Source organism: Triturus cristatus, chromosome 7, assembly GCF_964204655.1.
Source record: "Triturus cristatus chromosome 7, aTriCri1.1, whole genome shotgun sequence".
Lineage (NCBI taxonomy): Eukaryota > Metazoa > Chordata > Amphibia > Caudata > Salamandridae > Triturus > Triturus cristatus.
In genome coordinates, this window is record NC_140590.1 from 316,253,484 (window position 1) to 316,830,199 (window position 576,716).

General features: G+C 46.3%; 2 protein-coding genes across 9 annotated transcripts in view; both read left to right on the plus strand.

The window, feature by feature from the left end:
* The first annotated feature begins 3,025 nt into the window (after positions 1–3,025).
* Positions 3,026–285,319, plus strand: HSPBP1 (HSPA (Hsp70) binding protein 1). 2 transcript variants are annotated; one of them, XM_085616380.1, is made up of 9 exons: positions 60,659–60,760; positions 60,872–60,958; positions 61,646–61,803; positions 62,312–62,519; positions 91,924–92,148; positions 148,134–148,289; positions 157,945–158,041; positions 207,960–208,071; positions 284,156–285,319. In XM_085616380.1, exons 3-9 carry the CDS (start codon positions 61,678–61,680, stop codon positions 284,231–284,233), a joined length of 1,002 nt encoding a protein of 333 aa, XP_085472506.1. In that variant the 5' UTR covers positions 60,659–60,760; positions 60,872–60,958; positions 61,646–61,677; the 3' UTR covers positions 284,234–285,319. The 2 variants fall into 2 exon arrangements, with proteins under 2 accessions (XP_085472507.1, XP_085472506.1); XM_085616381.1 differs by lacking the exons at positions 60,659–60,760; positions 60,872–60,958 and adding an exon at positions 3,026–3,184.
* Positions 285,320–573,038: 287,719 nt separating this feature from the next.
* PPP6R1 (protein phosphatase 6 regulatory subunit 1) overlaps positions 573,039–576,716 on the plus strand; it is a 1,096,922-nt gene continuing 1,093,244 nt past the window's right edge. For 3 of the 7 annotated variants that reach the window (XM_085616382.1, XM_085616385.1, XM_085616384.1), the window contains exon 1: positions 573,093–573,242. The gene's annotated coding sequence lies outside the window, so the exon portion shown is untranslated. Of the gene's footprint in view, positions 573,243–576,716 lie in introns of all 7 variants that reach the window. The other 4 variants (XM_085616387.1, XM_085616388.1, XM_085616386.1 and 1 more) reach the window with 3 other exon arrangements.

Here is a 576,716-nt window from a genome sequence, read left to right on the forward strand (position 1 = left end):
CGGCTTGGCTCTTGCGGTTGCTCCCGATCACCTTTTCTACGAGTGGACTTAGACATTTTTCTGGAGCTTTTTCTCGCGGGGTCTCTCGATGCTTCTCATGTAGCCGGAGCCGGTGAGGGTTCGCCAGCTTCAGATTTTCTCTAGTCCCGGTCAATCTCTGGAAGTTGAAGCGATGGAGCTTTTAGCAGGATGAACCTGGATGGTTTGGCTGGCTCGCGGTTGAAGACAGGCGGCCTGGCTGGCCAGGTTGAGTCGGACCCTCTATGGAGCTTTTTTTCAAAGTTGCTCCAAAGTTCTCCAAACTTCTTGAACTTCTTCCTGAAGTTCCTCAAGGGGTCCCAAAATGTCTCAAACTTACTCCAAGGGACTGGAAGCTCCAAGATGGTCTTTGAAAGTTGAGGACGACAGCTCCCACAATCCACTGGTACAAAACCCTTACAAATCCACTGATGGTTCTCCAAGGTGTAGATTTAGTTGGTGATGTTCCAGTTGAGCTCTTTTAACCTGTAGCTTTCAGGGAGTCCACTCTTTAGTTCTTTTTTAGCAAAATAATCCACAGGGCTGTAGTTTCAGACGGTGCAGTTTTCAGAGGTCAGGCCTTAGAAATCTTTGCACAGCAAAACTTCTCAGCAGGGCACTTCTTGCTTCAGTAAGTTTCAAGCAGCAGCTCTGGAGGGCTCTGCCCCTCTCAGATACTTATTCCAAGTTCTCTGGGCCATGCAGGAGGTCACTTCTGACCAATGGGAGCAGGGTCACTCCTCAAATTTTTGACCACATTCTGTAGAGTGTGGCATTATTTTGTCCCAGAGTGCATCAAATCTTCCAAATCCATAATGGCTGATTTTCCAGCAAGGAGGTGAGAGCTGGCTAAACACACCTCCTAGGATGGCTTATTTCCATAGACTCTCCCCCTACCATCTGCACATACCTTCCCTAATCCTGGGTCTGGTGGGGGTCAAAAGTGGAAACTGACACTGTGGCCATCCCTCTGCCTTTGAAGACCATGGTTTACGACTCCTCCCCCTGGCCTGGCATTCCTATGGAACAACACTTCCCTCCCAGCAGAGCTGGTTAAACCTAGGGGCTCTTTATCACCTCTTCAAGGCAGCCTGGCTAATCCACTTAACTCTGACCAATCAGGGCAGACAACTGGAAGGCTGAATTTGGACTTACAAACAAGAAAGTCTTATAACTCCTTGTATGTACACTTTAGGAGAAATTCAACAATATGATATCGTTGGATTTATTAATATCATTCTGGGAAGTCTTTGAATGGCATTTCTATCCCTCTCCTATCCATCGTTATTAATCAATAACTTCCTACCATGTTAACCTATGTAACTGGGGATTTGCAATGGGAAAAATTACTTGGGCATTTTTCCAGCACCAGGACTTACACAAACATATTTTATAAGTACTTGCCTTATATCTACAGGAACCCCAACCCATGTGCAACTAGGGGAGACTTTAGGGGTTCTGAATGTCTAGAAATATTGCAGATTCTCCCTCTACAGTGCTTCTAGCATCAAAGTCGAATTTGAGCAGCACTTTACCACAATGTGGGGAGTGAAATGTGAACTTTCACTACCCAGGCATATAAAAACTCATTTTATAAGGGTATACCTAATAAATATCTGACCCCCACCCCTGGGATACCTAGGGGAGATCATGTGGGTCCCTAATATGCCACAACATTGTAGGTTATCCATTTTTAAGTGCCCCAAACACCAATTTACTTTTTAAAAGCAGTCCTGGCACCCAGTGCTGCTTTTAAACTGACCTCAGGCTTCAGCATTGCACAAATGCAAGCGCAACAAGCATTGGCATAGCCAATAGGTCTCGCTTTTGGGACCTTATAAGTGTTTAGCCATGCAACACTTGATGTTGTTTAATCAAGGATATTGTGCTGGTTAACTAAACACTTATAATGTCCTAAAGGCGAGACCTATCGGCTATGCATTGGGGGGGCCTTATAAGTGTTTAAGTAGAGCTATTGACTTTGCCAATGTTTCTAAGCTGTGCAGTAAAGAAGTGTGGCTGCTGTGCAGCATGCTGAGAAGTTGTAATTAAAAAGTGTAAGAAGCACTCAGTGATGCTGTGGTGTCGTTGAGTGATGCTGTGCTGGCCCTGAGTTATGCTGTGGTGGGGGTGAGTGATGCTGTGCTGGCCTTGAGTGATGATGTGGTGGTCCTGTGTGATGCTGTGGCGGTGCTGACTGATGCTGTGCTGTTCTGTCTCTGGTTGCTTCGTTTTACAAAAGGCATTGATTTATAATATATTAACACACAGATGAGCAAACTGAAAACATGGCCACTATGACATTTAGACCTCACAAAACCGTTCACTTTGTTGGTTCGGTTCGTCTTTAGAGCCTTCCATGTCCTTGGTTGGACTCTTCCAATTAATTCTCTGGATGGTATTCTTCACACAGACAGTAACGTGCATACTTACCTCTAAAATCATCACTCGCCAGACACAGTAACAGCTAATTGCGCGCTCTAGTTGTTAAGTTGATGTATCTTCAGCAGTGGGCGGGCGGAGGACAGTGGGCGGGCGGAGGAGGAGGAAGGCTTTCGCAGAAGGTGAAAAATATGCTTGACCTACATCCTGCAGTCTTTCCTTTCATGTGGTTTGTCCTCCAGGAAGATTGTCACTTGGTTCACATTATAAAAGTCCCCCATTTGCAACCATGGAAAGGAAGAGTACACTAATTTTGATCTCTGCAAGTGAACTCAAAGGAGATACAACACAATTAAACTAACCTTAAAGCCCTCGTTTTGTCATTCTCCTTTTGAACTTCTGCAGGGTTATTGGGGGTGCGGCAGGGGGGGGGGGTTGCTGCATTCCCGGAACCCCACTTTTAGTGCCTCTGAATTTAACCCAGTACTTTATTGACAAGGTTCCCTCTGCCTGCGAGGCTGCTCATATTCCACTCGCCCCTCCCTTCCCCTAAACACGAGGAGGTTGCGCCTAAACCCACGTGGTAAGTGAGAACTGCAAAAGAAGAGCTGGGCCCGGAGCTCACGTAGAGCTGCGTAATTGTGGCACGAGTCGCAGCTGCTAAAACGTCTTCCACGTTCCAAGCTCCCTGAAACCCAGTTAGCGGCAATGCAGCATGAAGCTCGGCTGCACTAACACGACACGCATGTGGAACTAATGGTTTCTTTCAGCATCTGCGGTTAAGGTAAAAAGTGTGCATTTTGTTTTTCTTTTACAGACGCATTCAGGCCTTCGGAAGTGAAAGCGTATCTCAGACTCTTCCACGCTTATGCGTGCTTTCTGGCCTGTGTGGAACTGCTCCCACTCTGGATTCGTGGATTTGTAATCAGAAAGTGTTTGGTTTCAGAAAGTAAGTTTGAGTATGGCAGAAACCCCGGGATGGCAGAAGTACAAGCTTCATTCGCACAAGCTGAAGTACAGGGCAGGCAGCACTATCGCTACCGTCACACATGCAGAACGTGGGGGAACACAGGCAGGGCTTTGAGTAGACCGTGGACTCAGTGGCATAAAGCACATTTTATGGAGGAGCTGGTTGGGGAGTGAGAGGGGCAACAAAGACGCTTGAGGATTTTTTTTTAAAGCTGCACTGTGATGGAACACTCTCCCACTTAAACAGCAAGGCTACACATTGTTTTTATGAACAGACTTTAATTTGCTTCCTTGTGGCCTGTCAGAAGCACGATTAATGAGTCTACACCCAGACAAGAATAAAAAACTACGAAACATAGGGAAACAAAACGCGTGCATTACTTAGCTGGTTAGATATCTCGGGGGGTTTTGCGCCTGTTGCAGTGATCTAGTTGCAACCGAGAGAGTTGAATACCGTGAAGGCCAACTCAGTCTTTTATCCTTCATGGGTCGATAAAATTAATGCTTATAATTGAAATGTGTTACTAATAGCTGCGTAGAAGTGGAAAGACACCCATTCAGTCTGGTGTAAATGGTCACTGATTTTATTATCCAATGTATATGAGAAGAGTTGACCACATCAAGAGGCCTCAAGTGCAGTGGACGTTGAGATGTTCGTAGCAGCTGTTTGCGGAGTCATCACACAAGCAAGGGGGGTCTCTCAGATCCCGCCGGCCCCTTTCTCCGGGTTCATCATGCCTTGACATGCCGACGACGTGCGAGTTTACTCGGTGGATGTGATTTCACTTTCGATGCAGAAGTCAAAGGAGGGGGGGTTGTTGCAGTGGGGAGCTGTGTGGGCCAGCCGACTCTGTAATGTACTCGAGGATAGATTAATGAACGCGCACATAAATACAGGCTGACCGGGCTTGAAAGAGGGGACGCGGCGCAGAGGTTGGACACGTGGCGTGGAGGGGCAGTCTGTGCCTTCGGATGGTCTCTGGGAGGAGATCTCGGAGGACCTGTGCACTCACCGCACACTGCAGCCACCGCTTGCCCTCACTGTTCACTATTAGGGCACAAAGCTGAACATCATCACGACGACCAAAATGAGCTGTGGCTACTAGCGCCGCGAGACGCACGTGCATTTCTTTGCGTTATGTAGTAGCAAAGGCCGTGCTCTGTGGTGGGGGAGGAAGAGGAGCGAGACGCGCGCTTGTGCTGTAATGCATTAAGAAACATCGGAGGCACAAATTTAGCCGGGTGACTAACAAGGAGGGAGGGGGAGAAGGGAGGGGCTAGTGAGAGGGAGGGAGGGGGGAGAATGGAGGGGGTAGTGAGAGCAGAGAGCAAGGGGTGGAGGAGCATTAAAACGAAATTGATTCGCGCGCTGTAAGGCTTAATGAGCCAGGACAAAAATCCAGATGGCGGTTGCGCGTGTAACCGCAAGCTTGAGGCCAGCAAAAGCGTGTGATAGCACTTTGAAAACCCACTTACTAAATGTCTGGCAGAGCAGCGCATGCGCTGGCTCAGGTGAGACCTAAAAAGAGCTGTTGGCCTTCAAACTGCCGCGCCCCAGAGTACTAGGGACTTCTAGGCAGTTTCAATCCCCTGCCCTATTATATACTAGGGGCTTATAGGGTAAGTCATGCCAATCACAGGGGTACCCCACCATACTATTGTGTACCCTAGTGTATGTAGGTGTTTTAACTGTATTCTAATGTGTTTCTTTTCAGCATAGCACTGGCCCTGGGTCTGGTTAGGCAGAGCCCAGAGTCAGTCAGAGTCAGTTACCACCAGCATCAGTCAGCAAAAAGTTGGGGGATGCCCAGGGCACAGGATGACTTTGCAACATTTAACTTTATTTGCATAGTCTCTTCCAGTCTTTAGAATCACAATGTTCAGTTTATTATTTTCCTAGCAGACAGCCCTTTCTCTGTTACAGTATTGTATGGCAATTTCAGTCCTACTATTGTATGTTTAGAAATTATATTAATTATTATTTTGTTGAGAGTTGTTTTTAATAATCCTTCTTGTAAATAGCTATTAATGTCCTTAAGAATTATTTCCAGGAATGTTAGGGGGCTAGGTTTCCCTATTAAAAGACCTAGGATTTTACCACATTTAGCTAAGTTAAATACAGATGTGGCCTTATTACAAGAAATTCACTTAATACAATCTGAAGTGTGCATACAAGTGTCAAATGTATTCCCTATGGACTGCTGGGGTAGTACTGTGCCCTTCAGAAGAGTGCCATAGCAGGCGCAGGTGAAAGGCTATATTGAAAGAAGGCTGGGCAAAAAAATGTGTATTAAGGACCTGCGTTGGTAAAACAAACTGTCGGTGATCTGCTCCCGCCCCCAACAAAGTCCTCATCACACACTATATGTGCCATGCTTGCATCTCGTTGCCTCTCAGACCCCCAGCCTCAGCACATCGTACAGTCAAAGAACCCCGTTAGGTGCTGCTCAGCTACGGCTGGTCTGCACGCACGTGAACAACAGAATGCACCCCACTTCCGTTGCACGATTCTAAGGGTGGCAAGATATGGTACAAGGTACAAGGGACGATTTTCGTCAGAAAGGGGAAGGCTTGCATCACCCCTCGCCCCCATCCTCCCCCCCACCCCACTCACATGGAGTGTGAACAGTTCCCCCCTGTATGTCACAAAGCTCCTCCTGCGAGTATTCTTGCTTCTGTGTACTTCTTGACTCCTGCGATGGATATCGGGTGGCTTGTGTGTGTGTATTAGCGCGAGTGCACACCGACTTTGGCCCAGAAGCAATAATAACTCACTTCAGTTGCAGGATATTTCACAGCAGGGGGCGGGGGGGTAGGGGGGGTCAGTGCTCAATAATTAATCTGTAAAACAGACTATTGCTGCGAACTGACCCGGGAGGGCATCCCGTGGCCATGCTGAACGGAACGGCCTGAGCTGTAACAGACCCAAAGATCGCCTTTTCTCGTTGTGGCCTTAGAATCAAGGATTTATGCGAACTGAATTAATACTCGGCAGGATAACAAAACGGAGTAGGACTTCTGCGCGCGCCTGTTTGTGTAAGAGAAAGAGAATTAATAGAACCAGGAGGACATGGAGAAGAGGGGGAGAGAGATCTGGAGAATGAAAGAAATGAAGGGGGAGAGGAAAGAGGTTGAGAAGGGAGACAGAGAAGGGAGAGAGACAACAATGAGACAGAAAGGAGACGCTAGAAACTAGAAAGAAAACAAGAAGAGAAAGGGGGATATTAAGACGATGATGACAGAAAAGAGGAAAAAAATAGGAGGCAGAGAGCGAGAAAAACGAGAGAGACAAAGAGAGCGAAAGGGAGAAAGAACGCGAGCCAGTAAGACAAACTGGGAGAGTGAAACATGGGGGCAAAAGAGAACAGAGAAGACAGAGACAAAGAGGAAAAAGAAAGGGAGGCAGGAATACAGGGAAAGAAAGTGAACCTCGATTCTTATCATATTTAGCACTGGGCTCAACAAACTTTCATCTATTGAACGTGATGGAAGCTTGAATCGGTCTATACGCTATACAGTTGTATTTCTAATAATAGAAAACGTTGAAATACATCGAGGTGCGCACACGGCATTTGTGCTGGCTTCTGTTTCCTTTCGGCTTAAGGGAATAAATGCTTAAATTGAGCAAAAAGAGGGTGCTCACGTCTGCAGAGATCATACAAGCAGGAAGGGGGTGGCAAATGGTGTGCACTTTCACGGCCGCTTTGATGTCCTCAGTGGCCGCGCGGCTCACTGAGGACATCAAAGCGACCGTGAAAGTGATCAGGCAGTGCTTTTCAGGCTGCCAAATGGTGCGCGCGCCCGGCGCACATGCACTGTATTTGGAGGCCTGAAAAGCACTCGTTTGCACTTCCAGATCCCCCTTTAACAAAAGCTCTCGCGAGAGCAGCGCTAAAGCGCTGTCTCAGGCGAGACCTAAAAAGCACTTTTTACCGCCTGCAGGTTGCTGTACAGAAGGGATTGCAGACAACATGCAGGAGCTGCTGAATGTGTCCGGCAAAGTAAACTGGGACAAATTCAGCATGCTATACTGGAGCCAGCCTGTATCTGGCTCAATAATAGTTGCCGGATCTGGCATCCAGTTGGTTCCCCCTCCTCTCCTGCACTGGTGATCAGAGATGTTTTAAGACATGGGCAAAGTGGGCAATTGCCCAGGGCCCCCATTTCTTTCAAGGCTCTCTCGGTAAAGTAAATGAGAAGGTCGAAATTCCTGCCATAATAATGTTACTCATAAAAAACTGCTTATTTCTCTCATTTTACAGCCGAGCATGCTAAACAGAAACGCAGGGAAAAATTTAGTAAAGTTTAGACCTGGGCATAGTCACTCCAAGTGACGCAAAGCAGCATAAACTCTTGCAAGGGTATTTATTTTCCAGCGCTAAACGTATTTTGCACTGGAAAGGTGTCCCTTTCTCAGTTCAAATAGCTGTATTTGGGGGCATTACTTGGGTGTAATTTCGGCAGATTAGGGCAAACGGCAATACTTTTTTTACTCCAAGCCTAGTGTACTAAAATATACAGGCTGGGTTTTTCGTTAAAAAAATAACACCTTCTTAAAGCAGGTGCTACCATGAAGAAATGTTTTGTTTTGTCCAAATGGCATGCACATTGCATGTGTGCTGTATTGTCCAGCATGCATGCAATGTGTGGAATGTTTCAGAATACTCTAGGCATACATTTTTGTACAGGAAGACCATGCTTCCAATAAGAATCCTATGCTACACAGCATCGTAGTGCTAAGGTGGTGCACGGAGTTAGGCAGCCTACTTGTGCACCAGTGCAGGGGTAGGGAGCTGCAGCAGAGCATTTTAAATGCATAGGGCTCTGTGATGTTTTCTCCCCCTTGTGCAGTCACAGCACAGTAATTTTCGTTGCTGCATTAAAAACATAATACATCTGCCATTAGTGTGCATGCCTAGCCTGCCCATTCGTAACCCTCACAGTTTGACGCATTGGTGGCAATTAAATTGAAAAATGACATATGTGTCATTTCTCTTCACTTACTTCACCTCACCTCTTCTTTCCTAATCCTCTCTCCTAACCCCTCTCTCTACCCTTCTCTATGTACCTTCATTATCTCTATCTCACCATACTCAATACAACTCACTTGACTTCATCTCCCTCTATCTCTCTCTCATGACCTTGCCCCTCTATATATCACTCCCATACATCTATATCTGACTCTCTCACATTTCTGTCCCTCATCCCTCTCTCTGTACCTCACAACTATGTTTCCATTTGACCTCCTTATAACTCTCCTCCATCTGTTTACCTTCTCACACAACTTAATCTTTATCTTTACATCACTGATTTATCTCTCTCCAATTCTTAGCCACCATGCACCTCTGTCATCCCTTTCTCTACATCACCACTCCTCCTCACCTATCTCATTTCTCTCTCTATCTCATATCTCCCTCACTACCCTTTTCTCCCTCGCTACCCTTTTCTACCTCACCACTCTATTTCTCACTATCTAACTTCCCAATTTACCTCACCATTAGTTCAATACCTCACCTACTGACCTCCCCTTTTTATTGTTCTACTTCCGTTTCCTTTTCTTCACCTTTCTTAATATGTTACTCCTTTTTAGCTACCTCTATTTCTCTACTTCAACCCCTATTTCTTTAACTCTCTCACCCATTCTCTCTTACACAAATGCATATCTCTTTATGGACCTCCTTCCCATTTCAAATCACCCCTCCACCTCAACTATTCATTTCAAGCTCCTTCTTTATAGATCTCTTTACTTCACCATCTCTTTGTCTCACAACTCTTTACCTCTGCATGAATTTCATCTCTCTTTCTGTATTTCACATATGCCACACAACTTCCTCCTTTTGCTCTGTACCACATTTCTATTCCAACTCTTCACCCCTCTCTGTGCCTTTCTCTGTTTCTGCTGCTCTCTTTGCCGACCAGCGTATATCTACCTGTTCTAATGTTTCACTCTCTCTACCGTGTACTTCTGTGTTTTTTTCTCAGGTCTAGCTAACTACCTCTTGCTCCATTTATCTCGAACTCACCTCTTTTTCTTTCTCTTCTCTCTTTTTTCCTCCTCCCTTGGATTGCTCTACTTCTCTGCCTCTCTCTTCATTTCTTTCTCATTATCTCTATTTTTCTCTACATCTCTACCACACTCAAAAACATATCTACTTCTATAATTTTCTTTTTCTACTTACATCTTCCTTTTTCTCCTTCTCTTTATCTTTCTGTCTGGTTCTCTATTTACTTTATCTCCCTAACTCACTTATCTTTCTACATCATCGCTACCTCTAAACTCTTACTCCTCTACTTGATGTCGCTCACTATCCTGTTCTCTTTATGCCTCTCTCTTTCTCTCGTATCCTGTCTCTTAGTCATCAGGGTCACAGCTAACTGTTTAACCAAAGAAGTGTATATATATAAAGAGGAAAAGAAGGACATAGAGGGGAAGAGAAATTAGGAGAAATGTATTACATTTTTATCAATCGAATGGTTACAATCCTCAGAGCACTGCTTAAATTTTCACTGTTGCAAGAACACCAGTAGTAAAGGGAGTTATATTTGTGATTACAAGTATTTGGCAACTAGGGCTACAATTTCAAGAGCTATGTGCATACGTCTTATTTTAATATTATGCACGAGTCCACTGAACATCTAACAATACACAATTAGCATGTTCTCCTACAATGGGAGTATCAAGCTGGCAAGACACTGAAATCCACGTAAAATGTTTTTGTTGGATGTAAACAAATGTCTAGATCCAAACTCAAATGGATCAGGCATATTGAGTTTTGGCAGTTTTTGCTTATACTAATTTCTGAAAGTTTAACAAATACTTCAATAATGGGGGAGTGGCTAGAAGCCAGGCAAAATGCCTGCAACCTAGTGGAGCTCCGTGACCGGGAGAACCCTCCACATTAATCCGATCATTTACCCGCGGCTAAAGAGCAACATCGGCGTGACCGGAACGTCTGGGCATTTGATTGTGCCTATTGGGAACCACGTGGAGGCAGCGACAGCCGAACACCAGGTGGGGACAGATTGCGGCCTGCCTGCAGTTTTGAAGCCGGGACCTCGCGTGGGCTCTCCACCTGCGGCCGCGCCGGGACCAGAGCCATCGGGGACAGCGGGGCTTGCGACACGAGAGGACTGAAAGCGGCCGCCCGGGACATCTTGAAGGGCGGTCGCGGACTCCACATATTCCACATCTGGAACCCCATCGAGTCAGGCGGGGAGCGGACTTTGTTTAATTGAATGCCCCGGCGGCGCTCATGGCGGACCTCCTGATGACGCGCTCAACACCGGCGCGCAGAAGACCGGCTGCACCGGACCCCGCGGGGGAGCCAACACTCCTGGTCGGCCACGGGGCTGTGCGCCCTGAAGGGCTGGGGCCCATTCCTCCGAGGGTACCGAGGCCTCGCCCGGAACTGCGGCCTCGGCCGGCATTAAGGCGACAGGAGCGGGGACACGCATGGCAACAACAGTGACGGCCATCTCCACCCACTGGCAAATTGGACAAATTTGCATACACCAAAGACCCACCAGACAAACCACAGACGAGTCTGGCGCAATCTGAAGTTCCTGCACCAAAAGGGCCTGACACAATCACGCTGGTGGACGTAATGAGCGTCCTCCAACAACTGCAGTTCACTATTGGCACGATTTCTATGGCCCTTTCCCTGATTTCTCCAAGTTATCGCAGAGACTAACAGAGGTGGAATCTACAACAGAGACACTATCCACAGACACAGCCACGCTGCAACGACAGGTGGCCAGCCTGGAAGAAGACAACAAATTTATCCTCGCCAAACTTGACGATCAGGAAGGGCGCTCACGCTGTAACAACGAGCAAATTATCGGTGTTCCGGAGAAGATGGGCGGGCCGGCTCTGGACCTCTTTGTGGAAGACCTCCTGAAAAAACAGCTGCAACCAAGGGGACGTTCCAGCTTCTTCTCCGCCGAAAGGGCTCACCGAGTGCCGGGTGGGAGACCTCGCCCTGGTGCCCCCCCCCCCAGGCCAATTCTGGCCCGCCTTTTCAATTTCCGAGATCGAGACGTCATTCTGTAGGCAGCCAGGACAGCCCCGCCGATCCGCATCGAGAACTCCACGGTCACGCTCTACCCAGATTATACAGCGGCAGTCACTAAACAACCTCGGAGTTTTCTGGACGTCAAGAAGGAACTGAGGGCCAGAGAACTTACGTAGTCCATGCTCTTCCTAGCGAAACTCAGGATAGGAGCAGAAGGAAAAACCTGGTTCTTTGTCACGCCTGCGGAGGCCATAGACTGGTTGGAGGAATGGCGTCCAGCAGCAAGATCCCGCAAACCAAGTACCCAGCAGCACCACCGACTCGGCGAGTCGCAAAGATCGAAATCACCGGAATCCAGCGACAAAGGGGACTAGGGGCACGCGACCCGGAGGGCAAGAATAATAAACACTGGACTAGCCCAAAGACATATTCCTCTCTTGGCGCGCACTGTCCCACAACACGTTTGCTTCACTTAATGACCCGGACACCGGGCGCACCACACACGCAGTGGCGGCTGTTCCGCCTCTATGAGGACTGCTAGCCGTTGATGGTGACGCCGGCAGGGAGGACTTCCATGGACACGGACACTCACTTACCCCCACGCAAGTACCAGTTCTGGGGCAAAAGCACTCTGCTCAGTTGGGGAGGCGGGTAGTTTGGGGACCGCCGGGCAGGGAGGGGGGAGGAAAATATGGGACAGTTATTGGTGTTATGTCTCGTTTGTTTCAGATTCATGGTCGGAAGACAGAGACTGAAGTTTATGTTCACGTTTGAAATTTTTAGTTTGTTGATGTTTTGCTGCCCATTGCTTATGCTGTACAATCTCAGGTTTGCACACGCGTGACCCAACGACCACCACACATTCATCCAATGCCTACCAATCACACAACTGCCCCGAGGGAGGTAATTCCTGAACTCGCACAGCCACCGTCAAGAGACACCCATAAACCTAGTCCACCTCTTACTATGATCTCCTGGAATGTCAACGGTCTAGGCGACAAAATAAAGAGAGGGTTAATACTACAATATCTCAAGAGGCATGCGCCCTCTGTGATCCTTTTACAAGAAACTTACTTAGTGGGAACTGCTACCAAGGCACTCGATAGGCGGGGTTTCACACTCAGCATTCACCTCTGGTTCCAGAGGGGTAGGTATACTTGTCCGAAGGGGCTGCCCACTAGTAATCCAGAGCACCAAAACAGATGACCAGGGCCGCTTCGCAGCGCTTTCCTGTCAGTGGGAGGGGCGGGCCTACAATTTTGTCTCCATCTATGCACCCCCTGCACTTCAGTCTTACCCTCCCTGCATTAGGGTAATTCCTGCTCACGCTGCCCATTGGAGAACTAATTGTAGGAGGCGACTTTAACGCCATACTCGATTCTGCCCTAGATAGACTTCCTCGGCGCAGTCAAGGGATCACCCCCACGCCCCTTCGAGAGTTCACGGAAGCACTTGGCCTGGTAGATATCTTGTGCGCGCACCACCCCACGGAGCTTCAATACACGCACCACTCAGGGGCTCATCACAGTTTGTCCAGAATTGACTATATCCTCTCGTCTCCGTCGAGTCTTGACCGTATTCTAGACGCTAAGCACCTCCCCAGAGGGATATCCGACCATTCATCGATTTTACTCATATACACCTTACAACGTACTGGGAGACAGCGCATATACCCCATATACCCGGGATATGTGAAAGACACGACCATAGGTAAACAACTACACAAGACCACGAAACACTATTTCCAAGACAACATGTGCTCAGTATCCTCTCCCACCATTCTCTGGGAGGCATACAAGACAGTCATACGCGGACAGGCCATTTCCCTGATCACTACACACAAGCGAAACAAAGCCCAGCACGTACAGGAGCTAGAGAGGGCGGTTAGCCTTGCGGAAGCTGATCGCACAAGAGATCCGACCGAAGAGACGACCCACAAACTAGCCCTCGCCACATAGGCCCTCAGTGACCACAAGTGGGAGGAAGCCAAGGCCAGAGTACGACAAACGCAACACACAATTTACAAAGTAGGGGACAAAGCAGGCAAACTCCTTGCCTGGCTGGACAAAAAGGAATTGGCAGATCGCTGGGTGGCCCGGATACGCACACTATCTGGGGAGGAAGTCACGGACCCACAGGACATAGTCACAGCTTTCGCACGTCACTACCAGACAGTTTACACGCCAGCCTCACACACCACCGTGCAAGAAGGCATGGCCTTCCTGAAAGATATACGCTTGCCAAAGTTGACCACCCTCGAGACACAAACACTAGAAGCACCCCTCACGGCTGATCATATTACAGCAGCTATCAGAGGACTCCAACCGGGTAAGGCACTAGGTCCGAATGGCATTCCCGTGGAGCTCTATAAGAAAGAAGCAGACATACCAGGGCCCCATTTGCTACAGATGTACGTAGACAGCCTTGAAGCGGGACTATTGCCAAAGGACCAAAGAGTGGCCACTCTGGTGGCGATTCCAAAGCCAGGTAAAACCCCTGAAGAATGCACCTCCTACCGTCCTATTTCACTTCTCAAAGTGGAGGTCAAAATATTGGTGAAGGCACTGGCGACTCGGCTCCAACCCCACCTTGCGTCCCTTGTCCACCCCGACCAATCGGGCTTCATGCCCGGTCGAAACACAGCAATGAATCTGAGGCGACTACATGGAGTATTGGTCCGCATGCCAACGATACATGAAGAGGCGGTTATACTATCCTTAGACGCCAGCAGGGTGGAATGGCCCTTCCTTTTTGCGGTGCTGCAGAACTTTGGTTTCAGGCCTCAATTTCTGCCCTGGGTCCGGCTTCTATACACGCAACCACTAGCACACGTGGTGATTAATAGGAGGGTCTCTGAGGACTTCCCCCTGGGATGAGGGACCAGACAGGGCTGCCCCCTATCCCCGTTATTGTTTGCTCTTGTGCTTGAACCCCTCGCGGCCTGAATTAGAGAAGACCCAGTGATAACGGGACTGCGTTGGTCTGAGGGATGGGAAGACCGTATTTCCCTCTACGTAGATGATATACTGTTATACATGGCCTCCCCCAGCCACTCAATTAATTGCCTCTTAGATATATGTGCATCCTATGGCTGATTCTCGGGTTACACGATAAATTGGACAAAATCGGTCATATACATTCTCCACGGTCCCCCACCGCGGCTGCCCAGGGGCCTGACAATACAAAATGATGACGGAGGGTTTAAATATCTAGGCATTAACATTACCTTAGACAGTGCTCAGTTCTATAAACGCAACCTTGCACCCCCGCTTAAGAGACTTAAAAGCGATGTGAAACATTAGCACTCCATTCCTCTGACCGTGCTGGGCCGTGCGGCCCTTTTCAAAATTATGGCCCTCCCCAGGTTTTTGTACGTCCTCCAAAACACACCAACCCCAGTCCCTTTTTCCTACTTTAAAGCCATCGAGGCAGCAGTAAGCGACCTCCTATGGGTCGGGAAACCCCCCGCATTGCAATGAACAAACTAACCAGGAGCTGGTACGACGGTGGGATCGCTCTGCCCAATGTGCGGCTGTACTACTGGGCCTCCCAACTTATAATAGTGAACCAGTGGCTCCACGCCCCACACGAGGAACCAGCACTGTGTATGGACAGACACGCCCTAGGCACTGATAGACTCCCTAACTACTTGTTTTTCCTCTAATTAACCTAATCTTTTCTCCCTTAATTGTGCTTTTCTCCACTGCATCTACTGTACTTGACATTTTGCCTCCTCCCTAACTACTAGTTTTTCCTCCGATTAATCTCATCTTTTATCCTTTAACTGCCCTTTTCTCCACTGCATCCACTGTACTTTATGTATTGCCTTCTCTCTAACTACTTGTTTTTTTTCAGATTAAACACTTTTTTCCTTCTATTAACTGCTCTCTCGTCCATCATTATCTCATTTTTTACTCCCACCTAACGCTCGCTTGCCAACCCACTTATCGTTAGTTTTCGGCATTCTCTATACTGCTTGTTTTTCCTGCCCTCAGGGCCGCTCTCCCTCCCACTTCCCACCTCCTGCTGATGCCACCCAGTGTCCCTTCCAGGAGCCTACTTAATGGAGGCCGCAGCACTATCCGATTGAGCAGGTCTCTGGGTCAGCTCCCCACTGCTGCTGCCAATTAGAGCAGTCCTCTCGAGTACCTTTGCCTGAACCTCCTGTACGGATGATCCACTGCATCAACTGTGTTTTACGTTTTCCCTCCTCCCTTACTACTCATTGTTCCTCCAATTAAACTTGTTTTCCCCGTATTAACTGTGCTTTCTTCCATCATTTGTCTTATTTTCCCTCCCACCTAACGCTCGCTTGCCCCCACATATTGTTAGTTTTCAGCGTTCTCTCTGACGCTCGTTTTTCCCGTCCTCAACGCCTCTCTCCCTCCCACTTCCCGCCTCTCGCTGACCCCGCCCAGCACCCCTTCCTCCCACGAGCCTACTTAATGGAGGCAACAGCGGGCCATGCCACTGGTGTGCCAAAGGAAAGCCCGTCTGCGCCCGGCCGCTCCTGGACTGCACCCAGCACCAGGAACCCTGGATCTTCAACCACCCACAGTCCACAAGCACACAACAGAGATCTGGGGCACCATCACCTCCCTCACCTCCCTCACCTCTGAAGTTGTCTTCCTTATCAAGACTTGCCTTAAACCGACATCCGAACCCGATATCGCCACTGCCACATCCAACGGCTACAAGATAGTACACTGCGACCACTTCAATAAACACAGAGGTGGAATAAGTATCGTCCACTAAGAATCCCTCCACTGCACAGCCGCCGCAGACAACCCCACCCCTGTCATGGAACACCTCAACTTCCAAATCAACAAAGACGGCAAGACTACCATCGGGTGCACCCTTGCCTACAGACTGCCAGGCCCACGTCCCACCTTCTGCGAGGCCATACCCAACTTCAACACCCCACTAGCCATCAACTCCAAGAAATTTATTATTCTCGGAGACCTAAAGTTTCACCTCAACAGCCCCATTAATGCCAACCTCGAGAGCATGAGCAACCTCGGCCTCTCCCAACTAGTCACCGAACCCACACACATCGCCGAGCACACGCTCAACCCAATCTTTACAGCCAGCAATAGAGTCCGGTACAGCCATGTCACCGAATATACCTGGTTGGACCACTCAATCATCCACTAACCATCACAGCAGCCCCCACCGCCTCCACAAAACCACGCAGCACCACCTACATGAGCTGGAGCAAGGTACCCGAGAACCAATGGACCAACACCCTCAGCTCCTCCCATTCCGGACACCATTTGGAAGGACAGTATATCCACCACATTATGTTGGGCCAACAGTTATCACTATGCATAATAAACTCGTTTTCACTTTATGACTGGGAGAGGCTGAGAGCCTGACCTCCTCTGGATTGCTGAGTACTGTTACTGGTCTTGCGATTCATTGAGATACTGGTGACTGCGGCAGTGTTTACACCTAGTTTTATAGTACTACATAGTTATGGGAGGGAGAGTAGGCAGGGGAGAGTGATTGGGACGGGGTTCAGTGCTCATTTGGTCACAAATTGAGTCGTAGGGGTTCCTGTATATTCTGCATGTGAGAGGGATTAGAAGAGGCACTCTGCGGGAAATATTGCAATTTGTTATTTTGCTCTTTTGGGTTACTTCTACCACCTACTGGCGAAGTAGAGTAGTGAGCTGGCTAGCAGCACCCAGTAGATGGGCATGGCTACCTTTACGAGACCCCTATGGCAAACACAGAGCCTATAAACAAACTCCTAACCTCGAATGTACGAGGCCTGAATAGATCTGAGAAAAGAAGTAGGGTGCATGCGTACTTGGAGAGATATGAGGTGGCTATAGCCTTTCTCCAGGAAACCCACCAGTGGGGGGACTGCATTAAATACCTGAGGAAACAATGGAGGGGCCAGTTATATGCCACATCCTAATATAGGTATGCATGGCAGGTCTTGATATGGGTTGCCCCAGGGGTTCTCTTCAAGATGACATATGTCCATGTAGATCCTGTCTGGAGATAAGTCATCTTAGTTGGCACACTTGATGCACACGAGCTATGCATTTTATTTATTTATTTATGTATTATTAATGTTTATGCACTATATGTTGATGATGGTGCTTACTTTGGCACGGTGCTAACAGCAGCTCCGAGTTACTTGGTAGCGGCGGTCTTAATGGTGAGCAACTTTAACTGTGTATTGGATGGTGCACTAGATAGGTTCCTGTCTATGCAGGGCACTAAACTCAGCACGACAACAGCACTTACACAGGCAAAGACGAGTATGGGGTTGGTTGGTTGATATATGGCAAGTGCATTATCCGCAGACACTAACATACGCAAGTTATTCCCCAGCGGCTAGCGCGCACAGCAGACTAGACTACTTTTTCACACAGTCGGACTCAACACCGCAAGTGGTTGACTTGACCAATTTGGCTTGGTATCTATCAGACCAGTTGCCCATATTGATCACCTACTCCCTGATTAAGCTGAAGACTATTGTAGGAAAGTAGGATCTATTTCTATGGTTACCCCCACTTTTTGCTTGGTGCTAAGCTGTTTTTGACTGGTCTGACTGAAAGCCTGCTAATCAGTACCCCAGTCTATCTGCTTTCTCCCTAAATTGTTGTGTTAAGTACTTAGATACACTCCAGATTGGATACTGGGGTACCCTTATCAGTCCCTAGTATATGGTACTAAGGTACCCAGGGCATGGGTACCCAAGAGGTCTTCCATGGGCTGAAGCATGCATTATGCCACCCATGGGAGACCATGCAAAATGGAACTACAGGCCTGCCATTGCAGCCTGTATAGGTTGGTGCATGCACCACTTACTAAAGATATAGGTTTACTAGATCTAAGGGTCACTGCACTTAAAACCTTTAAGTCACCCCTATAGCAGGCCTTTGCAATCCTAAAGCCAGAGTGTGTGGTTCTAAGTGAGAGGGTGGCCCTGCATGAGCAGGACAACCTTGCAGCCTACGGAGTCCATTCTCCCGGGTTGTCAGTGAAGCAGCCATATACTATATAGAGGTGCACCACGTAATTACGCAATGACCATCTCAAAAACGGCTGCAATTAATCCTATCATGTTGGAATCATACCCCCAACACCATAAAAGGTGTGGGAGGTATGATTCCAAGCACTGGAAGAGCCCTCCGTTTGGCTCTCAGTGTTCCCGGTACGAGTCTTCCAGACCCGGACAGCACAAAATGGTTGCTGCCAACCAGAGACACATTTCTGCCCTCCTACTGCTGAGCCAAGCTTGAGCAGAGGAAGGTAGAACAATAGGCATCCTGTCACAGGGAGGTGTGACCACCTTCTAGACAGGATTTAGTGTATTGGGACCAGGTGGGTGTGCTTGCCAGCGCCAGAAAGTCTGCATAAGGCGCACACTTGGTGTCCCCATGCATAGTTCAGTTCAAACCAGTTCTGGGAGCCGTTGGCTTTCGCTCTGGCACGAAACTAGACAAAGGACATGAGAGTAACCTACCCCCTGTCCAGGCCCTCCCATGGGAGGATCCCCAAAATCTTCCCAACTCTTTCCCTTTGGTACTTAAGGGCTTACCTGGGTGTAAGTCCCTAGATTCGCCATGGGATAACATTCAGATCAGACCCACTGCACTTCTACCGTCTGGGCACTCTGGACTTCGCTGGACTTCGGTTGGGCCTGACTTCGTCTCCCTTCCAGTCTGCTACATTGTCTTTGCCTGTGCATCATACAGGAACCACTCAAGGCCTGTGAAGCATCAAAGACAACCAAAGTAATCTCCATTGGAGTGAAGGAGTCACACCCCTGCATTTGCAACTAAGTCGACTGGACTGCAGGTCCTGAGCTCCTCCGGACTCCGTGGGCTCTGCAACACAGGTGGTGGTTTTCCACAGCTCCTGAGGCGTACTCTACCCTCTCACCAAGTTTGAGGCCAGTATCCCTCGAGGGAAATGCAATAATCGAACCCCGGTGCACCGTGTCCAACTTGCAGTTGCAAAGGCTTGATGGCTTCTTTACAAGAATATCTTTGGGCTCCAAGTAGCCCCAACCTCGAGCACCTCCAGTGACCAGAATCTTCAGCCACACCGCATCGTGTGCATCGTGGCCTGTATCTTTTGGTGAGCTGCTTGAGGTCCTCTTGTGACTCCAGTGCCTCCGGCCTGTGGGTCCACTTGAGGGTCACACTTGTTACTTTTGGGCTCCCGATTGCTCGGGCCTGCCCTGACTCCTCTGCCTTTGGGGAGTCTCCTGGACCTTGCTAGTCCCAACGTTGCTCCTTCTTTGATTCCTGCGTGGCTTGCCTTTGCCAAAGCTTGTTGGTGCTCCCGCCGGACACCGACCCCTAAGCACTCGACATCCTTCATGGGACAGCGCGAAACCGGGTCTTGGTCTTCCTCAGAGTCGCCTGGTCCTCACAGCTGCAGAGTCAAGGTCATCGTCATCTCCCCCTGAAGTACCGACATCTGAGGGCATTCGTCTTCCAAGTCTCCTGGTCACTCCTGAGTGGCATAGACTCTGTCCCCTTTGCTTTCAGGTACTCTCTTCAGGAATCCATGTTCGAATTCCCATGGACACTTTCTCCTCTTCCCGCAGCGGCACTTTCCTGAATTCCTCAATTGGGTTTGACAGCAGTTTCCGACACCACTTCACACGTCTGCACCCGGCTTCCCTGGTGTAGGTAACGTGGGTACTAGAGTATCCACGGGTGGAGTGGCTCTCCAACATTCTGTCTTCCAAGGGGTTTCTTCAGGGACCACTGGGAAGGGTCCTTAGTCTTTAAAAATCCAACCACGACATGCACATAGAGTTGTTCGGAGCACTGGGTCGTGTTCCCACACTACAAACACTCTCCATGGGGTCCCTATCTACTCACCTTGGGTGTTTCCTTGGAGTCCCAGCACTTCTACGTTCTCTCAACACTGTCTTGACACAAGTCGTTTTTCTAATACCACTTTCTTAGTATATGGTTTGCCCCCCCCCCCCCCCCCCCAGGGCCCCTTTGTATTTCGTGCTATTTAATGTGTTTGTTTGCTAAAGTAATAGGAAATTAAATTGAACACAACTGGGGCAGTGCGGGGAGCAGGGCAGAAGAGCGGGACGCAATGAAAGTGGTCAGAAGAGCAGTCTGTATGGCAACATATATGGGAATACGGCAGATGTTGGAAAGAGAATTCACAGAAAAAGAAACTGACTTAGTGGCCCTAGGTAGAGCAATACCCACCAATCTCGAGGCAATGTGGGGCGGGACAGAGCACAACACCAGGTATGCACACTATGGGACTAACTAGAGAAGCATATGAAGCTCTCGAGTCAGAGGCGACTGTACCTAGAGGAAGACACGGCAGGGCAACTACTGGTAAAACTGAGACCTGTCCGAATCCTATACTGGCTGCGAAGGACCAGTTGGGATATGTGGTTTATACCCACAAGGTCACCGAATATCTACGGAGAGTGTACACTACACCCAGACGGCTCGCCACACATTTACTTCCTGAATACCTAGCAGAAATACCACTGCCTTGGATCTCTGTGGAGAAACACAAGGAATTTGGAACCAAACAGGAACTTCTAAGGGTGGTGGATTCATTGAAGACTGCCAAGACACCTGGAGGAGATGGCCTCTCAGCTGAATCCAACAAAGCTTTCTCTAGGACCCTGCTGGACAAATTGCTATCAATTTATTCCAAATATCTAGACAAAGGGGAACTCCCAGATTCCATGAGGGAGGCCCTTATTGTACTGATCCTATCGCCCACTATCCATGCTGAATGTAGATCAGAATATTCCCAGCTATGACCTGGTGGCGCGGCTGCTGCCCCATCACTCACGACTAGTACACGTGGACCAGTTGGAATTTATCCCACGTCGAAATACATTGCGTAATTTACGCTGTTTGATGCATGTCCTGCACACCCCTAAGTTAGAACATAACCAATATGCACTGGCCTTCCTAATAATAGACAGGACTTTGACTCAGTCTCCTGGGAATATGTCTGGAACGTATTGGACACAGTAGGGTTAGGTCATAAATACTTACATAGGGTGAAATTACTATACGAGCAGCCATTGGCGCGAGTGTGGCCTGGGAGCTACGTCTCAACTGAGATATTACTGTTAAGGAGCATGCGACAGGCATGCCCACTGTCCGCTATACTATACCGGTGGGTTGCACGGTGCATGTCGTTTCGCTTTACGCCGATGACTCTTTGATATATCTGCGTCAACCTGTCTTGTCTGTCTCGATCCTACTGAATGTCATGAGGGAATTTGGGAACCTATCTGACTCCATGTTAATCATGCCAAATCGGCCTTGTTCCCACAGGGGCAGCTGCAAGGAATGCCATTTGCCCTATTGCTGGAGTCGGAGTTATATTGGAAGGTGGATAGTGTCAAATACCTAGGGATGCATATGGCGCATGACTTATGACCTAAATATGGGAAGGGTGCTCCGTAAACCACACCCCTCAGTCCTCTTCTGAAACACTTTGAAGTTGTTCCTGATGGGTGAAATAGCACTTATCAAAATGGTAGTGTGCCCAGATGTCTCTACATCCTTCATGGGGCCATGTACGTAATCCCCTGATGGGTGCTTCGGTAATTAGATCAGATACTGGTTTAGCTCCTGTTGGCTGGAAAACGATGTCGGATAGGAGTAGTCAATCGTAACACAGAATGGGAGAAGAGCGGGAAGGAGGTGCCGGAGCTCACTATCTGGCTGCGCACCTACAGACTGCGATACATTGGTTGGACAAGGAAAGAAACTGGAAAAGACACTCCTCAAAGGCACATATGGCGACAACCACCTTGGGGCCTTTCTGATGAGGAGGAGGAGAGTCGCGGACTCACTGCCTCACGTGATGCGCCTGATATGCCAGCTCTGGGAAAGAGCAGTCCAACGGGTGATATGCGCCAGAGTTGGACTTGTGGTTAGTACGACCCTTTGCACAGATAGCCCAGGCTATGGTGGTCGGCCAAGGGTCGGGCTCGGGAGTGCACCATGTTGTCGGATTTTTATCCGGTAGGCTGCTTTATAACCATGTAGGATGCATTTGAGACATGTGGCCAGGGCCCGGGGTAGTTTCTCTAGCATGCACAAATAGCGACCATGGCATGAGAGGTGTGTCGGTCATTTCCAAAGGCCCCGAGCCCACACAGATGTTGGTTGCCATGCTCTCACTAGCGAGCCATAAATTGATTAAACACTTATACCAAGCTTTACGTGCAGATAAACGAGTGGCACCACTGCAGGTTGAGAAGGCCTGGCAGCGCGTTAGTGATGACCCAATAAGCCCCAAAGACTGGCTCAAAATACACTACGGTGTCCTCAGGGTGTCAATAAATGCAAGCTTTAAACTGGTGCAATACAATTTTGTTCACTTAGCCTCCCCCGCCGATAAGAGACTGAACACTACTCAACAGGGATCAGAGCTGAGTGGATTGTAGATGTGTAGAGGCCGATTTCTTCCATGCAGTGTGGAATTGTCCAGTTATTATGACCTACTTGGTGGAGGCAATGGCCCAAAAAATAGAGAATAATGGGGTTGGATGTCCCACATACAGTGAAGCAATGTCTCTTGGGTCTGCTCCCTGATGGAGCTAAGAAGAAAACGAGTAGGATATTTACGATGCTGGGTCCAAAAGAAGTGTTGCGATTAGCTGGCTGAGCCCATGCCCCCCCCCCCTTGCAGCGGGACTGGAGGAGACATCTATTGGAGTGGGCGGGCGGAAGAAGCACACTAAGAAGGACACATACAGATGAAAGGCAGGTGGATGATATGCAAGGCCCCAAAAGGTGACCAACAGAGGTTAGGGCGATGAAAAGTCTATGGGAGGAGAGGCCCGAGTGCCCAGGTGAGATAGAAGACACCCTAAGTATGTCTGACCACAAATGACCTGCGGGTGAACACAGGCATTATTCTAAATGCACTCACATAGTTACTAGTTTCTGCAATGGTTTATGAATTCAACACTGGTATGTGGTGCACGCTCCTGCATCATGTTATTTGGTATGTTATAAAGTACTGCAGCTGGTATGGTTGGGGCAGACACCCGACGCAAATGTAACCGTAATACTGTACATGCTATTGTTTTTAAAGAAATACCAATACAATATACAAAAAAATGTCGTTTTTCTGCTACGCTTTCAGGGAGCCGCTGAAAACACAGCGTTCTGTCTCTACTGTCTTAATGTGTCGCTCAAGAGCCTGTTCTAACTTCCTCTGTCCAATTGTTGGAAGATATTCTCCATATTTTATCAGATGTTATCAGATGTTATTCATCCCACTTCTAACACCACGTATCGCCTGAGTTATTTGAGTAACAAGCGATGACCCAGTACTGTGTATCCAAGCTTAGTTGGTTATTTATTTAATAATCGAAACACTTGACTTAGGGGCAGATGTAGCAAGCATTTTTGAGTTCCAAAGGGTCAGATTCACAGAATCGGCCCGTTTGCGAACGCAAACATTCCTTTTCCGATGCAGCAAACCCAATTTTGCGATTCGTTAACCTGTTACCGAATCGCAAAATGGGTTTGCAATTCGGTATTAGGAAGGGGCATGTTTAGGGTGTCCCTTCCTAATACCGCATCGGTATGTAAGAATGTTTTGTGACCGCAATTGCGGTCGCAAAACATTCGCTTTTCACCACCTACTTCAAGTACGTGGTAACCCATTCGCAAATGGGAAGGGGTCCTCAAGGGACCCCTTACCCTTTGTGAATGTTTGTAAAACTATTTTTAAGAGCAGGCAGTGGTCCCACTTTTCATTTTTCATTTTGTTAAGCATCTTGTTTTCCTTTAAGGAAAACGGGCTGCTTTACAAACAAAAAAAGATTGCTTTATTGAAAAGCAATCACGGACATGGTGGTCTGCTGATCTCAGCAGGCCACAATCCCCGTGATTTTTGCAATTCCTAGGGGGTCGCAAATTGCGGCCTACCTCATTAATATTCATGAGGTAGGTAATTTGCGACCCCTTAGGAATCGCAAAAGGTGTACTATACACCTTCATACATTGCATTCTGCTATTTCTTTTTTTTTTTTTTTTTTTTTTTGTGAAACCGTTTATTGCAATCTCAAGAATATACAAGTATGGGCCTACAACCTTCTGGCCGGCCGCTAGAATGACAGGAGCATATTACATACGTACAAAAACACTTGGCGTTGCAGAGAAGCAAAATCAGGAGGTATCAGCGTCGTGGGCCACATCACTCTGACCCCACAATACGGTTTCATTTTATACAAACAACACAAAAACCACACCGCAAGGCAACCCGCAATCGAAAGTAACAGCACGTGCTCCCCGAATGGGGGACCCCAGCCATCCACAGGAGTCTAAAGAGGGGAAGGGGAACAGATCGAGGACTGGGGGAACTCCGTGCTCGGGGCTAGGGAAAGGAGTCAACTAAGGGGACGGGGCTGGTGAGGCCGCAGGCAGCAGTGGTGGCACGCAGATACCCCCGCGGTAGGCGTTCCAGGGGCCCCATACTTTCACCCATGCCCCAGGCTTACCCCTCGCCACATACACCACCTTTTCTCGGAACATGCACCAATCCATGTGTTCTTTCCAGGCCGACACCGCCGGGGGCCTCTGGGATCCCCACAGTTGAGCAATGTCACGCTTAGCTATCATATATCCCAGAGTCACCCATCGCGTCTGCGGAACCGAGTAGTCAGTTGGTTCCCACACATTCAGCAGGCATCTCCTCGCTTCAGGCAGCAGCGCGACATGCGTAACCACTCGCAGGACCTCATGCACACCACGCCAGAATCGCTCCACCTTCGGGCATTCCCACAAAATATGCAAAAAAGTCGCCAAAGCACCACACCCACGCTTACACAACCCATCCTCAGCATAGCCCATACGCAGAAGCCTTGGCCCCGTCATGTAAACCCGATGGAGTATCTTAAGCTGGACGAAGCGAAGGCAAGCCGGTATGGCCACCTCCTTCGGAGAGGCCACCGCGGAAATCCAGTCCTCGTCGTCCAACTCCAGCCCGTCGGCAACCCAAGCCTCGCGGAGGCCAGTCAGCAAGCCCGAGCGGTCATTAATCAATTTTTTGTAAATAAGGGAGATCGTGCTGTCCGGAACGTGGCCATCCAGCACTCTATCCTCCAGGGGGGAAGACTCCGGGATGGAGGCGACGTCTGGGAAGACTGAGCCCAGCGCGTGACGGACCTGCAAGTACCGAAAGTATTCACTGCCCTGCAGCTGAAACTCCGTCTGCAGCGTCTCGAATGTTTTAAATCCCCCCCTCGTCCAGAGGTCCCCCACTTTACTGATGCCGATCATGTCCCACTTCGAGGTCCACAGGGAGCCCAATCTCTCAGACGCGTACAACGGTGATGCCCGGGTCAAACGGTCCTTCCACCCCATAGCTGCGTTAGCCGCGTGCCATACTCGTACCATGACACGCGTAGGTCCCGTCAGGCGGGGGCCGGGCGCGCCAGAGTAGAGCGCTCGATTATAGTCGCCACCAGGCAGGAGCATCTTGTCCATTTCAAATGCCGGGTTTAAGGCGGGCCCGTAAAGGCCATGATTAATTGCAGCTAGCTGGGAGGCCCAGTAATACCGTTTAATATCCGGGAGGGCAATCCCCCCGTCGTACCATGGGAGCGTCAACTTCGCCAGGGCAATACGCGGCCTCCCGTCCCAGAACAGGCGGCGCTGTAGACTCTCCACCTCACGGAAGTAGCGCGCCGGGACTAAATCCATAGTATTCTGGAGAGCGTACAGGAAGCGTGGCAACGACATCATCTTAAACAATGCCGCCCGGCCGAGCGGCGAAAGCGGCAGGCGCCGCCAGCGCGCGACGTCCTCCTTCAAGCGCTGGAGGGGGGGAAGCAAATTCCGCTCGTAGCGGGCCTCCGAGTCCAGAGTAATGTAAACCCCCAGGTACCGAAACCCCTGTGAGGCAATCTGGATCGGACTGCCCCGCGGGAGGACGGGAGCCTCCCCGGAAAGCACATACACACATGATTTAGCCCAGTTGATGACAAGGCCTGAGTTGCGGCCGAATGAGCGCAAAACATCAACCAGGACAATCAGTGATTTACGCGGGGAGGCTAGGTACAAAAGGATATCGTCAGCGTATAGGGACACGCGGTCCTCATACTCGGGGGTCCAACGGAGACCACGGATGGAAGGGTGCCACCGCAGCCACTCCGCCAGGGGTTCCAAGGCCAGCGCGAACAGGAGCGGCGACAAGGGACAGCCCTGTCGCGTGCCCCGTCCCAGCTCGAATGGGACCGATACTCTTCCATTCACCACCACCTGCGCCAATGGGCCCGAATACAACAATTTGACCCAGCTGATGAACCCCGGGCCAAATCCAAACTTCGCCAGCATAGCCCAGATGTATGGCCACTCGAGCGTGTCAAACGCCATGGTGGCGTCTAAGGACGCCAATATGGCCGGCTCCCGCACAAACGGGACACGCGCGAGCACCCCGTGCAAGCGCCGCAGATTAAGGGCCGTGTTGCGATGGGGAATAAAGCCGGACTGGTCTTGGTGGACCAGATCGCCCACCACGCCGACCAGCCGGTTGGCTAGCACCTTGGCGAGGATTTTGGGCTCCGCATTCAAGAGCGAGATAGGCCGGTAGGATGTAACCCGGTCTCGAGGTCTCCCTTCCTTGTGGATCACCACGATTGTAGCCAGACATTGGTCCGGCGGGAGGGAGCCCAGCGAGTGGGCCGCCAGGAACATCGCACGGAGGTGGGGTGCCAGTACATCCGGTCGCAGCTTATACAACTCGATAGGGATGCCGTTCGGGCCCATGGCCTTGCCGGATGCGACCGAGCGTATGGCGAGGGCAATTTCGTCGGAGGTAGGAGCGGCATCTAACGACACCCTGTCCTCCACCGAAAGGGAAGGCAGCGCGATATCCCTAAGCAGGGCATGGGAATCCTCCTCCGAGCAGGGAGAAACCGGGGAATACACCTCGCGGAAATAATCCGCGAAACAAGAGACAATGTCTTCTGGCTCGGTGACACGCACACCATCCATCCTCTCAATCAGCGGGACCACACGACTCGCTCTCTCCTTTTTATCCAACCATGCAAGCAGTTTACCAGCCTTATCACCCACATCATACAGTCGCCCCTGTTGCTCTCTATAGAGGCCCCTGGCCGCCTCCGTGACGATGGCCCTGTAGGCCGCCTGCTTAAGTTGTAGGACATGTAGTGCAGCATCCGTCACCCCACCCTCTAGATCACCCTCCAATTCAGCGATTTCGGCCTCCACCCGGGTCACCTCCTCCTGCTCGCGCCTCCGGGCATGGGAAATAAAGGAGAGGGCCTCCCCTCTAAGAACTGTTTTGAAGGCTTCCCACAGGGAGATAGCCGAAGGGACGGACCCCACATTCTCATCGAAATACCGCTGCAAGGATTTAATCAAATCAGCGCGAATGGTGGGGTCGCGCAGGTACCAGGCATTGATTGGAGCTACCCTGCCCTCCCCCCTCGGGAAGACATCAACGTGCAACAGGAGCGGGGAGTGATCTGAAATACCCCGCGCCAAATGGCGCACCTCTCCTACCCTCCCAACATAGGCCGCAGGGACAAGGACATAATCAAGCCGTGAGAGGCTACCATGGGCACCCGAGTGGAAAGTGTACTGCAGCTGCGTGGGATGTTTTAAGCGCCAGCAGTCCACCAATCCCAGTGTATCTAAGAAGCCGGACAGCCACGCCTGCGCCCGGGGGAGGTCCCTAGGGGGGTGACGATCCACAGTCCCAGAAACCACCGCATTGAAGTCCCCCCCAACCACCAGAAGCCCCCCCGGAAGGTCAAGGAGGAGGCGCCCTAGGTCTGCAAAAGTCGTAGACTGTAACCCCGGTGGGACGTACACTGATACAAAGACAACTACTTTACCCTCCATTCTCCCCACTAAGACAGTGTAGCGTCCCCTCTCATCATGGCGCACCACGTCTATTTCCAACGGGAGCGAGTTCTTCACCATGATGCCCACCCCCCGTGAGCCCGACGTGAAGCCCGAGTGGGCCACCAAGCGATAGCCACGCCGATTCATGGCACAAAAGGAATTACCAATAAGGTGTGTCTCCTGCAGAAAGACCACATCTGGCGAAAGTCGTTTCAAATACTGCAGGACCACACCTCGCTTAATCCTATCCCCCAGTCCGTTAACGTTCCAGGACAATAAAGTCAGGTCCCTACCCCCCATCACATACAGAAGCCATCATTCGTCCCCCCGAGAGCACCTTAAAAACACCAATACAATAAAGGGTTTGCCTTGCGGTAATAACGAACAACACCCCACCCCAACCCACCCGTCCCAACAGAACTCCCCCCTCCCTGCACCCCTGCATGAGCCCAAACAGCCCCCCCAAAGTGCAGTGTGCCTGTCGCCCCATGAATGATTAAACTAACTAGTCCCCCAGAGGAGGAGGGAGAGCCCCCAAGAGACCCCGTACCACCTCCACAGGAGGGAGACTTAACGAACAGTCAAAAATGACGACAATGTTGTCCAGAGCGAGGCCTACTATTAGTCCCTCAGTCCTGATCCGGCGAGCCCTCCCCTCCAACCGCGCCCCCCCCCACCCCCCCGGCCCCGATCCCCGGGCAAGGAGTCCAACCAGTCCCCGGCCTCCTCGGGACGATCAAAAAAGTGCGTGCGGCCATCCACCTCCACCCGCAACTTAGCTGGAAAAAGCATCGCATACTTGAGGTTCAGGTCCCGTAGACGACGTTTGACTCCGAGAAAGCTCAGTCTCTGCTTCTGGACCGCTGGGGTGAAATCAGGATAGAAGTTTACGTCCATATTGTCAAGTCTGACCGGTCCTTGTTGCCTAGAAGTCTGAAGGATAGCGTCTCTGTCCCGAAAGTTGAAAATCCGGGCAATGAGAGGCCTCGGAGGGGCTCCGGCCTTAGGTCTTCCTCCGGGAACCCTGTGGGCACGTTCCACCGCAAAGAATTTACTCAGCCCCCGGGGCTGGAGATGGGTGAGAATCAGGTCCTCCACAAACAGGTCCGCCGCCGCCTCCTCACGTCCCTCCGGCACCCCGACAATGTGGACATTGTTCCTCCGGGCCCGACCCTCGGTATCCTCCAGTCGACGATCCATCAGGGCGCTCGCCTGGCCAAGCCGGCGCACCTCCTTTTGGAGGGCCGTCACGTCCGCTGTAAGGCCCGAGGTGGTGTGGGCCAAAGAATCGGCCCGGTCATTGGTCTTGGATAAATCGGCCCTCACCAGGCCAACATCCACGTGGACCGAGTCAATCTTTTGCGCCAGTGTGTCAAAGCGCTGGTCCACCGAGGCCTTCATCTCGGCGATAGCGCCCATGACATCTCGCAGGGTCAGATCCGCGGGCAGCGCAGGAGCATCAGTCGGGCCCTCAGGGGAGCTATGCGGCACCTCGGGAGATCCCTTCTGGAGGGTGTAGCGGTCCATGCTGTTGGACTGATGGGCTGCGCCACGGCGGGTCGATTTCACCTTTGCCCGGTCGCCATCTTGCTTTGTGGACATGGTTTCAGTCCCCAAATCGTGCCAATCACCTCGGAAAAGGCCGACAAACCAGTTCACGGGCTCCGGGGGGGGGCAACCACAGGTCCGCAGGACGGATCACAGCCGGCGGGCCAGCAGGGCACCCCAACGAGGCCACACCACCGCACACCACCCCGCAACCCAACCTCGCCTACGCAGCAAGGAGGGTGCAAAAGCGAAAGTGAAAGTGCGGGGTACGCGAGTCGCCCAGCCCTGCCCGCCGCTGTTGATCACTTTGTCTCCGGATCGCCCCGCAACTCCAATCCGGGGGGCCGGCGTGGAGAAGGCCGCAAACCTCAATCGGTGCTCCCGCCGGTGTCCGAGGTCCAATTTGGAAGCGGAAAACGGGTGACACCTCAGCTCGGGCTCACCAACACAGTCCCCTCATCTAGGACAGGATATTTTCAGGATTTATGTAGGAGGTCACGGAGGTCCTCAGGAGCCTCGCACCTACGCGGCCATCTTGGTTGCGCGCTAGGCTCCTCCTCCCCATTCTGCTATTTCTTAATTGCGAATCCTTGTGATTTGCAATTAGGGAATAGCAAAATGCGAGCTACATACATCTGGCCCTTTTATCTGTATATGCCCGTTATTTTTTCCCCAACGTTTTATTTAGAGTTGGCAGCCCTGATAGTCCAATGAGGTGGTAATGGTTTCTTCCTTTCGTCTTCTTTTTTCTAAGAAATCTTCCCGCCCAGAGCCCTTGGAAAGAATAAAAGCACATTCTTAGGGGCATACACTTATTTTTTTCCTTTCTTATCTACTGTTTCAATTATCACTTCTTCTTTCTATTTATATCATTTCCTCTTTTTCTTCTATGAGATTTTAGCTAGATTCTATCTCCTTATTGCTTCCCAGTATACATAATTTTCCTCAGCTTTTCTATATCTCAGGGGAGAAGGCGGTCCTCCTCCAACTGCCTAGCTGCTAGTGGTTCAAACCCAGAAACGTCTACCAAACACAAAGGCAAACAAGCATTGGCATAGCCAATAGGTCTCGCCTTTGGGACCTTATAAGTGTTTAGCCATGCAGCAGTTGCATAACTAAATACTTATAAGGTCCCAAAAGCGAGACCTATTGGCTATGCAAAGCGGCTGAGTGAAAGTGAAAGTGATCACGATCAAACATCAAAGCGGCCGTGCGGCCGCGAAACCGAAAGTAATGGCGGTAAAGCGCGGCGCGCGCGCCCGCGCACATGCACTGTGGTTCTAGGCTGGCCTGGTAGCACTTTTTGGAGCCCTCTCAATAAGTCTCGCCAGACCAGCGCATGCGCTGGGTCTGGCGAGACCTAAAAAAAGGTCTAATATTGTAAGCAGGCGCAACACTGCCTCCGCGGGGCTTCGTAAGTACATGAGCAGATCATCTGCCTAGAGGGACCAAAGGTGCTTCACTACTCCTACCTCGATGGCCCAATCTGACAGAGAGTGTCTTTGAGACGACAGGCCAACGGTTTGCCTGCCAGGACAGAAAGAAAAGGGGACTGTGGGCAACCCTGTCACGTTCCAACTCTCATTCTGCTGATACGTACCCATTAATTTTCACCCAGGCGACACTGGTTAGTGTATAGTAATTTGGCCATTGCTGTAAAAGACAGACCAAAGTTCATGGTCAGCAGGACTTAAACATGTAGGTACCAAGATAGTGCGTTGAAGGCCTTCTCTGTGTCTAAAGACACGAGGGCCATGGGTTTGGGATGTTGTTGTGTTTCCGCAAGTACATGCCACGATCGCATATGGTTGAGTGCTGTCTTCCTGCCAGATATAAATCCTCATTGATCCGCATCAATCTGGCAAGAACTTTACCCAGTATTTTATTGTCAGTATTCAGTAATATAAGCGGACAATATACTCTACAGTCTAGGGGAACCTTTCCTGGCTTTGAGATGACCACTATCACAGCTCTCTAACCGACCGTGGAAGACAGCCCCTGTCCAAGGCCTCCTAATACACCCACAGTAATTTCTCAGTTAAAATGTCACTGTATGCACAGCACCATTCCACCGGTAGTTCATCTGGACCCAGTGTTTTATTGGAATTCAAGTCCCTCATGGCCTCTCTAAGTTCATCAGCAGTGAGCGGCTTCTCCAATTGTGCTCTCTGGGCATGCAACAATTTACGTAGGCCTGGCACCTCTAGTATAGGGTATGTAATGTCCACAGTAGCTGTGCATGGGTTTCTGTACAGCTGCTAATAATATGCCTGAAAAATGCCATATATCCCCTCCTGGTGGCTACAATCGAGTGACTTACATCGATGATGGCTGTTATACATATTGATGTCTGCTCCCTTTTTCAGGAGACAGGACAATAGTCTGCCCACCATATCTCCCTTCCTGTGTAGTACCTAGCGAAATGTGATTTTATAGCAGTTCTTATTCCAAGGTTTTATGTGTGATTACTGTATGTGTAGTGTCTAGCTAGCCTCAGGCTGAGGATTTTTCCCTGGCAGTGCTCTGGTGGCACGTCCACTACCCTTCCATGCCATGAAATTCCCTATCTAGAGCTCTAATTATTGATGGCACCCAGGAACCAGCGAACCTGTAAACCACCACCATAAGGACTTCTCACTCCTTTGCTTGTGTACTTGCCGTATTATAATTAAAGTCAAAATGCTCCAAGGTCATCTCTTGCATGGACTTTCCTAAGTCTGCATCATGTTGAGCTGACTCCGGTAGCCGTCAATTGGGTATGCGTGTTCTGTTAGCTGCAACAGAGTAGGACGCATTCACCAAGGAGTGGTCAGAGACCGTCCTTCCCATACGTGTCACCCGTGTTGTATACCTCACCTGGCTTCTGTCCACCAATATGTAGTCCAATCTAGAGTAAGCTTGGCTGGGGGCGCATAGTGCATGTCCTCTTGTTTGTGTGGATTACACTGCCTCCAAATATCCACCAAGTCCAGATCTACCATCACCTGGCGAAGCGAGGCAGACTTCTTTTTTTATGTAGGGTTAGGAGGGGTGCGGTCTATGTCACCATGTATAGTGCAGTTAAGGTAGCCAAGCCAGATCAGCTGTACGCCAATATATGGAGTGGACGTCTTCATTGTTCAGGCATAGATACCCGCCAGTACCAAATCCCATCCATTCAGCCTGCCGTGCAATATAACATACCGGCCTTCGCCATCAGAGAGCACCTTGGTGACAGTCAATGGTAGAGTACAGGACAGCCATATGCCCCCTCCTCACATGTGTACTGTAGCTAGCATGGTAGAGACTCCCTTTCTACTCATGAGTAGCTTTGTGTGCCTCAGACGGCAGCAAGTGTGTCTCTTGCAGGCAGGCCACTTTGATATCCTGTCTATGTAAATTTGCCCCCACCCTCAGTCTCTTACAGTAGTGGTTAAGGCCCTTGACATTACAAATTAGTAATGCAATTTTGTTGATGGACTATGAACCTGTGTGTGTCTGTGTAACGCAACCAGCTGTCATAAATGTGACCGCCCCCATGTACTGTGCCGTCCACGCGTGTACCCACACCCAACAGAGTATAACTTAGAACAATGCCACACCCAGGTGTCCCTAGGGGCATCCATGCTTCTACCTTCCAGGCAGTTAAAATATCGCTGTCTGTGATTTGTAGATATATATGCACCTACTCCTCTGGCAGGGCTGCTCAAGTCCTGCACCGCGGGCCAGGTGTTCTTCACGGCCGCTGATTGCAGCTCATATGTAATTCCAATGGCCCTGTCAATAGCTCACTTTCTGGTGCTTGGCAGGCACATTCAGTTACACTGAGCGCATTCAAGGAAAGGAAAGGCTGGGAGTGGTCATGAAATGTTAGCACCAATTAGCAAAAGGTTTTGCACCTCTGTAAGATATGCTACTCAGTGGCGTTTGAATGCAAACTAAATATCTCATGATTTTATTGAAGCCTCAAGTTGTTTGAAATGGTGGCAGCTATTTTGAAGCTATTGGTTAGATGATTCCTCGTGGTTTACAGAGTGCTTTTTAAGCAATCAAGATACTTTGTTGCTGTTAACAGGATCTGATCTTCATATCGTGCAGATACTTTAGAGAGTATTTACTTTCCTGAATATTTTATTTGACAAGTGCTTGACCACAGAGAAGAATTCTAAGGAAACTAACCAACTGGAGATAATGCATCCAGAAAGATGGTCAGAAGCGGTTAACCCCCTACACGGGGTATACGAATCCTTGCCAACTGCTCCTACTAGAAGCCTAGAGAGAGAAGCTTCAGAAGATGTTGTAAAAGAAATAATACAATTGAAACAACTTTTAAAGAAGGCCTTAAAAGTCAGGAGTCAAAACTGTTTTGAATGTTTCTCCAAAAAGGAATCTATTAAATATCTAAGAACTAAGTATACGAAAAAACGGTGGGAAAAGAAGAGATACGATGATGGGGAAAACCAGTGGAAGATCCAAGTGACCATTAAATCAAAGGAGTCAGCCAGGTTTTGATGCATAATCAATGCAGTGGCGTAATAAAACTTGAGTGGGCCCCCCTGCAAGTACATGGAGGGGCCCCCCTTCCTCACTCAGTCAAGAGCTCTGAGGCAGGGTACTGTGCTGAAGGGGCCACCAGGAGATGAAGGGACCGATGTTATGCCACTGAATTAACAAATCCTTAACAAGGAGGGCAAGCCATACCCTAAGTAATATTTCAGCGTCAGAATGGGTGAAGCACATGGAGTGCCTCTACAGGGATGAGGTCTCAAGCAATGTTCGGGACCCACTTATTGAGGAGAATCCTTACCGAGAGTCCTCAAATTTTTTACTTCGCTGAGCATTGAAGCAGTGAAAAAAGGAGATTATTTGAATAAAAAGGTCCAGTCCCCCTGGCCCTAATTGCCTGCCGGCAGCAATTTCTAGGTTACACCCCACCAAATGAGCAGTCATTTTAACTCCCTTATTCAATCGATACCTCTCCAGCAACATTATCTCAGATAGCTGGAGAGGGTCCTTGTTGGTGCCCGTCCATAATAAAAAGGGGCACCACAATCTCCCAACAAATTTTAGGTTTATTGCACTTTTGGACACAGATGGAAAATGTTTTGCTAAAATTCTCAATGAAGAGCTGAAAAGGTGTGCCCGGGACAAGTAACTAATTTCATTTTTCCAGGCAGGGTTTCAAAAAAGTTGCAGCATTGAGGGTATTCTATCTTGTCTCACCACGCTAATTGAAGATTCAATGGGAAAAAAAGGTGAAATAACTGTATGCAGCATTCATTGACTTTGCCTCTGCATTCGACAGTGTGACGAGAAACATCCTATGGAAGAAATTACAGAAATGGGGAATCCACCAGACCTCTTAAGGGCGGTAACTGCTGTTTACACTGACACATGAGTGAAGGTTAGAGTTTCTCCAACATGGGCAATCTAAAAAAAAAATTGCCACCAACAGAGACTTGTACAAGGCTGTGTCCGCGCGCCATTATTGTTCAATCTTTACTTAGCAGGCCTGCCCGCCGTCCTGGCTTCAGACTCAGCTTTTTCACCTAAATTCGCAGGTCAAGACAGTCAGGCGCTGCAACACACGGATGACACAGTACTTTGGGACCAAACGTAAGTGGGGCTGCAAACATCATTGTATGAACTTGGGTAGTTTTGCCATGGAAATAGAATTGAAATAAGCATTGCTAAAACCAAGTTAGTAATCTTTGGTCAAAGCAGATTAGAAAGAGTTCCGTAGGCTTGAACATTGTGAGGGTTGAGAGATCACTAGTATACAAGTAGCTGGGGATATGGGTGGATAAACGAGAGTGCAAACTCATCCACCTGAATGCCCTGAAAACATCTCGTTCACTAAATGGAGTTCGCCAAAAACTATTTAAGAATTGGACCTGCCCAGATATAAGTACAGTAAAGAGAATGATCATCAGCAAACTAACGTCCATATTATCATTTGGCACCATTGCACTGCTAAACAGACTTGCTACTTGGCTGGAAAGGGAACAATGCATCTGCTACTGACAAATTTTTCATCTGCCGTCATGCACTGGATTAGCTTAAATTCGACTAGAATGTAATCTCCTGAGACAAATTCTTGTGCTTATGGCTAGATTTCTATCTTACTGCAGCAAAGCGAATGTAGCGAAGGATGGATCCCTCAAGAGCCTCATAAGGTGAGAAATAACAAGTGAATGTCCAGCTTGCAGCATTTCCCTCAAGCAGGCATTATGCAATCTGGATTTCAAAGCATCTGTGGTATGCCTCTCTTACCCTGAAATTACTTGCGAAAGCACTCACCAAGCAGGCAAAAATCTTTTTTTCGAGGGCTGATTTAGCTGAACTGGCAAAATGCTCATATGGTAATTGGGCACGCAGACTTTATGACTTGTTGTGACTGCCTACATCCTTCACTTCCCCTCTGTCGAAGCTCCAGAAATAGCAGCTGATGCGACTACAATTTGGCATGGTTCCATTAAAAGGCTATAGATATGGTAGACTGAAGGGTCTTAAGGACTATGCTTGTCGCTTATGTAATTATCCTACAGAATCACCAATCCACATTGTGTGTATCTGTGGAAACCTTTCTCCGCACAGAAAAGTGTGTTTAAGTCTGATGTTCAGAATCCTCAACATCCGTTCTTGTATCAAGGCGTTGGAAACCTGTCTAAAGGAAGAACCATGCAACTAACGTCAAAATTCTTGAAACTTCCGATTACTGTAACAGGTATCTTGTGGATAATAATGAAAAATTTCCTAGCTAACGTAACGGAAAGTTTCAATTCTATTAAGAACTCGGAGGCGAGGATTATGCCTTCTTTCTTCACTTTAATCAATAGCAGCAAATATATAACAGAAAACTACATTTCCCATGAACCAAATGGACAAGGTAGTCAAAAACAAACACATGGTAACAACCAATCATCATACGAGAACAGTGTCCAATCAGGGGCCAGCCAGCCCAACATAGTCCATCAACAGTGTCCTCTCTTCCACTTTCTGAGCGCGTAGCCAGCAACCTTCGGCCCTTCAGGAATCCTGTTTGTGTGCATCCAAGCCTGAGGACAAGAAGAATATATTACCGCAGGAAGAAATTTCAAATTGCCAATTGCAAAGAAAAACTGCAAACAACATACATTGCAGGCTACCTTGACTTGACATGTCTAATAAATGTCCAAACCAATTATTTACAGCAGTGACTTATCGTATCATGAAATGCCCAAAACTAATTACTTACAGTAGTACGGGGAGGGGTCTCCTCCAGGAGGCAAGGGCGGGATAATCCTCGCCTCCGAGTCCTTAATAGAATTGAAACTTTCCGTTACGTTAGCTAGGAAATGTTTCATTCTATGTCAGGACTGGAGGCGAGGATTATGCTTGTTTAAAGCTTGCCCACAACCAAATGAGCCATATTCAGAACCGGTTTGAAGTAAAACCGTTTGAAAGTAGAGTCTGATGACCAATCCACTGTGTTGAGGATATCCTCCAAACACGCCCCTAAACTAAATGACAAGAGAACAGCAGGGTGTGAGAGTCGCGTAAGGGGACAGAGGGTGACAGAGGGCAGTAGGGAGAGACAGAAACAGACAGACAGATAGAGATAGAGACTAACAGAGACAGGGACAGACAGAGACAGATAGGCAGGGACAGACAGATAGAGGCAGAGACAGACAGAGAGGCAAAGAGACAGACGGAGAGGGAGGGCGACAGAGAGAGAGGGAGACGGAGAGAGAGAGGGAGACAGGGAGAGGGAGAGAGACAGAGAGTGAGAGGGAGACGGGGAGAGAGAGGGAGACGGGGAGAGGGAGCGAGACGGGGAGGGAGGGAGCCGGGAGAGGGAGGGAGCCGGAGAGGGAGGGAGACGGGGAGAGGGAGGGAGACGGAGAGGGAGGGAGACTGAGAGGGAGGGAGACTGAGAGGGAGGGAGACTGAGAGGGAGGGAGACAGGGAGGGAGACTGAGAGGGAGGGAGACGGGGAGAGGGAGGGAAATGGAGAGGGAGGGAGAGAGGGGAAGAGGGGGAGGGAGGGAGACGGAGAGAGAGAGAGGGGGAGAGAGGGAGAGAGAGAGGGAGGGAGAGAGAGAGGGAGGGAGACAGGGAGGGAGACAGGGAGGGAGGGAGACAGAGGGGGGAGAGAGAGAGGGGGAGACAGAGAGGGGGAGACAGAGGGAGACGGAGAGGGAGAGGGGGAGAGAGAGAGGGAGGGAGACAGGGAGGGAGGGAGACAGAGGGGGGAGGGAGACAGAGGGGGGAGGGAGACAGAGGGAGGAGGGAGACAGAGGGGGAGGGAGGCAGAGGGGGGAGACAGGGGGAGACAGAGGGAGACGGAGAGGGAGGGAAACGGAGAGGGAGGGAGACAGAGAGGGAGGGAGACAGAGAGGGAGGGAGAGAGACAAAGAGGGGGAGGGAGGGAGACGGAGGAGGGAGGGAGACAGAGGAGGGAGGGAGACGGAGGAGGGAGGGAGAGGGAGGGAGACGGAGGACGGAGGGAGACGGAGGATGGAGGGAGACGGAGAGGGAAGGAGAGGGAGAGAGGGAGGGAAATGGAGAGGGTGGGGAAGAGGGGGAGGGAGACGGAGAGAGAGAGAGGGAGAGAGAGAGGGAGAGAGAGAGAGAGGGAGAGAGAGAGGGAGGGAGACAGGGAGGGAGACAGGGAGGGAGGGAGGCAGAGGGGGGAGACAGAGAGGGGGAGACAGAGAGGGGGGAGACAGAGGGAGACGGAGAGGGAGAGAGAGAGGGAGGGAGACAGGGAGGGAGGGAGACAGAGGGGTGAGACAGGGGGAGACAGAGGGAGAGGGAGGGAGACGGAGAGGGAGGGAGAGAGACAGAGAGGGAGGGAGAGAGACAGAGAGGGAGGGAGAGAGACAGAGAGGGAGGGAGAGAGACAGAGAGGGAGAGGACACAGAGAGGGAGAGGAGACAGAGAGGGGGAGGGAAGGAGACGGAGGAGAGAGGGAGACGGAGGAGGGAGGGAGACGGAGGACAGAGGGAGGGGGAGGGAGACGGAGGACGGAGAGAGACGGAGAGGGAAGGAGAGGGAGAGAGGGAGGGAGAGGGAGACAGGGAGGGAGGGAGACAGAGAGAGAGGGAGACAGAGAGGGGGAGACGGAGAGAGACGGAGAGGGAGAGAGACGGATAGAAGGAGAGAGGGAGGGAGACGGAGGAGGGAGGGAGATGTAGGAGGGAGGGAGATGGAGGAGGGAGGGAGACGGAGGGAGAGGGAGGGAGACAGAGGAGGGAGGGAGACAGAGGAGGGAGGGAGACGGAGGAGGGAGGGAGGGAGGGAGATAGAGAGAGGGAGAGAGAGAGAGATATGTGTATGCCGGGTCCAGTGGCTTAGTGGACGAAGGCGTCCTCTGCAGGGACCTGTGTTCCACTTCATGGTCACAGTTTTTTTTTGTTGCTCTAGCCCCGCCCCCTCCCCCAATTACCCCACCCCCAAGGTGCGGCCCTCGGCCACAAACCACACTGTAAATTTGGCCCCCAAGAGAAAGTTTGTGAGTACCCCTGGTCTAGGCAATACTGTCAGAAACTCGCCGCCAGATCCGAGAGAGCTTTCGATCTGGTGCCCCCCAGATGATTCACATAACGGACGCCGACACATTGTCCATTTTCAGGAGCACACAAGACTGCACTGTATCCTTCGTCCAGCAACGTACTGCGAAGGATCTCGCCAGAAGTTCCAAGCAATTGATGTGTAACTTCTGTTCTTCGGGTGACCACAACCCTCCTGTAGAGAGGTCCCCGCACCTTGCACCCCAACCGAACCTGCTGGCGTCCGATTCTATAACCAAGTCTGGGGTGGAACCGAAAATTGCTCTCCCGTTCCACGCCTCCATATGGTCCAACCACCATTGAATCTCGGCTCTTGCCTTGATGGACAGCGCAACCTTGTGAGAATATGGATACCCTTTGCTTAGGAAGAATCCCTTGAGACGCTGAAGCACCCTGTAATGGAGAGTGCCCGGAAAGATGGCCTGGATCGACGCCGACAGAAGACCCACCACCCGAGCCAACTGGCGGAGGGAAATCCGTTGTTTGGTTAGCACGCGGCGTAGCTCGTGACGGATCTTGGAGACCTTCCTGTTCGGAAGACTGAGAGTGGATGACGTGGAGTCTATGACGAACCCCAAGAATGTAAGGCTCTGTGTAGGGTGAAGAAGCGACTTCTTCTCGTTTATGACAAACACGAGCTCTTGAAGAAGCGACACCGCCATCTGAAGCTGTTGTGTCAGGCGATGGGGACAGGATGCCATCAACAGCAGATCGTCGAGGTAAACGATCATTCTGACCCCCTGGACCAAAGGTATTTCACCAACGGTCTGAGGACCTTGGTGAAACACCAAGAAGCTGACAAAACGCCGAAAGGGAGAGATGTGAACTTGTACGTGCGATGACCCCAGAAAAATTGGAGGGACCGTCGGTGGGGTCGGAATATCAGGACTACCAGATAGGCGTCCTTGAGGTCCAAACGGACCATCCAGTCGAGGGGCCGCAGAACATCCCGAAGAAGATGGATTCCCTCCATCTTGAAATGTCGGTAAACCAACCATTGATTGAACTCGCTCAAGTTTATCATGGGTCTCTTGCCACCATCGGTCCTGTCGACCAGAAAAATGTTGCTCAAAAACCCTTGAGGATGAGTAGAAAGAGTGATAGCGCCTTTCGCAAAGAGACCTCTGCGTCTACCAGAAGCGCGTCCTGTGCAGAAACCTGAATTGGACGGGGAGGGGCTGTCTGCACTGGGGTCCCTTGGGGAAACCCCTCACAGTCTGCAGTACCCAGGCATCGTGTGTGATGGTCAACCAAATGTGGAAGCACCCTGCCAACCGCCCCCCTATGCCTTTTGGGGAAGAAGGGAGAACTCTCACATGGGCTAGAGGCTGCTGCTCCTCCCCGGAATCCTTTCCCCTTACCCCGCCGTCCACGTGTGGGGTAAAGATTTCCAAACCGGGATTGGTCCTGGTACTGTCTCTTTGCCTCTTTGAGCTGTTTGGCGTTGCTGACGACCGGCCGAGCGGCCCCTGCATCGGCCGGCCCGGCGAAAAAAACAGGGAAAAACCTTCTTGAATGGTGGACTGGGCTCGATCCAAAGATGTGAAGGTATTCACGAATTTACAGAGCTTTTGACGAAGGGCTTGCCAAATAAGCCACCCTGGGCAATAGCGCCCGCCTCAGTGTCCGCCAGGTCCCCTAGCTTCGGGTCAATCTTTATAAGGAGGGACCGGCGGTACCCGGTGGAAAGGGCACAGTTAGCGTTGCCCATGAAGATCACCACTTGCTGTGCCCATCCGGATAAAGTCTCGGGAGAAATTATGGAGCACGATTCCTTTGCTTCGTCCTCCATATCTAGAATTTTTGTGATGGGATCAAGAGCGTCCAGGAGTTTATCTTGGCTGGCCCTCCAGGACCTGTCAATCCCCTTTTTGTGATCTCTAATGAACTTTTGGAGAAAGGTACCCATCCGAGGGTCAATTTCAGGCGTAAGGGACACCTTACCCTCCAGAGTGGGGTGAGGACACTCCGCCCAAAGGCAGTTGCGTGCCTCCTTTTCAAGGGGACCCCTGATGTGGGCGGCCACGTATGCCGCTACCTTGTCCGCTGGCGCCCAGTCCGAGGACCGTGGGTGGATTATATCGTTAGGGTCCAGCATATCCGAGGTACTCAGAGGGTTTTGAGAGGTGCTGGGGAGAGATGGAGGGACTGGGTCAGTAGGAGGCAGCACAGGGGCTGCAGGAAGGGGAGCGCCGGCAGGAACTGACTGGTGGCTATCAAGGAAAGCCTGTCTAAGGCGATCAAAAGCAACCCCGTCCACACCTGCGTCGCGGGAGCGATTATGCGGTGTGGACCCAAGGGGATCAAGAGGATTGGTTGGGGCTGGGGGGTGGGGTGCAATCTGCTGGGAAAGCTGGGCAAAAGCTTGCTGAATTTGATGGGAAAGCCTGGTCTCTAAAGGAGACATGGCCTGGTCTACTGCCCGATAAATTGAAGTGTCCATCGCCTCATAAAAGGCGTCCCCCCAGGGCATGTCAGCGAGGGGATCCTCCTCCGGAAAACCATCATAATACTCCATGGGGGCAAAACAATACTCACGTGAAGTGAGACAAGTGGTAACCTGGCCTGGAAGGGAAGGCTTTATCAGGGCTGGGTGTCAGCCTGCAGTTTGTTTTTACGTGGAAAAACCACACAATGAACCGGGTTCTAGCCGAGGGACTGACTGCTGGCTAGGAAATTTTTTAAAACAACACACCCGGTAACCAGGTGAAACTGATCTGGGCAAAGTCCCTCGAAAACAATGTGCCACAAAAATACAAGACCTCCCAAGAGGCATTCTCCAGGAAACTGGGAAAAATACAGACTCTGCCCTCAAGAACTGGGCCTGGGCACAAAGCGTTTTGCAATTTGGGGGCAGCGTGACGTTCTAAGCAGTCACCGCCGCCTACAACAGTTCACCGGCGTTCTCCTCAGATCAGAGGCTCCCGTACACCGTGCGCGCGACGTTTGAAACTCTATGAAGAGAGCTCAAACGACGTGGTCACACAGCCTCCCGCACCCTCTGGCGGCGGCAGGACCCAGGAGCGCAGCCAGCCTCTAAGCTGCAAAGGGACAGCACATTTTATGCCTATTTTATGAGGCCTTGAACTGTTCTCTGAGATTTCTTATGGTTGCACACCGATAGTGTTAAACTTTTATATGTTATAATTTAGACACATGTATATGCATGATAAACTTTTTTATCGATTATGGAAATGATGTGTATTAATTATGCCAAATTAAATTGAAGTTTGATAACTCAAGTACTGACACTGCACTACTTTCAAAGATTATACAACTATATTATGTTGTATTACAGTTTACAGTTTATTGAATCATATTTACAAGAAGCAACAAAATTGATTCTCTTTTGAAAGGTTTAAAATCTGAAAAATGCACATAATGTATATGTGGTGATGTTAGGAGAAGAATCTAATTGGGATTATGATGGCAGCTATATCATTCTGATCAGTGCTTTAAATGGGTCGGTACTGTCCGGTTCAGCGTACCGGCACTTTTTTATTTTGGGAAGGAGAGTACCGGCACTTCTCAAGAGAAATGCTATACTTTTAATTTGAGAGTACCGGCACTTCTCAAGAGAAATGCTATACTTTTAATTTGAGAGTACTGGCCCTTCTCAGAAACAAGCAGGTACTCTGCTACAGAGTACCAACACTTCTATTTTTCCATTTCAAGCACTGATTCTGATGATTGTTATATTGAAGCTTGCTGAAAGGTTTATCTTGAATGTATCTCAGCACCAGAGAAGGCATGCTTACAAGTTAGATGGTAGTTGCCTCATGACAGACAGGCTGAGATTAGGCCAAACGTGGAAGAACAGCGTTCTACTCCAACACAGAGAGTCTAAAATAGAGACACTCAGAAGGTACATCCGATCCATATAAAGTGAAACACATGATGAACTATTGTAATCAGATACTACATTATTAGCCATATTTTTTAGATATCTTCTGCTACCCTTAGAAGTCAAGGCTCTAAAGAAACACAGGTCGAAGCAATGATATCCAGTGTCTCCGTTTTCTCTCTTATGCCATTCTCCTTTGCCTGGTCTACGAATAAGACATTTTGCTTCTGTGGGTGGTTGGCTGTTGATACAGAGAAGTGTAGAAACATACACTGCTCCCATTGGGATCAGTACCATAAAGTGCTTTCTTACATTCAAGAGAGGGGCCGGGGATATATCTTGTGAACATATTATTTAAAGAAATGAGGGCCTATGGAGTACAAAATACAGTACATAATACATGGAAGATTAAAACTGATCTGTCTGTAGACTAGCAGTCAATCCAGCTGTTTCAAGTAGGGCAAGGCATGATTATATTCTTACAGTGTTCCGACAGTTGCACGTTTTACTTTTGGGAATGCAAGGTATGTGGAATTCCCAAATTTAATACAGGATTGGATAGAATCACTGATCACATTACCCTACGGGGAATAGAGAGAACGGGGAAAACTCTTCATTGTGCTCCATTATGGAAAATACAGGATTTCAGAGCAGGTGCAATTCTGGCAATACTTATCCTGCTAAGCATCTATCAAAACACTTATTTTCTAACAGCCTGAATTGGCTGTGGACAAAGGCCAAGACAGCCTAACCCCAAACTACCCTCCCCCACATAAGTGAGTAGTGTTTTGGAACCATGATCTCTGTCTTTAATCAATTAAGCTTTAAACAATTCAGTGTCCTCCATTGAGGCAACACCTCCACCACAGAGCAAATCATTCAGCCTCATCCAGATCCTTTCCTTTTACATCCAGGAGGAACCGGGTAGGGTATGTATATATAACATGTCCTTTTAAGTTGAACATCAGCTAATGGACACATGTAAAAAGTAGGATATATTAGGAGCCATTACCGGAGCAGGAGAAACTGTGAACAGCTGAAAAATACCCCAGCTGACTCGTTGAGTACAAACCCTTAAAAAATTACATAAACCAATTCAAAAAAACATCCCCTATGGCCAAGTTATGTGATGCATGATCACGGGCCAGGGGGCAGCGACTCAATCAACGGCTTCGCCGAGGAGCAGATACACTTCTAGCCGTCACTTCCTGTTACCAAGGGAAGGATGGGGAGAGCGAGAGCACGGCCCGAGGTCTGTCTTCAACGAGGGTCACGCCACCGGGAGGTGATCCCAGAAGGAGCCCGGCGCGCTTAGTATAGTTCCAGACGCCCGACGCCGATGACCAGGAGGAAAGAAGGGAGCCGGACATTATCCGGCACCACCTGCAAGCCGGCCATGTCCCTGGAGGGGCGTGGCTGACCAAGGTACGAGGGAGACTGGGGGCCATTTGGGCGAACGCTACCCGGGACGACTCTGAAGCACGGGGTGGGGGTACCTAGCATCTGAACCCTCCCGTGTCTCCTCTCCCTTTGCCACTGATTCATCTAGTGTTTGTCCCTCACTAAACCACGGTCCTCTGACATACCTGGATTATTCACGGTGTTGGATGATTTGATGTCGGTGTTCCTCCACTCCCTTCCCTCAATTACGTGCTTCGTATATGTGAAAACGGTACTTCACATGGTTCTTGTTTTGTTTTTTTTCCTTCTGCCGACCCCACGTGACCACCGCTGCCTTTCACCATCTCCCCTATCCTCCTGGAGTATGACCAAGTGATCTTTCCCCACAAGCACGAAGTGGAAACGTCGACTTACCAACCCGAAAGGAAGAGACTTTAAGTTACTCTTTATTTGGTTCCCTTCCACTCAATCTATTTAGGTTGGACAGTCCCCTGCCTTGTTCAAACAAAGTGACGCTTCGTCCAGGAAACTTTGCAGGGGGCATTTGTTGGCGTCAGAGGACTACAGGTCCCAGGATCTCAAGGGGCCTCGCCAGCTGCATTCTATCGGCCCCTCCCACTACCGGCAAGATACTCGACCCCCGCAGACAGGTGGTCGCCGGGCCAAGCCCGGGTAAAGGGCGGGCTGTTTGTGGCCGTTAGGGGCCGGGCAGGGCAACCTCCTGTGGCTGGCCTGATACAGGGTTGGTCTGCCTTGTCCTAGTTATTACGTATCATTTAGCCTAATTTTTGTTGTTATGTGTTATTAATATTTTATCTTTTGGTCCAATTTATGGGGGGTTTTACTATTTTTGAGTGTCTTCTCTCACTGTTTTACCATGAACTGTGATTTGTGAACTTCACATTGAAGTATCATGGGCAAAAACATTTTCCCTAATTCTCACCCGTGCACAAGACAAATAACAGCCTCAACCACCCCAGTGCCGACTTTAACTGCTATAGACAAAATGTTACAAAAAACCATAGGGGTGGTTGCGTCGGCTATAGAGAATACCGAAAGACGTCTCTCTCTCACACCTGGTATATTACCCCCCTCGCTAATTGGGAACATAAGTGTATCCACTGTTAATTCTCCGGATTCTTATGTTGAGCTTCCAAGTGCGCAGATTGATCCGGTTGTTACCCCTCCTACCAATTCTGCAGTCCCTTCAGTCCCGCAGGGAGCTAGAAAGACACTAAAGCCTTGCTCCAGAACTAAAAAGTCGAAACCTACTAATAGGTTAGCTAAGAGTAATATACCTATTATAGATTACCTAGAGGCAGACTCTGCTCCACCTTTTTCAACTTTATCTCCACCGGTATGGGCTACTCATTTACTAATTGATTTTCAAGCCCAACTGGAACAACTCATCAATTCCCATTTAAAAATTTTGATGAGTAGAATTGATAAAGTAGTTTTATTGATAAACATTAAAAATGGAGGACGAGATCTGCCTCCTATTTCAACTGGGAATACTATCGTGAAAGTAGCTCCAGGTAACACCAAGCAGGCCTCACAAGGCCATAGCTCAAAGGGAGGTTCTTGTTTAGAAAATCTGGTTCAGGGATCGGTCTCAATTAATACGAGCAAACGAACCCCAGATACTAATGTCTCTGGCTCTGTTATTCCACCTAGGGTGCCTCCAGTTAGGTAGCCCGATTCCCCGTAATCCATCTCCCACCCTTAAAGACACTAGTAAGCAGCGGGCGGGTCGGGGTTCGGCGCTCCAAGGCTCTGCTTCGAAAAATGGTAATGTATCCCAACAACTCCCACTTTGTCCCCAGTTACCACCTGAGGCTTCTCCGTACGTGGTGGTTTTATCAGGGGTTCCTTCGTTGTCAGGTGAGCGTGGAGAAACTTTCCCCGAGTTGAAGAACAAAGTTATCTTTTGGTTGAATAGACACAGACCATTGTTGAGTTCGGGCCAGGGGGAAATTCTATTTGCTAGAAGAGTTAGCTGGTTGGGGAACAAACCCAAGGATATCGGTGGGGATTGTGAGATTGTTAATTTTAGGGATCCCAGAGTGGTCAACCACATCCTTGAGTGGGGAGGCCCGTGTAATCTGGGTTCAATCAATCCTCTCCCCTTGGGGTATTTCTATTCACGGGTTTTACTACCGGGTGGGCCCGTATCAACTTATTTCTATCACGGCCACAGGTAGTGGAATATAATGTACCCGTAGATAACACTTTTAGTGTCTTGAATAGTGTGGACTGACTATGTCATCGATCGTGGCCTACCGTAATGTCCCCCAATGTGGCGGATTGTCGTGTGGTGGAGGGTGGGAGTGTTAAGGAGAGTTCTCCCCAGCGGGTTTTAGGGGAGAAGCAAGCCGGAACAACAACGTCCACACACAGCCCATGTCTTAATAGTAGCCATTTGGGAGATGGTCTGGTTCTGGAGACCTCTCTAGGATCACCCCCTTTTAATGTGCTAGAGTCTACCATATCTAGTCCCGTAAGGGCAGATTCCCGTAGATCTTTAATTAGGCCCTGGAACGTAGCAGGGCTTGGGTCTAAGTTATCCAATCCAGAGTGGGGTGAGTTGCTGGACAAATATGACTTGTGTTTGTTCCAAGACACTTGATTGTTGACTCCCCCGATAAGGGTAGGCTTTGCAACATATGATATCCCGGCTGTGCAGGGACCCAGGGGACGTCCTTCGGGGGGATTATGTATTTGGGTAGCCACACATTTGGGGTGTTCAGTTAAAGTAATAGATTCTCAATCCCAGGACATCCTCTGTATTATACTTAAAAACTTGGATGGTTCGTCGGTGGCGGTCATTAATGTTTACTTGCGCCCTATTCCCATCCGGTTGGGGTTATCTACCCTAGAGACTCTTGATGAACTTCTTTCTATCTTTCCTTCACCGTCACATAGTTATCGAGGGTGATTTTAACTGTCATTTCGAACCTTTGGCAGGGATCCCCTCTGTAACCTTAGATGAGGATTCTATTTGGCACATCCAGGAGTGCTCTATGTATTCGGTAAAGCGTCTAACACCGTTGGCCCTACAGATTAATAAGCTCCTAATAACACAGTCTCTCAGAGCTTGTAATGGGAGACTCCCTCCCGATGCCCCTGGGAAGTGTACATATAACAGAGTGGGATAAAGTACAACCATTGACTATATTATGGTCAATGTGGAATTCTGGCCCCAACTGAGGGCTTTTACTGTAATTAATAGGGTAGACAGTGATCATAATCTCTTATCACTTGAACTAACACATACATTGGGACATCAATACGAACTGGGGGAATTGGAGATATTCCCTGACTCGAACTTAACCCTAGTGGCGGGGGGTAGGCGCATCAGGTGGGCTAAGTTTGTGTTAGCTCCTGATAAAATAGCTCATCTATATCAACATGTGGCCACCTCTCTAGCAGAGGCTTTTGAACTCCCGGTTGATAAATACGATCTCACCTATTTCCAGGAGCTGGAGAATATTCACTCTAAGCTTCTTTCTACTTTGCCCGATTATTTTTACACTTCAGTAAACACTAAGCTACGGGATAAAAATCAGGCCCACTGGTTTACCAATAACTGTAGGGCGGCCAAACGGGCTCTTGTGAGGGAGGTTAAAACTGGTTCCCTGTTGAGTATTAGGGAGGTTAGACACACTTATAAACGTATTACTATGGAGTCCAAGTCTGAATGGGAGGCCTCGAGATGGGCTAGTATCAAAGATGCCCTGGAAGGTCGCGATTACAGGGCCTTCTGGAACCTAGTAAGATCAGGCATGCTAGAGGGGCCCCCGCTGTAATACCTAACTTGAGTGAAGAGGTTTGGATAGCCCATTTCAAGCCTCTATTCACCCATTTGGATTCTGTATCTCCAGCAGACCTGGCCTCCCCATTGAAGGGTATATCTGCTTCAGCGCCACTAGTTGTAAGGGTCTCTGATTATCAACTTTGTACTATCCCTGAAATCCAGGCGGCTCTGGACAGGATCACAGGCGATCTATTCATGAGTGAACAGAAGGTTTGGGCTCCCTATATTTTGCTATACTTTAATGCTATTTTTCATGGCATGGAGATCCCCCTAACCTGGCGGGGTGCCGAGATTATTCCCATTCATAACAAGTCTTCCCCACTCGATCCGGCCAATTACCGCCCCATTAGCCTCATTGATGTCCTGCAGAAATTGTTTGCTCGCCTTCTTTTAACTAGGTTGCAGAGTTGGATGGACGAACACCACATCCTAACTCCCCTCCAAGCGGGCTTTCGTGCCAAGGTTTCTACAACTGACCAACTGTTTAGACTTCAGTTGGTTTACTGGAAAACAGTGACCATGGGGGCTGGTAGCCTATACCTGATATTTGTGGATCTCCGATCCGCGTTTGACCTGGTTCAGAGGGACAAGCTTTGGGCAATACTGCTAGAGATGGGTGTTCCGACATACCTCTGCCACTTATTCGAACGTTTGCATCAAGGCACTTTTGCAAGGGTGAGGTATGGGAGGAACGGAGAGCTTTCCGCTCCCTTTGCAGTGGAAAGGGGTGTTTGGCAGGGGTGTGTTTTGGCCCCATACTCTATTTTCCTTGTTCATCAATGGTTTGATTGAACACTTAATGGGAGTGAGGGATTTAGATTCTCCTAGTCTAGCAGCCCGTAAGATACCAGCCCTGATGTTCGCTGATGACACCCTTTTGTTATCAAAATCTCCTATGGGTATCCAGTGAACATTAGAGGCGTTTTGTTCTTTCTGTAAATCTAGAAATCTGGAGATTAATATTTCTAAAACCAAATATATGGTTTTTAATGCAAGACCATCAAATTATCCCCACCCTCATTTGGAGGGCTCTGTGTTGGAAAGAGTCTCCACTTTCGACTATCTAGGGATAACACTAAATTATAGGATGGGTTGGGGGTCCCATATAGCTAGGGCTAACATGAAGTTGGCCCAATCCTCTGGCGGTATACTAAAGGTTTTTAATGAGTGTGCATCTAAATCTCTGGGCCCGCCAGTGGAAATCTACAAGGCCCAGGCTAGAAGTGGGGCGCTTTACGGAGTAGAGTTATGGGGTCATGCTAATGCAACCTCTTTGTCTACTACCGAGAAAAGTTTTATTAGACGCTTATTGAGACTTCCCCAGAGTACACCCCTGATCCCTTTACGATTAGATATTGGTCTGGCCCCGATACAGGAGGTTATCCTTAATTGTCCATTGTTATACTGGAGGAGACTCTGGTCTACTCCAGAGCTATAGTGAGGACTTGAGGGACTTTCTGACTACAAGGGGCTCGGGTAAAATACCCTGGTTAAAACATGTCAAACAGCTTTGCTATGCACTGGGTAGGGGAGATATGTGGCTATTCCCTGAGGAAACTTGTCCCCTGATTACTAAAAGGGCGTTGGTCGTCGTACTCAAGCAATATCGGTGAGATCTTACTATATCAAATCTATCATTGGGTAGGTTGACCAATTGATTTTTGGAGGCCAAGGATAATTATTATTTTGAGAAATTCTTGGACGATATCCAGCCCTCACTGGCAAAGAAGTTATATGTCCAATTTAGACATGGAACTCTTCCAGTGCGGGCTGTGACAAACAAGTGGTCTAATGTTCCCAATGTTTCAAGCTTATGTTCTGGTTGTGAAAGCGTTGAAGAGACGGACCAGCACGTTTTGTTCTTTTGCCCGTTCTACTCTAGGGCTAGAGCTAAATGGATCGTCCCACTATGCAAATCCAGGGGTCTAAGGGATTATAGGGAGGTATTTAGAATATTAAAATATGATACCAGCTTTTTGATTGTGTTTGTTACCTTCAGATATCTTTTTTCTCTGTGGTGCGCAAGAGGCGCTAAAATCAAAAATAATAATAACATTTCCTAAAATTGTGCTATCTTAATCATTTAATTTTAGAAGGCACCCCCACTAGTATACAGCCTAGGGATTGATCCAGAATTAAAAGGTATTTTTTTTTCTTCTCTTTTTTTATAGGATTTTTACTGCTTTTAATATTGTATTTTAAATCTACTTGAGGAATATTATTTGTATCCGGAGTCCCCAGAAGTGGAACTTTCTTGTATATTGTCATGTCCATATTTTAGTTGTATATATATATATATATATATATATATATATGTGCTTTTATGGTTTTTAACCGATAATAAAGCTTTTCTGACTGACTGATTAAGAAACTGGTGGTCGACCGTGTTGGAACATGGCCATCAATTCTACCCAAAATTGTATTTCAACACCATAGCCATAAACAACCACTCTAAGATCATCCTATACAGAAGTTACCTAAACCTGGCCTTAAACTCATCTAACAGGCCAACTTACTCTACAAAGCTATGCAACTGGGCGGTAACGACTTTCTCCAATTGTTTTCCTGGCTAAGGCAGTAATTCGATTGTTAGGAGCCTTGCCATTTGATGATAGTAGATTTGTTTAAGTTGGTGAATAATCACTTATTATTTAAACCCAGTGGAACACAACCGGACTCCATTGAGTGTTCATTGAAGTTAGAAGAATGGCTGGAGGATGCCCTAGAAATTCGAAAGGTGCAAACCATCATATTGACCATGCATTGCCACCTGAGACAGATAGATTTGGTCCCTTTGACCACTACCTTATTCAACATTTCGACTTTGCAACCAAAGAGGGCGTGTTCACCAGTGTATGAGAGAATACAGAAGAGCCGGGAGTACAGCTACCATTGAGTCGCAATTCTCACTCCAGACTGTTTCCAAGTAGCCTTCAGAATCGTATTGCAGCATTACCTTGGAGAGATGTAAGGGGAAGCCTACCTGCAAACGCAGTCTGAACATGCCTGCCAACAGGACGTCACCTGGTTCACCGACAGCGAAGAATAAAAAATTAGCTAGCATTCGCGCCAAGAATTTTCAATTCTATTAAGGACACGGAGGCGAGGATTGTGCTTCTCTTTCTTATATTTGCTACTCACAGCAGCCAATGAACAACGTTTTGTATGCAAATAAAAACGACATTTCCCATGATGCTTGTCCATACATCACATCCTGTATAGCCCCATAAGAGCCACAGTGTCCTGTTTCTCCTCCTCTTTCTTTGCTCGAACCTTAATAATCAATAACATTAATACTTTAGTCCAAAATAAGGAATATGAGTCCAATAATCATCCTCCAACGTGGCAGAACCATATCCAAACTGGAATTTCACGTCTTCTAAACCAGAAGAACACCTGCTCCGTCTTCTTTTCCCAGAACCTGAAAGGAATGAGACAGGGAAAACCAGTAACTTCTGCTTACACAGAATATCAAGTACATGCGGGTGGGTAATTATTACCAATATTGTAATAAACCGGGTGGGATGATCCTCGCCTCAGTGTCCTTAATAGAATTGAAAATTCTTGGCGCGAATGCTAGCTAATTTTTTATTCTATTACAGGACCAGAGGCTTCGGATTATGCTAGTTTAACGCTTATCCAACTCAACTACAGTCATATCACCCACCGGTTGAATAATAAACTGTTTAAATATAGAGTGAGAAATCAGTCAGTATATCTTGAAACATCCTGTACTATAGGAATCAGCAAAACACTATTGAGAGATATGGTCCAACAAACAAACTGTCTCAAACATTTGGTTATGGATATCGCATCCTGGCATAACTGCCATCCACCACTGGCTATAATAGCCGTAGACATATGTAAAGGTTCTATAATGTAATCCACAGTTATAGCACACCAATTATATCACAACCTCAGGAGTAACACCAAGTAAACTCCCTTGTAAACTTTGAGGCATGGAAAACACACGTAATTTGCATCATTTGAAACATAATGTGAACAGGCCTTGACCAGATGTAATTCTGACATTAAGTATAATGAAACTTCCTGGAGTAGATACCGTACCTGTAACACCGTGGGCCTGTCTCGTCGTTGGAACACCGAAAGGTAGAAGGTCTCGTAACACAGCCTGACGATAGGCTATTCCTTGCCGACATATTTTGTTAGCCACTGTTTCAAAGAAGAAAATCGAGAGAACCTCCCACAGAGGATTATTCTGATCTGGGTTTTTATGCCACTCATTGCCTTTAACTTTGCCTGTATCTAAAATGACCTGCATAAATGGCCAAATGGCCGCTGCGAAGCGAACGTCGCGCAAAACCGAATTACAGTACCTGCTGAAATATACACAAAGTAGGAAACTCAGCCCTCACGGAGATAACACGACGGGTACATACCAACAACGCGATCTTCCGACGCCTAAAAAATTTTGTGGTTGCGCGGAAGGGCTCAGGGATGCTAAATGAACACCGACAGCGGGTCCGAAAAGTGTAGATCGTACCAAAAAACAATGTTTTTAAAATATATATATATATACCACCTAGGGAAACTGAATGTACAGGCCTGACATGTTCCGAACCCTGACTCTGTGCCACCAAAAGGCGCCTGACTAACTTTTGAGCTAGTTCCTTGGTATATCATAAAGGACCACTGCCCCCAATTCACCATGCGCACCTCTGCATGAAATGGAATGTTGTAAGGGGTCACGGAGAACTCAAGAGTCGGACGCCGCCGACTCGAGGAGTACTGAAAAAACAAAATGGAGACTCCCCTACAAGAGTTGTTAAGATCGCTTCCGCTAAGCCATGCAATTTTGCGTCACATTCCCCGAAATGTGGATGGAATGGAGGAAAAAACATAGTTCAGTCCCACCGACAGCCGTGAGACAAGGCATACAGCCTTTACCCCCTGGATTTTATCTCCAGCCGAACGTCTGCGATGAATCCTTCCTGCCACTAAAGGTCTGCGGAGCAAGAACCCAGAAAAAAGGCTACAACCAGTGAATATCCTTCGGGTGAAGCTGCCACCTACCGCCATCTGGAGATACCAGAATTACCAGTCCGCCACTGCGCGCTGTTGCTACGGATTCTATTCCGTAATGACTTAAATCTGATACTTCCGGCAGAACGCCAAAAGTCCGTGACCAAATCCGCTAGGAACATGACCTCGTACCCTTTGTCTTGCCGATGGCTCTCACAACCGAGATATTACATGATGTGAGAAGTACGTGTCAAAAGACCTATGTGGAAAAAAAGGACTGGAAAACACTGGAGGACAGGAAAAACAGTTTGACAGACTATGCTAAACGCCTTACTACTTCGGCAACTGCCCGAAATGAAACCCTCTGCACGGGTAACGTCAGGATGGGCTCCATTGAAGCTCCCACGTAGGAGCTTGTAAAACAAAATCTAAGCCAAGCGCCACAAGTGTATCGAAGAGAATGGCCGAAAAAGCCATCACAAATCGTAACCCCGAGGGCAAATTGGAAACCGACGAGGAAACTGACCTCGGGAAAGATGAGAGGCTGAAGTCTATGTCTGTGCTAGGATAAACCCACATATATATATATATACACATTACACCTATACACACATATACATATACATACACACCTACATATACATCCCGTTAAACCTGAATGGGAAGACGCCCTATTCCCGTGAGGGAGCAATCACCTAAATAGAAAGCTTGGGGGATTATACAATTCCTCCTCAAGTTCGTCATTGGAGCAGCCGCCAAGGACGGGAAGGAAAAATTGGCGACCACGAGATGCTCTCCCGAAAGCCATATAGTAGAAAAGTGTGTGGAACATGGTGGGAAAGCAATTGCTAAAACAGAGTCCCTAAACGGTTCACAAGGACCAGCCCCGCAAAGGACCCACCGAAGTTCAGAGCGTGTGACCAAAGGTCAACTATGTCTACATATCATAGACGTGCCCCGTAACAAAACTGTCCCAGATGGGTTCTGTCGCCAAGGCTCAGCGCAGTCAGGACATCAAGTTGTCCATCGCTGCTTGCGTCCGGCCCTGACCCGGAGGTTGTCCTGGCAACCTGGCAGCTCCGGGAAACCCTTTCTGAGATTTCTTGTACAACTAGCAAGTAAAGAAGGAATCTTCCACTGTAACCAATGTATCCGGCCGCAGTTCTCGAGCTATAACTATTGCGCCCCTGATCTAAGTCCCGTCGAGCGCGCGCGGATGCCCTAATATTTGTCATGTCGAATGATATAGAAAAGAAACATGCCCAAGGAAAAGTGACTCAAAAATGATGGGCGTCAATCAAGCTTTGCGTCCCTGAGCTAGGGCTGGTACATCTGGGGCCCGGTTGACCTACTCAAGGGCGTGTAGAACCTGAGCGTCAACATGATTATTTCGGGAGCCTTGTGCGCTCCGCTCGACTAGATCCCATCCTCATTATATATCTCACCCATGCAGTGTCATGAGGTGTCCGTATTCAATATAGTAGTGCCAAGCACAGCGTAACGGAGGAGTAGAGGGGGAGCCTACCCTGTGCACACGAAGTGAAGATAATAATGTATCGGCTCCTCAGCAAAGCTGTAGTCAAATTATTCCAGCCCCATGGGCGTCCGAGTCATAGTGAATTATCAGGAGCGTGTGCGCACTCCAAGGGCCAGCCGATTGTTACAGCCTGGAAGGCGTACACAGAAGTCTGCTCATGTAAGGCACGAGGCTCTGTGAACCTGTGAAGCAAAACAGGGACGCGTGCGACGCGCGTAAACCAAATTGCCCAAATGTAGCCCAATTGGGTTACGCACACCGGAGTGTTATGACTCCATAACCGCACTCGGCGACTAGGGAAAACCTTTGGCGGAGAAAGCGCGAAATCGCGCAACGATCATAGAGCAACCCTATGGAAATGACAGGAGTAATGTTGAATCAGAAAACCATAATCATTGAAACCTAACCTGAGTAATAATCTAGACCCAAGCACTGTCCCACAGTGACTCATTTTGAATGCTGCAACAACAGCGCCGTATCTCAGCTCTTGAGGGAGCGTTATAATTCTGTGTTCAGCAGTACCAAGTCCTTCCCATGAGGATCAACAGAGGCCCAATCAGTTAAGTCGCAGGCATCATCAGTGCGCCATCTCCACTCCAGCGGGAGCGACCTTGATCTGAACCCCGACGGGCAGTACAGTATTAACTACGCCTAAATTGTAATAAGAGTTCCAATTGTAATATAAAATAAATCTAGTCCTGCGAAAAAACACAACCCAGAAACCCTGGGTGCGAACCGCGAACCTCTGGGGTTGGAGGCAAGAGCCTTGCCCCTAGGCCACATAGACTTGCTGCAAGCCTTAAGCGCGAGGGGAACCTGAATGGAAGCCGCCAAGAGCAGCGCGGCACTTACAGGTCAGCGGGAGCACCATTAAGCCCGATCAGGCCGCCCACATTAAAATACTCCCCGCTCCTGGCGGGGAACGCGTAACACTCGCTTTTAAATAGGAAACGGCGGCGCGAAATGAACAGAATAAACGGGAATTGAACCCGTAACCGTGAGAGTACTAGTCTCAAACCTTAATCATTAGGCCACAGCGACTCCGCCATGCGCGTGAAACAGCGCGGTACTCAGCGGCCAGCAGGGAGTGAATCGAAGGCCGTACAGGCCGTCAGTGTAACTATTCAAGCTCTGCTCCAAGCGGGAGCGCATTACCCCAATCGGGAAACTCTAAAGGGGCCTGCAAGCCATCGGGGGTCAGTAAGCTGATGACAATCGCGCCCGCGAGCGCTGAATCGAGCAATACATGGCACTGTGAAACAGAAGACAAATTGCCCCCAGCACAAAAACACAGACGTTTAAACACAATTATTCCATCTAGCGCGATATAAGCGCAAACATAACTGCAACATCAAAGATAATTCAACAGTCAAATAAGACATGATGCACAACATAACGTTCTGAGCACTTAACTGTCTGCGTGAGCAGCAAAGAAAGAGGAGGAGAAACAGGACACTGTGGCTCTTATGGGGCTATACAGGATGTGATGTATGGACAAGCATCATGGGAAATGTAGTTTTTATTTGCATACAAAACGTTGTTCATTGGCTGCTGTGAGTAGCAAATATAAGAAAGAGAAGCATAATCCGAAGCCTCCGGTCCTGTAATAGATTCTGCTGACTGCAAGGATCTTCATCGAGGAAATCTTAACGGATCGAGAAGGCCCAGGAGCCGTGAGGTCATGCCAGGCAGTAGCTAAAAACAATAGCAAAAACATCTGCGTTGAAGAGGTGTTTACCACCCTCAGGTATCGAGAAAGCCAAGCATTCCAAGCCCCTTTAATAACCTGTGCCGGTAGTGATCTCTTCAGTAATCCCATGGGTGTCTCAAGCAAGTCTGACTTACACACCAGATGTGGTGCCAGGAGTCCTAAACTGGATCTGCTAATCCTTATTCTGAAACTGCTGCAATTATCATTTTAGCTAAAGTAGTTCGGGAGATCATGCGACGTTACTCGACTTACCTCTGCGCCTCAGAGCCCACAGTTGTGGGTTCTGAGATACAGGCCCTCTACTTTCATTGGTCATCTGTCAAACTAGTTTTTCACATATAGAGAGTGAGAGAATAAACAACGTAGTTGCGTTCTCCCAAATAAACTTTTTTACACAATACTAAAAATTGACATCAAGTAGGCTCGAAACATGCCATTCTTATAGAAGTTGTTCACACCTAAAGGGAAAGGAAAGTGTGTCAGCTTGGAACAGTATGACCAAATAAGGAGGCATACATACTAGGAGTATTTGTACGAATACAGCCCCTATATATAAAAAAAGAACCCTTGAACTACATGAATACGTGGTATTATACTCGTATATAGAAGTCCTGAATACACGCGAAATGATTCTAAGGGGTGGGGAAATAGACGACCAACTTGGATAGTCGGTTAAAACAGTAAACAAAGATACAAACAAGACGATTTAAAAAATTTACCATGGTGTTGCATATTGTTATTGAACTAATAGGACTCCATGCAAATGACTCTAGCGCGGGTCAACAGCATGTATAGTAAGCGACTTTATCACTGTCCTTCCTAACTGCAGCATTATCAGCAGAAGTATTGTCTCGTACCCACAGAAATAATCCTCGAAGTTGGACACAACCGATAAATAAAAATTAAAAATAAATAAAAAAAGTAAATAAACACGAGGGGATTAGAACACCGACAACACGATCGTATCGAACTACACTACCCAGAAATCCTGTAGTTCAACGTTACATACGTCAGCAAATAACTCAACATTTCGTATTTTAACCATAGAGAAAATACGTAACGGGAAAGAACAAAAAACCAATGAAAATGAAAAGCCCTACTTAAGAGACACGGCAGCCGCGTACACATCTCCGACGGCAGACGATGTGTTTGACAAGGTGTAACGGCGGTGCGGTGTCCTTGACGAAGTAAGTTGGATGGGGGCTGCGTATACCAGGGATGTCGAAGTATAACGTTTTAAGACACGCATCATGCAGCGTAGACATAGAGACAAATCCACAAATGCGGGAGACCATTTATTGTTCTACCTTTGCCATAGAATGGAGTTATAAGCTGGAGGGGTACTTAAGTAAACCGTGCAGAGGGAGCTGGTTCCTTAACAAATAGCGCACCAACGAGGGACGTAATATTGAGTATGAAGGGATATTAGAAGGGTGGAATTTCTAAAGCAGACTAACACACAGGTTAAACATTACGAAACCACTGTCGGGGGTGAAGTGCTAACGGAATTAAGATGGAGCACTAGTACATAATTACCGTGGAAGTAGGATTACAAGATGTTATGCTTACATATAACCATGGCGACAAGAGCTCCCTGCGACAGGGGGTGTAGTTTGATGAACATCCAAGAAATGTTTTTATATCGATATATATCTTTTATTCAGTGTTTGACTACAGGACAGCACCTGAACACATGAGAGCTGCATGATGCTAGTAGGCATCAAACAGTAGGTGAGCGTCATCATGATTCAATAGACTGAGTAAAATTTATGTCTCATCAAAACACCCGCTCCCATTATTTAATCTAAAAACAACACGCTAAAGAAAGGTTTTGTAGAATATAGATTATTAGGATTGGTGGCTAACACAACTGTAGAGTCACGGTCTTCCCACTTATAGACAACACCCTCTTGATGGTGATCACGTAGTGTGGTGAATATATTTTTTAGTGTTGTGGCAATTGTTTTTGTTAAAATGGATTGAATAGTGAAATCCACTAAGCCCTAATTAGTGAGCACATAGACAGGTGGTACACCAACACTCCAACTGTAATTCAGCGAATATGAGCACTAGATGGGCTGTAGACAGGATTATTTCATGTCCTTTAAGGAAATATATGATATTGTCTTTTCCATGTCCCATAGAAAATCTACTGAAGTTGGAGTTAACACACGGACAGGTGAGTGCATTAGGCCTCACGTTTTGATGGGTTGCATGTAACACATGCACGGCTACACGGCAGGGACCTTAAAGAATAAGGCACAGAGACATAACGCCCTGACGAAGGCCCTCAGACCCGACTGGGCTACCCATATGGGCCGAAACATGTTGGCACACAGTTGAGGGTATATTTGAACAGAATTAAGTTCAAAATAACCCCAAGAAAAAGTTTTTAGTGATACCATGAGTGCCCGTGAATAAAGGACTCAGAAAAGGGTACACTCATAGGTATTTTTAAATCTGATCTGGTTCCCTGCTTAACCAGTTATTCATTTATCTAAGCACTCCCATTACATCTTTGGTTGAGTCCGCCCAGAGAGTACCATCTTCTCTGGGTGTGGAGTATTTGCCTATGATGAAGCATGTCACTATTATGTGAGTGAGGCTTTTACTTCAATATCTTTGATATTCCACCTGAGAAGTAGGTAGTTGAATAACATTCTAACACATCCTTAGATCGGGTTATTCTGCCAGTTTAACAGTAGTTGCTGATTGTGTAAAAAAAACATCTGTCAAACTACTCAGGAACAGGCCTGAGTAGCCTGGTAGCCATTAGACTTTGGACTCCAGTGACATTCGTCTCAACACCAGGCATGATTCACAACATTTCCCACCCCAGAACACCAGGAAGATTGCAAATAAAGCATTTGAATTATTGAAAGAGAAGGCACCTACTTTCTTAAGGTGGGGGGAGTATTTGTACATCACCAGTCAGAATTGTAACAGGCGTAGGGGGTGCATAACATAAAAAGAAAATCACTGCATTCCGAAACCAACAGGAGAATTAGTTTTGTCTTTGCTCTAATGCAGACCCCAAACGTTTCCAAATAGCTACGAAAACAGCAGAAGAGTCCCCCGCCGGATAACCTAGGCAATGGGGCTTAATGCCAAAATAAAGCATTGAGTCGAAGCTCCATACACGTTCGCGGTCAGTTCTCTGGCCCAGGGGCATTTGGCACGTCTGGGTTTCACCATTTAAATAGGTTTAATTCCTAAAATATTTATCTACCGGTTAATTAAGTCCTTTTGATTTAGAAAGTTAAGATCTGCTTTGATACGGAGATGTTTTCAGGTTATTTGTTGATTACACTGTTTCAGCGTTTTTAACACTACACCTCATCCTGGAGTACGCTTGGACAGCTTGTCTCCACAACACTTAAAGTCAGGAGTTGTTTTTTTGCATATTTATATAGCGCGAACTCGACCCGAAGGTATTGGAGAGCTTTACATAGCACCGTATTTACATTACACATTCAGGCACGGGGAGATTAAGTGATTTGCCCAGAATCACAGGATGTGGACGCGACCTCGAGGCTCGAACCCTGGTTTCCTGCACCAGAGGCGGCAGCGCAACGTTATTGCGGCCCCAAAACACCAATTTAAATGACAGTAACTATCACAGTTATTGCCCTGTAACATCCGACTGCCCTGGGAGCCCAAGAAAAGGCCTCACTCTGGCACTGCTGGATGTGGGAGCAGAGTCTTGGACGTTGCTGTCCGCACTGTGCACAGCAAACTACTCTTAAAGCGCTGCTTGAATCGATCGCCGCTTGTATTCGCTTATTCCCCTTCCCACACCCCGCGGCCCTGAGCAAAAGCAGAGTATTAAGGAGCGACCGTAAGCACAGACTTCTTCAAAATAAATGATGGTCACGAAATACCCGCCACCGCCCCGTCATATTAATGGAGTTGCCCTAAGATGAGTTGCTTGGCTTAAAGCAATCAGAACTTCAGAATTCTGTTTGTTGTGCTAGGATTGGCTGCCGTGCCCTCGATGCTCCAATCCTAGATCGGTTTAAACATGTGCGATACCACCCACTTCTAGACGACTCTGGAATATGTTTTAGCCTTGGGATTGGTTGCTGTGCTACCCGGAAGTGCTGAAGTTACGGACAAAATTACATCCGTTAAAAGATCAGCAAGGTGCGACAGATATTAGGTTGCTTTCACGACCGATCCTTGCAAGTAGCGGACGTGTGGACACCTTTTATGCGTAGCATTTATGTTGTAGCTTTTCTTACTTTTGTATTTTAGCGTCCTGAGTTTCCATTTTGGCTTCCAGACTGACTGAACACTCCAAACGGGCATTGGTTTTTCAGCACAAAAGCTAAAAATTATAAGGTGAAATTGATATTGATCGCTATTTAGACTATCTGATCTTCTATGATTAAGATGTTTCCTTTATAATATTGTCATATATTAAAAGCACAAACATGTTGGAGTTTATGTCCATGTTTACAATATGTTTGCGTGTGTTTATATAATACACACATTCATATATGTTTGAGCTTATGTCCATGTTTACAATATGTATGCGTGTGTTTATATAATACACACATTCATATATGTTTATGCAGAAAAATATCACGTTATAGTTACGAGCCTGTTATCTCCTTAAGTCTGTGACATTTGAGTATCCGTTACTTCCAGCAACTAACCTACACTTAGAAAGTTTGAGGTGTCCTCCTTAGAGTCTTATTCATATCCAATACAGGCAGAGAGAGTTGCACGATAAAGGTGTGTATAAATTACACCCTACCTGACAAACCTCCTGACGACCACACCGGTTCAACTTTTCTATTTAAACAAAGAAGAACATAAACACAGAAATCGAATGAATTCACGAATGACTAGCAGAGGAAACGTATGAAATATTTTCATACTGTGCACGTACACTGAGAAACATGTAATCGGTCTCGAGCATTGGGCTCTTTCACAAATTAGAAATGTAGCCAAATATCAATACTTTAGATACAGCAGGGATGCTCATGTGGACATTAGATGTACTGTGTTTTATTTCACTTGCAGATTCCACAGTCCTTGGGCCCATTTTGTTCAATATGGCTGAAAGCGGTTCGGGGGGAAACAGGAGGCACCCTCAGAACATGCAAGGCCTCCTTCACATGGCCATTGAAACTGGAGCAGGAGAACAAGATGCTGCCGTGACCAATGAGATGTCCGAAGAGGTATAGTGAGCATGTAGTTTGTATGAAGGGCTGTTTCTAAAAATTGGACCCCATGCATGCTTTATGAGTGATTTCACGTAAACTGCTTTTTTAGGGCTTTAGGGAACAGATACCTTGTTGGAAGTGTTAGGGACTCCTCTCGGTAAATCAAATGTAGTGGCACGCCGCTTAACCAAATCTGTGTCTATGAAGGCACACCAAACCCATCGGTGAGAGGGTAGATGTGTTCTACTGTAGACATTGAAGGCCTAATGGTTTTAGCTGGTATTCCGCATATTGTGGCAATAACAAACCCTTTTAATAAATGGTATTGAGGTGCCGCGATCAGTAGCAGGTGTTTTCTGATGTGACCGTGCCTGTAGCTCACAGTCAGTTTCTCAGATGCTACTATTTCTGATGTTTTTGGCTTGGAGCTTTGTGACCTCAAGATGGTCAATAAAAGGCAAATCGACTTATTGCCAACCTGACAAAGGTGCTTTTCTTTTATTCTATTAACTGCACATCTCAGAGGAGGAAGTGGCTCCAGGAAGCGATGAGCAGTGCCTTCCAGGGGCAGGTGGATGAGGTTCAACAGATGAAGGATTGCCTTGCAGATCTAAAGCGAGGGGCTGACGGAGGAAACGAGGAGGCTGAAGATCGGCAGGAAGAAGAGGAGAGAAAGGAGCGAGCCCTGGAGATGCTGGCAGACTTGTGTGAGAATATGGACAATGCTGCAGGTAGGTGGATAAATGTTCACTGGACAAGGATTTCCAACTACACTTAGGTGATAGCGAACCAATTATGTTACAATTAATTTTGACCTAACATATAGGCTATATGATTCATGCTGAACTCATCTAGGTGAGAACTTTTAGTGCTAAACCAGACCTTGAAAACCTGCAATCTTCAGTCATGGAAGCATTATATTAAAATGTAATATTCAGGCTTTTCTTTTGGATTGGCTCCCCCAGTTAGCCGTATTCGTGATGGCTGCTTCAGCCTCTATTTCCTATTTTGTAAGTGTTGTGGTTTCCATTCACCACTATGGTGTTGAGGCACAAATGATATTTATGAAAAATCACTTCTCTCAACTAGAAATGCATTATGTAGTAAATGGCGATACCAGATGATATGAGCTGCGATATGGGTGCATTGAGAGGTGGTGGAGATAACTGGAGAGTAGTGATACAAGGACAGCAACATTACACTATGTGCAGGTTTGCAAGTCGTAAAATTATATTGATACAGAAAGACATGCAGGTGCGGGCTGGCAAGCTGTGCCAATGGAATTTCATCATGATGGGGTGATGTGATCATATTGATTCAGGCCCTGCATGAGACGTGGTGTGGTGTGTAGGATTTCCGTAATGCTGCCAGTGAGGAGTCTGGGAGGTTATGGAGTAGCGCATACCCACCAATCAGATGCAAGAGTACAAAGGCTTGCACAGAATTTTTGGAAGAAACAGTATGGCTTCCTTTTGAAGAGAGAACTGGTACCTGAGAGAGGGGTGATACCAGGCCCTCTTAGGTTTTTTGGCAATGTATTTCTTGAGGCAAAGGTTGGTGTTCAGAGTGAATCCGAGTGATATGGCATTCATTGAGATTAAGGGTCGGAACCGGCAAGGTTTGTGTCATTTAGCCAGGTTCTTGTCAAATAATACGAATTATGTCTTGATTGAGCTTTAGGTAGGCACTGGGTATCCAGGTCTAGATGATGTGCAAGCAGTGTTTTAGGCATTGGATGTCTGAAGCAGAGGAGACTTTCAAGTAGAGTTGTGTATCATCACCATATTGGTGAATCTTGATGCTGTTATCGGTCAGTAGAGCACCAAGAGGCTTCATGTAAAAGTTGAATATGACAGGGAACAATATGAAATCCTGGGGAACGCCACATGTGAGATGGATCTTTTGTGATCTGACGGTGTACATGTGAACAAACTGGTCTCAGTTGGAAAGGTAGGAGGAAAACCAGTGAAGGACATTGCCAGTGAATCCCATTCCTTACAACAAACAAATGATAGACGGAATGCTGACAATGCATACATTCTCCCCCAGTCAAGAGATCTGGGTTAAATCCATCGTTCTTTTGCCCACTACACCACCCCAGTTTAGACATGGCCATATGCAAATCAGTCTTGACCCTGTGCCTCATGGGAACAGTCCAGCCCGAACTGCCAAGCCATGTCTTCCCTGGACCGGAATCAAGCATCCTAGGACCGGTTTCTGGCTATCAGCCGTCATCAGCCAGGATAGCTTGACTCCAGTGGCGTAGTGAGCATTCATGTCTCAAGGGTGCATATGAGGGTGGGATGGTACACTGTTTCAAAGGCAGATGAGAGATACAGCAATATCAGGAGGCATGGTTCATCTTCATCTGTGGTCAAAAGGGCATCGTCTACAATGTGTAAGGTGGCGTTCTCTGTGCTGCAACGTAATCTGAAACCAGACAGGTATATGTGCAGGAGATGGTTATCATTGATGTGATCTTGGAGTTGAACATAGACTGTTTTTTTAAGTGATCTTACCAATGAATGGTAAATGATTTATGGGCTGGTAGTTGGAGAGGTCATTGGGGTCTAATGTAGGTTTCTTTAGGAGTGGGAGGTTCTGGCCAGTCTTGAGAGCTTCTGGGAAGATGCCTCGAGGGAGGGAGGCGTTGACAATGGAAAGTAGTGCTAAAACAGCATCTCTCAAGAGAGCTTTGATGAGGGACGATGATAGGACATTATCATCTTAAGAAGTGGCCTTTAGGTAGTTGAATATGTCGGCCAGATCTGGGGATATAGAGCTTTGAAGGCTGCCCTTGCGGGATCCTACGGGAGAGGTTGGGTGTGAGAGATGAAGCAGGTTTGGTTTCGTCAATTTGCTGTTGGATCTTCTCTATTTTTTAAATGAGAAGAGGTTGATGGCATTGCACTTTTCTGTGGAGTGAGGAATAAGTGGGCCCATCAGTGGGCTGATGTAATGGTTGACCGTCTTGAACAGTGTTCTCCTTCTGTTTGCGGCTTCATTAGGTGGCTACATTGACTGTGATGGTATTGTACTTTTTTTGTGGTATTGTTTGTTGCTTTGGTTGATGTGATAAGCTGTCTGCGCAGTTGTGCGCAAGGCCTTCAGTATCAAGAGATCCTCAGGGGTTCTTATTTTCTTCCATTTTCTTTCCTGCCTGGAGATGGATTGTTTATTGTCAGCAGGGTCTTTATAATACCTTTCGCTTGCACTTGCATGTTGTAAATCGAGCGCAGATGTTCACATAGCTTTCCAAAAAACTGTTCAACTTGTTTAGAAGAGTGTTGGCGTCAGACGTGAAGTTGATACTTAAATAGATGAGGTAAGCATTAAGTTATTTATGGAGAATTCTTTAAAGAATCTGAAGGTTTTGTCTTCTCTTATGTGCTGACCTTGGTTTGTTGGTAGTACACTGAGCTGGAAGATAGGGATGGCAAAGTGTTCAGTCCAGTACAAGGGTATTGTACGTTTTCATTGATTTTTGATGAATTTGAGAACACAAGATCGATGATGTGGTCTTCGGAGTGTGTTGGTTGTGTGGCATGCTGTACCACGTTGAGTGTATCAAGGAGGTTGAAGACGGTGCCTCTTGTTTTATTTAGCATGTTTTTTTGTCTTGGAGGTTGAAAACACTCGAGGTTAGTGTGGGCATGTGGGGTGAACTAGGTGGTAAGGAGATCTGAGAAGCCGTTGTTCTGGCTGGGAGGCGTGTAGATGAGATGGAAGGTAGTGGTCTGTGTTGCAGAGAGAGGAAACGGCATGTCAGCAGCTCCATGGAGTTGATTATTACATGCTTGCCTAGTGTGCAGGACCAGGAGGACTTTTTATGTGCACGGTCCAAACGATGGATGCTGTAGCCTGTGAAAAGAAGGATGTCTAGGATGTGAAAGTTCTGTATAGAAGAGGGCGTCAAGTTTGTGATAGGTGATGTTTGGTGCGTGGAGTACCGCAGAGTGCGCATTAATGAGCATGAGCTGGAATGTGTGTTTTGTAGTTTGAGGATGTGCAGTTGTATGAGGTTGGGTCTATGTGTTGTGCGAATTCTATGTGAGTGCCTGGGTTGGCATGCAACTGTGGTGTTGGCAGTATGGTGATACTGGGTCAGGCACATGATTATATCTTACCATATAAGTTTCAGGGAAGCAGGTGTTCTGGCGTTAACAGGCTCAAACAGGCAACACCCTTGTATGTGTCCACCCTGCAAAGTAGATTGGAGTAGGGAGAAGGCAGGAGTGATATCACTTCCTGTGCTGATGGATGAAGGGAAATACCATTATGTAGCTTCCTTTGCAGATTGATGATGGGAAATCCAATTATGTCACTTCCCGTGCAAATGAATGATGGAAAATAATGCAGTGATATCATGATGGGGCATGGTATTAAATCTTGTGTTAAGTGCAGCCTAAGCAGTTTTTTTTACCCTGTACAGAAATGTTCTGCTACTTTCTTGAATGAACTTTACATTTAGACTGCATTAAATTGTGTTAAAAATGTACATACGAGACAATTTCCTGTTTAATAGAATATGCACACATGGGTGTTTGTTACCCAGTACATATGTTTGGAACAATAGTGTTTATTAAGACCTGGCATAAGGATACTGAATAATGATTTGGTGAGAGCAGGGCGAATATTAACTGTATTGTTAGGCAATACACGGGAAGTGTGCACAGCTTCATGAGCTTTGCAGTCCTCATCTCTGATTTATGATGCTGTTTCAATAGGGTTCAAATCATTGAAAGTGTAATCTCTTTAAATTCCCTTTGCTTCTCACTGACTGCACACATTGTATGTTTTTTTTTATTGTCATTTGAACCCACAGATAACTGTATTGCTACTTGGCCAAGTCTGAGTGCTTCTGCCTTCCTGTGATATTTGTGATGTCACTGTGTGTCATATTCCTTTGGACTTCGGGTATGGAGGATCCATAGCATTTTAAGTAGTTACAGCCATGCATCACGCAAAAAGAATACGTAGGACCTGTAAAAAAAGCACATATCTTCCTGTTCTCTCTGTTCATTCACATTGCTTCAAAGTCTACTCTTCTCCTGCACATCACTTTCCTCTTTTTCAGTCTTCATTACATGCTTTGAATGTTTCCCATCATCTGACAAAGAACCCCCAGTGTTTTATTAACATAGCACTATTAAACAGGAGCTAATACAGTGGCACGCCAACCTCATTTGGTCCTTTTTAATTCCGGCTTGAGAAGCCAAGTTAAATTCTTTCCCTACAAATGTAGTGAATGTATACCCATTTCAAGTACAAGGTATAGCAATGTTTATTACAGTAAAAAATGACATTTGAATACTGAAGTTTCCTAGGTGATCTTTACCTTTTGAGGCCATTAAACCTAGAAATATGCATAGTAAAGTAATGGGATTTTGAATAGCCCACCAGTGTGCAAGACTATTTAATCTTTACAAATCACCTTTCTCACAGCATATTGTGGTTGAAGTGCCGGGTCTTCCTATAACAGTCTGGACCCATTCAAGTTGGAATTAAGTTCTTTATATCATGTAAGGCCCTTAGGTTACAAGGACAGCAGGTAGGTCCTGTGAAAGCGTCATCTTTCTTCCAACTGTCTCTATCTTCTTACACTCCATGCCACAAATCAACATTATATTATATCATTCATTCGCAGCATTCCAGGCACCAGCTCAGACTTGCAGGACATGGGGACACACAGGATGCTATACGCCTCCCCAAGTTATGGGGGCAGTTCTCCGCTCCGCAGTTCAGGAGGATCTTACTCAAGCTGTTACAAACTCTTTGTCCTCATCCTTGCTGACCGCGCCACCGCAAACAGCAGCAGCAATGAATGCCTGCCCTGTACATCCTGAAGGGGAGGGGGAGAGTAATCTCGGAGTTCTTGTATCTGAAGGAAAACTAGAGAATCAACCACCTATGCCTCAAGCTGTTACTTTGAATGACAGGTTAGGTGGGGATCCCTCACCGTTATCCATTGATCTTGAACTTTGCGGCCGCTATGTAAATACAGCTAATTTGGAGACTCTGGATCCTATTAAGCCTTTTGGGGGTGCTACTCCCTCTGGGCTAATGTTATATAGTAGTACCCCTTCGTTAAACGGACAGGACATGTCTGATCTGTTAAATGTTTCCAGGAGCTCGGGTCTCAATTTTTCTGGTATTTGTCGTCCAGCTGAAGCTAGTGATAAACCGATATCAGAATCCATGATTGCTTTGGAACAATTATTAGCCTCCATTCTATTTCTCCTGGGGAAATTTGTAGGCAGCTCGGATTGTATCCTGGATTCAGTTACCCAAATACTGAAGACATTGTTACAAAAATCACCAGATACGAGGAGTGTTTCCCCCTCCAAGGCTGAACCCAGTTCTCCAAAGGGGAAAATAAATGCGCCCATAGTGGATACTGGCATAAAGGCTGCAGCAATAGTTCATGAAATTCATACTACAGTTCAGCCTTTAACCGCAGTGCCCAATTGTGTTAAGAACTCTGTTCTAGAGATTGAGGAAGAAAACAAATTTATTTCCGGTTCTAAAGTGGTTCAAGATTTATTCCCAATCTTCATGTCTGAAAATAAAAAAGAACTTTCTGAAGATAAACAAGAGGTAAAGGTAAAAAACGGTAAACATAGAAATAATAAAGGGAATAAAAGGAAACCAATCCGAAAATACAGGAAGAAAAGACAACGACGGATAATCTTCCAAAACTCTCTAGTTGCATCGGAGAACGAAGAAATAGACTTGGATCCAACTTCTACGTCTTTAAAGGTGGAAAGTGAATTTTGCCCACCAATGTCTTTGGAAGTTTTGCCGCAAATGGAGGGCCCTCTTCCGAGTTCCTCTCCATCGACTGCGATAAGAGCCCCAATCCTATATCAACTTGGGCCCCTTAACCCTTTGGCCTCTTCTTTCTCTCCTGCCCCAGAGATTGGAGACCGCTCTCTTCCTGCGCGCCATCCAAAAAACTCAAAGGCTCATGTGGACACTCTCGTGTTAGACTTTTTACCTTTATTCGATGCAGATATACCCCTAAACAGAGCATGGCTACTTAAGCGTTTTAGCCAGATTGAAAGTCTTCACCCTATTCAATCTAGGGACATTGAGCTAGTCTCTTTGTCTGGTGGAGACAGGGTTTTGAGTATAAGGGTTAAATTTTATTCACCTATCATTGTAAATTTGATATTACAGCAAGCTGAGAATTTTCAACGCACAGGTATTGATGTTCTCCCTATTTTTAACCTTGGTAATACCAACCCTTCCCTTGGGATGGCACTAAAGGGCGATAAACAAAATGGGGTAGCCTCCCCTCTTAGAGACCTGAAGATTTGGGTCTCTAAGGGGAAACGTTCGGTCTCTCAGGTAAAGCCACTCCCTCTGCCTCAGAATTCCTCCTTCATAGAGGATAATAATCGGTGGAATTGGCTGCACAGTGCCTTATCTACTAAGACCACAGATAACCCCAAATTGTTTCACCATCTTTAACACCCCATTGAAAATTATTTCTTGGAATGCGGCAGGGATTCATAGTAGTCCAGAGAAATTTGACCTTTTATTCTCTTTAGGAGCAAATGTGATTTGTATACAGGAAACCTGGTGTATTAATATGCTGGACGTTTCGAAGGATTTCTATGTTTTGGAAGTGCCAGCTGCCCCTTCCAAGAAAGGTCACGCTAGGGGGGGAATCGCTTGTCTATTATCAAATAAATTGCAGTGGAGATTTTCCCATTACACCGACCCAAGTAAATTTTTTCACGCTATAACAATAGCAAATCTGTTTAGTAATTTTAAAAAGTCACCTATTGTTATTCTTAATGTGTATATTCCTCCAGAAGAGCGTTTTAATCTCATATTGAAGCAGGTATTTCGATATATTGATCAAATTAAAAATGTTCCATCCCCTCCGGATATCATTCTCGTTGGAGATCTGAACTGCAAAATTTCCAATGCTAGTCTGAAACTTTTTAGAAATAAATCTAAAGAAGAGGCGCATTTTGTTCCCCTACCCCTCTTCCCAGATAAGTTAGTGACTAACAAAAGAGGGAAGATTCTGCTAAAAGAACTAGCGGCCGTTGAGGGACTTATATTAAATGGGAGATTCCCGTCCGATGTGCCTGCCAAATTTACACATAAGTCTCCTTTTGGGTCTTCTATCTTGGATTATGCAATCTCGGATTATGGCTTGTTTCCGTGTATTCAGGATTTTAAGATTATTCCTACATCTCTGAGCGACCATAGTGTAATGCTCATAACTATTTCTTTAAATTCCATGCCCACTGCGCCATGGTCCCTTAACGGCAGTGACGCTGCTTTCCACGCTTCCACGGGAAGGTGTTTTTGGAATCCTTCTGCCATTAATGGGGTCCAGGATATATTATGTGAAACTTTAATAGAATTAAATGAGTGGCGTGGTCTAGAAATAGTTAATTTTGAAAAACTCATGCGAAACATTATTTTACATGTAAAAAAGACTTCCCGCCCTAGAAAAGGGGTAGTGGTGCCTAGTATACTACGCATCCTGAACAAGGAAATAAATAAACTAGTCCGTGAGCAATATCTAGATAGAGTTATGGAACGAGAAAAAGAAATTTCTAGACTAAAAAGAAAGAGATGCAGACTAAAGGCGAAAATAAAAAAGGAGAAGGAAGATACAGTTTGGATCAACTTGAGGGAATCAGTTGTTCATGGTAGGATTAGAGAATTTTGGGCAATAATTGGGAAGGGATGTGGTACTAGAATAAGCCCTTGCCCCATCCCCATAGCTGAAGAGGTATGGATCACTTATATTCGGGACCTCTATGCAGGGAATGGTATTACAGGTGAAGATATTGTCCTAGATGCAACGCCCGAAGGACTCATTAATTATCCCACAGAGGAAGCAATTGAGATGGCTATAAAAAATATGCGTGCCTCTGGGGCAATGGGTCCTGACGAACTCCCTATGACACTCCTGAAGCAGGATCCTTTAAGGTGGAGTAAAATCCTGTATCCATTGTTTAAAGCCTGTTTCTTGTCTAAAACGGTACCTGCCTCCTGGAGGGGAAGTATCTTGGTCCCTATTTTTAAGAAGGGAACCAGGGATAGCCCCAGCAATTATCGTTTGATAGCCCTCCTCGACTCTATCGGAAAGGTCTTTGCGAAATGTCTTTTAAATTTCCTCTCCGACTGGGTCGAGGAGAATAATATCTTGCCTCTTGAACAAACTGGCTTCCGTAGGGGGCATGGTACTTTAGATAACCTCACCGCTCTCCATGTGGTTACTGATAAATACGTGCAGGTGAGAGGGGGGGTGGTGTATACGGCTTTTATTGATTTCTCCACAGCGTTCGATAAAGTAGATCGTAGAACGCTGTGGAGAAAATTGGCAGCTCTTGGTGTTCCAGCTTATCTATTGGAGCTTGTTCGGACTCTCCATACAGAGACTTGGTGTAGTGTCTTGCAAGGGGGCGAAAGGGGGCTCTCCCATCAAATTTCGTCCTTGAATGGCCTTAAACAAGGCTGTTTATTGGCTCCCCTTTTGTTCTCCTTATATACTGTAGACCTACCCGCCGCCTTGTCTGCCAGTGAGGGTATTGCTCCGGTGATGGGGGGGACCCCAATATCCTGCTTGATGTATGCCGATGACGTCCTTATTCTAGACTTGACTCCTAAAGGACTTACAAATCGGCTACATGCCCTTCATGTTTTTGCTGCTGCCCATTGCATGAAGATTAATATATCTAAAAGTAAAGTTATGTGCATAGCCGGTAAGAAGAAGTGCCGATCTGTAAATTTTGGATGGTATATCGGCGGCCAAAAACTGGAGGTTGTTAACTCCTATACCTTCCTGGGGAAAATTATCACGGCTAACTTGAGTGAGAGGCCCCATATTGAGCATAGTTCACGCAAAGCCCTCGCCCATGGCAAAGGTTTAAACTCCCTCTATCAGGCTACGGGGAAAAGGCACTTTTCGTGTTTACTGGAGGTGTACAGGTCTAAAATCCCCGCAACGATACTGTATGGTATAGAACTTATAGAGGTGAAATATTGGGACTTTTGCCATAAGATTGAGGGGAAACTCTTAAGATCCCTATCTTCTCTGAATACTGCGTGCTCTTTGGCCGTTTGTAGGCTCGATTTCGGTCTCAGGAGCAGTTGGGTACAGGGACTATGTGCCCTAGTAAAATGGGTGGCCTGCCTGGCTAGAGCTGAACTAGGGACGATGAGAGCTCTCCTCAGAAGTGAATTACTGGGTAATTTCAAAGAGTTTTCACAACTTGTAAGGAATTTTAGAAAAGCCGTAACCCTTCTAAAATTAGATGAAAACACCTTGTTTTTGTATTCTCCCTTACAGTTAAAACTCGTATTAAAACAGGCCTCGTGGGAACTATGTTTTCAGTCTGATAAGAAGTTAATCTGTGAAAAAAGGGATGTAGACCTTCTCCTTAATTCTTATGTGATGAAGTTGGCCCAACCCTATGTCACATGGAACTTGCCGCATGGTATTCGTAGATTCTGGTTTCTTTTACGTTACGACCTAGTACCTTTAAATCTACTTTTATCCAAATGGTACGGTTCTTCTCCTATGTGCAATTTATGTAAACTGAGTACCCAGGATTGTATGCATGTTTTATTGACCTGCCCTGCGCTCCGTATATTGCGTCTCAGATGGTTAAAACCTATTTGTATCCGTCTGGGCATTTCCACTTTGAACGGCTTTCTCCAAGCACTTTATTGGCCTCCTAATGAAATGTTCTGTTTCTATATTTTTAACTTTTTTAAAGGTTTTTTAGCTATTTATTAACATGCCTCTGGAGATGTTTGACATTGCTTCCTGCTGTAGATCTGTCATTGTATGTTATTTTTGTACTTAAATATGTTTCTCAAATGTCATAATCTTGATATGTACTTGTCTTCTGCTTTTATCATTGTAAACTTCTATGTGGCCCTCTTTTGAGAGCCAAAACATAATAAATAAATTGATTGATTATGGGGGCAGTTATTCCCCATGCATTCAGCACAGGAACCATCATTCATAATTACTCTGAGTAAATGGGGTGCATTATATGGTGTGGTTGTGCAGTCTCACCATGTAATACACTTACCAACTTCTTTATGTCCAGTATGTTTCGTCTTTAAAACCCTCAGATCAACCTTGGGTAGCTGTGGCACTGAGCAGAAGGGCTTGCACACAGGAACACGTGTTAAGTATTTAAACAGCACTAAAACAAAGAAATGGACACGACACTCAAGAAATCATACATTCATTTATAAAAATAGACTGTATATTTATAAGAATTTGGACATTAGAATGAAAGAGGTCCACTGGAAGTTTCCTGAAATAGTTTTTACAAGCAATAAATCAAAACAAATTCACTCAAATGTGAAAAATGCTTGGCAAAATCAACTAATTGGACAATTAGAAAGATCTTCAAGGCAAACGTTTGTTAGTGTCAATGCGTTTGGTTAGAAGTACTTGAGACTCCCACTACAGCAGGTAGCTAGTCAGGGGGACCAGCAAGCTCCTCAAGAACAGTTACCTTTATAGAAAAAGCAGTCCATCAGTAGTTCCAGGTACGTATTGCAATGGATTCCTATGGAGTGGTCCTGATCCAAGGGATGAAGGATGTTGAAGATGCTCTAATGATGCTTTGGATGAGGCACGGTCGATAAGAATCTTCCTGCAGGGAGTCCTCGGTCCATAAAGATAGAGAAGGGTTCCTGGTTGCAGTGTCGATGTCCCAAAAAGTCCTTTCCAGTCTGGCCAAAATCCAGTTGCCACTAAACTACCATCCGCCCTTTGCCACAGTCACAGGCCAATCCTTCCTGGGTCAATACCTCGCCGTCTGACGGTCCCAGCAACTCTCCAACAGCGCTCCCGGGCTCCACAAACTTAGGTGAATTAGGTCTTTGTCCTCTGTGCTGCACGGCGGCGGTGGTAATGGTTTGAAGAGTTTGTGTTACCAACTTGCCCCAGCAGGCTTTTTGAGCTGTTGTGTCCCTGTGTTTCGAACAGGAGGCCAGTCAGCTGGCCCTTGGAGTTCTCTTGGCTCTTACCGGGCTCTGAAGACAGCTTCTCTTCGAGCAGGAAACAGCAGACACTGTCCCTCTCTTCACTGGCCAGCAGGTGCTGCCGTCTTTGGTGTAGCAGGGCAGTTCTTCTTCAGTCCTTCTTCAAAGTCGGTCGAGGTCTAAGTTCTGGGTGTCTGGGTTCCCCCTTTATGCTCAGAAAGCGCCCTCAGGGCAGGATGTGGTTGGCAGCCAGTGGGTTACCAGGTTCCCTCCCATCTGGTGACCACTTCCTGTGGAGTGTGGCATCTGGCAATCCAGGATGCACCATTCTGCTACTCCCAAGATGGAGAGACCTCTTTCTCGTTGTTCATTTGCCCCTAGCCCACCCCCCTCCCCTCCCCATGGTGTGGCTACCTCAGGGCTGCACAACCCTGGGAAACTGGTTTGGCAACTTATTTACACTCTCTGCTTCCCATGCCAGCCTGTCCACATCAAAAATGGAGCAGCTCTCCTCCCTGGTGATACACATCTGTTCTTCAAAGGCAGCTTCACCTTTGAAGCCTGTCTTTTGGGGCTAACACCCAAGTGGCTTCCCGCAGGAGGGAGGGGTCACCTCCTTAACCTGTAATCCCTCATTGTCCTCCTTCCTGAGAGTCGTTGGCATGTCTCTACAAGAGGGCAGAAAGCTGTCTTGTGTAGCAGGCTCCATGTGTGCCCGGTAAGGCACAGGAGTTTTAAAGGCAACAAAGTGGCAGCTTTGCTAAAGTTGCTTACTGCAACAAGTTACATTAATTTCTATTTGAGATGCAAGTCAGGCTTAATTTAAAAAGTTGTTTGATACCTTAGAGTGCCTACTTTGTTAGCATAGCTAAGTAGTCAGTTGGGCGACCAAGTCAATCGGTTGACCAAGTTTTTCCACAGTAAAACAGCAGTTCAGTTTTGTATATTTTACTGTCAGGACTTGCAAAGTACATGTCCTGCCTATGTTGCACCCTGCCTTTAGTGCCCAGGAGGCATGCCAGAGAGCTTACATATATGTACAGGGAAAGTGGTGGCTTTGCCATTGCTTTCAATTGCACAGTCGATCTAGTAGTGCACGACTGCTCTACCAGTCTCCAGGGCGGACTTTGGGACTTGTTTTACTTGGGGGATCTCTAGGGGGACACAATCAGTGCTGCAAGCCCTAGTGTACCCCTCTAAAGTAGTGCCCTGGGTACCAGGGTACCACTAATAGCAACACACTGGTAAGTTAGCCATTTAAAATTGGGTACAGCCAATTTACCATACGCTTTAGGGTCAGGGCACTGGCCGTGAGGTCTGGTTAGCAAGCCTCAATACACTGAGTCGAAAAACCAGCAGCATCAGTCAAAAAACTAGGGGGCGACCATACAAAAAAGAGGCATTTCCTTACAATTACTAAATCTCTACATGCCTAGCTTACATATTCTCCCAACAACAACCTGTTAAATTCCCCATACTCTCGTAGACTCAAAAGAAAACACATAACAGTCACAGAAACTCTGCGACAGGTCAAGACATTATGCTCTCAACACATCATGCCAAACAAAGAAATCAGACAATTAGGTTGTTACTACCATTTATCAATCAATCAAAAATTCTTTATTTCGGCCAATTTGGCCATAAAAGAGTACAAAGTAAAAGGGAAGAAGGGGGAAGGGAAGGCAAATGACATTTAAAATTCATTTATATACAAATGGCAATATTTTCATACAGGCTAAAATACCCTCTCATCTGTAAAATATTTATATTTAAAAATGCATCAGATTCCAAACACTCATTTCTAAAACATTTGGGCTAGCAGTCAATATCGATTAATTTACGCCTCTTGCACCACATAGGTAGCAAAAATTTAGAAAGTGCAAAAACAATAGGGCTCGATGTACTGGCTTTAAAAATTCTAAAAGCATTCAAGCAATGTTTAAAACCCAAATTTCTGCACAGTGGCAACAACCAATATTTTCTTGGTTTGGTATATGCTGGGCAAAAGAAGAGAACATGAAGCTCATCTTCTAAGTCGCCGCTGCAGCCCGGGCAGGACTTATTAGAGGAGACCGTCCACTTGCTTATGACGGCCTTGAGGGGTAAAGTGCCATGTCGCCATTGGATAAAAAGTTTACGCTCTAAAATCGGGAAGACAACCTCCATGAAGTCCTCAAAATAATAAGAATTTTTGAATTCTAAAAAAGAGTTAGTGAGGGAACCTACATTAGGGGCCGTAATTAGAAGTTCCAGCTTTTGCCCTTTGTAGGTTTTAGTAAACCTCTTTCGTGATATCTGGCCACATGCCCTATCTGGATCTTCCCACATAGACTGTAGTCCTAGACTTAGAAGTTCACGCTTAATGAACGCAAGCCAGGGGATTTTGCTTACACAATTAAAACCAAGGATCTGTTTAAGTTCGTCCCTATAGTTTGAAAGATCTGGAGTGGTCCATAGTCTATGCCAGAACCTTAGGGGTTTTACTGCTAGCTCATTTGCAATAGGCGTCAGTCCCAGATCTAACCTCAGTGATGTTAATGGAGTACCCTGAGGAAGCGATAGTAATCGCCTTACAAATTTAGACTCAACTTTGGTGATTTCAGGGGCAGCACAGTGACCCCAAAGCTCACCCCCATAGAGAGCAGCTGCCCTTGCTTGCGTCTTATAGACCTCCAGGGCAGGACTCACTGGTCTAAAGCTTGATGAGTTAGAAACCCTTAAGATAGCACCCGACAGCTGTGAAAGTCTCATGTGGGATTTGGCTTTTTGCAGACCCCATGACAAATTTTCATGAACTGTAACACCCAGGTACTGGAAGGTCGTAACCCTTTCCAGACATACGTCGCCCAGTGATGGATTTGCGCGAGTATACACTGGCGGGTTAAAGATCATGAATTTTGTCTTGTCACCGTTGATCTCAAGGCCTCTGCTCCGACAGAAGTCCCCAAAGCTGTTCAATATCCTCTGAATCCCCATGGGAGATTTGGAGAGTAGGAGGGTGTCGTCCGCAAACATGATCGCCGGCACCCTCCTACCAGCCAGTCTTGGTGCGTCATTATCAGGGACACTGTCCAGATGAGAGATTACCCCGTTGACATAAAGGCAGAACAGGGTCGGTGCTAAGACACAACCCTGTCTCACCCCCCTGCCAACGGGGAACCATGGTGACAGCGTCCCGTTCTTGCCACAGCGAACCTGGGCAAAGTTCCCCTCATGCAATCTTATAAGTAGGACCAAAATCTGGTGCGGGAGACCCAGATCCTGAAGGATAGCCCACAGATTACCCCTAGGAACTAGGTCAAACGCGGACCGGAGGTCGACGAAGACCATATAGAGGCTTCCGCCCTCTACCTTTACCGTCTTCCAATACAAAAGGGTCAGTCGGAAGATTTGGTCCATAGTGGACGTATTCCTTCTGAATCCTGCCTGGAAGGGGCTCAGTACGTCGTGATCCTCCATCCACGTCAACAAATGGTCCAGGACCAATCTTGCAAATATTTTTTGTTGAACATCAATTAAGCTGATTGGCCTGTAGTTGACTGGGAGCAGAGGTGACCCCTTTTTATATATCGGAACTATCTCTGCCCCCAGCCAAGTACTGGGAATTTCCATGCCCCTCGAGATAGCGTTGAATAGGAGAAAGGGGCCCCAGATCTCAGGTTGATGTCTAAAAAGATCCCCCGGTAATTTATCCAGTCCCACTGGAAGTCTGCCTATTACACTTATTACCTCCCCCAAGGTAAACTCCAGGGGCTCCTGCTTATCTACTGGGACTTGTGAGTCGAGCAAACTACACAATGCGGCTTCCCCCCCATATAAACCTTTAAAATGGGCCTCCCATGCTGATGCCGCAATATTCGGTTCTATGGCAGACTTTAGGTCACCCGAGCCATGGTTAACAAGTGACCAAAATCTACGCACATCTTTTGTGTCCAGGGCTAGCTTTAGGTTCATCCACCTTTCCATGTCCCATTCTTTTCTTGCATGCCCCGTGACCTCCTTATACTGCAATCTGCAATCTCGAATCGCCATTTTGCTATTCCCTGCCTTAATTGCTATAAGAAGATTGCTTTTTGCTTTCCTACATGCTGAATTATACCAGGAAGAGACAGGTTGTCTGGGCCTTCTCGTGGGTACCTGGGGGTAGAAGACTTCAGCCAGGCTATTGGCCAAGTCTGAATGGATTACGCTAAGTTCTCCATTGAAGTAACTAGGAACATCTTGGGAGCTTAGAGTTTCGACCTCCAGGAGTCTTAATAAAACTATGTTGTAGACTTTGGCTAAGTTCTCTTCCGAACCTATTATTCTCCCCCACTTTACCCTCCTCCTGTTGCTTGATAAGATCAGACCCAAACCCTCATCGTCCCCTCCTACATTAAGTGAGTCTATTTCTTGTTGCCCTGGATTCACCAACTTCAGGCGTAACGCGTTATGGTCACTATCGGTCCTCTCAACTACCCTAAAATCAATGAGCATCAACCACATCCGGGTTTCCACCATGATGTAATCGATTCGAGACTCTTGCCCCTTCTTGTTGTAAGTGCATACTGACGGGCTATCGGACGCTGAACGGCCGTTACAAGCCGTTACAAGCCCTAAGGGAATTATTTAATACAAGGGCTGTGATCTGAGTAGCCAATGGGGACCACACCTTAGGGCGTGGGGACTGACATTGGGGGATCGCCCAGTAGTCATCCTCTCCCATAAGCGCGCCTTCGCTACTTCCAAAAAAAGGTTCATATTGGCAATTCACATCCCCTGCCACCAAAAGCCTAGAATCCCCTGGCAATAGACTCAAGAATTGGGATAGATCATTGATTGTGGGTGACTCAAGCCCTATCCGAACTGGCTGCGAATAAATATTCACAACCGCCAGTCCATACCCATTAGGCCATTTTAATACTAAACACTGCACATCCTCTGAATGAGTAGGCATATTTTCCACCACACAACCCAAATGAAGAGCAACCCATATAGCCAATCCCCCAGAAGGTCTTCCTTTCCCTCCCCACCTTGCGGGTACATGATAAGTGGCAAATCCCACTCTTGAGTGTTCTCCCTGGCCCAAGTCTCCTGGAACAAACATAGATCCATCTGGTCTACCAGGGCACCCCACTCTGGGCAATGTAGCTTGTTTGTTATACCCGCCACGTTCCAAGACAGTATTTTAATTGAGGTCTGTGCCGTGGCTGCTTTAATAACTGCAGCACTTCCTAGAGTCTCACCTACACTCTGTACCCCACAATCAGGTTGAGCTTGGTGCTGTAGTACCACACTTTCTTGAGTCAGAAGGCCCTCTACCGTTTTAGGAACCCAGGTCTGGATGATTGGAAACGCACCTTCTGAACCACCCTCAAATTCCTCTGTACTTTCAGTAATCTTTTTAGGGACCATGGACTGGGAATTACCCACCCTCCGCTCCCTATCCACATGAAGTCAGTCCACCATTTCAAGGGAACTAAACCTATTATGGGTCACAGGGTCGTTTTCGGTGATTAGGTCTCTGTGATCGCCCCTGATTACCCCTAGACCCCGCTTTTGCATCGCCGGTGACCAATCCAATGCGCAACCTGCCGTTGCAGGTCGAGGGTAAAAAAAGGACAAGAGATAGGGTTTGATCCTTGAGCCTACACTATCGTGAGTCCAATTGCAAATATGCTCTACTGTGTGTGGGTCCCTAAAATTAACCAGAACACAATCACCTGGTATGGTTTTTCTACTACGTCCCAACCAAGCTATCCTGCCTACCATCAGTACTTCACTTTTTAACATTATGCGGTAGGGGCCGATTGTGATTGAGCCACTGGGTCACTTTATTTTTTAAGGACATTAATGATTCCTGGCCTGGGTTGCTATTTTCAGGGGTGCCTGTCAAAACCACCACATACGGACTGGTTTCAGGCGGTAAATCAATTCTTGTCACAACCTGAGGTGTAAAATTAGGTAGAGACTCTCCCTCCTCTGGTGCTATCGCTATCGCGTCTGAAGTGTGCGTGCTCGGATTGGCTGCCAATACCGCCCCTGCACCAGCTCCTGCGGCCGCAGCTGACTTATTTGCAGTTGTGATAGAAGGCGCAGCAGTGGGAGAATAAGCAAGACTCGCAACCCCAGTAGGCACAGGACTGTTTTGGGCTGAATCCGCCATCTGCATTTTTTCCTTTCTTTTTACCCCATTCCCGGCCATAATCTGTTGTAACTGGGAGAGCTGGGTTTCCATGTGAGCTAATCTCTTATCTAACGGATCAAGCGCTATCCTTAATAAGGACCCCAGACTCTCTGAGGATATCGTACTCGCCCTTGGCCCCACCCATGCACTGAACCTCCGGGGTCATGGGTCCTTTTGCAGCTGGAGGCGACAGGGATAAGTCAGTATCCGCGCCAATCAAATTATTCAGGGTAGGACCTCCCTTATGTTTTAAGGATGTAACACTACTAGTCCGACCCTTCGCTGTCCTGGTCTTCCTGTGACAGTCCACTTTAGTGACAGCCCGCTTCCTTTTGCATTTTGCCGCTCCTTGATTCCCCCTCGATGAATTTACTGATGATCTCATGGGCGAGGTAAGGAAGGATGAAACCTCTGGTACCATAGTTGTCACAGTTGCCTCTGGATTTGGGGGACCTATAGCTGTAGAGATGTGACCATCGTCTTGGAGAGCATGTACCAGGTTTGGGACGCAGGTAATATTAATAAGATTGTCATGCACAGGTGTCCGAGCATTGGCAAGGTGGCCCAAGGAAGATCGTTTAGCCATTGCAAGGTCCTGAGACACTCTGCGCTCCATAAGGATAATACCCTGGTCAATCACTGAGTTTACTCTAACAATAAAATTGTCTAGAGTACCAGTAACCAACCCTCTGCTGGCCATTGTATTGCTCCTTGTCCCTCGGGCAGTCATATTAATGATATCCCCAGCAGTACTTACTGTTACAATCCAAGGGCCACAGGCAAAAGAGGCAAGAGAGGCAAAAGAGGAATGGCCCAGCCCTGCCACAGACGGACCCCACCCTAGCCCCGGGCGTGCCTCCTTGTCAGTGCACTTCTGTGTCCTTGTCAGAGCAGAGCTTCCTTTCACGCCCCTTAGACCCACCAAGGGCACACACTCACTGAGTCCGCCAGCTAATGGTGGTCGTACTTGCTGGCTTGCGTGGTTGCTGGTTACCGCAATGCTGTACTGCGGTAGTGCCTTTTCTGCGAGGCTCACCTGTTCACGATGTCCGCAATTCACCACACAATGTGCCACGCTTCTCCCTGGCAGTCGGGGTTGGGGCGGCAGAAAGCGTACTCTGGCTAGCACTTGGCGCCCTGGAGACCTGCAGACCCGGGGCGTGATGGGCTGCCGCGGCTCGGTTTTTAGCCAAATTTCAGCTTGTTTTCGGCCGTTTTTGGCTTATACTCAAATTCTCCGCGTCTCCTGTAGCTCCCGCAGCCCCTCCTCCTTGCTTCCTCCTTGCGTCAGTGCAAGTTCCTTCCTCTTTGTGTAAATATATGATTTCTTCTGTCTCATCTAACAGAAACCATGCATTTTTTTTTAAATTGAAACCCATCGAACCATATAGACAAATCGCATTCTCCTTTGCTCCTTCAGAATGTGGTAGTCAGCTCGAGGGCGTCAGGTAGAATGACCACAGGTCCCACAATGCATTGCTCTGTAAAATCAGGCGTTGCAACTGAGCAGGTGAAGTGAGTGCAGAGAAGCGTTGGGACAGTCCTTTGGAAATCCGGGACAGCCAATCCCCTCAGCTTTGCTTTCGACTCCAACCGACCGCTAAATATGCTGGCAGCGTGATGGCTTGTGAAGAAAACCCGGGGATGTTATAAGCCGCCCGCTCTTCCTCTTAAGGGCACTGTGAAGGCTCACAGCGCGACAACAATGGCAGCGATCCGACCGGGGCGCTCCCCTCGTGCCCAGCACTGCTCACGCGCCTCCCCACAGCCCGGCAACACTGAGTACAAAGGGCAGATGGGCGAGTGAACGTCCGATGGCGGAGAGAGTTCACACAAGCACCCGCAGCTCCTGGTCCAGGATATGCAATACCTTAGACATTAGGATTTACCACTACTTGCCTGCATACTCACAGTTGCACCATACAACATTTATGCACGAAAGGCAGGTATTCACGGACGCTCAGTCATACATCCCCAAGTCTACGCATTCAAGACACAATAAAAAAAACAGAAAGTTTAACACTGTCACCTTTGCTAAAAACTACTTTGACCAGACTCCAATACAAAACCTGTACTCACAACAACTCATAGGCAAAGTCCATTGGCTTTCACATCACACAACTAAAATACGCAGGTTACACAGACACAACAAACTCTCACACTTTCTCCTTCTTCCACAAGCAACCTTCATAATCCCAGAAGGGCATCACGCTCCACTATGCACTTGCACACAAAAATGCAGCTCAGTACTCTTAAAATGCCGAAGAACTGGTCATACAAGCTGGCCAGACCAATGTGACCTAGAGCCAGACCAAAGAAAGCAACTAATTTACACCCAGTACCACACCCTCTAGAAATTTCACTAGAAAACAATGATGACAGTCTCCAGTAAAGGCATACTGAAAAGGTATTGACACAACTCAACAATGAATCACTAGAGTAGTTGAGCAATACAGCCATTGACTCGAGAAGTCAGGTCAACTTTGTAACACAATGATGACATCCTTAAGGAGTCTCATACTGAAAAGCCTTTGACACAACAATCAAACAATAGAGCAGTCCAGAAATACAGCTACCGACTCCAGACCATGTCACCAGGTACAGAAGTACTCACCTACTACACACTAGAACTACATGAAACACTACCTCTTGCGACTTAGTCCTTCTTCTTTTGCAGCCATGGGCTACTAACCTCACGAACGGGCACCGCTCTTACCCACTTAGCACCCTATAGGGTACTCCCGGCATACAATCTCTAGCCTCTAGCCACAGGGTACTACTCTTCCCCAACTTCGCATACCATAGATTATGCTCTGTATAACCTGTAGCAATGGGGTACTTCTCTTTCCCCAGTTCGTATCAGTACACTCTCATGTGTACTTTGCTCTTATCTCTTGTGAGGGGTTCCTACTCTTCCACACATCTGCAAATCGGAGACACGTACAACAGCATGAATCTCAACAACAACACTCAGAAGGATACTAGTCTCTTGCTCAAACTGCTAACTAGACTCCATACTAGACCACTTTAGTTACTGTCTCCGAAGAGATCAGAGATATTAAAGACAGTGGTGGGAGAGCAGCTGTGGTCCTTCTGGATCTTTCAGTGGCTTTCGATACAGGGTGTCGTACTGTTCTTCTGGAACATTTGACTGAAATTGGGATTGGTGGATCAGCACATGTTGTTATCACTTCTTTTCTAAACGATAGAGAGCAAACGGTGGCCCGTGGGGATTTTCATTCGAAAGCTTTTTATCTCCTTTATGGAGTTCCCCAGGGGTCATCGTTCAGTCCACGCTCTTTAACATTTACGTAGTGCCACTGGCTAATTTGATCCACTCCTATAGTTTTGCGACAGTAGCTTATGCCGACAAAACCCAGATTATGGTATCGGTCCCCGGCAATGCATAGGAGGTGGCAGACAGATTTAATAAGTGCATGAATGCTATTGTCAATTGGATGACCACCAACTGAAATTAAACTCCGATAAAATGAAGGTTCTCATTTTTGGAAAAGAGTCAATTTTTTAAGGTTATTCATGTTGGTCTCAAAGATTAGATTCTATTCCGGAGCCTGTGACCAAAGGGAGAAACTTTGGTGTAATTTTCTGATCTCTCCTTTTAGGGAGCATATAAACAAAGTGGTGACCTTTTTCTAATTAGTTCTCTGAGGAAGGTGCTGCCCTTTGTTCCTTTCATGCTCAAAAACACTGTAGTTGTCACCCTTGTACTTTTCCAGGATTGATTATTGCAATACTCTGTATATAGGCATGCAACAATTGCAGAATGCAGCTGCTCATGTCTAAATGAAGCTTCTCAAATACATTTCATTGTCAAGTACCCGTAAAGGAGCTTCACTGGCTCCCTGTGAAGAGAAGAATGGCTTTTAAAGCACTCTGTCTAGCTCATAAACCACCGTATGGCACCAGACCTAATGGTCTCACAAGAAAAACTAGGTGGTACCGACCATCTATAAATCTTAGATCTGCTGCATCATACCCGGTTCTGGTCCCTAGGATATACAAAGCCTCTTGGGGAGGCCGCAGCTTTGTGTATTCCACCTGTCAGTTGTGAAACAAAATGCCACTGCACCTAAAAAAACTAAAACGAATCTGCTTATCTTTCGTTAACAGCTGAAATCTTGGTTGTTTCCTCTGTCTCTCTCGTTTAATGGGTCGTGCTCCGGGCCGTTTATCTCAGTTGATGTTTCTGATTCTTAGCGCCAAGACGCCCACGGGTAATCACACGTGTTTAGAAATTAAATTTACATTACATATAGAGTCAATAGTAATTGCTCACACAGTACTTCCAAAACAACCTACAGGTGACTAATGTAAGGTTCCCAACCTGTCTCTTGCAGTCCTAACCATTCAGCTCGCAACAACCATTAGCATAAACTGCAATTCTCAGCCAACAGAATTCAACGGACACAGAAACATACTTGCGTGACACATACATTACCGGTAAGATCTATATGGGTCATGTTGATATGCAAAAAAACACAACCAAACTGCTACCTAACCTAATAGACCTCACTGCTGGTAGGAAACATTTCAGTTTCTTTTTTTTTTTTTTTTTTTTTTAAACCTTTATTACAAATTTCAAAGATATACAGACACGGGCCTACAACCTCCAGGCCGGCCGCCAACAAACAACATAATCATAGCCACACAAATACAGGCAAAAAGCTGCCGACAATAAATGATCAGGTTTCAGAGTAGTGTCGCTGGCGGCTTTGAGAGGTCGCGACATCACAGATAGCGGTTTCATTTTAAGATGATAAAGAAAACCAATCAACAAACAAACCCACAAGGCAGCGAAAATCTAAGTAGCAAAATGTGCTCCCCACAGCAGGGAGGGACCCATAGGAGTACAGTAAAAGAAGGGGGGGAGGAGGGCAGGTGGTAGAGACAAGGTTATCACAGTAGAACAGGATCACAGGAATGCGCAGACTAAGGAGACAAGGCCTCATCCAAATCCCGCACGAGGGGCGGGGTGCAAATTCCTCCGCGATAGGCGTTCCAGGGACCCCACACCTTTTCCCATTTCCCAGGCTTGCCTCTCGCCACGTACACCGTCTTCTCTCGAAACATGCACCAGTCCATATTTTCCTTCCAGGCCGAAACCGTGGGCGGCCTCTGGGAGCCCCACAAACGTGCAATGTCATGCTTGGCCACCATATATCCCAATGTCACCCACCACATTTGCGCCACCGTGTAATCAGTCGGCTCCCATACATTCAACAGACACCTCCTCGCCTCTGGGAACAACGCAACATGCGTGACTGCTTGCAATACAGCTTGCACACAACGCCAGAACCGAGTCACCTCCGGACATTCCCACAGAACATGGAGGAAAGTCCCTGTCATACCACACCCACGCTTACACATCCCATCCACCGCATAACCCATACGCAGCAGGCCAGGTCCCGTGACGTACACTCTATGAAGTATCTTAAGCTTGACGAAACGAAGGCGGGCCGGTATGGCCACCTCTTTCGGGGAGGCCACCGCCGACACCCAATCCTCGTCATCCAGCTCCAGTCCATCAGCAACCCATGCATCACGAAGGGCGGTTAACAACCCCGATCGATCGTTAATTAGCTTCTTGTAGATCAGTGAGATAGTGCTATCCGGCACGTACCCGTCTAGCACTCGATCTTCCAATGGGGAACACACCGGGATAGACGCGACCTCCGGGAATACAGAACGTAACGCGTGCCGAACCTGTACATATCGGAAGTACTCCCTATCGTGTAACTGGTATTCAGCTTTCAGCACATCAAACGTTTTAAATCCCTCTTTCGTCCAGAGATCACCTACTCTGCTGATGCCAATCATGTCCCACTTCTCAAAGCCCTTCGTCGACCACAAACAACCCAACCGCTCGGAGGCATATAATGGCGTCGCCCGGGTCAATCGATCCCTCCATCCCATCGCCGCGCTTGCCGCATGCCACACCCGTATCGCAACCCGTGTCGGGCCTGTCAAGCGCGCGTCAATCGACCTGGAATAGAGCGCACGATTGTAGTCGCCGCCCGGCAATAACAGTTTGTCCATCTCAAAGGCCGGGTTAAGGGCCGGCCCATAGAGCCCGTGGTTTATCGCCGCCAGCTGGGAGGCCCAATAATAACGTTTGATGTCAGGGAGAGCGACCCCCCCGTCATACCACGGGAGCGTTAGCTTGGCGAGAGCAATCCGCGGCCTCCCATCCCAAAACAATCGGCGCTGGAGACCCTCAACCTCCCGAAAAAAACTAGCAGGCACGACATCCATCGTGTTTTGCAAGGCATATAAAAACCGCGGTAACGACATCATTTTAAACAGCGCCGCCCGGCCAAGCGGCAACAGCCGCCAACGCGTCACATCCGCCTTCAAACGCTGGAGAGGGGGGAGTAGATTCTGCGTATACCGGGCCACTGGATCCAGAGTGACAAAAATACCCAAATACTTAAAGCCCTGCTGGGCAACCTGAATAGGGCAACCCCGCGGAAGGATGGGGGCCTCCCCAGAGAGGACATATACGCAGGACTTAGCCCAGCTGATGACCAAACCAGAGTTGCAGCCGAAGGAGCGTAGTACATCCACCAACACAATCAGCGATTCACGGGGGGAGGCAAGGTACAAAAGAATATCGTCCGCATAGAGAGAAACACGATCCTCATATTCCGGAGTCCATCGGAGTCCACGAATCGAAGGGTGCCATCGCAACCATTCCGCCAGGGGCTCTAAGGAGAGTGCAAAGAGGAGAGGGGATAGCGGACAACCCTGACGCGTGCCCCTGCCCAATTCAAAGGGAGCCGACACTCTACCGTTTACCACTACCTGAGCCAACGGTCTACAATACAGCAATTTCACCCAGCCAATGAATCCCGGGCCAAACCCAAACTTTTCCAGCGCTGCCCAAATATACGGCCACTCCAGTGTATCAAAAGCCATAGTTGCTTCCAAGGACGCCAAAATGGCCGGCTCACGTATAAAGGGAACCCTCGCGAGCACCCCATGCAAACGCCGCAGATTAAGTGCAGTATTACGATGGGGGATGAAGCCGGACTGATCCTGATGTATCAGATCACAGACCACACTAGCCAATCGAGTAGCCAACACCTTGGCGAGGATTTTGGGTTCCACATTCAGAAGCGATATGGGCCTGTAGGACGTGACCTGATCCCGCGGCTTCCCCTCTTTATGAATAACCACGATGGTGGCAAGACGTTGGTCCAGCGGGAGGGAACCCGCTGCACGGGCCGCGATAAACATGTCGCGAAGGTGAGGCGCTAACGTGTCCGGACGCAGCTTATACAATTCGATGGGGAGGCCATTAGGACCCATGGCCTTGCCGGAAGCAACTGAACGTATGGCTAGGGCGATCTCCTCAGACGTCGGGGGCGCATCCATCAACAATTTATCATCGTCCGAAAGGGACGGCAACACAATGTCTCTGAGCATGACGCGGGAATCCTCCTCCGAGCGATCGGAGACCGGAGAGTACACCCCGCGGAAATGCTCCGCGAAGCAGTCAACAATTTCTACCGGATCAGTAACACACACACCATCCACTCTCTGAACCTGCGGCACCACACGACTCGCTCTCTCCTTTTTGTCCAGCCACGCGATTAGCTTCCCAGCCTTGTCCCCCATATCATACAGACGCCCCTGTTGCTCCCTACTCATACTCTTGGCAGCTTCAGTGACCAGAGCCTTGTAATCCGCTTGTTTGAGGCCAAGAACATGCAATTTGTCTTCCGTAACACCCCCATCCAATTCACCCTCCAGCTCAGAGATCTCAGACTCAATACGAACCACCTCCTCCCGCTCGCTCCTCTTGGAGTTAGAGATGAGGGATAGGGCCTCTCCCCGGAGTACCGTTTTGAAAGCCTCCCACAGGGCAACAGCAGATGACACCGAGCCCACATTGTCTTTAAAGTAATGCTCAAGAGATTTAATCAGACCTGCACGAATAGTGGGATTACGCAGGTACCAGGAGTTGATCGGGGCCACCCTCCCCTCCGCACCCAGGACAATATCAAAGTGTAACAAAAGGGGGGAGTGATCCGAAATTCCCCGGGCAAGATGTCGCACCTCCCCGATCCTCCCCGCCTGGGCCGATGGCATTAGAACATAATCAAGTCTCGAGAGGCTACCATGGGCCCCGGAGTGAAAAGTGTACTGTGTCTGTGCAGGATGTTTTAGCCGCCAACAATCCACTAAACCCAGGGTGTCCAAGAGGCCAGCTAACCAGGTTTGGGCCCGGGGGAGGTCCCGCGGAGGGTAACGATCCTCGGCTCCGGAAACCACTGCATTAAAATCCCCTCCCACCACTAGTACCCCCTCCGGCAGCCCAAGGAGAAGGCGCCCCAGGTCTGCAAAAGTAGTCGTCTGCAAACCCGGCGGGACATATACAGATACCAACACAATCACTTTGCCCTCCCATCTGCCCACCAGAGCCGTGTATCGCCCCCTGTCATCATGGAGCACCTCATCAACCTCCAATGGAAGAGAGGTTCTAACCAGTATGCCTACACCCCTTGAGCCAGAAGTGAAGCCCGAGTGAGCCAAGAGGCGAAAGCCCCGCCTATTCATGGCACGGAAGGAATTACCAATGAGGTGTGTTTCCTGCAAGAACACAATGTCGGGAGAGATCCGTTTTAAGAGCTGCAGGACCACCCCACGCTTTATCCTGTCCCCCAGTCCGTTGACATTCCAAGAAAGAAGTCTCAGTCCCCTACCCCCCATCACAGCCAGCACCAATCAGCCCCCTCCCGGAGGGCACATGGATCATAGGGCGACAATACTCCTGCCTTGTGGTACAAACAAACAAAACCCAACCCCAACCCAACATACAAAGAAAAACTCCCCCCTCCCTGCACCCCTGCGTGAGCCCAGACAGCCCCCCCAACTTGCAGTGTGCCTGTCGCCCTTGCATAAGCTAAACTACAAAAAAGGACCCCCTGGAGGAGGAAAGAGAACCCCCTTTAGACTCACCACTACCTCCAAGCAGGGGGAAAAAAAGGAACATAGTCAAGTAAACCCTGAGCCCAATAAAAAGTTGGCACCCTCAAAGGTAGTGCCAATGTCAACACACTAGGCCCGGTCCAGTGGGCACTCGCCACTCGCGGCCCTTGTCCCCTCTCGATCATATGTCCTCGGCAAAGTGTCCAGCCAGTCCCCCACCGTCTCCGGACGGTCAAAGAAATGAGAGCGGCCCTCGAACTCCACCCGCAGCTTGGCCGGGAAAAGCATGGCGTACTTTATGTTCATCTGTCGTAGCCGCTGTTTGACGCCCATGAATCCCAGTCTCTGCTTCTGGACCGCCTGTGTAAAATCAGGATAGAAATTCACCTCGGCATTCTCTAGCTTAAGCGGCCCTTGCACTCTAGAAGCCTGCAGGATCGCATCTCTGTCTCGAAAGTTAAAGATACGTGCAATGAGAGGCCGCGGGGGAGCTCCGACCTTCGGCCTGCCACCAGGAACCCTGTGGGCCCTCTCCACCGCGAAGAAGTTGCTCAGTCCCCTAGGCTTCAGTCGGTTGGAGATCAGATCCTCCACATAAAGATCCGCAGCCGAATCTTCCAACCCCTCAGGCACTCCGATAATGCGAACATTATTCCTCCGGGCCCTACTCTCGGAGTCCTCCAGTCGCCTATCAGTGAGAGTACTGGCCTGCTGGAGCCGGCGCATCTCCGCTTGGAGAGCAGCCACATCAGTCGTCAGGCTCGACGCTGTAAGGGCCAAAGAGTCAACCCTCTCATTTGTTTTCGAGAGATCGGCCCTGACGAGGTTGACATCAAGCAGGACCGCGTCGAGTTTTTGCGACAAGGTGTCGAGTTGTTGGCCCACCGTGGCCTTCACCTCCGCTATGGCGCCCATGACATCCTGCAGGGTCAGGTCCAATGGCAAATCCGGGGCATCCGCGAGCCGCTCCGGAGACTTATGCGACCCGCCAGGAGACCCCCTCGGCAAGGTGTAGCGGTCCATGACGTTAGCCTGGGTAGAGGCCCCGCGTCGGGTCGACTTGGCCTTCAGCCTATCTCCATCTTGCTTCGTCGCCATCCCACTGCAGTTTGTGTCCCACGAGTCCAGAAGCGGCAGGCGAACAGTTAATACCGAAGACCCCAGCGGTCGCCCCAGAAAGATAGACCGGGTCCCGGCAAAATAGGCAGTGTCCCCAGCAGGCCAACCACCACACCTCGCGGAAGCGCCGAGACCTCGCAAACGATGATGGCGAGTTGGCTCAAAAGCGAAAGTGAAAGTGTGGGGTGCGCGCCCCTCCAGGTCCGTCGTGCCGTTGTTGTTCACTTTGCCACTGGATCGCCCCTCAACTCGAGTCCGGGGTCAGAAGTGAAATCGGGCCGCAAACTTCAAGCGATGCCCATCACGGTTCCCAGGGTCTAATTCCAAAACGGAAAACTGGCGCCACCTCAGCTCAGTGTCACCGATAAAGTCCCCTCAACCAAATCAGGAGAAAGACAGGATAGATGTAGGAGGTCGCGGAGGTCCTCGGGAGCCTCGCACCTACGCGGCCATCTTGGTTGCGCGCTAGGCTCCTCCTCATTTCAGTTTCTTAACTGACGCACCTATAGTAACTCAAAATTCCATGAATGCTAAATAACCCTACCAATATTTTAACTGACTATCCTAGTTACGCTTTGCAACTGGACAAATGCCAGGCATGCAACGTTTCAACTTCCCACGACTTCAGGACACAGTATACCCTCAAACAACACAGTCTCATTTCTATCTCCAGTGCCCTTGGAGATAGTCCTATCTCTTTCTAAAGTAACTAGGATGCATAGGATCATTTATTTTTTCTCCGTGTCCAGACTTGTCCCAATCAAACATTCGCTTACCACTGTGCTTCATGTGTCTGCATAGTCATCGCCTCTACTCGGACGTCCAGATCTGAATTCCAAGGCATTGGTGAAGGTCTCTGAAAAGTAAGTCCCCAACTTGTTGCTGCGCAGTCATAATACCTCTGCCTATCGCCTTGACCACAGCGCTAGCAAGAGCCGAATAGACACACAAGACGCTATACAACCCTTTGCTTTTAATAGAAATTTAGGACTTTTTCACCCTCCTTCCCTGGCATAAGGAAATAAGAAAACTTAGTACCCTCTTCTCAGAAATTGCAAAGGAATGTTCTTTTGAAATACCCGCATAACTGATTTTCTCCTGACCATGCATTTGATGAATGGCAAATGAGGATGTTTTTCAACACCATAAACAAGGACAAGAAGATGGTTATTTATAATGCTGGACGATTATAATTACTTGTAGGGCAGGCTTTTTCACCGCCATCCGTACACTTCACCTCTGTCACGTTCCCCTCGATTCTTATAATTCCTTACTCTCTCTCTCTCTCCCTCCATCCATGTGCATCTCTGCTCCTCTCAGTGCACAGCATTTCTCATTGCATTCTACTGCATCTGCAGGACTTCACGTATCTCTCTTATTTATGCCCATCACTTTCTGCTTGTCTTACTCCACCCTCAAGATAACACCTGTCTGAAACATCTGTTTGCACATCACTTTCCGTTTCTTTAATTTGTATGTAATAAACATCTTGTCTCGTTCCCATGCATGCAAATCAATCTTTTCTTTGAACTATTGTTCAGATCTCAGAGTGTGCACATATCCTCTCTTTTATGCTCATCACTTTCTATCTCAGTTCCCTGTCAGCACATTATCTGTTTTCAGATTCAGCTATGTGTGATTTGTTCGTTTCAGGTGCACTGTTTTTCATGTTGTTAGATTTTTGTTACAGGTTATTGGTTGTAATTACATTTGAAACTAGAGCCAAGTGAAACTAAAAGTGTGCAGCAGAAATTTGGGTGATTACTAATTTTGTTGAAACCATGAACTGTTATTCTGTATGTCTGTTTTAGAAAGTACTCACTGGCAAAAATAACTGAAGTGATTAATGTAATATCCCCTACAAGATAATTTGGACAATTAATTTTGTGGTAAGAGAAGATGTTATTGCTCATTGACAGATTTCTGTAAGCTGGATGGAATGCGTTTCTTGGTGACACACTATCTGGATCGTCCGGAGGCCGTTTTGCGTAGTGAGACAGCCCACCTTATCGGGACCTGTAGCCAGAATGTCCCATTTGTTCAAGAGCACGTTCTCTCCCTGGGAGCCATGGGGAAGCTCCTGCGTCTGCTGGATTTGGATTGCAATGAGACGGTTCGGATAAAAGCTCTATTTGCCATTTCATGTGAGTATTGCTCCTTTTAAGATTGCCCTGCATGTCACATCGTGAGATGTCCCACAACCATTGTATTTTTCTTTCATACGTGTGCTTCAGCCTGTAAGTCAATTTAAATGAACAATGGCAATCAGTAGTATGTGGGAACTTTTCAGCAACACCTCTGTGCGTCGATAAGTGGTTCCACACTAAAGGAAATGATGATTAGGAACTATATAGGCATCTCACCTGCGCACTGACGTTAGTTCCTTTCTTTCCTCGCTACCAGACACGGACCCAGAGCTCCCTTTTGTTTCTCAGAGGCATTTATTTCATATTTTATGTGAAAAATATAGTGTGCAAGGGAATATCACCCCAAAAATGAAACTTTTTAAGCCCTCAATGTACTGGCTCAGACAACTGTCTGCGACATATCCCTGTCAGGTGTGCCAGTGGTGCCTGGGGTCGAGATATGACTTTAAGGCCTGCAGTGACTGCACATCTATGAATCTAAAGGCCATCCGAGATCGTGAAGCTCTACATCACCAAGCTTAAGAAATCAGCAAAATCCTGACGGAGATCCTCAACACGTTCATCACTAGAGCCACCATCCCGCCACATGAAAGTATACGGAGGTAAAGCCTCTTCTGAACAAAACCCTCTGCCCACCCCAGCAAACACAAGAATTACCGACCCATCCCACTACTCCCCTTCTCAGCCAAGGTCTTGGAGAAAGCCATCAGCCTCCAGCTCACTGAATACCTAGAACGGAACAACTTTCATGACGTGTCCCATTCGGGCTTCCGTGCTAACCACAGCATCGAGATCGCTGCTACAGACAACATCATACTCCTCCTCGACCAGGGGGAAAGAGCAACCCTCATCCTCATGCCTAAAATTGAATTTAATTGCCCATTCTTAAAGATAGTTTTTAAGTGATTGTATACTTGTAATTTTATTTTTTACCTGTACTACTCACTGGTCTCTGCTCCCCCGGTACGCCATGGCAATTCTTGCCGATTGTGTGGAGTGAAGCAGCACAACTTCCGATTAGGGGTCATAGGTCTGTGCTTTATGCTCTGCCAGACGCCAGCTATAAAATAGAATGCTGGGTCCAATGTGCAGCGGACGTGCGCAGCAGGCGCGCCAAAGGCAAGCCCGTTCGCGCCCCGATCGCTCCGAGGGCTGGAGATGCACTGCCTTTTTAACCCAGGCAAGGAGTCCAGGATTACTTGGTCAGGTAAAGACCTCCACTCCCTTAACAAACCCGATCACTGCTGCTTACGAATTGATTCTAGTCCGGATCTTTTAAAACTTATGTGTAACAACTGTAGCTATCATATCTCCTGCCAGAATACACTGCTTATTGCTAATTCCTCTCCTCTCAAAAATCTCCAATTAATTCGGTCTCGCTCTTATTAACACACTGTCATTGGTAAAACATGCCCACAAATTTGCTTAATTCATTGAAAGTCATCAGCTGGATGTCATATTGATTACAGAAACTTGGGCAAAGAATCACTCCAGTCCTGATCTCCTAGCTGCAACTCCTGTAGGATATTCTATGACCAGAGTAGACAGATTGAACAAAAAAGGAGGAGGTTTAGGGATAATCTACAAAAGTAACTTCAAGAGTAAAACTGACTCCGCACCCAATCCAGAATGTGAGACTCTTTCCTTTTGCTTGGAGTTAACCAATAACTAATCATTCAGAGGCCTGCTTACTTATCGCCCCGCTGGTCCAAGACGTGACTTTCTACAATCCATCTATACTCTGGTCGAGGGGGGGATGATGGCGGCAACAACGATTTTACAGTATTTGTAGACTTCAACTTTCATCTGGATTGTGCAAAAGATAAAGATACAGAAGCTATCTTAGATATTATGAATGCGTTCAATATCCCCCAATTAATACATCAGCCCACTCACGTTGCTGGTCATATATTAGATGCTATTTTTTCCAATAACCACTTTATTTCTGGCAAGGAGCTTCTCCCGCTTACATGGTCTGACCATCAAGCTATTGTTTTCGAATTAACTGTTTCCTCCTCTACTCAAATCAGAAAAGTAGACCCCAACCCTACTTCGTATGATATCACAATCTGCACCTTGGTTTACAGAAACACTTGCCCTTGAAAACAAAAATGTAGAATGTTTGAAAGGAAATGGAGATCCAACTACAACTCCTCTGACAAAGAAATATATAAACTCTCCCTTGTTAAGTATAAGGCAGTTATTACTAATGAAAAATCTATCTTTTTTTACGCAGCAAATTGAAGTCTCCAAAAATTCTACTAGAGAACTCTTCCAGGTTATAAATAAACTTACTAAAGCCCAGAGACTTAACGGATTCAACAATAATCAATCTTTCTGAGAAAAAATAGCCTCTTATTTTCATGACAAAGTTGAACAAATCTACAATCAAGTCACTTCTTTTAGAATGGTTGATTCTAGTGTCAGTCCTCCCATAGCTCAATTCTCTACTAATGATTCCAACTTCCAGTTAGTAGCTCCCTATCTATACTCAGTCAATTCTCGTTTACCACAGTATCAGAAGTCCTCAACTTAATCAATTCCACCAAATCCGGGTCACCCTTTGACCCCAGCCCTCCTTCCATACTTAGAGATCCCTCATACCTAACCAACACTTTAATGGGATGTTTAATACTGGGACCTTTCCCTATATGTGGAAAAAGGACTCCATCTTGCCACTGCTTAAGAAGCCTAATCTAGACCCAGATAATCCTGCAAATTATCGTCCCAATTCCAGGCTAAAATTTCCTGCAGAAATAGTAGAAAATTAATAAATACACAATTGACCCAGTCATTCAGGTAAATCAGTTACTGGACCCTACACAATTCGGCTTTAGTGCCGAGCATAGCAAAGAGACGGCACTAATAAAGACCACGGATGAGTTAAGAACCATCCTGGACAGTGGAGGCTAAGCAGCTCTCCTTCTTCGCGATCTGTTTGCGGCCTTCGACACGGTTGAACATGTCACTCTTATTGATAGTCTCAAAAAACGTGGCATGACCATCAAAACTGTTGCTTTGCTTCAGTCTTTTTTAACAGGTAGAGATCACTAAGTCATGCTGGAGAAATTTTCATCTAGGTCATTCTCGCTTCCTTGTGGGTCGTCAGGGATCCTCCCTGAGCCCATTACTCTTCAGTATTCATGTCAGCGAACTGGCCTCCCTGATCAGATCTTTTGGGTTCTCCCCCACCTCTTATGCTGACGATACACAGATCATTGTGTCGGCCTCCAACTATTTCCCAGTTTTACGACAGTATGAGAGCTGTCCGCAATTGGATGGGCAAATCTTGCCTTAAGCTGAACTCTGATAAAACCGAGGTCATACTTTTCAGTAATAGACCACATTTCCGGTGTCCACTTTGTTGGCCATCTGGGCTAGGAACACTCCCCACTCCGGTTCAAAAAGTGAGAAATTTAGGAATACTTATAGATGATAAATTAAACTTATCCATTCAGTTATCTCTTCTAGTTTTAATACCTTGAGAATTATCAGGAAGATCCTTCTGTTCATTCCACTTAATTCAAGAAAAACTGTAATTTCATTACCAATTCTTACCAAATAAGACTTTGTCAAACTTTAAAAAAAAAAAAATTGAAAAAGTTACAGAGTGTACAGAATGCGGCGGCTAGACTTATTCTTGATCTCCACAAGTTCCAACCTGTGTCTGCCTCCGTCAGGGGACTTCACTGGCTTTCAGTGAGCAACCGAATTAAATGGAAGGCGTTGTGTTTTACCTATAAAGCTTTGGTGACTCAGGTCCTTGTCTGCCCAAACAGTCCCTAACCTGGTACATTCCCAGAAGAGACTTCTGATCTATAAACACCATGAGGGCCTCCCGTCCGAATTTTAAGAAACTCCAATAGGGAGGCAGCTGTTTTTCTTCAGAAGCTTCAGCACTTTGGAACGGCCTGCCTATAAGCATTAAAGCAGCTCCCACCTTATTGATATTCAGGAGGCTGCTCAAAACGTGGCTTTTTAACATCTAATCCTCAACAGCGGAGTCTAAGGATGTCGTCAAGAGGCGCCAAAACTGGGAAAAGCAATAAGTTAAAGGCAGTCCAGCCCTCGCAAGTCAGCACTGCTCCTGGTGAAGATATGACGTTGGACAATTCTACAAAAGGTAAACGAGAGGCTAGCAGCCTCAAAAGGGCCACGGGGAAACATGGGGGCAGCGGGGGTGCTTTGGGTACAAGGGAGAGCTCTCAACCAACTATAGTTAAAATGCTCACTGGACCCAAGGCACCACCTCTTAATTCAGACACTGCCTTAGACAATGCCTCAAGCTTCACACCCTCTGCTATGCTTGAACCAGATCGCTAGCTTATAGAAGCTCAAAGGAGTCTGAACCCTGAACCAAAGCCCGCTGTGCTAAAAGAAAGCTGCACGCTCACACAAAAGGAAGTATCTCACGCTCTCAGGAGGTAGCAGGAAAATCAAAGTAGCACAGAGGGAACGGTGGCCTTAGTGAACTTTTCTGCTAACTTGCTTACTATTACTCCTCCAACTGAAGATGTAGCGAGAGCCATATCAGACTCAGGCTTACTGTCAATTCCGGGTCCGCCCTCACAACCTTTTCAGTTCCAAGTTCCACCAAGCAGTTGGATGAAATCGAGACTGGTTCAAATTGCCTAGTCACAGGTATCACGGACTATATTCTAGGAGTAGAACCCAACCCTGGCCTCCGAGCCCCCTGGACCCCAGAGATCAATGGTGAAAATTTCTACTCTGTCTCAGATGGTTCTCTGACAACCTCAGACGGAGATCAAACTAGCTCTAGCGAAGATGTCAGCATCGACCTTTCTAAAAATACAGGAACTGTGCAGCGCCAGAAGAAAATCTGAAATCCTCCGAAGAGACGCAGCCAACTCAAATGGGACTATTCAGATTCGCAAATGTCCTATCCCCTGTGCGAAGAAACTGAACAGACTTCAACCTGGGAAAATACTAAACCAACAACCGAGATTCTGGCAGGACCCTCCCTTGCCTCAATTCTAGCCTCTATTAAAGAATTTCAAGAAGAGGTCCGCTCCGACAATCTAGCAGCTGAGGGGGCTGCTAAAAAGCTGCAAGGGGGCTTACGAAAACTTAATAAAATATGTACTGACATTAGTGATCGTGTCAGTATGGTTGAATGCCGAACAGAAAACCTAGAATCATAAGTATCTGTTCTAAAAGATCAGGGGTCAGCTCACGACGCATGCTTGATGGACATCAGGATGAAAATGGAGGAGCAAGAAAATCGACAGCGCAGAAACAATCTGCGCCTACTAGGTATCCCGGAAGGAGCTGAGGGAGACGACCAAAGGCGATACATCGTGAAGCTGCTGCGCAAAACCTTCCAGGATCAATCGAGTTGGGACTGGGACAATGAAGTTCAACGAGCACATAGCTTCCCCTTTAATCTAAAACAACGACGAGATGGCAGCAACTCATCTGGAGAAAAACCTAGGGCTTTCTTAGTGTTCTTTGGGAACTTCCTCCTTAGACAATTTGTCTATGATCAGGCCCGCCCGAACTCATTAAAGGGTGCCAACGGTGTGTTGTTCTTCGCTGAACCCAACTTCTGTCATACAACGGTAGAGCGCAGATGGCATCTGCGCCAACTAATTACCCCCTTTCAGCAGCTAGGTGCCCAAGTGTTTTTAATGAATCCTGCCAGATTGAAAGTTATCCTCAATGGGTCTACCCAGATCTTCGTGTCCGAGGTCAAGGCAAGGCAATACCTGGGGGAGGTCAAGGCAAAAAAAAGGGAACAAGTAAAGGCTAGAAAAAAATTATCAGAACAAGAGATATATGTTAAGGTGGTCCAATGGTATAACTTTCCCTTATTACGTCTGATCGATGGGGAAGTTACCTACCAGATATATATTTTGGGGCCTTTTTGATAAACCGGCAGGGGTTGGGAGCCCTCTCTTTCACTGGATTCGATCTAGTAGTTAGATCTTGTGTTGCCCCCCTTGTGCTCAAATACATATGGTACAACTAGTCCAAGGCTGATAATCTCTTAGGTTAAAATATAAGGTGCGGCCTAGCGGCAAGGAGTTTTCACTGATAACCATCATTCAGGGTTTCCCTGATGGGTCTATGTTTGGAGGAGGGAGGGATGGGGGGGAATGTGAGGGTCACGGCAAGGTGGTGGTGGGGATCATGTTATTTGAAAGTTTTATATCGTCAGGTGGCACTAAAACAGAAAAAGAAGGGAAAAAAACAAAGTAAAGAGAAAGAGAATAGAAAAAGGAAAAATTCACAAAAGAGTAATTACCAGGTTGATGTGGGGCACGCAAAATGTATGATGGTCAAAGCTGTACCCTCAAGAGTAAAGCAAAAAATAAGTATTTAGTATGAATAACCAATATTCCTTAAAAATTGTGTCTGTTAATATCTGTGGTCTGAACGTCGCCCTGAAAAGACAGAAGGTAGCTCAGGGTCTCCGCTTAATGGGAGCTGAAGTAATCACCCTCCAGGAAACACACGTAGAGGGATCCCAGAAACATTTATTGAACTCTCTGGGGTATAGGGTTATTGGAGGGACCACACTTGGGGCAAAGACAAGAGGGGTAGCTGTTTTGGCTCAAAACAGACACCCACTGAATGCATGCAGGATGAAAACCGACCCTCTTGGTAGATGGGTTATTGCGGAATGTCATCTTCCCCATAATTTGGCCTTTACACTATGTTCCATTTATGGGAGCAATACAGATGACCCCAGGGTTATTAACTGGATCACATGCTAGCTTGCACACTCGCCAATGGTAATATGTGGGGACCTAAACATCAATCTACCTAGCAATTGGAAAGCAAGTGATCACCGGCCCTATACAGGGAGGAAGCCCAAAGTATACCAAGCCCTACACGATCTAATCCAAACCCACGGGCTTAGGGATGTATGGGCCACTTTAAAACCTACTCAGCCTGGCTATACATACTTCTCAGCCCCGCATCTTTCTCTTGCTAGATTAGATTATTTTTTTGTTTCTTCTTCATTACTCCAAGGTTGCTCTAGAGAGACCGCCCCATGTTTCATGTCAGATCACAATCCTCTCATTTTAAACATTAGTGGGCTGGGTATTAGGGGGGAAAACTTGAACTGGAGCTTCGAAAGAGCCTTACTTTATGATGAAGGATATCAATTATATATGCAGGTGTGGATCAAAGAGTTTCTAGAGATCACAGGGTCTGCAGCAATGAGATTCGTATGGGATGCCATGAAGGTGGGTATCCATGGGGAAACCCTTCAGTACTCTATAAGGAAGAACAAAAAAGAGAAAGAACAGCTCTTAAGGATGCAAGATAAGATGAAAAAAGCAGAGAAGAAACTAACCCTAGCAGTTCAAACGGGTGTAGAAATCGAAGCTCCTCTATTAGAAGTAATAGCCAGCAAGGCTGAAATAGGGTCTATATTCGCTGAGAAAACCACTGCAAAATGGGCTTCTGGTAGAGAAAAAAATATATGAATGTGGCGACAGCATTGGCCATCAACTTGCCCTTAGAATCAGACAGCAATTGTCTGCCAGTGAGATTACATCAATCCAACTCAGCTCTGGCGAGATCACGAATGATGCAAACAGTATTCGCAAGGCATTCTGTGAATTTTACCAGAATCTGTATTCCGAGGTCAATGTAGGGTCTTTAAAATTGAGAGAGGATGAAATTTTGGCATATCTGGACCAAATTACCCTAGCGGAACTCAGTGTAGAAGATCAGGATCAACTTGAGGAATCCCCCGCATGGGACGAGATAGCTAAAGCCGTGGCAAGCCTTCCTGATGGGAAAGCGGCTGGTGCTGATAACATCCCGGTATAGTTTTACAAAATATTCGCCCCTCAGTTAAACACTCTCTTTACTTTATTGGTAGTTTCTATCTTTAACGGTGCACCTCACCCAGATTCCTGGTCCAACGCCAAGATAGTAATATTCCCAAAGAAGGATAAATCTCCACTTGAAATGGGATCATACCGACCAATAACTTCAATTAATTGTGACTCTAAAATTTACGCAAAAATCTTCGCAACAAGACTATCCCTAAGAATAGAGTCCCTGGTATCACCATGGCAACATGGGTTTATCCCCTAAAAACTCACACATCTGCAGGGCCATCACCATGCTAGATGCAGCTCGCACATTCTACTTGACGCTGAAAAAGCATTTGAGCGGGTCTCCTGGTCATTCCTCTCGGGTGTTATGAGAAAAATTTGCTTTGGCCCCAAGGCAATTCGCGCCATACAAGCTCTCTACAATAACCCCACAGCTAATATATCAATTAATGGGATCCTGATGGAGCAGATTAAAATATCACGGGGGACTCGCCAAGGTTGTCCGTGCTCACCCCTGCTCTTCGCCCTATATATAGATCCTTTTATAAAGGCAATAGAAAACAATCAATCTATTCGAGCGGTGAGCAGACTTGGACTAGATAATAAGATCATGGCTTATGCCGACGATCTGGCTGTAGTAACCCCTGATCCTTTAAGCGCTGTCAATGCTCTAGAACAAGAGGCAAAACATTTTTGAAAAATCTCGGGGTACGCCCTTAATCAAGACAAAACCCAGATTAATACAAACAACCAAACTAACTGGATAGATGGCCGGGTGGTTAAAACTGCGAAATATCTGGGGGTAATCTTAGCTGCTAACACCGACCTGATAGTAGAGAAAAACTTGATCCCGCTGGCGACAGAGACTAAAAGGGCGCTCAAACAGCTAAATAATTTACATCTAACCATCGTGGGGCGGTGTAATGTTATTAAAATGTCTCATTTCCCAAAGCTATTATACTATACTTTTTTTAGGGCTATCCCTTTAGAGATTGGCAAAGCAATGCTTCAGAGATTTGACCAGATTTTCTCCCAATTTGTCTGGTCATACTCTTGACCAAGGAGAGCTTACAAACTGCTTTCCCTCCCCCGGGATAGAGTTGGTTCGGCGCTCCCTAATTTAAGATTTTACTGTTGGGCCTCGGTCATGCAATATAGCGCGGAGCTGCTCCAAGAACATTCATTTATTCCAAATGCAGGCCCCCCGTCGCCCTTTCAATTGATACTGGGGGAAGAGACCCGTGGATGTCTCTGGCGGCAGCTTTCTTTCGGATATTATAAATGGGTAAGATTCAAGACCCTGATGAGTACCTATAAAGTGTTCCGCAACATCCGTAAAACTTTAGGGCTGGGCAGACTGAACTACTATTCTCCTATTAATAATAATCTTAATCTACCAGCAATTTTCGGGGCTTCCTATCTTCAAGAATGGTACAGAGCGGGAATCCTAAAAATGGGAGACCTGATAACTACCGATGGTATTAAAACATTCTGTGAACTTAAAACAAAATATCATCTGAGGTAACAAGAGACTTTCAAATATATTGCTGTAAGAGACTTTCTGACACGTAAGACCGGGGGGACTGCCTTTTTTTCCAAAATAGACCTTATTGACAAACTAAAAAATCCCACTTTACCCAGAATTGGATATATCTATGCTACATTAATCAGTTTAATGCCTGATGATATGCGTAGTATAGTTAATAAATGGCAAGCAAAACTGAATATTCCTTTTAACATCTTTAACCAGGCCATACGATCCGCTAAGAACGATCTACTATCTGCTAAGCTACAGGCACAATTTTATAAGACCGCATTTTTTAAATATATCACACCTAGCAGAGTTGCTAAACAGGGGAACAGGGACAGGAACACTCTGCCCTAGAGGCTTGGAATATAGCACAGACTCTATACACATGTTCGCAACTTGTCCCCAACTTTCACCTCTGCTGGGACAGATACAAGGCTTCTTTATTAAAGTCCTTTCTCAGGAAATTCAGTTAACTCCTATGATTGTTTTACTAGGTACGCAAGATAATATTAGCAGAACGAATGGGGGCGCCCTAACTTTTGTGGCTATGACCATATTACGTCTTTGTATAGCTTCATCCTGGATAGATCCAAACACCCATTATTCTCTCACTGGTTAGCCTGATTGATAGCTACTTGCCATATGGAAAAGGCCATATTCTCAAGGAAGGGAATCCAGGGAAAAAAGAAGAGTCTACCTATCTGGGAACCCTTAACTGCTTGGCTCGGATAGATACATACAATGGGGTCTCCGAAATGTAAGCATTAATTCATGTTTTTGCTCACTCTTTTTGGTACTTCCTGGTTAATTCCATGAATTTAGAATGTAGGTGATACCCTAGGTTAAGAAAGTTCATCCTGTATGACTCTCAGGGAACTCATGACAGTCACTATTTTTTTTAACATTATTAGTGCCATGCAGTGTTCAAATGCATAGCTACAAAGTATATGTTTTGCTATCAGAGTATGTTTTTTTTCTTTCTTTTTTACAATACAACTCTGATCTCTTTCTCTCTCTCCCCCTCTCTCCCCCTCTCTCCCCCTCTCTCCCCCTCTCTCCCCCTCTCTCCCCCTCTCTCCCCCTCTCTCCCCCTCTCTCCCCCTCTCTTCCCCTCTCTTCCCCTCTCTCCCCCTCTCTCCCCCTCTCTCCCCCTCTCTCCCCCTCTCTTCCCCTCTCTCCCCCTCTCTCCCCCTCTCTCCCCCTCTCTCCCCCTCTCTCCCCCTCTCTCCCCCTCTCTCCCCCTCTCTCCCCCTCTCTCCCCCTCTCTCCCCCTCTCTCCCCCTCTCTCCCCCTCTCTCCCCCTCTCTCCCCCTCTCTCCCCCTCTCTTCCCCTCTCTCCCCCTCTCACCCCCCTCTCCCTCTCTCTCTTTTTATTGATTTTTTTTGTTGACATTAGAAAATGCTTATTTGTATTAGGCCATTCTTCACCATGAGTCAATTTTGTTGTTGTAGCTTTGTGGGTGGGGGGGTGGAGGGAGGACATGGTCGAGGGGTTTGCTCGACATGGCTCTTATCTTTGTATTGACTTTTGTATTTAAAAAAAAAAACAAAGAAGAAATTTGTTAACATAACATCCTCCTCGACCTCTCCGCCGTCTTCGACACCGTCTCCCATCACACCCTTATCACCAGACCCCATCACTTAGGCATCCAACTCAACGCTCTCAACTGGATTGTCTCCTTTGTCTACAGCCATCCACCCCCTTTCTCCTCCGAACCCAAGAACATCATTTGCGGTGTCCCCTAGGGTTCCGCCCTCAGCCCCACCTTCTTCAACACCTACATGACGCCTCTTGCAGACATTGCCCACACCCACAGACTCATCATCATCTCATACGCCGACGACACGTAGCTCATCCTATCCCTTACACACGATATGGACACGACCAGAGCCAATTTCCAGAACACCATGTCTGACATTGCCAACTGGATGATGGCCAACTGCCTTAAACTCAACTCAGATATGACGGATGTACTCATCTTTGGAAACAACTCCTCCCCTTGGGTGAACTCCTGGTGGCCTGCCACACTCTGCCACGCTCCTCCCTCCAACCATGCAACCTCGGGATCGTCCTGCACAGCCAACTAACCATGAACAACCAAGTCAATGCCGTCTCCTCCTTCTGCTTCCACACCTTGTGCATGTTCTGCAAGATCTTCCGATGGATCCCCACCTCCACCAGAAAAACAGTCACCCAAGCCCTCATCACCGCCTCGACTACGGCAACACACTCTAAGCTGGTACCACCAAGCAACTACTCAACCCCCTCCAGACAATTCAGAACACTGCAGCTAGACTCGTTCTCAACCTCCCCTTACAGAAAAGATGCCTCTACAAGCTCCTGACTCATGCCTACATAGCCCTCCACGACTCCAGACCCTCCTACATCAACCACTGCCTGACATTCCATCGAGCCACCAGGGAGCTGCACTCTTCCACAAACCCAACGCATCAACCGGACTGATGTGGTGGTCGTTCCTTCACCTACCGCGCCACCAAGTCCTAGAACGACGTCCCCCTCCACTTGCCCATCACTTGATGAATTCAGGAAAAGGCTCAAGACATGGCTCTTTGATCAAGGACGTTAGGACCCAGCGCTTGGAGACCTTCCAGGGTGACAAGCCGCGCTTTACAAGAAGTCCCCTGATTGATAAGAAGACCCCGTGACTAGACCGGTTAAAGTCGTAGTCCAAGTTGAGGGGTCCCGGTCCCATTCTTGCTCTAGAATTCTTCAAAGCTGTTCCAGAGGTCTGTCTTCGTTAACATCGAAATCATCCAGTAGCTCTAAAAATAAACATAAGAAATTGAAGTGTTACTCGGCCCTCTCTCGCCACTTGCATCCACCTGAGAAAGTGTGGGGGTGGCACCATGGATCCTAGTCTCGATCACACAGGAGCCAATCCTGCAACTGGTTCCAGCACAACCCGAGTTTTCGGGCCATGAAATGAAATGAAATGAAAATGTGACTTGTAGAGCGCTGCAGCTGCCCTGAGGCGTCCAGGCGCTAGAATCAGAGAAAGCCCTCATAAGGTTACTTTGTTAAGCATTAAACAGGTGAGGTTTTAGCTGTTTGCGGAAGCTGGTCAGGTTAGGGTTGTTTCTCAGCTGCAGAGGGAGGGTATTCCAAAGTTTGGAAACATTGTACGAAAAGGAGCGTCCTCCTGCTCTGGCTCTGCAGATTCTGGGAATCTTGGCTAGAAATGCCGTTGAGGAGCGGAGGATCTTGTTGGGCCTGTAGGGAGAAATCAGGGAGCGGTTAATGTCAGGGCCCGTTTCCCAGAATGTCTGGTGGGCAATGCAGAGTGCTTTGAATTTTATTCTGTCCTTGACAGGTAACCAGTGTAAGGTGTTTAGGCCGGTTTTTATTGAGGTCCTCCGAGGGATTCCCAGCAGCGCCCTGGCGGCACAGTTCTGGGTGCGTTGAAGCTTTTGTACGGTGTAGTCTGGTGCTCCCAAGTAGAGGGCGTTGTTAAAATCCAGACGAGATTGGATGAGGCCCTGTATGATTATTTGTTTGGCCTCGAAACGGAGGAGGGGAAGGACTTTTTTGATCACCCTAAGGAGGCCAAAACAAGTGGCTGATATCTTGGTGGCCTGTGTATTAAGGCTCAGAGATTTGTCGAGCCAAACGCCTAGGCTTTTGATGTTGTCTCTGGGGGGTGGGGCCACTCCCATGCTTGGTGGCCAGATCAGCTCTATGGTGGCAGGGGAGGCCGGGCCCAGGAGCATAAGCTCAGTTTTGTCATCATTGAGCTTTAGACATGAGCTCATCATCCAGCTCTTTACGTCTTCCAGGCAGGCCGCTAGGTCTGGTGGTGACTGGAGGTCGCTCTTCTGTGCAAGGGAAACCACCAGCTGGGTGTCGTCCGCATAGGAGATGATATTGACACCATGCGGACGAACAATCCCAGCCAATGGCCTCATGTATGCATTAAAGAGCGTAGGGCTTAGAGAGGAGCCCTGCGGGACTCCGCATCCTAGAGGACGACTGGATGAGCGGGATGTGCCGTTGAAGACCTGAAAGGTTCTGCCTGATAAAAAAGATTCGAACCATGTCAGGGCATCTCCGGTCACTCCTAAGTCGGCAAGGCGGGTCAGCAGGATTTTGTGGTGTACCGTGTCAAATGCGGCACTTAGATCGAGGAGGATCACTGCCACTGACCCTCCTCGATCCAGGATCCGTCTTGCCTCCTCAGTTACCGCCAGTAGGGCGGTCTCTGTCCCATGTTTGGCTCGAAAACCAGTTTGAGAGGAGTCGAGGAGGTGGTTTTCCTCGAAAAACGTTGTCAAGATGGTATTGACGTGTTTCTCCAAGATTTTTGACGCCCATGGGAGTAGCGAGATTGGGCGATAGTTACTGGGGTTGGCCGGGTCAAGGGAAGGTTTTTTCAGTAAAGCCCGCACCATAGCGTGCTTCCATGTCATGGGAACTGTCCTGCTTACTATGGAGGAGTTCAGTAGATCCAAGAGAATGGGAAAGATAGTTTTACTGGCCAGGCTCAATGAGCCTGGAGGAGCAGGGTCGCATGGGGAGCCGGTTTTTATTTGTTGTGCCAATTTCTCTAAGGTTTCCAATGCTATCAGGGGAAAGGACTCCAGCCGCTTGGTCGGGTTTAAGGCTGAGTGCGGGCTTTGGACAAGCGAGTCGGTGGGCAGGTTGGAAAAGGAAAGATAAATTTTATTAACTTTTTGAAAGAAAAATTCCACCAGATCGTTGCACTTGGACGGTGAGTTGTTATTATCTGTAACAGGTGGCGGAGGTTTGATCAGGGAGTTAACTATACAGTAGATTTCTTTAGGTTTAGATTTCGCCGTAGTTATTTTAAGGTTGTAGTAGGCAGCTTGCGAGGTTTTTATGGCCAGCTTATAGTTTCTGATCATTTCCCTATAGGTGGCTTTTTCTTCGGGATTATATGATGTGCCACTTTCTCTCCTGTCTTTTGCAGAGACGTTTGTAGTTTCTGAGATCTTCTGTGTACCAAGGGGCTGTTTTGCTATGTCTCTTGGAGTTTGATGAGTGTTCTGGGAGGACCGAGTCAAGAGAGGTGGTTATCCATTCATTGTATTTTATATTGTTAGAGGTTGGGTCTTGGGAGAGGGAGGGTCTAGTGGTGCAAAGAACTTGCATCCAATTGTCAATGGGGAGTTTAGACCAATTACGAATTTTTCTAGTAGTAAATGAGGAAGGGGGTGATTTGCTCGTGGTCCAGTTAAAAGCTATCAAGAAATGGTCTGTCCAAGGAAGTCTGGTAATGTTGCCCACTTTAAGCTGGTCAGAGTTACTGAAGATCGGGTCTAGCAGATGCCCCCTTTCATGAGTAGCAGAGGGGACCAATTGCTCAAGTTGAATTGCGGCCAGGCTTGACTGTGTCTCTTGTGCCGAGGGGTCCAGCAGGTTGTCCAAATGGATGTTGAAGTCTCCAAGTAGGGTGAAGTTGGAGGAAGAGACCACCGACTGGGAGATCACCGAGAGTAGGGAGGTGTTGAATTGTCCTATGGGACCGGGAGTGCGGTATATAAGAATACCGGTGAAGCAGGCATTGGGAGTGAACTCGATGGAGAAATAGAGGTTTTCACAGTCCTCAATGTCTTCTGCTAAATGGCGGCAGGTATAGCTTTCTTTGTAGATAATCGCGAGGCCGCCGCCTCTGCCCAGTGGTCGGTCAGCCCGCGCTATCTGATATCCCGGGATGATGGCTTGTGCCAGGTCTGGCTGAGAGTCTTGATTCAGCCATGTCTCGGTCAGAAAAATTACATCTGGGGAATATTCCTCCAGTAGTAAGGAAATTTCTAGGCAATGTTTTACTAGAGACCTGCAGTTAAGAAGGAGCATGGAGTAGTTCTTTACCTCGACTCTAGGTTTGGTGGTTGTAGTGAGTAGGTCTGATTTACAGTACTTGCAGCGTCGAGGGATCTCCAGGGGGTGTAACGGGGTACCACACTTAGGAGAGATAGGTGGCCGTAGCTGATATAGGAAGCTCGGGCTATATACCTGTCTATCGTCTCTGGTGGAGCCAGGGGACATGGCCCTTGGGCCCGGCCGGGCGCGGACGAGCGCAGACGAGCTTGCCTTAAGCGCGCCTTCGGCGCGCAATCGGCGCGCCCGCTGCGCTCGTCCGCTGCGCGTCCTACGAATGGGCATGGTTATGAGGGTGGGAGGGGGAGGGAACAAATAAGGGGGCGAGGCCTGTCAAGTGGGCGTGTCTCCTCTCCGCGACAGCTTGCAATCAGCTGTGCGGGGTGCTGGCTGATCAAGTAGCGAGTGGTGAGTGAGTTTTAAAAATAAACACACAAGTGAACACAATTTACAGTTTTTAAAAATGAACAAGGCGGCTCCCGGCTTTTCGCCTCAGGAGGGGTTAGTCTGAATAAAGCGCCGCTTTCGGTCAGCGCTCGCTTATGTAACAGAAGGGGGCGAGGCCTGTCAAGTGGGCGTGTCTCCTCTTCGCGACAGCTTGCAATCAGCTGTGCGGGGTGCTGGCTGATCAAGTAGCGAGTGGTGAGTGAGTTTTAAAAATAAACACACAAGTGAACACAATTTACAGTTTTTTTAAAATGAACAAGGCGGCTCCCGGCTTTTCGCCTCAGGAGGGGTTAGTCTGCCATCCGCCAATCTTCAACAGATCGAAGAGTTCCCAGAGGCCATGCTCTGACTCTTTGGTTCCTTACTGACTTCCTCTGGTATGCCTTCAGGCCCCAAGGAGACGAGAGGCCTTCCATCTGGAGTACCACAGGTTCACCCTGGGTGGCAGTTGGTCCCTTGGAGCCAGCCACAATGCCTATGGCTCAGATTCCGGAAGTGCCATGGTCCATGCCAATTCCCAGCGCTTGGACGCTGGTGTCAAATCCATTGATGTCGAATGAGGAGGTACCTATTGTACTCCCTGACTTCGAGTTTGCGCAGGTATGACCTCGATCAAGGCTGCGCTTGACAACTGTCGCTGCTTCCCCCAATTGATTTGCCGTCGCCACCAGGGAAAGCACACAAGCTACACTCCCTTTTCAGTATGGACTCAGACAACAATTATGACTTGAGTGATGAGTTTGTTCATCCTATACTGAGGACAATTGGCATGACCACTTGCAGGAGTGCTAGCTGTCTCGATTCCTTCTCCAAGTCTTCTCTCACCTCCTGGCCAGCTACCGAGAGTCCGCCTCCTATACCATTGTGATGTGTAGGGTGACTGAAGTCCTTGACTTCTAGCTCCCCAACTTGAAGATTAAAACTGATGTGTTGACAGAAGTCCTACAGCAGGCTCAACCATTTTCTGAACACCTTCTGCCATTTAATGAGGCACTAACAGATACCTTATTGGGCCAGGCCTTGCTCCACCCCCCTTCTCCTCTGCAGTCAGCAGGCAGGTAGCAAGACACCATTGTCCTGCCTTCCTGTCTCAGCACCCTTCCCTCGAAGGTTTGGTTGTGCAGGTGTCCACAAGCAAGTCTAACCCCAACACCTTCCCAACTCCTCCTCCTGATAGGGAGTCTAAGCGAGTGGAGACATTTGTAAAGCAAGTTTTTGTACCATCAGCCTGGGTCTCAGTTCAGTGAGTGCTTGCTACTTCCTGAGACGCTGCTCCCATGTCCTTTGGGACTCAGTGGCTCAAGTCCTCCATGGTGTCCCAGAATACCTCTGACCTCTCCTTGCCTAAGCCATCCAGGATGGTCGGGATGCGTTTGTGCCCTTCTTGTGCTTTTTTCTCTTTGAGCCTGTGCCTCCATTGTCTGTCTGTGCCTCGTTCGTGCCTTTCTTGTGCCTTTTGTCTCTTTTTGTGCTTCTCTTGTGCTTTTTCTCTCTGTGCCCTGCCGCTGCTGCCCCCGCGCCACCCCCTGCATGCTCCCACCTCCCAGCTTCTCTTCCACCCAGAACGCCCTACTTAATAGCGGCCGCGCCAAAGGGAAGCCCGCCTGTGCCCGACCACTACCAGCACCGGGAACCCTGGCCCTCTAACTACTGACTCAGCAACCCTCCACGCACTCAACCCTGGAAGAAACAACTGCCAGCTGTTGACACCGACCACCACCCAAGGCCAGTTTTCCTGCCAACACTGTCGCCGCACCTTCACCCACATCCAGAACCCCACTGCTACCTCCAACCCACCGGACGCCAGCGAGCCCAAACCCCTGAACTGCATCCTCCTCAACATACGCCCCTACACACATGCAGTAGAAATCTGGAGACCTCCTCAACACTATCACCGGATGTTGCCTTCCTCACTGAGACCTGGACCAACGCCAGCTCTACACCCGACATTGCAACCGCCATCCCCGACGGGTACAAGATACAGAGAAAGGACCGCCCCAACCACCCTGGAGGTGGACTCGCCATCGTACACAAAAACTCCCTCCTACTCACTACAGCCAGCACGAATGACTCCTCGTCCCCCATGGAACACCTCCATTTCCAGAGCCAGATCAACCCTAGAACGACTCTATGCGGCACCCGCGCCTACAGACCTCCCGGACAGTGCGCCACGTTCACCACTACCATCACATACCTCATCGCGCCCCACGCATCCACGGACTACGTACTGCTCGGAGACCTGAATTTCAACCTCGACAACCTCCGCGATCCCAATTCCACTGCCCTTGCGGCCAACCTCGCCAACATCGGACTGAAACAGCTCCTCACCATCCCTACAAGGCAGGACACACCCTCGACACCATCTTCGCAGTAGGATACAACATTCGCTTCAGCCACACCACATATCCCCTCTGAACTGACCACGACTGCATCCACTTCTCCTTCTCAAAACCAACCGCACACAAGCCTACACTATGCCCCGCGCAGGAACTGGAGCAAGATTACAGAGGAGCACCTCAACTCCACCCTCAACCGCGCTTCTCCACCCACCACGACCGACACCAACTCCGCAGCCAACGTACTCCACACAGTGATCACCAACTACATAAACACACTCGCCCCCTCCAAAACTCCGACAGACAATGCACCACAAAAGCCACATGGTTCACCACCGACCTCCAAGAATCCAACGACTCGAGAAAGCTTGGAGAAAACAGCAAAACCTCAGAAGTGCGCACCGCCTACAAGACCGCCATAACAGAACACCACCAACTCATCAGAATCACAAAGAAGAACTTCATCCAGGACAGAATCCTCTCCAACTCCTGCAACTCTAAGGAACTCTTCAGAATCATGCAAGAATTCACCAAACCCCCAGCGAAACCTCCTTTGTCCCTCACTCCCAGGACCTCTACAACAAACTCTGCTCCTACTTCCATCACAAGATCAGGACTCTCTACGACAACTTCGAACGAAACCAAGATACCGACACTGCAACTACTTCCGGCAACACCACCCAGCTTACCATCACCGCCTGGACCCTGTCACCACAAAAGACACCGCTACGACCACAAGGACCATACACTCAGAAGCCCCCACTGACCCCTGGCCGCCACACATCTTCCACAGAGCTGCCTCCACTATAGCACCTGAACTAAGACTTACTATCAACTGCACCCTCGAAACAGGCACGGTCCCCGATGACTGGAAACAAGCAGTAGTACAGCCTCTCCTCAAAAAGCCCTCCGCAGACCCATCGGACCTCAAGAATTACAAACCCATCTCTCTCCTCCCTTTAACAGCCATAGTCACAGAGAAGATCGTCAACAACCAGCTCACGAACTTCATTGAATCCAACTTGATCCTCGACGCTTCTCAATCTGGATTCCGCAGCAACCACAGCACCGAGACTGCCACCCTAGCCGCCACGGACGACATCCAAACCCTCCTCGACCAAGGCCACACTGCTGCCCTCAGCAGCCTTCGACACCATCTCCACCGCACACTAACCGCCAGACTCCACGACGCCAGCATACAGGGAACTGCTTTAGACTGGATCCGCTTCTTCCTCACCGGCCGAACTCAAAGAATCAGACTCCCGCCCTTCCTCTCCGAACCCACAGAGACCAGCTGCTGTGTACCCCAAACATCCTCACTCAGCACCACGCTTTTCAACATCTACATGGCCCCCGTCGCTACCATTGTCAGAAAACACAGACTCCGCATAGTATCCTACGCCAACGACACCCAGCTCATCCTCTCCCTCACCAAGGAACCTGACATCACCAGACACAGTTTCCAGTAAGGAATTAAAGACGTCAAATCCTGGATGAGCAGCAGCTGCCTGAAGCTCAACTCAGAGAAAACGGAAGTCCTCATCCTTGGATCCACACCCTCTGCATGGGACAACACCTGGTGGCCCACCGCCCTCGGCAATCCTCCCACTCCCACGGACCATGCCCACAACCTCGGCATCATACACTACCTTACCATAAACCAACAAGTCAACGCCGTATCTTCCACATGCTTCAATACCCTCCATAAGACCTTCAAATGGATTCCCCCGAATCCAGTAAGACCGTCACCCACGCACTCATAACCAGCAGACTGGACTATGGGAACACCCTCTACTCCAGAATCAACAAATCTCTACTCCTCAAACTCCAGACCATCCAGAACGCCGCAGCCAGACTTGTCCTTGGCATCTCTCGACAAGACCACATCACCCAGCACCTACGAGACCTCCACTAGCTTCCCGTCGAAACAAATCCCTCCTCAACATCGGACCCCAATACCTCAACAAAAGAATCTCCTTCTATACCCCCCAAGAGAAACCTCCGCTCTGCTGACCTTGCCTTGGCCGAAATCCCACGCATCCGCAGAGCCAGAACAGGAGGCAGAACCTTCTCCTACATCCCGGCCAAGACCTGGAATGAACTCCCCCTCAGCATCAGACGAACCCCCACATTGCAAGCATTCAGGAAAAGCCTCAAGACCTGGCTTTTTGGATGAGACCGAGCTGCTTGAATCCCCCTTTGCCCCCAAGCACCTTGAGACCCTCACAGATGAGTAGTGCGCTTTACAAATCCCTGATGATTGATTGACTGATAGGCCCCACGTGTCATTTCCAGGGCAAAACGGCAACCGTGTGGAACCCCCACAGTGCCACCCAGCGGCGTAAAATGGCTGGAGAGTTTCCGAATCCAGCCTGACACCAAAGGAATATTCAAAAGGTGAAGAATCTCCAATTAGATTGTCTCTACCAGAAAGGGTAAGTAACTTGTTTGTTTAGATCAATCACTTCCAAGACTTATTTCCAATGTTCTGCTCTGCCCCTTTTCTCTTTCCAGTACTCTGTTCTTTTAAACCCCTCTCTGTGACAAATACTTGGGCTCAGCTCACCGGTCTACTTTGTCCTGTGCAGAATGATGTGGTATGTAAAATGCCCTAACTATCGAGAAGGACCGTTTCGGATCTATTAAAGCCAAGGAGCCAAGGATTATGTGTATGTTTCTCTACCTTATTCTGCACAGCAGTCGTTACCAAGTACATTCCTTTAATGTTAAAACAATGAAGTCCTAAGAAGCAATGGTAAATCACATGGCAAAAAAGTAACCCTGTTCCATCAATCACAGTAATCAGTTCATCATAAAGTTCTCTGTCAAAATCCAATACAAATCTGTTATCCGGTTCTTTCAGCAAACATGTATCAAACGCTCATCTGAATTCATCAAGAGAAAAGCATAAGATAACCTTTTCTCTAGACGGCATCTGACATCACTAAACAAAAATATGTAATTGAGGAACATCTTAGTGACTTGTAGTAAGGAAAATGCTACTTACCAGTATGCATCTGTTCTTGGCATGTAGAGCTGCAGAGTTCGCCATCTGGTGTTGGGCTCGGATGCTTGCACCTTGTTGTTGTCTTGGAAGAAGTCTTTTGTAGTCACAAGATAGGTGACTCCTCCCTTGGACGATAGTGTGCATGGGCATCAACTCCATCCTCAGATTGTTTTTCGCTATGAAGGGAAATGATGGAATTTGTAATAAACAGAAAGATGTCCATGAGAATGTATCTAAGCAAGATAACACTGGAACAGACACAGGTTCCAGGTAGGTTGGTGGGCGTTTGAATCTCTGCAGCTCTACATGCCAAGAACAAATGGAATTCCCTAATTTGCGTGTTGAATGCACTCTAGGGGAATTGTTAACTTACGTTTTGCTTTCTGATAGCATATTTGAATACATTTTACTATCCACCTGGCAATTCCGGCTTTGGAAATTGGATTGCCTTTATGAGGTGGAGAGAAAGCTACAAACAGTTGCTTTGTCTTCCTAAAGTTTTTAGTCCTGTCTATGTAGTAAAGTAAAGCTCTTTTGATGTCGAGCGTGTGAAGAGCCCATTCCGCTACAGAATCAGGATTTTGGAAAAATACTGCCAACTCTACTGATTGATTAAGGTGGAAAGCAAATTACCTTGGGAAGGAATTTTGGGTTTGTCCTAAGAACCACCTTGTTACGATGTATTTGTAAGAATGGTTCTTGTATGGTTAAACCTGGATCTCACTTTCTCTCCTGAAGTGTTGTCTGTTCTGTAGGTAGGCGGCAAGGGCAGCCAGATGTAATCTTATCGATGAGTATGCCAGATTGCATCTTTGTAGGTGTAGCAAAGAGCAGATAATGTTTTGGATTGAAGCATCCAATGGGTAAATGTTGTTATTATTGCAGTAAATGACGAATCTCTTCCATTTAGCTGCATAGCAAGCTCTAGTAATCAGGCGTCTGGCTTCTTTAATAATGTTCATATAGTCTGGTGGGAAGTTGAGGTAACCGAACTCTAGGATTTCAGGTGCCAGATCGCTAGATTCAGTTGTGCCTGATCTGGGTGCCTTATCTCTCCATGGTTCTGCGTTAGCAGCTTTGGGGGGAGACGTACGTTTTGGTGTGGAACTACTGAGAGTTCGAGTAGTGTTGTGAACCATGGTTGCCGTGCCCATGTTGGAGCAACTAGGATCATTTTGAGAGACTGTTGTTTGAGCTTGCGCACTACTAGTGGAATGAGCGGGAGTGGCGGAAAAGCGTACGCAAATCTGCCTGACTAGTTCATCCATATCGCATTGCCCTTGGACAACAGGTGTGGGAACCTGGCGGCGAAGGTTGGGCAATTAACTTTTGCATGTGTGGCGAACAGCTCTATGTCTGGTTGGCCCCACATCTGGAAGAAGGGTTGAAGAACTTGCGGATGAAGTTCCCATTCGTGTATCTGTTGAGTCTGACGACTTAACAGATCCGCCATCTGATTGTTCACCCCTGGAAGATGTTCTGACAGAAGATATATGTTTTGTGGAATGGCCCATCTCCATATACTTTGCGCTAGATGAGACAGCTGCAGAGAGTGTGTTCCTCCTTGTTTCTGTATGTGATACATTGCTGTCATATTGTCTGTGCGAACTAGGACAGCTTTGTTCAGGAGATGTGTTTGGAACGACTTTAACGCTAGAAAAATTGCCAGTAATTCTAGGTAATTGATGTGGAACAGTTTTAGTTGAGTGGTCCACCTGCCCTGAATCGTGAGGTTTAGGAGATGGGCTCCCCAGCCGGTGAGTGATGCTTTTGCTGTTAGCACTATCTGTGGAACCGGCTCTAGGAACTGCCGCCCTCTGGAAAGATTTTGTGTGTTCCACCACTGCAGAGAGCGATGTGTGCGGCTGTCCACCAACACCACATCTGTAAGTTGACCTTGAGCCCGGTTCCACTGATGTGCTAAGAATGCCTGTAAAGGGCGCATTTGAAGTCTTGTGTGAGGTACAATGAAAATGCTAGGGGCCATCATTCCTATGAGTTGCATAAACACTCGTGCTGGGAGAGAGTGTTGGGGCTGAAACTTGGAGATGAGGGTTTGCATACTGGTTATCCTTGCTGGATTGGGGTATGCTAGAGCTTTGAAAGTGTCTATTGTGGCTCCTAGGTACTAGGACTCCTAGGTCGTTGGATGGTTGAAGATTTGACTTGGTGTAGTTTACTGTGAACCCCAAGTTGTGTAGCAGCTGAATGGTTTGATGAGTGTGGTGAACACACTGGTGGTATAACTTGGCTTTTATGAGCCAGTCGTCGAGGTATGGAAATAGATAGATTTGTTGTTTTCGCAAGTTTGCTGCTACTACTGCAAGGCACTTTGTGAACACCCTGGGTGCTGTGGTTACCCCAAATGGAAGGACCTTGAACTGATAGTCTTGGCCGTCCAGAGTAAACCTTAGGTATTTTCTGTGAGCAGGGTGTATGGGAATATGAAAGTAGGCGTCCTTGAGAACTAGTGTGGCAAGGAAGTGGAAGGACTTGTTGAAGAGTGATCATGTGTTAAATTGTAATCATTTTGGTACAATAGTAGAATACTCTACAAAGGCAAAAGCCTAACCTTTGACTCTTGGGTTAAGAAAGGTGTCTTTTTCCCTGGTCAGTTTGAGGATGTCTCATACCCAGTTACGTTTTCAGACCTACAATCTAGATATAATTTAGCCGATAATGAATTTTACAACTTTCTGAAAATAAAAGCTGCTATATCAAAATACAAATTATCCACTAAACAACTATCATTGCCATTGTTTGTGTCAAAAAGAAACAAATTGGGTCACCAGGTTTCTGAGATCTATAAACTCTTCCGTCCCAAAACTTCGAACCTCAATAATAAGACTGTAACATACTGTGATCTACACTCTTCAGTTCCACTATCCGAACCATTATGGTCTACATTATGGAACTCTGTCTCGCGCAATAAGATATCTCCAGTGCTCTCTCAAACCAAATATTGACTTTTACATAAAGCTTTCTGGACTCCTGCCCAATTATTTTCTTTTGTGATTCGGGACGATGCTTCATGTTGGAACTGTAACCAAGAAACAGGGGACTTAGCCCATCTTATCCTGCATTGTTCGGCTGTGAAATGTTTCTGGGATAGGATTTTTGAATTCTTATCTGAATTGTTTAAGTGTACATTGGGTAAAGAATTCTCTACCCTACCAATGGCTTTTTTAAGGGTAGACTTGGACTCTGATTCTGATAAAGCTCTCCTCGATCTTCTATTAACTTCTGCTGTGAAAATTATCCTTACCAACTTGGAAGACACTAGCAAGACTTCCTATCAGAGTTGGTTAAAGTGGATTACTCACCTCAGGGGTGCAGACAACATTGCTTTACAAAACTCTCCTTGGAAACCCTCATCCAGACAGATGTGGAACTCGTTGGACAATTATTTTGACTCTCATGAACCTCCTTGAGATTGTAACCAACCCCGCTGTATAATTTTGATTTATTCCCTATGCACGGGTTGTATTTTGTATTATATTTATGCTACATAGTACATATGTCGTTAATGGATCATTCTTGCGCCTACAACTGCATAGAAAATTTGCGGTATCTGTCTCTAGGTCTCTCCTTCTTTCGTCTTTTCGCTCCTTTCTACTTCCCTTTCTTCATCTTAATCTTTCTCTTTTTCTCTTTTTATAGATTTATAGAGGTTAGCTCCATTGTGTTATCATTGTGACAATCTTCACATATTATGCTATTATAAGTGAACCTTTTTGTATTTACATGCTGTATTAACCTCATTCTGGTGTTTTCCTCTTCTTTTTTTTCTTTCTCTTTTTGTAAAACCAATAAAACATTTGAACTAAAAAAAAAAAAGAGTGATCATGTGAAAATAATCTGACTGTATGTAGAGATTGAGGGGTCTGAGGTCCAATATTGGCCTTAGGGTACTGTCCTTTTTGGGGATTAGGAAATATAGAGAGTAAACTCCTGTTCCTTGATGTTGTATGGGGACTGGTTCTATTGCATGCTTCTGAAGCAGTGAAAGAACTTCCTGTTTAAGGAGCGTCAGGTGTTCCGTGGACATTGGACGCTGCTTGGGTGGTATATTGGGTGGAGTTGCTGTAAGTTCCAGGTAGTAAACATACTGGATAATTTGTCTTACCCACTTGTCTGTGGTGATGGATTGCCAGACTGGTAGGAACCGTGAGTGTCTCCCTCCAACCGGAGTGGAATGGTCTGGAGGGAGTGGAGGGAAGTCACTGTTTATTAGAGGGAGAGGCGCGAGTGTTGTTGTTAACTCTGCCTTTTCCTTTGTTGTTATTTCCTCTGTTTCCACCTCTAAAATATCCTCTTTTAGGGGATGTTTGTGTGGGGTTTTTGTATGAGGAAGAAGCAGTGTCTGCACTGATATTTTTGGATGCGCCGCTATAGAAGGAGCGCCGAAAGGAACCTCCTGTGGATGGAGACTGTAATGCTCCCATAGATTTAGCAGTTTCCGTGTCCTTTTTCATTTTTTCTAAAGCTGTATCCACAGCTGGGCTAAACAGTTGTTTATGATTGAACGGGTGATTGAGGATAGTTGTTGGTACCTCCTGTTTGAAGCCAGAGATGCGCAACCAGGCATGTTTTCTTAGTAACACACTAGTGTTAATGGACCTGGATGCGGTGTCTGCTGCATCAAGGGCACACTTGATTGATGCATTAGTTATTAATTTGCCCTCTTGAATTAAATCATTGGCCTGGGTCTTATATTGATGAGGCAAATGCTAGTTTCTAGTTGGTTGTAATGAGTCCTATCATACCTGGCAAGTAATGCCTGCACATTGGCTATCCTCCAGTGATAAGCTGCTTGGGCAGCAACTCGTTTGCCCGAAGCATCTAATAATTCAGAGGTAGAGCATCACCGGTGGTTTGAGAGTTGGCACGTTTTCTAGCGTTGGTGACCACTAGAGAATCCAAAGGTAGTTGACCCTTGATGTAGGTAGGATCATTGGGAGCGGGTTTATATTTTTTGTCAATTCTGAGGTTGAGAATTCTAGCCCATACAGGGTCTTTGAATATGGCTGGGGCGTGTTTAATGACGCCTTTTAGCATTGGTAAAGTTTGTACAGTTTTTCGTGACTGTGCACTGGTGTATTAGGAAGTCCTCCTTTGTGGGGTCCGAATACATTTAAACCCCATGGTACAGGGCAGCCCTGTCTATAAGCTGGCTAAAACCAATATTGTCATCTGGGGGAGATGGCTTTGTTGGGTATGCATCAGGGTCTGGAGGGCCTACTGGGTCATCATAATCCTCCCAATCGTCCTGTGGTACATCTGTGTCATCATCCGGGTCAGTGAAAAGGACATTGTTTCCTCCCCACCCCCTAAATCATCATCATCCTGTGGTGGTGGTGAGTATGGTGGAATTATGGGAGAGTGTGGTAGAGAAAGGTTTAGGAGGAAGAACAGGAGAAGAGGGTCGTAGAGGTAAAGTAGCACAGTCTCTTTACTTTGGATGTGTGGGGTGTCCAATTTCCTCTTCTTGTGTGGAACATTAACCACATGTCCTGTTTTGGGGTCCACTTGGAGTGTTTTTTGCTTCGGATCGATGGGATCCGGTCGAAATAGTTCTTCCTCTTCGGTAGTCGCTTTCGCGTCCGATTTTTTCGGGTCCGAGCGAGGTTTAGATTTGTGCTGCAGAACCTTTTGAAGGGGTTTTTGGATCCTTTGGCTTCGATGTCGAAATCTTTTTCGGATCCGAATTTTTTGGTTTCGGATCCGAGGCCTTTCCTTAGGCACCGAGGTGCTCGGTGCTGATTGTTTTCTGGGTACTGCAGGAGTTGGATGCGCTCCCGGCTTTGGTGCCGATGGTGTCTGCGGGGCACTGATATGCGGTTTAGTCGGTGCCGAGCCGCCGGAAGGCTTCTCCTGTATCTTCCGAGCCGGGCCCGGGGCTTCTAAAGCTTGCATGCGGTCGCGACGGGGGCTAGCAGCGCAGTCTTGACCGGAGCCTTCTTTTTTCAGGTGGGGTTGAGGTAGGGGCAGTTGTACTCACTCGTTGACCTGAAGTGATGTGGTCGTTTGAGTCGGAGTCGTCTGCTTTGGAAACGATTTCCAGATCCTCCGAATCCTCCTCCGGGACATCGGGGCCTTCGCTGAAGATGTCCTCTGGCACCAGAGCTGCTTGCTGCGCCATAACGTGTCGTCGGGCCCGGCGATCACGGATAGTTTTCTTGAATCGAAAAGAGGCACAGGCTTGGCAATTACTCTCCTCGGGTGAGAGGCAGAGGTTACAGACCTTGTGGTGGTCGCTGTGTGGGAATTTAGCTCCACACTGGGGGCATTTTTTAAATGGAGTCCTATCCATGAACCGTAGGCCCGAAAGGCGTCGATAGGCCCAGCGGCCCGCGTGGACGACTGGAATCGGGTATTTGAGGAGCGCGCCGAAGGGCACGCGAACGAAACAATACCGTTGAATTTCTTTGATGATTTGCGCGTCGAAAAGGTTTGGAAAACACGGTACCTAACCGGAGCGCTGAAGTTACATCCGAACGCGATGACGGAAAAAAACAATCTGAGGATGGAGTTGATGCCCATGCGCACTATCGTCCAAGGGAGGAGTCACCTATCTCGTGACTTCTTCCAAGACAACAACAAGGTGCAAGCATCCGAGCCCAACACCAGGTGGCGATCTATGCACAGAGTGTGAATTCTGCAGCTCATATGCCTCGAACACATACTTAATCTTTATGAAGTAATTTGTGAGCGTTAAGAATGTTTCCCTCTTATTCCTGGATGGGATAATCCTTGCCTCTTTAGCCTTAATAGAAGTGAAACGTTTCTTTTTGATAGCAATGAAATCAAATTTTACATTCTGTGTCAGGATCTGAGATGAGTTTATTGTATGTTCAAAGCCTACTTATCACTCAAGACACTACTTTGGAAATGGGCTTGAAACACAACTTCTTTAAAGGTCGATTCAAACAGCCACTCAGTAGCGTTCATAATGTCGCCCAGATGCCCTTCTACTGTAACAGCTTTGGAGTCCATAGTTCCTCCCGCTGAATGTGCTCTGAAACGGACCATGTTTTTAACTGCTTTTTGTGTAATCAACTTCACCCACCCGGGAATGGAAGCAGATAAAACCGCCTCAGAAGGTTTCATTATGCAGTCAGAGGTTGTCTCTCCGCCAGTGGCCTAACCTCTGCTGTCAAGTTTTCATAGGCCTTCACACATCAAACATCAAACAACTTCAGTTTGTCTACTAAAGCTGGGTATGCAGCGGACCTAGTATTACTCTTGCTCTTTCTGGCAATGGTGACTCTGTCCTGTATGATCATACGCCCTGAGATGTCTAATGCGCATCAGAGACCCTACGACATGGCGCTATCATCAATCAATCAATCAATAAAACTTTATTTGATTATCTTCAAATAATCATAACAGTACAAACATTGAAACATTAAAATAAATCAGAGTCAAATTTAATCCTAAATAATAACACCTACTCCAAGTGACGTATGGTATGTATTAAATAAGGTTCCATTGCTATGGCGGTCTGCAACATTACATATTGTTGAATAGCAGGCTTGTTTAATTCTATGAATTCTCTGTCAGAGCATCTCGTTTCACTAAAATAATGCTTTGACAAGATTTTATGCTGGTAGGAAATGAGAGAAGGGTTCTCAGAAAAAGAGAATCTTCCAAAACTTGTTAGGGACTGCTTGAAATAAGACAGGACTGGACTATCCAACCCCTTATTATACTTTAACCTGTCCCTGATGATTGACTGATTAAGGATTAAGTGACGGTTAGTCCAGATAGGTATAGGTATAGATATATATATTTATTTATTTTCCCTTGCTAGAGGACGCCGCACACTGGAGAGTTGATCACTGTGTTTATTGGAGACTGCAATGTACTTGGCTGGACAGCACTCTGTTCATGTTCACTGGCTCCATGCAGAACAAGCATTGGCATAGCCAATAGGTCTCGCCTTTGGGACCTTATAAGTGTTTAGCCTTGCAACAGTTGATTATGTTGCACCAAGGATATTGTGCTGCATAACTAAATGCTTATAAGGTCCCAAAGGCGAGACCTATTGGCTGTGCCAATGCTTGTTTAATTAGTTTCAGTACTAAAACAAACTCTCCCTTACACTCTTGACACGAAGTTAAATGGCCACTCGCAAAGCATTTCGGGCCAATAGAGATCCATGTATCAAAGTGATTTTGTGGGCGTTTGTAAGTAAACTGATCGTGTAGCATTCCTGAGACTGCTGAAACTGAACCGGGTGTTTCTGCAGACCCTCAAACGCTGAAATAGTTGTGGAATGGTGAATTTGTGGTCACTAACTACAGGGAATAACCAGACTGGAGTTTAACACACAATGCAAATTATATCTACTTGTGTTGACATCTCAGTTTCAAGGGTGCGTCTCTCATAGTGAACTGAACACACGTACAGCGTGCATCATCTGGTGTGCCGTTGCGAGCATCACAGCTCAGAATAAATATCTGTATCCGTGCAAGGCAGGAGCCTCCTGCACCCTGACACTGACTACATGTCAAGAAAAGTGCCTATGGCCGACGGAATCTGACTTAAGCACTGTAAAGCAATAAACCTTCTCCTTCAATAGGTAATGAGAGGTAAGATGTTTGTTTTCAAAAACTGATAGAGCATACCTCCTGCATCCGAGAGAGCATGAAACAAACCCCCGGCAAGTCCAATTTCTTATTAAAAGAAAATGGTATGCCATTATTAGCAAAATAATCGAAACAGAAATGGAGATTCCACAGTATTTTGCTTGAATCTCATTAAGGGCATAACGACAATAATACTGTTTTCTTAATCTACCCCTCTTCCCAACCACAGGCCTTTCCCCCTAGCCAGCAGCTCCCCAGCAGGTTTGGAATAACATTTTGCCAAATCAAAAAATGCAAAGGTAAAAAGAAAATAATCCAATGTAACCTGCAGCAGGAAGAATATGCCATCATTTACGTCGCCCCTTCTGCAGCCCTCACTGAGCCTACAAAGAGGGTATTTCTCTTCGAGAAGCTGCCTACCCCCTGCCCCCCACAAGCGCACTGGAATAAAATTAGCCATTACAAAAGAGAGCAGAGTGGTGTTCTTATAATCACAGGCAACGTTATTTTGTTGCACCTCATTAAGCTGTGAATCACACCACACAAAAGGAACAAACGCAAGGGAACTAACTGTTTAAACAAAAACTTGCCACATGACCATTACTCAGCGGTTTTGAAGCACAACTGCTAGGATGTTGGTTCAGACTCTAAACAGGACGATTATGCAACAGTTCACTAAGGAACGCCCCTCTTGCGACTCCAAAGCCTCTTTCGTGCCGGTCGGTTTAATGCAGCACCAGTTTAGGCATGCACACTTCAGAGTCGCCCCTAGCTCTCCCATTTCCAGCATGCTGCATCCTGTTAGAGGACGGTTGGTGTGACCATAAAAATACCATAAAACACGCATTCGTCAAAACCTTTCCCGGAGACAGACATCAGACCACAGGAGTATATTGCTGGGGGGCGGGGGGGCTAGCTAGAGGTAATTCGTTAAAGCTCCAACGGTCCCGGATTAATACTTCCTGATCCTGGACGCACACAAGCGCCGATATCCCGATACTCCAATCCATTTTTCAGGCTTGGAATTTAGCACACTAACACCTGAAAATGCATGCACTAATCATGGCTCGGCAACCGTTTAGCACAATGCAGGTATACAAGTGGGTTCGATATTTCTTTACTTGGATTGGGTGGTCGCTAAGGGATTGCACACATCAGATCTGTACAAGGATGATGTACTTACCTCAGCTCAGAATTTGACCTCTTAGGCTCCTGCCACTTGCAATATTGCTAGCTTCCTGCTGTCTGAAGAGCTGCCTCAACCGGCCCCCTTAAACTTTACCCATTGCAGAGTATCTCAAAACTCACAAATTGTCTGGTAACCACGTCTGGTAAAGTACTACTTCCCTTAGACTGGTTGGCTCTCTTCCTGGGCCACAACAGAGAGGAGCAGGAATCCAAATTGAAAGTTTTGTATTTCATAGTAGTGTATGATTAGTACTGGACCCAGCAGAGCCTACTAACTTTCTGGTACCGCACTTTATCTGCTGGAAATGCAGAGACTGTAACCTGCTGCATGTACTACGGGGCTGCCCACGACTGCTGATGGCTGGTATGAGACAATCTATCCCGAATTATTGATGCTGCACTTTGCCTGTCAATGCACTTAGATATGCAGCACAATAGCTGCCATTTTGAAAAGCTCCCCAAACTTGAGCACTGCTTGCTAGCCACCTTGATTGCAGCAGCAAAAATCTGTATTTTGCGACATCAGTGCCAACGTCTCTTCCTATGGTGGAAGAGTGGCTACTTGAACTTAGCAAAATATATTTTGGATAACCTTAGTGGCCAACTGGTTGTCTTTGATAGACTAGGCCCTTTTTCTCAGGGCTTGTCGCAGAGAAGGGTGTTACTATTCCCTGCACAACATCCCTTTTCCACTTTCATCTTTATTCCAATATACAGGAGCCACTAGATTGGTACCAAGTCATCTCCTCCTCCTCTTTTATTGCATCTATCACCCTCCCCCTTCTGTGGTTTTTGACTGACTGATAGCTATTAGTGCACATATATACTCACCCGACTGGGTTGTACTATTTGGATTTTAGACACTTTGTCTTGCCCATTCCTGTAATCTACAGTCATATTACACTACACTAAATTGTTGGTGCCACATGTTATTAACCTGCACTGTCTGTAAAACACTGGTCCGTAATGAACTGTCATAGGGTGTGATTTCAGATTTCTTTGCATGATCACTGTGACAATTTATTAAAGCATTCTTTAAAAGTAGTAAATGAATGTTGGTAAAAAAGGAAGTTTCCTTTGCTCCAGACTTCCAATGCATCAAACTTCTGCACCGGATGACTAGTACCTTACTAAAGCTAAAACCCACCAACATCAATCAATCAATAAGGGGTTTGTAGAGCGCGCTACTCACCCGTGAGGCTCTCAAGGTGCTGGGGGGAGGTGGGGAGCGGCTCCGGATCAGTCGAAGAGCCAGGTCTTGAGGTCCTTCTTGAACATGTGCAGGGTCGGGAAGCGTCTGATGTTAACCGGGAGCTTGTTCCAGGTCTTGGCTGCGATGTAGGAGAAGGCTCTCCCGCCGGTTCTGTTTCTGCAGGTGCCGAGGACCTCTGCGAGGGTGAGGTCGGCGGAGCGGAGGTTCCTTTTGGGTACGTGGAAGGATACTCAGTCGTTGGGGTATTTGGATCCGATGTTGTTGAGGGATTTGTAGGTATGGGTGAGGAGTTTGAAAGTGATCCTCTTCTTGACGGGGAGCCAGTGAAGGCCTCGTAGGTGTTGGGTCATGTGCTCGTGACGCGGTGTCCCGAGGACGAGTCTGGCTGCGGCGTTCTGGATGGTTTGGTGTTTGTGTAGAAGAGTTCTGTTGAGTCCGGCGTAGAGGGCGTTGCCATAGTCAAGTCTGCTGGTTATGAGTGCGTGGGTGATAGTTTTTCTGCAGTCAGGGGGGATCCATTTGAAGGTCTTACGGAGGATGCAGAGGCAGTTAAAACTGGTGGATGCGACGGCGTTGATCTGGCGGTTCATGGAGAGGGAGGAGTCAAGGGTGATGGCGAGGTTCCGGGCGTGGTCTGTCTGGGTGGGTGTGGTCCCGAGGGCGGCGGGCCACCAGTTGTTGTCCCAGGCAGAGGTGCAGGGTAAGAGGATGAGGACCTTGGTCTTCTCTGAGTTGAGCTTCAGGCAGCTGTCTTTCATCCAAGCTGCCACGTTCTTCATTCCATCCTGGAAGCAGAGTCTGGTGTCTTCGGGATTCTTGGTGAGTGAGAGGATGAGCTGGGTGTCGTCGGCGTAGGATACAATGCTGAGCCCATGCTGTATGGCGATGGGGGCCATGTAGATGTTGAAGAGCGTCGGGCTGAGTGATGATCCTTGGGGTACTCTGCAGTTGATGTCAGTGGGTTCGGAGAGGAAGGGGGGGGGAGGGGGAGTCTGATCCTCTGGGTTCTGCCGCAGAGGAAGGATTGGATCCAGTCGAGGGCAGCTCCTTGTATCCCTGTGTCGTGGAGTCTTGCGGCTAGCCTGCGATGTGAGATGATGTCGAAGACTGCGGAGAGGTCTAGAAGGATGAGGGCCGTGGTGTGTCCCTGGTCTAGTAGCATGCGGATGTCATCGGTGGTGGCGAATAGGGCAGTCTCGGTGCTGTGGTTGCTGTGGAATCCAGACTGGGAGGCGTCTAGGATGGAGTTCTCTTAGATGAAAGCTTTCAGCTGGGCGTTCACGACTCTCCCAGTGACTTTGGCTGCGAAGGGGAGGAGAGAGATGGGCCGGTCGTTTTTCAGGTCCGTTGGGTCGGCCGTTGGTTTCTTGAGAAGGGGTTTCACCTCCGCAGGTTTCCAGTCATCTGGGCAGATGGCGGATCTAAGGGAGGTGTTGATCATCCGTCCTAGTTTGGGTGCGATGACAGCGGCGACAATTCATTCTCATTGCCAAGAGCAGGTAGCAACACATTCTAAAACTGGCCCAATGACATAAACCAGATGGATTCGAATCCCAGCTCTCACCATTACCTTCACCAGGGATGCACCCTGTATACTCACGTTATCCTCAAAGAACCAAGGCAGCTTGGTACCAGCTCTTTCTGCATAAGAAAGTGAAACCGTTCTTCACAAAAGCAACTTCAGAACTGACTTTCAAACCGTTTTTCTCTTGCATCTTGGATCGTGGTAAGGCCCTACCCCATGGCCTCCCAGTCTGCACACTAGCTCCCTTTCAGGGCAGTATACATGCTGCTGCATGCCTCATCAAGAGCTTTAAGAAAGATGGAAATGAGGTCCTGTGCACACGTATGGGTAATTGGCTGGTCCTGTATGTATTAAGTAGATGCCAGAAAGAGTCGGACAAAATCTTTGTAATGGATAAACACTGGTCGACATCAAGTGTGTTGCGTGCAACAATTCTTTAATTGAAAGTTTCAGTGTGATGTACAAAAGAAAATAGATCAGCCGACACGTGTTTCGTCACAACGAGTGGCTGTTGTGACTCATCAGGGCTAAGGAGAAAAGGAAGTGGATACATAAAAAATACATAAAAAATATATAATAAATGCAGAATGAAGGTAAACGAACACAAACAGGAAATGGAGCCATTGTAACAGAAAAGGGTAAGAGAGCCAATAAAGATCGGCGCGACAAATAGTGTCAGTGAGGGAGACGGAGGATTCTAAAGTGTGACGGGAAAGGGGTGCCAAAATGAAACGAATGGTGAAGCAAGGTCGTGTTGGACACAGAACTGGCAGGCAAATAATGTGAGGAGTAAATCGGTCGTGGAGACATAGTCTAGCCCGAATGGCTGGGTTAGGTGTCTATAACACAAAACCATGAAATAAGATAGAATGTGTCATCACTACGCAATGTTGCATTAAAGTTCAGAAGTTAATAATCAAACTAAGGGGCGAAAGAGTGAATACATAAAGAATAAAAGAAAGTACCTAGAAGGCACGGAGGTGGATCAACGTGGAGTGAGTTGGAGGTTGTATAAGATGTCTATAACGGTCAGGTGATCAATAGTGGGTGAAGTGCGAGGTAAATAATAGTATTAAGCTGACCGTAGTGAGTCATGCCGGTGAGACGATAAAGAAAGGCATGCGAGAAATATTAAAACAGATGGCGAACAGTTCAACGGAGAAATTCATCTTGTGAAATCATTAACAGGTTGACACAATCAAACGTGTACTGTAGTCGATTGAACACACATGTTAAACTGGATAACGGTCAGAAGGTCATATTGGGTAAACAAGCTCAAAACTAGGCTGGATGAATCATACAAAAAGTGACGGTCCTGAGCGCAAAAGAAAAGCGTGTTATGCAGAAAACTCAGTTAGCGATAATAGTCGACCATAATGTGACAGTGAGTAGTTCATGAAGTATTGGAGCGCGTTATTACGACACAAAACAAAGCAGGTATCAAACAACCAATTGGTGGCAATACAAGAAATATGTAAAATAGCTCGTAGGAGAAAATATCCTGGTGAAAGTAATGGAAACGTGACAGGAGCACAAAGTAAGTAGTGAGAAGGAGAAAGGAAAATGAGGGAAGAGGCAAATACCTGTACGGGAGTAAAAGTATGTTTTACAAGGACCTCGATATGAAATCGCTCGAGGAAAAGGACCCGCTGAGGAGACGGCGGGAACTAAGGTCATATAGTTAACGCTAAAGTAGCAGGATCTGTAGAATGAAAAAACAGGGATGTCTGTCAGTACAGGTATGAAAGTTCCCTGTGGGGAAGGAAAAGGATTAAAGAAGTGAATGGTCCTACCGGTAGAGGAGCGAACTCGGGTGCGGGATCAGCTCGTGATTCCAGGGAGCGGAATGACGAGTAGCGGTAAAACCGGAAGTTAAATAGTATAAAGAGAAGCTAGAGCGGCAGATGGTGTATCCGGTTGAAAAAACCGGAAGTGAGGACGTGGATAGGTCGGGATGGGTCGGAGGGTGCACCTGCATGAATTGTGTATACGGGGGATAGAAGGTCAGAGGAGATAGAGATGGCATTGACCGGGGAGGATGAAAGGAGATAAGAATAGTAAGAGTGTAATTAAGTGTGTAGAAATTAAGTAAAAGAGGAACAGGAGTAGTAAAAGCAAAGAGTATGACAAGTATAAGTTTAAGGATGGTAAAGGGAAAAGGAGGTGAACTGAGGATGCCAAAGGCCGGTGAGAGTCACTGGTCATGAATTATACAAAATGCAGGATACAAAACACAGGATATAAAACACCTAAAACGAGCAAAAGGGAAAATTTAAACCAGACATGCACATGTGAGAAATGACAGAAATATCACTGGGTTCTGATGTGGACACGGATAATGTGTCGATGGCGAGCCAGAAGGGCTGAGCAGAAAGCTTTTACAAGGTAGGGTACGGTACATGAAGTATGAAGAGTCAAGACCCTAAAAAGTACTGCAGCTCATGGTCAATGTTAAGACCGTGTTTGACCGACTGAAGACGCATGATCCATGATGCTTCCTGTCTTCTCAGTCTAAGTTCACGGTTACCACCCCTGACACTGTTCTTGGCAATGTCAATACCAAAAAAGGTCAAGCTCTTGCGTGGACCTTGTGTTTTGCATGTGGATATGTGAGAAGCCATGGGGTACTTGGCATCTTGGTTGTGCATGGCTCTGACATGTTCGCTGATGCGTTCTTTCAATGGTCTGACAGTACTTCCCACATATTGTAATTTACAGGTGCATTGCAGGATGTAAACGACAAAGTTGGTATTGCAGTTAATGTTAGTGGTGATATTGTATTTTTTGCCATTCCATCCACTGAAATCTTTGGTACCGTTCTTAGCCCATTTGCATGTTCCACAACTTCCACATTTGAAAAAGCCGACCGTGTGAATGGTGAGCCATGAGGAGGTTGGAGTTGAACGTGGTGTGGTAGGGCACAGTCTGTTCCCAAGGGTTCTTCCTCTTCTGAAGGTAATCTGTGGGTGTGCTGTTATATTGTTCCTTAGTGCTTTGTCGGTGAGTAGAGTGTTCCAATGTTTATTGAAGCTTTTGCGCATGGTGGTGCTGATTGCATTGTACTCAGTGATCAGTCTCACGGTTTGATTATCTGTTACTTTCGAGGTTTTGGGTTGTAAGGTCATAGCTCTTTTGATATTCTTAATCCTGTTGGTTGCTTTCTTGATGATCATGGGCTTATAGCCACGTTGACAAAATCTGTGTTGCATGTCATTGAGACAGTTTTTGAATTCAGAGTCTTCGCTGCAGTTCCTCCTGGCCCTGGAGAATTCTCCGTAGGGGATTGTACGTATTTGGTGTAGGGGATGAGCACTGTTGGCATGAAGAATTGCATTGCAAGATGTCTCCTTGCGAAACAGCTTGCTATGTAGGGTGTCATTTTTTACGTACAATTCAATATCAAGAAAAGAGATACAGGTTTTACTGGCCAGGCATGTGAATTTCATGTTCATGTCGTTAGAGTTGAGGTAGTTACAGAAGCAATCGAGTTGATCTTGTGAGCCCGACCAGAATAACAAGCAATCATCAATGTATCTACCCCAATAGACGATGAAATCCGTCCATTGGGCTGCTTTCTTCCCCCATAGCCAGTCAGTTTCCAGTGCTCCCATGTACAGGTTGGCAAAAGATGGTGAAAATTTGGAACCCATTGCTACTCCCTTGGTTTGTTTATACCATTGGTTGTCATACAGGAAGTAATTGTTATTGAGTATGATCTCCATCATATTTGAGATCATATTGGTGTGTTCCCACAATGATGCCGAACGGTGTTGAAGAGATTTGGTCACTACCTTTAGGCCTAGGTCTGGTTCGATGGAAGTATACAGAGAAACTACATCCAGGGTGGCCATGATCATATTGGGTTGCCATTGTATGTCTGTGAGGATGCCAAGAATGTGTTTCGTGTCTTGAATGTAGGACGGCAGATTCTTCACAATGGGGTTAAGAAAGAGGTCAACATATTGTGAAAGTCTTTCTGTGGGACCATCTATGCCTGAGATTATAGGTCGGCCTGGAGGGAAAGGTGCTTGCTTGTGAATCTTGGGGAGGGTGTAGAGCACGGGGAAGGTCGGTTTGGTTACTTTCAGGTACCGTGCTTCGTCTTCATCGATGATACCTTGAGTCTGCCAGGCTAGTATTTTTTTGTTGATGAGATTGTTCAACTGGCCAATTGGATTGTGGTTGAGATGTTCATAGCAGGTTTGGTCTCGGAGTTGTTCCATTATCTCATTGTGGTAGTCAGCGTGGTTCATGATGATCACATTGCCCCCTTTATCCGCTTCTCTTATGATGATATTGGGGTCAGCACTGAGTGTTTTGAGCGCAGATCTCTCTCCTTTGGTTAGATTATCTTTGATCCTGGTTTTTTTGTGCATGAGTCTTTTTTCGTATTTGTCAAGATCTTCGAGTACAAGATTGTGGAAGACATCTATGGCATTTCCACCTGGAAGAGTGGGTGTCCATTTGGATTTAGTTTTCAAGCCACTGGGTATAGTGCCGTAGGGATCAATGTCTAAGTCTTGTAGTAGTGATTCCAGACTGTATGGTGGATTATCTGATTCAGTAAGGGAGAGGAGAAGATGTGTATCATTAACATCCTTTATGGTCTGAGTGTCCAGGGGACAGATATTGGTTCTTCCTGTGGTGTCAGATATGGGCATCAGTTCAAAATGTTTTTTAAGTTTCAAGTTTCTGATGAATTTGAAGAGATCTATTTTCGATCTACATAAGTCTCCTGATTCATAGGGGTTGAAATTGAGACCTTTGTTCAGTAGAGAAACCATGTTCGTGTTGAGAGGTGTAGAGGAAAGATTAACTACTTGGATGTTAGTATTGGTTGTTACTGTTTCTTGCCGTTGCCCGATCTCAATTTCTTTTTGTATTGATCGTTGTCCTGATCTTTTCCCTCTACGGGTTTTCTGTCTCCTGTACCTGGTCTCTGTTGAGTCCTGGTCTCCCGTCTGATTGCTTGTACTTCCCGTAAAAAACTACTTGAAGACGTGGGTATGGGATTGGACTGTCCTGTGGTTTCTGGATCACTATCACTAGTGGGTGCTGTATTGAGAGAAGATGTGCTAGAGGAGATAGAGGATCTGGAGATGTTCACAGCTTTGGTAGAGTTGTGTACCAGTTGGTCGTACTTGCGTGCGAAGGTGAAGACACGGCCCTCTTTGTAGTCTGCTTCGTCTCTTCTGAGCTGTCTGGTTTTCCTTTCCTTTATATCGTTCTGGTGTTTAGCCAGTATTTCATTAAGTATAGCGTAATTCTTTTCGGTTGCGTCTTTCAGGTTGAGCTCTTCTATTTCTTTTTCAAGAATGATGATTTCTGATTGGAGTTTCGTCACTTTTCGTTCTGCATTTTCTATCAGAATGTGAATGAGAGTATTGGAGTTGTTAGTTAGAGCTTCTTCCCACTTTCCCAACAGATCATCATCCAGATCATCAAATGTGGGGAAAATTTGTGAGCGTAGTCCCCTCGGGACTCTGTTCAGCCTTAGGTACTGTTTCAAGGTGGCGCTATCCCACCACCGAGAATTCTCCGTCTTCTTCAAACGTTCTAGTCTGATGAATTTATCCTTAAGTCCTTCCTTGCGTTGAGAGTTATTGTTGGAGGTAGCACTGGTTAGAGGTATACCTTTGGCTAAATTTTCGAAAAGATCTGATGCGACCTTGTCTCTATCCATATCACAGAAAGACAGTTGAGAAGTAATAAATTGGAGATAGCTAAATCGCACGTTGCGGCTGCCCTTCCTCCCGAAGGAAGTGGTGACAGTGATGAGGGTTTGATGATTTGGAGGAAGCTTGGCGCTCGAGCGTGTACGTGATTGGTAGAGTGAAACAAAATGTACGGTGCCACTAGGTCAGGGGTGACAAACCCAACGAAATACCCCTGCAATGCGTAGGGCGAGACCTACAACAACAACTGGAAATGAGGTCCTGTGCACACGTATGGGTAATTGGCTGGTCCTGTATGTATTAAGTAGATGCCAGAAAGAGTCGGACAAAATCTTTGTAATGGATAAACACTGGTCGACATCAAGTGTGTTGCGTGCAACAATTCTTTAATTGAAAGTTTCAGTGTGATGTACAAAAGAAAATAGATCAGCCGACACGTGTTTCGTCACAACGAGTGGCTGTTGTGACTCATCAGGGCTAAGGAGAAAAGGAAGTGGATACATAAAAAATACATAAAAAATATATAATAAATGCAGAATGAAGGTAAACGAACACAAACAGGAAATGGAGCCATTGTAACAGAAAAGGGTAAGAGAGCCAATAAAGATCGGCGCGACAAATAGTGTCAGTGAGGGAGACGGAGGATTCTAAAGTGTGACGGGAAAGGGGTGCCAAAATGAAACGAATGGTGAAGCAAGGTCGTGTTGGACACAGAACTGGCAGGCAAATAATGTGAGGAGTAAATCGGTCGTGGAGACATAGTCTAGCCCGAATGGCTGGGTTAGGTGTCTATAACACAAAACCATGAAATAAGATAGAATGTGTCATCACTACGCAATGTTGCATTAAAGTTCAGAAGTTAATAATCAAACTAAGGGGCGAAAGAGTGAATACATAAAGAATAAAAGAAAGTACCTAGAAGGCACGGAGGTGGATCAACGTGGAGTGAGTTGGAGGTTGTATAAGATGTCTATAACGGTCAGGTGATCAATAGTGGGTGAAGTGCGAGGTAAATAATAGTATTAAGCTGACCGTAGTGAGTCATGCCGGTGAGACGATAAAGAAAGGCATGCGAGAAATATTAAAACAGATGGCGAACAGTTCAACGGAGAAATTCATCTTGTGAAATCATTAACAGGTTGACACAATCAAACGTGTACTGTAGTCGATTGAACACACATGTTAAACTGGATAACGGTCAGAAGGTCATATTGGGTAAACAAGCTCAAAACTAGGCTGGATGAATCATACAAAAAGTGACGGTCCTGAGCGCAAAAGAAAAGCGTGTTATGCAGAAAACTCAGTTAGCGATAATAGTCGACCATAATGTGACAGTGAGTAGTTCATGAAGTATTGGAGCGCGTTATTACGACACAAAGCAGGTATCAAACAACCAATTGGTGGCAATACAAGAAATATGTAAAATAGCTCGTAGGAGAAAATATCCTGGTGAAAGTAATGGAAACGTGACAGGAGCACAAAGTAAGTAGTGAGAAGGAGAAAGGAAAATGAGGGAAGAGGCAAATACCTGTACGGGAGTAAAAGTATGTTTTACAAGGACCTCGATATGAAATCGCTCGAGGAAAAGGACCCGCTGAGGAGACGGCGGGAACTAAGGTCATATAGTTAACGCTAAAGTAGCAGGATCTGTAGAATGAAAAAACAGGGATGTCTGTCAGTACAGGTATGAAAGTTCCCTGTGGGGAAGGGAAAGGATTAAAGAAGTGAATGGTCCTACCGGTAGAGGAGCGAACTCGGGTGCGGGATCAGCTCGTGATTCCAGGGAGCGGAATGACGAGTAGCGGTAAAACCGGAAGTTAAATAGTCTAAAGAGAAGCTAGAGCGGCAGATGGTGTATCCGGTTGAAAAAACCGGAAGTGAGGACGTGGATAGGTCGGGATGGGTCGGAGGGTGCACCTGCATGAATTGTGTATACGGGGGATAGAAGGTCAGAGGAGATAGAGATGGCATTGACCGGGGAGGATGAAAGGAGATAAGAATAGTAAGAGTGTAATTAAGTGTGTAGAAATTAAGTAAAAGAGGAACAGGAGTAGTAAAAGCAAAGAGTATGACAAGTATAAGTTTAAGGATGGTAAAGGGAAAAGGAGGTGAACTGAGGATGCCAAAGGCCGGTGAGAGTCACTGGTCATGAATTATACAAAATGCAGGATACAAAACACAGGATATAAAACACCTAAAACGAGCAAAAGGGAAAATTTAAACCAGACATGCACATGTGAGAAATGACAGAAATATCACTGGGTTCTGATGTGGACACGGATAATGTGTCGATGGCGAGCCAGAAGGGCTGAGCAGAAAGCTTTTACAAGGTAGGGTACGGTACATGAAGTATGAAGAGTCAAGACCCTAAAAAGTACTGCAGCTCATGGTCAATGTTAAGACCGTGTTTGACCGACTGAAGACGCATGATCCATGATGCTTCCTGTCTTCTCAGTCTAAGTTCACGGTTACCACCCCTGACACTGTTCTTGGCAATGTCAATACCAAAAAAGGTCAAGCTCTTGCGTGGACCTTGTGTTTTGCATGTGGATATGTGAGAAGCCATGGGGTACTTGGCATCTTGGTTGTGCATGGCTCTGACATGTTCGCTGATGCGTTCTTTCAATGGTCTGACAGTACTTCCCACATATTGTAATTTACAGGTGCATTGCAGGATGTAAACGACAAAGTTGGTATTGCAGTTAATGTTAGTGGTGATATTGTATTTTTTGCCATTCCATCCACTGAAATCTTTGGTACCGTTCTTAGCCCATTTGCATGTTCCACAACTTCCACATTTGAAAAAGCCGACCGTGTGAATGGTGAGCCATGAGGAGGTTGGAGTTGAACGTGGTGTGGTAGGGCACAGTCTGTTCCCAAGGGTTCTTCCTCTTCTGAAGGTAATCTGTGGGTGTGCTGTTATATTGTTCCTTAGTGCTTTGTCGGTGAGTAGAGTGTTCCAATGTTTATTGAAGCTTTTGCGCATGGTGGTGCTGATTGCATTGTACTCAGTGATCAGTCTCACGGTTTGATTATCTGTTACTTTCGAGGTTTTGGGTTGTAAGGTCATAGCTCTTTTGATATTCTTAATCCTGTTGGTTGCTTTCTTGATGATCATGGGCTTATAGCCACGTTGACAAAATCTGTGTTGCATGTCATTGAGACAGTTTTTGAATTCAGAGTCTTCGCTGCAGTTCCTCCTGGCCCTGGAGAATTCTCCGTAGGGGATTGTACGTATTTGGTGTAGGGGATGAGCACTGTTGGCATGAAGAATTGCATTGCAAGATGTCTCCTTGCTAAACAGCTTGCTATGTAGGGTGTCATTTTTTACGTACAATTCAATATCAAGAAAAGAGATACAGGTTTTACTGGCCAGGCATGTGAATTTCATGTTCATGTCGTTAGAGTTGAGGTAGTTACAGAAGCAATCGAGTTGATCTTGTGAGCCCGACCAGAATAACAAGCAATCATCAATGTATCTACCCCAATAGACGATGAAATCCGTCCATTGGGCTGCTTTCTTCCCCCATAGCCAGTCAGTTTCCAGTGCTCCCATGTACAGGTTGGCAAAAGATGGTGAAAATTTGGAACCCATTGCTACTCCCTTGGTTTGTTTATACCATTGGTTGTCATACAGGAAGTAATTGTTATTGAGTATGATCTCCATCATATTTGAGATCATATTGGTGTGTTCCCACAATGATGCCGAACGGTGTTGAAGAGATTTGGTCACTACCTTTAGGCCTAGGTCTGGTTCGATGGAAGTATACAGAGAAACTACATCCAGGGTGGCCATGATCATATTGGGTTGCCATTGTATGTCTGTGAGGATGCCAAGAATGTGTTTCGTGTCTTGAATGTAGGACGGCAGATTCTTCACAATGGGGTTAAGAAAGAGGTCAACATATTGTGAAAGTCTTTCTGTGGGACCATCTATGCCTGAGATTATAGGTCGGCCTGGAGGGAAAGGTGCTTGCTTGTGAATCTTGGGGAGGGTGTAGAGCACGGGGAAGGTCGGTTTGGTTACTTTCAGGTACCGTGCTTCGTCTTCATCGATGATACCTTGAGTCTGCCAGGCTAGTATTTTTTTGTTGATGAGATTGTTCAACTGGCCAATTGGATTGTGGTTGAGATGTTCATAGCAGGTTTGGTCTCGGAGTTGTTCCATTATCTCATTGTGGTAGTCAGCGTGGTTCATGATGATCACATTGCCCCCTTTATCCGCTTCTCTTATGATGATATTGGGGTCAGCACTGAGTGTTTTGAGCGCAGATCTCTCTCCTTTGGTTAGATTATCTTTGATCCTGGTTTTTTTGTGCATGAGTCTTTTTTCGTATTTGTCAAGATCTTCGAGTACAAGATTGTGGAAGACATCTATGGCATTTCCACCTGGAAGAGTGGGTGTCCATTTGGATTTAGTTTTCAAGCCACTGGGTATAGTGCCGTAGGGATCAATGTCTAAGTCTTGTAGTAGTGATTCCAGACTGTATGGTGGATTATCTGATTCAGTAAGGGAGAGGAGAAGATGTGTATCATTAACATCCTTTATGGTCTGAGTGTCCAGGGGACAGATATTGGTTCTTCCTGTGGTGTCAGATATGGGCATCAGTTCAAAATGTTTTTTAAGTTTCAAGTTTCTGATGAATTTGAAGAGATCTATTTTCGATCTACATAAGTCTCCTGATTCATAGGGGTTGAAATTGAGACCTTTGTTCAGTAGAGAAACCATGTTCGTGTTGAGAGGTGTAGAGGAAAGATTAACTACTTGGATGTTAGTATTGGTTGTTACTGTTTCTTGCCGTTGCCCGATCTCAATTTCTTTTTGTATTGATCGTTGTCCTGATCTTTTCCCTCTACGGGTTTTCTGTCTCCTGTACCTGGTCTCTGTTGAGTCCTGGTCTCCCGTCTGATTGCTTGTACTTCCCGTAAAAAACTACTTGAAGACGTGGGTATGGGATTGGACTGTCCTGTGGTTTCTGGATCACTATCACTAGTGGGTGCTGTATTGAGAGAAGATGTGCTAGAGGAGATAGAGGATCTGGAGATGTTCACAGCTTTGGTAGAGTTGTGTACCAGTTGGTCGTACTTGCGTGCGAAGGTGAAGACACGGCCCTCTTTGTAGTCTGCTTCGTCTCTTCTGAGCTGTCTGGTTTTCCTTTCCTTTATATCGTTCTGGTGTTTAGCCAGTATTTCATTAAGTATAGCGTAATTCTTTTCGGTTGCGTCTTTCAGGTTGAGCTCTTCTATTTCTTTTTCAAGAATGATGATTTCTGATTGGAGTTTCGTCACTTTTCGTTCTGCATTTTCTATCAGAATGTGAATGAGAGTATTGGAGTTGTTAGTTAGAGCTTCTTCCCACTTTCCCAACAGATCATCATCCAGATCATCAAATGTGGGGAAAATTTGTGAGCGTAGTCCCCTCGGGACTCTGTTCAGCCTTAGGTACTGTTTCAAGGTGGCGCTATCCCACCACCGAGAATTCTCCGTCTTCTTCAAACGTTCTAGTCTGATGAATTTATCCTTAAGTCCTTCCTTGCGTTGAGAGTTATTGTTGGAGGTAGCACTGGTTAGAGGTATACCTTTGGCTAAATTTTCGAAAAGATCTGATGCGACCTTGTCTCTATCCATATCACAGAAAGACAGTTGAGAAGTAATAAATTGGAGATAGCTAAATCGCACGTTGCGGCTGCCCTTCCTCCCGAAGGAAGTGGTGACAGTGATGAGGGTTTGATGATTTGGAGGAAGCTTGGCGCTCGAGCGTGTACGTGATTGGTAGAGTGAAACAAAATGTACGGTGCCACTAGGTCAGGGGTGACAAACCCAACGAAATACCCCTGCAATGCGTAGGGCGAGACCTACAACAACAACTGGAAATGAGGTCCTGTGCACACGTATGGGTAATTGGCTGGTCCTGTATGTATTAAGTAGATGCCAGAAAGAGTCGGACAAAATCTTTGTAATGGATAAACACTGGTCGACATCAAGTGTGTTGCGTGCAACAATTCTTTAATTGAAAGTTTCAGTGTGATGTACAAAAGAAAATAGATCAGCCGACACGTGTTTCGTCACAACGAGTGGCTGTTGTGACTCATCAGGGCTAAGGAGAAAAGGAAGTGGATACATAAAAAATACATAAAAAATATATAATAAATGCAGAATGAAGGTAAACGAACACAAACAGGAAATGGAGCCATTGTAACAGAAAAGGGTAAGAGAGCCAATAAAGATCGGCGCGACAAATAGTGTCAGTGAGGGAGACGGAGGATTCTAAAGTGTGACGGGAAAGGGGTGCCAAAATGAAACGAATGGTGAAGCAAGGTCGTGTTGGACACAGAACTGGCAGGCAAATAATGTGAGGAGTAAATCGGTCGTGGAGACATAGTCTAGCCCGAATGGCTGGGTTAGGTGTCTATAACACAAAACCATGAAATAAGATAGAATGTGTCATCACTACGCAATGTTGCATTAAAGTTCAGAAGTTAATAATCAAACTAAGGGGCGAAAGAGTGAATACATAAAGAATAAAAGAAAGTACCTAGAAGGCACGGAGGTGGATCAACGTGGAGTGAGTTGGAGGTTGTATAAGATGTCTATAACGGTCAGGTGATCAATAGTGGGTGAAGTGCGAGGTAAATAATAGTATTAAGCTGACCGTAGTGAGTCATGCCGGTGAGACGATAAAGAAAGGCATGCGAGAAATATTAAAACAGATGGCGAACAGTTCAACGGAGAAATTCATCTTGTGAAATCATTAACAGGTTGACACAATCAAACGTGTACTGTAGTCGATTGAACACACATGTTAAACTGGATAACGGTCAGAAGGTCATATTGGGTAAACAAGCTCAAAACTAGGCTGGATGAATCATACAAAAAGTGACGGTCCTGAGCGCAAAAGAAAAGCGTGTTATGCAGAAAACTCAGTTAGCGATAATAGTCGACCATAATGTGACAGTGAGTAGTTCATGAAGTATTGGAGCGCGTTATTACGACACAAAACAAAGCAGGTATCAAACAACCAATTGGTGGCAATACAAGAAATATGTAAAATAGCTCGTAGGAGAAAATATCCTGGTGAAAGTAATGGAAACGTGACAGGAGCACAAAGTAAGTAGTGAGAAGGAGAAAGGAAAATGAGGGAAGAGGCAAATACCTGTACGGGAGTAAAAGTATGTTTTACAAGGACCTCGATATGAAATCGCTCGAGGAAAAGGACCCGCTGAGGAGACGGCGGGAACTAAGGTCATATAGTTAACGCTAAAGTAGCAGGATCTGTAGAATGAAAAAACAGGGATGTCTGTCAGTACAGGTATGAAAGTTCCCTGTGGGGAAGGGAAAGGATTAAAGAAGTGAATGGTCCTACCGGTAGAGGAGCGAACTCGGGTGCGGGATCAGCTCGTGATTCCAGGGAGCGGAATGACGAGTAGCGGTAAAACCGGAAGTTAAATAGTCTAAAGAGAAGCTAGAGCGGCAGATGGTGTATCCGGTTGAAAAAACCGGAAGTGAGGACATGGATAGGTCGGGATGGGTCGGAGGGTGCACCTGCATGAATTGTGTATACGGGGGATAGAAGGTCAGAGGAGATAGAGATGGCATTGACCGGGGAGGATGAAAGGAGATTATTATTATTATTATTATTAGGAGTTTTATATCGCGCACGGTTACCCTTGGGCATCCCAGCGCTTGCATTGGGAACCCGTCCTGGTTTTTCCCTGTGAGATAATCCATACTGGGCATCCCCAAGGTGAAAGCCAGGCATCCCGCCGCGGGGGGGCCGTTGTGGAGATTAAGCAAGCTAGTTGCCCAGAGCTGCCTAGTGTGAACTCATGCTTAGAGTAGGCACCGAAGCGAGAATTATCAAGTCCGTGGACAAGAATAGTAAGAGTGTAATTAAGTGTGTAGAAATTAAGTAAAAGAGGAACAGGAGTAGTAAAAGCAAAGAGTATGACAAGTATAAGTTTAAGGATGGTAAAGGGAAAAGGAGGTGAACTGAGGATGCCAAAGGCCGGTGAGAGTCACTGGTCATGAATTATACAAAATGCAGGATACAAAACACAGGATATAAAACACCTAAAACGAGCAAAAGGGAAAATTTAAACCAGACATGCACATGTGAGAAATGACAGAAATATCACTGGGTTCTGATGTGGACACGGATAATGTGTCGATGGCGAGCCAGAAGGGCTGAGCAGAAAGCTTTTACAAGGTAGGGTACGGTACATGAAGTATGAAGAGTCAAGACCTTCCCCGTGCTCTACACCCTCCCCAAGATTCACAAGCAAGCACCTTTCCCTCCAGGCCGACCTATAATCTCAGGCATAGATGGTCCCACAGAAAGACTTTCACAATATGTTGACCTCTTTCTTAACCCCATTGTGAAGAATCTGCCGTCCTACATTCAAGACACGAAACACATTCTTAGCATCCTCACAGACATACAATGGCAACCCAATATGATCATGGCCACCCTGGATGTAGTTTCTCTGTATACTTCCATCGAACCAGACCTAGGCCTAAAGGTAGTGACCAAATCTCTTCAACACCGTTCGGCATCATTGTGGGAACACACCAATATGATCTCAAATATGATGGAGATCATACTCAATAACAATTACTTCCTGTATGACAACCAATGGTATAAACAAACCAAGGGAGTAGCAATGGGTTCCAAATTTTCACCATCTTTTGCCAACCTGTACATGGGAGCACTGGAAACTGACTGGCTATGGGGGAAGAAAGCAGCCCAATGGACGGATTTCATCGTCTATTGGGGTAGATACATTGATGATTGCTTGTTATTCTGGTCGGGCTCACAAGATCAACTCGATTGCTTCTGTAACTACCTCAACTCTAACGACATGAACATGAAATTCACATGCCTGGCCAGTAAAACCTGTATCTCTTTTCTTGATATTGAATTGTACGTAAAAAATGACACCCTACATAGCAAGCTGTTTAGCAAGGAGACATCTTGCAATGCAATTCTTCATGCCAACAGTGCTCATCCCCTACACCAAATACGTACAATCCCCTACGGAGAATTCTCCAGGGCCAGGAGGAACTGCAGCGAAGACTCTGAATTCAAAAACTGTCTCAATGACATGCAACACAGATTTTGTCAACGTGGCTATAAGCCCATGATCATCAAGAAAGCAACCAACAGGATTAGGAATATCAAAAGAGCTATGACCTTACAACCCAAAACCTCGAAAGTAACAGATAATCAAACCGTGAGACTGATCACTGAGTACAATGCAATCAGCACCACCATGCGCAAAAGCTTCAATAAACATTGGAACACTCTACTCACCGACAAAGCACTAAGGAACAATATAACAGCACACCCACAGATTACCTTCAGAAGAGGAAGAACCCTTGGGAACAGACTGTGCCCTACCACACCACGTTCAACTCCAACCTCCTCATGGCTCACCATTCACACGGTCGGCTTTTTCAAATGTGGAAGTTGTGGAACATGCAAATGGGCTAAGAACGGTACCAAAGATTTCAGTGGATGGAATGGCAAAAAATACAATATCACCACTAACATTAACTGCAATACCAACTTTGTCGTTTACATCCTGCAATGCACCTGTAAATTACAATATGTGGGAAGTACTGTCAGACCATTGAAAGAACGCATCAGCGAACATGTCAGAGCCATGCACAACCAAGATGCCAAGTACCCCATGGCTTCTCACATATCCACATGCAAAACACAAGGTCCACGCAAGAGCTTGACCTTTTTTGGTATTGACATTGCCAAGAACAGTGTCAGGGGTGGTAACCGTGAACTTAGACTGAGAAGACAGGAAGCATCATGGATCATGCGTCTTCAGTCGGTCAAACACGGTCTTAACATTGACCATGAGCTGCAGTACTTTTTAGGGTCTTGACTCTTCATACTTCATGTACCGTACCCTACCTTGTAAAAGCTTTCTGCTCAGCCCTTCTGGCTCGCCATCGACACATTATCCGTGTCCACATCAGAACCCAGTGATATTTCTGTCATTTCTCACATGTGCATGTCTGGTTTAAATTTTCCCTTTTGCTCGTTTTAGGTGTTTTATATCCTGTGTTTTGTATCCTGCATTTTGTATAATTCATGACCAGTGACTCTCACCGGCCTTTGGCATCCTCAGTTCACCTCCTTTTCCCTTTACCATCCTTAAACTTATACTTGTCATACTCTTTGCTTTTACTACTCCTGTTCCTCTTTTACTTAATTTCTACACACTTAATTACACTCTTACTATTCTTATCTCCTTTCATCCTCCCCGGTCAATGCCATCTCTATCTCCTCTGACCTTCTATCCCCCGTATACACAATTCATGCAGGTGCACCCTCCGACCCATCCCGACCTATCCACGTCCTCACTTCCGGTTTTTTCAACCGGATACACCATCTGCCGCTCTAGCTTCTCTTTAGACTATTTAACTTCCGGTTTTACCGCTACTCGTCATTCCGCTCCCTGGAATCACGAGCTGATCCCGCACCCGAGTTCGCTCCTCTACCGGTAGGACCATTCACTTCTTTAATCCTTTCCCTTCCCCACAGGGAACTTTCATACCTGTACTGACAGACATCCCTGTTTTTTCATTCTACAGATCCTGCTACTTTAGCGTTAACTATATGACCTTAGTTCCCGCCGTCTCCTCAGCGGGTCCTTTTCCTCGAGCGATTTCATATCGAGGTCCTTGTAAAACATACTTTTACTCCCGTACAGGTATTTGCCTCTTCCCTCATTTTCCTTTCTCCTTCTCACTACTTACTTTGTGCTCCTGTCACGTTTCCATTACTTTCACCAGGATATTTTCTCCTACGAGCTATTTTACATATTTCTTGTATTGCCACCAATTGGTTGTTTGATACCTGCTTTGTTTTGTGTCGTAATAACGCGCTCCAATACTTCATGAACTACTCACTGTCACATTATGGTCGACTATTATCGCTAACTGAGTTTTCTGCATAACACGCTTTTCTTTTGCGCTCAGGACCGTCACTTTTTGTATGATTCATCCAGCCTAGTTTTGAGCTTGTTTACCCAATATGACCTTCTGACCGTTATCCAGTTTAACATGTGTGTTCAATCGACTACAGTACACGTTTGATTGTGTCAACCTGTTAATGATTTCACAAGATGAATTTCTCCGTTGAACTGTTCGCCATCTGTTTTAATATTTCTCGCATGCCTTTCTTTATCGTCTCACCGGCATGACTCACTACGGTCAGCTTAATACTATTATTTACCTCGCACTTCACCCACTATTGATCACCTGACCGTTATAAACATCTTATACAACCTCCAACTCACTCCACGTTGATCCACCTCCGTGCCTTCTAGGTACTTTCTTTTATTCTTTATGTATTCACTCTTTCGCCCCTTAGTTTGATTATTAACTTCTGAACTTTAATGCAACATTGCGTAGTGATGACACATTCTATCTTATTTCATGGTTTTGTGTTATAGACACCTAACCCAGCCATTCGGGCTAGACTATGTCTCCACGACCGATTTACTCCTCACATTATTTGCCTGCCAGTTCTGTGTCCAACACGACCTTGCTTCACCATTCGTTTCATTTTGGCACCCCTTTCCCGTCACACTTTAGAATCCTCCGTCTCCCTCACTGACACTATTTGTCGCGCCGATCTTTATTGGCTCTCTTACCCTTTTCTGTTACAATGGCTCCATTTCCTGTTTGTGTTCGTTTACCTTCATTCTGCATTTATTATATATTTTTTATGTATTTTTTATGTATCCACTTCCTTTTCTCCTTAGCCCTGATGAGTCACAACAGCCACTCGTTGTGACGAAACACGTGTCGGCTGATCTATTTTCTTTTGTACATCACACTGAAACTTTCAATTAAAGAATTGTTGCACGCAACACACTTGATGTCGACCAGTGTTTATCCATTACAAAGATTTTGTCCGACTCTTTCTGGCATCTACTTAATACATACAGGACCAGCCAATTACCCATACGTGTGCACAGGACCTCATTTCCAGTTGTTGTTGTAGGTCTCGCCCTACGCATTGCAGGGGTATTTCGTTGGGTTTGTCACCCCTGACCTAGTGGCACCGTACATTTTGTTTCACTCTACCAATCACGTACACGCTCGAGCGCCAAGCTTCCTCCAAATCATCAAACCCTCATCACTGTCACCAGCTTTAAGAAAGATGACCACATTATCCTCGCCCTGGTGGAATTTTACACGGTCTCCTAGTCGGCCCGCACCATTTTCAAAACCAGCTGTATCATCTACAGCAGAGGTCTTCAAACTTTTGGATGCCGAGACCCCCCTGTCAACATTTTCAGGTGTGAGGACCCCCTCCTGAAAAAAATTTCTAAACTTGTAGACAGGGCTACTGGAATTACGAGGTAGATGAGGACCAAATTACACAACAGGTTTGACTAAATTGTGTGGAAAGAAAATGTAAATAATATTATGTGATGCAGCGTATTTTGGGATAGCATTGCTTCATTATTTTGACATTTTTTACACACAGTAACACTGAGGAAAGATTTCACCACATCAGTACCAGTTTATAACCAAAATACAGCAATTAACATCAGAAAGATGTCTAGTCAACATTTGTGAAGGGCCTTCCACTCCGCAGAAATACGTGCTGCCACATTAGAAGGTCACCTGGCCCTGGCCATGAGCAGCAGGGTACCTTAAAACCCTGGTGGTCTTGTGCAGAGTTAAGCAGTTTACCCATGCTGCTTTCCTCTCACCCCCTCCCTTCCATCGCTCTCTTCTCTCTCGTCTCCCAACCCAGGATCCCTCTCTCACTTTGCAGGCCATTTTCTTTCACCCCTTTTAACAACTTCTGAACTCTCCCCATGCAACCTCTCACTTCACCTTTAATCACCCCTTGCCTTTCTGTATTTTCACTGTCCTCATCTCTAACAGACTCCCGCATTTATCTCATCGCCTCTTTGGCCCCATCACCTCTCGTGCCCCTCAGCACTTCTCATTCACCTCAAGTCTCTCCATTCAAATTTGTGTCTATTTGTATCTTACACCTCTCCAGTCCCCCCATTAATCTTTCACATCTACCCTTTGTTCTTCCACAGCTTCTTGAACCAACGTCCCTCTCCCCTGTTACCTCAGCGCCAGTGCCTAATTTGAGCAGGTGGTTTCTGGTGCTCTGCACTGGCACCTAACTGTGTGCACTGGCACTATGACCGTCTGCCACATGGTGGCTCTGTCTGTGTAATTTAGAGATGAGCATAACAGCTGTTTATTAATTCAATTTTTATTATTTATTTATTTATTTTAGGTTTTTATAGAGCGCATAGTCACCCTTGAGTATCCCAGCGCTGAACCTCGTACTCCTAAAGGGGGGGGCAGGGAAGACTTCGAGTAGATCAAGGAAAGAGGAGGGTTTTGAGGGATTTCCTGAATCTTAAAAGGTTAGGTTCCGCTCTAAGGTTTGGGGGAAGTGCGTTCCATTTTCTGGCTGTGTTCACAGAGAATCTGCGGCCGCCAACGCGGGTTTTCTTCACCCTGGGGACCACAATAAGGTTTCCCTGTTCAGACCGGAGCGCTCTAGGTGGTTTGTATGGGGTGATCCATGTGCTCAGAATGGGAGGGCCAGCGTTGTGCAGGGTTTTGTGGGCCAAGCAAAGGGCCTTGAATGCGACTCTTTCCCTCACGGGGAGCCAATGAAGTTTCCTCAACGCTGGTTTGGCCGATGTTCTAGATGGGGTGTTTGTGAGCAGGCGGGCTGCAGCATTTTGGGTTTTTTGTAAGATCCGGTAGGTGGCTTCCGGTGCGCCGAGGTAAATGGCGTTGCTATAGTCTAGTCTTGCTAGCACTAGGCCTTGGATTAGCAGGAGGCGAGATTTGAATGGTAGTAGGGGCAGTACCTTTCTGCATGATTAAAAACGATAAACTCCTGACACCCATGCCATTCTTATAGCTTTGGGGGCTTGAAATAGTCTGAGTAGTCACACTTGTACAAGTGTTATGGTTGGTAGTTGCACAGCTATTGTCATTGGCCGCGCAGGCCAGGCAATGGGTGGGTGGTTAAAGTTGCAGTGACCTACTGGTGAGGGCCCTGGAACATGTTTTATTACAAATGAATCACTGCTCAGCACCCACCCCAGTACTCCCTCTCTTCCCCTATCGCTGCTGTCCCTCACCCATGTCGCATCAAATTATCTTTCTAGGTCACAGATCATCTCTCAGCTTACTTCTCTCAAAGTTTAACAGTAGCCCTCACCTTTTGCTCACACTCACTTCTTGCATGTCCGCACTTCCCTTCGGCACTTCACATTTCTCCTCATCCCTGACGTCTTCAATCGAATTCTCTCGCTCCTTTGCCGTCCTCTCTCATCCTCTCATCTCTCCTCACGGAGCATACGGGTCGGACCGGTATGCTCCTCTCGGCCTGTACCACAATGCTTATTGTTCCCTAATTCAAGAAGGCATGAATTGTCTGTCTCACTTTTTTGGTGCAGGCCGCGCAGTTATGGAACTTGCACCCTCCTTTGCTTTGCTCCACTTGCTCCTTGCCTGACTTTTGCGCTGCAGTGGAGTCACTTTTTTGACGCAACAGTGACGCAAACAATGCGGCCTATTTACAACGTGACGCATCTAGGGAGATGCGTCACGTTGTAAAGCCCTGCGTTACATTATACCTGCGCCAGGTATAATGTATGCAGGGTGGGCGTTCCCACGCAGGAAGGCCTCGTAAAAGTGGCTCAGAGAAATCTACAAGATTTCACTGCACCACTTTTAGGACGCCACTGCATCAAAGCCTTACGCCTGCTTCAAGCAAGCTTAAGTAGTGACGCAGTGTAGTGAGAATAGGCCTCAGCACGCATTGCTGGAGGTGCATCGTGCTTGCGACACGACTCCATGAATGTGTGACTTTTCCGCCAACAGATGCGTCAGAATTTCTGACGCATCTGTCAATCCTTGCGCCATAGTGCGCCGTATTGTAAATACGGCGCATATATGGTGGCGCAAGGGTTTCTAAGGGTGGCGCAGGGAAAGTGACGCATCTGTACAGATGCATCACTTTCTTGTAAATCTTTAAAATTTTTACAACTCCAGCACATCCACAGGACCAAATTCTCACGAGTTGGAGTGCTGAGATGCAATGGGACTTGTACATAATGTTTTTATAAGATAAATTATTCTTATAATAGAAATTGGCAAAAGTGGAAAACACTTTGTGTCCAGAAAAAAACCTTTTAAGATATATGAAGCCCTGGGAATTAGATGAAAGGTGGAATATTGGTGCTTTACAAATGCACAGATAAATTGTTTCATTAAGGGACAACTTGCTTATGTGCTGTTTTCAGACAAGCAGTATCAATAAACACCATGTAAAATAAGTGTTACTGCACATGATCCCTGCTAAAACGGCACTCTCTTTAATGACCTCAGATAAAGGAAAGTCTGTGCAATCCCTCCGTGATTTGCTCACGAGACTTGAAGTCTGTATGAACATTTATTCACTTATTTGTACAGCGCTATCCCACCCTTCTGTCACTTCTGAGCACTAGAGCGTTAAACGATTTTTTGTTCTTGGTTAATTTCATTTGTTGTTGAACTGTGACATTCTTAACTTCCTGGAGTTTTATTCACAGCTGAGATCCGTAGAACTGTTTAAATGTAAGCAATAGGCAGAGTGGGGGCCCAGGGGGTACTGGAACAAAAAAAAAACTAAGCCTCAGTAAGCTGTTTGCAAAGGCATGTAAATATACAAATGGTCTTTAACGACCTGTCAAAAACTCGGGCGTTTCGGAGATAAGACTCCAGCAGCCCCGGCTGAGACACAAGACGGGAGGAGGGGGGCTGAAGCCCTGTAGTTCCATGGGCCTGGGCAGAACTGTGACTGGGAATGCGCGACCCCCTTTGTATCACTTCACGCCCCCCCTGGGGGTCGCGCCCCACAGTTTGAAGACCCCTGATCTACAGCCTTCATAATCAGCACCTCTGACAAGCTCACCATCTGATGGTTCTTGCCACACCTGCCTACAGGTGTGGCAATAGCCATCAGAGATGTTCAAACTGGAGAAAAATAAGTACAAAACAATAAGTTTTAAGGAAACTGTTGATTCCCATCTACACACACAGTTCTAGAATGGTATCCCTGTATCCATCATGACTGGCCAAACCTGCTGCAGTTTAGGAAGGATCTCAAGACACACCCTTTGATGAACATTACAGCACAATGCAGTTACAGACCTCTCTTACTCTGAGGAACTTGCTACCCCTCCAATCACTCAATGACTATCTTAGCCTTTGGTCATGTACGTTGTTCTTCTGCCTTTTGATAGGTATGTGCTGTACAAAGACCAAATGCATATATGTCCAATCGAGAGGCCGATGGGTTTTAAGATGATAGGGACATTCTCTGGAAAGGCTGGCAGGGTTGTGGTATTTTGATAGCATGCTCGTCCTATTTTGCACGAGGAGTTTGATGATCATCTTGTAATTCTCTCCAAGGGTCTACTGTGGGTATCGTATGTGGGGTTGAGAGGCATTTTGTGCAGATTTCTCAAGTTTCAATTGCAAGAAATGAGATGTTCTTCCAGTCCTGGCTTTTTAGCTTAGCTCACTTCACCTTCTAGAACATGTTGTTCTACTTATTCACTGCCAGTGTAAGGTTCAGGTTATTGCATTGTGATGTGAGCAAAAGTGCTAGTGGAGAATCTTGTTTTTGACTTTTGCCACTTTGTTGACTTTTTGTGTCTGCTTTAGGGACCCTGCATGCTGGCGTTGCTATGATTGCTAACAGGTCCTGTGGCTGCGTCTTTCTTTCTCTTAGGTCTTGTGCGGGAACAGGAAGCTGGTCTGCTGGAGTTCCTGAAAATGGATGGCTTCTCTGTGCTGATGCGGGCCATGCAGAGCGATGTGATGAAGTTGAAGGTGAAGTCAGCCTTTCTGCTTCAGAACCTGCTACTTAGTCACCCGGAGCATAAAGGTTAATAATTCGAAATTACATTGTACAGTGAAATGCTATTCATATTTTCATGCAGATTTCGAAAATCCCTATGAGATTTTTAGAAGTAAAATATCATAGAAGAATAGAGTTTTAGGTGGTGATACTATAGCTTAATTCCAGATTGAGCTTGATTATAAAAGGTTATTCTTCAGTTAGAGGAGTATATGCCCTTCACTAGTCCTGGAGTCCTCAGAAATAACACTTTCCTGTCTCCACTTGCCTTTCCTTTAGTTATCTCCCCTTACTCTAGTCTTGTCCTCCCTCCTCCCTATTCAAAGAGTTTTTTTCTTGCATAGGCACTATCCTGTGTGCCGTTTATGGTCACACTAGCTCGGGGTGTCCAGGTGTTAGGCAGATCTTTCACTTCATACTAGCAAATTTAATTCAACAGACAACACTGAAAGGTTCTGAGGTTTATAATCTGAGGTGAAAGTGATGGATGCAAATGGCTACCTTTCTGCATGCAGTCACCTCCCAGAGTATTTATAAAGGTTCACTAAGTTGTAATCCATCTTTTTCAGGTGTTCCATTTGTGCTGCTGTCCAGATGATTGGCTAGTCAAGGCAGTCTCCTGCTGCTTGATTGCAGAGCTCATTAAATATAATGGGGTTGACCTGTGTCACTCAGAACCTGGGTATACAGTTATAACATGCAAAGAGTTCTGTCGGGTAACACCATTCTTCAGAAAGATGTTGAACACTCAACATCCATGACAAAGGGTCGAGAAACAATCCCTTTGTTCAACTAATGGAAAAGAGCAGGGGTTTTTTTTTTTTACAAAATTTCTTTTTTTTTTTTTTTTTTTTTTTTTTTTTGAAAACCTTTATTGACATTTCAAGCAATTACACATATGGGCCTACAACCCCCGGGGCCGGCCGCTAAACAATCAGAATAACCGAAAGCAGGTCTATCACAGTCAGTACCTCGGGGAGCAAAATCTCAACATTAGCATACTCCCAGTCTCTGAACAGCCCAGATAGGAGACCAGGACAATAAAGGTTTACATTTTGTAATAGAAAAGGATGGAAGGATCAGGTGCCAAACAGTTTCCCAGCAGCGAAAAATGGCAGGCAGAACGATGAACGTAAACAATACACAGCAGTCTATCTAAGCAATGGCGCTGAAACAGTAAGTTCAGGATGTGGAGGAATGACACGGCCGTTTGCGCCTGCAACCCCCTGCCCCAAGACCCAGGAAACTCCACGGAAATTATGGCACTCCGGAAACAGCAGTGATTAACAACAAAGGAGTACTACCATATTGATCCCAGAAAAAGACAAAGAAGAGTAAGAGAAGAAAAGGAGGCCATAGAAAAAGGAGGTGAAAGACTAAAGGATCCCCCCCCCAACCCCCCACCCTGCACCTCTGCAGATGAGTACGGCCCCCCCCCCCCCCCAGCAGTGTGCCTGTCGCCCCGGAACCAGACCCGAAATATAGAAGAACAGAGAAAAGAAGTGGGAAAGGAGCCCCCACCAGACGGGGGGGGGTAGAGAGAGTATTAATAAACTGGAGGAGGGCCTGCAAAACACGCCCCCGGTTTCTCCCTCCCGCACCACACGGTTTCCCATAAAGCATACAATAAAGAACACAAAATCGACCCTGTCAAAAAGGAGTAAGGAGCATTACGCACTTGGTACACTAACAATTATGCCATGAGAGCACACAACTCCCGAGCCCGCCCGCCTAGTAGGTGACCACCTCGGAAGGGTCAGCATCATCCTTGGCCACTCTTTGCAAACCCACCCATGCATTCCCCTCGTCCCAGTGCCATGTCCAATGTTACCAGGAAGAGAAGTGTCCAATAAAACTCAGGAAGCGACACACACAGATAGGGTAAAGGGCTCTGAAGATCGACACAGTCAGCTCTAGGGAGGATCGTCATTCCCGATGCCGAGCCAGGATTTACACTGCACACCAGGCCCAGGAAGGCGGAATCAGCCAGGGCGGGCGACCGTTGCGTGGACGTTGCCTGGGTCGTCGGAGACCGCGCACGGGACAAGGCCACCCCCCCCCCCCCCCCCGCTCAGGTCCGAAACCTCCGGAACAGACCAAATCCACAGCCAGCTGATCGCAAGTTAATATACTGTCCGGAGAGTCCAGGTGTGCACTATTCACAGGGGCGGCCACGACACTGTCCCCTCGTGCTCGGCGTGAGAAGTCCCAGTGTACCTGGGGATAGGCAGGCGGCAACTGTTCCGATGCTGATGTCACTCCATCGAGCTTGCTCCCCAACACCCAGGCTCCGTGAATCAGGGTGGAGTGAAGGGCACCGAGAGCCTCGAGAAGGTCACCGTACCCCAGTACAGCTCCCGGCGCTCGCTCCGCTACGCTCCTCAGAGTCACACCCTCCCAATCCTGCTGCAACCCAGTGTACAGGATGGTGGACTCTGGCATACCAAAATGGCCGCTGGGTAGGTCCATCCCAGATCGGGACCGGGGCTCAGACACAAGCGCCTCGGGTTCCATGGCACTGGTAACTGGGTTCCGAGGGCAAGCAAGCAATGTGTCCGGTGCGTGGTCACGGGCCACAGTCGTCCCCACCACGGACCAGCGCCCGCGAAAATCCGGGAGCAGCCCGCAAGAATCGGGACAAGTTACGGGCGGCGTCCGGGCAGCTCACCGGCGAAGGCTGAAGCAATCACCGGAGAGTCCTGTAGTTGCCACCTCAGGCACGCACTCGTTCAGCAACGCTTAGAGGTAGGAGCGACCACGGCGAAGCGCAGTCCGACATTCGCACCACTCCGGCAGTCCGACCCCACCCAGTCACCAAAGGCCGTTGTTGTTGCACTGCCGCCCGGCCACGGCGTTCACTCGAGACCCTGGCTCCGGGGCTGCACAGGCCGCAAACTTCAGCCGGACATTTCTCCGGCGGTACCGCTGCCAGAAACTTCGGGGTCACACAGCCGGTTGCCGCTCGCGTTCACCAACACGGGTAGATAGCACAGGCTAAGGATCTCGTGCAGGATATTTGTGCGGGGTGCGGAGGTTCACGGAGCCGGGAGCCTACGCTGCCGTCCCGGTCGCCATCTTGGCTCCTCCCCCCACAACAAAATTTCTTAATCATCTCCTTTCAACAAATGAAAAAACATACGTACCAACTTGTTATGAAAACAAATTGAAAAAATCAGACGTGACACAAACAACTCATTCTATTTTGGTACATATATCAAAGACTACCTCAAGCAAAACAATTATTTTACTTTCTGTTTTTATAGTAAGCTGCCCATAATATGTTTAAAACATAAAATAAATCAAAAACATGACTCAGGGAAATCATGATACATGGTGAAAATGAAATAATCACACTATGCATACATACAAAACATACAAAAGATGAAAACATAAATTGTCTGTTGCCCCAGAATAAAGGTTCAACTTATCCTTTATCTTCTTTTTCTGTCTTCGAATAGCTGATGCAGGACTTTTTTACTCGATTTTGCACTTGAAGGACTAAATTAATAAAAGCCTTCAGATGTTCCAAAGATTGCAAAGCAAATACGTTCTTGCACAGAGCAAAAGCAAATTTCAGACATTTATAAGGAAGCTACACAGGCCACTCTACCTGCTTTCTGTTTATCCTGGCTAGTTCATTTACAAAAGATACAACTCATCCATGATATGTTTGCTTGAAGCTGACAGGCATATGTCTTGAATCATTCTCTACCATCTGTCCCAAGAGTTGTAAAATATATTTTCAATAAGTTGGTACGGAGGTAGGTCAGAATGAGAATATGGAAACATTCTGTTCATTGTGATTTAAATTCTTTAACTCTTCACTTCATCTCCCTCAGCCATACTCATTAGGCTGTCTCCTTCAGTTAGCCTATGCATTGCTAAAACCTTGCATGTTGAAAAAAGTTTTTAGGAACTGGGTGTGGAAGTTGTTCATGCATGGGACTCGTATTGAAGAAGCTCATGCAAGACTGGTCTAAAAGTTCAAATAATAGCATTCTTTTGGGAACCTTTTTATGTTTCATTAAATTAGTATTAGTTTAGTTGATACAAAATACAAACCACATAACCACAGAGAGCATGAACCTCCAGATTTCCATACTAACACCCTCTTGAGCCATTGGTCACCCCACGTCATGCTACAATCCTTTCTGGTTCCAGGCTAAAAATAATGTGTTTTGCAAATCTTCTAAGACTCTTGGCAAATGCATGGCAAAACAATCCAGTAATGAGCTGAAGCACTTCACCTTCCATTGTACAGCCTAAGTCATTTTTGTCATGCTCAATTTATGCCACAACTTTGCCGTACCAGTCCTGTGTGGTTAAAAAGCAGTTGCGTTCTGAACTTAGCGAGGATCATCTGCTTGGTCATGAGTGAACACCAGCGCATTTACTAGCTGGGATCACTCCTTGCACTTTTCCCAACCTTACACTGCACTGGATGGGTTATCAGGAATCCATATGTGGGTGTCCATTTCCATTACCTTCAGGGTGTCCCTCCAAAACCAACCCTACTTGGGGCAGTCCAACAAGACATGAGCTATGGATTCCATCTGTCTACTCACACTCCAGCAATTTGCTGACCTCTTGTCCCCAAGAGTATATGTTAGTATTGCAGAGTCCAGTGCCAGCAGTGTAGGATTTTAGTCGCAGTCTTCCATACCTGTACACGAGTGATGCTTTTGCATGTATAGGCTGTAAAACTTCCCAATAGCAAAATAACAATACTAATTAAATCTTTTCTACCTGTCCAGTATATTTTTATCTCTGACCAACAGGCAAGAAGTGCCTCACAGCCATCAGCATCAAAAAGGATTGCTTTAATCGCCAAAGCAATAGATATAAGGTTAAATGTTGGAAATTTCAATGAACACATATGGTGACCAGTTCACTGGGTTGCACTATTATCACTGGGTGACCTAAACAATTTAACTCCTGTGATGGCATCTATCTTTTAGTCTATCTTCGGTTTCTAATCAAATTGCCTATTATTATCAACTCACAAATTCATTTGGTTGCTCTGATCTAATTCACTGCCTTTTAACTTCTCAGTGCAAACATCAAATAATACACACTTTCATGGCGGCATAGAGTTTATCATTAAATAGGAGAACCACTTATCTTATATATAATGTTCTTTTCACAGAAACCAACTTTGACCTACTGTGGCCCATTTTCCTGACGAAGGCACAGCTCAGTGCCGAAACGCAAGTTGAATGCAAGAGATTATCATTTGTGTGCCACACCGCCTTTTCCTCATTTAAACTTGAAATTGTTATCATTGCATTTATCTGAAATGTAGAAAAGTTGCCAATTTTAATGTACACTAGCTTTCTGCTGTATGAATGAAGATGAATGATTGAGTTTGCATGGGACCTTTTCCTTTTTAATAACATGAATTTCCTATATTATCATCAATAAAAATGATGTCTATTTTGTAAACATATCCAGAAATAGTTGGTTCTCCCTTCATCTATGTTGGTATGTTATTAATTGTTGAAATCACAATTATGTTTATAATTTTGTTGCCTTAAGTCTGTATACCCTCCCATGGCTGTTGTGTGAATTCATCCACAGTTGTTTCTCCCAACTAATGTGTGATTTCTCAATGGGAGTTATCCTATCCTCTCTTATCGTATATATTATGTAGCTTAGGTGGGTGTCGTATGCAGCATTTCTTAGTTTTTTTTAAACTCTTGTCAGAGTGCAAGTCACCGTCTGATCTAGATGTATTTGTATGTTTCCGACTCTCCAAGTGTGTAGTACGCCTTGAACTGGTCGAACAATTTAATGGTTTCCTTGAAGAGACCACTTATTTTGATGCATCAAGCTTAGTGCCATTGCTGAACTGCATCCATGTTGGTTCCCATTCCAAAATCAGGTTTTCCCAGTAATGGTGTGAAAGGTGAGAGAAAGCTCATAAATCCTGCCCATTCTCCAGTGGACACACCCTCAAGTGACAATCATGACTGGTGATTTTTGCAAGTTGGGTGAATTCTATAAAGCATGACTGGTGTGCTGTTTTGGCTACATCAGGTATCTGAGGTGAGTGGCTGGGTAATACCTGAGTCGGTGTTAACATGTCACACCAGGCCCCCATTCTTGTAAACATCTACTTACGAATGTCATGTAAACACTCTGTTTGGGATATGAGACTTTTGCATAAGAGATCTTTTGAAGTTCTTCAAAAGATACTCTTGTTTCCAATACAGGTTCAAAGTATGGGTTTGCTTATATTAGCATATAGTTGTGATGCTGCACCCACACTAAGAATTATTTTATTTCAATCATTTATTCATGGTTTTTAAGTTTATAATGGACAATATTATTTTCTCTGACTTTTCTTACTAAGAAATAGCTGGGGTAGATTCCTTTGCCCTTTAGACACCTAGGAACCCTGTTTCCGCTAACTTTCCTATCAGCAATTGAACGTCCCATGCCAGCCTGTAGGAAGGGGATCTCAATGCCATAATTTAAAATCGGGTAGCAAACTCCAACAGGCATAGCTAATAGGTCTCGCCTTTGGGGCCTTATAAGTGTTTAGCTAGAGCTATTGGTTTTGCATTGGAGCTGAGATGGTGCTGAGGTGGCGCTGCGCTGATGCTGTGCTGGTGCTTAGTGATGCCATGAATGCGCTGAGCTTTGCTGAGGTGGTAATTTTGCACTGGTTGTTAGGTGGTGCTGCGCTGATGCTGTGCTGGTGCTTAGTGATGCTATGGATGTGCTGAGTTATGCCAAGTTGGTGGTTTTGCACTGGTTGTTAGGTGGTGCTGTGCTGATGTTGAGGTGGTGCTTAGTGATGCTATGGAGGTGCTGAGTTATGCTTAGGTGGTGGTTTTGCACTGGTTGTTAGGTGGTGCTGTGCTGATGTTGAGGTGGTGCTTTGTGATGCTCTGGACCATGAACAAGAGAGGGAAAGAAGGGGCAGGGAGAGAAAGAAAGAGTGAGAGAACAAAGCAAGAATGAGGGAAAGAAAAACAAACACATGCTGTTGGGTATGGGTGAAAGGCGGACAGTGTGACCTTGTGCTAAGGGACAGTTAATGCGACCTCCTTGTCCAGTTTTGTTGTTTCTGTCTCTGAGAGATACAGAGTGTTGAAATGTCAGAGTTTGCAGATGGTCCAAAAACTCAGTGAGCTGCTTTAATACGAATAAAAAAGTGCTTTATGTCAACTCAACGGACACACGTTTCCATAAGAAAACCCTGAGTCTCTTTCCTGAGCATCAACACCCCATTAAAGAGGCGGCTCTAATAAGAGCACAGCACCTGAAAATGAGAAATAAAACTCCCGTTTGAAGGAGTGTCCTGTGACAGGCCCATGGCAGAGAAATGCAGGTGCTCTGCCCTAAAAAATGCACAACAGTGCTGTCATTCACTGAAATAGCGCTGCATGCCATGCCACTTAAAGTGCATATGCAAATCGACAAATGTGAAACCAACAAACATAAATACCGCCCCAGCGTCTTTATCTGACCACTTAATGTGATCTTTTGCACATTCATTTTGTCCCTCTTCCACAGTCCTTCGATCGCGCTGCTTATGGGGTGATCTGTGGATGGGACATGCATGAGGAGCAGCAGTGGTCCTTGTAAGCGCTACGGAGGGAGCCCCAGCCTCCGTGCAAACAAAAAGGCTCCTTAACATGGCATTTATAATCGAGTGCGGCCTGCGCACCAGCATTAAACAAGCATTGGCCGCGCGGCCGCGAAAGTGATCGCGATCAAAGCAAAAGTGATCGCGAGGACGCGCTCCGTGGTAGCACGCGAGTGGTGCACGCGCAGCAGTGATCGTGCTGGAAAGGGAGGTAGATGCGCGTGTGCACGCTCGCGTGAACGTAAGCGTTAGGCCTGTGAGGTCTGGTAGCACTTTGAAAACCCGTATACTAAATGTCTCGCAGAGCAGCGCATGCGCTGGCTCAGGCGAGACCTAAAAATGAAATTTATAACCATTCTCTGCAGTACATAGTTCATAATCTTTTATTAAGTCGAGGAAGAGTTGGGTAGATATTGATAATTTCGAGTGGGCTTGGAGGGTTTCCCTGCACAGCTGAGAGTAGCTGCAGTAGGCTGTTTTGTCTGGTGATAACACCCACAGAAGTCAATATACTACATTCCTTGGTATGAGAGTCCAATTTGTGTGTAATTTATTTTTTACTCTTTTCTGAACTGAAACTGAAATCACATTTACTGTTGAAAGCTGCATAGTAATTATGAGGCAATTGATGTGACCCACCGTTGAGGAAAAAATATACCATTCCAAAATAATGTTCACATATGAAAAATAAAATGTGTATTGTATTATATTTAAATGCTACAGGATCCCCCACGTGATCAGAGATTTTCAGCTGTTTATAAGAATCAGACAATTCATGATAGGTTTCATCTGATGCTTCGCACAAACGCTATTCCTTTTCTTATAAAAAGCCTATTGCAAAGGAGAGAAATATTGTTAGTACATTGTTGATAGTAAAATGCTATGAATTTACCCTTTCCACTTTTGAAGAAGCCATTTTTGACCAATCATGGAAGACCGCTACCTCCCCTTAACCATTATCCAGTTGGTCTGATTTAACATTTGGCCATAAAAACTAAAATAGAGTCAAATATTTATTTTCTGTACCGTATAGATAGCCCACACATTATTTGTCATCAGCAGTGCTCAATGAAGCCAGAGCATTTTAGGAAGCACCCAAGAAAATCAGCGAACTGAAAACTGTCCTAGATATAGTAGGATTGAGGTGAACTGATGTTTTGTTTTTGCTAATGCCACATGTTATCTTAGCATGCTTTGACCCAGAAATTAGATTAATTGGTGTTATGTTATGTATGGACAAATAGATACCACATTTTGAGGTGCTTACACCAGAGGTTGGAAAGTTAGACAGTCGGGTATTTAATACAGGCTTCCCCCTCCACCATCTTGCTCCTAGGCCTCCACGACTGCAACAGTACAGCTGATTTGGTGGGAAATAGTGCTTCACCTATGGCAGAAAAAATTAAATACCGTAATCCCGCATTAAGATGATTCAATAATTGCCAAAGCTTTTGGAGTCACTTGAAACTGTCTTGGTGATGTGAGGGCTCCTTGCAGCCTGGTATCACCTTTGATTTGAATGTTTCTTATAGAAAAATAAAGAATATTAATATTTTTGTACCTTTCTTATCGCATAAAGTCCTATTTCATGTTTACCAATTGTGATGATGTGAACCGACGTTCAGTTGTGAAATGAAAATGTTTTGAAGTCAAATCTCAAAAACTGTAAAAAGTGTGAATCTGCAACCAGCTTATAATTTTTCTGAATACTGTAACTAAAATAATGTTTGGCTTCAGCCTCTAATAATCCAGGGTGATATAAAGGTCAGTTGGCTCATTCTCATCATGATGCCCCCAAATGTCCGAATGTAAATGTTTTGTCAGAATGCCTTCCATATCTTAACAGCCTTGTCTAAGCCTGTTGATGTTTCGCTGAAATGAGAAGGAACCTGCGACTTACAGCACAACTGGATCCTACTCTTTATTTTGAAAATGTATAAAGTGTGTATCATTTAAGCCTTAAAATGTTGGACGGGTATGAAAAAAGTTTAGCTGATTGAAGAAGTGTGCATCCAGGTATTAATTTTGCTTTTGTCGGATAAAAAGGTGTACAGTGTCCATAGCCTATTCTTGTCTTTGGTCTTTCAGGTGCACTCTGCTCCATGGGCATGGTCCAGCAACTGGTGGCTCTTCTCCGCACTGATCATGGGCCCTTTCATGAACATGTACTGGGTGCCCTTTGCAGGTAAACAGTCAGTCCCTACACTGACCATGAATCTCTTTTCTCTCTAGTTAAGCACACTTTACTCACCAGAGTGCCCAACCCACGCGTAAAGGCATAGCATGCTGATGGAACAAGAGTATAGAAATCACTGAGATTAACTAATTATAGTCCCAGAGACTACATCCTTGTAAGTGATACAACCTAAAACATCAATGTTAGCTAAATCCAGCAAGGTGTGAAGCTGCGTTCTTTCCTGATAGATGATAATTCAGACGTTTTTCTGTCTAGGTAGTGCAAAGAACTATTTTGGTCTTCTGAGAGCACTGTGAGCAGCTACCGTGTTTTCAAGAATGTGTGGTGCATCTGTTTTCCTATCTTCGGCATCATCCATATCAAGCTTTTGCCCATGTACCTAGAGCCTTGGCTGTCGCACACATTCTTCTTTCATTGACCACTGAGAGTCCCAGGACCTCAACCCTGCATTAGTTGTTACCCTTTATTGTTGCCTTACACAGACACAATATTCTGCTTACGCTTTGACAAGCTGTCCTATAAAGATCATTTGTTTTGATTTTCACTTCAGTTGGTGAATAACTGCTTATATCCCAGCTGGGCCGCAATTACTCATGTTTGTAGTGTGCTTCTGATTGTGGATTAGGATCATTAACAAAATATTTAATTCATTCTTTTTTCTAGTATAAATTATATTGATAGACGCTCTTTTGAAAAAATCATATGTACGTTTTATGGCAGTGGAGGGACAAGACTAGACTGTTTCACCAAATCCAGTCCTAGATTTTCCCAGACTTGACCAGTTCTGTGAATTGGGATACTTGAACATTTGGCAGTGTAAGATCTTTACTGATTGTCGTAAATGTTAGAATAATTACCTGCTAGGTGCATTGTCCTGGAACACTTATGATCCATATATTTGTTCATATTTTCACAGACATGGTGCAAATTTCCATATGTCCATGCATTGAGCCTTACCCTTCAGGAGGCTATAAGTGGCAAGACATTTAGACTTCCTAAGTCCAATAAACCCTTTCTCAAGATTGCTTTGCAGCATGAGCAGTGGAAAATGCTGAGTACCTGTCTAACCTTGACGGTGGAGTGCAGCCTTCTATACTTACATTGAGTAAGACATCAACAACCTGTCCCTTTAAGACTCCAGGATCTTCACTATGATGGTTTGTACTGGCAATTTCCACCTTGTGAACTGATTTACACAAGGTGTGCGAGATATGTCTGCTATCCTCATATTCAGTGAAGTAAATTTTGCAGAAACGTGTCGAAGTGAACTCTGAATGATTGAGAAGGCATCGAGCTCAGAAGCAAATTGGAAGACCTGAGCAGGAGTAGTGGAAGAAGAAAAGGCCATAAAAGCCCTTGAGCCATGCTTTGTCTGCTGAAAAAGGGACAGCACCTCATAAAGACTGCAACAGAGAGAGATCTAGAGCGAGGAGGTTCGACTAAGGTGAAAGAAGGCACAGACATCGCCATCACTGGCATTCACGATCAACGTCACTGAATTTGGCAGCATGGCTCCAAAGATCAGGCAATATGGTCAATTAAACGTATGAACATTATCAAATGACCATCAACAAGATATTGTTTATCCTTTAAGGGGAAAAGGTTCTTCTTATGTGCCAGAATAATGGATATAACCTGATCACTAAGCAAAAGGATATCATCATCCCTTACCTCTTATATCTGGCATAATCCAAACCACATTTCTCTTCATTTAAGATGCATCTTGCTACTATGTCAGCTTTTAGAAACCAGTCCTAAGCAGGTGTCTTTCTTGGAAATTCCTGTTATTTTACAGGGCTTAAAGAAAGTGTTCCCTTTCATCGGATCACTGTCTTCTCCTTGGGGACTCAGGCTAGTCTTGTCTACATTACTGCACCCTCCATTTGTGCATACTCCAGAGGCTTCATTGCAATGTCTTTAAGTAACACAGCATTCTTGATAGCAATAACATCTGCCCGAAGGGTTTGAGATCCAACCTCTTTCAGCTGTTGAACCATACGTGTTTTTTTCATTTATTGGGTTGTGCTCAGGACACACCCTTCTTTTCTACCCCAAGTTGTCTCAGAATTCCACATTTACCAGTCATTTACATTACCTGTCCTATATTGTAAGTCCATATTTCTGAGCAGCTCGTTAACTTCATTTGTTGGATGTTAGAAGGGTAATGTCATTTTATCTTGACAAACCCAAAACAAGTTAACCAGTTATTTATTAATTTTGGGGCTGTTCTTCAAGTATTTCTTTAAATAAATGTCTTTATTGTTTTTCTGAATCTTTCATAAGCATATTAATTCAAAGATACACATCAGCATGTTGTTTGATTACATACACATTATTCTATGGTGCAGCACCACGTTCCCCTTTTTAGGTCTCATCTAGCGTGGCTGCGCACATGCGCAGCTCGCTCGGCGAGATTTAATGTTTTTGAGGAGTTTCAGTAAAGGGCTTTAAGCCTTGCCCCTCTTTTCCATTGGCTGGCGTCACCGTTTATGCTAAAAGGTGGCCAGCCATTGGAAGAGCTTTCCATGTTGCCTCCCTTTGGCTTTTTCAGACGGCCCACTTGGATGGGCTCGTCTGCTTTCCTCCCGTCGCAAACGTTTTCTTATCTTTACATGGCCCCATAACGACAAGCTGCGCCGCGTGTTTATTTTTGCATCTCGCATTCACTTTAAAGTGAAAGCGCAATGTAAAAATAAACAGCGGCTGACTGGCGAGCACGCAGAAATCTGTAATAGTTTAACACGCCCGATTCCAAAGGCAATGGAGTGTAGAAGCTCACCCTCCCCAAGTCAGCTGCATATATGTTCCAGTCAGAAAGCAAACTCGGGTCCCAGGCCTTCAATGCCGGCACAGCTCTCGGCAGCGGGTGACAGGGCCGAATCAAGTTCCATACAATACCTTCAGAGAATGTGCGCCATCAATACAAGCTGCACACAATGAACTGTACACATAAACAATGGAGCACCAAGGAGGGGCATCCCCCAGTATCAATTGTAGAAACACAACGCTGACATGCAGACCAACCCCCCCATCAAAAGCTGTGCACCCTGAATGCTAGCGCCCTGCAGAAACACAACGCTGACATGCAAATCAACTGCCCCATCAAAATCTGCGCACATTGAACTGCTAGCGCTCGTCCAATAATCTGTCCTGGGGTTGAAGCAGTTTCCCCAGACTTCAAAGCGCCTCCAGCTCACCACCGCGACAATCCAAAAAACGGCCCACGGTGTCTGATTGTTGGACCTGTCTGAGGAATCTGTCGCCCTGAGAGTGTCGAGGGTGGTGCGCCCACCGACCCAACGCTGCCGCCACCCCATCCACCGCAAATCTCAATACCATCCCAACAAAATAGGCCCTGGGCGAGATGCATGCCCCACTGACCCACCATGCAAAACCCAACAGAGAGAAATGGGCCCTGGGTGACATGCACGAGTTAATCATGGCGCAGAACGGGCCAAGTAGCAATCCGCTCCACTCACCAGCTGCCATGCCCCTGGGACCATCCACCGAAAAAGTTACGTTTCTACCGCAGAACACCATCAATCCCTCTGCTCCAAACAACAGAACCGAAAACAGGAGGGGGGGGGTTACCTACCGCACCCCCAACTAATATCCGACACCACCCGGTCCTGTAACGCAACTGGTGCTCATGTAAAGCGCTCTGATACCCGATACCTTCGGGTCAAGTTTGCGCTATGTAAAATCTGCGTAAAAAAATTAAATCTTTAACAATGTAAAGTAATAACGACTAATTCCATGTTGTTTTCCAGCTTTTAAGGGCCGTGGCAGGTACAGAAAAGAACACAGAAAACATGTTCGGCCTTGACCAGCTCATGGAGTCACAAGTTGGCTCCGAGAGTTAAACGCTCACTGCTGTCACCATTTTTAATCCGGTCATAGAAAACTGCGCACTTCATATATTCTGAAGTTGTTAAAATAAATTGGGTAATACAGTAGAGACGTCATAACTTGGTCATGAAGCGCTATAAAGAACTCTCCTTGGCGGACATTCTCTTAATAATAGTCCCAATTACTCCTTCCACAGAGAAAAAACGCAATGAATGAGTGAGGATCGGAGATGCACGTTTATTGTTTTCTGATGTTATTAACTGTTTTCTATCAGTAGACGTGAAACAAGATATCACGTGCAGCTATTTTATGCCGATTTAAGAATGTTGGCTATATCAAAACACACTTTTCAATATATATTCATCTGATTCAATGGACCACTGTGTGTGTTCACATTAAGTAACTTGCTACTGTTTCAGATCTGAGCAGTGATTTTGACTCCGACGAGTACCCAATTTAAGACGCTCTCAGAAAACCCGAGGACCTGTAAAACAAACGCTCGCCAGGCATCCGCTGTTTATTTTTGCATCGCGCTTTCACTTTAAAGTGAAAGCGAGATGTAAAAATAAACACGAAGGCATCCACTGTGCTACGCCCAGGAGTGATGGGCGACAGACACGAAGTGGCTTAATGCTTGAATGAAGCGTCTATCAGCTGCAGATCTATGTGCAGAACGGGCTTTCAGTCAACATCTGTCAGACGGATTTACGTGTTTGAGGATGAATTATGTATTCTTTATGCTCACAGGCAAAATCATGGATGTTCTCTCTGTCCAGTCGTGTCGTCATCATGCATGTCACTGTACAGTGCTACGAGGCCTCCTTTTGGATGAGGTGCCATGACAGCGCTACAATGAAACAGCCTCCTAGCACATAAAGCTACAACTCCGGGCAAGTTAATTAAATAACCTATTCCCTGTCACCAGGGAACGACATTGGAATCATGAGTCAACTGCCGCAAAATGTTCTGAATAATCCTGAATTTTACACACTTTGTACATAATCAACCACCTGCTGCCAACTTTAAAGAGTTCATCAAAATGGGGGTTTAGCTCAAAAGAGATCAAAAAGGTTATTCAAAAAGATTGCCACACTTGGAACTACGGAGTGGCAGACCCCCTACAAAGTTTGCTGTGCGTTAAATTGGTACTAATGAGACATAAGCTTTGCCCAGACAGTATTAATGTATGTAGATATGGCAATAATTAAGTAAACTCTGCCCGATAATTTGGTCATCCATTGCCACATAGTTCCACTGGCCCTGCAGATAACGCCAAGGTCACCAGTACCTGGTAAGTGCCTCAAACCACCTCATACTTTACAGTCACTCACCACCCGGTAAGATTGTTAAAACATCATATCGCCTATAACGCACACCGCCACAGCACCCGGTAAGTGGTTTAAACTGCAGCATTCTGAATAACGCACACCGCCACAGCACACGGTAAGTGGTTTAAGCTGCAGCATTCTGAATAACGCACACAGCCACAGCACCCACTAAGTGGGTTAAATTACAGCATACTGCACAACGGCCACGGCTAGTATGTGTGGTAAACTACAGTATACTTCATAAAGCACATGGTCTGGCACCTTGTTATTCCTAGGCACGGGGAGATTACGTCATTTGCCCAGAATCACAGGATGTTGCGCGTCCTTGCCGGAATTCGAACCCGGTCCCCCAGATTTGAGGTCGACCTCCAATTACTGTTACTAGTTCAAGTTCGTGCTCTCCATGCACAACATATCTCGCCTTCTGGGCCTGGACCACAAAGATTCTGTTACACACATGAAGTCTAATAAAGGCAAGCAAACGGATGCATTTACGAAGGGAAATCACAAGATTCATAGAAGACATGATTTGTGACTATGGACATTCCAAAAACCTGGTGGAACTTTTACACTTGTACATTTAGGTTTACATTCTCCCAAAGCACACCGCAGTGCGGTACAAACATCCTTTTAACATTCCGAGGCAGTAAAAAGAGTGGGTAAGTACACCCGGGATTGGCTAAAGAGGGAACTAATCACAGAACAGCAGTTGCACTATTCTTAGGCTGGCCTTCTAGAACGGTAGTAAGCGCTGGATAAATGCAATTACAATACAATATTTGATCCCAATGGCCCAGACTGGTCTCAAAACGTCTGGTGCATCTTAAACGATGAAAAAACAATAGTGGGAAAGCCCACTGGGTGCCTCGCACTGTTCACTAGTTTGTAAAATATCCAAAACGTAATTTAACAAATAAGTAAACGCAAATAAACCAAACTTTTGAAAAATGACGTTATACGATGATATTTTAGTAGTTCAAGGACACATACAATGGTAAAATATTCATTTTTACATTGCAGTTAAATCCAAATACAAGTTCATCATATTAATCATCCTTAATTATGTGTACATTGATCATGGAAAGTATCGTTGGGTACAATAATAACAGTCCTCTTCACATCGTTGGAAAAAGTGCCCAATACATTTCGGGATCTTAAATCCCTTCGTCAGGGGCAAACCTAAAGTGAAATGTGAAAATAATAAATGATTTATGCAGTTAATATAAGAACTAAAGAGATGCTATGGTGGTAAATATTATCCTGTAACCATTGTGATCATGCGCTGGTAATGACGATAACTTATACATTTCTGTTTTAGCATAATAGTAAGCCAGATGGGGGGGAAAAAAAGAAGGTAAAGAAACCCAAATTCCTGGTGATTGTTAGTGTTAAATGTTGGTGATAAAGTGACCAGTGATAAGAGTGTAGAAAAGACAATAATGAAGTGAGAGAGGAAACAATCCCCTGGTACTATGCCAAAGATACTGTTGAAAAGAATGAAACCCTTATTGATACAGGCAGGTACAAAGAAATAGACGAAAAAATACATAAAAGTGAAGAGAAAAAGTAATAGTCACGTCGCTCACCTTAGAGGCGTAGTAAATGAATGTTATGGATGAAACAAAGACGAACAAGAAGGTGATCTCGAGGTTAGCCTGTTGAAATTAAGCGTTGGATTAACTAGGAAAATGATGTGTAGCCTGAATGTCCTAATGCATCACGGGGTCCTGAACGCTTACCTCGGAGAAATGTGGGGGGGAATTCTTGTGACTGTTATGAATTTCCAATAAAGGTAATAGATTCCAAACGGGTACGCGAGAACCAAATGAGCAACCGTGCAGGAGTATGCCGGGCGCAATGGAACGAGTGAATTAGCCTGTGGGAAATGAACAAATAATAAACGTTGTAAAGTAGTGAGAGGGCGAAAAAGCGAAAACAACCTAAGGATGCTGAACGCTTACCTAATACGATGATGAGAAAGTCCTCGTAAACGTCGTAGATACCGAGTGAAAATGGAGAGTTCCAGTAAAGAACGTGGTGGCTGGATACGGAGCCGCGCGGAAATTTAAAGAGGCATCCCGGAAGGTAGTGAAAAAGTCATGTGACTCGCATAATGGAAATGGCGAAAATACTGCGGGCAGAGTTTGTCAATAACTAAAACAGAAGCAATACTGACGCCAAGAAATAGCAATGGCTGAAAAACGAAACACGGTTAAAGTAAAATGTCATGGGCTCGAGAGCTAGTGAACAATAAAGATTAGAATGGAATGAAAGACGGGCAAAGTTACTTCGACTGTGTAGTAGTGGGGGAAAAAATGGTAGGAACAAACATCAAATATTTGGGAGGTGAAAAAATGGGCTAATCGAGAGAAAAAAGATAAGGAGTGGTGAAAAAATAAGAGGTGGACGGGTTATTATGAAAACAATTGAATTCAATACTGAAGTGGTGCAAAAGTGAATAAAAGCTGGAGTCAGAATAAAAGAACAAAGAAATTATCAGAAGAGAAAAGAACAGTAACAATGAAAACAGAAACTGATCACAATGGAATTAGGTTATGCCATCATATTTAGACAATTGATAAAATTCAACTGTTTATCAAACAATGTTCACACAAAAAACTGGTACATGAACCTAGAGACCAGTGCTGTGATTTGTATTATTAACAGATCTATAAGGACCTAGTTATATTGTGTTACTTATTGATCAGGGTCAAGGTGCTGAAGAAAGTAATGAGATTTAAAGAAAACAACTCATGTCCATACGATCATTAAGACCGGATGGAATCATGGTGCTAAGTAGTTTGATCCAATAAATTTCTCTTTAGAGAAGTTTTTTGGTAATGTCTACGCCTGGCGTGGGTGTAACAGATTCAACAATCTGAAACCTGAGTTGTGATATGATATGGTGGAATTCGTTCCAATGTGTTGCTAGAGAAGAGGTGGAACTTCGATTTCTGATCTTACTTTTGTGTTCAGTTATTCTGACTTTGACTTTTCTTTCGGTTTTGCCAATGTAGGCTTTGCCACAAGGGCATTTGATACAGTAGATGACATTCATGGAATTACAATCACATGAGTGTTTGAGATGATGGATGGGTAAGAACATCGCCACTGATTACATTGTTACAATGAATGCAATTATTGCATTTCATAGTGCTTTTGTACTTCAAAGTAATCTGTATTGAAGGGGGAGAAGATAATAATGTTTTCAGGTTTTTTCCCCCGTGTGTATGCATACAGTGGTTTGGTGGCAAATATGCCAATGAAGTCATTTTCAGATGCTAGCATCTCCCATCTGGAATTGATGATACGTTGAATGAATCTAGATGTTGTAGTAAATTTAGAAACAAACCCTGGTCGATCTGATGATTGTTTAATGGGTGGGTGTAATAACTTGTCGACCAAGTTGTTGCGCTCGTGTCAAACAGTCTTGAAGGACATTAGCAGGATAACCCCGATCCTTAAAACGTTGTATGAATTCTTGTTTTTTAATCTTAGTGGTTTCAGGATTAGAGCATATACGTCGAACTCTAAGTAGTTGTGAGTATGGGAGATTCCTTAATAAACTATTGGGGTGAAAACTGGTGTAGATCAATGTACTGTTGCGATCTGTGGGCTTCTGGAAAACGGAGGTTTCGAAATTGCGATTGTCTGGAGACTTAGTGATGAGGACGTCCAAAACTTGAATCTTTTGTCGTTGAATATTGTAAGTGAATTGAATTCTAGGATTAATTGTATTGAGTTTGTTAATCATGGTTTTTAGGTGGATACTGGTGTCTGTCCAAAGTATAAAGATATCATCAATGTACCTGCAGTACATTAGAACGTGAGTCCACCAGTCAGGGTTAGTCATAATGTTTTCTGATTCAAAAAGGGCCATGAAGGTGTTCGCATAAGCTGGGGCTCCAGAAAAGCCCATTGAAGTACCGGTTAGTTGAGCATAGAAGTTTCCCTCCCATTCGAAGTAACTGTGATTGAGGCAAAAATGCAAAATTTTAATGATGAAAAGTCTTTCGGCATCAATGTCAGGTGTATGGAGTAGTGCCCACTCTACCGCTTCAAGGCCAGCTTGGTGTGGTATAGACGTGTATAAAGCCGTAACATCTATGGTGCACAAGATGATGTCTGTAAGGTCAATGTTGTTAATGGAGGTCAGTTTCTGTAGAAAATGTGTGGTGTCTTTCACATATGAATACCAGTTTTGAACAAATAATTGCAAGTAATGGTCCTCGAATTTGCCTAAAGGATCAAGAATTGATCCATAGCCTGAGACTATGGGACGAAAGGGTGGATCCTGAAGGCTCTTGTGAATTTTAGAAATCATATAGAGTTTGGGTCGTCTGGCATTTTTGGTAGTTAAAAAAATTCTGGTTTGATCAGTGATCCAGCCGTAATCAATTGCTTCTTGAAGCATCCCGGAAAGGATGTTTTCCAGTTGGATGGTAGGGTCCTGAGGCAATTGCATGTAAGTGTTGATATCTGAAACATGATGGTTAACTTTGGTGATGTATTACTGGGTATCCATGAGAACTATTGCGCCGCCCTTATCAGCAGGTTTCATAGTGATATCTGGGTTGTTGGCAAGATTTCTAATCAGTGCTCAGTCTTGATGAGAAAGATTGTTAGGTCTCATAAGTTGAAAATTAATGAGAGAGAAATCTTTAAGCACTAGTCGTTCAAATGAATCCAGAATTTTATGTAAAAACTGGTGGAATGAACTTGCTGCGAGGTCTAAAAGGATTGGGGGGGAGCAATGGTTTTGCTGTCGTCAGAAGGAACAATGTTAGTGAAAACGTGACGTAGACGGAGTAGTCTCATGAATTTGTAGAAATCTGCCTCAGCGCTTAAAAGAGTGGTCTTGTTTGTGGGAACAAAGGACATGCCCATAGTCAGGATTCTCTTATGTTGTTTACTCAGTGTGTATGAAGAGATATTAATGACTAAAGCACTGTCTTCCCGCTGCGGAGCGATTTGCCTGCTTTTTTCCTTTCCTCGTCTGGTTTTTCTGGTGCGGGTTGGATATTGGTGTCTATTGTTAAAGGAGGACGACTGTGATCCGGGGCTTGGGATAAAAAAGGCGTGTGGACAATTTTTGACGATGATTGCCTGGATTCTGTTGGTAATCCTGATGTAGATGCTTGTAATGGTGCTGCTTGTGCTGGTGTTCTTTTGATTGTTAGTTCTTGGTCTGATTCCGTGCTTTCATCGGATGATGCAGTATCTTTTTTATCAAAGCGCCTCCTGGAGTAGATGTCAGCCCAAGTGTAGACTTCATTAAGTTTGTAGTCTATAGTGTCTCTTTTGTATTTACGAAGTTTTCCTTCCTGGAGTTCCTTTTCGTATTTGTCCAGTTTTTGATTGAGAACCTCAATTTGTAGTTTCCATGCCTCTGTTTCCAAGCGGAGTTGGAGTTCGCTTTTAAGATTAACAATTTCTTCTTCAAGTTCTCGTATTGTTTTGGACAGTTCTTCAATTATATGCAAGATCAAATCAAGAGAACATTTATTGAGGATTGCATACCATTTATCCATTAAAATTGGGTTGAGGTGAAAACGGAACAACATAGGTTTGATTGCCAGTCTGAGACCCCTCGGTATGCGTTTAGATTTGTGATATTGAACAAGCGAAGATGCATGCAGTTTTTGATTGAGTTGTCTTCTGGTGATGAATTCTAGTTGCCTGAGTTGTTGTGTGCTAGAACCACCGTGAGCATCGGACAATTTGACTTCTTGAATTAATGAATAGATCTCTGTTGCTTGATCGGAAGTATATGTTTTTGTGGCTGCCCCATTGTCAGTTAGGTTAGTGATTGTGTCGAAGGACATTTTTCAAGCAGGGTGCTACCTTTGTGTGACAAATGAAGATAATGAGAATGGTTGTAAAAGGTGCACACCTAATTAATACGAATGTTGGATGATTTTCTAAATGATCTAAAATGGGTGCTGAGGTACAAAAATCCGTTGTCACTACGGATGTGTAAACTGATTAAAAATAATAGTGGGAAAGCCCTTTGGGTGCCTCGCACTGTTCACTAGTTTGGAAAATATCCAAAACGTAATTTAACAAATAAGTAAGGGCAAATATAAACCAAACTTTTGAAAAATGACGTTATACGATGATATTGTAGTAGTTCAAGGACACATACAATGGTAAAATATTCATTTTTACAATGCAGTTAAATCAAATACAAGTACATCATATTAATCATCCTTAATTGTGTGTACATTGATCATGGAAAGTATCGTTGGGTACAATAATAACAGTCCTCTTCATATCGTTGGAAAAAGTGCCCAATGCATTTCGGGATCTTAAATCCCTTCGTCAGGGGCAAACCTAAAGTGAAATGTGAAAATAATAAATGATTTATGCAGTTAATATAAAAACTAAAGAGATGCTACGGTGGTAAATATTATCCTGTAACCATTGTGATCATGCGCTGGTAATGATAATTTATACATTTCTGTTTTAGCATAATAGTAAGCCAGATTTGGGGGTGGGGGGGGGGGGGTTGGGAAGAAGGTAAAGAAACCCAAATTCCTGGTGATTGTTAGTGTTAAATGTTGGTGATAAAGTGGCCAGTGATAAGAGTGTAGAAAAGACAATAATGAAGCGAGAGAGGAAACAATCCCCTGGTGCTGTGCCAAAGATACTGTTGAAAAGAATGAAACCCTTATTGATACAGGCAGGTACAAAGAAATAGACGAAAAAATACATAAAAGTGAAGAGAAAAAGTAACAATCACGTCGCTAACCTTAGAGGCGTAGTAAATGAATGTTATGGATGAAACCAAGACGAACAAGAAGGTGATCTCGAGGTTAGCTTGTTGAAATTAAGTGTTGGATTAACTAGGAAAATGATGTGTAGCCTGAATGCCCGAAGTATTTTCACCATTTCCATTATGCGAGTCACATGACTTTTTCACTACCTTCCGGGATGCTTCTTTAAATTTCCGCGCGGCTCCGTATCCAGCCACCACGTTCTTTACTGGAACTCTCCATTTTCACTCGGTATCTACGACATTTACGAGGACTTTCTCATCATCGTATTAGGTAAGCGTTCAGCATCCTTAGGTTGTTTTCGCTTTTTCGCCCTCTCACTACTTTACAACGTTTATTATTTGTTCATTTCCCACAGGCTAATTCACTCGTTCCATTGCGCCCGGCATACTCCTGCACGGTTGCTCATTTGGTTCTCGCGTACCCGTTTGGAACCTATTACCTTTATTGGAAATTCATAACAGTCACGAGAATTCCCCCCCCCACACATTTCTCTGAGGTAAGCACTCAGGACCCTGTGATGCATTATGACATTCAGGCTACACATCATTTTCCTAGTTAATCCAACGCTTAATTTCAACAGGCTAACCTCGAGATCACCTTCTTGTTCGTCTTGGTTTCATCCATAACATTCATTTACTACGCCTCTAAGGTGAGCGACGTGACTATTACTTTTTCTCTTCACTTTTATGTATTTTTTCGTCTATTTCTTTGTACCTGCCTGTATCAATAAGGGTTTCATTCTTTTCAACAGTATCTTTGGCATAGCACCAGGGGATTGTTTCCTCTCTCGCTTCATTATTGTCATTTCTACACTCTTATCACTGGTCACTTTATCACCAACATTTAACACTAACAATCACCCGGAATTTGGGTTTCTTTACCTTCTTTTTTCTCCCCATCTGGCTTACTATATTGCTAAAACAGAAATGTATAAGTTATCGTCATTACCAGCGCATGATCACAATGGTTACAGTATAATATTTACCACCGTAGCATCTCTTTAGTTCTTATATTAACTGCATAAATCATTTATTATTTTCACATTTCACTTTAGGTTTGTCCCTGAGGAAGGGATTTAACCCCTTCAGCGCAGCGCGGATTACCGCGCTGTGCTGAAGGTTCGTTGCGCGGGTGGGGCCGTGACGGAGCGGTTCCGTCATCCGCACAGCGCGACCGATGCGCATGACGGAACCGCTCCGTCATGCGCATCGAAAGGGTTAAGATCCCGAAATGCATTGGGCACTTTTTCCAACGATATGAAGAGGACTGTTATTATTGTACCCAACGATACTTTCCATGATCAATGTACACATAATTAAGGATGATTAATATGATGTACTTGTATTTGATTTAAGTGCGTTGTAAAAATGAATATTTTACCATTGTATGTGTCCTTGAACTACTAAAATATCATCGTATAACGTCATTTTTCAAAAGTTTGGTTTATATTTGCGTTTACTTATTTGTTAAATTACGTTTTGGATATTTTCCAAACTAGTGAACAGTGCGAGGCACCCAGTGGGCTTTCCCACTATTGTTTTTTCTCAGTTTACACATCCGTAGTGACAACGGATTTTTGTACCTCAGCACCCATTTTAGATCATTTAGAAAATTCTCCAACATTCGCATTAATTAGGTGTGCACCTTTTACAACCATTCGCATCTTAAACGATGACATCATTTGACTGTGAACGAGTTTTAGGGAGTGTCTGTAAAGTTTCATGGGAGGCAAAACGTGTGGCTTGCAGCAGATTCCCAGCTCTATATTAAGAAGGTAATGTCATGACTGTCATGGAGGGATCTGGAGTAGCCCAGGCCTGTCAGATACTTTTAATGGAGGGAGCAATTTCGGTAGATTCCTGTTAATCACCCCAAATCAGTGCTGGCAGTCTGGGACACAGAAGCTGGGGGTAACGAGCAGTTTCATTGGAGACTGTGGGCTCTGCTTCAAATGGCCATATTTAAAGGATTGCCTATTGCCCGAGTTGTGTGCGAGAGTTGAGGTCAAAGGCTGCCAAGGTTAACACTATCACTCCTAGATACTACACTTAGCTGTATGTCCGTCAGGAGAAACAAGTGTTTACATTAATAATGACCACTTGTATAGCCCCCACCCAAAAAAAACAAGCATTGAAAATGCAATAGGTCTCGTCTTTGATTAAGTTAAAGCCATTTGCTTTGCTAATGGAACAGTATAGCAAAGCAAATGGCTTTAACTCAATGAAAGGCGAGACCTATTGCATTTTTAATGCTTGTTTATATAGATATTTAGGTGGAATGAAGTGCCTTTGCTATGTATGAGGTTGGTGACCTATCGGTAAAGCTCTTGTTGGTGTATATAATGAGTTAAGTACGGGTGGCTAACAATGTGAATAATTCCCCTCCCAGCCACTCCAAAATTACAGTTTTTGAGGGCAGTGCCATGCATCCTATATCGTGGTTTTGAGGATCCGGCATGTATCTAGACCTCGTTCCCACACCCTGACATTAGGGGGTGTTTGACTCTTCCAGTTTTAAGTGATAGCGCTCTTCCCCAAAGTTAGGCTTACTCTTAGAGGTATCTCCTCAACATTTGTGAAGCCCTCTTCCTCCTCTGTGTAGAGGAGAGCTAATTTTGGGCTGTGGTTAAGCAGTCATTTCACAACCATTTGAAGTGTGTGAAAGATCCCTACCAGAGAGATCTGGATTTGGGCAAGTCCATACCATGGGTAGAAAGCCTTCTGTCCAATTGCAACACCATAGACATTCTAGTCCCATTCCCCTTTGAAAGCGCCAAAGTCGTTTGGGAGTCAGATATATTTTGTGTAGATATTTAAATCGTATGAGGCAAAATCTGTTTGTGACTGCTGCTTCGCATGGAACCATGAGTTCCCACATCCGTTCTACATTATCTAGGGGGCCTAAGTCTGTTTCTCATGTCTCCTCAAGTTCATTGAAGTTGGCTGGGTTTTATATGTGTGGGAAAGATTCCCTTTCGCTGGGGGTGAAGGAGGGAGGCATCACTAGTATTCTTTCGAAGAAATTATACTCTGGATTTTCTCGAGATGTATTGTATAGATTGTTAGAGCATGTCGAAGTTGGAGATATTTTCAGAACTGCATGTGTAGTAACCCACATTCCTCCTAAAAATACCTCTAGGGTCGGTACATCTGAGAAAATGGTGCCCACGAGGTCTGTTCTGTGAGTTGGTCTCCTCAACTAGTATATCTGTTTGTGGCTTACTGTATGTCACAAAACACTTTTATCGCTGGTGGGGTCTCTAATGGGATTTTCCCTACGCATAGGAAGTGCAAAAGAGCTTTCTCTCCCATTATTTGTGTTTTCCTGTTATCTACTCACATATATGTTCCTAGTTTATGGCGCTATCTATTTGATGTAACATTTGTAAAGCGCTCTGACACCCGTCCAGGGTCTAGTTTATACTAGATAAAACTGTATAAATAAGTAAATAAATACCCATAATTCCACAGCATTCGTAGAGTCTATTGTGGATCCCACATTTTTGAGTGGATATAGTAGTTTCCACCATCAGGTGACCCGCCCGATAATAGGCCTTAGTATCTACCATAGCCAAGCCACCATCGTATGTGAATTTACAGCATTTCTCAAAGGAGATTCAGATGTTGCCTTTGTTCCAGTGGAAAAATCTCAGGTTGAAGTCATGGTCAGCAAATATCCCTTGGGGAGGGCCGGGAAGGGTTATCATTGTTAATAACACCACTCTCCCCATCATCGACGAGGGTAAAGCCATCCAAGTACGCATGTCCAAAATTGTCTAGTAGGGGATTATATTTTTTAATACAGCTTCTATCTTCTACCCCAGCCAAGTGGATACTGAAATATTTGATGTAGTGGGTAGTGACTTGAATCCCTCTTTCTTTCACTCCTTGCTTGTGACAACATACATACAGTCTTTGTACAATTCGCCTTACTCATTGAGTGAGTTAAATGTAAGAGGAGACCATAGGCATAGAACAATATCTTGGTCTCCAGGTCCTCTGACCATCTAAAGCAAGTCAATCGCTCCGATTGCCGGAGACTTGCCAGTTGAGAGATGGCCTGTGGCTGTAGACATTTCCCCTGCGCTTATTGGCCTGTCGAGCTGTATCTTATCTCTGTCACAAAGGCTGGACATAGAAACAGATGTTAGGTATTCTTGGAACTGTTCAGGTGAGTGTGTGGCCTTGATAGTGTTGTGCGAGAAGGGTAGCTGTTTCGTCTGGGGTGGAGAATGTATATTTCCATCCCTGTAATAGGCGAGGTGTGTGTAAGGATTCAAGAACTCTCCATATGTAGTTCCAGATGAAGTTTATTCATTAACAGCATATGAACACAGCATCCCCAGCTGAGCAAAGCTCACCGGCTATTTCATCTTCAAATTGCCAACCTTCCATCACTGGGTCAGCAGTGACCTCATGACATTCCATGCTCAGCATGCAAGTCCTTACATATCTTCCCCCTTACAATATTTTAACAACCCAAAAAACAATATTGATCAAAACATCTATATTAACGCTGGGGAAGAAGATATACAGTGATCTGATACGCGTAAAATGCACTATCCTTAAATCTTACATACGTCACCCATACTCCTTGTGACACCATTCTCCAGAACCAACACACTATGTTTGACCACCTTTACTCTGCTTGGAGCAAAATACTTGCTTTCACCCTTAAAAACAAATCCCCCTATTCTAACAACCACCCAATCTCCTGGTTTTACACAACACGGCTTCACACCTTTCTTCTCATTATAATACTGCATGTTTTTCATTTGCGACCTTAGGACAGTCCTTTGAATTTCCTCTCGATCGACCTCAACATCAGTTACAACTCCCTTCAGCCACACAGGACACTTACAGTAGCTGCTTCATCCCCGCCTGGAACCTATGACACCTTAAAACGGACACTTGCAGCCTAAGGATGTGGCTACCGGGCTTCGTGGTGCTGCTACTGACCCTGCTTTCTCTGGCACCAGGTAACACAGATCCATAACTTGGATAACTCAGTCCTAGAACATTCTGGGCTTCTTGGCACATGCACTGTAGCTCTAGGCTGGCCTGGTAGCACTTTTTGGAGCCCTCTCAATAATTCTCGCCAGACCAGCGCATGCGCTGGGTCAGGCGAGACCTAAAAAGTGGTGAGGAACGCTTTCTACACTCGTTTTGTGTTTGAGCAACAACAGCTATTTTTAATGCCCTGGCTTTTGGATGTGTGCTATGTGTGGCTGCCTCTAAAGTGTCCAAGAGGAACAGATTGGCAAAACCTCGCTGACATTGTCAAGAGGATGCCAGGGCGCTTTACAAAAGCTAGTCGTACATTTGAGTTACCTTCAGCTAGTATTGTCGGCCCGGCGACAGCATTCTCTTTCTAGTAAAAGCTTTTGAAACTGACCCACGTGTTTGCTTGTCCTGCCTTCACTGTCCGCCAAAAATATCCATGAAACTTTTTTTTTTTTTAGCTTTTTTTTCTGACACCAGTGAGCATGTTTCTAATGTTATGAAAACATTTTTAAACATGCATATGACCATATGAAATTCATTACCTAGTCCAGATATGGTTCACAGCTTAATTGAATGGATACATATAACTGCATTGCCTTTGATACTAGAAGCCCTTTCAGGACTCCCTTCCTGAAGCGCAGCCCGTTCTGTCCGTGTTTTCTTTATTTATTACAACTAGTGAATTTCAAACAAGCTCTAAGATTGGATCTGTGCCCTTTCCTTGATTCCATTCATTGCCATGAGAGTGGGATCCTGGCTGCGCCGCTGGCTGTGCTGGTGAAGGTATCCAAGCCGGCCTGCAGGGCGATCATGGCCTTCCATGAAAGACACGTGTCTCTGAAAGCCAGATACATCGCAGACTGGAATTAGATGAAGCGCTAGGCATAGCTGCGGCGTATCCAGTAGAAAGGCAGACTTAGTATGGAAAGATCTATAGAGGTGGAGACGAGTCAATCACAGAACAGGCTCGGTCCCAAAAGTCTAGTTTGGCTGGGGCCAAGTCAGTCAGGGCTAAAGATTGTTTTAAACATAGCTTTTATTGGTTTCTGTGAGTTGGCATGATTAAAGCAAACTTCTAATGTACTAGATATCCAGAAACCGGAAGGTTCTGAATATTTGAAGGGCCAAGAGGAGAAATGGGGAGGAGTACACCCTCCTGATTCTAAACCTTAATCACAAAAAGTACTCCACTGTTATTCTCATCAGATTGTTGTTTGAGAACAAAAACCAAGAGACCAGAGAAAAGAGAGAGAGGCACTGGGATGTCCCTACGTGAAGCAGCCCCTGACGGGGTCGTGCAGGAAAAATCCTAGTTTTTATTTATTTTCCCTCACACACCCTAGTGGTGTCATGCTTCATCATCGGGACACCGCGACCCCTATAAGTCGCGGTGGACTCAACCAATGTTCCAGGGAGCACTTAGATAATATGACAGACCAGGGGGATAAAGATTAAAAATTGACTGCTCCACCCCAGTATCCCTTTATTCTCGGGTCTAGCAGGAATGTAAAATATTTACAATAGGGTCGTATGGAGAGTTATGGTCCTAAGACCCTAAGGCCAACATGTTTCAGTCCTTTGATGCCCAAAAAAACAGGTATGGTGCTAGGACTTTCTTCAGGGCTATATGATCCCCTGGTGTAGATAGAACAGATAATTACCCTATCCTATTTATGAAAAGGGCAGATAGCTGCTCCTTTGTGTCTCTGTATTATTTTTATAGTTGTGTCACTCCATCTGTGAAGAAAAAACAACAGAACAAAATGGTATATTGTTTATTTTTAATCTTTATCCCCCTGGTCTGTCATATTATCTAAGTGCTCCCTGGAGCATTGGTTGAGCCCACCGCGACTTATAGGGGTCGCGGTGTCCCGATGATGAAGTATGACACCACTAGGGTGTGTGAGGGAAAATAAATAAAAACAAGGATTTTTCCTGCATGACCTCGTCAGGGGCTGCTTCACGTAGGGACATCCCAGTGCGCCTCTCTCTTTTCTCTGGTCTCTTGGTTTTTGTTCTCAAACAACAATCTGATGAGAATAGTAGTGGAGTACTTTTTGTGATTAAGGTTTAGAATCAGGAGGGTGTACTCCTCCCCATTTCTCCTCTTGGCCCTTCAAATATTCAGGACCTTCCGGTTTCTGGATATCTAGTATATTAGAAGTTTAGTGCAGCGCACAGCTGTGGGGCAATATTTTGCAACTTCATCTTTTCGAATAATTTTAGAAATTTGAATGTCATAAACAAAGGGACTTCGATTTGATTCTCCCTTGTTTTTTAGTACACCCCTTATACTCCCCGCTCGCCCCCTTTTTCCTCTTCTTCCCCGATAATCGCTCATTTTTTTATCATGAATATTCCAGGTCCTTCCACATCTATACAAACCCTAGGGATAGGATATTCAGACGAAATGGCATCAGCGATTTGGCTGGACCATCACTATTCCCTGACACAAATATAAGTCAGAGCCTGAACCAAGCCCAAAATTGGGATGAACTGAAAGAACTCAAACGTGCTCAGATGAAGATTCTTCTTCATGGTGCCATCCTCACGGAGTACTTACATGGGAATGCTGCACCAAAGGGCCTTTTAGTAACAAATGCCCCTAGAGTCTTTTTAGATGACCCGAAATTTAAAAAGGAGTGGTCTTTGATCGCGTGGCGGTGTACACGCTAAACGCCTTTCCGATGCCATCTTAGTAAAAATTAAAACAAGCGAAGATGCTCTAATGACCGAGATCAAGATCACCCTATGTAAAAAGAAATTAGAAGAGGTCAACAAAGAAATTGCAGAGCATAAAGATTTTTTGATGCAAAGTAAAGTAAATAAGCTTCAGAAAGATCTTTAAAAATGTGCCCACGAAAAAGTATATCCATATATACCGGACGACTATAAAGGTCAGGAGAATACTGGTCTGGCTCCTCATACCAAGGGGATTCAAGTAATTCAGAATCTGAACCCGAAGACTGGTCAAGTGATGGTTCTAATAAAAGTTGGAAAGGGAAACTAAGGAGACCAGGAAGAGGAAACTTTAATCAAGGATTTCAACCACCTCCTATGTATCCATGGCCAAGTCCATTTGGTCCTGTACAGTTCCATGGACCTCCACAATTCCATGGACCCCCTACATATCATCATGCGCCCTTCTTCCAACCAAATTACAACCAAACTCGTTTTTTAGGACAGGGCGGCAGAAGAGGAAGACGAGGCAGGAGGACCAATATAAACAAGCAGGTCCAATGGGAGGACAGCAACACTCCAATGAACACCCAAAGCATGACAAGAGGACCACAAAGTGGGGTGAACAACAACAAGGACTCGTGGTGAATCTTTCAGACCTCTCTTTGAATGCAGATGAAATAGCAATACTGAATAAAGGGCTTGGGTTTGTTCCCACAACATACCTGGACAAATTCCAACTACGTGGTGAATTAAGTGAATTTTTCAGGAAGATACGTGTAAAATCCTTTTTTATGGGAAAAGAACTACCTGTGAATGATAATTCCCATACAGCACTACGTCCAAAATCAAATTTCTTCCCTCCAACTTCACTTACGCCTCCAGAAGTTATCGCTTTTGAAGAAAGCGTCTCGAAAGACATCGAGGAGCTAGCACCAAAATACAATAGCTATGACAATCTCAGTACAAAAGAGAGGAAGGCTCTAAAAACTTTGAGTATGAAAAATGACATAATTATAAAACCCGCCGACAAAGGCGGAGCCACTGTGATCCAGAGCATATAGAGCGTATAGAACCTCCTGCCTCAATCTTCTGACAGATACAAAATTCTACAGGAAGATTAACAAAGATCCCACAGCGCGCCTGAAAAAAACGATTAGTACTATCACTGTAGAAGCCTTGAACCATGGTTGGATAAACAAGAAAGAACATGAGTTTCTGAATCCTGACGATCCAAGAGTTCCAGTATTTTATACAATACCAAAAATACACAAAGGAAGAATACCGCCACCCGGAAGACCCATCGTATCTGGCGTTGGGTCTTTACTGGAACCTCTCTCCCAATATACGGACTGGTTCCTTCGCCCACTAGTCAAGTGTATCAAGTCATATGTACAGGATACGAAACATCTACTAAACCTTATATCTGAAACTACATATGACCCCACAAACAACCTATTGGTATATTTGGATGTAGAAGCATTATACACAAGCATCCCTCAAGAGGAGAGCATCCGGGTAATTGAAAACCGGTTAAAACAAGAACAGTGGGCCTGGGATGCCCCAATCGAGTGGATCATCAAGGTGATGCGTCTAGCATTAACGGAAAATTTCTTCCGTTTCGAAGACCAGCTCTATCTCCAAGTCCATGGCACTTCGATGGGCAGCACCTTTCCTCCTAGCATAGTGTGTCTGTATGTGGACCAGATAGAGGAACAACATATCTGGTCAGCCAACCCTTACTCCCTTAACATCTGTAAGTGGTGGCGTTACATCGACGATGTCCTGTTGATTTGGAAGGGAGATGCAGGAACTCTATCTTACTTTCATGGGTGGCTTAACCAGCTGAATCCACATTTAAAATTCACCATGACATATCATCACAATGAGGTTTCCTTCCTTGACGTAAAAATCAGGGCAAAAGATCAAGGCCTGTCAAGTTCCCTTTACACGAAACCGACCGACAAAAACAGTCTTTTGCATTTTGAGAGTGGACATCCACGCTGTCTCCGGGAAAATCTTCCCATTGGTCAGTTTCTACATATACGTAAGAACTGCAAAGATATAAAGGATTATAAAATTGAAGCAGAAACATTGACAAAGAAACTAGAAGAACGAGCCTATCCTAAACACATCATCGAAAAAGCTAAGAAAAGAGCTCGTAATACACCCAGATCTGCTTTATTGGAGACAAATAAAAAAAATCTAAAGATACCATCATCTGTGTCACAGCATACAATACATCATTTAATGACGTTAAGAAAATTATTAATAAGAGGTGGCAGATTCTTACATCAAACAAATTACAGTTTGAGAAACCTATGTTCTCCTTGAAGAAAAACAGAAGCCTGAGAGATAATTTGATACACACAGATCTAAAGAGAAGAACATCCCAACAACTAACACTCTGGCAACAACCTTCGGTCAGTGGACACTATCTGTGCGGAGCATGTGTAGTATGCCCATTAACCAAACATACAAAGGAGCTTGAGCTGGGTATGCACCACGCATGGGAACAAAGGACACATACAAATTGTAATAGTGACAAAGTCATCTATATGATCAAATGCCCTTGTCAATTGATGTACATCGGAATGACTGGAAGAAAAGTCAAGGTTCGTAACAGCGAACATAGGAGTACCACCAGGAGAGCAATCACAGCCACAAGACTAACGTCGCACTACGTTGAGATGCAACACACAGACATGGATGTTCATTGGACTGTGATCGAAAAAGGTCAAGGGTGAAGGTGATCTGACAAGGAAACTACTTGAAAGAGAACAAAGGTGGGTGTATCGCCTAAAAACACACATCCATGGACTTAACAATTCAATTCCCTGGAATCAAATTAACAAAAAGTGCTGAAATATCAACATTCCATGATATGTAGTTACAAACTTCACATGGAAAACATACATCCCCGATACTCTACATCAATATAAGATGTTGCCATTCATGTTTCTTAACCATTAAGATAAGGCCCACAGTCTGGGACTATATATATAAATGATAACACCATACAGTCCCTCCATTAGGCGATATAGCCTTTTAAAACAGTCAGTTTTTTCAAAGTGCACAAAAGGGTAGAGATTCCAAAAAAGGAGGAACACTCCCCTTTACTCTACCCTTACTTCATTATGAAGGGGTTGAGTACTTCTTTTCAGATAGATTCCTCTTTCTTCCATTACTACCTAGAAATAATTAGTATGATTTGATATTGTCATTATCTTTGACATTGTAAACATCATAAGTAGGTCATCTACCAGATGGTGTCTCTATCCGGTCTTGTTCCCCTAAACAAGAACTTCCTTTCCCAAAATGCACTATAACGCTATTTGGGGCTTTCCTCTCTTTCCACCGACAGTTCAGCAGTGATTTTATCTGCATTACATGTTGCACATAACGAAGAACAATGTGGATGGATTTACAATCTCTCTATAATTCCACTCGTTATTTGTGCCTTTCTTAACAATAACATCAGTAGACTCTCCTTTCTCCGGGTCTCTTAAGACAAAAAACTACATCTCCCATAATCCCCACAACGCTGTTTGGGTCTGTTCTCGATCACCGACGATAGTTCAGGCTCTACCTCTTATGTATAATTTGTTATACATAACGAAGAGCAGTATAGAGGGATTCAGGATCTATATGTAAACTATCCCGAGAATTGCTCATTTTTATTGTAAACAACGGTTCCTTTTTTGTTTTTCTTGTATGTTATAACTTTAACGGCGAGGTTGACGCTAATCACATGACCTCGCGCAAACACCCAAAAATGAATGGTTTCCGCCCAGGATATTTAAATCGTGGAATGCGCACTGGAACATCGCCTCAAGCCGATGGAATCCACGCCGCATAGGTGATCTGTAGGGAGAGACCGGGTAGCCCGTGAGTACTTCATATGCAGTCTTGGTTACGGCAATCTCGTTTTTTTGAGACTACCATTACAAGATTATACCTTATCACGCTGTCCTCTCCCCGTGCTTCAGTCCCCTCTGTCTTTTTTTAATGTTTCCAAATGACCACCACAATTGTAATGGTCCTGTACTTTTGTCTCTTGTTGTTTGTCTCCTAACAAAATCTGGTAATCAGGGATACTCCTGTAATAGCGCGATTTCACATGAATTATTATCATTCTCCAAACGGGGTAAAAAAAACAAAGTTACACGTTGTGTTCCCCCCTTTTTTTCAACAAATCTTTATTAAACTTATGAGCGGTGTGTATGAAGACGAGTGTGCGAGTGAGTGTATGGACAATTCAGGACCTCCTTCCTGTTTTCGTCACGTGGGTGCACAATATACCATTAAGAAGCAAATAGCATATACAAAAAAACCACGGTATGATAGGTGTTCTTGATATTTGATATGGGTTTCAATCAACACACAATATTTCAGGAGCACGAACTGTTTTCACTGGGATTATATGAGGGCATTTCTCACGGTGTGGTGCCATTTAGCATCTGAAGATTTGGATATATAGATACATGCCCTTATATATATATATATTTTGTTTTGTCTTCACAGATGGAGTGACACAACTATAAAAATAATACCGAGACACAAAGGAGCAGCTATCTGCCCTTTTCATAAATAGGATAGGGTAATTCTCTGTTCTATCTACACCAGGGGATCATATAGCCCTGAAGAAAGTCCTAGCACCAAACCTGTTTTTTTGGGCATCAAAGGACTGAAACATGTTGGTCTTGGGGTCTTAGGACCATAACTCTCCATACGACCCTATTGTAAATATTTTAACATTCCTGCTAGACCCAAGAATAAAGGGATACTGGGGTCGAGCAGGGAATTTTTAATCTTTATCCCCCTGGTCTGTCATATTATCTAAGTGCAGCCTGGAACATTGGTTCAGCCCACCGCGGCTTATAGGGGTCGCGGTGTCCCGATGATGAAGCATGACACCACTAGGGTGTGTGAGGGAAAATAAATAAAAAGAAGGATTTTTCCAGCACGATCCCGTCAGGGGCTGCTTCACGTAGGGACATCCCGGTGCCTCTCTCTCTTTTCTCTGGTCTGGTTTTTGGTCTCAAACAACTATCTGATGAGAATGCTAGTGGAATACTTTTTGTGATTAATGATTAAAGCAAAGCCAGTCACATATAAGACCCACTGGCACGCAAAGCCTTCGGGCCCTTGAAGAGTCCGTTTCATGCATGACATGTTTTCCCCTAAGATGCCACCCTTTCAAACTGACTAGAATGCTGCTAAATTTCTCGATTTCTCCTAATTTATCTATTCTAAACTTGAATGTGTTGCATTTTTTTCTTGTTGTGGATAATTATTTAACGCTTGCATATTTCAACTGTGCTTAAAGTTCAAGGGCCTTACTATATGGCTCTAGCCTTCTTGTGTTTTCTTGAAAGGTAACTGTGCCTCCTTTCTAATTTATTTTGTTAGTTACAGTAGCTTCCCTCCCATTAAAAATTACTGGTATGCTATACTACCCCTTCAGAATTGCTTTAAAAAAAATGTTTGGCATTGTAAACACATTTTTATGAAAATGTGCTGTAAATAACATGATTTTGTCTAGCAATATTATTTTACTCGGTCCCAATTTGTCAATTGCTCATCCTTGCTACCTTCATTCCCTCCGTGGAACTTGTCATCAACATTAACGCCTCACCACTTTCAAAAGTCACCAGCCGCCACTGGTTACTAGCGTTAAAAATAATTCTGAGAAAAAAGATTTCTTTGGGCAAAGTGTAATACAGCTAAGCATTGCTGGCAACCAGAAAGGAATGTATTAGTAGTATGCTGAGTTCTGAACCAAGAATGAGGACAAAGGGAATAAACATTACCTACCAAAAAGAAATGCTTTACATGTCTTGACTACTCTGCTTAAGCGCAGACAAATTGGAAAGCCCTGTCTGACTAAACTGTTTTCTATTTGAGCATGGTATGATGCATCATACAAAAGATGTATACCGTCACACAGAAAGCTTTTCTTAAAACGAGGGGCTTCTGGTAAAAACGTTTCCAAAACCCAAAAATCCTCATTTGAAAAAGAAGCAGATCTGCACAAAAGTGGCCGTTGAACTTTCAAAGAGTGCCAACAGTTGTTGAGAAAATGGTATGATGTTAAATACGTATATCAATCCATTTTATAACAGCATAGTCTATATAATTATTACAGTGATAAATGACGTGTACTACTGAGGGACTATCTTGTAATTTTATCTAAAAAGATTTGATGGAGCAGCAAGGTAGGAAATCCTGGTTAAAGGCTCAGATCTAGGCACTGGCAACAGACCAGTTGGCTTTCTAGCTATGCTGGCGAAGACTGTCTGTGTCCACATCACATCTCATAATTTGAGCAAATACATTTGCTAAAAAGATAATCAAAATCACTGTAGTATACTAGTTGGGCATACTTTGAGGCCTGAAGATACCATATATTTACCTGACAGCTTGTTAAAAAAACAGAAGCACATTTATCCTGCTTAAAAGGCACTTTTTAAAATTCATTTGCTTAAGCTAAATTATAATATACCTTACTTCCAGTTCCCTTATTTCTTTTTAGCAAGGTCGCATGTAAAAATAAAAATACTCCCCTAAGCTGCAAAACCAACATGGAGGCAGAGTTGCAAGAGCCACCATTTTGGTGGGCAACCCAGCCCTTGCAGCTGTTCCACAAACCGAACTGGGCCTTTAAAGATTGGGGTTTACAGTAGACTTTGCTATTGAAGAATAATGAAAGGGGAAGATAGAATTGACTGTGAGGCGAATACAACACAAGCCTTGGATGGAATGGAAAATTAGATTGTTTGGGGTGAGTAATAGTGCTTCTGAGGAAGCAAGAAACATTGAAGACCTTATCTCACAGCAATGTAAAAATAGCTTGAAAGGAGCTTTTAAGGAGTTTGAGCTAAGGCAACATCGAGAAAAGAAAGCTACTGAATAGAAAGGAGGGTCTGAGAAGAAATAGAATAGGCTGAAACACGGAGAGGGACATTGCAGTGGAAAAGGAGACCACAATGGCAGTTGAGTGTAGAAAAACGCAGAAAATGACATAAGCATCTAAAACCCCTTTATAGCAATCCTTTTCTTTTTTGGAGTGCATTTTGAAAATGTGTCCTGTAAATCCTGTTTAACCGCTCTGTTGTTTAAACGCTCAGCATAGAAGCCCACCGGCTCCATTTTGTTGTCCCAAACTTTGCCATTTGTGAAGAACCTCCCATCAAACCACAATGAATGCCATTCTTGGTGCACCAGAGCTTGATACAAATGTGTGGTCACACTTGATGGACAGTTTACATAGTCTTAAGACCTGCTGGAGTACAGGTCTAGTATTAAAAACGTAGTGTATGTGATTTATGAATCTACCACGTTTTGTAACTGCTTATGTCAGTGCTGAATTAGTTTATTGTCTAAAAGCTAAAAATTGTGACTTTGTTAAAATCAGTTCTGTTAGGTTCAATATAAATAAGGTATCTGGTGATACTCGCATGGTGAATTCATAGAATATGTGCAATAGTTCTTCAGGGTTTAATGCACTTACTGTTTTCTGTGTTATTAGAGGCTATGTTGAATCTATATACCTTATTTTTTTCGCATTCTTGTAAAGTGTACTCTTATTTTTGTTTGTTTCCTGGTTAACGCAGAGAGCTAAAGTACTTTTTCCGGAGAAGGTAGCATCGATTTGAACCATGTTGTGTACTTTACACAACGGTGTCTGCAATGGCAAAAGCTGCTATGGTAGATAACAAGTTCTTGCGCAAGGACCTTTAAAATGTTCTATAGGCAGTGCTATAGTACGTTCTGAGGTACTGCTGAGGGGCAGTTTATAAAAACATTTTGGACCCTAGATGTTTCCTGGGATCTTGTAGATTCCTTTGTTGACAGGTTAAACCCCCTCCCTTTGTTTGCAATGTGAAGACTCCGCTAATGCATCCCACCCTCGTCGCTAGTGTAAAGATTCGAGAACTCTCCATATGTAGTTCCAGATGAAGATTATTCATTAACATCATATGAACACAGCATCCCCAGCTGAGCAAAGCTCACCGGCTATTTCATCTTCAAATTGCCAACCTTCTATCACTAGGTCAGCAGTGACCTCATGACATTCCATGCTCAGCATGCAAGTCCTTACATAAGTATCCCTGTATTCCTGTTCTCTATAGGCGAGCCAGTGGGCTAATTTGCCTGTCTTTTCTGCTTCATCATATAGTCTGCTCTGAGTGGCTAGCCACGTCTTATATGCCATGCCATGTCTTGTGTGTTCATGGTGGAGTTTTGTTTGTTACATCTGTGTAGGTTTTCTTGTGGCGCAGTGGTTCCCTCTGTGCCTGATGGACATCTTCTAGTTTGTCAAGTAACCAGTGTTTTTCTTTCTTATTGTGTGATAAGGACCAAAAGCTTTTCCTCTTATAACCGGTGAGTGTATTGTGCCTTTATTGATCTCAAAGTACTGCGTCACCTCTTCTGCTAGTTAGTCTCTAATCGTGCAATTCTTGAGCCACCTAGGGCTCATCCGCCATTGGTAAGGGGCATTCAGGAATTTACCATATAACTTAAGCTCTAGAGGTGCATGCTCAGGGAGGCCTCTGACGTGTAAGGATATGAACCTAACCCTGTCCATGTTGGAGATCGGCATCAGGAAATAGTCAATCCTGGAAAAGGCTCTATCTGTCCCAGAGATGAATGTATAACCCCCCTTCTCAAAGATGGTGCTGGTGCACACCACCCATCGTACAAGCCCATATCCTGAAGTCTGTGAGTGGGGTGCTGTGGGGGATGGTTGGCAATGGTAGGCCGGAATGGTCTCAAATTTAGTCCATCAGCCCATTGAGATTGCCTGCTATTATAGTGAGTTCTGGTGGTGCTTCCAAGAGGACCAAACCAATTTTAGCTACGATTTCCCTGGATATAGCTGGTGGTGCGCCGATTGAGCATATTGTGATTGGCTAATCTTATGTGTTACCAGTTACCATGAAATGTTTTCCATTTATGTGTTATCACAACAGGTAGGCGTTTGTGTATCAGTATTGCACCCCTGTGTGATCCTCTCTCATCCCCGGCATGAGCTGACTGGATGAATCCGTATTTGTTACGGCATGGGCAGTTGTCTCCCATTAGGTGGGTCTCTGTAACAGGAGTATGTCCGCTCCATAGTGTTTGGCTGTGTTTAACATTGCGTCCTTTTGATCTTACTGAGGAGTCTGTTTAGTTCTAAGGGATTAAGGGATACACCATAGTATATTAATGGGTCGCTGCATAGGAGAGTTATCCTCTGCATATGATTGGTAGGTTGAGGTTTCTGTCTGCACCCTCATGTTCCTTTTCTGTGTGTTGGGAGTGTGTCAGATGTGCGATCCTATGAAAACTCTTACTTCCAACCATGAAGCATCTGTCATAATTCTGACTTATCGTTGGCTAGGTTAGCCTGAAAAGAAGTAAAGAATGTCCCCCCATCAAATTCTCTTATACCTACAACCTACCCCAACCAAAGTCTAACATCCTGTCCTAATAACTGCTGAAGTCCAGCACCCTGTTCAGTATGTGTGAAGAGTCTCCAACTAGAAATTGTCTGGAGAGGTCTGTGTGGTGTCTATGTTTACTAGAGCTCCCAAGGAGGCTGTTTAATATATTTGTGGGAGGAGGAAGGTCTTCATTCAAAAGTCTGGAGCCATTTAGGTAAGAGGTTAGTTCTTTATTTCAAGATAGGCTGTTCGGTTTCTGCAACATCTGGTAGGTTATGTCAGGGCTCTGTTCTCCCTCCAGCTATCCTATCTTGCTCTGCAGACTACACATGAACATCCTATTATACCATTCACTCTCAGCAGTCAGGAAACCGGATCAGACATACAGAGAATGGGAACGTACAGGATACTACACACCTCCCTTTCATACAAACAACAAAACAAAGAACAGCCCATTCCATTGCATACAAAGTACAGGAACCATCATTCACAGTCGCTCAATCTCCAACATGTCTAGCTTACACATTCGCCCTACAACAACCTGCTAAACTATCCAATACTCACGCCAACACACAAACACAATAAATAGCAGTCACAGAAACTCTGTGACAGGTTAAGACATAAGCCTCTCGATACTGCATGTCAAACAAAGAAACAAGACAACAACTAGGTTGTTGACTTACATTGCACAACAGTCCTAGACACAGAAGTGTTGCGACCTTCTTGTACATGCGGCCTTAATACATCATGCCTCCACACTTACTCTCATGCAGGAGATGCAGTCACACTACAGCCAGGGCACGGAAACTACTGGCTTTCTTCAACAAATGTTTCCATGTCATCTTTAAGTGTACACATCCAATACCCAAAACAAAACGCTAACGGAAAGTTTAACCTTGCATCACCTCGACTCAAAATTCCTTGATCAGACTGCAACACAAAACCGGTCATAAAAACTACACTCCTATACAGTGTTCCCAGGCATCCACCTGGCTTTACTAAACTACACAGCAAAACTAACTCTCACACCTTCTTCACCTTTAATAAGCAAGGATACTACAATGCCCCATACACAAAAGTTTAGTCCAGCACTCCACACCACCCTGTCACATTGACTGGCTAAAACACATGACCAAGTGGCAGGCTTAAGAAAGCCCTTAATCTGCATCCAGCACCATGCCCTCTGAAAACTGCACCAGAAAAAATGTATACTTTTTTTTTTAACATAACGATGACAGCCTACATAATGCATACTGAAAAATTATCGAAACAACACAAGAAACAAACACTAGAGTAGTACGGCAATACAACCATTGATAACTAACCACTTCAGCAGGAAAAGGAGTATTAACCTAGAACACACTAACACTACATCAAAACACTGCTTTCAGACACAACACTGACAGACTCCATTATGGAAAAAACACAGGCTAAATTGTCAGTTTTATTTAAAAAATTTAAAAGATGGTAGAAATATATGTTTGAAGGAATGTGTGGCAACAGATGCACATGCTCTGCATACCCCTGCCATCCAGCGTTGGGTCCGAAAGTTGTGCAAGTTATTTTTCTTCAAAGAAGTCTTTCGAGTCACAAGATCGAGTGACTCCTCCTCTTGGTGATATTGCGCATGGGCATTGACTCCTTTGTTAGAGTGTTTTTGCTCCGCGGTCCGGTTCACACATGTGTGCTTCTGCTCTGTGTTTCGACTCAGTTATGTATGATTCTTCTGTTTCTTTACTGTCTTCGACTGCATTGTTTTCAATCGTGTTTTTCCACTTCTGCAATACTCTCCAATTTTGTCGGTTCGGACTTCGACTGACTGCCCTTCTGCGCGCCGCCAATGCCTACCTCTTAGCGTGTCACAGCCTCCATTGAAGATGTGCTTCAAATGGAACATACACCATTTCGATTCTGCCCACATTGCCACGCAAAAATCCACACATCGATCAACACCTTGTGTGCAATATGTGCCTTTTGCCTGACCATAAAGAAGCCGACTGCGACGCTTGTAAGTCATTTCGGTCCAAAAAGACCCTTTGGGATCAATAGGCCTGTCGGTTAGAAATGTTTCAAAAGAGTGGGTATGACACTTCTGACTTTTTTGGTGAAGAACATGCACAAGAATAGCCAACCGCCGATGAAGAGGAGGCTTTTCTATCAGTCAAAGCTCCGGCTCTGACTTATTCCTGGATTTGGAGATGCACAAACTCACGTCTGGCCAACACATGAGTACTGAGACCCCATCCCCTGCTTCTCCCTCCAAGTCGGCCACAAAATATTCCTCGCTTCTAATATCTGAGGTCGCCAGACCACCACTGCCTTTGGGCCATAGTTGGATATGAAAATCTGCTTGGCCTGTTGCTTCGCCAACTGGGTGGTGGCCCAGTCACCACCAACTTTTCTAATCTTGGTGATGTGGGCTCGGGCCTGTTGGCGCAGTTTGTGTGCCAAAAATGCTCCCACCATATCACCCCCTCCCCCGTAGTATCGCTGCTGTAGGGCTAGTAGAGCCCTTTCTGAGTTTTTGTACTATGCACGCAAAGCTGGCCACGCACTAGAGCCGATTGTCTTTTGTTGCGCCATGAGGGGGCTGACTGGTCAAGACGCTCAAGGGATTTGATCTCTGCAGTCAGGCCCGTCTGCACTAGCTGAGATTCTCTTGCGCGGGCGATGGCTATAGAGAAGATCACCCCCCTAATGGTGGCCTTAAAGCCATCCCACAGTGTTTGGCTCAAGATCTACGGGAGATCGTTTAGCTCAAAATAGTCAGTGATTCCCTTTCAGATGTCCCCCACATCTACTAGATCTCTCAGGACGTGCAGGGGGGTACCGCCAGCGGGACTGCAACTGCCGCTCGGCCGTCCCAGCTCCAAATGATTTCCACATCGGCGTGGTCCGAAATAGAAATGTCGGAGATGGTGACCACATCGAGCATGCAGAGGGAGAGTGGGTGAGAAAGAGGAGATCGATTCTAGACTAAGACGTATGCACATGCGAATAGAACGTGTATTCGTGGGCATACGGGTGTCTATATCTCTAAGCATCCAACAAGCCGAGGTCTGTGATATATTTTTTAAGTGCTACCGAAATCGCGCCTGTGCCCTGGAAAGTAATGGAGGAGTGGTCCATTTGGGGGTCCTACAGAAGGTTCATATCACCTCCCATAACGATACTCCCTTCCAGGGCAGCCAGTTGATCCTGCAGTAGGTCTCTGAGGAACAGATCTTGCTCCTGGTTGAGGGCATAGATATTCAATAGAGTGAGAGGGCAAGTGCCCCGTTGCAAAGTGATTCACACATTTCACCCATTAGTAGTGTTGCGTACCGTTTTTAATATGTGGGTGCGAAATCCCACTTTACATAGGATAGATACGCCCGCTGTCCAAGTGGGTGCATGTGCGCTAAAATGGTGGGGGTATCGCTAGTGCTGCATGTATGTACTGTCTGCCCTCAGGAGGTGAGTTTCCTGCAGGAAGACAACATCAGGGTCTTGAAAATGGATATAGCGCCATATTTGTTCCCTCTTGTTAGGGGAGTTCAGGCCCCTCACATTGGGTGAGAGTAACTTAGTATGTCGGGGAGTAGCCATTGTTCAGGAGGGTGGACGTGAAGGTGGGGGCAGCAGACCCGTGTAAGCGGAAATGTTAGGAGAGGGCTGAATCACCACCCAACACCTTAAAAAAAAAACACGGACCCGTGTGATAGGGGGACCTGTAGAGGATCTAAAAGGGCAAGCACTGTGGGGCAGCTTGAGAAGATGCTTAAACTCTCCCCTGTATATTGCACGACCTGCAACAGGAAAACATGGTAAAAGAATTTGAAACAATCCAATGGGGCCTAACAGCTCCATTCAAGTCCAGCCACAACCATCACTGAAGCGTGCCAGTTTCAGCGCCGAAGTTGGTCTCTGAAAGCGTGAATCGAGGGGGGTGGCCAGCAGCAGTGTGTCACCATCCGGGTCGAAGTGGAGCGACCCTTCTCAGGGCATGTGAATCAATGCAACCGTCGAGACATCTGTAGACTCCGGGATCCCAAAGGCTGCATGTCAGGAACAATGTGTTGATGAAGCTGTGCATCTGCGCCAGACGGACATGGGTCCAAGTATCCAGGAGGGACAAAGGAGGCCGGGAGTCGTCTTCCAATCCAAGCTCCCACCCCCAGCCAAAGGCCCAGTGGAAGGCCCCTTCTGCCTGAGGCGCCCAGCCAGATAATCCAACTACCAGCGGCTCTTCTGTTTGACAATGTCTAGGCAGGTGTCCTTCCCAATGCTAGTGCTGCCAGATGCACAAAGTCACAACGAGCCTGTGGTCGAGGGAGCCTGTGGTGAGGCCCCCCCCATGATGTGAAGGCATTGAATTATATATTTTTCGTGTCTTGGGCCGTTGCCGATCTACGTGCTTTGTCCACAAGGTAGGTGTGAGAAGTTGGCCTGGTATATGCTGTCCACTAACTAAAGTGAGCACCTTGCACCAGTCCAAACGACCCTTATGGTGATTAGGTCAAAGATAACCTTTATAGAAAGCTATCCTAGTGTAGCTATGGAGAGCAGCCTTCAGGCTAAGTCTTGAAGGAATGTAAAGCAGCTTGTTTTACCAGAACAGAACCTCCTGAGTGATCAAATGAAAGGAGAACCACACAAGCGTTATATAAATAATATGTATTTATTACTAAACACTCTACTAATCTCTATACGAGATTAGAACATAAAGCACACAATACTTAATCAATAGAACGGCAGTAAATAGCACAATACACAGCGGGCTCCAGGGTAGACCGAACCATATGCTAAAAAAAGGTATAACAACAACGACTTCACTAGACACAGTGCCTAGAGCACGTAGAATCGCTGGGACCCAAGGAACCACCGAAAGGAGTGACACAAGGAGCCCACGGAGGACGGGTGCAGTGTGGGAACACAGACGCGTGTTCCGTACAATGCTATGGGAAAGTCGCGGTTGGAAGATTATAGATTAAGGACACTTTGGAGCGGACCTCAAGCAAACCCTTTGGAACATAGAAGGTTCTAAGGCCATCCCCCTTGTGAGTACCGAGGTACCCGTGTTACCGATCCCAGAGGAGCCAGGTGCATAGGGGTCAAGTGGTGTCGGAAACCCTCGTTGTTTTCAATGCTGTGATGCGAAGAAGCGCTGCTGCCGGGAAGATGAAACGTGTCCGGTGGAATCCAAGCCTGGATCGAGGTGAGAAGAACCTGAAAGCAGAGGGGACAGAGTCTGGGTCACTTCAGGGAAACCAGGGCCTTGATAGACGAATGCCCACCGATGTCGGGTGCTTCAGGTGTGAAGATAGGAAGATTGACTCTGCAGCCACGGGTACCAGGAGACATCGATGATAACCAAAGTTCGAAGGTGAGCTGTCCCACGAAGGATGTCGAGTGCTGAGGGGCAGTGTCCGGATTGAACACCAACAAGCCTTGGCAAAGGCCACCCATACGGGCAGAGGAAACAGGTTACGGTGTGGACCAGCAAGGTCCAGGGGACTCTTCAAGCTATGGGGAGTCCGGGCACATCTGTAGAAACCAGGGAAGCCCAAGGAAAATCAAAGTGACCCTCGCCAGGACCCACAGGCCAACGGACCAGGGATCGCGAGGGAACCTCACAAAGCACCAGCCCACAGTGCACTCGTGGAGTTGAGGCCGGAGATCTTTGGTGGAAATGCTGCTCAGGGTCGGGACTACACCTAGTCCAAAGCACAGCCTCCGGGATCGCCAAAAAGCATATGCTGCTGCAAAAGTATACGGTGCACAGGGGTTCGGGTTGCACGGTCCCCACGAGGGATACTGGTCTCAGAATTGCTAAGAGCAAATCGACCTCAGGGATGCTGGGGAACCCACCTCTTGTGTTGCAGAAATCCTCAGAGTCCTCAGGAGCTCAGGGGATGCAAACCGGTCAGATGCGTCTAGGTGCCTGCTGCTGCTACAGGGGAATAAATCCTTTACTCCAAGGGAGATTCTTCTGTTGACCAGCGAAGTGTAGATCGTCGAAGTACTTGGTTTGTGTTGCAGAGTTTAGTCCAGGTAAAAGTCCTGTAATCAGGTTTACCACTTTATACCCAGGGAAGGGGTTGGACTGACTCTGGGGTCCCTCCTAGGGGAGTGGCAGGACAGAGGGGTGGCTACTCCCATATCCTTAGTCCAGTTTCGACCAGAGCAGGAGCAAATGGCTCCTGGAACTGATTTGAGCTGGACTATGCTCAGGGAAACCAAATGTGCCCCCAGTGCCGACTTTCTGGCACTCTCAGAGTGCACCCACCCAGCCCCAGTACACTAAAGCCTGTCTGGGAGGTGGTCACACCTCCCTGTGACAGGAAACCTATTGTCAGGCCTTCCTCCGCTCGAGCTTGGTTCAGCAGCAGGAGGGCAGACTTGTGTCTGTGGCTGGCAGCATCCATTTTGTGATGCCCAGGTCGAGAGAGCTGGTACCGGGTATACCGGTGATCCACATAAGTCCCTCTAGGAGGGTGGAATCATACCTCCCCCACCAGTTACTGGCAGGGAGGTATGCTTCCAAGGTGTTTGACACCAAGCACGACATGTTTCAAAGCAGCCGATTTAAAGTTAGCGTTTACCGCGGGGTTATAATGCACTTAAATATATATGGTTGTCTGCATCACAGACAACCCCATGGAATAGGTTCCGAAGGCTGCAGAGGGGTCCTACTCATGCAGGGGCACCCTCTCACACAAAACCCACCACCCTGCCTTCAGGATTGATAAGGCCTGCCATGGGGTGACTGATAGCTTTATAGGTGCAGTGATTTAGAATAGATATAGGTAACCTATATCTAAGTAAGGGGTGCATGCACCTCCTTACACAGGCTGCAGTAGCAGACCTGTGGTGTCATTTTGAATGGCCTCTCAGGGGTGCTTCAGCCCCTGTGAGGCCTTTGGGGTACCTATACCCTGGGTACATGGTGTACCATATACTAGGGACTGATAAGGGTACCCCAGAATGCAATCAATTTACAGGAGAAAGCAGATAGACTGGTGTCCTGAATAGCAGGATCCCAGTCAGTCTAAGTCAAAAACAGTGATAAATCCGCAAAAAGTGGGGGTAACCATAAGCAGCAGATCCTACTCTCCTACAGCAGGACGCTGTGTCCTCGGGCAGTTCTGCCATCAGCCCAAGAATGATTAGGAGATCCTGGAAAAGTTGGATGCTGTGATCGTGGAAGGTGAGTTCAACTTTGCTATGGGCTGCTTTTAAGATTGTTTTTTACTCAGTGAAGAAGTGAACGCATGTCAGGATGTCCGGTATACAGTCCGAGAGTCCTGTGAGGGTCGAGAGAGGTGCTACTTGGTGTGTCCTGTCCAGGGCCAGCGGGTAGACGTCGTCATTACCCCGAACTTGCAGGAGCTCCGCCATGAAGACCATTATATTGCCGCCCTCGGGACTCCCCTGATGCGCATGTTCCGTCGGCTGCTATTTTCTAGGTCTTCCTGCTTTATCTGGAGCTCAATATTTTGTTCTTCCAACAGTGCCACTCTCTGCCAGAGCGTTTCTTGGTCCTCGAAGCGTGCGTCCAGTGTGCACTCTAGGTCGTCCACCCGACCTCCCAGATCTGTGACCTTGCGACAGATGTCTTTCAGGCATGACTTGAGTCTCAAGGGCTCCAATTTCGCTGCGGATCTCCTGCAGGAAGCGTTCCATGTAGGCTTTAGCGATATCCACAGGGGATGCATCTTCATCCGCTCCAGAGGCCGCAGCGGTGTCTGCCTCGGCATCCAGGGGGACTGCTTTGTTCCAAAGTGAGGTCACAGGGTTATCTCTCGCAACCCCTGCAGGAGCATCTCTTGCTGACTTACCTGTGGCATGGCTGTCACTCGCGTCACGGGGGGTAGGAGGAGTAGGCAACCAAGGCAAACCAACAGAGCCTCCCCCTCACAGGGTCCGACAAGGTGTTAAGGCCCAAGTGCCACAATGTCGCCCAGAGAAGCCCCAAGAGAACGGGCCTGCTGTCAACTCAGAAGAACACAAGTAGTCAGAGATGGGGGGGGGGGGGGGAGGGGGGGGGCAGTACTGACCCCGGGTCGAGCAGATCACAGTCCAAAAATGGGGCCTCGCTGTAGTGCAGGGGCGCCTCAGTGGACCAATGCCCACAATCCAGCAGGGCCTCGGCCATCAGGGACCTCAGCCTCCCTGGCAATACAGTCCGTAGACGTCTGTCTACGAGGCCCAGTTGGGAGGGGGTCCGTGGTGGGGCCATGCTGCACCAGAAGTCCAGGCCGCCAGGGGTCAACCCGTATCTTCACCAGGCATGGCGCAAGGGCCCAGATTGTATCTGTCCTCCCCGACACCAGTTCTAGGCTCGTCAGGGAGCAGTCCCCAGGGTCATCAGATTGTCGCTACCCCACGTCGGGGAGCAGCCGGAGGCAGGGAGACCGCCAATCTGCGGCCCGGTCGATGTCCCCAGAGGCCCCCACCAAGCACAGCAGGTAAATGTATGGTCCACTGCAGGAACCCACATCGGGTGACCCCCCTGCGGGCGGCTCACTAGCTTATGCCAGGGCCGTGGGCTGCCTCTAAGAATCCGGCCTGATGCAGGGCTCAGGCACCATCGAGGGGACTCCCCCAGTCCTCTCCCCTCGCGGCAGGCGACAAGGGCCAGGGTCCAGCAGGGAGAGGCCACCTCTGCAGCAGCAGTTTGGTAATGGGGAGGACCCGCAGTCCACTAGGGGCGGCCAGCGCCGGTCAGAAGCAGTGTCACGGCACTGTGGTCCCGGAGGGCCCCACCTCCAAGAGCCAACAAGGATCCAGAATTGGCCCACATCCCACCAGCAGGAGCCCCCAAGGTACGGGTGATGCCACAGTTCCTCCAGTCAGCGGGGGCACTGGCAACCCAGCCCAGGTCCGGCACTCTGGTCCTGCTGAAACAGCTCCCACACACAGGCCCGCCAGTCAGAATCAGAGAGGGTCACAGGCAGGGATCTCCCGCCGGCCGGGGCTCAGCAGGCAGACCCCGCATGCACTGCACCTCCCGGGTCGGCACTGCATTCCTCAAGAATGGGACGTCGCTGACCAGCAAGTCAAGAGAACCCCCTGACCCACTCTCTTCGGGGGTACCGCAAACACTTCTGGCTCTCAGGCAGATCCAAGCAATTGCCCCAACCTGCCCAGGATCACCAAGCGGGGCTTCAAGTGGCAGCTTCAGCACTTTATCCACCGGCCGCTCTGGAGCAAAGTTGTGGGCTCCACTCAGTGTTTTCAGGGCCAGTGACGTCCCCCAGCCAAGTACCAAAAACTACACAGGGTCCAGGCTGCTGTGGATCGGTTCTGAAGCAGCTAACACCATTAGAAAGGCCTCGGGATCTTGGAGCAGCAGCAAGGCACGTCTCACTCCATGCGCTCCGAGGCCACACCCCCGGATATTGACATTTGAGGAGGACCTAGGCATTCCTGTTCCCCTCAAAAAGAAGACAAATGATAAAGCCACCAGTCCTGATCACCATCTTTCTCCACAACCATCACCACCGCCTCCATCCCCACCTCCCTCTCCTCCACCACTATCGCCAACACATGATCCACTTGATGCATCACCTCAAGGGTCACCATATTCAGAACATGGGGGTTTAGAAGGGCCATTAGGAGATCATGACCATTCGGATATGTATGACACTGATCCCCCTTCTCCCAAAGATCCAGATTTATATCCAGCTTGTCTATTCCTTTCATCAGGGTATCGGTAGGGCAGCAACTATTTATAATGTTGAGCTGCATATGGAGCCCCTAGAGCAGGATTTTCTGCTTGACACCCTCTCTTCCACTCCCAAGGACACCCAGTGCCATGCTTCCTGGCATCATCAGACATGCTGAGGACATTTTCAAAGAGCCAATCCATGCCCACGTCATTACCCCATGGGTGGGCAAAGAATATAAAGCGACTCCCTCTGACCCCCATTTTATCCTTAGTCTGGTTCTATCAGACTCTATTGTTGCAAATACTGCTCATAAAAAGGCAAACAGTCAGGTCACTATGGACACTCTACATCCTGTGAAGGAAAGCAAGCGCATAGATGCGGTTGGCAAAATGTCGGCTGCACAAGCAGCCATCATTGGCATATTGTCAATTCACAAGCCCTTCTAGCTCGATAGAGCCTCTTGGGGTCAAATGGAAGCACTCCTGCAGTACCTCCCAGAGGAATGCCTCAAAAGAGCCCAACAGATTATCACAGAAGGGCAGGCCATTACTAATAATTCCATCCGCTGCACCCTAGACACAGCAGATACAGCGGCTAGAGGTATTAATACCAGCATGCTTCTTAGAAGACACACATGGCTTAAATGTTCTGCATTCAAGCTAGAGGTCCAGCAGGCAGTCTTTAAATATGCCTTTTGATAGAGAGTATCTTTCTGGACCACAGGCAGATACTACCCTTGACAAAATATAAAAGGAAACTGATACAGCTAAGACCATGGGAGTGTTACAAACTGCCACTCCTAGAAGCTCCTTTTGTCTCCCAGACTACAGAGATGCATATAAATCCACCTTCACAGACGCAAGCACTTCCCAACAAAAACGATGTCCACCTACGGTAAGGGTTATTTTAGAGGTTCCTTTAGAGAAGGGAACAAGGGAAGGGGCAGGAGTGCCTCCTCACGTGGAGCAACATCCCCTTAAGAGCAGTGACTACTCAGTATTCCCCCCCGACCACACACCACCTGTAGGGGGCAGACTACAGTTCTTGTACCCAGTCTGGGATTTCATCACCACAGACAAGTGGGTACTAGCAATCATCCAACATGGCTATTGTCTGGAGCTCATTACCTTACTGCCCACAATTCACCTCGTACTCACAGGTTATCACAGGAACGTCTAACGCTTCTCAAACAAGAGGTCCAAGCTCTTCTTCTCAAAGGGGCCCATAGAACATCGCCCTCGTCAACAACAAGGATCAGGGGTATCTTCTCCATACTTTCTAATCCCCAAAAAGGGCAGAACGCTAAGACCAAGCTTGGAACTTAGACCTCTATACAACTACATCCTATCAGAACACTTTAATATGATCACTCTACAAGATGTTATTACACTTCTCCAACAGGGTGACTTAATGGCATCACTAAACCTAAATGATACCTACTTTCACATACTGATATACGCTGCTCACTGCAAATACTCATATTTGTCATAGCAGGCAAGCACTACTAATTGTAGATACTTCCGTTCAAGGTGACTACCACACCTTGGGTTTTCAGAAAATGTGTGGAATTGGCCGCAGCACATCTGCAGAGACAAAATGTCCACATATTTTCATACCTGGACGATTGGCTCATCAAGGCCAGCACTCACTAGCAATGCCAACAGCACATGCCATTGACAGTGGATCTACTTCACCAACTATCAATGTCCCCAAGTCTCACCTTCAACCTCTACAAGTTAACCTTACTTGGGAGCAGTCCTAAACACACAGTTAGGATTAGCCTGTCCGAATCCTGCTCAGATTCAGAACTTTCAGGTAACTCTATCCCAGTTCCAGCCAAGCAAAACACTCACAGTAAAGTATGCATCTACTAGGATTGATGTCTTCTTGTGTTGCCCTAGTTCCCCACGTAAGCTGGGTCTGTTGGCGGAATATCTGCCGGGGGCAGACAACAATTTTGCAGACCTGCTCAGCAGGATGCAGCAACAGACCCACAAGTGGGAACTCCACCCACAAGTCGTTCAAAGGTGGGGGTTTCCTCAGATCGACCTTTTCACCACAGCAAAAAATACAAAATGCTCAAACTTCACCTCTAGGTACCCACACCCACTATCCAAGGGCAACACACTATGGATCAGTTTCTCAGGGATATTTGCCTACACTTTTCCATCTTTAGTTCCGAAACACAGACAACCGTCTCTCACCATGCTCCTTGTAGGTCCCACTTGGGCACGTCAGCCCTGATTCACAACACTACTAGTTCTCTTAGTAGTTCCACACACAAAGCTCCCCAATTGGTTGAACCTTCTCTCTCAGAATCCAGGACAAATCAGACACCCAGACCCCAAAACGCTCAATCTAGCAATTTATCTCCTGAAGCCATAGTGTTTGGCTACCTTAACTTACCACCAGAATGAATGAACATTATCAAAGAAGCACTCACACCCTCAACTCGCGCCTGTTATGCTTCAAAATGGAAACATTTTGTTTATTACTGCCAGTCCAAACAAATTGATCATATGAAAGCCATGGTGCAAGAGATTATCTCCTACCTACTTCATTTGCAAAAGCCAAATGTAGCCTACGCTTCCATATGGTTACACCAAGCTGCAATGGCTGCCTATCTACAAAATAGACAGCATCTCTCACTATTCAAAATTCCAGTCGTCAAGGCGATCATGGAAGGACTCAAGCAAGTTATTCCACCTCGGGTTCCTCCACCTCCCTCTTGGAACCTTTACATTGTTCTCACTAAACTCACAGGTCCTCCTTTTGAGCCTCTTCACTTTTGCCCCCTTCAATTTCTTACGTGGAAAGTTGAATTCTTAGTTATTACCTCACTTATGCGTGTTAGTGAGCTTTAGGATTTATCCTTAGAACAACAATTCTTACAAAAACACAGACAAGCTGGTTCTTCATACAAATCCTAAATTCCAACCTCAGGTAGTCTCACAATTTCATTTCACTCAATCCATTGACCTCCCAGTTTTTTCACTCACCCAGATTTAGTTGCGGAAGGAGCTCTTCATACCCTAGATGTAAAAAAAGCACTTGTGTTCTACATAAATAGAACTAAAACTTTTAGAAAAATAAAGCAACTCTTTTTATCCTTTTCTCCACCTCCCAAAGGGTAACCCAGTATCCAAATCAGGCATAGCCAGATGGATAGTCAAATGTATTCAAACTTACTACATTAAGGCCAAAATAACTTTACTTGTTACTACCAGAGCACATTTCACTTGTAAAAAGGGATCCACTATGGGATTTCTCTGAAATATTCCCGTAGCTGACATTTGTAAAGCAGCTACACTGTCTACCCCACACACATTCACTAAACACTACTGTGTGGATGTTTTAGCATGCCAACAAGCCAGTGTAGGTCAGGCAGTGCTACATACCCTTTTTCAGACTGCTGCAACTCCCACAGGAGCCACCGCTTTTCAGGAGAGACTGCTTTACAGGCAATGCAGAGCATGTGTCACACATGCCATCGGACAGATAATGCTACTTACTCTGTTTGTGGCATTTAGTGACATAGATTCACATGCACCCTCCATCCTGACCGGACACCTGCGGCTGATGTATTTACATGACATATTTTCATTTAGTATGAACATCGCTTCTCTTATGCATACCTTATACTCCTTTCTCTCCCGCCTGCGGGAAAACAATCTAACAAAGGAGTGGATGCCCATGCGCTGTATCACCAAATGGAGGAGTCACTCAACCTTGTGACTCAAAAGACTTCTTCGAAGAAAAACAACTTGCACAACTGTGGACTCAACACTAGATGTCAGGAGTTTGCAGAGCATGTAAATCTAAGGCACTACAAGCCACAAACAGATGCTAATCTTTGATGGATGTTCCTTCAAAGCATTCAAAATGGAAAGAGTTAGCCTTCTTTCGGCTAACGTGCCACCACTATACTTAGTCACTTTACTATGACTAATAATAATATATGTTATATTGACTGTCTTGTCTGTTTGTTAACGGACCAGCAGCTTTCGAGAAAAGTCTGTGCAAAGACACATCAGTATCTATTGCAACTGAAGTAAGTTATATGTTCCATGCTGTAACATTTCAGTGAAAACACTATCAATAATCTTTTCTTTCAATTTTCAGCCTGAAAAATGTCAAATTAAACTTAGTAATTAATGGTAGCTTTAGATCTTTACAAGACCTAAAGCTCATGCATTTGTTTGGTGGGCTGTCTTGTTTAAAAATATATTTTCCGTGGGATTCATGCATGCTCTAAACAGGGTATCAGTACCCTAAATCTGTCAAAATTTAGCCCCCCCACACACTTTTTTCATATATACTTTATTTCTAATATGTATAACCCTATTCTGCAAATGAATCGATAAACTGCATTGAGTAAATTAACCTGTTGTTTGCAATCAGGATCTTTTTCAGTTTTTCTAGTTCTTGGGAATATTTGAAAGCTGATGAAATAGACCTGTCATTCCCATTAAAATAGGGACACCTTCTCTGGAAATTGTTTGGACTATTTATGAGCGGGCTTCTACAGAGCTCCCCCTCTCTATACTCATATATTTCTTTAGGGCTGTTTGATCGATGACTATAATGATTTGCATAATGATGAAAACAAAACCGCTCATAATGATTGTCTGAGATTAAATATGTGTCCTCATTTTCTAATGAGGCATATAAACTCCACTCAGATATTAATTGACAGCATTTATGTTCCCAGACTTTGCAAAAGGGCCAGGCATTATAATGTCATCTACAGAGATTTTTTAGAACATAAGGGATTTTTATCATTTCTGTAGGACCCATAATTTATAAAGAACCCTTCCCCAAACAATACTTGTAGGAAGCTGGCTCTTTATGTGATTTATCACTAAGTTTATATACCGTGTAAAGAGTTCAGGGGTTCCCTTATGAGTCGACAAGGGCTTGCTTTGCAATCCCAAAGTGCTCTATTAGGGGATAGTGTGGTCGAGCAGAGTTAGGCTTAACACAAAGGAGTGCAAGATATTTGCAAAATACACACAATGATTAATAAATGACAAAATGACTCAAGAAGGAGATCCACGCCAATTTATAAAAATACCATCTACCTTTATATTGGCATCTGAGAAAAATCGTTCAGGTTAGTATGTCTCTAAATATAAATTCATTTCACATTGACAAGTGGACACAGTGTTGTTTCTGAGTTCTGCAATGTTATCCTGTGGAAGGAAGAACACGTTCTGCAAACAGGTACAGTACAGTGCCTTACAGGGTCAATCTCCAGGAGTTAAAGTGAGTGGTGGACAAGGCCCAACGCAACTTCAACAGTACACTAGCAGCACCACAAGTGCGGCCGGTTGCAGGGTGCAAATTGTCTTTAGGAGCCCAATGCATTTCAGTGGGGATAGGTCATTGTAAAATGAGGCTGCAGGCTCTGGCTCGGAAGCCAGTCGGGCTGAACCAGCTAGAGGCCTGGTGGGGACACTTTTGGTCCTCTTCTCCAATTCCCAGGGGTGACTGCCTTAGGCATCGGGTTTTTCCTTACCGGAGCAGTCTTGGTAGAGGGGGCCTGCGTGCAGAGCCTGCACGCGACGTCAGGGAGTCCAGGAGGGGTGAAACCACGATAGACTTGAGCCCTGGAGGGCTGGGGAACCTTGTTGGCACCAGTGGCCCACTCAACTTGGGCAGGAGGTGGCAGGTGCAGTGGTTGCTTCAAGTGCAGGTTTTGGCTGTTCCAGAGACCTCACAGTCTACTCCTTTGGAGTTCTTTGAAACAGGTCCACTGCTCACGGGAGGCCTTGAGTCCTCCCAAGTTTTTGGAGTCAAATCCGCAGGACGAGGTGACTTTGGCGCTGTTTTCGATGAGGGATGCAGACAGGCAGGCAGGGTTAGTACCAGGTCAGCTGCTTCCTCTCTCTTCTCAGCTTATGCAGATCTTCAGTGTCCTCTCTCTTCTTAGGTTGTCAGGATCTGCTTCTCTGGTGCCAGGGACTCCCCTAAATACTTTATCTAGGGGCCTTAGACGAGTGTATTGTAGTAGTTAATTGGCTACTGACCCTTAGGGTTACTTTGACCTATATATGACCCCTTACTGTGGGAAGTGGGCATAACCCTGTCCCAGAATTCTTAAGTATGTCATCACAAAGGTGGCTACTTCTGAAAAGTCATGTCCACCTCACAGCAGTCCACCTTAGGGGTGGTACTAGCCTGGAGGTGGTGACTAGCTTATTTTCCCACCTGTCCAGGTGCTAAGGGGGCTCTGGACAAGGGGTGTGGCTTCCTCTCCTTTAAAGGGAGCCAGATTTGCATTCCAAAGGCGGACCAAGGAGGCTATTCAGCAGGCCATCCTGTGGGAGAGGGTGTTACATCCTCTTCCCTGACAGGCTTTTGTTCTAGGTTTCCTGAGAGCAAAGGCTCCCACCCGAGGAGGACAGAACAGCGTCTCTGGTGGCAGGCTGGCAGAAACCAGTCAACAAACACATCTGAGGCTGTTAGATTTTCAGGGGGCATCTTTAAGGTGCCTTCCCTCTCAGTGCATGTATTGGCATCATTGTGGGTTTACTATTACAAGATGTTTGATACCAAACATCCCTATTTTCAGCGAAGCCATCATGTAGCTGGGAAACTTGTTTTCACTAGTGCCCAGCACATGTTTAAAATGGCTTCCCTGGTCACTTGTACTGGTAGTAATAGAACTGACCAGCACAGAGGCATATCTGCTCATGTAATATTCAGCACCCTGCCTTAGGGCTGTTAGGCCTGCGGTAGAGGTGACTTACAAATATTACATGTAGTGGTTGGGGACATGGCACACAGGGATGTGTGGCATGTCCTGTTTTCACTTTTGTCTGCACCAAGACATGCAGGCTGCAATGGTAGTCTTGCATGTGCTTGGTGAGGGGTCCCTTGGGGTAGAACAATTTGTGCGGCATCCCTTACGGGCTCTCTTTAGTACTTCAGGCCCTAGGTACCAGGGTACCAGGGCACCATTTTTCAGGGACTTAGGGATATACCAATTAGGAAATTCAATTCAAACATGTTTAAAGGGTAAATCAGGCACTTTAGCACTGGTTAGCAGAGTTAAAGTGCTAACACCAGCAAAAATATAGGGTCCAGCAAAAGGTGAAAAATACGGGTGGACCGTGCTTAAAAGGTGGATTTCCTACAGTTGCAAAATGTGCCCATCTCAGATATTTGTAGCATTGATATGTGGAGATAAGTTAACTAAACATTGTTGTCTTGATTCAGACTCAAATGTAGATGCCCAAGTGAGTTAAGCCTCTTTGAGAAATCTCTTTCGGTGTCATTTAGAGCTGTTGTGGTTTCGCTTGTCCCCAAAGGTTTTTGGGATCAGCTTGCTATTCTATTCAGTGCTTATGACTATTGATGAGGATTCCTTGGAAGAAAAAAAAATGTCTTACCTGTAATCCTGGTTGTTTTCCAGGGGAATCCTCATCACTGTCATATACAGCCCTCCCAACTCCACGGACAAAATGTTAAAAGGGATGTTTTTCTTACTGCACCCAGGATTCGATTATGTCCGTAAAAATTAACTGACCTGACTTTCTGCACTGGGACATGTTGGCACATAGGCGGAAAGGTGAGGCTCAGTGCCATTTTTTGTCTTTTGCTTGTGCCTACCTGCTAGCATTGCTCTGCGTTCCCTTTATTTTTGCCTTTTTGGAAAAAGGTTTCAGAGTGATGTTTCCTAGTGACTTTAATTGTAGTGTTGATTTTTTTATAATATAGATATTTTTAAAATACAATACATGATAAATTAAATTTAGCCCACACATTGCCAGGACAATTCAGTGCTTATGATTTATGAGGATTGCCCTGGATGAGAACGAGGATTACGGGTAAGACACTTCTCCTTCTATTCCATGTGCTGCTGATCTTAAAGGGATGAAGAACCTGTAGGGGTGGTGGTCAGATTGCAGGTAGGGCAAACCAGTTAAGGCAGTTGAATGCAATTAAAGGCTGATCCTGTAGTAAAGTTAATTCTCTGTTCTTCCTTCCTCCGTTTCTGTAACATAATCAGAATAGTCCATTGTAGCTGCGAAGTGGCATTTCTGTACATTTTGAAGTTCTTACCTAGAAAGTGGTGTTTATAGTTGCCCTGCTATGCTGAAGATCACTTTATGAACAGTGTGTACCTTTTGCTTTTTATCATAGAGAAAATGATTGTTTCAGATGTTGAAAGAAAGATCATTGTCACAATCATGTTTCTTACACACTGTCCAGTCAAATGAAGAAACACTTCCGAATTTGACTAAACTTCGTACCGCAAATCTCTATCTTGGGCATGTTGAGATAGATAAGTACTTGTTGCTTTATTTGCTCACTTGATCACCCTAAATTGTACTCGTGTGCTTCAAAAAGATGACCTAAGATAATTAGTTGTCTACTTTTTATTTATTTAGGGAAGCCAAATGAGCTATCCCAAATGCATTAAAGTGTTATTCTTGGATGTTAACTGCATTAAAGACAAATTCAGTCAGACTGTTCCTTACGTCCTTTTGACATGAAATCTAAAATGCTATTGGTACCAATAATTTATGCTTGGTAATGTGTGTTCTGAGAAGTGTGAAATGGGATAGGCACATGAGAGGTTAAGGGAAATGTAATTCCCATAATGACTGTTTTTTTTTAGTGTATGGGTTCAAATATCATGGTCTATTCTTTTGGCTGAGATCCAGGTCCAGGTGAATATATTGTTAACACTTAAGATAAAGTGTGCGGCAGGCCTATGTAAGTGAAGAAGTAGCCATGTGCAGTATCAGCCTTCCTCTCAGAGATATATATTGAAAACACTTTTTGGTCCCTTTCATCTCAGTTTAATCGAGGGGTTGAGGTTGCTTTTTTTTATTGGCATTTCTAACTTTCTAATTATCACAAGTACGGAGAAAGCAGGTGGACTCGCCTCACTGGGTCAGACTTAATCATTCTGCCCATTTTATGTTCATTTTATATATTACTATTGAACATGTATGTGGTGTATGATGAGGTTCCAGAACCTGTTGGTTACTTTTACATTTGCTTTTGAGGCCATCAGTGCGACTCAGCCATGATTTAAAATAAAAATGCAAGTAATAATACTCGTTTTGTACCTAAATGCATGTACAGTAATGATAAAGATACACACATAGACTTAAATGAATAGACATAGTAGATACATACATAAATTTTCTGCATGTAGTGTGGCCTACACGTCTAATGCCTGCGCATAAACATGAGGTGGTACTTAGGCCGCTCACTTGGGTGTATGCATGTACAGCATCAACTAGAGTGCTGGGGACAAAATAGGGCACACAAATAAAGAAAATGCACTAAATATAGTGCACACACAGTGCTCACAAAAATCTACACCTTGAACGTTTTCACATGTTGTTGTACCAGTGCCTCTGGTTGCAGGCAATTAAATTTGACATATTTAAATTACACTTTTTTTTTGTATTTCAACACACCATTCGTCACTCTTTCAAGTAGCTAAAAGCTTTTATTGAGAAATATATATTTTTATTTGAACATAAAATATCCTAATTTGATGTGTCTCCATGCTGCTCCTGGGGTAATATTTGGTTGAAGCATTGATAGCTACAGTTATAGCTGTGTGGCTACTTTGCACACCTAGATTTTGCAATATTTAACTGTTCTTTACAAAAGAGATTGAGTTCTTTGGGAAGCATTGGTGGACAGCAATCTTTTAAGTATTTTTTATTTGATTTAGGTTCAGCGCTATGACTGGGCCACTCAAGGACATTTAACTTTCCCTATCATCTCCAATGTTGCTTTGCAGAGTTCTCCAGCCTTTAGCAGTGGGAAATATCCCTATAACACAATGAACTGAACGTACCAATTTGCATTTAGGCCAAAAATGTCCATTTTAGTTTCGTCTGACCACAAAACTATGACTGCATCTCTACAATGTTTGACAGTTTTTTTTCCCAGATTTCAAAGGTTAATCGTGCTGGACTTTGCTACATTATCGATTATATCGGTCAAATATACCCATCCATTCCAGATTAGTACATTACTTGGGATATTGTTGTTGAATGTAAATTTTGACCGTTCCTGGCCATGAGAGCTTGTAGGTTCTTCAAAGTTTGGAATTTGCTTCTTGGTAGCCTCTTTGTTCTTCCTGCTCAGTCATCCAGTTGGGAAGGACTGCCTTATCTAGGCTGTGCCTTGAAGTGCAGGGAAGCTGAGTAATGGAAGTGACTGAGACCTTTATAATTATTACACATGTCACCCTTTTGGTTTTTTTAGTGTCACACCATAGGTCTGACGGTTATGCCTGTAAATGCCGAGATGTGGGTCCCTACGCTCGCAGTGACTCAGCACTCGAGCTGCACTTCACTGATAAGCCCCATAAAGTCAAACACTGGCCTGGATGTATTTGTTTTCCATTCATCCCTAGCAGTTTGGACTGGACTATTCCAACTGGAGGAGGACCATGTCTGATTTGCATTACCTTGATCCCTGTCTGCAGTAGCATAGGTGGAAAATAAAAGCAATGGACTGGAATGAGACCCAAATGATTATTGGTTACAGAGACTTTTATCAGTATTCCACCCATCACTTTTTGTTTTTCCTCAGAATCCTGGGGACGTCAAACACTTTCCTTTCTTAATAAATATGTTGACCGTTATCCTATAGATATTGAACCTCCATTAATTTATTTTCATTCCTATTACCTTATCTATGCTTTTCCCAGTGTTCATTTGAAAGCTTCTTGTTGCTTATGGATGAGTTGTGCTCAGTAAAGCACTACAACACAACCCAGGGGTCCTACAGGCCATGCTTAATTTATCCCAATATCATGTGATTCACTATAGTTAACCTGGTTTGTGGCAGTTCACTTGTATGATTTTTTATGTGATCAGTCACACCTGCGCTACGTTATTAATGCTATTTGGCTGGACATTTATCCATCCACGTTATTTCATGTTTTTTGTTTCATTGAACTAAATCCTTCCCAAAAATTTATTTTTACTTGGAAGCTGTGGGCCAGGGTATTTAGATAACTGAAAAATGTATATTGAATATTGATGCATTTGAATTCCAGGCTATAAGGTGAAAATGTTGAAAAATACTGTATCCTCTGTAAGCGTTCTAGCTAACATATGGCCCATCAGTGAGGCTAATAGTTTGCTGTAGAATGTCTTAGCACACAGTGATTGCTGCATATGAATCTCTACTTTGCAGTCTGGTGATGGATTTCCCTCAAGCAGTGTTGGAGTGCCGGGCACCTGAGCTGGGGTTTGAGGAACTGCTTAAGCAGCGATGCCAGCTGATCGCATCTCAGGAGGAATTCCAGGTATGGAGATGCTGCCAGACATATGTGGCGGCACTGTGTTACATCGCGTTGACCTGTCCAGTTTACATAATCTGCACATGTACATCTGCTCCGGTACCCAAGCATGGTGTTTGGTCTGACTGTGTTATCTACGTACCCTGCACAAATCTTAGTGTGAAGTGACATACATGTGTGTTATGTTGCCATACCTGCTGCATGTCCCAGAGTGGTGTGAAGGGGCAGTGTACTGTCCTGTCTATATATTGTTTACTTTGCACTCTCACACAGATCTGTGGGTTGTGTTATGGGATGTGTGCTGCTGCTGTCTAGTATTCTGAGTCTGAACATATCCCATCTTCAGCACCTTTGGTAAAAGACCTGTGCGCAGTCCTGTATACATAGATACACCCCATGTCCACAAGTATCTCTAGTATGACATGAGGCGCCTATATACTTTCTTGTGTACTTTACCTACAGACATTGTCTTCTCTTATTCTGCTTATACTTTTTCACCTCCACCGCCTCTTCTGTGGTGTGAGTTTACTTTTGTACTTCTAGTAAAAATTACTTTGTGCTGACACGTATAACCCTGCTTATTAAACATCTCTTTAAGCACCAGTAATGTGGTATGAGGTGAGTGTGTACTGTCCTGCATCCTATCTTCTATCATTTCTATGGTGGTGTAAGTTTTTATTGGTTTTCCTATTTCTAGAACCTCAAAATGTCTCACTCGTCATACCTTGAATATGTGGTACAGCGGAAGTCCTTAATGGGCACACCCTGTATGTTGATATATCAAACTTTTCCATTGACGAGGTGGGTGTGCATGTGCGCGTGTATGCTTGCCTGCCTGTAAGGTGAAGCGGCTTTTTTGTTTGCCTCACTAAATGTAAATAAGCTGTTCAGTAGTATGCAATTTACTGGTACTCAGCTTATCAAATTCTGAAGGGTAAAGAGCTTAATTGGTTGTCCTTTGCCCAAAACCTGGACTTGCTTCCCTGGTCATACCCTGTATGAGTGTACGGTGGAAGCCTGTAATGGGCACACCCTGTATGTTGGTATATCATGCTTTCCCATTGATAAGAGTATGTCTTTCTGTAAGGTAGAGAGAGCTTTCCTGTTAGCCTCACAAATGTTCGTGTTTACTGTGTTGTAACACTGTAAATAAGGAGTTTACTGTACGCAGTTTTTTAGCTCACAGTTTACTGAACTTGAAGAGCTCAGTTGGCTGTATTGGGATTTAAAAGGGGGAAGAGCTTAGTTGGCTGTATTGGGATTCAAACGTGGTGTGCATGTGGCATCACATACAGATGTTGGCAACAAGTTCTTAACATACTGTGCCTCCCTGCATTTTACGTAAGCATCAACAAACTTCTACCAATTGTGTATATTTTGGCATTTCAGATACTTTTCATTATTAAATGTTCCCTGGAAAACATTGTTGAATTCTCAAACTTTTTTCTCTATGGCACCTTTTAGTGCCATATGCAACCTTTGATCTGTTTGTCAACAACAACCTATTTTGGGACAAAAGTCATCTACATGGATTTGGAAAACTGTGCTCTTTCACTTGTAGGTTCTGTGAAAAACATTATGCTTATCCTGCAGTCTGCAACCCCACTGAAGGTGCTCCATGTCAGTTGTGTTTTTTGCTGACATCATAGCAGTGATCTGATTTCAGGGACCACTGTAAATGTGATCTTTGAGTGAGACCGGGTACATCTATCTCAGGTTAGGTTAGGAAGTGGCTGTAGATAGTGCCAGCGAGTGAATAGTCTAGAGCAATGCTTCCCAAACATTTTAGAACTACGACCCAATTTTTAGAACAAAGAACGTACGTGACAGACTTAGCTTTAATGGACGTTAGGCTGGTGATGTTTTTTATATAACTAAAGCATTGTGTGGTAGTGCATAGTCATTTAGAAATAGCACGTTTTCCATTGAAATGGCCACTAAATTTGCACCACCATACAGTTTTACTGATAAAACTATACTGCACACAAATGATAATGCGTGGAAATCGGGTTTATGTGAATATTTCAACTGTGCATCACCAAGTAAATTGTCTTAATTTGTTTTGATCCTAATAAATCCTATTTTTCCTCTTAAAATCTTTGTTTCCATCACACTCTAGAACTACCAAAAACGATTAGCTTCATTTTTTGCTTTCCTAACTGCTGAATCTGTACACAACATTTACATGTATTTATATTTAGTTGTGTGTTACAAAATAACGACATCCTACAGCCTTTACTTTCACACTCTATGTACCGCAGGAAGCCTGTCACATAATTCACTATGCTCTCTCTCACTGCAAAGTGAGATGAGTTTATAAACACCAATCCCCCATGTGAAAAAGCAGCAATTTACTATAAGGCATAGGCTTATATTTGATCTCTGACTTCAAAGTGCAGCAAATGTGACAAGATAAATGCAGAATTTAAAGCCATCTTTAATTATTTCTTGGACTTTCGCGACCCACAAAAAATCAGCCTGGAACCACAGTTTGGGAAACACTGGTCTAGAGGTACATCCCTTTTTATCTGCTCAGTCTATAAGTGGATGATATCACGAAATGATGGTTGTACAACAGTACAACGTAGGTAAATACATTGTATGCATTTGCCACTAATTTTTTTAGCACGCATGTTTTTACTGCGAATATGCATTTACAACACATGCCAATACCACGCTTTGTTTCTTGATTTAAAAACAAGGTTTTTGTGGAGGGAGACCTCCCAAACCCCTCCCCACCCCAACTTACCTTAAATGCCTGGTATTGTCATGCGTTTTAAATGCATATTTGGGGTAAAAAGATGCATGCTAAAAAATGCATGGTAAAGGCACGAGGTAAAAACCTCGTTGTAAAGGCTGTTTCCCGAAATGATGACCACGATGTTTTCATGGTGTGTCTTCCTAACTCATTGTATTAAGGATTGTGGGATTTCTCAAACAATGTCCTACAGGATCTGAGAGACAGGTAAGTGGATGGCCTCAGGGCTAAGAATAGGGATAATGGGGATAGAATGTCACCATCTACATTCGCTTCATTGGGGAGAAGTCACCACTCCACCCTTGCTTCTTCCCAGGAGCCCACTTCTGAAGGTGAGTGGACAGCAACTCGTAAACCGCATTCGCTTCGATGTCGAGAAGCAGAAGATTGATTTGCAGATGCACACATCTACATATTTGAATCAAAAAGAGACATTTTGGGATGAGAAGGCTCTCCGCCTCTCAGAATCTTTTCCTTTTTGGCTAGCACTGTTGTGTCGCATTACAGATGTCCAGGAAGAGGGCTGTTCCTTGTCTCCTCTGCCGGAACCATTTGATGTGGTGGTAGTATTTTCTTCTAGGGATGATTATCACCCCTATCTTCCCTGCAGAGTCCATCCTTCTCACCAGCGTTCATCGAAGGCTCCAGACCCTGTTTCTCCACCTTGCCTGCAGAATGTCAGACCTGGAGAGGAGTGTCACTTGGAGACCTTAGAAGATCTCCATCTGGATATTCTCATAAGAGGTGAAAAGAAGGACCAGAGTATGTCTCTCAATGCAGATATCATGGATCTCATAAGTCTGAGTTATGCAGTCCAATGAGATGATGGCAGCAAGAATCTTCCCTCTGTATTCTTGCTCCACATCATTGGTTGGCAAGCATTTTCTCCAGCTTCTCCGAAATCTGTTCCCATGAGAATCTCTCTAGTAGATGACCTTGTACCCATTCAAACTCTTTCCAACAGGGCTACAAAGGAGTTTCATCTTCGGTCTTCCACTGTAGTCAATACTTCGGTTATTTTTTAAACAATCCAGACTAAGCCACAGGTTTTTTCCATTTGTTCCTTCATTATTGCAACCAATGATGGAAGCCATCACAAACTCATTTTCAGTGTGGCCAGTGAACAGGAGGTTTGAAGATAAATTCAGAACCACTCACTCGGACCTAGATTTCTGAAGGAGAAATTCCTCGCTGAGAGCCCGGAATCTCTGAATGCTCTTTAGGAGAACAGAAGATGGGGTTTGCCTTTGGAAAGAAGGGTTGCCAAACATCAGAAAGCATTGTTAAAGCCACCAATTGTTCTTCTGCCTTGCTTAACAGCTGTGAACACTCAATTTGGGATTCCCCAAGAGAGAAAAGGAGAGACTTCATGAAGATGGTCAAGGAAGCAATGTTGATATAACATAATCATTGGATTAGCAAGGGACACTGCAGACCTTGCTACTGCTGGTTTTTGCCATGCAGTGTCTGTAAGGTGATATTTGTGGCTTAAACTGGCATCTTTATCTCTGTAAGCTCAGCAAAAAGTGTTGGAAGTACCGTTTAACAGCTCTTCGTTTTTGGCTCTTAAACTGACGAAGAGATCCAGAAAATGATGTTCCAGGGCTAGCAACACTACTGTGTTCTTTTCTGGAAGAGACAACAGATGGAACAAAAGCAGCAGCCTTTCCAAAAACCAAAGTCTTCTTGTGGAAAAGGTAGCAATCATTAGCTCCCTACTGCCTCAGGGAAAGCTTTAGCTAAGCAATGACTCTGTCATTCTGTCACCACCAATGAGTACATCGGGCAGGAATATGTCCAATAATCTCCCAGCATGGCAGCAAATTACCAAAGACCAGTGTGTGCTATATATTATACAGAATGGGTGTGAAACCAGATTTTCAAGTTTTCAGATTCGACTGAATGGCTCAAATCCTCCAATGCTGAACCGACTTAGTTTTGAGATTTCGCCACCCCTGGAGAAAGGAGCAATAGAGCCAAAATCAGTAATACGTTGCAGTTTATACCTATTACTTCCTTATCAAGAATGCCCCAAACAAGACTTATGAATAATTTTAGATTTGAAAAAGCAAACAAATGGGTGAAAATGAAATAACTTCAGGATGCTGGCTCACCATCAAATTGTTCCTCGTCTTCAGAGGGGGTTTTGGATGTGCACTGCAGATTTCCAAGATACTTGTTTTCATGTACCCAAATGTGCAAGTCATAGATTTTTTCCACAGATTCATAATCTATAAAAATCACTACTAGGACAGTGTTCGTACTGAAATCAGTTCTCAGGACAATTTCACAGTTTACCAGCAGCAGCACGTCCGGGGGTCACCCCCCTTCTAGCAGCAAAGAAAATAAAGATGAAACAATAATGAACCGTAGTCTGTTATTGTTTTATATTGTGTACCGGAGTCTTGGGGGTGGGCCAGGGGAATAACAGGCACCTACAGCAGGTGGTATGCACTGTTATCCATGCACGTGACGGGTTGGCAAGCCAACCCGTCATGTGCACTTTGCATGTTCTCTGAGCATGCTGCATTACAGACTGGGTGGAGAACATACCCAGGCTCCCAGTCCCTGGCTGAGCATCGTACCATGGTGCTCAGACCAATCACAAGGCTGCACTGCAGCGTTGTGTTTGGCTGTGGGGAGCCTGGGTGCTTCCGGCTGGAGCAGAACGACGACAAGGAGGGATGACTAGAAGAGACGCAGCAGCGACGGCAAGGAAGTAAGTTTCATTTTATTTTTTTTTCTACTCCCGATCCATGCCAGCCGCCACTGTGTAGTACTAGCTTTTCTTCACAGGATGGTTGTTTTTATTTATCTGTACCTGGACGACTGGCTAATCAATGCTTCTCCTAATTCCAAAGTCCTTCAGGATTTATTGCTGACAGTAGACATTATTTGCAAGCTGGATCTGCATCTAAATCTCAAAAAGTTGCCTTTAGTTCCTGTTCAAATGATTCCATACTTGAGAGCAGTCCTAGCAGAAAAAGGAAATTGGTTTCTTTCTCAAGATAGCTTTCTTTGTATTTGTCATAAGTACCTGCAACTCAGAACAGCTGAGTATCCTTCAATCTGACAAGTGTCATCTCTTCTGAGTTCAATGTCCTTGTGCATTTCTCTATTCTAGGATGAGAGGATCTGCATGAGACCGAATGCTTGGAGGATCATTGGTTTCAGTAGTCTGGGAGATGGGGCCACACAATACAACTGCCAGATCATGCCCTCCAGTGCTTAAGGTGGTGGGGCTATAGGAAGAATCTTCTGGCTGGAGTACATCTCCGTCCTGTGCTCTAATCTCCGACCTTAGTAGCTGAGGCTTCTTTAGAAGAATGGGGTGCTTATATCGACACACTCACTACCCAAGCGTCGAGGATTGAGGTGGAGGAGGTTCTGTGTATTGTGTATCAACATGCACACCCACTTGAAAACATGCCAAGAGGAGATGGTATTGCCATATCATTTTTATCTGACAAAGTCTGCTTTACAATATTTGTCTGTTAGAGCATATTTGGCTGCCGTCCCTGCTTATCATATGTCTCCTTCTAAGGCATCTCTTTTTACCATTCGGGTGATAAAACTTTCTTGGAAGATCGTATGAAAGTTTTTCCTCTACTTAGAAAGCCACTGCCTCACTGAGAACTGAATGTGGTGCTCTTCAAATTGATGAGGCCAGCTTTCATGAAAGGTGGTTTTCCTTTTGGCAATTGCTTGAAGGTCTTTGTATTGATGAGCTGTAAATAGTGTACTATTACAATAATGTTTCTCTGAAACTCATCCTTTTTTCTACCTCAAGTGTTTTTTGGGACTTTAATTTAAAGCAGGCTATTTCCTGCTTTCTTTTTTCCCTGAACCCTATGTCCCCAGCAGAGACGTTATTGCATCCTCTTGGTATTAGTGGAGCATTATGATAGTATTTGGATGGGACTTTCCGTAAAGTTAAGCAGCTCTTTGTTAATTATGGTGCTGTCTGGACTGAGTTCACATCAGACCATATCTATGAGATAGTGTCCTGTATTACTACCTGTTGTGTGAAAGCAAATAACCCTTTGCCTCATTAGCCTAGAGTTTCCTCTACTAGAGTAAAGGCCACTACTGTGGCCAGTCAAGTTAGGAGGCCACATGAAGCGCAGTCTATACTTTCGCTCACCATTATTGTTTGGACTCTGATGTCAGGATGAATACATAGGCAGTTCAAACTTCCCTTTACAAGGTATTTGCTTAAGGGTTCAAATCTGTCACTCTGTATATGCTTTTAATGTTGGTTTAACTTGCTAGTATTCAACCTTTTGTGAATATCAGTGGAATTATCTTGATGAAAAAGGAAAAGTTTCTTACTTGTGGTCCGAGTTCTTCAGCATGTGCTTACCTTCTGAATTTATAAAGCTTCACCCACCTTCTTGCATTAAGGGTCACATAACTTGTAGCTGCAGTTAGATATCTTACATATGCTTCGAAACCGAACTGCCTGGCTATCATTCTGCTGGGCATTACGGGATGGTGCCGGCTTCTCAAGTTCCTAAAGGGGTTGAGTTATTTTAGTAGTGTATTTACTGTTTTTATGTTATATTACTTAAACCATTTCAGTGGTATTTTTAAGGCAAGCCAAATGTGCTTCTACTTTACCTTTCTGAACGGTACTTCTATCTGCAGATTCCTCACCTTTAGGATTGGAAACTTTCTCAGCAGTGCTCTCGCGTACTTCTAGTTGGCAACGTGCCGCCCTGCATTGATGCCATACTACTCCAGAAGTGACAGACCGGAGCCGCAAATATGCATCACCTTACACGCACAGGTCCGGTCCTTTCTTTCTGTGTCTTCGAACTTCGATCCAGAGCTCCGCTCCCACTTTCATCAGTTTTTCAATGACTTACCAAAACGAAATTTAGTGTGTGAGGGAACAGTGTCTCCTCCTAAAACCAACTACGTCATACCAAGCGGTGACTGCAGAAAACAGATATCGGTCACAGACCCACGCCAGATTTGTGTTTGGTTTTTGGGCTCGGGCAGGACTCCCAAGTTGTGCGAGTCTCACCTGTCCTGCAGTTCCACAACCGTTGCCTGTGGTTCAAGATAAGCAGAGAGCATTTTCAGTTTGCTGGACTCCCCTTTATCATCACCAATACCCCTTGGTAATTCACAAAAGTGATGGGCATGTTGGCCGCTCATCTTCAAAGGTTGGGGGATACCTGTTTTTCTCTACCTCGATAGCCGGCTGTTGAATTCATGTTTGCCACAGTCAGTCGTGGCCCACCTCCAGAGAACAGCAAAACTCCTAACATTGTTGGGGTTCTCGATGAAGGAGCCAAATTCGCAGCGGACTTGTTTGCAGAGGCTTCCTTTTATAGAAACTGTATTGGCCATTCTGGTTCAGGACTCCCTCTCCCCCCTCCTTCTTTCCCTTGCAACAAGTCTAGGATAATCAGACGAAGTTCCCAATGTTTCCACCTCTGGACCCAGCACTAAGGGAACCTGGCAGATTGCATTCAGGTTTCACAGGAGACTGAGCAAGATCTGCTCTTGTGGCTGAACAAATGCAATTGGGCCAGCAGCAGGCCCCTCTCCCTTCACTCAACCAGAGCTGACGGTGGTGATGATGCATCGCTGCTGGGTTGCGGTAGCCCCCTTAGGGAGATAGAGATCAGAGGACTCTGGCTGCTCGTGGAACCCCAGCTCCATAACAATGTGTTGGAGTTATGGGCCATTTGTCTGACAATGAAGTATCCCTCGTCCCACTTTCCTCCTGATCTTTCTTGCCCCAAGTTCTGAAAAAGATCAGGAACGACCGGGCCCAAATTATTTCTAGTACCTATGAACTTAGCCAGGAGAGTGTGGTAACTGGAGCTTCTGGCCATGTGCATCTGCCCGCCGATCAGACTACTCCTTCAGAAGCTCTTCCGTCACAGCAGCAGGGCTGGATCCTTTACCTGTACCTGCGCAATCTACACCTCCATATGTGGAGATTGAGTAGCAGCAGTTAACTGTGTTTGATGTAGTGGATGTCATTCTTTCTGCCAGTCGTCCTTCCATGATGTCCATTCACCCTGGATGCTGGGAAAAATGTGTGGCCTCATGTGAGCCTATTAGACAGACTCTTTAAAAGCCAAACTGTTGGATGTTTTACTATTTGTTTTGGCTTTGGTCAAGCAAGGGCTTTTTTCTGTTTACTGGATCAACTGTCCTTGCTTAAATCACCTGTTGTGATGTGCTTAATTAAAGGTTTGACACACATGTTCCCTGTCAAACCTATTGTGATGCCATAGGGGCAAAGCGGCTTCATGTGTCTTCTGACTGTGACCACAGTCTTCCTCATTGTGAACATTTCAGTTCGTCATTTGAGAGAACTCCAGGCACTTCGATCAATCAATCCATCAAATAACACTTGATAAAGCAAGTAGGTGCTTCACCAGAAGCGTCCCGGCACTCTAGCAGACAGTATAACACGGGTCGAAGTAACAGAGATGCTAAACAGCAGCAAATAACCAAGTTTTGAGTTGCCTTTTGAAGGATGTCAAAGACTCAACTCGAATTGGTGGGTTCCATAATTCTGCTGTGTGCTCAGTACAAGAGCTACCTCCACTGCGTGACTTCAGGAATTTGGGGAACTGAAGAAGGCGGCTTTTTTTTAGATCTGAATACCCTCTCTTGAGTGTATGAGACAGTCCGTTCGACAGCATGGGGCCTCACAGTGGAAATCTCTAAAAGCCAACATCAGAGCTTTGAATTTGAAGCGATTGCACGTAGGGTGCAATCACCCATCTTCACCTTTTTCATGACAAACTAGTGCTGAGGAGTCGGGCAGTCTTGTTACCAAACGTTTTGACTCCCTTGCACATCAGGCAATACATCACTCTCCCAGCGTTCTTGGCGCGCCTCACCCCTCGAAAGAGGAGAAGACTACATCATTTGGACCCCAAAAGAGCTTTAAGCTTTTACATAGATTGTGCTAAGGACCATCAGGTAGACCAGCTTTTTGTGGGGTTGTCTGGGACAAAAAATAGTAAAACTGTGCAGAAAAATACTCCGTTGAGGTGGATAGTTCTTTGCATTTAGATCTGCGACACACTGGCTAAAAAGCAGCCTTCATGTGGCCTGAGGGGCCGTCTCACCAGGGCTAAGGCTACGACCATTGTGTTTGCATGCAGAGTTGCTGTCCTTGACTTTTAGCAAGACTGCGAAATGGGAATTGGTACAGACCCTTCACCTTGAGAGGTAATGTTTTGATATCTGATCTAAAGGTGAGGAATCTGTGGTTATAAGTATGCATCAGAAAAAAAGTTATTCACCGTCATTAACTGATGGATTCTCTGTCGAACCGCAGATGCCTCACTGCCCTTCCACCTCCCCATTTCTGTGTAGTAAGCTCTTTTTACCATCTAAAAAGACCCCAAGTTAGAGATCTGCACCCTTGTGCCGATATTTGTTAATGCACTTCATCTGAGGATGCAGAAAGAGTGGATTAAAAACAAGCATTGGCATAACCAATAGGTCTCGCCATTGGGACCTTATAAGTGTTTAGTTATCCAGCACAATATCCTTGGTGCAACAACATCAAGTGTTGCGTGGCTAAACACTTAGAAGGTCCCAAAGGCGAGACCTATTGGCTCTGCCAATGCTTGTTTCGAGTGAGTGGCTCGTGCAGGTATGCCACTGTGAGGTAGAGATGCTGCGATTGCTTTTACAGGAGCCCCGGTGACAATGCGCCTCTTCAAAATGTATCTTGGGTCTGGTGTAATACTTCTAGCCCCTATTCCCATCTTCTCGCACCCAATGCATCCTTAAATATCCCATGTACAGCCGGGGGTGACACTCCTATTACCCCTGCCCTCGAGTGACACTTTACCTGTCACGGGTGGTGGTGGTGGTGATGGTGGACGTGGTGATTGTGGTGGATGTGGTGGTGGGGGACGTGGTGGTGGTGGTGGACGTGGTGGTGGTGGTGGATATGGTGGTTGTGGACGTGGTGGACATGGTGGTGGTGGACGTGGTGGTGGTGGACGTGGTGGTGGTGGACATGGTAGTAGCCTTGGTGGTGGCCTTGTTGGTGGACGTGGTGGTGGTGTGGGTTGTGGATGTGGTGGTGTGGGTTGTGGATGTGGTGGTGGACGTGTTGGTGGTGGACGTGTTGGTGGTGGGCGTGGTGTTGGTGGGCGTGGTGGTGGTGGATGTGGTGGTGGACATGGTGGTGGTGGTAGACATGGTGGTGGTGGTGGACATGGTGGTGGTGGACATAGTGGTGGTGAACGTAGTAGTGGTGGACGTGGTGGTGGTTGTGGACGTGGTGGTGGTTGGCATGGTGGTGGTGGTGGACATGGTCATGGTGGACGTGGTGGTGGTGGACGTGGTGGTGGTGGTGGTGGTGGTGGACGTGGTGGTGGCCTTGTAGGTGATGGATGTAGTGGTGTTGGTGGACGTGGTGGTGGTGGTGGACGTGGTGGGGGTGGACGTGGTGGTGGTGGATGTGTTTGTGGTGGGCGTTGTGAAGGACATGGTGGATGTGGTGGTGGTGGTGGATGTGGTGGTGGTGGATGTGGTGGTGGTGGACGTGGTGGTGGTGGACGTGGTGGTGGAGGACGAGGTGGTGGTGGACGTGGTGGTGGTGGTGGTGGTGGTGGACGTGGTGGACGTGGTGGTCGTGGACGTGGTGGTCGTGGACATGGTGGTGGTGGTGGTGGATGTGGTGGTGGTGGATGTGGTAGACGTGGTATGGATGTGGTGGTGGTGGATGTGGTGGTGGTGGATGTGGTAGACGTGGTATGGATGTGGTGGTGGACGTGGTGGTGGTGTGGTGGTGGTGGTGGTGGACGTAGGGATGGATGTGGTGGTGGTGGTGGATGTGGTGGTGGTGGACGTGATGGTGGTGGACGTGGTGGTGGTGGACATGGTGGTGGATGTGAAGGTGGGCGTGATGGTGGACGTGGTGGTGGTGATGGACGTGGTGGTGCTGGATATGGTGGTGGACGCGGTGGTGGTGGACGTGGTGGTGGTGGTGGATATGGTGGTGGTGGCCTTGGTGGTGGACGTGGTGGTGGATGTGGTAGTGGTGGATGTGGTGGTGGTGGACATGGTGGTGGTGGTGGACGCGGTGGAGTTGGTGGACGTGGTGGTGGTGGAGGACGTGGTGGTGATGGACGTGTTTGTGGAGGACATGGTGGTGGTGGAGGACATGGTGGTGGATGTGGTGGTGGACATGGTGGTGGTGGACATGGTGGTGGACGTGGTGGTGGATGTGGTGTTGGTGGACATGGTGGTGGTGGTGGACGTGGTGGTAGTGGAGGACGTGATGGTGGTGGACGTGGTGGTGGTGGATGTGGTGGTGGTGGTGGTGGATGTGGTGGTCGACGAGGATGTAGTGGTGGTGGTGGATGTGGTGGGCATGGTGGTGGTGGACATGGTGGTGGACGTGGTGGTGTTGGTGGACGTGGTGGTGGTGGTGGACTTGGTGGTGGTTGACGTGGTGGTGGTTGACGTGGTGGTGGTTGACGTTGTGGTGGAGGACATGGTGGTGGAGGACATGGTGGTGGTGGACGTGGTGGTGGTGGAGGACATGTTGGATGTGGTGGTGGACATGGTGGTGGTGGATGTGGTGGTGGACGTGGTGGTGAATGTGGTGGTGGTGGACATGGACGTGGTGGTGTTGGTGGACGTGGTGGTGTTGGTGGACGTGGTGGTGGCCTTGTAGGTGATGGATGTAGTGGTGTTGGTGGACGTGGTGGTGGTGGTGGACGTGGTGGGGGTGGACGTGGTGGTGGTGGATGTGTTTGTGGTGGGCGTTGTGAAGGACATGGTGGATGTGGTGGTGGTGGTGGATGTGGTGGTGGTGGATGTGGTGGTGGTGGACGTGGTGGTGGTGGACGTGGTGGTGGAGGACGAGGTGGTGGTGGACGTGGTGGTGGTGGTGGTGGTGGTGGACGTGGTGGACGTGGTGGTCGTGGACGTGGTGGTCGTGGACGTGGTGGTGGTGGTGGTGGATGTGGTGGTGGTGGATGTGGTAGACGTGGTATGGATGTGGTGGTGGTGGATGTGGTGGTGGTGGATGTGGTAGACGTGGTATGGATGTGGTGGTGGACGTGGTGGTGGTGTGGTGGTGGTGGTGGTGGACGTAGGGATGGATGTGGTGGTGGTGGTGGATGTGGTGGATGTGGTGGTGGTGGACGTGATGGTGGTGGACGTGGTGGTGGTGGACATGGTGGTGGATGTGAAGGTGGGCGTGATGGTGGACGTGGTGGTGGTGATGGACGTGGTGGTGCTGGATATGGTGGTGGACGCGGTGGTGGTGGACGTGGTGGTGGTGGTGGATATGGTGGTGGTGGCCTTGGTGGTGGACGTGGTGGTGGATGTGGTAGTGGTGGATGTGGTGGTGGTGGACATGGTGGTGGTGGTGGACGCGGTGGAGTTGGTGGATGTGGTGGTGGTGGAGGACGTGGTGGTGATGGACGTGTTTGTGGAGGACATGGTGGTGGTGGAGGACATGGTGGTGGACATGGTGGTGGTGGACATGATGGTGGTGGACATGGTGGTGGACGTGGTGGTGGATGTGGTGTTGGTGGACATGGTGGTGGTGGTGGACGTGGTGGTAGTGGAGGACGTGATGGTGGTGGACGTGGTGGTGGTGGTGGATGTGGTGGTGGTGGTGGTGGATGTGGTGGTCGACGAGGATGTAGTGGTGGTGGTGGATGTGGTGGGCATGGTGGTGGTGGACATGGTGGTGGACGTGGTGGTGTTGGTGGACGTGGTGGTGGTGGTGGACTTGGTGGTGGTTGACGTGGTGGTGGTTGACGTGGTGGTGGTTGACGTTGTGGTGGAGGACGTGGTGGTGGAGGACATGGTGGTGGAGGACATGGTGGTGGTGGACGTGGTGGTGGTGGAGGACATGTTGGATGTGGTGGTGGACATGGTGGTGGTGGATGTGGTGGTGGACGTGGTGGTGAATGTGGTGGTGGTGGACATGGACGTGGTGGTGTTGGTGGACGTGGTGGTGTTGGTGGACGTGGTGGTGTTGGTGGACGTGGTGGTGTTGGTGGACGTGGTGGTGTTGGTGGACATGGTGGTGGTGGTGGACGTGGTGGTGGTGGACGTGGTGGTGGTGGACGTGGTGGTGGTGGACGTGGTGGTCGAGGATGTGGTGGACGTGGTGGTGGTGGATGTGGTGGTGGTGGGCGTGGTGGTGGTGGTGGACTTGGTGTTGGTGGACGTGGTGACAAATAGTGAGAAAAGGTAAAAGCAAAACACAGAGTGAATGATGAAAAAAAAGAAAGCACGAGGGAAGAAGTGATGAGAAAACTGTCACAGTAAAAGCAAAACACAAAGTAAATGATAGCCGTGCACGAGTGAATAACTAATTCTGCCAATTTAAAGCAGACGTGTGCTTGTCACAGTAAAAGCAAAACACACTGCTGGCACTGCAATCGTGTGTTTGCTGGCCCGGGAGTGGTGCGTGCGCGCGCAGTTGGCTCTTTTTGGAAGCACATACTCGTGCGTGTGAGCGCGCCCCTGCTCGCTCACGTAAGGTGGATGCCGCCACATGCACGAGTATGTGCTTCCAAAAAGAGCAGAGCGACGGCTAAAGGTCCTCCTATTCAGCGCATGCGCGCAACGTAGGCGAGACCTAAAAACTGATTGTGCGGGAGGGTTACTCTTATATGTGATTTTGCCCTGTTACTTCCAGGGTGGTATGGTGCCACCTAGTGGTGCATAGGACACTGCTAATTAAATTTTTGGATCTAGTCTGGCACCGGGGAATAATCTAAATTTTAGGAATCTGTGGTTAGATAGAGCATCTATAAAAATAAACAGTAAATGTTGCTGTTTCATCGAGTTTTTTGTATGGGCTGGGAAACGTGGGAAATTGATTTTATATTTTTGTTTTGGGATCTTGCACGTCCATGCTATATTTTATGGATTCCCAGTGAACACCTGAGGTAAAGAGCTAGGGTTACAAGTAAGTTTTCATTTTCAGTGGAGAAATCTTTTATTCTGCCCGTCGCCCATTTTTTAACGGACACCTTTTATTCCACCTCTTGATACCAGAGTGGCATCCAGGGACCAAGTTGGTGCCTGAGTCTCTAAGCTGGGTCCACGTTTCCCTTGCACTCACTGTAAGCTTTTAAAGGTTTCTCCCAGCTGTAAGTCTTTTGGCAGTTCATATCCATTGCCCACCTTTAAAGTGATTTTGTGATGATTTAACACTTGCAAAGAATTTGAGTCCTGGGTGCTTTCGAAGTTTCCTATTTCGAGCCTAACCACTCCCCATAGTATAATATTTGCCATTGTGCCAAACGTAATAGAAATCTAGCACTAACCGCTATAACATTTGTGGTAATATAACAGACCCAGAAAAGTACTACTACCCTGTTTATTTTGGTGTGTTATAACTGCTCTATTTTCCTGATTAGTAAATAAACTCCTTTTATTTCTGAGTAGTTAAAACACTGAACATCGATGTTATTGAGTAATTTGTACATGTTCATACTGAATCGAGTTTCTAACCCCCTCCACCTCCTCCTTTAGTAAGCCTTGATTGCTTATCCTTGCTACCCTTATAGAGTCCAATGCTCTAAGTACCCTGATTTTCCTACTTGGATGGGTTAGTATTTTGGCCCCTGGATGCCAGTGGTGTACAGTACCCTGACATGATAGCAACCAGTATACTGTGGTCACCCGGTGAGCCCAGGCCCTCCAGAAGAGGACTCATTCACCTGCTCTTCAGCCTGTGTCTCTTGCTGCCATTTTAAATTCCTTTTCACCCATCTGCGGTTGGGAGCTCAGAGAAGAGCTGCTGTCGTCTCTCCTGTGATTAAACTACTGTCTTTTTTTAGGTCAAGCCTGGGCAGCGCGTGCGCTGCAAGGCTGTATTCAGGGAGGACTTGAAATTCCGCCCACTCCCCGCCCATATTTTTCATTAAATTGTGTCATTGTCCACTGTAAACTTTGGCTGTTCCTTGAGCAATAGGTTTAGTAGTCCCTCCTTTGTACCGCCTTGTCTCATTTTGTAACCTTCTATGGTAAAATTCCGTTACGTTTGTTGTTACTCAGTAGGCTTTAATTACAGCCTCCGAGCACTATTTTCTCAAATAGCTTTTGCCTGCCTGCTGTTGCAGGCAGGACACGCTCTCGCCTAACTCTTTTTAGAAAATGTTATAGCAAGGGCGCTCTCGCCTAACTCTTTTTAGAAAATGTTATAGCAAGGGCGCTGAATGCGTTTGCAATGTAATAGGTCTCGCATTTGCAAGAGTTTAAGCTATTGGCATTGTAAATGACAATGTCTTTTATTTATCTGTTTTAAAAAACAAGACGTAAATAAAAGGCATTGTCATTTAAAATGCCAATATCTCAAACTCTCGTAAATGCGAGACCTATTGCATGCAAATGCTTGTTTTCAAATGTTTGCTTGAGTTTCTCTTGACGTGTGCAGTTTTAAGAACTGCAGGGCTGTGTGCAGTCAGCTGTACATTCAACTCGACTCTCACCCGGACCACAGGGCGCCTAGTCTGAATTCAGGAGGTATGTTCCTTTCTGGTACTTACCCTTCACACGAACCTAATGTTCTGCACACTTACATTAGTTGTACGAGTGTACTAGGGTGACCAACCGTCCTTAACTTTCACGGACCGTCCGTAATTTGGACCTCACGTCCGTTGTCCTTGAGGATCCTTTTTACGGACGCCTTTTGTCCGTAATTTTGGGCATTGCAGGGAACAGCGCTGTTCCCTGCATGAAGCCTCAGCCCCCTGATGGGGCTGCCTCGCACTCCTCCTGGTGCACAAGAGCAGCCCCACCCCGCCCATTGTCATTCTGTAAGTGGCTGATTGCCACATACAGAATGACAATGGGGCATTCTGGGCTGCAAAGTATATTGCCGGCCTCCTACAACCTCTGTCCAGGGCAGGGCATTCTGTCAGACAGAAGACTTCCTGGGAGGGGAGGGAGGGGGAAGTTGTTTCTTGGCGTTTCCAGAATAATTTTGTTTTCACTCAGGAGGCCTCTCAGGCTGCCAGCTAGTTTGAGAAGATTAGAGAGGTAAATTGGAGAGTTAGTTTGGATTGTGTTGTAGGCAGGTGTTGTTTCAATTTTATTCTAGACATAAGAAAATGTAACTAGATGAGGCTTGCAGTGACATTACTGAATTTAATTGAAAATGGGATAAGTGGAGTGTAGAGCAGTTTTGAGTGGGAGGAGCTTGGTTTGGGTGATCCCCAATAGAGTGCCCCCTTAATTATCTAAATGCATACGTTGCTGAATAAACTTGTAAACATTACTGGCATCTCGGGTTTAATCCTCTGCTGTGAACACATCTAATCCTGCAGTTCATGACTTGTTCTCACCTCTAGAAAAACGACAGATGCTGATGAGACTCAATGAAATGATGAAGATTTTTTAATAGTTCAAATGTCTAGGAACTGCCATGTGATATGTGTGTTTGGCCCTTCGACGATAGATTTTACCATGATAAAGTTTCTGTAAGGAACAAAGCGTGTTAGCAAGGCTGATTCCTGATTTTTTTCTTTTTTTTTAATATATATTGAGTCTATCGAATAAAGCATTATACTATTGAATGAAGATTGATTTCGCCATAATTTGTGAATCCAAGGAGAGTTATTGATTATCTCTTCTCTCTTAACATTTCACTGAATGCCGAGGACTTATAGCACATTGTGAAGTTTTGAGTATGCCACCCCACTAGAATATTTTATTCTGCGCCATCCAGGTTTGAATGTTTACAAGTACGGAATGGAGCCAGGTCAAGCAGTGATGAGGTTTTTACGGTGTATTTAGGTTGCTCTGGAAATCATCTAGCGCCCTGGAACATTAGTCCATGTATTGACCAGTTCTGTTACCAGCATGTGCACCCTTCTACCATTTGTGGTGCACTGTACTTATTTAGGATCGTACTATTCTTTCCATACAGTTGTGGAATTTTGTCCGATGCGTTGTGTTAGTAAAGCTTTGTCCAGTCTCTTGTGAAATCATTTTTTATATTGGTTAGCGTGAAAAATAAAAGGTGAGACGGGGGCTTTAAGGTACACTGTGTGCATGGTTGCACATGCCAGAGGATACGTTTGTTTCATTCCACTGGGGTCAAAGGCTATTAGGGTGACAGTCTCTCCATTTTAGAACTGATGCATTTTCAATATCAAAGGAAGCCATGATTACTGCTTTTTTATTTTATGAAACTAACAACCATTGACAAAGCCAATAATGCTTGTTGCAGGTGTAACGTTACTTGTTGTGTTATATGGATACAATGACAGAAGACGCAAAGTACCAGTCAGGTGGTACACTATACTAAGCACAGATTTTTAGCTTAGGTGTTTAAAGCCGCGCCCTTAATTACATCAAACATCCACTTTGGAGAAACCCCCCATTTTTTTCATCCCACTTACAGCCCTGGAAACAACACCATGTCACAGTCACCTCATGGCCTGGCGCTGTGCATCATGCATGACTCATGACTCAGATTGCCTATGTTCAAGGGCATAGTGAACCCTTCCCCACCCCACCCCTTGCTTTAGGAACTAGAGCAAGAGTGACGTTCTTGATGGGTCTCTTCTGTCTGCAACTCTGCAGACAAAGGCTCAGTTCATAAATAAAATGAAAAGGTGGGTGAGTGAGTTTTTGAAGGGATGGGTGGATGGCTGGATAGATTAGTGAAACGGTGAATGGATGAATGAGAGGGTGAATGGATGGATAATGAGAGAAAGGATGGATGAATGAGTGAGTGGAAGGATGGATAAGACAAAATGTAAAAAGATAGATGTATGGGTGGAAGGGTAGAAGGATGAGTAAAAGGGTGGATGGATGAGTGAAAGGATGGAGGGGTGAGTTAAAGGGTGGATGATGGGTGACCGAATGGGTGAATGGATGAGTAAAATGATGGTTGAATTGATAAGTGAAAGGATGAATGAATGGACCGATGAGTGAAAGGGTGGATGTAAGGATGGAGGAAGGAGTGAGTGAAAGGGAGGGTAGATGGACAAAAGGATGGGTAGATGAGTGAAAGGGTGGATGGATGACTGATAGTGTCAATGGATAGATTCATGAGTGGATGAGTAGATGGATGGGTGGAAGGAAGGATGGCTAAGTGAAAGGGTCGATGGAGTGCGAAAGGGAGGATGGATTGATAACTGAAAGGGTGAATAGGTGGAAGGATGAGTGACTCGGTAGATGGATGAGTAAGTGAAAGGATGGCTGGATGGGTGAAAGGCTAAAAGGCTGGCTGGATGAGTGGAAGAGTGGATTGATGAGTATACCGATGGATAGGGTGAAAGGATGGATGGATAATTAATGGATGAGTGAAAGGGTGGATGGAGGGATGGATGAGTGAAATGATGGATGGAAGGATACATGATGGATAGGTTTGCAAATGGTTGAATATGTTTGGATATGGATGGGCTTAATTATATACTAGTGCGCAACTTTCTCTTGTGTGTCTGTAAAATTTACCTTTTGCCCCGAAGTTTTGTCCTGAATTTTGACCTTCTGTCCTGAATTTTGACCCTTTGTCCTGAATTTTGACACTCACCGTCCTGAATTTGGACCCATGCCAGTTGGTCACCCTAGAGTGTACCTTTTTAGCCTGTAAATCGGAACTGTGTATTCGGCAGCACGTGCAGAACAGAACCGCTTCCTACACGTTACACGCTTGCACGTAACTCTCACAAAATCTGTTCAGCGGTTTCAGTTTGTTGTAGTAACAAACAGCTACTGCTCGACAGCAGAAACTACCACTTTACACTCCGCAATGACACATCAGAAGTGTTAATTAACGGCCAGTCTAATGTGTAAACAACTGGTTCCTGACTAATTATATCCCCCGTTATTATCAGTCTGTCTCGCCTTACTTTATTCTTGCGCTAGAAGGGGGTGTGACTCCGACATGCTAGCCGTTTAACCCTCCCCGTGCCAGGAATCGCGCAGCTGCCTTCCTCGCAGGTTGATTAATGCCAGGAAGCTGAGAATGCCGTGCTTTGCCCGTGCCAGCCAGAGCCTCCGCTGCAGCTGTATGTCAGTGAGCTTCCCCAAGCAGTGCTCTCTCGGTAGCTGCATGAAACACCTCAGAGTCAGTGCCAGATGTTTACTGTACCAGTGCCAGCTGCGACAGCATGTTAGGCGTTTATCTTTTTCATGAGCATTGTGGCACTTTTTGGGGGGTGGCAGGGGCAGGAGTTATTTTTATAGCGCTCACTGGACCCGAAGGTATCAGAGCGCTACACATGAGCACCAGTCAGTTGCGTGACAAAGGGACACATTCATTTTGTTAGGCACAGGGAGTTTATGGGATCTGCCCCAAATCACACGTTGTTGAACGTCCCTGCCGAGACTCGAACCCGGTTCCCCAGCTTCGAGGTCGACCTCTCTAGCCCTTAGGCCAGATCCTCTCTTCTGAGCAGTGGTAACAGTGCAGACAGACAATTTAACATCGTTCCATAGTGCTGGCAAGCACCCTCGTGTGAGATTCAGATGAAAGGCGTTTTCGCTCATGGCCTCCAGTATGCCTGCAGACATGGTTACCATTTCTGGCCACCTGGAAAAATTGGATTTCCTGGAGATTTATGGATTGGATCACAAATTTCAGTCGGACAACTTTGGGAATCCTTCCTAAGAACCAACGCGACTTCGTGAACCACACAAAGATATGAAAATGACCTTCTTTAACCCCTTAAGTGCTGAGGTTTCGCCTTTGCCCGCTCCCTCAGTACTCAACTCTGTTTTGCCAATTGAGGCAGATCGCACTTAAGCTTTCATAACTCTCATTTCACAATAAATAGGCCGGCCACGTGCGCATTCTGTTCCACCCTCATGTTTGGCTTTGTAAGGGCACCTAGCATTTGGGGTAGTTCTCAGAAGGAAATTTTTATTTTGGGAAAATGGAACAAAAGTGAGAGTTTTTTTGTTACTAAATATGGCATCAACAAAATGGTAGCTGTGGCAAAATCGTCACCTTGCCAGCATTCCGAACCAGGAATAGTTGTTAAAAAAAATCAGCACCGTTTTCTCAATTTTCTACGTGCGGGGCAATATTTCCTATTTTGTAGTTTCTACCTACTTGCAGATTGTGGGGAGAAGTGTGAAAGTCATGGGTAAACCCTTAATGCCCACCTTTCTAAAAAGTTGACAACATTCTGAATTTGTGAAGGAGTTATTTGTGTAGCTCACATGTGGTCTTCCCAAATAATCTAATTAACGAAGTCATAACATAGTGAAGGTAAGTTTTTAAAAATAGAAATGGGTTCCAATGTTTTCATCTGTAGGGATTTACATTGAAGGCAATGTGCAAAAGTAAAATACCGTTCTATATGTCAGACTTTTCCAGTTGTAGATGTATACATTGTTTGTTGAATATCCAAAAAGCATGTGCTACACAGACAGCGACCGAGCTGTGATTTATTATGAAGTTCATTGTGTTTTGACTGTGCATCAATCTATAAGGTGAAATGTAATGTGTCAAATGTGAGCATGAAGGAAAACTGTGCATTTTTGGAATATGCCCAGAACGGAGATTAGAAATAGGGGTTATGTATACTTCTGTAAATATGAGATTCATCTATAATATCTGGTGACTTTGCAGGTGTTTTACAAAATGTGTGTATGTGTGCACATTGACTTGGGTTTGGTAGGCAAAAATGTAGCAAAAACAATTGATAATATAAATAAAAACAAAGGTTTTGTTATGCACTGCCACACATCTGTTAAAATCAGTACCTCACGTGTGTAAGTGGGCTTATTGCAAAAGGCAGGAAAGGCCCCAAAACACATGGCAACATCAAGATTTATGTTTTTTATTTGAGTCACATTGCTGCTTGGGATGGGGTTAGTTGCAATATTTCATGCCGGGGTCGGCCAGCACCCAGGGGAACCTACCAACCCCAGACTTTAGGACAACGAAACACCTGAGGCTGTATTGGTTTCTGATAGTCAAGGCACTTTGATATAACGGAAGGGGCCACAGACACCTGCTCTGCCCCTTCTGTAAAACAGATTGCACCAGTGCATGGTTAGCACGTTCCCTAGCTGCATGGGGACATGGCTCCATGCAAATGAGGAAGCTCTTTGCTTCTGTGCCATAATATAGATGCAAGAGCAGAGTAAAAGGAGCTGTCAGTGAGTGCACTGGCTATGCCCCATAAAGAGGTGGTGCACAGTCAGTGCTCCCTCTGAGGTTAGCCCTCGGGAGGCAGGAAAGGAAGTTCTATTGACCACTGGGCATCCTCCTGCTGGCAAGTTGCTATCATCACAGTGAAAGGCAGACCGGCGGCTTTAAACATGCAGCCTTGCTTTCAACAGTGTGTTGCTTCTAGGACAGGCGCAGCCTTGCAACTGTGCTTGGGGCAGCACATTAATGCGCATAGAGCACACTAACCCAGTCTGCAACTGATGCGCCGAGTTAAAGGTACGTCTTGGTGCAGAACAGGGCAGCATGCCCGATCTGTGAAATGTCCTCTTGGGAACCAACCTTGGTTTGGCTTGCATGTATCCCACTATTCGTCTTACCCAGAATGCCCTGGAATCATGAAACTTAGCCTAAAATCACAGCTCTCTCTCACATTCCTTTGAGGGATAATTCCAGAATCTGCAAGGAATGACAAACGTCCTGCCACCCAGCATGCCCATGCTTCTCTCAATAAAAGCAGTCCCCCGCAGTTGGAAAGGCCATAAAATGCAACCGTAAAGCATTAAGATTTTACATTTGAAATTCCAATCACTCTCTGGATCTGGGCAGCTGCAGCATTTGCAACAAGGTTCTGCCAACACCCAGGGAAATCTACCAACCTTAGACAATTCTGAAAACTAGACAACAGTGGAAATCCATGGTGTGCCTTGTGGGGTTCTTAATAATTTTTAATACAAAATGATCTGCAAACGTCAGACTTTATCCTAACATCATAGCTGTTCCTCACATTTCTGTGAAGGAAAGTTCTGGATCCCGCAGGGATCAACAAAATTCCTGCCAATCATTGTCCCAAACTTGATAAAATTGGTACCCTACTCGTCTGGGTAAACATATGTTCCTCGACTGGAAAGACCCCAAAGAGTTACATGGAAACATCAAGATTTTTCCTTTCAATTGTAATCTTTTTGTTTAGGTTTGTAGCAGTGATATTGAACCCGGCATTGAGCAGCACCCAGGGGAACCTACCAGCCTGACATTTCTGAAAAGAAGATACCTGGTGTAGTGCAGGGTGATGTAACGTTCATGGATCCCACTATACACAATAAGGCTGTATGTGTAGACTTTGGAACTCTTGCACAGTATATGTCTTTAGGCTGTAGCAAACTCTTTTACAAGCTTTAGCAGCATCTACTCTTTGTGCACAATAAAACATTTATCCACCGCTATATTCTACCCTAGGGTATAAATCCCAGGAAACGTTTCTGAGAAATATTCCATGATGGCCTGAATTTTCCAGACTGTCATTGTCCTGATTGTTGCACTCCAGTGCTGCAGTTGTCATTGTAGTGCAGCATAAGTTACAGAATCGAAAAACGAGCTCTGCTCGTGACACAATGGAAGATAGATGCTGCCCAAGCTGAGATTGAAGACCCATAATAAGCAGACTTCACCGTCCGTTAGGATTCAACCTACATGGGGGAAAACCCCCCAAAAATACTTTAACGTGCTACACGTGCACATCAAAAAGACAGACTGAAATGCACTTATATTTTTAAAATTCAAGCAGCACCAAAGAAAACTATTGAAAATGATTAGGACAATCCTGCCACAAACATGCTAGTAGGTAACAACATGTGCAGAGTGCATGTGATTCCCTATAATCAGCTGCAAATGGCACCTCTGCAAATGTTTGCAGCCTGTGATTTTGCAAGTATGTGGGTATGCAGTTTGCACCCAATATTTGGAAACCGAAAATAGTCAGGGCCTTATAAAATGAATCTGTTTATGTATTACTGTCATGGAATGTGTTTGAGACTATAAAAAAGGTATTCCCCGGTTAATTTAAGGTCCAAGAGGGGGGAAAAAATTGAGAATATTGAGTTGTATGCCTCTTAACCGACCTATCTTATTTTAATGGGTAGAAAAATCTCAAAAGTCAAATTTAGCAAACACCACAATGTTCCCCATAGATACAATGTCTTTACAACATAAGTGCTTTTTCTATGTTTTTATTATTTAATCAGAAGCAAACATAGTTTTTTTTGTATCAAAAATATATATTCATATAGCATTTTCAATTTTTTCTTTTTTGTTTTGTGCTTTACATAAGTTATAAAGAGAAATGAATATACGTAGTCAATGAATGTGAACAACGATTAGATTATTATCTAATACAAAGAAATGCTTAACCCCTTCGGTGCTCATGACGGAACGGTTCCGTCATGAGCCACGGTTGAGCTGTGCTCATGACAGAACCGTTCCGTCATGACCACGCCCGCGCAAGATTCCGTCAGCACAGCGGCGGAATTTGCGCAGCATGGAAGGGGTTAAATAATTGGCAGGGCCCCTCAAAGAACATCAAAAAGTATATACATAAACATCTTGCTAACTAGTCTCGCATACCAACATCCATACCATATACCACAAAATATACAGAAAGAAGATTATAAAACATATAAATTGCAACTGGAAAGAACTTATTTTGATTATTGTTGACAAAGTATTATTCTGATGACATTTTTCTCAGACTGAATTTCTTTTTTCCATTCGGTTTCAGTTGATCCATAAAGGTTTATTTTCCAGTTGTGAGATAGTTGATCTGGTCTACGTACGTTTCGGTGATAGAATGATTACGATCACCTTCCTCAGGACCATCAAAGAGTTAAAACCGTAGAGGGGCTACTTTTATTCTGAAAATGCAAAACCACTGTATGTCAGATATGGGGAACATTGAGATACTTAATGTATTCTTTAACGACTGTTATTGTGTATTTCTTCTGGTGAGCTGGTACATGCAAGTCTCAAGTAGACAAAGAAGAAAGAGCCATTCAAAGTGGGGAAATGGAAAAATCTATATAGCCCTTCTAAAGACCGACAAACTATATAATTAATTGTGAAGATAGCCATAGAGATCTTGTGATGTGCCTATAAGTTAGAGCAAACAAAGAGCCAATCACCTTGTGTTCGAAATAATAAACCAAGATTAACTTCGGAGTACCTGTTTCAGCATACAATATATGCATGATTGTACTGGTTCCTCTAGGGTAGTTAATTAGCAAAGTTAGAGCCGTAGTTTGCACACTCTGCAATAGGCTAGAGGAAGGAATAAAAAGGCTAATTGAGAACTTATGAGGCACAGAAATATGGTTAAAGAGAGCGGAGTAAGTATTGTCTCTTACTGTGCCTGCTAGGGAGTATTGAGGGTCAAGAAGTCTTGTTGTAGTTAAGATTTGTTCTGTGTGACCCGTATTAACCTTGCACATATGGTGTCTCTTCGATAAGAGTATAACTACAACAGAAAAACATATACGAAAGGGTCCATATGTGCATTAACATTTATCATTTGTTGTATGTAACAAGGTCTATTATTGTTCTTACCTCTTAGCGGAGTGTACAACGCCAAACAAGAGGGTTTTCTATTTAATCTTGGGCTGTCTGTTGTCCAAGTTTAAAGTATTGGTTCTGAAAGATAGATTTAGTTGCATTTACAAAAAATGTTTCAGTTGGTATGTCCTACCTTACTTCGGCAGTGACAACCTCAAAGTTTAGTGATACATTTCTGGCTAAGAAAATCTCTTTGTCTTTTCAAGTTTATTATTTAATTCTCAGCTTGCCTAAATCTTAGCTGTTTCTGTACGGCCATTATCAATGGTCTATTACAGTAATATGTACCTGGCAATAGTTTAGGCAGAAGGAATGGCTCGTCTTATTTGTAAAGTAAGAACAGATCAAATCGATATTTTGAGCTAATACTATTTCCGACACAAGGGCGTTTTAAACATAGTCTGGGCTTGGACTTAGATGGGTTTATAAATAATCAGCAAACGCTTGCTAGAGTGTGGGGAAAGTCTGCAAGTTCGCTACAATTTGATTAGAATCACGGCGGGAATAGGTTCTTTTTATGTTGCAGCTCAGTATAGATGAAAGCACGTAGAGTAAGACTAATTACGTTATAATACGTGAACCTAACGGACGGTGTCCGCGTGGATGGTATTTTATTACTTTTCCAGATTCAGTAGTACATAGCCCTCTTGTGGCCCGAAGTCCAGTTAGTGGTGGAGGGTTGCAGACGCATTTAAATGTCTGCCGATTATAGTGTGGTGGCGTGATAATTTCTGCGTAACCGGTATTATACTCCTATGAGCCTAGTAACCGTGGGTGACATGTTGGAATGGGTCTAACACAGACAACATGGAATTCACTCTATATTTACAATTGGCTTTAGTTATCCGACACCGGAGAGTAAAGGCGTTCTATTCCTAGTCTGGGCTTGAGTTTTTAATAAGTTTAAAAATGGGAAGGCGAATGTTTGCTAAGTACAGATACCGATTTAAGGCATATGAAGACTCTTAAAAATCTACAAAAATTATCCTAATTAAGCGGACAAAGTCAAACTAGTTAAGTTACGATTAGTAAGCCTAACTACTGGTATCAACGTAGATGGTACCTCTTACCTTTCGTGATTCAATGAGACGTGACCCTCTTGTTGCCCGATGCCATGTTTGTGGCGGATGATTGCAGACGCGTTTAAATGTCTGCCAATTGTGGCGTAGTCTCGCGATACTGTCAGCATATCTGGTACCGTAATACTAAACAATAGTTTAACTTGGGTGACATGTTGGATAAAGCCAATTTCTACAAGCATAGTTGACAGAAAAGAGTCTTTACTGCAATGTATGCTGAATCTCCTGCGCTGAGGGGTATCCACATGAAATATATATATATAATATTGGTTGAGATACGAGGACCAAGTCAACGTAATTAATAGAGAGAGTATTGTGTTACTGCGTGTGATAATTACAACACGAAGGCACTGGAGATACAAAGTGGTTTAGAGTTCTAAGCCCCTGTTTTGAATCAATAGAAAAGCGCAAGGGTATAAATATTAAGTGTTCGTATTGGCTGTGAAATAGTCTAATGGGTTTCTGAAAACACTAGTCTTAGAATGAGAACAAACCGGGCGCCATATTGGACTGGTAAAAAATGTTAGTTTATTATCCTAACGAGTTTACAATGTGTTCTATAATGCCGGGATTGACCTGAATTGGCATGATCTAGAAATTCTAGGGTCTAAAAAATGCCTCCCAAGTGTAAACTAGTGTATGATTGTTTCTTTTGATATAAACGCCAATCCATGGTGTTTTCGTCCATAAATGAGCCTGCTTGCGTGCTTCTAAATTTAATAAGACCCATGTTATAGGCCAGTATGTCATAAGGAAGACTTACAAGATACACTGTGTCTGAGTACCACACCACTGTTGCTTACTTATTAAGTCAAGCAAAGCATTTAACCGAATGGTGGTACTGTTAGTGTGGGCAGCTATACCAGAAATTTAAGAGGTCACTAGCCATGTAATCTCTTCATTAAGGCCTTGGTTTACTGTATCCAAGGAAAAAATCCAGAATGTTTCACGTTGTTTGCGAGTTATAGTTGGGTCTTTGCCTGGTATTGGTCTCACTTTTTCCAAAATTAACCAACGAAGGTCTGTTTCTGTATGTTGATTTTCTATGAAGTGTCTGACTAGTGGTGCTTGTAGTTTGCCTGTTCTTATGGCAGATTTGTGTTCAGACAAGCGTATGCGTAATTCTCTAGAAGTTTCACCTACATATGCTAGGTCACATGGGCATAGTATCATGTAGATTATATTGGAACTCCTGCAGTTGGTCATAGTTTTTAGATTCCCTTTTCTGGTTCTATAAGTCCAGGTCTTCGTGGTGATGGCTGATGCGCATGCATGACAATTACCACAGCTGTAGTTGCCTATTGGTGGGGGTAAACCATCCATAGTGGTTTGTGTGGTTTTTCCTTGAAATTGTTCTCTGCTGTGTACTAATTTGTCTCGCAGGTTAGGGTTTCTTCTAAATGCTACTAGTGGTTTCTGTGTGGGTTCTTCATCACTAGCATTGAGGATTTTCCAATTTTTATCTAGGACCTTTTTAATCTTGTAGTTCAGATTGGAATGGTCTATAACACAGACCAATTTTTCTTGTGTAGGTTTTGGTTCGTTATTGAAGAGGGTATCTCTGTTATAGTATTTGGCTCTTTTCAGTGATTGTTTTATGAGTCTTTTTGGATAGCCCCGAAGTAGGAGACGCTCTTGTAGCTGTTCTGCATGTGTCATGTAATTTTTCATGCTGGTGCAGTTCCTCCTGATTCTCAAAAATTCTCCGAATGGGATCGAGTCTTTTTGACATGGTGGATGGTAACTGCTGTGATCTAAGATCGTGTTTTTGGCTGTTGGTTTTCTGTACAGGCTAACTGAAAGCTGTCCTTCTCTGCCCATAATCCATATATCTAAAAACTCAACTTTGTCAGATGAATAATGACAAGTGAATTTAAGATTGTTATCGCTAGAATTGAGCCAGGATATGAATTCTAATAGATCTAGTTCTGTGCCTGTCCAGATGAAAAAAATATCATCTATGAACCTTCGCAACTGTGTGACATTCTCAAAAAAAGGCGCCGCCTCATTGTAGATGTGTTTCCTCTCATACTCCCCCATGTAGATGTTGGCGACACTGGGGGCACATGAAGCCCCCATACTGGTCCCTTTAATTTGATGGAAGATATCTTGTTTGAATTCAAAATAGTTATGTTGTAACACTATTTGTAAACACTCTAGGATGAAAACATCTGGTCTTTCCCCAGGGACTCTAGCCAGGAGGGCTGCCACTGCCTCTATAGCTAGGTCCTGAGGAATGTTAGTGTATAAAGACTCTATATCTAGAGTGACAAGAAATTGCGTTTTTTAGTCAAAGGGTATGTTTTCCAGTGTTGATATCATGTGCCCTGTATCTTTGATGTATGAAGCATACTGTGTGGTAAGAGGGCAAAGAAAGATGTCAACATATTGTGATAGGGGCTCTGTGCATGAGTTAATGGAGGAGACTATTGGTCTTAGCGGAGGATCTTGGATATTTTTATGGGTTTTTGGTATCCCATATAGAGCGGGTGTTACTGTGTTTGTTTTGTTGAGAAAGTCTAATTCTTTTTGGCAAATATAGCCATCTATAAAGGCTTTAGTTGTAATGTTGTTTATAGTGTCTTTTAGACGGGTAATCGCTCTCATGTTGGATGGTTGATAATGTTCAGATATTGTTAACATGGATTTAACTTTATCAGTGTAGAGAGTAGTATCCATGATAACAATTCCTCCTGCTTTATCACAAGGCTTGATAGTGATAAGCGAGTTGTTCTGTAAGGATTTGAAGGCCTCTCTTTCTTTGGCGGTTAGGTTAGGTGCTGGTTTGGGGATATATTTGGTTATTCTCTTTATCTCTTTTACGACTGTCTTTTCAAAAATAGCCACTTCCGGGCCAACAATGTCTAGAGTTGGGGTAAAATTGGATGGAGGTTTGCAACCTGAATAATTGGTGTCTTGTTCGTCTAGATTTACTGTAGAGAAATATTTCTTCAGTCTTATTTTTCGAAAAAACGAAAAAATATCTTTATTCAATCTGAACGTGTTAAGCTGAGTGCTAGGTACAAACGAGAGCCCTTTGCTGAGAAGTTTGGTTTCTTCTATGGACAGCTCATGTTTGGACAAATTAAAAATGGGGATTTGTTCATGTATGGAAAATGTTGTCATTTCCAATACTGATGATTCCTTGTCCTCATATATGGCTGCTGATGTGGATGGTCTTGTGGTTGATAATAATTTCTTGCCGGTCTCGAGAATCTCGTCCTTGCCCTGCCCCTGCCTCTCGATAAAAAAGGAGACGATTGTTGGCCTCTTTGTTGTTGTTCAGATAGATGGCCTCTTTGATTTCTGTCAATGTAATTGGGATCTTCTCCTACATTATGTCCCTCCAAATCTGAGTCAGACGAGTTAGTGTCTTCAAAGGTCACAATTTTATTTCTTCTATCCATCGATGGATTTAACCCAGATCTCTTGACTGGGGGAGAATGTCTGCATTGTCAGCATTCCGTCCATCATTTGTTTGTTGTAACGCTTTTCGCCCTAAGTGGGATGGGTATTCCCAGACGTGGGACCCGTGCTCACTACGCCACTGGAGTCAAGCTATCCTGGCTGATGACGGCTGATAGCCAGAAACCGGTCCTAGGATGCTTGATTCCGGTCCAGGGAAGACATGGCTTGGCAGTTCAGGCTGGACTGTTCCCATGAGGCACAGGGTCAAGACTGATTTGCATATGGCCATGTCTAAACTGGGGTGGTGTAGTGGGCAAAAGAACGATGGATTTAACCCAGATCTCTTGACTGGGTGAGAATGTCTGCATTGTCAGCATTCCGTCCATCATTTGTTTGTTGTAACGCTTTTCGCCCTAAGTGGGATGGGTATTCCCAGACGTGGGACCCGTGCTCACTACGCCACTGGAGTCAAGCTATCCTGGCTGATGACGGCTGATAGCCAGAAACCGGTCCTAGGATGCTTGATTCCGGTCCAGGGAAGACATGGCTTGGCAGTTCAGGCTGGACTGTTCCCATGAGGCACAGGGTCAAGACTGATTTGCATATGGCCATGTCTAAACTGGGGTGGTGTAGTGGGCAAAAGAACGATTGATTTAACCCAGATCTCTTGACTGGGTGAGAATGTCTGCATTGTCAGCATTCCGTCCATCATTTGTTTGTTGTAACGCTTTTCGCCCTAAGTGGGATGGGTATTCCCAGACGTGGGACCCGTGCTCACTACGCCACTGGAGTCAAGCTATCCTGGCTGATGACGGCTGATAGCCAGAAACCGGTCCTAGGATGCTTGATTCCAGTCCAGGGAAGACATGGCTTGGCAGTTCGGGCTGGACTGTTCCCATGAGGCAAAGGGTCAAGACTGATTTGCATATGGCCATGTCTAAACTGGGGTGGCGTAGTGGGCAAAAGAACGATGGATTTAACCCAGATCTCTTGACTGGGTGAGAATGTCTGCATTGTCAGCATTCCGTCCATCATTTGTTTGTTGTAACGCTTTTCGCCCTAAGTGGGATGGGTATTCCCAGACGTGGGACCCGTGCTCACTACGCCACTGGAGTCAAGCTATCCTGGCTGATGACGGCTGATAGCCAGAAACCGGTCCTAGGATGCTTGATTCCGGTCCAGGGAAGACATGGCTTGGCAGTTCGGGCTGGACTGTTCCCATGAGGCACAGGGTCAAGACTGATTTGCATATGGCCATGTCTAAACTGGGGTGGTGTAGTGGGCAAAAGAACGATGGATTTAACCCAGATCTCTTGACTGGGGGAGAATGTCTGCATTGTCAGCATTCCGTCCATCATTTGTTTGTTGTAACGCTTTTCGCCCTAAGTGGGATGGGTATTCCCAGACGTGGGACCCGTGCTCACTACTCCACTGGAGTCAAGCTATCCTGGCTGATGACGGCTGATAGCCAGAAACCGGTCTTAGGATGCTTGATTCCGGTTCAGGGAAGACATGGCTTGGCAGTTCGGGCTGGACTGTTCCCATGAGGCACAGGGTCAAGACTGATTTGCATATGGCCATGTCTAAACTGGGGTGGCGTAGTGGGCAAAAGAACGATGGATTTAACCCAGATCTCTTGACTGGGGGAGAATGTCTGCATTGTCAGCATTCCGTCCATCATTTGTTTGTTGTAACGCTTTTCGCCCTAAGTGGGATGGGTATTCCCAGACGTGGGACCCGTGCTCACTACGCCACTGGAGTCAAGCTATCCTGGCTGATGACGGCTGATAGCCAGAAACCGGTCCTAGGATGCTTGATTCCGGTCCAGGGAAGACATGGCTTGGCAGTTCGGGCTGGACTGTTCCCATGAGGCACAGGGTCAAGACTGATTTGCATATGGCCATGTCTAAACTGGGGTGGCGTAGTGGGCAAAAGAACGATGGATTTAACCCAGATCTCTTGACTGGGGGAGAATGTCTGCATTGTCAGCATTCCGTCCATCATTTGTTTGTTGTAACGCTTTTCGCCCTAAGTGGGATGGGTATTCCCAGACGTGGGACCCGTGCTCACTACGCCACTGGAGTCAAGCTATCCTGGCTGATGACGGCTGATATATACTCAAAAGAGGAGTTTAAGAGGGAAAATCACCCAGGCCACCCTCCACTCAATCAATAATAGAAACTATAAGACCTGGAGATATCAAGCACTATATCACAATACATGGGATTGGGAGAGGGGCAATATAAGCAATTATTATACCCTCAGAAGTAGTTCATGTCATGAACTATCAATACCAACCCAAGTGCTTCCAAATTTAACATTTAAAACAACCCGTCATGTGCAGAACAATCCAACAAAAGCATAAGTCAGAAAAAATGTGTGAAGAATGAGAAAGCATCTCACGTGCGCAACACCAGAGGAGCTGCTGGCTGGTACTCGCCAGTGTGCTCACGAGTTTCTCATCATCGATGACTTTCTCATGAAAAGAGTGTAAAAGAATTGTGTAAGGCACAGGGTCAAGACTGATTTGCATATGGCCATGTCTAAACTGGGGTGGCGTAGTGGGCAAAAGAACGATGGATTTAACCCAGATCTCTTGACTGGGGGAGAATGTCTGCATTGTCAGCATTCCGTCCATCATTTGTTTGTTGTAACGATTAACAGTGACCCTGACATACAAATTCCCTGACATACACTTATAAATTAAACAGTCTTACCTCTTCTTTTTTTGTTTGGAAAAATAAACTGTTATTTTGCCCCATAAAATCCCTGACGCTTCAGACTAAAATGTTTACTTGCGTTTTGAATTGCTGCTACAGGTGTTTGTGGTGTGTGTGGGTGTCGAATTATCTGCACGCTTAAAACCACATCAGACAGAGCATTAAAATACAGAATATTCACAACTGGTAGAACAAAGTGATTTATAACTGAACTAGCGAACAGACATCAACATATCTAACCCATAAAATAATCAAACTTCGAAGTTGAAAAAGCTCAGTTTTATTGGCCTACAAAGGGAGTGGCCGTTCACACACAACAGGAGACCGGTAGGGGTGCAAAGAAAATTCACTGCAAACAGCCTGTGCTCAACAGCTCGAGTCGTGCTCTGACGTCATTTAAATACATTACAAACTTGAAGACATGATCTGATCTTAAAAACAGTTCCTCGACAATGTGAAAACAAGCCATACCATTATCTGTGTGAGCCTGTCGAATAGGGGAGTTGAAAAACCGCGTCCTCTTGCCATCACTAATGCCACTTTGCCTTGAGGGGTTAGAACAGGTAACTTTGAGGGGAGATTTTGTAACAGTGCATGTTTGAGGCCATTGGAACAAATAGTTATAAGTTCATTGCCAAAGAGACGCTGCTTCCCCATTACCCCATACTAGAACGCGCTAAAGCACTGGGTACCACGTGCTGACTTTTTTTTTTGACAATGTCTGCTTACCGTGTCCCGGCTGTCTGCAAAATAAACGCACACTTTTTGTTTAAAATATAATTTTCGGTCATCTAGTGTTTTAAATTTTGTTTGATAATTTAAGTGAATATAATCTTTAAAACCAAATGCAAATATCTACAGATTATTACATGTTTTTGTTTGCTAAAAATATTTATTAGAATAGGAGGCTTTACCCGTTTCTTTAAATTAATCTGTTTGTGGGATGCTAATGTGAAACTAAAAGACTCCCAGTGAAGTTTACAAATAGCTCCCTATGGGGGTATTAAAAAGATTCTGCAGGCAGCTTGTCCAGGCTGCATGCACTTGTCTCCCTCTTTAGTTAATGAGTTTCACATACTTAGCGCATGTGGCCCGCACTAATCATGACCGGGCCTCTTTCTACCCGCACTAAGTATCAATGCCTCACTGTATGTAGTACTTTTCTATTACATAGCTCCGGCGATGTTGTGGTTTATTTTTTAAAACATTTGGGCGCTGTTTAGGGTGAAAGAACTAAGATGACCTATCCTAGTCTGTGTTGAATTTTTAAAGGCCCCTTGAAGCCGCCATCTTTTTTGTAAACCCAGAAGCGAGCCTGGGTTCTGTTTATGGAAGAGTGGCGTGTAAGTGGCTTCGATGTTGTCCACAACTAAAGCCTTTCAGCTGGCTTCCCTCTGCTTTCGAAAACCAGAAGCCAAATTAGTAATCTTGAAAGAGATAGACATATTTTGGGAAATTTCGAACGCGAGCCATTTTGCCTGGAAAACTACTTTGCCTTCTGAAAAATTAACTATTCGTCTACACAGTGTTGTTTTGATAAACTTATTCCTGCAAAGAGCCAAAAAAAGGGCGCCCAGGCCAGGCTTTAATCCGTGCTATTACCGACTGTCTGTAAATTACATTTGATCGTACGCAAACATGAAATGCTTATTAAATTTACAAAATTCCCATCACATGGTGCCAGGTTGATTTTTATAACTGAAAATTAAATGGACTTTGTTGAATTAAACAATTTGTTGAATGCAGCTGAGTATTCGACCAGTACGCTCGGAAGTTACTTGCCTGCGCTAATGAACTTTTTACACCTTTCGTCAGTTGTATGTTTTTTTTTACACTCCATATGACTGTTTGTTATATGACATAGGATTTAGATGAGTGTTTAATAGTTTTGTGGGATCTAACCTAAACAGGCGTTTGGCCCAAAATAAAACATTTAAAACGCACCCTATTAAATGAATTCCTGTATGCGATTGAATAACGCACATTGCCGAAATTCGTGGTACTTGTTACCCCTTGGAGGTACAGAACACTGTCAAATTTACTCGCATTTGCCTTCCGACCCTTTCCAGACCCTCGCCTAGTTTTGGATTCTTGGCTTTATGCGAAGGACTTGATGGAGCCTTTGTAGTAGAGATAGCAGATATTTTTAATGAATAAACAATATCTGCTCGTGCTGTACGTTCTTGGCTCAGGTGCAGAAAAGCCCCTTGTGCTGCTGCTGTGAGGGGATGCCGATACATATATTTAGGTGCGAGAGGCTTCCGCTGATGGCGGTATTGACTTACGAGAGGAGGTATGTGGCTCAGCGGCCCGGTGCCTCTCCTCGGAGCTACTTGAAATCCACCGCGGCCAATCGGATTTCTTGTTTGCCCCTCTCCATTAAATCTGGTGCCGTGGAGTAAAAAATAGAAGTGAGAAGCAGCCTGCGAATTTCTGGCACACTTGGTGCTGGTGGAAGAGGCCAAGCGTTCAGAGGTGATAGCCTGTTTTTTCCCTCTGTGCGTGCCACCACCTTGTGACGCTGCAAAAGCAGCAATCCCTGCCCAGCCTGTAAACACACGGGGCAGTGCTGGGCGTGAGATTTCCTCGGTGCGAACAGAAAGAGAGGAGGAGGCAGCAGGGGAAGGGGAGAGAGGAGGGGGCCTGCGCCTGTTTCTCTTCTGGAAGCGAGCTTTGAAACCATCTGTTAATTACAAGCAGATGGTTTCAAAGCTCGCTCCAGCAAGGGATTCGCCAATCGTGCACGCGTTGCCATTGAAAGCAATGCAATGCGTGCACGTTTTTGGGCGAAAAACCGAATCGATTTCAGTCTCCTCCTAAGCAGCGCATGCGCTCTACGTAGGCGAGACCTAAAAACCCTGGTGGTCTAGTTGAAAGATTTATCCTTCGTGATCCTGGGCCTGCCCACAGTCCCCAAACAGCAATTCTGTTTGGAGAAGCATCTTTGGAAAGGGCGGACTCTCCCCTTTCCAATGGTGCCTCTCTTTGCAGACTTCCTGGGGACGGTGATTGGTTTCCGAGCATGTGTTGCATTAACAACAAAAATGGTACCTTCCATTTTCCTGGTGTCTAGAGCTCTTTTGCGTTTTTTTTAATGAGTTGGCCGGGGATAGGACCTCTTATGGAGGAGAAAAGCTTAATAAATTATTTTTGCCTGCCGAGAAGGGCATAGATTAGTTTGCTTAGTTTTGGAGCTTCCCTCCCACCCTGTCCAGTTAAAGTAAATTAAGCAGCACACTGGTTCCTAGAGCCTCTCTCGGCTACGAAGCGTTGCGGGGAAACAAATATGCTTTGGTAGTGAGGTGTATTAAAGAGAGGACCCACCTATGAATTTCACACTTCTTCCCCCAACAGTCTGTAAGTTCCTGCAGAGTTGAGACTGGATCACAGGAGTGATCTCTCACCCAATGTGACAACAATCATCATATTGACAGAGGCACAGAATCTCCCCGGAGGACTGCTGAGTCTCAGATAGCAGCAAACAAAGTGATTTGAAGACGCAAAAGAAAAGAATCTGTCAAAAACCTGGTCCTGGGGCCACGGAAGGCAATAATTTGGGCTTAAAAGGCATAAGCAAGTAATGGGCGCCATCTTGGGATGGCAGCACCCAAGCTAACTGGGTCATTGAACGACATCAATTTGGAGTAAGGAGAACCAACTTGGCTCGACACACAAATGGAAACCCGCTCCTGGATTAGTGGTGTATATGTAGTATATTGTCGTGCATGGTGCAGCTAGTGCGATATGTTCCACGCGCAAGTTTCACCTTCTCTGCTCAGCTACCTACCTATCCAGTGGCGTCACTAGGGTTGGTGTCACCCGGTGCGGGTAACTCATGGTGTCACCCCCTCACGACTTACCGCATGGACCTCCCCCGCTCCGAGTCCGCCAGGTTGGGTAAAGGGGAGCGTACCAGGGAAGTTACTAGGCAGCACATCATTAGGACACTAGGGTTCAGCCAGCCAAAAATTAGGCAAAGGAATTTGGCTGGGGAGTGGTAGGTATCCGTGTGTCACTTGACACTCTCTCTCTTGGGACTATTACAGAGGAGAGAGGCACTGCTGCAGCACACTGCGTGAGGTGAGCGGGAGGGGGGCTAGGGGAGCCGTAAAGCTTTAGGAGGGATAGTCTGCTAGGCGTGAGGGTAGTGCCTTGTGGCTGTGCATGGCTTGGGGTGGGGGGGGGGGGGAATCAGGTCGGTGCCGGGTTGCACAGGACACTGGCATCCCACTTGGGACGGGAGTCCTTCTTGGGAGTCTTTCAAAGGTTCAGTGCAGTGTCTACGCGGGTGGGGGGGCGCGGACTGTGTGCGTGGTGCCTCCTTGTCAAGCAAGTGAAGAGAGCGTGGCGCAAGCCCTAGGCGCTTTCATGGCGGTTCTGAGAGACCTGGGACGTTTTTTCCTGCCTTTGGTCAAGAGCTAAGGAACATGGGTTCCTGACAGTGCAAGGGGGGCCTTGGCGATATCCCCTGCGCATCGGACTCTTTGAAGAAGAGTACTTACTGTAGGACAAATTGCTGGCTGGCAGCCATGGGAGAGAACTCTTGGCCAGCTCGGGGGAAGGAGGGCGGTACCTTCTTCCAGTGCTTGGCTTGTGAACTGATGGGGGCGATGTCGAACGATGTTTGAACACTCAGCCAGTGTCCGCTCCATGCACGGGCCATATGCAAACCATAACCTTGAACTACATTATTAAGCTCATGGTTCTTTCCACTATATTAGAAACCTGATGGGGAGTGCGGCTTCACTTCAGGACAACACATGGAAACATATATATAAAGCTGGAGGAGGCATTTATTAGAAGGAAGGTGGTAGGTTCGACTGCCAACACATGGAACATTCATTTAGGGTGTTGTAATACATTGGTAGTTTTGCAAGTTGATAAGTAACAATTTGATAGGGGCCACAACCTGAGACAATGAGTGTCAAGACTTAAGTTTATATATTTTTAAGCATAGAAATAAATACTAAGTATGACAAGGGTTTTTCTTTATAAGTTAGCGGTGAAGAAATGAGTACATAAATATACTTTGGTGGCACCCCAGGTATAGAGAATGAGAGGAATAGCGAGTACTCCTGGGCGTGCGAAAATAACATAACAGCGATGATAAGTCGTGTTTAGAAAAACAAATAATTGTAAAGGATAATCGCAAGTCAAAACATGCACACAATGAGGAACCTGAAGATCTTCATAGCAAGAATAGGGCCGTCCAGTTTGATATATGCATATTAATTAGTATAAACGTAATTTTGGACTACCCCTGATATAGTAAATAGACACCAGAGGAACAGACTGAAGATTCAATGCAATACACTAGGGATAGGCTATCAATTGCGCTAGCTGCGTGTGTCACTTTTCGCCCAACTGTCCTAGACCCTGCCAAAGTTCTGACCATATGCCTCCTGGCCTCACAGGACTGCATCCTCCTCCCAGTGCGTCCTTAATATCACCCGCCCCCGATGGAACCCCGTCCGATCCACAAGCTGCACCTGAGCAACCACCTGCTGGCGGCCCTCAGCACTCCCCAGCATTGCTCCCTGTATAGCGCCTCGTCATCCAATGAATAAACACCCCTCAACCTGCGCCCGAGATGCCCCGCAATGGACATGCCAACCGAGCCCCTCGCCACGCCTTTACTGCACTGCCGTTGATAACCTCCTCAAACCCTCCTGTACCTGTGTGATGCGCCCTCGCTGCCCCTGGGCAAGGCTCCACTGTACCTGCACGTGGGCCGCTGATGACCTCCTCTCACCTTCACCCCTGATGCACCCGCACCATACCCGGACAATTCCCGATCTTTTCTTGCATCCCCCCGTCCGCCCCCGGCCTCAAAGCCCTCCTTGAGCACCCATTGCGTCACACCAGGACCAAATGTTCCCTCCCGTGGTACTCCGACAAGTTCCCCCAATCTGCCCAGGATCACACCACCATGTCGATCTATACCGAGATCCAAACCCAATCCCCCCGCTCCAAGTCGGCCGCTCTGAGCACACGGTCCCTCTCCCCCCCCCCCCCCCATATCTTGCCAGATTAGTGCCGCTGTTGTCTGCCTGTGCCGAGGACCGGAGGCGCACTTAAAACCAATATTCGCGGGGGGGGGGGGGGGGGTATTGAAAATAAAATAAACAATTTAATGAATAATAATAATTTCGGGGTGGGGGGGGCTGCATCTTTAAGCAATAGGCAGAGTGGAGCTGCAGGGGCTCTTAGAAAAGGTGAAACAGCCAAGCCTCATTAACGTGCAAATGGTATTTTAAAGACCTGTGAAGTGTTCTGTTGCGGCTGTGTGTGTGTGTGTCCCAGCCCGGTGTTGACATACACGATGGAGGGTGGGGGGTGGGGCTGAAGCCCTGGAGTACAATGGGTGTTGCGCGCGAGCAGTGACTCCTGCTACCAAACTATTAGCGCCAACCACTAACTCTGGAGACACGCCCCTTGCAGCGCCCGGCTTTGCTTTCCTCCACCCGATGCGAGGTAATGCCCATTGAATTCATGGCATGGCCCACTTCCAACTGAGCATCCCGCATCCCCGCCCCCCCCCCCCCCCCCCTCCTCTTCACGAGCGCCATTCCTTGCACCTAAGTGCGGGAAATAAATTACAGACCCAAGCCTTCCCGGGTGCACCCCGCCCCTACCCTTCCAAAACTTGTACCCAGACAGCAGTCTGAGGAACGACACTCGAGTGCCATGCCTACGAGGCCATAGACCGCAGCTGTAGTAGATAAGCAAATTGGAGAGAAAGAGACAAGTCATGGGGTGTGTGGAGTGCTGATCTTGAGATGAAGTACCCACCCCTATAAAGGTGCCAGGGGATGACCTAAGGGAGGGGTCTACGTCAAAAACTAGTGGGTGTGGAAACAGTGGCCCCACAAAAAAGAAGTAATAAAACGACCAAGTACTAAAACAAAGGAGACACGCCACCCCATGGGTTTCTCTCTGACATTAACATAAATTGCCCAAAAGCTGTGGTGTAGATGTAACCAGTACGAAACGTATTCAAATGATATGATGACGTGAGCTCGCTGTGGTAGTGATACTTTTAAGCCTATGTAGCCATACCTTGTTTTATTAAGACATGATATGGTACTTTAATGGAAACAAAGGCATTCATAGCCAACAGACAATGAGAAAAAGAATGATGTCGAAATTGTTTCATGAGAACCTGAGTTGATAGTCTACACGGCACCAGGAGAGACTGAATCAGGAGGCAGCGCACCACTCTTGACGAATGTTTGACTACAGAGGGTCGCTCTCTTCTCCAGTGCCTTTTTAAGCAAATTGCCTAATAAACTCTGTTCCTACTCTCTGAAGGAGTAAGTTATAAGAGGAACTCCAGACTGACAGGTGGAGTATAACCCACAACAGTGGGGAAAAAACAGGGGTTTGGCAAAAGGGCATGTGGATCAAATTTGTCCTGAGGAATGCCGGAGATTTAGTTTTTTGAACCGGCAGAAACATGTCGACTGCTATGCAGAATGGAGGGGTGGTGAGCACCTAATTAACTCACTCCACCACCATCCATTTGGGTATATAGTCTTTTCACATATATATACCTTTTTAATCTTACAGGGGAATCCAGGAATAAAATTATTAGAGAGATATCCCTGGGTCAGTTTTAAGATTCATCTTTTCTGCACTTAAGGATCCAGCCTTCTTTTGTTTTTGTTTGTATCATTGTTGTACTGTCTACCCCTCCCTATTGCTCCGCCTCTAGCGTTGGTTCGCGCAGAGGCGTTAGTAGCAGCCCGATGATGAAGCATGCCACAACTTGTTGTGGGTGAGGGCAGTTTTCAAAAAACATGTGTGCTTTCTTAAAAACATTCAGCAATTGCTAGTGGATTAAAGCCGTTCTTTCACCCTACCTCCTGTTTTGTGTGGTATTGATAGTGAAAGGCCTTAACTACTGCTGAACTTTACGGGTCAAGAACAGCTTAGAATCCAAATGCTTGGCAAGGTTTCTGCCCACTACCATTCGATCAGGACAGGTACAATTAGAAGCAAGTAAGAGTGCTACGTCCTATTTGGTAAATACTGCTGGAATGAGTACAATGTCTGACTTTTAGTGATTGTTAATCATTCAATACATAAAGTCATCAAGACTTGATACCAGTTGATTCTTAAGACTTAAAAGCAGATGGATATCCTCTGTGCACATGAACTTTTGCACCTAAAAGACTAGTGCCAAAAGGCTTTGATAAGAATTGCACAATAATAGAGAAAATTGTTCAATAATAGTGAGATGGCAGTTGTTTGTGGACCCTTGGACACTCCCCAGCCCTTAATAGGGTTGACTGAGGAGTGGAACGGCAGAAATGCAACACGGATGTCAAGATTCGAATGGGGCCACTCAGCGGAGGGCATTCCAGCCTCATGTAAGGTAACAGTGACTTCGCTCATAGCTTTCCAAATTACATATGGTTCGGTAATCTTGCCTATTAGTCACATCGTGAATGTAAGGACAGCAAAAGTCTCTACTTGACGGATCCTTTATGTACGGCACAGCCTAATGTGGCGCAGGCTTCAATACTGGACACCTCAATTTGTAATAGATTTTGTACCTTAGTGTTGCTGTTTGATTGTGCTGTAGACAGGTGTTACTTTGATCTAAGTTTGCCGTTATCAAATTATTAATCTCAGAATGAAGAGGGACTGAGGCTGTCCTGAGAATTTGTGATCTCTCTCTCTACCCTCCTCTCCCCTCCCCCTCTCTCGGAATGCCTCCATACATATACATCATGGTCCAGTAGGAGGCAGCATAAGTTACTAGAGTGACCTACATTGACATGGACATCTATCCTTTGGACTGCAAACAGTACGTGCAAGGAAACGCTAGACTAGAAGCTTGCCTTAGGGAAAGAACTCCCACACAGCCCCTCCTCAGGAAAACATTGGAGGGAGGAAAAGATGTCGGAACGAAACACACCACTGAGCAGAAATCCTGATGTGAAACAAAAGCTGATGTCCTCTTAGTGTTACTCTGAAAGCAAATTGAGGTAATATGGACTAAGTTTCTCAATTAAAAAAATGCAATTTAAAGAGACAGCGGCACCTTTCTCTGGAGACGTTTTCTTTCACGTCTTATCGATAAAAGAAAAGTGTATTTTCTAGTGAAAGAATAAAACACTTGTTAATTTGTTGGCAAAATTAAAAGGTCGGCTATTTTGGCAGTCATGCATAACGGCTTTGAATTATTCTAAAGTTTATAAATCCAGGAAGGTTATATTTCCCAAAGAACAGTTGCTACAGCTGAATACTTATCTGTTTTTTTCACCTTACCAGGACGTAGTGAGTATTCTAAGCAGACTTAGCCTCTCCACAGTGTATGGATGTTGCTTGTTGGTTTCCCTGCTATGGATTGGGGATCCGGGCGTGTACATAACAGACAAACGTTACTATTATCCCAATAAAATTTTTACTGTATATATTTAAATAATTTATTGGTATATGGAGATTGAGCTCTGTATTTTGGCAGACTTAAAGTGGATGCACTTTTGTTCATATGTTAATTGGAGTTGCCCGTGTTTGGCTGGAATAGGCTATACCCTGTAGAGTCATGAACTCCAAAGGCTTTTTATTCTTATGTTGAAAAACGGGACACCCAAAACCTGGGCTGCAGTATATAAGCTTGGGAGGATATCTTAGTGTTCCCCAATATGATGAACAGGGTGACGAGAGGAAATTCTCTTTTATTTCAGCATGCCAGTAATCTAACTCTACGCATTTCGGTTTCCACGGAGACCTTGTTCACGAGACTGACAAACAGGAACCACAATTTTTTTCAAATGTAAACCTCATATGCCTGTAATTACATCATTTTCTGGTTGAGGCAACTAAGCATTCTGGTTTTTGTAGTTTACATGAACAATTCAACAGTGACACAATTTAAAAAGATAAGTTTAGAAATGCAAATTTGTCCGTGATTCAATTGTATATCACATTACATTCATAAATCCCAACATTTATTGAATTGTATACCTAATGTTTAAAGGCACCAAATTTCTGCATCAATGATGCATTCCAGCCTGATTGCAACAGCAGTAATCGCACTATCATTTGCTAATATTTCATCATTAGTTATCTAAATTAAAGCCCTCCAGTGGGCGATTGTGCTTACTGCATTGGTCTTTCACTTTCAATCATAAACTTGCTTTGCTCTCGCCCTCCGGTGGGCTTCAATTCAAACTAGGATTTAATGCCTCCATTATTCCTCAATATAATACGGTGCAAAAATTCTATTGCTAATCTAATATATACAATTTCTAACCCAATCTTATTACTATGGGCTTACTGTCATAGTTTTAACCTATGCAGACAAAGACAAATGATAATAAGTTGATTCTTCTTAAACATTTATATCTTCTTTTTACCCGTGTTACCCCCTCACTACCTACTAATGTGACTAAAAAATCTGTGAAAAAAGTGTGTTTAAAATATAAGGGAGGCCGCTCTTTAGTTTTGGCTCTAATCTAATTAGCATCTTTAATGGTGGAGCTCTATCCCAGGCAGTTCATAAATGATGAAGCTCCTCATCCTGGTTCAGTCCATATGGCGTTAATGTGCGGAAGTTCAGAATATGTCGTGATTCTTTGTGCCTAAGAATTTTTTCTCCGTCCCCCCCTCTTGGATGCATTCCCACTGCTTCCACGGCATAAAATTTCAGATCTTTCCAATTTCCACAGTGCTCTTTCTCCATATGATTGGCCATGGCATTACTCCTATCTGTATTTATTGTGGCCCGAACATGTTCCAAAATGCGTTTTTTGAGTTCACATTTCGTGCTGCCTACATATTTCATCGAGCACGGACATTCAATTACGTATATTACAGACTGACTTTTGCAGTTGATCAACTGTTGGATTTTCCACACGCGTTTGTTGGCCATCATTATTTCCTTCGTATTCTGAGCGATTGCACACACCTTGCAACTGGTGCATTTGAAAAAGCCTCTCGGTTTCAGCCATGTTTCTTGCTTCTTTTGATTTTGGAAATGACTGTGGACCAGTTGGTCCCTTAAGTTCTTTGCTCGTCTGTAAGTAATGTTGGGATGATCTCCCACTATTTTAGCCACTGTTGAATCCATATGCAAAATGTGCCAATTCTTACGCAGTATTTTCATCAGTTGTTGATTTTCCGTGCAATAAGTCGTTATAAGCCGTATTTTGTTGTCCTCTTCCTCTTGACTTTGTTTCTCTTTTAACAGATCAGTTCTCTTTACAGTCTGCGTTCGTTGCAGTGATGCATGAATAATTTTGGAGTTGTATTTTCTTTTTTTGAATCTTTGTATTGCTTGACTTCGATGTTTTTGACATTCTTCCTCTTGGGAGCATATCCTTTTAATTCTGTGAAATTCCCCATAAGGGATATTTTTGATCTAACTGGTTTGGTGAAAGCTTTCAGCATGCAAAACCGCATTTGTGGCCATGTTCTTTCGATGCAAGGTGGTATGTACTACCTCATTCATAATGTAAATCTCAGTATCCAAGAATACAACACGTTCATCGCTGATGTCATATGTGAACTTGAGGTTGAATTCTGAGTTGCTCAATATCTCAAAGTACTCGGCGAATTCATCCTTGGTTCCATCCCATATTATTAGCAAGTCGTCGATATACCTCAACCATGCTATAGTCTTATTTACATAATGATCATTTTCACTTTTCCAAGCCCAGATCGTTTCCCATAGCCGCATGGTGAGGCAGGCGTAGCTCGGGCTGAAGGAAAAGCCCATCGCTGTACCTTTCACTTGGCGATCGATCTCTTCCCCAAACATGAATGTATTTTGTTCCAGGCAGATTTGGATCATTTCCAGCAGCATTTTATTATGATCAGCGAACTGAATGTTTCTCTCTTGTAAAAAATGTTTGCACGTTCTTAGACTGATGTCATTTCGAATGTTGGAATATAATGATACCACATCCATCGTTATCAAGTTGTATGTTGTCTGCCATGGTGTTTCCTGCAGATGCCTCAATAAGTCGCCTGTGTCTTGTAGGTATGATGTTAAACCTTTAACCTATGGTAACAAAAATACATCTAAAAAGTTGGCCATGGGTTCCAGTAATGCCCCTTTCGCCGATATAGGCCACCCAGGGGGTTTCGTGGGTTTTTTATGAACTTTGGGAAGGAAGTATATTGTCGCCATTTTAGGATGTTCCATTTTGAGATATTTTACTACGTCCTCATCCAATAAGTTTTGTTGCATCCAGAGATCAAGTTTAACATCCAGCTCCTCTTTCCATTACTTTATTGGATTTGCTTTCAATTTTTCGTAATATTCTCTATTTCTCAGCTGTGAATATGCTTCTCGCATATATGCTTCTTTCTCCAGGATGATGATGTTTCCTCCCTTATCTGCCATTTTTATTTCGATTGTGTCATCATTCTTCAGATTTTGTAATGACCTGCGCTCTTCAAAGGAAAGGTTATCTTTTTTCTTTGAGTGATTCGGTTGATACAAGTCTTTTATTACACATTCGTGGAATACGTCAATCTTGTTACCCTGTGATAACTGTGAGTAGAATTTGGATTGAGTTTTGTTTTTTACTACATCCAGCTCCCAATTGTGTACAGTGTACCTGCAATTCTCTCCTTTCACACTCGGGGTTTTGGTCTAATTCCATGAGAGTAACAAAGTGTTCCGCATCTTTCGCCATCAGATTCATGTCCGGTGTTGAGATCTTTTTGCTGTATTTTGCCATCTTGGTATTCTCCGCAAAGAGTTTAGCTAATTTGACTTTTCGAACAAATGTATATAGATCTATCCTTGTTTCTGACAAATCAATGGTGTTAGTAGGGCAAAAATTAAGGCCACGTTTTAAAAGTCGCAATTCCATTTCAGTAAGTGTTTTTTTTTTTTTTTAGAGATTGATCACTTCCAACTCTTGAGTCTTGTTGCTTGGAGACATCTATAGCTCCATTTCTGCTGCATAGTCCTCGTTGTTGTTCCCACTCGATTTATATTGGAACTTGGATTTGGTGTGCCGCTTGCCTCGTCTTGTTGGTTTCTGCTGGCATTTCCTCGCCCTCTGCCCCTTCCCCGGCTCTTTACTGCTGGCGATCCCATGTTCTTTTCCCAATTCTTCTGTTGGAGCGCCAGGCTCATTTCGCCTAAAAAAGAGCATTTCGGTCTTACATCCCTTTTATCTACTTCTCCATCACCGGCGTCAGTTGATGTAAGCGATGACAAAATGCCCGTGTTAGTTACCAGATCCAGTTTCTTTTGTTGTTTGAATCTATCATATTTCCTAGCATATGTGAAGATGCGACCCTTTGGTAATCTTCCTTGTCCCTCTGAAATTTGGATTGTTTCCTCAATCGCACTGTTTCTTCATGCTTCTCTATATAATGCTCAAGTTCCTCTTTGAACTTCGTTAATTCTGAGCTCATGTCCAAAGTTGCCAGTTCTTTTTCAATTTCTTTCAGTTGCGTTGTGGTTTTATCTAAAACCACTTCAATATGTCTCACTAGAATTTCCATTAATCCCAATGATGATTCCAAAATATATTCACCCCACTCATTGAGTAGGTCATTGCTGGTATCCTGATGGTTAGGCATCACATTTATGCGTAATCCGTGTGGGACACGTTTCACTTCTAAATATTTCTTTAAAGACGCTACCTCACACCATTTATTGATTTCTTTCTTTGAAAGTTTTTCCCAAGCGCGTAATTTATTTTTAGCATCTGGTTTATGTGAACTGCTGGGTGCTCCGCTCCCAGTACCATCGATTTCAGCATTGTGTGCCTGTCTCTTCTGACTGCCTCTCTGCATTGGGAGAAGTTACCAGCCTGAGAGGCCTCCTCCTCCTTATATATATATATGTGTATGTGTAAAGGCTTTTATTATCCAACCATATAGTGATTTGTCAAATATCATGTACCGCCGTATGCCGCAATAGTACTGCGGTATATAGCACTGGTTGTATCCTCATATTACATCACTCATGCGATCTGAAATGACAACATTGATAACACTGCATGGCGAGTACACAAGTTATAGTTACATTAGGGCACAAGTTCTGGTTACTTAAGTTACTTGAGATAGCTGTGTAACAGGTGAATTCCAGTGGTTTTGTTACTTTAAAATGATTTGTTGTAACTGCATTTTCACCTAACTGTAACATCCCTTTAACTTTTGTTTTTCCATTTAACACATATATTAATATTAGAGTGGCAACAGCAACTCTGTATTTATAGTTAAGACTCCCACAGATAGAAATACCTTGTATGTTTGATGGGTAATAACTTTGCCACCGTTTGACGAATCTGCACAAACCTTTGCAGACTTGTTGCTTTTTCTACATTGATTGATGATGCAGGATTTCGTAATGATTAGTTAAGGGAATGCAAAGAAAAAGAGAGGGGGTGGTTACAAAACAAATTTTTCTTCCAATGCATTTTCCTTATACTTTTTTGAATGACGTGACTGGATTTGGATTAAGTTTGGCAGGAATATAGATCAGTGTGTGGAAAGGGTCAATTTGGGTGATTCACGTAAATTGGTTCAGTACTTTTTAAATAATAAGGGTAAAAAATGTAGTTATATATTGGGCCGCCATATACCGCAGTACTATTGCGGCATACGGCGGTACATGATGTTTGACAAATCACTATATGGTTGGATAATAAAAGCCTTTAAAAAAGAAAAAAGAAGCCATGTTGTTTAGACCATACTTTGTGTGTGTTATAATGTGTAGGAAGATATGAGTTTAAAATGTTTACAGAGTTCCGCAGTACTTACACAAAAGAACTGTGGTTCCTGTGGGAAAAAAACATATATATATATATATATATATATATCAAAAGATATATCTACAAAATATATCTACAACACGCTTCTCCACAGTTACCGTGGTACTCTTGAAATGTGAAAGAAAAAAAATTCCACCACTGCATTCAACGCCCCTGCACCCTAAGCCACTCTGCACCACTCTACTACACTGCCCTCTAACAGTTGGGGGACCGGCCCGAGACCTACCCAAATCATCCCTCCCCTCAAATGGGAATTCCTTAAAGGGAGACAGAGACACACAGACACTGTGTTTGAGAATATACCATTCTCAGGCCGTATTTATTACAATCAACATAAACACAACATTTTTATTAACAAAAATTATTTGATTATCTAAGCTTTCACATGACATTTACGATATGTACACCAAGAGACTTTGATTAAGGGGAACTAATACATATCCTTTCCTATCAACAGATCCTCAAAAGGAGTCGTGGCAGGCCACCCCCCAGGCACCATAACATTGACTATTCCAAATGATTCGGGACCGCAAGTTGCATATCACAAGGCGAACTCACCTGCCCCCTCAAGATAGCGGGAGGGTGGGCAAGTATGAAAACTGGAACCCCACCATAACCATGCCAGAGCCAATCCATGAAAGGAATCCCCCCTGGCAGCCAGTGGGGATGAGCCTGGGCAACCGGGCCATACCTTGGACCCCTGGCGCAGACGCCATCAGTTACTGAAGCCAAGGTTGTCCACCTGTTTTGTGGCCAAACAGGACTCCTTCCCCGCCCCAAAAAGGAGCACGACTGTCTAAGGGGATGGGAGGGTGGGAAAAAAGACAGCTTCACCGCCGCGTTCAGAGCAGCAGTGTGGCAAGGTCCAGGGAGCGGGTACAGCAACCAGGTCGTCTGAGGCAGCGAGGAGAGGGAAACCAGGTAACTATGTGGGGATGCACTCCCCCTTTTTATCCTCGCCTGACTGCCCCGCGTGGCCGCCCTGGCGCCCCTTCACCCCCACTGGCCAACCGGCCAATCACCTATTGCGGATGTCCCGCATGAAAAATTGCGGCGCCACCATTGGTGCCGCCGGGCACCGGTCCAAACCAGCCCGCACCTGTCCTGGGGGCTCGCCATCGGTTGGCGTTGACCCCTGAGCCAGTCCCTCTACTCTGCACTCTGTCATTGCATTCTACGCTACTGCAGTCTGGGCCGCTCCACTCTGACACAATCCACTGTACTCAATATACGACACTCTACTCCACCGCACCCTACTCCACTCTACTCTGCAATACTCTATTCCAATCTGTGCCACTACACTCTATGCAATTCCTTCTGCGCCTTTTTACTCCACGGCATTTAATTCTGACACTACCACACTCTACAACACCCTACTACACTCTGTGCCACTCCACAACACTGTACTCTACACCACTCCACTCCCTTCCACGATAAGACCCTCTGACACACCACTCTACAGAACTCTTGTTCACTCTGTGCCCCTCCACTCTCCGCCACTGTACTCAACAACACTCTTACTCACCACTCCACTCCAATCTATGACAACCCACTCAACGACGAGCCACTTCACTGTACGACAAGCCACTCCGCTGTTTGAAATGCCACTCCACTCTTTGAAATGCCACTCCACTCTTTGAAATGCCACTCCACTCTAATATCCTCTATGCCGCGCCAATTTATGGTACGCCCCTACACTCTAAAACATGCCATCCCACTCTACAACACTCCACTCTACCGTCCTGCTCTCTAACACACTGTACGACACATGACTCTTTGACACACCACTCCACTCTGTGCCACTTTACTCTATGCCACTTTACTACACTGACCGAGACGCCACTCCTCTCTACGACACCTCACTCTACTCTGAAACACCGCTCTACTGTACGGCACTCCACACCAGTCAGCTCTATTACATGCCACTCCCCTCAATGGTACTTCACTTTTTTCACCCTTTCGCTTTAAGACGGCACACCACTCCACTTTGTGACACGCTACTACAGCCTACACCAGCCCATTGTACTCTACGATATGCCAGCCCACTCTACGCCACAAGACTCTACACCACAAGATTCCAATTTACGCCGCAACACTCTGACACTCCACTCTAAAACATTGAAATTCAATTAAAACATTTAAAGGTTAAAAGATTAGTATATAAAATCAGATGTATTATTTCTATACAAAACAAACTTAAACTACACAAACATTAGAAAGTCTAAAGTTATAGTTATAACTTAAAGCTATAATTTACTGCTCAGCCAAAACATTTAACTCGTGTTGAGAACTTGCTAGGCAGACTATATTAACTATAACTTGCACCTCTGTAATGCACAGCTTATATACCCTTTCATGTTACATTACATACACCATGTTAAATCAAAGCAATCATAGAAACCCTCGTGACATCTGAAATGACAGCATATATGAGAACACTGCATGTTAGAGGGCGAGTTATCGATAATGTAGTCTGTCTAGCAAGTTCACAATACTGTGTACGGAGATGGGTTTGAGAGGTGTGACAGTTTTTAAATTTGGGCTAGGGAGGTGTTGGGTTACCTCTGCCCTAAACCATCCCCTCCACCCCCTACAAGGTTCCAGGGGGGATCCTCGTGTCCTGAAATGGCAGCTGCAACATTTCTTTTCATGTGGCAGCCAGGCTATCACAAAGCGAACACCCGCTGAAGTTTACAAGTGTGATAGCTGATGAGGGGAAAAAAGGCCTCCCGGACAATCTGATCACTCTATTTTTTGATGTTTCGTGATTGCTGGACACATGCGAGCCCCTTCCAAACCCAACCGTCCAGATCTACAAATAGTTTGATACTTAGTTTTTCAAAAACTACTGAACAGATTTAAACCAAATCGCATACCTCCTGGACCAAAAATCTAGCTTTCTGCAAAATTTGGTGTAATTTTGTTCAGACAGTTTTGCGCTATTGCTGTTCAATTTTCCTGTAGAAAAATGAATGGGGAAATGGTGTGTTTGGACCTTCATGTTTTTTTGGCCCCTCCTTGACGGATCACTCCAAAACCTTTCAGGAATGAGATGAGGTGTATGAACCTTTTTTTGGAAAGCTTCTTGAAGATTCGCCAAACAGTTCAAAAGTTATTAGCACACCAAAAAATCAAATTCCTATGGTAACTAGGTCCTAACTAACTACATATATATTCATTCTCCTTCAGCATACAAGATCACACTATGTTTACTATAAGACATCCATTCAGCAAATTGAAAATTACATCGAAATATTGTTCCTCATTATCTCCAGGAAAATAATTCGATCTTTTCTCTGACGCCATTATAACAGATTTAGAGAAAATGACACAGACACGACAACAAGACATCCTGATAAAAAGGAAAATCTCACACTCTGAGAACGCACAGCCTTGTCAAAGTTGATTGAAAATGGTTGCTTAATAATCAAACCCGCGGACAAGGGAGGCAATATAGTTATTCTTAACAAAAATGACTACATGAGAGAAGCTTGTAGACAATTAAGCGATACAGCCGACTAAATCAAACTTAATTCCAATACCATCAATCGAATGTCCATTGAATTGAATAAAAACTCAAAGAATGGTAAAATCTAACTTTAATCAACAATGACGAATATCAGTTCATGTTAAATGATCAACCCGCTGTCCCCACAATATACTTTTTACCTAAAATTCACAAAACTTTATGCGATCCTCCTGGAAGACCTTTTGTTTCCTCCTGTGACTGTTTATATGAGAACGTGTCAACATATGTAGAGCAATACCTGGCACCAATTGTGTATAATTGAGTTTTTATATAAGAGACCGGAGATTTCTTACATATCCTAACAGAGACAAGTTGGAATGAAAATTTCCTCATGGCAACAATAGATGCAGTATCTTAGCATACATCAATAAGACATGAAATAGAATTACAGGCCTGTACCTGTTTTTTAATGCACAGACAAATCAACAAATTACAACACTCAAGGATGCTACTGACAATAATTGAAATGTGCCTGACCAGTAATGTTTTCCTATTTAATCACGGTGTTTATCAACGGCGATGCAGAACTGCAATGGGAATATCCTTTTCACCGAACTACGCTAGCATCCTAATGAGCTGGTGGGAAAAGGAAATTGCTTGGGGAACACAAAATTAACAAGAATTGGAAAAAATAGTACTGTAGGTCAGATACATATATGACTTGTTAGGTCTCGTCTAGTGTTGCAGCGCGAATGCGCTGCCATCGCTTTGCGGGGCATGCAGTATATACTGGAGTGTGGAAGCTTTGTGGAAGCTCTGCCCACTCTCTGCCCATTGGCTTTTGTCTTAAATGCTGCCTTCTGATTCGTTTGAGGCTTGTTAGTCCCTCCTCATTCATCATTTGTATCCTTCCACGGATATTGGCCCCTTTAATCCTAACACTATTTTCCTCCCTGTCTCTCCGAACCCCCCCCCCCCCCCCCCCTCCCTCAGTCCGTGACTTCTCACCCTCCCCTTCGTGTTTTCTTGCCTGCCGGCACTTCCGTCTTCCTCTTTATTATTGACTCCTTGAAATATGCGAGTTCAATATGCATGCTGTACAAAAACTTCTTGTGTTTAATGAACTATATTTTAATGTTACTCTAAATATAATAAGACTCTAGGCAACATTCGGGGTATGCATGGCAACTGACGCCTCTTAGTTCACAAATGGCATTGTTGTCGGGCGGGAGGAGCAGCATTGTTTTGACTCATGCTTAAAATGAGCACTTTTAATAACTTCCTCTCAATTCAGTGCTATAATCTTGTGTACTGAGGAGACGTGCTAAAGAAATGCACTTTTTTGAATTCTGAAGAGACATTATCGCACATTTACATCATGATTAACATGCCGATGATTTTCACGGCTTGCCCACTGGCTTGTATACGCTTGGCTCGTCTCCGGCTTGCTCTACCTGCTAATTAATATATTGGCTCGCACACCTCTAACAAAGAGAGATGAATGGATACATGACAGTGAGCCCGCTAGATGGTAGAGAAATAGACTGGTGCAGACAAACAAAGTCAGTCTCCATTGCCTCACGTCCGAATCATCACTTTCAATAACCTGGAAATCTGCCGGCAACTCCCGCATGCCCCAACCTCATCCCCCTCACCTATTCTTAGCAGAAGCGGCAGATTCTGAGCTGTGCCCTGCCGGTGCAGAGGAGCACGGCAGAGTCTGTAGACGCGCTAGGATCCGGGCGGGCACCTAAGCCTTCCGGGTGCCTTCACACTCAGGATAAATGATTACATTTTGTTCTGTGCTTTAGTCGCCCCTCTGTGATCACTGTCTGGTAGATGGAGCTCTGTGCTAATAAACACATTCAGAGAGGTGGTTGTGTTCAAACAAACAACAGCCACAATACCGTACGTTTGGAACGTGTAGTTAAATACCTGCTCATCGAGTACCTCATTGGCTGATCATTCCATGGCACTACCAAAATTACATTTGCTCAACTGTAAAACACTCCCTTCTATGGGCCATTTACCAACTCGGGGCTTTCGGGTTAGGTAACCTACTTTGGATGCTGTGTAAAAGAGTAAATACAAAAATGAATGCAATGAAACTAAGCAACCAGTACTGTCTAAAACATTGTGAAAACTGACACGCATTCTGGCATTTTGTTTAGTGAAATTTCGATTTTCTCATAGATGCGAGTAAAGTACTCTACATCTCAATGAAATCTGCACACTTTTAACTAATAGCACCAGGCGACCTTTGACAACTAGGCAATGAATACATTTTCATGTACCCCCGAAGCCCCCCTGCCTCCTGCTCCTTTGCAAACTTCATTGCCTTCCAGTGTTTGGAGGATAACCAAGATGCAGGAGAAGGAGTCAAATAGTCTAGAAAATGAAAGAGAAGCCGAGATTCGGATTCACATGCTCTGATCCCGATGGCGTTGGTTAGTCTGTAAGCACTATTCTTATTAATGAGTTTCGCATCAGTAAAGCACCACGGTGTGCATGTGTGGCAACACTTCACCCATGAGGTACGTGCCAAACAATTGTTGACACAATCCACACTTTGCGTCTTTTTCAATATATTTATTACAAAGTGCAGGACCTTTCCAAGGGATTTTGCACACTACTTACATTCACTTAAAAAATAAAACGTGTAGGTAAAAAACATTGCAATTTACAACGTCAATAGCTCTAAGTCACAAATGCGAAACCTAGTTGCATTGCAAATGCTTGTTTTTAATTTGGAATGGGAAGAACAATGAATTTTGAAAATACTTTGACAAATTGAGCCAATACAGTGTAGGACTGTCATTCACCTGCACAACTAGTAAAACAAAAATTGTTTTGGATACACAGATTTAAATAGATAAAGGTGAAATTCATTGTACACTGCATAGAAAAGAAACCTCAATGAACCGCATACTTCTTGGACCTAGCTTCCATCCAGAATCATTGATTAAAACCTATCCCATATGGAGAACTTATCAGAATGCAACGGAGTTGCTGTAAAGATAAAGACGTAGAAGTAAAGTTCTCAGACACAGTACATAGATTGAAAACTAGAGGATATAGATAAAAAAATCTCGAAAAATGTGTAGAAAAAGTTAAAGAAATATCTTGTGCTGACACATTGGTTACTCGGAGGGAAAACACATTTTAACACCCATACAGCCAAAACAAGCAACGCCTAGATTGATAATAACATACAGTAAAGAAAGCAAGAAAATCACTAGCATAATTAAAAAACACTGGCATCTGACATCTAGGGACCCAGAAATTGGAATATGTTTAGGACATCAGCTTCTAGTAACCTACAGAAAAACCAAAACCTCAAATGATCACTTAGTGCCAAGCCATATTCAAGAGAAACCCAAAAAGAATTGGTTAGAAGATCGACATAATGGTTTTGTAAAATGCAACCGCTGCAAGGCATGTAAAATTGGGATTAACATGAAAAGCATCAAAGACAATGAAGATAGAATAATCAAAATGTCCCATAAAATCACCTGCAACTCAAAATTTGTAGTATACATTATCAAATGTGCCTGTGGATCACGATATGTAGGAAGCACTATATGTACGCTTAAGAATAAAATCCTAGAACAGTCAAGAATAAAGATCTGAATTATGCAAGAGCTAAACATCTTCCTCAATGCCAAAACAGTAATTAGAAATCATTGCATTTCTCTTTATTTGACATGATTCCTCAGAATGAGCGGGGAGGCAATAGAACCCAACGATTGCGACAACCTGAATAACGTTATATCAGACTAAAAACTAACAGGTCTGAATAACAATGAAGAATTATATGTACATCTATAAGAAAGGACCCACCCCCTTAAAAATAACTGGCCAGATGCATCAAAGGGTTTTGCCCATTCTGTATCTATGGTAAAATGTGTTCATGCATATGGCCCAACATCTTGATGAAATGTCATGAATACATTGAATATGTATTGATACCCTTTGATGTGATAAGGCAATTAATGAAATAAAGGACTTAGCAACAAAGAACGCAACAAGGGTACTAAACCAGCAACCAAGAAAACTGAGACTTGAATAATAAGATGCTACTATACCAGCATTATGAACTATAATAATTCGTTTCAAATCAGATATGTTTCGACTTATAGAAACCAAACATCGATAATCATGGCAAATACTAACATTAGCCATGAAGCAATGTCAATGATTGAATTTAGTTGGAATTCCTCGTGTAAAACCGATAATCACATTAACTTTGCACTTAACATGTAACTTCCAGTGTAAGTCAAACGCGATGTGAAAAATACATATGATTTTTTTTTTTTTTTAAATGTTGTAAAAAGAATTATCTTTTGTACTTGTAAATATCTATGGTGAAACTCCAACCCCCACAATGCTTCATAATGAGCAATACTTGGAGCAGTATATAAACATTTTTAGAAAACAGACTCCCTTACCGTGAGAAAGACCCTGTGAGGTCGAAACGCGTTGGTGGAGCAGAGGTCTTCTGAATTAAAGAATATTCACTTAGAAATTATCGAGTGCAACGTATCTTTGTTGACCAAAAAAAAATATATATACATATCGAAAAACCAGTCCAAGTGCCAATCATGAACAAAACAGTTACGGACACCAAATCCGCTGTGCTGATTTTTTAGAAGTTTATTTTAGCTTGTGCTGCCCATGACGTGTTTCGGTCACATCCTGTGGCCTTGTTCATATATGTATATATATACACATACACACACGCGCACACACACACATATATATATTTATTTTTGTACCACCTAATGGTGGTAGTTATAGTTAGAATTGGGTTTCTATAGGAAATGCCTTTTAGTGTTGCTAATAACTTTGGTACCCTTTGACAAATCTTCACGAAACATTCCAAAAAAGTGCCACTTTTTTACTAGTTTTGCACATGTAAAGATTCATGGGATCCATCAAGCAGGGGCCGAGAAAAAGGGGGAGGGGATTGCAAAATAAGTTTTCCCCATTCATTATTTTTTATAGGAACTTTAGACACAGCTACAGCCCAAACTGCTGAACTGATTTACACCAGATTTGTCAGAAGACTAGATCTTAGTCCGGGAAGACTGCTTTTTGTGATTTAGTGTAAGTCCACTCGGTGGTTTCTGAGCATTAAGGCTAAAAAACGTTATATATTTCACAGCGCAGAGGCTTCATGGGCTGGAGAGATCTCCTGCTGAGATCTGATTGGCTGCCAACACATAAACAACGATGTGGCTGCAGTCATATTAGGACTCGTGACTGAGTCCAAGTCTTAAAAAAAATTAAAGAAATGACTGTGGGGGGAGGGGCAGGGGGCAGGAGGAATACCCTCTGACCATCTATGCCAGAAATATTTTAAAGCGTTTTGCTGTAAACTTGTGCTGTAAAACTAACACAAAAAAGGGGTTGGGGGTGCGCATGCACTGTTAAAAAAGGGGACGGGGTGTGCCCTCTCTCCAAGCCTCTAAGAGGCCACGAGGACACCATCCCGGGGGACACGCTCTTAATTACGGGGTGGAGGAATCCCATAGTCCCCTTCCTAAGACTAAAAAGGTCCAGGGGATGCCATACCACAAGGACAAATTCAACTAAAAGGGTGCTCCTGCAATGTTAAAAAAGGGGAAAGGGTGTGCCCCCTCTCCAAGCCTCTAAGAGGCCACGAGGCCCCCATCCCCGGGGATAAGATCTTAATTACCGGGTGGGGGAATCCCACAATCCCTTTCCTAAGACTAAAAAGGCCCAGGGGATCACATACCGCAAGGACAAATTCAACTTAAAGGGGAGGGGGCCACACTGCCCCTCCCCCAAGTCGTAAAAGGGCCCCATCCCCCGGAGCCTTAACACTACTTAAAAGAAAGGTACCATGTGCCCTCCCCCTTTAGCCTCGAAAGGCTGGCTCAATTGCTCTATCCCAGGGAACCTACCGCTGTTAGTTTCCCTGCCCGCATCGGTGCAGTCAGGGAAATATATGTTTGTTTCTGCCAGGCGGGAACATTTGTTTATCTCCTGCCGAGCTGGAGCAAACATGCCTTCCCTACCTGCAGCAGCAAGGGAAGAGGAGGCATCTTTGGTCCCATGTGACGGGAGATTTAAAAATCCTCTTACCATGTGGGAGCAGACTACTGTTTCCCTGCCCACAGTCCTGAGGGAGCAAGCAAAAACAGCTGCTCCCTCAGGGCGGGAGCAATGCTGACTCCCACACCAAGCGGGGAGCTTGTGTGGGCCCTGGGCCCCCCGCGCACCCCCAACATACTGATAGGTTGGTGCCCTGGGTGGGCACCGGGGAACCCACCTATAATTAAGAAAAGCCTGGGGTATGAGGTGTCCTGGCCTAATAAGGCTCAGGGAGGGGCGCCGCCTAGCCCCCTTCCCATTTAATGTCATGTGGCCCCAGGGGATGGGTTCCCTGGGGCCTTATAAGGTTTGGGGTAGGGGAGGCCCTGCGGCCAGCCCCGTGCTGTGCATGGCCAAAGGCTGTGCACTGCATGGGGTTGGCCACAGGGCTGCAAGCCAGATCCTGCACCAACCCAATGCTGTGCATGAACAAAGGCTATCTGCAGCGTGGAGTTGGCTTTACGTTCTAAAACAAAAAATTAAATCACTTAAAAATAAAAATAAAAAAAAGTCACTGAGAAAAACAAAGGTTAAAGTAATGTAATAGATAGGTGAGCATTTCAGTGACAATGTAACGTTTTAAACATACAAAAACACTGAAATTCACCAGTTACAGTTATCTCTGGCTATAACTCGTGCCCTAAGGTAACTATATATCGCGTGCTCGCCATGCACTGATAATTACCTCACATATTACAACACTCATGACATCATTAATAATATCACGGCAACATTTCCAATTAAATTATTGATACGAAAACTGAGCATGGCGAGGGCATGAGTTATAGTTCTTTTAAAAAGATGCACAACATCAGTTGTGGTCAACAAATTAAGTAGTTCATGAACCACAGGTTGTGCAATTGTTATTTCAGGTACATAATGTCCATTCATTAGTAGCAGAATGGTAATCATGGTTAATCGCCATATAATGAAAAGAAGCACTCCTAAAGTGGTCCAGGCATAGGACCAATGTGGAATCAAGAAGCAGTTTATGTCATAGAGTGACTTTAGAGCGTGGTGAAGTCATCAGTGCAAAGTTCAGAGTCTTTCTCTTAAACAGTCCTTTATCAAAAAGGTATAATTTCAATTGAAGTAGACTCAGATGTTATTTCATAGTAATTGGAACTGTAGCCATGGCAGCATCAGATTCATTGGTAAAACTCATTGCTCTTTGAGGGCGATAAACCCAGTTTTCTACCTTGAATGAGATTAGATATCATCCTATTCCTACCCAGAACGACAATGGCATAAAGTAGAACGCACGCATATCCCCTCCCCCTTTGCCAGAATACAGTGCAGTATTAGTAATGGTTGCCCAACATCATGATGCTCAATGTAACATTGCAGAAGTGCGCTCAAATATCTCTGGCTGAGAACTCAAGGTATTGATGTTACTACTTAAGGAGTATTTCATTCAGAGTAGGGGGGGTGAAAAGTTCTACTCTGATTCCTTCCTGGTGTCTATGATGATTTGCTGTAGAGAATCAGCCACATAGTTGTTTTTCACATGGTTGATTGGCACATGTCTGTTTTTCTTTGGACCAGACAAAAGAGTCAGAATGACAATTATTTTGCCTTTTACCCCAAGGACAGTAATGGGTGGTCTTAAAGTTGGTTCAAAAGCTTGTTGTCAAGGATCTTTCATGAACTAGATCCCCTACTTTAGGGATCCAGTCATCAGCAATAAGTACAGCCTTCTGTTCGCTGATGGCGGCTTCAGAATAGTTCACATTAGATAGCTTATCTCTGACATCTTGAATACTCTGTAAGACATTCAGTAAGACATTCAAACGTTTCTTCATCGGACACCTTCTCAGGTTAGATTATCTAGGCAAGGCACATACATATGAACTCCATAGAGAACCACTCATGGAGTGCGCCCCCTCCCCCATTACTCGTCTAGGCAAGTTATTTTTGTGCTCTGTGGACTGCATACAGATTATGTTACCAACTAAGAACTGAATTTAGGGGGTGATTAGGCTGGTGGGCGGATCGTCACTGCCGGCCCGGCGGTGGTGATCCACCCGCCATCACAACCTGACTTACCCCCGCCATATTATAATGGCGAAGGGTATCGTGGCGGACGCAAAGTGCACCTGCTGCTTTTCCGCCAGTCGGCAATCGTTCCGATTGCCTGCCGGGCGGACTTTGGCCACAATATGGTGGCGGTGCCTAGCAGGCACCGCCATCCATATTAGTATGTGTGGCTTTTAAGGCCTTTCCATGGCGGCAATGCCGCCATGGAAAGGCAGACGGGGAATTGCTTTGGGGGCCCGTTTCGGGCCCCCAGGGAGGTGGGTGGCCTGCACTTGGGGGGCACCCTACATTGCCATGCGCACACGGTGGCAGCCACTGTGAGGACTGTGAGTGTCTCAGAACAGAGCAGGCCAGCATCCACGGGAGCGAAGAAGATGTCTCCCCTTTCCCCAGAGACCACGCGCCCCAGCTGAGGGAACAGCTAAAGAGGTACGTAATATCAGAGAAATGGGAAGACCGGAATGAGCCACCAGGAAGGCTCGTGTGGGTTCTGTGGTGTAGATGGTCAATGGAATACGACAACCTGTAGTATGAAAGAAAACAGATACAGGGTATAGGTTAACACTATGACACTTTTTAAGTCTAGCGGGTAATCTCTCTAACAAAGCAATCGTGTGTACTTTCTCACTTACACATACTCTCCAGAGGGATTTGTAGAGTATAGGATTGTCACAACATAACTTTTCTCCCTTTGACCAATAGGTAGTTTGTGCACCGTGTGTTGTACAATGGTTAACTGAACTGTCTTGTTAAACATCCTTATGTACAGGAACCATGGGCACTCATGTATGAGGGAATAAGCAAATATCCCTCTACGGAAGCAGATGAGCCAATCAAGTAAAAGAAAATTAGGATCCACAATATTTATACAGCCCCAGTACTCAACTGACTTGAACCTATATGAGCGAGGTTCAAAAATGCACACAAGACGATCCCCCAGCACTTGGATTATACTTGCGGTTAGATGAGAGCAAGTCAGTTGAAGGCGCGTCCTAGCGCGTGAGGAACTGCCACGTGAACTGTGCCGGTAGCAGTGAGCAAGTCAGTTGAAGGCGCTTCCTAGCGCGTGAGGAACGGACACGTGAACTGTGCCGGTAGCAGTCTCCTTTGGCACCAAACCAATAAATAAACAAAACTCCGGACTCCCCAGGGCTGTCTCTCCTGGTAGCGCAACCTAGCGCGGAATGGTAGTCAACACTGGTCAAAGGGTCTTTGCTTCCGAGAGAATCTCCTTACAGGCAGGAGACAGGCAGTCCCTACGGGTCCTTGCGTCCGAGCGTACTCCTTACAGGCAGGAGATGGGGCAACTATACCGAAGAGTTCAGCGCTACTTCGCGCTAGTGGTAGCAATAAAGTTGGCAAATAAATGAGGTAAAAAAAAAAGGAAAGGGAAGAATCCAACAGCGCGTCCTAGCGCTTCTAGACAAGTCTCTTTTACCGGGTCCCAAGGTATAACAAAGGGTCCTTGCACTCGACAGCTGAAGGTCCAGACAACTCAGTTCTAATCGAATTCACGAGGAAGTGCAACGAACATCCACTTCACACACTACAGGATCAGGGCGTGGCTCAAGCACCAAGGAAACAAAGCCAAGCACCTGGGAGTTGTTACTGCTTGCTTATAAGCTGGCTCCAGTCAGCTGCTGCTTCCCAGTGTATTGTGGGAAAGTACACAATCATGCTGCCCCTAATGCATTATGGGACATGTGGTTTGTGGTAAGAGCTAACAGCCACGTTGTGCATGGCAATGCACAACATGGCAGTTTGGCTTACAGCAGCACCCTCCTCAATGTCAAAAATGCAGAATGCGCCCGCCAGGGTGGCGGTCGCATCCTAATTAGCGGTGCGGGACTGCCGCACAACTGGCTTGTTTAATCATGCTGTTAGCACTTTTAATCAACCCTTTAGACTATTCTAAACGGGTTTTCTGAATTGCAGACAAACTCCCAGTGCAGACATAGTATCCCTGCGAGCCTTGGAGGCAACCGCAAGACCATCATCCTCCAATGAATAAACTGCTCCCATCACTACCAGACCCTGCAAATCCTTTGCGACCAATGAGGCACTTGAATTTATCTGTGGCCACACCCATAGGAATCGAGAACATGAATCGATAGCTACCAATATATACTTATGTAGGTTAACAGAATTCATCAGGCCGATACAGTCCAAATAAATTACCCTGGACTTGATGTTGGAGACTGTGAGGGGAGTTAGCAGGGGTCTCTTAACAGTAGATGGTTTGAAATGTTGACATATGTCACATTTCCTAACATAGTCTCCAATGTGTTTATACAAACAAAGCCACCAGTAGCATTGCTGTAACATTGCTATGGTTGCATTAACCCCAGCGTGGGTGGATGCCATTCAGTAGCAGCTGCTACCTAACCTGCGGGGTGGAATGGGGTACAAAAAAGAAAGAAAACACTTACCTGAAAACCTCATTCTGTTTCACCTTTTCCGCTATTCTCCTTTCTTCGGTAATCGGATCTACTCCCTCTCTCTGCTCGTTTACCGTCAAAGTCCTGAAAAGAATGTGGAGAGAGGATATCCGAATACTGATACGATTCCAATTTTTTCGTGGTCCCGCAAATAATAACCACCCCTTACCAGATCCTGACCTCCCTCTTTGCTCTCTACCTCTCTTTTTCTTCCTACCTTCTGTTGCAGATGTCTCTAACAGAACCCTCAATGTCATTTTTCATGTCAATGTCATGTGGTTTGACAGCTTGCGTACCCATAGTATCACAGCCCACAGAGGTGGAAACTTCAGTGATTTTTGGACAGAATGCTTCCAAATGTTTGGTCTTGTGAGCAACCCTGAAGGCATTCTCATTGCGCTTCGTGGGCACTTTTCCCATGGTAGTTTTCATAGTCAGTAGACTAATGGGTTGTATCTGTCCCTGAATTGCTGGTCCCACCACGAAAGCCTGACTAGAGTTTATGGACTTCAGTATAGACTGTATGAGTCAACTGCATAAAGCGGCTGTGTAAATCAAGATCCCTATAGCATCAGCAAGAGCTAATATTCCAGGACGTGGAACAGGTGTGTAGCCAGCTAATACTGGTTATGTAGCCCCTTCATTGCTCAGGGGTCCCTGGTGGACATTAGTGTGTGTGTGGCAACTGACAATCAAACCAGTTCTGGTGTTCCTGGTAAGGTAAAGGGATTTTAAAATGTTGGTAAGCCCTATTATGTGCAGGCGGTGATACTGCCTTATAAGCCTGAAACTGCCCCTAGGCTCAAACTCCACCCATGAGTAAAATAAATGCCTCAAAGCCATACGCCACATGAGAAGCTATTCGTGCCCCCTGCATTGGGGACACCTCGAAGCTTTAGATGCGGAGTAACTGCTTCCCTGTAATTGGCTCCTACCACAATAGGGGCCGCCATATGAACGGATTCAAATGAAATGGATTCAAAGAATTAGAAAACCCACAGAATGAGAAATACCCTTTTAAAAGTCAAGCTTGACAAACCTACGGCAATAGGTGCTCCCAGATTCGCTGTAGGAGTTAACCATGATAACTTCAGTCGTCTCCATAATAATGGTTCATGTGTGTGTATTTCAAGAAAGAAACTAGTCACAGATTCTCAAAACTTCCAGACCCAGTGCGGGGCACTAATGTTGCACAAACTGAGTCGCTGACTCCGCTCTACAAGATTTCTTTTCACATCCATGGGCGACACAATTGATCTTAGTTCAGTGCACCAAGGGTTGATTTCAGACCCAACCACAGTACAGAAACAGCACGTCGCCCCCACAGATGACATTCGCATGATTCTTGACAGAGGGGACACAGCAGCCTTCATTCTCCTCGACCTCTCTGCAGCATTTGACAGTCTCACACCCAGTCCTCATCAGGCGCCTGCATGAGATTGGCATTTGAACACCCGCTCTCAGCTGGATCTGCTCCTTAATGGATAGAACACAAACTGTCATCCTGGCACCATACACCTTGGAAGCCCGCAAACTCTCTTGCAGAGTGCCTCAATCTTCATCACTCAGCCCCACCCTCTTCAAAGCATACATGATCTCTCTTTCCAACGTCATTTGCACACACATCATCTTTTATGCAGATGATACGCAACACATACTCTCCCTCTCAGAGAAGGACGCCAGCACAAGAAACTAGTTTGCTACCTGTGTGACCAAAGTAGCTAACTGGATGAAAGCCAACTGTATCAAGCTCAACATCGACAGGAAAGAAGTAGTGATCTTCCACATGAAAATCTCACCATGGTATGCCAACTGGTGGCCGGACGAACTTGGACCCACATGATGAACCCATGCCAGGAACCTAAGAAAAATCATCAGCGCTAAACTGCACAAGTCCACGCCATCACTGTATCCTGCTTCCACACCCTGAAGATGCTGAGGAAGACCTTCAAATGCCTCCTAAGCAACACTAAAAAAACTGTCTCTAGCACCCTAGTCAACAGCAAGTTGGCACAGAGAGGCACACCCTCTACACCAGGATAACTAAGCAAGTCACTAGAAGACTAAAAAACATCTAGAACTTGGCAGCCAAACTTATCCTCAAACTCCCGCACACAACTCACCCCACACTTTAGGGAGCATAAAGGGCTCAATCCAAACTTCTCACACACACAAATTCATGGCACTACACAACTTAGGCTCCACCTGCCTTGCATCTCCTTCCACCAACCACCCAGACACCTCTGCTCTGAAGGACTCCTACTCGCACACAAGCCACATATACACAGAACCAGATCAGGAGGACGGGTGTTCTCTTGCATCACTCCTAAACCATGAAATAGCCTCCCACTCCACATCAAAGTCTCCACCTCTCTTCTTGAATTTCGCAAAGTGCATTCCTGTATCCATCAGGACCACACCGGTGCCGTTTCAATTGGGGAAAGAGTAGAAGACTCATCTCTTTAAAGAACACTACACCACAATGCACTAACCGTCCAGAAACCAACTTTCTTTCCTATTACTCATTGACTTTATTTTTTTCTTTGACCATGTACATTGCTCCATTGCCCTTTGGCTAGGTTTGCGCCAGAGAAATACGATATACATACATACAGAGACACTTTGCATTATCACTGGTAAGGGTGCATCGTCCGTGACCTGCCCTGTACATTTAGTAAAGATTGTTTCTGCCCTTTGCTTGTTCCAAAGTAACAATGCTGATGTGGGCTCTCATCCCTTTCGCAATGGATGGGTATCCCGTTTCAAAACCATTTTAGCCATCTCTTAAGTGCTTCAGTTGTGGAGATGCGACTTTAAATCCCTAATGCTAAAGCACAGTTCCCAACTGGATTTGGCAAACCTTTTAGGTTTAGTGTGCATCCCAGTCCTGTGGTTGCCACCAAAACTGGAACATCTTGACTGTGATTGGGCATTTTCGAAATCAGGGCCACTTAAGTTTAGTATCCTTGGATGACACATTGATAAGTGCTGACCCACTACTATGTCCGCCCCCATTGAAAACTGAGAGACCAACTTAATCTGAATTCTGCCCATGCAATTATTTGAACAGTTTTCTGATAACCAGTGCACTGGACCATAGTGCTTGATCTAGTGGGGGTACACGTTTTTGCTATTTTCAAACTGAAAACTCTACAGCTGGGGCTATAGCCATGTTCGTTCTTTAGCGGAGAACCAAAAACCATAGGCAGTTGGAACAGAGGAGCAGAGATATAGCAGAGTTGCTGCATTATAGTAGCTCTGTCTGGCATCTTCAGGTTTTGTGATACATTTATTAGCTCTTTTCACTTGCCTGTAAATAGAATCTAAATTCATTATACTAACTGCACATTAAGTTTATTTACCATGTTGTGTTCCATTTAAGTCTTTAACCTACTCCACCTTCCAGAGTACTCCTTGATTTCTCTACTTCACAACCAGAGACTTTTGTCCAAAGAAATACATTAGTCATTCTATTGGAGTGCTGTAGGATTTTAGGCCCTGTGAACTAATGTCAAATAGTAACCACACAGAAGTCTTCCATTACGCAGTAACTGCCACAGCATCCCATGAATAGGCTACACCAGTTATCCTTGCAATGCATAATTTTCACCAAATTCCATTATTGTACTTAACTTGCATCCACATTGTCACATGCCAAGACCATGTTCCTACTTAGTGTGGAGTATTTCCACTGTTAGATCCAGAAAGGGATCAGGTTTGATCTTCTTGCTCCTATTTATATTTATTTGATTTACTAGCACCATAGCTTTGATATTAAAATGGTGAATCAGATTTGGGGACCTTTCTGTTCAACCTCTCTGACTTGATTCCTGCTATATCAGCTGTAAACATTTCTGATAAATAGATTTTGATGCAATCCTCTCACATTCCTGTGAAATTATGACGATTGCATTGGGGACACTTTTCAATATCTTATATTTCAACTTTGGAGGTGCTGTGTTTCTTCACTTAATCAAATCTGGTCTGTTTTGTTGGTCCACATTATGGTTCTTTGCTCTGTCCAACTATACCTAGGGCACCCTTGCCCTAAATAGGGGGTCACTTATGATCTAATCCTATTTGGATAGCCTTTAGACATATTTACTTGGGGCTAAACTGATCTGAAGAGTCCTATTATTTAAGAAAGATGGTGTTTCCTCCAGTTTATTTGGCATGCTCCGTTAGTGAGCCCACTCCTGTCTCTAGTCCATGGTGAGCTTCTATCAAATACGGATGGTTCCGTGATGTAGTAAGGATAGCTCCTCACTGCTGGGGTCAATGGCTGACAGTTCTGTAGTGGAGGATTGCTACTGTGTCTTGTATTTTATTCCCCTATCACAAGGTTATAACCGGGAGATAGACCTTTAGTGGGTTATTATGTCTGTACTCTGTAGAGTTAAAGTCAACATTTTTATGTGCTCAAGTGCTAACCTTTCTCTTGTTATCGCCAGAGTTGATTTTTCTTAGCCCATCGGCCTATCTTTTAGATAATGCTTATTGGGCACATAACAACCAGCCAGAGACTATTGGGTATTTTAATTTAATGTTTTTGTGGTTTTGGCAACCTTTTAGTATTCTACACATATAGGATCACAAGGGATCAAGCAAGCCAGGGGGTATTGATCCCTCCGAATAGTTATATATCACACAGAATCCGCCCGGCTGTATGTAAAAAGAGAAAAGAAGGAGAAAGAATGGAAAGAGTATAGAGATTGTGTAATGTCAGAAGGAGAGAAATCTCTTCAGGACAAGAACCCTCACTCACCGTTAGATGACATGCTTCAACATATGGGTTCCCTCCTCACACCGAGGTGTGCGCTACAACTCTGCAAAGGGGAGGAGCTGAGGTGTTTTCTCAAGATGAGCGTTAGAAGGTGAATGAGGGGCAGAGTTTAGAAAGTGTAATGACTTGAAATTGTCTCTATGGGTCCGCTAAATCTTTATTGGGTGGCCTCAAGCACAACGTTAAAAATGAGGACTAGGGATCAGAACAATATATCACTAATGTGGGTCCACATGTTTCTGCCATGAATTGGTCCCCTTAAGGTATCCAGTGGCATTCGTCAGGAGCTTAGTTTTAGTAGTCACTCTGCATTTGTGAAAAAGAAAGATGTGTAAATATACTTGCCACCACAGGAACAAGGCGGTCAGGTAGTCAACGACCCAAGTGACTTCAAAGAGTTCGTCTGTTCTGTAAATCAAACACAACAATCAAAGCTCCATATTCTGACATTACCACAAAGAACTTCACTTAGTATGTGTTGGTTTCACTTACTTATTGAATGATATGCCAAACAACTCTCCAAGCTCTAGGTACATCTTTTTGTGCCCAACTATAAAAACAGATCACAGCACAGTCTCTATATCATGTAAACTAGTAAACTTAAATCCATATATATTGTGTAAGGGGTAAAGTGTCTCCATTTATCTGTATATATCATATTACACAAGTAAATCAATATATTGCAAAGAGTCAGCTGGCTTACAACATGCATTGTTGGTTGCTTGTTTAATTGTATGCATGTCGGTGCGGCTTTAAATGAAGCCTATTCGCACCCCTTTCTCTAGTCAGCACTGAGTATTTACTATGCCTCAATGAATAGAATTACAGCACCTATCGTAGTAAAAAATGCAGCTGCTTCACACCTACCCAAAATCGAATCGGGCGATTTTACGGGACATTGCGCTTATGTATATTTCTATCTCTTCAAGCAATATCAGGAGGTAGCGTACTCTTCTCCTTACCTCCGTTGGTCTGGTGCACATCTATGTAGACATCCCGGCGAGAGTAGAACTCCGGCAGCTCTGATGTTGTTTAAAACAATAATGAGGAAGCCCACTTCAAACACGTCAGACGACGTGTTTGGCGCGGGTCACGTGGGGCGTGAGATCCTCTCTGCAGTATGGGACCCATAGTCCCAATTCTCTGTCTATAATGTGTGTACCAGCTCAAACGTGACAAATGGGTTTTTGAAAAAAGGTTGTTTAAGTTCCTCTAAGGAGATTGCAATTCCTGAAAATTAGGAACAACCATTTTGAGAAAAAAATTGTTTTATAACCTAATCTAGCTCAAGGTCAGTTGGTAATTGATCATTTAACAAATGCATGTATGGTTACTATAATATAGGGAACCTACCCTTAGGGAATTAGATAGAATACAACAAGAATTTGTTGTAATCACTTTTCTAGAAAAAAATCTTTTTTTCTAGTGACCCCTCACCCACCAAGGTTGCCCCTAGGTGGCATGCTTCATCATTGGGGTTCCTCTCAATCCTCTACAGATTGAGGCAGGCTGCGAAATGCGAGATACGTAGGAGCACTTTTTGTAGACTATGTGGAGTGGGTGGAAAGGAAAATTCAAAAATACCTAACTAGTAGGCCACTCTTTTAGTCCCGCCTCTAGTTGCCATGGTTACAAATCAGGGGTTGGTACTGAGAGAAAACCTGACCTTTATGAGTCTGGTTGTCTCACTAATGTGTTTGTGTTTCAAGCTATTCTCTTCTTTAGGACTCCACGGGGTCAGGCCCTGTGTGTACCACTCCTAGTGAAACCTATATTGAGGATGCAAAGTGTGCACACTTAATGAGCATGCACTGTATACATACGGTTTTAGTAATTGATCCGTGTGGTTCTAGTAATTAGTCCTTATTTTTGATAATGCTAAATTATTGCATCATGGTCAAAGCCAGGGGTAGAGGGGCTTATAGTCAATCATTCGTCAAAGCCGCCTTTGGTCAGAATTACCTACTTCTCTCCCTGGAGACCGCATACTGTACTCCTAGGGACAACCCTGGCGGGGGTCTCGAGAAAAGAAGTATTTTTCTAGAAAGTGATTACAACAAATTCTAGTTGTATCCTATCTAATTACCTAAGGGCAGGTTTTCATCAAAATACTCGATTTTTGTCATACTACGCAGCTAATAGGAGGATAAAACAAGCCGCTACCTCTGCCTCCCTCTTTACTTTGGTAATTACTTTTATATAGGCACGCGTGCGAATCCATAATGAACCCAGATTCTGATCAGAGACAAACAAGGTAAACATAATGTATCCCCAGATCAGACATTGTGTTATGTCATTGTAGGAAAAGCAATTGGAATACAGAATGATTTAATTATCTGAATAAGTTAGTCTTCGGTATCTCCTCATTGAGCTCTGATTTGTCACTCTAAAGCTTGAACACCCAGCGTTGTTCTTTATAAAAGCGCACTGACTCCAATGAACCCATGGTGGTTGTGTATTGTGATTTATCTAATACTACCCAAAAGATGGCATCCACTGTGTGGCCAGGACCTAAAAAATGCATAAGGCAGTTTCATGTTCGTCTTTTGGCAACTAATGGAACTACGATGCTCAGTGATCCTAATCTTAGTCTTCCGAGTGGTCATTCCTACATAATTCACGTTACAGGGACATTTCAAAAGGTAGATCCCTTCCTCAGTGTTACAATTTGTATGCTTGTTCAGTTTCCACTGTGTTTTGAGACCAAGATCAATCTCATGTGTCGCTCTCGTATAAGAGCAAACTGCACAGGAACCACATGGAAAATGTCCAATAATGGGCTGTAGGGACCAAAGGATACTCGGGCCTGGCTGACTGATGGGCTCCCGTGGACTAGTGCGGACAATGTGGTCTCTAATGTTCTTGCGCCTTTTAAAAGCAAATAGAGGTTTGGGAAGTGACCTACTTCCTACATTCAGAATTGGCCAGTTTTTTTTCAATCACTTTCCTTACAGTGTCCGTGAGATGACTGTATATGGTTACACATACAAGTCTTTCAGGTGGAGGTTTTGTGTGAGACTCGAGCAGGGCATCCCTGTTATTACTCCTCGCTCTCTTAGCCGCTGTTCTGACCAGGTTGGTAGGGTAGGATCTCTGTACGAAACAGTTGCTCACTGTGATGGTGTGATCTTTGTATTTTTCCAATTCTGTACAATTTCACTTTATCCTGAGAAACTGTCGTAACAGAAGAGTGAATTATGTGCCATGGGTTTTCTGTAGAGCTCAGAACACAAACCTCCATTCTTCCATTCTTAGGATACAGTAAAAGGTCTAGAAAAGGTAGTGTAGGCGGATCAGATGTATGAATGTTTTACCAACCCCTAAACAGGCTAGTAGGTAGGGCCATTCAAGCGAGTCTAATGCCTTAGTGTTATGACTGCCAAGATTTTTCCGCAGGAGCGTCAGGAACCTGGAGAGAATACCTCAGCCTTCCCCTATGGCCTTCCGACTCTATCAGACTCTAGAGTATCCGATGGCACACTAGTGGAAAACAGGGGAACAAAACAAGGAAAGGCGGGGGAACAACTCTGGTAGGGTTGAAGGCTCCACGTCAGAGATAGTTGAGGCTGTATCCAGCTGTAGAAAAAGACGGTGTTATTTCTTGCTTTCACATTCTTAGTACAACCCAGTTATCTAAGTGAAACCCCCTGTCACACATACCATGATTATGTTACTTCTAGGCGTGTAGTGGGTAAACGTAATAGGTTCAATGTCTGATGTCCTGTACAACAGAAAAACACAAGATTAGAGAGGAGTCTCCACTAGGCTCTAAACCATATGCTATAAACGTGTACGACTTCCTCACGATTCTACTGAAGAACTGTGAGAACAAAGGATATAAATCCACCTTAGGTAACTGTGTTTGTTCTGTAACTGTGAATGGAATAATCTGCCAAGGAAGTAACGAAAACTAAGTACCCCCCTCAATGTCACCATACCATAGCAAGAATATATATAAACAAAAAGGGGCAGCGCACTGCGCTGTTACCGTGATTCTGAAGTAATGAGCCTTAACTGCAAAGTGGTACACGCAAGTATCCCCAGAGGAATACCAGGACAATATCTTCTCAGGGAAGACCGGGGAGTACTCTCGTAAGTATGCGGGGCACCCAGGCTATGCCCGATGTGGAGTACACAGGTTGGGCCCCGCCAACAGCGAGGACAGAGCTGAATGCGGGACGGAACACAAGGTGAGGGAAAATGAGGGAAAAGATAAAGGAACGAAATAGATAGGGAGGGAGCAAGAGGCTATAATACTGCCACACGCCTCTTTTTAATGGATCCAGAGCGTACAGCCAGAGCCCTGCCCGGCAGAGGATAGCCCTGCCCGGCAGTGAGGAGAAAGCCGGAAGCGAGGCGTAACACCCGGCTGATGGAGCCCCGGGATGGTACACCGAGACCAGCTTCAGTAATAATCTCCCGATGGAGTAGGGAGATCAAAAGATTGTATCCGGCTCAACAATGCAGGCAGAAAGGACTGCGGGGCAAAACACCAGGGTCGGGGAAGACTGGAACCAACGGCGAGCCAAAGCTTCCTCCTACGCGGAGGACGCTAGTAGGAACAGGAAGTTCGCAAACGGAAGTCAGGCACAAGCGGAACAGACGGAAATGGGGCCAGAAGCTAGAACGTTAAGCGCGTTCGTGTGCGTCTAAGCTCCTTAAATACACAAAGTATCATGGGGGCAGGACCACGGGGCATGACACTTAGTGGCGTTCAGGAACGAAGCTGCAGCCCCAAGTTTGGGATTAATCGTGTTTTTGAGTGCAAAGAACATATGCAGGTTATGGCCTGTTGACCAGCCCGTCACGAAACCAGTCTGGTCTGGCGGGGCAATGAGCAGCAAGAGAGGGAGGAGGCATCCGGCAATCAGCTTAGCCAAGATTTTGTTATCAATATTGATCAGTGAGATCGGCCTATATGAATCGCAGCATCTGGGGTCCTTATCAGGTTTCAAGATAGTAACTATGAGGGTTTCGCACAGGAAGGGAGGTAGCACTTCATGCCGCACGGACTCCTTATACATGTTAAGGCGGTGTGGGGCAAGCAGGGCCACGCATTCCTTGTAGAAGGAGGCAATAAGGCCATCAAGTCAACAAGCTTTAGCCCCAGGTAAAACCCCAATACCCTGAACAATTTCTTCCACCGTAAATGGTTCGTTAAGGAGAAGGCAACGACCCTTCTCTAGCCACATCAGTCGTATCGAGTCCAGGTAGGAAGTTAAGTCAGGGGGGAGGAAAGTTGGACTCAGTAGTGCAGGTCAGCATAGATCGAGGTGATTGTTCATTAGTTCGACTACGTAGTCACTTACCCAGGGCTTGCGCAGTAGTCATGCCAGTGTCTTGCCCACCCTATCACCCTCCCTGTACCGCCAGACGCGGGCCTTTCTCCCCAGATAATGTTTCCCAAGTTGCGGCCACTTCACTAGTGTGCTACGAATAGATGCAATGACTCGAAATACTGCAGTTCTAAAGCGCAAATCTCTGCCTCCAGCCGGGTAAATTCCCTGCGTAACTTTTTCAGCACCTGGCCTGTTTGGCAGTGCAAACCCCGAGGATGAACACCTTGAAGGCCTCCCACAGGGTAGACAGAAAAGTGACTGACTGCATGTTATGTTAGAAATATTGTTTGATGGCTGCCTGAACCTTGCTCCGGAACACCTGGTCTCATAAAGCCCTGGGGGAGGGCCTCCAAGAAAACGCATACAGTAGTTTCAGGCAAGTGAAGCTGCAGTAGAACCAGGGCGTGATTGGAAAGTGCGCGCTGGAGATGATGAACATCCGTGGTCCAGGAAACAACATCTCTGGTGGCCAGCCAGAAGTCCATTCTGGACCAAGTGTTGTGTGTGCAAGTTCCCTTGAAGCTGTGAATGTGGGGGGCACGGCAGATGCCTATAAGACTATTGTCAGTAATAATGGCACGCAGTTGTGCAACGGCTTGCAGGTGTGGGTGGCGCGTCTCGCGGTATCTATGGGCGCTGGCATCCAATACTACATTAAAGTCACTGTCCCAGAGCACCGCCCCCAGGCCCAACATCCCCACCAGACACCAGTCCTCTTCGTAAAAGAGGGGGAAATTAGTGTTGGGTCTGTAGATTTATACCAATGTCAAGGGGTGTCCCCATAGGATTCCTGCCAGAATAATGTAACGCCCCTGTGGTTGGCAAAGCTTGTGGCGCGTACACCAGTGAAGTCCTCTACAGAGCACCACCGCAACCCCTGCGCATTATTTAAGTACCAGGCTACATGCTTCTCCCCATTCGAGCACGCTCTTAGGCGCATCTACGTCGTGTCCGTCAGGCGTTACTCCTGCAGCAGGCAAATGTATTTTTTGTGGCACTGTAAAGAGGCAAAGACGTGTCGCGCCTTCCGTTTGTCATTCATGCCCCTAATGTTCCAATTGAAACATTTAACTGGCTCTATTGAAAAACAGAGAGGTAAGTGGGGGATGTCAATAGATTATCAGGCGTGTGCAGTATGGCAGGAACCGATCTCACAGCTTAAAGGCTAAACAGGGGAGAAAACCAGCAAAAAGCATACTTCAGAAGCATTGCCACAATCAATAACCCACCACCCAATTTGGTCCCCCAAATGGGCCGAACAAGACTACCCCACCCACCCAGGCAACTCCCCGAAGGAGATCGTGGAATACATAAAGGGACTCATCTCAGTGTGGCGGTAAAATGGCCCAACGCCCTCCTAGCACACTTTGCACTGGGAGGCTGGAAGGGATAGTCAGGACGGCGGGGGGCAAGATGCATCTCTGCAGGCAAATTGGGTCGCCAATCCCATGCCATCCACAGGTGGACACAAAGGGCTAGTTTATCTACAAAAAGTCTTGTCTGGCAGGCTGGATGGGCCAGAGTGAAGTCTGGAAAGAAAGAGATCTCGGTGTGCAGGTATTAGAGAGGGCGGCATACCTGAGCCAGGCGGAGCGTAGTATCTTTGTCACTTTAATCTAAGAGCCTTGCTATGATCGGACGGACCCCCCCGTAAGTAGTCACTGGCCCAGTGATCTACGTGCCCTCTCGATAGTGAGCAAGAGGAAGACAGCCTTTCCTGAAAGGTTTAGGCCACTGATTAGGGTATTGGCGGTTGAAAGAAAGTTGCATTTTGAACTATGGGCTCATTTGCAGAACAGTAGAGTGGGTAATGGTGCATACATGTAACATAAATTATTAGGAATGACAAAAGATTAGTTTTTAATGGTAAATTGTATTCTTTGGTAATGCCAACAAAGGACAGGTTGTACCCAAATATAGAATTGGGAGGTTGCTCTCATGCATAAAGTACTGTTACGCCAAAGTCAACAGATTGCTACCTAGTTGAGCAACAGTGCTGACGACTAGGACAAAGGTAGCGACTATGGCCCTGTTTGGGGGGAAGGGGGGTTCTGCTTAAAAAGATCTGGAATGCAACTACTTGGAGAACTATACCTATGAATACTCCCTACATATAAGATGAACTGGTTGTGTGTCCACACGAGAGCCAAGACACTAATGGGCTAAGCAGTCATGTGAACCCCAGAAGATGAACGAGACATCTTCTTACACACACAATAAAAACACTGCCTTGTACTCTGTTAAAAATATGAAAGATCGATGTATTGGTGAAAAAACCCTCCTCTGTAACACTTGTCACACACACATTGATATCTTTCATTGATTCACATCTAATCTACTCTGCCCCTCATCGATTTCAAGGTACATTTCCTACTATGTGTAATATAAAAATGCTACAGTAGGCAGAGCTTGCAAATTCCGCTTCAGTTATTGGATGCAGGAAAATAGCACTAAAGGCTGCTTGAATAAACTATTTGACCTATCAGTCTCATTGATGTCCCCCAAAAAATATTTGCGCGACTTATTTTAGATCGCCTGCAAGAGTGGATCAATGAGAATAATATTTTGTCACCCTATCAGGCTGGTTTTAGGAGTAAAACATCCACCACGGATCAGCTATTCCGCCTAGCTATGCTATACTGGAAGACCGTCACTATAGAGGGTGGCAGCCTCTATATGGTGTTCGTTGATCTCCGTTCAGCATTTGACACCGTGCCTAGGGGGAAATTGTGGGCTGTTCTTCGGGACCTGGGAGTACCTAATACTCTGTTGAACATATTAGTGAGATTGCATACACAGAATTTTGCGCAGGTCAGGTGTGCGAGGGGAGGAGTTTTGTCCGCAAGGTTCCCGGTAGACAAGGGAGTTAGGCAAGGGTGTGTCCTTGCCCCCACCTTGTTCTGCCTGTACGTGAATGGGTTGATCTCTCGCCTGGATGCAGTCCTAAACAACGATGCACCCAGGCTGGCAGGTAAGAAAATCGCGGCAATAATGTTCGCCGACGATACTCTCTTATTAGCTAAGTCACCCATGGGGATACAGCGCACATTGGTTGGGTTTCATGAATTCTGTATTGATCATGGTCTACAAATCAACGTAGACAAAACTAAATTCATGATTTTTAATCCCCCACGACGCACCAGACCCCCTCCTATATTGGACACAGTTTCGCTTGAGAGAGTGCAGACCTTTCAATATCTAGGTGTCACGCTGAGCGAAAACCTCTCCTGGGTGCCTCATCTCTTAAAATCCCAGCTTAAACTGACTCAAACAGCGGGTGGAATTTTGAAAATGAACGATGCCTCATCATATAGGCCCATAAGCCCAGGTTTAGAAATTTATAAAACCAGGGCAAGATCAGCGGCCCTGTATGGGGGGGAACTATGGGGGTATGTTGTGAGTCCCGAATTAACTAAAGCGGAGAATAGATTCTTGAGGCAGCTGCTAATGCTCCCGCAGAGTACCCCCCTTATTCCTCTTCGGCTTGACCTGGGCCTTCTCCCAATCCAGGAGGAACTGTCTCTTAAACCCCTCAGATTCTGGAGGAGATTATGGCTAACCCCTGAACTCACACAATATAGAACTGAACTGCAGGAAGTATTAAATCTGAGCAAAGCTGTGCACATCCCCTGGCTCTCCTATGTCAAACAGGAATTAACGTTAATGGGTCTTGTGGATTTGTGGCATCAGCCAGCGATTGTCTGCAGTGAGATCTCAGGAAAACAGCTTACCCAGTCACATAGAGCTAGATGCACCAGTGCATGGCTGCATAACTCACGTATCGGTCCTATGGTAAATTCATTTTTAGAGTTTAAATCTGTATACTCCTTTGAGGACTATTTAAATGTAATTTATCCTGTACTGGCCAGAAAGTTATACATCCAATGGAGGTTTGGCTGCCTCCCCCTTGCATGCTTCACAAACAAGTGGTCTAGCTCCGGGGTTTCCAAATGCCCTGGCTGTAGTACGGATTTAGAGAATGAATGCCACATCCTTTTCTTCTGTCCCATGTACAGCAGAGCCCGGAAGCATTGGATTATACCTGTATGTAGGAACCTGGGTTTTCGTAAATATGCAGATGCACTTAGAGTCTTTAAATCTAATACAGCAGCTTACATTGTGTTTGCACTTTCTAAGTATCTCCATGCATTCTGGATAAAAAGGAGTTTTTTAATTCGAAACAGTGCCTAGACTAATCTGGGGTGTTAGCTGTAAAAAAAATTCTTTTTCTTTTTTAACTGATGATGCTCTTATTGTGTATTTTATTGTATTGTGTTTTAACTGCTACTTTTATGGCCGAAATAGGTCGAAATAAAGTATTATTGAATTGAATTGAAAGTGTTTCAAAGGATTTTCTGTCTCCAAGGAAAACAATAAAAGTCATGTGAAACTGAATACTGAAGAATTAAAGCTGTACGAAAATAGCTTTTTTTGTTTGTCAATCTTACATGCAAGATGCAGTGAGCTTTCCACAGGTCATGTCCTCTATGTATGATGTTTCACTTTTCCCTATTGACTGTAGCCTGTACATAAAATGCATCTATCTTCTCTGTTGGTCCTAGGTTGGATACAACATACTGGCAGTCATAGCCGCACTCTGAGTGTGTAGATGCAGCTGCCATCTTTGAAGAAAGCTTGCCCAGAAAGAGAGAATGCAGCATTGAGTGAACAGTCTGTAACCTTTCTTTTCTTTTCTGTTCTAGGAGGAGCTGGAGTTTTGTGAGCGTCTTTTCCGGGTTTGTTTCCAGAACCAAACAGATGACCAGAGCATGGACCGGTGACAGGTTGAATCCTATTGCTTTCTAGCAAGTACAGCAAGACCAGCCTTATCAATTGGATCTAGTAGCTCAAGTTGCCAATCATACCACATTGGCTGATGGGATGTTCAGTTGCGGGTTCTACAAGTGACGCCATTGAACCAATGCGAGGGAGTCCCTACCAACAAGTGAATTGTATTATGGACCTTCTGCAATACTTGGTGCCAATTATAGTCCTGTTCCCTCAGTAACAAACCGGATGGATGTTGTGAAAGTTAGATAATCACATTGCTGATCTTATTTCCCAAGATGCAACTCTCCCGCCTCCTTAATTCCCTTAATGGGGTTTACATCTGCTAAATTAGGATTTCTGTTGCTCTGAGTGATTTGGGAACGATCATGCCTGAAGATAGGAATTACCGTGCATTTTTATCCTGACTTGTCCTACTGTATGAGGTAGAACCACAAAATCCTACTCAAAACATATCCTTCAGAAGAAAGAAGGTGGTGCCACTTGCTGCAAACTGAGCATCCCAGGCCAGTCACTTCATCTACGTATCCCAGATTTCTGTGACACTGCTCCACCCAACTGGACTTGTAAAAATGTGCACTCTCCCTCAAACATATTTATTTACTAATTTCTCAGAACATGCACGCCCCCGATATTATTGTTAATGTTTATTTCAGCTTCAGAAATCGCACGTTGTCATCAGTGCATGAGTGTATAGTTTATTTACCAGCTTAGGCACTGCTCATGTTTTATCATTCATAATTTGCAGTAATTTAAACATTTTGCAGCCGTAGTGTGATCCGAGCTGTATATTTGTCCAAGGAAACCCACATAGCAATGTTTCAAGTCTTTATGCTGCATTTTCTTTGTAGTAGCTTGACTCACTTTCCAGACAGTCAGCAACTTGATGGGTCAGACTTAATTAGTAGGCGGATAATGGTCTCCTTGTGTATGTTAAATATGAATTTCCAGTTTAATGAAGCAAGGAGAAGGAGTAAAAACCCACGTCTGGAAATAATGACAAAGTAAACGGATTGTCTGAAGATTTCACGCAGCACTGTGTAGTTGTTTTCTAATAAAGGGTCATACCTTGTAATCCATTTGATTGTCTGTTTTTTGTTCAGGGGATACTTTTTAGCCTGCATAATGGTCTCCTCCCATAGAAGAATAGAGATAATTGAGCATTACTAGTAATGTGTAAGTTCTTATACTGCACCATAGGCCAAGGTTTTTGTGTAAATTGTGTGTAGACTTGTAAAACGTATCAAGGTTGTGGGAAAAGTAGCTGGAGCCCTCCGTTTATCTACAGAAAGACAAATCTGTGTTCTACGTCACTCCATTGGCTGTGTTTTTGTAGATATATTCTACAGCAGTGAGAATGCTCTCTCTCACTCACCCGCGTTAGTCTCACATGCTATACCAATTCAAAAGTGGCAGCAGCATTTGAGGTTGGGCCTTGCTCCCTCTGTTAAACATCACTGACAGCTTCGCTGGAAGAAACATAGAAATATCTATGCATGACCTTTCTTCCCCTTTATTCTCCAGTATTGTATCTTTTATAGATTCACATGCTTGAATCTTCTCCGTCGTCATCGTGGGAATCCCACGGTAACAGGAAAATAGCAGTATAAAACTTTAACATTCAAATTCCCATAAGAATTCACTAGCTTTTAGCAACCTGTTGCAATTGTTATAAAACATCCAAACTCTAACCAATCAGAGCACAGACCATAGAGTCTTCTTCCCCAGCAGGGCCATCATACCTCAGAAGGAGTGTCTTTACTACCTATATCCAGAACACAAGCCCAGAGAATGTAAATACTGTCGTACTTTCTCTTCAAAAACCTTCAAGGACCGTGAGTTTAGGCTGCTTCTCTGGGTGCAAAGGAAACAAGCATTGGCATAGCCAATAGGTCTCGCCTTTGGGACCTTATAAGTGTTTAGCCATGCAACAATTGCATAACTAAATGCTTATAAGGTCCCAAAAGCGAGACCTATTGGCTATGCAAAGCGGCCGTGAAAGTGAAAGGGATCGCGATCGCATTCAAACATCAAAGTGGCCTGCGGACGCGAAAGTGAAAGTAATCACGGTAAAGCGCAGCGCGCGCGCCCGCGCACATGCACTGTAGCTCTAGGCTGGCCTGGTAGCACTTTTTGGAGCCCTCTCAATAAGTCTCGCCAGACCAGCGCATGCGCTGGGTCAAGCGAGACCTAAAAAGGAGCAAAATACTAACTCTGAGGCGAAGCCTCATTCCTCCTCTAGGAAGAGAAAGAAAGAAGGATCTTCCTCATTGCTTAAGGACCCTAAAAAGTCCAGATCTCAGAGCAAGGAGGGGATTGAGGAGAAAAAAGGTAAAGACCAGCCCGGTTCGTCGTCTTCTCACCAGAGGTCGGGTTCTGCTCCTCCGTCGACGCCTCTTACTCCTTCCAGAGATTTTTCAGCTGACAGAAAATGCTTGTCGGCGGACTCCTCGACGAAGAAATCTCTGTCTGCTACCTCTGGCTCCACTTCAGTGGGCGCTCTGTCGAAGGTTTCACCAGCGACGCCTACTACGCCGACGGTCAAGACGGCACCGGCGGCAGCGTCGACGATGGCAGTGGTGGTGTCACCGTCGTCAGCTGCAGGTAGGCCTTCTCTGTTGGTGAGGGTTTCATCGTCGACGGTTCAGCAAGTTCATTCACTGTCAACGACTCTTCATCCACCCCAGTCTGTTGTGTCGCCGCCGACCCCATTGGGGATTCCGTCGACGAGTCAAAAAGTGACTCTACTTTTAACTTGACGCCTTCCCTTCTGTAAGATTTTTCAAAAGTTTCTCCTTTACCACCTGCTCGTCTTCTGGATTTTCTGGATTTTGAAGATGACGGACCTTTTGATCCTGTTTACAGTCCTTCACAACTCAGAGTTAAGTGACAGGACTCGAAGGAAGAAGAAATAATGGATGATCCATCTACGTATTTAGAAGGGGACTATTCTTTTTTGGATAGGGGGCGTCCCAGTTCTCAACGCCTGGATGCTTTTCAGGAGCACTAACCTTATGAGCAACAGGAAGATCAAGTTCAAGAACCCTCCATAAATATCCCTGTGTCATTGGTAACTGATCTTCGGTTAATGCTGAATGACTATTCTAAGAGATTTCCTGAAGTGAATTCTGCTTCCACAGCCACCTCCCGTTCAGGATGCCCCCACTCCTGTATCGCTGACTGTTCCCCCGTTGCAGAAGAGCAAGACCGTTCTGCCTCCTGTGGAAGTTCTTGTGCAAGGTCAGGATGATGACAACCAGCAGCTAGAGGAGGGGGAGCTGCAGTTGGACCAGGATGTCCATGATGAGTGGGATGAATATGTAGCTCTTACTCCACCTTCTCCTACTCTGCCTCCAGCCGACTCTCCTCCTGCAGACATCGGCGGGTTCTACGATTTCTTAGAATGTGCTTCTAGGCGCTTTGACCTTCCTAGGCCTGTCAGGCAGATGGAGTGCAATTCTAAACCTACTATGCAGCGCTTCTCTCGATTCATTCCCATTGTAGACTTCTTATGGCAAGAAGGCCTGAAACTGATGAAGACGCCAGCTTCTATTCCTGCAGCAGTGCCAAAGTTGGACAAAAAGAACAAGGCGCCTGAGAACTATCCCGTGTGGCTGATTGAACACCCCTGACCTGATTCATTCATTATGCAGGTGGCTCAAAGATGGTGGAAGAACACTTCCTCTCCATGTACAGCTGAGCCTGACAAGGAAGGGCGTCGATTGGACAACAGTGGCAAAAGGTTCTCCGCTTTGGCAGCCACTGCCATCAGAGCCTCCAATGCCATGGCTATCCTCGGAAGGTACGAACGCCAGATGTGGTACGACATCCATACCTTGCTGGAGTTCCTTCCTGAGGATAAGAAGAAAGAGGCAAAGGAGAGAGAGCCTCTTCCGAAATGATTGATGTGGCTCTGGACATTTCTTCAACTGCCTTCAGGCAGATGGCGGGAGCAGCAGTATTGAGATGGAAAGGGTGGCTAAAAGCTACGATGTTTGGTCTGGAGGTTCAAGTCAGATTTTTAAATATGCCGTTCAGCGAGTTTCTGTTTGGGAAACGTGGATAAAGCACTGCAGTCAAATCGGATACTGACATGGCTAAGTCTTGGGCTAATCTGCAGCAGAAAAAGTTTACTTCCTTCCGGGGTACCCAGCTTTAGCAGCGTTTCCAGCCGTGTTATCAACAGGGCTTTCGTGCCCAATACTCTTCACAGCCCTTTCGGCAAACCTCAACAACTGCCTACTATAGAGCAGGAGCACGTCAACGTCCACTAGCAAGAGACAATGAGGATCCACAGGCCCCTGCTTCCATAGTCCCATTTCAATTTGGCCTGCTTGCTCCAAATTCTTCAGTCAATGGAAGCTTAGATCTTCTGACAAATGGTTCTTAGGCGTTTTTCGCCACAGTCATACCCTAGAATTTGTTCAACAGCCCCCGAATTTGCCTCCGAGAAGAGCCTCCTATCGTCATCTCCAAATTCTTAAGAAGGACATCCGATTGCTTCTTGCCAAACAGGCAATCGAAGAGGTGCCACCCGATCAGCGCAGTCTGGGGTTTTTTGCTCACTACTTCTTGATAAAGAAGAAGACTGGAAAATGTAAGCAGATAATGGATCTGAGGTCATTGAACAAGCTCATCAAATCTCAATCCTTCTTATAGATGCGGGGGACTATATGTCCTCTCTGGATCTTCTGGATGTGTACTTTCATGTTTGCATTCACCCAAAACATCGTTGTTTTCTCAGGTTCGATGTGGTAGGTTGCCAGAATCAATTCAGAGTACTGCCCTTAGGGTTAAAGTCGGCTCCAAGAGTCTTCACCAAGTGCTTGACTCCAGTTGCGGTTTCCCTACGGCGAGCCAAGTCACCAGGTATTCCCTTATCTGATCGACTGGTTAGTCAAGGCCCCATCGCTCCATGCTGCCAGAAGGTCGACAGACTCCTGTGTTTGGCTATTTCACTCCCTGTGGCTCAGAATCAACTGGGAAAAGTACTCTCTGGCTCCCTCCAGGTCGATAGTACTTTTAGGAGCAATCTGGACGCTACGCTCTCAAAGGCATTTCCCACAAAAGAAAGGATATTACGACTGCAGAAGACAGGGCAGGGCCTGTCAGCAAAAAAGTTTGTTTTAGTAAGGACATAAAAGTCAATGTTAGGGATGATGTCATCCTGTATCCCACTGATTCAGCAGTGTCGCCTAAGAATGAGACCTCTCCAAGAGGAGTTTACGCTCAATGAATTCAATCCCGAGGCTCATTCGCGGACATTTTTTCAATCACTCCGGTGATGGTTTCAGCAATGTTTTGGTGGACAGTCTGAGACAATCTCTCTCAACGTCTCTCTTTCCTCACGAAAAAGCCTAAGTTGGTTATGACGTCGGACGCTTCCATTGACAGATGGGGTGCCCACCTGAAAGACTTACAGATCCAAGGAAAGTGGTCTGCTCAGAAATCACAGTGTCACATAAACCTCTTGGAACTGAAAGCGTTTTTTCTGGGCCTCCAAGCATTCCTGCTAAGAATCAGGAAGTCATTGATCCTGATTCGCACGGACAACACCACCACCATGTTCTATCTGCTGAAGCAAGGTGGGACAGGATACCAGGCACTCTCAACCCTGGCTCAGCAGATCTGGGAATGGCTGTGGCTGATAGTCCACGGAATATCGATACAGGTTCAACATGTGCCAGGGGTCCAAAATATTTGGGCCGATTCCCTCAGCAGTGACACGAAACAGTGTCACAAGTGGGACAAACAGCTGCAAAGGGTTTTTCCGCTGTTTGGGGTTTCCAACTCTAGACCTGTTCGCTACGTCACTGAACAAAAATGCAGATTCTACACCAGCAAATGTCCTCAGCCGGGGTCTCTAGGAAATGCCTTTCACTTCTCTTGGGAAGGATCGTTTGCCTACGCATTCCCGCAGTTTCCTCTCATTCCAAAGGTTCTGCAAAAGATCAACCAGGAACCTTACTGTGTCATTCTAATCGCCCCGGCATGGGGGCGACAATACTGGTTCAAAGAGCTGTTTCGCCTATCAAGGTTTTCGGCAGTTCTGTCCAGCCGAAAGGAAATCTTCGGTCAATTAACCAGGGTCATGTGCTTCATCCTCCAATCCGTTCGCTACACTTGTCGGCTTGGCTCTTCATCACATAGAATTTGGACAACTAACGATTTCTGAGGAATGTCAAGCAATACTACAGAAAGCCTGAGCTCCTTCTACGATCAAATGCTATGATCGATTCACATGCTTGAATTATTCTATCAACAGGCTAGGAATCCTCTCCAGTGAATATTAAACAAAATATTAAGAAACGCTAATCTCTCATTTCACTATTGTAGCCTATCCACTTAACTGTGTGGCCGAGGCTAACGCCAATGAAGGCTGCATGTGCAGCAGCCTTACTGGGCCAATGTGACACACACATCAGCAACTACGTACAATTTGAAGAAGATCATATCAGACATGAGGAGGACTTCAGGAAGTCATGAAATATGACCTTATGATACTCGAACAGATCATTTGTGTGGCAGCTAATTCCTCTGACTTAGCAGCATATGGATACTGCCATAATTTGGCACCAAGATGGTACTCCTGGTTGTGCTTCAAGCATGGTGCGCAACAGAAAATACCACATTAATTTTGCTTTTGCTCATCTCTTTTCAATAGTCATGCAGAAGGCAACAGTTACCACATGAATGCTCGAAGGGAAGAAAATAAACAAACATCCCTGTTGGCCACAAGAAAAGTGATATTGCCAGCAGAGGGTTCCATTCAAAGTCCAGCAACACAAGCCACAACAATAACAATCCTTCTCGCAAGAATTACCAGCTTGTGGTTAATATACCTCTGTAGCAGCAGAAAAACCTCTGGCTGTAGGACCAAGGATGCTGCTGTCTTACCCTCCCCTGTTGCCTGCTTTGTTGTGTGTGGGGGGAGGTGTATGTTCACTTCATCTTCTCTGGCAGCAGCAAATCCTCTGGCTGGAGGTACACTGATTAGCCTATCTCACCCTCTCCTGTTAGTTGAGCTACAAGACTGCCTACATGCTGAGAGAGGGAATGAGAGTGCCTGCTCTTCAGAAAGATGTCCAGGAGAAGAAGCCCATTAAATTCCTAATATGAAGAACACCTAGTGAACAGGAACTGCGGCAGAGACAAGTTATGAGTGACCCGTATCATCAGGGGGCATCTGTACACAATTTCTGTTGTAAATTGTTGGAGCAATTCACAAGCACAGGCACCAGTGCGTCAGCTGGCAGCCACTGTGGGTCCACAAGTTGGTGCTGCCACTTTGACACCCAACGAGAGATGCTCGTGGAGGATGATCGGCCTGAGAGAATGCAACTGCCAAAGATGCATTGCAGTTAATTCGACCAAAAGGCAGTACCGGGTACCTGACCACACTCTGCCAGGATAGTGCCCCAACTGCCAAAGACATCATGCTTCTGCACGAGACCTGCCATGATAATCTCGTTCAATAGTTTCTGCTCTGAAAGAAAGCCATCACTGAGTTTCCCACAATGAGGAGCTGCTGCTGGAAAGTGGGCTGCACCTGCTGCACTACAAAGTCTTCAAACAGCATCAAGCAGGTACAAGTGTGGCTTAGGCGATGATTGACACGATGGACAAAATATGTGTTGTGGAATCTGGCATAAGAACTTGAGGCTTGTGGCCGAGTTAATACTAATAATTACCAAACCAGAATTGCACATCTTCACCTGTGCTGCTATCATGCCTTTGCCCCCAGTATACCGCGCACTTTAGCCATTAAAATCGCCAGAGATGGGAGTGAGTATCTGAAGAGAGGATGCAGCTGTTGTGTTATGATTATTTTAGAGTGCACATTTCAACTGGAAGGAGGGGACTGAACTGGCTGGGTCTGAGGTCTAGGTAAAGAATCATGTCTTCACAGACTGAGAGGGTGACTATGCTGTGCAGATGGAGATTGTTCCTGGTCTTGAGTGTGAGATACGAGAAGGCCTGTGGCGCTGCAGATGCGGGTGATGTGAGCAAGCAGGAGACCATCAGATCAAAGGTTTCTGGGCAAGGTGTGGAAATTCATGCGGCTGTTGAGTTCTAGGGCCTAGGTTGTGCAAGGCTTTATACATGTGGGGGAGGACCTTAAAGAGTGCACATTTGTAGATGAGAAGCCAGTGGAGCTCTTTGAGGTATCTGTCTGTCTCTCTGTCTGTCTGTCTGTCTCAGACACACACCTGGAGGCTCCAGGTCAAGATTTTACTGAGGACCTTTAGGGTGTAGAAGCAGGAAGAGGCAACCGCTTTAATTTGGCATCTCATCAAGAACTGGTTGTCCACCGCTATGCCCAGGGTTTTGGCTTGATTGGCTGGGCAGGGTGTTTGTCCAAGGTCTGCAGCCCACAAGGTTGAGTACCACTTCTGTTTTGTCTGCATACAGTTTCAGACAGTTGACCTTCATCTAGCTGGCGACTTCAGACATGTGTGAGTTGAAGTTGTTCCAGGTGTTGGATGGTAAGCCGGAGAGGAATGGGATGAGCTTGGTGTCGTCTGCAAAGGAGATTGTTGATTCCATGAGATTGGATGATGTTGCCTACAGGTGCTATGTAGGTGTTGAACAGCATGAGATTTGGAGATAATCCTTTGGGCACTCCGCAGATGAGTTTGGCTGTGGTGTAACAGGACAGGCTGATCGACTGGGTGTATCCAGCTAGGAAGGAACAGGCCAATCAGAGAGCAGACCCCGCATGCCAGCCTTGTGGAGGCGTTGAGTGAGGAGGGGGTTGGGAGACAGTGTTAAAGGCAGGAAGATATGTCGACTATGATGCGAGCTGCGGTGTTCTCCCTACATGATCAGTTGGATATCTTCCATGGTGACAATGAGACCAGTCTCTGTGCTTTGGTTGAGCCGGATTCTGGATTGGTTGGGGTCAAGGAGGTTGTTGTTGTCGTTCAGGTGGTCGTGCATTCACTTGTTGGTAACATTCTCCAGGACTTTGCCAGGATAGAGCAGCAAGTAGAGCTATGGGTTTCTTCAGAAGGGGAATACTGTAGCATGTTTCCAGGTGTCCAGGAAGGTGGCTGTGCTCATGGAATTGTTGGGTATCGGGGTCAGGGCTATGCAGATAGTCAAGTCCTAAACAGCACGACGGCCCTGTATTTTCAATTCCAATTGAACTGTGTGGTATTTAGTTCTGCTTTGTTGTTAAAGTTCTTTCTTTTTACTTAAAAGCTGAACATTGAGCTGAACATTACCTTATTGTGTTTGTTATTTGACTGTTGAGTTCTGAGCTCTTCTCCCCTCCCTGCCCCCACCACTATTTCTTGAGAAGCACGTGATTGCGCGCCGTCACTGCCTTGGCCCAGTTTGCCGAGCCATTTTTGGACGAACCTCGGGATACCATTGGCAAATGACCTCAACCACCACGGTTTGGCCCAATGGCCTCTGTCTGCTCGGTGGCCCTCGAAGGGCATCTGCCATCTTTCATAGTGGCAAAGAATTACAGTTATGAATAGTGTGCAAAATAGAGAAAAGCCTTGATATTCAGGCCCTCTCCTTGCACTAACTCATACAGAGTGGTATGTCTCACACCATCAGTGCAAGCGAAAAGAAGACAGTAACATCCTTTTTTTAAAAAGAGGGCTGAAAAGAGAACTGACTCAACACAAAGTCAAGGGGATGTATTTCTTCCACTTTGTGCTTTAAAAATAAAGAAGCAGAGCAGGAATTAAGACAGTCACGAACTAAAAACAAGAAATGAATACATCAAGAGACATTCAAAATGCTAGCTATCCACTAAATAGTTTCATCTACCAATGCAACTAGATGCGAGTCAATGATTTACGGCGTGTATGTTCTTACATTGTGTCTAAAAGCATTGCTGCATACTAACTGGTATGCAGACCCACTGTGCTCAAAAAAGGAAAGAAACCCATGAGGGTTCATTTCTGACTTTAAAAAACGTCTCGAACAAAACAAAATCTTCATAGTTGATTATCCAATATTCCTTTATTATTAACAATCTGTTTAAGTGCAACTAGTCCACTTGTCAGTGCATCAAACATATACCAATTCTCTTTACGTATCGGAGACAAATATTTCGTCATGAATACATCCATTATTGTTTAAATGACGTGTATCCATTACATTTAATAGAAATCATACCCCTCCAAGGCATTTTGGGTAACTTGTGCCCTTCGTCAGTGAGGGAAAATACAAGAATTTTTTTTTTTACATTTATGTAGAATCGGAAACGAAAATAGAAGGTAAAAACCACTAACATCTGTTCTAAGCCGACTCTCGAAAACAGATGAAATCTACATTATAGTTCATTAGTATCGTTGCTGTAGACAAAGTACTGAGAAAATACAACTTAATATACCACGCTGAAATACACTGAAGTGCTGTCTGCCCAAAGCGACAAGAAAACGTGTATCCAACACCTGTAGCTACAGCTAGTGCTTAAGAAAGGCTTCATCTATGAGCCTGGAGAATGGGAATATAAAAGGAGTGAAACTAAGACATATCAAGATTAACCCTCAACTGTAGAAAAGGTACGGTACTGTGATGAGAGTAAAAAGAACAGCATAAACACAAAGTTGACTTCCACGTCCAACTAATTTCCATCGACATGTGGAGAAAATATCTGAACATTCAAAAAAAATCCCCGAAATCATACCTAGGCTGTAGCTTGCACATTTTTAAATGACTCCGGTCATGAGACCAGAATGCTGGTGATTACAATTTACAGCTACGTCTAACTGTCTGCACCAGCTTGGAACATGTAACCTGACACTTTTAAATAGTATCTAACTGATGACCTTGGAACTGACAATCCCAATTGTTATGCTTGATGTGTTTAGTGGACTCTTTTCATTTAGACAGATTGTTCATTATAGATAAACATTGGATGGTCAACTTTAGAGATTGTGTTACGTTTGAAAAGTTTTTTAAAGTCAGGAGTGAACCTTTGTGTTTTTTTTTCTTGTGTGCAGTTGGTCTGCATATCTACTGTTTTTCCATATTTTTGTCATTGTGTTATAAACTTTGAATCACTAATAGCATAATTTCTTGGAGTGCAACCCAGGAACCTTATTATTCATAAAGGACGTTTATTGAAATTCCTCAGGTTTGTGGTAGGCCACGTCCGCCTAGGTTTCAAAGATCTTCCGTTCAGCCAGGTCTGTCATTTTTGTTTTTTCAATCTGTTTGTCAGTAATGGCAGCACATCTCTGGAGGAATACATTTTTAATATATCCTATCCCATTACTACCTGATAAATGTGCCTTCTCGTCAAAAAACATTGCATGACTTTTTTTTGTTTTGCTACTCCTGGAGTTGCACAAGTCAACTATACTCTTTAATCATTCATTACTTATGTCACCTGAAAGGCCAAAGTATGGCAGAGAGATTGTTTTAAACAAAGTGTCAGTCTTTAAAGAGCAAAGCAAAGTTGTGTATCTACTAAGTATGAAACACCAAACTGAACTGGAAATAATTACAATGCTTGTAAGAGCCAGTACTTCCGCTGTTGGAAAGACCAACTGTCTCTATCTCCAGGGGCTCTATGGTCTTTTCTGTGGTGGTGTCACCCAGAGGCCTAAAAGAGATTCCACTGCATGAAGGAGTTACCATTTTTGATGCCTAATGGCTCCTGGGCACATTGTCCTAGAAGAATTCTGTTTGTAGCATGTTGTAGACACATGCTCTGCATAGTCCTGCTACCTAGGGGCCGATTCCAATCCGGGTCGGAAGGACACCGAACATGATCCGACCGGAAAAACTACGAGCCATACACGTGTTTTCTGCCCGACTCGTACAGCTGTACGAGCGAGCAATTTCAGCTACGAGCTACGTGAAATTCACCGACCGAGTCGTTTCCGGGTCCGAACCGCTTCGTACGTCTCGGTCGTAAGCTAACCGTGGCGTGCAATGGATGCGATTTACGACCGAGCCAGTAAGATGCACGCGTCGGACAGCCGGTGCGAGCCGGAGTGTCTGGCTCGCAAAACGTCCGGGTGGTTGCCTTTGGGGGTCCGCGTCATTACCCGCAGCCCTAAGCTCTGACACAGGGGGAGACCCAAGGGTCCCCCCAACACAGGCATGTACGGTGCGGATGGCACCGACGCGTACCCACTGTAGGGGGCCCCCTTGTGCGAGACGTACCCATTCAGTCAATGGGAGCCCATGTACGCGTCGCACGACCGGCTCCCATTGACTTTTATGGGAGTCCGACCGAACCGAGTCTGGCTGCATACGGCCGCATCGTACTCACTCGGTCGGACTGCAGGACTCTGGCTCGGTCGGAAAACACTTCGGATCCGGCTCGGTCAGAGTGCTTTCCGACCCGGATCGGAATTGGCACCCTAGTGTTGACTACACCCTCAGCCCACAATGCACCGGGACAAAGACTCAACCACAGATTGTTTTTTCTGCCATGGGGTTCAGACATTCTAGTGCCAGCTCTGTTACTAAAGTGTGTTTTTTCACTGAGATCTTCAATGTCAGCCATCTAGACCTTGGTTAATGCAGTGGCCCTCAACTCTTAACTGGGTCGACGTGGCTACCTCGAAGAAAAGCACGTATTAAGAAGGACTGCCCGACTGCAAAGCAACATATGTCACCTCACCAGCGTGGTCAAGGAGTCTACTCCATGAATTTCCTGCTTCCCCAAAAAGGGTGGTTGTGTCAACAGAGACCCCATTACAATTTTGGCTTGGACTCTGAACAAGGTACAACAGAGGGAGATGATGGTGGTGATCTTTTCCCTCATGATGATGACCGATTTATATGGATTTACAAAATGCTGGTGGGCTTGATATCTCCATTGATATGGATTTGGGCTTGCAATTGGACAACTGACTGTAGGAAGTGCATAATTTGAGGTGGTGGTCCGAAGGACAGCCAAGGTCCTGGATATTCAGCTCCCTCTGTCAAGACCAATACTAATATCCTTATGGAAATTCTGCAGTCTCAGCCTGCATTGTCTGAGCCCTTGATCCCCTTCAACAAGGCTATAACTGATACTTTGATGGACAGTTGGTCAAAATCCTGTTCCTGCCCGCCAGTGAATCAGACATCACAGAGCGGTGCCTGGCAGCCCTGATTTTCTCACTGAACACCCTACTTCAGATATCCTGGTGGTTCAGTCTTCAACCAGTAAGGCTAACTCAAATTCTTTCCTCACTACTCCTCTGGATAGGGGGTCCGAGAGGATTGATGCATTTGGAAAATAAATGTTCTCTTCGGCAGCCTGGTGCCAATATTGGTCAATATTTGCTGGGCCACCGTATGCATGACCTCTCGGACATGACCAGAGGTCTTGCCCATGGTCCCGAAAGACCCTAGGGCCTCTCTGTCTCAAACAATTCACATTTGACAGGAGGCATGGGAGGGATGGGCGAAAGGAAAAGCGAGGAGGCCTAATTCGCGGATCAATTGCGATAGGGTTTATTCAAAGATAGCAAAACAAAATTTAGTCATCCCATAAGTAAGTCCGAAGAAAGGTGTAGAGGGCTCTCTCTCCTAGGATAATCATAGGTCTCTTCTTGGTCGGTTGGTGGTCCTTGATGTGGATGAGCACCCCGGTTGCCTCGGAAAGAGAAGGAGAGAAAAGGCGGTAAGTTCTCTGGCCTCGTTTTCCTATAGGATGAGAACCCTTCACCGTTATAAAGTTCACCCGTCGTGCTTTACAAAGGACAGGCCGGCATCAGGCTGGCTGCGTTATGAGGTAATGAGGGAAAGTGTGGACTCTAGATAGTCGGAGTGAATGAAGAGAGTGAACTAAAGGAAAACCGGGATACGTAAGTACCCTTCAATTAGGAGGCATTCGGTTCCTCGGGGTCATGGAGAGTGCTGGAGCAGAGTTTTCTTTTAGAAAATTCATGGGCTTTTGAAGCTCTGGCATGTCTATGCGTTTTATTAATTTATTAATAATTAACAATTAATTATTTGTCTTTGTGTAAGTGTGATTCTATTAATCAACCCGTTTGTTCTAACACAAGAGAAAGTTACACGAGGGTTAGCTTATTTGTGCTGTTTCTGTATTTACAATAACGTGCAAGTTTTCATGTTTAAACGTTGCTGTGTGCTATTTATTTTCGGGCACAAAACGCTGTCTGAATTAATGCTTTTTATGTCGCAAAGCTAGATAAATGCATACACATAAGGGTATTAGTGGGGTTAACACTGTTTAATCATTATGCTGTAGTAATGTTTATTTTGTCTCTTTAATTAAAGATGGTCTATTGTGGCCTATGAAGGCCTTAGCCGAGCTGACAGTATTTCGAAGCCTGGCTGTGGCATATTCTGTGATGTGGCAAGAGAGACCCCTGCTGGAAAAAGGTCGAAGACAACTGACCGTGGTCCTTATTGTATTTTTCCATGAGGACATCAGCAGTTTGGAGGATCTCCAAAAGAAATGGAACGTCCTTGGCAAACAAAGGAGCTTCAGAAACAGACAATGAACTGTGGCTCGGCTGCCGAGGGAAGTTAAGCGAGTTGGATACTTTGATAGTTTCTTGGTTCCTGTTCCGTAGTTCACGTCTTGTGACTTTTCCGGAGCGAAGATTTTCAGATGTAGCAATGTTACATTTCTTCCTTCTCGTTCTGCTCAGTGATACAGTTTATTCTGCCAACTTTATGTGTGTTTCCATTGTAATTTTCATTATAAAAATTGTTAGCCTAGGGAGGGCTTTGCCACTTGCCATTTTACCTTTGCCACGTGAACTTGCGTTGCTGAGGATCGATGCTGAGGACTCTGTCTTGAGAGACTTTACCGAGAGACTGGTCCTGACCCGTTCTGACACTTAGTTAGAATAGGTAACTATGAGAAATGATTTATTCTGATTTACTTTGACTAATTTTAGATAAAGCAATATAACTTTTAAACATGGTGTTGAATATTCTTTCTTGTCAATTATTGTGTACATTTTTGATCATTGTTGTATAGATTGTATAGAGTATGTTTAAGAACAACCACTATAATCAGGTCCTATCGCTTAGATATAGATGCAGGGTGGTTTAGGAGTTTTCTTCCCACAGGTTTATTGCTGGTAGAGTATTTGAGCGTATGTTAGTGAAATGGGCCCTAGCGTATGATGAATGTATGTGCGTGTAACTGTGAGATTACTCTATCCGTGGTAGTGGGCATATTTTTGATACCCTGATCTCTATCAAGAGGTTGCAAGGTAACACAGAGAAGGATGTGATGAGTGCTCGGAAGAAATACAAACTAGTGACTCGGCAGTCGTATGGCAATGGTAATGTGGATTACACACACAAGTGACACAATATTTACAGTGCCCCGTATTTTGGTACTCTCCCCACTAACCACCCTTCACTCCCTCCCTCCTCCCGTGTCACGTACCGCGATAGCCGCAACTCTCCTGAGTTGCGGCGGCTCGTCAGCGTCCTCCGGGGGCGTCCACCACTCTTAGGACCAGGACTTCGTTTCTCCTCCCGTCTTGTGGGTGACGTAGGGGTCGGCTTCCAGGCTTGTCTCTCCGGGTTATCCGCTGTCCTCAATGTACTCTTTCTCCACGTTGTTGTTCTCCTCGCCACGACGCTGTCCTCTTCGCTCCTCCGGTCCAAGACAACCCTGCTGTTCTTCCAGGATGCCTTCATATGCCTCTGGTCACGCCTTCCTGTCGTCCCATTGGCTCCTCTCTTCTTCTGGCGGGACTCCTCCCTGTATGCAAGAGGCAGTGGAAGAGATTAACTCCTTCTCTCCCTGTCTTCGAAGATCGTCATTGCTCTGCCTCAGATAAGAAGGAAGGAGGGGCAAGGTGTCTATGGAGGCCACCTCCTCACAGGGCTACACACCCATCCTGTGGGAAGCAGGATCCAGTGTTTCCTCCCAGGATGGTGATTCATCCTGGGAGGATGACATGGGTTATACCGCTCGTTTAGCATGGTAATTTCATACCCTTTCTGTTTGCTCCACTACATCTTCCCCTAAATGCAGTCGACTTTCAGAGAAGCACATCTCCGTTCTGCTGCGAGAAGTGAGTGTTGCTCTCCAAAGGTGGTATAGAGTGAGATCTGGTCTCGAAAAGAGGATAAGGTTGATACTCGTGCTACTTCCTTGTGCTGAAAATGGATGGCGGCCCATCTAAATTGGACCTTCAACCTCTGAATTCTCTCCTGTAAACCAGATCTTGGCCCCTCTGGACTTAGGAGAGTGGATAATGCCTTTTGACCTGCATGACACACATTATAATATAACAGTTCTGCAGTCCCCATGAATTACCTGCGGTTTAAGGTCAGCCAGGAGCATTTCCACTTGCAGTGCCCTTGTTTGGACACACCAGTGCCCGCTTGGGTGTTCATTAAAGTGAAGGCTGGCTCATCACAGTCAGTCGTTGACCACTTATAGACGAGGTTGACCACTTATAGACGACAGTGAACCGCTTGACATTGTTGAGGTTTAAGATCAAATCTGACTCCTTCGCAGAGATTGCCATTCACTGAGGCTATCCTGGACACCGTGTAATTCATGGCTTTCCTCTGCCACAGCGAGTCCAGTTTATATCACTTTTTTGGAGTTATGGGCCATTCATCTAGTGCTAAAGGCCTTCCTGGTGTCCATCAATGGGAGGTTAGTGCAAGTATGCCATGTGGTACTGCAAAAAGCAGGGTGGGATGGGTTCTGGAATCTATGCCAGGAGTCTCTGCAGTTGGCTTGAGCTTAAGGGCATTTCCTTGATTGCAAACCACCTGTTGGGACTCTTGAATGCAATGGAGGATGACCTCAGCTGGCGGCGTCTTGCAGATCACAAATTAAGTCTACCTCCTGAGGTGACGCAGGTCATTTTCAACAGTGGGGAGAACCCTGGTTTGATTTTTTTCCCACCGTTGGAGTGTGTATCGTAGTGAAGGTTATCTTTGAAACTCTGGTCTTAAGTCCCAGGGATCCGTAAGGATTGCCGTTAAAGCTTATTGCGGGAGGAGTAATAGGTATTCTCTGAGCTTGTTTGAGGAACTGGCCAGAGGTAAGCTGCTTAGTTGTTGTATGTTATAATTCTGTAATAGGACAGATTGAGCGCTGTTCTCGGGAAGCAGGATTCTGTGTGCATGTACTATATTTTTCTTGTATGAATGTGCGTGAATGCATATACATTTATTGATTGTAAGACTCTTTGGATACGTCCTAGAGGAAACAGTTATGAGATGTATGAAAGTTTGTTGACCCTTGAAAAATAGACTCTCTTTTACTATCCTGTGGTTAGCGAAGCAGACAATGGAGATGTTTTTATGTTGTAACTAATAGATTTTTGTAGAAATTTTGACACACGAAGTCTACTGAGAGTTTTGTAAAGGAGGGGTAGACGAGTGACAGAGACAGGAGACAGAGACTGCAGCGGCTGTTGACGTCAGAAAGTCCGCGCTCTGATTGGATAGTGGACCAGAATAGGGTTCGCGCTAGGATTGGTGCGTTGGTGTGAGTCGCGCAGGGATTGGAAGAGCTGTTTAGTGACGTAGACGCTCCAGGATTGGTGCGTTAGTGTGAGTCGCGCTGCTATTGGTTGAGAAACTCGTATTGTATATTTATAATACGGAAAGAGTAGAGAGTTTTAGTAAGTGCTAAAATGTATTACCAAGAAGAGAAAAAGAAAAAGACCTTCTTTGGAAAAGTTAAAAAGTGGTTTAGCAAGGATAAAGAGGTTAAAACGAGAGAGGGTGAGTTGCTACCTCCAGCGAAAACACCTGCATCCTTCATGGCTGCGAAATATGGATTACATACCTGTATATGGTTGCAGAATTGGGTTAGGTATACTAAAGAAGATGGTGTTCTAGCATTTCCAGAACATGGTTCATTTAATTTGGCCGTGTTGAGAAATTTACGGGAAAAGATGTTATGCTTGGACCCGAAGCCGAGACCTACACAGTTCGAGGCTTTAGTGGAATGGGAAGAGGAAGTGCATGACCGAGAGAAGCAAAGATCTGGAGGGTATTACAGGTACATGTTTGGGAGGAGACATGATCGTGAGACACATCATGATCGAATGAAAAGATGGCGAGATGCTAGTATGACAGAGGGATTATATCCAATGAGAACAGTTGAAGCTTCTGCTCCTTCGACAGAAAGGGTTTCTGAGTCAGATATGAGAAGATATGGAGAGTATGAGGATGAGGTCTTAAATGACATGATTTACAAGAGACCACCTCCATATAGACCAGAACCAGATGAGAGTACACCAGTTGTTTCTCCGATAAGAGATACAGTTGAGAAAGAAAAAATGACACCTGAATCAAGAGGTAGTAGTTCTTTCAGGGAGAGAGAGAATCGAGGTAGTGAGGAAAATGCTAGAAAATTAGCAAAAACAACAACAGAATTGACTGAGAAAATTAGGGAGTTAACGAAAAATCTGGAAGCTGTTACGGTGCCTGTAACAATAGGTCCGGTTATGCCTGTGTTTGACAAACAGAGGATATGTGAGAATGGACTGGTGATTCCATATGTTGGGAATAACCTGACAAATTCAGTTGGTCCTTCAGGAGATTCAGATAAAAGAGCAGAAAGAAGTGACCTGAGACAAACAAGACATGACACATGTAGTGAACTATTGGATGTTAGTGAACCTGGTTGTTCAGGGGTGCCAATTTTAGAACCGCAGAAAAAAGTGGTTCCAGTGAGAAAAACTGCTGAAATAACAGTTGATGATTTGAATGATTGGATGAAGGTTCTTCAGAAAAAGGATAAGGATTCACAAGTTATTGATGTGGTTAAGTTACGTATAGAATTAGAAGAGCTTGTGACAGGAACAGTTCCAACAGAAATCCTGAAGAGTCATCATGATGGTGAATTAATGTTTATGTGTAAAAGCATAACATGGAGAGCAAGAAATACTCATGATAGACTAAGAGCGATAGCAAATGAGCAAGGAGTTGACATTGATAAAGTAAAGGTTTTGCAGAAAACGTACAGGATGGATTTCACAGAAAAGGACATAGAAAATTTAAATACTTCTGGTAGAACAGGACAGATTAAAGAAATGGTAGCATTATTGCGAAGATGGGGTGATGTAGAAAAGTGGAAGGATAGGTGGTATAATAAAAGAGAGGAATCTGAGGATAGAACAACTTACTCAGCATTTCCTGTGAGAGAAAAAGAGAAACCAGTGGAGCAGTATCCCATGAGAGAAATACCTGGAGGAGGATATGTACATGTTCCATGGACCAGACAGGATATTTTATCATTTACGAATGATTTCCCTCGATTGAGAGAAAAGCCCGTCGAGTGGTATAGGCAGGTAGATAGGTTTGTGAAATTGTCAAAAGTGCTGTGGGTTGACCTGAATAGTCTGTTTGATATAATTGTTCCAGCAGACTTGTGGACTGAGTGTAAAATAGTTGTGAGTTGGCCTACTGAGGAATATCCAAGAGATCCAAGAACAGGGGCACCAGATCCAGAAGTGATGAGGAAGTATGATCAGGTGATGGTATACCTGAAGAGTAAAGTTCCTCCAAAAGAGACAGACTGGGTTAAAATAGATCGAACACAACAGGAAGCAAAAGAATCAGTTCATGCTTTTTACGAAAGGCTGATACTGGCTTTTAAACAATTCAGTGGAGATGAACACCTAGGTGACAAGGATTTGAGTCATTTTGTATATAGATTTGTATATGGTTTAAGACCTGAAATTGGTGAGAGAATTCGTGAGCACACAGTGGATTGGCAGAGTAAAAAAGTAGATGAGATCTTGAGACATGCAAAATACTTCAGTGATGAAATTGAAGCAAAACAAAGAAAGCTGAAAGAGAAAGCAATGTGGGCACAGGTGAAAGTTGCAGAAAGACAGGAAGCACAGTTAGTGGAACAGGCGAATAATCCAGGAAATAATGCAGGAAATAGACCCAGATATGCAGGAAAGGGGAAAGGAAGTCTTGAGGAAGCGAAAAAAAAGTTTCCTTGTCACAACTGTGGCCAGCTGGGACATTGGAGATCTGAATGTCCTAATCCACCATTAGTGAATAATGAGGGTAAATCCTTAAATCAACAGGTGCAGAATGAAGGGAATAACCAGCAGCAACAGCAACAGAAAGTTGTGAGACAGCAGAGTCAGGAGCCAAAACCGCCCTTGCCACAGAATAGAGGGGTACAAAAGTACAATCAGGACTCGGGATTCTTCAATGATGAGCAGGTAAACAAACCAAGACGTTCTAACAAAGTACAGCAGTACTTGTTAAAGAGTGAAGGGAGTGAGTCTGAGGGTGATTATTAACGGTGCCGAAGAGAGGAGGAAGAGTGCATACTTGGTGCAACTCTAGAAATAGACCAGGCAGGACCATTTGTGGATGGGAAAATAAATGAGGAGAGTGTTACTTTTTTGGTAGACACAGGTGCGACAAGATCAACTGTCAGGTCAACAGATGTTAGAAATCTTCCTCTCTCGGATGAAGCAATCCAAGTAGTTGGTGTAGCCAATACACAAATCAGAACACGTCTTACTGAACCAGTAAGAGTACAGATAGGGAAATTTTCAGACATGCACAGATTTATTGTCTGTGATACGAGTCCAGTGAACCTATTAGGTAGGGACTTATTGTGTAAGATGAACTGCACAATCTTTTGTACACCAGATGGAATAGCTTTTGAGACACCAGATGATGATGTTTTGTACCGAATGACTCTAGAAAATAGAGAAAATGAGTTAATTGGTGCATTTGCTGTGTTTAATCCGGAGGATTTGCCTCAAGAGTTGAGAGACACAGTGAAAAGAGCAGTTTGGGATTTTACAGGAGAGGATGTGGGATTGATGAATAATGTAGTTCCTCCAAAAGAGACAGACTGGGTTAAAATAGATCGAACACAACAGGAAGCAAAAGAATCAGTTCATGCTTTTTACGAAAGGCTGATACTGGCTTTTAAACAATTCAGTGGAGATGAACACCTAGGTGACAAGGATTTGAGTCATTTTGTATATAGATTTGTATATGGTTTAAGACCTGAAATTGGTGAGAGAATTCGTGAGCACACAGTGGATTGGCAGAGTAAAAAAGTAGATGAGATCTTGAGACATGCAAAATACTTCAGTGATGAAATTGAAGCAAAACAAAGAAAGCTGAAAGAGAAAGCAATGTGGGCACAGGTGAAAGTTGCAGAAAGACAGGAAGCACAGTTAGTGGAACAGGCGAATAATCCAGGAAATAATGCAGGAAATAGACCCAGATATGCAGGAAAGGGGAAAGGAAGTCTTGAGGAAGCGAAAAAAAAGTTTCCTTGTCACAACTGTGGCCAGCTGGGACATTGGAGATCTGAATGTCCTAATCCACCATTAGTGAATAATGAGGGTAAATCCTTAAATCAACGGGTGCAGAATGAAGGGAATAACCAGCAGCAACAGCAACAGAAAGTTGTGAGACAGCAGAGTCAGGAGCCAAAACCGCCCTTGCCGCAGAATAGAGGGGTACAAAAGTACAATCAGGACTCGGGATTCTTCAATGATGAGCAGGTAAACAAACCAAGACGTTCTAACAAAGTACAGCAGTACTTGTTAAAGAGTGAAGGGAGTGAGTCTGAGGGTGATTATTGACGGTGCCGAAGAGAGGAGGAAGAGTGCATACTTGGTGCAACTCTAGAAATAGACCAGGCAGGACCATTTGTGGATGGGAAAATAAATGAGGAGAGTGTTACTTTTTTGGTAGACACAGGTGCGACAAGATCAACTGTCAGGTCAACAGATGTTAGAAATCTTCCTCTCTCGGATGAAGCAATCCAAGTAGTTGGTGTAGCCAATACACAAATCAGAACACGTCTTACTGAACCAGTAAGAGTACAGATAGGGAAATTTTCAGACATGCACAGATTTATTGTCTGTGATACGAGTCCAGTGAACCTATTAGGTAGGGACTTATTGTGTAAGATGAACTGCACAATCTTTTGTACACCAGATGGAATAGCTTTTGAGACACCAGATGATGATGTTTTGTACCGAATGACTCTAGAAAATAGAGAAAATGAGTTAATTGGTGCATTTGCTGTGTTTAATCCGGAGGATTTGCCTCAAGAGTTGAGAGACACAGTGAAAAGAGCAGTTTGGGATTTTACAGGAGAGGATGTGGGATTGATGAATAATGTAGTTCCTCCAAAAGAGACAGACTGGGTTAAAATAGATCGAACACAACAGGAAGCAAAAGAATCAGTTCATGCTTTTTACGAAAGGCTGATACTGGCTTTTAAACAATTCAGTGGAGATGAACACCTAGGTGACAAGGATTTGAGTCATTTTGTATATAGATTTGTATATGGTTTAAGACCTGAAATTGGTGAGAGAATTCGTGAGCACACAGTGGATTGGCAGAGTAAAAAAGTAGATGAGATCTTGAGACATGCAAAATACTTCAGTGATGAAATTGAAGCAAAACAAAGAAAGCTGAAAGAGAAAGCAATGTGGGCACAGGTGAAAGTTGCAGAAAGACAGGAAGCACAGTTAGTGGAACAGGCGAATAATCCAGGAAATAATGCAGGAAATAGACCCAGATATGCAGGAAAGGGGAAAGGAAGTCTTGAGGAAGCGAAAAAAAAGTTTCCTTGTCACAACTGTGGCCAGCTGGGACATTGGAGATCTGAATGTCCTAATCCACCATTAGTGAATAATGAGGGTAAATCCTTAAATCAACGGGTGCAGAATGAAGGGAATAACCAGCAGCAACAGCAACAGAAAGTTGTGAGACAGCAGAGTCAGGAGCCAAAACCGCCCTTGCCGCAGAATAGAGGGGTACAAAAGTACAATCAGGACTCGGGATTCTTCAATGATGAGCAGGTAAACAAACCAAGACGTTCTAACAAAGTACAGCAGTACTTGTTAAAGAGTGAAGGGAGTGAGTCTGAGGGTGATTATTGACGGTGCCGAAGAGAGGAGGAAGAGTGCATACTTGGTGCAACTCTAGAAATAGACCAGGCAGGACCATTTGTGGATGGGAAAATAAATGAGGAGAGTGTTACTTTTTTGGTAGACACAGGTGCGACAAGATCAACTGTCAGGTCAACAGATGTTAGAAATCTTCCTCTCTCGGATGAAGCAATCCAAGTAGTTGATGTAGCCAATACACAAATCAGAACACGTCTTACTGAACCAGTAAGAGTACAGATAGGGAAATTTTCAGACATGCACAGATTTATTGTCTGTGATACGAGTCCAGTGAACCTATTAGGTAGGGACTTATTGTGTAAGATGAACTGCACAATCTTTTGTACACCAGATGGAATAGCTTTTGAGACACTAGATGATGATGTTTTGTACCGAATGACTCTAGAAAATAGAGAAAATGAGTTAATTGGTGCATTTGCTGTGTTTAATCCGGAGGATTTGCCTCAAGAGTTGAGAGACACAGTGAAAAGAGCAGTTTGGGATTTTACAGGAGAGGATGTGGGATTGATGAATAATGTAGATCCAGTGAAAATTGCAGTGAAAGAGGGAATTACATATCCTAACATTCCTCAGTACAAAATGACACCAGAAATAATTGAAGGGATAACTCCTATAATTGAGAAAATGATTCAGCAAGGAGTCCTAAGAGAACTATTGAGTAGTCCATGTAATTCACCGATAATGGGACTGAAAAAGCCCAATGGCAAATTTAGGATTGTGCAAGATCTGAGAAAAGTTAATCAAATTGTGGTGGCATGTTGTCCTATTGTGCCAAACCCATCAGTGATTCTGTATCAAATTCCACATGATGCTGAGTGGTATACAGTGATTGATTTGTGTCATGCGTTCTTTTCAATTCCATTGCATCATGACAGCCAGCCGATTTTTGCATTTAGGTTTGGCCAGCGTATCTTAGCATGGTGTCGAATCCCACAGGGGTATACAGAGAGTCCTTCGATATTCAATCAGTTATTGAAGAAATCGTTGGAAAGTTTGATTATGCCAGAAAACTCAGTGTTAGTGCAGTACATTGATGACCTACTTGTGGCATCAAAGACACGTGAAGCTTGTGAAGTGGATACCATAGCTTTATTGAATCATCTGGCAGATGGAGGGTTAAAGGTATCTCCAGCCAAATTGCAATTTTGCAAGAAAGAGGTTCATTATCTTGGACACAATATTGAAAAAGGTCTGAGAAAAGTGACTACTGACAGGATCAAAATAATCAGAGAAATGAAAGCTCCAAAAACCCAGAGAGAAGTGAGAATGTTCCTGGGTATGGTGGGATATTGTCGTCAGTGGATAATTAATTTTTCCCTGATAGCAAAGCCATTGATTAAATTGACAAAAAGCGAAATGACAGATCCATTAGATCTGGATGCAGAACAATTGGCGGCATTTGAAGAGCTAAAAATTAAAATGTGTGAGGCCCCAGCTTTGGGTATGCCTGACTACGAAAAAGAGTTTGAACTGTACTGCAGTGAGAGAAATGGATGTGCACTTTCAGTGTTAATCCAAAAACATGGCAATTGAGAAGGCCTATTGCATACTTCTCATCGACACTTGACACTGTAGCCGTGGGGTTACCAGGTTGTCTGAAAGCTGTGGCTGCGACATGCAGGAGCCTGGAACAGAGTGAGGGAATAATAATGGGGTATCCTGTAAGGGTATTCGTACCTCACAATGTGGCAATTCTTTTGACGAGAAGCAGAACTCAGCATATGTCACATAGTCGGCTGACTAAGTACGAAAAAGTGATTCTGGGAGCTTCAAATGTGACTCTTGAGAGATGTGTGAATGTGAATCCAGCAACACTCTTGCCGGATATTGAAAATGTAGGTATAAAGATGGAAGATGATCATGATTGTTTGGATGTGCTTGAGTACTGTACAAAACCGAGACCAGACATAAGGGATCTTCCCTTACCTGAGAATGACCATGTGTTGTTTGTGGATGGATCATGCCTGAGAAATGATAATGGTGTGTTATGTGCAGCATATGCAGTGTGCAAAGTTTCAGAGGTCATGGAAGCATCACCATTGAAAGGAGTGAAATCTGCGCAAGTTGCTGAATTAGTGCATTGACAAAAGCTTGTGAGATTGGGAAAGATTTGAGGACGACTGTGTTGACTGATAGTCAGTATGGATTTGGAGTGGTGCATGACTTTGGCCAACTTTGGCTACAAAGAGGTTTCTTGACATCGGGTGGAACTCCGATAAAGAATGCTGAGTTGATTGGAAAATTGCTTGAGGCGATACAGCTGCCTAAGGAGTTAGCAGTTGTGAAATGTACTGCACATGGTTCAGGGGATGATTTTATCACTGTTGGTAACAGATACGCCAACGATGTGGCACAGTATTGTGCTAAAACAAATCAATCGATTAACAGGGATAGACTGGAGGAAATGTCTTTTCTTTCTGTGATGTTTACTAATGTCCTAGAAACGTGGGATGAAGTAAAGCAGTTACAAGATGAGGCAGGAGAAGAAGAGAAACAAGATTGGGTTAAGGCAGGATGTGCTCCAAGAGAAACAGACCATGTTTGGGTCTACAGAGATGGCAGACCAGTAATGCCAAACTCAATTTTGTCGTCAATGGCAAGGATGTATCATGGCCAGGGACATCTGGGGAGGGACGCGATGGTAAGGTCCTTTAAACAAACCTGGTACAATGCAAAGTTTAGGACAATTGCGGAGAGCATCTGTCAAAGGTGTTTGATTTGTCAGCAATTTAACACAGGGAAAAAGACAGTGGTGAGTCTAGGGACAATTGGCAGAGAAGGAGGTCCTTTTACAAGAATGCAGATTGATTTCATTGAAATGCCCCAAGTGAACAGACTGAGGTATGTTTTGGTGGTAGTCTGTTTGTTTTCAAGGTGGGTGGAAGCTTACCCGACTAGAAGAAATGATGGATTAACAGTGGCAAAATTACTGTTGAGGGAATTGATTCCTAGGTACGGGTTTCCAGTTACAGTTGAGTCTGACAGAGGTAGACACTTTCAAAATGAACTCATAGGTTTAATTTGTGAAGCATTGAAAATACAGCAGAAGCTACATTGTGCATACCGACCAGAGGCTTCTGGTGTGGTTGAGCAGATTAATGGCACAATCAAGAATAGAATTGGAAAGATGTGTTTAGCCACTGGCATGAAATGGCCAGATGTGTTACCTCTAGTTCTGATGACAATGAGATCTACTCCAGATAGAACTACTGGTTTGAGCCCGCATGAAATAATCATGGGACGTGCTATGCGCCATGCATTCGTGCCTGTGAATAAGTTGGTGACAATAACTGATGACATGATTTTGGATTACTGTAAAGGCCTGGCTGACGCAGTTCATTCTGTGTTTCACCAGGTTGGAGAAGAAGCTACCACACTTGAGAAGAAGCAAGCCCATGATCTGAGTCCAGGAGATTGGGTGAGGATAAAAGTTCACAGGAGAAGAAATTGCTTGATTCCAAGGTGGGGAAGGCCAAGACAAGTTATTCTGACTACAACGACTGCAGTAAAGTGTGCTGGAGTGAGGCACTGGGTACATGCAAGTCATACTCTGAGAGTTCCGAGCCCGAGAGAAGGAACTGGTGAAGAGTATTTTGAAGAGTCAGATTCCAGTGATGGTGAAGATCCTGAAGATACGGAATCAGTGAGAAAAGAAGCAGAGAGAGCTTCAAGAGAATCACTGCGAGTATCAGAGAGAAGATCAGATTCTGATAAAGAGCCTGAAGTTTCAAGTAGCAGTGGGGAAAAAAGAAAAGAAAAGAGAAATCACACAGAGATTACTCCTGAATCAGAAGAGGAGGAGATTGAAGAACCACTTGAGATTATTCTTGAAGAAACAGGGTCAGAAGAAGATAGAGAGGGACAGATTGCGGAAGACCCCCGAGGAGGTGTAGGGGACATTGATGAGGAGCTAGGTGAAGGGACAAGTAGACAGCAAGAAGATTGCGTGTCGGAGACCCGAGGAGTGACAAGAGTAGGGAAGTCTCAAACAGTGGTGAAAAAATCTGTGGAGAAAAGAAAAGCTACTGGGAAACGGAAACAAGAGGCGCTTGAAACAGATGATGAGGATGAACAAACAGAGGGTCGAGTTCTGAGAAAGAGAACTTCGATTGGAGAGAAGAGTGTTAAAGAATTGAGGCCGAAAAAGGTTGTGAAAGGAGATCGTTGGCCTAACAACCGAGTTAAAAGAGTGAGATACAGAGTAATAAGAGCAAATTCATCAAAAGCTGAACAAGTGAATGAAATATCAAATCAAACTTCAAAGGCTGAAGGAGAAGAATCAAGGAGATCAAAAGAGCCAGTAGAAATAAAAAGAGTTAAAAGACCCAACCAAAAGTACAGATCACCGGAATGGTCTTATGTGACACTGTCTGAAGAAGGAAAAGAAGAAACAGTGACTCGAGATAATCCGGAAGTGGTCTTGAGAAAAGTGGTTGAGGAAGATACTGGTGAAATTCTGAAAGTACTCTTGACTGACATTGGAGAAGAGTCGAGTACTGAGGATTCCGACGTTGGAGATCTGATACAATTTGATGTTGAAGAAATTGAAGTGAAGAATGACAAATATCCAAACTGAGTGAAAGAAGGATTCACTTGGATCAAGTGAACGAGGAGACCATTTGGATAAATTGAAAGTTGAAGAATTGTTGAAAAATTGAAGAAGTTCAAACAGTAGTGGAGTAGTAGAGGCTAAACTAAAATGGCTAACATAGAGGATGATAGAAATAGATGTGCCTTCTTTAAGAGGTGGTGCAGAATGTGCTGCTGTTGTACTGGATTATTAATGCTTCTATGGGGTGTTTTAGTTTTATTAGTAACTTTTAAGGTTGAATTTGGGATGGACACAGAGAATATAACTAATATAGAGAAGAATTTACAGAAAGTAGTTCCAATTAGAAGTAGTAGTTATATACACAAAGATAGGTCAATTAATAATTTTTCTAGTAATGTTTTTTCTAAACTGTTATATGAATATGTGAAGACAATGGAAGTAAGGGATTGCTATGTCTGCATGCAGTTACCTGCATCCGTATCAGAGGGGGTTACTTATCACCATTTACCAGCTACATATGGTATTTCTTGTAGTATTTTAAGTAGTGTTTTTTATTTGTTAGGGAAAATAGATTATAAGATGTCTAACAGAGATAGTATTTTTGGGCACTTGCCAATGAATAAAGAGCTGAATCCAGCTAAAGAAGCTAACACTTTTGGTGAGATTTTTATTGAAGAAAAAGGACTAACATTAGATTACATTTTTAAGAATAATTTAACTTGCAGTTTGAAAGAAGAGGAGAGAGCTTTCCTGGATATGGTAGAAGAAAGGAGAGTGAGCATGCATGAGAAAGGGAGAAAATATGAAGAGAGTGAAACAATTTGGGACATTGAGATGGGAAAAGAGTTAAGAAATGGGGCTAGTCCAACTTTGGCTTTAGATGCACCGCAGAAGGGTAAACTATGCATTACCAGAAGGAAATCCCAATATGATACATATTTTGTGGGAACTAGTGAGTGCCATGATACATACTTCATTGCGACAGGTTGGGGTTTCAGAGGTGGAGAAGATACAATTTTTCCAGGAGTGTATTATGTTTGTGGGAACAAGGCTTATTACAAGTTGCCTGACCATTGGTATGGCACATGTTATGTGGGCCTGGTTTTTCCTAAGATTTTTCATACAGATAAAATAAAAGATGTAGAAGATATTAACCTATTAACACGTTTTAAGAGAGAAACTTGGTCTGAAATTGTGGGTGACATTTTTGGGGTTTTGATTCCAGCAGTGGGAATTTCTTTAAATGCTTATGGAATTCGGAAACTGTCCACAGTGGTTGATCGCTTATCGACAAATACCGCAGGAGGGTTTCTTTTGGTGAATACGGAATTGAGTGCCGTACGTGCCATGTCAATGCAAAATCGACTTGCCCTTGATATTCTTTTGGCCAAGGAGGGTGGAGTCTGTGGAATTTTGAAAGTTCAACATTGTTGCACTTACATTCCTGACGAAAGTAAAGACCTGAAGGTCTATATCAGAAATATTACTGATTTGCATGAAGAATTAGTACCACTTGAAACTGTGAGTTTATGGACTAAAATAGCTAATAAGATGATAGCTGTTAAAGATTTTATTGCAAAAATAGGTAGTACTATTATAGGTAGAATATTGTTTCCTTTGTCTTGTATAATTGTGGCTTTGTTAATAATAAGATTGGTGTGTGTGTGTTGTAAAAACAGAAGAGGGAAAGAGAAATTGAAAAATGAAAAGAAAAATAAGAAGTTGAAAAGAGAACCTCAAGAAATTGAATTAGAAGAATTGAGGGAGAGTGTTTACTTAGAGACAAAGAGAGATGATGAAAGAGTGACTAGTGTTTAATGTTGTGTAAAGGGAAAAGACATTTCTGATTTTCCTAAAATGGGACTAAATTTTCACTAATTTTTTTTTTTTTTTTGGGTTTATTTGGTGATAAAATCACCAAAGGGGGGATTGCTGGAGCAGAGTTTTCTTTTAGAAAATTCATGGGCTTTTGAAGCTCTGGCATGTCTATGCGTTTTATTAATTTATTAATAATTAACAATTAATTATTTGTCTTTGTGTAAGTGTGATTCTATTAATCAACCCGTTTGTTCTAACACAAGAGAAAGTTACACGAGGGTTAGCTTATTTGTGCTGTTTCTGTATTTACAATAACGTGCAAGTTTTCATGTTTAAACGTTGCTGTGTGCTATTTATTTTCGGGCACAAAACGCTGTCTGAATTAATGCTTTTTATGTCGCAAAGCTAGATAAATGCATACACATAAGGGTATTAGTGGGGTTAACACTGTTTAATCATTATGCTGTAGTAATGTTTATTTTGTCTCTTTAATTAAAGATGGTCTATTGTGGCCTATGAAGGCCTTAGCCGAGCTGACAGTATTTCGAAGCCTGGCTGTGGCATATTCTGTGATGTGGCAAGAGAGACCCCTGCTGGAAAAAGGTCGAAGACAACTGACCGTGGTCCTTATTGTATTTTTCCATGAGGACATCAGCAGTTTGGAGGATCTCCAAAAGAAATGGAACGTCCTTGGCAAACAAAGGAGCTTCAGAAACAGACAATGAACTGTGGCTCGGCTGCCGAGGGAAGTTAAGCGAGTTGGATACTTTGATAGTTTCTTGGTTCCTGTTCCGTAGTTCACGTCTTGTGACTTTTCCGGAGCGAAGATTTTCAGATGTAGCAATGTTACATTTCTTCCTTCTCGTTCTGCTCAGTGATACAGTTTATTCTGCCAACTTTATGTGTGTTTCCATTGTAATTTTCATTATAAAAATTGTTAGCCTAGGGAGGGCTTTGCCACTTGCCATTTTACCTTTGCCGCGTGAACTTGCGTTGCTGAGGATCGATGCTGAGGACTCTGTCTTGAGAGACTTTACCGAGAGACTGGTCCTGACCCGTTCTGACACTTAGTTAGAATAGGTAACTATGAGAAATGATTTATTCTGATTTACTTTGACTAATTTTAGATAAAGCAATATAACTTTTAAACATGGTGTTGAATATTCTTTCTTGTCAATTATTGTGTACATTTTTGATCATTGTTGTATAGATTGTATAGAGTATGTTTAAGAACAACCACTATAATCAGGTCCTATCGCTTAGATATAGATGCAGGGTGGTTTAGGAGTTTTCTTCCCACAGGTTTATTGCTGGTAGAGTATTTGAGCGTATGTTAGTGAAATGGGCCCTAGCGTATGATGAATGTATGTGCGTGTAACTGTGAGATTACTCTATCCGTGGTAGTGGGCATATTTTTGATACCCTGATCTCTATCAAGAGGTTGCAAGGTAACACAGAGAAGGATGTGATGAGTGCTCGGAAGAAATACAAACTAGTGACTCGGCAGTCGTATGGCAATGGTAATGTGGATTACACACACAAGTGACACAATATTTACAGTGCCCCGTATTTTGGTACTCTCCCCACTAACCACCCTTCACTCCCTCCCTCCTCCCGTGTCACGTACCGCGATAGCCGCAACTCTCCTGAGTTGCGGCGGCTCGTCAGCGTCCTCCGGGGGCGTCCACCACTCTTAGGACCAGGACTTCGTTTCTCCTCCCGTCTTGTGGGTGACGTAGGGGTCGGCTTCCAGGCTTGTCTCTCCGGGTTATCCGCTGTCCTCAATGTACTCTTTCTCCACGTTGTTGTTCTCCTCGCCACGACGCTGTCCTCTTCGCTCCTCCGGTCCAAGACAACCCTGCTGTTCTTCCAGGATGCCTTCATATGCCTCTGGTCACGCCTTCCCGTCGTCCCATTGGCTCCTCTCTTCTTCTGGCGGGACTCCTGCCTGTATGCAAGAGGCAGTGGAAGAGATTAACTCCTTCTCTCCCTGTCTTCGAAGATCGTCATTGCTCTGCCTCAGATAAGAAGGAAGGAGGGGCAAGGTGTCTATGGAGGCCACCTCCTCACAGGGCTACACACCCATCCTGTGGGAAGCAGGATCCAGTGTTTCCTCCCAGGATGGTGATTCATCCTGGGAGGATGACATGGGTTATACCGCTCGTTTAGCATGGTAATTTCATACCCTTTCTGTTTGCTCCACTACATCTTCCCCTAAATGCAGTCGACTTTCAGAGAAGCACATCTCCGTTCTGCTGCGAGAAGTGAGTGTTGCTCTCCAAAGGTGGTATAGAGTGAGATCTGGTCTCGAAAAGAGGATAAGGTTGATACTCGTGCTACTTCCTTGTGCTGAAAATAGATGGCGGCCCATCTAAATTGGACCTTCAACCTCTGAATTCTCTCCTGTAAACCAGATCTTGGCCCCTCTGGACTTAGGAGAGTGGATAATGCCTTTTGACCTGCATGACACACATTATAATATAACAGTTCTGCAGTCCCCATGAATTACCTGCGGTTTAAGGTCAGCCAGGAGCATTTCCACTTGCAGTGCCCTTGTTTGGACACACCAGTGCCCGCTTGGGTGTTCATTAAAGTGAAGGCTGGCTCATCACAGTCAGTCGTTGACCACTTATAGACGACGTTGACCACTTATAGACGACAGTGAACCGCTTGACATTGTTGAGGTTTAAGATCAAATCTGACTCCTTCGCAGAGATTGCCATTCACTGAGGCTATCCTGGACACCGTGTAATTCATGGCTTTCCTCTGCCACAGCGAGTCCAGTTTATATCACTTTTTTGGAGTTATGGGCCATTCATCTAGTGCTAAAGGCCTTCCTGGTGTCCATCAATGGGAGGTTAGTGCAAGTATGCCATGTGGTACTGCAAAAAGCAGGGTGGTATGGGTTCTGGAATCTATGCCAGGAGTCTCTGCAGTTGGCTTGAGCTTAAGGGCATTTCCTTGATTGCAAACCACCTGTTGGGACTCTTGAATGCAATGGAGGATGACCTCAGCTGGCGGCGTCTTGCAGATCACAAATTAAGTCTACCTCCTGAGGTGACGCAGGTCATTTTCAACAGTGGGGAGAACCCTGGTTTGATTTTTTTCCCACCGTTGAGAACAGCAACCATCAAAGGTTTTGCGTGTTGGAGTTTCCAATAAGACACTCAAGTCAAGAATTACTTTATTGCGGTTCACAAAACCATAAAAGTCTGACAGAGTAAGACTTTAAAATGTTTATATTTTTAAAAACAATTCATAAAATGTTACCATTAAAAAAGTTCATCATGAGAATAAAACATTTAGGGCCATATGTTGGAAGCCAAATACCGGTCGGTAACGGCCGAAATTCGGTAAATATCCCGTTACCGACCGGTATTGAGGCACTTGAGATGTAGGTGGCTGATTTCTGGATTCGGTATTTACCGAATCGGAATTTTAAGATATCGGTAAAATATCGATTCGGTAAATACCGAATCCAGAAATGCTATGTAGGGGGCACTCAAGTGAGTGCATAATTGGTGTCTGGATTCGTTATTTACCACCAACTACAAGTTGATGGTAAATGACGAATACCTTTAAAAAAGCATTTTTGTGCAATTTGTGAAGTGCCATGTGGCAGACATACATGCCCTTAGGGCATGTATGTGCGCCACATGTGCACACATGCACGAATCAGGGGTGCAACAGGGTGTCAATGTGACACCCTGCCACCCATGATAATGCCTCCCCTATTACCGATTCGGTATTTACCGAATCGGTAATAGTAACTGGCTTCCCATTCATTCCTATGGGCCTCCAGGCCCATAGGAATCAATGGGAAGAGATGCATTATTACCGATTCGGTAAATACCGATTCATAAATACCGATATTTACCGAATCGGTAATGATTACCGAATAATTACCTACATACTATTTACCGATTCATAAATACCGAATCGGTAAAATTCGGTATTTATGAATCGGTAAATGTTATGCTACCTACATATGGCCCTTAGTACGGCATACTGTTCCATAAGTGAGACCAGTAATATAGAAATTAACTAAACCAAAAATTACATAATTCATTTACAGCCTTTATAGCTCATAGTGCTTTCTAAAAAGCCATCAACACTTTAATATAGTTAGAGACCGCAGAGCAAATAACTGGAGTGGCCAATGTATACAGATAATTAAAACCATCAGTGTATGTACAAAGGCGAATCTTTGTTAACATTGGGGCTAAAAATTTGCTCCTAGCTTCCTTATATAAAGTGCAGAATAGGATAAAGTGCATAGTGCTCTGATTGGCCGAATTATCGCTCTGGCATGGCATAAGCTTGTCAGCCCACCCTTTTGGGCGTGGAAAGGCCACTAAAAAGTGTAGAGTGCATAAGTGAAATCTGGTTAAGAGAAATCTGGCCTGAACATTAGTTGTAAAAGTTAAGTAATATTGCTGTAACGCAGGAAAGGAACGTGAAGGGCCCATCTCCTCTTGCTGGAAGTAGCGCATAGCAGCCTTGGAGTGGTATGCCACTTTAATAATAGCTTTTGCGTTTGAGGGAATACTTTCTGGATTATGATAAAAGTGCCCCAATTCTATCGCTAAACATTTATCTCTCACACATTGGAACCAAGGAATCATTAGGGCACCATCCAGGTTAATACTGTCTTTAATTACTTCCCTCAAGAACCTTAGTTCATCGGTCAGCCAAATTTTTGCCCTTAGAAGCATTATCTATACGTTCATCTATATACTCAAGACCCAATTCTTTATGACCAAAGAGTGTGGGGCACTAGTTGGAATCCTCAATAGTCTTTTTATACATTTATTTCCCAAAGCTTATGTGACGACTTTTATGGTGTCCCCACACCCCTGCCCCATATGATGCAACCGACAGACACTTGGCTTTGTAAAGGGTAATCTCTCTCACTGGCTTGAGACCTAATTTGGATGCAAAATGAAATAGCCCCTCTACAACCCTATTTGTTTGATGCGCCCTTGCTGTAATAAGTGGTTCCTAATTCCTATGATTATTAAAAAAATTCCCCAGGTAGCTAAAGTTATTCCCTTTTTCTAATCTTATTCCCTTTGCAGCAAAATTCCTGGTTTTTGTCAACTTAAGGCCGCACATCATTATATAAGATTTAATAAAATTAACTTTTAAGTCAAGCGACGACATAAATTCGGTGAAAGCGAAGTGATTTTTGGAGGCTATTTGCTGTCAATGCCATTAGCACTTTGTCATCTGCATATGAGAGTACCACCAATTACCACCAACTCAGGGAAAATCAATCTCCTTACCTAATAGGTAAACCTCTAACCCATTGGTGTAGATTAAGAAAAGGAAAGGGGCCAAGATGCAGCCTTGCCGAACTCCTTCTTTGGACAAGATAGGTTTGGTCTTTTCCCCAAGGTGGCCGTATCCTATAACAGCTGAGGTAATAAAATGTAACCTACGTAATAGGGATATCAGTTCTTCTTCTACACCCATTTTTCCAATCATGTCCTACAATTTGTCCCGATTGATCATGTCAAAAGCACTGGACAAGTCCATGAAGGCCAGGTGAATAGAACCCTTCCTGGCCTTCATGTACTTGTTGACCCTTAAGGATAGGTTAAGGCATTGCTCCTTAGTACCCAATCCTTTCCTAAAACTGCATTGTAGTTTGGACATAACACCCATATTGGACGCCCAGGCCTCTAAACGGGCAAGGAGGGACCTACCCAAGATTTTAGCTGCAGCGTCAATAAGGGAGATTGGTCTATAGCACGCCGGGTCACTCCCATTGCCCTTTTTAAAAACGGGAACCACAATAGCCTTTTTCCAAGACACTGGAATACAGTCGATAACTACTGCCATAAAAACATTTGTCAATAAAGGAGCCCACAGGTTATGGTTCCCTTTAAACAAGTCAAGTGGGACCCCATCCGGCCCTTGAGCTTTCAAACAGATTCCCTGAGCTAATGCTTCTTCAACCTCGAATACTGTAATGGAAGAACTTAGATGGAAGGCTGAAATTAAGTCTACAGGCAGATCCCCTAGATTCTCCACTAGCTGCTTAGGCTGTGGATTAAATATAGCACTAAAGTGACTTTCCCAGGTATCTCCCAGGATCAATGAGCCCATCTTGGTTACTTCTTCCATGAATAGCGGTTGATTAATAATATTCCAAAAGCATTTGGAATCTTTATGGGACTGGCTCTCTCCAAGTCTTCTCATGCCTGTCTCCTCAGTTCTTCTTTTCTATTCCCAGTGGTTATTTTATAGGTTTGCCTTGTGCTTTTAATTAAGAGGCTGTCTCTAGGAGTAGCATGGAGTGCCTTTTTAAGAATCTTTAGGGCCTTTGTGCATTCAGTGTTAAACCAACAAGCCTTTGGCGCTTCCCCTTGGCGAGCGGGTTTATTCAGCCTCATAGCTACATCTGAGCAAAGCTGCCCAAGTTCCCAAACATCCTCGGCTAGTGGTGGGAGACATCTCATAATAGAATGATAATTTGCCTTCATGGTGTCTGCCTCTCGAATTGTAGGGGGTTTATCTTTCCCCAATTCAATCTTACTCCTTTATTTGGATTATAAGAAATAGGGCGATTATCGCCCTCTCCCACCTGGGTGATTGTATATAGGGAGACTATAAGGGGATTATGGTCACTGGCACAATTAGGCTCCACCGTGAAATCACGACTAAGCGAAGTGAATGTCCTAGGTATGAACATGTGGTCAATAAAGCTTTCCCTACCTCCTCCCACATAGGTAGGATACAGTGGGGAGGGACCACAAACCAAGTTATTAATGATAGCTAGAGCATTACCAACGAGAATAGAGTTTAAAGCTTCATCTTGAGTGGAATGAATAAAGTGTGGCTGTGGCTGACCCTCAGTATCTGCCAACCCACAAACTCATTGGCCATTATGTTTACAGGTTATGCAGTTAAAATCCCCCACCCATAAAATACATAACAGTTGCCACTTCCTGACTATTGTTGTAACTTCTGCCTGTAAGGATTCAATAACATGACAACAATTTGAATCAAAGCTAATGTAATACCAATTTATCACTAATATCTTAACCTTAATTGGATAGGATAATCAATTGGTACCAGGGTGATGAAATTATACATGAAGCTTTTAATGTTCAATATTTCACTGAGATTAAAAATGCAATCCCTTATACAGCATTTCTCTCTTTTAAACGACAAACTGTATATTATGAAGATCTGTACATGACGAATGTTATATCATCGAAAATACAATACAATTTTATAACCCCCCAAAAAAATGCAATCCCTCCTTTGGCTCTTCCTACTGAGGACGGTATTGCAGGTACTGTATAAGAGTGATAACCATCTAGAACAACATCATCCCTAGACCAGGTTTCTTGGAGACAAGTGATATCAAACCCTCTGATATGATCAAACCATGCCTCATTCATAAGCTTAGGGCGGATTCCTGTGATGTCCCAAGAAATCATTTTAAAGGGAAGTGTAGTAAATCATCGGGAGTATTCTTTAAAATATGTGATATCTCATAAGCCAGAAATTCAAGCCCTTCCAGTATGGGGTCACCTACAAAAGTGTTATCAGAAGATAGAATGTTATCCTCGTTGTTATCTGGGCCCTTACTAATATTTATAATTATATCTGATGTTACAGCAGCTGAGTATTCACTCCCTATACTTCCGGGCTCATCTTCATCCGAATCACTCCCTTAGTTGTGACTATGTTGTCCCAACCCTCCTTTCACCGCACTCTGTCTACAATGAAATGGTAGTCAATCAATATCAGTAAGGCCTCATAATGCCTCAAAACGATTGCGGTGAACAAAAGAGGGAGGCTGTGTGCATGAGTATGGAATTGTTTTTTAAAGAGCTTTTTATTAAACATATAGAAAAAAGAAAAAAACAAGCTTCAGATCATCATCAATTACATTGTAGCAGTACAGGAGGAACATCATCACAGGAATCTCAGAACATGACTAACATCTTTGGCACCCAATAGCTGGCATTAACCATACAATCTATGAATTTAGGAGCCTCTCGTCTCCTTGGCAATTACTGGACCACCCCCTGTGACATTGTCCACGGACCGCATTATTGCGGCCATGCCCCATATCTTTTCAGCTTTACGTGGGCAGCCCCGGCTCCACACTCTGACACCAATCCAAATCTTTTTTCCAGGCTTCCAGTGTGGGGGTCGTCGCCGCCCCCCATGCCTGAGCGATGTTTCTCTTGGCGCCCCCCCCCCCTCGCTAAGGCCAGCCAAGTCTTGGCCCGTTGCGGCCACGTCATCTTTCCCGTTACTCCCAGGATATGCCACCTCGGATCTAGTGGGACATTCTCTCCCACTACCTCTGTCATCACACGGGTAACACCATTTCGGTATCCTTAAATTTTGGGACCATAAAATATGAAAAAAGGACCCAGACTCACCACATCCCCGAACACACTCATCCGTCGTACAGCTACCTATGCCTATGTGGACCATGCGAGAGGCATACGATCTATGGAGAGTATGAAGCCGGACAAGCCTAAAGCGTGCCCGAAAGGCGATTTCTCTAGGGCTCTGTAAGGCCTCGGCCCAGTCATCGTCCTCGAGGAGGCCCACGTCTGATTCCCATGCCTCCCGCAGAGGGCCCAAGCAGTCTGGGGAATTATTCACAAGCTTCTTATAAGTGAGAGATATAGCTTTATCGGTCATGGGATCAAGGAGGAGGTGGTCCTCAAGTGGTGAATACTTCAGGTTACAATGAAGAGCATGTCATAGTTGTCGGTATCTGAGGAATTCCCCCCCTCCCATGTGAAACTCCTCCTTCAATGTGTCGAAATCTGTCATCTCGCCTCTCTTCCATACCTCCCCCAACAAATCGATCCCAATAAGACCCTATTGCCGGAATCCCTTCAATTGTTTCAGTTCACTCAAACAGGCTCCGTCCCATAAAGGGGCCAGCTCCGTGAGCTTGGCCTCCCATCCTGTAATTTTATTCGCCTTATGCCATACTTCAATGACTGTACGGGTGTGGACCGGGAGGAGTGTATTGCTCCTTTGTTTTCTATGCAGCTCCGTCCGATAATTGCCATTGCTCATTGCTAGCCGATCCACTCTGTATGCCGGTTCCTCAAGTGGGGAGAAGACCCACCCGTTAAAATTAACAAGTTAGGAAGTCCAGTAATATAGCCTAATGTTAGGGACAGCCAGGCCCCCATCGTACCCTCCTTTCTGAGGTTTCTTGAGCGCACTACACACAACAACGTACGCTGTTCGTATTTGGCAGATCGGAAAAATTCCTCCGGTATTCGAAATGGTGTGTTTTGAACCACATACAGTAGGCGGGGGAGAGCCATCATTTTAAAGAGAACTACTCTGCCCGCTAGGGAAACAGGTAGTCGTCTCCAGTGGGCTGCATCGGCTCGTAGACGATCCAATTGTGCCTGTATGTTTAATCGCATGAACTCATGCTCCAAGTGCGATATCCATATGCCCAAATATTTAATTGTTTCCTTCCTCACCAGTTCTGAGCATACTGAGGTTAGGGGAGGGAGCTCCCCCGCCAACGAGAATACTATGGATTTGTCCCAATTAACACAATATCCAGCATATGTTCCGAACAATTGTATGATATGAATAAGCCGGTGGAACGTTTGGCGTGGCCTGTGGGCGTACAGTAGAATATCGTCAGCGTATAAGGATATTCGCTCTTCCCAGTCTCCCCGATATCAATTCCTCTAACCACCGGATCCCCTCGAATCCAGACGGCTAACGGTTCCAATGCTAACACAAACAGCATCGGTGACAACTGGCAGCCCTACCTCGTGCCCCGATGGAGCCTAAAGGCTTGGGATATATTCCCATTGACTCGAACTAGCGCCATTGGGGCAGTGTATAATAGGCGAATCCACTGCCGTAGCTTTGGACCCATCCCAGTTTTATCCAGGACAGGGAACAAGTACGTCCATTCGATGCCGTTGAATGCCATCTTGGCGTCGAGCGATAGGAGGGCGGCAGGCACATCCCGATTACCTTGCTCATCTGCATGGCGCCGTATAGACGTTGCAAATTAAGCCTGGTACTCCTATGCGGCATAAAGCCGGATTGATCTGGGTGAATGAGGGACTGGATAACCGTGCTCAAACGGGTTGCAATGACCTTGGCCAATACTTTTGGTTCAAAATTCAAGAGGGAGATAGGACTGTATGAACTATAAAGGTCACGCAGTTTACCTTTCTTCAAGATGACTACAATGGTCGCCATCCTGAGATCCTCTGGGAGTTGGCCATCGTCCCTTGCACCGAGGAACATATTGAGCATGTGCGGAGCTAATTTGCTCGCCGCGCACTTGTACATCTCGATGGGGAGTCCGTTTGGGCCTGCCGCTTTCCCGGACTGCAAATCTTGTATGGCATTTTCTACTTCCTCTACGGTAAAGTCTGAGTCAAGTGCCACTCTATCCCCCTTCTCAAGCGTTGGCAGAGCCATATCTTTGAGTAACTCGTAGGACTCCACCTCCCTCCCACTTGGTCCGTGATTGGTATATGTTCTCGTAGTACTCCGCAAAGACCTCTGCTAATTCTGTGCCTGTGCCACCCCTAGAGCCGTCCTCAGTCGTAATGTTGGAGACTCAATTACGACTCCTGTCCTTTTCTAGCCAGGCGATTAGTTTGTTAGCCTAGTCTCCCAGATCATAGATCTTCCTTTGTGTAGCGCGTGTGTGCAAGCGGTGTTTTCCTCCAGATCTTTAAGCTCTTTTTGCTTGAGCTTAAGTATATGACTGCGTCCGGTATCCATCCTTGGCTCGGAAGCCATTGTCAGCTCAAGATCCAGAAGCTCTCGCTCCAAAGCTTCACACTGAGCACGTTTTTCCTTGCGTTTGGCACCACTCATTGCCTGCACAAAATCCCTGGCCACCACCTTATACGCCTCCCAGAGGATGCAGTCAGGACAAACTGAGCCCACATTTTTGGCAAAATACTGGTCGGTGCGCTCCTCAAATAGGTCCCTAAATTCCTGGTCCTTAAACAGGAAGGGGTCTAAGCATGAGTATAAATGAACGCCTGTCGAGAGGGGCCCTTGTCTTATCCTAGGTCCCTGATGAGGGGAATAGAAATAAAAAACAGTGGGTAGGCCCAAATTGATTCATTCTCGTTATGTATATGTTTGAGGTGTCTTAAAAGAAAATGCACTGTTCTAGCGTCCCTAAAGTTTAGGACCACACAATCCCCTTCTACAGATTTAGCCGTATGTCCCAACCAGTTCACCCTCTTAGTCATGATGATATGGTCAAACCAATTTATCTTGGACGAAGTTTTACCAAGCCACCAATGGGCTGATTTGTTAATTAAACTTTGGCTACTTTCTTCACTATTGTGAGAGAGATAGGAAACTCCTGTCAAAATCAGTGTGTATGGGGTGCAATCTGGTGGTAAGTTTAATACATCTCTTACACCCACCCTTCTGGGAGAGCTATGTGCTGGTGCGTTATTACTAGGATTTCCTTGATGAGAACTACCCCTATTTGCCAGGTCATGTCCCACCTGGTTATTGGCCCCCTGCCCCAGCTTATAGTTATTCTTCTATGGTACAGGCTCCCAGGGGGTCAAATCTGGGGAATCGTCATTTGAAACCTCTCAAGGGGAATCGTCCCTACTTTGAGCGTGTTTTGTCTTTTTTGTCTATTACGGCTACCTGTCCTACTTGGCTGAATGGCCTTATCCCTCTGCAGGTATCAGTATTGTTTGCCAATCCCTTGCTTAAATTCTGCAACACACGAGAGAGCTGATCTTCAAAGCAAGTTAATCGAGCAGAGATAGGGGCCAACGCGTCTAATAGAATTTTACTAATTTTATCAGTAAAAATATCTGGACTTTCAAATATGGCCCCTCTTCCTGGTCCCCCTCAGGATCTATTTACCCTGGCTATTGCGTGATCTTGTCTATTTCTCTTACCCTTGGGTGACTGACCCTTCAATTTAAGATCAGCCCCTACCGTCTCGGGGGGTTTCCTCTTTTCCCCTCACTAATTGCAAAGGTCCATTGTTCTCCAAAATTGGGTTGAAGACCTGCTTTTTTCCTTCTTGTATGCCACCTGGTCCCGCATGATTCACTATTATACCGGTAGGTAATAGGGGTACTTGGGGTCTGAGTTCAGGATCTGTCTCAATCGTGTCGTTGCTAAGGTCAATAGTAGCACAGGGCGGTAAGGCCGAGAGGGGTGCTAGAGAAAGTCTGCGCTCTGCCAACTCTAATTCTTTATTAATGGCCCCCACCGCTTTTTGGAGAAAGCCATCCAACGTAGTATCTGTGGGTTTTACAACGGGCGTTGTTTTTCGTCTCCCCATTGTTTTAGTAAAGCAGGCTGTATTCCAGATGAAGTTTGCCGCACAAGGACCAAGAGGACCACAAAAAAATAATAATAGTGTTAGATGACTAACCGTTTTTACCTTCTCAATGAGTCACAAAGCAAGTGTTGTCCAAAAACCAAGAGGGTAACCCCAGGCCCTCCAGGCGTGTGCTGAAGGACGTCGTCGGCGGCCATGGTGCTGCAAAGGTGCCTGGGACCTGGAGTTCTGAGGTCTTGCTCCGACCCGGATCAGCAAAGTAGCAGAATTGGCGGTGAGCCCAAGCTTGTTTAATACGCCTCCTGGCGTGTACTGAACGTCGGTGCCGGCTGCGGTGCCGCAAAGATGCCTGGGACCTGGAGTCCTGCTCCCCACTGCAGCAGCAAAACAGCAGAATCGGCAGTGACAGGCTCCCCTGTCTTAGTCTACTTGGGCTTGTTTAATGTCGAATCTACATCAACAGATTTCCCAGTGTCTGCTGGTGCAGTATGATGGCGGGATCTTGGAGATGGATGAAAACCACAAGTCCAGCTGCTCCGAACAGCAAGATGAATGAAAACATGCAGGTAAGCCTCATAATTATTGTCCAAACAATCCAGGTGTATCCAGGGAGAATCAAATGCACGCGGCCTCAGAGACCAACTTTCCACTTACAGTCTCAGCTTCTCGGCTTGCAATCCATTATGACATGATCTTCGAGTCTCCCTCCAATCTGTGGCGTTGTGCATGCTCGGCTCTGGGGGCTCCGTGGTGCGTGCTCCCCTCCCTGCACATGCTTGTTTTTGTCTTACACTCATTGAGGGATGCATTTCAGTTGGAATAGAATACAGGATTCCTGTTCCCCTTACTCGCCTGCCTCTTCTACTTCTAGGTTTGAAAAAGATCCGTAACAACCAGCCCCAAAACATTCTGTTGGCTCTGGAATGTACCAGGAGTGAGTGGTACCTGGTATATCGGATAGAGACCGTTAGTTATAGATTATTTGCCATAGAATTAGCCCCAGGCGTTTTCTCATCAGTACCACTGCGTGTCGATGTGTGGTGTCGGTCAACTCCGCGTCTGTCGTCGTCGCCGGGATGACGTTACGGTGTCTACTGAGACTCAGCCCCTGCTCGCTGACTTCAGTTCTTTCTTTTTCCACGCCAGACTAGCTCGTAGCCAGAGAGAGCTACCCCTTAGTCCCTTTTTGACTAGCCTTTTTTCAACGTTTTATCGACTTCTTTTTTCGAGTCTTCGACTCCTGATGCGCGAGGGATGTCCCAATGCTAGACCAGGTTTAAGCCTTGCAACTTCTGTCACAAGCTGATGTCTTGACGGATCCGCACCTTGTGTGCCTTTGGTGTCTGGAGCCCAACCACGACCCGAAGTCGCGATCCAACTGCCGGGCCATGAACCCAAAGTCTTTGCAGGAGCGTTCCCGAAAGCTATTAGAGGCTGGGCGGTCGAATCCTCGTCGTTCCCGGTCTTGTTCGAGAGGAAGGTCTCGAGACCGCTCGCAGAGCCATCACACCTCATCGCACTCCAAGTCCTCGAGGTCCTCGGGTAAGTCTAACAAGAAGGCAAAGAAGCATTGTGGCTCATCGCCTTCTCTCCATCGGACAGCTGACGCGACGCGGGACCCGGAGCATTGTCGCTCAAAGGCTCCATCTCTGGCGCCTACTTCAGGGACAACTCGGAAGCCTGGGCTTCCCCTGCCCAACGTAAAAAAATGTAGGAGGCCCTCCACCTTGTTTTTGGGCAGCCCCGCTCTGCCGGCGTGCCTTTGGGCTACGCGGAGTCGGTCAGGAGTCCTGGGCCTTCGATGCTGGTGGCTCCTGCGGGCCCCTGTGGCTCCTGGCCAGGATCCGGATCGTCGCCAGTCGATCTTACTCAACCTTCCCCGGCGCTGATCCCGACCATGACGCTCCTGGCATCAGCTGTGCTCCCAGCCAACACCGTCCCCATCCTCACCCCCGAGATGAACCCGGAGCCAGGCCGACAACGGTCGATGTCTGATCCAACACCGAAGGGTACTTTTGTTCCCCTGTTCATCCCTGGTGTTCCCTACCACCCAGAAGGTGGTGATGAGGTCTGACAGGGGTCGCGGGACCCTTTCGCAGACCAGCTAGAAGAGCCTGACTGGAGAGAGGACCTACGTGACGCCAGTGGTCTGGACACTTCTCTAGACCTTGCCATTCTTTCTCGCCCTACCGTTGCTAAGGAGGAGGGAGTGTCCTACGCTGTGATGGTGTGAAGGGCGGCCGAGGCCTTGGACCTGCAGCTCCCTTCAGTAGCAGTCAGGACTAACCTCCTGACTAAGGTGCTTCAGCCTGCGGCAACGTCCTCTGAACCCCTTCTGCCCTTCAATAAAGCCCTCACTTATGTCCTGCTCCTGGGCTCCTGGTCCAAGCCCAGCACAGGGGCTCCTGTGGAAAGGACAATTGCCCGCCGCTATTGCCCGGCCTCGGTTGACCCAGTTTTCCTCACCCATCACCCTTCCCCTGATAGCTGGATGGTCCAAGCCTCTTCTTTAAAGGGCACATTCCCTTCTGCTCCCCCAGACAGGGAATCCCAGAAGCTGGATGACCATGTTCTCTTCCTCCAGTTTGCCACTGCGGTCCGTGAATACCGCTTGCCTCTTGGGCCGATACTCCCACACCATCTGGGATACAGTCGTGCATATGCTGCCTCAGTGCTCGGAGGAGGCACGGGCCATTCTCTCCCAGACCGTGGCAGATGGGAGGGACGCAGCCAAATTCACAATTAGATGTGGACTGGATACCACCGACCATCGATTGCCATGTCGGTAGCCCTTAGGCGCTACACCTGGTTGAGGACATCTGGCTGTTCGTGGGATGTCCAGTCAACTTTGCTGGACATGCCCTTTGATGGCCATTGTCTTTTTGGTGACAAAGCAGACTCAGCCCTGGAGCGCTTTTAAGTTTCTCAGGCTACGGCCAGATCTTTGGGCCTTGCTGTGTCTTTCCATTCACTCCAGCCTGCTTCTCGGCCCCTTTCATGGCTACGGAATGGGCACCCAGCCACATCCGGCACAGTCTAGCCTCTGGTTCACGCCAGCTTCCAGCCTCTGAATGGCCCCGGGACCCAGCGACCTCGGGGTCTGGGTGGCCAGAGGGTGGGATAGTCAACGCTTTCCCCCCCTGCCGCAGCCTCCAAACCCTCCTAGTCTGACGTTTCAGGCCCATCGACGGCCAAGGGCGGCAGGATTCGCCATCACCTCCCCCACTGGCAATCCCTCACGTCGGACAAGTGGGCTTTGCAAATAGTACGAAGGGGCTACTCACTCCCCTCCGAGACTACCCCTCCCTTCATGCCACCGTCTTTCGACTGCATGTCGGAGGATCATTTGGTACTTCTCCGTCAGGAAGTCATGGCTTTCTTGGCCAAGGGAGCTATCGAGAGGGTCTCTGCGCCAGAAGTAGGTTGTGGTTGCTATTCCCGATACTTTCTAGTGCTCAAGAAGGACAAAGGCCTGCATCCTATTCTAGACCTCAGGACCCTCAAGCGCTTCCTCCAGAAAGAGTAGTTCAAAATGCTCACCTTGGCTCAGGTCCGGTCTGCCCTCAACCCTGGAGTCTGGATGGTGGAATTAGACTTGCAGGACACCTATTTCTATATTCCTGTCCTGCCAGCCCACAGACGCTATCTGCGGTTTCACATGAGCCATGAGCATTTTCAGTTCACCGTGCTCCCCTTTGGCCTTACCAGTGCCCCTCAGATGTTCACAAAAGTGATGGCAGTGGTCGCAGCTCACCTGAGCAGATCTGGGGTTCCAGTCTTCCCCTATCTCAACGACTGTTGAAGGCTGGCTCACCCCAGGCTGTTGTCTCACATCTCCAGACTCTCCCTTTTATCGGAGCTGTTCTGGACACAGTGCAGTTTCAGGCCTGTCCTCCGCGGATTTCGATGAGAATGACCCTGATGCTGCCGTGCCTTATGGCCTCCTGCATCCTGCTCGTGGATCATGCCCGGTGGCATATGCGGGCTCTGCAGTGGGACCTGAAGTTCCAGTGGACGCAACATCAGGGGAATCTTTCCAACTATGTCCAGATCTCAGAGGGCACTGTGACACAGCTGCAATGGTGGCTAACGAACCAAGATTGGGTCAGAGGCAGATCCCTCTCCCTTCCCCAACCAGATCTCACAGTGGTGACATATGTGTCACTCCTAGGATAGGGCGGCCACCTGGGAGAGGCGGAGATCAGAGGTGTCTGGTTGGTCTCCAGCAGAGTCTGGGCTCCATATCAATCTGTTGGAGCTCCGGGCGATCCGCCTGGCACTGAAAGTATTTCTTCCCTCACTCAAAGGAAAAGTAGTGCAGGTGTCCACAGACAACACCACCGCCATGTGGTCCTGCAACAAGCAGGGCGGGTGGGTTTGTGAACCCTATGTCAAGAGGCTCTTCGCCTCTAGACATGGCTGGAACATCAGGGCATGACCCTGGTCGTTCAACACCTGGCAGGTTCTTTGAACGCCATGGCAGATGAACTCAGCCGTTGATGCCTGGCGGTGTCTTCACTGGTGCAAGGTCTCTTTCAGCGGTGGGGAGAGCCTTGGTTAGATCTATTAGCCACCGAAGAAAATGCACAATGTCAGCAGTTTTGCGTTTTGGAGTTTCAAACACTGCGCTGGCTTGGCAGCGCATTTTGTTGAACTGTGGCCTCCTGTATGCCTTTCTGCCTGTAGATCAAGTGCGACCTGGCCCAAGTCATTCTTGTGGCTCTGGACTCGGCACGAAGAGTCTGGTACCCCGAGCTCCTGAGCATGGCCATCAATCCTCCAATCAGACTGCCCCTTCGGAAGGATCTTCTGTCTCAACAACAGACCGTCCTTCACCCAAACCTGTCGCGTCTCCACCTCGTTCCGTGGAGATTGAGCGGCGACAGTTGACAGCTTTTGACCTCCCCCCCCCCCGAAGTCTGTAATGTCATCTTGGCAGCCAGGCGTCACTCCAGTAAAACGGTATACGCCTGTCGATGAAACAAGTTTGTCGATCCCCTTTCTGCCCCTCTTTCTAAGGTTCTGTTGTTCATACTTTCTTTGGCCCAGCAAGGCTCTGGGCACTCTTAAAGGCTATCTTGCAGCAATTTCTGCTTTCCTACCAGATCAACCCTCTTTATTCAAGTCCCCTATTGTGAATAGATTCTTTAAGGGCATTACTCTTCTCTTCCCTCCATCTCCTTTCATAATGCCCCAGTGGGACTTGAATCGTGTTCTAACTTATCTTATGTGCGCTCCTTTCAAGCCCCTTACAAGTGTCCTCTCAGGCTCCTCACTCTGACAACTGCCTTCCTTGTTGCTATCACCTTTGGTCGCAGGGCGAGTGAGCTTCAGGCTCTATCTTCAAGCCCCCTTTCTTCTCTGCGCATACAAACAAAGTTGTGCTTAGGACGAGACCATCGCTCCTTCTTAAAGTGGTTAAACCATTTCACATAGGACAAACAATCATTTTCCCACCTCCGCACCCTTCCAAGGAGGAGGAGAGACTCCACCATCTGTACCCAAAACGCGCGCTGTCATTCTACCTCGACTGCACAAAAGATTTCTGGGTGGATGATCAACTCTTCGTTAGCTATGTAGGTGCCAAGAAAAATCAGGCTGTTCAGAAGCGTATTATCACCAGATGGGTTGTCCTCTGTAATAAAATCTGTTACACTTTAGCGATAAAGGAACCTCCAGTGGGCCTGTGTGCTCATTCCACCAGGGTTACGGCAGCAACCATTGCTTTGGCATGTGGAGTCCCCCTTTTTGACATAGGACAAGCTCCCACGTCTCCTTCAACCACACCACCGAGCTCCACTGGACCGATCACCGCTGCATCCACTTCACCTTCCGGATACCCACCACGCACCACCGCACCCAATAGATGCCGCGCCACTGCTGGAGCAAAGTCACTGAAGACCAGCTTTCCACCACCCTCACTCGGAGCCCACCCGCAGATCTGACCGACCCGACACCGCCGCTCGCAACCTCAAACAGTGGATCAACGACTGCGCCAACACCCTCGCCCAGCTCAAGAAGCCCTCCAACACCCACACTAGCAAGAAAGCCAGCTGGTTCACTGAAAACCTCCAGGCCTCCAAGCGAACCTGCCGAAAACTCGAAAAAAACTGGATCCGTGAACGAACACTGGAAAGCTAAACAGCCCACAAGAACGCCACCCGCAGACACCACCACCTCATCAGATCCACTAAAAGGACCTCCTTCAAAGACCGCCTAGACAACAACGCTCACAACAGCAAAGAGCTCTTCAACATCGTGAAGGAACTCTCCAACCCCAATGACATCCCACCTTCACAAGACCTGTGCGACTCGCTGGCCACCTTCTTCCATCGCAAGATCGCAGACATCCACGACAGCTTCAACGCCGTCACCACCCCGGCAACCACTGAGACCCCCGCTCCCACGACCACCACCCGCACCAACCGCCTGATCGCCTGGACCAACATCAACGACGACGACACCATCAAGATCATGAACACCGTCCACTCCGGATCCCCGGAAGACCCCTGCCCACACCACATCTTCAACAAAGCCAGCAGTACCATCGCACCCCATCTCCGGAAAACCATCAACATCTCCTCCGAGACAGCGACCTTCCCGGAGAGCTGGAAGCATGCAGAGATCAACGCCTTACTCAAGAAACCCAAGGCGGACCCCAAGGACCTCAAGAACTTCCGACCCATCTCCCTGCTCCCGTTCCCGGTGAAGATCATCGAAAAGGCCGTCAACAAACAACTGACCAGCTTCCTCGAGGAGAACAGCATCCTGGACCCGTCCCAGTCTGGGTTCCGCAGCAACCACAGCACCGAAACTGCCCTCATCGACGCCACCGATGACATCAGGACCCTGCTAGACAACGGAGAAACCGCAGCCCTCATCCTCCTGGACCTGTCAGCCGCCTTCGACACGGTCTGCCACCGCACACTACGAACACGCCTCTACGACGCCGGAATCCAAGAGAAGACCCTGGAGTGGACCTTCTCCTTCCTCTCCGGCAGAACACAGAGCGTCCGCCTCCCCCCCTTACGAAGCCACCGAGATCATCTGCGGCGTACCCCAAGGCTCATCCCTCAGCCCAATGTTGTTCAACGTCTACATGGCACCACTCGCCCACATCGCACGACGGCACGACCTCAACATCATCTCCTACGCCGACGACACCCAGCTGATCCTCTCCCTCACCAAGGACCCCCACACCGCCAAAACCAACCTCCACGAAGGAATGAAGGCCATCGCCGACTGGATGAGGAACAGCCGACTGAAGCTGAACTCGGACAAGACGGAGGTCCTCATCCTCGGATCCACCCCCTCGGCCTGGGACGACTCCTGGTGGCCGACTGCACTAGGAACACCCCAGACACCCACCGACCATGCACGCAACCTAGGGGTCATCCTCGACTCTACCCTCTCCATGACGAAGCATGTCAACGCCGCGGCCTCCTCCTGCTTCAACACCCTCCGCATGCTTCGCAGGACCTTCAAGTGGATCCCCACCGAAACAAGAAGGACGGTCACCCAGGCCCTCGTCGGCATTAGACTGGACTACAGAAACGCACTCTACGCAGGAGCCCCCCGAAACTCCTGAAACGGCTTCAACGCATCCAGAACGCCTCCGCACGCCTGATCCTCGACATCCCCCGCCGCAGCCACATCACACCCCGCTTGAGAGACCTGGTTCCCTGTCAACAAGAGGATAACCTTCAAACTCCTCACCCACGCACACAAGGCACTCCACAACACCGGACCAACGTACCTCAACAGCCGACTCAGCCTCTACACCCCCACCCGCCAGCTCCGCAGACCGCACCCTCGCCACTGTCCCCCGCATCCGAAGAGTAACCGCCGGCGGCAGATCATTCTCCCACCTCGCCGCCAAGACATGGAACACCCTCCCCATCCACCTATGGCAGACCGAAGACCTTCTGACCTTCAGAAGACTTCTCAAGACCTGGCTCGTCGAACAGTAGCAGCTTCCCCCCCCCCTAGTGCCTTGAGACCCTCACGGATATGTAGTGCGCTTTACAAATGCCATGATTGATTGATTGATTGATTGACATCTGCCGCGTGGCCACGTGGGCATCTCTGTACATGAATACCAGACATTACTGCCTGGACAGTCAGGTCCAGAGGGAAGGATATTTTGCCCGTTCTGTCCTCCACGACTTTCTGGTGTGGACTTAGTTTGCAGTCCCTCCTCCGGAGTTGGGATTGCTGGGGTATCTATTCTAAGGTAAGGAATCTATAACTAACTGTCTCTTTCAGATGAACAAGTTATTTACCTTCAGTAACGATTTATCTGTTGGAATATAATAAAATGTCTTCGATGTATTGCTATGTGATGTTTAGCATTCGCAGCACCATTTTACGTTTAGCTGCCATGTTGTGTCAGGATCAAAATGTATTCTCTACTCGGCTCTGCTAGAAGCAGCTGTGACTTCTTTTTTTTCTTCTCTCAAGGTTGGGCCTTGCTGTACAAATGAATATATTGTTATTGTTAGCGCAAACCTTTCTCACAAGATAGAAGCCTTCTCCCACCAGCTAGGCTATGGGCACAGGCAGAGTGACCTTGGCACACAGATAGTGTGTGCCCAGTCTCAGGATCGAAACTTCTTCTTCTGTACCTTCATTATGTAGCTGGTCCCTACTGGAAATTTCCAGTTTGGGCGTGTTTTACTGATTCTGAATCCTACATAATGTAATACCATGAGTTCTGATGTCAGTTCCCTCTGCAGCACCCCAAACGACTGGGCAGACGGGACTCCGCTATAGTGTACCTGAATAAACATATACTTGGTTTTTATTCTCTACTGTCTGACCGACTCTTAATTTGTATGGAAGGCTGAGAGGTGGTCGCGAGTGACCCGAAACGGGTCACTTACTTCAGTTGGCACCCAAACAGGGACCCCCATCGGGTGACACATCCTTGCCCGCAGACGATTGAGGAGGTCTGGGCCACGTCTGGGCGGTCTGGCGGACCAGGGAGTCCTGAACTCGCAGCTGCCCCGTCTGTCTGTCCAGTCGGAGCCTTGCCCAGTGATCATCCTGGCTGGGGTCCTCAACGGTGAAGGATCTGACCGTTTGGTCCAAAGAGTTGGCCGTAGAGAATACATTTGTTTGGCCGGCGGTGCACTAGGTGAGTTTGCTTTGGTTTGTACTTGGATATGGTACCATTTTGGTTTGTATTTGGTGCGGTTTGAAGACCGCTTTTGTATTTGGTGCGGGTTGAAGACCGCTTGTGGTGCAAAGTGTCTGTGAGCACTTTGCCCGGCAACTTAATGTATTTGGCTTACTTTTGAAAATGCCAGGTTGCAGTAAGTTTTGGGTTTCTTGCTACCTTTGTTGTCCTGCTGATGCTCAATTAGAAGAAAGTCTGCCAGCGCCTCTTAAAGGCACCCCGAATTTTGACCTGCTTATTAGTACGGTATGGCACAAATATACAAGGGACAATGCTGAGTTGCAGTGGCCTTTGACTGGCACCTTTGATGAACAAAAAATATTTTTTTTGCAGGACAAATTGTTTGCAAAACGAAGTAGGCAGTCTATGTTTGATTCTCTTCGAACTTGGCAGAAAGAGGCTAAACAGAGACGAATGAAAACATAGAAAGAGGCCCGGAAGGAGAGAACAAAAGCATTGACTCAGAATGCTATGGCACATAATAAAGAGAAGCAAGAGATAGGAATTGAGCATGCATATAGGAGGTTTCGACTTCAGGTTGACGGGTCTTATGTGGCCCGAGAGGAAAAGGATGTTTTGTAGAGGCACTGTTAGGTACTGGACCCCCACCCCCATATGCCCCACAGAGGATATTATCCTGCTCTTACCCCACAGGCCTAGCCACCTGGTTCTTCCATCTCTGCTGTTTTTGCTCCTGCTACTACTGATCAGACTGTTTGGCTTCGGTACCCCGTCCTTTCGCTGACTTCGTTGTCTGTGGCGACTATAACCGTTTGTACCTCTGCCACACCTATTGCTCCAGGGTCTCTTTTGCCAGCCCTTACACCTATTTCGCAGCCATCAACGACGCTAATGCCTGGACGAGCATTAAGGAACGTATAGGACGGACGTTGGTCCGGTCAGATGTGGGGGAGGAAGAAAAAGGGATGGTAGCTAATCAGGCTTCCCAGTGGGCTTGGAATCCCATTCATCGTTTGGATGATGTGTGGAATGGGATGAAAGATTACAAAACATTTGTGCAACTGCATGCCCTTAAGCATATGTCGGCTACGTTGATTAGTCTTTGGGAGCAGTGTTTTAAGGATGCGGCACCTCAGGTTTTGTATGATATTAAGGATTATGTATATATTGCTGACATGGCACCTGCTCAAGTTTACGGTAACGTTGCGACGATGATTACTAAGGCTCCTCGGGAAGAGCCCCGTTTCAGTATCTCAGTTTCCGATACGGGCGGTCCACCCCATATATCACCCTGAAATACCAGAGTTACGAGATCAACATGATATAGTTCTAAGACCAAGGTGCCAATTACGATCCGGTAAAAAAATGGCCCGTCCGACTCGTATCCGGTCTTTTTACCGTACGAATCGTACAAGTGCCGTACAAACTGCCAATTGCGATTTGCATGGGAAAAAGACCATACGAATCGCATTGGGAATAACTCCCCACACGTCCTCGGGTCGGAAAACGTGTCCGACACGTCCCCGGACGATTTACCGTACAAATGTGAAAAGTGAAGTCCGACCGCGGAATCACGATCCATCCCGTGCGTCCGATCTTACAACCGGATGGAAAAAACACCGTCCGCACCGAACTCTTATAGCAACCATGCCGACATGTGCCCGCATACGCGCCCAACACCCCCCCAGCCCCCGGTACGTTCGAGTCCTACCCCCACCCGTGTATGTACACCCGTGTACGTGTCGTACCCCCACCCGTGTATGTACACCCGTGTACGTGTCGTACCCCTCGTGTATGAACACCCGTGTACGTTCGAGTCATACCACACCCGTGTACATTCGAGTCGTACCCCCTGTGTATGTACACCCGTGTACGTGTCGAACCCCCACCCGTGTATGTACGCCCGTGTACGTGTCGTACCTCCCCGTGTATGAACACCCATGTACGTTCGAGTCGTACCCCCACCCGTGTATGTACACCCGTGTACGTGTCGTACCCCCACCCGTGTATGTACACCCGTGTACGTGTCGTACCCCCCGTGTATGAACACCCGTGTACGTTCGAGTCGTACCACACCCGTGTACGTTCGAGTTCCCCCGTGTATGTGTCGAACTCCCACCCGTGTATGTACACCCGTGTATGTGTCGTACCCCCACCCGTGTATGTACACCCGTGTACGTTCGAGTCGTACCCCCACCCATGTATGTACACCCGTGTACATGTCGTACCCCCACCCGTGTATGTACACCCGTGTACGTGTAGTACCCCCACCCGTGTATGTACACCCATGTACGTGTCGTACCCCCACCCGTGTATGTACACCCGTGTACGTGTCGTACCGCCACCCGTGTATGTACACCCGTGTATGTGTCGTACCCCCGTGTATGTACACCCGTGTACGTTCGAGTCATACCCCCACCCGTGTATGTACACCTGTGTACGTGTCGAACCCCCCGTGTATGTACACCCGTGTACGTGTCGTACCCCCCGTGTATGAACACCCATGTACGTTCGAGTCGTACCACACCCGTGTACGTTCGAGTCGTACCCCCCCGTGTATGTACACCCGTGTACGTGTCGAACCCCCACCCGTGTATGTACGAACCGTACCCTCACCCGCGGACGTATGGAGCGTACCCCAGGCCCCAACACCAGCACCTTCACACAACATCGCGCATGTACGAGTCGTACCAAGCCAGACACAAGGACAGCACTGTACAACAAAATGCCCGAAGTACACACCGTACACACTTTAAAAACGCACGTACACAACCAGGACAAAGCAAAACAACACAAGAATACACCATTCGAATGGCACAAAGCCACTAAACATGTCCAACAAGCTCAAAAACAACACAATCACTGACCTGCAACTGCCAAAATCCAAAACAGAGGCCCAAAACACAACCACTCCTTATAACACACCCACCCAAACTTCAAACACAGCCACACCCACCAATGGACCAATAAAAAGGGACCACACACACAAACCATGAGCCTTTGCAACAGACTCACTGCTGCCAGACCCCACAGACAACCTACAGCACCATACTAGAAGCTTTACCACACCTTACACTTGCACACCTTCACACACACACCTTCACAAACACCCCCACATCACATTCACACACACACCCAAACAGCCACACCCACACACCCACAACCATCCACCCCCCCCCCCATCCACACCCACACCCCTCACCATGCCCACTAACAAGAATCCAAAGTTCACTAGCCGAGAGTTGGAGGTCCTTGTCGATGAAATCCTCAGAGTTGAGCCACACCTCTTTGGAACATTGGTCAGACAGACCAGCATTTCTAAAAAACAGCCATGTGGCAGACCATCGTCGATGCTGTGAATGCTGTTGCGGACACCAGAAGGACCAGGCATGAATGCCAAGCCAGGTGGTACGATCTGCGGAGGAGGGTCCGAGCCAAAATGACCGACGACCACAACCAGGCCAACGTCACTGGAGGAGGGCCGCCCCGCAGACGCGTAGAATACCATCCCTGGGAGGAGAGGGTGATGACCATACTGCCGGTGGTGGCAGTCGACGGATTAGAAGGACTCCGAGACCCGGGTGAGTACACAAACAACTCACCTCACATGGGGGGAACGTCATCCACAACAAAACTCACAAACAGGCACGCAACCACCCCAAGCTATCGCATGACTCAACCACACTCCATGAACACGCACATGCCACTGGCGCCACCATGCCCCATGCACCCAGCTGGACAATGTCAAGTCACAGGCCACAGAAAACACCAACACATGACACGGTAAGCCAGATGGCGGGAGTGTGGGCCCAAAAAATCACATAGTACAAATCAGAAGCAGACAACAATGCCCTCTGCCCATATGGCCTAGGTCACAGCCAGACAAACAGTGTGTCCCCACACAGGAAAGACTCGCCAGCAAATGGCGGACGCCTTGCATCAACACATGGGGTGACGGCACGTTCTTGCACATGACAGCAGCTAATGAACAGCCAACACTGTGAAAGAGTGGCAGCACACACCACCACAGCAGCAGTGCAGACACACACACTACACCCAATGGGTGCCTGGAGATCAGAAACAAACTCACATCAACAATCCAAGGGCCATTCAAAGATCTGCTAACGGTCTGTGCCCAGGAAGCTGGGCTCAGGTGACAGAGGGTGACACACAGAGGGAGGGAGAGGGGGACAGAGAGGGAGGGAGACAGAGGTGGACACAGGGAGACAGACAGAGGGAGGGAGGAGGGTGACAGAGGGAGGGAGAAAGGGAGACAGAGGGAGACGGACAGAGGGAGGAGGCTGACACACGGTGGGAGGGAGAGGGGGACATAGAGGGAGGGAGACACAGGGAGACGGACAGAGGGAGGAGGCCGACACACAGAGGGAGGGAGAAGGGGACAGAGAGGGAGCGAGAAAGGGACACACAGGGAGAGCAAATCAGCCTTGTGGGGTGTGGGAATGTCTGCTAATCAGCAGGTAGACAGCGTGCATGTAGACAAGGGTGGCCAGTGCCAGAACCCCCCCTCTTCTCCATGGCAAAACACAGGGCCATGTCACAACCTGTGCACGAGCACAACGACAGCTACCTGCATTATCCAAGTGTGTGGCACCACTCCATGTGCCCACGTATAGTGCAACACGGAAGGCGCCAATGCATGGCTCGCCACACCTGCCCACTCCACTGCTGACTGCAGTCACAATTGACGCAGCAAGTAACACTGTGCCACACATAGGGAAAGTCGCAAAAGCTGTGGCCAAGGGACCTACCCATGTACAAGTGCACTGTGAGTGGAATGCAAGACATATCCAAATTCCCAGAGGAAATGTGCCAACTTAGAAACCAATGAAACATGGATGTTGCATGGAACAAAATTAACATTGTCTCTCACACACAGGTCAACGTCGTGGATCACCCCCCAACACTGGGGGGGAAGACTCACAGGACCCGGCTCGGCGGGATGACGGAGCCACCGCCAGCGAGGGACACGGTGTCCCGGGCACCCAGAAGGAGGCAGGCGGCAACGCAAATGCCACCCCTCAGGGGTCCCGGAGACCCGATGTGCCCACAACGGCAGGCCAGGTGCAAGTGGGCAGGGGTGGTGGGAGTGGAGGACGGCGAGGCGCGAGCCTGACCGGTTGGCTGCGGAACCGGTATATTCCTATGTCCGAAACATCCTGGACACATACCGGCAGGACACCACGGGCATGGCCCAGGTTGTGTCCACCCTTAATGAGATGAAGGGGACCCTCGATGAGATCAAGACCCAGCAGGCCCAGCAACATGCGGAGCAACATGCCTGTCTACTGCAACACCAACGGAGGATGGAGGACAGACAGGCTGAGCTCGTGACTGTGTTCACGGGAATTCATAGTACACTCCGTCGGATGGCAGACAACATGGGCAACCCTCCCTGTGCCACCAGGCGAAGAACATCACCACCCACAGGGAGGGATGAGGAGGAGGAGGAGACATCCGACGGAGCATCCCAAACATCGTCACGGCCTGCTTCTGAGGGTCCCCGCAGGAGGGCGGGTCATCCACGGAAAAGGCCGTGAGGGTCGGCGCAACAGCACCATCTCCCAGGACACCTGGCCTGGCACCTGGCCCACTGGAGCAACAGCAGCACAGCATCAAAAGACATTCTCTGCCACATGGACTTGCCGGTCACTGTCTGACCAATGTTGACAAAGACTGTGGCATGGACTCTGAGGATTTCAAATGGCAAGGACACCAACTCCCCCAAGTGAACTTTGGATTCCACACACCCGGAAAGCCCCTCATGTCAACCCCCCCCCCCACCCCAACCAAAATAAGAAGTCACACCATAAAGAGAAGATGCCTACTAATTGCATTATTACCTTACATGTGTCTTGTAAAGTCTAACTATGCCTGAGTTCTCATTTGACTTCAACCATCCACACCCTGGGGCCTGAGTCTGGCACAGGACACACATGGGTCACATTGTAGTAGGCAAGACAGACATGGAGCACCATACACACCCGTGATGGGCCCAACCAGCTGAGGGGGTGGCCGCACAACCGTGCCGACAGACATATTAAGTAGAGCTACAGCCATGCGCAGAGGTCAGGGATCATGTGGAGTGTCCTGGGGGGCACCCAGGTATGTGTGGACAGGTGGCAGAACCATGTCCTGCAAGCGTGAGTCAGGTGGATGCAGTGAATGGTGGCCTGGCCAACGTGGGATGCATGGGGATGGCACATGTCACAATACCCACACAGTCATTGACTACATGCACAATACACAGTCTAATCCCACACAAACAGCTTGCATCTTGCTACTCGATACATAGACACATAGCCACTATTACGGAAAAACATGCCAGACATGCCGGATGCACCGTGGCAACACACCAGCATTGACTGAGAAGAGGCACCTTGGAGGCATAGGGACACCTTTATTTGTCATGTATTCGGGATAGCAGAGGCAACTCGGAGTACACATGAAGGGGTAATGTGGAGCTACATGTGGGTCCAACACTGGAACCCCCCTTCTGCAGCCCAAATGCGTGATAGCCATGGAACTGGCACACAAGTGTCGGCCAACAGCTAAACACCCCCTGCTGCTCACGGAGAGACTGCCATACACCATTGATCCGCTGATGTGGAAGTCCCACAGCATGTCAAGCCAAGGCAAACCGTATGTGTCCGAGGGCAGTGTAACACACATTGATGCCATCATTACATTCCACAATCCCATCACTGATGACTGTCAACAAGTCTGACCATCTATTCAGGTGTACCCAGCTGCATGTAATGTGTACCATGGTGATGCGACATGTCTGCAGAGGAACCAAACATCGACAGGGGCAGTGTGCATACATCGTGAACAACTGCCACACCCAATACACCCCTGATGCATCCCTTACCCTAAGGAGACTTCCAAACTCGTCCGTGCGGGTAACGCTGAGTCAGCACACGATGACGTGTCCATGAGGAATAGCAGTGCCACAACAATGCAACCAGCAGACGGCATGCGCAAGTACCTGGGGATATGAGAGACACAAGAAGTTAGCCACAAAAAGCACAGCCACTTGCATGTACTCGACACATGTAAGGATGACAACATGCTAGGTCACAATTAGGACTGGGGAAATACACATCACTGGCACCATCACTCGAGTGACACATCCACACACACCCCTGACTCACGTGCCATACATGCAGATGGACACACACATCGCAACACATGCCACACGGGGACCAATGCATGCACACTCAGACACTGGTACTCACCACTAAGCAAAGAAGTCGCGTATGAGCCGAGTCCGGATGTCCTCTTGCGGAACCACGTCCTCCACATCACTAGCCCCATTGCCAAGCCCTTCGTCCTCCACGGGTGGATGGTCCTGATCATCTTGATCCAGGATGAGTGGCACAGCTTTCTCAACTGCCATGTTGTGCAGCATGCAGCAGACCATGAAGATTTTGCAGACCTTCGCCGGGGCATATGGGAGCGCGCCGCCGGTCTTGTGGAGGCATCGGAATCGGCTCTTCAGGAGGCCAAACGTCCTCTCTATCACTCGCCTTGTCCGGCCATGGGCGGTGTTGTAGCGGAGCTGGGCCGGTGTGATGGTTTTGCGGAGAGGTGTGATCAGCCATGGCATGTTGGGATAGCCAGCGTCCCCTACATGGAAAACACATGGACATAAGTAGGACAGGAGAAGCGGTCGTGCTGGAAGTCTACGCAAAATATAGGACAGACAGACTGTACCCACCAACAACACATGCTCGTTCGTTGCGCAGCTGCGTCATCATTTCAGGCATCCTGCTACGCCTCATGATGTAGGCATCGTGTGCTGATCCTGGAAAATGAGCACAGACATGTGAAATCACCATGTTGGACAGACACACCACAAGGGCATTGATGGAGTGGTAGTGTTTGCGATTCCTGTACGCTACCTCCTGTGCCTGTGGTGGTACCAAAGCCACATGTGTCCCATCTATGGACCCAATGACATGGGGCATCCCTCCCAGGGCATAGAATCCACGCTTGACCCCAGTCAACATTGCAGGGGTTGGGAAATGGATGAAATCATCCAGGTGAATCAACATGGCCTCTACGAAATCATGCAGCACACGGCAGAACATGCTCTGGGACATGCCACCAACATGAGCTATGGTATTTTGAAAGGTACCCGTGGCAAGAAAATGTAGGGCTGCCATTACCTTCAGCTTGGGTGTCAGTGCCATAGGATACCTGTGCAGCGGTTGCAGGTGTGGTGCCAGTCTCGCCGTCAACTCCAGAATCAACCGTTGGGGGAAGTGGTAGCACCGGATACAGTCATTCTCCCGCATGGCAGCCAAGTCCGGAATTGGTCGGGCAAGAGGCGGCGCTCTGCAGTAATTTGGAAGTGACAAGGAAGAGTGAGTGCACCACAACAGCAATTTATTTGTACTGAGCACATGTTAATCTGTCAATACACATATGCTATATACGGAGTCAGGTATGTGCCACATGCCCTGGACACGTATGGCTGCCAGGTGACACCCCTACCAAGACCCACTACACACGGAGAGTGTGAACCTCCACATGCCATGGCATGGGATTAGCTGTGTCCCAGTGTAAGTGAACAGCCAGACGCCACACAGGAGTGACATACATCAGCAGAAGTAGGATGTCGATTGCAGAGACTGGTAGCGGAACACTAGAGCCACAGGTCACATGACATTACACTAGGACAGCCCACACACCTTGCCATGAAGGTGTACATGTGATGACTCACCACACATTCATGGACAGGATGCAGACATGTCCTTGTTAGGCTACTCCGTGTCCCATGCATACATACGCACCTCACATCCAATACCACATGTGGCATGGTGTGCGGAACAGTGTGCCATGTCAATCTACACACAGACACATGTTGGTTGCTGCAACAGCTGCTGCTTCTGAGGGAGCTCCAACATCAACCTAATGTGAACCCCCCACACATACATGACATAGTCACATCGTGCACCGTGGGTAGTGACATGTCAGGTGTGGTAATCCCTGTACTGGGCCTCAGGGGACACTTGCGTGTGTTGTTGTCCGTGCCATGCCAGTGACGCTCAACCCAATTGTGCAGTACGACATGCACACATGTCAAAGGAGTCAAGGGCATGCCTGGCACACATTGCACCGTCACAAATTACATGTGTACACATCTCATCATACATCTGGTGCCTTCTCGACTCAGGAGTAATGTGCCACATCACAGCCTTTCACACCTGTGCCCCACACATGTAGTACTGCCCAGACAATGCCTTGATGTCCATCCATGGACAAGTATGTCAGCCCTATTCCTTCCTGTGTGCTGCGTGTCACCACTGTGATGTGTGAAAAGCACCGTACTTTTGCAAAAAAGGGCCTGTGTACGTTCCTGTATCACTATGGGAGTGTTGCCGTATGTGTACCCCTAGGGATAGTGAGCGTACGCACGTGTGTACGCTCCGTACCACTATGGTTGTTCTCGCGTATGCGTACTCATGGTGGTACGGACCGTACACACGCCTGTACGCTCACTATCACTATGAGTACGCATACGCGAGAACACCCATAGTAAGACGGGCCGTACAGGCGTGTGTACGCTCCGTACCACTATGGGTGTTCTCGCGTATGCGTACTCATAGTGATAGTGAGCGTACAGGCGTGTGTACGGTCCGTACCACCATGAGTACGCATACGCGAGAACACCCATAGTGAGACGGAGCGTACAGGCGTGTGTACGCTCTGTACCACCATGAGTACGCATACGCGAGAACACCCATAGTGAGACGGGCCGTACAGGCGTGTGTACGCTCCGTACCACTATGGGTGTTCTCGCGTATGCGTACTCATAGTGATAGTGAGCGTACAGGCGTGTGTACGGTCCGTACCACCATGAGTACGCATACGCGAGAACACCCATAGTGAGACGGAGCGTACAGGCGTGTGTACGCTCCGTACCACTATGGGTGTTCTCGCGTATGCATACTCATAGTGATAGTGAGCGCACAGGCGTGTGTACGGTCCGTACCACCATGAGTACGCATACGCGAGTACACCCATGGTGAGACGGAGCGTACACACGCCTGTACGGGCTGTTGCTATGCATTTGGGGTGCCATAGGGCCCCGGAACGCACCGTACCTGTGTGTGAAGCTCCAAATTAGATAGGGGGCACATGAGGGACAAGTATAAAGGCCTACATGCATGCTGGTTGTCATGGAGACCAGGTTTAAATTTTGAAATGTTTCCGGAAGGTGCACAGCAGAAGTCAGTTGGGATGAATCTACTTTGTTGCAATGTGGTTCTGGGGTTGACATCATGCTCAAGAAAAAAACACATTAAGAACCCACTGACTGCTAGGTTTGAATGGATTGGAGGAAACATAGGATGCAAATGTGAGTGACCAATCACTCTGTACTCCTGTGCATGAAATAGGCCAGCAAGGCAGATATAAGGCAGCCAGGTCCCATGAGGGAGCACTTGCCTGCACATCTTTGTATTCCACGACCCAGCTGCTGCTACTGATTCCCTGCAACCATGTCAAGGGCTGTGGAGAGGTCACAGCCATTCACCCTGGAGGAGAACCTGGCTTTGCTGGATGTGATCCTCCCACAGTACCCCATGCTGTATGGGCGAGCAGGTTATCAGGTGAGTGCAGAGTCCACTAGCACAGACTGTGTCCCTTTTTTGTGACTGTGACTTCTGCCATTGTGTCCACGTGTAACACACATGCTATGTACTGTAGGGGGGGTTCCAGGGGGGGGAATGCCTGATGTCTCCCAGCAGTGCCCAGAGACAGGAGAGGTGGGTGCAGAGTCCTCATAGCAGTGCCCAGACATGAGAGGGGTGTGTGCAGAGTCCTCCCAGCAGTGCCCAGACATGAGAGGGGTGTGTGCAGAGTCCTCCCAGCAGTGCCCAGAGACAGGAGGGGTGTGTGCAGAGTCCTCCCAGCAGTGCCAAGACGCAGGAGGGGTGGGTGCGATGCACAGTGTGAGCCTTGATCATTGTTTGTGTCTTTGCTCTCATTCCACATGTGTACTTTCACTGGCACGTACTGCTTCTGCCCTTCCCCAGAGGAGAATGTCCCTATGGCAAAGGTGCAATGCGTTGGCTGCATGACATGCCTTGTTGTAACCAGCTAATTTCTTCTCATATGTGTCTCTGTGACATGTTGCAGGTGTATTGATGTAGTGTCACTTGTTCATACTCACAGGTAGGCGCCTCTGCCAAGGAGCAGATATGGCTGACCGCCGTCAGCGCCGTGAGGAGTGCGGATGGTCGGAAGTGGCGCCTGTCCCAGGTGAGGAAACGCTGGCAGGATATCCGGTGCGGGACGCGGAGGATCGCACGGGTCCTGCTGGGGGACTCACCTGAGAGCCATAAGAACCGTGGGCGCCGCCGTCTCTCCCACATCCACAAGCGTGTGCTGGCGGTGGTATTTCCAGACTTGGACAGGCGCTTACAGGAGATGCAGCAGCAGGAAGGGGGTAGGTACATGTGTGTTTGTTGTGTTTCACCAGCATTTGTAAGTGCACTGTTCCATGGATACACTGCCAGGGTTTAATGGTGCTGTGCAGATCCTGTTACCCACAGTATTGCAGTGCTCTCCTGCCTCCCTTCCCCTCCTTGCAATGTGTTCCCTGGTCTGTGTGTAGTCACTCCGTCACAAGGTTATGTAGCCTGGCACCTTCTCCACGTGTACTATGCCTGCAGCATCATGTGTGGGGGTGGTGTGTAACAGGTTTTGGGACCTTGCCTGTGCCCTGCCCAGTTCTGGACTTGTGGGTTCCATGTCAGTTGGCACTAATGCTGAGTCCAGACATGGGAGTTAGTCTCTCAAGTGTGAGGCCTTACAGCACGCATGTCCTATGTGGTGGCCTGTGACATGATGTGCATGAGTGTGCGGTACGCATAGTGCAGGGATGGTAGCGTGTGTTGCAGTCATTCCCATTCAGGAGCATGGAGTTGTGTGGCCACTACTGTCCCCAGGGGCATATTTTCCTAGGTATCATGTGTGTAATCCGAAAATGTCGACAATCTCTGTGTCTACAGCATAGGTTGTGCTCTGTGCCATTGTCCCCTGGCCCAATGTATATTGACGTGAAATGTAGTACAAGTGTCCACTGTACAGCCTGACCTGATTTTCCTTGTTCATACTCACGGTGGCCATTGCCTGTGTGTCTTGTTACAATCCTCTGATGCTGCCCATTTGTACATGATTATTTGGACAGGCGCACCTTGGGTATTTTGTGTGCAATATAGAATTTTTGCATCCCATGTGTATTTCACCCAGACTAAGAGATGTAAGTGCTTCCTGTGTCTCCAAAGAATTGTCTCATGTAGGGGGTGGGTGGTGCGGGCATGGCCTACATGTCAGAACCTGAAATCTCCTTGCTAGGACTGGCCAGTGTGTGATGTTTGTCTGGACATACACTCAAGGTGCAGTGAGCCAGTCAGGGTGGGCATGTTTTCAGTATTACCTATGCTGCATGTGCCTCTAGTTCCTGGATATGGTCCCTGCTCATCCCTATTTCCTGCCACGCTGTGTGGTGCAGATGCAGTGCTGGATTGTCCCCAGGGCCTTGCTCCTCAGTCAAAATTCCATTTCATCTCATTTGCTATTGTGTCATGCTCTCCATAGTTTTTCAGTGGCATGGTGGGTCAAACAACTGTGTCTTGCATGCCCTACATATGTACCTTGTTTTGTAGATGTAACTCTTCTTTTGTTTCAGGCTATGCACTGTGACCTAGGTAGATTGGACTCATGTGACATATGTATACAGGTGTATGATTAATTTCTGTCTCTTCACCCTGCCCACAGCATCGTCGGGGGACACGGAGGGAGACATGGGCACAGACGGAGCAGAGGGACCGAGCACCAGTGCCAGCGGTGACATCGTGGCTGGCACATCGAGTGGGACTGAGGCGGAGGAGAGTGAAGCCGGGGACCTGTCGACTGGCACAACAGAGTATGAAGCTGACGGGTCCGAGGATGATCTCTCCGAGTGGGCGGAGGCTGCACCACCATCTGACAGCAGCACAACATCTCGCCCCGCCCCCTCCATTGCCATCAGCCGCCTCCCACGTGCTCGTGTCCCTTCCCAGCGTGCCCAGTCACCGCATGTCTCCTTCATGCCAGGCACCGCACCCCCTGCCCCTGTCTCCACTGCTGCCGCCAATGCCAAGTCTGTGGACATCCAGCGGCAGTTGCAGATTGGTCAGGCTGCGATCCTTAATGTCCTCCATGGCCACAGCCAGGTCCTCAACAACATGGAGGCATACTTGGAGGGCATTCACTCATCGCAGGCTGACCAACACAGCTTGCTGAGGTCGATAGACTCGACACTGACTGCAGCAGTGTGTCTCCTGCAGCGCTTCATCCAACCCCCTACCTCTGCCCCATCCACACTTCCCACTCCCATGCCTGTCCCACGTACACCCAGACGTCAGCATGCACACACCACGACGGACACAGGCACCACACCAGCAGGGAAGGTCACCCGCACACCTCCTGGCACGCACACACAGGGTGAAATAGGCACACCCACTGGGTCGGGGGGGCAAACGTAAGACACGCAGCCAGAGTGGGAGTCCGCATTCCAACAAATCCACTCCCTCCAAATCCCCTCCCCTCAGCTCTCCTGGCCACATATCCGGCAAAGACTCCTTCATGGCCGCTCTGTCCCTGAGCCCCACAGTGACACCACCCCGCAAGCGGTCAAGAGAGTCCCCGGTCAGGGTGGTTGAGTCCCCCCCCTGTCTACACCCTCCCCCAGTGGCGCTGCGACCCATCCCTCTGCCCCCCCCCCCCCTCCTTGGGGCCTGTGGTTCCTTCGGGTGCAGGGAATTCCCTGGAGGACCTTGCTAAGGTGTGCAGCGAGCTCCTAGAGTCCACCTTTGGCCCTGCCCCACCCCCTGTGGTGGAGTCCTCCATCCCTGCACCCACAACGCCTACACTTCGCCCTCCTGTCCCTGCGGTGCCTGTTCCTTCCCCCCCCACATGATGCCCTCACCCCTGTGGAGGACGACGGTATCTAACTGTGCAGGCAAGCTAGGGGACACGCATCCAACTGTGTCCCCCATCCAGCTGTGACTTCTGGACTGCCCTATGGGCTTTGTAAATATTGAACTTTCTACGAACACACTATTTAAGATCATGCTGATTAAAGCCATTTTTGTTTCCTTTGAACACTACTGCTTTTCTGATGTTGCTGTTGGTGGGGCTGCTACATGATTTTGGGTGGTAATCATGTGTTGGGTGTGTGGGAAATGTAGTAGTGTGCTGGTCATAGGGGGGACCCTGGTATCTGTGTGCCATCACTCGGTGTTAGCTAGGTTTCTCTGTTCATGTAAGCAGTTACTGCATGGTGAAATTGTCCCAAGGTGTATTCCTTCCTCTGTGTACCCTGACATCTTCCCTGCAGGGTGTTCCCAATATTTAGCGCTGAGCTGTGTGTACATTAGCTGGGTGTGTGACGGACTCCTTCAACTTTGCACATGCATGCTGAGCGATGTCTCCACCTGCATCATTCGTGGCATCCTTGGTAGTCAGTCCGTGCGAATCGTACTTCCATGTTTGTATATTTTTACGACCGGGTACGCGTCGGACGGAGAATGTGCTCCGTCCGACGGTTCGTACACGGTTTTTACCGGATCGTGATCGGCACCCAATTGTTGCTGCTTTTTTTCAAGAACCATGGGTTTACACTACTTGGAAGAGGAATGAGGTTTTGTCCCTTAAGACTCAGTTACCTGATCCTAGGAAAAGTCCGATAGCCTATTATAAAGAATTGACTGAAGCTGCTTCCTCAACAGTAATGACCCTTGCAGATATCAAAATGTTTTTTGGTCTCCTGGTCCCCGTGGATATTTGGAGACAGGTGCACACACAGGATCATATTGCGGAACTGGGAGGTACATGGAATCAAATTAAATATTTGCATAAGGACAGGAAGCCAGGTGAAAAGCCTAGGGTGAGATACTTGCTTACCGAACCACATTGTTACTTATATGCATTCTCTTATTTCACCGAGAAAGGTTGACTGGGACAAGCTATCGGCTTGTTGTCAGAAGAATAATGAAAGTGTGTCTGATTTGATTTTTTCACCCGGTTTGAGGAGGTGTTTCTGGATTATAGTGGGCAGGGTTTGTCTGTCAGGTTGTTTGTTGATAGGTTTGTCTCGAATGTGCTTCCTGAAATTAGGACACGATTACAGGCTTCTGAAAGCACATGGTCCACATCTTCCCCTTCTGTTATTTTGAACATGGTGCAGTATTATGAGCATAGGGAGAATGAGGAGAAGGAGAAGCCAGAGAAGAAGCACAAAGAGTTGAAGACTAAGGTGTTGTTACAGCAGGCATCCAGGGTAAATGGTAGAGGACGCAGTGGTGGTGGTCCGGCACGGCTGTTTCCCCGTAAAGCAGGAATGCTGCGCCTGTAGGCCCGAATCAATGTGCGTATTGCAAAGAGGAAGGACACTGGCATAGCGAGTGTCCTGTACTCCTACAGAAGTTGGCGGCCCCCACAGGACGGGGTTCTTGAGGGCGGGGTTGTGGTGCGGGTGGTCAGGATAGGGTTCAGAATGCTGAAAAATCGCAGGGTCGCTCTGACCAGAATTATTTTGATGACCCTCGAGGACAGCAGTACTATCATGATGATTATGACATGGACGAGGTGACAGGGATGTCTTACAGTTAGGACAGCCAGGGACAGAGTGAGGGACCAGTTCAAATACCTGTAGATCAACGTGGTCCGTACGTTAGTGCAGATGTGTATGGTTCGGCTAAGGAGTTTTTGGTGGATACAGGTGCAATGAACAGTTATATTTCCCATTCCTTGGTCCCTGAGGCGACTCTGTCTTTCCATAATAATGTTTCGGTGGGATTTTCTGGTGTATCGGTTGTAAGCTCCATTTCCAAACCCCTTGCGTTGACTATTGGTCCTTTCAGTTTTGATCTTCCGTTCTTACTGACATCCAATTGCGGAAAAAATTTGATGGGCTTTGATTTGATAAAAAAGTTGCATGCAACAATTTATTGTTCCCCGGAAGGTGTCTACTGGCTATTGGCCTAGATGTAGTTCGCGCTAAGCAGTGTTTCTCCAAATATGCACCCCTTCCCATCAAATTTAAAGATGTACCATCCACTCTGTGGGCAGCGGGCGACACAGATGTAGGACTGTTACCGATATCGCCCATTTCCATTACTGTTAAGGACAATGCTATTTTGCCTTGCATCCCTCAGTACAAAATACCGCAGTCTGGTAAGCGAGCTTTGTTATGGATTGTGCAGGATTTGACTGAGAAAGGAGTGATTGAGGAGACAAATGCTAATGTTTGCAATAGCCCTATTCTTCCCATACTCAAAAAGGCACCTTCGGGTCCCTCTGATGACCATACAGATGTTTACCGTTTTGTGATTGATTTGCGAGAAAGATTGTGCTTCCCCAGTTTCCAGTGGTTCCGGACATTATGACACTCTTCACTATGATACCTTCCCTTCTGTCATTGACCTGAAAACTGCGTTTTTTAGCATTCCTATCCATCCTGATAGTAGGTACCTTTTCTGATTTACCCTAGCTGGTAGAAGCTTTATCTTCTGTTGCGCTCCACAGGGGTATACAGAGAGTCCGAGTATCTATAGTCAGGCATTGAAAGGTAAGCTGGATTCCGTATTGCTCCCTACAGGTAATGTATTGCTTCAGTACGTTGATGATCTTCTCATTGCTTCCGACACGGAGCAAGGTAGTGAAGATAGTCTAGTAAAACTGTTGCTCCATCTAACCCACCATGGTCACAAAGTCTCTATTTCAAAATTCCAATATTGTCGACAGGAGGTGACCTACTTAGGTCACCTACTGTCGAAGGAGTGTAGGAGATTGACTCCAGGACGCATCAGTACCATTGTTAAAATGACCCTTCCTCAAACTCAGATGTGCTCGCTTTTATTGGCATTACTTCCTACTGTCACCAATAGATCCCTAACTATTCCCTACTAACAAAACCTCTGCTCGCATTAACCACTAAAGATGTGCATGATCTTCTGCCTTGGACGCCTGAATGTCAGCATGCTTTTGAGCAATTAAAGGTTTCGCTTTGCTCAGCAACTGTGCTTGGTACGCCTAACTATGCCAAGCCATTCGTGCTGTACGTACACAAGACGGCTGGTTGTTCACTTTTTGTTGTAACAAAAGAATTTGGAGATAAGCAAAGGCCGTGTGCTTACTTTTCTGTTCTGCTTGACCCCTTCGCAAGAGCCCTCCCGAGCTGTCTATGAGCGGTCGCGGCTGTTACCGTCTCTATCAGACAATCGGCGGGGCTCATACTTGATACCGACCTCACAGTTATGGTACCCTATGCTGCTGATACGCTTTTGAATAAGACAAAGGCACAGCACCTTACCAGTGCAAGTTTGACAGGATACGAGTTGACGCTGTTTGCCCAGCATATCACAATCAAACGATGTGCCATTCTGAATCCAGCCACGTTACTACCCCTCCCTTCTGACAATGAGGAGATTGATATACATGACTGTATCTTCACGACGGAGGAAGGGAGGGGTAGACCTGACTGATGTTTCCTTATTTGACCCCCAAGGGGAACTATATGTCGATGGCTCTTGTTTCACATTACCGGATGGCACCACCACTGCAGCATACGCAATTACTACACTGAACACAGTAGTTGAGACATCACGAGTTCCCTATCAGTCCGCCCAGCAGCTGAGTTAGTAGCCCTTATTCGTATATGCGAGTTGAGTGAGGGACTGACTGTCAATATTTATACGGACAGTCAGTACGCCTTTGGTGTCGCCCATAATTTTGGCCTGCTCTGGGCAGACAGGGTTCCTTACTTGCCATGGGACCAAAATCTAACAAGGCCAGCTCATATATAGCCTTGTGTCAGCTTTGACACTCCCCAAGAAATTGGCCATAGTGAAGTGTAGGTAAGACAGCTAAGAAGACAGCCCGAACTAAGATGAAAAGAATGTTTGTAGCAGGCCCGCTAGGTGGGGGCCCAAGGTTACTATGTTTGAGGACACCCTAGAAAATGTGAAGGAAATACAGAGTGGGGCCACAATAGAGGAGTTAGCAGTGTGGCAAGAAAGTACAGCAGATCTGAATGATGAAGGATGCTGGATCGAGTCGAGAGACATCCATTACAGTGCAGGCATTCCAACGCAATGCCTTTACAACACATCCATTACAACGCAGACACTATTACATCGCATGCCATTACAACGCACATACCTTTAAAATGCATGCCATTACAATGCATGCTATTACAACGCATGCCATTACAACGCATTGGTAAGTATAGTTTGGTAAGTATATAGATAGGTTGTGGTAGTCTTTTTTAATCAATACTCAGGTATTATAATTAATTATAGTTTATATTTATTAAAAGGGAGATTTATATTATATAAATAGTAAATAATATAAAATGTTGTGGTAGTTTAATTTAATACTCGGGTATTCAAATGGGTACTAGAGTATTGTGTTTTTAAAAAAAAGAACATTTTAAAGGTTTTGGATATATTAATATTATAAGGGAGATGTGTATTATATAAAAATTAATAAAAATAAAAAAATGTGGTAATTTAATACTCATGTATTAAAATTAAAACTAGAGTGTTTTTAAAATAAATAATAGAATGAAATGTTTGGGTTAATATTGATAATAAAAGGGAGATTTATAATATATTTGAATTAAATATTTTAAAAGAAGGTTGTGGCAATTTATTTTAATACTCAGGTTTTAAAATTAATACTAGAGTTTATAAAAATTAAAAATTAGAATTAAAACTTTGAGATAGTAGTGTTAAAGGGGAAAAAAACGAAAGTTTAGTTAAAAAAGTTATGTTAATTAAAAATATATACATTGTTTATTATCTGATTAATTAAAAGTTAAAAATGAATATAAGATGGTAGAGAAAATAATAATTAATTATGGAAATTATTTAAACATGGTTTACAAATTAATATTCATATTTAAAAGATAAACAGTTAATACAATATAAAATTGGTATTAAAATATTAGTTTAAAAAATTATTAATAATTTTTAAAAACAGTAATAATTGTGTAAAAAGTTTTAATATAATGTAATTAGAATATAATAATTTAATACAATTTAAAATGAAGAAAGAAAGACCAGAGATGACATTTTTTATTTAAAGAATTTTATTAACATTTATATAAATATTATGTATTAAAAAAATATACAAAAATATTGAATAGTTTATTTATAATAATTTACAAACATAAACATAGATACTTGTTTGTGCTTTAACATTTTTTTAAACATTTTTTCAAATTATTCCCATGCTTTTCCATTGAAGTCAATGGGAGAAAATGTCCTTTTTTCATTTTTACAGAAAGACATGACGTTGCCACGTAAACGTAACTTTCGTCATTACAAGGGTCATCAAGCTACGGATCAGATGCAAGGGAGAGCTCCTTCAAGGTAAGACACATTTTAATTATTAAAGTACATAGATTAGTGGTAATGTTTATTGTAAGAAGAGAGGAGGGAGGTAGATAGATGTAGCAAATGTGTTTTTGGTACTTTTAATGTGTGTTAACCAACTAATTCACTCCATAACAGATTGCAGTAGTAGGCCCAAGTAGGGTCTCATTCTTTAGCAACACATTTTGTTTAATAAAGTTAATAAAAATATATACATTAAAATCTTTAATAAACAAAAGTGTTTCGAAAGCTATCTTTTTTTGCGACGGGTTTTAAAAAAAAAAGATTTTTGCATTGTTGCGGTTAGACGAATTTTTAATATGATTAAAAAAAATAACTTATTTTTTGGAAATTAAAAGATCGGATATTTTTACATCCATTCATTAATGGTTTTTCAATTTTGGAAGTGCAACTTAAATTTTTTCGAGATGGAGTTCTGGGGAAGGATTTTGGAACTTGGAATGGATTTGGAATTGTTTTCGAAATAGAATGAATTGCTTCGTTGGATTTTGTTGCGTTTTTTGCCAAAAATCGACACTTTTTCTGGATTTTTTTCTCCGGGTACATTTATTTTAGGTATGCACAGATATTATTTTTTTAAGTATTGTGCACATTTAAAAAGATTAATTCGGGATGTGGAATTTCCTAAAGGATTGTGGATTGCAATGGATTAAAAAAAGACAAAGGACTCTTGGTGAAAAATTGTATACTACATAAGTACAAGATTTGAAAAAAGAAGACATCTGATGGTAAGTAGACCCCACTTTTAAAAATAATTTTAATTGTTTAGGGCAAAACAGGCAAGTAAGAAGATAGTGTAGGTTAGAAATGGAGGATTTGTGCAAGATTTTCAAGGTAGTCTGAAGCCACCATCAACGTAAACTGTTGAATTGCACCCAATAGTCTCTCTGACATTTCCTTTGTTCTTTTTGATCTACGTGGGTTCAGACTACCTGTTAATGATTGCAACATTCTCATTTCTTGGAAACTTTGCTCCTTCTTCAAAATTTCCAAGAAATGATAGAAATTAGGATGAGGTTTGCCAATTGATTTATTGAAAGAGTTGTGCCATCCCTCTATGGCATTGTTTGTTTTTGCTCCTCCCTCTAAGTAGGTAGAGTAGCAGTTCCACCACTTCACATGGAAACGTAGTTTCCTCCTGCGACCCGACCTGCTTAGATGGCCAATCCATATGTCTTCAAAGTAATTTAGAATGGGTGCCAATTTATCTTTGTTTGAGGTAAAGTATTCTGATTTTGTAATTGAAGTGTAGTACTCGTCTACATTGTCAGGAGGAAGAAAGCAAAGGGCTGTTAGTTTTTTTTAGTTCAAACTGTAGTTTGCTATCTGATATATAATCCTTAACAAAGGATGTTTTTTGAATTTTTCGCCGATAGGCCTGAGAAAAGTGAAAAAAACATCCTTGAATTTGGGTATCCGTATACAATTTGGTAATAGTATTAATCATAGGTTTTTCAAAGTCAATTAGTACTTTTCCAGGACTTTTGTTTGATGTTTTAGCTTTTATTACTAACAATAATTCAGTGTATGTTGAGGATTGTTTATCAGGGAGTAAACTGTAAACTAAGGGAACTACTGTATTATTAATATATGCATGAATAGTGTATATTTGGGTGAATGGATGGGGCGTGGATTTAAACGTCCCATCCATCATCCAAATATCACTGTTCTCCAACCTTACAAGATTATTGGGTGTGCTAAAAATTAGTATTCTTTTATGAGGGATTTTGTTGTCATGCAAAAGAAATGATTCATTAGTAACTGTTACAGAGAGTTCAGGTGGAATGTTTATGTCAGAAAAGGTTTGGGGTGTTACTCTTTGTGGGTTACTTGCCTGTTTTTTACGTTGAACAATTTGTCTCAGATTAGGAATTGTGGGCATACTACTTGCAACATATGGTGGAATGTGTTGGGCTACCTCCCACAAAACTGCACCACAGGGTTAATTGGAGGTGGATGCAATATCTTTAATTTCATTAATTGTTTCTCTAACCTCAATCTCCATTGCAGAGTGGTTATGTTCTGTGGTTCTTAAAACAGAGTTACCAAGAGTAACCGCTCTGCATGTGCAATGTGATGAGGAGTATTGCACACACCTCCAATAACAGCTGGGCTCAGATAGTCTCTCCTTACAATAAAGATACCCACTAAGTTTGAGAAGACGGTTGCCCTATCTTGAGGTGACATATTTGGCTTCCTGATTAGATGACATTTTCTGTTATGGATTGAAATAGAAAAAAAATGTGTTAGTTTATTTTTCATTTATTGTGTTTATCTGTTTTGAAGAAAGAATATACAGTACAATATCTAAATTATTTTTTACTGTTTAAACTTAATGCTGTTTGTAGGTATATTTAATGTTTTCACCATGTTGCATTTCTAGGTTTGCTGATATGCTGTTGAAAAAAATGCTTTATTGAGAGATGAAAATGGTTAAGTTGTTTTATTGTTAAAGATTTCTTGATTATTACCTTTTTTATATATGTTTCTTGATGCTTTTAGTTTGGAGGACAGGTTTGTTTTTTAGTTGGGTCTGAAAGAGAAAAGATATTGTGTGTTTTATCACTCTCATGTTATTTTGATAAACTTTTCTAGTGAGAGAAATATGGTTGTTATTTTTTTTTTTTTTTTTTTTTAATCTTACCTTTTTTTAAGCTTTTTCTTGAGGTTTTGGGTTTTGTAGACTAGTTTGAAATTTATTGTGGTCGGAAATAGTTGTAAATATTTCACCTGAAATAGAATTTAATTGTTTTTGGTTATGGAAGAACAGGTGAAAGTTTTGCTTTTTTTACAAAGCAAACCCAAAGGGGATGATGGACGGAGTGTTGAACATTGCAAGCACTCACCCCCAGTCAACTGATCTGGGTTTAATCCATTATCATTCTTTAGCTCACTCCGCCACCCCAGTTCAGACATGGCCATATGCAAATCAATCTGTCCCTGTGCCTCATGGGAACAGTCCAGCCCGAACTGCCAAGCCATGTCTTCCCTGGACCATAAACAAGCATCCTGGGACCGGTTTCTGGCTAATCAGCCGTCATCAGCCAGGCTAGCTTGAATCCAGTGGCAAAGTGAGCAAGGGACCCACGTCTGGGCATACCCTGACAACTTAGGGCGAACAAAGCAAAACCAAAGGGGATGATGGACGGAGTGTTGAACATTGCAAGCACTCACCCCCAGTCAACTGATCTGGGTTTAATCCATTATCATTCTTTAGCTCACTCCGCCACCCCAGTTCAGACATGGCCATATGCAAATCAGTCTGACCCTGTGCCTCATGGGAACAGTCCAGCCCGAACTGCCAAGCCATGTCTTCCCTGGACAAGAAACAAGCATCCTGAGACCGGTTTCTGGCTCATAAGCCATCATCAGCCATTGGGGCCGATTCACAGAACTAATAATGAGACAAAATCCTAAACTTACTACTTTTGGTATTCACAGAAGGCATTTAGGGGCCGATTCCGATGTCGGACGGACTCGGGTCCGTCTGAAATCGGTCAGGAGCCGTAACCGACCGACCTGCTGTCGTTGGTTATGGCCCTGCAAGTACGATGCGGGTTCGGTCGCACTCGTATACCTTACAATGCAAGCGGGCGAGCGGAATGCATGCTTGCATTGTGAAAAGCAGGGGTGCAGTTCATCCCTGCACCCCGGAGGGAGGCACCAAGGTGCCTGCCACCGGGTGCAGCGATCCACAGAGGAGCACCATAGGTGCCCCCAGGCCGCCATTCGGCAGCCTCGCACCCATGGGGGCCCTACTGGGGGCCCCCGAAGACAGTCTCCGACTGCCTTTTCCTGCTGGAAAGACCGGCACGAAAAGGCAGTGAAAAACTGCCATTGTACTCCCTCGGTCGTAAAGAGGCGGCCGGGGGAGTACTGAGGGATTTCCTGACGGCGGGCAGCAGACGGGCTCTCTGAGCCTGCCAGCCATCCGAAAATCCGAGTCGGATTCCTCTCCGACCGAGCCCATCGGAATGGCTCGGTCAGAAAGGAATCCGGCCAACACGTTCCGATTCAGAACCCTTCTGGCCGGAATCGGCCCCTTAGTAGTAGTAAAGCTAGGATTTTGTCTTAAATCAGGATTTCGTCTTAAATTGGGATTTTGTCTTAAATTAGGATTTTGTTTTATGTTAGGATTTTGTCTTAAGTTAAACTTAAGTTTGTCTTAAGTTTTGGTTTTAACCCCTTCAGTGCCCATGACGAGCTGGACTCGTCATGGAGCACAGTCGCGCTGTGCCCATGACGAGTCCAGCTCGTCATGGGACCCACCCTTGGGGGAAGCGCTGGCGCTCCCCCCGTGATTCCGCGATCTTTATTTTTTTTGCTTGGGGGGCAGGGGAAGACCTTCCCCTGCCTCCCCCCGCCCCCCCCGTCCGCGTCATCAATGACGTCAGCGCGGGAGCCGCGCTGACGTCACCGGAGGCTTCCCCTTTGCTCTCCGAGGCGCTGGAAGCCATTTGCTTCCTGCGCGTCGGAGAGTAAAGGTCAGTTTTGGGGCTGGGGAGGGGGTATCAGTGGATGTGTGCGGTAGGTAGGGTGGGGGCACAATGTTGGGGGGGGGTGTAAGTGGGTTTTTGTAAACTCTGCTTTGTTTTTGCTCTTTGATCGTCAAAGCGCAGGCGATTGTATGAGAATTTCGAAAAAAAAAAAAACGCTCGTTTTCGTTTCTTTGTCTGTTTCACCTGGGGGGTGCTGCTAGCGTGGGATGGGGGTGGGGGGCGTAATAAAGTCAGTCCTAGGGGTTCCAAAGTGGCCAGATTGATTTTATTTGCTTATAAAAACACCAGCATCCGAGTTTGCCAGTGCAGTGTGACTTTCGTTTTTTTGTCTTCCTTTGAACTGTATTGTTGTACCAAGGGGGGGCGAAAGAAAGTGAGACAGGGGTTGCAAAGTGGCCAGATTGATTTTATTTGCTTCCAAGTACACCAGCATCAGAGTTTGCCAGTGATGTGCTTTTTTCGTTTTTTTGTCTTCCTTTGAACTGTATTGTTGTTCCCAGGGGGCAAAGTAAAGTTAGACAGAGGGATTGCAAAGTGGCCAGATTGATTTCATTTGCATCCAAGCACACCAGCATCAGAGTTTGCCAGTGCAGTGCGACTTTCGTTTTCTCAGCCTAACTTTGAACTGTATTCTTGTTCCCTGGGTGGGCGAAATAAAGTAAGACAGAGGGGTTGCCAAGTGGCCAGATTATTTTTATTTGGATCCAAGTACACCAGCATCAGAGTTTGCCAGTGATGTGCTTCTTTCGTTTTTTTGTCTTCTTTTGAACAGTGTTGTTGTTTCCAGGGGGGGCGAAATAAAGTTAGACTGAGGGATTGCAAAGTGGCCAGATTGATTTTATTTGCATCCAAGTACACCAGCATCAGAGTTTGCCAGTGATGTGCTTCTTTCGTTTTTTTGTCTTCCTTTGAACAGTGTTGTTGTTCCCAGGGGGGGGCGAAAGAAAGTTAGACAGAGGGATTGCAAAGTGGCCAGAATGATTTTATTTGCATCCATGCACACCAGCATCAGAGTTTGCCAGTGCAGTGCGTCTTTAGTTTTCTTGCCTAACTTTGAACAGTATTGTTGTTCCCAGGGGGGGTGAAATAAAGTTAGACAGAGGGATTGCAAAGTGGCCAGATTGATTTTATTTGCATCCAAGCACACCAGCATCAGAGTTTGCCAGTGCAGTGCGTCTTTAGTTTTCTCGCCTAACTTTGAACAGTATTGTTGTTCCCAGGGGGGGCGAAATAAAGTTAGACAGAGGGATTGCAAAGTGGCCAGATTGCTTTTATTTGCATCCAAGCACACCAGCATCAGAGTTTGCCAGTGCAGTGCGTCTTTAGTTTTCTCGCCTAACTTTGAACAGTATTGTTGTTCCCAGGGGGGGGGGGCGAAATAAAGTTAGACAGAGGGATTGCAAAGTGGCCAGATTGATTTTATTTGCATCCAAGCACACCAGCATCAGAGTTTGCCAGTGCAGTGCGTCTTTAGTTTTCTCGCCCAGCTTTGAACAGTATTGTTGTTCCCAGGGGGGGCGAAATAAAGTTAGACAGAGGGATTGCAAAGTGGCCAGATTGATTTTATTTGCATCCAAGCACACCAGCATCAGAGTTTGCCAGTGCAGTGCGTCTTTAGTTTTCTCGCCTAACTTTGAACAGTATTGTTGTTCCCAGGGGGGGCGAAATAAAGTTAGACAGAGGGATTGCAAAGTGGCCAGATTGATTTTATTTGCATCCAAGCACACCAGCATCAGAGTTTGCCAGTGCAGTGCGTCTTTAGTTTTCTCGCCCGGCTTTGAACAGTATTGTTGTTCCCAGGGGGGGCGAAATAAAGTTAGACAGAGGGATTGCAAAGTGGCCAGATTGATTTTATTTGCATCCAAGCACACCAGCATCAGAGTTTGCCAGTGCAGTGCGTCTTTAGTTTTCTCGCCTAACTTTGACCAGTATTGTTGTTCCCTGGGGGGGCGAAATAAAGTTAGACAGAGGGATTGCAAAGTGGCCAGATTGATTTTATTTGCGCCAAAGCACACCAGCATCAGTTTGCCAGTGCAGTGCGTCTTTAGTTTTCTCGCCTAACTTTGAACAGTATTGTTGTTCCCAGGGGGGGCGAAATAAAGTTAGACAGAGGGATTGCAAAGTGGCCAGATTGATTTTATTTGCACCAAAGCACACCAGCATCAGAGTTTGCCAGTGCAGTGCGTCTTTAGTTTTCTCGCCTAACTTTGACCAGTATTGTTGTTCCCTGGGGGGGCGAAATAAAGTTAGACAGAGGGATTGCAAAGTGGCCAGATTTATTTTATTTTTACCAAAGCACACCAGCATCAGAGTTTGCCAGTGCAGTGCGTCTTTAGTTTTTTCGCCTAACTTTGAACAGTATTGTTGTTCCCAGGGTGGGGCGAAATAAAGTTAGACAGAGGGATTGCAAAGTGGCCAGATTGATTTTATTTGCATCCAAGCACACCAGCATCAGAGTTTGCCAGTGCAGTGCGTCTTTAGTTTTCTCGCCTAACTTTGAACAGTATTGTTGTTCCCAGGGGGGGCGAAATAAAGTTAGACAGAGGGATTGCAAAGTTGACAGATTGATTTTATTTGCATCCAAGCACACCAGCATCAGAGTTTGCCAGTGCAGTGCGTCTTTAGTTTTCTCGCCTAACTTTGAACAGTATTGTTGTTCCCAGGGGGGGGCGAAATAAAGTTAGACAGAGGGATTGCAAAGTGGCCAGATTGATTTTATTTGCATCCAAGCACACCAGCATCAGAGTTTGCCAGTGCAGTGCGTCTTTAGTTTTCTCGCCTAACTTTGAACAGTATTGTTGTTCCCAGGGGGGGCGAAATAAAGTCAGACTGAGGGGTTGCCAAGTTGCCAGATTGTTTTTATTTGCATCCAAGTACACCAGCTTCAGAGTTTGCCAGTGTATTGCTACTTTCGTTTTCTCATCTAACTTTGAACAGCATTGTTGTTTTCAGGGGGGGGCGAAATAATGTAAGACAGAGGGGTTGCAAAGTGGCCAGATTGATTTCATTTGCATCCAAGTACACCAGCGTCAGAGTTTGCCAGTGTTTTGCTACTTTTGTTTTCTCGTCTTCCTTTGAACAGCATTGTTGTTTCTAGGGTGGGAGAGGTTACCATTTCTGTAGGTACTGCAATACCTGGTTGATGGGTGAATTGGAAAACACAATGTGCACCATGGTTCTGTGTTTATGGATGTGGTCTACCATACTGCTTATGTTTTGTAAGGATGTAAGCAATGGACAGTGAAACGTTTCCCTTCATGGCCCTCTAGTCATGTCCATAACTCTTCCGGTGCAACCACTCGCTGATTTCTGAATAGGTAGTGAGAGATCGTTTAGGTAACCATGTTGTTTCTGCTTACATTTCACATGCTTGGCATTCCCTAGGAGTTTTTTTTTTTGTCTGCGTATTACTCTTATCAAGTGCATAATTTGAATTGTGCCACATCCAAGTGTTTGTAGCGGGCACAATTAGGTTATAGCTGAAGGCAGTGCGAGTTTCTCTCAGTGGGCAAGTATGGCGTTCAGTGGGGATGTGGCACTATGGCCGGAGCTGTTGAATTTGGAAATGGGGAACCGGGTTCAGCATTCATGACCAGTCCACCACACCACTGTACTGAGGGAGCGCATTCCCATGCTACACCGTAGAAGGCCCCAATGGACCTTAGAAGGCTTGATGTCTTAGCACAAGCAGGTGTAATGTAGTGGTGTCAACTTACAAAGTGTATAAAGTACAAGTAGAGGTATAAAAGTGCAATAAATGGCAGACACGCAAAACACAGGAACACACTGGGTAGGCACTTCTACGGGCATGGAGAACAGAATTTCCTATAATGTAAAGACTTACTTCACACAATGGAGAGGGTGTGAATTAAGTTTGGAAGTGTCTTTGCAGGAGGAGAAATTTGAGGTTAGTTTTGAAGGACTGGGAAGAGGGAGGGGGTGGTCCGGAGCTGAGGCTCAGTTCCAGAATCTTGCCGCGTTGCTTGTAAAGGATTGGGCCATCAATCTTTCCTTTTTGAAAGTGGGAGGGTCAAGCAATACATTTTGCGCAGTACGTGATGGTCTAGAGCATTATATGCATATGTTACAATAAAGTTTTTTTTCCTCTTTTTTTTCTAGACTAAAGCTTTTCAACGGTGGCTGTTCTGCAGTTTTGTGTAGTTGCATTGTGTTGGTAAGAATTTTTTTGTTGTTGTATTTACACCAAATGAGTAATAATATAATGTCCGAATGAATTTTTTTGTAAGTGATGTCATAATGGCGGCATATTTACTTAGTGGTTTGAGCATGAAAATCTTTGCGATGTGTTTTGCATAGTCTTATGTGTAATTGTTTTTCTCTTTCTTTTTTAGTGGGATATTGTTGATCCATACTGTGTCTGTACAGAGTAGGTGGTGGTGAGTAGTTTTGCTGCCTCTGGCAAGTGAGTGGTATTGTTTTGGAGTATATTTGAGTTTTTGATAAAGGTGCTTTTTGCTTATTACTTATTTTACAAAGAGTTTGTTGTTGTTGACAAGTTACATTTATTAGTAAGCAATATGGCTAGCCGTAGAATGACTGCTCAGCAGGTGGTTGGTATGCTTCTTGAATCTTCCTCTGATCATGATTATGAGACTGACAGTGCGTCTGAGGGAGAGGAGGGAGGGGAAGATTCTGGCAGTGAGTTTTCACTCAACATGGAATCATCGGATGATGAAGGTACTCTCAGTGCAGATGAAGGTACTCTTGGTGTGGATGAAGCAACTCTCAGTGCGGATGAAGTGCCTGTCTTAGAGGAGGAAACTGCTGTGCCGATGGTGCAAGAGGCATCTGGATTGCAGTCTGAGGCTGCTAGGCTTCCTACTGGAAGTGCTGGACTTTGGGTTGATCCAAACATGGTGCAGCCGGTGTTGCCTGCCTTTAGTGGTGTTGCAGGGTGTACAGTGAATTGTGAAAACTTTTTGCCTATTCAGTTTTTTCAGTTGTTTATGGATGATGTATTTTTGGGTGAGATTGTTGAGCAGACGAATTTGTATGCTGAACAGTTTTTGAGGATCAACAGCGACAAACTTAGGCCCCAGTCTAGAGCTACCCGGTGGACTCCCACATATCTGGAAGAGATTAAGAAGTTTTTGGGTTTGACTTTATTGATGGGTGTGGTAAGGAAGCCAACCTTGGCTTCATATTGGTCTACTAGCCCCTTGTTGGCAACTGCCATATTTCCTGCAGTTATGACTCGTAATCGGTATTTACTTTTGCTACGTATGCTGCATTTTGTTGATAATTCAATGGCGTTGCCACGAGATCACCCTGACTGTGACCGTCTTTTTAAGATTCGGCCCGTTCTTGATCACTTTGTGGATCGGTTTTCTGAGATCTATACTCCAGGGAAAGAAATATCTATTGATGAGTCTTTGGTCTTGTTCAAGGGCCGTTTGGTTTTTAGGCAGTACATCCCTAGCAAGAGGGCACGCTATGGAATTAAGCTGTATATGTTGTCTGAGAGTAGGACAGGATATGTATTTAATTTTCGTGTGTATACTGGTAGAGATTCTGCCATTGACCCCCCTGGATGTCCGTCCACTTTTGGAGTTGCAGAGAAAATTGTGTGGGATCTTGCTAGGAGACTGTTTAACAGAGGCCACCATTTGTACCTTGATAACTTCTATACTGCTGTGCAATTATTTAAGGAATTGTATAAAGTGGACACTTTTGCATGTGGCACAATCCGTTCTAACCGTAAAGCTTATCCGAAAGAGCTTGTTTGCAAAAAACTTCAGAGGGGGCAGTGCAGTTCCTTGCGTAGTGATGAACTACTAGCTGTGAAATTTGTGGACAGGAGGGATGTGTACATGCTGTCTACCATCCATGATGAGAGTACTTCACCTGTGGCTGTTTGGGGTCAGGTTGCTGAAGTGCGCAAACCTGTGTGCATTCTAGACTACAATAAGCACATGGGTGGTGTTGACAGAGTAGATCAGAGGTTGGAACCTTACTCTGCTATTCGTAAGGCTTATGTTTGGTATAAGAAGTTGGCCATCCATTTCTTCGAATTAGCAATGTTCAATGCTTTTATTGTGTTCAAGGAGTGTTCTCCTGCGTCAAAGTTGACATTTATTCAGTTTCAGCACTCTGTGATAGCTAGCCTTGTTGTTGTGGAACAGGCAAGTGTTCCTAGATTTGGAGTGGTGGAGGATGTGGTTCGATTGAAAGATCGCCACTTTCCTGATTTCATCCCTCCCACACCGGCAAAAGATTTTCCCACTAGGAGATGTAGAGTCTGTTGGCGAAGAGATAAGCGGAAGGAGACTCGTATGTACTGCTCCGACTGTCCATCTAAACCTGTGCTGTGTGTCCCTGCTTGTTTTAGAGCGTACCATACCCAAAAGAAGTTTTGGGAGCAATCATGAGTGGTAAAGTTAACTGATTTGTTTGTTTTCTTTGGAAAATGTGATTCTGTTTCAAGGTTGGCTTTAGTGCAATGTGTTAAGTTTCTGATTTTGTGTTTGTAGATTTTTATGTATTTGTGATTTGTTTGTGTTTTTATTTTTGGCTAAAAAAATCCTAAATGTGTTGGCAGTGTGTGTGGACTGGCACTTCTTTGGCGGTGTACGTGGAATGGTGCTTGGCTGTTGGCGTGCGTGGCCTGGTGCTTGGCTGGCGGTGTGTGTGGACTGGTGCTTGGCCGGCGGTGTGCGTGGACTGGTGCTTGGCTGGCGGTGTGCGTGGACTGGTGCTTGGCTGGCGGTGTGCGTGGACTGGTGCTTGGCTGGCGGTGTGCGTGGACTGGTGCTTGGCTGGCGGTGTGCGTGGACTGGTGCTTGGCTGGCAGTGTGCGTGGACTGGTGCTTGGCTGGCGGTGTGCGTGGACTGGTGCTTGGCTGGCGGTGTGCGTGGACTGGTGCTTGGCTGGCGGTGTGCGTGGACTGGTGTTTAGCTGGCGGTGTGCGTGAACTGGTGCTCGGCTAGCGGTGTGCGTGGACTGGCGCTCGGCTGGCTGTGTGAGTAGTGACTTGCTGCTGGTCACTACACACACTGCTAGCTGAGTGCCACTCCACGCAATCCATCTACTTGTGTAGTTTCTGTTTCAGGAATGTGGGCGTGTGAAAGTGATGGGCCCTTGAATGGCGCTGTGTGCTGGTGGGAGTTTTGTTATGTGATGGGCCCGCGGCTGGCGGTATGAATGGTTTTGTATGTCTCACGCGTATGAAAGGTGTATGAATGGCCTGTAAAGAGGTTGGTGCCTTGTCGTGGCTTTACAGCTCACGAGCTGTGAGTCAATGGTTCAGTTTCTCGCCCTTTCAATTATTAACAGTGCATTTCATTGTTGTGAAATCACTTGCTAATACAATTGTATATTCTAAACCATCACTCACTCTCGTGCCAAATCCAACCAGTATGTGTGTGTGCTTGAGGATTAGATGGCTGTGCAGTAATATTTGCCTTTCTGAAGCAGGGTGTACCTTGTCCCTTTTGTGAATTTTGTAATGTGTTGTTTTTGTGCCTGGTGGTGTGAATGGTCTTGTGTGTATCACGTATGAAAGATGTGTGAATGGCCTGTAAAGCGGTTGGTGCCTTGCCGTGGCTTTACAGCTCACGAGCTGCGAGTCATTGGTTCAGTTTTTTCTCCATTGAATTATTGACAGTGCATTTCATTTTTGTGAAATCTCTTGTTAATAAAATTTAATATACTGAACCATCACTCGCCCTCGTGCCAAATCCAACCAGTATGTGTGTGTGTTTGAGGAATAGGTGGCTGTGCAGGATTCTTTGTCTTTTTAGTTTCTCTGCCAAAGTGTATGTTCCATGTAAAAATAACCCACCGACTGTAGATATTGTGGTAAACCCATGGGAGTTCATGGTGATGTCTCTCTTGTGAATTTCAAAAAGGTTTTTTATCCTCAATGTCCTGCAAACCTCAAAATATCGATCACATTGTCCATGCAATATTGTTCCAAAATTCTCACGTTGTAGAAACAATGTCGAAACTTTCTTGTTTTGCAAGGGGGTCAACTGTCTTTTTGGCCCGTGCTCGGCGGCCATCTAGGGAAACCTACCAAACCCACCATTTCTGAAAACTAGACACCCGGCGGCTTCCAGGGAGGTATGGCTTGCGTGGATCCCCCAACGTTTCCTTACCCAGAATCCCCTGCAAACCTCAATTTTTGCAGAAAAAAATCACTTTTTTCACACATTTTGGGGTGGGAAAGTAGTGGCATCACCGGGCTCACACAAATTTACCACCACCCAGTGTTCCCCCAGGTCTCCCGGTCAAAATGGTGCCTCACTTGTGTGGGAGGCCCAAGTACCCGCCGCAGGCAAGGGCCCAAAACGCAGTGAGGCGACATCAAAAGGGCCTGTCGCAAAACCACCTGGTTTTGCAAGGGGGGTCACTTGGGTTTTTGGCCCGGTGCTCGGCGGCCATCTAGGGAAACCTACCAAACCCACACATTTCTGAAAACTAGACACCCGGTGGCTTCCAGGGAGGTATGGCTTGCGTGGATCCCCCAACGTTTCCTTACCCAGAATCCCCTGCAAACCTCAATTTTTGCTGGAAAAATCACTTTTTTCACACATTTTGGGGTGGGAAAGTAGTGGCATCACCGGGCTCACACAAATTGACCACCACCCAGCGTTCCCTCAGGTCTCCCGGTAAAAATGGTGCCTCACTTGTGTGGGAGGCCCAAGTACCCGCCGCAGGCAAGGGCCCAAAACGCAGTGAGGCAACATCAAAATGGCCTGTCGCAAAACCACCTGGTTTTGCAAGGGGGGTCACTTGGGTTTTTGGCCCGGTGCTCGGCGGCCATCTAGGGAAACCTACCAAACCCACACATTTCTGAAAACTAGACACCCGGCGGCTTCCAGGGAGGTATGGCTTGCGTGGATCCCCCAACGTTTCCTTACCCAGAATCCCCTGCTAACCTCAATTTTTGCTGAAAAAATCACTTTTTTCACACATTTTGGGGTGGGAAAGTAGAGGCATCACCGGGCTCACACAAATTTACCACCACCCAGCGTTCCCCCAGGTCTCCCGGTAAAAATGGTGCCTCACTTGTGTGGGAGGCCCAAGTACCCGCCGCAGGCAAGGGCCCAAAACGCAGTGAGGCGACATCAAAATGGCCTGTCGCAAAACCACCTGGTTTTGCAAGGGGGGTCACTTGGGTTTTTGGCCCGGTGCTCGGCGGCCATCTAGGGAAACCAACCAAACCCACACATTTCTGAAAACTAGACACCCGGCGGCTTCCAGGGAGGTATGGCTTGCGTGGATCCCCCAACGTTTCCTTACCCAGAATCCCCTGCAAACCTCAATTTTTGCTGAAAAAATCACTTTTTTCACACAGTTTGGGGTGGGAAAGTAGTGGCATCACCGGGCTCACACAAATTTACCACCACCCAGCGTTCCCCCAGGTCTCCCGGTAAAAATGGTGCCTCACTTGTGTGGGAGGCCCAAGTACCCGCCGCAGGCAAGGGCCCAAAACGCAGTGAGGCGACATCAAAATGGCCTGTCGCAAAACCACCTGGTTTTGCAAGGGGGGTCACTTGGGTTTTTGGCCCGGTGCTCGGCGGCCATCTAGGGAAACCTACCAAACCCACGCATTTCTGAAAACTAGACACCCGGCGGCTTCCAGGGAGGTATGGCTTGCGTGGATCCCCCAACGTTTCCTTACCCAGAATCCCCTGCAAACCTCAATTTTTGCTGAAAAAATCACTTTTTTCACACATTTTGGGGTGGGAAAGTAGTGGCATCACCGGGCTCACACAAATTTACCACCACCCAGCGTTCCCCCAGGTCCCCCGGTAAAAATGGTGCCTCACTTGTGTGGGAGGCCCAAGTACCCGCCGCAGGCAAGGGCCCAAAACGCAGTGAGGCGACATCAAAATGGCCTGTCGCAAAACCACCTGGTTTTGCAAGGCGGGTCACTTGGGTTTTTGGCCCGGTGCTCGGCGGCCATCTAGGGAAACCTACCAAACCCACGCATTTCTGAAAACTAGACACCCGGCGGCTTCCAGGGAGGTATGGCTTGCGTGGATCCCCCAACGTTTCCTTACCCAGAATCCCCTGCAAACCTCAATTTTTGCTGAAAAAAATCACTTTTTTCACACATTTTGGGGTGGGAAAGTAGTGGCATCACCGGGCTCACACAAATTTACCACCACCCAGCGTTCCCCCAGGTCTCCCGGTAAAAATGGTGCCTCACTTGTGTGGGAGGCCCAAGTACCCGCCGCAGGCAAGGGCCCAAAACGCAGTGAGGCGACATCAAAATGGCCTGTCGCAAAACCACCTGGTTTTGCAAGGGGGGTCACTTGGGTTTTTGGCCCGGTGCTCGGCGGCCATCTAGGGAAACCTACCAAACCCACGCATTTCTGAAAACTAGACACCCGGCGGCTTCCAGGGAGGTATGGCTTGCGTGGATCCCCCAACGTTTCCTTACCCAGAATCCCCTGCAAACCTCAATTTTTGCTGAAAAAAGCACTTTTTTCACACATTTTGGGGTGGGAAAGTAGTGGCAACACCGGGCTCACACAAATTTACCACCACCCAGCGTTCCCCCAGGTCTCCCGGTAAAAATGGTGCCTCACTTGTGTGGGAGGCCCAAGTACCCGCCGCAGGCAAGGGCCCAAAACGCAGTGATGCGACATCAAAAGGCCCAGTCGCAAAACCACCTGGTTTTTCAAGGGGGGTCACTTGGGTTTTTGGCCCGGTGCTCGGCGGCCATCTAGGGAAACCTACCAAACCCACGCATTTCTGAAAACTAGACACCCGGCGGCTTCCAGGGAGGTATGGCTTGCGTGGATCCCCCAAAGTTTCCTTACCCAGAATCCCCTGCAAACCTCAATTTTTGCTGAAAAAATCACTTTTTTCACACATTTTGGGGTGGGAAAGTAGTGGCATCACCGGGCTCACACAAATTTACCACCACCCAGCGTTCCCCCAGGTCTCCCGGTAAAAATGGTGCCTCACTTGTGTGGGAGGCCCAAGTACCCGCCGCAGGCAAGGGCCCAAAACGCAGTGAGGCGACATCAAAATGGCCTGTCGCAAAACCACCTGGTTTTGCAAGGGGGGTCACTTGGGTTTTTGGCCCGGTGCTCGGCGGCCATCTAGGGAAACCTACCAAACCCACGCATTTCTGAAAACTAGACACCCGGCGGCTTCCAGGGAGGTATGGCTTGCGTGGATCCCCCAACGTTTCCTTACCCAGAATCCCCTGCAAACCTCAATTTTTGCTGAAAAAAGCACTTTTTTCACACATTTTGGGGTGGGAAAGTAGTGGCATCACCGGGCTCACACAAATTTACCACCACCCAGCGTTCCCCCAGGTCTCCCGGTAAAAATGGTGCCTCACTTGTGTGGGAGGCCCAAGTACCCGCCGCAGGCAAGGGCACAAAACATAGTGATGCGACATCAACATTGCCTATCCCAAATGTTGCATCACTACGTTTGTTGCCCTTGCCTGCCGCGGGTAGTTGGGCCTCCCACACAAGTGAGGCACCATTTTTACCGGGAGACCTGGGGGAACGCTGGGTGGTGGTAAATTTGTGTGAGCCCGGTGTTGCCACTACTTTCCCACCCCAAAATGTGTGAAAAAAGTGCTTTTTTCTGCATAAATTGAGGTTTGCAGGGGATTCTGGGTAAGGAAACGTTGGGGGATCCACGCAAGCCATACCTCCCTGGAAGCCGCCGGGTGTCTAGTTTTCAGAAATGCGTGGGTTTGGTAGGTTTCCCTAGATGGCCGCCGAGCACCGGGCCAAAAACCCAAGTGACCCCCCTTGCAAAACCAGGTGGTTTTGCGACTGGCCCTTTTGATGTCGCCTCACTGCGTTTTGGGCCCTTGCCTGCGGCGGGTACTTGGGCCTCCCACACAAGTGAGGCACCATTTTTACCGGGAGACCTGGGGGAACGCTGGGTGGTGGTAAATTTGTGTGAGCCCGGTGTTGCCACTACTTTCCCACCCCAAAATGTGTGAAAAAAGTGTTTTTTTCAGCAAAAATTGAGGTTTGCAGGGGATTCTGGGTAAGGAAACGTTGGGGGATCCACGCAAGCCATACCTCCCTGGAAGCCGCCGGGTGTCTAGTTTTCAGAAATGCGTGGGTTTGGTAGGTTTCCCTAGATGGCCGCCGAGCACCGGGCCAAAAACCCAAGTGACCCCCCTTGCAAAACCAGGTGGTTTTGCGACAGGCCATTTTGATGTCGCCTCACTGCGTTTTGGGCCCTTGCCTGCGGCGGGTACTTGGGCCTCCCACACAAGTGAGGCACCATTTTTACCGGGAGACCTGGGGGAACGCTGGGTGGTGGTAAATTTGTGTGAGCCCGGTGATGCCACTACTTTCCCACCCCAAAATGTGTGAAAAAAGTGCTTTTTTCAGCAAAAATTGAGGTTTGCAGGGGATTCTGGGTAAGGAAACGTTGTGGGATCCACGCAAGCCATACCTCCCTGGAAGCCGCCGGGTGTCTAGTTTTCAGAAATGCGTGGGTTTGGTAGGTTTCCCTAGATGGCCGCCGAGCACCGGGCCAAAAACCCAAGTGACCCCCCTTGCAAAACCAGGTGGTTTTGCGACAGGCCATTTTGATGTTGCCTCACTGCGTTTTGGGCCCTTGCCTGCGGCGGGTACTTGGGCCTCCCACACAAGTGAGGCACCATTTTTACCGGGAGACCTGGGGGAACGCTGGGTGGTGGTAAATTTGTGTGAGCCCGGTGATGCCACTACTTTCCCACCCCAAAATGTGTGAAAAAAGTGCTTTTTTCTGCATAAATTGAGGTTTGCAGGGGATTCTGGGTAAGGAAACGTTGGGGGATCCACGCAAGCCATACCTCCCTGGAAGCCGCCGGGTGTCTAGTTTTCAGAAATGCGTGGGTTTGGTAGGTTTCCCTAGATGACCGCCGAGCACCGGGCCAAAAACCCAAGTGACCCCCCTTGCAAAACCAGGTGGTTTTGCGACTGGCCCTTTTGATGTCGCCTAACTGCGTTTTGGGCCCTTGCCTGCGGCGGGTACTTGGGCCTCCCACACAAGTGAGGCACCATTTTTACCGGGAGACCTGGGGGAACGCTGGGTGGTGGTAAATTTGTGTGATCCCGGTGTTGCCACTACTTTCCCACCCCAAAATGTGTGAAAAAAGTGCTTTTTTCAGCAAAAATTGAGGTTTGCAGGGGATTCTGGGTAAGGAAACGTTGGGGGATCCACGCAACCCATACCTCCCTGGAAGCCGCCGGGTGTCTAGTTTTCAGAAATGCGTGGGTTTGGTAGGTTTCCCTAGATGGCCGCCGAGCACCGGGCCAAAAACCCAAGTGACCCCCCTTGCAAAACCAGGTGGTTTTGCGACAGGCCATTTTGATGTCGCCTCACTGCGTTTTGGGCCCTTGCCTGCGGCGGGTACTTGGGCCTCCCACACAAGTGAGGCACCATTTTTACCGGGAGACCTGGGGGAACGCTGGGTGGTGGTAAATTTGTGTGAGCCCGGTGATGCCACTACTTTCCCACCCCAAAATGTGTGAAAAAAGTGCTTTTTTCAGCAAAAATTGAGGTTTGCAGGGGATTCTGGGTAAGGAAACGTTGTGGGATCCACGCAAGCCATACCTCCCTGGAAGCCGCCGGGTGTCTAGTTTTCAGAAATGCATGGGTTTGGTAGGTTTCCCTAGATGGCCGCCGAGCACCGGGCCAAAAACCCAAGTGACCCCCCTTGCAAAACCAGGTGGTTTTGCGACAAGCCATTTTGATGTTGCCTCACTGCGTTTTGGGCCCTTGCCTGCGGCGGGTACTTGGGCCTCCCACACAAGTGAGGCACCATTTTTACCGGGAGACCTGGGGGAACGCTGGGTGGTGGTAAATTTGTGTGAGCCCGGTGATGCCACTACTTTCCCACCCCAAAATGTGTGAAAAAAGTGACTTTTCCAGCAAAAATTGAGGTTTGCAGGGGATTCTGGGTAAGGAAACGTTGGGGGATCCACGCAAGCCATACCTCCCTGGAAGCCGCCGGGTGTCTAGTTTTCAGAAATGCGTGGGTTTGGTAGGTTTCCCTAGATGGCCGCCGAGCACCGGGCCAAAAACCCAAGTGACCCCCCTTGCAAAACCAGGTGGTTTTGCGACTGGCCCTTTTGATGTCGCCTCACTGCGTTTTGGGCCCTTGCCTGCGGCGGGTACTTGGGCCTCCCACACAAGTGAGGCACCATTTTTACCGGGAGACCTGGGGGAACGCTGGGTGGTGGTAAATTTGTGTGAGCCCAGTGTTGCCACTACTTTCCCACCCCAAAATGTGTGAAAAAAGTGCTTTTTTCAGCAAAAATTGAGGTTTGCAGGCGATTCTGGGTAAGGAAACGTTGGGGGATCCACGCAAGCCATACCTCCCTGGAAGCCGCCGGGTGTCTAGTTTTCAGAAATGCGTGGGTTTGGTAGGTTTCCCTAGATGGCCGCCGAGCACCGGGCCAAAAACCCAAGTGACCCCCCTTGCAAAACCAGGTGGTTTTGCGACAGGCCATTTTGATGTCGCCTCACTGCGTTTTGGGCCCTTGCCTGCGGCGGGTACTTGGGCCTCCCACACAAGTGAGGCACCATTTTTACCGGGAGACCTGGGGGAACGCTGGGTGGTGGTAAATTTGTGTGAGCCCGGTGATGCCACTACTTTCCCACCCCAAAATGTGTGAAAAAAGTGCTTTTTTCAGCAAAAATTGAGGTTTGCAGGGGATTCTGGGTAAGGAAACGTTGTGGGATCCACGCAAGCCATACCTCCCTGGAAGCCGCCGGGTGTCTAGTTTTGAGAAATGCGTGGGTTTGGTAGGTTTCCCTAGATGGCCGCCGAGCACCGGGCCAAAAACCCAAGTGACCCCCCTTGCAAAACCAGGTGGTTTTGCGACAGGCCATTTTGATGTTGCCTCACTGCGTTTTGGGCCCTTGCCTGCGGCGGGTACTTGGGCCTCCCACACAAGTGAGGCACCATTTTTACCGGGAGACCTGGGGGAACGCTGGGTGGTGGTAAATTTGTGTGAGCCCGGTGTTGTCACTACTTTCCCACCCCAAAATGTGTGAAAAAAGTGCTTTTTTCAGCAAAAATTGAGGTTTGCAGGGGATTCTGGGTAAGGAAACTTTGGGGGATCCACGCAAGCCATACCTCCCTGGAAGCCGCCGGGTGTCTAGTTTTCAGAAATGCGTGGGTTTGGTAGGTTTCCCTAGATGGCCGCCGTGCCCCGGGCCAAAAAGCCAAGAGACCCCCCTTGCAAAACCAGGTGGTTTTGAGATAGGCAATTTTGATGTCACCTCACTATGTTTTGCGCCGTTTCCTGTCGCGGGCACTAGGCCGACCCACACAAGTGAGGTACCGTTTTTCTCGAAAGACTTTGGGGAACGCGGGGTGGGTGGAAATTTGTGGATCCACGCAGATTCCGGAACTTTCCACGACAGAATTGTGGGGAAAATGTGGTTTTTTTTGCCAATTTTTTAAGTTTGCAAGGGATTCTGGGTAACAGACCCTGGTGGGAGGCAGTCAAGTCGCCCCATCCTGGATTCCCCTGGGTGTCTAGTTTTCAAAAATGTATAGGTTTGCTAGGTTTCCCCAGGTACCCGCAGAGCTAGGGTTCAAAAACTACAGCTAGTCATTTTTCCAAAAAAGGGTCATTTTTCACTGCGAAATTGAGGTGTGACCAGGTTGCGTTTTGCGCCGTTTCCTGTCGCGGGCACTAGGCCGATCCACACAAGTGAGGTACCGTTTTTCTCGTAAGACTTTGGGGAACGCGGGGTGGGTGGAAATTTGTGGATCCACGCAGATTCCGGAACTTTCCACGACAGAAATGTGTGGAAAATGTGTTTTTTTTGCCAATTTTTTAGGTTTGCAAGGGATTCTGGGTAACAGACCCTGGTGGGAGGCAGTCAAGTCACCCCATCCTGGATTCCCCTGGGTGTCTAGTTTTCAAAAATGTATAGGTTTGCTAGGTTTCCCCAGGTGCCCGCAGAGCTAGGGTTCAAAAACTACAGCTAGTCATTTTTCCAAAAAAGGGTCATTTTTCACTGCGAAATTGAGTTGTGACCAGGTTGCGTTTTGCGCCGTTTCATGACGCGGGCACTAGGCCTATCCACACAAGTGAGGTACCGTTTTTCTCGTAAGACTTTGGGGAACGCGGGGTGGGTGGAAATTTGTGGATCCACGCAGATTCCGGAACGTTCCACGACAGAAATGTGTGGAAAATGTGTTTTTTTTGCCAATATTTTAGGTTTGCAAGGGATTCTGGGTAACAGACCCTGGTGGGAGGCAGTCAAGTCACCCCATCCTGGATTACCCTGTGTGTCTAGTTTTCAAAAATGTATAGGTTTGCTAGGTTTCCCCAGGTGCCCGCAGAGCTAGGGTTCAAAAACTACAGCTAGTCATTTTTCCAAAAAAGGGTCATTTTTCACTGCGAAATTGAGGTGTGACCAGGTTGCGTTTTGCGCCGTTTCCTGTCGCGGGCACTAGGCCGATCCACACAAGTGAGGTACCGTTTTTCTCGTAAGACTTTGGGAAACGCGGGGTGGGTGGAAATTTGTGGATCCACGCAGATTCCGGAACTTTCCACGACCGAAATGTGGGGAAAATGTGTTTTTTTTGCCAATTTTTTAGGTTTGCAAGGGATTCTGGGTAACAGACCCTGGTGGGAGGCAGTCAAGTCACCCCATCCTGGATTCCCCTGGGTGTCTAGTTTTCAAAAATGTATAGGTTTGCTAGGTTTCCCCAGGTGCCCGCAGAGCTAGGGTTCAAAAACTACAGCTAGTCATTTTTCCGAAAAAGGGTCATTTTTCACTGCGAAATTGAGGTGTGACCAGGTTGCGTTTTGCGCCGTTTCCTGTCGCGGCCACTAGGCCGATCCACACAAGTGAGGTACCGTTTTTCTCGTAAGACTTTGGAGAACGCGGGGTGGGTGGAAATTTGTGGATCCACGCAGATTCCGGAACTTTCCACGACCGAAATGTGGGGAAAATGTGTTTTTTTGGCCAATTTTTTAGGTTTGCAAGGGATTCTGGGTAACAGACCCTGGTGGGAGGCAGTCAAGTCACCCCATCCTGGATTCCCCTGGGTGTCTAGTTTTCAAAAATGTATAGGTTTCCTAGGTTTCCCCAGGTGCCCGCAGAGCTAGGGTTCAAAAACTACAGCTAGTCATTTTTCCAAAAAAGGGTCATTTTTCACTGCGAAATTGAGTTGCGACCAGGTTGTGTTTTGCGCCGTTTCCTGTCGCGGACACTAGGCCGAGCCACACAAGTGAGGTACCGTTTTTCTCGTAAGACTTTGGGGAACGCGGGGTGGGTGGAAATTTGTGGATCCACGCAGATTCCGGAACTTTCCACAACCGAAATGTGGGGAAAATGTGTTTTTTTTGCCAATTTTTTAGGTTTGCAAGGGATTCTGGGTAACAGACCCTGGTGGGAGGCAGTCAAGTCACCCCATCCTGGATTCCCCTGGGTGTCTAGTTTTCAAAAATGTATAGGTTTGCTAGGTTTCCCCAGGTGCCCGCAGAGCTAGGGTTCAAAAACTACAGCTAGTCATTTTTCCAAAAAAGGGTCATTTTTCACTGCGAAATTGAGGTGTGACCAGGTTGCGTTTTGCGCCGTTTCCTGTCGCGGGCACTAGGCCGACCCACACAAGTGAGGTACCGTTTTTCTCGTAAGACTTTGGGGAACGCGGGGTGGGTGGAAATTTGTGGATCCACGCAGATTCCGGAACTTTCCACGACAGAATTGTGGGGAAAATGTGGTTTTTTTGCCAATTTTTTAGGTTTGCAAGGGATTCTGGGTAACAGACCCTGGTGGGAGGCAGTCAAGTCACCCCATCCTGGATTCCCCTGGGTGTCTAGTTTTCAAAAATGTATAGGTTTGCTAGGTTTCCCCAGGTGCCCGCAGAGCTAGGGTTCAAAAACTACAGCTAGTCATTTTTCCAAAAAAGGGTCATTTTTCACTGCGAAATTGAGGTGTGACCAGGTTGCGTTTTGCGCCGTTTCCTGTCGCGGGCACTAGTCCGATTCACACAAGTGAGGTACCGTTTTTCTCGTAAGACTTTGGGGAACGCGGGGTGGGTGGAAATTTGTGGATCCACGCAGATTCCGGAACTTTCCACGACAGAAATGTGTGGAAAATGTGTTTTTTTGGCCAATTTTTTAGGTTTGCAAGGGATTCTGGGTAACAGACCCTGGTGGGAGGCAGTCAAGTCACCCCATCCTGGATTCCCCTGGGTGTCTAGTTTTCAAAAATGTATAGGTTTGCTAGGTTTCCCCAGGTGCCCGCAGAGCTAGGGTTCAAAAACTACAGCTAGTCATTTTTCCAAAAAAGGGTCATTTTTCACTGCGAAATTGAGGTGTGACCAGGTTGCGTTTTGCGCCGTTTCCTGTCGCGGCCACTAGGCCGATCCACACAAGTGAGGTACCGTTTTTCTCGTAAGACTTTGGGGAACGCGGGGTGGGTGGAAATTTGTGGATCCACGCAGATTCCGGAACTTTCCACGACCGAAATGTGGGGAAAATGTGTTTTTTTTGCCAATTTTTTAGGTTTGCAAGGGATTCTGGGTAACAGACCCTGGTGGGAGGCAGTCAAGTCACCCCATCCTGGATTCCCCTGGGTGTCTAGTTTTCAAAAATGTATAGGTTTGCTAGGTTTCCCCAGGTGCCCGCAGAGCTAGGGTTCAAAAACTACAGCTAGTCATTTTTCCAAAAAAGGGTCATTTTTCACTGCGAAATTGAGTTGCGACCAGGTTGCGTTTTGTGCCGTTTCCTGTCGCGGACACTAGGCCGAGCCACACAAGTGAGGTACCGTTTTTCTCGTAAGACTTTCGGGAACGCGGGGTGGGTGGAAATTTGTGGATCCACGCAGATTCCGGAACTTTCCACAACCGAAATGTGGGGGAAATGTGTTTTTTTTGCCAATTTTTTAGGTTTGCAAGGGATTCTGGGTAACAGACCCTGGTGGGAGGCAGTCAAGTCACCCCATCCTGGATTCCCCTGGGTGTCTAGTTTTCAAAAATGTATAGGTTTGCTAGGTTTCCCCAGGTGCCCGCAGAGCTAGGGTTCAAAAACTACAGCTAGTCATTTTTCCAAAAAAGGGTCATTTTTCACTGCGAAATTGAGGTGTGACCAGGTTGCGTTTTGCGCCGTTTCCTGTCGCGGGCACTAGGCCGACCCACACAAGTGAGGTACCGTTTTTCTCTTAAGACTTTGGGGAACGCGGGGTGGGTGGAAATTTGTGGATCCACGCAGATTCCGGAACTTTCCACGACAGAATTGTGGGGAAAATGTGTTTTTTTTGCCAATTTGTTAGGTTTGCAAGGGATTCTGGGTAACAGACCCTGGTGGGAGGCAGTCAAGTCACCCCATCCTGGATTCCCCTGGGTGTCTAGTTTTCAAAAATGTATAGGTTTGCTAGGTTTCCCCAGGTGCCCGCAGAGCTAGGGTTCAAAAACTACAGCTAGTCATTTTTCCAAAAAAGGGTCATTTTTCACTGCGAAATTGAGGTGTGACCAGGTTGCGTTTTGCGCCGTTTCCTGTCGCGGGCACTAGGCCGATTCACACAAGTGAGGTACCATTTTTCTTGTAAGACTTTGGGGAACGCGGGGTGGGTGGAAATTTGTGGATCCACGCAGATTCCGGAACTTTCCACGACAAATGTGTGGAAAATGTGTTTTTTTTGGCAATTTTTTAGGTTTGCAAGGGATTCTGGGTAACAGACCCTGGTGGGAGGCAGTCAAGTCACCCCATCCTGGATTCCCCTGGGTGTCTAGTTTTCAAAAATGTATAGGTTTGCTAGGTTTCCCCAGGTGCCCGCAGAGCTAGGGTTCAAAAACTACAGCTAGTCATTTTTCCAAAAAAGGGTCATTTTTCACTGCGAAATTGAGTTGTGACCAGGTTGCGTTTTGCGCCAGTTCCTGTCGCGGGCACTAGGCCGATCTACACAAGTGAGGTACCGTTTTTCTCGTAAGACTTTGGGGAACGCGGGGTGGGTGGAAATTTGTGGATCCACGCAGATTCCGGAACGTTCCACGACAGAATTGTGGGGAAAATGTGGTTTTTTTGCTAATTTTTTAGGTTTGCAAGGGATTCTGGGTAACAGACCCTGGTGGGAGGCAGTCAAGTCACCCCATCCTGGATTCCCCTGGGTGTCTAGTTTTCAAAAATGTATAGGTTTGCTAGGTTTCCCCAGGTGCCCGCAGAGCTAGGGTTCAAAAACTACAGCTAGTCATTTTTCCAAAAAAGGGTCATTTTTCACTGCGAAATTGAGGTGTGACCAGGTTGCGTTTTGCGCCGTTTCCTGTCGCGGGCACTAGGCCGATTCACACAAGTGAGGTACCGTTTTTCTCGTAAGACTTTGGGGAACGCGGGGTGGGTGGAAATTTGTGGATCCACGCAGATTCCGGAACTTTCCACGACAGAAATGTGTGGAAAATGTGGTTTTTTTGCCAATTTTTTAGGTTTGCAAGGGATTCTGGGTAACAGACCCTGGTGGGAGGCAGTCAAGTCACCCCATCCTGGATTCCCCTGGGTGTCTAGTTTTCAAAATTGTATAGGTTTGCTAGGTTTCCCCAGGTGCCCGCAGAGCTAGGGTTCAAAAACTACAGCTAGTCATTTTTCCAAAAAAGGGTCATTTTTCACTGCGAAATTGAGTTGTGACCAGGTTGCGTTTTGCGCCGTTTCCTGTCGCGGGCACTAGGCCGATCCACACAAGTGAGGTACCGTTTTTCTCGTAAGACTTTGGGGAACGCGGGGTGGGTGGAAATTTGTGGATCCACGCAGATTCCGGAACTTTCCACGACAGAAATGTGTGGAAAATGTGTTTTTTTTGCCAATTTTTTAGGTTTGCAAGGGATTCTGGGTAACAGACCCTGGTGGGAGGCAGTCAAGTCACCCCATCCTGGATTCCCCTGGGTGTCTAGTTTTCAAAAATGTATAGGTTAGCTAGGTTTCCCCAGGTGCCCGCAGAGCTAGGGTTCAAAAACTACAGCTAGTCATTTTTCCAAAAAAGGGTCATTTTTCACTGCGAAATTGAGGTGTGACCAGGTTGCGTTTTGCGCCGTTTTCTGTCGTGGGCACTAGGCCGATCCACACAAGTGAAATACCGTTTTTCTCGTAAGACTTTGGGGAACGCGGGGTGGGTGGAAATTTGTGGAACCACGCAGATTCCGGAACTTTCCACGACAGAAATGTGTGGAAAATGTGTTTTTTTTGCCAATTTTTTAGGTTTGCAAGGGATTCTGGGTAACAGACCCTGGTCGGAGGCAGTCAAGTCACCCCATCCTGGATTCCCCTGGGTGTCTAGTTTTCAAAAATGTATAGGTTTGCTAGGTTTCCCCAGGTGCCCGCAGAGCTAGGGTTCAAAAACTACAGGTAGTCATTTTTCCAAAAAAGGGTCATTTTTCACTGCGAAATTGAGGTGTGACCAGGTTGCGTTTTGCGCCGTTTCCTGTCGCGGCCACTAGGCCGATCCACACAAGTGAGGTACCGTTTTTCTCGTAAGACTTTGGGGAACGCGGGGTGGGTGGAAATTTGTGGATCCACGCAGATTCCGGAACTTTCCACGACCGAAATGTGGGGAAAATGTGTTTTTTTTGCCAATTTTTTAGGTTTGCAAGGGATTCTGGGTAACAGACCCTGGTGGGAGGCAGTCAAGTCACCCCATCCTGGATTCCCCTGGGTGTCTAGTTTTCAAAAATGTATAGGTTTGCTAGGTTTCCCCAGGTGCCCGCAGAGATAGGGTTCAAAAACTACAGCTAGTCATTTTTCCAAAAAAGGGTCATTTTTCTCTGCGAAATTGAGGTGTGACCAGGTTGCGTTTTGTGCCGTTTCCTGTCGCGGGGACTAGGCCGACCCACACAAGTGAGGTACCGTTTTTCTCGTAAGACTTTGGGGAACGCGGGGTGGGTGGAAATTTGTGGATCCACGCAGATTCCGGAACTTTCCACGACCGAAATGTGGGGAAAATGTGTTGTTTTTTGCCAATTTTTTAGGTTTGCAAGGGAATCTGGGAAACAGACCCTGGTGGGAGGCAGTCAAGTCACCCCATCCTGGATTCCCCTGGGTGTCTAGTTTTCAAAAATGTATAGGTTTGCTAGGTTTCCCCAGGTGCCCGCAGAGCTAGGGTTCAAAAACTACAGCTAGTCATTTTTCCAAAAAAGGGTCATTTTTCACTGCGAAATTGAGGTGTGACCAGGTTGCGTTTTGCGCCGTTTCCTGTCGCGGGCACTAGGCCGACCCACACAAGTGAGGTACCGTTTTTCTCGTAAGACTCTGGGGAACGCGGGGTGGGTGGAAATTTGTGGATCCACGCAGATTCCGGAACTTTCCACGACAGAAATGTGGGGAAAATGTGTTTTTTTTGCCAATTTTTTAGGTTTGCAAGGGATTCTGGGTAACAGACCCTGGTGGGAGGCAGTCAAGTCACCCCATCCTGGATTCCCCTGGGTGTCTAGTTTTCAAACATGTATAGGTTTGCTAGGTTTCCCCAGGTGCCCGCAGAGCTAGGGTTCAAAAACTACAGCTAGTAATTTTTCCAAAAAAGGGTCATTTTTCACTGCGAAATTGAGGTGTGACCAGGTTGCGTTTTGCGCCGTTTCCTGTCGCGGGCACTAGGCCGACCCACACAAGTGAGGTACCGTTTTTCTCGTAAGACTTTGGGGAACGCGGGGTGGGTGGAAATTTGTGGATCCACGCAGATTCCGGAACTTTCCACGACCGAAATGTGGGGAAAATGTGTTGTTTTTTGCCAATTTTTTAGGTTTGCAAGGGATTCTGGGTAACAGACCCTGGTGGGAGGCAGTCAAGTCACCCCATCCTGGATTCCCCTGGGTGTCTACTTTTCAAAAATGTATAGGTTTGCTAGGTTTCCCCAGGTGCCCGCAGAGCTAGGGTTCAAAAACTACAGCTAGTAATTTTTCCAAAAAAGGGTCATTTTTCACTGCGAAATTGAGGTGTGACCAGGTTGCGTTTTGCGCCGTTTCCTGTCGCGGGCACTAGGCCGACCCACACAAGTGAGGTACCGTTTTTCTCGTAAGACTTTGGGGAACGCGGGGTGGGTGGAAATTTGTGGATCCACGCAGATTCCGGAACTTTCCACGACAGAATTGTGGGGAAAATGTGTTTTTTTTGCCAATTTTTTAGGTTTGCAAGGGATTCTGGGTAACAGACCCTGGTGGGAGGCAGTCAAGTCACCCCATCCTGGATTCCCCTGGGTGTCTAGTTTTCAAAAATGTATAGGTTTGCTAGGTTTCCCCAGGTGCCCGCAGAGCTAGGGTTCAAAAACTACAGCTAGTCATTTTTCCAAAAAAGGGTCATTTTTCACTGCGAAATTGAGGTGTGACCAGGTTGCGTTTTGCGCCGTTTCCTGTCGCGGGCACTAGGCCGATCCACACAAGTGAGGTACCGTTTTTCTCGTAAGACTTTGGGGAACGCGGGGTGGGTGGAAATTTGTGGATCCACGCAGATTCCGGAACTTTCCACGACAGAAATGTGGGGAAAATGTGGTTTTTTTGCCAATTTTTTAGGTTTGCAAGGGATTCTGGGTAACACACCCTGGTGGGAGGCAGTCAAGTCACCCCATCCTGGATTCCCCTGGTTGTCTACTTTTCAAAAATGTATAGGTTTGCTAGGTTTCCTGTTAGAAATGAGGGGGCTCTGGTTGACGCAGGTGTGAACCTACAACAAGCAGGGACCCTTTACTTCTTGTCAGGGCGAAGGATGACTCCCCAGAATAACCCCTGCTCACCCTCTAGGTGCGTGGCGCGAGCAGTCTAGGCTAAGTCTCAGGCGTACACGGTTAAGCAAATGCAATTACACATATAGTAAACCCCCTGCATGCACCACAAATGGACACCAATCCGGTAGTATATAAAAATAAGCTTTTATGTAGTTTCAGCAGAGTTAAATACAAGGCCCAGTAACGTTGAACTGATGGGGCCACAATTCTTAGGAATACGGTAAAGTTCTCTTTGTACGGAAAGTTCTTTAGGCGGGCACAAGGTGACTGTAGGCCTCAGCACACTCTAGGCTGAGGTGGCGACTTGGAAGCCCACGGCAGATGACAGGGAAATAAGAACGTTGCGGACCCTGGATCCGATGCGAGCTCGCGGTCGAGTTCGTAAGTACAGTACCTTGTTTCTTGACGCAAAGGCGGGTGCGGGATTTCAGCGGCTCTTCGACAGAAGAGCGAGGCGGCGTCCGGGGCTCCCACACTTCACGAGGGTGTCTGATCTTCAGGCTCACGACAAGAGCGGGGTGTTGCAGGTGGCGGGTGAACAAAGCGGGGCAGCCGGGCACGCCGATGCGTCCGGGCTGTCCGAGGCTTGGAGATGCTCACAAACGCCGATTCCGGCGGGAGGGTGAAGGTGCACAGCGAGCCTCCACGAGCGAGGTGACGGGGCAGCCCAGCACAGCGTAGGGGGAGCGGCTCCGATCGAGCGAGGCTCTTCCCAAGGCGGGGGCGGCTAAGCAGTCCTGGTCACGGCTCAGGGAGGGACTGCGGCACGAGGGTCACAGCTCCGGCGAGGGAAAGGACACCACGGTCAAGCAGCAGGCGGGTGAAGATCAGGTAGAGCCCAATGGTCCTGGGGCTCCGTTCAGGGGGCAAGCTCGGTTCCAAGCCCTTGGAGATCGTTTTGGAAAAGCACAAGTCTTGAAAGTAAAAATAAAGCAAAGTCTTCAGCAACAGTTTCTCTTCTCCCCTTTGGCAGCGAGGTCACCACTGCAGGCCAATCCCCCAGGATAGGGACAGTCTTCCTCCTACAGCTTTCCCGGTGCCTCCTCCTCAGGCGGAGATTCTTCTTGGTCAAAAGCGGATCTAGTTTCTTAGGAGCAGGGCTCCTCCATTTATACAGCAAATCTTTTGTTCTCCCAGGCCAGGGGGGCCCTTGCCTAGTTCAGTCCGGTTTCTGAGCACTTTGTTTACGTGATGCAGGCTTCTTCTTTCAGAGTGCAGGGCAGAGTCATCAGACGCTCCACAGGGGGTGGAGCCGGCATCGAGGTAGCGGAGCACTGTCCTATTCAGAGCCTAGGAGCACTCCTCCCACCCATCTACCTGTCGATCGTCCTATTCATACCAGGCTACCTAGCCCTGCCCATCTGGGTTCCCCCAGCCCTGTCACTCACACCAGCCAGACATCCGATACACATCATGCAGAGGCGGCTGAAATGTTTAGGCAAGCAAAGGCCAACTTTCTAAAAGTGACATTTGCAAACCCGGAATATTAAAATAAACCTTGCGAAAAGATGTACCTTATTATTCCGAGTTCAGGCATACTAAACTCGATCTTCTACCATGTTCCCTGGGTCGGTTAGGATCATAGGGTGTAATAATCCAGGCCGCCCATACTGGCCTATGAGAACAGGGTAGCCTTGCAGTAGTGAACAACAAGATGGCGGTAATTCACTACTAGGACATGCCAGGCATCCGGGCTTGTCCTACCTTAGGCTTACAACGCACCCTGCCCGTGGGCCTACCAGAGGGGTGACTAACATGCAGCTAAGGGAAGGTTTTAGGGACTGGCAAGTGTGGGCACTTGCCGGTCAGCATGTCAGTACCAGACTGCACGCAGGTTCTGCGGTGGCAGACCTCAGACATATTTTACCGGCCGCTCCTGTGGGTGGCACAACCAGTGCTGCAAGCCCACCAGCGGTGTTCGCATTTACATGCCCTGGCGCCCCTGGCGCACTTTACTGGGGTCTGACAGTAAATCAAACAGTCCAATCATGGAATCCAACCAACATACACAATTTACATAGGGAGCACTCGCACCGCGACACTGGTTGGCAGTGGCACAGCGCGCTGAGCGGCCAACACCATAAAACACATGAGGCACAGCGACAAAAAGAGGAAGGGAGACTCACGCCAAGGTGCCAGGTCTAACACGTGTCCCCTCCAGCTGAAAAGTGGGGGGAACTACCCTACCCCAGGGAGTTCCTCATCACTAAGGCGGAAAAATCTGGACAGACCGTCAGCATTGGCGTGATCTGTACCAGGGCGATGTTCCACCGTGAAATCCATACCCTGTAGGGAAATGGACCACCTCAACAGCTTTGGATTCTCACCCCTCATATGCATCAACCATCTGAGGGGCCTGTGGTCCGTCTGAACCCGGAAGTGAGACCCAAACAAGTAGGGTCTTAGCTTCTTCAGCGCCCAGACCACAGCAAATGCCTCACGCTCAATAGCACTCCACCTTTGTTCCCGTGGAAGTAACCTCCTGCTAAGAAAGGCTACGGGTTGATCTAGGCCCTCCTCATTAATCTGTGAAAGAACAGCCCCCACACCATGCTCTGAAGCGTCTGTCTGAACGATAAACTCTTTGGAGAAGTTGGGAGCCAAGAGCACGGGCGCCGTGCACATAGCAGTTTTCAAGGCCTCAAAAGCTTTCTGACAGGTGTCAGTCCAGATCACTTTCCTGGGCTGCTTCTTCGAAGTCAGCGCTGTCAAGGGGGCAACCATGTTGCCATACCCCTTGACAAACCTCCTGTAGTACCCGGTGAGACCTAGGAAGGCTCTCACCTCCGTCTGGGTTTTGGGCGCCTCCCAATTCAGGATGGTTTCTATCTTGGGCTGAAGGGGTGCCACCTGGCCACTCCCAACTTGGTGTCCCAAGTACACCACGGAACCCTGCCCGATCTGGCACTTACTCGCCTTGATCGTGAGGCCTGCCTTGCGCAGCGCCATCAACACTTCCCCGAGGTGACGCAAGTGTTCCTCCCAAGTGGAGCTGAACACTGCGATGTCATCCAGGTAGGCTGCACTGAACGAATCCAGCCCAGCCAACACCTGGTTGACCAATCTCTGGAAGGTGGCAGGGGCATTCTTCATCCCAAATGGCATAACCCGGAACTGGTAGTGCCCATCTGGGGTGGAAAATGCTGACCTCTCTTTGGCCCCCTCGGTCAAGGCGATCTGCCAATACCCCGACGTTAAATCAAACGTGCTGAGGTAGTTGGCAGCCCCTAGCCGATCGATGAGCTCATCAGCTCTGGGGATGGGGTGTGCGTCGGTCCTAGTGACCGAATTGAGTCCTCTGTAGTCCACACAGAACCGGAGTTCGGGTGTGGCTCCCGGCGCTGCAGCCTTTGGGACCAAGACCACGGGGCTGGCCCAAGGACTGCTAGAAGACTCAATTACCCCGAGGGCAAACATCTTGGAGACCTCCTCCTTGATGCATGTCCTCACCCTGTCAGTCACCCGGTAGGCCTTGTGCCGCACAGGTGGACTATCCCCAGTGTCCACATCATGGACGCACCAATCAGTGACACCAGGGATCAGGGAAAACAGGTCAGAAAACTGTCCCAGCAGCTGGCGACAATCATTCTGTTGCTCAGGGGTCAGGGTGGAAGAGAGGATGACACCATCCACTGACCCATCTTGCTCCTTGGCTGACAGGAGGTCAGGAAGAGGTTCTGTCTCCTCTTCCATTCCAGCATCTGTTGCCAAGAGCATGCCCACTTGGGACCTCTCCAAGTGGGGCTTGAGGCGGTTGACATGTAGGACCCTTAAGGGGTTCCTCGGAGACTTCAGGTCCACCACGTAGGTAACAGGACTCTTGCGCTCCACCACCTCAAAGGGACCGGTCCACTTATCCTGGAGCGCACACGGCTCCACGGGGGCCAAGACCCATACTTTCTGTCCAGGCTGAAGCTCTACCAGAGTGGCATTCTGGTCGTACCACCGCTTCATCTCCTCCTGGCTGGCTTCCAGATTTGCCTCAGCAAGTTGCCTGAATCGCCTAGTCTGATTCCTGAAGGCCAGCATGTAACTATATACATTCTGGGGAGGCTTCCTGGGAGACTGCTCCCAGCCTTCCTTGACCAGACTTAGAGGTCCTCTGACGGGGTGACCATACAGAAGCTCAAAGGGACTGAACCCCAGAGACTTCTGTGGCACCTCACGGTAAGCGAAGAGAAGGCATGGTAAGAGGACGTCCCACTTGCGCCTCATGGGTCCTTCTAGGCCCATTATCATGCCTTTGAGGGTTCGGTTGAATCTCTCAACCAACCCGTTTCCTTGGGGGTGGTAAGGTGTGGTGAACTTGTAGGTTACACCACACTCTTGCCAAAGAGATTTCATGTACTTGGACATGAAATTGGTACCTCGGTCAGACACCACCTCTAGAGGGAATCCCACTCGGGAGAAAATTCCCATCAGTGCACGTCCCACCACGGGGGCCGTCACTGTCCTCAGAGGGATGGCTTCCGGGTACCGGGTGGCATGGTCCACCAGGATGAACCTATTGCCCATCGCTGTCTTGGGGTCCAGTGGCCCTACAATGTCAATCCCCACTCGCTGGAATGGGGTACCGACCACAGGGAATGGCTGGAGTGGAGCCTTCTGCTTCCTTCCACTCTTTCCACTTGCCTGGCAAGTCTGGCATGTCCTGCAGTGAGTATCCGAACTCCTGCGCATTTGAGGCCAATAAAAGTGGGTGACAAGCCTTTCAAAGGTCTTGTCCTGCCCCAAATGCCCTGCCAATGGCACATCGTGAGCCAGCCCCAGTAGGAAGGCTCTGAAGTCCTGGGGTACCACCAGCGCACGGGCTGACCCAGGCTCAGCAACCTTAGGCTCTGTATATAGGAGGTCGTTCTCCCAGTAAATGAAATGCGATCCTGACTGATCACCTGCGGCCTGGGCTGCAGCCTGCTGCCGCATACCCACGAGAGAAGGGCACTCCTTCTGTGCCTTACAAAAGTCCTCCCTGGTGGGACCCCCTTCCTGCTGCCAATGGGTCAGCTCCGGTAGGTCTCCCAGTTCAGCTATCTGTTCCCCTGTAGGCTCCAGGGCATCCCCCTCAAGGTCTGCTTCCTCCTGGACCGTGGGAACTTCAGGGGCCGGCTTCCCGCGCCCCTTGCCCCTTCTCTCTGAGGCCGGCTCCTGGGCCTCCCTCTCAGGCTCCAGGACCTCTCGAGTACCTTTACTGGCTGCCATGGACCGGGTGGTGACACACGCCCAATCCGGCATACCCAACATCTCCAGGTGAGCACTCCGCTCCACCTGAGCCCAAGGTGAGCTCTCCAAATCGTTCCCTAACAAACAGTCTACAGGCATGGCGAGCCTCACAGCTACCTGAAGAGTACCAGAGACCCCCCCCCACTCGAAGGGAACCTGAGCCACCTTGCAGTGTCTCTCTGTGTTGTCAGCGGCAACAACGGGATAGAATGCATTGGGGACCACCTGCTCCTGAGACACCAGGTGACACCTGACAGCTGTCACACTGGCTCCTGTATCTCTAAGAGCTTCCACCCTATGGCCATTTATGGTCACCCACTGCCTGTACTTCTTAGTGTTCTCAGGCAGCTGGGTTGGAGGGACCACTTCACGGTCTCCTAGCGAGACCAGGGACATCTCTGCGGGACCCCACCCACCTTGGACATCCCTCTCCTCCCCCAAGGCTACACTCGTCACCTGCCGGGGTGGAGCACCAGTGGGTGCGGGTTTACCAAACATCGGACACTTCACATCAGAGGCCAAATGCCCCAAATTGTTACACCTGTAACATCTTACGGGCCCCTTTGGAACAGGAGGACCTGTCGGGGCCCCGGTCGGTTTCTGGGGTGGGGGAGGCTGAGAACCCTTCCCTTGGTTCCCTTGGGGATTATTTTGGGGCCCTTTTTGGAACTGCTTCTGTTTACCCCTGTCCCCCCCACTCTTCTGCTGGGGACCCTGCCCACCCTTGGCGGAATCTCCCACGGTACCCTTGTGGACCCTGGTACTGACCCAGCGGTCCGCCTCCTCAGCAAGCTTCCTCGGGTTAGTCAGCTTACTATCGATCAGGTGCTGGCGTAGCTCAGGAAAACAATTACTGGACAAGTGCTCCCATGCCATTAGATCAAGCAGCCCTTGATAATCATTCACCTTACTACCCTTCACCCAACCATCCAGCGCTCTGCAAAAGAAAGTCACATACTCCACATACGTACTATTGGGAATCTTAGTGCAACCCCTGAACCTCTGTCTATATAACTCAGGGGTCAACCCATACCTAGCCATCAATGCTTCCTTCATATGGGAATAAGAATTACGAACATCAACAGGTAAATCTAACAGTGTGTCCCGCCCCTCACCCAGGAACCTTCCCCACAACCCCGCTCCCCAATCTTTCTCAGGGACCCGGTGGGAAGACATGGCTACCTCGTAGGCTCTGAACCACTGCCCGATGTCGTCATTCCTGAAGAACTCCTTCACTACATCCTTAGGAATATAAACTCTTGGTTCCGCCGATCCTGGCGGTGTGCTGCCACCAGAGGGATTAAGCTCCAAACTTTTGGCTTTCAGCTCCAGCTCCCTCAGCTTCATGTCATGCTCTAATTGTAGTTTCTTTTCTTCCATGGCTAATCTTTGTTTTTCCATATCCATCTGCCCATGGAGTTTTGCCATTTCCACCTCGTGTGCCCGGGTTGCTGCCCTGTCCGCCAACTCCTCGGGCGACAGGCATCTGCCGAACTCATGGACACTTTCTGGGGGAATCACTTCCACCTGATTCTCTGGTGCCTTTGACTCATACCAGGCCCTCAGCGCCTTCACGAGTTGGGCCTTGTTTTTTAATCCAGTTTGGGCGATCCTGAACTTGGAGCACAAACCTTTCAAGTCTTCATTGGTACGATCCATAAGCGCGCCTTCTTCCCAATCTACGTCCTCAAATCCAGAGATTATGGAAGCCGCCCTTCCGGCGGAAAGTGAACCAGGCATGGCTCTAACAACGGAGATTCTTGGCAAAACAAAAAACAAATGCTAGCCTTGTGGCTGTGTTACTGGTCTGCTCTTACTACGTGGCGATCAGTGATTCACTATACGTAAACCACAAATGCAAATCCGTAAATCCCACCGCTGCCACCAATGTTAGAAATGAGGGGGCTCTGGTTGACGCAGGTGTGAACCTACAACAAGCAGGGACCCTTTACTTCTTGTCAGGGCGAAGGATGACTCCCCAGAATAACCCCTGCTCACCCTCTAGGTGCGTGGCGCGAGCAGTCTAGGCTAAGTCTCAGGCGTACACGGTTAAGCAAATGCAATTACACATATAGTAAACCCCCTGCATGCACCACAAATGGACACCAATCCGGTAGTATATAAAAATAAGCTTTTATGTAGTTTCAGCAGAGTTAAATACAAGGCCCAGTAACGTTGAACTGATGGGGCCACAATTCTTAGGAATACGGTAAAGTTCTCTTTGTACGGAAAGTTCTTTAGGCGGGCACAAGGTGACTGTAGGCCTCAGCACACTCTAGGCTGAGGTGGCGACTTGGAAGCCCACGGCAGATGACAGGGAAATAAGAACGTTGCGGACCCTGGATCCGATGCGAGCTCGCGGTCGAGTTCGTAAGTACAGTACCTTGTTTCTTGACGCAAAGGCGGGTGCGGGATTTCAGCGGCTCTTCGACAGAAGAGCGAGGCGGCGTCCGGGGCTCCCACACTTCACGAGGGTGTCTGATCTTCAGGCTCACGACAAGAGCGGGGTGTTGCAGGTGGCGGGTGAACAAAGCGGGGCAGCCGGGCACGCCGATGCGTCCGGGCTGTCCGAGGCTTGGAGATGCTCACAAACGCCGATTCCGGCGGGAGGGTGAAGGTGCACAGCGAGCCTCCACGAGCGAGGTGACGGGGCAGCCCAGCACAGCGTAGGGGGAGCGGCTCCGATCGAGCGAGGCTCTTCCCAAGGCGGGGGCGGCTAAGCAGTCCTGGTCACGGCTCAGGGAGGGACTGCGGCACGAGGGTCACAGCTCCGGCGAGGGAAAGGACACCACGGTCAAGCAGCAGGCGGGTGAAGATCAGGTAGAGCCCAATGGTCCTGGGGCTCCGTTCAGGGGGCAAGCTCGGTTCCAAGCCCTTGGAGATCGTTTTGGAAAAGCACAAGTCTTGAAAGTAAAAATAAAGCAAAGTCTTCAGCAACAGTTTCTCTTCTCCCCTTTGGCAGCGAGGTCACCACTGCAGGCCAATCCCCCAGGATAGGGACAGTCTTCCTCCTACAGCTTTCCCGGTGCCTCCTCCTCAGGCGGAGATTCTTCTTGGTCAAAAGCGGATCTAGTTTCTTAGGAGCAGGGCTCCTCCATTTATACAGCAAATCTTTTGTTCTCCCAGGCCAGGGGGGCCCTTGCCTAGTTCAGTCCGGTTTCTGAGCACTTTGTTTACGTGATGCAGGCTTCTTCTTTCAGAGTGCAGGGCAGAGTCATCAGACGCTCCACAGGGGGTGGAGCCGGCATCGAGGTAGCGGAGCACTGTCCTATTCAGAGCCTAGGAGCACTCCTCCCACCCATCTACCTGTCGATCGTCCTATTCATACCAGGCTACCTAGCCCTGCCCATCTGGGTTCCCCCAGCCCTGTCACTCACACCAGCCAGACATCCGATACACATCATGCAGAGGCGGCTGAAATGTTTAGGCAAGCAAAGGCCAACTTTCTAAAAGTGACATTTGCAAACCCGGAATATTAAAATAAACCTTGCGAAAAGATGTACCTTATTATTCCGAGTTCAGGCATACTAAACTCGATCTTCTACCATGTTCCCTGGGTCGGTTAGGATCATAGGGTGTAATAATCCAGGCCGCCCATACTGGCCTATGAGAACAGGGTAGCCTTGCAGTAGTGAACAACAAGATGGCGGTAATTCACTACTAGGACATGCCAGGCATCCGGGCTTGTCCTACCTTAGGCTTACAACGCACCCTGCCCGTGGGCCTACCAGAGGGGTGACTAACATGCAGCTAAGGGAAGGTTTTAGGGACTGGCAAGTGTGGGCACTTGCCGGTCAGCATGTCAGTACCAGACTGCACGCAGGTTCTGCGGTGGCAGACCTCAGACATATTTTACCGGCCGCTCCTGTGGGTGGCACAACCAGTGCTGCAAGCCCACCAGCGGTGTTCGCATTTACATGCCCTGGCGCCCCTGGCGCACTTTACTGGGGTCTGACAGTAAATCAAACAGTCCAATCATGGAATCCAACCAACATACACAATTTACATAGGGAGCACTCGCACCGCGACACTGGTTGGCAGTGGCACAGCGCGCTGAGCGGCCAACACCATAAAACACATGAGGCACAGCGACAAAAAGAGGAAGGGAGACTCACGCCAAGGTGCCAGGTCTAACACTTCCCAAGGTGCCCGCAGAGCTAGGGTTCAAAAACTAGAGCTAGGCACTTTGCAAAAAAAGGGTAATTTTGCATTGTGAAAATGTGGTGTGACCACGTTGCGTTTTGCGCCGTTTCCTGTCGTGGGCACTATGCCTACCCACACAAGTGAGGTACCATTTTTATCGGGAGACTTAGGGTAATTCAGATTTGTAAAGGAACTGTTATTATCTATTGACTTTCCATGCATTTCTGCTTTCCAAATGAAAGATATTGTGTAAAAAAGAAGTCATTCTAAAAAATGACTGATAATTCTCATGCTAGTATGAGTATTCCCAATTTCAGAAATGTGCAAATATCTACTGTTTCTAAACTCTATATTTTGTTCCCAAATCAGAAATACATAGGTGTCTTTCATACCGTTTTTTCCATGTACACTTTTTTACAGAATAATTACTATATACCCGATACATAATAAAAAACCATTGCAAGTTACTACTCAGTTTTTGGCTCTGGGTTCGTCGGGTTCTTGGTGAACCTACAAGTCCTGTATATCCCCACAACCAGTAATGTCCAGCGGATGCAACGGTAAATTGCTTTCAAAGAGCTGTCATAATTAGAAGAAGTTACAGGTGAAAACGTTGACACAAAAGGCTGTTTTTTTCCACTGAATTTCAATGTATCCTACATTTAACTGTTTGTTTCTATAAAAAAACCTTGATGGATCTACACAAATGACCCCTTGCTGAATTCAGAATGTTGTCTTCTTTTCAAAAATGTATAGCTTTCCAGGATCCACTATTGCTTTTGTACCCATTTCAGCCACTAACTGGAAGGAGGTCAAAAGCACAAAAAATTGCAAAAATAGGCTATGTCCCAGAAAAATGCCAAAACTGTGTAAAAAATGTTGGATTTCCATCAAAAGTCAAATATCCCCGAAAAGCTGGGAAAATGGTGATTTCAACCCCACAAACCCTTTTTTGATAACATTTGCAGGGAAAAACCCAGATGCTTTCATTTGCAGCCCGTTTTTCAAATTTTTCCAAAAAACCCCAAAATTTTGCTGTATTTTGGCTCTTTTCTGTGACCCCTCCAGGGGAATCCACAAACCCTGGGTACCTTTAGAATCCCCATGATGTTGGAAGAAAAGGACGCAAATTTGGCGTGGCTACCTAATGCGGTCAAAAAGTTACAGGGGCCTAAGCGCGCACTACCCCAAATAGCCAAAAAAAGGCCTGGCAGAGGAGGGGCAAAAGGCCTGGCAGCGAAGGGGTTAAGACAAAATCCTAATTTAAGACAAATCCTAACTTTACTACTACTAATTGCCTTCTGTCAATACCAAAAGTTGTGAATTTAGGATTTTGTCTCAGATTAGTTCTGTGAATAGACCCCATTGTCTTTTCTGAGAAAAAATAATTTGTTATGATTTTGTAATATAATTTATGAGAAGAATGAGATATTTATTTACATTCAAAAAGTATTATTACAGTTGAATTGGTATTTTGTGGGAGAAGAGCATTTTGTTGGTTTGGACTAGGATTTTTTTTTTCTGTTCAAAAACTTTATCAACATTTTTATTTGTTGAAAAAATTACCTTGGTATGTTTCTTGTTTTGTTGTTCATCTTTAAGAAGGGAAGATACGTTTGTAGTTGTCCAATCTGGAGAAAAAAATAAAATTGTTTAAAAAATGTAAATGATATTTATTTCTATTTATCAACCTGTTTTTAACTTACAATATCATTGATTTTGTGGTTTTTCATGTTTAATTTTCAATATAATGTAACTTTTTTTAGACCACCATCCAGCTCTTTCCCTGAGGCAAGCACATGTTGGAGTAGGAATAGTAATTTTACCCCCACCACCATCCAGCACTTTCCCAGAGGCAAGCACCTGTCGGAGTAGGAATAGTAATTTTACCCCCACCACTATCCAGCACTTTCCCTGAGGCAAGCACATCTCGGATTAGGAATAGTAAATTAGCCCCCACCACCATCCAACACTTTCCCTGAGGCAAGCACCTGTCGAAGTAGAAATAGTAACTTTGCCCCCACCACCATCCAGCACTTTCCCTGAGGTAAGCACATTGCAGAGTAGGAATAGTACATTTGCCCCACCACTATCCAGCACTTTCCCTGTTGGAGTAGGAATAATAATTTTGCAACAATCACCGTCCCACACTTTCCCTGAGGTAAGCACATGGCAGAGTAGGAATAGTACATTTGCCCCACCACTATCCAGCACTTTCCCAGAGGCAAGCACCTGTCAGAGTAGGGATAGTAATTTAGCAACCACCACCGTCCCCCACTTTCCCTGAGGGAAGCGTGTGTCGAAGTAAGAATAGTAAATTTGCCCCCACCACCATCCTGCTCTTTCCCTGAGGCAAGCACATGTCGGAGTAGGAATAGTAATTTGGACCCCACCACCATCTAGCACTTTCCCTTAGGCAAACACATGTTGGATTAGGAATAATAATTTTGCCCCCACGACTATCCTGCACTTTTCATGAGGGAAACACTTGTCGGAGTAGGAATAGGAAATTGGCACCCACCACCATTTAGGTTTTTGCCTTTGGCAAGCACAGTAAGGAGTAGGCTGATATTAGTAGTTTGTTATAAAAAAAAGTTTGGAGTATGGCTTTTAAATATGTACAGTCTTATAAAAAAAGAACATTTTGATGTTTGTTCTATTTATTTTTTAAATTGTTTTACTTACATTTTTTATATATTGAATACCTGTCGTGAAGTGTGTTTTTATCACGTCTTTTTAAATTTTCAAAGATGCTGTAAAAAAATTAAATGGTATATGCTAACTTATTTTACGATATGTTGTAGCTTTTTACTAGAAATATATTTACACTACCCCAAACAAAACCCCTATTTTCGCTGTATCCCGTACCACCGCCATCCAGCACTTTCCCTGAGGCAAGTACTTGTTGGAGTAGGAATAGTAATTTTGCCCCCAACACTATTCAATCAATCAATCAATCAATCAATAAATCAATCAGGGAATTGTAAGTGCGCTACTCACCTGTGAGGGTCCCAAGGCGCTGAGGGGTGGGGGTCCGCAGATCTGTTTAGCCGAAGAGCCAGGTCTTGAGGGTCTTCCTGAAGGGGATCAGGGAGGGGGCGCGTCTGATGTCTGCCGGTAGCTCGCTCCAGGTCTTGGCTGCAATGTGAGAGAAGGATCTTCCGCCTGCTCTGGCTCTGTGGATGCACGGGGTTTCGATCAGTGCGAGATTGGAAGATCTGAGGTTTCTTTTGGGTGCGTGGAAGTTGATTCTGTTGTTGAGGCATTTGGGTCCATTTTTGTGTAGGCAGTCGTAGGCGTGGGTGAGGAATTTGAAAGTGACTCTTTTCTCCACGGGGAGCCAGTGGAGACTTCGTAGGTGTTGACTGATGTGTTTGTGTTGGGGGATGCAGAGGACGAGTCTGGCGGCGGTGTTCTGTATTGTCTGGAGTTTGCGGAGTAGGGACTTATTGATGCCGGCGTGGAGTGCGTTTCCATAGTCCAGTCTGCTGGTGATGAGTGCGTGGGTGACTGTCTTCCTTGACTCAGGGGAGATCCACTTGAAGATCTTGCGGAGGATGCGGAGGGTGTTGAAGCAGCTGGAGGTGACGGCGTTGACCTGTCGATTCATGGTGAGTGATGAGTCGAGTACGATGCCGAGGTTCTTGGCGTGGTCTGAGGGGGTAGGTGGGCTTCCGAGGGCAGTCGGCCACCAGGTGCTGTCCCATGTTGAAGGGGTGGTACCGAGGATGAGGACTTCTGTCTTCTTGGCATTGAGCTTCAGGCAGCTGTTGGTCATCCAGACTGCAACGTCTTTCATTCCTTTCTGGAAGTTGAGTTTGGCAGTGGTGGGGTCTTTGGTGAGGGAGAGGATGAGCTGGGTGTCGTCGGCGTAGGATACGATGTTGAGGCCGTGTTGTCGGACGATGGCTGCGAGGGGGGCCATGTAGATGTTGAAGAGGGTGGGGCTCAGGGATGAACCTTGTGGGACTCCGCAGGTGATTTTCGTGGGGTCGGAGAGGAAGGGTGGGAGTCTGATCCTCTGGCTTCTTCCGGTGAGGAATGATCGGATCCAGTCCAGGGCTGTTCCTTGTATGCCTGCGTCGTGTAGTCTGGCGACTAGTGTGCGGTTGGAGACAGTGTCGAAGGCCGCTGATAGGTTGAGTAGGATGAGGGCTGCGGAGTGGCCTTGGTCCAGGAGGTTGCGGATGTCATCTGGAGACCTGCGGGCCAATGTGCATTCATAGAAAGCGTTGTAGGACTTTCGTTTTGGTGTTGAGTAAAATGGTGGTTTATTTGTTATGCTGCAGTTTATGGTTGTTTTATTTTGCTTAATAATATGGTTTTTACATTGCTTTTTATTGTAATGTTTAATTATGTTTATGCTTTTTTTTGGTGCACTCTTTTTTTAAAAATATGTTTGTAATTTTATTATGACATGTTCGTTTTTTAATTATATTGTTTTGCTCTGTCGTATTTTTATTCGTTATTTTTAATTGATCGTTTTTTAAAAATATTAAATTATCTGTTGCTTATTTTTCTGTGAATATTTATAATAATACACAGGTATTAATTTTAATACTCAGGTATTCATTTAAGAGACATGTGTATTAATACACTACCCCACCCAAACCCCCTATTTTCCCTGCATCCCGTCCCAGAGGTAACTTAATCTTTTAATAAAAAAAGCAAAACCGAAAATGTATATGAGTATATATTTGAATACTCGAGTATTAATTTTAATGCTCAGGTATTACTTTAAAATACCTGTGTATTAATACAATGCCTCACCCAAAAACCCTATTTTCCCTGCATCCCGTGCCAGGGGTTTAATATACTTAAATATGCGTTGTAATGGGATGCGTTGTAAATGTTTGCATTGTAATTGTAGTTTTAGTGCATTGATATTATTTTGTGTTGTACTGATATGCGTTGTAAAAACATGAGATGTAATGGTAGCTGCGTTGTAAAATCCACATTGTAAAAGTATGCGTTGTAATGGCTCGCGTTGTGACGTCATATATTCTGATAAGTCAGGGAAGCAGAGATGGATGTTGCCAGATGGTATATTCTTCCTGTAGTTACTATGGCCCATGGCCTAGCCCATGTTGGTGCTAAGGGTATTTGCAGGTTGTTAGCTCCTGTATTGCAGAATGATAACATATCTAAGACTGCTGCCTATTTTGTGAAGTGTTGCATGATATGCATGATGCACAACTCTGGGAAAGGTATCCCTACACCACCCGGAAATTTTGCACCACCTACATATTCCTTTGAGGTCCTCCAGCTTGATTACATCGAGTTAGATAGGGTCAATAACCTGAAGTATGTGTTAGTAGTTGTATGTGCATTCGGCAAGTGGGTTGAGGTTTACCCCACTAAAGAGAACACAGCCCTGGCGACGGCAAAGGTACTCCTGAAGGAGTTCTTTCCTCGCTTCAATTTGCCCCACTTGATCTGGAGTGATAACGGAAGTCACTTTAATGCCAGGGTCATACAGCTAATCAGCGATGGGCTGCACTTAAGCAGAAGTTTCATGCTGCAAATCATCCGTAGTCAGCAGGTTTGGTTGAGAAGTACAGCAGTACTCTCAAACTGAAGTTGGCAAATATTCAGGAGTCAGCAGGACTAAAATGGCCCGATGCTTTACCATTAGCTCTCTTGGACACGAGAACTATGGCTCATTCTAGAACAGGATTGTTACCCTACAAGGCCGTCTTCGGGCACCCAGCAAATGTCTGGGGCGTCCCGTGACCTCGTCGGTTTTCTGAGATAGAGTACCCCCTATTGACAGACTACCTCTATCACTTAACTGAATATTTGCGTTCTATTCACCAGCAGATTCATGAAAGCCTCCCACCTGTACCTGAGGGGCCCGGACATGATATAAGGCCTGGCGACTTTGTGATGGTCCAGCGATTCCAGCGGAAGAAAAGTCTGAAGTCTACCTGGACGGGACCGATCCAGGTCCTCCTCGCGACCCGCACAGCCATAAAGGTCGACGGTCGAAAGACCAGTGGGTGAGGGATGGAGTAGGGGACTCAGAGTGCAAACAAGTTTCACGATTCGTTCCTTTCTCCGATGCCAAGCTCATATGGACCGAAACTAACATAGAAAATGATGAGGTGTTGAATGCTGCGACACCCCCGGAGATCAGAGCTACCAAGTCCGAGCTTTCTTCAGCTGGACCCTCAGTTATTAAGCCCCTTTCTATTGACACTGCTGAGCCTGATCCCCTTTTCAGTGACCCCTCTGTGCCTGGAGTAGCTAGGTACAATTTGCGCCCTCAACAGAGTAACAGTGTACCAAAGGAAAAGTCAGATTAGTTAGGGATGGGCTGTACAAGTTAGGGCGTACTCTGCTGTAATACCAATAGTGTTAGTTTAGGCCGAGACGAGATTGGTGCACTGTTCCGGACATTGTACAGGGTAAGTTGAATGTGCTCTCCAGGAGGGGAGTACATTACCCTGCAATGTAGGATACGGATACGAGCTAGGACTGAGCCGCACCACCGCCGGTGCTCAAGAGCGCCAACGTTGATGACCAATAGGAGCCTGCCAGTGAGGCTCTAACGGACACTGACAACATTCATCCCCACTATCAGTTTCATTTTATACCTTTGTCTCACAGTGTATCCATTTGGTCGACCTATTGAGGAGGAGGAACAGCCATTTGCAGCACCGCTTTTAGAGCGGGATTGGTCTAGTTGGTCTGGTGGGTCCACAAAGAGTAAAATAGTTTTTGTAGTGATCGTTGTGATTTCTTTAATAACGGTACTTGGAATAACATGGTTCCTGGAGGAGAAATATCAAGTACATTCTTTGGTTGGTACGACGACTCCTTCCCCCGAGCATGTTTTTGTCACTTTGGCACCACACAAGGCAATACATAGGTTGTCTTAAACTGAAAATGATTTTGTGCAAATGTTGCATCAAGTTCACAATGTTTCCAACAAAACAAAGTGTTGGGTTTGCGGATTGCTTCCCTCAGTAACTCACAAAGTTGAAAATGTGTTGTCCATGCCACTGTCAATCATTAGTAGTGGTGAGGGTTGGTTTGAATTGCTTAGTATGGTGCAACAACATTCTACACTCCCTACTCTGAATAAGGCACCTGCTCATTCTCGCAATATGGTACAGAATGTACAATCTCATCATAGGGTTCCTCTCGGAAGATCTGCAGGACAGGAGATGTTTGGTAGGATGTTTCTAAAGTCTTGTATGAACGCATATAAAACTGTAAAGAATGAGACATGGCTTCAAATGAAAATGGCTGATTTTCAGGGGTTTAACACTTCTGAGTATGTGCAGTCTTTCAAGGCTCGTAATGTTACGGAGGAAAAGACAATGCCAGTGTTGGTGATAAACACAACAGCTAGCTTCTGTGTCCAGGGACAGGGAAGGTAGTGATAGGGGAGGGCAGATGCAATTCCACTTATAAATAGAGACTGACCGATAGTCCGCCCTTAATTCCACCCTCCAAAGTTTATTTTGTCTTCGGATCCCTCACTTATTTATGGCTCCCAAGGGGCTGGTTGGTTGGATGTTATCTCTCTTTCCTCCTTCCCCCTGTGTATGTTGCTCCATCCGATCATCACAGAGTTCATCAGTTGCAGTGTAGGAGTACACGCCTGTCCCGAATAAAAAGGGTTCTTGATCCGAAGGATGTAGATCAGACAGATACAGCCACACAATAATTTTAAAATGCCGCAAAGGGCCTTCCCCCCTTTTGGGGCCCTATAGTCAATTTTGTAGAAATGTGTCGGCTCGCTAGAGTTGTGGAGGCAGTTATCAATACCACAGCGGGGATAGCGACATATATTACAGCAGAGCTCCAGGCTACAAGATTAGTTACTTTACAGAACCGGATGGTGTTACACGTCATCCTTGCAGACCAAGGAGGGGCCTGTCGTGTCATTGGTAGTAGCTGTTGCATGTACATACCTGATTACGCACCCAGTGTCTATTCAGCGATACGGAAATTACATAGGTTATCAGCCGAAATACACCAGGAGAGAGGTACCTGGACACTATTGGGGTGGTTCTGAAGTACACTGACGACATGGTGTTGGAAGATACTTATCTTTTTGGTAATAGTTGCAAGCGTTATTTTGTCATGTTGCCTTTGCATACACTGCCCCCCGGCATGTTGTGCCTGTTGTGTCAGTGCTCTGGCACCCAAAAGAAAAATATCAATACCTGATAATAACACGATGATCATGCTGCAGAAAAGTGTTGGGGAAATTATGAAAATAGATGAGGATATATTTGAGTCTACGTCATCTCTTGCAATGTCTATTCCTGATCATGAGTATATGGACTGCTCTGTGTGTTGATGTCTTTTTGCCAACATGAAAAAGTAATGTCTTTTTTCCTTAGGGTAAAATGGGTTTAGCGAAATGCTAAAAGGAGGGTCTGTTGGAATATAATAAAATGTGTTCGCTGTATTGCTATGTGATGTTTAGCTTAAGTTACAATTAGCAGCACCATTTTACGTTTAGCCGCCATGTTGTGTCAGGATCGAAATGTATTTTCTACTCGGCTCTGCTAGAAGCAGCCCTGATGCATTTTTTTTTCCTCTCTCAAGTTTGGGCCTCGCTGTACTAATGAATATATTGTTATTGCTAGTACATACCTTTCTCACAAGATATAAGCCTGCTCCCACCAGCTGGGCTATGGGCGCAGGCAGAGTGACCTTGGCACACAGATAGTGTGTGCCCAGTCTCAGAATCGAAAAAATTTCTTCTGTACATTCATTGTGTAGCTGGTCCCAACTGGAAAGTTCCAGTTTGGGCGTGTTTTACTGATTCTGAATCCTACATAATATAATACCATGAGTTCTGATGTCAGTTCCCTCTGCAGCACCCCAAACGACTGGGCAGACGGGACTCTGCTATAGTGTACCTGAATAAACATATACTTGGTTTGTATTCTCTACTGTCTGACCGACTCTTCATTTGTATGGAAGTCTGAGAGTTGGTCGCGAGTGACCCAGGTGACCTGAAACGGGTCACTTCCTTAAAGAGACATAAGTTAGTTATAGATTCCTTACCGCCCCACCCATCCTCCCCGCTCTGCGAACTGATTTCTAGGGATAGGGACTCCCTTACAGGGCCCTAGTTGTGGTGCACCATTGAGCAGTGTCTTTCATGGCTCTGCGCTTCTGGTGTGGAAAGTCGTGTCAGAACTGATGTGAGCGCGCAGGAGCGGTGTCTAAGTAGACACCTGAACGTCATCCCAGCGACCACAACGATGACGATGGACACGGAGTCGACCAACGTCACCCATCGACGTGCAGGGGCAATGCTAAGAAAAAATTATTTGGATCCAGACTGACGCCTAGGGGTAATTCTAAGGTAAGGAATCTATAACTAACTTATTTCTCTTACAGATACATTGTTACCGAAGGTAAGTATCTTGTCCTTCTGAGTATGTGCTTCTGCCCTCGGATCAGGCTCCCACATCCAGAACAATTCCTGTCACAGCAACATGGCAGGGTCCTTCACTTAAACCTGCACAATTTAAAGCTTCATATGTGAATATTGAGGAGCAGCAGTTAATTGCATTTGATCAAACCTCCAAAATGGTGGATGTCCAGACGGCCTTCCATGAACTCTAATTTTGTAGGGCACTGTGACAAATTTGGAGGCTGGTGTGGAGTTTACAAAACAGACTCTTTGTAAGCCATGCTGTTGGATGTTCCCCTGTCTTTAGCTTAGCAAAGGCTTGCAGTGGGCAGTATTAAAAGTTATTTGTAGGCTCTTTCAGCCTTTCTGTTTGCCAGACAATGTGCCCTTGTTTAAATCAGCTGTTGTGATGTGGTTTATTTAAGGTTTGAGATACATGTTCCTTCCCAAACCTTTTGTAATGCAACAGTGGCACCTTAACGTGGTCTTGACGTTTCTCATGTGTATGTCCTACGGGCTTATGCACACCTGCTTGTTGCTCTTTCTGACTCCAAAGACTGTCTTTCTCAATGCGATCACTTCAGCTCATCAATTGAGTGAACTTCAGGCACTGTTGGTGCAAACACCCTCTGGCAGCCTTCTTGCCTAAAGTCGTCACTTCCTTCCATGTTGTGCAACCCATCATTCTGCCAGCATTCTGTACCCATTTTCGCCCCTCAAACGATTGCAAGAGGCTTTATCGGTTGGACCCCAAAAGGGTTTTAAACATTGACATCGATTGCACCCAGGATTACTGGGTGGACGATCAGCTTTTTGTGGGGTTCTCCGGGCAAAGATAGGGGAGGCGATGCTGAAGACGAACTTGTTCAGGAGGATAGTCCCCTTCATTAGGTTCTGCTACACACTAGCCATAAAGCATTCTCTAGAAGGTCTGAGAGCCCATTCCACCAGGGTCAAGGCTGCTACCAATGTGTTAGCATGTTGAGTGCCAGTCCTTAATATCTGCCATGCTGTAACATTGGTGTCGGGGCATAATTCAGAAAATACTACTGCCTTGACAACCAGGAAGGACGTTTTTCCTCCATTTAGTTCTTCAGGACTTTTAGGTGAGTCCATTCCACATACCCTGAGTGAAGAATCTGTGATTAGAAATATCCATCACAGGAACAAGTTACCCTTGGTAAAGCTCTTTCAAGTGGATACTCTATATAACCACACTAACTAGTCGTATACAGCAGCATTGGGGAGAAAGTTTCTGGATCCAGTCTGGTACCCAGTAAATATTCTAAGGTGAGGAATCTTCGGGTAGATAGAGTATCCACCAGGAGGAGCCTTACTAAAGGCAAGTAACTTGATCATTTTGTGTGAAGGCTGATAAACCCCCCTCCCCCCCCCCCCCTCCCTGGTAGTCAATTGCTAATTTTACAAGGGGGAAAGTGACTACTAGACCATTAGTAAGAAATGTTATGATTTCTAACATTTGCAAGACTGCCTGAAGAGCTTTCATGCATTCAACAAACATTTCTGTTGTGTTCTAGACTACAGTGCAGAACTTGTTTAATTGTCTGACTTTTATTGTTTACCATCACTTTAAATTAGATGGGCTATCTACTGCATTCAGTGTTTAGAACTATCTTTGAAGATACCCCGATGGAGAAGGAGACAGTATTACAATCCTACTTCTCCAACACAAGATGTTATAAACAACCCATCCTCCTCCCTGCCAAAGGCTACATTGTATTCCACCAGGGAGCCTGGATTGATACAATTGTAGCAAGGATGATGCCCCTGCGTAACAATTATAAATCAGTAAAGCATACTGTTTCAATAGTTCAAAATATCCTAAAGTGTGTCTCATTTATTGGGAACTAACATATTAAATATATATAACAATTATTTTAGTAATATGTACAAAAAATAAGAAAGGTACATATTGTACATACATCCTGACCACAAGAGATGCAGTGCTCAATGATTGTTCAACGGACGCCATGTGCTGAACAACAATCATATTTTCAAGCAACAGAGGCAAAGGAACTGTGTGTATTTGTAAAGCTCACGAACACCAGCAAGGGTACCCCTCCGCTGCAATATCGAAATGTATTGTGTGGAGACACTTCTTAAAGTTTATGTTAATGGCAGTGGTCACATCCATGGCACTGGTACTTTTAGGCAAGTATATGTGGGCTATCGTTAGGACGGATTAAAAAATGTGTACCAGCTGAAATAAAGGGAGCAAGAAATAACAACACTTGGAAGGCATACATCAGTACTAGTAAGAGAAAGCACAAAGTTGTCACTCCAAAATTGATGTAAATATCAATGAATATTGGGCCAGAGGTGCGAACAGACAGGACGCAAATAGTGGGTGCAAATTTTACAAGTAGGTTGCGCCACAAAATGCCCATTCACAGAAGGGTATTATAATGAGCAGCCTAATGAATATTAATTTGGCAGGTCTGTATTTGCGACCACCTACAATTGTCTACCAATGGAGGGATGGTGGCCTGCAAGAGACTACAGAATCCGTGAGTTCACATTCCCAGAAATAAAAAATGATTCCTATTTTTAAAGTAATTTGGGCGGGGCATGCAGTGATCCCATGGACCACTGTTTACCTCCACCTAGGCTTCCCAGCATAATTTCCTAAGGAGGCATCTGTCCATAAAGAACAGAGTCCCCTTTGTGCAATTAAAGTCATACTATAGCAAATTACAAATGGGAGAGAACATCGCCTCATAGTTGTGATACGCAATGATTTGCCAAACCCCTTTTGCAGAATTTGCAACAGTTTTGTACATCTGGCCTGCTGACCTATTTTCTGTACATCTATGAGAGGCCTCATCTAATAGAAAGCTATAGCCCATGGGGGGGTCATCGTCTATGATATGACAGCCATAGTTTAGGATGCAGGGTTCAGTGGTTTATGTTTAAATATTGTTTATGGTAGAATGTAACTAAGAGAACACAACTACAACCTTGTGTATATGTGTATGTCATTAGGTCTCTGGCACATCTTAAACACTAATACACAGATCAAAACAACATAAAATGGAAATATTCCAGTGCGATGGAGAGCTGAAAGATGAAGCGAAAATAAGGAATAAACATGGTTAAAGCATTGCTACCCACAATTTCTGCCTCCCTCCCAAGAAAAGTCAACCTCATTATAAATGACAGGGCAACCATTCCCTCAGCCTCACTAAGCAGAGAAGAAAGACTCAAGACTACTTTTAATCTCACTGGATACCCGATTGTGGTTTCAATACTCTTGATGCTCCGTTCTTCCTTAAACAGCATTATTTCTCTTTTCTCCAGGTTGAATCTTCCCTGTCATCACGGTGGTAGTCCGACAGTAATAATAACAGGCAAGGGCAAACATAAGAATTGAAAGCCATAGAGAAGCCAAGTGACATCCGTAACCAATTCACATTGTTTATAAGAACCAAACTTCAACCAATCCGAACACAGTCCCTGAATCACTGTTCTCCTGCAGGGCCACCATACCTCAGTTGTGTAACCACACGTCATGTGTGAGGGATGCCAATTACATTTACAGTGCTTCAGTCACCTTTTGACCCTTTCCTTCTCAGAAGTGACATTTTTGACTCTTCGTGCAACTCAGAGGTAACAACTATTGAGTTATTTTCCTGAATAACACCATGTCAGAGGGATCTAAAAAGAGGCTTGTGGGAAACCAAGCTTAATCTCTGAAGATCCTCGTAAGGAATGCCTTTATTGCTTACATCCTCACTGTAAACCAAAGGAGTGTACATTGCAGAACCTTTTCGGCTAAAAGTTGTACATTTTTTATTTCCTTATTCATATTCTGTAACATTCTGTTTACAATCACCAATGCTTTGTTCAAGATCATACATACTTAGATCATACCTCTAAGACTATTAAAGTGTCTGTTGTCTCGCATAAGATGTTAGCATTATATACACTATGAATTGTTTTATATCCAATACAATATTTAAAAAAAAGAGAAGAGAAGAAAAAGATTGTGAAGCCAGGCTACATCCATGGCTTCAAAAGAACAGGTCTCCTTCTGACTCCAATTCTGAAGACGAGGGCCAGAGCCATTCCCCACTAGAGATGAAGCTTAACAACGACGGCCCATATGATAAAGATCCTAAAAACCTCATATGATAAAGATCCTAAGAAAATAAAGTCTCACAACAAGGAATCTGTGACAGAAAAGTCTGTAAGAAAATGAGTTTCCAGTCCATCTTCCTCTCTCAAAAAGTCTTCCTCTTTTTTATCAGTGCCTGCGAGTCCTTTTAAGGAACCCTCATCAAGAAAAGTCGATGGACCCCATGTTGAGGGTTATTTAGTCGATGGCTGACGCGTTGACAGGGTGATTTTCGATGGCAATGTCATCCACCTTGCCAGTGATGACTACGGTATTGGTGTCTCCATCGACGATGACATCTTCCTTGGCAACGAAGAAACGGACGACCACCACTTCGTCGACTAAATCCTTGAGACTGCAATCCTGTCAACATGAACTTTTACAACAACAAGACCAATATCCCTCTCACAGGTGGTTTAAAAAAAAGTCAGCTCTTTCCCCGCCGTTGGCACGGTTGCCGACAAACTCGTTGACGGGCACAGAAAGAGACAGTTAATTTCAGAGTAAGGAATCCCAGTAACTTTACACCAGGATCAGACATCTACCAATAAGGTGTCTCCTCTGCCTCCTGTACTTCTCCTAGAAATGGAAGAGTCTGGTGATGAATGATCTTTTAAGCCAGCTTATAGTTCCATGTAACTTGATGTCAAATGCCAAGACACTGATGACGACAACCCGGGAAAACACACTTTCACATATCTGGAAGGAGATTTTTTATTTAAGATAGTCAACAATCGTCCGCTCATCAGTATGACTCTTTCCAGTAACATTACCCATAGGATGAGCCATATGAGAAACATCATGGCCCACATGAAGACACACTTTCTGTGCCTATTTCCTTGGCAATGGATTTATGCAACATGTTGAATGACTACTACATGAGGTTTCCTGAGGCAAATGCTCCAGTACAACATACTCTAAGGTGTTCTAATACGCCCGGTGCCGTATCTGTTCCAAAATATCCTTTGGGCCTGCAAACACAAAAGGAAAGAATCATTTTGCTTCAGATTACTATAAGAGATGGATATATTGAGGGTGATGTGGAAGAACAGCCGGAAGAAGGGAAAATTGCTCAGGATCCATCAGGTTCTGGTCAGGAGCGGGATGATTATGTCACTCCTCTGTCTTCATAGCCCACACCATCACTAGCTAACTCTCCTCTAGAGGACATAGGAGGTTTTCATGAGCTCTTAGAAAGGGCTTCTTTGCGTTTTGACTTACCTTTGCCAGTACACCAGACAATGTTTCTGTTACGATTTTAAGGATTCAACTAGAAAATAGATTCAATCAATTCCCATTGTGGATTACATTTGAGAGGAAGGATTGAAGCTTATGAAAACTCCAGCTTCTGTTGCAGCTGTCGTTCCTCAACTAGATAAGAGGTATACAGTGCCTGGAAATTCACCTACATGTCTAATAGATCATCCATGTCCTGATTCTGTGATCATGCAGGAAGCCCAAAGGCTGTGCAGGAATCCCTCCACCCCATATTCATCTCCTCCGAACAAAGATGGTCGAGGGCTTGATAACATTGGCCAACATTTCTCAGCGATTAAAGCGACATCTAATAGGGCATATAATATGATAGCTATTATAGGTAGGTATACCAGGCAGATGTGGTTGGACATGTCAGCCTTCCTAGAATTTTTACTGGAAGACAAAAGAAGCTAGGGAAATACTTCAGGAAGATGAGAGACTTTCCTCCAAAATCTTAGACACATCTATGGATGTGTCCTCCACAGCTTTCAGACAAATGGCAGATGCAGCAGTCCTAAGCAGGCCAGGTTGGCTGAGGGCCAGGGCCTTTCACCCAGAAATGCAAGCAATTAATTTAGACATGCCTTTTGATATTGAAAAGAGCTTTGGAAAACATGTTGAAGATACCCTTCAATCTATCAAAACGATACGGCACGTACTCTGGAATCGTTCCAACAATGTCATTTTCAGCCCTTTCAGAGCGGCAGAGGAAGAGGCCCATTTATGACCTGAGCTTCTTACCAAGCTTATAGATATCAACCCTAGTCCCAACAGGAATATCGTCCTCAATACGCTTCACAACAGCAGTACAGAGCCACTTCAGCCTCCCAGTGTTCATGGCAGCCTGCTAGTAGATGTCCTCCGGCTGGGGGTAAAGTCCAAGACTACTCCAGACGTCAGGGACAATTTGAAAACACTAGTCACCTCAGTCTCTCATTAGGAGCATCTAGGAAAACATATTTTTAACTTTTACAATTGTTGGAAGAGCATCTCTTCAGGTAAATGGGTGTTAGAAGTAATACAATATGGTCACATCCTGGCATTTGTTCAAAAGACTCCCAATCCTCCACTTCGCAAGAGGTCGCATCATCATCTGACTCTGTTAAATCAGGAAATTCAATCGCTTATCTGCTAGGGAGCAATAGAGGAAATTCAGCTCATACATCGCATCAAGGGCTTATACTCCAGCTTCTTCCTCAACCAAAAGAAGTCCGGAAAATTGAAAAAAGTTATAGATCTGAGGCTGCTGAACAAATAAATTAAGAAACAACTTTTCAGAATGCTGTCTCCACAGGCGATTTTGCAACTGTAAATAAAGGGATTACCTGACGACATTTGATCTCCTGGATATGTATTTCCACGTCCCCATACATGTGAAACAGGGTGCCATTACCAATTCAAAGTGCTTCCCTTTGGACTTTGATCAGCTCCCAGTGTCTTCACAAAATGCATGGCCCCTGTTGCTGCATTCTTGAGAACAAATGGTTACTAGGTGTTCCCATACCTGGACAACATGCTTATCAAAGGACCCATGTTCCACTCAGCAAAAATATCTACTTTGTCCTTTCTTCATCTATTCAAAACTTTAGGTCTAAAGTTGAACAGAGAAATGTCATCCCTAATACCTTCCAGATCTTCGGTTTTCCAGGGAGCAATTCTGGATACAAACGTTTCTAAAGCATATCCAAATATGGAAAGAATTCAAAGCATGATAGCTAGAACAGCTTCCCTATCAAGAAAAAAGTTAATTTCTGTTCAGACATTCAAATCAATGTTGGGAATGATGTCTTCTTGCATTCCGTTAATTCTAAATTGCCGTCTGCGCATGAGAACGTTGTAAGAATAATTGGATGCACATATGATCAAACCCAGGGACCTTTCGAAGACACAGTCACAATTACCCCAGCTATCAGACTAGTGATGGCATGGTGGGGAATAATAGAAAATATCTATTTGGGCCTAACGTCTGTACCAGTACATCCCCATTTCATAATGACAGCAGGCCTTTCCCTGGAGGGTTGGGGAGCTGTCAGGAAACCCCTGATTCCACTGAGGAAATAAATGAGAATGAATACGGAGACAGGATTTCCTCACATTTGTCTCCTCTCCTTTATTTACAGCCCCCCTTGATGCAGTGGCAGGACAACCATTGTCTGGAAACAGAAGACGGTCCCTTTAAACAGAGCTCAAAAGAACCCCGGACAGCCGACGTCACGGGTCACATGATCTGCATGGATACGCAAAGGGAAGCGAGAACACCAGGAGCAAGGCGCAGGAGACATAGAGAAAGGAAGCCGAGCCTGGAAGACCGAAGACCCGAGGAAGAGGCGACATCCATAACTGGTGGCGTACCCAAACCCAAAGAAGACTACAGCTGTCCCAGAGGAAGCGCAGCATGTAGTGTCGCGGTCTAGTTGACCGGGCACTACGTCATCACGCGAATGCGCGAGACAGCCGATTTGGCACGTCTGCGCATGCGCGAGTGAGCGCGAACAACGCGAGGGTGAAACGAAGCGTTCGGAGGCGGCTGCCCGGCGCTCTTAGGTGTACTACATGTAAAACAAATAAAACATAGGGTAAAACCTGCATTGGCTGCTGTCTATCACTGGGGGAAAAAGGAATACATTACACAGCAGAGTCCAGAATCGAAGCGGGAGTGAAAGGAGTCGGCAACCAGGAGTCGCAGAGCAGGACGGAGGGTCGTGGCTTTCTCAGGTACGTGGGCGACTGCAGGGATACTTAGATGGAAATGGAGCCAGGTGCAAGGGGGGAGGTGGGAAGGAAGAGTGAAGGAAACAAACTAAAGGAAGAATTGAGAGATAGCAGTTCTTTCCACTGACATATTTCGTTTTCTTTATTGTCCATCACTTTCCTCTCCCCATATGTTTTGGCTCTTGTTTTGTTTATCCCCTCACTCCTTCCCTAAAAATTAAAACAAATCTCACACAATACTCACCTGAGCATTTCTTCTGTCCGAGGGACGACGTTGGCCAGGAAGATTCCTCAAGGGGACTGAATTTGAAGACCCTGTGAAGATAGAAAAAGAAAAACCAGGACAATTCAGAAGTGGACATTAAAGACGAATGAAGTTGTAACAAAGCCCTAATAAAGTCTATTTGTAGAAGCATCACATGCGCAGAAATCATTTCTTTTATCAACCTCTCACAGGAGCTCATCTTCAAGACCTAGAAATTCAAGGAAAATAGTCTTCTGGAGAGGCAAGGATGCACATCAATTTTTTTAGAGTTGAAGGATGTTTTCCTAGGCCTCTAATCCTTTCTTCCCAGAATGCGCAATTCCTCTGTCTTGGTAAGGACGGACACTATCACAACCTCACTAAACAAGGAGAAATGAAATCGAAGATCTTGTCCACTGTTGCCCAGTAAATATGGGAATGGTCGCTTACTCACAACATTTCATTATTACTGGAGTATGTCTCTAGGGTGGAGAATGAATGGGCAGATTCCATGAAGGGGACCGCGCTGACCATCATTCTATCCATGCTGCAGCCGAGAAGCCTGGTACTGCTGTTTTCCTGACTCTCTGTGCTGGACGACTCCTTATCTGGCATTGGGGCATCAGCGCCTGAACTGAGGGGTTAGCTGTGGGGGGTTGTGGCTGCTGGTGACTACAGGTCCCATAACCCCATCCTGGACCCGCATCTGCTTTTAATCAACACTATTCAGAGGGAGTCTCATGGGCTGCACCCGTCAGCGCCTGACTGAGGGGGTGCTGGGCCCTTTCCCTTGGCTTGTCTGGAAAAGGTACTGTTCACTTGGGTACACATTGGGGACATATAGTCCTGCTGCCCATTTGGACAAACTTAACTGACAGGGTAAATCAGCAAGAAAACTGTGCTTTTAAGATGGGGGTTCGGGCTTTGCTTTGTTGAACGATTGCCATTTATTAAAAAGCTGGCGTGGCCCAAGGTTAATAACTGGGTCCGTGTAGAACTGGGATTACCTGGTGCTGTCAGAGTTTCATGGGGAAACGTAAAGCGGCTGAACCTGTACAGGGTGTAGCTAAATATAGTAAGGCCACACAACATTTTGGAGACCAGACTCTAAGTGAAATAGATCAACTATTTGAGGAGGTCGAGTCTACTGTAAGTTACTGTTGCCCAAAATGATGCAAAGGGCAAAGCGTGAAAACCAATCCAAAACATCTCTAGCTATTTTAACAAACCCTAATCGACATGATATTCCAAAAGTGTTCAGGAAATATGCAGACCAGACTTACCTGTAGTTTTCAAAGAAGCTCACCCTTACATGCCAAAATCGATTTATCCCCTTATTGGAACACAATTAGGATCTTTCAGTCATTGATAACATGGCCACACAGGCCCATATATCGATACCTGTGGTCCCATTAGTGACCGATATGGCTTCTTATGTTACTCTCTTTATGGATCTAAAGGGGCAGGGGGAGCTTAAATCTATGATAAGCCTAATCACTGCTAAATTGGACCAGGTTTTGTCTTTTAGGGGAACAACTATACATCATGGGGAATAAAATGGAAAAATACTCCTAAGAGGGGACCTATTAGTGTAGCATCTCCAGATGTTCAAAAGATCAGGCTTCCAAGCGAACCGAGAGCGAGTCTTTTGAGACCAGCTTATTTTACTCTAGTGGTAGCTAGTAGTCCCTGGGTAACAAGCATATGACTACCTTAAAAGTTAGTAGAGCACATTCCAGCCATAGCAACAGCAACCCACATCTTACTGCTTGTACAAGGTGGAGGCTGCTGTTGCTGCCGAGTCGGGGCGGCTGCGCGCAGCACCGTTCGCAGTAGGAATTGTTGCTCCCACTTTTAAAGGAGAAGGGGCTCAAGCGGTCCTGATTAATTGAATCGTAGGGGCTTGGGGGGCTAAGGCGACAGCGCAGTCATCTAGATAAGCCCTGCCTGACTTCAACATGGCGCCCAAAACGAGACTTGCCTGACCCTGACTTGTCGCCCGCAGTATAGAAGAGGAGCAACATGCAGGAGCGAAGCCACTGTAAGATGGCAGCCAAGCTACATACCCTTTCCTATCATGCCATCCTCATCATCTCCCCCCTCCCGTTTCTGGACCCAAAACTTTTGGTCACCCAAGAACCACCCTTGAGTGCAACACCACCTGAACACCTGGCTGAACGATGGCAAGAATTTCCTGCTCTGTGAATATGTAATATATAATTGTCCAAGCCTAATCGCTGTTAAAATGTAATCCCGAGTGAATTTGCAATTTGTATATTTATTTATTCCTAACCACTCGTATATGTAGTAGACCTTTGTACTTACTACCATTCCTATGTGATTTTAGAGTTTATCTGTGTGTATCCCTTCCTTGAGTGACTTTACAGCATGTACATTTGCAATTTTTCCCTCCTTTCACTCCACTTGTATATATAACTCCAACCACTAGTATATGTAGTAGACCTTTGTACTTACTACCATTCCTATGTGATTTTTGAGTTTATCTGTTTGTATCTCTTCCTTGAGTGACTTTACAACTTGTACATTTGCAATTTTGTCCCTCCTTTCGCTCCACTTGTACATTTGCAATTCTTTTCCTGTTTATATCTCTTATGTAACTCATGTAATCCAAAGTCCTTATGTAACGCAACTGGTTCTTTTGTAAAGCGCTCTGACACCTTCAGGTAATGTTCGCGCTATATAAAATCACATTAAATAAAACAATCAAAGAAGGATTGATCACCATTCGCCCACGCTTAGACTAGCCATGATTAATGTCCCGAAATTGTCTAACCCGAAAAGATTTGAAGATGAGGAGTCTATCAAAAACAAAGTTATACATTGGATAAGGCATGTCAGGGGCTGCCGATCCGGTACCAGGGATGATATCATTAGTGCTAGAAGATGCTCTGACACAGCTTTGCCCTTAGACTCAATTGAATTATGCTTTAAGGATAGGTACATTGCTGATGGCCTTGCTACTTTGGATATTACGTTTTGCCCCTTTAATAATTCGAGCATTCAGTTTAAGTATGTGGGGCTGGGGGCAGTAGGCCTATTGTCCCGCGTAATTCAGCTGTCTCGTTAGTAGTTATATCTTGGATGGATAGTAGTGACTCAGGGAAGACTGGTGCTATCTTAAGTCATCCACCTCAAATAAAAGTGGCCTCTGAGGGCCTCTTTCCATGATAGGACCTGTATGTTTTATCCTCCGTACCCTGTTCTAGTAGTTGTATAATAAAAGGTACCAGTTTGACTGATTTTAGCCTGTCATTTAGAGTTCAACCCCCTAATTCCTTAACAGCTATATTTGAAAATGTTATATTTGGGGCCTATATGTCAATACCAGAACAGGCCTGATTGACCTACTTCTTGATGACAGTGTCCCATCCCTGCCAGATGATCCTGATAACTCAAGCTTGGAGGTCACCCAACCATCTTCTGATTATTATAGTTTTATCCAGGCAAGAACTAAGCTGGGTCCAGGTGGTCCAACATATCCCAACAAAGAAATAGCTGGGACCACTTCTACAAGGGATATATTTAATGACATAGAGTGCACTTTACAATCCGCTAGTAGCCCTTTTGTGAACCCCCTACCATCTTCTACTTCAGTTTTCTCTTGGAATGTGGCGGGCTTAAGGCTAAACTGATGCTACCCCATTGTTGCGAATTTATTGAGAATTATGATAGTTGCACTTTTCAAGAAACGTAGTGTATTGAACCCATAGTTAAACCAGATTATTTATCCTACCAAATTCCAGCTAGGTCAAGCAAGTTTGGAAGGCCCGCAGGTGAGATAATAACATGTCAGGAGAGAATCCCCTTTGGGCAACTATAATTCACCAACCCATTATACATTCAAATATAAAACCATATCACCAGAATATAACCACCATCAAATGGCAAGTGCTAGAAAAATACAAATGTTTTATTAAAAATAACCAAACAGGATGGTCTAGCGCGCATCCAAGATGGTCGCGTGAGCATAGGGCTCCCCGGACCCTCGCTGCTCCTCGGAATTTATCCTGACTCTATCCTGACTTGGTTGATGGAATCTGGGAGACGAATGCTGGCTGAACACTAAACTCCTTTCGGAAATCAAATCGGACCTGGCAATCCGGAGTTATGGTGGTTTGAACTTTTGAGGCCCACCCGACGGCTGTGCCCGATGCGAGGGTGATCTGTGGAGCCGGGGCGTAGTTGAACAACAACGGCAGCGGGGCTGTGCCAGTGGCCGTCACATCACTTTCGGTTTCACTTTTGGTCTTTGAGGGGCTGGACTGTGGACTTGCTTGGTGCGACTGGGCTCTCATTTTGCCTTCGCTTGATGCCGGTGGCTTCGTCTGCTGCCAGTGTGCTCATTGACGGGGGTCCCTTCGCTCCGCCATATTGCGGCCTGTGGTGCGACACGCGTCTGCCTGGCCTGTGCCACCTCGACGCTTCCTCGGTGGTCCCCTTCGGCGATCGAGGTTCTCATGGGAGGCAAGGGGGACCCCGAGAGGCGTAAGACCAAAACATCCCTACGTGGGGGACCGGTCCAGACGAACAACATGGACCGCTACACTCAGGGTAAAGGATCCCCCGGGACGGCCACTGTCCCCCCAGAGGACACCAGTGGTGGCCCGTCCGTTTCTCCGGATCTGTCCCTGCAGGACATCATGGGCGCCATTAAGGGCATCAGAGAGACCATCGCTATGCAGTACGAGGCCTTGGCCCGTAAAATCGACACGGTGGCCATTGACATTACGCTAATCCGGGCGGATCTCTCTAAGACTAACGAGAGGGTTCAATCGCTGGATGTGCGGACGTCCTCCCTTGGTACGGACGTGTCGGACCTGCAGGCCACTCTCGGCGATCTCAAGTCGGCCAATGATCTGATGGCCCGGCGGCTGGAAGATTTCGAGGGACGGGCCCGCCGCAATAACATCCGCGTCATAGGCGTTCCGGAGACCTCCGATAACCGCCCGGTTGATCTCCTGGTCGAGGAGCTCATCCTCGAACATCTTGCTCCCGCTGGCCTTAGTAAGTTTTTCGCTGTGGAGCGGGCCCATCGAGTGCCAGGTGGCCGGCCGCGACCGGGTGCCCCCCCCGAGGCCTATCGTTGCGAGACTTTTCCATTACAGAGACCGAGACGCGATTCTGCAGGCCTCACGGGTCCATGGCCCGGTCCGACATGAGAACTCGTCCATTAACTTTTTCCCGGACTTCACCCAACTTGTCCAGAAACAGCGGATGGGCTTCCAGGGGGTGAAGCGGCGTCTCCGGGACCTCGGTCTCAAGTACTCTATGCTTTATCCTGCAAGGCTCCGAGTGGAACATGAAGATCGGACTACCTTTTTTGACTCTCCTGCGACTGTGAGTGACTGGCTGGATTCGCTGCCGGACCGGGGTGACCGGACTGGGCCCTCTGCCGGTACCGAGGGTGGCGGGTCTCCTTTGGAGTGACTTATGGTCCCGGACTCTGCCATGTTGTACTGTTCGGCTGGGTTCTACTTCTTTTGTGCATTTTGTTTCACTATGTTGTGTGTGGGGAGCGGGCGGGGACGGGTCCCTTCCCTCCTCCGGGGTCTTTTCGTAGAATGGGGTTTGTAGGGCGACAGGCACACTGCAAGTTGGGGTGGTTTGTTGGACCGCAGGGGTGCAGGGTGGGGGGTGTTGGAGTTGGGGGGGGGGTTGGTGGGGGGGGGGGTTGGTGGGTGGGTGGGGTTGTTTGGATTTGTGTTTTTTGTTTTCAAGGCGAAGTATTGGCTATGGTTCATCCTTGGGTGTTGAGCTCTTTGCTAGGGGGCCCTTGATCTACTGGAGGGGATGGGGGGGGACGGGTTGAGATTGATGTCTTGGAACGTCAATGGATTGGGGGACCGTATCAAACGGGGTGTTGTGCTGCAATATCTGCGTCGTCTGACTCCTGATGTGGTGTTCTTACAGGAGACGCATCTGGTTGGCAATGTTTGTCGGGCTATGAACAGGGGGGGATATCGACTTGTGGCCCACTCTGGTTTCACCACTGGTTCGAGAGGGGTGGGCATTCTCTTGCGAGTTTCACTTCCGTTTGAGATCACCAGGGTGGTCCCAGACGATAGAGGGCGCTATGTGGCTCTGACTGGGAGGTGGGAGGGGCAGTCCCTTTCCTTGATCTCGGTCTATGTTCCCCCGGGCCTCCAGAACTCCACCTTCTCAGACTTGGGTCGTATGTTGCTTGGGCTTCCTGACAGTCTTTTGCTTATGGGTGGGGACTTTAATTCGGTTGTCTCGGGTGACCTGGACCGTCATCCGCCCAGGGCCCTCCCTGCTGCCCAGGCGTGGCTGGGCGGGCTCCTGGAGACCTTCGGTCTAGTGGACTGTTGGAGGTTAATGCATCCGGCACGGTGGCAGTACACCTTTCACTCTGGGGCCCATGGGAGTCTCTCCAGACTGGATTATTTCCTTATGCCCGCGGCCCAGGCTACTCGGATTCGAGAGGTCAAACACCTGGCCAGGGGTATTTCTGATCATTCCCCACTGTGGTTGCTTTTTGACACCGGGTCGCGGTCCGCTGGGCGGATCGCTCCTATTAACCCTTGGTACCTGCGAGACCCCAAGATCCGTGATAGCCTGATTAAGTCGATTGATCAATATTTTTCTGAGAATGAGGGGTCGGTGTTGTCCTCGGTGTCCCTGTGGGAAGCTTTCAAAGCAGTGCTCCGTGGGCATGCCCTGTCCCAGATAGTGGAGGCCAAGAGGGTTAAGAGAGAGGCGGTTGTGACGCTGGAGACTGAAATATCGGGGCTGGAGGCGGGCGTCACCCCGGATGGGCTGCATGCCCTCAGCCTGAAGCAGTTTGAATATAAGTCTCTCGTCACTGATGCTGCCAAGACTATGTATAGGGAGCAGCAGGGTAGGTTGTATGACGCCGGAGACAAGGCGGGTAAGCTGATTGCCTGGTTGGACAAGAAGGAGAGAGTGAATCGTGTGGTCCCGGAGCTTCGGGTGTCGGATGGAGTGTGTGTGACTGAGCCTGGTGAGATTGTTGAGTGCTTTGCTGACCACCTCCGTGCAGTGTACTCCCCGGTGTCTGATAGAGATGAGGACGATTCTCGTCTTCTGCTTCGGGATATTGCCCTGCCCGGCTTATCCGTCGAGGACCGCGAGCTGATGGATGCCCCTTTGTCTGTCGAAGAGATAGCTACTGCGATTCGCTCCCTCCGCTCGGGCAAGGCTATGGGCCCCAACGGTCTGCCGATTGAACTATATAAGTTGCGCCCGGATAAAATCGCGCCTTTCCTCCGTCATATGTTTCAGGAATCGCTCGAGAGGGGTTCCCTTCCTGACGACCAGCGTCTGGCTACTATAGTGGTGATTCCCAAGGAGGGTAAGCCACGTGACCGCTGTGCCTCCTATAGGCCTATTTCCCTGCTAAATGCCGAACCCAAAATCCTCGCTAAGGTCCTCGCCAATCGCCTGCTGAGCGTTATATGTGACTTGATACATCCGGATCAATGTGGCTTCATCCCACATCGTAATACCGCTCTCAATTTACGGCGTCTGCACGGCGTCCTCGCTAGGGCTGAGTACTTCGCTGAACCGGCCATATTGGTTTCCCTAGACGCCACGATGGCCTTTGATACCATTGAATGGCCATTTCTTTGGGCCGTCTTGGCGAGGTTTGGCTTTGGGGAGGGGTTCCTTAGCTGGGTGAAGCTCCTTTATGCTGGACCAATGGCTCAGGTGGTTGTCAATGGGCGGGTTTCTCGGCCTTTCGCTCTCGGGAGGGGAACTAGGCAGGGGTGCCCGTTGTCCCCGCTGCTCTTTGCTCTCGCCCTGGAACCGCTCGCTGCCTGGCTCCGTTGGGAGCCCTCGATTAGAGGGCTCCGGTGGGCCCCGGGCTTCGAGGATCGGGTTTCATTGTACGCGGATGATATTCTCTTGTATCTCACCTCACCGCGGAAGTCGCTCAATGTTCTCTTTGATGTCCTTACTTCCTTCGGGAAAAACTCGGGTCTGATAATTAACTGGTCCAAATCTTGTGTGTATCCTATCTCTGGTGGTCTTCCTCTCTTGCCACCTCGGCTTCCGCTCCAAATATCTCAGTCCGGCTTTAAATACCTGGGGGTGTACGTTTCGTTGGATCCGGCGGTCCGCTATGAGCAGAATCTCCTGTCTCCACTCCGGCGTTTGAGGGCAGATACGGCTCGGTGGTGTAAGCTGCCCTTGTCTCCACTTGGTCGCGCGGCGCTGTTTAAAATGATGTCCCTTCCCAGATTCCTTTATGCACTCCAGAACTCCTTTGATGTCATTCCTGCGGCCTACTTTAGGGAGGTGGAGAGTTTGCAGAGGAGACTGGTTTGGGACGGGCGATCGCGTATCGCTTTGGCCAAGCTGACTCTTTCCTGGTATGACGGGGGCATCGCGCTTCCTGATATTAGACGGTACTATTGGGCCTCCCAGCTGTCTGCCATTAATCATGCTACGTACGCTCCTGGTTCGAACCCGGCATATGAGATGGATAAGTTCCTGCTCCCCGGCGGTAACTATAACAGAGCGCTTTACTCGCGGTCTGCTGGTAGGCCCTTACGGGCCCTACCAGGATTGCGGTCCGTGTATGGAAGGCGGCTAACGTAGCGATGGGCTGGAGTGAGCGTTTAACGTGCGCCACTCCTCTATTCGACTCAGACCGCTTGGGAAGCCTCTGGACAACGAAAGGCTTCGAGCGCTGGGATACGATCGGCATCAGCAGAGTGGGGGACCTGTGGGTTAAAGGTGCGGTTAAATCCTTCGCGGCGCTTCAGCGCGAGTATGAGCTTAGTGACAGAGAGTTCTTCCGTTATGCACAGGTTCGGCACGCCCTGCTTTCGGTCTTTGGGGAGGGGACCACGGTCCGTTCTTCTTCGCCTCTCGAGGACCGCATACTCGATGGTCACGTCCCCGACAGTACTATCTCCCTGATTTACAAAAACTGATAAACAATCGGGCTGACCTCTTGGTGCGTCTTCGGGAGGCATGGACGGGAGATGGGGTGGAGCTGGATGATGAGGACTGGCAGACTGCACTGTCATCCCCTAAGGAGGTGGCCATCCCGGCCCGTCTCCGCCTGGTCCAGCTTAAGATTCTCCATCGTGTATATGTGACGGGCCCCCGCCTGGTCTCGATGGGGTTTTCAGACGACGGACTCTGTAAGCGTGGCTGCGGGCTCAGTGCTACCTTTCTCCATATCCTATGGGAATGCCGCGAGGTGGCGGAATACTGGCGCCGGGTGCATGATATTATGAGACGAGTCACCGGGGTCGCTCTGCTGTCGGAGGTGCGTCGTTGTGTGCTGAATGTATGGGAGCCCAATGACTGCAACGCGGCTCAGGCTCGGTGGGCGGCCTTGGGGAACATGATTGCAAAGAGAGATATTGCACAGCTTTGGGGTTCCCAGCGGCCTCCCACCGTATCCGTCTGGAAGGAGAACATGGACTGGTGCATGTTCAGGGAGAAAACGGTGTATGTGGCTCGTGGTAAACCGGGGGCTTGGGGTAGAATTTGGGGGCAGTGGAACGCGTATCGTGGGTCTATCTGTGCTCCCCCTTTGGTGGATACGTCCGGGGTTGCCTCGTCCCCCTGATCCTTGAGGGTTCCTTGTGTATCTCGTACTTTGGAGTACAGATTTGGTTCTCTCGTGGCCCCCCCCCTCCCTCTCAGGTCTTCTTTTATTGACCGCCCTCGGGTGGTTGGGTGTTGACTCCCCCGGCTGGTGTTCGCCGCCCTTCATAAGTCGTTTCGCCTTGTTTGTTGTATTTTTGTATTTTTCCTTTTTGTTGTTATTTATATTAACCCCTTCGCTGCTAGGCCTTTTCCCCTCCTGTGCTAAGCCCTTTTTGGGCTATTTGAGGTAGTGCGCGCTTAGGCCCCTGTAACTTTTTGACCACATTAGGTATCCACGCCAAATTTGCGTCCTTTTCTTCCAACATCTTGGGGATTCTAAAGGTACCCAGGGTTTGTGGATTCTCCTAGAGGGGTCACAGAAATTAGTCAAAATACAGCAATTTTTTTTTTTTTTTGTGAAAAATGTGAAAAACGGGCTGCAAATGAAAGCTTCTGGGTTTTTCTCTGCAAATGGTATCAAAAAAGGGTTTGTGGGGCTGAAATCACAATTTCTCCAGCTTTTAGGGAATGACAGACTTTTGTTAGAAAACCAACATTTTTTACACAGTTTTGGCATTTTTCTGGGACATACCCTATTTTTGCTATTTTTTGTGCTTTCAACCTCCTTCCAGTTAACGGTAGAAAAGGGTAACAAAACAATAATGGATCCTGGAAAGCTATACATTTTTGAAAAGTAGACAAAATTCTGAATTCAGCAAGGGGTCATTTGCGTAGATCCATCAAGGTTTCTTTATAGAAATTTACAGGCAAATATAGGAGAAATTAAAAATTTGTTGAAAAAAGCAGCCTCTTGAGTCAACGTTTTTACCTGTAACTTCTTCGAATTATGACATCTCTTTGAAAGCAATGTACCGTTACATCCGGTAGACCTTCCTGGTTGTGTGGACATATAGGACTTGTAGGTTCATCAAGAGCCCAACGAACCCAGAGTAGAAAAATGAGCAGCATTTTGTAATGTTTTTTTTTTTTGGTCCGGGTATATAGCAATTATTGTGGGAAAATGTATACTTGGAAAAATCGGTATGAAAGTCACCTATGTATTTCTGAAATGGGAACAAATTACAGAGTTCAGAAACAGTGCATATTTGCACATTTTCGAAATTGGGAATACTCATATTTGCATGACAATTATTGGTCATTTTTCAAAATGACTTTTTTTTTACACAATGTCTTTCATTTGGAAGGGAGAAATGCATCAAAAATCAACAGGTAATAACAGTTGCTTTACAAATTTGAACTACCCTAAGTCTCCCGAGAAAAATGGTACCTCACTTGTGTGGGTAGGCATAGTGCCCACGACAGGAAGTGGCTCAAAACCTAAGGTGAACACACCACATTTTCACACTGAAAATTTACACTTTTTTTGCAAAGAGTCTAGCTGTAGTTTTTGAACCCTAGCCCTGCCGGCACCTAGGGAAACCTAGCAAACCTATACATTTTTGAAAACTAGACACCCAGGGGAATCCAGGATGGGGTGACTTGACTGCCTCCCACCATGGTCTGTTACCCAGAATCCCTTGCAAACGTAAAAAATTGAAAAAAAAACCACATTTTCCCCACATTTCTGTGATGCAAAGTTCTGGAATCTGCGTGGATCCACAAATTTCCACCCACCCCGCGTTCCCCAAAGTCCTACGAGAAAAATGGTACCTCACTTGTGCGGGTCGGCCTAGTGCCCGCGACAGGAAACGGCGCAAAACGCAACGTGGTTTTGGAGTGAAAAATGACCCTTTTTTTGGCAAAGTGACTAGCTGTAGATTTTGTACCCTAGCCCTGCCGGCACCTAGGGAAACCTAGCAAACCTATACATTTCTGAAAACTAGACACCCAGGGGAATCCAGGATGGGGTGACTTGACTGCCTCCCACCATGGTCTGTTACCCAGAATCCCTTGCAAACGTAAAAAATTGAAAAAAAAAACACATTTTCCCCACATTTCTGTGATGCAAAGTTCTGGAATCTGCGTGGATCCACAAATTTCCACCCACCCCGCGTTCCCCAAAGTCCTACGAGAAAAATGGTACCTCACTTGTGCGGGTCGGCCTAGTGCCCGCGACAGGAAACGGCGCAAAACGCAACGTGGTTTTGGAGTGAAAAATGACCCTTTTTTTGGCAAAGTGACTAGCTGTAGATTTTGTAACCTAGCCCTGCCGGCACCTAGGGAAACCTAGCAAACCTATACATTTCTGAAAACTAGACACCCAGGGGAATCCAGGATGGGGTGACTTGACTGCCTCCCACCATGGTCTGTTACCCAGAATCCCTTGCAAACGTAAAAAATTGACAAAAAAAACACATTTTCCCCACATTTCTGTGATGGAAAGTTCTGGAATCTGCGTGGATCCACAAATTTCCACCCACCCCGCGTTCCCCAAAGTCCTACGAGAAAAATGGTACCTCACTTGTGCGGGTCGGCCTAGTGCCCGCGACAGGAAACGGCGCAAAACGCAACGTGGTTTTGGAGTGAAAAATGACCCTTTTTTTGGCAAAGTGACTAGCTGTAGATTTTGTACCCTAGCCCTGCCGGCACCTAGGGAAACCTAGCAAACCTATACATTTCTGAAAACTAGACACCCAGGGGAATCCAGGATGGGGTGACTTGACTGCCTCCCACCATGGTCTGTTACCCAGAATCCCTTGCAAACGTAAAAAATTGACAAAAAAAACACATTTTCCCCACATTTCTGTGATGGAAAGTTCTGGAATCTGCGTGGATCCACAAATTTCCACCCACCCCGCGTTCCCCAAAGTCCTACGAGAAAAATGGTACCTCACTTGTGCGGGTCGGCCTAGTGCCCGCGACAGGAAACGGCGCAAAACGCAACATGGTTTTGGAGTGAAAAATGACCCTTTTTTTGGCAAAGTGACTAGCTGTAGATTTTGTACCCTAGCCCTGCCGGCACCTAGGGAAACCTAGCAAACCTATACATTTCTGAAAACTAGACACCCAGGGGCATCCAGGATGGGGTGACTTGACTGCCTCCCACCATGGTCTGTTACCCAGAATCCCTTGCAAACGTAAAAAATTGACAAAAAAAACACATTTTCCCCACATTTCTGTGATGGAAAGTTCTGGAATCTGCGTGGATCCACAAATTTCCACCCACCCCGCGTTCCCCAAAGTCCTACGAGAAAAATGGTACCTCACTTGTGCGGGTCGGCCTAGTGCCCGCGACAGGAAACGGCGCAAAACGCAACGTGGTTTTGGAGTGAAAAATGACCCTTTTTTTGGCAAAGTGACTAGCTGTAGATTTTGTACCCTAGCCCTGCCGGCACCTAGGGAAACCTAGCAAACCTATACATTTCTGAAAACTAGACACCCAGGGGAATCCAGGATGGGGTGACTTGACTGCCTCCCACCATGGTCTGTTACCCAGAATCCCTTGCAAACGTAAAAAATTGACAAAAAAAACACATTTTCCCCACATTTCTGTGATGGAAAGTTCTGGAATCTGCGTGGATCCACAAATTTCCACCCACCCCGCGTTCCCCAAAGTCCTACGAGAAAAATGGTACCTCACTTGTGCGGGTCGGCCTAGTGCCCGCGACAGGAAACGGCGCAAAACGCAACGTGGTTTTGGAGTGAAAAATGACCCTTTTTTTGGCAAAGTGACTAGCTGTAGATTTTGTACCCTAGCCCTGCCGGCACCTAGGGAAACCTAGCAAACCTATACATTTCTGAAAACTAGACACCCAGGGGAATCCAGGATGGGGTGACTTGACTGCCTCCCACCATGGTCTGTTACCCAGAATCCCTTGCAAACGTAAAAAATTGACAAAAAAAACACATTTTCCCCACATTTCTGTGATGGAAAGTTCTGGAATCTGCGTGGATCCACAAATTTCCACCCACCCCGCGTTCCCCAAAGTCCTACGAGAAAAATGGTACCTCACTTGTGCGGGTCGGCCTAGTGCCCGCGACAGGAAACGGCGCAAAACGCAACGTGGTTTTGGAGTGAAAAATGACCCTTTTTTTGGCAAAGTGACTAGCTGTAGATTTTGTACCCTAGCCCTGCCGGCACCTAGGGAAACCTAGCAAACCTATACATTTCTGAAAACTAGACACCCAGGGGAATCCAGGATGGGGTGACTTGACTGCCTCCCACCATGGTCTGTTACCCAGAATCCCTAGCAAACGTAAAAAATTGACAAAAAAAACACATTTTCCCCACATTTCTGTGATGGAAAGTTCTGGAATCTGCGTGGATCCACAAATTTCCACCCACCCCGCGTTCCCCAAAGTCCTACGAGAAAAATGGTACCTCACTTGTGCGGGTCGGCCTAGTGCCCGCGACAGGAAACGGCGCAAAACGCAACGTGGTTTTGGAGTGAAAAATGACCCTTTTTTTGGCAAAGTGACTAGCTGTAGATTTTGTACCCTAGCCCTGCCGGCACCTAGGGAAACCTAGCAAACCTATACATTTTTGAAAACTAGACACCCAGGGGAATCCAGGATGGGGTGACTTGACTGCCTCCCACCATGGTCTGTTACCCAGAATCCCTTGCAAACGTAAAAAATTGACAAAAAAAACACATTTTCCCCACATTTCTGTGATGGGAAGTTCTGGAATCTGCGTGGATCCACAAATTTCCACCCACCCCGCGTTCCCCAAAGTCCTACGAGAAAAATGGTACCTCACTTGTGCGGGTTGGCCTAGTGCCCGCGACAGGAAACGGCGCAAAACGCAACGTGGTTTTGGAGTGAAAAATGACCCTTTTTTTGGCAAAGTGACTAGCTGTAGATTTTGTACCCTAGCCCTGCCGGCACCTAGGGAAACCTAGCAAACCTATACATTTCTGAAAACTAGACACCCAGGGGAATCCAGGATGGGGTGACTTGACTGCCTCCCACCATGGTCTGTTACCCAGAATCCCTTGCAAACGTAAAAAATTGACAAAAAAAACACATTTTCCCCACATTTCTGTGATGGAAAGTTCTGGAATCTGCGTGGATCCACAAATTTCCACCCACCCCGCGTTCCCCAAAGTCCTACGAGAAAAATGGTACCTCACTTGTGCGGGTCGGCCTAGTGCCCGCGACAGGAAACGGCGCAAAACGCAACGTGGTTTTGGAGTGAAAAATGACCCTTTTTTTGGCAAAGTGACTAGCTGTAGATTTTGTACCCTAGCCCTGCCGGCACCTAGGGAAACCTAGCAAACCTATACATTTCTGAAAACTAGACACCCAGGGGAATCCAGGATGGGGTGACTTGACTGCCTCCCACCATGGTCTGTTACCCAGAATCCCTTGCAAACGTAAAAAATTGACAAAAAAAACACATTTTCCCCACATTTCTGTGATGGAAAGTTCTGGAATCTGCGTGGATCCACAAATTTCCACCCACCCCGCGTTCCCCAAAGTCCTACGAGAAAAATGGTACCTCACTTGTGCGGGTCGGCCTAGTGCCCGCGACAGGAAACGGCGCAAAACGCAACGTGGTTTTGGAGTGAAAAATGACCCTTTTTTTGGCAAAGTGACTAGCTGTAGATTTTGTACCCTAGCCCTGCCGGCACCTAGGGAAACCTAGCAAACCTATACATTTCTGAAAACTAGACACCCAGGGGAATCCAGGATGGGGTGACTTGACTGCCTCCCACCATGGTCTGTTACCCAGAATCCCTTGCAAACGTAAAAAATTGACAAAAAAAACACATTTTCCCCACATTTCTGTGATGGAAAGTTCTGGAATCTGCGTGGATCCACAAATTTCCACCCACCCCGCGTTCCCCAAAGTCCTACGAGAAAAATGGTACCTCACTTGTGCGGGTCGGCCTAGTGCCCGCGACAGGAAACGGCGCAAAACGCAACATGGTTTTGGAGTGAAAAATGACCCTTTTTTTGGCAAAGTGACTAGCTGTAGATTTTGTACCCTAGCCCTGCCGGCACCTAGGGAAACCTAGCAAACCTATACATTTCTGAAAACTAGACACCCAGGGGAATCCAGGATGGGGTGACTTGACTGCCTCCCACCATGGTCTGTTACCCAGAATCCCTTGCAAACGTAAAAAATTGACAAAAAAAACACATTTTCCCCACATTTCTGTGATGGAAAGTTCTGGAATCTGCGTGGATCCACAAATTTCCACCCACCCCGCGTTCCCCAAAGTCCTACGAGAAAAATGGTACCTCACTTGTGCGGGTCAGCCTAGTGCCCGCGACAGGAAACGGCGCAAAACGCAACGTGGTTTTGGAGTGAAAAATGACCCTTTTTTTGGCAAAGTGACTAGCTGTAGATTTTGTACCCTAGCCCTGCCGGCACCTAGGGAAACCTAGCAAACCTATACATTTCTGAAAACTAGACACCCGGCGGTTTCCAGGGAGGTATGGCTTGCGTGGATCCCCCAACGTTTCCTTACCCAGAATCCCCTGCAAACCTCAATTTTTGCTCAAAAAAATCACTTTTTTCACACATTTTGGGGTGGGAAAGTAGTGGCATCACCGGGCTCACACAAATTTACCACCACCCAGCGTTCCCCCAGGTCTCCCGGTAAAAATGGTGCCTCACTTGTGTGGGAGGCCCAAGTACCCGCGGCAGGCAAGGGCCCCAAACGTAGTGAGGCGACCTCAAGATGGCCTATCGCCAAATCACCTGGTTTTGCAAGGGGGGTCACTTTGGTTTTTGGCCCGGTGCGCGGCGGCCATCTAGGGAAACCTACCAAACCCAGGCATTTTTGAAAACTAGACACCCGGCGGCTTCCAGGGAGGTATGTCTTGCGTGGATCCCCCAACGTTTCCTTACCCAGAATCCCCTGCAAACCTCAATTTTTGCTCAAAAAATCACTTTTTTCACACATTTTGGGGTGGGAAAGTAGTGGCATCACCGGGCTCACACAAATTTACCACCACCCAGCGTTCCCCCAGGTCTCCCGGTAAAAATGGTGCCTCACTTGTGTGGGAGGCCCAAGTACCCGCGGCAGGCAAGGGCCCCAAAGGTAGTGAGGCCACCTCAAGATGGCCTATCGCCAAACCACCTGGTTTTGCAAGGGGGGTCACTTTGGTTTTTGGCCCGGTGCGCGGCGGCCATCTAGGGAAACCTACCAAACCCAGGCATTTTTGAAAACTAGACACCCGGCGGCTTCCAGGGAGGTATGGCTTGCGTGGATCCCCCAACGTTTCCTTACCCAGAATCCCCTGCAAACCTCAATTTTTGCTCAAAAAATCACTTTTTTCACACATTTTGGGGTGGGAAAGTAGTGGCATCACCGGGCTCACACAAATTTACCACCACCCAGCGTTCCCCCAGGTCTCCCAGTAAAAATGGTGCCTCACTTGTGTGGGAGGCCCAAGTACCCGCGGCAGGCAAGGGCCCCAAAGGTAGTGAGGCCACCTCAAGATGGCCTATCGCCAAACCACCTGGTTTTGCAAGGGGGGTCACTTTGGTTTTTGGCCCGGTGCGCGGCGGCCATCTAGGGAAACCTACCAAACCCAGGCATTTTTGAAAACTAGACACCCGGCGGCTTCCAGGGAGGTATGGCTTGCGTGGATCCCCCAACGTTTCCTTACCCAGAATCCCCTGCAAACCTCAATTTTTGCTCAAAAAATCACTTTTTTCACACATTTTGGGGTGGGAAAGTAGTGGCATCACCGGGCTCACACAAATTTACCACCACCCAGCGTTCCCCCAGGTCTCCCGGTAAAAATGGTGCCTCACTTGTGTGGGAGGCCCAAGTACCCGCGGCAGGCAAGGGCCCCAAAGGTAGTGAGGCCACCTCAAGATGGCCTATCGCCAAACCACCTGGTTTTGCAAGGGGGGTCACTTTGGTTTTTGGCCCGGTGCGCGGCGGCCATCTAGGGAAACCTACCAAACCCAGGCATTTTTGAAAACAATACACCCGGCGGCTTCCAGGGAGGTATGGCTTGCGTGGATCCCCCAACGTTTCCTTACCCAGAATCCCCTGCAAACCTCAATTTTTGCTCAAAAAATCACTTTTTTCACACATTTTGGGGTGGGAAAGTAGTGGCATCACCGGGCTCACACAAATTTACCACCACCCAGCGTTCCCCCAGGTCTCCCGGTAAAAATGGTGCCTCACTTGTGTGGGAGGCCCAAGTACCCGCGGCAGGCAAGGGCCCCAAAGGTAGTGAGGCCACCTCAAGATGGCCTATCGCCAAACCACCTGGTTTTGCAAGGGGGGTCACTTTGGTTTTTGGCCCGGTGCGCGGCGGCCATCTAGGGAAACCTACCAAACCCAGGCATTTTTGAAAACTAGACACCCGGCGGCTTCCAGGGAGGTATGGCTTGCGTGGATCCCCCAACGTTTCCTTACCCAGAATCCCCTGCAAACCTCAATTTTTGCTCAAAAAATCACTTTTTTCACACATTTTGGGGTGGGAAAGTAGTGGCATCACCGGGCTCACACAAATTTACCACCACCCAGCGTTCCCCCAGGTCTCCCGGTAAAAATGGTGCCTCACTTGTGTGGGAGGTTTTAGGAGACAAGGGTACCCCGATATGTGAACCTGGGGTGATAATGAAGAGTTAAGAACAATGGTTCAAGGATGGCCCAAAAGGGTCCAATAGAAAAGGTGACCCAGGCAGGGTCACTTGTTTTTTAAGATAAGTGAAATCAATTCCGTAGGGAGCAGGAGACAAAGTACGTAAAGGGTCATGTAGGTCAAAAGATAGCAGGTATTTATTTAAACAAAGTCAATTTTAGAATGCTCACAAAATAAGAAAAGCGTGGTGTGAAATAGTGATAGTAGTTTTAAAAAGACATCGCATTGACAACAATATAGTAGTTGAATTCCATAATTGATCTTAACAAGTTATAAAGAATTCATGTTGTGGGGTGGTCGACGGCGTTTCGAACCCAATTATTGGGGTTCATCTTCAGGACAGTGGTGAGCATGCTGAAATTAAAGAGGGGGGAAGGGGGATGGGAACACATTTGTTTAAGACCCTGTGTATATGTAAACAAACACATTACTGCATACATTCTAGTAAATACAACAATAGCTCCCTAGAAGGAAAAAAGGAAAATAATTCTTACATTTGGTAGGCATTATAATCATGCATTTAAAACAAATTATCAAGAATTAGTGCTTGGAGTCCATAAAAAAAAGACAAAAAATTGAGTCAAAAGGCGAGAGGGCAAAATTGCAAAAGTAGGTATTTGTTTAAATTAAATTAAGGGATGACAACGTATGGCGCTAGATTTTACCAGCTAAGACATGGCATTTCAAAAGGAGTAACAGGTGGTGCTAATTAGATGAAGTCCGGTGCTGGGAGCAGTCACAAAAAGCAGCTAATTAAATAAACTTGGTTTACTACTGGCAGTGAATCCGAAGCAAGCACACTATAAAAAATGAAGGCACAGGGGTGACTTGCTTAATTCTATTCGAAAAAGCTGTCAGTGTTACAGGGATAAGTGAGGGAAAAAGGGGGCTGAATTAATCTGTCTAACATGGATGAAACAGGGAGCACATGTGAAAGCATTCCGGCAAAGAACCATGAAGTGTCTAAGTTCAAATGAGGGGCAAAACACTTACTATTTTGAAGTTAAACTGCCCGTAAAGTTCCTAGAGTCTCCAAAGTGGGAGGCAGGGGCTTCAAAGGCTGTATTGAATGAGAGCCAGAGTGTGGAAAAATTAAATGTAGTTGGGAAATGAATAATGAGATGGGTGTGAGGGATTTAAACACAAGTGAGAAACTTACTTAATTATTTGAAAACAAGCAGCTTGGCAGTACATAGATCCGCCTGGAGAATGTAATTCTGAAATGTAGAGAGATGTGAAATATGAGCTCCATAGGTGATGTGCTCTGCGAAGTTATTATTAGCTCAGGGGAAGAGACCGGAGAAAACTTACTTCTTTAGAGGGGCGACAGGGCAGTGAATGGGAGCCTGAGGCCGAGCAGTCAGAGACGTCCTGCAGCTGTTGGGGCTGGCTGATGAATGCGGAAATAGCGTTGCTAGCCTGTGTGTTTTATAGTAGGGCTCAGCTGGAGGGAGCCTCGGGGCAAAGCTAATTAGTGAAAGAATAGCGCACGTGAAGTTAATTGTTTAAAGGAACCTGCAGCTGAGTGATTCAAAATAGGTGTGTTGTAATTCTGCCTCTAGTGGATTTATCGGTAGTGAATTAATGAAAGTAAATAAATAGGAGAGTTTAAAGTTTATGCAAGAAGCATGTTAGGGGTTTGTAAACGAAGGATAGTAACAATTAATGAATTTTGGGCTGCAGGGAGGGCCATATGGACTAATCTGAGTCAGCCTGGGTTAAACAGTGACCAAAAATGCACACAATATAAAAAGGGGAATGTAAACATGAATGAAACATAATAGTACATATATTCAGTTTTGCAAGGATTTCTAAGAGATACTAGAATGTGCGTAGTATAAAAGGGAATGTAAACATGAATAAAACATAATACATATATTCAGTTTTGCAAGGATTCTAAGTGATACTAGAATCTGTATGCTGAGAACAAAAACTTGAGGAATGTCTGTCATTCTGTGGAGGGTAGTCTGTAGAGACAAGAGTTTTTTAGAGAATGGCATTCCATTCCTCAAAAGAGTTCAATCCATTTTCGATAGTCCGACATTTGAAAATCCATTTGCATTCGAGGCGGTTCAGGAGTTGTTGTTGATTTCCACCTCTGTGACTTGGGAGCAGGCTGTCAATCACTTGCCAGGTGAAGTCTGTTTCTAAGTGTCCTTTTTCCATGAAATGTTGCACAAGTGGCGCTGTTGTGATCTTGCATTTGATTCTGCTCCTATGTTGGGCAATTCTGGATTTGATCTTTTGTGTGGTCTGGCCAATATACCTCAGTTTACAGGGACATTCAATGCAATATATTACATTTTGTGAATTACAATTGGTGAAACATTGCAATATGTGTTTAGAGTTCTCAAATTCAAACAGTTTTGTGTTACTGGTGGACTCACATGCCATACAGTTATTACATTTATAGTGACCTTTCAGTGGTGGTAGGTTGAGAAAGGAGTGTATAGAATGGTCTTTAGTGATCGGTTTTTTGGGCTCTCACTAAATGATCCCTGATGTTCCGTCCTCTTTTAAAGGAGAAGAGAGGTGTGTCTGTGACAAGGTCTAGAGGGGCAAGGACTTTCCAGTGTTTTTTTATCATCATTCTCGTAACTTTGTTGCTGGCCGGGCAAAAAGTAGTTACGCACGTGATTCTGGACAAGGGCGTTTTTTCTCTGGGTTGAAGGAGGTGTTCACGGTGGGAATACCAAGCGCGTTTCATAGAGCGTTTAACTAAACGTCTAGGGTATCCTCTGTCAATCAGTTTTTTGCAGAGTACCTCCGATTCTTGGAAAAAGTCCTCTTTGAACTTACAGTTCCTTCTGATTCTAAGGAATTGCCCATAGGGCAGGCCGTCTCGCAGTGCCCTTGGGTGTGCGCTGTTGTATTGAAGGAGAGTATTGCGCTCGGTGGGTTTTGTAAATAGAGTTGTGTAGAGTTCTCCATTGGCACTTTTTATGGAGACATCGAGATAGTCTACCTTAGTGTCGTCATAGTTGTGAGTGAACTTAAGGTCGGGTTGGACATTGTTGAGCCAAAGGCAAAATGCTTCTAGTTCAGTATTTGTGCCAGACCAGATCATAAAAACATCATCTATGTATCTGCGCCATGTACGTATTTTGGGGAGGAATGGATTCATACAGTTAAGAATGGTACTTGTCTCTATCTCGTCCACAAACAGGATCGCAAAATTGGGAGCAAAAATTGCCCCCATCGAAGTGCCCTTACATTGTCTGTAGTATTTGTTGTTAAATTGGAAGTAGTTTCTAGTTAGGGCAATTTCCAGGAGTGAAATGATGAAATCAGTCGGTACCTGGTGTGGAGCTGGACGGAGGTTCAAATGTTTCTTAATGACTTCTATACCTTTGTTTTGGGGTATATTCGTATATAAAGACTCAATGTCCATAGTGACAAGGAGTTCAGTTTGGGAATCAAAAGGTTGTGATTCAATGAGATTAATTAGGTGTGTGGTGTCTTTCACATATGAGATAGTAGTCTTTACCATGTCCTTGATAAAGAAATCGATGTATTTACCCAAGGGCTCTAGGACTGAGCCACAGCCGGAGAGTATAGGTCTCCCTGGTGGGACTTCCAGATTTTTATGCATTTTGGGTAGGGTGTACAGCACAGGTGTCCTTGGGGTCTTATTGTTGAGGAATGCAAATTCATTTTTACTAATGAAACCTTCTTCTAGACCAATTTGGGTTGTTTTTAGGATGAGGTCACAGATTTCTTTTACAGGGTCGCGTGCCAAAGGCTCGTAGTGAGCTATGTTGGCTAGTTGACGATAGATTTCTTTGTCATATGCACTCTTGTCCTGTAGTACTATCCCACCTCCCTTGTCACAGGGTTTGATCACAATGTCATCTAGTTCTTTGAGTTTGTTAAGGCTTTGTTTTTCCTCTAAACTCACGTTAAAAGGTGTGAATCTGTAGTCTTCTTTAATTTTGTTCAAATCTCTGAGTACAAGATGTTCAAATGTGATGACTTCTGGCGGCATAGAGCCACTGGGAGGGTTAAAGATAGACTTTGGGCGAAGACCTGTCAAGTCTGTCTTACTTGTGTTTTCCTTATGCTGAAAGAAGGCTTTAAGCCTCACCTTTCTGAAGAACTGTAGGATTTCGGTCTGTATGTTAAACCAGTTAGGCTTTTCAGTTAGCACAAAGGAGAGGCCTCTGCTTAGGAGGGTGATATCTGTAGCAGCCAGTTGATGCGTCGAGAGGTTGAATATGGGGAGTTGTTCCATGTTAGTGATAGGGGCCTGGGATCCAATTTCTAGTATTGGTACCCCCATTGGTAAAACTTGCGTCGTGTTTGGCGTTCCCCCGGTGGGAAATGGACTCTTGTCCTCCCTCTCCCTCTCCCTCTCCCTCTCTCTCCTGTAAAGGTCTGGCCTCTCCCTAAAAAATTGGGGTTATGTGTGGAGGTGCTGGGGCCTGCGCCTGGGTCGGAGTTGTCTGAGTCTATGGAGGAGTCAGAAAAAGTAACTGGTTGGTTGTGTCTGAATCTACCCCAGGTGCCTGCGGGGATTCTCTGTTGTTCTTGATTGTTTGTGGTAAAGAAGTCTTCCTGCAGGTACGGGTAAGTCTTTTCTTTATTGTAGTTTCTAATATCTTTAGTCACCTTTGTTGATTTTTTGTGGTGCTCGAAACTTTGAAAGTCTAGAATGGTTCTTTCCAATTTTTCTAGAGCAGCCTTTGCATCTGCTAGGCTATTTAGCTCAAGAATTGCCTTTTCTAGTTCTAAGATCTCTTCCAATTCTCGCTTGCTGTGTTCAAGTGCTGTATCTATTCCCAACACCATCCAGTGGCGGGAGCAGGTTGTGCCAATGTGTGAGAAACCAGTTTTAAATTTTTTATCTTGTAGGAAGATAGCAGGGATGTTGCGTACCTGTAGGCCAACTGGAATAATATCTGCCTTGAGATATTCGGTTAACATACGTGCATGTAGTTCAGTGCGAATGTGCTTCTTTTTGAGTCTTTCCAGAGCCGTGAGTTTCTCGCTTGCTATGTCTGGTGGTGCATTGGTTGCAGGCCCTGGTGTGTGGAACAGAGAAGGGCCACTAATGATTCTAGCAATATATTCCTCTGTGTACGTAGGGATATTCGAAGTGGACATGGTATGTCAATAGATATGGGTTAGTTCAGTATCTGGTGATGGACATAAGTAGTTTACTTAATAAGATGATATTTAATATATCCACTATATTAGTGGAACCCTTGCAGTGTAGCCACTGCGCTTGATGAGGTTTTAGGAGACAAGGGTACCCCGATATGTGAACCTGGGGTGATAATGAAGAGTTAAGAACAATGGTTCAAGGATGGCCCAAAAGGGTCCAATAGAAAAGGTGACCCAGGCAGGGTCACTTGTTTTTTAAGATAAGTGAAATCAATTCCGTAGGGAGCAGGAGACAAAGTACGTAAAGGGTCATGTAGGTCAAAAGATAGCAGGTATTTATTTAAACAAAGTCAATTTTAGAATGCTCACAAAATAAGAAAAGCGTGGTGTGAAATAGTGATAGTAGTTTTAAAAAGACATCGCATTGACAACAATATAGTAGTTGAATTCCATAATTGATCTTAACAAGTTATAAAGAATTCATGTTGTGGGGTGGTCGACGGCGTTTCGAACCCAATTATTGGGGTTCATCTTCAGGACAGTGGTGAGCATGCTGAAATTAAAGAGGGGGGAAGGGGGATGGGAACACATTTGTTTAAGACCCTGTGTATATGTAAACAAACACATTACTGCATACATTCTAGTAAATACAACAATAGCTCCCTAGAAGGAAAAAAGGAAAATAATTCTTACATTTGGTAGGCATTATAATCATGCATTTAAAACAAATTATCAAGAATTAGTGCTTGGAGTCCATAAAAAAAAGACAAAAAATTGAGTCAAAAGGCGAGAGGGCAAAATTGCAAAAGTAGGTATTTGTTTAAATTAAATTAAGGGATGACAACGTATGGCGCTAGATTTTACCAGCTAAGACATGGCATTTCAAAAGGAGTAACAGGTGGTGCTAATTAGATGAAGTCCGGTGCTGGGAGCAGTCACAAAAAGCAGCTAATTAAATAAACTTGGTTTACTACTGGCAGTGAATCCGAAGCAAGCACACTATAAAAAATGAAGGCACAGGGGTGACTTGCTTAATTCTATTCGAAAAAGCTGTCAGTGTTACAGGGATAAGTGAGGGAAAAAGGGGGCTGAATTAATCTGTCTAACATGGATGAAACAGGGAGCACATGTGAAAGCATTCCGGCAAAGAACCATGAAGTGTCTAAGTTCAAATGAGGGGCAAAACACTTACTATTTTGAAGTTAAACTGCCCGTAAAGTTCCTAGAGTCTCCAAAGTGGGAGGCAGGGGCTTCAAAGGCTGTATTGAATGAGAGCCAGAGTGTGGAAAAATTAAATGTAGTTGGGAAATGAATAATGAGATGGGTGTGAGGGATTAAAACACAAGTGAGAAACTTACTTAATTATTTGAAAACAAGCAGCTTGGCAGTACATAGATCCGCCTGGAGAATGTAATTCTGAAATGTAGAGAGATGTGAAATATGAGCTCCATAGGTGATGTGCTCTGCGAAGTTATTATTAGCTCAGGGGAAGAGACCGGAGAAAACTTACTTCTTTAGAGGGGCGACAGGGCAGTGAATGGGAGCCTGAGGCCGAGCAGTGGTAAATTTGTGTGAGCCCGGTGATGCCACTACTTTCCCACCCCAAAATGTGTGAAAAAAGTGATTTTTTGAGCAAAAATTGAGGTTTGCAGGGGATTCTGGGTAAGGAAACGTTGGGGGATCCACGCAAGCCATACCTCCCTGGAAGCCGCCGGGTGTCTAGTTTTCAAAAATGCCTGGGTTTGGTAGGTTTCCCTAGATGGCCGCCGCGCACCGGGCCAAAAACCAAAGTGACCCCCCTTGCAAAACCAGGTGGTTTGGCGATAGGCCATCTAGAGGTGTCCTCACTACCTTTGGGGCCCTTGCCTGCCGCGGGTACTTGGGCCTCCCACACAAGTGAGGCACCATTTTTACCGGGAGACCTGGGGGAACGCTGGGTGGTGGTAAATTTGTGTGAGCCCGGTGATGCCACTACTTTCCCACCCCAAAATGTGTGAAAAAAGTGATTTTTTGAGCAAAAATTGAGGTTTGCAGGGGATTCTGGGTAAGGAAACGTTGGGGGATCCACGCAAGCCATACCTCCCTGGAAGCCGCCGGGTGTCTAGTTTTCAAAAATGCCTGGGTTTGGTAGGTTTCCCTAGATGGCCGCCGCGCACCGGGCCAAAAACCAAAGTGACCCCCCTTGCAAAACCAGGTGGTTTGGCGATAGGCCATCTTGAGGTGGCCTCACTACCTTTGGGGCCCTTGCCTGCCGCGGGTACTTGGGCCTCCCACACAAGTGAGGCACCATTTTTACCGGGAGACCTGGGGGAACGCTGGGTGGTGGTAAATTTGTGTGAGCCCGGTGATGCCACTACTTTCCCACCCCAAAATGTGTGAAAAAAGTGATTTTTTGAGCAAAAATTGAGGTTTGCAGGGGATTCTGGGTAAGGAAACGTTGGGGGATCCACGCAAGCCATACCTCCCTGGAAGCCGCCGGGTGTCTAGTTTTCAAAAATGCCTGGGTTTGGTAGGTTTCCCTAGATGGCCGCCGCGCACCGGGCCAAAAACCAAAGTGACCCCCCTTGCAAAACCAGGTGGTTTGGCGATAGGCCATCTTGAGGTGGCCTCACTACCTTTGGGGCCCTTGCCTGCCGCGGGTACTTGGGCCTCCCACACAAGTGAGGCACCATTTTTACCGGGAGACCTGGGGGAACGCTGGGTGGTGGTAAATTTGTGTGAGCCCGGTGATGCCACTACTTTCCCACCCCAAAATGTGTGAAAAAAGTGATTTTTTGAGCAAAAATTGAGGTTTGCAGGGGATTCTGGGTAAGGAAACGTTGGGGGATCCACGCAAGCCATACCTCCCTGGAAGCCGCCGGGTGTCTAGTTTTCAAAAATGCCTGGGTTTGGTAGGTTTCCCTAGATGGCCGCCGCGCACCGGGCCAAAAACCAAAGTGACCCCCCTTGCAAAACCAGGTGGTTTGGCGATAGGCCATCTTGAGGTGGCCTCACTACCTTTGGGGCCCTTGCCTGCCGCGGGTACTTGGGCCTCCCACACAAGTGAGGCACCATTTTTACCGGGAGACCTGGGGGAACGCTGGGTGGTGGTAAATTTGTGTGAGCCCGGTGATGCCACTACTTTCCCACCCCAAAATGTGTGAAAAAAGTGATTTTTTGAGCAAAAATTGAGGTTTGCAGGGGATTCTGGGTAAGGAAACGTTGGGGGATCCACGCAAGCCATACCTCCCTGGAAGCCGCCGGGTGTCTAGTTTTCAAAAATGCCTGGGTTTGGTAGGTTTCCCTAGATGGCCGCCGCGCACCGGGCCAAAAACCAAAGTGACCCCCCTTGCAAAACCAGGTGGTTTGGCGATAGGCCATCTAGAGGTGTCCTCACTACCTTTGGGGCCCTTGCCTGCCGCGGGTACTTGGGCCTCCCACACAAGTGAGGCACCATTTTTACCGGGAGACCTGGGGGAACGCTGGGTGGTGGTAAATTTGTGTGAGCCCGGTGATGCCACTACTTTCCCACCCCAAAATGTGTGAAAAAAGTGATTATTTGGGCAAAAATTGAGGTTTGCAGGGGATTCTAGGTAAGGAAACGTTGGGGGATCCACGCAAGCCATACCTCCCTGGAAGCCGCCGAGTGTCTACTTTTCAGAAATGCGTGGGTTGGAAAGGTTTCCCTAGATGCCCGCCGATCCCTGGGCAAAAAACAAAAGTAACCCCCCTTGCATAACCAGATTACCTATTGTTACTACAGCGTGAGAATTTAGGAATAATACTGCAAAGAAAATGTGGCAGACAATTTGAGGTTTACAGGACAATGGGGATAAAAAATATTTTTCAAATCACTAGAGAGACATCACCATAAACTCCCAAAGGTTTTCGACAATATCTACAGTTGGTGGGTTATTCTTACATGGAAAGTGTACCTTGGCAGAGAAACAAAAAAAAAAGATTCCTGCACAACCATCTATTCCTCAAACACACACACATACTGGTTGGATTTGGCACGAGGGCAAGTCATGGTTCAGTGTATTAAATTTTATTAACAAGAGATTTCACAAATATGAAATGCACTGTCAATAATTAAATTCACAAAAAACCAAACCAATGACTTGCAGCTCGTGAGCTGTAAAGCCACGTCAAGGCACCAACCGCTTTACAGGCCATTCACACACCTTTCATACGTGATACAAACAAGACCATTCGCACCACCAGGTACAAAAGCAACACAGTACAAAAATCACCAAAAAGGGACAAGGTACACCCTGCTTCAAAAAAACAAATATTACTGCACAGTCATCTAACCCGCAAGCACACGCACATACTGGTTGGATTTGGCACGAGGGTGAGTGATGGTTCAGTAGATAAAATTGTATTACCAAGTGATTTCACAAAAAATGAAATGCACTGGTAATAATTGAAAGGGCAAGAAACTGAACCATTGACTCACAGCTCGTGAGCTGTAAAGCCACGACAAGGCACCAACCTCTTTACAGGCCATTCATACACCTTTCATACGTGTGAGACATACAAAACCATTCACACCGCCAGCCGCGGGCCCATCACATAACAAAACTCACACCGGCACACAGCGCCATTCAAGGGCCCATCACTTTCACACGCCCACAATCCAGACACAGCAACTACACAGGCAGAAGGATTGCGTGGAGTGGCACTCAGCTAGCAGTGTGTGTAGTGACCAGCAGAAAGTCACTACTCGCACACAGCCAGCCAAGCACCGGTCGACACACACCGCTAGCCAAACGCCAGTCCACGCACACCGCTAGCCAAGCGCCAGTCCAGGCACACCGCCATCCAATCGCCAGTCCAGGCACACCGGCAGCCAATCGCCAATCCACCTACACCGCCAGCCAAGCTCCAGTCCACGGACACCACCAGACAAGCACCATTCCACGCACACCGCCAGCCAAGCTCCAGTCCACACACACCACCAGACAAGCTCCAGTCCACGGACACCACCAGCCAAGCTCCAGTCCACGGACACCACCAGCCAAACACCAGTCCGCACACACCACCAGTCCACACACACTGCCAGCCAAGTACCAGTCCACGCACAGCGCCAGCCAAGCACCATTCCACGCACACCACCAGCCAAGCACCATTCCACGCACACCGCCAGCCAAGCACCATTCCACGCACACCACCAGCCACGCACACCGCCAGCCAAGCACCATTCCACGCACACCACCAGCCACGCACCAGTCCACGCACACCGCCAGTCCATGCACACCGCCAGTCCACGCACACCGTCAGCCAAGCACCATTCCACGCACACCACCAACCAAGTGCCAGTCCACACACACCAACAGCCAAGCGCAAGCCTACACACACCGCCATCACATTTTGGATTTTTTTAGAAAAAAATAAAAACACAAACAAATTGCAAATAGATACAAATCTTCTAACAGAAAATCAGCAACTAAATACATTGCACTAACACCAACATTGAAACAGAATCAAATTATCCAAAGAATACAGACCAGCCAGTTCACTTTACCACTCAAGAATCCTCCCAAAAATTTTTTCGCGTGTGGTACGCTCTAAAACAAGCAGAGAGACACAGTGCAGGATGAGAGGGACAATCGGGGCAGTACATACGACTCTCCTTCCGCAAACCTCTTCGCCAACAGACTCTACATCTCCTACTGGGAAAATCTTTTGCGGGTGTGGGAGGAATGTGTTCTGGAAAGTGGCGTTCTTTCAATCTAGCAACATCCTCCACCAGTCCAACTCTAGGAACACTTGCCTGTTCCACTACAACAAGGCTGCCTATTACAGACTCCTGAAACTTAACAAAAGTCATCTTTGACTCAGGGCAAGAATCCTGGAACACAACAAAAGCATTAAACATTGCCAAGTGGAAAAGATGGATAGCCAACTTCTTGTACCAAATGTAAGCCTTACGAAGAGCAGTGTAAGGTTCCAACCTCTGATCTACTCTGTCAACACCACCCATGTACCTATTATAGTCTAAAACACATACAGGTTTGCGCGCTTCAGCGACCTGACCCCAAACAGTCACAGGTGCAGTGCTTTCATCATGGATGGAAGTCAGCATGTAGACATCTCTCCTGTCTGTAAACTTCACAGCAAGAAGCTCCTGGCAACGCAACGCACTGCACTGTCCCCGCACAAGCTTTTGACAAACAAGTTCTTTCGGAAAACCTTTACGGTTACAGCGAACTGTGCCACAAGCAAAAGTGTCCACTTTGGCCAATTCCCTGAACAACCGTACACCAGTGTAGAAGTTATCTACATATAAATGGTGGCCTTTGTTAAAAAATCCTCTTCCAAGTTCCCAAACAATTTTCTCAGTCACTCCAAAAGTGGACGGACAACCAGGGAGGTTAAACCTAGATTCCTTACCGGTGTACACCCTGAAATTAGAGACATATCCAGTCCTACTGTCACACAGCATATACAGCTTTATTCCATAGCGTGCCCTCTTACTAGGAATGTATTGCCTAAAAACCAAGCGGCCCTTGAACAACACCAAAGACTCATCCACTGCAATTTCTCTACCAGGGGCATAAATCTCAGAAAATCGATCAACAAAGTGATCAAGGACAGGCCTAATCTTAAAAAGACGGTCACAATCAGGGTGATCTCGTGGCAACGCTAAACCATTATCTACAAAGTGCATCATCCGAAGCAGAAGCAAATACCTGTCACGACTCATGACTGCCGGAAAAATAGACGTTGCCATCAAGGGACTGCTAGACCAATATGAAGCCAATGATGGCTTCCTTAGCAAGCCCATCAAAAAAGTTAAACCCAAGAACTTCTTCATCTCTTCAACATTTGTGGGAGTCCACCGGGTAGCTCTAGAGTGTGGCTTAAGACTGGCACTGTTGTCCCTCAAAAACTGTTCGGCATACAAATTAGTCTGCTCAACAATCTCTGCCAAAAACACATCGTCCATAAACAACTGAAAAAAATTTACAGGCAAAAAGTTCTCGGTATTCACTCTAGACCCTGGAACACCAGTAAACTCAGGAAATTCCGGCTGCACCATGCCAGGGGCAACCCAGAGGTCATCACTTTCAACGGGAAGACTTGCAGCCCCAGCCTGCAGCCCAGATGTCTCTTGCCGCACTACACCAACGGAAAGGCTTGCAGCCCCAGCCTGCAGCCCAGATGCCTCTTGCCGCACTACACCAACGGGAAGCCTTGCAGTCCCAGCCTGCAGCCCAGATGTCTCTTGCCGCACTACACCAACGGGAAGCCTTGCAGTCCCAGCCTGCAGCCCAGATGCCTCTTGCCGCACTATCGGCACATCAGTCTCCTCCTCTAACACAGGCACTTCATCCGCGCTAAGAGTATCTTCATCATCCGATGACCCCATACGGAGAGAAAACTCACTGCCAGAATCGTCCCCTGCCCCCTCTCCCTCAGAAGCAGAGTCAGTCTCTGACCCAATATCAGAGGAAGACTCAAACAGCAAACCAACAACCTGCTGAGCAGTCATCCTGCGGCTAGCCATTATACCTACTAAGATGGAAGACTGCACAAACAAATCAACAACAACCAACAATGTGCAAACCAAGTAAGTAAAGAAATGTGTACCTTATATCAATAAGATCAATGTACTCAAAAACTATACAATCCAAAATCAAAAGAGACAGCTACACTCACCAGAAACAAACTCTGCAGTGACACAGCAAAGACCAACGATATCAAACTAGAAAGAAGAAAAAAAAACAAATTACTCACAAGACAACAAAATACACATCATGCACCAATGCAAAAAGTTTTTGAAACTCAAAAACCAAACATACTGCTATTATTACACCATTTGCAAAAAAAAACAGGCAGAGAAATCAAACACATTTGCATTGTACAAAAAAACAGTCTCTTACCAAACTACACAAACAGCAAAACCACCAGAACCAAAATGTCACCGTGAACAGAAGAAAAGCCTTCACCTAGAACAAAAAAGTAAACAAAAAAAACATTACAATTGGAAATCACAAAACATATAACAATAAACATTATAACATGCCATGTCACTACCCAAATGGTCAATCGGTTTGTGTGCCAGGTCAGGCAGAAAACAGCAGGAAAAAAAAGGCTATTCAGTCCCGGGGCAGGTGACCCAAATACATATAACAAATTGCACCCTGGAAGCGAGGGGTCACTTCTATTTCTAATTGAACTAATTCCCTGGTGTCTAGTGGGCTTTTCTGCCTCCAATGGGAGCAGAAACGGCAAAAAAATAAAACCGATCTGCCCACAGAGGGGGCAGAAAAGTCTTCAAAACATTTAGGGGCCCAAGGAAGCGACCCTTGCCCAAGGGGTCGCTTCCTACAATAATATTTATATCCCTGGTGTCTAGTGGGCTTTTCTGCCCCCCCCCAAAGAGCAGAAACGGACAGAAAGACGACCAATCTGCCCCCAGGGGGGGGCAGAAAAGTATTCTAAAAAATTAGGCCGCAAAGGAAGCGACCCTTGCCCAAGGGGTCGCTTCCTACATAAAGAAAAAGACATCCCTGGTGTCTAGTGGGCTTTTCTGCCCCCCCTGGGGGCAGAAACGGGCAGAAAGACGACCGATCTGCCCCCAGGGGGGGCAGAAAAGTCTCCTAATCACTTTACCACCCTAGGAAGCGACCCTTGCCCAAGGGGTCGCTTCCTACATAACGAAATAGACATCCCTGGTGTCTAGTGGGCTTTTCTGCCCCCCCTAGGGGGAGAAACGGACAGAAAGAAGACCGATCTGCCCCCAGGGGGGGCAGAAAAGTCTTCAAATTATTTGGCCCCCAAAGGAAGCGACCCTTGCCTAAGGGGTCGCTTCCTACATAGCATAACCAATATCCCTGGTGTCTAGTGGGCTTTTCTGCCCCCCCCGGGGGCAGAAACGCGCAGAAAGCGGACCGATCTGCCCCCAGGGGGGGCAGAAAAGACTTCAACAAAATTTGCCCCCAAGGAAGCGACCCTTGCCCAAGGGGTCGCTTCCTACATAGTAGGAACAGCATCCCTGGTGACTAGTGGGCTTTTCTGCCCCCCCCGGGGGCAGAAACGCGCAGAAAGCGGGCCGATCTGCCCCCAGGGGGGGCAGAAAAGACTTTACAAAATATTCGTCCCCAAGGAAGCGACCCTTGCCTAAGGGGTCGCTTCCCAAACTCCAAATCCAAAATCCCTGGTGTCTAGTGGGGCATCCCTACTCCACGATCGCGACGCTGTGCGCGATCGTGGAGCAGGAATGCCCTGTATTGAGAGATCGGGGGAGAGGAAATACTCTTTCCTCTCCCCCGATGCCTCAATACTAGAGATTTCACCGCCGCGGCCCCCACCAGACGCCAAACACCTACCTCTGCTCCCCTCGGACGCGCTGGAAGAAATGGATTCCAGCGCGTCCAACGCTTCCTGATGACGCCGGCGCGCGCTGTGCGCGCTGACGTCATCAGAAAGCGTGGGGGGGCTCGGGGGGGGGTCGGGGGTGGCAGCGGAAGCTCTTCCGCTGCCACCCCCGTAAAGGGGGCCAAGATCGAGGGACAAGGGGGGGAGCGCCAGCGCTTCCCCCGGGGGCTGTCCTCATGACGGAACGGTTCCGTCATGAGCACAGCCCAACCGATGCTCATGACGGAACCGTTCCGTCATGAGCATCGAAGGGGTTAAAAGTGTGTATTCTGATTTCCCTTATGTGCAGTCTGATCTACTGTGATAGTGCGGAGCCCCTGTGGGCCAGTCATTGTTTTCTGATATGCTGGAACACTTCGACTACTAGCGGCCGGCCCTGGTGGTTGTAGGCCCGTGTTTGTAACCCTTTTGTGCACAATAAAATCTTTTAAAAAATAAAAATAAAAAAAAATAACCAAACATCTGGTCACACATAAAATTGTATTCATTAGGTGGGCGGAATTTGCGGAGGTGCCTTCCGCAAAATTCTGCGAAACGGCAAGAAATCTCCGCGAACACGCGGAATTTCGCGTGCTCGCAGAGATTTTGCTGCGCCCGTTGAGGTTTAATTTTTGTGACAGGAGCATCGTGCCAGAATGAATCCTGCCCTAATATTTATCAAAGAGGCCACCGTTTTGTGCCATACCTCTACTCAATTGGAGTACTTTCTACTTGCTAATCAGTAAGTGCTACCTCGTTGATTAATGTATAGTGCTTTCCCTACACTACAGCTGCGCAAAGGGCCAGAAGAGTTTTCGCCAGTGACCATATGTGTCTGTAACTGCGGGATTCTTCTAAGCTCAATTTTTCTGTTACTTTTCATTGTTGTTTTTCACATGCACTCTTTATGTTGCAAATATTTGGACACCGACCTCGCCCTGCTGGGTTTTCAGTGAAAATCGAGGTTTTGCTAATCCTCGGCCACACTGAGAATTTAAACTGGCGAAACAATGAAAATCCTGTTACGAGCCCGCCAACATTGAGTGACAACTGGGAATGCTGCCTGCACCCCACTATCTGTGAGGGATACTGAGCTGCATGGGCATTACAGCCCTCCCAGGTTTATGAAAAGAAGCCCAAGCATACCAGGCAACGCACTTCAACAAATAATCATTTAGCATTAGATGGAAAATACACACACCGCTGAAATCCATAAAGTACATTTGCAGACATCACATGCCACGTATCAATTACTGGAATAGCCCTACATTTCACACAGTTCTGCCCTTGACGCACAGTTGGCTCTGCATTTCATGCAGCAGAGTATCGGCGATTATCCAGGCTTGGCAGTTTACCAGAGGTGATAAGGAATCCGGCGGCAACCTTATAGAAGCCCGCGCTGACGAAGGGCACAGCACACACCAGCAGATGACCTCCGACGAGACAGGCAGCGACAGCCAGCACTATGAACGCCATCCAGAATCCTCTATACACTGTTCAAGTGAAAATAACGGGAAACGGCCACTACAACGCGGCCGTTTCCACGCATACACTTAACCACGCGTGCTTTACAACTCATGCGTGGTTACCACGTATGACCTTTACCACGCATTCCTTTACTACGAGATGCGTAGTAAAGGAATGGGAGTTAAAGGTAAAAATAAAAAAGGGGAGTTGGGGGGGGTCTCCCCCCTACAAAAAAAAGAAACATTTTACCTGATCAACGCTCTTCTGAACTTCTTGTCCTTCGGGCGAGGAGCATCATTAACAACGTTATTGCATACGCATGTCTAGGTACTGCATTAACAAAAAATAGATAAAGGACAAAAGAAAACAGCGAAAGAAAAAGAAATCCGTCCATAGAAAGAAAAGAAAAACGGTGAGTGTATAATTGTATACTAAATTTAAAACCTTAATCATGAAAATGCCATTATCATGCATAGCTATACAACGAAAATCATTGTAAAGGTATGCGTGGTAAAGGGATTTTCGACGTAAAGGATATTCGTGGAAAAGGCATTCACGTTGTAACGCATGCGTGGAAAAGGCATGCGTTGCAACAGAATGCGTTGAAACATCATACAACCAAAAATAACACCACTCTGTGATTAAACGGGAGTAAAACGGCATACTCTAATCATTTTTCATTCGTCGACTGCTGTAGAGAGCAGGCCTACTAATAGCTGTGGCAAATGTGTATGGGGCTGTCAAATTGGATTTATTAACCAAGAAGTTGCCACCGTTTTGTGCCATACCTCTACTCAACTGGAGTACTTTCTACTGCCCTCATGCCCCCGAATTCCGTTCCGCCGTGGATCGCGGAAGTTTTGAGCGGAACGGAATTTGCCGCCCACCCTTAAGTATAAAAACATATTTTTTTTAAAAGACAGTTTGTGACAATTCATACAGATTAGAATCAATACATTACTGGGAGAAAATGTGGTTCTTAGCATGTAGAAATAGGCAAATACAGCAGACCAAAATCATTTGTCAGACACTAGATTTTTTTGGTGTACAGAAATTAACGACAGATGTCAACATAGTCTCTAGTATCCCTTTAAACAAAAGAGCATCGACGCGTTCTGGTGGATATATTGACTTAGACACCACCTTCTTCAGGACAAGAACTGATATCTCCCAAATCAGTGATGGAAATCCGTCCTACCAATAGGAATGCCCAAACAAGTCTTCTGGTCATTCCATATATTGTTTTGTGTTGTTCTAGAACACCTTACTAAGCTTTAGACCCGTGGATATTTTTGTTGTTTAGATTATTGATTTTGGGGAATATATCTATGCCTGGTCTCAAAAAGATTCCTAAGACCCCTTTTCTCTCCGTTTGTATTATTACTCCAGAGGTTTGGAATAACAGCAATGCCTAGGCCCAACACCTTTACAACAGCCACTGCAGCCCTTTTCGGGGCTGCTCGTTGACTATGCCAGATGACATATACGGGTTTGTGGTAGAATGAATGAATGATTACGGTCTTATATAGCGCATAGCTACCCGGAGGCATCCCAGCGCTTCTACTCGACTAGATCTTGGAAGAATCAGGCAAACAGGAAGGTTTTCAACCTCTTCCTAAACCCTAAGGTGGTTAACTTCCATTCTGATAGGTTCTGGAAGGTTGTTCCAAAGGGTGGCGGCTTGAAGGGAGAAATGCCTGCCTCCCATTCGCACTCTCCTGGTTCTAGGGATTGCAAGCAGCTTCTTATTATCAGACCTTAGGGCACGTCCAGGATGATATAAGTGGAACATTGATTGAGTCAAGGATGGTCCTGTTTTATTAATTGCTTTATGGACCGTAGTCAGAGCTTTAAACTCTACCCTTTGCTGGACAGGCAGCCAGTGAAGTTGACGCAACGCTGGCTTAGCTGAAGTCCGGCGAGGGACATTCAGCAGTATTCGAGCAGCGCAATTCTGCACTGTCTGCAAGGTTTTAATGGTTGCTTGTGTGGTGCCTAAATACAACGCATTCGAATAGTCCAGGCGTGAAAGAATCAACGCCTGCACTAATATTCTCCTAGCCTCAAACGGAAGAAGCTTAATTATCCTCCTAAGTAGTCTGATGATGGCATAACAAGTTCCTGCCACCTTGCGAGCCTGCACACCAAAGTCTAGGGCTGGGTCCAACCAGACCCTAAGCTCTTAATTTGTTCTTTAGGTGACGGCGGAAGGCCAAGATTAGACGGCCACCAGCCCTCTACCGTATTAGATGGTTTATACCCCAGCAGCATCACCTCCGTTTTTGCACCATTCAGCTTTAGGAAGGAACGATCCATCCATTCTTGTACTTTGTTGAGACATAGGGAAAGATTCTCAAATGGAGCATCCTGGAAGGCCAGGGAGATGATAAGCTGCGTATCGTCTGCGTACGTTACCAGCTGTACTCCCCAGGGCAGCACCACCTCAGCCAAGGGCCTCATATAAATGTTAAATAGGGTAGGGCTGAGGGATGAACCCTGGGGGACACCGCACTGCAGACGCATTTGAGGGGAGCAGGCATCATCCTCAAAGACCGCAAAGGTCCTATCGGATAGGAAAGAGCGCAGCCACTTTAGTGCGCCTCCCCCGACACCTACTTCCATCAGTCTGTGAATCAAGATGGAGTGATTCACGGTGTCAAAGGCGGCACTAAGATCTAATAACAGAATAGCTGCGCTGTTTCCATTGTCCACAATCCTCCTAGCTTCCTCCACAACAGTGATTAGGGCTGTTTCCGTGCCCTGCTTAGCTCTGAATCCTGTCTGAGTGACATGGAGGGAGTTGCTGTTTTCAAGGTAGGATCCCAGCAGCGAATTGACATGCTTCTCCGCGAGCTTACTGATAGTTGGCAATAAGGAGATAGGGCGATAATTGGCCCAATCTTCCGGGTTTAGGTTTGGCTTCTGCAATAGTGCCTTCACTTTTGCCTGTTTCCAGGAAGGGGGGACCGTGCCTGATGCCAGTGAGGCATTAATCAACTCTTGAATAACCGGGGCCAAAGTATCTGACACCAAATTCAGAATGGTAGGGGGGGGCGGGGTCCGCTGGAGAGCCTGATTTCAGATTTTTCAAGAAGGACATAGTTGTAGAACCATCTAATCGGGAGAATTCATCTAATCCAGGGTTACCGGAGTCCATAGGAGGGGGCAAGATCAGTTCAATGGGCATAGGCTTAAATGAAGAAAACCTATTATCCACCTTATTGGAAAAGAATTGCGCTAGTTCATTGCAGCGCAAGTTTGCCAACCCAGGGTCATTAATGGGAGCAGGGGGGGGTAACCAAGGATTTGAAGATTTTAAAAATTTCCCTGGGGGCATTAGAGGCCAAATCAATTTTTTCCTGATAGTAAGTTGATTGGGCAGATTTAATTCCATGTTTGTATTTCTTCAGGGCCAATTTATAGGTGTCCTTACTACCTTCTGAGTAGTTTTTCCGCCATTGTCTCTCCTGTTGCTTACATTGGCGTTTAAGGGCTTTCAATTCTAAAGAATACCATGGTTTTTTATTATTGCCACTTCTATGAGAAAGTTCGCTTTTAGGGAGGGTGGCATCCAGAGAAGACGTTACCCATTGGTTGAATTGTGTATCAGCTACCAAAGGGTCCTGGGAGGATGTTGGTAGTGTTTCCATCAATTTCTTCCTCCACCTCTCAGTTGGGAGTTTAGACCAAACCCGTATGGACCTCTTCGTCATGTTAGATGGTTCAGGCAATATAGATGGGGCAAAGGAGAGGAGCAGCAATTTATGATCGGTCCAGGGAATATCAATTAATTTCTCAAAGCTAAGAGTATCCAGATTGGTATAACAATGGTCAAGGGTATGTCCAGCTCTATGGGTAGGGCCTATCACTAATTGCCTCAACTGGAGCACTTCCAATCCTGCATTCAGACTGATGCAAGCTAGTGAGTGTGCCTCGTCTGAGTGAATGTTAAAATCACCCAGTAACGTGAAGTTCGCGGTGGTGCTAGCGTAATTAGTGGCGTTGATAGGGAGGTCCTCGCAGAATTGGCCATAGGGACCTGGTGGCCTATAGAGCAGGAGGCCCGACAAGGTGCAGGTGGAGGAGAAGGAAATAGCAAATGTTAAGCTTTCCGCACCTTTTATTGCTGCTTTTTCAACCCTGCATCCCAGTGTGGATTTATAAATAATGGCAGTCCCTCCCCCCCTACCCTCTGGGCGGTCGTGTCTCAATATAGAATAGTTGTGGGGTAATGCTCGAACGAGATCTGAGTCTGAGCTATCGCTCAGCCATGTTTCCGTCAAAAATAACACATCTAGATCTCGTTCCTCTAAGAGCAGGGAAATCTCGATGGCATGCCTTGGTAATGAGCGACAATTTAATAATGCAAGATGATACAGACACAGCCTGTCTCCAGTACTAATGGAATTTTCAAGAGTGAAGTTGTAATTACATCTAGTACAGGGTGAAATATTCCTTACATGTGTTCGCAGTATCCTACAGGGCAGGCTGTCCGTACCTCTGAGTCCGAGTAGCTCATCCCGACTGTACCTGATCAGGGGACAGAGGCGGTCTGTGCTGGCAGGAGCCCTGGCCCCTGGGCCCGACCTGGCCCAGACGGGCCCAGACGGGCTTTTCTTAGGCACTCCTAAAGTCTTAATAGGCCAAGCACCAGGGGAACCCCCTCAGATTCCAGCCAGGTGTCAGAGAAGACTGCAAAAGGCCTGCAGTGGTGGGTTCTCAACAGAAGTACATATCAGTGACAGACACTTCTCCTTGCTCCACTCAAAGCTAACCATCTTGATGGATGATGGGTTGGGGCAGTCAGAGGTGGGGATTAGAAGACTCTACACTCTGGCGGAAGCTAGACTCCACATCAATTTGCTGAAGTTGCGAGCAATTAGTTTGGCACTGAAGGCATTCCTCCCAACCATCAAGGAAGAACTGGTACAGGCACACACAGAAAACACGACTGCCATGGAGTACTGCAACAAACAGGGCGGTGTTGGGTTGTCGGTCCTGTGCCAAGAGGCTCTATATCTCTGGAAATGCCTGACCACTCAGGGCATCTCTGTAATTACACAACACCTGGCAAGATCTTTTAATGCCCGGGCAGACAATCTCGGCTGCTGTTGCCTAGCAGATCATGAATGGCAGTTATATTAGGAGGTGGCACAGAGCCTTCCAGCAATGGGGAAAATCCTGGCTTAATCTTTTCGCCACCGCAGAGAACATGCAGTGTCAAAGCTTTTCATACTGAAGTTTAAATGGAAATCCACCTCACTGGGGTACAGGACTTCTACACACCTTTCTGTCCCTCCAACTTCTGCCCAGAGTATTGAAAAAGATCAGAAGAGACTGAGTCCAGGTCATCCTAGTGGCCCTGGACTGGGTAAGGATGGTGTGGTACCCAGAACTTCTAGCCATGAGCATTTGCCCTATCCAGCTGCCTCTTAGGTAAAACATCCTGTAACAGCAGCAGGGCCAAGTTCTACACCCATGCTTGCACAACTTACACCTCCATGCATTGAGATTGAGCGGCAACAGTTGATGGACTTTGACCTATTATCATAGCAGTCAGGTATCCATCTAGCAAAACTGTATATACAGGATGCTGGAAGATGTTTGTTGTTGCTCCAGTTATGTTCAACCTTTGCAAGCAAGCTTATCTAACATTATTCTGTTTTGTCTTTCAATGGCACAGCAAAGCCTTGTTTTGACCAAAATTAAAGGTTATTTATCAGCCCTTTCTACATTTACCAGATCAACCTTCTCTTGTCGCCCGCTGTGATGCGCTTTTTGAAGGGGTTGACCCATATTTCACACCACCACAATTTCTGATGCAGCAGTTGGACCGTAAGTTCGTTCTCACCTATCTCATGTTCCTGTTCCCACAGTTCCTGTTCGCTGTTAACCATCAAGACAGTTTATCTTATCACCATAACATCAGTCAGGCAAGAGAGTGAACTGCAGGTAATGTCTGTAGCACCTCTATACACTTCGTTCTTCCCAGACATACTGGTACTCCGGACAAAAGCAGCTTTCCTGCTCAATGTAGTCATGTCTATTAATACAGCTCAATACATTACCCCTTGCTAGCTTTTTATGCTCCACCTCATCTCTTCAAGGATGAAAAATGGCTCCACTCTCTTGACCCAAAAGAGCCCTTAGCTTTTACATTGATCGTTCTCTGGCATGCCAGCAGGATGAACGCAAAAAGAACAATTGTTGGACAGAATGCAGAACAATGTCATACATTCACCCAAGTACAGAGATATGGGCCTAAATCCATCGATTTTTGCTCACCGTGGCATTCCAGTTTGGACCCAGCCATATGCAAATCAGTCTAGACCCTGCCACCAATGGAACAGTCCAGCCCGAACTGCCAGGCCAGGTCCTCCCTGGACTGGAAACAAGCATCCTAGGACCGGTTCCGGGGTTTCGCCCCTCATCAGCCAGGATAGCTTGACTCCAGTGGCATGAAGAGCACGGGACCCACGTCTGGGCATAACCATCCCACTCGGGGTGACAAATGCAAAAAGAACAAATGATGGACAGAATGCAGAACAATGTCATACATTCACCCCAGTACAGAGATCTGGGCATAAATCCATCGTTTTTTTGCTCACCATGCCATTCCAGTTTGGACCCGAATGGGAAACAATCATCCTAGGACCGGTTTCGGGGTTTTACCCCTCTTCAGCCAGGATAGCTGGACTCCAGTGACATGAAGAGCACGGGACCCACGTCTGGGCATACCCTTCCCACTCGGGGTGACAAACGCAAAAAGAACAATTGATGGACAGAATGCAGAACAATGTCACACATTCACCGCAGTACAGAGATCTGGGCCTAAATCCATCGTTTTTTTGCTCACCATGCCATTCCAGTTTGGACCAGCCATATGCAAATCAGTCTTGACCCTGCACCCAATGGGAAAAGTCCAGCCCGAACTGCCAGGCCAGGTCCTCCCTGGACGGGAAACAAGCATCCTAGGACAGGTTTCGGGGTTTCAACCCTCATCAGCCAGGATAGCTTGACTCCAGTGGCATGGAGAGCACGGGACCCACGTCTGGAGATACCCGTCCCACTCGGGGTGACAAACGCAAAAAGAACAATTGATGGACAGAATGCAGAACAATGTCATACATTCACTAGTACAGTACATGTCAGGTTCTTGTATCCTCAGGGTTGTGCTGATGCTCAATAGGGTCTACCTCTCGACTGCCCCAAGTCCGGAATATATTATACACGCGGACTAGTGAGATAGTCAAGCGAGGGAAGGAAGGGATAGGAACAGCTGGGAGGGAGATCTGTAAAGGAAAAAAGGTGTATCAGGACCAGGAGAGAGAAGAGGGTGTTTTGGCAATTCTCAACACGTTTCCCACAAGTGGATACTGGCCTGGCATACCACAGTTGAGTAGACTGGTCTGCCAGGCAAGTATCCACTTGAACTAGAAGACTCTCTTACAATTAAAGAAAATAGAAATACTTTGGATGGCCCCTTGGCTATACACAATGCAGTCTTGCACTAGTACCACTGGAGTATTGAAATGTTAATGCCCTCTTTTCTTAACTAGAGCAGAGCATGTTTGTTTTTTATACAACACAGTACAAATGTTTAAGTCGGGATGTCCACCACCGTCTCCCGGCTCATCCAATAGTCATGAAACTGTTAAACCCACCAAAACAAGAGCATCCTCCAGGTTTTTTGCTGCAAACACTGTGCGCTTCTTGCTCTCGACATATTCTAGAGCGCGTGCCAGTTCAGAGCAAAAGTAATGTACCGGTTTCTCACAAGAAAGTGTCCTCCCTGCATGCGATCACGATTCACGCCGATCTCGCCAACAGGGAAAACATGCAGAGTCTTCCCCTACAGCAGCTCCGCTTTCTCCTCTGCAAAGACTGCCGAAAATGGGGTCTCGCCAACAGAGGAGAATAGACAGCGGCTGCACTCAGAGAATGGGAAATACACCTCTCCCCAAGAAGCCAGAAAAGGAACGTGGTGCATGAGCACCCTTACTGCCTCCTGAGCTGCCACAAGGAATATGGTAGACCCTCTGAATAATCGGCAGCGTCTCGTTTCACTGCCACCGATATATCCGGTTCCTTTTGTGGTGTCCCGATCACGTGGGGCGTCGCTTGAACATAGAATGCCGGGAAACATAGTTTAATGCAGTTCATTGTTCCTGGTGGCCGCGAGGAGCATCAGTCAGTGTGCGCCTATGCGATGCGCCCTGACAGTTCATCCTCCTCCCGGAGAACACTTGCAGAGGCATGGCTAGTCCGGGTACCTCCTATTAACGCAACCACCAAACGCACAGCATGCACAGCCCCCACAGGTTCCCAAGAGTCCTCTTTAGGGCCATACCCTTTCCATGAAACAAGATACCATAGTTTACGTCTTGTGATCTTGGAATCCAAAATACCCTTTACCTCATATTCAGGATCATGTTATACCCATATGTGTATGGGCCGTGTCATCACCGGGCTATGTGATGGCTTCAAAAGTGAAACATGAAAAAACGGATGCATGCGTAGATGAGCAGGCAGCCGAAGTTTTACTGCCACAGGGGTAATATGTTTAACCACCCGGAATGGCCCTATATATTTAGGGTTAAATACGCTGCGTCTCTTGAATCTTATGTTCTTTGTAGATAACCACACCAACTGTCCCTTCTTATACGTTGGGCCAGGTCTATGGTGTTTATCTGCCTGTTTTGTGTACTGGTCTTTGACATGACGCAGATTTTTCTGTGTATTGAGTAAAGTCTTCCTAATGTGAAGCATTCTCTTGTGTACCTCGGGGAGCTTGGTGTTGTGAGTGGGAAGACAAAAAGGAAGAAAACGAGGATGGAAGCCATAAGTACTAAAGAAAGGTGTGTGTTGAGTAGAACTATGTGTGGCACTGTTGTATGCAATCTCAGCCAACCATAACCACTCAACCCATGCCTCTGTGTTATTGTCTAAGTAACATCTCAAGAACTGTTTCAGAGTTTGATTTAGTCATTCGGTTTGACCATTGGTTTGGGGGTGGAAGCTTGTGGACAGCGAAGACGTTATCTGTATCGTAGAACACCATGTTTTACAAAAGAGTGCAGTGAACTGTGCCTCCCTATCAGAAACAATCACCCTAGGAAGGCCGTGTAACCTGTTCACATTAGTTAATAACACATGTGCCAGCTGTCCTGCCGACGGTACCTGTTTGCATGCAATGAAATGAAACATTTTAGTTAAATAGTCAATGACAATCACAATTGCAGTGCATCCGTGCTCCCGTGGTAATCCCACAATAAAGTCCACAGAGATTCTTTCCCATGGATTCTCTGGAGTGGGCATGGGTAGAAGGAGACCCTGGGGTTTGCTGTGATCTGTTTTCATTTGAGCGCAGGTAGAACAGCTTTTCACTCGGGACAATATGTCAGGTCACACGGTTGGCCACCAGAATTGGCGTAAAACTTTCTCTAAGGTCTTTTCTCCATCAACATGACCAGCACATGGGAGATTGTGGCACCAATGAAACACAAGTTTTCTTAAGTCTAAGGTTGGTACCATAACTAACTGGTTCTTCATGGGAAGCCCATGACGCATCTGCCAATCTTAGTGATATCTTAACCATGCTTTCCACGTAAATGTTTGTGCTCCATGTCTTAGTCTTCTCAAGAAGTCATCAGTTTGCATAGCACAAACTACTTTACTGGGTTCAATGATTGGCCTTTTGTGTGTGGGTTGCTGAGTGACGGGAGTTTCTTGGCGTGTTAAGTCGTCTGCCTTCTTGTTATCTTTGCCAGGTCGGAAGGTGACTATGAAGTGGAACTCTGCAAAAAATAACATCCAACGTAGCTGTCTAGGAGTGAGGTGACAAGCCGCTCTTATAAACTGAAGGTTGCGATGGTCAGTATGAATGGTAACTTGATATTTAGCCCCCATCAACCAGTGTCGCCATTCCAAAAAGGCATCTCTGATGGCTAGAAGCTGCTTCTCGGCTATGGTGTAGTTTTGCTCCGCAGGGTTCAGTTTCCTGGACATGAACGCTATAGGGTGTAACTGACCGGTAGTCCTGTGTCTTTGGGACAACACCACTCCCACCGCCACTTTTTTTTTTTTTTAATTTTGTTGATTAACAAAACAGATTTGCTGATATCCCTACCGCCACTTTTGCGGCATCTGCTTCAACGATTAACGGCATCTCTGGGATGCCATGTGTGAGAACTGGAGCGGACGTAAAGGCTTTTTTGAGCTCGTCAAACGCCACCTGAGCTTCTGCAGACCATAGAAAGGGTGTTTTCTTCCGCAACAGCCAGGTCATGGGAGCCACCAAGTTGGAGAACTGATGGATGAACCTTCGATAAAAATTGTCGAAACCCCAAAAACATTGAATATCTTTCAGGTTCTGGGCGCAAGGTCAAATCTGTGATCGCCTTAATATTTCTCTCTGCCATCACCTGTCCTGAAGGGGTGAGCATGACCCCTAGAAACTCTACAGTTTTCACGTGAAACTCACACTTGCTTATCTTACAGAACAGATGATGTTTATGTAGGGAGAGTAGGACTTGACCCACGTGTCCTGTGTGATCTGCTTCCTGAGACGAAAATCTCAGAATAGCATTGATGTACACCACGACGAAATGGTCCAGAGAGTCTCAAAGCACATTGTTCAGGAAGAATTGGAAAGCGGCAGGGGCGTTACAAAGCCCAAAGGGCATAACAAGGTACTCAAACAACCCGTACCGCGTTTTGAAGGCCGTTTTCCATTTACCGCCGTCCCGCATATGCACCAAATGGTACGCACCTCTAAGGTCAAGCTCGGTGTAGACGACTGCTGTTTTCACTTGTTCCAGAAGAACAGATATCAGGGGTAACAGATAACTATTCTTTACCATTATGGTATTCAATGCTCTGAAGTCAATACAAGTCCTTAACTCCCCGTTGGCTTTAGGTATAAAAAAAACCCAGAGAAGATGCCGCAGCAGACCTGGAGGTACGGATGAAACCTAATGCAAGATACTTGTCCAAGTATTGCCTCAAATGTAGGTTTTCCGGTTCCGTGAGGGCATATATCCTTCCACAGGGAATCACTGCCCCAGGAAGGAGATCTATCCGGCAATCATAGTCCCGATGTGGAGGGAGTTCTTCAGCCATAGCGTCGCTGAACACATCGGCATATTCTCAGTAACAAAGAGGTAGGACTACGTCTTTTTCTGCCGCCGTTGCAATATGATGACGCAAAGCCAAAGCCTTCGAGGGAATTGTAGGCATCCTGATACAATGCTTTTGGCAATATATTCGGACTGCATGTGTAGTACCCTATTGGTCCATTCCACTGTAGGCTCATGTTTCTGTAACCATGGGCGGCCTAGGATGACTCCATATTGGGGTGCCTGGATGACGTTAAACGATAACCACTCATGATGTTGTTCATTGCAGATCAGTTCGTATTCCGGAGTGTTGTAGCAGATTGGCCCTGATTCCAACTCCTTCCCGTCCACCACGTACACCATTTCCAGAGTTCCTTTGAGGGTGAGGACCACCCCTAATCTGTGTGTTTCCTGTTCGTCCATGAAACAGCCTGTTGCTCCTGAATCCACCATCGCCCAGAGTTTTTTCTGGTCTTGATTAATCATGATGGTCATCAAGATGAAGAAATGGTCCAACTGTTTGGGGGATTCCTGATTTACCGAAGGGATCATGCTACAGCTTGATGGTCTCCCTTCTTTCTCCTTCAAGCTCTGTAGTTTTCCGCCGCCTTGTCGGCTACAACAGTGGGTACTTGCCCCACGCGAGAACGACCTGCTTTTGGTTTAATCGGACATTCTCTTAGATGATGACATTTCTTTCCACAATATAGACACAGTCCTTGTTTGAGTCTATAGTCTCTTTCACTGAGAATTAACAATGCTCTGACGGTTCCGATCTCCATAGGTTCGGGTTTCGTAATCCCATGTTCCAAAGGTCGAGCGAGATCATACGGAGGGGTAAACCTGTCCTTCCGTTTGGAGTCCCCTTTTCTTTCCCTCAGCCGATGGTCTAATCGCATAGTCAGTTCAATGAGTTCTGTACAGGTTTGGGATTGAGGATCCACTTGCTCTATGACGTCTTTCAACTCGTCCTTAAGGCCTTGGTAAAAAATGGCTGCTTGTGTGGACTCTGGCCAGTCCGTCTCAGTCACAAGCCAACGGAAATTATTAAGATACCCTATCAAATCAGTGCTACCCTATTTTTACTCTAATAATTCCCTGTCTGCCGAGAAGGTTTCTGCCCGACGATCAAAGGTCTTTTCAAATTCTACTCTGAATGCATCCCATTCATAAAGTAACGGGTCATCCCTTCTAACTACGGGTACTGCCCATTGTGCAGTCTCGCCTGCTAAGTAGGATATTAAAAAGGCAACCCAAGCCTGATTGGTTGCAAACATTTTGGGTTTACAGGTGAAATGGAGCAATACCTGGGTCATAAAAACCTGTACCTTATTTATGTCCCCTGAAGACCATTCAGGAGGGGCTAGCGGGATTTGGGAAGGCATTTCTACTACCACAGGAGTGGGTGCAAAATGTGAAGGACCTTCCACGTCAAACGGGCTTCTCTATATCCGATCCACCTTTGCTTGTAGTGCTGCAGTCTCGCTACGCGAGGCAGCAAGCTCGGTTTGATCCTAAAGCCAGAGCTGCAATAACATCCTCTAGAGTGGCCATGTTTGATATCAGCACAATCAGGAGGATAGGCAATTTGTGGGCCAATAATTCTGTCAGGTTCTTGTATCCTCAGGGTTGTGCTGATGCTCAATAGGGTCCACCTCTCGACTGCCCCAAGTCCGGAATGTATATACACATGGACTAGTGAGATAGTCAAGCGAGGGAAGGAAGGGATAGGAACAGCTGGGAGGGAGATCTGTAAAGGAAAAAAGGTGTATGAGGACCAGGAGAGAGAAGAGGGTTTTTTGGCAATTCTCAACACGTTTCCCACCTAAAGGTTGAGTAGACTGGTATGCCTGGCCAGTGTCCACTTAAACACCCTCTAGAAGACTCTCCTACAATTAAAGAAAATAGAAATACTTTAGATGACCCCTTGGCTATGCACAATGCAGTCTGGCACTAGTACCACTGGAATATTGAAATGTTAATGCGCTCTTTCCTTTAACTAGAGCAGAGCATGGTTTTTTTATACAACACAGTACAAAGTTTTAAGTCGGGCTGTCCACCACTGTCTCCTGGCTCATCCAATAGTCATGAAAACGGTTAAACCCACCAAAACAAGAGCATCCTCCAGGTTATTTGCTGCAAACACTGTGCTTCCTGCTCTCAACAGATTCTAGAGCGCGCGCCAGTTCAGAGCAAAAGTAATGTACCAGTTTCTCACAAGAAAGTGTCCTCCCTGCATGAGATCGCGATTCACGCCAATCTCGCCTACAGGGAAAACATGCAGAGTCTTCACCTACAGCAACTCCGCTTTCTCCTCTGCAAAGACTGGCTGATGAGGGTCTCGCAAACGGAGAATAGACAGCGGCTGCACACAAAGAACGGGAAATACACCTCTCCCCAAGAAGCCAGAAAAGGAACGTGGTGCATGAGCACCCTTACTGCCTCCTGAGCTGCCACAAGGAATACGGTAGACCTTCTGAATAATCGGCAGCGTCTCGTTTCACTGCCACCGATATATATGGTTCCTTTTGCGGCGTCCATATCACGTGGGGCGTCGCTTGAACATAGAATGCCAAGAAACGTAGTTTAATGTAGTTTATTGTTCCTGGTGGCAGCGAGGCGCCTCAGACAGTATGCGCCTATGCGATGCGCTCTGACAAAGAGATCTGGGCCTAAATCCATAGTTTTTTTTCTCACCATGCCATTCCAGTTTGGACCCAGCCATATGCAAATCAGTCTTGATCCTGCACCCAATGGGAACAATCCAGCCTGAACTGCCAGGCCAGGTCCTCCCTGGACTGGAAACAAGCATCCTAAGACCGGTTTCGGCCCTCATCAGCCAGGATAGCTTGACTCCAGAGGCATGGAGAGCACGGGACCCATGTCAGGGCATACCCGTCCCACTCGGGGTGACAAACGCAAAAAGAACAATTGATGGACAGAATGCAGAACTTTGTCATACATTCACCCAAGTACAGAGATCCAGGCCTAAATCCATCATTTTTTTGCTCACCATGCCATTCCAGTTTGGACCCAACATATGCAAATCAGTCTTGACCCTGCACCCGATGGGAACAGTCCAGCCCGAACAGCCAGGCCAGGTCCTCCCTGGACTGAAAACAAGCATCCTAAGACCGGTTTTGGGGTTTCTCCCCTCATCAGCCAGGATATCTTGACTCCAGTGGCATGGAGAGCACGAGACCCACGTCTGGCCATACCCGTCCCACTCGGGGTGATAAACGCAAAAATAACAATTGATGGACAGAATGCAGAACAATGTCATACATTCACCCTAGTACAGAGATCTGGGCCTAAATGCAAATTTTTTTTGCTCACCATGCCATTCCAGTATGGACCCAGCCATATGCAAATCAGTCTTGACCCTGCACCCGATGGGGACAGTCCAGCCCGAAAAGCCAGGCCAGGTCCTCCCTGGACTGGAAACAAGCACCCTAGGACCGGTTTTGGGGTTTCACCCCTCATCAGCCAGGATAGCTTGACTCCAGCGGCATGGAGAGCACGGGACCCATGTCAGGGCATACCCGTCCCAGTCGGGGTGACAAAAACGCAAAAAGAACAATTGATGGACAGAATGCAGAACAATATCATACATTCACCCCAGTACAGAGATCTGAGCCTAAATCCATCGTTTTTTTGGTCACCATGCCATTCCAGTTTGGACACAGCCATATGCAAATCAGTCTTGACCCTGCACCCAATGAGAACAGTCCAGCCCGAACTGCCAGGCCAGGTCCTCCCTGGACTGGAAACAAGCATCCTAAGACCGGTTTCGGGGTTTCACCCCTCACCAGCCATGATAGCTTTACTCCAGTGGCATGGAGAGCACGGGACCCACGTCTGGGCATACCCGTCCCACTCGGGGTGACAAACGCAAAAAGAACAATTGATGGACAGAATGTAGAACAATGTCATACATTCACAATGCCAGCAGGATGACCAACATTTCGTAATTTTTTCCTGGCACTAAGGAAAGATAATCTGTGTAGAAAAGAATCAGATCGATTGGATTATGCATCAAGATCTGCTATACACTGGCCAAGAAGCAACCCCCCAAAGGGTTGCGCAATCTCCCAGAGCAAAGACTATCACTGCACTGGTACACAGTGTGCAAGTCTCAGATACCAGGCTGCTATGTAAATGTAAATTGATACTTGTATAGCGCACTACTCACCGCAAGGGTCTCAAGGCGCTTGTACGAATACCGCTGTGGAACCCATCCTGGCTTTCCCTGTGAGGCGTCCACTCCTGGGCACCCCCAAGGTGGAGGCCAGGCACCCTTAGCGTTGTGGGGGCCGTTGTGGAGATTAAGCAAGATATTGCCCAGAGTTGCAGAGTGGGACTCCATGATTGGAATAGGCACCGAGGCGAGAATTATCATGTTCGTGGAATTTTTGAGCCCAAGACCCGCCAAGGCGGGCAATTGTAACCCTGGTCCCGGGCTAGACCTCTGCATCAGGGTCTGCTGCTCTAATCATTGAGCCACACTTCTCCACTATTATTCACTGCTATGTGGACGTCCCTCAATTTGTTCAATTAACATTACTGCCTGTATAGCCAGGTCCGGTTAGAGGGGTGTATTGCCTGATTTGTCCTACAGGACTTCCTGGCCGGTGCCATTCACAGACCCACCACCTGAGAAGGTATTGCTTTGGTATCTATTCACAATAGTGGAACCTGCAGTTAGAAGTCTATCAGGAGAACAAGTTACTTACCTTCGGTAACACCTTTTCTGGTAGAGACTCAACCTGCAGATTTCTCACCGGCCCTTCCACCTTCCCTGTTCTGTGGAATGGACTCAGTCCATTATTAAGGTTCCATCAATTGAAATCAGCTGCACACTAAAACATGTTGATCTCTATGGGCTCCACATCCATGGGCATGGACAGAGTTCAGAAAGAAACTAACAGAACAAAGATGGGGCATATATAGGAGCCCAATGCCACATGCAGGACAGGATCAATCAATTGCGTAGCCACACAATGCCACTAACTGACGCACTAGGGAACTGCTATGAAAGTCTGACACCTGGGGATATTCACATGGTGAAGATTCTGCAGTTAGATAAGGTCTCTACCAGTAAAGGCTTAACCAAACGTAAGTAACTTATATAAATATATATATATATACATATATATATATACAGTTCAGTGCTCACGAATAGCTTTGCCTCTTGAATGGCGGTGGGCTTCGGGGACTCCAAATTTCTTTATGATTCCACAGAAAGAAACCGAGCCCAAATCCGTAAAGCGTGGTTGTGCAAATTTTATTTCATATGGCAAAAGCGCCTGACGAGCAGCCACTCCTTTCTCTCGGGTCAAAGAACGTTTGTAATTCCAAAATACATATAGTGCTCTGATCAAATTACAAAATAAAGGTAGGACTACTACATCACCTCTGAGGTTGTGCAAATTAGCAGCCATTTTTATTTGTTATATATTACACAAACAAATAACATGCCTGCAGCAAAACCAAAACTTTCAAATACGCTAAAATGCATATAACGTTTTCTCATGTGTCCAACACTACATTAATGCAGGACCATTCGATATCAATCAGCAAACCTCGTATTTCATCATACTGAATTCCAAATTACCGCCCCAGAATAGTGTTAATCGGAAGCAAATTGAGTTATCTAAAAATCAGAAACCATTTGTAATTAATAAGCACCTGACATGTAAATCTGATTATTGTGTATATGCGCTGAGCTGTCCATGCCCGTTAATTTATATTGGAAGTACTATTCACCAGGTGAAAAAACGTAGCCTGGAACATATGAGAGCCATTGTAAATGAGGACAAGCATTATCCAACAGCGAGGTATTTTAAGGATGCTCATGACAAAAATGTCTGTCTTTTAAGATACTGTGCTTTGGACAGAATTCCAATCTCTGAAAGGGAGGGAATGGAATTAGAGAACTCAGACTATTAGAATCGAGAATGATTATCAAATATGAAACTATACATCCTCTAGACTTAAATAAGGATGAAGAAGTATCTGTCCATTTGGGTTAAGGGTAGAATTGTGATAGAATGATGTTTATTTTACCGTTGTAATGAACTGTATGCTTCTTGGTGAAGTTTGTATTTTAATTGATGGTAGGTGGATTATTGATCATGCACTTGTTTTTATATTGTAGGAGACGGAAACATCATCATCATATGACGTGGAGGAATGCAAAAGAGCTCATGATATTGGTGATGTTTATGTAAAAAGCCCTGGGGCAGGAATGTTATTTATATATCACTTTTCTAGAGTATGGACATTTTAATATTGGTTACAATGATGCTTTAGCGATACCAATAATAATATTTCTGCTCTTGCGCTTCGTTTTCAAAATGATTTAAGCCCACTGGGGCGGTAATTTGGAATTCGTTATGACGGGAATACGAGTTTTGCTGATTAATATCAAATGGTCCTGTATTACTGCAGTGTTGGACCCATGAGAAAATGTTCTATGCATTTGAGCATATTTGAAAGTTTTGGTTTTGCTGCAGGCATGTTATTTGTTTGTGTGATATATAGCAGGTCACCACTCAAAAATGGCTGCCAGTTTGCACAACCTCAAATGTGATGTAGTAGTCCTACCTTTGTTTTGTAATTTGATCAGAGCACTATATGTACTTTGGAATTACAAACCTTCTTTGACCCGTGAGAAAGGAGCGGCTGCTCCGAAACGCGTCAGGCGTTTTTGCCATATGAAATAAAATTTGCACAACCAAGCTTTACGGATTTGGGCTCGGTTTCTTTCTGTGTAATCACAAAGGAATTTGTATATATATATATATATATATATATATATATATATATATATATATATATATATATATATTATCTACTGGCGGTCGCCAGTAGATAGTTATAGTTAGGACCGTGTTCCCATAGGAAATCTGAAAATTCGATTTTGAATAACTTTGGCGCCGGTTGACGAATCCTCGCGAAATGTTCAAAACTAATGGGGCACTCCGCTCAGCTCCTACCCTGAAAGTCTCGGGGTGATTCGTCAAGCGGGGGCCGAGAAAAAAGGGGGGTCCAAAAACGTGTTTTCCCCATGCATTTTCCCATAGAACCTTTAGTCGAAGGTACAGCCCGAACGGCTGAACAGAATTACTTGAAATTTGGCAGAGAGGTAGTCCTCAGGTCAGGGAAGTGCCTTTTGCATATATGGAGTCAATCTGTTCAGTAGTTCCTGAGAAAATTGCATTTAAAAGCACATACATATCTATAGCCGCGCACCGTGCGCGCACCCTAACGTGCGCGAGCGTAATTCTGATTGGTGGTTACATGTCAGTCAACGTTCGAATCGGTCGAAATCAGGAAGTGTCGGCCGCCATTTTGTTTGTTGTGGGTGCGAAAGTGAAAAAGAGAGGTGGCGAACGTGAAAAGGGGGCAGGGTAGAGAGTTCCTGACCCCCTAGCATTTGTCAGGGGGTCCGCGGGGTGCACGCACAGTGAAAAACCAAAAAAAAAAATAAAAATAAAAAAAAAATTAGCATTTAAAAAACCGTAGAAATTCACTTAAAAAACCATAGGTTTCACGCACGTTATAGTTAGGAATTAGCATTTAAAAAACCTTGCAAATTCACTTAAAAAACCATAGGTTTCACACATGTTATAGTTAGGTGGACATTTCACTCGTAAAAAAACAATGAAATTCCCCCGTTATAGTTAGGTCAGATAACTATAACTCGCGCGGCCGCCACTATCACAAGGATGATGTCATGAGTGATGCCACTGACCATGTCATGAGTGATGAAATATGTGACGTCATGAGCACTGGATTGCGGGCGCGTGAGTTATAGTTATCTGACCTAACTATAACGGGGGAATTTCATTGGTTTTGTATGAGTGAAATGTCCACCTAACTTTAACATGTGTGAAACCTATGGTTTTTTAAGTGAATATATATATAAATTCACTGAAGAAACCATAGGTTTCAGAGGCGTTATAGTTAGCTGGACATTTCCCTCATACAAAATCTTAGAAATTCCCCCGCTATAGTTAGTTCAGCTAACTATAACTCGCGCCCCCACAATGCACTGCTGATGACGTCACATATTACATCACTCATGACATGATCAGTGACATCACTGATGACATCACTCATGACATCTGAAATGACATCATTGATGACGTCATCCATGTGATAAATTAGTGCATCTTCTCACACCCTTTGATATACTCAATCAAAATTTCAGACGTCCATTCTCAAAACCATAGATTCTCCAATACCAATAACTACATACCCACTCATTGACTCTTAGATCTACACACACACATCCACTCACTCACTCACCTGTACAGTCACTCATACTTACAGTCACTCAGTACAGGACTATCATATGCATTTATACACCTACATAGACACTCACACACCACCAATCATCCATAGAGGTACTCTCACACCTAGTCAGTCATGCAAATAATTAATCACACTCCCATTTACTCACCTATGCAGTTATACACACACAAGTTCACTTACTCATAAAAATAGTACCACATTCTTACGCTCTTATACAATCACTGATACATGCACACACTCATCCATACAGCCACAATCACACACTCTCACATATACCCACTTATATACTCTTACACACATATATACTGCCTTTCACATATGTAGTTACTCACACATGTACCACTGAGATATACATTCAATCATTAACACACCCATACATACACTCACCCAACCATACAGTCCATCACAGATGCACTCTTAAAACCATGCACCAATAGAATCACCCACTCACACATGTATGCACAGAGTCACACACACCCCACCCACACAAACACTCAGGCACCCATACAGATACTCAGACAACCAATCAATAACCCATAGAGACACTCATATAAGCTATTCACAAAACCATGCAGCCGCTTATACACCAACAGACAGACATACAGACATTCACGCAGTTTAGTCACTAGTCTGCAGTAAGATACGTTTAATGACTCACTTATAGAGTCAGTCACGCACCTACTAAATCATCCATTCACACACTTATACACCCACTCATTCTTCCATAGGTTTTTCCCTATATATATTAAACATATTTACATTTTACAGAAACACACACTCACTGGATGACGTCATCAGTGATGTCATTTCAGATGTCATCAGTGATGTCACTGACCATGTCATGAGTGATGTAATATGTGACGTCATCAGCAGTGCATTGCGGGGGCGCGAGTTATAGTTAGCTGAACTAACTATAACGGGGGAATTTCTAAGGTTTTGTACGAGGGAAATGTCCAGCTAACTAGAACGCCCCTGAAACCTTTGGTTTTTTCAGTGAATTTCAAAGGTTTTTTAAATGCTAATTCCTATTTATAACTTATCTCTAAAGATATCATGTTTAATGATTTTCATTGGATTTCTATATTTTTTAATTTCAGTGTGTCAATTTCATTCATTATGTTTTTTTGAAATTCTTTTTTAACACAATTTTTTTAACGTATTTTTTCATTTAAATCTTTTCAAAATTAAAAAATATTATTTGTTTTTATTGGGTTTTTCAAACATATTTTTTTATATTTTTAAAAATATATTTTTAACTATATGTTCAAAACTTTATTTTATATATTTTTTTCCATGTTTTTTGGATCCGCGCACCCAACACGTTAGGAACCGCTCACCCAACGCGAGAGAATCCGTGCACCCAACGCGATAGGATGCACGCACCCTGCGCGCATTTCGACGTTTAAAAAAAAAAAAAGGGGGGACCCAGGGGGTCATTCTGGGACTCCCTAAGCAGATCTAGAGGGTCAGAGTATTTCCACTCTGCCCCCTTTATATGTTTTACACACTTATTCCCCTTGCTTCTTCAGCCTCGCTTCTACCGAGGCAGAAAATGGCCACCAACAGTTCCTGGTTTCGAATGTAGATAGACACTCGACAGCCAATTATCATTCAGCGGGTGATCGTCAGGGTGCGCGCTCGGTTCGGGGAGGGTGCGCTTACGGTGCGGGTAGGGTGCACGGATCCTCCCCGGCCATAGATATCACTAACTTTTTTACCCTAATTTTCTCAGGAACTACTGAACAGATTCACACCATTTATGCAAAAGGCATGAGTCTGAACTGAGGACTACTTCTTTGCCAAATTTGGTGTAATTCCGTTCAGCAGTTCGAGCTGTAGCTGCAACAACAGATCCTATGGGAAATTGCATGGGGAAAACGTGTTTTGGGACCCCCCTTTTTTCTCGGCCCCCGCTTGACGAATCACCACAAAACTTTCAGGGTAGGAGCAGGAGCGGAGCTGGCCAAAAGTTTGGAAACTTTCGCGAAGATTCGTCAATCGGCGCCAGACTTATTGGGAATAGAATGTTGCGGATTTCCTATGGAAAATAGGTCCTAAATATAACTATCTACTGGCGACCGCCAGCAGATAATATATATATATATATATATATATATATATATATATATATATAGTGTGTGTGGGTGGGTGTATATACATGTGTGTGTGTATATATATATATATATATGTATAGTCACTGGAAAAAAACAAAGGTTACAGGGACGTTATAGTTAGGCTTACATTTCACTTGTACAAATCCTGAGAAATTTAGCAGTTATAGTTACCTGAGCTAACTTGAACTTATGCCCCAGGAATGCACTGCTTAGGACCTCACATATTACATCACCCCTGACATGGTCAGTGACATCACTGATGACATCATTGATAACATCTTCCACACAACCACTCACACACCCATTCGACCCCAGTACAACCTCTCATATATCCACTAACACACCCACACAACCACTCACATACCCATTCACAGACCCAAACTAATACTCACACAACCACTCACTCAACCATAGAGCCACACACACTTACTAAAACTGCCACTCACTTACCCATAGAGCTACTCATACAACCAGTCACTCGCCATGTTAGCCTAACTATAACGTCCCTTTAACCTTTGTTTTTTTCAGTGAATTTCTACAGGTTTTAAAAATTCTAATTCCTAACCATAGCGTCCATGTAACCTTTGTATTTTTCAGTGAATGTTGATGTTTAAAAAAAAAAAATCCTAACTATAACCTATAATCTGTGTGAGTTGGTGTGTTAGTAGCTGTATAGGTGTGTTAGTAGCTGTATAGGTAGGTTAGTGGATATGTGAGTCTCCGAGTGGGTGCATGAGGGTCTGAGTGGGTCTGTGAGAGCGTGTGTGAGTCTCTGAGTGGATCTGCGAGTTAGTGCATGAGTGCATGAGTCTCTGGGTCTGTGAATGGGAACATAAGTGAGTGGGTCTGTAGGTGGGTTGATGAGTGTCTGAGTGGGTCTTTGAGAGCGTACAAGTCTCTGAATGGATCTGTGAGTGGGTGCAAGAGTGTCTTAGTGGGTCTGTGAGTGGGTGTGAGTCTTAGTGGTTCTATGAGTGTGTGTCTCAGTGGTTCTGCCCGTTATTTTGCCACTTTCTGCTCATTTCTGACTTCTATTCTGCCTCTTGCTGATCGTTTCTGACCTGTACTTTACCTCTTGCTGCTCATTTCTGACCTCTACTCTGCCTCTTTCTGCACGTTGCTGACCTTATTTTGCCTCTTTATGCTTGTGTCTCACCTTTATTTTGCCTCTTTCTACTCGTTGCTGACCTTTATTTTGCTTCTTTCGGCTTGTTTCTCACCTCTGTTTTGCCTCTTTCTGCTCATTTCTGATGTATATTTTGCCTCTTTCTGCTGCTGTGTAACCTTTATTCTGCCTCCTTCTGCTCATCGCTGACCTTTATTTTGCCTCTTTTTTCTAGTTTCTTACCATTATTTTGACTCTTGCTGCTGATTTCTGACCTCTATTTTCCCGCTTCCTGCTCGTTTCTCACCTTTATTTTGCCTCTTTTGCTCATTGCTTATCGTTAATCTCTGCTCTTTCTGCTCGTTGCTCTTCACGGGACCTTGGGGGGGGGGAGGGGGAAGAGTCACAAGGCCCCAATGGTCCTAGCTGGCTCCTCACCTCCTGTGGGACCCCACATTGTTGCGGCACGAGGTAGCTGCTGGAAGGGCAGCTCCCTCCTGTGCAGGCGCAATCGTTTAATCCTTTTCATTGGCCGCATGTCTGCTTCCAGCAGGCTGGAGCTCTTTGACACCGGGAGTGTTTGCTGTGACTTGGCGGGAGCTGTCACAGCTCCCACCAAGCTAAAGCAACCGGTCCCGCATTTAGGCACCCCTGGACATAGAAGGAGCTGGCCCTTGTGGGGGCCATGTATTGCTCCAGGAGGGGGACCACGCGGCCCCTCCTTTAATTTTTTAGACAGGCCCCAGGGTGGTGGTGGTGGTCCCCGGGGCCTTATGTGGCCCAAGAGGAAGGCTGCGCAGCCCTTTTTCCCATTTAAAAAAAATATTTGGCCCCTGGGAGGTGGTGGTCCCTGAAGCCCAGGGGATCAGCGGGCACCCCATTGCTAGCCCTGGGGAGGTAGTGGTCCCAAGGGTTCAGGGGGGTCCAACCCATCACTGTTTAATTAGCCCGGGGAGGTGGTGGTCCCCGGGGCTTAGGGAGCCCATGGAGGGACCCCATTCACCTCCCTCCTTTTTTAACGACTAAAGCCCCAGGGTGGTAGTGGTCCCAGGGGATCAATGAGCCTCAGGAGGGGGGACAGGTGCACCCCCTCTTTTTAAGCAATGCCCTCTGGACCTGGCCTACCCAGGGGCTGTATTCAAAACAAGCGGGGGAGATGATGCGGCATTACATTTTATATTCTGATCTGTCAATTCAATCACCTTATGCTGACAGTATGATTTTTTACTGTGTATTTCTCTAGAAAAGGCTCCTTTTGGAAGGCGAGTCAGGGCTGGTTTTGCTCTGACTCCTTGAGTGAAGACCCTTGTTAGTCTGTATCCTGATGAGGACTTAGCAAATTTTTGATCTGAGTCTTGACTTTATGTCAGACTCATTTGCTGCATTTGATTGAACCTTAAGTTAATTCCTTATATGGAGTTCAATGCCTTCTGACTATTATTTTTCCCTTCTGTTTTGTACTTTATTTAATAAACCTTCATGGTTTCTAAACAAACTGGACTCACGCCCTCTTGTCTTAAGGGTTATATAATGGAGTATGATGACTTATATGCTGCTAAACTGTTATCAATAGGGACACATTACTTCATATGCTTTTGAGGTTAACACCATCTCGGTGTGCGTTTTATCTTACATTATCTGATAAGGGAGCTTCAATACCTATAATAATTTGTGTGGCCAGAACAAAGCAGTGAGGCAAATGTTGTGCAGTAGAATGGGCCTCAAAGATTATTACCACATATTATTTTACACTGCCAGTAGGAAAATTCTGAATAAGGATAAAAATTAACCAGGTACAGTGCATTAACTGTATTTTACTATGCGGTGGGAAGGGAGGTGATGAGCCCTGTGTAATGAGGCTTATATTGGGCATTGTGCTTTATGCATTGTTAAACTCTTCCACTTAAAGTAAATCTTAAAAGCAATATGTGAAACACTTTTATGTACCCTTTTCTCACTCATATTTACTATTATTTTGACAGTGTGCTAAATATTGAATAAATATGGTTAGTTAATACACTGTGCCATTTTTAGCCTATAAACTCACTCTTTGCAACCAGTCTTTGTAAGATATATATATAGATAGATAGATAGATAGATAGATACATACACATATATAGACATATAGAGATAGATATAGATTCACTGAAAAAACAATGGTTACAGGGATGTCATGGCTAGGAAATAGCATTAAAAAACATAGAAATTGACTGGATATTATACTAAGAAAATTGAATTTAAGAAAACCTTAGAAATCCACTAAAAACCAAAGGGTACGGGTGCCTTATAGTTAAGTTAAGATTTTAAACACACAAAATCATAGAAATACAGCAGTTATAGTTATCTCAAGAAACTATAACTCTTACCCTAAGGTAACTATAACTCACCCCCCTACGCCATTTCTCATTAATAATTGTATTGCAAATGTTGCAGTGATATCATTGATTTCATAGTAGAAATCATGACTGATGCAATATGTGGGGTAATTAGCAGTACATGGCGAGTTAAAGTTACTTTAGGGCACGAGTTATAGTTTTTTGAGCTAACTATAACTAATGAATTTCTAGGGTTTTATGTGTGTAAAATCTGAACCTCCTATTTGCAGCCAACCCCTCGCTTTGTGCAGCCAAAGGTCGTGCGCTGTGGGGAGTTGCCACAGTTGCCAACACCCTGCATGCACCCAACCCCACGCTGCAAACATGGACAGCGGGGGCAGGCCAGGCCCTGTGGCCAACCCCCCCTCCCCCAAGGACAGCCAACCTGTGGGCCCCAGGATGTGTAAATAGTTGTGTGGGTCTGCGGCGAGGCAGCTTTTATTAAAGTGAAAGCACGCATGGCATGCTGCAAATAAAGATCACTGTTTTGGGGATCAAAAAAAAGTGCCAATGGGGTGAGCCGCCGGAGAGGGATGGTGTGTTGGTGGAGCGCGGGGTTTGTCATGGGTGAGAGGGACGGCGCTGGTCGCTTCAGGAACTCAGTGTCCAAACAGGCAGGCAGCAACTCCACCACTAGTGTTACATCCAAAGGCATATGTTAAAAAAGAGTGCGCTGCAAATATCAAATCACAGTACAGAAGAGAACGATCCCAGTGGAACAATTTTAAACAACACAAATATGTATGCAACAGCACACATTGAATTACATATACTGTGAACTTCTTTGAACGATATTGTTAATTCATACTGAACTTCAATCTGAATGTTGCATACGTATTTGTGGTGTTTAAAATTGTCCCACTGGGACCGTTCTCTTTTATACTGTCAATTACCCAGGTCCCAGTGGCAAATCTGGGTTATACCCTTTTCTTGTAACTGCAAATATCAAATAGCCCGGAGCGAAATGACACACGTTAGAGGGTCAGCCGCAATGGGTGTAAGAAACACACCCAATGGAGGGACAAATTGCAACATTCACCAGACAAAAGAAAAGCAGTTGGAAAGGCACAGGAAGGAACCAATTAAAAGTGATGGGCGTGGCCAAACTACTTATACTGAATACAGCATGCCTCACAAAGCAGAGCAGCGCATGCGCGCTGACTCGACCTAAAAAGCACTCTTTCTGGAGCAAGATCTAGCTTACTGACAGATTTGGTGTAATTCCGTTCAGCGGTTCAAGCTGTAGTCGCGTCTAAAACCCCCATGGGAAATTGCATTGGGAAAACACATTTTAGGACCTCCCCTTTTTCTCAGCCATCATTTGATGAATCACTTCAAAACTTTCCAGACAGCAGCTGAAGTGACTGGCAAACTAGTTTTGAAAATGTTGTGAAAATTCGGCAAACGGTGCCAAAGGTAATTATCTATCTGTCTATCTATCTATCTGTCTATCTATCTGTCTATCTATCTATCTATCGACGTCTCAGCATATCTTCACATAATTGAGCTTTAATGCCATTAAACATCGACTTTGCTCAAATTAAGGGTCCAAATTCTTCAATTGAAGCCCTGTTGCAAGGGCCTGCTGGCATACTTATCTTTTGCTGTTTTTTTCATTTGAATCTTTGTTGGTGCTCTTTAGCTTCCTATGTCCAAACCATACTCCATTCCTCTACCAGACCAGCACCTCTCCAAAATGTCAAGGTGCTCAACATAATCTTCCCCGAACCGGGACCTTGCAACTTACTTTATACTCTGCACAAACAATAAAGGTGTCCACGCTATCCTACTATTTCTATACACAGAGAATAACAATTAGAGAGAACATTGTTCTTCAGTGAAAGCTGCTGCCAACCCTGCTTTGCTCCTTGCAACATGTGGCACAGCTGTTGCAATCCTACCCACATAGCTAGCAGGACCAGAATAAACAGCTGTGAGAACAGTTTCTATCATCACCACCACGGGTTATGGGTGACTAAGTGATGGGAACCTTTAAACCATGTCTCACACTTAGGGGCCGATTCCGATCTCACTCGGAAGGGCTCTGAACGCGATCGGGCTGTAAAAAGTGTTTTCCGTCCGACTTGTACAGCTGTACAAGCGAGCAAGTACGATGCGAGCAACGCAAAATTCGCCGACCGAATCGTTTCCGGGTACGAACCGCTCCGTATGTCTCGTCCGTAAGCAAACTGTGCCGTGCAATGGAGGCAATTTACGACCGAGCCAGTACGATGTACGATTCGGACAGCCAGATCGAGTCGGAGCCTCCGACACGTAAAAACTTCGGGAAGCCGTCTTCGGGGGTAGGCCGGACCCCCCTTCACCCGTAGCCTTACGAGTCGATCACAGGGGGGACCCAAGGGGCCCCCCTACACATGCATGTACGGTGTGGATCGCACCAACACGTACACACTGCAGGGGGCGCCCTTGTTCGCAACGTACCCATTTAGTCAATGGCAGCCCATGTACGCTTCGTACGACCGGCTCCCATTGACTTCAGCATACGGCTACATCGTACTCGCTCGGTCGGACTCCAGGGGCACAGCTCGGTCGGAAAACCCTCTGGATCTGACTCGGACGGAGGGCTTTCCCAACGAGATGGGAATCGCCCCCTAAATGTCTCATTACATCCTTCTGGCTGGTGGAAAGCTAAGGGTATGACATGTCAGCAGGATGCTGCAGACGGCCAAATGGAAGACATCAGTCCATGCTGCTCTCTGTGTCTGTGTTGGACTGGATCTTACAAATCTGGATCATGGTATAAAATACCATGGTTTATTGTAAAGCAAATTAGAAATCCAACTTTCAATATGGCTTCCATGTCAATAATTTTCTTAGGAAGGGACACTGTCTGATCCATCTTTCTGTGTTCTTCCCTTTACTTCTCTACACATTAGTATTGTCTCAATGCACTTTCCTCTAAAGGCCGCCTTTTCTACATATGCTATTCAGTCATCCCACATTGCGCACTCTATGAGCTGCATTTCACCCGTTTCCCTCGTGATTTAAAGTCCTTTCCCAATAGATGTGGAGTACCATCGATGTACTGTCTGACTGAGCCCTGTCACCTGCAAGAGGCAGTGTGCACTCAGTCCTTCTGAAAATCCTTCAATGCTAGTTAGGGAAGGAGCTATTGATTATAAAGGTCCTACTTTTCTCCAATCATAGCTGTTTTTACCACATAACCACATGGCTGCGCCATTTTCTGTACATGCATTAGGGATCATGTGACCTTTACTACGCTGCTGCTGTCAGTGGTGAAAGAAATGCCTAAATTAATCTTTAAACATCTTCGAAGGTGATCCTCTTCCAATTTGAGTACATGAGTTCGAATAATAAATGTAATGTACTTCTAAATTTGAAACAAAGTCTCAGTTTTCATAATCGCCAATACATGAATATGGCACCTAACAATCGCAATACTTTTTTAAGTAGAACATAACAAGCACTATTTTGGAAGGCGAAAAGATGATGTGATTAAAACATGCATAATAAATACTCCAGAAGTAAAAATTGATTAGCTACTGATGGTATTACATTATATCACAATACATATCTTAAGATAACAATATGTTAAAGGTAACATTGAAAGTTTAAAATGAATATGAGCATGTGAACAAACATTAATGCAGTCTTTAATCTTACAATGAAAACCTTCATCCTCCACTGTCTGGTGATGGAACATGTTCTACTGATGTACATTTAGAGCACTCCCAATGGACTGGGAGTGGTGTTAATCCTCTAAGGATTTTGCTGCAGCTACGCTGGACCTGTCCAATAAAATTCAGTGCAATTTACAATATACATAGTAAAGCACATTAGGTTTTCCAGTGAAAACTAGATGAATTCAAAATGAAACCATGTAGGTTTATTAAAGGTTTCAAATAATTACAGGAGGTCAAATTAAACGGGTAAGAGTCAGTCAGTCATCATATAATAGCGCAGTGCCCAGAATAAAATACAGGAAATGGACAAGCAGAACCAAATATAGTTCAGCTCGAAAGATTAAATCAAATTAGAGGTCAGACTGACATAGTGTCTCCTCCCAAAGATTGATGGAGAGTTAGCCCACAACTCTCAAGAATGGGTTTCTTTTATAATGTTAAATACAAATAATGAACACAATTAGAACAAAATCACATAAATTGAGCCAAAGCAGTTGAAGAAAGAATGATACAGTTTCTGAAATCACATTATTCAGCACTATCCCACAGATACAAATACAGCAGTTCCCATCCCTTTTCCCTGCAATTGTCAGTACAAATGTTGCTACTTATTATACAAGGACAGGTTCTCATAAGAAGCCACCGTGGTCCCAATAGGTGAGGCCTTGAATAATTTCACTCTCAGTGGAATACTGTGCTACAGAGCACTAAAGAAAATAAACATAATTCTGTACATGGGAAATGACATTAAATCTCCAAAATTCAATCTATCAATCAATCAACAATCTTTATTCGGTTTCTTTCACAAAAACCATAAATGCACACACATAAAATGCAGATAAAAAACATCATCAGATTAAATATGTACCAATTGAGACAGCGTCCACAACTGTGTATAAAAGACAAAATACAGAAAGCACAGGTCTCACACAGGCAACACCAGATAGGAAAAATGACTAGATTAAAGACAACTAATTTCATCAGGTATAAACAAATGGTGAACAAGTGCCAAACGAGATTTACACATGATACACCACTATGAACTACAATATAATAAAGGACCTTCTTTAATACTAGTAGGGTGTGCAAAACATGATAAAGTACATAGTCTCCTCGACTAACTGGTTATTACAACTACTCTAACAAATAAAACCCAGAAAACTGCTATAAAAGACTGCAATAGATGATGTGTTAAAAGCACGCAAATTAATCACAACTAGATCTAAGCCTGACTGCAGATTTGAAAAAACTGACCACATAAAAAAATGTGCTAACCTTAATCATTAATAAAAATATTTAAGCGGGACCCACATGCCTGAAATTAGCCTTTTTCAAAATCGGGATGATAGACTTCCTAGGTAGGTCATAAAAACTACAAAACATCAAGAAGTGAAGCATGTCCTGTGGATACTTACCGACGTAGCCACAGGGTAACAGCCTCTGGCCCTTACCCTGCCACCTAAGGAGGGCAAAAGAGAGATGGAAAAGGTCAAAGGGAAGCCTAGTCAGTAGAGAGCGATCGTAGGAGTTCACAAACCCAAAAGCCTTATTTAAGGCTTAGTCAGCTGCGTGGTTCTAAGCATGATAAAACGGTGTACACTGGGCTTCATTAGCTCCTTATCTTCCCTAACTACTGACTGCGGTCTAAAAAAGGCCCACTTGATCCAGACCAAGTCCTTCTTGTTACTCGATTTTGAATTAAAATAAAGGTCTGCTCTCCCCAGGCTCACAAACCAATCGTTAATATATTTAACCCATGGAATATGGGAGGCATGGTCAAGGGCCATACAATCCTTTAAGATCAGCTTGTTTAATGAGGTCCCCTTACCAAGCCAAATTTTTACCCATAATAAGAGGGGGCAAAAAGCCAACAAATTAGTGAGACAGGCCATACCAAGCTCTTCATGGATGATAAAGGTTGGGGTGCCCTGAGGAACAGCTAGACGACGTCTCACAAAGGTGTTTTCGGAGATCATGAGATCATCAAGGACAATATGGCCTCTGATTTCACTACCATACAACACTTTAGCGATACTCTTGGCCCTATAGAACTGCAATATTGCCCCAACCGATCTTTTACCTAATTTACAGGCAGAGTTAAAGATAGCTATGTTTTCACAAGAAAAGCACTTTTTTTAATGAGTTTTTTTAGGTCCCCAATTCATCTTGGCGTCCAGCAGGACCCCCAGACAGGAAAAGACACTGGTCCTATGGACCAGAGTAGACCCGACCGTAAAAATAAAGGACTTGCTCGAACGAGATCCCACTTGCATCACAGAGGATTTAGAGTTATTGACCATCAGGTCCTGGTCTTCCATAAATGGGACAAAGGAATTAAGCAACATTTGCAGCCCCTCCCAGTCCTACCCATCAAGAAGGCATCATCTGCATTCCAAAGGACAGGAAGGCCCCCGTTTTACCGGAGGATAATCCACCTTTGACTTCTGTAATACCTTCTTGAAGTTATTTATATATCAGTTAAACAAAAAAGTGCCAAAATGCAACCCTGACTGACCCCTCTCTGTACAGAGAACTTTTGAGTTACTCCAAAGTCTTTGGTATATCTGACCTCCGCCTTAGTGTCTTGATGGAGATCTTGTAAAAAAGAATGATATACCTTTCCTCCCCAATAGAAACAGGGTTTGCCACATCTTACTTCTATTAACGAGATGGAATGCAGAAGATAGGTTCATGAAGGCCAGGTAAATAGTACCGGGATGGGCAACTGTATACTTGTTAAAAGTCATAAACAGATTCAGGCATTGATCCACGGTTGATCGACCAGGACGAAAAACATACTGAACTTCTGACAAGATGTTATTGTCATCCGCCCAGCTAGATAACCTGTCCAATAAAATACGTCCGACCACTTTGACCACTAAATCCAACAGGGAGATTGGTCTATAACAGTGCGTACTGTCTCTATTCCCTTTTTTAAAAACAGGAACGAATGCAGAGGTAGCGCAGGAACCTGGAGAGCCAACTCTAAAAGCCGCATTGATGATTGAAGTGAGGGCAGGTGCCCACAGCTCCAGATTGGAGATGTAAAGGTCAGGAGGAATCCCATCTGGTCCTGGGGCCTTGTTATGAGACAACCCAACTATGCCCTTCCTAACTTCTCCCTCTGAAGCAGATAGGGACGATTGCCCCATTCCCACTCCACTATTGGCACTCTGAGCAGGTGGGCACCGGAACAGATCCTCAAAATGGCTAACCCATTCATTCTCAGTGATATGGCCATCAAGGGCGCTTACTGTTTTATGCCAAGAAGGGGCTGTTAACAATGCCCCAAAACTTGGTGCGACTCTTAAGGGTGCTAGCCTAAGTAAGCTTGCTCCAGGCATCCTCCTTCAACGCCTCCTTTCGTCTGGCCAACGCTCCTTTATACTGCTTTCTACAGGTTCTTACTAGGCATGTATCATTTGGGGTAGTACGTAGAGTTTCCTTAAGATTCATTACAGTTCCCTTTCAATGTGGGGATAAGTTCAATCCGACCAGGGTCCAGTTTGCCCATTGCTGATAAAAGGTCAAACTCGTTCACTAGGGCATTAAGGCTATCTCCCTGGTAGGTATGTTCTAGATGCATCCCTGTCAGAGGAGAACATCCTAAAGCTCCATCACCTACTCTCTCGGATCCCCACATGGATGGATATTAAAGTTTCTGACCAGCATAAGATACCTCTTAGGGAGGATGGAGGCGTTAAGATTGCACAAAAATGCACCCAGCCTGGAGATGTTACAAACCTCTGGAAGAGATGATTTGGCGTTATAAAAGTTTAAAAGCAATAGTTTACAAGACCCAATGGAAAGTGACAAACCCTGCAAGCATGGGTTATCGGTGGACAATACAGTGGTGCAGAGACAGAATATTGAATTAAAAATATCGAGTTTCACCAATAACGAGTTGGAAATACGGTGGGTCAGAAATATTGACCTCAAAAATATAGTGGTCCAGAATATCGACTAAAGGTAAGTAATATCGATTTTAAAAATATCGAAGTGTTTAATATCGTTTGCAAAACTATAGTTGTTAAAAATATTGTTTGTTTATTAATGTTATGTATTTCAGTATATATTTTATATTTATGTGTTGTATGTTTTTTTGTATAAGAATTGTTTGTATTTTTAATATAGATTTTTGTAGTTATTAATTTTTTTTATTTGAATTTTGCGTTTTTAGTTCCGTAGCGGGTTGTGGGTTTATAGGGAAATAGGGTGGGAAGTAATTTAATTATATGAAATGTATTGATTTTTTTTAATTTTTAATATTTGTTTAATTGAGATGTTATAGTGTTAAATGTGTGAAGTAATTTGTTATTAATTAATAATTGGTTGTTAATTAATTGTAATTATTTGTAATTAATTATGGTAATTGTGTGATTAATTTTAGGTGTGTGTTGTGGTGTTTATTGGTGTTAAGGGTGGGAAGTAATTAATTTTTAATTGATGAATTAATAATTGGATGTTAATTAATTTAAATGAATTGGTAATTAATTATGGTAATTGTATAATTAATTTTAGGTGTGTGGTTTGGTATTGATAGGAGTAAAGGGTGGGAAGTAATTTGTATTTAATTAATTAACATATAGGGGTCGATTCCGATCCTGTAAAAAGGCCCTACGAATAGTCGTACGGAGCGTTTTCTCCGTACGACTCGTACCAGGTAAACTCATTTCACAATCTAGGAAGTACGATTCGTACAGAAAGCCTTTTTCTGTACGAATCGTACAAAAGACCGTACAGCAAAAAAATACCCACGATTCCGATCCGGAAATGCTTGTACGCGACGTCCGTACGTATTTCACCAGCGTTTTCCAGCCCAGCAAGTACGATTCGTACCGACGTCACTCCGTACGGCTCTTTATTTATGGGAGCCAAACACAGCCGGAAAAGCAGTGTCCAACGCGAACCGCAACGCCACGGAGCCCCGGTACGCGGCGTACAGCCATGAACCCCATCGTACGTGTCATCCCAGTCCTCTTGGCCTACGACCTGGTGCACCGCACCCGACGCACACGCCGCAGAAGGTGAGAACAACATGCGTGGGTACGGTGCGTACCACACGTACCCCTACGGTGCCATGACAACAGTGGTACGGACCGTACCCATGCATGAATGCGTGGGTACGATGCATACCACACGTACCCCTACGGCGCCATGACAACAGTGGTACGGACCGTACCCACGCATTAATACGTGGGTACGGTGCATACCCCTATGGCCCCATGAGTACCCAGGTACGGACCGTACCCACGCATGAATGCGTGGGTACGGTGCGTACCATACGTACCCCTACGGCACCATGCCAACAGTGGTACGGACCGTACCCACGCATGAATACGTGGGTACGGTGCGTACCCCTACGGCCCCATGAGTACTCAGGTACGGACCGTACCCACGCATGAATGCGTGGGTACGGTGCGTACCATACGTACCCCTACGGCACCATGACAACAGTGGTACGGACCGTACCCACGCATGAATACGTGGGTACGGTGCGTACCCCTACGGCCCCATGAGTACTCAGGTACGGACCGTACCCACGCATGTATGCGTGGGTACGGTCCATACCACCCGTACCCCGTTACGGCAGCAGGAAAATTTGGATACAAGGCGTACACACGCCAGGAATGTGGGCATAGAGGACTGGCCCAGCAGGTTAACTCCAAATTGTTGTGTGTGTAGGTCCTGGCCAGCAGTGTACAGCTCCAAGGGGGTGCGTGGGTGGGTGCAGAGGCCTCCCAGCAGTGGAGAGACATATGAGGGGTGGGTGCATTTCACTACCAGCAGTGTCCAGACATATGAGGGGTGGGTGCATATCACTACCAGCAGTGCCCAGACATATGAGGGGGGGGGGTGTATATCACTACCAGCAGTGGACAGACATATGGCGGTGGGTGCAAAGGACTCCCAGCAGTGCCCAGACATATGAGGGGTGGGTGCAGAGGACTCCCAGCAGTGGACAGACATATGAGGGGTGGGTGCAGAGGACTCCCAGCAGTGGACAGACATATGAGGGGTGGGTGCAGAGGACTCCCAGCAGTGCCCAGACATATGAGGGTGGGTGTATATCACTACCAGCAGTGGACAGACATATGGGGGTGGGTGCAAAGGACTCCCAGCAGTGCCCAGACATATGAGGGGTGGGTGCAGAGGACTCCCAGCAGTGGACAGACATATGAGGGGTGGGTGCATATCACTACCAGCAGTGCCCAGACATATGAGGGGTGGGTGCAGAGGACTCCCAGCAGTGCCCAGACATATGAGGGGTGGGTGCAGAGGACTCCCACCAGTGGACAGACATATGAGGGGTGGGTGCAGAGGACTCCCAGCAGTGGACAGACATATGAGGGGTGGGTGTATATCACTACCAGCAGTGGACAGACATATGGGGGTGGGTGCAGAGGACTCCCAGCAGTGCCCAGACATATGAGGGGTGGGTGCATATCACTACCAGCAGTGCCCAGATATATGAGGGGTGGGTGCAGAGGACTCCCAGCAGTGCCCAGACATATGAGGGGTGGGTGCAGAGGACTCCCAGCAGTGGACAGACATATGAGGGGTGGGTGCAGAGGACTCCCAGCAGTGCCCAGACATATGAGGGGTGGGTGTATATCACTACCAGCAGTGGACAGACATATGGGGGTGGGTGCAAAGGACTCCCAGCAGTGCCCAGACATATGAGGGGTGGGTGCAGAGGACTCCCAGCAGTGGACAGACATATGAGGGGTGGGTGCAGAGGACTCCCAGCAGTGGACAGACATATGAGGGGTGGGTGCAGAGGACTCCCAGCAGTGCCCAGACATATGAGGGGTGGGTGTATATCACTACCAGCAGTGGACAGACATATGGGGGTGGGTGCAAAGGACTCCCAGCAGTGCCCAGACATATGAGGGGTGGGTGCAGAGGACTCCCAGCAGTGGACAGACATATGAGGGGTGGGTGCAGAGGACTCCCAGCAGTGGACAGACATATGAGGGGTGGGTGCATATCACTACCAGCAGTGCCCAGACATATGAGGGCTGGGTGCAGAGGACTCCCAGCAGTGCCCAGACATATGAGGGGTGGGTGCAGAGGACTCCCACCAGTGGACAGACATATGAGGGGTGGGTGCAGAGGACTCCCAGCAGTGGACAGACATATGAGGGGTGGGTGTATATCACTACCAGCAGTGGACAGACATATGGGGGTGGGTGCAGAGGACTCCCAGCAGTGCCCAGACATATGAGGGGTGGGTGCAGAGGACTCCCAGCAGTGGACAGACATATGAGGGGTGGGTGTATATCACTACCAGCAGTGCCCAGACATATGAGGGGTGGGTGCAGAGGACTCCCAGCAGTGCCCAGACATATGAGGGGTGGGTGCAGAGGACTCCCAGCAGTGCCCAGACATATGAGGGGTGGGTGCAGAGGACTCCCAGCAGTGCCCAGACATATGAGGGGTGGGTGTATATCACTACCAGCAGTGGACAGACATATGGGGGTGGGTGCAAAGGACTCCCAGCAGTGCCCAGACATATGAGGGGTGGGTGCAGAGGACTCCCAGCAGTGGACAGACATATGAGGGGTGGGTGCAGAGGACTCCCAGCAGTGGACAGACATATGAGGGGTGGGTGCATATCACTACCAGCAGTGCCCAGACATATGAGGGGTGGGTGCAGAGGACACCCAGCAGTGCCCAGACATATGAGGGGTGGGTGCAGAGGACTCCCAGCAGTGCCCAGACATATGAGGGGTGGGTGCATATCACTACCAGCAGTGCCCAGATATATGAGGGGTGGGTGCAGAGGACTCCCAGCAGTGCCCAGACATATGAGGGGTGGGTGCAGAGGACTCCCAGCAGTGGACAGACATATGAGGGGTGGGTGCAGAGGACTCCCAGCAGTGCCCAGACATATGAGGGGTGGGTGTATATCACTACCAGCAGTGGACAGACATATAGGGGTGGGTGCAGAAGACTCCCAGCAGTGCCCAGACATATGAGGGGTGGGTGCAGAGGACTCCCAGCAGTGGACAGACATATGAGGGGTGGGTGCAGAGGACTCCCAGCAGTGGACAGACATATGAGGGGTGGGTGCAGAGGACTCCCAGCAGTGGACAGACATATGAGGGGTGGGCGCAGAGGCCTCCCAGCAGTGGACAGACATATGAGGGGTGGGTGTATATCACTACCAGCAGTGGACAGACATATGGGGGTGGGTGCAGAGGACTCCCAGCAGTGCCCCACACCCAGGAGGATGGATGTCATTCACACACTGCATGACACACCACATGTGGGTGTGAGGACATACAACACATGCATACCCACCCATGGCGGATGCCCCACAATACACACCCGGATTTAATGCCAACAGACTGTATAGTCATGAAAATGCATACTAAAATAAGTTAGCCAAGGGGAACACACACTGGCACGCACATCACAGGAGTGATAGGAATGTCCAGGTGCTGGTCCAGCCACCCAGATGTTGTCTCTCTGTAAGGAATAGGGTTCACTGCGACTAGATACAATGCCCACAATTGTGAGTCAGGTGCCCAAGTACCCTGCATTACATGTGTCATTTGTGTGTTAGGCCGTGATTACACACATGCATAGTGCTGAAAAGGGGCAATTGGTCCCTGATGCCATTCCTACATACACAAAACAAAAGTACAGTGACTGGCAAGGATGGCACAGACGATTCAGCAGGAGACATCGGTGAGCATGCATGGCCATTGTTGAAGGGATCCGTCACCAACAAAGGATATGTTGACACAGGTCAGCACAACAATTGTGCAACTGTTTTCAGGAAACATGTCAGGTGCCACAGAGGAAGGAACACTTCCTGGGACAATGTCTCACAATCCAAAGGAACACACACTACCAATTAATATTTTCACAGACATTGTGATGGCACACAGATACCATGGTCCACCTCATGACCATCATACTAAAACATTTCTCAGAACCCTAACACATTACCAGAACACCAACTTCATGGGCCTCATCACCAACATCAAGTACCTGAAATCCAATAGTGTGGAAACTAAAAGAAAAGGCTTTATTCAGCACACAAAAAACAAAATTGTTATAATACACTATTTACAAAGGCCAATGGCCAGTCCATAGTTCGAGTCCAAGGGTGGACGTATGCGACTGTGTCCACCCCTACCTTGCCTGCACAAAGTTACCTCAAGGTTTGTCGACCGGGGAGGGGCATCATCAGTGAGAGTACCAGGCACCGCAGGGACAGGAGTGGGTTGGGTAGGTGTGGTGGGTGCAGGGCTGAACGTCTCCACCACAGGGGGTAGTGCAGCACCAAAGGTGGTGGTGAGCAGCTCGCTGCACACTGCTGCCAGGGCGTCCAGAGGAACCCCTGCACAGGAACGAACACCAGGGCCAACGGAGGGGGGGGGGTGTCTGAGGGAAGGGGTGCAGCGCTCTCGGGGGAGGTGGTGGACATGGGGGGGACTCAACTCCCCTGGCCGGAGACTTCCTCAACCGCTTGCGGGGTGGTGTCACAGTGGGGCTGAGGGACAGACTAGCCATGTAGGTCACTTTGGGCGATGTCTTGGCAGGGGAGCTAAGGGGAGTGAATTTGGAGGAAGTGGGTCGTGAGGACTGCGGACTCTGACTGTGGCTGGGTGTCTGCTGTTTGCCCCCAGACCCTGTGGGTGTGACTACATCCCCCTGAGTGTGCGTGCCAGGAGATGTGCGCTGTGCCTTAGTTGGGGGTGTGCTGGATGTGTCTGTTGTGGTGTGTGCCTGTGACTGTCTGTGTGTGCTTTGGACAGGCATGGGAGAGGGCAGTGTGGATGGGTCCAGGGTAGGGGGGGACGGAGTGCCGCAGGATGGACACTGCTTCCGTCAGTGAAGAGTCCATGGACCGCAGAAACCTGCGTTGCTCATTCATCGTTGATGACATGCCCTCCACGAACGACACCAACTGTGTGAGCAGTCTAGTGTGTTCATGGAGGACATGCAGCATGGATGCCTGACCAACCTGAAACTGCCACAGTGTGTCCACAGACTCTTCACTGAGGGCAGCAGAGGTGACAGGGGCAGGGGCTGCGGTGCCTGGTCTGAAGGAGACACGGTGGGATTGTGCACGGACAGAAGGGACGGGAGCAACTGGGAGGGCGGAGATGGCAATGGAGGAGGCGGGTACAGATGGTGTGATGCTGCCAGATGTTGTTGCATCCTCCGCCTCCTCAAGGATGTCAGCCTGGGACCAGTCGGTGTCGTACATGCTCTCGCCTCCGGACAGGTCCTCCGACTGACTCCCCTCGCCCTCCGTGCCACTGTCTCCTGCTGACTCCACAGCACTGGTGGCACTGTCGCTGGGTCCCTCCTCAAGGTCCATGCCGGTGTCTCCCTCGCGTGTGGATGATGATGCTGTGGGCAAAGAGAAGAAACCAGAAAGCATCAGTCACCTGTATACATCTGACACATGAGCACAAGAACAATTGGTCACAGAGCATATCAGGCAATGCATCATGAGTAACAGCTGGATTACTCCGCACATATGTAAGCCCTGTACTGCCCAGTTTGTAGACCCACCATGCCACTTTGACACCAGGAAACTCAATACACAAAAGGCCACAACTTGAATGAGCAATACACTGAGAAGCTAGTGTCTGTGAACCGGTGAGCACAGCAATACAATGAAGTCATGACACCTCTTGTTTACCCTGAAAGAAACAGGAGTGGTGCACTCAAGGTTAACTAACACATCTCAATACTCAAGTTGTCACCACACTCAGAGACCTGTAAGTCCCTTGGAAAACAAAACGAACAAATGTTGCTACCTTGGGACTCACACAACTTTAACCAATCTACAAGTTTGGGATGTGCCAATTGGCCATTTTGCAAAAAGAACACTGATGTGCCTGCATGCAAGATGTTGCACAAGGCAGTGCACACAAAAGTACATTGACACTGTCATTGAAGAATCTGGCACCTTTCCGGAGGAGCAATGGGTAGTAAGGAGCACTCCAATTTGTGCGTGATGTTGAAGGTAATTTAAAGCTGTGTATACCCAGGGATTATTTCCCGCCTAGTGAACAGTGCGAGGCACTTAGTGGGTTTCCCCACTTTTTCTTTTTCTCACCTTTCCGGAGGAGCCACTGTTAGAAATAGATGGTGTTTCAGAAAGTACATATAAATGGGCCCACGGAGGTCTGGACGTCTTGACACTCGTTAGTTTGTATCACCGACAACTAATGAGTCTCACAAAATCAAGACCACCGTGGGAACGTGTATATGGAGAATCTGCGACAACATTTATTTATAACAGTGGCTTCATTGAAAAGGTGCCAGCTCATTCCATGACAGTGTCAATGTACTTTTGTGTGCACTACCTTGTGCGACATATTGCATGCAGGCACATTAGTGTTCTAAACACAAATCAACAAATTTCCACATGTGAAACATGAACAACTGTTGACAAGTGCGGTGAGTGCCAAGGTACAAATCATGAAGAGTAACAACTTGAATCATTTCAGTTGTCACCAGGCCATCCATCACCTGATTACACAGTTGGCTACACATGACCTACTGCCTGTCATCTGGAGTGGCACACATGTCCACACCCAGGACAATGCATAAGCTATTGGGCTTGCAATTGGGTGGTAAAAAAGACCAGCTGTACTGTGGGGACACCCTCATGGCAAGCCTGAATGTACACACAGATGTCAGCACTCACAGTCCAAACTGCGTTGCATCTGAACCACACACGTGCCAAAAATGTATGAGCAGGATTATTGTTGGTAAAAAAATGACACAGGCTGTAAAGCACGTACATCAAGCACTGGCCAGCATCACAGGGGCACTGCCCAGTGTATTTTAGTCCAGGCAATTCTCACACACAAGTCAGACCTGGCACTGAAAAATCAGAGTTGCACATGTATGCCTCTCCCGCACCCCCCTCCCCCAATACCTGAATCTATGTGATTTATACAGATCAAGAAGTGACACCTCTTATTCAGGGTTACAACAACTGTGCTTGCAAAATTGCTTCATTGACACCACATCACCTCGTGGGGCTGACAACACATATTTGTGATAAACAACCATCAACAGATTGTTGTGAATAGCCACACAGGCACTGCCCAGTGTGAGTATGCACAAGCACAATGGTGTATCCCTGTCCAGTGGACACATGTAGCACACATTAACCAAATAAAACTAGGCCAGGGAACAATGCCACAGAGGCAGACCTATGCAGCACACACAGAGAATGTGCACAGTGTTGGATGACACACATGATTAGGAGGCCAGGGTGTCTCAGGGGACTGTAGTGGGCACACTGCTCCATGGTCGTGGAATGAGCTGACTCTACCATGTACAACCGTCATGGCACTATGCATATCTCACACTCATGCGCATCATGTCTGAGGCCACAACATTGCACATGCATGCTGCAAGGGTATCTAGTTGAAAGCTCACACTTCTATGTTGAGAATCAGCATCAGTGACAACAACTATGGACCCCCTACATAGTGAACAGGTCATGGCACAGGCAAGGTACCAACACAAGTCACAGACCACCTCCCACATGATGCAGAGAGCAATGTGCACTTAGATGTACTGGCACCCTAGATGACCATGTGAAAATGTGATTACACACACACCAGGGGACACATGTCAAGGAGAGGAAGGGATGAAAAAGATCCCCAGGTGACATTTGGAAACAGAAAATGCACTGCACATATGAACTCTGGGAGTGTATTCATGCAAAATAGCACTTCCTAAAGCTGGCGACACATAACACAGCAAAAAGCCATGTACCTACCCCCTCCTTGCTGCAGTCTCTCCTCTAACTGCCTATTGAGGTCAGGGAAGACCAACGCCAGGACACGTTTCATGTGGTGGGGCAGGTGTCGGCGCCCGCCGTGGCGGCGAGGTGGAGAGAGCTTGTGCTGGACCCGGGCAATCCGCCGGGTCCAGCACCGGATGTCCTGCCACCTCTTGCGGACCTGGGCCAGCTGCCGATCATGCCCCCCGCAATCCTCACGGCCCTGACGACGTTGGTCCAGATGACCCCCTTCTCGTAGGCAGTTACCTGTCAGGATGACAAAGTGACACAACATCATACACCTGCTCCATGTCCCAGAGACACACATCAGAACATCTTTGAAATGTTGAACAGGGCATAGGATGCTGACAGGAATAGCCTCATTCACAACATGCAAGTGGCCTGTGTGCAAGCGCCAATGCAGTACATGGCATTGAAAGTCTACAGGTGACATGAGGGGTGCAAAACACTCAATGAACATGCCACACACTGTGCAGCACATGAACAGCAGGCTGATGGGCAGCACGTGCCATGCAGTCACATGTCCCACTCCACTGACGCACCCTCAGCAGACTAGACAGACACACCCAGCCACTGATCACTGGCCTGTCATTGACTACAGCGGATACAACCCTCACTCTGCACATGTGCCATTTGCTAGGGGGGAGTCACAGGTGTCATGCCAGCTCTGCAAGTCAGACACAAAGCACGGCTCACTTGTCACATCAGATGGTTAGATCAGTAGCCTTCAAAATGCAGCTGTGGTGCAACACTTCACATAGACACTCACCCACATGACAAGGAACATTCACACACGTCAATGTCCATGAGGTTGTACACGTCATTTGGACATTCTCACCACAGGTCCACCCAACTCATACACATCTGTGGGTACAGTCACCTATCACACCGGGGGGACCACTGAATCACCTTAGGACAACATGAATAAAAGCCCCCAAGGATTAGCCAGGCTGAATATCTCATGCACTATGCAGTGAAAGTCACTGTAAGCACCATGCAAGTGAGGAGTGCACACAGGAACTACATGATGCATTGCATGAGTGACATAAGCATGCCCCCCCGGGACACACTCTGAACAACATTGCATGTCAGTCCCACCTGGACACAATATTGACAGTCACACAACAGGTGCAAAGGTAGTGGACTCAGCACTCACCTGCTCCCCTGGTCTCCCATACAGGCTGGTGTACTGTGGGAGGAGGACGTCCAGCAGGGCCTGATTCTCCACCAGGGTGAATGGCTGGGCCCTCTCCACAGCACGAGACATGGTCCAGGGAAGCAGAGACAGCAGCAATGTTGTCGACAGGAAAGTTGTGCAGGCAAGTGCCCTCTCATGGCTTCTGGCTGTCTTATATCTGTCTTGCTGAGGGCCATTCATTTTGAGGAGTACATAGTGATTGGTCTGAATCATTCGCATCTTACGTTTACTCCAATCCCTTTAAACATACACCAGTGACAGCATTTGCATCGTTCAAATTTAGAGCATCATTTCAAGTCAACAACCACTTTGCAACATTGTATTTTGTGGCTAACTGACTTTTCTAGGACACCTGATGGAAAAATTTGAAGAGAAAACTCGGTATCCATGACAACCTGCATGCATTTAGGGCCTAATACCTGTCCCTTATGTGTCCCCTATGTAAATTTGAAAGCCACACACAGGTACGGTGCGTTTCACATGTACCCCTACGGCACCAGTTGTACAGTGCATTTGACACGTACGTGTAGGCACTGGTAGTACACATACATGTACTACCAGTGCCTACACGTACGAGTACAACTAGTGCGTACACGTACGTGTACAAGTACGTGTACGCCATGGTAGTACACATATGTGTACTACCAGTGCCTACACGTACGTGTACTACCAGGGCGTACACGTACTTGTACATGTACGCACTAGTTGTACACGTACGTGTACTACCAGTGCCTACACGTACGTGTACTACCAGGGCGTACACCTACTTGTACACATACGTGTACGCACTAGTTGTACACGTACGTGTACTACCAGTGCCTACACGTACGTGTACTACCAGTGCGTACACGTACCTGTACACGTACATGTACGCACTAGTTGTACACGTAGGTGTACTACCAGGGCGTACACGAACTTGTACACGTATGTGTATGCACTAGTTGTACACGTACGTGTACTACCAGTGCCTACACGTACCTGTACACGTACGTGTACGCACTAGTTGTACTCGTACGTGTACTACCAGTGCCTACACGTATGTGTACTACCAGGACTATGTCGGCTGTGTGTCATGTGTTCACATGAGCTTCATGTCAGTGTCCCGTCAACAGCATCTGCTGTTGGTGAATCCAACAGGGGTCTGTGTGGAGATGGGCATGTAACACATCTGCGCACACCATGCCACATGTGGATTCCCAAGGCTGTAGGGTCTGTGTGCATGGGACATCATATATTTTCAGTCATATATGTGTTTGTTGTCTCAATGGCTGTGTCTTTGTGTTGTCACGTGTACCCCTTCATCGCACTGTGTTTGACATGTACATTTGACATTCCATGTGACCTGTGCGTGTGCCTTGCAGTCAGCTGTCTGGATGAGATGGCATCCTTCAAATGCAGCTATGTGGTTGTGTGTCACTCCGGTGATATCTGTGGCTCTTCACTGGCCCCGAAATCTTTTCAGGACATGTCATGTTGACTTGACAATCAACAGGTATATCATGCATTTTGTAGGAGTGCCAGCAAGCTGCCATCTGTGTCCTGGATGTATTGCACACACCCGACTCCATAGTTACCTGATGTGTATTAGCAGTGTAGCATGTGCTATGTTCATTGACATTGATATTTGCTGACTCTCAAGCTTCATTCTTCAAAACTATGTTTTGCAGGGCACCACCTGTCCCAAGACTAATGCCAGACTTGGGTGCCATGAGGGAACGTGCCTGCATCCACTGTTACAGATTCACTCAACAGTTGATTGAGGACCTGACAAACAGGCTGGCACCACACCTCCAACCGCAACACTTTATCCTACTGCGCTGACCCCCAAGATGAAGGTGATGGCAGCCTTACATTTTTTTGCCACAGGTACGTTTCAATTGACCATAGCTGATGTGGGTGGGATGTCCCAGACTATGTTCAGCCGTGTCCTGCGTGATGTTTTAGCAGCCATGTTGGAGCACCTTGATGAATTCATCAAATTTCCGAGTCCAGAGGGGTTGAGGGATGTCAAGGGGGATTTCTATGCCCTGGGTGGGATGCCCCATGTAATTGGGTCCATTGATGGTACACATGTCGCTTTTGTACCACCACGGGCACAGGAACAAGCCTATCGCAACCGCAAACATTACCACTCGATAAATGCCCTTGTGGTGTGTCTTGCGAACATGCTGATTTCCCATGTCTGTGCACGTTTTCCTGGATCAGCACACGATGCCTATATCATGAGGCGTAGCAGGGTGCCACAAATGATGCTGTGGCTGCACAACGAAAGAGCATGTCTTGTTGGTGGGTATAATCTTTTTGTCCTATGTGTTGCGGTATCTTTGTCTCTTACGGCATCTCGTGACCCACTTATTTACATGATGTTTCCATGTAGGGGACTCTGGCTATCCCAACATGCCATGGCTGCTGACAACCCAAGAACAGCTGCAGATCACCGGTACAACGATGCACAGGGCCAGACCAGGTGAGTGATTGAGAGGACGTTTGGACTCCTGAAGAGCCGATTCCGGTGCCTGGACAAGACAGGCGGGTCCCTCCCTTATGCCCCGGAGAAGGTCTGCAAAATCTTCATTGTGTGCTGCATGCTGCACAACATGGCAGTTGAGAAGGCAGTGCCACTCATCCTGGATCCAGATGAGCAGGAGCATCCACCCGTGGAGGATCAAGGGCTTGGTCACGAGGCTAGTGATGATGAGGAGGAGGGGGATGATATCCGGAGTCAGCTCATATGCAACTTCTTCTCATAATGGTGAGTCACTGGCTATGAGTGTGCAAGCTTGTAGCGTTGAGTGGCATGTCTTGCAATGTGTTTGTCCAGCTGACTGAATGCAAAGTGACTTGGATGTGTGTTCTGATGTGTCACTCGAGTGATGATGTCATGCAACACAGTTTTGCTGAGAGACTTGATTGGCAATTTACATGTGTCCAACATTGTTGCTGTTTTGTACACTTCCATGTGTGCGCTGAGAATCTTTTTTGGTGACTTCTCGTGTGTCATTCCCAGGTATTTGGCACCTGTTGTCTGGTCGTGTCATCGTTGTCCTCCTGCTATTCCTCGTGTGGATTGCAACGTGTGCTGAATCAGCGTTCCATGCACGGACATGTGGAAATGTCAGTTTGGTTAAGTATTGCAGCAAGGCTTTTTTGTGGTGATACAGGTTGTGAATGTGTGGTGACTGCTTCTGTGCATGTTGTGGTACCATGCATACATGTCTTCTCACCATGGAACATATGACATGTAGCATCACTCCCATGACATGATAGTCAGCCTTCTTGACAGTCATCTGTAGTGGAATATGGCGTCTGATGAAGGCTTCAATGTGTTTGTACCTCGGCTCTGAAACATGACAGATGCTACGGGTGGACATAGTGGGGGGACATCACAACAACATGCTCTATGGGCAATTGCAGCCTCTCCGTGTGCAGCAGGATGTGTTTTGCTCATCCCCTTACTTTGTGTGCCAGTTCATTGGGATTGACATCATCCGTGTTGTGAAGGGGGGTCCAGCGTATGTCCCACATGTTCTGTCAACTGACCTGTGAGTCTGTTAATATGGAGGCATATCCCTTTGTGTGTGTATGTGGAATAAAGGTGTTCAGCACAATCCAAAGTGCCTCATCTCGGTCACTGCAGATCTCTTACCAGTTTGCATGCGTCATCTGTGGCAGAATTGACAAAGATTAAGCATATGAGTGTATATTTACTTTGGCAACATGCATGCAGTGCTTCATGGCTAATGATCTCTATTGTGCATGACGTACCTGGTTGTGTATGTATTTGTGCAGGTTGCTGCCCACAACGGGACGTGAATGCCTGCTGATGGTGTGTCTCCTTTGCGCATCTCCGCATTTTGTTGCCTGAGACAGTGTCTGTCATTTATGGTGATTGATCATACACTTTCTGGGAGTGACCCATGAGTGAGCTGACACTCCTTCCTTGACATACACCTGTTGCACTGTGCCTTGCAGACCTCCTTGTCTTTGTGTGTTGATTTTTGCATGATTTCTAACCCCTTCCACCTGCTGCTGCCTCACCTGCGGCCCGCCACTCCGAGTGCCCTGATTCTGCAACCCCCACGCCTCAGAAATGCTCAGCCCTTCCCCCTCCACCCATTTGTAATGCAGCCAGCAGCTTTTCTGTGCCACTGTAGCCCCAGCGCCGTGCCAAAGGCCGGACCGTCTGCGCCTGCAACATGCACAGTGCACGACCCTCTAGTCTTTGCATGACCCACGTCACACAACAGGCTCATGCTGCAGCCACTCTCCAAGCAATGTCCTCGTGACAATCATCCTCCTGCCATCAGGCAACCCCTAAGCACACACACGACACCTTCGCATGCTGAGTGTGCTACTCCAACTGCCTACACAGCGCTGCCCAGCCTACCAGACCCTGTCATTCCAACCAGGTTATGTGCCTCCTACTTCACACCCGCTCCATCCACCAGCACGCCATTGGACTCTGTTACCTCCTCAACACTACAGCCCCACACATCACCTTCATGACAGTAACCTGGACAAAAGCATCCTCAGCACAGGACGTCTTCATTGCCATCTCAGACGGATCCAAGATCACCCGCAGGGACGCCAACACCACTCCCGGGGGCTGAATTGGTAATTATTCACAAGTACACCCTCAGAATCACAAGTCTGGGTTCGCAGCAATTCCCTAGCAACCCTCGGAGAAACACTCATCTACAGATCTGCAGGCCTACATCCACAATTCCGCTAAGCCATCAACACGTAAATCTGCAAGCAGGCCCTCACCTCCACAGGCTACATGTGGCTGGGGGCCAGTAACTTCTTGCTGGAGGGGACACACACCACCATCCATCATTGGTCCATCAACATTTGAATCCACGTCTCCAACAAGCAACACAGTGTCACTCACCCCGCTACCGATCCCTCAAAGATGCCTGATGTAAGTCGCCACAGACAAGCTGTGTTGGACACTCAAAACAACACCACCGCCACAGCCTGCAAACTCACACACTGGATCAGCAACTGATCCATCAATCTTGCCACATTGATGGTCTTTCCTGTGAAGCACAACAACAGTTAAGGCACCTGGGACAAGGCAGACCTACTGGACTCCTACAGACCTAGCCGGACTCTTGTGCAAACCTTGCAACACAAGAGACATCATTTTCCTTACAGCCCTGGAAAACACCACACACAGCCATCACCATATCATCAGCAAGGCCAAGTGGAGAGCCTTCAGATAGTGCAGAGACACCCAAACACATGACATCAAGTAGCTCATCAGCATTGTGAGTGAACTGGCAGCAGATCTCCATCCAAGACACCCCACCCTTGCAAGGCAGATCCCATCCCTTGCTACTTTGTACCACTGCAAGCTCATGGCCATACACAACAGCCTTGGCACACGGAGGCAGATAGCACTATTATCCGCTGGACAAACCCCCCTCAGGTCATGGACTCCCGTCAGCAGCAAGTACACAACCGGGATCATGTGCACCATCCACTCTGGCTCTCCATCAGGCCCCTTCCCACACAACATCTCAACCACATCATTCGCCATCCTTGAAGCCAACGTCCTGCGCGTCATGAATGTCTCCTTTGAGTTAGCCATATTCCATGGCTGCAGGAGGCATGCAGAGCCCCAGGCCCTTCTTAAACAAAGGACGGCAGTACCGCAGGATCTCCTGGTACATCAGCCTACTTCCCTACCCAGCAAATGTCACCAGGAAGACACTCAACTAGCAACTGACCAATTTCCTACATGCAACCAGCTCCTGCCAACTGGCACTAGACCGTTTTCCACAGTATTCACACCACTGCAACCGTCATCATTGCCAACACCAACGACTACTTTGCCCTGCTCAACAATGGTAAGGCCACCACCCTTGACCTCTCAACGTTATTCTACACCATGTGCTACCACACTGTCAGCTCACACATCTCCAACACTGGTATCCAGAGGAGGGCCGAGGATTCACTCAGGAAGTAGCTCACCAGCAAGGCCCAGGGAGTCTGCCTCCACCCTGCAACATATAGTACACTGGGGTCATCTGGCCCATGCCACAGGGCTCTTCTCTCAGCGTGACGATCTTCAATGTCTCCATGACCCCCCTCTCCACCATCACATGCGCACACAACCTCATCATCATCTGGTATGCCATTGACACCCAGCTGCTCCTCAAACTCACCAGAGCCAGCCATTGCCAGATCCAAACTTCAAGAAGGCATGAGATCCATTGATGAATGGCTGAACATCAGCCATCTGAGGCAGGACTTGGACGGGATAGAGGTCATCATCTGAGGATTGTCCCCTTACGGCTGGGTCAACTCCTTGCGTCCCACTTGTCTGTGCACCGCACCAGCACCCAGTGGCCACGCAGGCAAGCTGGTGTTCATCATGGACCCATCGCTCACAATTAACATGCAACTCACCAACATCTGTACCTCATGCTGCAACACCCTCAACATGCTGCTGATGACCCCCAGATAGATCCACTCCAAGGAAAGACAGACCGTCCCCCTGGTCCAGGACACCAGCCGGCTCAAATACAGCACCGGCCTCTACAGAAGACAACAGCAAACATGCAAGAGAACTTATTCATATCCAGGGTGCATCCGCACACCTCATCTGCAACATCCCCCGCCCCAGCCACATCACCGTCCACCTGAGAGAGGTACAATGGCTCACTGTGTGCTGCAGGATCACCTTCAGACTCCTCAACCACACTCAGGAGGCAGTCCACAACCCCAGACCCAAACCGACCTTGGACGTGTGTCATCCAACACACCGTTGGCCCTACTCCATGCAGCCCACCTTGCCCTGGCCACCATTCATCACATCCACATAACCTCTGCATGCAGGAGATAGTTCTCCTACCTCGCAAAACAGACCTGGTACTCCCTCCCCGGGCACATCAACATGACCCATGACCTCTACACCTTCATGTAACTCTACCAAATTGGTCTGTCAGAGCAATATAGCAAGCCCCCCCTCAGCAGCTTGAGGCCATCACGGGGGAGTGTTAGGCTCCATGTCTGTATTTTGTGATACATTGTGAGCCATGTGTGTCCTCGACCGGACTCCGATCCAAGTGTATGGATGGCTGGAGTTAGTTCCACACTCAGGCATACTTTAACATATCCCCACACGTAGGTTGTGGACTCATGCTAAATGACTGCAACATGAAATTTCAATTATTAAATTTTTAATTTCGAGCTCTGGGGCGTGATTTGTGCACAGAAAATGGGGAAATGCAGGGACCATAGAATCCAAAGTTCACAGGGGGAGATGGGATCCTTGGCATTTGAAGTCATCAGTCCAGCCCACAGTGTTTGGCATCATTGGTCAGACTGTGACCAGCAAGTCCATGTGGCAGATGATGTCAGTCAATGGGGTGATGCTGTCGCACATGAAGGCCAGGCGCCTGGCCAGGTGACCTGGGAGATGTGGATGGCCTGCTGCCTCTCACGGTCTTTTCCGTGGACGACCAACCTTCCTCCTGGGACCCTCAGATGCAGGCCTTGACGAGGTTTGGGACGCTCTGTCGGATGAATCCTCCTCCTCCCCCCCCTCCCTCCCTGTGGCTGGTGCTGGTCTGCGCCTGGTGTCACAGGGAGGGTTGCCCATGTTGTCGGCGATCCGACTGAGTGAATGGCTTATGTCCCTTTGCACCGCGAGGAGCTCAGCCAGTCTTGCCTCCATCCGTCCTTGGTGTTGTTGTTGACTGGCGTGTTGCTCGGCCTGCTGGTTTTTGATCTCTGTGAGGGTCCCCACTACCTGGCTGATCTCCCTGGTGTCACGCCGGTATGCCTCCATGATGTTGCAGATGTGTGACATACCGGTCCCTTCAGCTGGCTGGTCAGGTTCTCGCCACCGCCTGCCTCCAGTCCCGCCACCCCTGCCCACACAAGCCGGGCCTGCCGTTGTGGGCACATCGGGTCGACGGGACCCCTGAGGGATGGCAGTGGCGGTGTGGTCTGCCTCCTCCTGGGTGCCTGCCGCACCTTGTCTCTCCTGGTCAGACTGGATCTGTTCACTGCGGGCAGGGCTCCTGTGTGTCTCCTGTGATGTGGCAGGAATGGGGGTGGTGGTTTGCACAGATGTTCCTGAACCAGGTGCTGCAGGGGCTTGGACACCAGAGGGTCCAGGTCGGTCGGGGTCATCCGCGGAGTGTTGAGAGGCGTCGCTGCTGGTGGGATCCGGTTCCTCCCGAGCCTGTGACTGTGATTCTTCCCCCACATTGTTGGGAGGATGTTCATCACGTTGCCCTGTGTGTGAGAGAGAGACAATGTTAAAGCTGTTTAATGCAACATGCATGTTTCATACACATTCAAGTTGGCACAGTTCCTCCAGGTAGTTGTATGTGCCTAGCATTCTCCTCAATGTTCACTTGTGTATGGGTATGTTGGGGGGACAGATTGATATGTTTGCCTGAGTCTTTGACATGTCCATTTGTGGCTTGGATGCCTCTTCGGCTATGTATTGGTGTTGTTGTGTTACATGTCCATTGTGGCAGTGGGTAAATCCATTGCCTGTCCTGGTGGTGTGTGCTTGTGTAAGGGGTGTGTTCGACAGGGCCTGCTGGTGGGTGTAGTGTGATTTGGCACTGGGGCTCTCAGGTGATGTAGCTGTCCCCCCATGGAGCATGCTGCCATGACAGTGAGTGTGAGTTCCTATCCTAGATATCTGACCTTGTTGTGTTGGTGTTTGTGTTTGCACTGGTAACAGGAGGGCCTTGTGCTGCCTACACCAGGACCAAGTGTGAGCTATCTTGTCAGTACTTTCCCAATCCCTGGGCATTGCGCATGGTGCATGGGTATGTAGCTGGGCCATATGGGATGAGGGCAATTGTGTTTGATTTGGAATTCAAACATGCGTTTTGGTGCACCCACCCTCCCAGCATACGGGACATCCATTCTTGGGTTGGTGCTTCGTGTAGCATGGGACATGGCATGGCCTTGCTTTCTCAATGGAGCATACACATGTTATTGGCATTCCCGTTGTTTGTGACTGTGGTTCTGGCGGGTGAGGGCTTGGGGGTAGTTGCGTGCATTAGGTGTAGTTGGGGTGTGGATGCCATTACCCCCATGTTACGCAAGTGGTTTGTGTACTCACCAGGCTCTGGAGGTCCTTGGAGTCCATGTACTCCCACCGGCGGAAGCATGGCCATCACCTTCTCCTCCCAGGGATGGTAATGTACTGGTCTGCGGGGTGCGCCACCTCCAGTGATGTTGGTCTGGGCATGCTCTTCATTCATTTTTCTCTTGACCGCCCTCCGCAGATCGTACCACCTGGCTTGGCATTCATTCCTGGTCCTTCTGATGGGTGCAACAGCATTCACCCTCTCGACGATCCTCTGCCACAGGCATGATTTTTCAGCTATGCTGGTCTGTCTGACCAATGTTCCAAACAGCTGTGGCTCGACTCTGATGACTTCATTGACAAGGATGTCCAGCTCCTCCCTTGTGAACTTTGGATTCTTGTCGGTGGGCATGGTGTGGGGTGAGGGTGTGGATGGTTGTGGGTGTGTGGGTCTGAATGTGAAGGGGTGTGTGTGTAGGTGTATATGTTTAGGTGGATGGGTGCAGTGGTTTGGGTGTGCTCTGTAGCAGTGGTGAGTCTGTTGCAAAGGCTCATGGTTTGTGTGTGTGGTCCCTTTTTATTGGTCCATTTGTGGGTGGGGCTCAGTTTGAATTTTTGGTGGGTGTGTTATAAGGGGTGGTTGTGAGTTTGCCCCTCTGTTTGCCTGTTTAGATGTGTCCAGGTCAGTCCTTTTCATTCTTTGTGCAGTGTAGACGTGTTTTGTGGTGTTGTGCGAGTCGAATAGGCCCTCCTTGTGCTGTTTTACAGTGTCCGTGGTTCAGTACGGTATAGAGTATGAGTCGTACAACCACACCCCCCATGCGTTGTATATGTACGGTGCGTACACCCCATTGCTTCTATATGGTACGGGTGCATAGACCGCCATCGCATATGTACGGTGTGTACCCGCAACATCGCGTACACGCAACATCCACCGTACATACACGATGTTGGGGGTATGCACCATACATTTGCAATGGGGGTACGGTGCGTACATACGCGCTGGTGGTACGCACCGTACATTCGCACGGGGGTTATGGTGTGTACCTACACGCTGGGGGTACGGTGCATACCTACGCTCTGGGGGTACACACCGTACATTCGCACTGGGGGTACGGTGCGTACCTACGCACTGGTGGTACGCACCGTACATTCGCACTGGGGGTACGGTGCGTACCTACACGCTGGGGGTACGCACCATACATTTGCGCTGGTGGTACGGTGCGTACAAACTTTGCTTCATGGCGGGCAAAGTCATTCCCCGTGTACGGGACGTTTTCCGTACGAATCGTAAATTGTAACGCCGGTCCGGATCGTACTAGTACGGTCGGACTTAATTTTTACGATTTGTACGGAGAAGTGTTCGGGTCCGTCTCGTACTAATTTTCCTGCTACGATTCGTACTGATCGGGCCAATCCCTATGCACTCTTTCCCGTACGGATCGTACTTCACGGGTCGGACGTGACTTGTACGATTCGTACGGAAAAAAATACGGATACGAGTCGTACGGGGAAAAAAATTCCAGGATCGGAATCGACCCCATAGTTGTTAATTAATGTTAATTATTTGATATTTATTATGGGTAATTGATTATTTTTTGTCTGTTGTTTTTACTTTTAAAGGGGTAAAGGGTGGGTATTAAATACATTTTAATTTCTTTATTATTAGTTGTTAATAGTAATAGTTTTTAATTAATAAATAGGTTTTAATTGTACTTATTATTTCAGAGTTTAATTTAGGTGTGTGTTGTGGATATCATAGTGTTAAAGTGTGTTAAGTCAATTCATGTTTATTAGTTTTTTTGTATTAGTAATATATTTTAAATTGATTATTAATTATGTTAATTTCGGGGGGGAAATTTAGTAAAAAATGTTGATGTATTTTGTTATTGGTGTGGTGTTATAGGGTAGGAAATACAATACAAATATTTATGTATTAATTAATGTATTTGTTTGTAAATACTTTCTAGTTCAAAAGATTTTTTTTATAACTGTTTATTTTATATTATTTTTCTTTAGGGTTTTCTTTTTTGATAATCAAATTTTATTGATTTAAAACACATACAAGCAGTTCAGCAAAATCACAGATAGCAGATATTCATGTGCATCTTCAAAAACTATGTGACCCCAATTCAGCACTCCTCGGGGAATACAACCACAGGAAAACTGAAAGTACCATTCATTTCCTTCGACAGTACCCAGCCATTTACCCCGCACCCTTCGGTATTTCTTGGGGCAACCGCGCGCCGCGTATAGAGCCTTCTCTTGTGTCGCGCACCAGTCCAACCCCTTGCGCCACTTTCCCAGAGCTGGTGGATCAGGACAAAGCCATGCTGCTGCTATGTCGCGCTTGGCAACTATTATTGCTGTGTTAAAAAAGGTCTTATTGTTCCGGGACATATCTAGCCCGTCTTTAATCCCCAATAAAGAATGTCGTGGGTCGTGAGGCACTGTCCACCCCAAAACCTCTGTAAGTCCCCCTTCAATGGCTCTCCAGAAAGTTGCCAGCCGGGGACAGGTCCAGACCACGTGAAAAAAAATTGCTGGGGCCTGGCCGCACCTAGCGCAGGACGCATCAGAGCGAAGGCCCGCTCGGTGAAGGCGTACCGGAGTGAGGTAAGCGATGTGCAAGTAGTATAATTGGATGAGTCTAAGTTTGGCAGAGGCGGTAATGGTTTTGGGCTCCATGGGCACATCGCGCCAATCCACCTCATCCAGTGGCCCCACCCAGTCTACCCATTCTTCCTTCAGTTAGTCCAACGAGGTGGGAGTGTTGTTGATTAAAGTATGGTATATCTGGGAGATGCCCCCCCTGCCCAAGTCCCCCAGTAGCGTCTAGGCCTCTGTGGGGCTGTATTCCGGGAGCCGAGTGTTGTCTGTGATGTGTACGTGAAGGGCGTGTCTTAATTGCAAATAGTTATAAAACTGGGAGGGGTGCAGGGAATAACGAGTGCACATATCTTGGAAGAAAAGCATGTGATCCCCAACCCAGATGTCCCCAAGCTGTGATATGCCTATAAGGTCCCAGGCTTTGAACCCCGCAGACCACTCACTTCCCGGAGCCAAGCCCCTTGCCAGAGGGGGGTGTATTGGGTCAATCTGCCGGTCCAGCCAGTGTGACGCAGCGAAGCCCGCCAAGTCAGGAATACCGAACGTGTCACTTCTGGCAGCTGAAGCGGGGCGGGTCCCCCATACAACATGGCCTGTACTTTAGAAAATCCCAGTTCGCACAGCTCCAGCTGATAGGCCGGGTCGGACCATCCCCCGTTAAACCAATCGTGGACCACCAGCAAGCATGTGGCTAAAAAGTAGAGGTACAGATGCGTCATGGCCATGCCCCCGTCGAAAGAAGGGATCCGACAAGTGGAGAGAGCCAGACGCGACCTCCCACCGCCCCATAAAAATTTGGTAAATAATCCATCCAACTCTTTAAACCAGGATCTGGGAAAACAGAACGGGGTGTTCTGGAGTACATAAAGGAACCGGGGGCGGATCAACATTTTAAACAAGGCAACCCGGCCCAGAGGGTTCAGGGGCAGCGTCCTCCATTTCTGAAGGTCTTCTTTGGCCTTTTTGACCAGAGGGGTTACGTTGAGGGACCAGCCCAGCTCCGGGAGCATGGTAATCCATATTCCCAGGTATTTAAAGGAGTTATGCCGGATTGGAATATTAGACTGCCAGTCATAACAGTCCCTTGACAGGTGAAGTGGGACCAATACAGATTTCCCAGGATTCAGCCAAAGACCTGACGCTCGCCCAAACGCTCGCAACAACCGGAGACAATGTGGCCCCGAGGAGGCGGGCTCCATCAGAAAGAGCAGGACGTCGTCCGCATAGAGCGCGAGCTTGTCCGTTTCGGTGCCTGGCCACTCCCATCCCTTAACATGGTTATCAGCCCACACCAGGACCCCCAAGGGTTCCATTGCCAGGGCAAACAACAGGGGCGAAAGGGGGCAACCCTGCCGTGTGCCCCTAGCAATGGGAAAGGCCTCGGACAAAACGCCATTCACCAGCACCCGTGCCCGCGGCTGCGCGTACAGTACTCGGACCAGTGCCCGGAACCGGGGCCCAAATCCCATTCCAGCCAACACGTCTTGGAGATATACCCAATCCACCGAATCAAAAGTTTTTTCGAAATCTATAAGGAGGAGGGCCAAATAGGGAGTAAGTAAGTGTCAGTGGGCCAAAGCCAGCTGTACCCTCCGAAGCCAATGCCGGGTTGCACGGGCGGGCATAAAGCCACATTGGTCCGGATGAACCAGCTTGGGCAGATATGGCTTTAGCCGTTGGGCCAAGATGGTGGCATAGAGTTTGATTTCGGTATTGAGGAGGGATATGGGACGATAGTCCGCACAGTGGCGGGAGGGAGGCTGGGATTTTGGTAGGACCACAATAGTGGCAATGTCTGTCTCCGGCGGGAAGAAGCCCCGATCGAGGACTTCTTGAAAAAGACCAGCCAAGTGGGGCACCAGTGTGGCGCGATAAGCCGTGTAGTATTCTTGGGGGAGACCATCTGGTCCCGGAGTCTTGCCCAGGGACGTGAGAGAAATGGCTACCTCAATTTCTTTCTTAGAGAGGGGGCGGTCTAGATCTTCCCGGGCTGCCGTCTCTAACTGGGGGAGACTGATGTGGTTCCTTCTGAGGAGAACACGGAGCGATGATTCGGGGGTTTGTGCGGCATACAAGCGCCGATAGTAGCTGGCGAACATATGTGCCATCACTGAGGGGTCGTTGCATACCAAACCCTGATCATCCACCACTTCCGGAATTATACGGTTCGCCCTGGGGAAAGTAGCCAGCCTGTGTAAAATCGTGCTGTTTTTGTCTCCCCAGCCATAGATTCTTGCCACCGAGGACCTCCATAGGAGCTTGGCCGTGTCTATAGATAGTTGCCTAATCTCGGACCGTAGAAGGGTTAGGTTAGGAGGGTGGAAGTCTGTGCCAGTGTAGAGGTAAGCAACGAGGGGGGCGGATATAGGGACATAAGATTGAGCGGGTAGCCGGCCAAAGAGCCGCATACCATCACATATGTGCCGTGAGGGTCGTGGATCACCCTGGACAGAACGAAGGGTAAGCTGCGTCGCCTGAGGATAGCCACCCCCCGGGAACCCCTGGAGAAGCCAGAGTGCCACACTCTGTCGTACCCGTAACGGGCAAGAAAGGGGCAGCAGTTACCCAATAAGTGTGTCTCCTGGAGGAGAAGGATATCGATGTGGAGGCGTTGAGCGTAGCGCAGGACAGTGGTGCGCTTCAGCCTGTCCAAGAGACCGTTAACGTTCCAGGACAGGACATGGAGGGAAGCCCTGGTCATGGTGTGATCAATCATGGCGAGTGGAGTCTGGGGCTAGGCCGCGCCGCCGCATTGAGCGGTACGAGTGCAAGCTGGGGCCGATGCGTGTGCGGTTGGTCATGCGCGCTAAGAGATAGTGCTATCTCTGCAGAGAAGGCAAATACCTGTCCATGGAAGCTGAAACAATAAAACAAATAAAAGAACAACAACAGAGGAAGAACCAAATCCCATATCAACCCCCATCCCCCTCCCCCCACCCTACACTTCAAGAATGGAAGCATCTTTCGACCCCTTAATCAACTAAACCAAACTAAAACGCTCGGATCGGTAGCGTGGAGGACCCCTCCAGAAGAACGGATAATCTGAGCCACGACATAAAGCAATGTAAATGAGCATACAAGTTCATCAGAGTCTGATGTCCCCCCCACCCAATGAAGCACTACACCCCGATGGCGGTCCTGCGTCCAGACCGGAGTGCATGGCTACTAAAGAGTGGGAGTGCGAGAAAGGTCCGAATCCACCTGAGCCCGCGCTAGGGACGAGCCCATTAAGTCCTCTGCGGAGCGGCGCCTGCTTCGCGGTGGAGAGCCTGATTGACTGGAGGAGTCGCGGCGGTCAGGGGCCGCCACACGGAGGGATCGGGTTGTGGATGCATGTAGTTGGTGCCCCTTACAGGACCTTGCGCGACCACACCGTTGGCGTCCTGGCGATCCTGGCCCCACGGGCTGCGACCCCGTGTGTTCTGAGTAGTCGTCGTGTCGAGGGCAGAGGGGACGTTCCTCCATCAGCCATGCCCATGCCGCTTGGGGAGATTCAAAAAAGTGTGTTTTGCCCTGAAAAATGACTCAAATTGGAGCTGATATTGCAGGCCCAGAGTGCGCAGCTTCTTCTTAACCTCCGTGTAGGAGCGCCAGAGGTCCTGAACTTCCCTGGTGTAGTCTGGGAATACCATAATGACATGATTTTGGAACCTGAGGGGACCTCTCGCCCTGGTCGCCCATAGGATGGCATCACGGTCTTTGAAGTTGAGGATTTTAAGGATGATGGGGAGGGGCGGGGCACCAGGAGGAGGCCTGGGCGCCAAGGACCTATGGGCTCTCTCTACAACAAACCAAGTCGACAGAGCATCTCCCGGCATCCAGGACCGAAACCATTGTTCAGCGAAAGTGGCCGCTTGTCCCGCTTCCACCCCCTCGGGAAACCCCACCAGGCGAAGGTTGTTACGACATGCGCGGTTCTCAGCATCCTCGGCACGCCTATGGAGCTCCGCAGTACGAGCACGAAGTTGGGCCACCTGATCCTTAAGTTGGAAGATGTCATCCTCGGTTGTGGAGATACTGGATTCGGCCTCTGTTAGTCGGGCGGTGGTGTTATGAAAGGTCCTGTCTGAGGAGGGACACATCCACCTTGATTTCCCTAATCTTTACCTCTACGGAGAGGCACTGATAGCCTGGAGGATGGTGGCCAGATCCTTATCTTGAGGTGGGGGATCCCCCCGCCGCCCCCCAAGGAGGTTCCGACTCGGAAGTAGTAAACCGGTCCATTTTGGTCTGTGTGGAGGCCGGCGTAGGCTTGGGGCCCTTATCTCTCCCCATGGCCAGTCCCAATGTCACTGTGGCCGCAAGAGACCCAGTGAGGGGGAGGGGATCCAGGGACCTGCAGATGCGTGGAATGTCCACGAGCCAAACGAGGACCTCGCCAGAAGAGGTTAGTCTGTGGATACCGTCAACTGTAGGGGCGCAGCAACAACAACGTGGATCCCGGATCCCTAGTGGGCCCTGTGGCTCGGCGGATCCCGTGGGCGTGACCCCGGACCCATGTCCGGACCCGGGTACCTCCGCTGCCTTCCCTGGGGTCCCTCAAGCGACCAGTCGATCCGGACGATACCCGTTCCACAGACAGCCGGAGGACGCCAAGGCCCCCAGTGCCACCTGATATGGTGGCCGAAAAGACCCCCTCCTAGGGCATGACCCACCGCTGGACAGGCAAGCCCGGACTGACCCCCACTACAGCTGGGGTCCGCCAACCACCACTTGGGAGTGCCAGCAAGCGGGGGCCCAACGATGCCCAGGGGCCGTCAACGTTGCCTCCGCCGCCCCAGCGTCGGCCGATGCCCCAGCCGAGCTCGATACGGGGCAGCGAGACACAGCTGGGCAGAAGCAGCCAATGCTGAGCTTACCCCGCTTGGGTCGCCACCCGGCCCCTCACGACCTCACGGCTCCCACGAAGCCCCGGCTCCACCTTTCAAAGGCCGCGCCGTCAGATGTGCAGGCCCCAACAGGCCCCGAGCCGCAAGAGGCCACAGGCACCACCAACCGGGACCGGAACACCAGATAAAGAGCACCACCGTAAGGGGACGCCACTACGAGCAGGTAGGTGGTTCAGATGAGTGCCGATGGGTGCCGGATTCGAGGTTGATGACGGAGGGGTCCGGAGCACTCTTAGAGTGCAACCGCCATCTTGACGCCTCAAGCCACGCCCTTCTTCTTTAGGGTTTTTTATATGTAATTAATATTATTTAATTTTTTTTAATATATTTTATATATTTGATTTTTCATTTCTAAATATTGTTCATTTATTTGTATGATTTTTTAAAATACATTTGAATGTTTTTTATTTTTGTTTTATCTGTTTGCGCGTGAATAGTAATTTTTGTCTCTTCGCTGTCCAACACTTTCCCTAATGTTGCACTCACTGGAGTGGGAATAGTTATTTTTACCTCTCCGCCATCCAGCACTTTCCCTACTGTTGCACTCACTGGAGTTGGAATAGTAATTTTTCACCCCTGCGCTATCCAACACTTTCTCTACTGTTGCATTCTTTGGAGTGGGAATAGTAATTTTTCCCCATCAGCTATTTAACAATTTCTCTTCTGTTTCACTCACTGGAGTGGGAATAGTAATTTTTACCCTTTCGCTATCCAACACTTTCCATAGTGTTGCACTCACTGGAGCTGGAATACAAATGTTTACCCCTCCGCTATCCAACAGTTATTCTACTGTTGCATTCAGTGGAGTGGAAATAGTAATTTTTACCCCTCTGCTATCCAACACTTATCCTACTGTTGCTCTTACTGGAGTGGGAATAGTTAATGTTACACCTTTGCTATCCAACACTTTCCCTATTGTTACACTCACTGGAGTTGGAATATTAATTTTTACTCCTCCACTATCCAAAACTTTCCCTATTGTTGCACTGACTGGATTGGGAATAGTATTTTTTACCCCTCCGCTAACACTTATCCTACTGTTGCACTCACTGGAGTGGGTATAGTCATTTGTATCCCTCCGCTATCCAACACTTCCCCTACTGTTGCACTCTTCGGAGTGGGAATAGTGATTTTTACTCCTCTGCTATTCAACACTTTCCCCACTGTTGCATTCTTTGGAGTGGGAATAGTAATTTTTCCCCCTTCGCTATCCAACACTTTCCAAAGTGTTGCACTCACTGGAGTTGGAATAGTAAATTTAATTATTCCGCTATCCAAAACTTTCCCTACTGTTGCACGGATTGTATTGGGAAACTCTTTGGAGTGGGAATAGTAGTTTTTAATCCTCCGCTATTCAACACTTTCCCTACTGTTGCATTCTTTGGAGTGGTAATAGAAATGTTTCCCCCGCCGCTATCCAGCACTTTCCCTACTGTTCCTCTCACTGGAGTGGGAATATTAATTTTACCCCTCCGCTATCCAACACTTTCCATATTGTTGCACTCACTGGAGTTGGAATAGTAAATTTAATTATTCTTCTACCCAACACTTTCCCTACTGTTGCACTGATTGTATTAGTAAATGTAAGTTTAAATATTTCTTTCTAGTTTAAGGTTTTAGTTTATTATAGAATGTATTTTTATATTTTAAATAGTTGATATATATATATGCAAACTTGTTTTATATAATTTTCAACTTTTAAAATTAATTAAAAATAATAGTTTATTAATTATTTTAAAATATATATATATATATGTATGTATAAATTATTATGTTTGTGTGTTTATCTTTTTTTAATTACGTTTATTTGTTATATTATGTTAAAGTGTATATTAAATGTAATTTATTTGGTTAGAATTAATATTAATATTTTACATTTAATATATATTATTTTATATCTATATATATTTAAATCGATATTTTTACATCTAAATTATGACATCGATATTTTTGATTTGATATTTTTGTACTTACCTGTTTAGGTATGGGAGTTGATATTTTTGTAGTCTAGATTTTGCCCCCGATATTTTGAACATCGATATTTATGTCATCGATGTTCTATCAGCTAACCCAATACAGCAATGCTACATTTCACCACCATAGAGACATAAACAACCAGGCCCCCTTAGGTCGACCTGCCCTCGAAGGGGTAGCGGTACAAAAAAGGACTTATACCCCTCCATGAAGAACACATTTTTTATAGCCCATGTCTCCTGCAAACATATAACCTTAAACCTTTTTTATAAAACAACACAATCTTGGGTCAGATAACTTGCTTGCCAGTCCGGCTATATTTCATGAGATAAATTAACAGGAATTGCCGTCCATAGAATTGTCACCAAGGGGACCATGGTTGATCCGATGAGTAAAAGCGGCGTGTGGGGAAGGAGTTGCTGATTTTGCTGGTGCTATCACTGGAAGTCAATCACAGTTATCCAAGAACCTCAGGGGAGCACAGCCATTTGAAAGGGGAATGGTCAAGGTCCCCAATTGCCACCCCTGCTTATGTTGACCAGGAAGCCTCCTTGGGCACCATAGTCCAGAAGATGTTGCAGGATTCAAAGGTCTATAAAAAAAAGTCAAAGGGAAGGGCCACAATAGACGTGACAGGACCCGAAAAGGTGCTTGAACTGGCCGCATGGAGGATTCTCTCTGCCACTTGTGGTCTGTTAGAGATAATTATAACACAGTCACAATCACAGTTCTTTTCTGAACCCTTACCCAAGCTACTCTATGCACCATATTAATATATCTCTCCACTCTTATTCCCAAAACCGTGTTACTGTTCAGCCAAAACAATACTTTGTTCTTTAATTGATGGAAATCATCTGTGGCATCTGGATTCAACATGGGTACATTCCCCAAAACCACAACATATGGAGTGGCTTCCGGTGTCTCAGGGGAAAAGGACTATGACTCTGCGCACCTGGCGCTCCATGTGTTACAGTGACTTCCCCTCTTATCCATGGGTCTCCCTCTGTTGGTCTTGGCAATACCCGAAAAGGCTTTCATCCTGAGGTTCTCAAGGGGGGGTTCTTCCCCCTTTGAACCTTCCTTCAAAAATAAAGTTGGTGAGGGCCGTTTTGGATGGGGAATACTCTCCTGCACTTGGGGAGGAGATGATATGTCATCCTGGTACGCGGTTCATGGCCCAGGCTGACTAAAACCTTCTTTACCAAAACAACCTGATGTGGCCACCAATACATTTTTGGCTGCACTGGTAAATATAGTTACCCTGGCTCAGATTAAAGAGTTCCCATTCAATTGAAACTAGTTGTTGCTTAATTGGATCCAGTTTTGAGTCCATTCCTCCTGCCAACAAGGAATCCACAAGCTCTTCCATCATGGCCGCCATGTCTGCTTTGACAGGACCTCCGTGCCATGTGCATTGGATAACGGAGCCTCTGCCGTGGGACGCTTTGCCAGCCAGGGTGCACTTTCTTTTAGCTCCGGACCCGGGACCCACACTGATACCACCCCATACGGGATGAGAGGGCGTAAAGCCACTGGCTTGGTAATGCTCTTGATGCAACAAGGCATGGATGCTGAAACTGGTTTTGCCCTGCTAGTCTCATCCGTGATGTCATGAGCGTCTGGCACCCAACCTACATCCTGACCAGTAGGTGATAAGAACCCCTCTTCTGGCTCAACCAACTCAACCAACTCCGGGCTTCGTGAGGCTGACCCGCTTGGGGGGCTAAGTAAGCTGGGGAGCAGAAGATTAGCTGGGGAATGAGAGAGCCATCATGCCACAAGCTCTATCTCCTTATCTAGGACCCCAGCTGCACGCTGTAAAAAATAATCCATTGTAGTTATCGGAGGGGCCGTGGAGGCTGCCACAACCGTCTTGTGTTTCCCCATGGTAATCTGGCCCTGATTTTGAAACAGGAAGTAAAAGAAAAACAGCAGTCTGGCAGCTGACAAACAGCAAGAATGACAACTAGGTACGGGAGCAATAAGTGCCTCCAGCCACCGGTCCGAAAGCAGAAGACCAAGCCTGGCTTCCTCAACCAACAGGGCTCCTCCTCCTTGATCTGCAGTCTGGGACACAGAGTTCCCTGCTGTGTAGCCTAGGACTAGCCTCCTCCAAATCTGCTCAGAAATTTCACCTCAAACATTCTTTACAAAGCTGCCTGTATATAAATCATTGGTTTGTAAAGTGAGGCAAAAGCAAAAAGATGACCACATATTGAGAAAGATGGCTGAACGCCGTACCAACCATTTTAAAATCGATGCCTACGTTAGCCAATGTTAAAATAAATGCAATCAGCTCCACGTCCATGTTATCTATTGTATTGATACTATTATGCATAATAAAGACCTTTCTCACTGTCCTACATGTTGAGAGGGCTTGAAGGTCACAGAGCCCTCACGTGCTCAAGTCCATGCGCCCACGTCATAGTACGGAATCTGCCCTTCTGGCGGTCACGGAGCATCTGCGTCACTCTGGATTCTGGAGGAACTTCAGCTCTGATCCTATTGGACTTGAGTGCTGCTTTCAAGTGATTACCCACCCTTTTTGCTCTCAGACGAACAGTGTGGGCCAAGGGGTTCCGCAGGGCTCTGTCCTGAACCCGACCCTTTTTAACATCTACATTCGACCTTTGGCAGCTGTGGCAAAGGATAGGGGGCTGACTGAAATCCTCTACCCGCATGATACACAGTTAGTGATCACCCTATCCGACAATCCCAAGAGGATTTAACAGCAGTCGCAGACTGAATGTCATCGAACTGTCTCCAACTAAATGCCACTAAATCGGAAATCCTGCTGGTGGGGAAAAACACTCATTTGTGAAGTGATCAAATGTGGCCTTCTGCCCTTGGTTCCCCACCTTTATCCAAGCAGACAATCAAAAATATGGGCATCTGGATGGACTCTGCTCTTTCCTTCTAGCCCCAAACCAAGGCCGTGACTGGAGTCTGCTTTGGGCTCCTTTGTGGTCTCAAACCTCTGTTGGGCTTCTTTGAGGCTAATACCCAGCAGGTTATCATCCAGGCCACCATACTATCTAGGCTGGAATACGCCAGTGCTCTGTACTTAGGGCTTAACAGAGCAGAGACACAGCGCCTCCAGAGAATACAGAATGCGGCCGTCCGACTACTGCTTAGGCTCCGCAGGACCTGCCACACCTCATAAATAGACTTCATTGGCTCCCAGTGGAGAAGCGTGTTCTTTTTAAAGCACTGTGCATTGCCCACCGTATTCTTAACGCCCAATCCCCGGAAATCCTTGCAGACCTTATACGCCCACTCGTCTCCAGCACTCCTTCAACCAGCATCTGGCGGCCATCCCACAAGTTAAGAGAGCCAGAATCGAAGGATGCTCTTTTCGAGCTTTAGCTCCTAAAGTCTGGAACTCCCTTCCGGTGGACATCAGAAGCATTCATAATAATGCTGCTTTCTGCAAGGCCATAAAAACTCATCTGTTCACTAAATAATTGGTTGCAGCGTTCTGCGGCCTTGTCACCTTCTTCTATCTTTCTTAGCGCTGGGACCCCCTTGGCTGGGGCAGCAATGTGCTCTATAAATCTTTAACATAACATAACAATAGATCACCCAGCACAGGTTTCTTGCTTTGCATTCTGGGACATACAGGTGTGTTTCTTTCATTATAAAATCAGAACTACAAATCACAGAATGCAAAAAAAACATTGACTGCATATGCTACTTACATCTGAACCAGGGATAATGATACTGAGGGGAAAAGGATGTCTGTTAAGGAGAACCAGCGACCACCGTAGAGCCTCAGGTGAGATTCCGTCACTACTCACCACTAAGGAAGGCTAGAGCCCCAAGTGTGGATTCTTCTTGGTGGTGGATACTTCCAGCTAGCAGGAGATATACAAAAATGTAATTATGCTATGCAGGCTAAAAAAAACGGTATCCCCGAAAGTTGCCATTACTTTTTTCTGTAGGATAGTAAAGGAATACGTGATTTGGTTCACAACTGTTTATGTTCTCCATGATAACGTAGTCTTCTGCAGGTAAGCAGGGTCGGACTGAGACAGCAAATAGGTCGAGGCCCCCTTTAGCGAATGAGATAACTAAAAAAGCGACCCACGTTCTGCAAATTGGAGCAGTTTTGACTTGTAAGGGAACGTATTATAGGTGCCCGCAAACAGCCAGAAAAACGTCCCCACACTGACTCCCGGTCACTGCTAGATAACTCTATAGACCAGTTCGACACTGTAGATAAGCCAGTATCAAGCTTGACTGCAGGTTCTAGTCAAAGACTGGTGGTGGTGCTGGTGGTGGTGGTGGTGCTGGTGGTGCTGGTGGTGGTGCTGGTGGCGGCGTCAGCGATCCTTACTGTGGTCTAAAGAATACTGGATTATGTAAAGGCATGACAGAAATCACATTTGGTAAGTGACTGCACAGCTTTCAAATATCTGAAACTGCTGGTCTGGTGTCTCCTGAGGCACAGCTCTGTTGTCTGGAGTTTGTATATCCAAATCCTGTCTGACTGGAGGAATAGCTCTGCTGTTCGAAGCTTAAAACGTGAACGTCTTTGCAACCTAATTCAGAGAGCTGAAGCTTGGACCTTTGCTGGTCGTGTTAGTGCAGGAATTGCTCTTCTGTCTGAGGCTCCAGGATGTAAGATGTGAATAACCCAAGAAATAACGAGGCCTGCGACTGTAAGATCTATTCAACATTACGGGGAATGCATCCATTTTGAGGCTTGACCCTTCACTTTTGTGTAAGGTGACGGATACATGTGCTGTCAAAAGCCTGTAACAACTGAGTGACCTGATGCATAGCTCTTCTGCTTGGACCTTTGAGATATTTTAATTCTTGGTGTCTGAAGCTTGAGCCTATAATATCTATCTGATCTGATGGTTCACTCTGCTATCTGAGGCATGAGCCTCTGAGGTCAATGGGCTGCATCTATTCTCTTAAGCCTGAGACTAGAAGTTTGTGTAACATGAAGGCTACGCTGATGTGCACAGCTCAGACTGTGCCTTCAGTTTAACCTAAAGGATAGCTGTCTTGTCTGCAGCAGACTTGCAAAATCGGTATCAATTTAGCCCTGCTAGATGAAGCCTAAGCCTGATCTGTATAACCTGATGGATAGCTCTGCAGTCCTTGGTGTGAACCAGTGGGGCTTGTGTAACCGTAGTGCTAGCTCTGTTCTCTAAAGAGTGAGGCATATAAAGGCTTTGCCTGGGTATTTGGGCATATGGTTGGCCACAGAAGGCTCAGGGTCCATGGTAGTTGTGTCTGTGCAGGAATCAGTGCTTGGGCATTTGGAGTGATAGTCTGCAACATTCGGAGCTATACCTGGGTATATGATACTTGAGCATCGGTTTAAGGAGCATATAAAAATGTACTTATGCACCCGCGTATGTGATGGCTGCACCCGTAGAATATCTTGCCTGCATTCCTGGCATATTATGACAGATATCTTGCTACCGTATGGGTGTAACTAACTCAACTTGCATATTCTACTTTTCTCATATGATGTCATTTTCTATGATGAGAGCCGGGTTAACAGCCAAAGATGATGCCACATTACCTCTTATAATAATATGGTAGCATAGGGTATATCAAGTCACTTCCTGTGATCTCATGGGGGCGGGGGGGGGGGGGGCAAAGGGCTTCCGAAGTCCATTCTGCTACCCTGGCAGTATTGTAATCCGTGTCCATTCTGGAAAAGTAAACGTTCCCTGCGGCTATATTTCTCTGATATTGCTGTCTTCCATACATTCACGTTTGACCATCTTTACACCCTTTTCATGAGACTGATTATTTACACTCTCTGCTCTGAAAATCTCAGGGAAGGGAGCTCAAATCCTCTACACCTCATTGACTTTAGTTTGAGCAGATGGAGTCTGCTGTGAGTAGTCTGCTGTGAGTAGTTAACTTGGACATCTTAACAGAAAATACTTCGCAGTAGTGACTTTATGTGGCATCTGTGTCAGTATGCACAGTCCTTGTTTTTATATCCTCGTTGTTTTGTCTCCGGTATAGACAGCTTAAGTTGTCTGTTGGTCAGATCTATCATTTACGATATAGCTAGAGTTGGCTTCGGGTCTACCCCATGCTCATAACTGGAAAGCTTTGTTGTTTATCTCACTTCCCTGCTCCTGATTCAATGGGTTTCCTTTGTATTCTTATGTTTGCCCCATCCAGGAGCATTTTTGGTACCACACTGTTCTGATTTGTTGACTTGTACCTTTTCCGGCCTGCCATTGCTTGCAGTCTACTTCTGCAACCATTTCTTTCTTCCACTTTCAGCATTCCATGGCAGGGCATGCATTTTCTTGCTCTCTCCCCCATGTGCTGCTTCCCTTCACCTTCAATCCCCAGCAGCCATTTTTGCCCCCACCTTCAAGCTTGCAAGTTGCTTTCCCCACCCCACTAGGCTTAAGTTAATAATTTATGATTAAAAATAAATAGCTCACTCGTGATCCAGTTGGTCCTGTTTTTTTTATACATTATTTATGTTTTTAAACAAATCTGCCCCATTGTGCTCCCCTTTGACCTCGTACCTGATATGATACCTCCATCATCCCACCCAAGTCCCTTTTTATTTATTAATTGTTTGCTGGATGGTCCATCATCTGAAATTGTATTTATTTGTTCAGAATAGGTTGGAATGGTAAATAGAAATATAATTACTGACTCCTTGAATAGGAGACCCATTTCAAGACTGCCAGACATATCTCCACGCGAGTCTTAAAGCTTGCGTTCACATGTCAATTTGAATTAGCATTGGCAAAGCCATTTAAATGCGAGGCCGATTGATTTTACAAATGCCTATATTTTTAATGTCCCACCTTAATTTGATTGCATAGTTGACATGAATATGTCTTTTTGCCTGCTCTCCCCAAGGAAATTCCTTATTTGTAGGCATGTAATTTTGAATTTGTAAAATAATGTATTTGTATTTTTTTATATCCGACCAATTTTTCACACTTTTGATGAATTTTGAGAACTCTTAAGAAAATTAACTGGAAGATTCTCTCATCTTCACACAATCTATTGATTTGTTGGGGCAAGCGTTCCCCTCAAAAAGGTATTATCTGAAGCAACTGCAGAGATGGGTTTTTTACTCTTCCAGCTTGAGCTTCTGGGAACAAAGAATAAAGCAGTGTAGATTTGGCTGTAAAAAGGGATTTTTCTCAGTATCACCTTACTCCCCCTCAAGCACAAGAGAGGACTGACTGTCCATAAGTCAATCTTAGGGCGGTTGATTTAGGGAGAAGACGTGGAGGAGGGAATGGTCCAGACTGTGCAAGGCTTTTTTTGTAACTCTTTAGATATTTTATTGTCTTAGTTTTATACATGAAAGGCCATTAATATTTAAGAAGCATGCTTCTATATAGAAATACTTCCATTTAATGAACTTGGTCAACCAATAAGACCTATAGCTGCAAACTGTGATACAAACACCACTTTATGAAGCAAAGCCCTTTTCTTTAAACGTAGGGGCTGCACTGTCATCTGCAGAGTCTGGTGGTTTAGTGAACTAATGAGTCCACTGTAGGGGCTTGTGTACAACCTCATGGTCACAGGTTCAAATCCCAGTAGGTCCATTAAACCTTTCATCCTTCTGAGGTCGATAAAATGAGTACCATTGAGTTGGGTATCAATAAACATTTGTTATTCAGCGCCAAGATACCCTTGGGTGAAGGTGTGGTTTACAGATGTTATGTCGCAAATGAGGGAGACAGGGCCTATGGAATTATGGGGAGGACCAAATTATGTGGCAGGTTTAACTAAATTATGGTGCAAAAAAAGCCACATTATGCAGCTTAATGTTGTACATTTTGTGACAGTATTACTTCATTATTGTCATCTTTAATCATTAATCTTTAATCATGGTTCCACTGTCTGGGCAAAGATGCCACCACCGTAGTAACAGTTTAACAACCAAATACAGCAATATGCAACTGAAAGATAAGAAGTCAACTTTGGAGAATGGCATTTTTAGTAACGTTTGACCCGTCTGAGCTTGGATCAAAACATTTTGGCCGGTAAAATAGGCAGATGATGGATTATGAAGCAACTCGAGAATCATGTGGAAATCGCCACGGCTGCAAAATTGCATAATGCCAGTGGCCCTGGGCACAGCACTCACTGCAACTGTGCAAGCTAAGCTCTTTCACCTTTACACATATACATCTCATGCAGCAGCACCTAGCACTCCTTGTACAAGCAGATCTAAGTGGCAGATGGAGGAGCTATCTCAGCTTCCGTCACGCATAGAATAGACACAATTGACTATCAGCCGGGTGTTATCAATAATATACACATAAAATGTCAAACAGATTGTACAGCAGAGCAAGTCTAACCGCACGACCACAAAAGAGAGAACCACTGACCGCATCGCTAGCTTTCTTCACATGCAGAACAGGGTCAGTTACTGTTGTAGGAGCGCAAGCTTCCCACAAGCAAAGTAGTTGCTGAATGTGAACAGCAGCGTAAGTGTCTCTGAAATTCAGAACATGTGTAGCACAGACAACAACAAAGAAAGCTTCTCCCTCTCTCAAACAACACAAGTTTCTTACATTCAGAAAATACAGCTTTGGCACCAGCGATGCAAGCTTCTGTCACACAGAGCGTCAGGAGCCGCTCCAGTGCAAGAGTTTCTTCAACATATAGTGGTGTGCGAGGCACGGGTCTCATTGGACACTTGAGCCAGAAATGAGCAGAGCTACATGTGGTTTGTGCCCTACGCTCTCCCCTCAATCTCCAAGACTCCAACACCCAGCTAGATACTAGATCTACTGTACTTTTATTACATTCATGGGTAACAGCATATTGAAGGGAACCAGGATCACTAGACATGTAGGGATATAGGGATAAGCAAAACCTGGTATTGCATGTTGCATGAATGGATACGCCAGGTTATAACTATGATATATGGATCCAGCATTGATGCATACAGATCATAGATTGAGGCAACTACTATCAGCCAGTTAAAGTACCACCTGACTGCTTATCAGAAAATAATGACAATGAGCCCAAGCAGCTTTAAATAGACCAGAAAATCCTTTGTCGTCTCAGATAACTACCTCTTCCTAAGGCAATTGCAGTATACGTGTTCCTGGCTTGTACTGCCAGAATAATGATAGGATTTGGCTATAGATTGTATTACAAGACGGAGGCTCATAATATGGAATTTATTTTTGTACTATTTACTTATGAAATTATATTAAATAACTACATTTCCCATAATCCTGCTTTCCCAGGCAGGAAATGACAATTAACTCAGTTAACCCAACAGTATAAAGAGGGCACATGTGAGAAAGTGCCTCTTTTGACATGGTTAGCCCCCCACTTTTTGCCTGGAAGATTATGTAGTTTCGATTGAAAGTGCACAAGGTCCCTGCCAACCAGGGCCCCTGTGCCAGAGTTCTTTCCCTAAAACTGTACCACGATTGGCAACTTCAGACCCTCCAGTAAGTCCCTAGTAAATGACACTCTGGTACCTACAGCATTGGAACTGAAGAGGGTCCCCTAGGGACCACTCACCAAGGCCATGCTAACTGCCACTCCAGCCTGCATGCCTTGCTGCAGACAAAAAGGACACAGTCGACATGGCACACTGCCTGTGTGCCAGGTCAAAGTAGCACCACCCAAGGTATAGGTAAATCACACCTCTAGCAGCCCTTACAAGCACTAAGGCAGGGTGCACTATATCTCAGGTGTGGGCATATCTGCATGAACAGATATACTCAGTGCCAGGGAAGCCATAGATAGTACATGGGCTGGAAACTTGACAGCTCAAGTTCCCCGGCACCATGATGGCTTCACTGAACCCAGGAGTGTTTGGTACTAAACAACTCCTCTTTATAAACCCACACTCATGCCAGTGTTGCACTTATTGAAACATACTCAGAGAGCCCCCTGAAAACCTGCTAAACCTGATGTGGACTCTGACTGACTTTAGGCAGCCTGCAACCACCAGACATGTTTTTGGACCCCTGGGTCGAGAGCCCCTGCTCTTGAAAGGGAAGCTTCAAAGGCCTTGCCGCCTTTGTAATGTGACCCCAGCCTCTACTGCTAGCAGCAGATGGCAGCCCCCAGTTCAAACCCCCGACCTTCGATGGGAGAACCAGTGGGAAAACTTAGTGAGAAAAGGAGGTTTGCCCCCCTCAGCCAACTCCACCCCTCAGGTGCTGGAGGTAACATGAAGTACATTCTTTAGTACCACCATCTTGAAGTTGGTGGGACTTATCCAACCACGGCTAGGGCTAGGCCCCCCTCCCACAGGAGGGTGGCATAATAGAGGGCGTAGACCCCCCCCCCCAGGTAAGGAACCCATTAGTCCCTACCTGTCACTCCCCTGTAATGCCCCTAACTCTAGTATTTAGGTTGCATCCCCAGACCCTGAAATCAGACTCCTGATTACCTATGGAACTTGGATGCTGAAGAGTCACATCCGCAAGAAAGAAGAAGTACCAGTGACTGACTTGGCGCCAGCCCTGCCGGCCTGTCTGCTTTGAGGAGCTTGACCAATGGCGTCCATACATCCCCTAGCATCCGAACTGACCTGGGCAGCTGTGGATTTCTTCATTCAGTCTCCTGGCCCGAGCCTGCAGCCTCTTTTCAGAACCGATCTCCCTAATTGAGTTGCACTGTGTACCCGATACTATGTTGGCACTCTGCACCTAGCCGCTGAGGGTGTAAGTTTGGTACTGCCTTGGACCCCGTGCTTCCCTTAACCCCTGGAGATCTACCGCTGACACCGCTTTACTCACCAGTGAGCAGTGTGCCTTCGATCACCCCCCCGTCTCCATTGGTTAACATTGGGCACCTGACCCTGAGTTTGACCTTAGCACTTGGCCACCCCTGTGCCGTTGGTGGTGCAGTCTTGGTTCTAACCTGAACCCTGCCTGGGGTTGACCACAGATCTTACTTGCAAAAATGCATTTGTGTTTTCCTCCCATAGGTTAACATTACTGTATTGAAAAATTGCACTCTCTATTTTTGAAAGTGCAAATTATTTTTTCTTGAAAAACGTACTTGACTTTTAAAGTACATCTTGGTCTTAATATAAATCTTGAAAGAAGCTTACTTTTATAAAATTGGTGTGGATCTCCTTTTTGACTCGTGTGTCATTAGTCACTGTGAGTATAATAAATGTCTTACCCTCCTCTGTGTTAGGCCTAAGGCTGCTCGCCCACACTACCACAAATAGAGCACTTTAGGTTTAAATTGAGCCCTTTACAGCTCTGGGGGAATCACTTAACTCTTTACACAATATAACCACCTAGTAGTATATCACATAAAGTGCCAGCTTCCTACACCAAATGACGCAGAAATTTCTATTTTCTTGCTGTTGGGAGCAATGTTTGCATGCATGTGTTCTTAGAACTTGGTATTTTGTTGCTAAAGAACATGGTTTTATGCAGCTTGTTTGATTTTTGTTTAATTTGTTACAAATACTGCTACTGAGTGCGGCGTGGCACTGCATATGCTTAAGAAATTGTTACATGCTTTTACACTCAGGACTCGTATCACATTTGATGCATTGTTGCCAGCAGCATGCGTGAATACGCACTGTCCCACCGTTTAAGTTAATTTCAATAAGTGCAGCTGGACGAGGCAACTGTTACGTATTACTAGTACATGTATTTGTGATCAAAAGATTTAAAGTTTCTGTTTTCATGTATACATTAATGGTTTGGTCAGCCTTCTAATTTGTTTTATTGTTTATCTGGTTTTGCATTTTGCAATTTAAGTAAAGTGGGAATTTCCTCAAATGTGGGCGTATTATCGTTTAACCTGTGTATGTGAGGGTTCAATTCACCGAAAAATGAGAAAACAAATTAGTAGTTAAGGGATTAATGAATGTGGAGTAAATCATAATGAATCAGAGGAAGACATTTTTAAAAGGAACCTCTGTGAATCTTTAGACACTTCTGTGTCTAACAACATTTCAAACGTGGTATCACCCTCCTTTAGAAATGTAGCCAAAAACATGTGTTATTCTGGGTCAGTCGCTATATCTAAGTCCTTGACTATGCTCTCGGCGTTCAAGCATGTGGTGATGCAAGAGAACAAGCGTGAGCATCAAATTGGTGGTCGTTCAATTCCACTAAGTGAAATGAACTTTATGATTCTATTATGCATTAAAGTAGAGGTCAAATGAAAAGACGCCTTTTGTAGACGCTTGTATTAAAGCTAGAATAAGGAATCCTATTGACAGGGCCGCTAGGATCAAAACGTGTGTGAAATGCCCAAGGATAATCATTTCTAAAAAAACATCTCTAGCCTCAGCGTTACACACAAAAATTGTGGCTTTTCTGAGCAGAGGTGGGAAGGACCTCAGAAAAGGTGTAGCTAGAGCTTCGTTTTCCTGCCAAGATAAGGTGCTGGATGCTCTGGGTCCTCTTGCTAGGATGATATGTGCTGTGGAACATGCAAAACGTCAAGCTAGGCTCTGGGCCAAGAGATTATTTCTAGGTGGGCCCAGAGGCTATCGGTTTCCTGTGTAACACAAACGCAGGATTGTCCTTTGAAAGAAGAAAGGAACTACTACTAAGGTTAGACCCTAAACTGCGGGACTTGGACAGGATCAGAGGTTGGTTTGTCTGCACATGGTTCTCTTTTTGGAGATGAGCTTATAAAACAAATTGGCCAGCATGTGCAAGCATGTTCTACCCTGGACAAGACACAATCCTCATTGATGAGGGTATTTAGTCAGATTTCACCAAGGGCTGACGGGTAATAGGGGTCATTTCGCTGGCCGGTCAAGCTTCCTCAGACCCTACAAAAGGGTAGGACCACATTGGCTCACACTCACGATTTCCCTCTTATACCTAGCAAGGTTAGTGGGTCTCCTTTCCTCTTTTATTCAGTCAATATTTCTGGATCCCCTCCATTACAGAGTTCCCCAGAGAGTAAAGATAAGACATTAACTAAAGGATCTATCTTACTTCCAGATGAGTCTGTTGGACATGGAGTCAAAAGAAGTGGGCCAATGTTAAAGACATATAGAGGCCTGGAACAGTTGGGCACCCAGATATATTATTAGAATCAGGTGTAAGTCTCTGGGGATGGAGAGCCAGATGTGGCACCTTTCCAAATGGGGGAAGAGGGTCCAGGAAGGAGCCCTTAAAGCACAAAAATAGTTTAGAGCTTCTTGCCAGGTCCTTTGCTCTTGCCAGCTCCTTTGTAATTCAGAGTCTAGCAAAAGGCAGAACAAGGTGTGTGGACCTTCTTCATATAGACAGTCTGACTGCAGTCAGGTATATCAACAAATTAGGGGTGACAACATCAAAGCCACTACCAGAAATAGTCAAGGCTCAGTAGGAGTTTTGTTTTAGGCAGAATATTTATTTGAAGGCGAGGTACCTTCTGAGGCAAACTGTGGATACATCACGGCCTCTTGGGCCAGGAGCACAGTCAACCTGGGAATTATAGAATAGCTGGTGTATGGAATGGGGTGATGCTCCCTTTCAGCTGTGTCACAGGGGTTTTAGCTGATAACGTGCGTTCTTGGCAATGGAGTTGATGTGTGAGATTAGGTTGAGTTTTTTGGCAAGTATAGGGATTTAGCGCAGTCGACAATGATGGGTTTACTGTTGAGTAAATTCAGCTGATCCATCCAGGATTGAACAGGAGGCGGGGAGAGAGAGGTAGAAAGGAGGAGGAATTCAGTTTTGGAGGGATTGAGAATGAGTTGGTGAACTAACATCCAGTTGTGAATAGAGTTGAGAGTAGAGTTGAGTAGTGAGAGATCTTGAGAGGAAGACACCTTGAGGTAGATTTGGGTGTCATCTGCATAGAGATGGTAGAGGATTCCAGATTTGCTTAGGAGGTTCCCTAATGGCTCCAGATAGAGATTAAACAGAGTGGGTGCAAGGATGGAACCTTGAGGGACGCCTTGACCAATCACCAGTGGAGACGAGAGACTGTTCACAATCTTGATCCTTTGGGATCTCCGAGAGGAATGAGGCAAACCATTTAATCACTGTGCCTTCCACGGCCATTCTCTGTTGAAGAGTATTAAGGAGGGTGTTGTGATTAACAGTGTCAAAGGTTGCAGATAGGTTAAGAAGAATCAGAAGACACGATTCCCCCGAATCGAGTATATGCAGCGCATCATCGATCACTCGCAGCAGGGCTGTTTCAGTGCTGGAATTTTGAATTAAGCCAGACTGGAACACGTCAAGGAGATTATTGTCCCTAATGTGTTGGGAAAGTTGTTTTGCAATACATTTTTCTGTGATCTTAGAAAGAAAATGGAGATTGGTGATGGGGCGGAAGTAATAGAGGTTGTTCGCATCTGCGGAGGTTTTTTTCAGAAGGGGGGTAACCGGTCCTATTTTGAGGTCAGAAGGGAGGGATCCTTGACTGAGGAAGAGATTAACTAGCCTGGTCCAATAAGAGAGAGTATTGGTATAGAAATCAATGGCGATGACATTAGGTATGGCGTCAGAAGAATGGTTGGAGGGTTTGGTTTCGAGGATGCATTTGAGGAGGTCATCTTCCGAGATGGCGGCAAAGTTCTGCCAAGTCACTAAGGATTTTTGCTCCTCAATGGGGGTGGGGTGGGTGACCTGATCCACCAGTGATTTGACCTTTTCATCAAAGAATATAGTGAACTCAGTTTCTTTCTTTGAAGCATCCTCAGGTTTGATGGTTTGGGGAGAACAGTTCTGGTTTCTGATGAGGTCGAAAAGTTTTTTGGATCTGTTTTTAGCTGAGTCGAGGAGGGATCTGAAATGTGATGCTTTTTCATGGAAGATGTGCTTGTGGTATTCGGATCTTGCTGAACGTAAAAGAGAGAAATTGGAGGTGGATGGAGATTGTCTCCAATGTTTCTCCAAGATTCTAAGGTTTTTCCTTTCGTCATAGAGAGCTTTATTGAACAAAGGTGCTGAGGGGGTGGGTCTTTTCCATTTGCTTTGGAGTGGAGCGACATTGTCGATTTCGACTGCAAGGATTGAGAGGCAATGGGGAGTGAGATCGTTGACATCCGCGTTAGGGTCTAGACTAGGAAGTGAACGCATAGCAGAAGCACACAGAGTCTCAAGATCAATGTTTTTAGTGTTGTGGAACCAGGTAGAAGCCCTTTTAGGTTGGCCGAGAGTTATAATGTGCGAGAGGTGAAAACGGAAGGGAATGAGGAAATGGTCTGACCAGTCTACATGGATAGGGGGAGCAATGGTAAGCTGGTCTGGTTTAGAAATAACAAGGTCCAGAATTGAGCCCTTGGCGTGTGTAATTTCCGAGCAGTGTTTGACAAGATCGTTAGCTGAGAGAAAGGTTGCAAGCTTGTTGTCAGCTGAGTCTTCCATGGAGCTCCAGTGGAGATTGAAGTCACCTAGGAAGATTTGCCTGTCGCTTTGTGAATATTGGTCGCTGATGAAGTCGATAAGTTCCTCCATGAAGGAAGAGCAGTTACCGGGCGGGTGGTAGTTGGCATGGAACCTGAAGGGTGAGCCGTGATGAACTTGAAGTTCTAGGGATAGGCATTCGAATGTGTGGATGGCTTTAATTTGAAGGGCGTTTCTGAAGATAATCGCAACGCCTCCCCGATCTTGTCTGTTTTGTTGTTTCTGAGGATAGAGTAGTCGGTAGGTATCAGAAGATAAAAGAAAGTGTGAGAGGAGTCATTAAACCAGGTCTCAGTGAGAAAGAGCATGTCGAGATTGTGGTGGGTGATGTTGTCAGAGATTTCCAGTATGTGTTTGGTTGCAGATCTGCAGTTGTGGAGCATACAATGTAGCTCTGATGCAACTGTTTTGGTGATGGGAGTGTTTGGTCTGAAAGGGGGAATAGGGATTAGATTCTTGAATGAGGGTGCCCCTTGAGAGGGAGGCTGGTAAGTTCTGACGGAAGAGATGGTCTGAATGGTGAATTGAGTAGAATTGTTAGGAGAGGAGAGTGGAGGGGGATTGACGTTGGTAGTCTTGTAGCTAGCCAGTAAGTTGGTGATGTCTGTGGAGGACAGACTGTGGTTGGCTTTATTGGGGCGCGGGAGCAGGGAACTCCTCGGGAGGTTATTAGGGGAGGGGGATATCTTAGCACTTAAGAGTGAAATGGACGCTTCAAACTGGGAAATGGAAGAGATGAGAGAATCAAGTTTAGTTTCCAGGGATAGGTGGGCTGAGCACGGAGTGTTGGGTGGCTCAATGGTTAAGGGAGGGAGTGGAGTAGGCGAAGGAGGACAGGGGGATATGGGGAACCGGGGAGAGTGTTGGGGTGTGAGGGTCAAAGGTGGGGGAGGGAGTGAAGTAGGCGAAGGAGGACGGGGGATGAGGGGGGCTGGGGAGAGTGTTTGGGTGTAAGGGTCGAAGGTGGGGAAAGATGGTGGTAGAAAGGAGTGGATGGAGTTACAGCGATATTTTTACTGGTGTTGAGCAGAGGTGAAGAATAGAGATCATAAGTAGGAGGAGGAAACTGAGAAGTAGAAAGGGAGGGCGAGAGGTGGAGGGGGAGAGGAGGGGAGTTAAGGGAAGGCCAGGGATACGGTAAGATGAGAGGAGAAGGGGCTGTACAGGGAGGGGAGGGAGGGAGGTCAATGGAAGGCCAGAGGAATGGGGAGAAGAGAGAGGGTGCAGGCCAGGTACCATGGGCTATAAAAGGTGAATGTAGGGGGACAAGCACCAGGCAGAGTGGGGGGGGTTGGGCTAAATGGTAGTTGTGGGAGGAGTGAGGGACTGTGAGGTCAAAGGGAGGGAAGAGGGTGGAATTACCAAGAGGGGAAACAGGGTTGTGAAGCATAGGAGGAGAAAGGACTGTAAGGTCAGAGGGAGGGAAGAGGATGGAATTACAAAGAGGGGAGGCAGGGATGCGAGGCATAGGAGGAGGGAGTATAGTTTGTAGAGAGATGGGAGGTGTAAGAACAGAATTGAAGGTACGAGGGAAGGGGAAGTGCGGAAAGGGATGTGGAGAAAGGGGGGGGGAAGGGGAAGGCGTGTTGATCGGTAGTTCAGGTTGTAAGAAAGGTGGATTAAATAGGGGGGAAATGGGTAGGGATAAGGGGGTTAGGGGGCGGAAGATGGGATTGGAGTATTGGGGAAATGCAGGGTGGGGAGGGGAGGCAGGAGGTAAAGCAGACTAGGTAAGGGGGGGATCAAGTTGGGAAGGGGGCAGAATGGGAGAGGAGTGAGCATGAGAAGGGGGAGATAAAGGGTAGACCTGTGACTCCCGGGAGAGCGGTCTTAAGGAATGTATGGGGGGAGAAAGGGAGAAAGAAGACGAAGAAGAAGACGACGAAGAAGAAGATGAAGAAGACGAAGACGAATCGAGAACTATCGTAGTTGTGGGGGTGGGACGAAGGGAGTGGAAGAGGTGGTCAAAGAGAGAGAGACAGGACTCTGTAGCTTGGATCATGAAAGTGCCATTATTATAAAGTGTAATGGTGAGAGAGCCATTAAAGCAAGCGGAGGGAGAAATTTGTAACCGCTTCCCATGTGTGAAAGAAGAGGAGGAGGAGACGTTGAAGGAATTGAAGAAGCTGGAGGACCAGGAAGGGATGTCTTGAGTGAAGAAAATGAAGTCATTTTTGATCTTCCCTAGACGCCCATTATGGAATTGGTCAACAAAGAGGGAATCTGGAAATTGTTCAATGGTGTTATGCTTGAACTTTTTTGCTGCTGCTTTGGACAGATTAGGGGGATAAATTACTTTGAAGCACTTAATTCCAGACTTAATTCGCATGGAAGTCATGATAAGGTGATGGTGTGGTGTGGGGGGGTAGAAAAAGGGGCTACTAGGGTAGCGATAGCGCAAAGAAGTATAATAAGAGGGGAGCGCATATTCCGGAAATCGAGTGAAAATAAACCAACAGGAGTGAGGTCAGATCAGGACCAAAAGGAGATTCCTAACGAGGCTAACAACAGGCAGGAAGGTAGAGGGGAGAAGCAGCATCTGAATATTTTAGGGGAAACCAGTGGTCAATGCACGAGTGTCATTAGTGGAGATCTCGATTATTCCAGTATGGTGGAATGTGGTGAGTTGTCATATCCGAGATAGCCGCCACAGTAAGAGGATAGACCATTCCTCATTCTATTTCCATAGACCATTTCACAAGTAGGAAATAATGATGAATGAATGTTGCCCAATCCAAGATGGCCGCTATAGATTGACCATAGGTAATGCCTCTTTCTATTTCCAAAGACCACTTTGATATGCGTGTGTACCTCTTCTATTTCTGAAAGTGGAAAGAGGAAGCACAAAATGGATGCCAGTCTGTGGTTGATATTGGAGAGGATTGCTTAGAACTCAGCCATTTTGATGGTGTCGAGATGTTGATACCAACACGGTTTTATTTTGACGAACTGCGCAGACTTAGATCAACAGTGGAAGGGGGGGGACGCTCTGGCCGAAGGATTATGGCTCAGAGCTTTCTCTGACAGCAGAACAAGCGCTTCTGTTACAGCGCGGTTTTCTAAAGATTTGAGGCAGGAGGGGAAGGTTAGGTGCTGTACCTTCTGAATGCTCGACTCCCCTGCTTGCCGATCAGTGTGAGCGTCTGCATCGCGTCATGTCAATCAGGCGATCCAGGTCTCTCCCGTTTCATGGGAGGCCGTCGAGCTTGCCTTCGCCGCTCTGGATCCTACTGCTCCGTCAGTTGGGTGTTCCCAGATTTTTCCGTTTCCTTTCGATCGTCGGGTTTGCTAGGAAGCCTGCACCGTCCCCAGCACATACGCCGCCGATCACTCTCCAGTCATGTTCTCAAAGCTGAGGGGCTCGCCGCAGAACAACCACCCTGACCCCACAGCTGAGCGCAGCGGTAGCTCGCGGTCAGGAACTCCTGCCATAAGCGTTGTATGCGCTCTGGGCTCCTTCAGGGGCGAAGGATCGCCGCAGCACAATCACCATGGCCCCACTGCTGTGCACTGCGGGAACTCATGATGCTTTGGACCTGCCATGAGCGATCTATGCCCTCCGGGCTCCTTCTCTGCATACCCCGCAGGGGGGCGGCGGAGGCCTCTGTAACTCAGCTCCCAGTGCCATCGCTCTCACCCGGGGGTCACACGATAGCCTCAGCGAATTTACAAGCAGGGGTTCCATTCGGTGGGAAATCGGCATACACACAATGCCCGCTGCTTCCCTCGTCCTCTCCTTGAAAAATCCTCCATTAATCCTTCGTCATTCGCATACCCCATGCGATTTAGAGGATCGGTGGAGTCCCGGGACACCCTTCTGCTACACATTGAGGGTCCTGGTTCACGCAAAACCGACACCTGGTGGCCGTAGCCCAGCTCCACGGTGTGACTGCTCTGCTTGCAGCAAGATTGATACCTCCATCTTTGTCATCTCCATCAGATGTATCAGATCTGTAGGAAAGTGCCCCTTTTGACATTGTTATCCCCACTTTTTGCCTAGTATCTGGTGCAATATTAACTGAGAGTGTGCTGGGTTCCTGCTAATAAGGTGTTGAGCACCAGTCTTTGTTCCCTAAACAGTACGATTGTTGCATAATTGGCTCGACTTCAGCCCCACTGTAAGTCCCTAGTAAATGGTACCCCTGGTATCTAGGGCATTAGGACCAAAGAGGGTCCATTAGGGCTGCAGCACAAATTGTGCCACCATAGGTAACCCTCACCAAGATCATGCAAACTGCCACTGCAGGCTGCATGTCTTGGGGCAGACAAAACCAAAGAGTCGACATGGCACACAGCCCTGTGTGACATGCCTACAGACACTGCATGAGATATAGGTAAGCCACCCCTACAGCAGGCCTCACAGCCCAAAGGCTGGGTGTACTTAATCCCATGTATGGACATATCTACCTGAGCAGGTATGGCACTGCAATGTCTAAGTAAATTTTTAAATGTCGTAAGTGACCAGGGAAGCCATAACAAGTACATGGGCTGGACACTCGTCATTACTAGTTCCCCAGCTCCATGGTGGCTTCACTGTACCCCAAGATGTTTGGTATCAAACATCTGCTCTTAATAAAACTGCACCAATGCCAGTGTCGGATTTAGTCATGAATGGACAAAGAGGACACCTTAGGGGTGCCCCCTGAAAACCTACAGACTACTATTTAATGTGTTGACTGACTGGTCTCGACCGGACTGCCACCACTAGACATATTTCTAGCCTCTTGGGGTGAGAGCTTTTGCTCTCAGAGCTGGGAACAAAGAATCCTTTGGGCACAGGTATTCACACCTCGTCCAAGCAGGAAGTGGCTTCAGTTTGGGAAGCTTCAAAGGCCATGCTGCCTTTGTAATGCGACCCACGCCTCTCCAGTTAGTAGAAGATGCCAACCCCCTGTCCTGTCCCCACTTTTTGGCTGGAGGACAAGCAGGAAAATTAGATGAGGAGGTGTGCCCACACCTAGCCAGCACCACCACTAGGGTGGGGCAGCTGATTTGGAACCCATTTTTTACAATCCTCCATCTTGTGTTGCTGAGAATTAGCCTATTAGGGTGAGGGTTATGGCTACTTCCCACAGGAAGTGGACATATAGAGGGTGTAGTCACCCTACAGGTAGGTAGCCCATTGGTTACTACATGGTACTCCCTTAACACCCCTAAATTGAGTATTTAAGTGGCACTCCTCAAACCTGAATTTCAGATTCGACTGACCTAAAAATTAAGGGGACATGAAGAGCTGCTGAACCCGAGAACTGAGTGCCTGCTGCAAATGTTTGATGTGAACCCCCTCCTGCCGCTTTAAGACTGGACAATCAAGGTGAACTGTCTCATCCTGCTACTGTGTGGCCACCAAGAACCCTGGAGGACTACCAGACTTCGCAAACTGCCCAAAAACTCCCTTGGAGTAGAGGAGATACTCCCCTGCAGACCACAGGCACCAAAACCGCAGAGTCCGGTCCACCAACTTGCAGCTCCCCGGCCCAACCGACGCAGCAACAGACAAAGAAGAGGTTCCCGCGCTCTGGAAGGTGAGATCTGTCTTCCCGTCTGAGTGTGGAGGTTCTGGACGCCCTTGACCCAAGACCAACATCGATGAGTCCAATCAGGACTCCAACTGTACCAGAGCCCAGCAGCCGCCAAGGGACATTAAAACCCCTGAGACCCACTTCGAGAGTGTCTCAGCAGTCCTAATTTGCCTTGCCAGCTGTAGTCCCCTGACCGCGAGGAGCACTTTACCATACCTGCTGACCTACCTGCTCTGCACCCAGCCCGTCCGGCCTGGGTAACGACAAATTGATTGTGTTTTTTTGTCCTTAAGGCCCTTGTGACCCCAGCCCGTTTGGGAGCTCTAGGACTTGCCAGGAAGCCCCCCTGTGCAGCCTGTCACATTCTCTCTAGAATCAACATCTTTTTCCAGTTAACAAATTGAATTTTGAGAATTGGTGTTCTATAAACATACCATCCTTTTAGGGTGAGGTGGCCTTCGACAACAAAGTTAAGTAAAGGTTGTATATTCGTATTAATGTTTTAGGTGGTCAACAGGGTTTGGGCCACGGTGCAATAACCTTTAATGCATTGCTGAATGCATTTAAGATGGCAATCTCTCGTCAAGACCAAGAAAGCCTTAATCCAGAGAAGCTCTCTGCAACCCAGGACTTTATTTTAAATACCTTACATCAGAAAGCAAGGGATTTCCCAAAGGATAAGCGTGATGTGAAAGCCTAGACAGTCAGGCAGACGACAGCCTATTCCTGGTAATCTACAGTTTGCTTTATATCGTAATCGATGCACAAGTGACTAGAAGGCACCAGACTAGGGGTGGGCGGAATTTGCGTAGTCTCGCTACGCAAAGCTCCGAGAAACGGTAAAAAAATATCTGCGAGCACGCAAAAGTTCAGCGATCACGCGGAATTGCTTGTTCCACCCGTTCGATGCTTTTTTCCTGTTCGCAAATGTTGTTTGCGTGCTCGGGGAGAAATATCTCGCAAACACGTATTTTAAAAGCACAAACAAGCAAAAAATTCAGCGAAACCGTGGAATTTTTGGTAACTTCGCGTTCTCCGCGAAACGCGAAATTACCCAAATTCCGCAAGCGGAACAGAATTTACCGCCCAGGCCTACACCAGACCATACAAAAAGCAGCAGCCAGACTGAGGCTCAAACTACCCTCTCCCCACACTCACATTATAGCGCAGCTCGAAGAACTCCACTGGCTCTCGGTCCACAACCCAGCACTCTTCAAACTCCTCACACACACATACAATGCCTTGCATAATATTGGCCCTAATTACGTCAACAATCGCATCACTTTCCACAAACCTACCAGACACCTCCGCTCGGCTGGACTTCTACTCGCACACATCCCCTGCATATGTAGAACCGAATCCAGCAGTCGTGCCTTCTCCTACCACATGCCTAAAGTGTGGAATGACCTGCCCCTGCATATCAGAGCCTCCTCCTCAGTTACTGAATTTCACAAGAAACTAAAGACCTTTCTCTTCACCTAATCTCGGCCCTGGCTTCACCATGTAGCTCCTGCCTTCAGCAACAAGATACCCTCCTGTGTGAGTCATGCACTCTACAAATACACATAAAACTTTTATCAAGGCACTTCACAATAGGTCATAGATGTGTTACAATAGAATTAAAAGGAAAAACAACATGATACATGAGACTTATATGGAATTAACATTTCGAAAAGTACTTTTACAAAAATAAAAAGCGTATGTGGAAGAAAGTTTTAAAATTAACTAAAGATTGTGTCTTGCTGAGTGACTGCTGCCCAGGTCCTAAATTACTTTAAGACAGGTTCTGATATCAAGACTGCATTTCAGGAAGAGGGCCATCAATCAGAATATGGAAATAATTTTTGAGTGGATGAAGTTCCATCTGATGATGAGCTGCCTGCAAGTGAGTCTAAAGAACACATCCAAAGGCAGTCATGTCTCTTCACAAACACAATCTGTGCAGCTGAGAGACAATGCCATTGTAGCCCAATCCAGGGTGCAGGCAGTTACCTCGCTGAGCATAGGGAGCATGCTCACTTGGCACCACCCTAAAGGATTTCAGCCAGACGTTTTCCCCATTTACTGCAGATGGTAGATGTAAAGTCAATACTGGAAGTTTTTTGCCTATAGAATACTTCAATCTTTTTTCGAGTGTGTTCCTTGAGGACACTGTGGCCCGAATGAATTTGCATGCCAAGCACTTACCGAGGGAACGTGTACGCACTCCGGAGCCTCATTCTAGGGCACAGCTGTGGGCTCCCACTTCACTTGCAGCACTGGAAATAATTCTGGGCCTTATATTCCTCATGGGAATAATGCACACACCAGTCATAACTGGTTGACTTGTTTGGTTTTGGCAACACCCAGCTTTGCACTGGTCATGAGAAGAGATCAGTTTTTTGATTCTGCAGTCCATGCTGCATTTAAATGATACCTCTGCTGCATTTTCCCAGGACCATGCAGGCTATAACAGGTTGTTCAAAATTAAGTCTGCCATGAAATATTTGTCTGCCAATTTCTGGTCCTGGCAAGAATATAGCAGTTGACGAGTATTTGATCCTATACAAAGGGTGGCTACTATGCAAGCAGTACATACCATGAAAAACAGTTTGTTATATAAACAAGCTGAACATTTCTCTGTTGATAGCACAGGTAGAACTTTCTGTGGCTAGTCATCTAGTGCATCAGTTTGCAAACAAAAAATCAGCCTCAGCTGTCCCATACTGTGTCTATTAGGAGAAGCTGTCCATTTTTGGATAGATTGTGAACACTATCATGTTGTGTGTATTGCATGTACTGTTAAGTGTTAGGTTTTTTTGTGGTAGACGAATGTGCTACAGTTTCAGACTGTCTACACCTATATCTTTTGTCATCTCTCCTGCTTTAAGCACAACTACACAACCTGGGGATTTCAACAACTGGAAATTTCACATACTAAAATCAAGGAAAAAACTTAGTAGAGGCAAAACCTTTTTTTCACAATACCTTCCACCTCATAGGGGAAAATACACACCAATAAAACACATGGAATCAAAAAGTCTAAGATTTTTTGTGGTATGGCAAAGTGATTTAGTTATTACTGTTTTTCCTATCACAATCGTCGCTTTTTCGCCGGTCCGCCACAGTGTTATACCAATTGAAGAGAAGTTAGCACGTTTAGCTCAAACTGCCATTTTGAAAGGTTTACAGCTGGTCTGCTAAGCTAAATCACCGCCAGTAAGGGATACCCCAAGCTCTGTGCAACACCCTGGTGGAACAGGAGTCCCAGGGTCCAACGCCGATAGTGCCACCAGTCCATCCAGGCGCTCAACTTTACTGTGAGGACTACTTGCCCCAGCATCTCTTGCTCTCACCACAGGTGCCGCTGTGAGGGGGAGGTGCTGTTGTCACCGCGCTTATATCGCTGCCTCTCTCTCCGCGGCGTGGGAGCAAGCTAAATCACCGCCAGTAAGGGATACCGCAAGCTCTGTGCAGCACCCTGGTGGGACAGGAGTCCCAGGATCCAACGCCGAGAACTCCGATAGTGCCATCAGTCCATCCAGGCGCTCAACTTTACTGTGAGGACTACCTGCCCCAGCATCCCTTGCGCCCACCGCAGGTGCTGCTGTAAGGGGGAGGTGCTGTTGTCACCGCGCTTATAGCACTGCCTGTCCCCTGCGGCGCGTGAGCAAGCTAAATCACCGCCACCAAGGGATACCGCAAGCTCTGTGCAGCACCATGGTGGGACAGGAGTCCCAGGATCCAATGCTGATAGCGCCACCAGTCCATCCAGGCGCTCAACTTTACAGTGAGGACTACCTGCCCCAGCATCTCTTGCTCCCACCGCAGGTGTCGCTGTGAGGGGGAGGTGCTGTTGTCACCGCACTTGTAGCGCTGCCTCTCCCCTCGCGCTGCAGGACGCGCGGGGGCGAAGGGAGGGCCCGTCATTGCCAGGAAGGCCACCCCCCTATGATCTGTGGCCAGGCAGTAGAACCATCTTACGGTGCGAACTTCAAGGTACTGTGATATTGTATGACCCCCTTTGAGTTCGTTATATACGAACGGACTGCCTGTTTGGACCTGTTGGTTGTATTTTTGCCCCCTAAACGTCCTATTATTTCACCTTCCTATCTCCATAATTTGTTTGGTGCCCGAAAGTTAAAGTATACTCTGAAATTAAGCGAGGCCCTAAAATCCGCACCGATAGGACCAGTACACAAAAGGGTCTTGGCAGTATAACTTAGGTTAATGGGGAAAAGAAAGACACTGGAAGAAAGCTGGGAGGCTGGAGGGGCTGGAGCAAGTCGGGGTAACAGGGGAAAAAAGTCCAAGAAATCACAAAAAACAGCAGGTAGTAATTGTGTAATGGATCGTATAGATACCCTAATTAGTGAGTGTGAGTATCCTACAATCCACACCCATGACATTAACTATGTAACAAAAATACCCCAAGGCAGAGCCAACCCTCTAAACTGGCCATCCCGGATATGTTTCGCAAAGCAAATAATAAAAGACCGGTAACTAACAACAATGATGGAGATTGTGATATTACGGGAGCACCCCATTCAAAAATCAGCCCGTTCAAGCCATTGCCTAACACTGAACACATAGACCCTATTGTTTACTAATAGATTTCAGCCCCTGTCAGACCAAGATATAAAGATGAAGGTGGGGGTGAAAGGTCCGCAACTGCTCAGATTCTACCGTTACTAGCTACCCAAAACCAAGATGCAGTGCCAGGATCCTACATAGAATGGCAGAATATGTTCCAATTAGTCACTACATTAAGACTTGAAGTGGGGTCCATTAGAGGCATGATGGAGGAGTTAACCTCAATGGTTAAGTCTTTAGTATCTGACTCAACCCGAGGAGGGAATGGAAGTGTAGAAGAAAGTAGCCATATAGTACGTCAACAAGGTGTTACATCTGCTACTTCACTGGTTGCAACGGCTACTTCCGTCATAGCCAGTAACGCCACGTCTAGTAGCAAAAGACACACAATTGATAGACAGAATGCAGAACAAATCAAAACATTCACCCCCAGTCAAGACATCTGGGTTAAATCCATCATTCTTTTGCTCACCATGCCACCTCAGTTTAGACCTGGCCATATGCAAATCAGTCTTGACCCTGTGCCTCATGAGAACAGGCCAGCCCGAACTGCCAAGCCAGGTCCTCCCTAGACCGGATACAAGCATACTAGGACCGGTTTCGGGGTTTCACCCCTCTTCAGCCAGGATAGATTGATTCCAGTGGTACAGTAAGCCCAGGACTCACGTCTGGGCATACCTGGCACACTTAGGGCGAGAAAGCAAAAGAAACACAATTGATGGACGGAATGCAGAACAAATCAAAACATTCACCTCCAGTCAAGAGATCTGGGTTAAATCCATCATTCTTTTGCTCACCATGCCACCCTAGTTTAGACTTGGCCATATGCAAATCAGTCTTGACCCTGTGCCTCATGGGAACAGGCCAGCCCGAACTGCCAAGCCAGGTCCTCCCTGGACTGGAAACGAGCAATCCATCTCCATCTCCATCTTCAGCATTCCATCTATTGTGTGTCTTTTGCTTCAACGTCTAGTAGGGCACCGCTTCCTCTAGACAAGGCAAAGCTAAATACAAAAAAGACACTAACAACGTCGACCAAGCACCTACCACATCATGTAGCAAGTAACCACACTAATTTTATCAAGGCAGCAGTTATGAGGACCCATTCACCGCCCAGCAGAAAAACTTTATCGTGCACGGAACAACCGCAGATAGGTTTCCTGCCTGGGTCTCGAGAAAAGATTACACCCAACATACCTAACCCCCATAGAATCTTCATGACAAATGTACCGAAGTATGATGCACGTAGAGGCATCGAGAATGGGGACTCCCTAACTCACAAAGCTATCCACTGGATAAGGCATGTTAGGGGATGCCGCTCAGTGATAAGGGAAGATATAGTAGCCGCCCGAAGGTTATCTTCACCAAACCACCATTACGACTGTATCAAGCTTATCATGAAAAGTGCAGATCTAGTGGAAAACCTTTTTGCATTGGAGTTTCGTACTACCCCACCAGGGCATTCAGCAATTCAATTTAGACGCTCCCCTCCCCCTCCTCCCCCCCGAGTAGTAGGAGTGACCATTTGCTCAGACATAGGTTACACAGCATGCAGGGATTGACTGTGGAAAGCATCGCCCCCAAATCAACAAGAATGCTAACTCCACCACTAGGGACAGCCGTGCGTGCCCTAAGGATTTTACTGTAGAGCAAGCACAAACCCCAAAGATTAATCCGGTCCTTTCTACCCAGATAGATGGCGCGCTGGAGATAGGTAGCCTTCCATCTCATACACCTACCGGGCTACCGTCTTCGTGTACAATCCCATCTAAGAATTCAATGCTGTCGTGGAACATCGCAGGATTGAGCACGAAGATGGTTTCTCCCTAGTGGCACGCATTCATAGAGGAATATGACATCTGCCTCTTTCAAGAAACTTGGGCAGAGGCTCCTCTTTTCTGTGTAGGGTATCTAAACTATCATATTCCGGCTAGTAAGGGGGCAAAAGGGAGTCCATGGGGGCTTGACCATTTGGGTGCGCCAAGATCTAGAGTTAAATATACAGGTACTCCCAACTCACAGTCATGATATCCAGGCAGTTAGACTGACCATGAGTGAACACTGGAGCATAGACATTTATAATGCCTACGTGAGTTACTAGAGGGAAGAAGTCGAGAGTTTTGGCGGCTCGCCACGATCTCCGTGACTCACAACAGGAAGTTCGGAATATCATAGTTGGGGGGGATTTTAATACGACGTTTGAACCCCTAACGAAAGAGGGGTTCACCTTACAGATGAAGAAGATAATAAGTGGGGCATTCCAAAGTTGGAGCTAGACCCTATAAGGAAGTGGTCCGATGTGGTTATTCAAATAAATGCTACCGGCATGGAAAAGGGCTTGCAGGCCATTAACGGACGTACACACTCTGATAGATCTGGCGCTAACACTTTCAATAATGGTTACAGTGCCAGCAGGATAGATTATGTACTGATGAGCCTGGAACTATGGCATGTCCTTAGAGACATGCTGGTTAGAGAGAGGCTTGAAAGTGACCATAACCCCTTGTGCGTGACTATGGAATTAAGTAGGCACAAGGTACATATCCAATCAGGAAATGAATATTTCCCAAGTGATGTCATTCCATCTAATGACATGAGACGTCTTAAATGGGTAAAAATAATAGAAACGCCAGATATGCTAGATAGCATTAATAAGGGTATGGATAGTGCTATAAACGAACTAGAGGACATTGCAGTAAATCCCACGGCCCTAGATCAAACAACGAGCATTCACAATACATTTTTCACATCTGCGTACTCACTTTTTTAAGCAGGATAGAAATAAAAAGGTCCCAAATCAGAAAGTTGGGTACTGTTTTAACAAAGAATGTTGAGAGGCACGTATAGCCCTAGGGGCAGCCATCAAAGCAGGTGACCCTATAGCAGTTCGAGGAGCTAGGTCTACATATAGGGGTATCCAGACAAAAGCAAAGAAAAAATGGGATGATAAAAGATAGCAGTAACTAAGGGAGGCTTGCGTCATGAAAAATGCCAAACAGTTTTGGAATGCATATAAATGGGATAGAGGAGGACATGCCCAGCAGCCCCAAAATCACATATCACAGAAGGACTGGGTAAACCATTTTAAGTCCCAATATTCCTCAAAAGAAGCTGTAGAAGAGAGTGACATCATTAGAACACCTTACCAGGATAGGGCCTTTAGTAGGGCAGAGGCAGAAACGGCACTCAAAGCGATAATGGCCGGAAAGATGATGCCGATACATCCTCCTGTTGACTAATGCCATCGCCCAAGGATCCCCAATCCTAGACTTCTAGAAAGGAGCAGAAATTATACCTGTTTTTAAGAAAGGGGATAAGTCATGCCCAGGAAACTATAGGCCAATCAGTTTAATTGATTGTATGCAAAAGGTAATGGGGAGACTGGTGCTCAATAAAGTACAAGAATGGATTGATGAGTTCAAGGTTTTAACTCCACTGCAAGCAGGGTTTTGGGCTTTTACTAGCACTATAGAACAGGTGTTTAGGTTCGTCTTGCTTTATTGGAAGACGGTGACTCTGGGCAAAGGTAGTTTGTACGCCACTTTTGTTGACCTTAAGCCGGCATTCGACCTCGTACCTCGTGCCAAACTATGGAATACTTTATAAGAATTAGGGATGCCACCTGAATTATTGACACTTATTATTAGACTACACGAGGACAATAATGCCAAAATCAGATGGGGCGGGCAGGGTGAAGTCAACGAATCGTTCCCCGTAGAAAGAGGTATGCGCCAAGGATAAGTGATGGCACCGACACTATTCTCATTATACATAAATGGAATAGTGAACTGTATGAGCTCTATCCCGTCAGATGCCCCAACACTAGCAGGCGAAAAAATCCCCATATTTATGTTTGCAGACGACACATTGATTATCTCCAAGACGCCAAGCGGACTCCAGAAAGTGCTAAAACATTTTGAGGAGTTCTGCTTACAACAAGGTTTGGAGGTCAATGTGTCGAAAACAAAATTAATGGCTTTTAACACACATAGGGCCTATAAGGGGGGCATCCAAATGAATGATAGGCCGCTAGAACAAGTTAAAAAGTTCATTTATCTAGGGGTTAACATTCAGGATAATCTGAAATGGAACCATCAGATCAATTTGGCATCCCTTAAACACAGGCAGTTGTCGGGGGTGCTACATAAGGAACATAACACCTCATACACTAAGCTCATTAGCCCGGCACTCTAGATTTACAACATGAAAGTCATCAGCTCAGCCCTCTACAGATCAGAACTTTGGGGGTGTGAGAACCTATCCATGCTTACTTCTTCAAAAAATATGTTCTTGTGGAAAATCACTAGGTTACCACAAAGTACCCCAATGTGTCCGTTACTGTACGACCTTGGAAAGAAACCTATTGCAGCTATAGCTAAACTGCGTCCCCTCCTGTATTGGCAAAAACTCTGGACTACACCCGAACTTGCAGGATACGCGGCAGGGTTTCAAGATATAATAGGGGCCGACACTTCTCACCGCATAAAATGGCTATGGCCGGATAGAAGACACTCTATCTAGTATTGGCATGATTTCACTGTGGAACGACCCAATAAATTCTAATTTCCCCACAAAGAAGACTCTGAAAGATAAGTATTGGGAGTGGGTCCAGTATAACACACTTAGAACCAGCGAGTCAACTTCTCTAACTGGCCTTTTTCTGGAATATAAAGTCATCCCGAAGCTGAAGGCATATTGGGATCAAATTACAAAACCGCTTGTCAGGAAACTGTATTTCCAGTTTAGGGTAGGCACATTGCCACTAAGAGCATTTACTGCTAGATTGAACAAACCTAGTGCTGACGAGTGCCCGGTATGTAAGTCTAGTAGAGAATCATTGGCTCACATATTGTTTGCTTGTACTGGATATGATGTTCCACGTCGTGTCTGGCTGATTCCAATTTGTAAGCTTTTAGGGACAAGAAGGGCCAGTGATGCCAAACGAATCTTGCGTTCTGATACATCAACAGCGATTGTCATAGCGATGGCAAAATACGTCTAGCCCAGGATAATTGAGGCAGTGATTGACTGTACCTAATCGAGCTAACACAGTAGATGTTAGACTAAACCAAGTGTCAAACTTGCTTAAAGATGCTCTGTAAATTGTAAAACTTAAAATGTTTTAAACTATGTTTTACTATATGAGATTTTATTAATTTTAAAGATTTTTGTACATATTTTATCTGTATTTTGTAAGCGCTTTTATGACTTAATCGGTCGAATAAAGCTGTTTGGAATGGAATGGATATAATTAGTACACTGTACTTAAGGCCAATGCAAGCGCTAACGTGCAGTGGATGTGTGCAGCGGGTGCGCTGCTGGCACACCAAAGGCAAGCCTGTCCGCAGCCAGGACACCTGCTCCTTCCACCATTGAGGTCAATCCCCCTACAAGAAGATGTTACTCTTCTATAGCCTTAAGCCCTCTTGAAGACAAGTTTATGTCTCTTAATGCACAGACTAAGTGCTGTAACAGCTGCTTTCTGCTTTGCCTAGAGGGTCCAGTCGCCTGTAAAGTATGTAACTTTGCCTGCATCTATTACATACCTAGACCTAGGATTAATGAAGTAGGGCTCTTATATAGCACTACTCGCCTAACAGGGGATATGACACAAAAGATGCCCATGATTGCCTCAAACCATGCATCTTCCCACGTCCCACATAGCTCAAATGGCCTATTTTTTGCAATGTGAGATCACCACTGAAACACGCAAGAGAACTTTGGGACCTCATTTCTTTGCTATCACCAGAGATCTGTTTCTTTAGGGAAACGTGGTTCAACTCCAGTGCTCTCCCTTTCATTACGCATGAACTTCTGAACAATGACCACTAGATTAGACTTGATAAAGAACCGAGAATCGGAGGTTGTGACACCGCCAAAGTTTCCTTTATCAACACCTTAATAGCAGATTGGGTGGAATTGTATATTTTCTTCATCGAATTTTCTTTAGAAGACAAATGGAAAGGAGCACTTATATACTGTCCTGTGGGACTGAAAAATAGAGTGTAGCCATCTGCTGATTACATTGCTACACATGTACTGTTGTCAAAGAATTTTCTCTTACTGAGCGATTTCATTTACTACGGGAAAGACTCTTGCAACCCAGAGGTAGCACAACTTTTTACGGACTTGGAGATGCTACGTCTCCACCAGAAAGTTACAGCTCCCACCCATTCAGCAGGCCATACCTTAGACTTAATCCTTACTAGTTCCTCTACCTTTCACCTGGACAGATTATTTAATGATCCGATTTCAAATACCTAAAATAGCTGGAACAGAAAAGTCAAAGAAAGCTGACAAAAGAGCCTCAAGGCAATGGCAGTTAGTATCCCCTGACTCCTTCTCCAAAGTTTTCAATGTCCATTCAGGACAATAGGACAATGATATTAACATTAGCAGGGTACCACTGTTTCCTTAATTCAGCATTTGATAGCATTGCTTCTCCTAAACAAGCATTCAAAACCCAACTTAGATCACATGCACCATGGTACTCAGCAAAGCTGAGAAAGAAGAAATCATCCTGTAAAAATCTCGAAAGAAGATGTGTAGACAAAAAAAATCAAGAGAATAGAGACATGTACAAAACTACACTTTCCACAGTGGCATTCGATGATACTCACGATAAAAGTGTCAATTGATTAATGCACCTGTTAAAACCTGGATCTACCCAATTAGTATAATCCCCAGGCTTCAACAGTGCCCGGTGAAACACGCATAAGGCTTTGCTCCTATGTATGTTGGAGGTTTTTGCACATTATGCTTCTTCCATGACCTGCCCTGTTCACCAGGTTTGAACAGGTACATTAATCAATTGACACTTTTATCGTGAGTATCATTGAATACCACAGATCCTAGTTGTAGATAGTTTATTTTTTTGATAACCAATTTTATTGCCTTTTCGATTGCAACAAAGAACACAGCACCATGTAGAAATACACTTTAGAAAACAAGACCAAGATACAAGCCCATCACATTGATATAGAGAATTTGATGCACCAGCAGCCAATATCAATAAGTCCACTTCCAAACTAGCGATCATATCAGTCCAAATCAGTCTTCTATGATTCCGACCCACTTGCCCCAGATACGGCAAAACTTCCTAGGACAGCCCCAGGCCACATAGAGAGGCCGTTCCTGTGCGGCACACCAGTCCACTCCCCTGCGCAAGCATGTCAACGTAGGTGCGGTATTGTTCAGCCAGTGAGCTGCAATGTCCCCCTTAGCTACTGCTAGCGCTGTATTAAGGAAGGGCTTCTCAGCCCTGGTGCCGTCCAGCCCCTCCGTGATACCCAGGAGAACATGCGTAGGGTCAAAGGGAACCTCCCAGCCCAAGACCTCTGAGAGTTCTCCTGCTACTGACTCCCAATACCCCTGTATCGCAGGACAAAGCCACACCATATGGTAGAAATCAGCCTGGGAGTGGGAACAGCGGGGGCAGAGGGCATCAGGTCGAAGCCCCGCGCGGTGGAGACGCAGCGGTGTAAGGCAGGCAGCATGTAAAAAGTATACTTGGACTAAACGCAGCCTCGCCGAGACCGCAATTATTTCAGGGGCCATCAGAGCGTCCCTCCAGTCAGCGTCATCCAGAGTCCCCAGCCACCCCTCCCATTTGTCTCGGATCTGGGAGAGGGAGTTGGGAGTGTTGTTAGTGAGTGAGCGGTAAATACGGGATATCCCTCCCTGACCCAGGTTGCCTGTCATGACTTGAGCCTCAGGGGGACTATACTCGGGGAGCGCAGTGCCTTCGGAGATATAAGAGCAGAGGGCATGGCGCAGCTGCAAGTTTCGGAAAAACTGCGACGAAGGGAGGGAGTGTCTGGCCTGCAAATCTTGGAAGGAGCGCAAGTGGGTACCACTCCAGACATCGCCTAGCAGGGAAATCCCGATAAGGTCTAAGGGTAGAAATCCGGAAAGAGAGGCGACCTCCCGGAGCCAGGTGCCGCACCACAAGAGAGTATATCGGGTCAGCATACCCGACCAGCGGGTATGACGCAGGGAGGCCCGCCAGGCCAGGAGCACTCCACGCGTGACATCGGGGAGAGCTTGGGGGACAACACCCCATATAGCATCCCCTGGATAGGGGCAAAGCCAAGGGTGTGTAGTTCCAGGCGGTACACCGGGTCGGACCAGCCGCCGTTGAACCAATCGTGTACCACCAGAAGCTGGGTCGCCAAGTAATAGAGGTAGAGGTTCGTCATCCCAAGACCACCGTCAAAGGGCAGGACGCGGCATTGGGCCAGGGCCAGCCTGGGCCTCCAACCCCCCCCATAGGAACTTAGTAGCCAGCCCGTCCATCTCTCGGAACCAGGACCGAGCGAACAAAAGGTGCGTGTTTTGAACTATATATAAAAAGTGAGGCAAAATCATCATTTCAAATAGAGCTATCCTGCCCAGAGGTTTTAGGGGTAAAGTACGCCACTTAAGGACGTCAGCACGAACCCGCTTGACCAGAGGGGTGACGTTGAGGGACCACGCAAGATCAGGGAGAAGGGCCACCCAGATCCCCAAATATTTGAAGGAGTGCCGTCGAAGGGGGATCGTCGACTGCCAATCAAAACACTCACGGGACAAATGAAGGGGGACCAAGACAGATTTGGCCGGGGTTAACCGGAGGCCAGAGGTGCGCTCAAAGAGACCCAGAGCCCGAAGGCATCGGGGCCCCGATTGGGCCGGGTACGCTAGGAACAGCAGCACATCGTTGGCATAGAGCGCGTTCTTGTCCTCCACAAAGCCAGGCCACCTCCAGCCAGTGAGGGAGTAATCAGATCGAATAAGGCAGGCCAGGGGCTCCATCGCTAAGGCAAACAGGATCGGCAAGAGGGGGCATTCTTGCCGTGTACCTTGCCCGAAAGCGAAGGGACGAGATAGAGTCCCATTGACAAGGACCTGCGCCCGGGGCCGATAATACAGCGTCTTCACCAAGTTGCAGAAAGGAATGCCGAAGCCCATCTGTTCCAACACTGCCTCTAAATAGCCCCAGTCGACCGAGTCAAACGCCTTCTCAAAGTCCACCAGAAGGAGCGACAGATAGGGGGACAGCAGGTGCCGGTTCGCCAGGGCAAGATGTAAGCGTCGAAGACAATGCCTAGTCCCTCGGAGAGGCATGAAGCCGCATTGATATGGGTGAACCAGGGTGGCCAGGTGCGGTCTTATGCGGCTGGCCAGAACAGAGGCGAAGATCTTAAGCTCAGTGTTTATAAGAGAAATGGGCCGGTAGTCCGAGCAGCATCTCGAAGGGGATTGGGACTTCGGGATCACTACGATGGTGGCCAGGTCCGTCTCTGGGAGAAAAGAGCCATACTCCACCGCTTCGCGATACATCGCCACCAGAGGTGAGACTAGGGTGTCTCGGTATGACACATAAAATTCCTGGGGGAGCCCATCCGGCCCCGGCGTCTTACCAGTCGCCATGCGTGATATGGCGTCCGACACCTCTTCGGGGGTGATCGGGAGGTCTAGCACCTCCGCCTCAGATTCACGAAGACGTGGGAGGGGGAACTGTTCCCGCCCATTCGGCCACCGCATTTGGGGCACGGTGGGTCTCACCACTCGCATCAGCTACCTCTGGAATTAAACGATTGGCCATAGGGTAAGTAGCGAGGCGGTGGAGGAGCTTCCCATTCTTATCTCCCCAGCCGTATACTCGGGCGACAGAAGATCGCCACAGCAATTTGGCAGCTTCCAAAGAGGTTTGTCTGATTTCATCCCGCAAGAACGCAAGCCTCCGGTCCTGGGCAGCAGTTCTATCTGCCACAGGTAGCGCCTCAAGCTGGGCGGCCTGCGCCTCCAAATATGTGAGGTGGGAATCACGCTTCATGCGGGTGAGCTTAAGTTGGCCTTTGGCAAAGCCCCGAATGGTTGTTTTTCCGGCCTCCCAAAGAGTATGAGGGGAAGACACCAACCCCTGGTTAGTGGCGAAGTAGAGGCGAAGCTCGGCACCCACTTGGTCTTTAAACTGCTCGTCTTGGAGGAACCAGGCATTAAGTCGCCAGATCGGCCACGAGGACTGGGACGGGGAGCCGATTTGCAGCAGTAACGGGGAATGATCTGACAAGCCCCTGGGAAGGATAACAATCTTTTGGATTGCCCGGCAGTCCTGGGCCGGCAGGAAAACATAATCTATGCGTGCATGCATGTGGTGAGAGGCTGAGGTGTGGGTGTATTGCCGCTCCGTCGGGTACCAAAGTCTCCAGGCATCCCCGAGACCCAGGCTGGAGGACCATGTCGAGAGGAGGCCAGACTGGGCAGTTCTGTAGGCGGAGGGAGGTGAAGCGGTGTCTCGGCTGGGGTCCATGATTGCATTAAAATCGCCCCCGACGACAGTCATTCTAATGGTAAGGCAGCGACCTCTGAGGTAAGTCTCTGGAGTGTGGAGGCCAGCAGGGTGGGAGGGGAATAGACAGGCAGTAGATTAAGAGGGCAATCTCCGAGGGACCCCTCCAGGAGAATAAAGCAGCCCTGAGGATCGTGCGTCACTTTGCGTACCACCAGGGGAAGGGAACGATGTGCCAAGATAGCCACTCCCCGCGACCCCCTACTAAATCCAGAGTGTCTGACTCCGCCATAGCCATGCCGCGCCAGGAAGGGGCAATGTTTGCCCAATAAGGATGTCCGCTGCTTGACGCTGGGCATATCGCAGGACAGCTGCGCGCTTGACCTTGTCTAACATGTCATTAACATTCCAGGACAATATCTGGAGTCGAGTACCGCCGTCAGAGTCACCGTGGAGGGGAAAGGCGTGCAGGGGGCCGGTCTGGGGCAAGCACAACAAGGATCCTGGAAGCGGGCTAGAGCCAGTGAGTATGGTGTCCTGGTGCAAGGTGGCGCTCGCGTGCCTAGGGGAGTGCAAATGCAAGAGGTAACAAATGGGGTTGCGATTCTGGGCATTGCCCGGTCGTGTCCCAGGTCCGCAGGCAGGTTGGTGCAAAACAAAAACAAAAGAACAGACAATAAAAACAAGGGACAACCCCCCAAACCAGCACCTACCCCCCACCTATACTTCAGGAACAGAAGCATCTGTCACCCAAACAATGAGTTATTAACAAAAGGCCAAACTAGAATGCTTGGGAATGGGGTAAACATGGAGGATCCCTCCTCATCTCAGGATGTGCATAGGCAAGTCCGTCAGGAATGGAAGAAGGAGCGAGCCGGCATGCCGCCTCCTGCTGCTGAGCTTGGCCCGGCAGGCAAAGGCGAGCTCAGGCAGGGCCCGAGAGGAGCGTCGGGCTACGTGAGAGATCTGTATCAGGCAGGTCCGGCGGCGACGGGCGAGGCACCCGCAGAGTTCAGGTGGCCAGAGGAGCCAGACCGCTGCAGGACCAGGTCGTTCTCAGGGAGCGGTGTCGGCTGTCGAGAAGGACTCAGCGGGAAGTCCGAGCGGGCACGGCCATGACCACGGCATCTACGCGAGAGGTTCCGTTGAGGTCGGCGACCGGGTGCCCTTGTTGGATGCCTCCCCCGGCAGCACTCCCAGGTAATGGATTATGGGCCCGGACTCGTAGGGGGTATTCCTCTGTGGCCCGAATCCAGGCCTCTTTGGAGGTGTCAATAAATAGGGTCTTGTGGGAGTGCACCACTCGCAGGCACACCGGGAAGAGAAGTCTGTAATGGACGCTAAAAGCGCGGAGCTTCTGCTTGACCTCCCCAAATGAACGACGCTGACCCTGGACTTTGCGAGTGTAGTCAGGGAAAATCATGATGGTAGGATTGTCGTATTTGAGGCATTGCTGCTTACGGGCCTCGGCCAGAACAGAGTCACGATCCTTGAAGTTAATAATCCTCATAATAATCGGTCTGGGAGGTGCCCCTGGGGGCGGCCTGGGAGCGAGCGAACGGTGCACACGCTGCATCGTAAACCACGAAGAGAAGGAGCCCTCAGCGATTCAGGTGAGCAGCCACCTCTCCACAAAGTTCACCATCTGGCCCTGCTCCGCTCCTTCCGGAAATCCCACCAGGCGGAGGTTATTGCGACGGGACCTATTTTCAGCATCTTCCGCCCGCCGGTGCAACTCTTGAGTGTGGGATTGGAAGCGAACGAGCTGACCCTTGAGTTGCTGAACTTCGTCTTCCACGGTAGAGATTCGGGATTCAGTTTCTTTGATCTGGGTCGTGGCGTTCCGAAGGTCCTGCCGAAGGAGAGTGACGTCCACCCGGACCTCAGCGATCTTGCCCTCTACAGAGGACTGTGAGGCATGGATAGCTTGAAGGATAGTAGATAGGTATGCTGCAGGTGAGGCATCCTTATCCACACCGCCACCAGACGCCCCTGAGTCCACAGTTGTGAAACGGTCCATTTTGGTTTGGGTGGCGGGGGTTTTGGCGGTTTGGGTACGACCCATGGCCACAGTCAACAGGACAGGGGGCCAGTCACGGTCCCGACTAGGCCCTACAGCAGGGGTCAGAGATCAAGGCAGCCGAAGTGGGGCAGGATCCCAGCAAAATCCAACGGCACACGGGACACGCAGCCGACTGTGTCTCCAGCAGCGGACTCCCACGGCAAAGCAACAGTAAAGAGGTCTAACTCCGCAGGAGGGCCAGTGGCCGTTCCAGGTACCAGGAGGGCCACAGTTCAGGAGCAGGGGGACAACAGGAGCAGCTATATTCCAGGGCCCCACGCCGCCCACCGCGGGTGACCGAGCTCGACCCCCGGGCCGCACCCTCCAAACAGAGGCAACCCAAGGAAGGCAGGGGGAGTGACCTAGGGCGGACAAGGGGCCTGAGTCCAATTCAGCTTCAGAGCGAGCAATCCAGGTGCGGGGGTCCCCCCCACTGCAAGACAAGTGCAGCAGGGGATCGAAGGGAGCGGCACAGGAGGTAGCACCAGGGAACTGTCAGGCGGAGCCAGCACAGGGGCAGCAAACCATGGTAGGCGGGGAGATACAGCAAGCCAACTCCGAAGGTGCAGCGTTCAGAACCCAAGGCACGCACAACGCAGTCTTAAGTGGAGCCCCTAAGGGAAATTGGTGCAGGAGCGGCCTCAGTATCCGGTAGGCCGGGCAGGCACAGTCAACCAAGACAAGCAGGGAGACACAAAGGGTCAGCTCCCAGGGTTCAACTCTCCCCCAGGGCCGGTTCTTCCCTCCCCAGGTGATGTAAGGCCCCAAGGGAACAGCACCAAGGCAGCTCTGGGGGCAATCAGGTCAAGCGGGCACAGCACCACAGCCAGGCACGGAGAACAGAGGGCCGACTCCCAGCTAACAATATCCAGGGCCCAGAACACTCCAAGAGCAGGCGGTCTTTGCGAGCGGGGGGGGGCCTTCCAAAACAGTCACAGCCTCTCTCCTCCCCCCCGCCACCGCAACTCACCAGATCTTTGTGCCCGCCTCTAGTCAGGCCTCCAGTCGCGGGATACACCACGGCAGCACCGCGGGGGAGCCGAGGGTGCAGCTCCAGGCGCCGCCGACCCAGATAGCAGCTCCAACCTCAGGGCCCAGCAGAGCCGTCCAGCGGCCAGGTGTGGGGGGAAGACACAGCGAGTATCACAGGTTCCGCGCTCCAAGCGGGTCGTCATCCACCAATATCTAGGCCAGAAGCAGGCGATCTGCGCATGCGGGGGAGAGGGGGGGCGTCCACCCCAGTCACAGCCCCTGCCCCCCTACTGCCGCCTCCACTCACCAGGCCTCCGTACCCGTAGGCCTCCAATCGCCAATCACGTCCACAAATGACAGGTGGCCCTCACTCACCGCAACCCCAGGACTCCTGCTGCCTGAGGACGGCAGCCGGCACCACGGGGACACCGCGGGGGAGCCCGGGGCGCAGATGCAGGCGCCGCGGCCACCACAAGCAACAGCTCAGCCCCAGGGCACGGCAGAGCAGTTCGTCACCAGCGGCAGCGGCCGTAAGAAGAGGAACCCAGCCGGGCGGAGGCCGGTAACGCAGCGGGCACCACACCGGAGGAGCTCAGATGCCTCCACTGCAGCCCGGACAAGTCGCCCCCACTCACCGCGAGGCCAGCAGCGCGGCAACACAACTCCGTCCAGGGGCTACAGGGCCTCAGCAGCGCGGCAAGGAGGCCACCATCTTGGATCAGGGTGCCCGGCAGGCAGGTCGAAGAGCAGGAAGACACCAGATCACCGGCTCCCAAGGACCAGGACTCCAGCCCGGAATGCAGCAAGGCGTCCGCGAGAGGAGGAAAGGCCGGATGACTCCGGGGACCAGCGGATTCCAGTCGGATGGCGGAGGGGTCCAGGAGCACACTCAAGGTGCAACCGCCATCTTAGCTGGGTAAGCCACGCCCCTAGATAGTTTAATTTTTTTTCTGTTCTGAAGAATCGCTAGTGCAGATAACTATAAGCGAGAAACATGTTGACCCACACTTTCTAACAAGGACACCACTGCGCAAGATATTATACTCAGGCGAGAGCCTTGTTTATTGCTTTTATGTAGGGTAGGAGACCCCCAGAATAAAGTTTTTTTCCCAAGGTACTCCCAATCCTATTTAAATGACCTCACCACGTCTACACAGTCTTGGCCCCACACCTGCACTTCACCGCACGACTGTTGGATAGAAGATCTCCGATAAAGTGCCCCTATTTTAGGGTGCCCGTTGGTATTGCACCGCCGACCCAACGAGGAGCAGCCCAAATGATGAAGCATGACACCTGCAAGGGTGTGTGAGGGCATTAAAATACAACATATGAATTACCAACGCTGATCTGTGAAGGGCATACTGTTGGTTCCTATCTTTCCTGACTCTGAATATCCTGACTCTAGAGGAACAGCATATTTCCACTTTGTTGAAGAGTATAAAATACCTCAAATTCCGAGTTATACAAATAATCACTATTCCTAAACTCAGTATCTTGGATAAGTTTCCAAAAATGTGAAGGTTTCTTTCACATCCATTTTTTTTTTAATTCTTTGGCTTTTACCATATATATTGCTGCATGATTTGTAGAAAAATATATATTATAGGCTGCCGGTCTGTTGTTGACTTCAAGCTGCATGTTTTTATGAATAACCAAATTACAGTACATATACTTACAACCTGGAGGGTCTGACAGAGGCAACAGTTTATCACTTTTGTAAATTGTCCATGAAGGCAGAAAATTACAGATAAAGTCATTGCCATCTATTTCCATTTCTTCCTATTTTGGGAGGGGAAACCCATAAGGAATGACCCCTTAAAGAATTGGAATTGTGTGTACTTTTCAGAAATGTATAGCTTTCTGGGTACCCCATGGGTTTTACATGTTTCCACCACAAAACAGTAAGTAGGTAGAAATCACAAAACATAGGAAAAATCAGCTACCACTAAGAAAAATGCAGAAACTCTGGTTAAAAAATTATGCCAAGTAGTGCTAAAATGTCAATGCTCTCTCCCTAAAATATGGTAAAATTGGCTTACACCTGGTTGGCATATTTACCTTACTTGTAAGTCCCTAGTAAAGAGGTGTCGCAATATACTTTTTAAAAAAAACTTTGTCATTTTGTAACGGGCAATAAATTCAACACAATTATGCTCACTGTCATACCATAATCTCGGTAGATTGTAAAAAAAAAAAAAAAAAACACTACCATAGGCATTACATAAGCGGTTCGGCCCTGCACATGCCCCTATTTCTCAATCAACATCAATTAACTGTATAAGAGCTCAAATGCCCCTCCTGTATCCCATCGTAAGTGTGCATAATCAAGAAGTTCAGATGGAGTCTAAAGCTAGAAGTAATCACATATGTCAAACATTCCACGTACACATTTATCCAACCCCAGTGGGCACAAGTCCGTGTTCCTGTTGCGAATCAGATGTCGAAGAAGTGGACGCCAAGTAAGTCCTAAAGGGACCCCAAATATCTTTCAGGCATGAGGTGCGAGGAAGTGTGGAAGCATACGTCTCGCTGTGCATTGTGTGCAATATACTTAGAGTTGGTAAATTAAATGCTGCTGGTGGGCCTGCAGCATTTATTGTGCCACGCACTTAAGTAGCCCTTTAAAATATGTCCCAGGTCTGCCATTGCACCCTGTAAGCAGTTTTAAACTACCAAATCAACTTGGTCTAAACAACCCCATTTCCAGACCAAACCTCCCTTTTTAATACATAAACCTTGCCCCTAAAGTTGGCCCGAGACAGCTCATAGGGAAGGATGCATTGTAATTAAACAGTTGGACATTTACTTTTAAGTTTTACATGTCCTGGTTGTGAAAAACTTTCAATTTTGTTTTTCATTACTGTGAGGCCTACCTCTCCCATTGGATAACATTGAGTTACCTTGTTACATTTAATAAGTGCTAACTTTTGATAGGGCGCAGATGAGAAAGTCATGTTTGGTGTCTGAGGGATTATAATTTAAAATCCTCTTTAGTGGTACAGTTGGCTTTAAGTTCCAATTAAAAAATGCCATTTTAGAAAGTTTTTGCTAACCGTTTGGTGCATGCAGCCTGTTGCTGGGTCACATGACTAGGTGTGAATGGCAGTTGGCCTTTGTAAATTCCTCCCAGGCAGTCACACAATAGAGGGACTAAGTGTGCTTGAATGGGCCATCTCAGGCAGGATGGGGGCGCGCAGCTGTGCACAGCCCCACTTGCACTTCAATAGGCTGTGTCCTGCTCTAACACAAAGAACTTCACACTGGCTTTTTGTGCCTGCAGAGAGGCTTGTGACTGGGCAGAGAGACAGGAAATTCCAGACACGTCTAAGAGAAGAAGCCTCCAGATGTTTCTTCCACTTTAAAGTAAGCACCAAGTATAAAAATGGGGCCTTCAGACCCACTCTTCAGTTCACTCCTGGACCTGCAGAAGGACGACCAGACGACTGCCTGCTGCTGTATACTTCAGATGGACTACTTTGTTCCACCCAGAAGGACTGTTGCCTGAAGCCTGCTCTGAGCCTCAGAGGCCTGCCTTGCTGCTTCAGCCTTGTTCTTCTCCTTGAACCCAGGACTTTTATAAGTGACTCCAAGAGCTAACTGGCTAGTCTCCTGTTCAGACCCTCAGGGTCAGAGAAGGCTCCAACCATCTTGAGCATGCACCTAGGCCCTGCCTGAGTGAGTCCTGACCCTCCAGGTGGTGCCTCTCCAGTCCTGGACCTTTGGAAGTGGTGCTAATGGTGCCTCAATAACCCAAATCCAAAACTTCGAATTTACTTACCAAAACATGCTCTGAGAACTGAGAGGAGACCAGGACCTACCTGCTAGTCGATCCACCCAAGCTGCATTGCCGGTTGGTCTAACTTCGAGGCAACTCCCACTATGTTCTTCTTTGGAGCAGCAAATCCTGTTCAGTGGTTCCTTGCAGAAGAAGCATGTGGCCTTGTGGAGACCTTGTTAAATACAGCCTGCAGCTTTTTCCGCTGGGGATTTTCGACTTCCAAAAAGAGACTAAGTCTGAGCGTAGGAATCTTCACCACAACTTTGTCCAGTGGCTCCCAGACAATGACGCCTCCTCCTTAGATACCACAAGCTGCCTTACCCCTATGATCTTTACCTTGTAGGCCATTTTTCCTTGACCTTTCGTTTAAGTCTGAAGATAAGCGAAGACTGTGCTTAATACATTTTGTGTATGTGAACCGTGCTCCAGCGCAGTTGGCCATAACTTTCTACTTTGCCCCAGTCTTGTGTGACTATATGTCCGCAGGTGGCACAATATTCTACTTTTAAAATTCATAACTCAGGTTCTACTAATTGGATTTTGGTGTGAAATAATTTAGTAAAATGCACTTTATTTTTCGAAATTGTAGTGGGGGTTTTCTTGTGTTGTGTTTTTATTTTATCACTGTTTGTGTGCTTCATAAATGCTTTGCATATTTTATGTATTTATTTTGATAGTTTTATATAGCAATAACATGACCCTTGCTAGTGTCAGAGCGCTTTACAGGTATACAAAGATCTGGAACCACCAGAGAGTTCTAGTTTGTGAGCAAGATATCTAGGGGTATAGAAGTGAAGGGCTTTGTGTGTCATGCAGGCAATTTTTAGCTGAATTCATGCTTCTTAAGGGAGCCAGTTGAAGGATTTAGGATCGGGGTGATGTGGTTTTTCTTTTTGAGACAGAGATGAGCTGAGCAGCAGAGTTGAGCGCAGCTCTCAGAGGAGCCAGTGCAGATCTGGGCAGCCCAAAGATGGTTGCTCTTCCATAGTCCAACCTGGGAATCACTAGAGCTTTCATTGCATGCTATAAGTTGTTGGGCAGAGGAAGGGTTTTAATTTTCTTAGAATGTTCATTTGGTGATCCACTCCTTTGGTGATTGCACTGATGTGTTCCTGCATGTTGAGGTTCTTGTCTAGAGTTAGTTCCAGTAAACTCGCAGAGTCAATGACTTGTGGGATGCAGTTGAGGGCTGTTAGATGTTTGAACTATTCCTCAATGGCGGGTGACTGGTTGGGTGGGGCTATTATAGGAATTCAGTTTTTTGCGCATTTTAAAGTTATTGGACGCTAGCCAATTTTGAGTTTGCTGAAGAGTAGAGTTGAGGGAGCTGATGTCTTCAGGGGCAGAGACCTTTACGTATAGTTGGGTATTGTCAGAGTACATGTGATAGAGGATGTTGGATGAACGCAACATTTCTGTAAGCGGTTCCATGAACAGCTTGAAGAGAGTGGGCGAAAGTGAGGAGCCCTAAAGGACCCCTAATTTGACCGGCGTGGTCTGCAATAGTGTGTGATTAACCTAGACTCTTTGAGACCTGTTATGGATATAGGAGGTGAACCAGTTAAGGACTGATCCTGATAACCCCATACGGTGTTCCAAAAGGTCTAAAAGGTTGTCATGCTTAACCGTATCAAATGCCTATGATAGGTCAAGGAGGGTTAAAAGACAGGATTGGTTCTGATCCAACATTTTTAGGGCATCGTTCACTATGTGTGGCATGGCCGATTCAGTGCTGTGCCCTGGAGGGAAACCAGATTGAAGTTGGTCTAATAAACAGAAATGATCGATGTGGTTACAGATTTGGATGTGAACACATTTTTCCAGGAGTTTTGCCAAGGTAGGAATATTGGAGATAGGATGGAGTTGTTTAAGTCAGTTTAATCTGCTTTAGGTTTTTTACGATGGGGGAAACCTGACCAGAATTTAGGCAGTCGGGGACAGTGTCTTGAAGGAGTGAGGCATTAACAATCTTGGTCCAGAGTGGGAGTAATGCAGGTATGATCTCTTTGAAGAAGTTGGGAGGTAGAGGGTCACTGAAGTGGTTTGAGGATTTAGGCATTGTTAGAATATCACGAATGGTACTTTCTTCAAAGGATTTGAAAGAGGTCCCATGAGGCATTTTTTTTAGGGAAGTGACCTGTGGGACACAAAGGAACAGTAGACCAGGAGGTGGAGAGGATGGTTTGAGGTGAGAGAGGATGTTGTTCCACTGTAGTCAGCAGATCATTTATCAACATCTCTGTCTGCGGGAGAAACGAGGAGGTAAAATCCTTGCAGTTTGGAAGCGGAATAGATACAGCAAGGGACGAAATGGGTGAGCAGTTTGATTGAGCTTTTATGAGTTCAAAAAGTTTTTGGGGTCGTTTGTTGGCTTGATCAGCTGGTTTCTGAAATAATTTGCTTTCGAGGGTCTGATGCTTTTGTAGTATCTAGTCCTCAGTGATCTCAAGGACTTGAGGGGTTCAAGGGACGGAGATGATCTCCACTGACGTTCAGCTAGCCTCAAGTTGCGTCTTTCTGTGTTGATGCTACCGTTATACCATGGTTTGGAATCTATTTCGACTAGTGAGCGACCTTGTCAAGGAAAATACCATGGAGCGAGTGTAATGATTTGTAAGATCAAGGACATCTGACATCTCTCCAGGAGGAGGCAGGCTGTTGTGGCTAAGAGAGGTCAGTTCATTACGGTTGATGTTGTGAATGCTCCTTTTCCAGAGTCTGGGTTCCATTGGTAGGGCTGTCTTAGTTATCCCTGGTTCCCCGATGAAGAATGTGATGCAGTGGTGATCGGTCCAAACACAGGGAAGGATAGATTCCTGTTTAATTGAGTTTGGCTTTGCGATGCTAAGATCTAAGGTTGAACCTTTGTTGTGTGTGTGCCTGTCGCAAAATTGGGTCATGTTAAGGTCAGCTAGGAAGGTTTTATAACTGTTAATTGTGTGACCGTTTAGATCGTTCCACAGGAGAATGAAGTTTCCCATGAAGATTTGCGTACAATGTTGATCTGCGTTTGTTACAATGGTTTCCATAATTTGTTCTATGAAACCCAGATTGTCTCCTAGGGGGTTGCTAGAACATGTCTATTGTTGTAAGAGATATGCAGTCAAAGATATTTGCAGTTGGATAGAAGGGGGGTTTGTGCTTGTTTCACTGACAGATTGATGTTGTGTATACAGGCGATGCCCCCACCTGGTCTACTGGTCTATCTTATCTAGTAATACCACGGTTAAGAAGGACTACTATGTCAAGTATAGGAGCAAAGGAGCCCTTTAACCAAGTTTTGGTCAGGATTAGAAGGTCAAGATCATGTGTTACATGGTCATCAATATCTCCCGCATGACTTGAAGCAGATCTGCAGTTAATTAACATGCATTTTAGTTGTGATTTGTGGTGTGCTGGGATGGGATGAGTAATTTGCCTGATGTTGTGGTTGTTGACCGCTCTATGGTTGAGCCTAGGAGCTCTGTGTGGGTTTGCCGGAATGGGATGGATTAGACTCTGTCAGAGATATCAGGGAATGAAGCGTTATATGACAAGAGGAGGGTTTGGATTTCATTATGGGATGAAGGGACTTTCCGTCTAATCGGATACGTGAGCACCTTGGGATAAGGTCTAGTTCTCCAACAGTGGAAAGAAAAGTCTGGTTGAAAGGGATGGATGGATGTTGGTGATAAGGTGGGGTGGTTGAAGGGTTGGTCATGGGTGAGTGTCTTCATTCTATGGTCCTTACTAGGACACTGAATGCTACCCATCTCTGTGATGATGCGAATGAGTCTATGCATGTCTGCTTTAACCTCTTGCAGGTTTTTTGTAATCTCATCCAGTCTGGAATCTAGTAAGGTATGGGGACAGGTTGTCAGGTCTAAAGGCAGTGCACAGGGAGGAAATGGGGTGGTGATTTCACTGACGATAGGGTGCCGATGTATTGAGGGAGAGAGCATAGGGTCGTTGGGGAAAGGGTGCTGATGAATTGAGGAGAGAGCACAGGGGAGGGTGGACTGGAGGTGGAGGTAAGAATGACGTTAGGAAGGGAACAGCCCAGTGGATTGGTGAGAGGGAGTGCTACCGGTGTGATATTAGGAGTTATTGGGATCAGTATTCTGGGGAGAGAGTGGTTGAGGCAGGTGGGAGGTAAGCTGTGTAGTCTGGACAAGGGTCTTGGTAACTGGTCTATGTAAATCTGGAGTAATTGCACTGGTTGTGGGGTGAGGCTGCAATCCAGTCTGGTGGGCAGTGGTTTCTAACCACACGGGAGATGTAGGTTAGTTAGTGATGCCTACAGAGTTGGGTGGAGCAGAGGAGTAATCAGACCTTGATACAGTTTTCTTGATAAGAGGGAAAAATTCCTCAAATAATTTAAGGTGGTAATCTGATGACTGAATGAGGATAATACCATTGTTGTAGATGGTGATGGTGACTACTAAATGGATCTAAGGATTGTAGTTGCTTGAGTAGAGTTTCACACCCCTCAACCGACAACCCAATTTTTCACAATAACAATTTAAAATGTTGTGATATTTTGATTATCTTCAAGGTTGTCGCCAGGTAAATCCACAAACTCATGGTACTTTTAGAATCTGTGTATGAAGAAAGGACCCCCTGCCAAATTTAACTGTAACAAGGGCAAGGAAAACACTATTATACACAACAACTGTAGCAACTATAAATACAAAATTCACAAATACTAAGCGGACCTGAATCTATGAAAGAATGAACTATGTATTCATGTAGCAAATTATACAATAAATGTATTATCCATCTATGAATTCTATGTTACTAAGATTTAATGACAATGTGACCTCTATAATCCAATAAAAACATCATACATCAATAAAACCCTACCTTCAGACAAGCAGTCAGATAACATGTATCATACCACCAAATTAGTTAACATAAAATACTGTTCAGAGTGTCACCAGTAACTAAACTGAACACTGCTTCCTACCAAATTTCTTGATTCTTTCATTCAGAAATATTAACATATTTCTGGATGAAAGAATCAAGAATACAAGCCACAGCTCTTCTGTTCTAAACAAATGAATTGTCTTAATGTATGAATTGTTGAAAAATCATCCTGTGAAATAATTTGGTAGGAAGCCACGTCCAGTTTAGTCTTTCGTTTTGGGACAATGTATTAATCTGCAGGGGCCTAGTGCCACTAGTCCAAGGGAGTCTGGAGTTGCCTTTGGCTCTCAAAGGGGTCCCCCTGTCTCGGGGAACCCGTTTTTGGTCCAGGATGAGTCGCAGTTGTGCAGTATCAGGATGGTTGCCAGAGGTGCAGGGTATAACACCTTTGTTTTGAGCAGGTCCTGTAGTCGCAGACTGTGGTCTCTTCTTTGTCCTCTATTGCACTTCAAATCAGAAATGAGGTTCTGGTGCCAGGGGTCCTCTTAAATTCTAGATGTAAGGGTGTTAAGGGTGTGGGTGCAAATAGCCAATGGGCTACTGGCCCCAGCAGCTAATCCGCTCCTCAGATGACCACATCCGGGGGTATGTGCAACCTTTTCTACCCAGAACCCTCTATTCTGTCACTTTTAAAAATGGCAGAAACCTTCTTTGGATGTACAGACCAGGTAGCACACCCTAGCGGTGTGGCTAGCCTTCTGCGGTTGTACGACTCCTGGCTACCTGGTTTACTGACGAAAACACATACCTTAAACTGGACCATGACCCCACTTTGGAGATCTCACAAGTTTTAATCAAAATTCTAGATAAGGCACAAGACATGGACTGGATTTCAGCTAAAACCAAGAGCTTTCTCATAAAATAATTTCCCAAAAGGATATATATATATATATATATATTCCACCAATCCCGCTTCACACAAGAAACGGGCTGACACATGCTCAGTTACGATCCAGAGAGGCTTTATTTTCACCATCTTGGCACATCTCGCTGTATTTAAAATTTCGCCACTGCTGTGACACTTGGCAGACGCGTTTCGGCGTGGTTGCCTTCCTCAATGCCGCTGTGTATGACAGAGACGCGCAAACAGGGATTTTGAAAAGTTCGCCCATCGACTCCCATTGGAGGATAATCGTGGTCATAGAGAGAGGACTGCGGGTGCAGGGTAGTACTCACTCCGCCTGTTGTGATTTGTCCCTTGATTGACTCACGACACATCAAAGTCCCTGTATGCAACAAGATGTTATCCAAATTGTGCTGCTAGCGTGGAAAATGCAGTCTGAATCCGGGGACATAGTTTGTTAACTGCGTACCCTGCACACGATGATGCTCTGACTCCGTCAGCTGTCAGGCTGCATTCTCTGGCTGCTGCAAACAGATGGTGATTTGGCTTCTCCAATCGTCCTTTCAGCAGACAATCTGCTGCTCTTTCCCCAGTGTACCAACACAAGTGTCGCTGCTGGGGGGGCGCCGCGATGCGTACCATCATATGCTCGAACCAAAGTTTTTGTCGGCAGTTCACGGTGCACCAGACCAAGAGGCGTGCCAGTACTCAAGCGCCGACCGCTTGACTCATACTCCACCAATCCCGCTTCACACAAGAAACGGGCTGACACATGCTCAGGTACGATCCAGAGAGGCTTTATTTTCAGCATCTTGGCACATCTCGCTGTATTTAAAATTTCGCCACTGCTGTGACACTTGGCAGACGCGTTTCGGCGTGGTTGCCTTCCTCAATGCCGCTGTGTATGACAGAGACGCGCAAACAGGGATTTTGAAAAGTTCGCCCATCGACTCTCATTGGAGGATAATCGTGGTCATAGAGAGAGGACTGCGGGTGCAGGGTAGTACTCACTCCGCCTGTTGTGATTTGTCCCTTGATTGACTCACGACACATCAAAGTCCCTGTATGCAACAAGATGTTATCCAAATTGTGCTGCTAGCGTGGAAAATGCAGTCTGAATCCGGGGACATAGTTTGTTAACTGCGTACCCTGCACACGATGATGCTCTGACTCCGTCAGCTGTCAGGCTGCATTCTCTGGCTGCTGCAAACAGATGGTGATTTGGCTTCTCCAATCGTCCTTTCAGCAGACAATCTGCTGCTCTTTCCCCAGTGTACCAACACAAGTGTCGCTGCTGGGGGGGTGCCGCGATGTGTACCATCATACGCTCGAACCAAAGTTTTTGTCGGCAGTTCACTGTGCACCAGACCAAGAGGCGTGCCAGTACTCAAGCGCCGACCGCTTGACTCATACTCCACCAATCCCGCTTCACACAAGAAACGGGCTGACACATGCTCAGGTACGATCCAGAGAGGCTTTATTTTCACCATCTTGGCACATCTCGCTGTATTTAAAATTTCGCCACTGCTGTGACACTTGGCATATATATATATATATATATGTTGCCCAAAATTCCCAAGCATCCTGTAGACCCACCCTTCAGACCCGTTGTGTCTGGGTCGATTTTTGAACCGTTGAGCATCTATATCGACCAATTTCTACAACCTATAGTACGCTCATGGAAATCCTACATAAGAGACACCAGAGATTTCTTATCTCGACTACAGAACTTGGATCTGAGAAACACTAAAGAATGGATGTTATGTACCATAGACGTTACATCATTGTACACTTCGATTCCTCTACAGGAAGGACTTGATGCCATTGAATGGACTCTTTTAAACCAGCCGCAAATCCGCGCTGACAACGTTTTTTTGATGGAACTACTGCAATTTTGTTTGCAGCACAGTTATTGTCGCTGGCAAGAAGAATTTTTTCTTCAAATAAGCGGGACATCCATGGGCTTTTGGGGGGCTCCTACATATACCAACATTTTTATGGCCACATTTGAGCAGGTGCATATTTTTGAAACTCCATCTTGGTGTCAACACTTGATCATGTATTGTCGATACATCGACGACATATTCTTAATTTGGTCTAACACCGAAATGTCATTGAAGCAACAAATTCAAATATTGAATACTAAAAATAGCAGGATTCCGTTTACATACAACATAAGTAACACTCAGTTACCGTTTCTGGATGTCCTAGTGGAGAAAGTCAATTCCAGCATCTACACAAGGTGTTTGTCAAACCCACTGACCGCAACAATACTTTGCTTTTTCAAAGTTTTCATTCTCCACACTTAGTGCAGAATTTACCATACTCTTAAATGCTTCGCTCCTAGAGAATATAACCAACCGCCTCCAAATTTGAGCAGGACATGGTCCAAATCAAACACAGATTTTCACAACAACGGTATCCTTCAGAGATCAGACAACAAGCAGAGGATCAAATTCTGAAAATTGACCGCAGTGAACTTCTCACTATCAAACAAAAAACTTCCACCAATCGGATGATGTTCGTATCTAAATTTTCCACAAAATCCAAAAGCATTAAAAAAACATAATTAAGAGTTGGGAATTGTTACAACGAGAACCAGACTTCGGGAATTTATTCAATCAACTCCCTCTGTTTGCATACACCAGAAGCCAAAATGTTAAGGAGCTACTTGCCACGAACAATCTACACAGCAACATTAAACACACAGGGATGAAAAAATGCAGTAATTGAATTCATTGCAATAATATCATACAACAAAATTTCATCACACACCCAAGAACTGGAGAAAATAATCAGTTTAAATCACTCATTGGATTGTAGCACCTCAAACGTTATTTACTGTATTAAATGTCCCTGTAGACATTTATACATTGGGAAAACAGAGAGGAACATAACAATACGCATTGGATAACATAAGAATATGATCAGGACTAAAAACACGAACTCCAACTTAGTAGTCTACTGGCTTGATCACGGTCATAACATCACCCAAGTCCGATTTCTAATTCTGTGAAAACTACAAATTAAAGAGGATATTGATCCCAGAAGAATGTTATTCCAAAAGGAAGTGTTTTGGATAAATAAACACCATGATGCCTCTGGGTCTCAACGATAAATTGGATCTAAGCTGTTTTCTATAGGGATAGCCACCCTCACAAGTTGCACCCACCATTTGATTATCCACAGTAGACCCTTTTAGCTCTCTATTACATCGCATATTATAATTTCTTGCATATATGTTTTACACACACATGCTCTGTTCATATATACGTATAGGTTTTATAACTCCTCTTATGGGTTGCTGTAGTCAACCTACGGTTGTAGTCATTTCCCGAAACATATTAAGCAAACAGTGGCATGGAGACAGGAATTTTAAGTACCATGTTTTCAACATGTTGACACTACTCAATGAAAACCAGGTTTAATTTCTTGTTCTAGTTTTCACCATGTTCAAATTGTCACCATTTATGTCTGTATCCACAGTATGTGCATGATGTGTTCAGATGTCTTTCATCCAACGATACCTTTGTTCACATTGAGTTCCAAGCATTATGATCAATGTCTGTACATTGTTTACATGTATTATATGCAGTGTTTACACACAAACAGTGTATTGAACTTGTTCATGATTTGCACTTTTGTCCATATTAACCAATGTATACTTATATGTACTTATTGTCTAGTTTCATTATTGTTAATTCATTCTAGGTACTTCAATTGTTTAAATTCACCTCCAGTTGACACTGGAACATGCATGTCTGTACAGAATCAGTTTTAGATGTGGATAGCAACCACACGATCATTGTTCAAGCAATATTTTCTCTCTTTCATCCTTTTGCTATTCTTCATTCACTGTTGGGAATTTCATTCTTTTCAGGTTTCTTAAACTGATACACTGGGCACACCAGGCAGTGTTCCTCCATGTACAGTTTAGGATCTTTCGTTATGTTACAGTCGGTATCACGATCTTTTTATAGTTTTTATTGAATCGTCGGTGAGTTTTGTTTCTTTTAGTCCTTTTTTTACCACACCAAGATGGTCGCTACATTTGCCTGTGTTTACCCAGCTCTCCACACGGGTGGTGTTCCGATCACGTGATCGGACCCAGGAAATTGCGGGAACGGTTTTTTGCTTTAATAAGATACGCCGTCTTGCTGCTTATACTACGCCAGGAAACAGATTCGGAATAGAAGGGTTTCTCTTACCACCACTATTTGGTGAATGGCTGTGACCGGCACCTGCTTTCTTGTACTATAACTATGGCCTGTATTGGCGTTATGTGTTCCTGATACTCATATTTCATGGAGTTTTTTGATGTTTGTGTTTACCTACAGGCTCAGTCCTACACTTTTCACGAAGCCAGGTAACACTTTGTGTACACTCTGGGGCTTAACTTGCACGTGTCGCATTTCTCTTGTTACTTACATTCACTGAGTATTTTTAGGTCTCGCCTATGTAGCGCGCATGCGCTGCATAGGAAAAGGACCTTTTGGATTTGCTTCACTTTTCGCCCTAAAAACGTGCACGCGTTGCATTGCTTTCAATGGCAACGTGTGCATGTTCGGCGATTCTCTTGCGGGAGCGAGCTTTGGCGCCATGTGTTACCAATTATTGCTCCTGGAGCTGCTCGCTCCCGCAAGGGAAACACTTTCACTTTTGCCGACACTTTTTTTTTTTTTTACTTTTAGCGCAAGGCGCAAGCGCTTGTTATTTGCCGCTTGAGCCGCTTTCACTTTTGCGGCCATGTTTTTTTTTTTTATTTATTTAGCAGCACGGTCCGCGCTTGGTTTATTTTCTTGTTTGTTAAGTCACTGTCACAGCTCACAGTCTGCCATTAGAACTGCATCGTAGCGCCTTAACGACTATCTTCACTTCTCCGTCGCGCTAGCCAGTGATCCTGAATGGTGCGCTCAGTGGAAATAGTTCAGGTGCTCTATGTTTAAACTGATTCTATTCCTAGACTGTCTGCTCTTGTAGAATATGCTTAGTCACATTCTCAGATTTCAGACACACAGATATCTGTCTTTGTTTGTCTTTTCACGCTCATCTGAAACCCTGACACACCGTTTTTTGACAGAAGGAGCATTCCAGCTTATATCCAATTTCAGGGGCTCGGAGGTCGTTTCTAGTACAGCTCTGAGATCTGATCAGTCATCCATTGCTGCAGCTCGTCGTTGTCTGCTCATAACTTCTTGCGTGGCTCGAGCCCTTTATGTGCTCCCTGTGTTCTCCCCTACGCATACACAAAACAAGACCTGCCCGGGGAGAGGACTTTTTATTTTTATTAGCACAGTGAGCACGTTATAGTCAATGACCCTAGCTCTTCAAAGCTGTTATGTTTTATACCACATGCGCGGCAAGTTTTTGCCATTCACCAAATGGGTCTGATATCACTGGCTAATTGAATGAAAACACCTATGTGTCTAAGTGTTTGTGAAAGTGTTTCCCTGATAATCTGTCTCCCAAATAATATACAAAAGGAAGATAGCTAGACAGAACCCAATAGTGTGGTACCTGTTCAAACACTACAGAGATGGAAAAAAAGGTGAGGGGGGGCAGGCAGTGCCTCACGGAAGTAACCCCAACGAGGATACGCAGACAGGTACTCGCCTGCTACCTCACGTTCTCATCATAGGCAACTGCCGCCCAAAAGGAAAAGAAGGAATAAATCAAGAAACCTCATATCAATCCTAATAACTGGTGTCTAGTGAAACTTATATTCTAATTTGTGTCTATGTTCAAAAAATAATAATGGAAGTGTCGACCCACAAAAAGGAAGACTGAGTCTGATCAGGACCCACGTCACTCCAAATTAAAACCGAGCAAGACTACACTGGCTGTATAATGCTTTATTCTGTGCTGTGTGTCTGCTCATTAAAACCAACATGTTTCGTTGCCTGTTTAAATTAGCGGCAACTTCTTCAGGGCTAGGGTCGACTGGCCTCTCTGCGTTGCTAGTTCAGACCAGTAATCTATCTGTCTGCACCTGAGGGAAACACAATTAAAAAACACACGTTCAGTTTATCACCCATATTGCTCATATGGGTCCTTCAAATATATATGAAAGCGATTTGTATCTTCGCTAACTTGCTTAGACAAGACGGTGCCTGCAACCGTGCTTGGTACATTCACACCCTTGCCTTCTATTCTATGCGGTTACATTTTCCAAAACATTGTCCCTGCGCGCCTGATGTATCTCTGCTTGCAGCCACCTGACGCTGCCTGCCCATGCCCTTCACCACTGGCCCTGACTACAGATTTCTCAGAATAGCCCCCAGAGACAGATAAATAAGCATTGTCACCTCACAAGGGAGCATGGCTCGAGGCACTGTCCATAGTTTTGTGCAGTGAAGAAGGCAGCTGCACGCAGAGTCGGATATCTAAGCGATCTAGCTGCTCTGTCTTGTGACATTACAAGAAACAAGGTGGCTGAAGGAATAGTTAAATGAATCTCAGCTACTGGCTATGCTCCAGCCGCATTTTAGTTAATTGTGTTCCACATCATGGTTTTTCATCCGCCGTGACAGAGACCTACCATATGCAAATCAGTCTCAGCCCTGCTCCAATCAAGGCAGTCCAACCCGAACTTCCAGGCCAGGTCCCCTCCAGAGGGGCACACAAGCAACACCAGACTAAATGTGGTTGCAACTAGCATGACATTCTGAGGATGCGGCCATAGCACCTGGATGCTGCGTGTCTACAAGTGCTACAAAGAAAACAAACATTGGCAAAGTCATTAGGTCTCACCCATAAGTGAGCTTTTGACTTTGGCAATCGGGCAGGAGTAGCAAAAGGGGGCGAGGAGGGAGAAACAGAGACGAGGTGGGAGAAGAAACAGGGGCAGGGGAGGAGAAACAGAGAGGTCGGGTGGAAGGGAAGTGGAACAATGATAGTACACAGATATTCGATATCACAGAAAGCAGACGTACATTTTTTTGTTATTATACAATTGAAATAAGCAATTTCTCTGTACTCAACCCCAACATCGTGGTTTGTTGTTCTTGCCCTTAAAGTGCTCTGAAACAACATATGCAAAGTCATTGCAGTCTAGAACTCGGGCAGCTGAGGTGAATGAGGACTACAGTTCCAATTATGCACCGGGGTCGTAAATAAAGATCCAAGAGAGGAACTTCATGCCCCCGATGACAATCATCTATGCCATAGACTACAGTGTATGTCCCAATGATATATTGTTACACATGGGCGGTCATTTATCAAAAAACATTTGTCTAGCCATCTCTGCAAGACATTGAATAGTGAGGCAACTGTGTTTAACAAGCATTGGCATAGCCAATAGGTCTCGCCTTTGGGACCGTATAAGTGTTTAGCCATGCAACAGTTGATGTTGTTGCACCAAGGATATTGTGCTGCATAACTAAATACTTATAAGGTCCCAAAAGCGAGACCTATTGTCTATGCCAATGCTTGTTTATTGTTGTGTTTACCCACAGGCTATTCCTGTACTTTTTACGAAGCGAGGTAACATTATGTTTACACTTGGGGGCCCTGTTTGTACACGCTCCGATTTTTTACGCATTATCCGTATTCCTTTTTTTGATCCCCACCATATCGTCTTTTTAGTTATCCACAGGCTACCAGTTTACTCAGAGTACAGTCTAGCAACATATTGGTTGTGCTTCAAAGTAAGTTTTCACTCCAGACGCTTTTCTTGAGTACACACTGCGGTTGGCAGCTTTTTCAATTTCCATGTTCACTTTATTTAAACCGACAACCACCCGTATTTTTTCTCTCTTTTTTCTTTCTTTATTGTGTGTCACCTCTTAGAGCATGAGGCCTCTTTTCTCTCTGTATATCACAACATTGGTGGTAGCATCTTGTGAGGACTCTCGGTTTTGTAGAAGCGGTGTCTATTTATTTTCTATTATCACACTCAGTCAGGAAGTGTTTTAACTCATTGCGCTTTTCCACTCTTGCAGTTGGGGGTGTCTCATAGTTTGGTAGCTAAGTACTGACAGTGCCTTGCGTACAATGATAATCCATGGTTATCATTTTTTAAATATTTCAGTGGCCCCCTGACGAAGGGTCCCGAAATGCATAGGGCTGCACACAACTGATCTTTGTTCGCAGAATATCGTACCTTGATTAATGAACATGTATCATGCACAGAAATTATGTATCATGATTTAAAAAATATCATTTTAATCACTGATGTTCCTTTGATTGTATTTACTTTATACCACACAACAAAGATGTTGTGAATCAAGTTGCTTCTGAATATTTTTTGAGTATATTGTGATTTCAATTGAGAACTTTTATGTTTAACATTGTTCTAAAATTGTCCACAGCTTTCGATTGTAGTGCATGCAGTTTTTCAAGCAATTCTAGTGCTTGTTTCTTTTTCGCATTCATTACATATGTCGGACAGGCAGCCTACAGATATTGCGTAGCACACATTATCAGATAAAGATTCCTTTAACTTCGGTTACATTGTAAAAACAGTTTGTTTACCATAACGGTGTGCACCGTTAATTCATACTCGTACATAATTTACCCGCCTGCCTGGGTGCAAATGTGCCTGGGAGCAGTAGGATGGCGGTTTCCTCCTTTGGGAGGCAGCCTGCTTGCAAATCAGAGGCGGTGTAAGCTTTGATGTGCCACTTCATTACCCATCCTGTCAGAGAGGAAGGTGTCACCTCCTTACCGTCCAGGCCTTTGTTTCCGACACCTGGGAGAGTTCACACCTCCTGGCAGGGAGTCAGATTCCTGTATTGGCGGCAACATCTACGGGTTTTCAGCCAGGGCACAGGAAAGGCTAGGCCAACCAGGTGTGCAACTTCTAGGGTAGCCACCCGGGTGCATGTCACCTTGTCTCTGATATTGGAATAATGTTAGGGGTGATTAGGCATGTTGTTTGATACCAAACATGACATATTTAAGTGGTACCATAATGGAGCTGGCAACCTCGGGGTGCCCAGTTACCAGTCCATGTTATCCTATGGGCCGCTGATCACTTTCAGTAGCCCTTAGTGGAAATAGGCTACTATACGGACATATAGGCTTGAACTTATATGTCCTAGCTCTGCCAAGTGCCAGCCATTGCGCATTATAATAATGCATTTAAAGTAAGGTTTACGCATTACCGCAATACCCGAGATTCAATCAATCAATCAGGGGATATTAAGTGAGCTACTCAATGGTATCAAGGAGCTGTGGGGTTGGGGAGGGGGGGTGGATTTCGGCTCTGGGTCAGCTGAACAGCCAGGTCTTGAAGCTCTTCATGAAAGTGTGCAGGGTAGGGGAGCGTCTGATGGTGGCTGGGAGCTTTGTCCAGTCTTTGGCTGCGACATAGGAGAAGGCTCTTCCTCCAGCTCTGGTTCTGAGGATGCGCGGGGTCGCTGCCAGGGTGAGGTTGGTGGAGCGGAGGTTTCTTTTGGGTGCGTGGAAAGAGATTCTTTCGTTGAGGTATGTGGGCCCGATGTTGTGGAGGGATTTGTAATTGTGGGTGAGTAGTTTGAAGGTTACTCTCCTCTTGATGGGGAACCAGTAGAGGTCTTGCAGGTGTTGGGTAATGTGCTCATGTTGTGGGGTGCCAAGAACTAGTCTGGCTACGGAGTTCTGGATGGTCTGGAGTTTGTGTTGCAGGGATTTGGTGATTTCTGCATAGAGGGTGCTTCCGTAGGCCAGTCTGCTGGTAATAAGGGCGTGGGTGGTGGTCTTTCTGGCTTCGGGGAGATCCACTTGAAGGTCTTGCGGAGGGAGTTGAAACAGGTGGAGGCGACGGTGTTGATCTGGCGAGTCACGGTGAGGGAGGAGTCAAGAATGATGCTGAGGTTTGGAGCATGGTCGGTTGGGGTGGGAGGGTTTCCGAGGGCAGAGGGCCACCAGGAGCTATCCCAAACGGTGGTGGAGGGTCCGAGGACTAGGACCTCTGTCTTCTCCGAGTTCAGTTTTAGACAGCTGTTGCTCATCCAGGCTGTGACGTCTTTCATTCCTTCCTGGAAGCTGAGTTTGGCGTCTTCGGGGTTCTTCGTGAGCGAGGGGATGAGTTGGGTGTCATCAACGTAGGATACTAGGCTGAGCCCGTGCTGTCTGACGATGGCGAGGTGGGCCATGTAGAAGTTAAAGAGCATGGGGCTGAGCGATGATCCTTGGGTACTCCGCAGTTGATCTCTGTGGGTTCGGAGAGGAAGGGTGGGAGTCTGATCTGTTGTGTTCTACCGGTAAGAAAGGATCAGATCCAGTCGAGGGCTGATCCCTGCATGCCAGCGTCATGGAATCTGGCTGTAAGAGTGCGATGGGAGACGGTGTCGAAGTCTGCGGAGAGGTCTAGCAGGATGAGGGCAGCAGTGTGTCCCTGGTTGACTAGCATGCGGATGTCATCGATTGCGGTGAAGAGGGCGGTCTCAGTGCTGTGGTTGCTACGGAATTCGGACTGGGAGGAGTCAAGGATGGCGTTCTCTTCAATGAAGGTGGTCAGCTGTGCATTGACGAATTTCTCAGTGACTTCGGCTGTGAGGAAAAGGAGAGAGATAGGCCGATAGTTTTTCAGGTCAGTCGAGTCAGCCGAAGGTTTCTTTAGGAGGGGCTTGACCTTAGCCCGCTTAGTCGTTGGGGAATCGCAGGGGACGTTGATGGTCCGCCGTAGTTCGGGCGCAATGGCAGCGGCTCTGTGCTAGATGTGAGGCGGGCACGGACCGTGGAGGCTCCTGAGTAGGTGCTCTTCATGGTTGTGGTGATGTCTTCAATGGTGACCGGTGTCCAGCTTGTGATGGTGGGCTGGCTGTCATTGCTGGAGGAGAGGTGGTTTCAGGGGTCTGTTCGCTGATGTTGTCATAGAGGGCCTTGATCTTCAGGTGGAAGAAGGAGCCAAGCTTGTTGCAGAGGTCCTGGGACGGTGTGATGTCTGTGGCTTTGCTGGGGTTTTGGAGAACTGTTGGATGATGTTGAAGAGTTCCTTTGAGTTGCTCGCGTTGGTGAGGATTTTGTTCCCGATGAAGATTATCACGCAATGGCGCTGGGCTGTCGCAGTATATTAATTAAAGCTGAGAATTGAGCTGCTTCGTGCAGTCTCAAATAAGTGGTTGCACTGCCGGGGCTAATTGGAGGGGACAGCGTGATAATGGCCTGGTATCGTAGAGGCCTCTCCACATCACACCTCCCAACCCCATCCGAGGGCCAGGCGAAAGACGCCATATGTGCTGCACACTGAGTTGGGGGAGCTTTAACCACTCTCAGCCAGTCCATATCTTTCAGCCAACAGCTCTAAGAATGCTGGGAATTGCAGCTTTACGTTTCCCCTTACAAACCGGGACCTACAAATTGACAAATGCGCAAACACAAATTGTAGAATAGATCTAACTCCTAAATAACGCAGCCGCTTTTAATAGGGACATAGTAAATTAATCCTCCCATTTTTCCAATGTTGGTACTTTGAGTAAGATTAAACCTGGGTTATAAGGATACATTTTACAGTGATTAGAAACATAAGTGTGATGTGGAGCGCAATATAAAAGTTACCAATGATGCGGACTGCTAAGCCCGAGGAAGTGAAAATTTAATCAAAATGCGAGCTCACCTAAAAAGTTACCATTGCAATTCTGCTGTGTTTGTCTAGTGACTTATTAAACATTTCTAAATTCTCGTGCAAGTATGGTTGTAGTGTTTTTTTAACGCGTTCTCTTAAAATGGTTTGCCGACTGACTACCTTTAAAAGACAAATTTCATAATTTAGTTTTTTCTATATCATTTTAAAAAATACATTTGACGCACGCTGCCTTTTAGGTTGGTTTGTGCTACAGGAACATACAAACAAACGAACGTCAAGTTGTAGACAAAGAACCAAAGTTTGATGCCACCGCTCAAACTAAGATAGCAATGTAGGAGGCTGGCTTAGTATATTGTGCAAACATATTTAAGTGAAGCACCTTGCACTAATCCAGAAAACCCTTATGGTGATTAAGGGCCATATGTATGAACACATTTTCCCATAGACACAGAATGGGTAAAACCCTTTGATACATATGGCCCTTAGTGATTTTGGACAACCATAGAAAGCTCTCTAAGACGTAGCTGTGGAGAGTATCCTTCAGGCTTAATCCAGAAGGAGTGTTAAGCAGCTTGTTTTCCAGAACTAATCATATAGTGTAGGTTAAACTAAAGAACCACACAGTGTAGTTATAAAAAATATGTCTATTCATTATACACACTCACTAACAGATTGGTATATCTCCTACCTGGAGATATACGTAGAAATACATACAATACTACAAATGTAAACAAGTAAGTAAGCACAAATCCACAGTGGTCTCCAGGGGGAGACCAAACCATATACTAAAGAGGTGGAATGCGAACTGCGACCGAAGTTGGTACTTTTGACTAGATGACTCAGAAGAGCTGGGGACACCAGGAACCACCCGAGGTAAATACCCAGGAGCCCCACGGAGGCTGTGTGCAGAGTGGAAACATAGCGCATGCTCAATGCAAGTCAATGGGAAAGTTGCGGTTTTCAAGAAGAACCCTTCCCAGTGGATCCTGAAGAAACCCCGTGGATACCCCAGGAACCAGGATACCTACACCAGGTACATAGTTGTGAAGTGACGTCTGAAACCGCTGTAGACCACAATGGAGGACTTCAGGAAAGATGCAGCTGACGAAGAAGATGCAAGAGTCCGGTGGAATCTACGGATAGATTCTTGAACGAGAAGAACATGCAAGCAGATGGGACAGCGTCTATGCCACTCGGCGGTGACCAGGAGGCACTGAAGAGCAATTAACACAGAAGATGCAGGAGTGATGATGGTAACCTTGTTGCTTCAGCTGTGAGGACCATCCGATGCTGTGGAAGACCAAGAGCCTTTTACGAGCTGTCCCACGTCGGAAGTCAAGAACCAAGGGGTCAGTGTCCAGCAGGAGCACCAAAAAGCCTTGGCAACAGCAACAGACGTGGTAAGCAAAAAATGTGCAACATGGGGACCAGCAAGGTCAAAGGGACTCACTAATTGAAGGTGAGTCAGAGCAGGCTCTGAGCAAGCAGGGGAGCCCACTGAAGCCGAAGAAGACCCTCAAGAGGACCCACAGGTTGAAGGTACAGGAGTTGCAAGAGGATCTCTAGCAGCTCACCAAAGATGCAGGCCCACAGTGCAGAGGATGCGGTGAGGACGAAGATCTTGTCAGGAAGTGATGCTGGAAGCTGTAGCTTCTTAAAGCCTGAAGATCTCTGGCGTATAATCAACAAGCCTTGGCAACAGCAAGTTGACACAGTTTACAGGGATTCTGTTTCAGCGGTTCCGCCCAGAGATACTGGCCTCAAACTTGCTGAGAGGACAGGTCAAGCCTCGAGGGAGTTGCAGAAACACCACCTGTGTTGCTGAGCCTTTCAGAGTCCGTAGCAAGTCAGGAACAGCAGACCAGTCAGCTTCTTTGCTGTGCTTCCAGATGCAGGGGAGTGACTCCTTCACACCAAAGGAAATTACTTTGTGTGCCTGATGCCCACAGTCCTGGAGAGGAACTTGAATGAAGCACAGAAGACTAAGAAGACTTGCAGAACAGCGAGATCAGTAGCAGCAGGAGTCTTCCTTGGTGCAGTCTTGCTTCCAGGTGATGTACAACATGCCCAGATGGTTGAAGTTTAAATGGATTGGGGTTTGAATCTTGACTCACAAAGAATCTGAAGAGACACCCACAGGTAAGCCCTTAAATACCCTGGGAAAGGGTTGGGACGATTCAAGGGTCCCATCCAGAGGAGGGGCGTGACAAAGGGAAGGATACTCCCATGTCCTTTGTCCAGTTTCGCGCCAGAGCGGGAGCTCTAGCCGTTTGGCCAAATATATATATATATATATATATATATATTCAGCAGTTATAGTTATCTCAAGTAACTATAACTTCCCTGAACTGTTTCAAACTGGAGTATGCAAGGAGGGCACCAAATGTGAACTACAATGCAGTCTGGAAAGCACACTCACTCCAGCCCAATACATTAAGTCCTGTCTGGGAGGTGGTCCCAGCTCCCTGTGACAGGAAACCTATTGTTCTACCTTCCCCTGCTCGAGCTCAGCTCAGCAGCAGGAGAGCAGAATTGTGTCTGGTGTCGGCAGCAGCACTAGCTTGCTGACAGACCCTGGAAGGCTGTTACCAGGAGCACTGGGGGCTTCCTGGATGAGCCCCCTGGTGCATGGAATCAGGCCTCCAATGGTGTTGGGATATGATTTCAACATGTTTGATACCAAACATGATAATATCATAGTGCACACAAGGGATCAAAGGGAGAAGCTCCCAAGAGAGAGTGTACTACTCCCTATGTGAATTATAACTCACAAAAAGTACGTTCTCAAAATGCTGTGACATGGTTTATGTCATACAAGAAAAACTATAAAGGGAAAACTCTTGAGTGACATAAACCATGTCATAACCTTTTGAGAATGTATTTTTTGTGAGTTATAAAACCAAACATGCCCAGGTTCGGCACAGCCAATATATAGTTAGCTATCGCGTAATGACGCATGGCCACTATATGTATCAAACAGGCTGACCGCACTTACAAAGACTGGAGAGGGTGTCCTGCTCGTGCAGAGCACGCTCACACTTATAACCTAGCATCCTGCCTTCATGATTGAAAGGCCTATCTTAGGGATGACTTATAGGTTTTAAGTGCAGTGACCTCAGATATAAGAAAACCTATATCTGTCAAAAGTGGTGGTAGCACTAACTTAAACAGGCTGCAGTGGCATGCCTGTAGTCACAGGTTGAGTGGTCTCTCATGGGTGGCATAATACATGCTGGAGCCCAAGGGAGACCCCTGGTGTACCTATACCCTGGGTACCTTAGTACCATATACTAGGGACTTACATTGGCACACCAGTAGCCAATTGGGAATGTACCAAAGTACTTATCACAGTCCAATTTAGAGAGAAAGCACGACGTCTGAGGTCCTGATTAGCAGGATCCGAGTCCGACTAATCATAAAACAGAGTAACACCAGAAAACAAGCATTGGCATAGCCAATAGGTCTCGCCTTTGGGAGCTTATAAGTGTTTAGCCATGCAACAGTTAATGTTACTGCACCACGGATATTGTGCTGGATAACTAAACACTTAAACGGTCCCAAAGGCGAGACCTATTGGCTATGCCAATGCTTGTTAGCATTTGAGTGTGATTATAGAGGTATGGGCGAAACCGTTTAGGGCCGTTCCGTCCAGAATTTGATGGCCTGTGGTGTTGAAAGCACTGCTAGATAACAAGGGTATAAGAAGTCGGGAATGGGCACAAGTGAAGGGTATGACATGAAATTCCAAATGTCAAAATCATAAAATGTGTGATTTAAGATATGGATGTCGTTTAAGAACAAATGTGTTATTTTCTTGAAAGTTAAAAACAACCAATAACTGCATTGTAAATAGAGACACGAGTTTTCCATTTTTACTATAAATGCTTCCCTCTCTTTATTTTAAAAATCACAAAGAGGTAGAGGTTAAGGGTCTGATTTGCAAAGGGACTTACGTGTAGTAAAGGTACAAGTGTGGAGTCTCTGCACTCTGGGCAGCCTCTCTGTCCAGCGCACTGCAGTGAGTGCAGTGCGGAGATTCTGCCATGAGTGAAGAGACACGTAACTTTATTGCATATTAGTCCCTTTGTGATTTGAGCCCTAAGCCTTCATTTAAGGGTCTCACCATATGTTCAATCATGTCTGCTAGATCAAACGTTATGCATATAATCAGAAGCCCTAATATTAAAACATGCCATCTTGTAATGTGCCATACATTGTCCTTACCTTTTCTGTTTGCGAAAGGCACCAGTTATCGAAAGTAGTAAAATAAACTTTTACTAAACTCACCTTGGTGAAACTGCAACGATTGCTGCTGCTTATTGAGGAGCATAAGGGCTGGTACCCAGCTAATGCCCCGTGCGCTCATTGAGAAAAGTGTGGGGTGACCAGCAATATCAAAGGAGAGGCAGAACGATCTAAGAGTATGAGCATAGCCAAGAACAGAGGAGAGGATAGGATAGTGGAATGAAGGGTCCCGAACACAGGAGAGGGTTGAGTAGTCGGTTACAGGACAGGCAGTCAGTACGAAGGGAAACGCAGGGGAAACTGTTGGATGAAAGAGGCAAAGATTTGATGAAGGGAGGACGAAATGGTTACAGGGGGGGGGGCACAGGGTGGATTAGCTACTTTCATAAGAGGAAACGTTTGTTAGGAGGATGTTGTGTTAAATCTTAATAATGTAACTGCGCAGGGTTGAGGCGAGTGAGGACTTGAGCACTGTGGACTAATTATAGTGTTAATCTTGGAGCAGATGTAGCAGGGTGAAGTCATGAGCAGGTAAGGATGAACAATAGAATACTGATAATTGAAGATGATGGAGAGAGTAAAGAGCTGAAGGTTTGCACAGAGCGCTTGTTGATGGTGAGGTAATGAGGTCCTGGAAATAGATAGATTTGACACCTCCTAGATCATTATGCTTGCTTATTAACCAAGAAGTTAGCAGTGAATATGTGCTTTCGCCATTTATGTACTACTGCCCTCATTTACTGTTATGCGCTCTTATTTCAAGTGTAATTCATGGCTGAGGCCTATCTTTGGTACAAGGTGGATAATGAAGCAGTTGTATGAGCTGTAGTGCAAGACTGAAGTGAGGTCTTTATAAAGATCACGTGGAAAGCAGTGAGAGCAGTGGGGTCCTGTTTTCTACAGCAGATGGGTACATGAGAGAGCGATCTACAAGGAGGCGAACTGATTTGCATGTGAAATGTGTGATGTCAGATGGAGCGATGATGGGTTTAGATTTGGATAAAGTGTTTGAAATTAGCATAAAATTGAGTGGCTTACCTTGCTTGTGGGTGGGATTAAGGAAGGTGTCATTTGAGGACTGCTCAGACAGAAGTGGAGACACTGCCGAAAGCATCAGTAAAATATTTTGGCAAGTTATGGTCACACCAGTGAAAGCAGAATCGTTTGGTGAAGGCAATAAATAGGTGTGTAGCATAATTTCCGCCAGCTGTAACTGAAAGCCATTACTATATAGTTACAGAGACAAATGCGTTTCCAGATGTTTGGAATGAAAGAGGCTTATGGTGCGAGTCCTAATGAGAAAACATCTTGTCATCCATAATAAAACACTGACCAAGGAGAGTAACATCACATAGGTATGCTTTACTAAGGTAATACCTAAAACAAAACAAATGTTAGATTGGTTTTGAAATAACAGTAAAATCATGAGTCTGAGTCTTAGGACCTGGAAGGCCAGTGCAATCAGGAGTAAAATACGGACAGTATTGGAACATGCTAGTATAAACTATGTTCAGGATCCTTTGAGACACCTTTAAAAATACATTTTAATACAAGTAAAAGGGATAGCTCCTTTACGCTCCTAAAGCGTCTTTTTTTTTAACGCAGAACAAAATGCTGTATGGTGCTCTGTAAAACACGTTAGCGCCACCTGGTGTATTTCATGCAATACGGCCCCAGAAATGTTCTGCCAAATGCAATGGATCTCCGTCACATAAACAAAGGCAATAAAAATCAAACATCAAAGCGGCGAAAGTGAAAGTAATCGAGCAGAGCATCAAAGGGCTGGGTGAGAAGGGAGGGGGGAATGCAAGGGTCAAGGCGGCTAAAGTGAAAGAAAGCTATAGAGAAGGGAGGGGGGAGTGGGAGCAGCTGTGCACGTGCATGTGATCGTGCACTCAAGGTTTAAGCCAGCTAAAAGACTGTGGGTAGCACTTTGAAAATCCCACATACAAAATGTCTCTTCGAGCCTTTGGCTCAGCGAGACCTAAAAATGGGGGCAACCAAGAAAGCAGATCCTGCTTTCCTACAAGCAGGAAGTCGCAATGTGTGTGCCCTGTAATACGTCCCCAGCTCTGAGGTCATCAGCGGCACAACTAGAACAACCCCTTCCCCTTAAGGGGGTGTTGCTTCAGGTCAGTGTGTAAGGAGAATACACCGGAGCATCTGCATCACCAGCCAAATACAATCTGCATATGTTTATTACCTCTGCCCCTCCCTAACCCTGGCCATCTGCCAAAGACATGCACAAAGCACACACTGCCTCAGGCCGGGCTGTATCCATGACAGGTGCATGAGAAAGGCAGCATCAGTCCTCAGAGGTCCAAGAACTTTTGTAATGAAAATATGTAGAGCAATATTTGGCTATGCTAACAGTGTTCCCCTGATAATCACTTGCTGAAACTCTCTCCTTGGTTCATGGTCAGTGCCTCAACTGGGCGAGTGTGTACTCTTAAGCTTGGAAGCATTGGCATTGAAAATAACGCTGGAACAAAATACACAGTGCGGAGTTGTGCTATCACCCAGCAAATATAATAATCAAAGTAGCCGATTGAATTTGAATTTCACAGACTGCTTGTTTCCAGGCTGCATATTTTTCGCGTGCTTTGCAGCAGTTCACTTTTTAGATTTTCTTGTTGTTCAAATGAGTGTAATTTTTGATATTTATATATTTCACTCATCTTCATTGCTTGGTTTTGCTTGCGAGAAATTGCCACTCATAGTCGTTGAAATGTCACTCATAATTACACTCACATTTTGAAAATTCCACATATAGCAATCTGAAACCTGGGCAGCTATGATGTCCACACCTATACTTTAGTGCACCCAGACTCCTGAGCTCAGGAAGCCTTCCTTACGGGTTACAGGCATATATTAATAATAGTGCTTTGACCTTGCCACACCTGATGAGGGCAAAGTTATGTTTAAACAGTTTGCTCTGCTCATGCAGTCTGCAATGGCAGACTGCTGTCATCTGTTTACTTGGGTCATTTGAAGTTGGGACAAGTAATACTTCGGGCCTTCGTGACCCCCTTTAACTACCATGCCCTGGATACCTCTGCTACCATTTACTTATGAGGAGTAGACCTTGGCAATTGGGGTTACCAATTCACATGTATCAGTTTTATGGAGAGCGCACCGGGCCTGGTTAGCAGGCTTCTGTGCACTTTCAGAGTCGAAAACCAACATCTAGTAGTCCAAATGGTGCAAAAAGTAGGGAGAAACCTGCAAAAAGCAGGATTTCTTACATGTGCAATGCAATGCATCTCTGGTGCAAAAGAGTAATGCGGAGTAATAACAGGAAGTTAGACACCCTACACCTGGGTTTTTATTTTACCGACCTCATCATGAGGGCAACCCTCTACAGGTATGACCAGTATTTTAAATCAAAGCTGGCATTTTCCACTTTATAAATACATACTTTAAACTGTAAGCGTAAGATGAGAGTACTGTAAAATGTGTTCTAGAGATGCCTTAATGATTAATGACTGATAATTAAAGACAAAAGAGTAATGTTCGAAATAAATACAAACCATTTTCAACAATTTCGTTTAAGTATAATGCCCACAAATTGCAGAATTTTAAAATGTGAACTCATTTATTTTGAGTGAGAGAGGTGTCAACCTACGTACGCGTCAGTTTCAGAACCAGTTTTTAATTACCACCGGTCTGAGACCGGACAGTTAAAGCTCTGGCGGACAATGGCCTCACGCACCAGGCCAGCCTGGGAGGGAGGCCGCCCTGTCATCAATCTTCAATAGACTAATCTGTCATCTGACGCGTGCACCCAGTGACGCGTTCTGACTATGGTTCCTCTACCTCGGCCAGCCCTCTCCTGTTCCAACGTGCCGCTCCTGATCACTTCCTATTCAAAATCACTAACCGAACACTTGTCATTACAGTCCACGACTGAGATGAGAAACCATAGGTTCGCCTACCCATCCAAACTAGGCGACGCTGCCGCAGCCGCCAACTGACGTCGGACTACACGGACTTTGGCACTTCAGTCTTCACATCCAATCAGCACTTTGGAATAATGGAAAGCGCTCTGGGATTGGCAGAAGAGCCTCCAATCCCATGTAACCTTACACACAACGCGTTCCTCCCACTCTCCATCTTCTCCCCAGTATTTGTTCAGGCGACAGATTGGATGTTAAACGACCCGGAAGTGTTGAATTTATTGACAAATGACATCCGTTAAAAGATCAACAACGGACAACGGACATTAGGTTGATTTCACGGACGGTCCGTGCAAGTAGCTGACAGGTGGGCAGCTTACTTAGGCCTAAAGACTGATGTGACTGAAGTAGCCAAATCGGAACAGTAAATTTGGTATTTACTCTCATGCATGTTTTTAAGTTTTCATGAACTGTGGGTGGGTAATCTATCGCTGAGGGCGAGAGAATTGTGAAGGAAAGTAGCTAGGGTTGAAAATAAACTGTGATCACTGCAGGTTTTCTGTAAGCCTTCAATAACTAGAGGGAGAGCCTTGCGTAGGGCAACCTGGTTGCCTCCATCTGCATCAAAGGTGGGGCCCAGGTTTTCCCAGGAAACATAAGTTATGTTCACGTTATTGAGTGACGGTGTGGGGAAAGTCTTTCTATTCAGCGAAATGTATTATGTTTGTTCTTAAACATTTTCTTTTTTTTCAGCTAGGTTCTAACATGACATTGCAGGCATCAAAAATAGACATATCCATAGTTTTTAGTTCTTGCGCTAGATACCTGAATTATGTCCACAATTTCATAAAATAAACGACCACATGTGTTTGCGTTGCACTGCAGTTTAGTTAATGCGTATTTTACTTTTCTATTTTGCTTTAATACATATGTTACACTTGATATTTAAATACTGTGCTTACTTGTAAGTGTGCTCATTCCAAAAAGAGAATGCTTTACATTTCCTCTGTAGAAAAGGGGTTGGTAGACGCAATGGCTTATGCATAGGGCCATTGGAATTATGAAGTAGGGGATCGCCTAATTATGCTGCATGGTTGCCTAATGTATGCAGCAGGAAAAGGCAAATAACTTGGTCCCATTATTGATAGCTTTGCTTCGTAATTTAGTTATTTTTATACGTGGTAATACTGTCTGGGCACATATTTTACCTCATTAGAACCAGTTTAACAACCAAATACAGACATAAGTAACCGAAATATGATTAATCTTTGCGAAAGGCCTTCCACTGTGCATTAACATATGTTGTCACGTTTTTAGCAACGTCTGAGCTAGAACATTTTTTTTGTTAAAATCTACAGATGAGGTAGTAGATGATGGCTTATGTGGCAAATCCATAATTATGCGGGAGAAAAATAGGGCCACAGAATTGTAGCATTCCAGTGGCCCTGATCATGTATTTGAAATCCATAATTATGTGAGAGGCTGATCCACAGAATTGTATAATTTCAGTGGCCCTGATCACGTGTTTAGTTAATCATTGACATGGAAACTAATGGTTATGAGCATGTTGTTACCCACCTGGGTTAGAAAGCTGTATAACTGTAACACAAAAAGCAATTCGAATACGTCAGCATTGATTATTACAGTAATCACCTCATGATAATTTCGTTCAAAAGACTTAATACGCGATGATGGGCTAACATTTTAACGTGGGAAATTGGCTAAAATGTAAACTTGGGAAATGCAACAGCCTTTTACCACTGTATATTTTTCAGTAAATCCAGGTGTAAACCAGTCCAGCATGGGGTGCCACAGATGTCCTTGCTTTCACGACTCCTTTTTAATGTGTGTGAGCTCTTTATCATCCAGGCGATTTCTATCTACAACCTTAATTTCTAGAAGTTTACCAATGACTCCTAGATTCTGCTGCCTATCTCTTATAACGCTCCTATGCTATGGAACACCCTCCCTTTCCATCTACGTCGGGAGTCTAATCTCCTGACCTTCCGGAAATTCCTTTAAACTCGTCTCTTTCAAAAACCTGCATAAGCATTTGTGTCTACTCCGTCCGCTGATGTTGAGCGCTGGGATGCCTTAGGGTAGCTATTTATAAGTGCTTCTTCATTCATTCATCCATGGGAACAAATGAACAAAGCAATATCACTAAATGCATAGAACACATATTTTCTTAGGTGAGGACAACGGGCTCGGTTTTGAATGGGTATCTTTATATTTGGAAGACTGAATTATAGAACTGACAGCACCAGTGAAAGGGTTTTTCTTGCTCCTTTTTTTCGGGCAGTTTGTATGTTGTAGTATACTGTTATTTTTGCCTCCATTCTGACTCTGCAAAACAAAAATATTAAACTGAGGCCATCAATAACGAAATGACTGCAAAATATACCTGTGTCGAATGATATGCAGTACACAGATTATCACATAAACACGAGGGAAGGATTTATTGTTAGTATATACGATTAATTAACAAAACATTAACGTTATAAAATCTTGTTTAACTGTGAGCTATAGGATTGCATAAACAAGAATCTGTGCACCCAGTTACAAAATAAAAGGAAGTAAACATCAAGACCACAACTCCATATCAGTTTGCTTCTTGGGAGTGGGTTGGTGTAATTGTTTTCATACTCTCCTACAACGTGTTTACATTTAAACATTGTTAATGGCTGGTCTACATTACACAGTGTAGAAACAGTTAACTGACTCATGCTTAGAACCACATAAGACCAACAAGAGTTTATTTTATGATACCTTGAGTTTGAGGGAGAGGGAAATAGAATGTAAAACAGCTGCCTCGTCAAAGCTCAAAATATTTTAAGTAATTGCTGAATATGCTGGAATGGAATCTCTGCTTAATTACCTTAATTTTAAATAAGGAAGCCTATTGGGCATACAATATCTGTGAGTGTGGAATTGTAAGATAGTTTAGGCCTCTGAAGATCTGTTATTTTTGAGCATCTCCTTTTGTAATTACGTTAAGGGCGCATAGAAAGCAAAGACACCCTCATTCCTGGGTTTACAAAGGGCTTTCATGAAGGTGGCAGCAACTACGTTTTATTAATATGTTTAAATTGTTAATCTGATTTTGTTTCTGGGGCATATTAAGATTCTGTATTAATTTTTATATAGCACAAACGCACATACTTGAATTCACATCAAATAACATTTACAGAACACAATCTATAAAAACAAATTATTACAAAAATGTAATACATTTACCAGTCTGTTTCTCAAGAAACTATTGATACATTTTCACTCTAGGTGAGTGATGTACTTGGGAGACAATGTCAGGATACTCATTTGGATGATTGCAGTGATTTGTAAATACGATTGAAATGGAGAGAGGACTCTTCAAGGGAGGCAGGTATATAGTGATCCTGAAGCAATATCCTTAGTATGCCGACACCTCCGTGTCCTGTGGATACAAAAAATATTTGAAGTGGGCTGTGTTAATCCAATGGCAAAGAGACTTTTTTTCCCACTCGCACCATACTATTTTACAAACAGCTCATCTTTGTTATGGATTACTAATTCAGTTACAGGGTTATTTAATTCATTTATCTGACACTGTTCATGCATTCTACCTTTTTGTACTGGTTAAAAACATTAAGTAGAGCAGAGTTCAAAATGTGACTGATCTTTACAGAATGATTTTAATACCGTCCATTCTTTATAAACTGTATTATATAAATTACAAATTGGATTAATTCAAATTGTCAAATTTAGTTTTGCTCACTTTGTTTTTGTGCTCAGAAGGGCATTGTCGTCCAGGAAATGTGCTGTGATGGAGATAATAGTGCTTGGTCTGTTTTGCTTCGCTAATTTTTTTTAGTCCTACTTTGCTGCATTTTTTTTTTTTTTTTTTACAGCTATGACTGAGTTGTACTTT

Excerpts from the sequence above, each read along its gene's own strand:
- HSPBP1 (XM_085616381.1), top strand. The coding sequence starts at position 61,678 with ATGGCTGAAAGCGGTTCGGGGGGAAACAGGAGGCACCCTCAGAACATG. Across the intron at positions 61,804-62,311 it reads CCAATGAGATGTCCGAAGAG|AGGAGGAAGTGGCTCCAGGA; the intron begins GTATAGTGAGCA and ends TGCACATCTCAG. Across the intron at positions 92,149-148,133 it reads AGCTCTATTTGCCATTTCAT|GTCTTGTGCGGGAACAGGAA; the intron begins GTGAGTATTGCT and ends TCTTTCTCTTAG.